Source organism: Tenrec ecaudatus, chromosome 5 (assembly GCF_050624435.1).
Source record: "Tenrec ecaudatus isolate mTenEca1 chromosome 5, mTenEca1.hap1, whole genome shotgun sequence".
Taxonomy (NCBI): Eukaryota; Metazoa; Chordata; class Mammalia; order Afrosoricida; family Tenrecidae; genus Tenrec; species Tenrec ecaudatus.
Window position 1 is genome coordinate 39,771,134 of NC_134534.1, and position 572,470 is coordinate 40,343,603.

Here is a 572,470-nt window from a genome sequence, read left to right on the forward strand (position 1 = left end):
TCAATTATGGACAGTCATGAAGGTAGGAAATCTGAACTAAAGTGCAATGATTTCCAAGACGAGGACATTGGGATAGCAGGCTTCTGCTTCTGCTTACCCTGGGCTGTTTACCCTCCCCAACCAAGCAGAATTGAAGTTTCTTGAATCTGCAATAGGTATGTGTTAGATAAAGCTGGTTTCCTTTCCAGGGGTGTCCAAGTCGGATCCTTCTGAAGTGGCCTATGCAGACTGCTGTACACCTCAAAGGGGCGAACTCTAAAGTCCAGGGGGCCCAAGCCCAAGGCTTGGGACAGCAAGGGCAGAAAGGAAATGCAGTTAAAAATGCATGGTTAGCAGCATTCGTGGGTGGATTCCCCCAGGGGATGTCTATACAAGGAAAGGTCTCTATTTTCCCCATGGGCAGGCTGCCCCTCCCTAGTTTACCCCCTAACTGAAATCAACTCATTGATGTGCATATCCCTTCTTCCTCTGCCCTAAACTTCCCACAAGCTTCACTGAGCACCCTTGTAGGAATTCTATAAAATTGGAATGACTACAGAACAGTGATATTCCACAGGCCCCTGTCCCCTCACCTCCACCCCATTGCCAGGGTGGGGAGACAACTGCCTAGGAGTCCATTGGACTGAAAGCCACCCTGCAGACAGGGTGTTTGGGGATTCCAAGGGTATGTGTGACCCTTCCCAGGTCTTTCTGACATGGATGGAGCCCGCTGGTAGTTTGGACCGTTGACCTTACAGTTAGCAGCGCAACGTGACGTCCACTACATTCCCAGGGCCCCCTCCCCGTCCCTGCTAAAGGATAAACGGACCTCAGCTAAGGTGGGGGACTCCTCTGCAGAAGCGGTTTTTGAGGTGTCCAAATGAGTCTCCTGCTGCACCCCTTTCCCCTTCTCCCCCTGCCGCCTTCCACTTCAGTGAGAGGCATTTGCAGACCATCCAAGTCCTCGCGGATGCATGCGGGCACCCGGGTGCAGGCTGTGCAGTCAGGTCCTCGAGTTGGTCTGTCGGGAGAGCGTGCTGGGCACCAAGGCCCGGAGGGCGGAGGATGCGCTGCGGATCCCGCGGCCCCGCAAGGCCGTAGATCTGCGGCTCCCCACTGCACCTGTCGCCGGTGGGGGCGGGAGCCAGGTGGCCTGGGCGCGCCCTCCCCGCGGGGACACGGAGCAGGAAGTGACTTAGGCGCGGGCCTGGGAGCGGCCTCGGCAGGACGCGTGTCCTCCCTCGGCGGAGCCTCGCGGTGCAGCAGGGTTGGGTGGCGGCCCCAGGCCCAGGGAGCGAGACCTAATGGCGGCGAGGGCGCCCCGGGCCTCCGGGGCCCCCGCCTGGGCCGCACTGGACGAGCTTTCCCGGAACTTCACCTACGGGGCGGCGGGCACCGGCAACGGCTCCCTGTCGGGCGACTGGTACCGCAGGAACCAGGTAAGGGCCGGCCGCCCCGCCAAGCCGGGCAGCAGGGCGGTGCCCGGGCGCGCTGGGCTCCGCGGCGGCCTGGCTGCCCACCGTCGGAACGGGTCGCCCAGTGCGAAGCTGATGTGGCTGTTTCTCACACCCCGGGTGCACTACCCGTGTGGCAGAGCGAGCGAGGGTACCCCAGACTGGCGTCGCCCTGACCCCGTGCCCTTCCTGGGACCCTGGCTGCCCGCGGTCCCGCCTCTCTCGGTCTGCGGCCGCCCTCTTCTCCGGGAAGGATTCTCGGGGGCGTGAGGGCGACATCTCCATCAGAGCCACCCCCAAGATCGTGCTGTCCGTTTCGTTTTAAGGGGACCCCTCGTTTTCCTAAGCACGGAAGTCACGCGGGGCACCCGGGGAGCGGCGCGGCGCGATGCTCTGCGCCGGTGCGTCCCTTCCCCGCGCCGCGCGAGCGCCGCCCTTCCCCTGCTCGGGTCGCCCCGCCTTTCTCACGGCCCTGGGGACGACGCTGTCCGCCTGAGCAAGGCCACCTCGCGCTGGAAGGAGACGCCTAACGGGATCGAAGGGGCTGGAGCGGCCGCCCTGGGTTTATGTGCGGCTTGGTTTCCTGATCGATCGACATCGGGGCCCTTCTTTCAGCCACACTGATATTCTTTCTCGTCGGGGGCGAGTGGGCGCAATGCGGTGACGCCCAGGCTTTCTCCTGTTTTCCTAACTGTGTTACAAGTGTGTTCTTGTTCCCTGAATCAATTCCTGGGGCTTTTTCTCCGCCCTCCCCCGCCCACCGCAATAGAATCCCAGAAGAATTGTTGCCATTGGTCGAGATCGGAATCTTTCAACCAATCCTCAAAACCCTGGGATCCTCCTGTGCTTGGGGAAGGTCTGGAGCGTTGGTTTAGAAAACGTGGGAAAGTTGTTTTGAAAACCGGAATGCCGAAGATGATTTACACCAAGGGGTTCCATGCTTAGCTTTCCACAGCGAGAGAAGTTAGCTTGCAGTCGGGTTTCTCTCCAAAGATAGGGGGATGGGGTGTAGGAACCGAGACCCTTAATCATGGGATGTAACCTCCTCCCCGCTTCCTTCCTCCACCCACAGGGAGCTGAAAGAAAGGATCACTTTTGGATTGGGGGCGGGGCTAGTGATTCATATTTGCTATTGCTGTTGAAGATGACACACACAGCCGAACATTCAACGTTAGAGAACCATTTCTGACGGGAAGTTCTTCCTGGCTGCGGGATCCCCGTAAACTCTGCTGATGGTAGGAAGCATTCCCAAGAAAAGCTAAAAAGTTCGTTTAGGGTTGGTCGTTGTGACCTGCTGGGGCATGTCAGAAGCAGGAGCGAGCATTGTGCTCCTGGGGAAATCTCTGTGGTCGCTCCTGTTGGTAAGCATTTCCTGGAATTCTTGGTTGTCTTAACTGACTAATCCCGGGATTGCAGATTGTCACGCGACAGAATGTGAGGCTAACAAACATTGTTGACAAGACTTAGCTTGCGCTGACAGCGTGGATTTGCACAGGTTGGCCAGGGTGTGACCTGCATATGCTAATTAGATGACTTGTCAGCCATCCAATTGACACTTTGAGGTACAAATGTATCAGCTTTCTCTAGAATGATCTTATACTATCTTTCTTTTTAAAAGAACAGTTTATTAGGAGCTCATACAACTCTTATCACAATCCATACATATCCATACATCAATTGTATAAAGCATATCCGTACATTCTTTGCCCTAATCATTTTCAAAGCATTTGCTCTCCACTTAAGCCCTTTGCATCAGGTCCTCTTTTTTCCCCCTCCCTCCCCACTTCTCCCTCCCTCATGAGCCCTTGATAATTTATAGATTATTATTTTGTCATATCTTGACCTTTCTGGCGTCTCCCTTTACCCCCTTCTCTGTTGTCCGTCCCCCAGGGAGGAGGTCACATGTAGATCCTTGTTATCAGAAGGGGATCTTATACTATCTTAAAGGATCATTGACCACGTTACAGGTTGATGGCATTGAACCTTTTCAGTCATTGTACTGTGTTTTAAGTAAAAGGAAATTAACATGTTCTGAGTGCCTCTGGGGTTGGCCAGGCCAGCAAACATAGAATGGAGTCCGGTTTTCCTTTCTACCACTTGTCTGTCAGTTTGTCCTGCTGTCTTTTTGTTGGCTACTGAATAAGGCAGACTGAAGAATCAGTGCGTTTGAATGATGCAGCTGGGGAAGGCTGCTGGAAGTCCCCTGAACTGCCACAGAGCAAACACCTCTGTGTTGAAAGGACCACCAGAACGCTCCTCAGAGGCAAGGATGGTGAGACTGCTTCTCAAGGACTTTGGATCTGCCTTCAGGAGAGACCGGGCCCTGGAGAAGGCTTGGTGAAGCAGAGAGGGAGTGAAAAAGAAAGCTGTCGAGGAGACGGCTCGACACCACAGCTGCACCAAAGGGCTCAAACAGGAGAACCGTTAAGGAGGACGGCACAGGACAGGGCCGTGTCTTGTTCTATTGTATGCCAGGATGCAATGACTCAGACACAACTGACAACAATGACAATATTTCTTTCCTCTTTTGACATGAACTGAAGATGGATGACGGGAAACGGTGAGGCTCCAGACAAAACACATTGTGAGGTATAAACTCACAACCCTGCCACTCAGAATCAGCCTGTGGCCTGGGACGTCAGGGTGTACTCGGGTGGGTGGCCTCATATTTGTCCATCTGTGTGATCACAGTTGAAATGTTTGCACCGTGTCTGTTTGCTGAAAACCCAGTTCGCTGTGGCTTCCAAAGGGATAACCATCAAATCTGATAAATTACCCTTCCTCGTAGGGAAACACAACTCTGCTAGACAGCCTCCGTGTAACTGATGAGTGTGCAGCAGGGCGTCCTTGAATCAACGCTGTCTTATTATTATTATTAAAAGATCATTTTATTGGGGGCTCTTACAACCCCTATTACAATCCACAAACCAATTGTATCAGACATATTTGTACATATATTTACTTTCTATTGAGCCCTTGGTATCAGCTCTTTTTTCCCTCCCTCCCCGTGACCCCTTGATAGATTCTAAATTATTATTATTTTCATAACTCACACCAACCACTGTCTGCCTTCCCCTATGGTTTCTGTTGTTCTTCCCCCAGGTGGGGGGTGTGTATGGTTGTGTCGATCATTGTGATCACTTTCCCCTTCCTTCGTTATCTCCCCTCCTTCCCCTACCCTCCTGGTATCGCTACTCCCATTCCTGTTGCTGGGTTCCTTGTGTCCTGACCTCTTATCTTACGCCTGGCTTCTGAAGGAGGAAAGCTCAGGGCGTGGAGGAAGTAGTCATTCAGCGGGGAGGCTCTAGGGGGAGCCAGTGAAGCAAGCTCCTTGACGCTTGCATATCATTCAGTGCTCTGAGGTACAGCCCTGTCTACGGGTTGGCCCAAACGGTTAAGCTTGATAGGCTGGCAGTTTGAACTGTTGTAGGGGAAACCAAACCAAACTCTGTGCCAGAGTCGATTCTGACTCAAAGCGACCCTATAGTCCAGGGTATAACTACCTGTGGATTTCCAAAACGCTCTCTGGGAGTAGAGAGCCTCCTCTCACTCCTGTGGGAGGGCTGGTGGTTTTGAACTAGTGGCCTTTCATTAGCAGCCCAACGTATAACCACGATGCCACCGGGGTGCCTAAAAATCCAGATATAGAGACTGCTTTCTTAAGTAGGACCAAAACAAACCCGAATCATCCGGATGAAGGAGGCAATCAGCCGCGGGCCGTAATGATATCCGGAAGGATTCTGAGCCAGGTGGCTACTTAAATAGGACACAGGATGCAAAGGACAGTATCACACAATCATGCCTGGTGGCAGATCAATCCATCAAAGTAACAGGTGAGACTACAGAAGCAGGTAAGGGACCACGAAGGTAGATTTGAAAGAATGTACACGATGGACGCAAGGCCCCCTGATGCCAAGTCTGGGTCTGACTCGCAGCCATGCAGTAGGGTCCCCATTTCCATCGAGAACTCACTCAGGCAAGTCCCTGAGAATGACACGGCCCCTCCAGGGCTGGCCAGGGGAGTCCGTGCAACATGGTGTGCACCTCACGGCTTGATGGTCAGAAAGAAGGCAATGGAGGCTGAATCCGCGTGGAGACTCAAAATGGATCGGGCTCCCACTGTCAACTGTAGCCTTCAGCAAACCCAGTGCTCAGAATTTAAGCCCAATACAGAACCTACCCAGAGGCCCCTGAGAAGACAGGCCTTGAGAGGTCAGCCTTTGAGAGGTCATAGTCTGGAAAACCCCGTCGCACGGTTTTACGCTTCACACACGGCAGCATCAGGAGTCAGAATTGACTTGACGGCAACTAACCGTTGTAGGATCCCTGGTGGTGTACCAGTGGTGTGTCGGGCTGCGATCCTCATGGTTGGCAGTTTGAAGCCACCAGCAGCTCCTCGGTAGAAAGACTGGGCTTTCTGCTCCCATGACAGTCACAGCCTCAGAAACCCCGACTCGATGGCAGTTAGTTGTTTGTTTGTTTGTTTGTTTGGGACAACGGCCACACAGATGTGCAGATACTACAGGTAGCATTCTGCAAGTGTCACTGGTGATCGGTCCCCACTTTTCAGTACAAATGGAAAATACTCTGAGGATGTCCATTGAGCCCCCTGGTACATAAAAAGCCCATGGAGATATTCAGTATAATCCACGATCTAAACCCTGCTTTCCAGGAATGGTATTAGGTGCTTGGGCAAAATGCACTGTGCAGGAAGTATGTGATGCGGTGTCATTTGCATGCTATAAAGTCCTGTGACAATCCAAAGCAAGGTTGAGTCTAGCCGCTGTACGGTGGGCCACCGGAAAGGTTGTGGGGAGGCAGTATTGGGGGTTCTTTAGGGATGGACACAATTTCATTGGTAGGTGTGCATAGGTGTAAGCATTAAAAAAAAAGTCGGAGAGGGGGAGAAAGTATTGAGACTAACGTGAATACAACATGTCTGGGCCCCAAAAGTTGTTCCCTTGGCCTGGGCAGGTGCTTTTCTGAACATTTTATTTTTAAATCATTTTATTGGGGTTCATACAGCTCTTATCTCCATCCATGTGTCAAGCTCATTTGTACATTTGTTGCCATCATCATTCTCAAAACATTTGCTTTCTACTTGAGCCCTTGGTATCAGCTCCTCATTTTCCCCCTCCCTCTCGCACCTTCCCTCCCTCACAAACCCTTGATAATTTACTTATTATTATTATTTCATGTCTTACACTGTCTGATGTCTCCCTTTACCCACTTTTCTGTTGTCCCTTCCCCAGAAAGGGGATTGTATGTAGGTCATTATTATTGGTTCCCCTTTCTCTCCCACCTTCCCCTTCCCCCTCTGGTATCGCTGCTCTCATTATTGACCCTGAGGGGTTTGTCTGTCCTGGATTCCCTGTGTTTCCAGCTCTGATCTGTATCATGATAGTGGAGGGGAGGAACATTAAAGAACTAGAGGAAAGTTGTATGTTTCATTGTTGTTATTCTGCACCCTGACTGGCTCGTCTCCTCCCTGAGACCCTTCTATAAGGGGATGTCCAGTTGCCTACAGATGGGCTTTGGGTCTCCACTCTACACTCCCCCTCATTCACAGTGATACGAGTTTTTGTTCTTTGATGCCTGCTACCTGATCCTCTGTGAACATTTTAGGACTGTGAACATTTAGTTCTGTTGTTTTTGTTAGGTGCCACTGAGCCATGCATAGCATGCCTCATAACCCTATGCCAAGAGATCAAACACTGCCCGCTTCGGCACCATCCCCACAATTGCTGCCAGGTTCAAGCCGATTGTTGTGCCGCTGTGTCGATCCACTTTGGCGAGGGCCTTCCTCTTTTCCACTGATGCTCTGCTTAGCCAAGCATGATGACCTTCTGCAGGGCCTGGGCCCTCCTGGTAACACTTCCATAGGACGGAGTCCATAAGACGGCGTCTTGCCCTCTTCATCTCTAGAGTGTAGTGAATCTCTTGGTTGCAATGGGGAAAGGAGAGTATAACGTTGAAGTGTAATTTGATGGTGTGGGGGGCAGGTTGCCTTGAAAGACTGATGAAGAGGTTTGGGCTACGCTTTGTAGACAGCAGGGAGCCACTGGAAGTATTTTGAGCAGGGAGTGAGAGAATCAATGCCAATGAAAGACATTCAAACTAGGATCAGCAGCATGCCTCAAACTGGCTGGTTGTAGACTAAATCCAACTCCTGGCTCCGTCTTGTTCGACCTGCAGAGAGGTTTCAAAATGTGCCGGCCTTTAAAAATCAGTAGACTCTGTTTTAAATGTCAAGTTTCCCTCTCCTCTCAGGAAATTAGCAGTTGTAGCAGCCGTGAGTCCTCACACTGAGTTGTAGCAACCCTGCCCACCTGGCTGGGTTAGACGGTTGGGAGCCGTCACTTAGCCTCTTCTCCATTTACTCTCAGCACTTAAATTTGCCAACACTGTTAGAAATGGTTTCCTTGTCTCTGCTGTTAGCTGCTTAGTGTGTGTAGCCAAATTCTTTAATTTCTCATGGCCTTGGTTTCTTTACTGGTAAAATTAGGGCTGAAATAGAGTAGTTTCCCAAAGTGGGCAATACCGCCCCCTGTTGGGGAGGTTGCTGGAATGATCCAGGGGACTGCAAAGACAGATACCTACACTTTATCCCAGGTTCTGGGATAGCGTATGAAAGCTTTTAATTGCCAGGGGGTCGTTAGATAATTTTTTTCCGTAAATGGAGCAGTAAGTTAAATAAACTAGGAACCTGCACCCTCGTGCAATCACTCATTGCCTGCATATCAGATTCATTCCAACCTGTGGGAATCCTATGTATCACGGAGCACAACTGCTGGTTAGGGCTTTCTTGGCTGTAAACGTGAATGGAAGCAGACTGCCAGATATTTCTGCCATAGAGCCCCTGGGTGGGTTTGAACCCCAACTTTTTCACCTCACAATAGATGGTGGAATGGACAAGGGACAGGCCAGGAAGAGAGTGGCCAGGAGAAGATGAACGTGAGGCCTATTGTGTCAGAGGTTTTCATTCATTGGTCCGTAACTTTATGCACATTGCTAAATATCTAGTCTCACAGAGACGTTGTCAAAAAGGCTTATTCTTCAGAGGGTGAAATGAGAATTCAGAGCTTTTGATGTCCCTGATTTGAACTTTGGATTTTCAATGGCTTGGATTTTTAAAGTCAACATATTTAAAGAGAAAGTGATCCAACTTGGCAGGGAAGAGGCGAAGTAACTGACATTTGTTATGCATTTACTATGTAACATGTAATAGCTATTATCTCATAGCTCTCTACACCATACCCCCACCCTACTCCCGTCCCCACCCCCACCCCACCCCACCCCTCACACGCCCCAACCATCTTGTAAGGTACATATTATCCTGACAAGGAAACGTGTGCTAAGTAACTTGTCCCAGGATTTTACAGCTAGTAGGTTTAACTGCAAAGCTACAGTGTTTTTATTCACTGCACCATAACTAAGGCTTGAAAAAGAGTGTGGGGTGAAGGCTGTGTGGAGGAAAGTGAACATGGCTTGCCTCCTGCACTGAAGAAAAATTGCATTCACCTTGATCTGCCCCTTTGTTGACTTGGCTTCGCTGCCATCCATCTTGCTCTGGCTGGGAGTCAAAGGAAGAAGCAGCCCAAAGCGAACCAAGAACCCCCAGAGGCATGGGCATGATGCTGAGGCCTTCCCATTGCCTACTTGAGGACTTAAAAAACCCAAAGCCTTGTTTCCTTCCATTCATTCTTACCGGTTGTTTTTTTCTGGCCTTTCTTACAGACACACCTTGCCATTTTCCCTTTATCAGATATTCCCAGAGATGGATGTACAGGAAAACCCACAAAAGCCAATGGGTAAGGCCTGTGTAAGGCCAGTCACAGAAGGAAAACACAAATGTTTTGTTGTTTGTTTGTTTTCCCACAAAAACAAGTGATGGAAAATCGGTGGGACTGCACCCTGTCAGCAGCAGAAAGCTTGTAAGACCCGGACAAACAAGACGGGCCCCTTCCATTCAGGCCCTCACAGGCCTCGCTGAGTAAGACGGCAAGAGGAAGAGGAGGGAGCAAGGGGGAGGGAGGAAACAAATAAGAGAAAGGTTTTTATTTGTCCTTCTTTCCAAACAACTGCAGCAGCGCTTTATTTAAACAAACAAACAAATGTCCCATGGTCCTATTGGAGCATAGGATCCCAAACTTATTTGACCGTTAAAAAAACAAAAACATAAAACTCAGAGCCCCCCTGGAAATGAAAAACCTTTGTGCTATATCCCATATCCAGGATAGGGGACAGGTATCTGCTTTTGCAATCTAGCCTGCCCCGCCCCACCCAGCGCTCCCCTCTCCACCCCACACACCAAGGGGATGGTATTGCTCCCTGAGGAAACCCCATAGAGGAACGGTTGTGATGCTCTTGTGAATGTGGCCGATTACAACCAGGTGTTCACATTTAAATCCACCTGAAACCCTCTGTGGGCTGGCTTCGTACTCAGTTATCATGACAGATGGCTCTGAAGCAGGCAGAGCAATCGAGGCTGCGGGAAGCCTTGAGGACATTCAGCTTTCCAGAGCCTGTTTCCGTCAACACCCACCTTTACAGCAAACACGTGGGGAAGAGGATGGCAGGGGAACGGAATTAAAAGGCAGATCAGGGTGAAAAAGACAACATTCAATTCAAGTGTTAACGAAGAAGACAACATTCAATTCTAGTGTTAACAGATACACCTCGGGAAGGAAGGAAGGAAGGAAGGAAGGAAGGAAGGAAGGAAGGAAGGAAGGAAGGAAGGAAGGAAAGAGTTTTAAGGTAAGCAAATGATTGCTACAACCACAAGCAGTGGCTGTGTGTGTGTGTGTGTGTGTGTGGTGGGGGGTGTGTGGAAGGGGAGCGGCTGTGCTTAGACAAGGCAAATGGAGGGCTTTGGGTCTGTGCTAAATTTCTGTTTCTGGATCCAGATGGTGGTTACAGGAGTGCTATCATTCATTCACTTAGACAGTTCTCTTGTGCCATTTTTTTCTATCTGTATTATATTCGACAAAGAACCGTGGTGACATAGTGGGGTTACCTGTTGGGCTGCTAATCGCCAGGTCAGCAGTTCGAAACCACCAACTACTCCAAGGGAGAAAAATGAGGCTTTCTACTTCTGTAAAGAGTTGATAGTCCTGTAAATCCACAGGGCAGTTCTACCCTGTCCTATAAAGTCGCTCTGAGTCCAGGTCAACTCAGTGCAGTGGGTCTTGGGCTTGGTTTCTGAGATGATGTGTTGCAATTTTAAGTAGTTTACAAAGGAACAAGTGCATTTGCTGTGGCCGCTCAAGCCACATGATTCACCCGAGAGTTCATTCTGTTTGCTTCTGTGCGTGATTTCCCAGGTTTCTTTAAAAATGTGTCAGTGGTTATGCAAGTGGGCATTTGAGAGCCTCTGATAGAAAGAATGTGTCTCCAAGACTGTCTTTTCATTTTAGAAAGGGAAGTCTTAAAAATGCATCCTCTTCACTAGCCGTGTAGGCAAGTTTCTTCATTTCTGGAAGACCTGGCTTCTATTGAAAGAAACTAATAATACCTTACAGGACTGTTATGTAAAGAAAATTAGAGAATGTGTGTCAAATGCTTAGCAACATGCCAGACACTAGAAAGTGCACAGTAAAAACTGATTATTACTGATGGTATGAGTTCTTGGGCTGTGCCAATCATTAAGAAGCTCAGCTGCTAACCAAAAGATTCATGGTTGAGTCTACCCAGAGTTCCTCAGAAACAAGGCCCGATGTTCTGCTTCTGGAAAAAAATCAGCCATTGAAAACCGTATGGAGCCCAGATCCACACCGACAAGCGGGTTTGGAATCAACTCCACGGAAACTTGGAGATTGTCAACAGTCTTACAATCAAGCTGTCTTCCTGGGGGAGAGTGTGGGGGGGAGAGAGAGAAGAAATACACAGACGAGGGGGCTGCAAAAAGTTTGTGGGGAAATGGAACCAAAGACGATGTAAATTTCCCACAAACTTTTTGAAGCCCCTTGTGTGTATACATCAATAAATAATTAGGGAATTAACTCACTAGAGCTGGGAATAAAAGAAACCATATCAGTGTAAGTAGTCTTCTTTCCTTTCATCTGTGACTACTGGCTTCGTTATCTCGGATGTCTGCCTCATTCCATCTGATGGCTTCCTCTCTTCACTCTCTGGGCTTTTACATCCCAGAATACTTCAGAATTAGAGTATTGCGTCATGGGAATAGTTGGCATTTTAGTGTGCTAAGGCAAAGATTCTTCCCACGTTCTCCCACCTATTTCCAGACCTCTGGTCACAGTGGACAGGGTATTTGTGATTTGGTGTCAGTGGTGGGATCGGATCTCTAGAACATCACCTTTGATTTGCCTAACCAGCAGGACCAGTATCTCAAGGCTAGGTGTGCTCATTCAATGTCAACATAAGACTGGTGCCATTGCTTGAACTTATTGTGCTTTCCTGAAGAACCAGTACTCTTCTGTTCAACTGGCACCGTTCATAACCTACCCTTAGACGTCTCATAAAGTCAAAGCTCACCACCCATCCTGTCATGGTCCACCAGGGCGTCCTAATTGTTGGGGGCTGGCAGATAACACACGATTTCACCCTTCATGGAGGAAGCCTTGGGCAGCACAAACAGTTGAATGACTAACTAAGAAGTTGGCGATTGAAATTTACCCAGAGATGCCTTAGAAGAAAAGCGTAGCACTCTACTTCCAAAGGTCGGCAGGCCTGCTCTGCACACCTGGGCCTTCAATCAGCTGAAACCTACTCTATAGCAATTGGTTTGGTTTTTGGTTTCCCCTTTTTGCTCTCAGCATGTCCTCAACCTGTTCATTTCTCTCACCATGCTACTTGCCCAGCCTTGGTCACTTTTTGAATGTCTCTTGCCACCTTTGTCCTAAGTTAGGAAATGCCAGATAAGCCCTCAAATAAATAAAAACTCCCAAACTTACTGCCATTGAGTCAATCTGACCCAGAGCAAGCCTACGGGATAGGTTAGAACTGCCCCTGTGCATTTTTGAGACTATAATTCTTCATAGGAGTAGAATGCTTCGTCATTCTCCCAAGGAGCTGTTGGCAGTTTTGAACTACTGACCTTGCAGTTAGCAGCCCCATGCATAACCACAGCTATGGTCTCCTCCAACAAACAAAGACTAACATAAATTTAGTCATGAGCTCCACACTTCACTGAATCTTGTTTATGCCCGTTTTTGACTTCTGCAAAGATCTACACAATATGACTTTACAAAGGCCTATGGAATATAGGAATGGCTTGCTTCCTGTCCACAGACTTCCGCATTCATTTCCTATGTCACCAGTTCTCACTTCCTGCTCCTCTCAAGATGTTTGATTGTCCCACCCTTGGTTCCCTGGCCTGATTTCTGTAACTTGGTCTAGGAGTCTGTCTCGGCCCTGGCTTTTAAGCGTGGTTTCCCTCCCAAGGATGCTTTGCTAGTTAAGGGACTTTAGATAGCAAGTTACAGAAAACCTCACTTCAAGCGGCTTCAACAATAAAATAAATGAATTCGGTTAGGTGACATAAGATTCCGAGGCAGTCTGGATTCAGGCAAGCCTTCATCCAGGAACGCTTAACTCTCGAGGGAGGACTCCGTTTCTCAGTCTCACTTTTACCTTTTGCTCCTCAGGGTTGCTGGCTGCACTCTTAAGCAGGTCATCGCAAACCACCAGCTGCTCTGCCAGAGAAAGATGAGACTTTCCACTCTCGTTAAAAAATGACAGTCTTGGAAAGCCATAGGGCCAGTTCTACCCTGACCTAAACATCACAATGAATCGGCTCAGTGGCAGTGAGTCCAAAGGGTCATAGATCGACTTTAGTTGGGCTGGACCACAAGTCCTGTAATAAAGACAAGAATGGACACTGGTGGCACAGTCGGAGAATGCTCATCTCCCATTGTTCTACCAGCTTCATTTTTTTATTCCAGGACAATGGACTTCCTACACAACCACCACCTCTCAGTCAGTGGCGGGATGCACGTGGCTGATGTACTCTGCTGTCCTCATGAGAGGGAGATTTGGGGAAAGAAAAAAGGAGAGAAGGGTTTAGAAATACTTGAAAAACAGCAGTGGAGGGAGTGTGTTGATGCCAATCTTTCTTGTATTATATGATGTTATGTGTTGGGTTACGAATCACAAGGTCAGCAGTTCAAAACTACCAGCTGCTCCTTGAGAAGCAGACGAGGCTTTCTACGCCCTTAAAGATTTGCAGTTTAGAAAACCAGAGGGGTCAGTTCTACTCTAGCCTATAGGGTCGTTAGGAGTCAGAATCGACTCCATGGCAGTGAGTTTGTTGTTTTGTTTCAGACATGTTAAGCTCATGGGATGAACATGGTAGTTATGTGATTCAAAGTCGGACAACAGAAGAGGGAATATGAGACTATGCCTTTGGATATGGCTGCCTGTGCCACACCAGATGGACAAGGTATATCCAGAGCAGCTGCCGTAGTCATAAAGTGAAGAAGAGTCATGAGTTACATGAGCAACTCCCGATAGTCTTTTCAGCCTCGCTTGCAGACTCAAATAACAAGCACCGCCAAAGAGTTCTCGCGGGTCCTTTGTGGGTTGACCGTGAGCTGTGTGGAAACCTGGCTACTAGACCAGTGGGCAGTGAGAATTTTGCCAGAAAAAGGAGACTTGGGATAAGGGGGATTAGCATGAGTGTGATGACTCACCCTTTAGAGGTTGTGAAGACTTCAAAGCACGTTGTCAAAGGAGCGTTGCAAGCTTGAACTTGATGCCTACCTGGATCTCAGAAAGGCCTGGTCAGGTGGGTGGCAAGTCAGTCGGTGACAATGCTGTGATCCCTTCCCCATGTGGAGGCAAAAACTCATCCAATGTCTGGGGCTTAGCAGAGACGATAGGGCTCATTCTCCAAGAGGAAGGAACTGGCAAGATAGGAGTAGGCCTTCTTCCTAACAGGGGCATGCACCCCAGAAACCAAAGCGGGTGTGGGGGAGAAGCTGTAGCTGTGTCAGTACCAGCCTACAGGGCTGCTGCTTTGGAAACAACAGATTACAGATTAGGAAAGATGATGATTCTAAATATGTTCTTGCAAACCAGGAAAGCTCTAGGCCCTCGATCGATGTAGATGCAAATGATACCACGCTCCCTCTGTCTGTCCTTGTTTCCTGTTCCCTTTTTTAATTCCTGTGCTATGGAGTTAACTTGTTTGCTAATAGAACCAAGTTGAAGAACTCCTGAGCTGGGGGACTTTGGGGGGACAATTGTTGCTCTCTTGTTAACCAAGTGTTTTAAAAAATAAACCTAAAGGAATGTGTTATCCGACATATTACTTTTCCCATAATTTTTTTCCTGCTGAAACTGAAATTTTTCAAGAGCCAAAAACATCTGAGGCTCTTAGTAAAACTAAGGCTTATCCTTCCTGGAGTTCAGGTTTTGTTTTTCTTAAAAAAATAATAATGAGTGTACAATTATGTAAGTAAATATGTTCCCAGTAAAAGACAAAAATGTAATAGTTCTTCGTAGTATGGGGAGGCAATAGGTTGTGCCTTTCTGCCTAGGTTTTAAGGTTGATTAAAAACTGGCAGGGAACAGTTTGTCAAATAGCAATGGCGTACTGTGTTATGTAACCTTGACCTTTTCTGTTGGCTTTTAAAGCACCAGATTTGGATACAATGTCATGAGGCTTTCTCGGGATAGGAAAGCAATAAATTTATCACATCTAGTAACCAAGATAGCCCACTTAAAAATCTGTCCCTGTCTAAAATGTTCTCTTTCTTCTTCCTCACATATAGGCGTATCATTTTAGCTTGAGTTGGTTAGTGTTCTAGACAACTCAGTTACCTGCAAGAAAGAGCGAAGGGAGATGGATACTAAGAATAGTCCAAATTACCCAGTAATGTGAAAAAGAAAACAACAAGCCAAACTCACTGCCATCGAGTCAATGCGACCCTATAGGACAGGGTAGAACTGCCCATGTGGGTTTCTGACCCTGTAACTGTTGACAGGAGTGGAAAGCCCAGTCTTTCTCAAGGAGCAGCTGGTGGTTTCAAACTACAGACCTGGCTGATTGCAGCCCCACGCATAGCCACTGTGTTCCCAGAGCTCCAGAGTCATCTCAAAGCATTGCTCTATTCCGTGCTGTCTCTAAGGTTTGCCGTCATAAATATCGGCTTCTCCATGTGCCAATGCCCCTTACTTCCTCTTTGAACTTCCAAAATCATTTCCTGATGGTTCTTCCTCCTCCCTGGTGTTCCTCTCTGCCAGTTCCCCCTCCACACTGCAGCCACGACGAGTCGTCTAACGCCGATTCTCATCACCAGGGGCACGGTGCTCAGAGTCCTGCCTCTCCAGCACAGCTGTACTCCACTTCTCTGCTTCGAGGTCCTTCGGGCACCCTGTCGGCTGCTCCTCTGTGCCGCTGCACTGAGAGCTCCTGCGCTGGATTTGTCAGGATGCACTGGTCCTGGTGACCTATCACCCTATAAAAGCTTCCTTAACTCTTTGCTCTAGACTGAATAACGGTCCCCTAAGAGATTGCCTCAGCGTAATCCCTGGGACCTGTAACTGTTATCTCAGATAGCAAAAGTGAATTTGTAGATGAGATTGCACAATTTGAGATTAGAAGATTATTCTGGAGTGGTTGCTGCTGCAGTTGTTGCTGTTAGATGCTCTAGAGCTGGCTTCGACTCACTGGCAATGTAGACTAGGGCACAGCAGTACCCAGTCCTCTGCCAGCCTCAGGATTATTGCTGGGCTTGAGTCCACTGTTGTGGCCACTGTGTCAGTCCATCTCATCCAGAGCCTTCCTCTTTTTTGCTGGTCCTCTACTTTCCCTAGAGGGACCCTAAATATGCATCCTGAGAAGAGGGAGCCAGAGGGAAATTTCATACAGAAGAGGAGGAGACAACGTGAATACGGAGATCGGAGGATGTAGCCACAAGTCAAGGCATGCCAGCAGCCACCCGAAATTGGAAAAGGCAAAGAATTCTCCCCTAGACTCTATGACCCTGTGACCTTGCCAACACCTTGATGCCAGTCAGTCCAGTGATAGTGACTTGGGACTTGGGAGCTCCAGAATAAATTCTCTTGTTTCAAATGGCCATGTGAGCATCCATAGGAAACTAACACCCTCCTGTGTCAGTCTGGGAAGACTACAGAAACAAATCCACAGAAACTCACATGTATCTAAGAGAGAGTAGTATATAAAGGGTAAGTGTACATTCAGAAAGTATCCCAACCCAATGCTGTCCAAGCCCATAAGTCCAACATTAGCCCATATATCTGACACCGATCTACAAAGTCCTCCTCAATCTCACAAAACACATGCAAGGATGCCAACTGCAGAAGGAAAGCAGAATCAGTGAGTGTGTAAGCATCTCAGCACTAGCAGGGGTCTCCACACGGCTGCCCCAGCATCCAGGGCTGCATCAGGGTAGGTCCGTGAGGTAGTTGGTTTATTGTGCCAACCTAGCCAATAAACACATATGGGGTTAATTGAAGGACGGAGGGATAAATGGCTCAGTGAGCCTCACCTTTCTAGATCTCGGGTCTCTTGCTTTGTGATGGTCGGACGAGGATGCAGCTGCCTTAGCCAAATCCCTGCTTCAGCTGGCAAGGCTCACTTTCTGCAAGACATCCCCGAGGAAGCCACATGTACCTACCCCGATGTAGCCCTGGGTGCTGGAGCAGCCGTATGGAGACCCCTACCAGTGCTGAGATGTTTACATGTTCACTGATTCGGCTTTCCTCCTGCAGTTGGCATCATTGCGTCTGTTTTGTGAGATGGAGGAGGACTTTGTAGATTGGTGTTGGACATATGGGTTAATGTTGGACCTGTGGGCTTGGGCAGCACTGGGTTGGGATGTTTTCTTGATGCGCACTTAACCTTTATATAAAACTCTCTCTCATACATGAGTTTCTGTGGATTTGTTTCTCTAAAGTACTCAGACTAAGACAGTCCATGTGACTTCTCCTCAGGGATGTCTCTCAGGAAGTGAGCCTTGACAGCTGAAGCAGGGAACTGACTAAGGCAGCTGCACTCTAGTCTGATCATCAGAGATCAAGAGACCTGAGAACCAGGAAGGCAAGGTTCACCGAGCCATATACCTCTCCAACTTTCAATTAATCCCACATGTGTTTATTGGCCCGGTTGGTAAATATACCTTCACTATCTGGACTCCCCTGTGCTGGTAAATGCTCACCCTTTCCTTCCTGGACTCGTCGATTCTGTAGCGCATGCCTCTGTTGCACTTTTCACAGGCTGTGCTCTGCTTATCATTGGTTGCTTTCTCGACTTCTTGAAGGCACTACACATCTCCCATGCCTGACTTGGCCATCAGTTTTGCATGATGCACGCCACCTAAATGAGTGCCATCTAAGCTGGGCTTCCTCATGCTGTCCAGCTCTCATGTGGCCTTCCTCTTCCATCCCATGGCTTTTTCCTGCATGGTGTGTGTCTTTATCAAGTTGTGCAATGGTTTTATTTCTCCCCTTATTATCTTTCCTTGGCTCAGCTAGCTTCCTTTTTATTTCTTGTTTCTAATTCCTTTCCCCCCCTTCTTTTATGTCATCTCCTCTTCTATCTCTATTTCCTAACGAATCCTGTTTGCTTTTATTCATTGGGCTGCAGAGTAGTAGTTTGTTTTTGGATCTCTTGATCTGAAAAGTCATAAGTCTATAAAAATAGAGGAGTGGTAAAATAAACATCCACATGTCCTTCACCCATAGATTCACCAGTGCAGAACATTTTGAAACATTCATTCTCTCTGTCTCTTGGTCACTCTCTCCGTCTCCATCCCTCTTCTTCCCTCTTGCTCTCTCCCCCCTCTCAACATATATTTTTTATTTTCACATTCCCCTGGCTCCTCCTGACTCTCCTGGATGCTGGCCATGTGCTCACCTATTTAGAATGAGCAAATCCGCAACCACCCCAGCACCTTTGCAAAGGTTTACTGAGAGATGGGGGTGAACTGAGCCTCATTGTTCAGGCCCTTGAGGTCATTATGAGTGGTTAGTTGCCCTAAATCACTCAACCCATCGTGTTACTGGTATAGAAGCTCGAGCCTTAGTTTCCAGATCAGGCAGGTCTTACTGCCTGGGACAGATGACAGCAGTCTTCTGCGTGCAAGCTCACCGTGACTGTTAACACCAACGCTGAGTCTGGGTTCTTGAGCCATGTACTAGCTCCAGTGGGGTTTGCCTCTGCATTTATGTTTGACTGCACAACCAGGACTCATGGTTGGGTTCAGAGTGAGGGCTAGGATAGGCTATTACCAGTTCTACATGCCCTCTATTATCACAGTGTCTTCAGCAAGTCACACTGCTTACCCCTGGGGGTCAGGTTAATAATTTCATGTGAAATATCTAAAGCACATCCTGGCTGAGGGGGTGGGTGTATGTCCAAAACTCTGGAGAGAAGATTATTCCAAATAAAACATCCATTAAGCTTATCAGTGCTGATATTTTGAAACTCGTTCTTGATCCATTGTGTGCTGTGGCCGCCACCACTTATTTGCCAAAACTGCCTGGGAAGCCAGAAATTAAGCTGCAGTGGGGACAATGGTGATTGTACAGAAAATTAAGGCATCGCTCTGTGTTTCCTGCCTAGATGATTAGCTATAATATTAGGATAGGGGGCAATCTTTTGCATAACCATTGTCTTTATTTGATTTGACATGGACTAGCCAGGAGATTACCCATTATGATCTGTAAACAAAGAGTGACTCAGGCAATGCCTTGGACCAAACCTCAGCCACTGTCTAGCTGCATGTCATTACACAAGGCATTTTCCTTCCTGGGCAGCTAGGAGGGGCCAGAGAAATAGACAAAAGGTGTGCTAAGCCGCCACTAATTCTACAATGCTAGGAAATAACTTGCTAAGCAAAATAATGATGTAAATTGACTCTCAAACTTTCATGGCCATCAAATTGATTCTGATTGGAGGCGCTCTGGTGGCATCTAAACTCAATGCCATTGAGTTGGTTTTGAATCACAGTAACTCTGTAGGACAGGATAGAACTTTCCCAGAATTTAACTCTTTCTTCAAAAGTAAGTATCTTTATGTTTGCCATTTGGTCCTTGTTTTTTTTTAATTGTTTTATTAGGGGCTCATACAACTCTAATCACAATCCATACACACATCAATTGTGTAAAGCACATCTGTACATTCCTTGCCCCAGACTTTAACTCTTTCCTGGAGAAGAAAGCCTCCTTTTTCTTCCTCAGAATGGTTGGTGGTTTCAAACGGCTAGCCTTGGAGTCAACAGCCCAATGTATAGCCAACTACCCCACCACACTCACTCTCTCATTGCCATTGAGTCGATGCTGACGCAGAGCGACCCTCTAGAACAGGGTAGAACTACCCCTGTGGGTTTCTGAGACTGTAACTCCTTCCAGGAGTAGAAAACTCTATCTTTATCCCTCAGAGTGGCTGGTGGTTTTGAACTGTTGACCTTGTGTTCATAGCCCAACTTGTAACCACTTGTGGGTTAATCATAAACCACCTCTCAAACAGCTCACTGCCATCAAGTCGATACCAACTCATAGTAATGCTATAGGAAAGGGTGGAACTGCCCTGTGAGTTTTCAAAACTGTAACTCTTTATGGGACAAGAAAGCCCCGTCTTTCTCCCTTGGAGTTGCTGATGGTCTCCAACTCTTGACCTTTCAGATCACAGCCCAATGCATAACCACTATGCCACCAGGGCACCTAGAAACCACCAGTGGGTTTCAAATTGGGCTGCTAATCACAAAGTTGGCCGTTCAAACCCACCAGTCACTTCTCAGGAGAAACACGAGGCTTTCTACTCCCATGAAGAGGGTTTCCAACTGGGAAGCCCACAGGGCAGTTCTACCCTGTCCTTCAGGGTGGCTACAATGATTGATGAAAATTAGCCACATGTATTACCCAAATGTGCTCACCCAATGACATGCTGGACTGACACACATGCCGACTCTATAGGGCAGAGCATAGCTGCCCCATGGGTCTCCAAGGGAGACACTTTACTGTATGCAAATGATGTTCCTGATTGCAGAGGAGGACCTTGTAATCATTAAAGCACATTTACCAGAGCTTCTAATTGGAAACGCTGTTTAGTAGTGATTACCTTGAGTTATTGCCTGTCCTTGAAGGTAATAAAGTTGTTTTCTTTTGAAAAACTGTAAAATAGAAGCCTCCTTCCCCAGCTATTTGGGTCATTAATTAAGAATGTACATTGTATTTAAATAGAAAAATGACTATTCGAGGATTATGTTAAATTAATTGGATGCTTTTGTAATCAACCTTGAATAATTAGACAAATTTTCAGAAACAATGGCGACTGCACCCATTTGTTCTGAGGATTATCAAGAAACGTTTTCTTTGAAAACCAGCACACAGCTTTCATTGCACATGAGTGACATGCTTAAGTGTCAAACACCAGATTCTGAATCAAGACTTTCTTCTTGCCGAGACTATGTGTTTGATGTATTCACCTCCAGTTGAATCTGAGATCTCGCTATAGCCAAAGGTCATGCCTTTCTATTTCTCACTCACTGCCATTCAGTCGACTCATGGCAACCCTACAGACCCTGTCACGGTAACTCTTGAAGGGAGTAGAAAGCCTCATCTTTCTCCCACAGAACAGCTGGCGGTTTTGAACTGCTGACCTTATGGAGAGCAGCCTGACACATAACCACAATGCCACCAGAGCTCCTGTTTCTAGATAGCCTTCACGAACAGCTTACCAGGCATTATACTAGTCATTCAGGTTACTAAGATGAACACATGAAAATTCAACTAGAAGATCAATCTGAGAGAATTGTCCACCATTCAGCACAGATAAAGAATTGAGAAACATGAGAGAAGTGGTGGGAAATGAGAAGATAGTGAAAAGGTTTAACATACTTCTAAAGGGAGCACCTACCACTTTCCTGACAGTGTGTCAAACTGTGGTGACTGGTGCCCCTGTGATGCTGGAAACTGAGTCACCAGTGTTTCAAATGCCAGCAGAGTCACCCAAAGAGAACAAGCTTCAGCAGAGCTTCCAGACTTAAGGACAGACTATGAAGAAGGAATAGCCCCCACTTCTGAGGAATTAGTCACGGAGAACCTTATAGGCAGAACAGAAATATTGTCAGATAGGGAAATCCTCATCTATGCCAGGAAATCGGAAAGAGAGCTACTTGGCCAACTGAAAAGAAGAGCTCTATATTTGCACTCATTCCAAAGAAAGGTGACCAACAGAAAGCTCAAGTTATAGAGCAATAGCAGTAAGATCACATGCAAGTAACATTTTTTTGCTAACGATCATCCAACAATGGTTGCAGCAGTACAGACAGAGAGAGAGAGAGACAGACAGACAGACAGAGACAGACAGACAGAGAGAGAGAGCTTCCAGAGGTTCAGACCAGATTCAGAAGAGGACATGGAACAAGGAAGCTCATTCTCAGGTCTGCCAAAAGCAGAGAACACCAGAAAGATGTTTGCTTGTGTTTCATTGACTGTGCTAAGGCATTTGACTGTGGACCATAATGAGTTATGGATAGCCTTGAGAAGAATGGTAATCTCAAAAGACTACATTGCGCTCATGTAGAATTTCTGCAGGGATCAAGAAGCAGTTCGTGTGCAAAGAGAACAAGGGCATATTACGGAAAGGTACATGGCAGGGTTTATTCCCTCACCACACTTATTCCATCTGATGCTGAACAACTAATCAGAGAATCTGGCTTATATGAAGGCAAAGTTGGCTTCAGGATTGGAGAAAAGCTTATTAACCTGCAATATGCAGATGATCCAACTTTGCTTGCTGGAAGTGAAGAGGGCTTGAGGCGCTTGCTGATGAAGATCAAGGATTTCAGCCATCAGTATGGATTAAAGCAAACCAAAATCCTCACAACTGCAGTGAGAGGCAACATCATGATTGATTGAGAAAAGACTGGAGTTGTCAAGGAATTCTTCTTACTTGGATCCATAATCAAGGCTCAGGAAGTAGCAGTCAAGAGACAAAATGACGCATTGCTTTGGGTAAATCTCTCTAATGTGCTGGAAAGCAAGGAGGTCACTTTGAAGACTATGGCGCACCTGATCCAAGCCACGGTGTTTTCAGTCACCTGACACACATTCGAAAGTTGAACATTGAATAAGGAAGACTGAAGATGAACAGATGCACTTAAGCTATGGTGTTGATGAAGAACATTGAAAGGACCCTGGGCTGCTAAAAGAAGCAATCGTATCTGTCTTGGGAGAAGTACAGCCAGACCACTCCTTAGAAGGAAGCAGGGTGAGACTTAGTTTCACCCACTTTGGACATGTTGTCAGAAGAGACCAGTCCCTTGAGGGCAGCTTGCTTAGTAAAGGAGCCAGGCAGCAAAAAAGAGGAAGACCTTAGGCATAATGGAGCAACACCATGGCTGCATCCGTGGGCGCAAACATCAGAACCGCCATGAACATGACACAGGACTGGGAAGAGTTTTGCTCTGTCGCACAGAGTTGCCATGAGTTGGAGCTGACTCAGCAGCACATAACAACAACAATAGGAGGTCCATGTGGTCAAAATACAGAGAACGGAAGAGAGATGAGATTCAGAGAGATAATGGTTGAAAACTTCACAAAATGGTGAAAGGCATTATCTTAGTTTTCTAGTACTTCTGTAGCAGAAATGCCTAAATGAGTGTCATTAACAAACAGACATTTATTCTCTCACAGTTTAGAAGTTCACATTCAGGGCGCCAACTCCAAGGAAGAGATTTCCTATCTCTCTCTCTCTTTCTGTTAACTCTGGGAAATGATCCTGTCTCCTTTCAAGATCTGTCGGCCCATGTTTCCTGAGATCTCCATGTGGCCCTCTTGGCATCAATCTTCTCCTGGCTCTGGGAAGATCTCAGGGCAGGAGTCCCAGGTCCATCGAGCATGCTCTGTTCCAGACTCTTCTTTCTTGGTGGTCCTATATATCGTTCCTCTATCTTGCTTCCTTGCTTTACCTAATGCTATAGATTGCATCCTGCCCCATTAATATAACAAGCTCCCATCTTGCCTCATCAATAGCGTAGAGGTTAGGACCCTCACATCAGATCACAGCATGAAGGTCCTTATCTAATACTGAAATTCAAGGCCTAGGAAAGTTGACACATATTTTTGGTGAACACAATTCAATCCATAAAAAGTATGAATCTTCACATTGAGAAAACATGAGTCCTGAGGAGAAAGTACTTCCAATAGACTAACAACACACGTCTCAACAACAAAAAGGTGAGAAGACAATGGAACCACTTTGTCGGTGAGATGAATGAAATAACCGCAGCCTACAGTTAGATGCTCAAGAGGAAAGTTGGCATTAAGATCTCTTTAGAATGACAGAGAACTTGAAACTCACAGTTTCACTGACATAGTTACTGAGAATTTTTCTTCATTTGAAGAGCACTGAACCCAGATCAATAATAAATTTATAAGATTCAATATGTTGATCAATCATAGTAGCCAAGAAGCAAAAACAACCCAAATGTCTATTGATTAATGGATTAACAAAATATGATATATTCATACAATAAAATATTTAGCAGTAAAACGGAATGCAGTATGTTGTTTTGTATCAGTAGAGAAAAAGCCAGGAAAAACACATCCTTTGATAGATGAGACTCTTGGAAAGACTTAACTAAGAAGGTGATACTTAGTCTTCATGTTCTGGATACAAAAGAATCATAGATACTCAATTATCTCTTTGCCCACTCACTTCTCTTTATTAATCTCAAAACATCTGATTCACTGAGGTAGAGCTTATGGTTGGTTGTTCCTGTCTCTGTTAATTGCTTCATAATGTTCAGAAACAGATTTAGGGATCGTCTTCCTTTTGTAGTCTTTAGGTTTTTTTAGGCTGTACAATTGCACTCCCACATGGTTTTGACAACTATTGTTTAATTTGGGGCCAGGTTTATATGGCTAATTTTAAATCTCTAAGCATAACAAATCTTTAACTCCAATTTTAAGGACAAAAAGTAAGTTTTAGGTTTGGACCATTTTGAAATGTAATTAACTTTTGTAATAAGCTATAAACATTATGGGGAAGTGGTAAAAAGTCAAATTATCGTGAACATTCTTTAGCCCTTAGTTGGAGAATAACTAATAATAGTCTTACTGATACTCTCCAAACTAAACCCAATGTCATCTGGTTGATTCTGACTCACAGAGACCCTCCCTATAGGACAGGGTAGAACTGCCCCTGTGAGTTTCCAAGACAGTTAACTCTTTACAAGAGGAGAAAGCTTCAGCTTTCTCCTGAAGAGCGGCTAGTGGTTTCACACCGCTGACCTTGCGAGTAGCAGCCCGATCTGTGACCACCACACCACCAGGTCTCCAGTTACTAACATTCCTGATTAGAAAATATAGAATATCAACATCTATAAGTCAAGCCATCTCATGAGAAAAATAAATAAAATGGTACAGATTTGTATCTGGTGGTAGATGTAAGGTTTATTTGTTTTTGCAAGGAGGCTAAGGATTCTGCGCAGATATCAAGTGTCGATTGGAAGCGTTCGGTTAACCGATCGGTTGTGGTGATGGAGTGTCCCAGGGCGCCACCACTCAGTTCCACCGCGACTGCTGACGAAGCTAGGGAAAGGCCTACAACAACCGGGAGAGAAACTGCTCTTTTACTGCGGTGACTATGTGTCTGAGTGTATTTGGTCTGGAATTCAGCTGGGGTGTAGACAGTGAGCTGCGGACCTAGAGTGACAGGTAGGCACAAGAGGGTAGACCTGCTACTGATGTTAAGATGTTTGGTGAGTGTATAATTGCACCAGAAGAAAAATCCTGCTGGTGCTGTTATTGGCTGGGAGGGTGGCATTGTGGTGTTGCACAGTTGAGTGGATGCATTGGAGTAGCAAAACGGCACCTGTGCGTACCCTGGTGTGAGGTACAGGGGGACATTGGGGATAATTATGGGTTTCATGGTGGAGACCTTAAGTGCGGATGACCAGCTGGGAACTGGGACTGCTGCTGGAGGAGAGCATTCCAGGGCTGCACACATGAGGCAGGTGGGAAGGTTGCCTAATCCAGCAAGGTTGGCAATGGCCAGTCCCTGTTGCAACAGGGTGAGCCAGGAGAAGGGAGAATCAGAAGGTTTAGAAATTTGGTTAATGAGTTGATGTTCCTGGATCTGAATATTAGAGTGAGTTACAGTTGCAATGCTAACCACAAAGTCACTCAGCGGTTCGAAACCACCAGCAGCTCCTTAAGGGAAAGGTGAGATTTTCTACTCCTGTGAAGACCGACAGTCTCGGAAACCCGCAGGGGGAAGTCGCACCTGCCCTATAGAGTCTCAATGATCAGAACTGATTGATTGACAGTGAATTTGGTTAGTTTGGGGACCATCTTTATAGTAAGTCATAAGATTATAAATATTTAAGAACATATAAGGACTTTATGTAAAATTAATTGTACTTGGAAGATATTATTAAAAACAGGATAAAGATTTCATTTACACGACTATAGTGTTATAACACATGGTTGGTGCACACTTGATTGCTAAGCTAAAGGTTGGAGGTTTGAGTCCACCCTGAGGTGCCTTAGAATAAAAGCCTAGAAATCCATTTCTGAAGAATCAACCATTGAAAACCTTATCTCAGTCACATGTGGCATCGCCATAGGCCACAATCAACTCAACTTTTAAAAAATCATTTTATTAGTGGCTCGTACAACTCTTATCACAATCCATGCATATATCCATTGTGTCAAGCACATTTGTACATTTGTTGCCATCATCATTCTCAAAACATTTTATTTCTACTTGAGCCCTTGGTATCAGCTCCTCATTTTTTCTCCCTCCATCCCCCTCCCTCTCTCCCTCACCCTTGATAATTTATCAGTTATTCGTTTTTCATGTTTTACACTGTCAAATGACTCCCTTTACCCACTTTTCTGTTGTCTGTTCCCCAGGGAGGGGGTTATATATAGACCATGTAACCAGTTCCCCCTTTCTCCCCCACCTTCCCCTTCCCCTCCAGGTATCACTACTCTCATTATTGGTCCTGAGTGGTTACCTTTCCTGGATTCCCTCTGTTTCCAGCTCTTATCTGTACCAGTTTACATCCTCTGGTAGATTTGGGATCATGATAGTGGTGGCGGGGAATTGGGCGGGGAGGAAACATTAAAGAACTAGAGGAAAGTTGTATGTTTCATCATTGCTACCCTGCACCCTGACTGGCTGGTGTCTTCCCTGCAACCCTCTGTAAGGAGATGTCCAGTTGCCTACAGATGGACTTTGAGTCTCCGATTCACACTCCCCCTCATTCAGTTATATGATTTTTTTGTTCTTTGATACCTGAATCCCATCAACACCTTATGATCACACAGGCTGGTGTGCTTCTTCCATGTGGGTTTTCTTGTTTCTGAACTAGATGGCCACTTTTTTACCTTCAAGCTGTAAGACCCCAGAGGCTATATCTTTTGATAGCCAGGCACCATCAGCTTTCTTCATCACATTTGCTTATGTGCCCGCTTTGTCTTCAGTGATCCCGTCGGGAAGGTGAGCATCATGGAATGCCAGTTTAATAGAACAAAGTGTTCTTGCATTGAGAGAGTACTTGAGTAGAGGCCCAATGTCTATTTGATACCTTAATACTAAACCTATAAATATATGCACATAGATCTATTTCCCCATCGTCATAAATATATTTACATATATACATGCCTGTATTTAGATCTCTATAAATGCCCTTTGCCTCCTAGTTCTTTTCTCAATTTCCTTTTACTTTCCTCTTGTCCCACTATCATGCTCAGCCTTCATATGGTTTCAGTAATTCCTCTCCTTTACATTGACCTTGATCAAGCCCTACAAGGCCTCCTATACCCTCTTTACCATCAATTTTGGATCACTTGTTGTTCTCTTGTCCCTGGGTTTGTTAACAACCACTTCCTTTTTCCACCACCTCCCCTTCTCCCATGTCCCTCCGGAACTGTCTGCCCATTGTTTTCTCCTCCAGATTGTTTATCCCCCCTGTTTTATCTAGATAGACCTGTAGAGATAATAATGTGTACAAAAACAAGACAAAGCAAAACAAAGCAACAAATGAAAACAAAACAATTAAAACAACAACAACAAAAAAGAAAAGCCTGTAAATAGTTCCAAGTCTGTTTGTTGGCCTTCAGGGGTGTTGTCCAGTCAAGTCTGATGGGGTGCCACACCCTGGCCTCAAAGTCTATTTTTGGCATTCCCGGGGACTTTGTTGCTCTGTTCCCCTTGCTGATCTGTTGCACACCCTTACTGTTTCACCCTGGTGTGGTGGGGTCAGTTTGGGCACAATTCCCACACTGTCTCCAGTGTTGTCCCCATCATGCTATGGGTCAATGAGGGATGTCATGTCTCCTGGTGTGGCCGGCCCTATGGTCCACTCTATGCATTGGCTGCTCTGAGCAGGAATATCATCCTCAGGGCTTGGTGGGCCAGGATGTGCTCCACTCTCTCTTCCTCTCCCTTCATGTGTTCCTGTGTGCTCTGATCAGACATGTCCCTCTTCCTGAACTGTAGCTTTAGTGCTGTCCACTGGAGTGAATTCTTCTGTGTGTGGGGTGTGTGTGTGGGGGCGGGGCGGTCCATGTAGTTGGGATTGGGGCCGGCCCCTCAGATCTCTCTACTGGTCCCTGCTTCATGCTGGTATGTTACATTCACGTCTTAGAGCACCAGATTGAAGTCTGGTCCCTCTTTCCCTGTGGAGATATAAGCAATAACCTCCCTTTGGGTGGATTAGTGCCTTGTTCCCCTGCTACCCATGTCTTGGGTTTTTTTCCCCCCTCCTTTTTAGTTGGCTACCATATATATGTCCCTGGATTTGGTCTGGCCCCTGTCATACTACCTGGACCTCATCTCAGGAATATTTGAATATAGTAGCTTCTTCCCTATGCTCCTTTTGCATTGTTTTTTTAAAGATACCTCAGCAGACTCTTGTTGTGCTTGTCTTTTTGTGCTTGGCTTACTTATCTCAGCATAATTTCCTCCGGTTCTTCCCATGCGGTGATGTGCTTCGTGCGATCACCACTGCTTTTTAGGAGTGCATAGTACTCCACTGTATGTGTGTACCACAGTTTGTTTATTTTTAGGGTGATGCCTACACCCTCTTATAAAAAACAAGCAGTTGGAGGAACAGTGAAGCAGTTCACTCACTATGAATGCCCAGAAACAAGTTGACAGTTTTGTTTTGTTTTTTAAGGGATGCATTTAGCTGACTGCTTGGTCATTTTAAATATAAAGCCCAAAGATAACTTTATTATTATTATTATTTCCAGACATTAATTGTTTTTATGTCATGTACAAATAGTTGGCATGGTCTCTTCTCTTGGGTAGCTGTCTGGATAACCCATTCAAAGAACCCATAGTCCCACTCGGTGACACCGATATCCTCCGCGTACCGCCGGCAGCACTGAAGGCAGGTACTGAGGCCATATTTCTGGATCGGACCCACGGGTGTGAGTCCGGGCAGGAGAGCGGGAGCCCTGACCGGATTTCGAGGTGGCCCCCGTAGAGCGGGGGGTGACCCATCTTGCATCCAGGCTCTCTCCAAGACAAAAGCAACTTGATTGTTTCTTTATGTCGCCTTTGCCCCTCCACTTACATCATTCGTGTGTTCATATGCATTATCTCGGTGTCGGATGCCTAACTCCGTAAGGTAGGGTCTCCGCTTTCCCACTGAGAATCCCGGGAGTCCGAGAGGAAAACGTCTTCCCAGGGTGACTTGAGATGTAAGTGCCGTCTTCCATCTTCCAGGTCTCCTGACTGCTGGGACAGTGCCTGTGGTCTGCTTCTTAACATACCGACTGTGTGACAAACAGAGAAAAGCCACCCCTGTCACTGAGTAGGTTGCAGTTCACTTTAGGCAGATGGGTCTCACCTTTTCTTCCTGCCAGCCATCCACCCTCGTTCACCCGTTTCCTTACTCAGACGTCACCTTTTATGTATTACCGCACAATAAGTCTCCCAAAGGTGCAGTGGCTTCGAACTTCACCCACTTACAGCGCTCACACATCCGTGGATCAGCTGGTGGCTGGTAGATTTGGGTCAAGCGTGGCTGATTTCAGCTAGACTTGCTGGTGCTGGCATGTCAGCCCGTGCTGGCTGGTCTCCTCCGGGCCACTGGTGGGTAGCCTGCTAGACCCTAACTACTGAGGCAGCTTGGTGGATTGTGTCACCTGTATGTCATCATTCAGCAGGCCAGCCTGGGCTTATTCTCAAGAGATGGCCAAGAAACGAAACAGAATACATACGCCATGTCTTTGAAGGACAAACCAGGCCTTGCATCTAGCAAATCTTCACTTCCTTTGTACCATATTCTATTGGCCAAACCCAAATTCTGGAAGTAAGGAAATGGTTTTACCTCTTTTTCTTACCATTATCTTTTTTCCTTCTTCTTTCTTCCTTAACCTTTTTAAAGTGGATTTTTATATTCCTTTATTGTATTTAAGAAGCCCTTGTGGCATAATGGTTACACACTGGGCTGCTAACTACAAGGTCAGCAGTTCAAAAGCACCAACCACTCTATAGGAGAAAGACGAGACTTTCTACTCCCATATCGAGTTATAGTTTTGGAAACTCCCAGGGACAGGTCCACCCTGTCCTACAGGGACACTATGGGGTGGCGTCCACTCCATGTCAGTGAGCTTGGTTGTAGGTACTTACATTAGAGTCTGCTCTTGCCATTTCCTTGACTGTGTTCTTTTAAATTGAAAGATGTACACATTCCATAAGCCTTTGACCAAACAAATCTAGGGTGAGTCCTGGAGCACATTCATGAAAGACCAATAGAAAGCAGATCAGAACAATAAAAAGATCAAGTCACTGGATCAAGCAGCAGCGTCCCCCAACTTGGGTGAAGGGAGAGGTGTCTGGGCAGAGCTAAGCGTTTGGTTCAGAAGGGACTAAGGCAAGAAGAGATGAAGGCAGACACACTCGTTGTCTGAGGCAGCAACCACGCTGGTGGGACTGGGGGTGGGGGGCTGGGCTGCTCAGGTGAGCACGTCCCAGAAAGAAGAGCAATTAAGAGCAGTCCCCCGGGTGTGAAGCAGGGGATGAGCCAGGCCATCCTTCTTTGGTCTGCCACCACATGCACCAGGACTTTGGGAGGCTCCTGAGGCCGTCCTGCCAACTGTACTGTGGGTATCTCGAGAAGCAGTACACGTAAGGAAATGGGTAGGCTTCTGTCCTTGGGCATGGAGGGTGCACCGCAGGCCCCGGTGGTTTTGTGACTGAGGTGGGCATGGAATCAACAGGGAGGCTTCTCATTGTTTATCCAAACTTCCAAACTACCCTTCCATTAATTCTTACTCAAAATGACCCTGAAGAACTGCTTCTGTGTGTTTCCAAGACAGTAACTCTACTTGAACCGAAAGCCTCACCTTTCTCCCTCAGAGCAACTGTTGGTTTCCAACTGCTGACCGTGCAGTTAGCCCCCAAGGTACAACCACTCCAGCAGCAGGAACCGCAATCTTTACCTCTGGACACTGGTTCTGTTGGGACTCCATGGTACCGGCCATATAGGACCTAGACCCTACCTCGTGATGGGTGTTACCTGGCAGAGTATAGATACGGGGTGGAGGGCTTGTGCTGATAGTTACAATCTGCTGTACCCAGCTTCCTTTGAACGGATTTCTATTCAGATATTATTGAGTCAATAGTTTAAACCTTTCCAGGAGTACCTGCTATCAGGAAAAATACACACAATCGGATAATATTCATTTAGCAGAACGACAGTGAAACACTATCAAACCCAAAGCCAGGGAGCTCCCAATCACTGCCATAGAATTGATTCTGACTCACACTGACCCTGCCAGACAAGTGGGAACCTCCTCTGTGCGTTTCCGAGACAGTGACTCTTTACAGGAGTAGAAAGCCTCCTCCTTTTCCTATAAAGCAGCTGCTGGTTTCCAGCTGCGGGCTTTGCAGTTAGCAGTTCAACTCACAACCTGAAGTGCCACCAGGGCTGCTGCGGCAGGGAGCTAGTCTAGTCAAGGAGCCATTGTCCTTCAAACCTGGTTACAGCCCATGACTCGCTCCACCACCCGTGTGTAAATGCCCAGCTTGGTGCCATTTAAATTGCAGAGTCAATGATCGAAGGAATTTTGAAGCAAGTTATTTCTGTCCAACCATTTTACTTAAATAATTAAGTAAGCTTTTTCATAATTATCCACTCCATGCCAAGCTTCTTGGGAATCTCGATTTTCCTTATTGCTGCCAAATGCATTCGGCTGCAGAGAGCAAGCATGGAAATAGCACATAGTATTGGGCTACATTCGTTCCCCAGGAGGAACAGTGATCAAATAGTTCCCCAGGATGGCCAAGTGCCTTCATGAGGGAAAGAAAATTCTTGACTGATTAAAGGACATGGATATTATATATCAGCTATAAAATGGGCTTTCCATTATTCTGCTTCATGTTTTGTGTTCTTGTTTTTATTTTAATGATACTGGATTTCATTTCAGCACATACAATGGAAACCCCCAAACTTCAAAGCCATTTTACATTCTGCAAAGGTTCCTTGTGGCTGCCATGCACATTTGAAATTCAAGTAGCCCCGTGGAATTGGAAGCTTGGGAGAAACGGAGTCTTGTCTCGAGGAAGGGGGAGATGATTCCATAGACCGTGGTGCATGTAGACTAATGGACCATATGACATCTTTGTGCCTGGACGGTTTAATCAGTCTTGGAAGAAGTAGAATCAGACTGCCCCTTGGGGTGTCCTTCTGTTGCACACAGGGTCGCTGTGAGTCAGGACGCCATGGCCCCTCCCAGCCACAGCCTCCCTAAGAGCAGCCACGGCAGCTCTGCAAGGCCTCCCCTAATGCACGTGCTGTGTGTGGCTAACATCTGGGGAGATGTGTGAGGACCGATTGCTCAATGTTGCTCTTGTTTCAAATTTAAGCCATTCTGTACTTTTTCAAGGAAGGTTTTAGGAAGCCCCTCGTGATGGAGAGCGCATGGGTAGGAGACCCACGATCAGTGTCAGATGCAGTTCTTCTCCCTCAGAGACTTCACCTTCTATTTGTAGACCCTGATGGCTTACGAAGAAATTCTAGTGGTGCCATGTTTAAGCGCTTGGCTGCCAACTGAAAGGCTGGCGGGGCCACTAGTGCCTGCACAGGAGAACGATGTGGCTGCCTGTCTGTGGGGATCATTTTTAAACAGCACTGGGCACGTTGCCACTGGGCTCGGCTCAGGGACCCTAGAGGACAGAGTAGAACAGCCCCATAGTGTTTTCAAGGCTGTCAATCTTTACAAAACTGACCTCCCCGCCGTCCTCCCTCGGAGCTCTGCCGGCTGGGGTCCTGTGGCCACCCTTTGGGTCAGCAACCCAGCACTTAACTGTGATGACCTTGGAACCCCGCGGAAGCAGTTCCATTCTGTCCTACGGACTCATCATGAGTCCGAATGGGCCCGGTGGCAGGCACTGAGCTTGGTTTTAGAATGACCCTACGGCAGTCTAAGAGAAGCGAGGGTCACTCTTTGGAGTATGAGAAAGTAAAGATGGGCCGAGGGAGTCTGAGAAGCTGTTACGGGGGTGACTCTCCAGAAAGAGACTCCAAGTCCGGAGGACGAGGGACGATTGGGCTGGGCTGGGGAGACGGGCCGCACGGTTCAGGTGAGTGGCGTGTGGGGAGAAAAGTATGCTCTCTGGCAGAGACTGGCGTGTGTCAGGTACTTTTGGTAAAGGCTGTACATTCTATGGGCCCTGCGTGATTGGGTGGCCAGAGTGAGGACAGATTCCGGGATGCTAGTGTAGACCCTAGGGAGACAGTGGAGGTTCATGACTAGGGGCCTGAGGGAAAATTATAGAACTTTACAGGTCAGAGGGATTTCTGGAAACTTCATATCCAACGTCTCCTTTGCACTGAGGCTCAGGGTGTCAAGGGTAGACAGTTAGAAACTAGCAGATCTGTTTCATAGATTCATCCTCAACTGCAAGTCTGATGTTCTTACCTTTGTATCAATCTTCCAGGATAGGGTAAGGGAAAAGAAACCAGATAGGAGAACATAAAAGATGTTATATATTCCTTAATCCATGATATATCACTTAATCCAATATATACATTTCCAAGCAAGTATTTCCAACCCAGAGCGGTTGCTGAGGAAAAGGGACAAACATACATAATCAGCACACTCCCCAAACCCAAACCCAGCGCCATCAAGTCCATTCTGCAACATAGAGACCCTGCATATGGTTTCCGAGGCCGGGATCTTTATGGGAACAGCCAACTTCAACTTTCTCCCTGAAGCAGCGGATAGGTTTGAACCACTGACCTTACAGTCAGCTTCCCAACGCCAAGCCCACAGCACCGTTACAGGCCCCCCAGAAGCACACTACTGCAGGGGCTGGGAGAAGGGGCCCGTGGGGTGCAGATCAATGCCTGGTGACTCTCCTGTATTCTAAGGAATGAGGCAGGTCGCTTGAGAATCCAGTTAAACACTAGAAGCTTTTTCTAAAAAGTCTTATTTGACTAAATATTCCTTTTGCAACCATATTCATTTTCCAGATCAACCTGGCAAATAGATGCCAGGTTGAGGATGTTTGTAAGTAAATGTTTGTTGCATGAATGTTGAGTAGATGAGTGAATGCATTAATTTAATTTGTCTTTTTGTCTCCCCAGGATATCTTATAAGAATTTTTTATCCTTTTTTTTCAGATTCACCTGTTTGGAGTTTTGTTGGCCATTTTAGGGAACTTGGTAATCAGCATTTCTTTAAATATTCAGGTAAGAAAAAGCCTTTTCCCCCAACTCTGTCATCTGATTCAGGGCTGCATTTTAACTTTCTAGGGTCCTGAGAACTTTTGTCTTTGTAGTCCCTTGCATGATGTGTATGTATATGCATATATGTATACACATATATCATACAGAAATAAACACATACATGATGGATTAAATTTATACTCAAATGATGGAATGTGTGTGTATCTATGTATGTGTGTCTCTTCAAAAAGTTATGGAAAACTTCTGTTGTCTTTTTTTTCCCTGAATTTTTGAAGCCCCTTGTATGTACTCATATGCTTATATGCATACATACATATGTACATACATACACATATATATATATGACTACATTGATATAAAGACAAATAAAGTCCAGTCTGGAACATTATTTAGTGGTCATTCTTTCAGGAATTATTTTTAACATAGAAAGAAATATTCAAATCAGATATAAGTAAGGGGCCTCTTTAGCGTTCCACAGCCAAAATATTCTGATCTTGCCATCTCAATTGCACTAGATTTTTTAAAATTTCAGTTATTTTTTATTTCTGCTATTGCCCAGTTTTTTCCCCCATTTTTAAAGAGCATTTTATTTGGAGCGTGTCTTACAACTCCTGTTTTAAAAATCATTTTATTGGGGGCTCTTACAGCTCTTATAACAATCCATACATCAATTGTATCAAGCATATTTGTCCATATGTTGCCATCGTTCTTTTCTGGACATTTACTTTCTATTGAGCCCTTGGTATCAGCGCCTCTTTTTTCCCTCCCTGCCCCCATGACCCCTTGATCAATTGTAAATTATTATTGTTTTCATATCTTACACCAACCACTGTCACCCTTTCCCCATGGTTTCTGTTAGTCGACCCCCTGGGGTGTGTGGTTATGTGTCAATCATTGAGATCAGTTCCACCTTCCTCTCCACCTCTCCCCACTTTTCTCCTACCCTTTTGGTATCACTGTTCCCATACCTGTTCCTGGATTCCATGTGTCATGAGCCCTTATCTCTTATCTGACCTATGCATGCTCCTGTCTAGTCTGAAGTGAAGGGCAGGACTGGGGCCATGATAGTGAGCGGTGAAGAAGCCTCAAGGAACCAGAGGAATATTGTGTATTTTATCTGTGCTTTACTATGCCCTGGTTGACTCATCCCTTCCGTGTGACCCCACTGTGTGTGTGTGTGTGTGTGGGGGGGGATGTTCCATTGTCTACAGATGTGCTTTGGGTCTCTGCTTTAACCCTCCTCATTCTCAACAAAATGGTGTTTGCTTGTTTGTTTGTTGTGGGTCTTTTGATGCCTGTTACCCAGTCCCAATGACACCTCGTGATCTCACAGGCGGGTGTGCTTCTTCCATGTGGGCTTTTGCTTCTCTGCTAGATGGCTGCTTGTTTACCTTCAAGTCTTTAAGACCCCTGATATTATACCTTTTAATAGCCTCATGTGTTAGATTTTTTGACCCATGGCCTTCGATTCCTTTTACAAACCATTTCTCTTTATAATTGTATTACCTCTGTTTCATTCATGTTAATTTTGTTATCTGAATTTTTTTACATTCTATAGGAAGTGTGTGGGTGGGGTGGCCTAAAAAGTCACTTATACCTCTAACATATACGTCATCTTTAAATAGTCCTTTTACTGATAGTTTAGAGGGAGTACTGAATTGGGTGGGGTGGGGAGGGTTTCAAAGCTATACATTTAATTTTCTTTTAACAAAACAACCGTATCACCTTGAAAGCACTCTCTTTTACACAGAATACATTTGTCAAATTTGTTATTTCATTCTTGGAAACATTTTTCAACTCTTCTGTTTAGACGGCTGACTGCACCTCCCTCATTTTTTTTCTTCACCTCTTCTATATCACCAAATCACTGTCCTTTCATGGCCTTCTTCATTCTTGGAAACAAAAAGAAGTCACACAGAGTGAGGTCAGGTGCATGTGGCAAGAGCGGCATGCTGTTTTTTGCCAAAAACTAGTGCACTGAGATGGCTGTGTGAGCAGATGCATTGTCGTGGTGGCAAAACCAGTCCCCTGTCTGACAAATCAGGTCTTTTTTATGACACACTGTTACACAAGCTTTTCAGAACCTCTAAATCTGAAGTTTGATTAGCAGTCTGACTTGATGGAATGAACTACAAATACACTATCCCCCAAATATAAAGAAAAAAAGATACAAGCATCGTCTTGAGCTTTGATTTCACTTCACAGGCTTTGGGGAGTGAGGTGATGATGGCATCTTCCGCTGGCTTGATTGAGGTTGGCTTCAGGGTCATCCGAATAGCACCACGTCTCATCACCAGTGATGAATGACCTTGGGGGGAAAGTCTGGGTCACTTTGGAGCTGTTCTTTTGAGGCACAGCATGTTCTTCTAGATTCTCTTTTCCTGGTCACGCAGAACCTGAGGCACAAACTTCTCAGCAGCCCTTCTCATTCCCAAATCTTGCGTTAAAATTCACTAAACCCAGCTCTAAGACAATCCAGATAACTTTGCCATCTCTTCAGTGGTCCATCGTCAGTCTTTAAGAACAACTTTGATTGACTTTTTTGTCTTTTGGGGAAGTTGACAGACATCCAGAATGAGGTTTGTCATCAATCACAGAACAAGGTTTGTCATCAATCAATATTTCACCTTTTTTGAAATAAGAGAACCACTCATACACTTGAGTTTTTCCCATAGTGCTGTCCTTGTAACCTGTGTTCAACATCGCAACAGTTTCTGCAGCATTTTTCCTGAACAGGAAACAAAATTTCACAGCCATGCTTTTCTCTGAAATCAGCCATCACAAAACACGAGGTTTGAGCTAAACTGCTTTTATGAAAAAATTCACTGTGACCAGAGAGAACCTTCGCAGGTGATGCCACTGGGTGCACTAACGCAGAGTGTTTGATGCTCGTCTAGCAGGGGAAATGTGTACTGTGAAACCTCTGCTCTTTTTTACGGACATTTTTGATTACCCCCTCCATTTTACTGTTGTGATGAGAACGAAGCAGCATGTAAATGTGAGCGGGCATTTTAAACTCTAAGACCTTAATGAGTTGTTCCTGCTGTTCTGACATTTGGAACAAACATGAAACCATAATCATTGCTCGTTATAATAATCTGCAAATAAATTTAAAAGACATAATGCAAATTTCCGAATAGCCATGATGAAGATTTCAAGACATGTTGTTACTGTGTTGAAATGTTGTCTTATTTGCATTCTGATCTACTTCCAGAAATATTCTCATCTTCAGTTGGCACACCAAGAGTCCCCGAGACCACTCTTGAAGAGCGTGTCATGGTGGGGTGGGGTCCTCCTAATGGCCGTGGGAGAGACCGGGAACTTTGCTGCCTATGGATTCGCCCCCATCACACTCATTGCTCCCTTAGGTTGTATGTCTGTTACAGGTGAGCCATTTGTCCTTGTTTTGATCTATAGAAATGTTAAGAGCACAGAATGATTCGCAAAGAAATGTACAACTGAAGTAGCATATGCACAAGCTTGCTCACCACTCTGCTCATCTGCGTCCTGATCCACACGCAGGCCGTCACGGTGTCCGTGGTGCAGCTCTACTGCTTACATTCAACAGCCTGATTCCCAGTCCCAATGTCATATTAAATCAACAGTGTTAGCAATGCTGAACTGCACTTTCAATCATTAACGGAAAATTACTTAAGTGAACTTAAATAATCAATCAGGTAATCAATGCAGCCGATCTGAAAACATGTGTAAAACAGTGCTTCATTTCCATCCTCTGTTAAGCTGGCATTGTGTGTAAAGTTGGGTCTTGTCTCTGTTGTTCAGCACATTTTTTAACATTAAAAATGAAAATGTTGGTGATTCTATATTACTATAAACTCACTGCCATCCAGTCAATCCTGACTCATAGTGACCCCATAGGAGAGAGTACAACTGTCCTGATTGGGGTTCTAAGGCTGAAAATCCCTAAAGGAACAGAGAGCCTCATCTTTGCCTCACAGAGCCACTTAGCAGCCCCATGGGTAACCCAGGACACCACCAGGGCTCCTGATGTTACTAGACGAATGTGTAATTAGACAGTAATGTTAAAATGATATAAATTCAAAATACATATGATTTGCTAACGGCATTTAGAAAAGAGAAAATGAAAATCTCACAAAGGCTAAAAAGGGAGCAAAAATCTTGTTGAAAAAACCACATTGTCTAAGTCCTGTGAAAGTCAATAAAACCTTCTGAGTTTTACTCACTATCTGCTGCTATGGAAACAGCATGTTTTTAAATTTCTGTGAATTCAGAACTTCCACTGAAATGGAAACCAGTTGATAGTTAATGTCTGTCAGCAACTAGCTCGAACATCATTGATGCTCCCACCTCCTGATGTTAACGTTTCTCCTAAAAACAAATAAACCATAACCAAAAAAAGGTATATTTGATATTCTTTAAAAAAAAACCATGTCTTAAAGGGAAGTAAAAAGGAAATGGAGGAAAGAACCAAGAGCCAAAAGACATTCATAGAGGCCTAAATACAGGCATGCACACATGTAAATATATATATATATATATATATATATATATATATATATATATATATATAAAATGAGAGGGGAATATAACTATGTACTCATATCTATATGCTAAGAATTAAGGTTGCAGATGGACATTGGGCCTTAACTCAGTATGCCCTTAACACAAGAACACTGTTTTCTAACAATCCACATTCTGTGATGAACACCTTCCTTACATGATCACTGAAGACAAAATAGGTGCATAAGCAAATGTGGTAAAGAAAGCTGATGGTGCCCGGCTGTCAAAAATATAATGTCTGAGGTCTTGAAGATAAACAAGTGGCCATCTAGCTAAGAAGCAACAAAGCCCACATGGAAGAAGCACACCAGCCTGTGTGATAATGTGGTGTCAATGGGATCAGGTATCAGGCATCTAAGACCCAGAATAAAACCATACCCAAGGTGAATGGGGTGGGGTTGGGGCATGCAGACCCAATGCCCATCTGTAGACAATTGGACATCCCTTCACAGACGGGTCACAGGGAAGAGATGAGTCAGTCTGGGTGCAGTATAGGACTGATAAAATACACAGCTTTCCTCTAGCTCTTTGGTGCTTCCTTCCCCCCACTATCATGACCTCAATTCTACCTTACAAATCAGATTAGACCAGAGCATGCACACTGCTACAGACAAGAGCCTGCAACACAGGGAATCTAGGATAGGTAAATTCCTCAGGGTCAACAAGTAGAGTAGAGACACCAGGAGGATTAGGGGAGGGTGGGGGGAGAAAGGGAGAAAAGATCAATGTAAAACCCCTCCCAGGGGGATGAATAATGGAAAAGTGGGTGAGGGGTGACAGAGGATGATGGAAGATATGGAAATAATAATCTATAACTTATCAAGGGTTTGTGAGGGAGGGTGGGCAGTGGGGAGCGGGAAGAAATAGGGAGCTGATATCAGGGGCTCAAGTGGGATGAGAATGCTTTGAAAATGATGATGGCGGTATATGTGCAAATGTGCTTGACACACTGGAGGAATGTATGGATTGTGATAAGAGATGTAAGAACCCCCAATAAAAGTATTTTTTAAAGGAAGAAAGCATGTCTTATGCTTTAAGCTGGAATAATGTCTCTTCAAAGAGAATTTCATTCCAATTTAAAAGTTGTTCCCTCTTCTTAATCCTTTCAAATGTCTTATCTAATAATAGTCACTGTGTTAGTCTGGGTAGACTAGAGAAACAAATTCATAGACTCTCATGTGTATATAAGAAAGAGGTATATATACAAGAGCTATTGAATATTGAGAAAAGTCCTATCCCAGTCTAGATCAAGACCATAAGTCCATTATTAGCCCATAAGTCCACTATCAATCTATAACATCTTCTTTGGACTCATGAAATACATACAATAACTCCAAATGCAGGACACTCACAGGCCAATGGATCTAAAGTCGTGGATCTAGTGGTGGTAGAAGCATCTCAGTGCAGTGCTGGCAGGGGTCTCCACATGGCTCCGCCAGGTCCCAGGACATGGGGTCTATCAGCATAGTGACATCTGTCTTGTCAGTAGAGTGTCTCTCAGGGAGTGAGCAGAGAGAGAGAAGTGTCTCCCGTCTCCAAGTAGGAAAATCCGAGTTCCTAGAATTCTCAGGAGGTCATGTCCACAGAGACGTCTCATTGGCTATGACCCGATTGACAGACTAGACTCCATCCCTTCACTCTTAATTCTCTCAAGTTCAAAATTGACACTAGATTATGTAACTACCACATTCATGTTACAGAATAATAGAATATATATCCAAGAGCACTTTCCTTTTTCCATTTTGAGCTTTTGAGACGTTGTTTACTTAGGATCGCCAGGTGCGCCAGGTACTACTATTCCCAAGAGACACACAATTTATGTAATCACTTACCCCTTTTAACATTCCAGTAAAATGGGAAAATTGGTTGTAGCTTCCTTACAGAAAATAGCATATATATGAACATTCTAGGTAGATTGTTTTTTTCCTGCTCCAAATCTAAGAAACCACAGAAGGAAGATTTAGTTCTATTGTCAGTGTGAGGTCTCTGGAGGTTCCAAACGTTCTGCCAATATGGCATTTTTTTTTCGTGATGTAGATATAGTGCTGGGTTTCCATTTCTTACTCTGCATTATGCTCAGTCTCCAGAGAGGAGCCCACAAAAAGGGGTGTGGGCATATGGGTGCCCGGGGGAAGCTTGCGTCTACCCTGCTGTAATGGAACGCTCCATTCTGCCTGAGGAAGGCCTTACACTGGTATTAATGGGGCTGGGTTTGCTTTGGGATCAGCAAGTTCACAACCAGGCTTCCTGGGACCTGGAGAACAGCCAGAGATTAGGTTTCACTTGCAAGGCCAACTCCCGGCCAGGGAGTCAGTTCAGATGCACAGCCACTGGCCCCTGTGGGTTTCCGAGACTGTACATATTTACGGGAGCAGATTGTCTCACCTTTCTCCTGGGGAACAGCTGGTAGGTGTGAACCATTGACCTTGGAGTTGGCAGCCTGACAAATAACCAACTATGCTACCAGGGCTAGGTGGCAAAAACAGCTTCCACTTGACTGCTAACCTAAAGGTCAGTGGTTTGAACCTACCCAGCAATATGAAAATAAACCAAAACAGGCCATGTAATCTGTTTCCAACCAGCCCAAACAACTCTATGCATCAGTTCTACACGGTAACACCGGGACCCCCATGAGCTGGAGTGACTTGGTGACCGCTAACAGCACGCGTGTGCAGCCATGACCGTGCGGGCTTCCTTGGACACTGTTACTATGCTCATCATGCTTTGCCTGTTCAGCTCTCTCGTCCTCTGCATCGGGTGTAATCATGAGAGGGGCAGTAATAAGCAGAAGCTTAAATTCAACTTAGAAGCCCTGGTGGCATCGTTGAATATACCGTGCGCTGCTAACTGCAAGGTCAGCAGTTCAAAACCACGAGTTACTACAAGGGAGAAAAACAGAGCTTTCTGATCTTGCAAAGAGTTAAAGTCTTGGAAACTCACAGGGGCAGTTCTACCCTGTCCTATAGAGTTGCCATGAGTTGTCATCGCCTCAATGGCAGTGAACTTGGTTTGGTTGAGTTCAACTTGCCTTCCCGAAATAGTGTGTCCTGTCCTGCCTCGACATGATGGCCTTTTGTTTTATAGTGCTATGCATATTTTCCTTTGTGCTCCTAGCCTCGGTTGATGTTGCAACTTTGGAACATTTTTAGCTCCCTTCCTTGGGCCCATTTCGAATGCCTGGAAGAGTAAATTTATAAATAACTTCCTAATTTCCAATTCCTGCCAACGGTACTATGTGTCTAAAAGTTCCCCCAGTACATCTGAACTGAACACAAGATATTACGTGTCACGGAAAGTAAGGGACTTCAGGTGACGAAGACTCCCTCCAGGACAGCCCCATCACCCTCAGGTTCTTTATCAGGATTCAAGAAACCCTAGGAAACTGTAAGGCAAGAGGAAAGTATTTTGAAACTGAAGTCTTTTGATGATGTCTGTGGATGGGGCAGAAGGATGCCTTCACCCTCCCACGCAAGAACTCTTCTGATGATTTTGGAGAACTTTAAGGAAAAAGCAAACCTCCTTTTGAATACAAAAAGAAAGGAAGCGTACCTGTGGCAGCGTTGCTATGAGATTCTGCATTGCGGGGGGTGGGCGTGGGGGGGGGGGGCTGCTGTTCTTCAGCTGCTTGTTGCTTTTCAAATCAAAAAGGAAATTAACATCCAGGACCCTAGTCTGAACCATTCACTCCAGGTGAAGGGGACTCTCTTCATTTCCCCCCTCTCAGTTGGGTCTAGTTCACCCCTGTGCGTTGTGCCGACTCCTTTTTCTTTCTAGAAGGAAGGAAAGTTGGGTGGACACGGGGACTAGTGGTACTTTGATTGACAAGAGCAGACTTACTCTCATGCACAGTGCGTTGGAAAGTGGGTTGTTGCAGATGCAGTCAGGTTAACGGCTAGCACGCTGTCACTTGATCTTCCTTGTGATCCATTTAAATTGCCCTGGTTTTTAATATCTTCTGCTTTCTTTTGGGGTTGAGGTTTTATCTGTTTCACTTTGTTGGTTTTGGTTGTTTTTTTTTAATGTTTTTTGTATGTGAAATCCAGGATAGGTAAATCTATGGAGACAGCCATTGGATTAGTGGCTCCTCCGGGGGTGTGGCAAGAGATATTGGGCGAAATGAGCTGATAATGATGAGTTTAGGAATGAAGAAAATGTTCTAAAATGAATAGTGGGGATGATTGTGCAATGCTGCTGGATGTGATTGAACTATTGTCTTGTATGCTATGTGAATTATATGTCAATAACGCCTGAGGGGGGGCAGTGCCAGGGATCAGCTGCACCTTAGCCCTCACAATGGCATCCTTGCTCTTCAGTACGTTAGGGTGTCTTGTGCAGCCTCTTTACGCAATCCAATGAGTCTTCTGATCTCTTGGCTGCTGCTTCCATGAGCATTGATTGTGGATCCAAGCAAGACAAAATCCTGGACAACTTCAATCTTTTCTCCATTTGTCATGTTCTTACCTGTTAGTGGTCCAGTTGTAAGGATTTGGGTTTTCTTTATATTGAATTGCAATCCATACTGAAGTCTGCAATCTTCTATCTTCATCAACAAGTGCATCAAATCTTCCTCATTTTCCGCAAACAAGGTTGTGTCATCTGTATATTGAATGTTGTTAATAAGCCTTCCTCCAATCCTGATGCCACATTCTTTTTCATAAAGTCCAGCTTCTCCGATCATTTGCTCAGCATACAGATTGAATAAATATGGTGAGAGGACACAACCCTGACACATACGTGACTTTAAGCCATGCATTCCGGTTCGAATGACTGCCTACTGGTCCGTGTATAGGTCCCTCTTGAGCACAGTCAAGTGTTACAGAATTCCCTTCCTGACCGTGTTCTGCTGCTCTCCACAATGGCCAGTAGCTAATACCTGGTATTATTAGGGGACACGCTATTCCTTCTTCATAGTTTTTGGTAGTTATGGTATTTTCAATCACCTCATAGGCATGAGAAAGCTGGTGAGTGGATAGGGAGAAGAATCGATGCATTCGGATTATAGTGTTGGCAAAGAATGTCGAAAGGACCATGAACTGCCAAAGTGACACACAGATTTGTCTTAGAAGTAGAGTCAACGTGCTCTTCAGAAGGGAGGATGGTGGGACTTCATCGCATGTGCTTTTGACTTGTTGTCGGGAGAGACCAGTCCCTGGAAAAGGAGCTCATTCTGCCTGTGCGAAGACGTCTTTCAACTGTTCCCTCCTCAAACCCTCACTCCATGGAAGAGGCTGTCATTGACATCCTTGTCCCCAAACGTCCTCTACATGAGACAGTTAAAGACAAGAAATGAGTATTGCATGAGTATCCACTAGTCACCGTGAAAAATAGGGAGACCCTTAACGAGACGGGTTGGCTGCCACAATGGACTCAAACATAACAGCAATCACGAGGGTGGAGCGTTGTTTTGTTCGGTTGTCCGTGTAGGGTTGCTCTGAGGCTGTGTGCGGTGCATGCCAGAGCTTGTTAACGAGCCCTCTCCTCATCTCAGTGCTGCATTCCTCCTCATATCGCCCAGCCTCGTGGACTATTTGCTCGGCGTGCAGATTGAATAAGTGTAGACAAAGAACGAGCATTGATGCGGATGCGCGCCTTTCCTGATTTTAAAACACATCGTATTAGCGTGCTCTGTTTGAACACTGTCTGTGCATCTCTATCTAAGTTCTGAGAGAGCACAGTAAGTGTCCTGGAATTCCCACTCTTCACAATGTTACACATAGATTTTTATGATCCTCGCAGCCCAGTGTCTTTGCAGAGTCCATAAAACCCAGGTGAACGTCTCTCTGGTATTCTCTGCTTCAGCCCAGATTCAGCTGACGTCAGTAGTGAAAACCCTTATTCCACATCCTCTTCTGAATCCAGCTTCAATGTCTGGCAGCTCTCGGTCAGTGGACCGCTGCAACTGGCTGCTTGTTAATCTTCAGCAAAGTTTTAGTTACAGATAATATGAATGATGTTATTCAATAATTTACTCATTGTCTTGAATTATTTTTATTTGAAATGGGTACAAATATGGCTCTCTTCGAGTAGCTTGGCCAGAAGGCTGGTCTTATACATTTCTCGACAGAGACGAGTGGGCACCATTGTTTGCATCTGTTGGTTGCCTCGCCGCCAGAGTTCAAATCTCAGTTCTACTCTTGATATGCTCTGTGACCATGGGCAAATTGTTGTAATGAATCTCTACCGCCAATTCCTAATCTGCAAAACGAGAGGAACATCGTTTCCACCTCAGAGGCTGTCATGGAATGAACTGGGTAAACAAAAGAACCTAAGAACAGTGCTGGACACACAGCACACTACCCTGTGTCCATACTGTGCCGGCCCTAGTGTTATCTTAGTATTACCATGTAGAAACAAGGGGAAAAAAAATCCAGTATAATGGAATTTATTTCTGTCCTCTAAAAAATGGCTGATAGTTGCATTCTCTACAATACATAAACAAACCCAAGAAAATGTCTATTTTTAATTTCATGCATTGTTCTTGTCTGTGCAGTGGTTAAGTTCTAGGAAATTACCTGTTTGGAGTTCAGAGACTAGAGATGTAGAATCCATGGAGCTCATTCATTGTTCCCCCTTTGGCCCCTCCACATAATCCCTACCAAAACATGGTGAGAAACACCAGAGTTTCCAAAGACCTTACCAAGTCCAAGCTCATTCCACAGAGATAGACAGACAGGTAGAAGTAGAAAAGCATCCATCTGCGTCATGTATGTGCAATGTTCTCTCCCCTTGGTCTGGGTTTATATAAGGTCTCGGAGCACTTAAGGAGCCCTGGTGGTATATCAGGTTACATGTTGGTCCCTTAACCCCAACATCAGCAGTACGAACCCACCAACTGCTCTGTGGGCGAAGGATGAGGCAACCTTCTTGATAAAAGGTTAAAACCTCAGAAACCCACAGGAGTACTTCTACTCTGCCCTAGGGTCACTGTGAGTCAGAATTGACAGTCAAAAGTAAGTGGACTCTGTCCCCTTGCTAATTCACTGCCAGTTCCAGTTGCTGTGGAATCCATTCTGATCCAGGTAGCCCCAGGTGTGGTAGAGGAGGCATTCAGTAGCTGGGTTCACAGAGTTGGTCACCTGACCTTTCTTATGAGGCATCTCGGAGTAGACTCAAACCTCTAACCTAACAGCCTAGTGCATTCATTGTACCACCCATGGACCAATTATTTTCAGGCCTAACTGTACTTTGTTTACAGTTAGCTGTTTGGGGAAATGATTTAGTATGCCAAAAGCCCATTTAAAAAACACTTTGGGTATTCTGTAGAGTTTGTCACAAGATCTTACACTACTCCTGATCTTTCATAAAGATCTGCGGGTGTAGTGGTTCTGCCTTCGACCGCAATCTGCAAGATCAGCAGTTTGATACTACCCGCCACTCAGATCCTTGGGAGGAAGATGGGCTTTCTATCCCCATAAAGAATTAGAGTCTCAGAAATCCACAGGGGGAAGTTACACCCCATGCTATCGGGCCACTATGAGTTGACTCAAAGGCAGTGAGTTTGATGGTGTGGGGTTTTGTTTTGAAGAATCTTTCAAGGTCTCAGCTAACCCCTCTTCTTCAGCAGGCCTTTCCTGGCCTCTGGACTAGGATAAAGGGGGTTATTCTCTGCTCCCATCACACCCCTCTTGCAAGCTTGCTAGGAGCTGTGGTGGTGTGGTGGGTTACACATTGTACTGCTAACCACGAGGTCAGCTGTTTGAAACCACCAGCTTCTCCTCAGGAGAAAGATGAGGCTTTGTACTCCCATAAAGAGTTACAGTCTCAGAAATCCACCAGGGCAGTTCTACCTTGTCCTGCAGGGTCACTCTAAGTTGGAATCGACTTGGTGACCTTGAGTTTTTGTGGATCAAGTTCCATCCACTCATTCCTGAGATGTTCATTTCTGTCTGTCTGTCTTCAAATTTCATGGGAATGAGACAGTCTGCTCTGGTAAAGACTTACCCTCTCCAAAAAGAATGTCGGGAAAATGATGATGGTAGCAAATGTACAATTTTACTGGAAGTGATTGAACTAGGGAATGATTTAATATATGTGTTAATCCCAATTAAAAAAAAAAAGAAGTCAACTCCTGCTAAAGAACGTATACAATAGTGACTTCATGAGTGAATGTCCCAGATCATAGGTTTCTCTTAAGGGCATGAATTGTCTTAACCCAAAAAAGAGAGAAACTATGAGAATACAAAGTCCAATAAAGAACAATCCCAAAACTGAAAAAAAAAAAAATCCTATGGAGCCATTGCCCGCTAGCCTCAAGGGCTTCTGTAAGTCAGAGCTGACTCGATAGCGGTTGGTTTGGGCTTTAATGGTCTGCAAATTATTGGAAAACACTGCTTGTATTAAAACCAAACACTCCGGTGCTAGCTGTCAGAAAATCGCCCTAAGAAAAACAAATCGTTAAGGCCTGGGCTGTGGGGATGCTTCCTCCAGTGTGGTGCCTTGTACAGTGCAAGGACCTGCCCACTGTCCGCAGAGGCCCTGGCCTCACCCTTCCCCTCTGGCATTCCCAATCTCACATATGGCGACTTGTTCAATGTTCGTTCTTGCCACTTGGTTGTGATCCAAAAGACTGACAACCATGACAACCGCTGCCAACCATTGATCCCCTCCAGGAGGCACGGCCCAGGGAAATCATCCACTATGACCTTGTAGAATTGATTTGACTTTGATAAAATGAGCATAGAATGTTCTAGGATGTCTTGTGATGACAAAAGAGAAAACTGTCTAAAAGATTTTAGTTTAAAAAGTGGGGGGTTGGGGGGCGGGAGTGTTTAGATCCCGAGGAAGCACTTGATGAAAAAGATTCTTGTGACTACTTCAAGTTTATAAGTTTACCCTTTGGGAGTTGAGTTGGATTGTGTGGAGAGGCACAAACAAGCTGATGTTTGCTTTTCTGTCCCTCTCATGAGTACGATGTGTGCTCTGCTGCCCTGGGGAGCACAGGAAAATTAATGCCGCTATCCAGATCCAAATGTTTGGAGCTCTGTGGACGTAAGAAAATTCACGATAGAGTAGACCTCACTCAATTGTTTTGAAAAGCACAAAGATTTTAGTAGCGAGGGCGAGGGGGTGGAGTCGAGAGGAGGGAAACTCTTGCCAGTGAAGAAAGGAAGCGAGACCTTGATGGAACGATGATATCACTTAGTCGCTGAGTATTTAAATTTAAGGCATTAGAAAAGCATTCAGAAAATATATCACCCTAGTGACATCGTGGGACCCCTGATGGTATAGTGGATACATGCCGGGCTGCTAACCAAATGGTCAGCAGTTAGAAGCCACCAGCCAGCTCCGAGGGAAAAAGAGAGGTTTTTTTAATTCTCATAAAGCATTACCATGTCAGAAACCCACAGGGGCAGTTGTATCTAACCTAAAGCATCGCTATGAGTCAGAATTGACTCGATGGCAGTGAGCTTGAGTGGCATAATGGTTTAAGTTTGGGACTTCTAACCACAAGGTCGGCAGTTTGAATTCACTAGTCACTCAGTGGGAGAAAGAGGAGGCTTTCTGCTCCCCTACAGATTTACATTCTGGAAAACCCATAGGGGCAGTTCTACCCTGTCCTAACTTGTTATGTGTTGGAATCGACTCCACAGCAATGAGGTTTTTAATTTTTTAATTTTTTAGGATTATGAGTTAAATTTAGGCAATGCTCTACATGAGATTGTTAAAGACAAGGAATTAGTGTTGAATGAGTACCCACTAGTCAGGTACTCTCAGAGACACATAAACTTGTTACCTTATGAACTTAATTGAATATATTTGTGGGTAATAAGTAGATTTAAATTAAGATGAATTCTATGATATTAAACCCTTGGAATTTCCTCTGGAAAGATATCCAGTAATTAATAGCAGCAGGGTCTTGTTGGCCCTCCAGTCATTTCCTGAGAGGAGTAGACACCCTGTAACCAGGCAGCTTGGATTAAGGTTGCAAAACAGAGGGCAGGGAGACCTAGAGCTGATAAGTCTCTGCCATCTCATTTCCCCTAATAGGCTGGTTTTTGATCAACTGGAAACTCCTGAGGTGGACTAGACGTTGGTGCGGGTCTTTCTGCTGTGCCGTTGCGAAGCTTACACTGAAATGTGTCTGCAATCCATTAGGCGATGACCATAGTGTAGCCAGAAAGCCCTGGTGAGGCCCGTTGGAATTCCAAAGAAGTCATTTCAAGCAGAAACGTTCGTCTCCAAGATTTTTATTAGAAACAAATGACAGGAGGCACACACAGACCAATGAGCAAGGCTCCCGCAGGGCCCCGCAAGCCCACAGGTCGCTGCTCTCTCCCTGGGTGCAGCTTGAAGCCAGGGTGGGTGCCGCCGCCCGGGTGACACCTTTGGCACTTTCTGGCCCGCTGGATCCTTGATGCTGGGACATGTCCCATGGACATTTATTTTAATGTTGGAAACACACAGAAAGCGAGCGCCCCTTCCCACAGCGGCTTGCTGAGTCGTTGGCACCTTTGTCCAAAAGCCGGCCCAAAGCAATCGTCCACAAAGAAACGCTGGTGTTTTCTGCCTCCTGCTTCTGCCCTCTAGACCCTCGATTCCAGAGCTCTTTTCCCGGCCCTCCTTACTGTCGGGGGAAGCCACAAAAGGTTTCTACAGAAATGGCCAATGTGCTATTGTAATGAGATTTATAATCGAGTTCATCTTGTCAGCGGTGGCAGTTTTACTTTCATTTTTTTGGAATCTTTTCATGGTTAATCACTAATGGGTACCAAAAAAAAGTGAAAGCACTGTTCTTCTTAATCTAGGTACATTTCCGTATTTGAAATGACTCTGATGACCAGCGACCCCTAGCATGTCTGCATTATCGATAGCAAATGGCAAGAGCATGTCACAGCTCTCTGACTCTCTTGGCACCGTCCTCCTAGCAGCTTCCTCCCTGTGCGAAGACTTCTTTCAAAGTGTCCCCTCCTCAGACCCGCACTCTTCGGAAGCTGCTGTCATGGACATCCTTGTCCCAAGACGCCTCCCAGGAACGGGGAAGGGTGATGATCAGCACCGTGGAGGTTGCTTGTGCCTGGAAGCACGTTCAGCGCATCCACGTGCTTCAGGTGGGATTGCCACTGACATGAAAGTGTTTCTCGTGGCTGGCTTTGAGCAAGTCGCCTCGCAGTGGTCAGAAACCACAAGCCACATCTTTGCATGTGACGATAGGCTCATGGCATCATTTGATAAATGTGTTCTTTTCCTGCCACGGGCGGCTTTTTTAAGTAAAAGAGAGTGTTCTTTATTACTTTGTCTCCTACTTTTTCTACATGATAAACATATACTCCGGTTTCTCTTCAGCTCAAGAGTGGGTAAGCTGGCATTGGAATGGCCAGGAAATTAACACTGATGAAATGTTCATTTACAGACAAGAGACAGAAGTTAACAAACTGGTAGCCTACAGACCTGGGTTGTGTTTGGCTCAGATAATACGTTACCAAAAATGCACGATGTCATTTCCCATGTTTAAAATCAGATGACATCACACCAAAAATCTGGATTTTTTTTTGGTCTTCTCTTAAAAGAATCAAAATTGGTAGTATTGGTCTTGTTAGGGCTGGCTATGGCTGTGTCTAACCAAACGGTTTGATGGCTTGAACCCACTGGTAGGTGTCTGGGAAGAAAGGACGGCCACCAGTATCAGAAAGGTCACACCGCTTGGAAACACTGGAAGGTGTAATTCCATTTTGCAAAATGTGGGGGCGCCAGGCGTCAACTCCACGCATTTGTTTTGCGTTGTTTGCTTAGGCTGCGCCCTCCACGGCTCCTCCAGTTCACCACAGCCCCACCGCCCCTCTTCAGCACAGCCTTAATGTCCCCTGTCACCCCGCCCACCACTCCACGTCCCGTGTTCTTAAAGGAAGGAGCCATGGGGGCATGGCAGTTTACGCATTGGGCTGCTAACCTCAAGGCAGCTGTTCAAATTCCCCAGCTGCTCTGCGGGAGAAAGATGAGGCTTTCTTCATAAGAAGTCTCTGAAATCTACAGAGTTCTACTCTGGCCCTTGTAGGGACTGTAAGGGTTGAAATAGACACCATGGCGGCGAGTTCAATCTGGTGGCTGGACAGAGGTTGGCGATACCATCAGTGAAGCATTGGATTACGGACAGCAAGGTCGGTGGTTCAAACCTGTTAGCCACTCTGCAGGAAAGCGCTGACACCGTCAGCGCTGTGAAGACCCAGAAACCTTGTGTAGGGTCACTCACGAGCAGAACCCACTCACTGGCAGGGGCTTAGTTACAGGATTACATAACTGATTACTGCAGCCGCTCCTGTTGTGCCCTACGGGACAGAGGGTGTTTTCCTGTCCAGCGGACTCCAATTAGGATGTAACATCCATTCGCACGTTTGAGTAAAGTGTAATTGTTTTCACTGTGGTTCAACCGGTCCTTTACTAATTGGTCATAAAGGGTTAAAAGAGAAGTAGGAATAAATGAGAACAAAAAAAATTTTTTTAAATACCCATACCATACACAGTTCAATGGTTATTGAATGCTTTCTTCTGCACTATTAAGTCTTACTTTAAATCCCTGGGTGTGGGGGTGGGAGTTGGGGAGAGAAAGCTGAAGTAAAAAGTACACATGTGTCTTAATGTTAGACTCGTTATCTCCAGAAGGAAATATCCAATTCTAAACTAATGTGTAAGAATATGTCCTTGGGGCTCAAGTAGAAAGAAAATGCTTTGAAAATGATGTCAGCATATGTACAAATGTGCTTGACAGAATGGATGCATGTATGGATTGTGATGGGAGATGTAAGAATCTCCAATGAAAGTATTTTATATATATATACACCCTCGAGTCAAATGGCTAACATTTAAAAATTTGATGCTTGACTTCTGGTTTCCAAATCCCCCATTAATTGCTTTTATAGAAGAAAATCCAATCAGATTGATCCAACCTTTCTGAACTCTCATGCACCAGATTAATTCAGAGTTGTATTTTTCTCATAATGTGTGGCCTACTGTGGATGGTGGTACACCAACCATTGACTGCAGTCAACGAAACAGCTCTTCCACAATGATGTCTAATGCTGTCCTGCAACTGCATTAGATAGCCCGAGTGATGCCAAAGGTAGGGGTGAATGAAGGACAACTGAGGGGGTTCTCCATAAGTAAATCAGGAAGCATTAGGAAGTTCAACACTAACCCCTTGTTTCCACAAGCCAAGGAAGCAATGGAAGCACTCATTCTTCTCTGCCTGAGAAGTTGGAAGACAGACACCTAGCCAACTGACTGGAGGAGGTCCATATTTGCACCCATTCCAAAGAAAGGTGACCCAACAGAATGCTCCAGTTATAGAACAATCTCATTGATATCACATGCAAGTAAAATTTTGCTAAAGATCATCCAAAAATGATTGCTGCAATACATTGACAGGGAGCAGTCAGAGCTTCAGGCCGGATTGGGAAGAGGATGTGGACCAGGGATATCGTTGCTGATGTCATATGGATCTTGGCTCAAAGCAGAGAATACCAGAAAGATGTTTACATTACAAGGACCATGGACTGCTAAAGTGACAGACTGGTCTGTTTGGAAGAAGTGAGGGGGTGTTCTTTAGAGGCAAGAATGGCAAGATGGAGACCCACATACTTTGGGCATATTGTCAGGAGCTACCATCCCTGGGGAAAGATGTCAAGTGTGTAGAGTAGAGCAGCATCGAAAAAGAAAGCCCTCGAGGAGAGGGGTTGACATCTCCTTGGCCGCAACAGTGGGCTTAGGCAGAGAAACAGTTGTGCAGGAGTGGGCAGCATTTGGTTCTGTTGTGCATGAAGTAGCTATGGATCGGGTCTGACTAGATGGAACTGACAACAACAACATACTAACCCGGATGGCCAGCATCATGTCGATGCAGCTCCTCAAAGGTCTTCCTCTTTCTCACGTACTTTCTAACTTTGCCAAGGACGATGTTCTTTTCCAAGGACCTGTCTCTCTTGACGTGTCCAAAGTCCGTGAGTTGAAGGCTTCACCATCCTGGCTTCTAAGGAGCATTCTGGCTTTATTCTTTCTAAGCCAGATGTGTGTGTTCTGGCAGTTCACAGTTGTGTTGTGATGGGTTCTCTAGAGATGCAAAACCAGTGACACTTATGTGTGTATCTACAGAGAGAAATTCATATCAAGGAAAAGGCCCTTCAAGTCTGTGGGTCAGATGTTAAGCTAGAGGTCTTTCCTGACTTGTGCAGCCACCAGGGCTTATGGACCAGGAAGATGAAGTCGGAAGCAGAAAGACCACAGACTGGTGGAGGCAGAGGTGAATGATGCCAGGATCAGCAGGTCAGGCCGGTGGCTTGCTGAGTCAAATGAATCCAAGGTCAGCAGGCAATATGGCAGGCGGCTGAGAGTGCCTAGGGCCTGCAGGCCATGTGGTGGGCATTGGCTCAAATCCAAAGAACCATAGTTCAACGAGTCAGAAACAGGATCCAGGCCAGTAAGAAAAGGTGAGCCTTCCCACAGAGGCTGCTTAAATAGAAGTAAGCCACACCTTGGACGAAATCTCCCTCCAGTTGCATTGGGGCTGGGACGTTCTTAAAGGGATAGCACTGCACCCTAACATCCCCAGGTGATTCCATCATTATGTTAATTACATTGTGTTATATCACATCAACTGCCAAATTACTGAGAATCCTGACCCAACCAAATTAACACAAAACCTAACTATCACAACAGTACCCTCAAGTCTCCTTACCAACCCCCTAATTCAGATGAATCAATTCCTCGGCAGCCTTCCTTAGTCCTTGTCCAAGTCTCCTGTGCATATAGGCCATTGAAAATATCATGACTCGAGTCAGGCACATCTTATTCATTAAAGTGAAAATGTTTCTCCTCCAGGCTTTCTCCCTAAAAGTTTGTTTCTCCTTAGGCAGACAGAAAGAATTGATTATTACACGTCAAACTCTTAGTATATAGCTACCATTATTTTATATGTATTTTATGTCATCATTATTGTATAAATACAGTTTTCAATCCTTACTTTACACCTTACAGTGTAAACATTTTAATATCACTACATCATTTTCCACATATTTTATTTATTGTATAATATTCTATTCATTTCATTTCTGACCATTGAGAATGTGCCAGTTTTACACCGGCCATGCTTAAACATTGGAAAATAACTTTACAACAAGCCCCTTTTTGCTTGGAATTCTTTCCGTAGTTGGGTTACTTGCTTAGGGCAAAGTCCCAGAGGCAGACTTCCCGAGGCCAAGGTTTTGAATTATTAGACGGCCTTTGACAGACACTGTGGCGTCACTCTTTAGGAGGGTTCCATCTATTTGCGGTGACACAAGGACTAAATGACTTCACCACTCTTTTGTCACCACAGAGCATGACGATTGTGTGTAGAAAACAGAACCTGGCTTTAAATGGCCTTATCTTTTGTTGCTGGTGGAGTCGGGCTTTTTCCGACGTGTTTGTTTCCTTCATTTGTGAATTGTGTGCGTACTTGACTGTTCAGTTAGCCACTGTGATGTTGGGTTTCCTTCAATACAAGTGGGAGAATCTGATTCAAAATATACCAGTAGGGAAAGATGATGGGTCAAACCGGATGTTTTCAGACTTGTCTGCAAACACAGATGATGGTAATTCTGGTGAACAGAGCACCTGTCTCCTCCTTTTACTTCAAAGTCTCCATGGGGAAAGTACAAACAGCTCAACTTAATCTGCGCTTTATAATAATGGACAGTCTGGAACATGTTAGAGCAAGCAGGATCATTTAAACACACATTGCTCATATGCTTCACGTCACCAGTGAGGAAAATGACACCCCCCGCCCCGAGGTGAAGGCATTGAGGTGTGCATGTCATATCCTCTTGCTGGTCATAGATGGAGGCAAAATTAGATCCCAGGTGCTCCCGCCCCCCACCCCCACCCCAGTCAGGCCTTCCTGCCCTGTGCCGCTTTGTGGCTACACGGCTTCTCAGTAGGACTTTGAGTCTTCACCTGGACTGACAGTTTGAATAATAAAGAGCAGGGAGGTCTTGGGGCGAAATCCTATCCACATTCCACTCATGGCATCCTCATTAATTAGCCCATTCCCTTCTGACTGAGCATTTCCTTAAGAATAAGGAAGTGGGATGAATTGAAGACAGCTCAGATTAGGATCCCTGATCACACATTTTGCAAACCAAACAGTTATAGGGCCGAAGATGAATTGGTTCTTTGGGCACATGCATCCACCATCAATTATTGACCAACGTGAATGGGGTAAGTTTCAACTTCTGTAAATATTTCATAGCTGCCAAGAATAACAATTCATTGACCACGCAGATGAGGTTCTGTTAGGAAAAGAGCAGAGCTCACTTCTTGGCGGAACAGAAGGATATGTTATTACCTTCTCACTTTTTATTGAGTGCCCAGAAGAGCAAGCTTCTTCCTCCTGTTTTCCCTTCTCACTGTTTTTGTTTTGTTTTGTTTTCCTTTCTGGAAAGGTACTTATTAATTAAGCCCCAAGATGAGCGGGCACTCTCTGTGTGGCCCAATGGCCATGAACTGTGTAGATCATGTACCATGAGTCCTTTCTGTGTAGACGAGTGTCTGAGTGCTCTGAATAGACAGGTGTCTGTGAGCACATTGTGTAGACCAGGGTCCACGAGTGCTCTCTATACAGACCAGTGCCTTCAGACACGCTGGGCTCTCTGTATAGAACAGGGCCCATGAATACCCTGGATAGACCTATCAGTGAGCACTCCGTATCGACCAGAGTTCGCGAGCACTTTCTGTGCTGAGCTGGGCCCAGGCGTACTCTCTGAGCAGACCAATGTCCGAAAGCACACCGTATAGACCAGGATCCATGAAGAAACTGCACATACCAGTGCCTTTGAATACTCTATGTAGACCCGCATCCATGAGCATTCTGTCAACCAGGATCCATGCGTACTCTCTGTATAGACCAGTATCCAAGAACATACTGTGTAGACCAATGTCAATGAACACTCTACGTAGACCACTGAGCACGCTGTTGTCCAGGCTCCGAGGTCTGTGTGTGGACCAGTTTCTAGAGCACTCTCTGGTAGAGGACAAAACGTAAAATCATTTCTGAGCCTCTGCCCAAACAAAATGCCTCAAGCCAAAAATTGCACACAAAATTTAATGCTTACATAAATACTCACTATTTACTATAGCTTAATCACACCCCGTACAAATCTAGTTCATTTATAGACATGTTCTTTTTTTTTAATGCTTCAAAACCCTTGCTCTTGGCATCCTCTTTCTAATTCTTAATATTAAATTCTGTCCTTGGAATACAGCGGCACTCCCCCCGCCCGCCCCCCCCCCCGCATGCTAGGTGCTCATTAGGACATGGTTGTTGTCATAGCAACTGCTCAGCGAGGACTGAATTTGACACATCTCAGTTCCAAAGATTTATGGGAGCACTTCACTTTGTGTCGTTTTTCTCATTTTTAAAAAATGTATTGCTCTACCTAGCAGCCATGTGATTAAACTGCCGCACACATGCTGACTTCTTGCTCAACACAGCTTTCCTTTTAGCCCTTGGCATTTTACAAAATAAATCCGTTAGAAGTAAAAGCATCTTTGAGAGTGTTCTTTTATTAATTTTTAAAAACTGGATGAGTAAAATTTTAAAATCTCCTCTTGCCATGTTCATGTTCTCTTAAAACATGAAAATATATACATATTATTCGATGAATGTAGGAGGACAGTAGGCTTCTCAATTCTTTCAGTAGAAAGTAAACCATCATATATTTCTTATAAACTATTTTGAAAATAATTTGATATTTTACAACAATCGATACAATTTGATACCTAGGACATATTTCAGCATATTATCAATGATGTCCTTTTTGCCAATAGCAATAAAGTTATCTTCCACAAAACATTTTCCCCTCTTCCTTCTGAAAGTAAATATAGTTATGAAACTGTGTCTTAGCAGCAAGCAAAGATTAAAAACTACATATTTCCTTACTCCTAGGGAGGGATGTAATATTGTATACTGGAAAGTGCCCTGAGCTGGGAATTATGAAATGAGTACTGGTTCAATTTATCTGTAATATAAATGCCTGTCAGAGAAACAGGTCAGTGAATAAATAAACACAGCGTATCTGGACCTCCGTTTCCCAATTACAAAGTTTAAGACTTGGAAGAAATTATCCTTATGGTTTCTTCTAGCTCTAAGCGATCCTTGTTTCAATATCTCCCTTCATGCTGGAACCCTCTGCTGAGGAGGGATCGTTCCAAGGATGGTTGTCATGGAATACATTCTGTATATATTAGTTTAACAATGTTTCTTCTATTTTTTATTGCCGATCCATCTCCCCACTGCTTGGGAATATTCCTTATCTAATTACAAAGGAAGTTGGTAACGGAAGGGGCTTGGTTTTCATCCTCTTTCTAGCGTTCTATTATGTGACGTTCCTGAAAAAACTCACTGCTGAGGAGTTGATTCCAACCACCGGGACCCTACGTAGGGTTTCCATGCTGTAAATCTTTATGGAAGTCGATAACCTCATCTTTCTCCCTTGAAGAAGTTGGTGGGTTTGAACTGAAGACACTAACCCTTAGCCATCAGTGCCCCCGGGGCACCTGGTGAAAGGAGTTTTCCTAAATGGTTCTGATTCGAATCTGAAATAGAAAACTGGAATGCACTTATTGTTGTTGTTGGCTGCCTTCGAGTCACCTGACTCCCTGCAATCCAATGTACAGACACACTGCCCAGGTCTGTGTCATCTTCACAACTGCTTGGATGCCCGGGTCAATTTATGCGGTCCTGGTTTGCTTGATCTGACTGTCCCAGCTCTAGTTCTTGCAATTCCTGTCAAACAGCTGGGTCAGACTGTGCAGATTGGGTATAGGATTCATTAGTGAGCTATCATTAGTAACCAGGTTAATTACAACATTAAAAATGTGAAATTCTAACCTGGAGAGTAGGCAAATTTGCCGTCTTGCTAGGTGTAAAATGAACTACCTCAGAAGCAGAAATGGAGACTCTCATGACCATCAGGAAAGAAGAATTTATCCTTGGGACCTTGCGATCCCTGCATGCCGACCCTGCTTGACCCGGGAGACACCAGAGGAGCAGTAGCAGCAGCACTAGGAACATCAGAACAAGGACAGTGGACTTCCCAGCCATGGAGCAAGTAAAGCTGAGGGCCTTTGGGCAGAAAGCGGGATTTCGTGACAGGAGCCTCCAGGCATTTAACTGAGCGAGCTAGGTTTGATGGTCCGCAGAGCTAGAGCTGAGCACCGTCAGGCTGAGGCTTATGGCAGAGTGATATGCCCTTTGAGTATTTATTGGCAGTGCTAGGGGAGTTTGTAACATTATCCTGAGCAGTACACAGGCTAAGGGGCCACAAAGCTGAGAGTCAAAGACCAGAGAGAGGCCTGCCTCTAGGCATGACCAGGAATAGGCTGTGCTGGCCTAAGAATTATGTCCTGAGAATTTCTGATCCTGAACTGTAACCTGTTAACTACTGTAATCAAGCTAATAGTTGTGTGCATTGTCTGAGTTCTGTATGGCCATTGTGATTAATGATCCAACCCAGCAGAGTAGACAGTGCCATGGAAGGGACAGTTGGTGTCAGAATTGGTAAGGAAGGTTGGAGGGCAGAGGCATGTCTAACCTCTACCTCCTAGGAATCAGCCTTGAGCTGATGATTCTGATTTTCATTCTCCTTTATAAAGTCAGAGGAGGTCAGATGTGACCCCCTACCCACCCCACCCCACCCACACACACACCATTTTTTGTACCAGTGTTTCAGCCTCTGTGTATTGTCCGCGTCTCAACCTAAGGAGCTCATCTTCTCGTGCTATATTGAACAAAGTTCTGTATGACCCACAGGGCTTGCTTTCATTGATTGATTTCTGGAAGTCTATTGTCAGGTCCTTTCTCCTAATCTCAGTCTGGAAGCTCCGTTGAAGCATGTCCACCACAGGTGACCCTGTTGGTATTTGAAGTACCTGTGACATCGTTCCCAGCATCACGGCAACACAAGCCACCACAACAAAACAAACTGACAGATGGGCGATGGGAAGGAATCTCAGGTGTCGCGATGTGTGGGCTCATTGCAGCCCAGCAGTGGAGTGATCAACCCATGGGGGTACTCTGGAGGGGATCCTCGGGTCTAGAGTTGGACAAGAGCGGAGGCCGGGGAGCAGAGGGAACAGCACATGCGAAGGCTGTTGAGCATAAAACTGAAGGTGGATTCTGGGCTTTTATGTATTTCACTAAAAGCAAAGGGTCTGGTACAAAAAGAGGTAATGACAAATGGCGAGAAAGAGGCCAGGCCCTTCACAGTGGTCTTCATTTGTCAGGTACACAAGTTTGATCTCTGTCCTGTAAGGGACAAAAGGACACACACACACACACACACACACACACACACACACACAATTCCTCACCTCCATCAAGTCAATTCTGACTCACAGGAAGCGATGAAAAGGTTTCAGACCTGGGGGTTGGCATTGTGTTGTTGTTGTTGCTGTTATTATGGTGGCGGTCTGGGGAGGGGTCCAAGTCAGAGATCAGTGACAGTGGCAGTGAAGACGAGCGGGATGGGCTTGAGGGACAGGCAGCACAGCGGTCACAGACCCAGCTGCTGTGGCCTGTGAAGAAGAGAGGGGTCTATGAAAAGGGTTCTCCTGGTAGTAGTATTGGGAGGTACCATTAACCTGATTAGGCATTATGAAAGGAGGTACTATTTGTTTAAATATATGCTGTTTGTTTTAAATATATCCAGTTTGGGAGATATTTGAAGGTAAGACTTCTTCCTGCTATGTGCTACCATGTGGCTGAACCTTGAAAACGTTATATCCCATGAAGTAAGTCAACCCCAGAAGGACAACTATAGCAGTGTGATATGTGTCATATGAAATAATTTAGAATATGCAAATATAGAGAGAGCAGAGTTTATTAGTGTTACCAGGAGCAGGAGAAATGGGGGAAAGGTGTGTGTGTGGTTGTTTTTTAGGACACATTCAGTTTCTGGTCATGAAAAAATTGTCAGTGGAGTTGGTTGCACAATATGATGAGTGTAATTGATGTCACAAAAACTGTACCTGTGAGAAACATTAAACTGGCAATGAGGTGCTCCCTATATTCTTCCGGTAATAAAAAAGTGAAGACCTGCATCCTGTTTCTGTCCCTTCCTCCACTTCTCCCGTCTTGTCTTTTCTCTGTCTCTTCGTGCCTTCCTACCCCTTCCAGATTTTTTCTGCCTGTCACCTTTCTTTCCAGTCATTTGTTTAGATTTTTTTTTTTAGTAAACTTTTATTAAGCTCTAAACCAGGAGCCCTGATAGTATATTGGGTTGGTAACCACAATGTTGTTGGTTCAAGCCTGCCAGCTGCTCTTTGGGAGAAAAATGAGACCGCTTGCTCCTATAAAGTTTTACAATGTCAAAAACTCCAAGGGCCAGTTTTACTCTGCCCTATGGGGTCAGAACTGGATTGATGGTGGAGGGTAATCATGTATCGGGCCCCATTTAAGCCTCTTTTGTGGGTCCAGTGGGAACAGGCTTATTTTCATGGCTCCTTAACTATGATAGGAAAGGAACGCTGTTTTCACAACTGTGACAATTGAGTGTCTTTGATTAGGACATAGCTGGTCGTGCATAGGACATAAAGTGATTGACTTCTCTCAGCTAGGACTGCATAATATGTGTTTTTCTGCTAGAAGCACAACGCATGTCCATTGTCTTTGTAGGTAGTGCCGTTATTTCTGTTATTTTCCTGAAAGAAAATTTGAGAGCTTCCGACTTATTGGGTAAGTAGTTCTTTCATATGCATTTATATATTTAATATTTTTAACATTGATATATTATGGTGTGTGGAATCACTTGGGACCAATATATGGAGTCAGTAATGACACTGGACATTATCTGAACTTAGTAGCTTGTGAGCAGCCATCTAAGGTGCAACTATTGATCGCTTCACATCCGGAGGAAAGAAGAGTGAGGAGAATTAAGTTAAAGGACTCACGGAAACCATTGGTTCGGAGGACTGATGGACCATACAAACATCACTCTCCACAACCCTGGACCAGAAGAGCTAGATGGTGCCTGGCTACCACTATCAACAGCTCTGAAAAGGATCTCATTAGAAGGCCCTGGGTAGACTAGAAGAAAAATATGGGACAGGATTCAAAATCATAAAATAAACCAGGCTTACTGGTTGTATAGAGACTGGTGGGACCCCTAAGTCTATGGCTCTTAGACACTCTTTACGTCTGGAACTGAGTTCACACGTACGTTAGAATGATCAATCATTTGCGATCACAAGGGCAGGGTTTACCCCAGGACAAAAAGGGTTAGGAGATAAGGAGGGATGGAAACAGAAAACGAGGGGAGGCAGTGGGATAAACTGGTGCACTGAGCGCACGGAACTGGAAGAACTGTAACAAATTGTGGATGCATTGTTGCATGTAAAAAAAAGAAGACTACATTATTTTTCTCACAAATCAAATATCTTAGTTTAAAAACATTTTCTTGTGTTCTGGGTAAACAATTGTGTAGCAAATTCATTCCCTTTCAACAATTTATACACAGATGGTGCTGTGGCCTTGGTTGTTCTCCCACAAGGTCTCAGCACTCTCCCCGTTTCCATCCCTCCATCCCCTGCCCTTCCTTGCCTGTTCCTGTGTGCTTTGGGGCAGCTGTTGCCCATTTGGTCTTGTAGAGGTCACTGTCCTGAGGCGGATATTCCTTATTTTATAAGCCTCTCTTATTCGTCTGAAAGGCAACTTCTGGGAGTTGCTTCAGTACCCGGTTAAAAGGTGACTTCCGGTGAGAATCTCAGGGAGTTTTCTTGTCTCTATTAGTCAGTGAATCTGGTCTTACTTATGAAGTTGAGTTTGTTCTACATTTTTCTCCTGTTCTCTCTACAAGACCTTTTGTTGTGTTCCTGGTCAGAGTAGGCGATGTTGGTAACCAGGCGCCGTCAGGATCTTCTGACGTTAGGCTATCGACCAGAGGCTGTGGTTTGTGTGGGTCCCTTGTCCTGTGAATGAATTGCTTCTTTTCTTTTGTCAGATATCTTAGAATTTCCTAAAAATCTACCAACCATTAAACCAATTCCGACTCATCGCAACCCTATAGGACAAAGTAGAACAGCGCCCTGGAGTTTGAGGCTGTCAATCTTCACGGGAGCAGACAGCCTCACCGTTGTGGCAGATTCGAACTGAAGACCTTGCCATTAGCAGCTGCTTGGGGGGGACCTACTACTCCACTAGTGCCCTTTCAAACACCTTCAGAGAACTTTAAATTAGCTTAAAGTTAACACCTTCACACATCTTCATTCATCTAAAGTGTTTATCGAGACAATATAGATTAAAAGAGAGATTTGCCAATTATCTTGTAGGCTAGTGATTTTTTACAAGATGATTATGGTTGAGTCCCTGTGCTTTAATAATTAAAGCATAGTTCGTGTGGAAAATAAACAATTCTCCTCATAAATTTTTTAAATGTGCTTTAAACACTGGGAACAAATTGCTAACATGGGTGTAATTTCATTTCGAGGTGATTGTTGTTCCATTTTAGAGCTTCCATCTGCTCTTTCACATAAAATATTTCCATGTTCATTTTGACCACGGCCCTGGATATTGGCCACAGTGAATTATTATTTTACAATATGATTTTTTATGATTGCTGTGAAATTTTTAAGGGCCTCATAAAATTCAGTGAAAACATCTGTGTCTGCTAATAGACATTTCACTTCAGAGCACTTAGTTGTCAGCTAGCTACACGAAAGTCCTGCATGCAAATGAAAACCACACACATACAAGTTCCATGTACCAGCTAGCTACCTGCTCTGTACTCTGCTCTTTCCAGAGGTAACAAAGAAAGTTGCTCTTCCGAATGTTACTTGGAATTGTAGTCATTCGTGGAAAGTAGCCGCAGCCTTCCGGTGTGGAAGAACGATTTCTGTTCTCCAGCAAAGACATCGGTGATTGCTGGTATCCTGTAGTTTGTGTTGCAAACACCCCTGGGGAGGGGACTTGTAGGGATTTGTGTTTTCTCCCTGGACACAGCAAACCGGAATGGCTACTGACACATCATAAGGAATGCAGATACTTCGTGCCCTTGAACTAAAACAATGCTTACTCTCCTCTGGGGGGATCAGGTTGTTGTGGGCTGGTTTTTCATGTGCGTTCTGAATGTGACACCCCTGTGGGTATGTTGAGCGTTTGTTTTCCCTAATCATGTTTCCCTTGAGCCCAGCGTCTTGAAAGTGTTTTCAGTTGTTCTTTTCCTCCTTGGTTTGATTCTGCTAGTCGAGTTTCCAGTTAACACAGTCAAATTCTTCATGGTTGAAATGTTTTCCCAAATACATTCATATGTGAATTGTATCTTTTCAAATATATTCTTTTTCTATATCCTCCCGCCCCCTGCCTTTTTTTAATAGACTATGGTTTATGGGATCCCTTGGGGCAAGTGTATAAGAATGGACAATGTCTGTTTTTTCTCATCCGATGTCTTAGGAAGCTTGAAAGCATGTTATCTACTATGTGTCATCTTTCATAGTTCATCTAAGGCGAGATGATGCAGATGACTTGAAGGGACGCACTTGCTAACTATTCTGAAGATTAGTGGCTTAAATGACTCTACCTCCAACCAGTTTATGTAGCTGTTGTTAGGTACTGCCAAGTCAGAGCGACTCAAGTGTGAACGCTGCCCTGCCCTACTGCATCCTCACATCTCAGGCTGTGTGTGTGTCCATTGTGGCAGACACTAGGCCGACCCAGCTTGTGGAAGGTCTTCCCGTTTCTATTGCTCCTCTACTCTAGCAAGCACGATGCCCTTCTCCGAGACCTGGTCTCCACTAGCAATGTGTCCAGAGCACATAAGGCAAAGCCAAGCCTGGCCATTCTGGCTCTATTTCCCCCAAGGCAGATTTGTTTGCTCCTCTGACTCTTCACGGTATAGTTAATGTGTAGTCTATGATAGATATAAACCTGTTCATCAATAAGTTGTTGGGGGTTTTCTTAGTAGAGAGATGCATCATGACTCCGTGGGCTTTCATTTACAGCAGGGCTTTCTCAGCGTTGGCCCTCTTGGCATTTGGGGCTGGCTCATTCTTGGGTAGTCTCTGTTTGGGTGGCATAAAGGATAAACTAACTTAAGGGGTGCTAGTCTGTACTCGCTGAGACGCACCCTGGGAGACACGCTTGGGAGCTGCTTTGGCAGTGTCGCCAAAGCCTTGAGAAACCTATGAAGCAGCCTATTCTGCACCCAGGGGTGACTGGGAGTTGGAATCCACCCAACAGTAATTAGCAACGACAGCTCTTTGACGTGGGGCCAGTGGATGTCCTGTGGTTTGTAAGGGATTTAGCAACATCCCTGGCCTCAACCCACAGTAACCTCCACCACGGTCAGGACAAACAAAAGTGTCTCCAGATATTGCCAAATGTCTGCTGGGCAGGGGAGTGGGGGCGGCAAAAATCACCCCCAGGTGAGAACCACTTATTAGGAGAAAGAAATTGCTGGGTATGAAAAAAAAATCAAACAATTTTTTAGAGCCTTTGAATTCGTTCTGAAGGCAGGGTATGATCTGAACATCCAAGGATGCGGAGAAAGGCTTACTACGGGACTAGCAGGAGGTGTTCCGTCTGTAGAAAATGCAAGTTTCTACTTAATCCCATGCATAACTGGTGCTCACGAGGATTAGGAGGGAAGAAAGAGAAGGTGCAACTATGAGAATGAAGTCGACCTATCCATATTTGCAGTTGACTTGCTTATATGCATGGAAGACCCAAGATCGCCTCAATATTATTAGAAGCAATCTTTTAGTTCAATCTTAAAGAATATCAGTTAAACTCAGTCTCCTGGGTTTAAATATGGGTTCAACTATTATCCTCTGTGTGGTCAAGTAAATACCACTCAACTTCTGAGCCACAGTTGTTGACAAATATATAAAAGTAGTCAGTTTGAGGACCGAATTGGGCAATCCCTGGAAACCCTCTTTGAGAGTGGGAAAGCCCGAACAGTGTGCTTGTTGGCACTGATCTGATCACCTTCGTTTCTGAGCAGTTGCAATGAGTTGGGCCAACGGCACCAACAGGGCACACGATCCTCCACAAACTGCTCTCACTCACTTCAAACACCACTCACAAGTTCAGATTTTTCCCAGCTGACTACAAAATTCAAGATTCCCATAACCACTCTCAGGTTCAAATTCTTTGCTAACGAGTCAAAGAATTCAGGAAAGTGCTAACCTTATGTGATGACATTTTTATGATAGCAAGCGGGTACGAGCCAGAGAGAGAGAAAAAGGCACATAGGGTGAGGTCTGGGAGACTCCTCCGAGCGAAGCCCCCATTGTCCTCAGGGACACGCTCCCTTCCCAGTCGGTACTGACAATGGAGAAACTTGGCCTTGCTTACACGGAATGTGCTTTTCAGGGGAGAGCAGTTCCTGGGAAAGGACACCGTGCTTGATAAAGTAGAAAGTCCGCAATGAGGAAATTCCTCAGGGAGACGATTGACATGGTGACTGCAATAATGGGCTCGTTCATAGCAATAATTTTGAGGACAGCCCCGGGACTGGACAGTGTTGGGTTGTACATATGGTCACTATGAGTCAGGAACTGACTCCACAGCACCTAACTGCAACAATACTCCAGAGCAGTACCGGCCAGAGAAGCTCCCCTGAGCTTCAGTGTCCAGGGTTTCTATTGGGGTTTCATGACATAGGCATGACCAATGGGGTCACTGCTCACACGTTTGAACCCGATTTCTAACCCTAACCCTCTCCTCTCTTACCTGTCCTGGAGAGCGAGCTACTGTCACCTGGCTCAAGATCCCAACCCTCGAATGACATCGTGGGTCTGTCTTGTGTAAGCTGTCTCTGTCCTGGGATGGTGGGCATTTGTCTCATTGGCATGAACTGTTGGGTGTATGGAGAGGGGTCCCTATGAATACCAAAGACACTTCCATCCCTCAATAAATTCCAAGAATTTAGAGGTTACCTCCCCGGAGCTTGGACAACTGCCAGACCTCTCTGAGTAAAGTTAGTTCTACATGACACAGAGGAATACAGATACAACACACATACTATTTATAGTAAAAAGCAGTGGTTTATAAAAGATTTGGTTTAAAAAAAAAAAGAATTCTCCATGTGTTATTGCCCTTTCTTCCCCTCTGGGAACCTAAGTGAGCGCTGAACTGAGATCAGAGGAATGGCTCCCTTACAGAAATAGATACCTGCCCCCAGGATGTTAGGATTCTCTTCGGACTTCTCACATGTTCATAAGAGCTAGCCTAAGAGAAATTCAGATGGACACAGCAGCTGCAACCGTGGGCTCAGGCATCAGAACAACAGTGAGGCGGGTGCAGGACCAGGCGGCATTTCTTTCTGTTGGGCAGGGGGTTAAGGGGTCGCTGAGAAGTGGGACCCACTCAATGACACCTCACAACAACAGCACGTATTAAACACTGACTCCTGCCAGGGGTCTAGTCAATGTTGTACTTGGAGAGTCTCCGTCCTAAGTAGGAACATCCCAGGCAAAGAGCAAACTCGGATGCTTAAGGAAGTTAAATACGTTGGAAACGACCATGTAACTAGGACATGGTAGACCAGTATGCTAAAAGCAACCTGCTAGAATGGCACGGTGTCATGGTTGAGGGCAAAGTCTCTGGTGTCGGTGAGCAGAGTGAGCTTAGCAACGTAACGATGTTTCAAGCAGGGATAGGGAATCTTTTGCCTGCCAAGGGCCGTTTAGATATTTATAACCTCATGCATGAGCCATACAAATTTATCAACTTTAAAATCGTCCTACTATCTTTGGCCAACCGTTCCATTAACTCTCCCTTAATGCGCTGGCTGGAATTGCTTCTCTTTAGTCAGGTGTGTGATGGTAGCTGGTCGTGAGGATTTTGCGGGCCTTGTAGGTTGCCAACCCTATTTCAAAGCCTCAATTTCCATATCTTTCAAAGGACGATACTGTGCCCTACTTCTCAGCAAGGTCAGCAGTTTGAAACCACCAGCTGCAACACAGGAGAAAGATGAGGCTCTCTACTCCCATAAAGAGTCACAGTCTCAGAAAGCCAGAGGAGCAGTTCGACTCTGTCCCTCAGGTTGCTGTGGGTAAAAATTGACTCGACAGCAGTGATTTTGTTATGTGTCCTCCCCTCAGGATTAAGTGAATTCACATATGTAAAGTTCTTTAAACATGGTCTATCACACAATACATGCTCAGTGGTTTTCGCTAGAATTGAATCCCCGACTCCATTCTCATGCTTCCACTGATCAAGAGCATAAAAAGCTATGCCCACTTGATGTGCAATGGCCCCCAACCTGCTTAGAGAAACAGGGGAAAGCTTTTGCCCAACCTCATGCAGTAATGTATTAAATCATATGTATTTTGGAGGGGCCTTGAGGCTGTTGAGAAAATTAGACTCTTTCTGTTAAAAGCTAAAAATGCGGTTTTTTTCCCTTACAAGGACTAAAATCAAACAGGGAAGAGTAGTCAGTGGTGTGTGTGTGTGTGTGTGTGTGTGTGTGTGTGTGTGTGTGTTAGCATAGGAGAATGCTAACAATTAAATTGTTGAAATGTGCAAAGGAAAATCATTTATTTTTCCCTGTTTCAAGCAAGTGAAAGTTTGTTTTTCGTGATGGAACCAGTGCAGATTTGGGGGCCATGTGGACACAAGCTGGCCTAATGGTTTGCCAACTGTTGTGTTGTGGCTGTGAAGCTTGTCACCACTAGCCTCAAAGGGGGAACAAGACTCCACAAAAGCTGGTTCTGCAAGGAATAGCCAGCTATTATTCTCTCCCTGACAAGCTCTGAACAGTGCTCTGAGTCTTAGCAAATTAATAATTTTATATTATTTGAATGGCTATTTGTTTCCCTTTTTTTAAAAGTACCAGATCAAAGAACAAAAAATCATATCATTGGGTGCTCACCTCCCTGATACAATTGCTGAAGACATATGGGTGCATAAGCAAATGTGGTAAAGAAAGCTGATGGTGCCTGGCTATCAAAAGATATAGCATCTGGGGTCTTAAAGGCTTGAAGGCAAACAAACGGCCATCTAGCTCAGAAGCAACAAAGCCCCATGGAAGAAACACACCAGCCTGTGCGATCACGAGGTGTCAAAGGGATCAGGTATCAGGCATCATCAGAACAAAAAACTATATCATTGTGAATAAGGGGGAGTGTGGAGTGGAGACCCAAAACCCATCTGTAGGCAACTGGACATCCCCTTACTGACAGGTCGTGGGGAGGAGACCAGCCAGTCAGGGTACAGGATATCAACCATGAAACATACAACTTTCCTCTAGTTCTTAAATGCTTCCTCCCCTCCCCCCACTATCATGATCCCAATTCTACCTTATAAATCTGGCAAGACCAGATAGGAGCTGGAAACAGGGAATCCAGGGTGGATGATCCCTTCAGGACCAGTGCTGAGAGTGGTGATACTGGGAGGGTGAAGAGAAGGTGGGGTGGAAAGGGGGAACCGGTTACAAGGATCTACATATAACCTCCTCCCTGGGGGACAGACATCAGAAAAGTGGGTGAAGGGAGACGTTGGACAGTGTAAGATATGACAAAACAATAATTTATCAATTATCAAGGGTTCATGAGGGAGGTGGGGAGGGGAGAGCGGGGAAGGAGGGGGAGAAATGAGGAGCTGATGCCAGGGGTTTAAGTGGAAAGCAAATGTTTTGAGAATGATGAGGGCAATGAATGTACAAATGTGCTTTACACAATTGATATATGTATGGATTGTGATAAGAGTTGTATGAGCCCCTAATAAAATGATTTTTTTAAGTGCCAGGTTTCTCTCCCCTTTGATTAGCTAACAGTATAGACGTTTCTGTACTCTCCTCTCTGTCATTGTTGAAAGTACTGGATCCAGTAGTCTGTGGAGTGACTTCAACCCAGATGGCACCTCTCGGGAGACCAGTCAACTGCTGGCTTCACGTCACCAGGACATGACTTCCCTGGAGAGAATCCTGAAGGCTTCAGCAGTCAGATGAAGACCGTCTTTTTGCTTTTCCTGCACCAGATGTCAGCTTGGGTGGGGCCAGTATCTAGGATACACATGTAGGCCAACCATCCATCACATCTGGTTGAGAGGACAGACTGGCTACTTTGGCTTCAGAGTTGCCTCAAGAATGAAACACTTTCTCTTTTTTCCCTCCAACAGTTTTGTTAGTATATAATTAATATATCATATGATTCAATAGTCCCATCATTAGAACATTTTCTTCATTTTTGTTTTCAATGGTATTCGCTCCTATTCTCCCCCAACCTCTCCTGCCATACCCCTAAAACCAAAAGCAAGCCAACAAACTCACTGCCATCAAGTCAATGCTGACTCACAGTGATCCCCTGTGGGTTTCTGAGACTGTAACTGTTTACAGGAGTAGAAAGCTCCATCTTTCTCCCAAGGAGCTGCTGGTGGTTTTGAACCGTTGACCAGGTAGCTCATAGTCCAATGCATAACCATGACACCAACAGAGCTCCTGACTGTGCCCTCCAGGAACCACTCATCAATTTACTGTCCCGGTAGATTTACCCATCCTGGATGTCATACACAGCAAAACATATTAAAAACTAACAAGAATACAGTAAAACAGATTTTTAAAAACCTCAATTGCAAAGAAAGCAGATCATATTAAAAACTAGAACACATTTAAATGGATTATACATAAAATCAAATGATAGGGTGCTAACTTTTTAACCTCGCTGCACATCTGCAACAATCCACTTTCCGATGCATTCTGCAAGAATGAAACACTTTCTTGGGGGCAGGGGCAGACTCTTCTGGTTGCATATGCTACTGAGGTGTCCCAGATCTCCGACAGCACCTCCGATGTTGAGCTAACTTCCGGTTGAAGATTCTGGAGAGATTGCACTGATTGGAGGGGGTCCCAAGTAGCTTTCTGTTAAGGAGTCCAGTTTATTTTATGAATAAACCACACTTGCTGCCGTCATGTCGGTGCCAACTCACGGTGACCTTGTAGGGCGAGGTAGAACTACCTCTGTGGCTGTAACTCTGCACTGGATCAGAAAGCCCCGTCTTTCTCCTGAGATGTGGCTGGTGAAGTTAGCAATCAGCCTGACATGTAACCACTGCACTGCCAGGGCTGACATTGTTCAGTGGCGGATCCCTCGTGAAATCAAGAGCTAGATCCTCTTGATCAAGAAAGCTATTGGAGGAACCAAGAGAGTCAAGTTGGAGTCCGGCAGGCTGAGGATCAAGAAACAAAAACAAACAGCAACAAAACCAACTCTTCAGGCTACCACACGTCAGGCCAAGCAAGGTTCTAAAGAGCAGAAAATAGGCACTGAACGCTGGTGGTAATCTAACCAGAGACGAAGAGGCAAAGCCAGGGATGGTCGCAGGTGTTAGCTAGTGAGGAAGGGTGGTTACAGGGGTGAGGGGGGAGAGTTGAGAAAGGGGTGAAGCTGAGGCTGGACGAGGGGAGGAACTCACACACACACACACACACACACGTGAAACTTCCGTGACAGGGCAAGCTCAGGATCTCGTGATGGTTAGGTCACTTTGTGGAGGGGAGCAAGCAGACGCTAAGGGGGTGATGGGGACTTAACTTTTTACCAAATACTGGAAATCTCCGAGACTGTAAAAATTGTACTCGGTCTGTTTATATTTCTTTTATTATGCCAAGTTGATGGCAGTTGTTGTTGTGAGGTGCCAGCGAGCCGGTTCCAACTCAGCGCGACCCCACATACAACAGAGCGAGCCCTGCCCGGTCCTGGCGTCCTCACCATTGTTCTCATGATTGGGCCCCTGTTGCAGCCACTTATCGATACATCTTGGTGAGGAGCTTCCTCTTTTCCCTGCCCCTCTTTTTAATCAAGCATGAAGTCCTTTTAAACTTTTGCCACTCTTAGGAAAGTGGTTTATTGTTGTTGTTGTTTTTAATCCCTTCCAAAGAACAAGCAATGATGCCGAATGCAGAAGAACACAGGCCAATGGGTGCAAAGTCTTGTGGATCCAATGGCAGTGGACACATTTCCAGGGCTCTGGCAAGTCTCCAAGTGACTCGATGGCAGAAGAGTGCAGCAGAGAGAGGTTTCCCAAGACCCTCCTTAAAGGACGTCACACCCACAAGGAGGCACCATCAGGCTGTGACCTGATTGACAAACTAGACTCCGCTCCTATGCTTCAAGTTGACACGAAATTATGTAACTACCACCAAGCTGTTGCTGATGTTGTTTTAGGTTCCACGGCGTCTGCTAAAGGTAGACTCCGGTACATAGCAGTGATTAGAGGCCTTGTTTACCAGACTTTCGAAAGGTGAGAAATCACCTCAATGTGTATAAACTTTCCCAGGATGAGAGAAAATGCAGAATGGATTATCTGGTGGGGGACCTGACTGTCCTCAGGCTCTGCAATAGAGATGACTCAGGCCACCATTGCCACCGTCCACTGAATGGCCCACAACCACTCAACGTGGACATACGCTCATGTCTCTGTATGCTCTGACATTGCTCATCTTCGGGAAAGCATCTCTGAAGGGTTAGGCTTCATCGGGAACAACAGAGTCCGGTCTTGCCTCGCCCGCTGCCTGGTCCTCATCACCCCTTAACGCCAATGCCTGCAGTGACTGCATCTGTAGGATGGTTTGCCTCTGTGGGAGTGTTGGCCAAGTAGCATTTCCATAGGGAAGGAATATCAATTTGGCCCCTTTACAAGTGATGCTCAGTCTGTAGAGAATGTTTGCATGAACAAAAGATGTAAGTCCCTCTATAATTTGGCTTGTCTTTTTCATTTTATTTTAAGGTATGACATTGGCATTTGCGGGAACGTACTTATTGGTGAATTTTGCTCCAAATATAACCCAGGCGAACTCAGCAAGAACAATACAGTATTTCTTTGTTGGCTGGCAGTTCATGATCTACGTGGTAAGACTTGCAAATGTTTTGCTCTTTCTGAAACTGCATTAACCTGGCCTCCAACGTATTCAGATGCTAGTGAGTTTTTATCATCTTTTCTGCTCAGCACTAATATCTCATTAGAATTTAAATCTGTTTTCTTTCCAACACTAAGTCAGCTGTAGAAATACCCCCTGTCGCTGGAACAATTTCTATAACCATTACTCAGGCAAACCCCAGAACAATGCTTTTAAAACCATTTGAAATGGGGTGGGGGGGGTGTGGAGAGAGGATAATTTTCCAAAATCAAGAAGCAGTGCTTCTCCTTGAGCCTCTTCTTGGTTTTTCAGCAACCCTCATGCTGTTCTAGTTTCTCTCTGACTAGTCTTACCCCAAGAAGCCCTAGGGGCGTACAGGTAAGTGTTATGCTGCGACACACAAGGTCAGCAGTTCGATACCACCAGCTGCTCCGAGGTAGAAAAATGGGGCTTTCTACTCCGTAAAGAGTTAAGTCTCAGGAACTGACAGAGGTCATTCTTCCCTGTGCTCGAGGGTCACTCTGAGTCGGCACTGACTCAATGGACGTGAGTTTTGCGTTTGAGCCCCCACCCCCACCCCCGGCTTGTGGTGGGCATATCCTCTTCCTATGCCAGTTCCTCTTCTCATGCTGTGTTCTGGCTGCGTACTCATCCAGGGTCTTCTAGGGCGAGCCCACTGCCCGCCCACCGTCATCCTTGCGGATAGCGTTCAACTCCAGGACTGTGTCTCCTTCTCAGGCCTCTCTTGAGCTCCAGACCTATGTTCCCATCTGCCTGTCTACTTACTCAGCTCTGCTTGGATGCCCCCGATTCCTCAGACGTATCATCAAACACCGAGGTCCCTCTAACTGCCCCTTTCTTACATTTCCTGTAAGCCTCCCAGACGGGCAACCTGACCTACACACGGCTACTCCCACACCATCACCCATCTCCCCAGTCCAGCTGGGCTTCTCTTGCCTGGACAATGCCAGCAGCCCCTTCATGAACCTCCTGCCCCCACCCCACCCCACCCCTGCAGCCCACCATCAACACCAAGGCTACAAGGCATCTCCTAAACTAGGCACAGATAGGACACAATTGGCCTAAAGCTCAGTGCCATTCTGTCACGTAGCCCTATAACTCAGTGCCATTGTGTCAGTCTGCTGTTTGCTGTACCAGGAAAACCCTCCCCCACAACTTCCTTACCCCATCCCTCAACCCTTTACCAGAGTGCCTGACTCTGAAGATATTGCTAAGCTTCTCAGCTTGGCCTGTTTTATTCCCAGAGACTGTGTGCTCCAACAAGGCAAGAACGATTGCTGGTCACGACGCTCTGCTAAGGAGTCCTGGTGGCACAGAGCACTGAGCTGCTAACCACGGTGGTTCAGAACCCACAGTCCCTCCACAGGAGAAAGATGAGACTGTCCATTCCCTTAAAGATTTGAAGTCTCAGAAACTCAGAGGCAGTTCTATTCTGTCCTACAAGGTCAGAGTTGACTCGGTGGCAGTGAGTTTGTTTGTTTGTTTGTTTTTAAATTATAGCCCTGACCTTGGTTCTCACGAACCTTATTTCCACCCAAGTTCTGCCACTTGCTCCCTCCTACTCTAACCCTCAGCCACGTTTATAACGGGGCTTCCCAACTCACTCTAGCCGTCCTGGGATTGCTCCTCCTTTGCACCCCCTGTTCCCCCATTCTGTCTTCCTACTCAACTGCTGTTCCCAGTCCCCTACCCACCCCTGCGTCCACCCTCACAGGGAACCACCAGCAGGAGCTCTGATCCCTGGGATTTACTCCTGTTCCTTGTACTTGGTGGAATCGCCTCCACTTGAAGTCCTACCAACACAGCATGACACTGAGCCTCCAGGCAAAACAAAATCTGCATGCACGAAGCAAAGGGTCACTGAGCCTGGGACCCGAAAAAGACTAGCTAAAGTTGAATCCTCCGGAGAGTAAAGACACATCGAGTCTTATTTCCCGGAATAAACTGCATTGTTGGGTGGTGAGGGGTCTTGTATTACTTGAGCACCAGAGGAAACGTTTTAAAAGAACATAACTATTTTTTAATTAAACCGCCGATTTCCATAAAGATGAATCCTAAAATTCATGCTATTTTCCCATTTTTTAGTCAGCTTTTGTAATAAAGTTAGTTATTTACTTACTCATTCATTTAACAGATTAGACACTTGGGTTATGAGACGGAGTTCCTGAAGCAGAAAAAGTTTCTAGAAATACAGAAAGCTATTTCTCCATTACAGTCCTAGAAGAGACACACATTCCCATAGCATTTTATTTTACATGTTGAGAATCAAAGTAGATTTGAAAGTTAATGCCCCAGAGGAAAATGTAAACAATTGCTGATATTTATAAGGCAGCATAAAGTCAACTTTTAAGGAAGTTGTGTTGAATTGACTCTGGCTGTGAGAGGGTCCCTGGCAGTGCAGTGGTTAAGCACTGCTTACAAACAAGAAGGTCAGCAGGTTGGTCCCAGCAGCAGCTCACAAAAGAAAGGCCTAGAGGTCCACTGACATAAAGATCACAGCCTTAGAAACCCTATGGTCTGTCCTATATGGTCTCTGTGAGTGAGAATTGGCTTGACAGGATTGGGCGTTGGCATTAGATGGCTGAATGATATTAGTCGGTGTAGAATACAATTTTACAATCCCATTTTTTAATTTGACAATTTGCATTTATTTCCCATCACAATCTCTACTGCTAGCCTAGTTATTATTGTTCTTTAAAATATCAGCTTTTATTTTTTAAATCATTTTATTGGGGGCTCATACAACTCGTATCACAATCCATGCATGCATCCATTGTGTCAAGCACATTTGTACATCTGTTGCCATCATCATTCTCAAAACATTTGCTTTCTGCTTGAGCCCTTGGTATCAGCTCCTCATTTTCCCCTTCCCTACTCCCCCCATGAATCCTTGACAATTTATAATGATTATTTTGTCATGTTTTACACTGTCCCACATCTCCCTTCACCCACTTTTCTGTTGTCCGTCCCCCAGGAAGGGGGTTATATGTAGATCCTTGTAATCAGTTCCTCCTTTCTACCCCACCTGGTATCGCCACTCTCCCCACTGGTCCTGAGGAATTCATCTGTCCTGGATTCCCTGTGTTTCCAGTTCCTATCTGTACCAGTGTACATCCTCTGGCCTAGCCGGATTTGTAAGGTAGAATCGTGATCATGATAGTGGGGGTGGGGGGGAAGAGGGGAATGGGTGAGGCAGCATTAAAGAATTAAAGGAAAGTTGTATGTTTCCTGAATTTCAAATATTTTTCATTTCCTTAATTATTTGAGCAGTTCTGAAAGGCAATACAGGTGTGCATTTTACGTGGTATCGTGCAACATCATTTAGGTGAATAAGACTGGCAAGAATAGTCTTAATTACTACCGTTATGATCTCTGCAGACATGATTTGCAGGAAGAGAAAAGCAGACTCGAGCGCACATTAATTACTGATGTCTAACAGCTTTAAACAAAACTTCAGCTCATGATGCTAATCTCCAATCGATCTCTTCTGGAGTCTTTCGAGATGTGGCAATAGAATGAATTTAATTCCACACGAAGATAATACAGAGCGGTTCCCTTGAGAGTCTGGTGCTAATCAAAGAACTAGCTGTCAAGTTAGTGCCAACTCATGGCACCCCCACGGAGATCAGAGTAAAACAGTGCTCTGTGGAGTTTTATGGCTCATTTTTTGGAAGCAAGTTTGCCAGGTCTTTCTTCCAAGAAACAACTTGATGGACTCAAATCTCCAACCCTTTAGCTCATGGTTGAGCACATTGATGTTTGCACCACCATGGGCCTCAGACATGCTCTTTACTGTCCCAGGGAATTTCCCTTTGTCCATCTGTACTCTACAAGGGATTCGTCCCTTCTAGTCCACTAATAACAAACAAAGAGAGTTGTTTTCAAGGTCAAACTAGAATAGTGTAGATTGTATGGGCGTGACCCCTCTGAAATGGTGGACAGTGTGTTAGTCTGGGTAGACTAGAGAAATAAATCCACAGAAACTCATATATGGATAAGCGAAAGTTTTATATAGAGGGTAAGTGTACATCCCAACCCAGTCCAGTCCAAGCCCTTAAGTCTGACTTAGCCCATATGTCTGACACCGATCTATAAAGTTCTCCTCAAATTCACAAAACACACACACAATGAGGCCAAATGCAGGAGGGTCACGGGCCAGTGGGTAGAAAATCTTTGAATCCGGTGGCAGTGTAAGCATCTCAGCGCTGACAGGGGTCTCCACACAGCTTCTCCAGCACCCAGGGCTACATCAAGGTAAGTGCATGTGGCTTCTCCTCAGGGATGTCTCACAGGAAGTGAGCCTTGTCAGCTAAGGCAGCCACGCCCTGGTCCAACCATCAGAGAACAAGACGAGAGAACCAGAAAGCCGAGGCTCACCGAGTCATTTATCTCTCCACCCTTCAACTAATCCCACATGTGTTTATCAGCCAGGCTGGCACAATAACCCTTCACTATCTCAGACGGGCCGGTTGCACAGCCCGGCAGGCAATTCGTTCCCACGTAAACACGGCTGAATCAGGGTATGCTTTGCTCTGTATGTTCTCACAGCAATAACCAAAAGTAGAGAAGGAAGTCCTTCGGGAGAGAGGCCGGTTTAATGCTGCTAATCCAGGCGTACGTGACCGGTTCCCTTTTCCAGAGGGAAGGACCTTGCCTTGAGAATGCCGCCCAGGGCCAGTGCTCTGCAGAGCCCACCTGGGGAAACACATCCCAGCCCTCCAGTCCTTCTCATAGTCTTCCTCGGAACCATCTTGCCCCCCCCCCCCGAGTCTCCAAAAGACTATTCAGACTAGGTCCGTTGTGAACAGAACGCCCTTCGCACAGGAAGCTGCGTGATACTCATTTTCTCACTGCTAGACACAAATAAGGAGGAGAAGAAATCGACAGAAGCAGGGCCCAAACCTGCTGTTTGGTGTACTGCTACACCCCACGGCTGATTAAGGCAGCCTCTCCCTGCCGGTGCTGCTGCCAAACCACCAGCAGGTGCTAAAAAACCTGAAGGGAGAAAGCTATTTGTGATCTGGAAGCAACAATCAAGCCCCCGCGGGGGATCACTACTAGTAACTTAACTGAATAGCGTGGGCCTCTTAAAGGTGACCGCAGAATCTTCCAGAACACCCTGCTTTCTGTCGCCTCTCGCCAAGGAGACGGTGGTCAGCGGCCCCACCTTGGATGATTTGGGTCCAGGTCCCCCCTCCCCTTAGACAGAAGGGGTAAGTGAACATCGGACAAAGAATTGAAAATAGAATGGCATATGGCTACACTTCAGATCGGAAATATGCACGTGACGTTTTTCAGTGCAAACTGCTGTATGGTTCTCATTTGACTGCTAACCGCAGGGTGGGGCTTTGCACCCACCCAGCGGTATTGCAAAAGGCCAGGAAACCTGTTCCCATGATTACAGCCATGAAAACCCGAGAGGCAGTTGCAGGCTGTAACAAGTGAGGTCGCCACCAGAAGGGATTTTCTCACTGGCAACTACCGTAGTTGAGCTTTTTAAAAATTTCAGACACTGAAGATGGTCCGAGAGGAAAGGCAAAGAGGCGACCAGGGAGCAAAGCAAAGACATAAAAGCTCCACTGTGTCTTCCTAAGACACCGCCCAGCCTCTGTGGCATGGCGTCCACGTACTTCTTTGCACGTCTGCACTAGGGGTCGTCTGCAGCCCCTCGCGGTCACCAACACTGTGCGGTTCAGCCTGGCCTTCGCTGCTCAGCCCCGGCAGTGTCCTGCCGTTGACCTGCACAGCCGCCGCCCTGCGGTGAACACGGCTAGGCGCTGCAGCTGGCAGATGGGGTACCTGAGGCCTGGGGAGGTTCAGAAATGGGTCCCAGAGTCACATCAATGCCAAGTGGCAGAGCTTCAGGTCCTCCCCATTTGGACCCAGCCAGGTTTGGGCATTGCATATCACAGGGTGTGGATGCCTGCCTCCCATCTGGATGCTATTCTTCTCCCCCCCGCCGGCCAAGCGCTTGGGTAATTTAACCTCTTTTTGCCTTTAGTTTCCTCATCAGTAAGTGGGGGTGATGGGGGACTCCGATGGTTCGGTGGTAGGATCCTCGCCTTCCACAGGGGAGACCCGAGTCCCGCTCCCAGACAACGGGTCTCACCGCGCGCACAGCCACCGTCTGTCTGTCAGGGAAGGCTGTGTGTTCCCGAGATGTGGAATGGGTCTCTGGAGAGCTTCTAGACTAGCATGAAGTAGGAAGAAAGGCCTGCCAATCTCCTTGTGATAATCACCCAACGAGTCACAGTGCTCCGATCCCTAGCGCATCAACACAGCAAGCAGCTAAAAACGGGATGACAGCGCTTTCTCCCTCCTAGGTGCTTGGGAGAAGCCGAGGGGCGCTCACAGTAAGTGTTGTGCTCGGTGAGAAGACCTGCAGAAATCACAGCTTCTTTAACGTGGAGATTTCCAGATTTGGGGGGGGGGAGGGCGGAAACGCTCGTGGAAGAAATGAACATGAATCCACGCAGCTTGAATATTTCATTCCCGAGAGCTGGGTGACCTCTCGGCATAAGGCAGAACTCCCATCCCTGGAGTAACAGGAACTCATGTTTTATTTATCGGAAGCCGCAGAGATGGAATTTGTGCACACACACAGAAAAAGAGGCCTTTGTGGTTTGGGGGAACTGATAACATCTCCTTTTCTCTATCCCAGAAAGCAATAATCCGGTACGGGAATAGATTTCTCTGGAGTGCTCTGTGCCTTAGCCCTGGGAAAGCTGTCCTCTCTCCACCCAGGAAGACAGCTCCCCCGGCGCACGCACACACACTGCCCAGAGGGACTTGTAATTGTCCCCCGCGAGCAATGGAAGCCTGGGGGGGCAGGGGCGGGAGGCGGCCGGGAGGGTTGTTTCTGTCCATGCTGGAGGAGCTGTGCAGCCGTGGGGACACGCACGTTTTCATGGCAAGTTAGGGAACCCACGGAGACAAAACTTCCATAGCCTTTGTGGCGCAGCACGATTGAGTTAAACACTTGGCCAGTCAGCCCTACCAGGGACAGTCAAATAATTGGCTTAATTTCCCCAGGAGGAGAAAAGGCTAAGAGATCACGTGATACCCCCTACAAGATGAAACGTTTCTTAAATGAGGCTGAGCCTCCTTCCTGCAGAGACTCACCGGGAAGACACACAAAAACCAGCAAACAGTTGAGATCTTCGTTGATTTTAAAAGGGTCCTCGGAGTAAAATTAAATTGTAGGAACAGGAAAAGCCCCACCCTTTGTAATGCTCCACAGTAAAAATAAGTGGGAGTCGTACTTTCACTGGCTCCAACACGTAGCAATTGTGAGGATGGCACGGGACCGGGCAGTGTTTTGTCCCACTGGACATGAGTCAGCACTCACGAGACAGCACCTGACAACAATACTCCCTGCCATCGAGTCGATTGCAGCTCATACTCACCCCGTAGGACACTGTCGACCTGCCCTTGTGGGTCTCCAAGACTGTAACTCTTCACAGGAGTAGAAAGCACTGTCTCTCTCCCAGAGAGGCTGGTGGCCTCAAACTGCTGACCCTGCAGTTAGCTGTCCAGCGTGTAACGACTCACCGTCAGGGCTCCCCTCCCCAAGGAAAGGGACCCAACCGAATGGCCCGATGATAGAACAGTATCACATGCAAGTAAAACTTTGCCGACTGTCCCGACACAACGGCTGGAGCCAAAGTGGGTGAACAAGTAAATGTGGTGAAGAAAGCTGATGGTGCCTGGCTATCAAAAGAGATAGTGACTGGGGTCTTAAAGGCTTGAAGATAAACAAGCGGCCATCTAGCTCAGAAGCAACTAAGTCCACATGGAAGAACACACCAGCCTGTGTGATCGAGAGGTCCCAAAGGGATCAGTTACCAGGCATCAAAGAACAAAAAATCATATCATTGACTGCACACCTCCATGATAGGATCGCTGAAGACAAATGGGTGCATAAGCAAATGTGGTGAAGAAAGCTGATGGTGCCCGGCTATCAAAAGAGATAGTGTCTGGGGTCTTAAAGGCTTGAAGGTAAACAAGCGGCCATCTAGCTCAGAAGCAAATAAGCCCACATGAAAGAAACACACCGGCCAGTGCGATCACGAGGTGCCCAAGGGACCAGGTATAAGGCATCATGCAAAAAAAAAAAAGAAAGATATAAGTGTGTGTATGTATGTGTATATGTATATATGTATGTGTATGTATGTATGTATGTATGTATATATATATATATCATATTAAATGAAGGGGGAAGTGCAGAGTGGTGACCCAAGGCCCAAGTGTCGACCAATGGAGATCCCCTCATAGAGGGGTTTAGGAGAGGAGATGGGTTAATTAGGGTGTGAGGTAGGATCGATGAAGAACACAGCTTTCCCCCAGATCCTGGATGCTTCCTCCCCCCAACTACCATGATCCGAATTCTACCTTGCAGGGCTGGATAGGACAGAGGCTGTACACTGGTGCATATGAGGGTTGGAGGTACAGGGAATCCAGGGTGGATGATACCTTCAGGACCAAGGGTGTGAGGGACGATGCTGGGAGAGTGGAGGGTGAGTGGGTTGGAAAGGGGGAACTGATTACAAGGATCCACATGTGACCTCTTCCCTGGGAGAGGGACAGCAGAGAAGGGGGGAAGGGAGACTCCGGATAGGGCAAGATATGACAAAATAACGATGTATAAATTACCAAGGGCATATGAGGGAGGGGGGAATGGGGAGGGAGGGGGGAAAAAAAAGAGGACCTGATGCAAGGGGCTTAAGTGGAGAGCAAATGCCTTGAGAATGATTGGGGCAGGGAATGTATGGATGTGCTTTATACAATTGATGTATGTATATGTATGGATTGTGGTAAGAGTTGTATGAGTCCCTAATAAAATGTAAAAGAAGAAAAAAAAAACTTTGCCGACTGTCATCCAACAATGGCTGCAGAGTACACTGACGGGGGTATTCTTGTCATAGAGGGAAATGAAATTCGAATCCAGGCTGCAACCTGGGTGTACCTTGAAATCATTCGGCTGAGTGGAAGAAGCCATACACAAAAGGACACCTATAATATGTCTTTTATAAACTATCTAAATTAGGCAAACACAGAGTTAAAAGCAGATTCGTAGTAACCAGGGTAGGGGTCATGGAGAGAGATGGGGACTTAGTGCTTAAGGTTTACTGAGTTTGGGGTCATAAAAACATTTTGAACATTGACAGTGGGGATGGTTGCTTAATGTAATTAATGTCACTGGTTGTGCACTTCAAAATGGTTAAAATGGCAATTAAAAACAAAACGAAGGACACTGTGATTGGCACAGCGTCAACCATGCAGGGGCAGATGGGCAAGACAAGTTCCCAGAAGTCGGCAGGGCCTTTAAAATTCAGGGAGGTGCCTTTAGGTTTGACTTTAAATGTGATGAGAAATCATAGATTTTAAGCAAAGACGAACCTGGGTCTAGCTCATCTTTTAAATACACATCTCACCAAGGATCCATCTCCTAAACCAAGGATGCAGGAAAGTAGAAGCCAGAACGAGTCTACTGGTATGAATGAAGTCCAAACAGATGCAGAAGTCAACAGAGTATTGTGTGGCGGGGAGGGGAAGCATGGACCTATAAATGTGATAAAGAGGATGAAGGATAAACGCAAAGCTCTGTGGAAGTGTGGAGGAAGGAGCTCCTTGGGGAAGGGAACTGGCAGGCTTTCATGGTCCTGGTAGGTTATTTCTTGATTGCGGTAGAAGGCGAGTCAGCTCTCGACATATTGCTATAAATACCTTTCATGTCTTCCGTACAAATGAGGGCTTCGAAAGCTCGTGGGGAAATGGTACTCAAAGACCATGGAAGGTTTCCCATTAACTTTTGAAGGTCCCCTCACGTATTCACTCCTATTACATGACAGACTTCATTGTCCAAAGAGTGTTTTTAAGCCAGTTCCTCTAACGGCTCCGTGGCTGGATTGTAGAGACGCAAGAATGAATCAGAAGTGATTCCATCATCCACAGAGATGATGGTCGAGGAGGAGAAGGGAGACATCTGCACCTCCCTTTACCAAGGAGCGCATGAAGACAGCGGGGAGGACAGGCTCGAAAGGGGGAAACCGAGAGGTGACTGGTACCCAGACAGTGTGCTCGGTCTATCAGACATGCATGTGAACTTATCCAGTAAACAGTTAAATAATGAGCGTGGATGGGCTAGGTAGTCTGCACGAGAGACTCAGACTTGGGCATCCCTGCTGTAGAGATGGTGTTGACTTCTGAGGCTGGGTGTCCGAGGCCCTATTTCTTGTGGTCAGACATTTCTCATCCTTCTTGTTGGTAGGCGTTGTTGAGTCAGTTCCTACTCATAGCACCGCTGCAAACAACACCGCCCAGACCTGTGTTATCCTCACAGTTGCTTGAACCTCGTCGTGGTGCAGCCGTTGTGTCAGCCCATCTCCTCGAGAGTCTCCTCTTTCTCACTGCCCTTCTGCTCTCCAAGCGGACTGGTCTCTCCTGAGGACGTGTCCGAGGATGTAGTCTCACCATGCTCCCTGCTAAGGAGCACGCTGGCTGTACTTCTTCCCAGACAGATTTGTTTGTTCTTTTGGCGGTCCCTGGCACTGTCCATATTCTTAGGCCAGCATCGCATCTCAGATGTATGGATTCTTCTTTGGTTTGCATTATTCACTGCCCAACTTTCATTTGCATAGGAGGTGATGGGAAAATACCATGGTGTGGGTCAGGTGCATCTTAGTCTTCAAAGCAGCATCCTTCTCATCGATCCTTCTTAGGAACCTCTGCACCAGCTATCCCCAGTCAATGCCGATTCTCAGTGACCCCACATGGATCAGTCGGACTGTCCTCCGCAGCATTGTCAGGGGGTTGTTCAGAAGAAGATCACCCAGCCCATTCTCTGCGGCACCTCTGGGTGGTCTCACCACTCCAAACGCTTGGTTAGCAGCTGAGCACGTTAATTATTTTCACTCATTGGATTCCATTGTTAGACTGCCAGGTTGGAGGATCTAATCCGCCCAGAGGTGCCTTGGTAGAAAGACCTGCCACTCTGCCCTGATGAATCACTCATGGAAAACCCTACACTGCACAGCTCTCAGGCACCGTGCAACAAAGCAGGGGACAGAACAGGAGACATAGGCAGTTCAGTGGCCACTGGCGGTCATTAATGTCTCTTCCCTCTCTTCTTGGCTGCCATACCAGTAAGCCACGTGGAAGCGTCTGTGCCTCGGCTAGCCTATGGAAACGGTTGCAGGCACAAAAAGAAACGTGTAGCACTTTAAAACTGCGTGTAAATTCATGTACGTGTACTTCTTTCTCGTGTCTAGATTTTAGAAATCTTGCTGTTCTGCGTGCTCCTGTATTTCCATAAAAGAAAGGGGATCGAGCACATTGCGATTCTTCTCTCCCTGGCGGCGCTTCTGGGTAAGAACAAGCTCCGTTTTCTCATTCTCGACTCAGGGTCTGCTGCCATGAAAGAGGCTCGAAGGAAAATGCTTGAGCCTCCTATTTCTTTCTTCAGTGCTTCCGGGTCTCAAGGCCGATCTGGAGCCCGGACCCTGGGCCGGAAACGCATGCAAATGGCACTGAGCGTGGCTGCGTCTGTCACTGGTGTACGTCTGACCATTTTGAAGTATATTGAACGATGTTTGCAGCTTCGTCATCTTTATTGGCATCCTGGCAGTTCAGAAGTTTTGGTTCTGTTTTCTTTTAGTCAATAATTGAAAAATATCAGAGGAGGAGCAGCCTAATGAGCCACACTGTAGCTTTTATAGCAGGAACTTGCAAGGCATAATCTCTTTACATTTTTAAAACCATTTAAACGATGGCTAATTGAAAGATCGATCTGCACAGCATGCTTTTCTGAAACACTCCATTCCTCTCACTCATTGATTACCCTTCCTTCACTTCCTCCACCACCACCACCTCCCAGGCGCCTTGTAAAATTTCAAATATTGATTCTCAGGTCTGACCACTCAATACAGATCTATCCGCTCCTCTCTGTTTCACTTCTCTCTCTCTCTTTTTCTCTCTCTCACACACACATGCACACACGCTCCTATATCCTAATACAAAGAAATCTCTCTAATCATTCAGGAAGTTCCCTTTTTAAAAGTTTAGCTCCCAGTCTTCCTTCTCTCCTTCCCTGGCAGTAGGGACCCACCCTCGGCACACGGCCCCTCGTCCTTTGCAGGCTGGACTTGCAGCGTGAGGGCAGGTTCGCAGCCCCCATGTGATTGCAGGACCGGGATTCTCATTTCTCCCTCTCATCAACTTAGTTCCCTCCTCAGAAGCAGCAGCTTTTTGCAGCAGACTCACTACTTAGACAGGCAAACGTTTGTTGTACTTGCTCGGGTACGCTGATGCTTCAAGAGAATAGAAAAGGGGCTTTTAATTTCTAAATAATCAGATGGAAAAAATCTAAACAGTAGAGAGAGAAACCCTACATCAAATAGAATGAATGAGCGAGGGAATGTTGGAAAGATGAATTAACATCATATGTATCAGTTATGATGATAAATGTAAATGAGGCAAGTGTGCTCAGGAAGTGAAGAAAGATTTTCACATTAGATTCAGCCATCTGCTAAAGTAAATAAATAATGAACTTAAAAATCTCGCTGCCGTCGCGTCTATTGCACTCATAGGTACCCCACAGGACAGGGTAGACCTGCTCCTGCTTCGAAGCCTATAACTTTTTACAGGAGTAGAGAGCCTCTTTTTTCTCCCGAGGAGCAACTACTGGTTTTGAACTGCTGGCCTTGCAGTTAGCACCCCGACGTGTAACCACTATGCTCCTTTTCATGCCCTCCCACCCCGAGTATATCTTTCCCCAGCGTCCGACTTCCTCTCCACTCTATCTGCCTGCATTAACCAAACCCAGGCCAATCCACTGCTGACTCGCAACTCGGTACCAGCCAGACGAGGTGCACTCAGAGGACCCTCTCAGGCACAGGGAAGCGGCCTCTGCAGATTCGGAGACAGTCAGTCTGTGTAAGCGTACAAAGCTTCCTCTCGCTCCTGTTCTTAGCAGCACTGCGTAGGGTTTCCCAGATCTTGCAAACCTTTAGGAAAGCATACAGCTTCGTCTTTCTCTCTCAGAGTGGTCGGTGGTTTTGAACCACCAACTTTGAGTTAAGCAACCCTGATAGCAAGTATTTGTGCGCACAAAGGGCTGTGAGCACAATGGGAGACACCCGACTCTTATCTAAAAGCTCTGTAGTTTGAACCTGTAAGCACTTCCTTGGGAGAGAGGTGCAGCATTCTGCTTCCGAAAGCCGAACCTGCTGCCATCCAATCAATTCTGACTCACAGTGACTCCACGCTGTAAATCGGTACCGGAACTCTCCACTACGATTACGGCCTTGGAAACCTCATGCGGACAGTTCTACTGTGTCCCGTAGCACCACTCTGAGTCAGAATGGACTCAGAGCATGGTTCTTATTAATACATAGGGCCCAGGGATGGAGAGAAAAGGAGAAACAGCGCCTCTCTGACTGGACAGTGTCCAGGCTGGTCATGAGGTATTTGGGCCACGAACTTAGCTTGACAGTGGAAAGAAGCAGAGGCCGTGATAAGACTATCGATGCCAGATTCAAGGCCCAAAAGGCTGTCATTCCAGCTCATGGCGACCCTCGAGAGCAGACAGCTTCAGCTGCACCGCCCCCCACCCCACCCTGCCCCGAGCAGCTTTGGGCCCTGGACCTTACAGTTAGAAACACTGCCCCCGCCCCCAGGGCTTCCTGAAAATATTAAGTGAGGCAAGAAGTGGCAATGTACACCAATGAAGGCTGTCACCCTCAAGGACTTCACATTCTGTTACATAGTGCATCACACCGCACATGGAACAGCAAATCTTCGGGAGATAGACAGCTACGTTAACAAAAATAAAGGGGGAAGGAGAGTCTTCGCTCAGCTCATGGAAGATAAATGACAGAAAAATGTGTATAAAGATAGGGGACCCGAATACTTCTTTCAGCCGGTGGCTTCAATAGTAAACTCCAAATAAGGAAAACAGCGCACAGGCCTTCTTTCGAGTGCTTAGGGAGCATGTATGAACTCTGACCAGAACATTGACCACAAAGATACATGCGACCTCCCCCCTGGGGGACGGACAACAGAAAAGGGGGTGAAGGGAGACGTCGGAAAGGGCAACATGTGACAAAATAACAATTTATAAATTATCAAGGGCTCATGAGGGAAGAGGGAGCGGGGAGGGAGGGGTAAAAATGAGGATCTGATGCCAGGGGCTTAGGCGGAGAGTAAATGTTTTGAGAATGATGAGAGCAATGAATATACAAATGTGCTCTACACAATGGATGGATGTATGGATTGTGATAAGAGTTGCATGAGCCCCCTAATAAAATGATTTAAAAAATAATAATTGGCCACAAATAAATCCTTGATAAGTATTAGAGGCCCCATTCTCCAATCCTAGTGAGATAAAGCCAGAAAAAAATAATGGGATAGCCACCAGTAAAACCCCACGACCTGTAAATCCTCATACTTTAAAGTACCCCGGAACCAAACAGCTACCAAGGTTTCATTGTCACCTATATTTTTTAATGATTAGGAAAACATTTACGATGAAAGCCTGTAGTTTGTGATGCACTGAGAAGAATGTGTGTTGCTTTTATAGAAATTAGGGGCAAGCAAAGCATTGAAACAAAGCACAGGGAGAGCGGGAAGACGGTGCTAATAGAGGGCAAGGCAAACCTTCATGAAGCAGGACAGCAATCCCGCTAAGAATCTGTTCTTACAAGAGAGCTAATAAAAGATGGTGAAAAAGAATACAAACAGGGTAACAAAGACATGAAATCAGAGATGAGACATAGATTACGCAAGTACATGTAAAACGGTGAATAAGTCACTGTGTTTTTTTTTTTCAAAAGGGAAATGACTGCAAAGAGAATAAAGGAAATTGTTAAAAGCTGCAGCCTAAAAACAAGCTAGGTCTAGACAGCTTCGAGGACAATGTCTTTAAATCCTAAGAAACTGATGATTCTGATACTGTTTAAACTACTTGAGGACAAAAGAGAGCAAGTCTGGCTGGAACATCCTCTTCAGATACTGAGACCGTCACTGAGAAGGCCAGCACAAACGGAGAACACTGTGCACAGATTGCTCCACTGAATTACAATCCTAACTAAACCATATCAAATAGGCTCCCGGGTGCAGAACAATACACCATAGCCTGGTAGTCTGAATGGCACCCATTCTTTTTCCTTCGCAGCATTGCGATCTTTGGCGATTGCCTACTGTATTCTTTTAATACATTCACATATTGCAGTACGTTTTGTTTGTTTCCCGGTGCCTGCTTCGTCCTGGGAGGGCACAGAGCAGGTCTGCTTCATTACCATAATAGAGTTTCCTGGAGCTAAGGCTAGTGAGCACACAATATACATTTGAATTAATTAACAAGTTTGCTACTTAATGATGAGAACAAACGCATGGCTCTTTAAGAAAGAATCCGTTCCTGCTGCCCATTAGCTTAATGACTCCAAGGAGGAAAGAGGAACCGTAACGATCTGCATAGATGCTGAAAACGCATTTTAAAATCTCCACCCCTGTTCGAAGACTGGAACCGAAATAGAGATACTGAGTCGGCTGTGGGTTCAAACAACCACCGCAGCATGCTTCTCTGAAACGGAGCTTGAAGGCCATCCGTCCCATGGTGAAAATCAGAAACATCCGTCAGAAGCGAGGGCAAGATGCCCTCTCCTCACTGTCTCCTCTTCTGGGTGGTTTGAGTCTCTCCAGTGCCGGTGGATGGTCTAACAAGAAACAAACTGACCCTGAAAGCTGTGCAGTAGCTTCGAAAGGGCTTTCTCGTGTTCTGATAGAGGGGAAAAAAGCCACACACAAAATCGAACTCACCTTCTCTGTGATGCAAAGCACTCACGAGGCAAAGCCGGAGATAGATGCGAGCAAGGTGTGCCGTTGTTGTTCTCTATGTACTCTATCGTTGCAGGACCTCATTGGTGGGATAAACTGGAAATTAAATGAAGAGAGAAAACAGAAGACTGGATTTCCACACGTAAAACAATACAGCTGAACTCATGCCTTACCTAATATTTGATCAAAATAGATCGGCAGCCTAAACGGAATAAGATCTAAACCCATAAAATTCAAGTGAGTGGAGACCGTTCATCAGAAGGCGCGCTTCCCGATGGGGCCACCTCCTTTCCGAAGGCACAAGGCGGGGGGGGGGGGGGTCTTTCCGTTGGTCGGGAAGATGGGAAGGCTCTGAAGTCCTGTCCGTCCTCAGTCCACTCCAATCGCCAAGGCAACATTACTCAACAAGATACTTATGTCTCTAATAAGGAGCTATCAAGGACCATCTAAGAAGAATCTTGGAAGGCACTATGGATGAAAACTTCAGGATAAACGGAGAAGGCTGCATTTCAACAATATGGGTTACAGGGTGTCAGGAATAGATGACAAGGAGAAAAGGACTCGATGTTTACTGTTGAGATTTAGAAAACAAAGAAAGATGCACAGTACTGTCAAGAACATGGCTGGTAGTTTTCTGGAAGGCAGCTTGCTGATTTATTTCAGAAGCTTAACGGTGGCCGCTGGCGCAGCCATTCCCCTGAAACTCAAACTCACTGCCATTGGGTTGATTCCAACTAGAGGAGCTCTGGTGGCATAGAGGGTTATGAGTTGGGCTGCTAACCACAAGGCCAGCAGTTCAAAACCACCAGTGGCTCCTAGGGAGAAAAAATGAAGCTTTCTTTGCCCATCAAGGGCTACAGTCTTGGAAACCCTCAGGGACGGTTCGACCTTGTCCTATAGGGTCACCTTGAGTTCTTTGGGTGATACTCCTAAGGAAATAGGCACCGTGATACGGGCGTAACCAAAGCTGTCCAACAAAGATCATCACAGCTTCCTCTTTACTAGTTTAAAAACAGCGTACAATCAAAGTAACCCAAAGCAGAGGCTTGTGAAAAAAACCATGAATTCATATAAATGCCAATAAAATCCATGCTTTAGAAGACTACTTAGTGGCACAGGAATCGGTAAAGGCAGTGGTAAGTAGTACATATACACCGCATGACTCATGTGTTGTGGTATATAATATTCTTAAGAGATAGAAAAGTAACTGGAAAATAAAGATAACCAAAATATTAAAAGAGGTTTAAAACTGTCCCCCAAGCTTTTCGGCATCTTCTAGCTTTTATGAAGCCACTTACCTTTTCAACTTTTAAAAAGTGATTTAAGAGATGATGCATAATCCAACTACTGACCCACTGACCACTGATAGCATCTCAATGTAGTTTCTCCTAGCCCATTTTTCTGGGTAGACCGATGTGCTTACTATTTTCAAATCCCCACCATTGGAAGGATAGCTACATAGGCAATTTCACATTTCCATTCATTTTCATTAATCCCCCTTAAAAAAGAGAAGTTTGTAATACTCTACATCAACTTAGAAATAATTCAAAACATCAGTAATAGTGCCTCATCAGCTGGCGACTGTATAGCCTGTAAAAAGCTAATGATTGGCTACAGCAAATGATAGCTTGTTTCACTGTCCAGTCATCCGTTTTTGTATCGTGGTTAAGTGTAACCTAACTGCAGATGGTGGTGGAACTGGATGGCCCTTACGGTCCTTTGTGAACCTGAGGTTCTGATTCCAGTGGAATAACGTGTCTGACTCCTGCTCCCTCCTCATTCTTTCTTTGGGAGAGCTGACTGTGCGGGCCACCAGGCCACCAGCACCGGGCTCCAATGTCAGGCAGTGTTTGGGAGGAGAGAAAGGGCCACAGCTGACCTGACCAAGGTGAACCATTCAGTGACACACGGATCTCTGGAGATATTTGAAAGTCCTATGTCAGCTAACACACAGTGATTGTCAGCAGGAAATGTGTGAACAGATCCAGTCGAAAGGCATTTTCAGGTGGAGAGGGTGCTGGCTCAGAAGGGGCTCTTCGTTCCTTTGAGAGCCGAGGATTTGTCATCTGAGCTCTGTTCACTATGACTTTGATTGTAAAGAAAATGCCCAGGTTGGAAGTTTGCCCCAGCCTCTTTTCCAAAGGGAGGAGGGCTACCGCCGAGATGTGTTACAATCAAGTCGGTCCACGGCAACAAAGGGAGGATGCCTGTTTCATATTTATTACTTTGGACTTAAGATTGGATTTCATATTATTTTTAACTTTCTGTGGGTTTCAGCTACATGTTGGAATGATATGTACCAGTAACTTCAAGGGCCCTGCTAGAGAGCAGGCAGCCCGGCTTCCTTCACCCAAACCCGAGTTGCTTGCTTTCGTACCGACAGACCCGTATCCAGCCGCATTTTCTGAAGTGTTGTTTGAATGTATGGGAAATATTTGCTCTTGGGGGAATAGGTTCCTCCTTCCTTCATATAGAAAACCCCCATCACTCATGTAAATTCTATGCTTCTGTGGTTGACTCTGAGAAATACATATTCAGCTCTGGCCCTGTTCCCCACCAGTATGTTTGTCCGAAAATATTTTAAATGAAACGTGTAGGCATCTCTCACAAAAATAGGGGGCTCAGACATAAACTTAGCACAACGCTTCATAAATGGGTGGGGGGCGAGGGGAAATGGATTTTCACTTTACACCCTTCTCATTTTTCCGTGGAGTTGAATAGCTACATTCCCATGAATGTCACTGGGACGATCCGGCTTTTCCTTTCTCCTCCCTTCATTGTGGTCACCTCTCGCATCTATTAGTAATTATAACCTCAGGCCGCATCTTCCCAGCAGCTAGCATCGGAAAATCAGCACCTGGCTGCCAAGCTCAAAGAGCAGGTCTCTAGAGAACTGCGGGCCCCGGCACAGCTTGGCCAAAGGGCTCTGCTGCTTGGTGAGTGCCGCGCTGCCCAGCACAGGGTCCACTCCTGAAGCTCAATGGGTGGATCGACTCGACCATGTTTCCTTAAGGTGCTGATTTGTAATTCCATCCCAAATACGTATTTTTATTTGAGGTTCTGTTGATCTCTGGTCTTTTTCAGCGTCGTTGACTGTGATTTCAGTAAAGGCGGTCTCCAGCATGATCACGTTCTCTGTGACGGATAACACGCAACTCACTTATCCCATCTTCTATATCATGTGCATCATCATGATAGCATCTTGTGTTTTCCAAGTCAAGTAAGTGAGCTTCGTCCACTCTCCCTCATCTTTCCATCTCCCGGCGCAGCTCCGAGCACTCATCTTAATTGGCTTCGGGTGATCATGGGAATGAGCTCCAACTGATTTCTTCAGGGTGAAGGGCCCGCCGCTTCCCCTGGGCCAACATGCCTGGCTTTGCCCTTCGCGTCCAATAATACGCTTTTACCGACCATTGCCTTCGTGTCTTGTGAGTTCTCGAGTGCCGTAATCCAGCTAAGTGCTCTTTGATATTTTCCTGATGCTCTTCTGCTTGTAATTAATATCCATCGTACACAGGTTGTCATTAGCAATAAATCAGAGGGCAGGTCTGCGTCCAGGGTTTCATTCTAAATATAGGCAGCGCATGAACCCGTCACCTTCATTGCTGAGCTCCAGCTCATTAACTGCCCAGAGATGGACAAAACCAGACGTTTGGCCGGGAGGGAAATCCTTTCTCCAGCGCTTTGCATCCCGGGCCAGAATTTTCTTTGAACCCCTGGGACTGCCGAGTGATTGCTTTATGTTTCTCTTGGGGCCTAATAGTTGGGACACGGTGCATTGTTGGCTTCTTGCGCTTCTCTCCCCGCCTACCCCCCTGCATCTGCCCTGCTTCCCCTCCATTTCTCGTTGTCACGATGCCTGCACCGGCTGGGCTCTCCAGAGTCGAACTGAAAGTTTCCTGTTCACCCCGAAATGCTGTGCCAAATGCATCACCCCAGTGCCAGCAGGGGCGGCAGAGAGCCATTTAAGTCTAACGATTATGGGATGGACATAGGTCCTAGTTCAAGGTCTGCGGCAAGTTCCTGGGAAAACCCACGATTGTTGTGCCGACCATCCGGGGTGTTTCTAATTCTTGAATCCTAGTGTGCTGCTCCGGTTTCCTCTGAATTCATCGCACTGCCGCGGGCTCTAGAGACGAGCATCGGTATCTTAATTCTACGCTCCAGAAGTTTACAAAGTGGGTCCGACGGCAGGGAGAGTCCACTTCCGTTACCCTGCATCCTTCATTCACACTGTAGTGCTGTGGTTCTCAACCCTGACCTAAGGAGGCAGATGTTTATACATGTGTGTACATGTATATGTACATTCATGAATATAAACATATATAGGTATGTACACTCATGTACAAGGGGCCTTCCAAAAGTTCTTGCGGGATGGAATTAAAAGGTGATGGAATTTTCCCATGAACTCTTTGAAGCCCCTTGTACATATGTATACATACACATGAGTACATGCGTGCACACGTGCGCACACGCACACACCTATACACGGCTGGGACCACAATATGTATTTTTTTCAATTGCCTACCCATTAGTGCTCTTAGAAAGCTCTCAGGTGGTCAGGGCAATTTACTGCTTTAGCAAAAGAAAGGGCTTGTCACCCCCAGGGACAGAGCAGCTGTGGGAACCCCGATTCAGGTTGGTGGTCGAAGTAAGTGAGAAGCGGCGCTGGCCGCATGTGCCGTGCAGCTGGAGCGCCGCCGAGCCTTGCTTCTGAAACGCCCCACATTCCTTTGCTTCTCCATCTTCCTTCTTGGCACGCGGCATGTCAGTGGCGAGCTGCGCTATTCCCCAGATGTGATGCTTAGCAGATCCTAGGGTCTATCCTAATGAATCGGCCTCGGTGCGATGCTGGTCCAGCAGCTTGAATCACTTCCAACTCAAACTTCTGTGGCCTCGGAAGATGATTAATTGCTTTTCATTGTTACTGTTGTTGCTTTAAACAGACCATAAAACCTGACATCTGATCTCATACATCAGATGCATATAAGCTATGACTGCTGATTGGAAATGCCCCCTCTTCCTGCACTTCCTGTTCCTTTGTAGTTCGAGCTAAGAACATGCATTTCTTGACATCTTTGTGAACTTCTTCCCGAGGGTTTCTTAAGCCTGAGAAATTCAGTAAGTGCCTTCTGCTTTAGGTTCCTGAATCAAGCCACGAAACTCTACGATACAGCCACGGTGGTGCCAGTTAACCACGTCTTCTTTACAACCAGTGCCGTTATCGCAGGTAAGGCGTGGCTTTCGTGATTCCAGCCCCTCACAGACGCAAGTCAAGAATGCCCCCAGGTTACAAGGAATGTCGCCCTATGTCACCATACCTCCATCCAGCGCCTCGGTTTCCTCCACAGCATCCCCTGGGAGAGGTTATTCTACTTGGATGATTACACCCTAGTGCTCACACACACACACACACACACACACACACACACACACACACACACCTTGCTCCCATTTTGGAGCACGCTAATTATTTGAAGAGTCCTAGTTATTAGAAAGTATTTTCATAAGAAAATATGAAATAGAAGCTGAAATTAGCTTCCCTGTAAACTCAAGACCCTCATCTTGGTCCTGGTGTTTGGAGTCTCCCCTCGCCAGCCCTTCTGACAATCACAACAGCTATAATGGGCCTCTTGAGTCTTGTCTCTGAACCAGACAGCCCGGGATCCATTATCTCTCGCTGCGTGTCCCTCAGCTGGAGTGGAGAGTGGGGCCCCAAAATAACTCAATGTTCCAATGAAGGCCACACAGAAGAGAGCAGAAACCATCACGTCCCTGCTCTGGCCTCTAGTTCCCCTATTCTACGAGGCACAGCTGTTCTAACCGAAAGAACACATTTGAAACCCGCTCAGAACTACATTTGCTGTGAATGGATCACTCCTCTACTTGGTGTGGGTATCTCCTAACTTGTTGGATTATTTGATGTGTTCACTGCCTTCTTCTCTTAGGAGTTCATTTCTCGATGCAAGATGTTCTTTGGGGGGGAGGGATGCAATTAGGGATGATCTGTTTCCTAATTGGCACATTTTTTTAAAATAGCATGGAAAGCGGTGTGACTGCCAGTGAGCAGGCTTTCAAAACCATTGGTACATTTTCAGTTTCCCACCCTTGAACTTGACGTTATAGTCTAAGACACCCAGTTTCTCCTTTAGCATTGTAGGCTTGTGGCTGAAAGAAGAGAGGAGAGAATGGAGAATGCATGTGCCCAGGAGTTACATGGAAAGGAAAGGAGCCGAACCACCAAGCGCCCGGATTACAGGTCAAGAACATTGTTCCTGCCAGGGACGCGTTTTCTCAGGGGACCTGCAGGCCTGAGCCCAGGACTCAGCACACCAAGGAAGAAAGGAGTCCAGGGGCTGAGGCATGCTGAGAGCTCACCGTTCACCTGACTCTCCTGGAGTAGGATGTAGGTGAAGCTCTTCTCTCTGCCTCCATCCCGAAGCACAGTCTAGATTAAAATGATAGGGCAGTGAAGCGATGCTATCCACTTATCAAAACCCGTAGGACTGTGTGGTATGCAGGTGGCACACCTTGGCTGGCTGACAGGGAAGAGGCCTTGCGGCACTCGCTGATAAAGACCCAAGACTGCAGCCTGCAGGGTGGACTACAGCCCACTGTAGAGAAGATCAAGTTCTTCATAACAGCATGATAATTGGAGAAAAGATTGAAGCTGTCAAGTTGAAGTTGTCTTGCTTGGATCCACAGTCAATGTTCCTGGAAGCAGCAGGCAAGAGATCACGCAACACACTGCACTGTGTAACTCTGCTGGACAAGACCTTCTTAGGGTATTGAAAATCAAGGTTGCTACTTTGAGGACGAAGGTGCCCATGACTCAAGTTGTGGTGCTTTCCATTGCCTCGTATGCAAATGGGAGTTGGGAATTGAATAAAGAAGACCAAAAAGAATCGATGCATTTGAGTGGTGGTGCTGGAGAAGAATACAGAAAGTACCATGGACTGCTAAAAGGACAAACCAAACTGCCTTGGAAGAAGGGCAGCCAGAGTGTGCCTTAGAGGAAGGCTAGCAAGGCTTCCTCTCACGTGCTTTAGACTCGGCCCCTAGAGCAGGATGCCATGCGTGGTGAAGTGGAGGGGCAGCAAAAACAAGACGAGGGTGGCCCTGAAGGAGATGCATGGACACTGTGGCTACAGCAAGGGTCACAAGTGCAGGCACGATGATGAGGATGGCGCAGGACCATGTAGTGTTTCCTTCTGTCACGATGGGTCAGAACTGACTCAGTGGCACCTAACGACAACAACATAGGACCATGTAAAGTCAAAAGTGAACGATGGACCTGTCCTTCACAGCGATGGGTTATATTGATCAATCAGTTAGAGCAAATATTCCCAAGGAAGTCAAGAGGCTACTACTAGGAGAAACAGCATGCAGGAAAGGGGCTGGGCAGGGGGGGGGGGTGAGCGCACTGGATTTCTTGCTTAATTGCTCTGGAGACCTACAACTGCTATGAAAAATGAAGGCAATTATTTCTTCAAATGAGATGCCAATATTTTTGCCATTCATTTACTAAAATTCTTTTGACTAGGCTGCCAGGGATAACAAGAGAGCTCTAGCACAGGCACTCCCGCGGGAAGCAGGGTACCACCCTCCTAAAACCCACTTGCCCAGTTTTGGCTACAGACCCTAAACGTATTTCTACTGTTCGCCAAGTCCGAGGGAGCAGGGCCATGGTCTGTTGGGACACCGAGGTCACTGAGCATAAGCTCGTTAACTCACAAAGACAAGGTTCTGTATCCTACTTTGGTGAGATAACAGTGAAAGTCTTAAAGGCTCCTGAGCAGACATCTGTGTAATTATTGGTCTCTCCTCATCCAGAGGGGGTAGAAAAATGATGAAAATCAAAAGACACATGGAAGCAATTAGCCCAATGCAGCAATGGAGCATGCAAACCTCAGTCTCCACAAATCTGAGACCAGAAGAACTAGATGGTGCCTGGCTACCTACCAACTGCCCTGAAAAGGATCACATTAGGAGTTCCTGGGTAGAGTGGGAAGAAACCTGTGGGACAGAATTGAACATCAGAAAAGAGACGAGGCTTGCAGGTCAGATGGAGACTTGTGGGACCCCTAAGGCTACCGCCCTTAGTCTCCCTCTGGGTCTAGAACAACTCACCCCTGTGCTGGAATCATCACCCATTTAAGACCAAAAGGGAAGCATTTCCCCAAGGACAAAGTTAAGAGGTTAAAAAGAAGGAGAGATGGAAACAGGGAACATAGGGAGGAAGTAGGATAAACAATGATACATTGAAGGGATTGAAATAGATGAATTGAAACAAAATGTGTCTGCATTGTTGAATGTAAAGCTAATGGTCTGCTCTGTATAACTTTGCCCAATTCACAAAGAAAAGGGTTTTTTTTTTTGCTTTTTTTAAGTTTCTCCTCTGAAACAAAAAGCCCACTTCTAGAAATCCCTCATAATAACAACAGCAACAACAACAAATCCTAAACTACCGTGTGTGTGTGTGTGTGTGTGTGTGTGTGTGTGTGTGTGTGTAGGAGGGGCGGGGGAATATGTCCAAAGAAGTTCAATGTCATCTTACTATAGCACAATATAGAGAGAAGTTCAATGTTTACTATAGCAAAAGATAAAGACATAAAAGCCATTAAAGTGCCCTTTAGAGAAATTAATATTGTGGTGCCTCAGCAAGTAGAATAACATGAAAACATTCAAATGATGATTGCAAGATGTGCATAATCACATGAAAAGATATTTCAGAAACATCGGATATGCCTTCTTGTAAGAACTTTACTCAGCAGCTAAGGAGCTCCTGGAAGGCAGGACTCTGCCCTGTCATCGGTGGCATCCCAGCACCTAGAACAGCGGCTGCCACATAGAAGATTGGCACTGAATATTTGGTGGCTGATTGGCAAAGTTAATACCACCCACACAAAGTTAACTCCAGGGAATATGTAAGTTATCGACACTCATGGAAGCAGCAGTCAAGAAATCCAACGACGTGTTGTATCTGCGGCACAAGACCTCGTCAACAAGTGTTGAAGAGCAAGGATGTCACTTTAGGACGAAGGACAATTTGACTCGAGGCGTGGAATTTTGAATCATCTCCCATGCCTGTGAAAGTCGGACGTTAAGCAAGGGAGAGCGTGGAAGAACTGATGCATTTGAATTCTGCTGCTGGCAAAGAATCTTGAAAGTATCGAGGCCTTCCAGAAGAACAAACAGAGCTTCTTGGAAGAAGTACAGTCAGCAGGCTCCTCAGGCTCAAGGATGCCAGGGTTGGACATGTTGGGAGAGACTGGTCTCTGGGAAAGGACACTGTTGGTAAATGAAAAGGTCCGCAAAGAAGAGGGAGACCCCAGGGAGCTGGATCGACCCAGTGGCTGCAACAATGGGCTCAAACAACAACGACGGTGAGGATGGCGAAGGACCAGTGCTCCCCTCTTCTGTCCACAGGGTGGCTGTGAGTCCGAATGCCTGCTGTGGATGGCACTTACCAACAACCATCGGAGCCCGCTGTGCGTTGGGCTGCACGTGGCAAGGTCAGCGCTCAAAACCACTAGCTGCTCCAATGGAGAAAGATGAGACTTTCTACTTCCGTAAAGAAGTACAGTCTCAGAAAAGGTCTCTATGAGTCGGAATCAACTCTCAATGGCAGTGAGCTTGTTGTTGGTGTTGTTGTTTAGCAACAATATGCAAAAGAAAATGATGTTTTTAAAGGAAATCTCTATGAAAGCGTTAGGCCTCGAGGAACCATTGAGACCAACGGAGAGAGGAGAAAATCCATCCTTTTTATCCTCAAAAAAGACAGGAAGGAGATGGGAGCTGGGGCCATTAGCCCTCGAGTTGGTTGAGTGAGCCCAGGGCTTTGCTGCATACATGGGCATGTGGCCAAACGAACAGCAGTGCCAAGTGTGGCAGAACAGGCAGACGCAGCCGAAGTCCCAGAGTCCACCCAAGCCCTCGGGTCAGACCTGCTGGCTCCTGGCCTCAAACCCTAAGTGGGAAATGGCTGTTGGAGCATGGTCTACTGACATGTCTCAGGGGGCAAATTCTGGGTCGCATAAGAAATTTCTGTTTGTAAAAGTTATGTCAATTATATTGGCCTACTAGTAATTATTCCTCAGACTTATTCCTAGACCGATAGACAATATCAGGTCGAATGGAGAAAAGATTGAGGTCGTCAAGGATTTCATTTGACTCAGATCCACAAATCATTGCTCAGAGAAGCAGCAGTCAAGAAATCAAATGGCATGTTGCACTGGGCAAATCTGCTGCACGAGCCCCTTGAAGTGTAAAGAGCTAGAACGGCCCCTTGCAGATGAAGGTGCTCCTGATCCAAGCTATGGTATTTTCAAGCGCCTCCTGTTCTCGGATATCTGAAAGCTGAACAATGAATGTACAAGACCAGCGAAGAGTAGGTTCATTTGAATGATGGTGTTGGGCAACGAACATGAAAAGTACCATGAGTTACCAGAACAAAGAAATCTGTTCTGGGGGAAGTTAAGCCAGAACGCTCCTCAGAAGCCACGACGGCGAGACTTGTTCTCACATCCTTCGGACCTGTTGTCAGGAGTGACCAGTCTTTAAGAAAGAACATCATGCTTGGTAAAGTGGGGGGTCAGCGAAGAAGAGGAAGACCCTCGGTGAGACCGATTGACGCTTGGCTGCACCAACGGGCTCCAGCACATCGGTCATGCTGAAGGCGTGCAGGACCAGAGCATCCTCTGAGACACAGGGCTGCTAGGAGCTTCAGCTAGCCCAACTGCACCGAGCGACAACACGGGTACTTGCGTGGGGTCCGTAAATCTACTCTCTTTTCAGAACAATTGAAAATGTAAGTATAGCATAGGAGAGGGCCTTCAAAAAGTGTGTGGGAAATTGAGTTTAAAAACAATCGAATTTTTCCACTACCTCTTTGAAGTTTTTAACGAAGCCACTGACTGTATTTTCATGGTAATTAAATTTAGACAATATATTAGCATAAAATTAAAAACATATATGTATTATTGTTATCCTTCCGTGAGAAGTAATTGCGCCTTCTCTTCCTATTCCAGGTATCATATTTTACCAGGAATTCCTGGGTGCAGCTTTTCTCACTATATTCATATATCTTTTCGGGTGAGTCAATGTCTCAGGGGTGAGATTGATGAAATTCTACTACTTTTATATAGGACTCTTGGCATTGTACCTGAAGTAGAGAAAATTGGGAAATTACATAAGAAACATCCGTTTCCTGAACTCAAAGAAACATATTTTTCAACTTAACACCCCACACCAGTGTAAGGGCTCAGCACCCTCAACGATGTCATTTGGGATCTCTTTGAGAGTTCTGAAATAGTGGGGATGATTGGTTCCAGCCAAAGTTAAGATAAATCGACTGACACTTGTAGTCATTCCATGGCCGGTTGATACTATTTCATGTCTGCTGTACTCTTGTAAGCATGCTGGATTAGATAGCAAGCCAATCAAAGGACTGTGAATGCCTCCAGGAACCCCAGAACAAAAAGCCAAGGCTGAGGTAGCTCCCATGCTTTGGATCTAATAACATCAAGTTGACCGCACCCCTTTCTTATGTCGGGGTGCCCAGCTAAAAGCCTCCCTGGGGATTTTGTGGGCATTTCTGCTGGTCTGACTTGCACACAGAGAGTAGAGCTTTGACCAAAGATCATCAGTGTCTAGACGCTTCCGTTGGGTCCAACAGGCACCCCATTAATCCTCAGCTCCTCTTGAGCTGCTATCCGGCATGGTCATTGTTATGAAAACTGGAGCCCAGACTATTTTCATTATAGGAAACCATCTATCTGAAAATTCAATTTCATAAAATATTTGGGTGAGGCCAAGCTTCTTGGGTCTGGAAACTATGACGACTCTTATGGCCAAGGACAACTAAATTTCTTAGAAAATTAAAGAATAAATTATTTTTTCACTTGTGTTGCATGCCAGTAATCCGTCTGGGCATGCATGGATAGAAAATGAGACCTTCGTGTCTGCCCAAAGGGCTTTGAGCCTGGAGAAGCCTCCAGATGGTAAAAACCTGGGGCAGAGATTTCTTGGAAGCTGCCCAAACCTTGGTTCTGGGTGCAAGTATGATTGGCTCTAGTAATTAAAACAAATTCTAGGCAGCTTACCATGAGAAACAGGAAGGACAAGACCAGTGGGATGCATGTCAGCATGTAGATTGTAGAGATCACTTGTTTCAGAACATGAGCCTTGTCAGTGTTCTCGCGCTCACTGTTCATTCTGTCCTCACAGGTGTTTTCTGTCGTTCCTCGGAGTGTGGTTGGTCACAAGGAATCGAGAAAAGGAACATCTGCAACAGTCTTACATTGACTTTGGAAATATTCCGGGTAAAATTGCACACCCTTTCATTTGTAATAGAAAATTTGAACCTTACAAATGAGTAACTGCTGGTGTGATTTGGGGGTACTAAATCAATAGACAGCATCCTTTCTAATCCTCAAAAAAAATTCATCTAAGGAAGAAACCACAGATGACATTGTAAGCACATGTGTTCGTAGTCGTTTATTGAATGTTGGCTTTGCACAGGTCACTGGGGACAGACGAGAACCGACGGCGTCTTGTTGATTCTGTTTACTTTGAGAGTTTTCTCTTGGGTTTCTCTAAATTGGAAAAGGTAGGAAGAGAGAGTAGGATGGCTCCCAGCAGCATCTCCCTACAGTCTCCAGGAAGGAGCGCCTTTGAAGGAGCAACTGGGGATAAAAGAATAGCATTCCTGGCAAGCCCGAGGTGGCTTGTGTACTGAGGTGCCAAGCATGATGGAAATGACTCACCTCCGCCATGAGACAAGTGGCAAAGTCAAAGACAGAGGAAACGCTCTGCTGTGCCCTCACCCCTTGCTCCTGTTCCTCCTCCAATGATCTCTAGCTTTGCTGGAGACTCAAACAGACCCGTGGGTGTCCAAATGGGAGTGGAGATCTTCTCTTCCACCCTTCTCTGCGGAGTGTGGCCTGGAAGCCAGAAACAGGAACCCCCTACTCCTACTGCTGAGAAAATAGTACCTCTTTGAAATGAGCTCTGTGTTCTCACTTGAGCCATCTGATCAATCGTGCAGTCGATGTGCAAACTGGCATTTCCACCAACGGTTTGCCTTGCTGAGGGCTTGTTCAAGATAGCTCAGAGTCTTTGTAGAAAAATAAAGTTTACTTAGTTTCTTTAGAAACTTTCGAAGCCCCCATCGAAGACTGTGTTTCTGTGTTGGGTAGATATGTTCAACTCAATGTCAAGAAGAAGAAAGAATGCCTGAGGAGCTTAGCCTGGAGAAGGATGGAGGTTTCTTGTCAGTCTCCTGACTGACTCAACAAGTGTTCTTGGCCCAACGGGGAACTATGGGGATAGAGAAAAATAATTTCTCACCTGGACAGCATATGAGTCCTTATCCAGGTACATCCTGTTCTGTGGACCTTTTCTTCTGTTGCATTTATCTCTTCGGTTTAAAGGATGACCACGTAGTATGAAACAGGGAGACACAAAATGTAGCCTAGATGGAAGGAGGAATGATTAGAATTTAATCTTCCATAAGAGCTCAAAAGATTTTTTTAACGATTATTTTTTCCATAGGGAAACAATCGTTGGACAAAGTACAACCCGATCCAAATGGCTTATCCTATGGGACTTTGCCTGATGGAAGCGACTCAGCACAGAGCCAAAGTGGAGAGAAGAAAGAGGTCTAAAATGCCGAGAGGGATGGCTGTTGGCTTGTTATTTGATACGACCTTTTTAAAAAATTGCACATGTTCAATTTGTGTCAGCAGCTATTTTATGCTGACATGTGCTAGCATGAGTCTCAGTCCTGTACCCCACCTCCATGTCTACAGACAATCAGGGCCTTCCCAAGCTCTGACAGCCTAATGTTTCCATGGAATGTAATTTGAAGTGGTCTCCACACCCTGGCCCTCTCCCTAGTGAGCATCCAACCGGTTAGATCTTAATTACAGCCTGGCTGCTGGGGCAGGAGTGTCACACAAGTATGTGCACTCGTGACTTGGCCATCGCATTTCTAGGTTGACTCTCCCGTGTGTCTCTTTTCTTGAGATAAACCCTGAGTCCTACCTCCTCGGTCCTGAAAGAAAGGTTCTAGGACACCTTGCATGAGGTTCCACGTGGACAGCGAGAGCTCACCTTTCTGTTCCTCACACAGAGAGTCATCTCCATCTTCTGACATCCAGCCCTCCTTTCATCTTCATCCTCCCTGGAAAACTAAGCGTTGCCTTAAAATGAGAATTTGTAAGTGAACATTCTGTGAAGTTGCAGACCACAACTGAAAGAAAGCCCTGGGCTGGGGAGCTTCTAAGCTGAAAAGAGGAACAGTTTCAAGATTTCGAACCTTTTTCCCCCTCCCAAAATAAAACTATGGAATGATAACATCTGCTTTCGCTGGATTGCAGGAAATTCTCCTATTTGACGCTTTTTCTAGATATCCCAAACAAACAAAAGTTAACAAAAAATCACTGCCATCACATCAATTCCAGCTCGTGTGATCCCAGGGGACAGCAGAGCTCTGCTCCTGGGGGTTTCTGACACGGTACCTCTGGATGGGAGCAGACCTCTGTCTCCTATTGGGGCAGCTGGTGGATTTGAACTGCCAACCTTTTGGTTAGCAACTTAGTGCTCTCATGATTTTACAGAATGGGCCTAGGGATTTTAACATAAGTCTCAAGTATAGCGATAGTCGGTCTGCATACCATTTTTCCTCCCAGTCATTTTCCAAGCTTTAGAAACTCTTCTACATGAAAAGACCGTTGTGATTAGAGAACTGAGTTTCAACATTTAAGTCTGTGCACACAGAACCCAGCCAGGGTGGCAAACCTGGGCCCAGAAAGGAAGCTCAAATACCACCATGTGTGAGTGGTGTGTCTGCTGCAGTTCGACCACGTGTCTGCTAAGATACATCAGCAGACAGAATCCATGACCAGATCGGTGATTTATCACCTCCCTAATATTTACATGCTGGTGGCACACACCGCTAAGGGCCTGACTACGTGCCAAAAGGTTGGCAGTTCGAACGCACCTGGAGGTGCCTCGGAAGAAAAGCCTGGCAATCTGCTCCCAAAAGATCAACACGACAACAACTCACAACAATATTTAAGTGAGTAGCACAGAGAGGTGCTCATCGTCAGATCCAACGGCGCAGAATGGACCCCATCCCTCATGATAGCTCAAAGCCTTCAGATCGCTCTGACATGCACGTCAATTATGATCGTTCCGACCAATTATCCTCCTGGCTGTGTGGGGGCTGTCGAGCTCAGAGATAGTGGGACTATAGTCAGAACTGCTCTGGATCTGGGGGCCCTGCTCTTGCCTGTGGGTGCACTCCTGATCAGACTGGTCAGCTCACAGAGTTTGCACCCTGGCCACAAAGGAGAGATTGAATCCATCACCCAGGTAAGAGTGATAACCCAGAGTACCACTTCTCATCTACCCTGGGGCCAGAAGAACTAGATTGTGCCCTGCTATCACGAGTGGACATTCTGATCAGGGCCACAGTAGACGGATCATAACAGACAGGGAGAGGCATGTGGAGCAGAATAGAAACTCTTTAAAAGTCTAGACTTAATGAGATTGGTTGAGACTAGAGACGCAGATCCTCCGTAAACTGGGAACGGAAACTACCCCCTGGGGTCTCCTTTCAGCTCAATAACAGATTGGTCCCTAAAATCAAGAATGTTGCCAGTGAGTACTGGGCACCTTTGAGGGGGGAAAAAAATCATCTATTTGAGACTAACTGGACAACAATTCCCCCTGGAGCAAAAATAAAATGGTGAGGGGTCAGGAAAAACATTCCCGAAAGAAGAAGAAAGCAGACGGGAATTAATGAGAATGTTAACACATCATGAAAAAATATGGAACCACAGCTTCCGCTGAACACACAGTACGATATGATTGAATAAAATCATCGCCAAGGCCCGGGCCTGGCTTCTGCCCTCCAAGTCACTATGCATCCCTGCCCCTGCTGCATGCCTCCCTAATCCAGAGACACGGTCACTTCCTCGATGGCAGGGGCACATTTCCTGGATTGGGACATCATGCTGGCATTTAGGAAGGTTCCAGTGAGAACGATGTCTGGTGCCTTAAACGACAGGTTTCTGGGGACTCTTTAAGCTGGTTTCAAATGTGAAAAGGACAGCGGAGTTTTGCATCTATTGCGACGGCGTGTGGCTTTGAGCGTGTGCGTTCTGCACAGACAGCCGCATAAGGCCAGCTCCTTGGCGGCTGGCAGCATTTAGGTCTATTAAGAATGTTGAGAAGTGGCATGGACTTATTGCAGCAACCCAGCAATGATTTAGACACCCAGACAACACATGTCGGAGCCCAACCGTGGATCGTTGGACCAAGTAAGGTGAGCGGGAATTTTAGTTGTCATGACTTGTAGCGTTTGGGTATTTTTGTTTTAATTGCACCGTGCGTGAAAACAAGCAAAGCCAAAGCAGGCTTCTTGGCACTGGGAGCTGGGGACCTTGAGCCAACACTTGGCTCATCAGATTCTTTGTCTAGACCAGGGGTCTGCAAGCTTGTTCTATCAAGACCCAGAGAAGAAACATGTTCAGATTTGCAGGCCATACAGCATCTGTCGTCATGACTCACCCCGCCTGCCATTGTGACCCTCAAGCAGCCGTGGACAATCGGTCACCGGATAAGCACTCTGTATTTACAAAAGCAAGTGGCCGACCATTGGCTGCAGTGTGCCAACCCCTGGTCTGGACTCTTCAGCCCCTTCCCGGCAGCCTCTCCTCTGTCGGTTGGCATTCCAGAGGGGCACATCTTGGTTCATGAACAAAATCAGATGCCCCAGGCGTGGGGAGCCATGGCTTGGGATTTCCATTTCGATCTTTATTGTTTAGACAGGATCAATGGAAGCAGCGAGTGTGCTGTTGGAACCCAGGCGACCCTCTTCGGAAGGCAGGGGTCCTTTCCATTAACGACAATGAGAGAGCCTCCTGGGCCCACCCTCCAAGTGGAGAAGAAATGTGCTGTTGTTACTCATTAACTCCCCGCTGATAAGGGGCTCTCCAACGGCGTCTCCTTCAACTCGCCTCCTCACCCCGACCCGCTGCAGACTTTGTGGCAGAGAAAGACGGAGAAGGGAGACTCCATAGACCAGTACCGTGCCCGTTCTATTTGAGAGGAATGGTGATTGTGTGGACGTTGGGCTTCAAAAATAACAGGTGCAGCGGTGGGCATGACACAAGGGCGAGGGAAGCCAAGAGCCCCGCCTCTTTGCCTTGTTTCTAAGCGCACAGCTCGTCCAGGGCCTGTGGCTGGACGCTACACTGAAGGCTTGCTACCCACCTGCCCAGTTCCTGGGGACACTGTGCACATATGCGTAACCGTTCTCTGGAGCCGGCCATCCCAGACCCCTCCGTAACGTCTGGGGCTGGACGTAGGGGCAGCCCTCCACCCAGGCAATTGCAGACCAGATGGGCGCGCCCGGCAGTGGCAAATGTGAGGGCGTTGATGAGGGTACTCGTTGGCCAGTTTGAACTTGCAGAACGATGGCTGGAGTAGAACCTCACATGGAGAGGAGCGGTAGGCCGGGGGGTGGTCCTAGAGGCTGCTTCTCAGCGTTAGACCCATCAGCAGCCCGGCTCTCCTTGGGGCCCTCTTCAAGTGAAAAGAAAAGAAAATTCCATGTGTCCACGGTTTCCGTGCGAATGTAGACCAGTCTGGGCTATTAGCTGCAGTGCTTTACCAATTGTGGTCACTGCAGGGAAGAGCCTTCCCACCCAGGAATGCTTGAGTCTGTCTTCTTTCTCACCAGCCTCAGGGTACCACACAGCATGCCGCCCCGTGCCAGGACTGCAAATCAATTCCAGGAGCTGTGGCCCATCCAAGGAAAGTGTGTGTGTGTGTGTGTGTGTGTGTGTGTGCGTGTGTGTGCGTGCGCGTGCGCGCTAGAGAGGGAAGAAACTTCTCCTCCAGTGCCGGTCCTTATTGAGAGTTAATGAGTCCCAACCACAATGTAAAAGAGGAATGTCCATCTCAATATCAAATAAATGTGGTGTTTCGGGGTGTGCCCAGATGGGTCAGGCACTGCCCAAAGTTTCACAGCATTCCAGGCAAGATGCAAGATGTTCTTCGTGTTCCAGGAAAGAATCTCCTGCCCAGGGAGCTGGCAAGTGCAGAACCAAAAAAAAAAAAAAAAATGAGCCCATGTGTTCCTGATGGGGCCAGCACCGATGGACCCAAAACCACTTTACACCGGGGCTTCAACCTGATTCTTCTGGGTTCCAGCAACACTGACGAAATGGGAATGGGCCTGAATGTGTACAATGTGGATGAACCCGCGTGATACCTGGAGTGAGGAAAAATGGGCAGGTCGACATCCTGCTAGAAACTTTAATCTCCTGTTTTAGAACATGTGTGTTGCATAGCAACCTGATCTCTTGATTAGCAGAGTGGGAAACAACAGTGTCCGGCTCAATGATAGCAGCTGACGGGGGGTGGGGGGGTGGGGGTGGGGGGGTTCTGCTTGGAAGGGGTGTCGCTCTCCACTCTTCTGGCAATAGCCCTATCTCTCATGTCAGGCTCCCTAAAGGGCTTCTGGCATCTCTCCCGTGTTTCCCCTTCTGGGACCTTGTCCCATAATTTCTCCCCTTCTCTCTATCCTCCACTTCACCTGATTTTTTTAAACACAGGTCTGTTCCAGTTTGGCTTCCCCGGCCATGACGGCACCCGCTGGAACTGGCTCCGGGCACTGCTTTACATGTTCGCGCTGCTGATGTCCAGACATGAGCTAATCCTATTTTGTATCCCACTTTCTGAACCTTTCCCTTCCTGGTTCTCATGTTCTCAGGCTTGGGCTCCACTCCCTCGGTCCAAAGCACCTCACCAAGACCTGCTAAGCTTGAGGCAGAGAGAAGAAGTTGGCTCAGGAATTCCTGATGCAAAGATCCCAAGTTTGAGCTGCCTGCCTGATTGTAGAAAAATCACCAATGACCACATGCCTGTTGGTAGGGGCCATCAAGTCGGTTCCAACCTGTCACGGCCGTCTGCACAGCAGAAAGCGCGCTGCCCGGTCCTGCGCCATCCTCACAATGGTCCTACGCTTGAGTCCATTGTTGAAGCCACTGTCACTCCATCTTTTCCGTTGCCCCTCTACTTCACCAAGCATGATGTCCTTCTGCAGGCTCCGGTCTCTCTTAACAACATGTCCAAAGTAGCTGAGGCGAAGTCTCGCCATCCTTGCCTCCAAGGAGCACTCTGGCCAGACTTCTTCCAAGACAAATGTGTTCGTTTTACTCTGGGCTTTTCGTACTCTCCACCAGCACCGTAATTCAAATGCACCCATCTTCTGACGTCCACGTGCACAGGAGGTGTTCGAAAATCCCCTGACTTGGTAAGAGTCCTGGTGTTTTCAGTTCAGCTAACCAAAAGGTGAGTGGTTCAAATCCACTAGCTGCTCTGCAGAAAACATTTCTGGGGAGACAACCACCCTGCAGGACAGATTCACCCTCTCCTATGGTATTGCTTTGAGTAGGAATCCACTCAACAGCAACAGGTATGTTGGTGTGTTTCTAATGGGTCCCTTAGAGAAGCCCAGGAGGTGTAGTGGTTGAGCGTCGGGCTGCTAACCGAAAGATCAGCAGTACAAAATCACCAGCTGCTCCATGGTAAAAAGACGAGGCTTCCTCCTCCCGAAAGTCACCCACTTGTAAGCCCACAGGGGCGGTTCTACCCGTCCTAGAGTGTCGCTCCTGAAGGCAGTGAGTTTGGAGCTGGTAGTAACAAAATGAATTCACTTAAACACAATGGACCACCTGCTCTTTTCTATGTGGTGTGTTTAAAGTTATTAGAAATATAAAATTGAATTAGACGTGCAGACCAGTGCCTGAGGAGTTGTCCGGTCAGATCGGGGTGTTGAGTGCTGAGCACGGGTCACTCGTGCATGGTCATCACACAGGAGTGCCAAGTTCAGTTCTCAGTTGAGGCCCCAACCAGACATGCACATTGAAATGGGCTGGGAAGAAAGACCTGGCCACGCACTTCCAAAGCTCGGCCAGATGAAACCCGATGGATCACCATGGTCTAAACCGCAATCATGCGGGTGACGCAGCACTGGGCAGCATGTTGTTCCAGTGCACGTGGAGTTGCTAGAAGTCAGTTAACAACAGCCATGTGCCAGGCATGTACTAAGTCTCACAACTTCCCAATCAGAGAGGTCATTAGCCAACCAGGACAAGAGGTAGGACTAGAGTAAGGCAAAAAAAACCAAAAACAACCAAACTCAATGCCATGGAGTCAATGCCAACTCAGAGCCACCCTAACGGGCAGCGTAGAACTGTCCCATGAGGTTCTAAGACTGTCACTCTTTACAGGGAGTAGAAAGCCAGTCTTTCCCCCACAGGGTGGCTGATGGTCTCAAACTTCTCACTTTGTGAATCACAGCCCAATGAGTAATCACCAAGCCACCAGGGATCCTGAAGGTAAGGCAAGGAAGGTGCTAAATATAAGGCAGCGCCACTCTCGGGGTGGTGGGAAGACCTAGAAGAGAGTACCTCTTTAAATGCTGTGTCCCAGGTGCCTCCCTGCAGCCCAGCCCTAACAAGAAGTAAGAGATCACCAGCATCACTTACCTGGTAAGTGGCCACTGTGGGGTCACTAGGAACCCACACTCTAACCGGGAGTTCAGATGCACTGAGACTGCACACCAGACTGTCAAAAGTGCCATTCAACTGCCATAGGACCCAGCAATTCTTCTAGATACATGCCAAGAGACTTGACATTCAGGATCCAGATGCCCGCACACCAATGTGCGCTGCAGCAGTATTCACAATCGCCCAAAGGTGGCAGCCAGCCAGGGCCCCATCAAGAGAGGGAGGGTTCGGTGTGGTTCCCAAGGGAGTACTATTCTGCCACAAGAGAAATGAAGTGCTGAAACGACGTGCGACGGGGTGGATGAAACCACGGTGCTGAGTGAAATGCACAAGACACACAAGGACCGGTGCTGCCCAACCGCACTTAACGTTCACCAGCAAATACACACAGAGAGACGAGAGGTTATGCGTGTCTTCCAGTGGCGGTGGGAGGAGGACATTGGAGTTCCAGTTAAAGAGATCATGAGTGTCCCTGTGGGGTGCTGTCAACTTTTGTGGACGTGGCTAGCGCGGTGGCAGCACAAGACAAAGAAAGTATCCACATCACGGAATTGTACTTTCAAACGTGGATCCATCTGCAGCCATGTCACCCTAACAAGTGCCACCTCATCCAAACATGTTTGTGATATATATCGTATATACTCGTGTATAAGCCAAGTTTTGTGGTTATTGTTGTTGGTTTAAATACTTTTACTAGGGGTTCTTATCACAATCCATATTCATCCAGTGTGTCAAGCACATTTGCACATATGCCGCCATCATTTTCAAAGCATTCTCTTCCCACTTGAGCCCCTGATATCAGCTCCCCATTTCTTCCCCCTCCGTCTTCTGCCAGCCCTCCCTCACGAACCCTTGATAAGTTATACATTGTTTTTTCCATATCTTACATCATCCTCCGTTGCCCCTCGCCCATTTTTCCATTATTCGTCCCCCTGGGAGGGGGTTCTAGATTGATCTGATCGATTCCCCCCTTCTTCCCCTCACCCTTCCCTAATCCTCCTGGTATCTACTCTCCTTGTTGGCCCTGAGGGGTTTATCTCTCCTGGATTCCCTGGGTTGTGGGCTCTTGTCTGTAGCAGTGTGCGTGTTCTGGCCTAATCCCATTTGTAAGGTAGAATCGAGGTCATGATAGTGGGGAAAGTTGTATGTTTCATCGGTTATAAGCCAAGTTTTTGAGCCCATTTTGAATGCAGTTTTTGTGGTAAAATTTGGTGCCTCGGCGGATATTCGGGTCAGCTTATACTCGAGTATATCTGGTATGGTGGGCACGATGCAACCCAGAACAATGGGCATATGAACTGCTGATCTTTCAGATCCATGTGTAACCGGCTCAGCCACCAGGGCTCCGTCAACATCAAGAGAGCCCTTAAAATACCTCCTTCCCACAGAATGCAAATCTGAGCAGGCAGGTCTTGTCACAGAAGAACCAGAAAACAGTGACAAAGCAGGCTGAAGTGGCAGGTTGAGTTGGGGGAAGCACCTTCAGGCGGTGCACAATACCCCCACCTCTGACCCTCACCACAGCCCCCGGCTAAGGCCAAAGTTGGGCGCCATGCTCGGCCTGCAGGTGGGGTCTGGGCTTCCTGACAGAGACTTGCAATCCCCTCTGGTGTCAGGCCAGGAGCCTGGTGTGAGCGAGGCTGCCCTCTCTCCCCATCACTGCCGGGAAAGCCGGCTTCTGGGGAGCCGGAGCCCGAGCCCGGGACAGCCGTTCCACTGCCTGTGCTAAAGCGAACCACCTGTTTCCTGCCCCGGCCCGGCCTCCAAGGCCTGAAGAAGCAGGCCAAACCGCGCTGAGGAATGACGGCCTTGGCTCTGGCCCCGCGTCTATTTGTTGTTCACTACGGAGCTTTGTGTCACACAGACTCGTTTTCCACGGAAACCGAGGAAAGTAAAGGCAGCACCGAAGGAAAATAGATGCCGCAGGGTTTCCTGTTTACTCAGCCCGCTGGCTCTGGGCTCGCCCGCGCTCCAGCGGACAACTGGACAGAAAGGGGGATGTGTTCCTCCTCCCGTTTGCAGTCCCCTGGTTTGTAGATTTGTCCCTGGGGGCAATGGGTTACCTCCGAGGGTTAAGCGCTCCATCGAGGGGGGTGGTCTGAGTCCACCCCGGCACCGGGGAAGAAAGGCCTGGAAAAAAGATCTCCATCCAAAAGATCACAGCCTCCGAAACCCACTCTGTCCACGTGGGTCACTGTGGTTGGGCTTTTGAGTTAATTCACAAATTAGCCTCTCTCTCTCTCTCTCTCTCCCCCCCCCCCCCCAATCTTAGTTGTTATCAGGAGAGGCCAGTCCCAGGGGAAGGCCACCCTGCTGGGTTCACTGAGCCAAGAAGAGGAAGGCCCTCAGTGAGGGAGCAATGGGCTCAAGCATTAGAACTGAGGTCCGGGCAGAACAGGGCGGGGTCCCTCCTGCAGAGCATGGGTCACCATGTGTGGAACCAACCCAACCGCACCTGGGAACAGCACACAGAAAGAAAAGAGCCCAGATGGCCCAATGGTGAAATGCCCCACACTCATCCAAAGGTTGGCAGGTCAAACCCAGATGGGAGATGAGACCTGGAGATTGCTGTTCCCCCATAAAGATTACGGCCCAAGAAACACTACGAGCAGCCTGACTCTCATGTGAACTTGACCATGTGGAGGGCAGGTAAGCCTTCTGGGTGCTTGTCTGCTCGGGTGACCCGGCGCTCCCATTGATACACGGCGTTGATGGCGTCTGGCCTGCCAGGGCTCGGAGGGAAGATGCGGGAAAAAGAGTGGGGGACACAACCTAGCAGGACTGAGGAAAGAGGGGGTGAGGCTACGGGCCGAGGACGCCGTGTTCTCTTTCAGAATAATGTGTTCAGGAGGACTCAAGGTGACAAGACAGAAAGAGCTTTTCCAAGCAGACGCCCCAGAGAGGGAAGAGGCAGACGCCAGACCTAATAACACTGGGCCCCTGAGCCCTTCCTTAGAGGCCACAGACACGTCCCATATGTTTGGTGGAAAGGCCTGGCGGATAAGCAAACCATCCCTGGGTGGGCTGTGTGTGGACGTGGCTAGAGATGGTGTGGGGGGTGGGGAGGGAGGAAAGGGGGGGCGCGGTGGAGAGATTTTTGCTATAAAATGGTCTTTGCCCCCTGCCCCTCCATCCCCGCCCCCAACACCACCCACGTGCAGAGTGTTTGAGCCCAAAAGGCATGAGCCCAGCCTCACTCTCCTGAATGCCTTCCACAGCTACAACCTTCAACTTGACCTCGGAGAGAGAGGAGAAATGAATCACAGCCAGCGACACTCGGTGCGCCTATCGGCAGAAATGGCTGAAACACAAACCAACGCTCGCTTACTGGTTTGTTTGTTTTTCTCATCCATTTTATTGGGGCTCATACAACTCTAATCACAATCCATGCATACATCAATTGTGTAAAGCGCATCTGTACATTCATTACCCTCATCATTCTCAAAACATTTAAACCACTTAAACCCCTGGCATCAGATCCTCATTTTCCCCCTCCCTCTTCACTCCTCCCTCCCACATCAACCCTTGATAATTTATAACTTATTATTTGTCATGTCTTACACTGTCCGACATCTTCCTTCACCCGCTTTTCTGTTGTCTATCCGCCAGGGAGGAGGTCATATGTAGATCCCTGTAATCGGTTCCTCCTTTCCACCCCACATTTCCTCCACCCTCCTGGTATCGCCATTCTCACCACTGGTCCTGAAGGGATCATCCGCCCTGGATTCCCTGTGTTTCCAGTTCCTATCTGTACCAGTGTATAAATCTGGTCTAGCCAGATTTGTAAGGTAGAATTGGGATCATGATAGTGGGGAGGAGAAAGCATTTAAGAACTAGAGGAAAGTTGTATGTTTCATCAGTGCTACGCTGTACCCTGACTGGATCGTGTCTTCCCCACGACCCTTCTGTAAGGGGGTGTCTAGTTGCCTACAGATGGGCGTTGGGTCTTCATTCCACACTTCCCCTTATTCACAATGATATGATTTTTTTGTTGTTGTTCTTTGATGCCTGATACCTGATCGCTTCGACACCTCATGATCACACAGGCTGGTGTGCTTCTTCCATGTGGGCTTTGTTGCTTCTGAGCTAGATGGCCGCTTGTTTCCCTTCAAGCCTTTAAGACTCCAATGCTATATTCGCTCACTGGTTTTTATGAGTGACTGAAACAGTAAGGCAGATTCCGTCGAAAACCGTCCTGTGCTTGAGCAGAAGGGGAGTGACACCCCCCCAATTTTTTTTTTCAATCAACACTGCAACCCCACTCAGGTCTTCTGTTCCCTTGGCTCCTGGCACCATCCCGCCTGCGCCTTCCTCTGCATATGTGCAAAGGCGGACTCCTTGCCTTTCTCCCCTGCTCTTCCTCTCCCACTGTCCGGTCGTTTCTTTCATGGCCCCAGCATCCTCTCTGCAGCTCACTGGGACCTCAGGGGACCACATAGAGCCCACCACCCCTGCATCTCACCCACACGTCCCTTTTTCCCAGGCACCCAGTTGCCACCCTTATTTCATTATTGTCATATTTGATTTGGGTTCTTTTGGGGGGGTTGAATAGTTTTATTGGCATATACTTCACATTACAATTTAACTAACCAACTAGATGGATTGCGTAATCATTACCACAATACATTCTTGAACCTTTTCTTCTTGTGCTCATTGTTGTTAGCTCCCCACTTACCCCCATCGTACCCTGCCATGTCTTTCTTTCTCAGATCATGTTATTGGGGGCTCTTACAGCTCTTATAACAACCCATACAGCAATTGTATCCATCACATTTGTACATAGGTTGCCATCATCATTTTCTAAACATTTACTTTCTGTTTAAGCTCTTGGTATCAGCTCCTCTTTTTCTCCCTCCCTCTCCCCACCCCTCCCACCTTCATGACCCCTTGATACATTGTAAATTATTGTTATTTTCATATCTTACACCAACCCCTGTCTCCCTTCACCCACATCTCTGTTGTTCATCCCCATGGAGGGGGATGGTTAATGCATCCATCGTTGTGACTGCTTCCCCCTTCCTCCCCTTTCACCCCCACTGTTTCCCTACCCTCCTGGTATCGCTACTCCCATTTCTGTTCCCAAGGGGGTTATCTGACATGAGTTCCGTGTGTCCTGATCTCTTATCTGTACCTGTGTACATGCTGCAGTCTAGCCAGAACTGAAAGGCAGGACTGAGATCATGATAGTGGGAGATGAGGAAGCCTCAAAGCAGAGGAATATTGTGTGTTTCATCGGTGCTATACTGCGCCCTGATTAACTCATCCCTTCCCTGTGACTCTTCTCTGAGGGGATGTCCCATGGTCTACAGATGGTTTGGGGTTCTCTGCTCTGACCCCCTCGTTCTCAACAATCTGTGATCCAGACAGGCTTGATCACTGCCTTTCCCACCACCTTACTTTGTTCGCGCTGTAACCTGCTGTCATCAAGTCGATTCCAGGTCCTGGCAATCCCACGCGGCAGAGTAACACGGTGCTGCCCAGTTACCAAAGCCGCGACCCTTCCTCCCTTTCAGATAACCAGACCTTGCTTTAAGACGCCTCTGCATGGGTCCAAACTTCCAACCTTTCCATGAGTAGTCATGGGCTCAGCCATTTGTGCCCCCACCCTCTCGGGGGCTCACCCTCCCTGCCTTGCCCTTGGTTGGAATCCATCCATCCTTCAAAGTCCAGCAGCAGAAGGGTTTCATGACTTGATCTGCCAGGTCTGTGTGTGTGTCCGTGTGTTTTTTCTCCTGTGAATAATCTCCACTACATTTGGGGTGGGGGGAGTGGGCACTGTTCTTAGGTGATTCCACCTTGGGTTACAGACACCCCATGCTCTCTGCTGTTGAGATGTAGCGCTCTGTGGTCGGCATTGACCTTGGACATGTTGCCACAGCCACTGCCACCACCACTTATCACTAGCTTATTGCTCTTGCACTTAATGCATCATCCACAGAGAAGCCCAGGTCAGAAGACTCAGCACAGCCCCCCTCCCACGAACTCTCTGCCTCCCAGGCCTCCTCCTCCCTCCCTCGCTCCCTCCCTCCACTGTAGCCTTGTGGTTTCTTTGTTCCTTGAGCACACCAGACACACTCCTGCCCCAGGGCCTTTGCATGGGCTGATCTCTCTGCCAGGTTAATCCTCTCATCTGCTTTCATAAGCCTTGGCTCAAAGGGCACCTTCTCAAGGAGGCCAACTCTGACCACCTTATTCAATACTGCCGCCCACCTCCAGCCCGGCACACACAATCCCCATTATCCTGCTCCTCACTCTTTCTCTCGATAGCATGGTGCCCCTTCTAGAAGTCTCTGTGCCTTACGTCTGTATTATGTGTCTTGTCCATTGCATGCCTCTCCACCCGACCCCACACAACCTCTTTTTCTAGTATGTTCCCCGGTGGAGCCCACGTGCCCATAACTACATCTGGTACGTGGCGATGCTCAGTAAACACTCGTTACATAAGCAGGTCTCTGCATTCTGTATATGCACCGCTAGGACAGTCACCAGGTTCCCACATCACGCTACTTCTCTATTCTTTCCTGTGGGGGCAGATCTGCCTGGTTGTGGCTGCTCGTTCTTGGGCTGCCATGGGAACCAGCAGGCCAGGGACAGGTTGCTTTTCCTCGAGGCATCGAGTGGCTCACCTCTCCCAACACACGGACCTGAGGGCAGATTATGCGGCCACGCAGCTGGAGGAATCCAGGAGGCAAGGGCCCAGGGGCCAGTACCCTTCCCCACGCTGGTAACCCAGGGCTTCCCCCTGGAGCCCCATGCAGTGAGCGGTGGAGGCCCCCTGCCAGTGCACCCCTGGCTGCATCATGCCCACCCAGACCACACATTCTGCTCTCTGGAGATTCTCGAGCCAAACTGCTCCACACCAAAAGGTCGGCGGTTCAAACTCACCCAGCGGCTCTGAGGGAGAAAGAGCCGGTGATCTGTTTCGACAAAGATTGTGGTGGGCATTGTTTGGTGCCATTGAGTTGGCTCCGATGCCTAGCAACCTTCCGGACCACAGAACCCCACACCACCTCGTCCTGCACCATCCCCACAGCTGTTCTTCTGGCTGAGCCCATGGCGGCCGCGGCGGGGCTGATCCATCTTTCCCAGAGCCCTCCTCTGGTTTGCTGCTCTCCCCTTTACCAAGCATGATGGCCTTCTCCAGGGCCAGGTCTCTATGGAGATGGTGCCCACAGCACATGAGGCCAAGTCTCCCTGGCCTTGCCTGTAAGGAGCATTCTGGCTGTCCTTCTTCCAAGACAGATTTCTCGATTCTCCGGGCAGCCCACGGTGCATTCGACGGTCAGCACCACCGTCCACCTGCCTTGATTCTTCTTCGGTCTTCCTTACTCGATGTCCAACTTCCACCTGCATCTGAAGCCACTGGAAATGCCATGCCTTTGTCAGGCACCTGAGGCCACTGGAAATGCCATGCCTTTGTCAGGCACTCCTCCGTGCTCGGAGGAAGGTCTTGGTTTTCCGTACTCTCCAGAGGTCTTGTGCAGCAGATGTACCCAAGACGACGTGCATTTTGATCGCTTGACTGCTGCTTCCATGAGCATTGACTGTGGATCCGAGCAAGGACAAGACCCTTGAAGATCTCAGCCTAGGAAACTCTATGGGGCAGTTCTACTGGGTCCTGTGGGGTTGCTGCGAGTCAGAACCAACTCCACGGCACCTAACAACACAGCGCGCCTTGCGGGATATAATGCAGGATGAGAGCTGGAGGCCCTCTCGCCTTTCTCGTGTAACAGCCGTTACCTTCAACCTCCCAGCACTACCAAGTACTGATTCTTAGCTCCCTTCCACGCTGGTCTTGGAGGAACCATAACCAGAGTGCTCCTTAGGCACAAAGAGACTTTGTCTCGTGTACTTTGGACGTGTCGTCAAGAACAACCAGGCCCTGGAGAAGGCCGCCGTGGTTGGGCCAGTAGAAGGGCAGTGAAAGAGAGGAAATCCCTCGACAAGACAGGCCAACACAGTAGCTGCAACAGTGGGCTCAAACAGAAGCACCGTGGTGAGGATGGCGCCGGACGGGGCAGGACTTCATTCCGTGACACAGACAGTCACGATGCATCGAACAGACTCGGCTGCAACTACAACAGCCCAGCAGTTGAGGAGAATCCTCGGCGGCATTGCATGTTAATGTGAGCTTCCAATCAAAGGTGGACGATTCAAACCCACCAACCACCCCGAGAAAGAAAGCGCCGGTTATCTGCTCCCATAAATATTTACAGTCCTGGGGACCCTAGCGGGTAGTTTTAGCTCTGTCAGGTAAACCTTGGACTGCTACCCACTAAATCAGTGGTTCAGAGCCACCCGCTGCCCCTCAGGAGGCAGATGAGGCTGTCTCTTAAAGGCTTACAGCCTAGACAATCTGAACCATAGGACAGCCGTGGGCTTGCTGTGGGGTTTTCACAGCTGACGGATTTAACAGCTCAGAGAGACTTATCCATCTTGGTTGCAGAGCGAGTCAGGGGTGGAGGGGGGGTTGAATGCAGACAGCTGCTCTCACATCACAGTGCTGCTGCACTCCCCACTCTCTGCTGTGCCTATCACAGCCCCTCAACCAGAGAAGGGGGTGCAGGGCCAGGGGTGGGGTCCTGAAACCCTGCAGTATGCACATCACACACACACACACACACACACACACACACACACACACATCTATGACCTGGCCTCAGGAAGGTGCTAATACTAGGGTCTATTTCTAAAAGACACTGTGTTAGTTCTCTCTTTCTCTCTCTCTCTCTCTCTCTCTCTCTCTCTCTCTCTCTCTCTCTCTCTCTCTCTCTCTCTCCCTCCCTCCCTCCCTCCCTCCCTCCCTCTCCCTCTGGAATAACGTAGGTGTGACCATGCCTGAAAGCAGAGATGAACTGACCCCTAATGGTCCCACTTCGCTTTATGGCTGAGATGAACCACACTGGACGGGTGCACAGACTGCTGGGAGCTTGACCCAATCGGTTTCTAATCACATCGCCATCCAAGGAGCAGACCAGCTGACCCATCGCTGCACTGAAGCCCATCCTCTGCAGAGCTGGGGAGACAGGGCTGGGGAGGTCACCGAGGGTGGGAGTGGCCAAGCGAGGCCAGCTTGTCTGTTCCCTCGGATGGGGCTTGGTGAGTCATGCTCAGCAAGGGGTGGACAGCTCAGAGATTCCTCTCAGATGAGGTCCAAAGGACAGAGAGGCCAGGAGACCCTGTCAAAGCAGTGAAAATCACAGCCCGGTTTGACAACTGTTTGGGAGAAAGATGAACTTTCTATACCCATAAAGAGTTACAGTCTGGGAACCCACAGGGGCGGTTCCAATCTGTCCTGTGGGGTTTCCATGAGTCGGCTTTGACTCGATGGCAGTGAGTTTGGACTTGTTGGTTGACCACTGTTCGGGACACAGAGTGGGCATCGAGAGTGTGGCCCCAAAACAGCCAGGCCAGGGCGTCCTCCCTCCGTACCCAGAGCTTACTCTCTCCTTTGCTCCCTCAGTCTTTGGCCCGCCCCCGGCCCCCGCCCCCACTGCCTGGCAGGGTTTTTGATCTCAGGGATTTAGGTGCAAGGCCTAGCAGGGGCACAGAGCTTGCCCTGCAGGAAGACTAGGAGGGCTTCCCAGAGGGGGTACTGGTACACAAACCCGGAAAGGGAGGCTCCCCAGGCCCTGGACAGGAAGAAGGACTGAAGAGGGCTTGGTGTCCTGCATGGACCCAGCATGGCTTCCAGCACCCATGCATTCCCTGTCACAGGCAGACAGAGGGGAGGCTTCGGGAGGCTGCTCTGGCTGAGCCACACACGGCTGGGAGGAAGCCCAGGCACCGCTGCCCTTTAGAACACAAAGCAGACCTGAATGCTTGCTCATCTGTCTCAGGTTAGCCAGGTGGGGAAACCCAGCCAGTGCCCTCACTCAGAGAAACCCCCCACCTCAAAACAAAAAAAGAGAGAGAGAGAGAGAGAGAGAGAGAGAGGGAAGAAAGGAAGGAAGGAAAAAAGAAAAAGACTCAGGCCCAGCATCTCTGGCTGCACGTGCAAACTACTTCCTCTCTCCTGCAGACTTGTCGCCAGGACGGTTGACTCCACAGCCATGGAGTTGGTTCTGACTCCTGGCAACCAACGAGAAGCCCTGGTCCGTAGTTGGAACCACCAGCTGCTCCTCAGGAGAAAGATGAGGCTGTCTACCGTAAAGGGTTACCATCTCGGGAGCCCTGGGCGCGTCTCTGCCCCGTCCTATAGGGTCACTATGCGTCAGCATCAACTTGAAGGCCATGTGCTTTGAGTGAGCAACCTCACGGCATTCTCCTCTGATCTCTGGACCCAGACCCAACCACGGAGCCTCTTCCTGTTTGTACATGGCGTTCCTGCCAGGCACCGTTGGGGCTGGTTGCCATCGGGTGATGCCGGCTCATGGGAACCTGGCTGTAATCTTTATGGAAGCAGATTGCCAGGAGTTTTCCCCACTGGGTGGGGGGTGGTGGAATGTATAAACTACCAATCCTTTGGTTAGCACTCTGGCGCTTAACCTTCGGGCCACCAGGGCTCCTAAGCAGATGGTCAGCTCCCTAAGGTCTGCCTACAAGCCACCAGCCGTCTGTCTATACCAGAGGCATGTGTGGTGCTGCTCCACAGGAACAGCTAGGCTACAGCCGACTAGGAAGAAAGGCCTGGCAATCCATTTCCAGAAATCCTAACTGTTCGATCCTCAATCTATGGTGGCAGTAGCTGGGAACCGGGCACATTGTGTGCATGGGGTCTCCTTGAGTGGGGAAGACTCCGCAGCAGCTAATGATGACAGCAAGCAATGGCAGACTCTCAGGTGAACAAGCTTTGTAACTGCCCCTGGGGGCTTAGTGACAGAGGGGCTTGGTTACAGAAGGGCTTGGTTACGGAGGCGTGGTTAAAAGCCTCTGTTAGAGCTAGAACTGCCATGGGAGAGTCCATCCACTTCATGTTGCTTCAACTTCCTTTGCCTCAGTTTCTCTTCTCAAAGTGGGTCTAATCCGGCTGACCTGTGGTATTACTGAAGGATTATGTTAGGGAGGTTATCTGATGGGAGATGAGACACCTGTGTGAAGATCTACACATTCGAGCCAATGATAGCAAGGGACTGATCTGAAAAGGAGAGGAAAGGCTGTGGCATGGGGACCACTCAATGACAGATGCTATGCTAATTACTACACACGTGACCAGATGTTACCTTGATCACACTCCAGCTGGCTTTTGGGCTAATGTTGTCGTTGTTAGGTGTCATTGAGTCAATTCCAAATCATAATGACCCCTTGTGGCCGAGTAGAAAACAACACACACACACACACACACACACACACACCCCACACACACACCCCAACTCACTCCCGTTGATTCTGACTCATAGTTACTCTACAGCACAGAGGGGAACTTCCCCAATGATAGTTCTTTATAGGAGCAGAAAGACTCATCTTTATCCACTGAGCGGCTGGTAGTTTCAAACTCTAACCTTGTGGGTAGCAGCCCAATGCCAACCTTTACGGGAGCAGATTGTGGGAGGTGGCCTGGGTGAGTTTGAACTGTCAGCCTTTCAGTAAGCAGCTGAGTGCTTAACCGCCGTGCCATCAGGGCTCCTGGGCATACAGTAAACCCAAAATATAAATGAAGGTGGCCTGATGGTGTGGTGCTGTGGGTATTGGGCTGCTAACCACAAGGTTAGTGGTTCAAACCCACCGGCCATGTCACGGGAGAAAGGTGAAGCTGTCAGCTCCCGTAAAGATTTACATTCTTGGAAATCCTCCCAGGGGTCTCTATGAGTTGTCATCCACTTGGTGTCAGTGGGCTTGGTTTGGAGTCTATTATATACATGCACCAAAGATGGTCTCTGTTGTTTACATCTTAATAGCCTGCTGAGGCCTGTTAGCCAGAAAAGCCCAATGGCACCAAACTCCAATTTGTACACATCCGATTGTTTTAGAAACAACATTAACAGATTTTTAGCTACTTACAGCCTGCCTGCAAAACAGCACCCAACATCCGCTAGCCCTGATCCAAGCCAGAATCCACAGCCAGGTCGTTAATTCCAATCGATAGCAAGCCTAATAATGGCTTCTGAGACTGTGAGTGTTGATAGCAGACAACCTCACCATTCTCCCCGGGAGTGGCTGGTGGGTTTGAACTGCTGACCTTGTGGTTAGCAGCCCAACCCTTCTAAGATCTTGTTATACCACCTTACTTAAAGGAAGAAAAAAAATTACATATATATACATACAATTCCAACCAAAATTAGGCACAAGACATGAATAGACAACTTCCTAACGATGACATCCAGGTGGCTGACAAATGAAGAAATGTTCCCATTCATTAACCATGCAACGTACAAATTAAAACAAGTCATATCACCTCAGACAGACCCTCTTAGCAAACTTCAAAAGAGGCTGCAGCGAGAGCTTAGCATGCACCTCCATTGCTGCAGGAACTGGAGAAATATACGACCGCAATGGAAATCAGCAAGGTGCCTCCTGAAACCAATGCAAATGCAGTGACCTTAGGATCCCGCACGCCCTCTAGTGGACATGGACCCTAAAGAAATAAAGAACAAAACAGACATGTGCACACCTATGTTTATTGCAGCAATGTCTACAACTGCAAAGGGATGGAAACAATGGGCAGAGAGAGAGAGAGTGAAGAGAAGAAATACCTGTTGTTGTAAGACCCTCAGGCTTCTTGCTTTGGGGAGCCTGGCCAATGCAGGTGGACACGACAGATCCCACGTGCTCCCTCCCCTTCCTGCTCCACTTCCGCAGGATCTCCTGCCTCTTTCCCTTCCGGTGGAGCCCTGGCGGTGTGGTGGCTTACTCATTGGGCTACTAACCACAGGTCAGTGGTTCAAACCTACCAGTTGCTTTGAGGGAGAAAGAAGAGGCTTTCTGCTCGTGTAAAGATGTACAGTCCTATAGGGTCTCTCTGAGTTGGCATGGACTCGATGGCAGTGAGATTGGTTTGGGTTTCCCGCTCCTGGTAACTCGGGGAAGCCTCCTGATTCGGAAAGCCAGGCCCTGCCTTCTGCTGCCAAGGCCTTGGCCTCCAGAAAACTTGTCACTTACATTGCAATCTCATGATTCTACCTTCTGTAACTTCAACTCCCAGCCAGCGAGTCCATCTCATAGTGACCCTATGAGTTTCTAAGCCCCTGTGGGTTTCTAAGACTGTCATTGTTTGTGGGTGTATCAAGTCTCATCTTTCTCCTGAGAAGCAGCTGATAGTTTCGAACTGCTGGCCTGTGGTAGCAGCCCAAGGCATACATAACCCATTACGCAGCTGTTGCTCCACAATACATATGGAAACTCCCCCACCCCCCACCCCGGGTTAGCCAGGCAGCAGATCCAACCTCCCTGCCTCCAGGGCTCTTGGCAAGAGCCTAGCACAGGGCAGACACTCATTGGATGGCCTGCTGGGGACACTTTAATGTCCCTTCAGGTTCTAGTAGCTGCCCTGCCCCCGCCTTAGACTGCTGTTACCTGCTTACTAAGGGCACAGCCAAGGATCTGCCCCATCCCCAGATTCCCCTTCCCAGCAGGATCTTCCCCATGCCCAGATTCGCCTCTCAGCAGGATCCGCCCCATCCCCAGATCTCCCTCTCAACAGCTGTGCCCACTTCACCTCTGCCCCAACTCTCATCTCACTCTCGAATCCTTCCCCACTCCATTCCCAACTGAAGATGCTGCTTCCTAAAGCCCTCTGGTCCTACACAGGGCTCATCCAGCTTCTGAGGTTCCCAAGGATGCCCACACACACCCTAGGCCAGGTTCCCTCCCCACCTTTCCCCTGACCTCTAAACTGCCCTCTAGGGCACTTCCAGAGCCAGCTCCTAGGCCCTAGTTTATTCTTCTTCCTCTGACCATAACCCAACCTCACCCCTCCCACTAAAGGTGTGCCTTCCCACTTTCCAAAGTGGGAAGACTTGGGAGACTTCTGGAATCACTCCTGGGAGCCTGCACCCATGCACCATCACACAGGTGCACACCGTCATACATACCTACGTGCATATGTGAGCACCCACATCCCTGTGTACAAACACACGTGCACATGCACACTTGTGCACACACAGGTCTCTGGCAGGATTTCCCACCTCCTCCCTGTCTGGCCAGACTGGAAGCTCCAGGAAATCAGGTGACTGTGGCAGTCTGTGTGTGCAGTGAGAGGTGGGAGGCCACCGCACTGGCTCCAGGAGTGCATGGCGGCAAACTAGACTGAAGGCTTGGTGTGCAAAGCAGAGCTCCCACGTGCAACACAGGCCTCCCCTTGGAGACAGAGGTCTACCTCAGCTGAGCACTGGAGACCTGGGGGCTTTGGGGGGTTGTTTTTCCTTTTAGGACGTGTTTATTGTTGAGGGCCTTTGGTGGTGCCGTGGTTGAATTGCTTGGCAGTTAACTGAAAGGTCTACTGGTTTGGATCCACCAGCCGCTCTTCAGGAGAGAGCTGAGCTGTCTGCTCCCGTCAAGGCGTACAGCCTCGGAGCCCCCTAAGGGCAGTTCTGCTCTGTCGTGCAGGGCTGCTCTGGGTTGGAATCCGCTTGGCAGCAGGGACTTTGGTTTGGGGGTTTGCTTTATCTTTATAATTGGCCCAGATATTTTCATTCCCACAAAGGCATGTCACCTCCAGCCCCCATAACATCAGACTGTCGTCAGGGCCCTCCCTGGCACCACTTTTATTTTCAGGGCCAGCCATCAACGCCCACGTGGTGGTGCCACTAAGCAGTGATGAGGCAGCAGGTATCCCAGCTCTCCTGACCCTGCCTCGCCTGCTTCTCGTCTCCGCTAACCCTTGCTGTCCCCATCCGCCACCCCAGAACTGCTTGTCTCCAGAACTCTGTTGGCCTCAAAAAACGGGCACATTTGCATGTCCCCATATGTCATCATTGCTTTGGGCTGCCTGCGCTTTAAAAGGTTTTCCCAAACACTGTTCCCACCATCATCGCCCCCATCCCCACCACTGTGCGGCGCTAACGATATTGGCCCCCCGGAAGACAAGGATCTTTCAGAAATGCAGCTGCTTGGTTTCTCCACGGGCAGAGACTTCCACACAAGTGCCTCCTTGTGGTTGGTTGGGGTTGGGGGCCTACAGTTGCCCACAGGTTCTGTGTGTCTGCCGGCCACTGACTACTTATGACTCGTGTTAGAATGGGGTACATAGGGGAGGACCCTCGGGGGCCGCTGTTGGGGCAAGGTGATTCTGATCGCATGGGACAGTTACCGCATGGGACAGAAGACAACTGTCTGGAGGGTCTTGAAGGCTGTAATCTTTAAGGGCACAGCTCTCCTTTTCTATCCTTAAGAAGCCAAGTGGGTTTGAACTGCCAACCTTCCAGCTATCAGCTGACCACCTACCCATTGCCCCACCAGTGTTCCTGGATTCATATCGAGCCAAAAATAGAAATAATGATGTAGATTCAGAGAACGCCATACTTGTCGACATGTAGGGATCCAATCAAGCTGCTACCACATTGAAGAAACCTTCATTGAGCAGCGAGAACAAGCTGCGAGGTTATTGCTTCTCAGCATGTCCTCCACTTAGATCCTCCCTTCCCAAACCTGCTGTGTCTCTCTGCCCTTTCTCCAAAGACTTCATCGCACGAATACGCCACTCCAGCACCCACGAGAACTTCTCTGTGTGGCGTGCAGGGTTCTCCGAGTTTGGGGGACACGGGCAGGGCTGTAGGGGCATGAGGTGACCTCAGTGAAATCCTTGGAGGGCTGCCCCGGCTACCCTGGGGGGAGGAGTGTGGGCGTGCTGTAAAGGAGAGCGTCTCCTGGGGACAATGTCCCTGGCCGTCTTCCCGCCAGGCAGCTTTCCATGTCCTCAGAAACAACTTCATCATCAGCCCCCAGGACTGTCCTCTGTCCTTTGGGACACCCCCCAAAAAGACGTCCCCGTAACTCTCCAAGCTGACCTCTCTGCCTTGGACTTCACTGGACCCGCAGAAGCCACTGTGTGGATCAGACCTTTTCCTGGAAGGCACCCGAAGCCAACAAAGGCAAGTGTCTCATGACACGAACTCAGCTGCAGCCATCGGCTGCTCACAGAGACGTGTTTAGACATGTGTGGCTTGGAAGAAACTGTGCGTGTATATAGGCATCGGAACCGGGTGGCAATACTTTCTGACTTATCTGTGTGTGCGCGCGCGCGAGCGAGAGAATGAATCAGGTTGTGTCCTTTCACCACACTTATTCACTCTGTATGCTGAACAAATCATCTGAGAAGCTGGACTGTATGGAGAAGAGTGTGGTATTACGATTGGAGAGAGGCTTATTGACAACATATTATGATTGAAGGAAGTCTATTAGCAACCTAGCAGATACAGATAACACAGTTTTGCTTGCCAGAAGCAAAGCATTTGAAGCACTTACTGATGAAAATCAAGGACGTTAGTCTTCAGTATGGGTTACATACACCTCGGCATAAACAAAACAACTGTGCGAGTCTGGGTGGACTAGATAAATAAATTCATAGACACTCATATGTGTATAGGAAAGAGCTTTATAGACAAGAGCAATTGAATATGGAGAAAATATCCCAGCCCAGTCCAGATCAAGTCCATAATTCCTATATTAGCCCATATGCCCAATATCCAATCTGTAAATTCCTCTTTAGACTCATGCAACACATGCAATGATGCTGAGTGCAGGAAGATCACAGGCAGTGAGTGGAAAGTGTTGTGGATCGAGTGGCAGTGTAAGCATCTCAGCGCTGGCATGGTTCTCCCCGTGGCTTCTCCAGCTGCAGGGCTCTGGTTCTATCAGGATAGCCCCATGTGTCATGTCAGCAGGAACATCTCAAAGGGAGAAAGTGTATCCCGCCTCCAGAGAGGAAGACAGGAGTTCCCAGAATCCTCAGGAGAAAGCTGTGCCCACACAGAGGCTTTATTGGCTATGACCTGATTGACAGGCTAGATTCTACCCCTTCGCAAGTTGACGGTAGATTATGTAACTGCCACAACATCTTCACAATGAGACCAATAAGCAACATCACGATGAATGGAGAAACATTGAAGCTGTCCAGGGTTTCACGTCACTTGTGTCCACATTCGATCCCCATGGGAATAGAAGCCAAGAAATCAAATGACCTGCTACACTGGGCAAATCTGCTGACGGAGTAGTGTGTGAGCAGAGTTTGACATTCTCTAACTTCCCAAGAGTGGAGAGGGATAGTTTCATCAACATCGGCTCAAGACTAATTCCTAGGAGGCCCGAGATTAGACATGCCTCTTCCCTCCAACCTTTTTACCGGTCTGACGCTAACCATCCCTCCCATGGGCACGCTCCGCCTCTCTCTGCGGTGTTTGATCATTCATGGCGATGGTTACTCACACAGAATGCAGACCGTACTCACAGTCATAGGAGTTATTAAGGAAGCAACAGGCCACAAGTCAGGCTCAGGAACACTCGGCATACAGTTCTTCAATCAGGACAGCCTCTTCCTGGAACGCCTGAAGACAATCTCTCTCTGACCTCTCAGCCATGCAGCCCCGTGGCCTCTGCCCTGCTCAGGCAAGAGTTTCCCTTTAAGTTCTGCCAATTATGTGCCCAGAGTCCCCTCCCTCGACATGCAGCCCCAGCTCTGGCCAGCACACCGAGCTCCCTAGAAAAATGCCTGAAGGCATGCCACCACGCAAGCAGGCTGCCTGCCTGAGAGTACCCACTCGGTCGCCAGTCACTCTCCTGGTTCTCCTGCCACCTCTGTGAGCCACTGCTCTCCCCACTGGGGGCGTCACAACTCCCCATTTCCTGGATTTAGGAAGCACAGCTCAGGAATCTCAGGTCTCAAGGAGGCTCTCTGCTGCTGCTTTCTTGGGGATCATGAGACTCCCCCTTTCCACCTAGCAGTGGAATTTTAAGCTTAATGGAAAGGCAACAGGGACCAATCTCCACATCAGGTTACCAACTATCCACTTGCTAGGCCACACGCACCTCATAGCCCCATGTCCCAGCCAGTCATCGGGCGGGGGTCTCAGAGTCCATAGCTAGAATGGCCATAGCAAGTAACCCACTGCAGGGCCCCCACAGAAGGCCTCCTTAGCGTGTTAGAAGGCCAAGATGTCACGCTGAGGGCTATCGAGGGCCTAACCCGAGCCGAGGCGTTTTCAATGGCCTTATATGCGTGTGGCAGCTGGACAGCGCATGAGAAAGGCCAAAGAAGAATGATGGTGCTGGCAATGAACACTGAATCTGCTAGGAGAACAAACAAGTCCGTCGTGAAAGAAGGACAGCCGGAACGCTCCCTAGGAGCCAGGCTGGCGGGCCCTCCCCTGACATACTTTGGCATGTCCTTAGGATCAGCCAGTGCCTGGAAAAGGACACGGTGTTGGCCGGTCAGCAAAAGAGAGGAAGGCCCTCAAGGAGCTGGACTGACACGGGGGCCGCCACGCTGGACTCAAGCGCAGGACCGGGCAGGGTTTCATTGTGTTGCACGCAGGACTCGCAGCGGCGAGTCAGACGGATTCATCCGCTCCTACCCACAGCCCCCACCTGACAGCAAGTTTGCCATTCCAGCTGGCTGCGTGGAGGCTGAAGCCACATCACTGGTATTTCACCTACCTGCCGGGGCCCCCTGCGTGGCTGTGTTTTGACCCAGCTTTAGCCTTGGAGTAGGAGGGCCTGGTCTATTGGGGGAAATGAGCCCACGGAAACCTTAGGGACCATGTAGGCCGCCCGTGCAGCTTGCTCGGCTGAGGCCTGTCACCAGCAGAGACCTCTCTGGAGGAGAGGACAGCATCCTGGGTGGAGTTGGGACGGGGCCGGGGGGCGAGTGAGGTGGAGAGAGACCCTCTGGGAGAAAGAAGCCAGAGGGTCCAACATGATGGAGACTGGGAGGCCAGCCCCGGCCAGGACAGTCCATCCTTCTCTCCCACAGAGCGCTGCCAGGAGTCCCCTTCCCAGCAGCCGTCAGGCTGTTGTGGTTGTGAGGTGCTGTCGTGGCTCACGACAAACACGCGAAACACTTCCCGGTCCTGCCAGCCTCCCCGCGGTGCCCATGCCTGAGCCCATGGAGGCAGCCACTGTGTCAAGCCAGCTCCTAGAGGGGACTTCCTCTTTTTCAATGGCCCTCCACTTGACCAAACGTGATGTTTTCCTCCAGGGACTGGTGTCTCCTGCGAACGTGTCCAAAGTACGGAAGACGAGAAGGTATCTGGGTCTAGCGACACAGAGACAGAGGAGGGAGAGGCTGATTCTGGAGGGTGCCGGAAACGCGCTGTCCAGAAAGTACAATTTAGAAATGTTTTGAAGATAACTCGGAAGGAAGGGGGAAAAAACCATAAAGAGAGAGATGAGGAAAGGGTGGGAAGAAGAGAATGGAGAGGGGTAGAGGAGAGAAGGTCAATCCAGGGGACTTAAACTTCCATCTAAGGCAGAGGAATCTGACTCGACTTTGTCTCAGGGACGCGTCCCTTGCAGTGAGCGAGAAGGGAGATGGTGAGTATTTTCGTTGAAGGCCGAGGCAAAAGGTCTTGCTCTATTTGTATCCGTTGGGAAGAAGGCCATTTGTGTAGCTGTTTGCATCAGCTGCCCGGGCTGGCCTGTGAGCCCCTGGAGGGCAGGGGCCGAACTGGACGTATATGTCCCAGGGGTTCCCCAATGTGGGGCCTGGTCCCCAAGGAGAGCTCAATAAACACTTATTGAATGCAAAGGAACATGAACCTCCTTCGGTTTCCTGGACTGCAAGTGAACAAACAAAGCTGAATGCTCCCCCAGGGCTCGCTCTCCTGAATCACCCGCAAGACAAATATCTCCATCGACAGAATCAGCCCCAGAAATAAACTGGCTTTTTTTTCCCTTGATACTTTAGGGAGCAACAGTGTTGGTCCACTTCGCCACCCGGTGTCAATTCCTGGGAATTGCACCTTTTCTGAGGAGAGGAGGAGGAGGGGGAGGAAGAGGATGGTAGGGGGCAAGGAGAAGAAGGAGCTCTTCCTATTCCTTAGGGTCCCCACAGTTTTGTGGGAAACAGCTTTCAGAAGGCGGTCACCCTCAGCCCTGACTCCTTCCCGGGCTAACATTGCTGAAAATGGGTTACGCGTAGGGTTGCTAACAGAAAGGTCAACAGTTCGAAACCCCAGCTGCTCCTTGGGAGAAAGCCGAGACTGTTTACTTCCGTAAAGAGTCACTGTATCCGAAACTCACAGGGGCAGTTCTTCCCTGACCCACTGGGCCGCCATGAGTCGGCATCACTGGAAGGCAGGGAGTGGAATAGCATCTGACGACATGAGGAGTCTCTGGCTGGCCCAAACGTTAAGCACTCACTACTACCTAAAGGCGCCTTGGAAGATAAGCGTGGCGATCTGCCTGCCAAGGTCACCCAGCTCGTCGGAATCAACGCCCCGGCACCCAATAGCCCCCCAATAGCCCTGTAAGGCCTTGTCCAGGGTCTGCTCACGGGAGCCCACGATGAGAACGCAGAAGGGGACAGAGCAGTTCACTCTCGCTACCACCCTGCTGGCGGAGTGGGTCCCCCACTGGGCTCTACGTCAAGGCCAGCTGTTCGAAACTGCCAGCTGCTCTGACCGAGAAAGATGATAGGGTTTCGATGACGCAGCCTGGTGAAGAACGCTGAGGAGCGGGCTTTGATCCCAATGCCCCCAGTTAGCTGTGTGGCCCCAGGTTGTTACCCGCCTCACTGCGCCTCAGTTTCCCTCTCTGTAAGATGGGGATGAGATAATAACCCTGATCTCATCGCGTTCCGTGAGGGTTAAAACAGAAAACAAAAACCACGGTCCATGTTAAATGAACCACGGCTCGGCGCTTGGTAGCCACGACGCACTCCCTATGCCGCGCCTGGTGCCTTCGAGATGAGCTTGCGGACAGTGAGGCCGAGGTTCGCCTAGCTCCCCACGGTGAGGATCAGCCAGAAAGGTCTTCGGGCCGCTCTCCGCAGGTCTTTCAGCCAGGGAGCAGCTGGACTGGAAACCAACTTCTCAGAGCAGGCACTTCTTGAAACACCAGAGAAACCAGGCCCACCGTGATTCTGACTTACAGAGCCCAGAAGACAGGGCAGCCCAGCGCCACCAGGGTTCCGAGCTGCTCCATCTTTACGAGAGCAGCTGCCGGGTTAGAACGACCGACCTGTGGGCTCACGGTGCCACGCTGAGGGCAGAGTTGCTACGCCAAGAGTGGGGAGACGCAAAGACAGGAGGGGAGAAGAGATAGCAGGCCCGGACCGGCACAGCGGCCTGCCCTCTTCCCTGGTGGATTTCAGACCCACGTTTTGGAACAGCTTTGGTTCATGAAAAGCTGGCCAGGAGGCCGCTCTGTCGTGGTGTGACCCGGTGCCTCTCAATGAGAGGCTCCCCCTCTCTGGGGATCAGTTTCCCCATCAGCAAAGTGAGGTGCTTGCATCAGCTGCCTGCCCAGAGGCCTGTCGGCCCGCATCACTGTCAAAGCCATGGCGCTCAGGTTCCCTGGGGAGCGGCTACCACCCAGGGATCTGCATGACCTTGGTGTGGCCCCTTGGCCCTCAGAGACCTCCAGCAGGAGAAAGAGAGGACACGACACGGAGCTCTGCCCTGAGGGGGTGACAGATGGAAAGAATCATTCTTTGATGGAATCACATGAACAGGATTAGCGCTAATCCCCAGTTGGGACTGAATAGCTGTGCCCAAAAAGCCCCGCCTGAGAAGCCAGGAGGGCGTCAGGCACCGAGCAATGCAGGCCGGGAAGCCAAGGCCAGTGATTTATGGACACGATTAAAAGGACGACATGAGCGGCGGGTCCGAGCCGGGCGCTGGGGGGAGCGAGCAGAGGTGGCTGCTTTCCGCCCGCCCCTCCGAGGCCAAAGGTGCCCGCTGCTTGCTGAGGAGAGGGAGGGTGGTTGGGGCATTTTTATTTATTCATTTGTTTTGTTTTGTTTTGCTTTTGGCTGACGCTTTGAATTGGAGCCGGCCAATTGGAAGATGTAATCATGGGGCCTTTCATATAGGCCTAAGATGGATGGCTTAGGGCGTGCTCGCTCGGGTCATAAATAACAGCGGAGTATCGGCACAAAAGTGAAAGATGGAGAGAAGCAGAGAAAATAAATCTACAGGGACTCCAGGGCCATCTTTCCTAGGAAAACACCAGGAGGGGGGAGATTCTATCTCCAGGCGAGGCCAGAGCCACAACCCTCAACGCGCCACGCATGATGTCGAAAGCAGCCAGTGCTTGTGGGCCTCGCGCTCCTTGGGGACAAGTCACCCGGCCTGATGTTTATCGTGGGTGGGAACCCACGGCGGCAGTTCTACCTGTCCTACGGGGTCGCACTTGACTCTGGGGCAGTGAAAGAAAGAGAGAAATCTCCCCTTGCTGAAAAGGATATGAACGTAAAATGGAGAATAAGCGGCGTGGGGAGGGACAGTAAGTGGGGTGTTCCAGAGCCTGGCTCAGTCAGGGTCATCTAGCTATCATTACTAATGCCTCAGTGAAGCCATTAGGATCTCAAGATCCAGTGTGCCGGCCCAGCTGGTAGACCTAATGTTCACACACACACACACACACACACACACACACACACCCCTCAGGAAGAAATAAGGCTGAGAAGTCACAGGTGACTACGATGAGAGGAATCTTCTTCTGGGGTTCCACACACTCTGGCTGTCCCCAGCTTCCAGCTTGACTTCATGGTCACCCACAATAAGCGGCAGGGGGCGGCTCTCCCCTTGCCCCACTACCTCTCAGACTTGGGGACTGTCCACAGTCAAGCTCATGAACTTGGCAACGGGCTAGCCCACACTCACCCTGGCCCCCAGCCTCAGGAAGATGTGGAGGGGCAGAGACAGGTGGTTCTGGTTTTGAGTGACTGCTGGCCCAAGAGAGAAAGCCCACCTCAAGACCACACCCATCATTATGCCATGCTGAAGACCGGCTTCCCCTAGGCTGCCACATCCTGCCCCGTGGCTGTACCTCCACAAGTGTGGATGCACCTGAATGAGTAATGACCTTTCCAAGGAGCCACGGTCTGGCCCAGGGAGTGGCAACGCCCCACCCTCCCTCACTTAGAGCGTTACAGCCACTAGCAAACAGAAAAACATGACAGATTGACAAGGGAATTCTATGGGCTATGAAGCTGCACTATAGGCAAAAGGCTGGGCTACATGAAGAAGAACACAGCATCAGGATCGGAGGAAGGCTCGCTCATAACCTGCTATACGCAGATGGCACGACCTTGCTGGCTGAAACCCAAGAAGACTTGAAACACTTTCTGCTCAAAGACGGCAGCCTTCAGTCTGGATGGCACTTCTGCAACATTAAAAACCACAACTCCCAGCTGGGCCAATAAACAGCATCATGATAAATGGAGACAGGATTGAGGGTGTCAAGTATTTCATTGTACTTGGTCGTCCGTCCATGTCCAGGGCAACAGCAATCACGAAACCAAGGGACAGCAAGTCCTGTGTTTCGCTGGACAAAGCAGCTGCGAACGACCTCTTTGGCATGTTAAAAGTTAAAGCATTAAGAATCAAAAATGTCATTTTGAGGACTATGGTATGATGGCCCAAGTCATTGTATTAACGGGGGAGGGGTGGAAGCTGCACTGGAAGGAGTACTCCTTAGACGTGAAGGCAACAAGACTACACCTCACTTCCTGCTCCGGAGCTGTGACTAGGAGAATGACCCTGGAGAAGGGCGTCACACTGGTAGAGGGTCAGTGGGAAAGACGGAGGCCCTCCAGGAGACGGATTGACACCGTAGCTCCAACATCACGTTTGTGAGGGTCGACGGGACCCGGCAGTGTTCCGTGCTCTGGCACACAGAGGGTCTGAGTTGGAACGGACTCCACAGCCCGACAAGGGTAGGCTGAGTCTCTACCGCTTTGTGTGAGAACCCAAGGCCCAGGGGCCCTTTCTAAAGGTAGCACGTCTTTTGGCCATGGGGCTTCCTCCACCCTGATCGTCCTCCAGGCCCGGCTGACTGGGGTGTCCTCCAGGTCCTCCGCCTCCCTCCCCACCTCTCACAGCAGACGACGCCTGGGCCCAGGTCCTGAAGGTGGCTGTCTCCGCAGACACTCCATCCAAGGCTCCCAGGAGAAAGAATTGAAATTCTACTCTCCAAGCCTACCTCCAAGGCCTTGTGTGATGTGTCATGGGTGGCCAGGAATGACTTGGGACCAACCAAATGCACACAGACACATTGGCTTCTCTCCGTGACCGCCCCAGGGCCCCTCTCACAACAGCAAGATGGGCTATGGCCTAAAAGCGGACTGGCTCAGATGTTAGCCCAACTCACGAAAGTGGGAGGCCATGGGAGCCACCTGGGGCCATCGTAAAGTACCTACCAGTTAGCCCAAAGGACACGCACTAGCTGCTGAACAAAAGACCAAGTCCTGAGACTTGAGTAAGAATCAGTAGGCCTGACTATTCAACAACCGCCACCAAACCAATCACATGGAGTCCAACTCCCAGGTCGATAGCAAGTCCAGGTGTGGCGTGTGCTCCGCGGCTCCCCGAGCTGTGACCTCCCAAAGACAGGTCAAGCCTTCCTGCCAGGACACCTGTGGGTGGGTTAGAAACCAGTCATCTCCTCAATAGTTGAGCACTTCACTGTGTGTGCCACCTCGGGATGCCCAGCTCCAATTCATAAGCACCCTTGAGGACAGGGCAGAGCATCGTTACCCGAGCAGGCTGTCACCGGTCTCAGCAGCTGAGTGCTTAATCACTGTGCCACCACTGTTCCTCACCGTGAAGCTATGGCTGTTAGGAGACAATGAATCGGTTCCAACACAAAGCGAGCCCAAGAAGAATAGAACAAAGCACTCACCAGGCCTGCACCAGCCTCAAATCTTTTTTTTAAAACTTTTTATAGTGAATTAGGTGGGTCAAAAGGTCAGCAGTTCAAAACCACCAGCTGCTCCTCCGGAGAAAGATGAGGTTTTCTTCTGTAAAGAGTTTCAGTTGCAGGAGCCCACAGGGGCAGTTCTACACTGTCTGTGGGGCCCTTGGAGTTGGAGTGGGCTTGGGGGCAGGGAGTCTGGTTGGAGAATTTAGGTTAGGGTTCACATAGCATAAGATCATGTTTGCATTCAACAACTTATACACCTGATCAAGTCTCCCAATGGCTTGTTCCATCCACTCCCCTCGCCCTTTTTGGGGGGTTGTGGGGGGGTCATCTCTCTTGTAGGATTCTCTCTCTCTCTCTGGACACTCTCTTCCCTTCACCTTGTCTAGCCTCTGGTCTCCTACTTCTCTTTGGCTGCCTGCCCCTCCCGCCTCTAGTAACCATCAAAGTCAGTTTCTTAGTGTATGGGACCCTGCTCTTGATTTCCTGTATAACCATGGTCTCCTACTATAGCGGTCCTTTTGTGATTGACTGACTTCAGCATCGTGTCCTCCAAACCCATCCGTGTCATGAGGGGTCACAGAGTTTCATTATCATGATTACTTTTTTAATTCAGGGAAGAGTGTGAATGCAGTCCCCCACTACCACAAATTCTGCAGGCGAGTTTCCCACATTTGGGGAAATCGCAGGGGTCAGCACATTCGGAGTGCAATGGGTGAGCCTTGTCCTGGGAAAACCAGCCTCATGATCCTGGTATCTCCCCTGCCAGGTAAGTAGTCATCCTTACTCTTTAGAGGCTGGTATTCCACTGTGTGTATGCACCGGAGTCCGTTTCTCCAATCATCCATCTATTACAGCGAATAGTGCTGCAGGGCGCATGAATCTGCCCGAGCTGCGTCCTTTACTTCTGGAGGGTGTGTAGCCAGTAGAGGGATTGCTGGGTCATAAGGTATTCGCTTCCCAATGGTTTGTGGACGTGCCATAGTGCTTCCCACAAGGGTTGTACTATGATTGTACTGTCCCCCAGCAGTGGATGGGGGCTCCAATCTCCCCGCATCTTCTTTGGTATGTGTTAGTTCCCGGTGTTGTTTTTGTACTTTGTTATCGATGCTGGGGTGAGGCAATACCTCATCATCGTGTAGATTTTCATTTCATGAATGGCTAGTGATTGTGATCGCGTCTTCCTGTTTGCCGGCCACCTGAATGTCTTCTTTGATGGACCAGCTGCTGGTGTCTTCTGCTTATTTTTATTTGGAGTATTCATCTTTCTCATGTTGCGGTGCTGAAGTTTTCCATAGATGGTAGGGATTCGTCTCTTGTCCACTATATTGCCCAAAAAAACAAAACAAAAATCCCCCCAGTCTACGGGTTTTTACTCTTTCGGTGGAGTCTTTTGACACAAAATAAGTGTCATATGTTTAGGAGCTGCTCGTCACCTATTTAGGAGCCCTGGTGGTATAGTGGTTGTGCATTGGGCTGCTAACCGCAAGGTCATCAGCTTGAAACTACCAGCCACTCCAAGTGAGAAAGATGAGGTTTTCTACTCCTGCAAAGAGTTGGCTTCTGAAATTCCCAGGGGCAGTTCTCTCCTGCCTATAGGATTTCTATGAGTTGGCATCAACTCAATGGCAGGGAGTCGCTTATTTTGTCTTCTACTGTGTTTTTCATGGTGTTGATAGTGTGTTTGTGCTTTCTATTAATTTGTTTCCATGTTTCCATTGTTTACCTTTATCATTCTCTAGTGCATCTTGATTGGTTTTTGGATACAGAGGGAGAAATGGGTCCAGTTTGTTTTATTCTCCTGCAATTTCTTCTGAAACCAGCTTTGCCGGCACCATTTGTTAAAGAGACGACCTCGTCCCCATTTAATACACTTGGGCCCTTTGTCAACTTGTTTGAACTCATTGTTGCAGCCACTGTGTCAACCCATCTCACTGGGGCCGTCCACTTCTTCACTGACCCTTTACTTGACGAAGCCTGGGGCCCTTCCCTAGACACTGGCAACTTCTGATAACACGTCTGACACCCAAGGTGTGCTGTCACACCTGCTGCCACCAAGTTCCACTCTGACTCAGAGCGACGCCATGGGGCAGACCGTAACTACCCCACGGCGTTTTCAAGGCTGTTAAATCTTAATCGCTGTCTCTTTCCCCCGTGAAGTGATGGCGGATTCAAACTACAAACCTCTTGGCTAGCAGTCAATCACTTAACCCCTCCACCACCAGGGCTCTTAACAAGCCCCCCCCCCCCAAAAAAAAAAAAACCCTCCGTGTCATCAAGTTGATTCCAACCCTGTTGGATAGAGTAGAACTGCCCCTGTGGGTTTCTGAGACTGTAACTCTTTACAGGAGTGGAAAGCCCCCAAAGACCCCCTCGAATTCATAAAACCCCAAAAGAGCGACATTCCAGTTTAAAGGGGAAAAAAAAAAACACAGGAAAGGGTCAGAATCTCTTCTGATGCATCTCAAACAGGATCCATGAACGGACTCTGTTGGTATCACCGAAGGAGCGTAATAAAAATGACCACGTCATACCACGTGACCAACCTGGTGGCGTTTGCAGTTAGCAAGCTGCAGTTGCCACTGGTGTGAGCCAGGTTTGTCATTGCTCCTCAGACCTGCCCCTCAGTCTGCAGCTCCCCTGTCAGTTGGTGCCAGGCTGGTTCTGTCAGCAGGTCTGGGATTGGCCCGAAGTCCTGCATTCCCAACAAGGCCCCTGGGGACACAACATCTCTGGTTCAAGGACCTCTCTTTAAATACCAAGAGCCTTCCCCAGTCTCTCCCATCTCACACATGAGGAAACCACATGGCCCTGAGCTGTGCGGCCCTGGGAGTGTTGGACAGAGAGAAAAAGTTGGTGGGTAAGAGGCGAGCAGCAGAGAATCTGCAAGCCATTGACCAAAGATTCGGGAACGCAACTGCTCTGGAAGGGATTACATGAGACGGTTTTCTCTGCTGTCCTGGGGGAGACCCTCTAGAGGAAAGTGCTGCCACCCCACCCCCCGCACAGGTACACACTTGGAGGTGCAAGCAGTTTGCGCTGCTCGGGCACCTCTGTGACCAGCGGGGTTGAGAGCTGGTTCACAGATGGCCGTCCTCTGCGACGCCCATGGACAATCGAGACGCGTGCTCAGAGGCGCTGAGCCCCAGCTGCCCTCGTTGGTAGCCTGCTCCTCAATGCCTGCGTGGCTCACTCTGTTCCTTTCCAGGGCTCTCTTCCAAGACACCCCACTCCTGTGCCCTTAGGCCACATCCCAAAATAAACAGCCCACGCTCTGCTTTGGTAAAAAAAACAAGCTAATTCCTGCTCCAAGTGGTGGCGGCTGAGACCTGCAGAGCAAAGGCAAGGGGCAGCTGAGGACAGTCGAGGCGATCCAGAAGGCACCCAGGAAAGCAGCCGTCCCTGCCCAGGGTCCCCGCAGCAGGGCAGGGGCTTCTGAGAACAAACTACATCTTGTCCAAGAACGCATGCAAGGTCCTCTGTGAGATGTTGGGAGCAAGAGAAAGTCAGAGATTTCTTGTTTTAATCATTTGATTAGGGGCTCATACAACTCTTCTCAAACTCCATACTTACATCAATTCTGTAAAGCACATTTGTACATGCATTGCCCTCATCCTTCTCAGAGAGTTCTTTAGCATGTGGAGAATGACACAAGATCATTGTAAGGGGTGCGTGGTACTCACGGAGGCAAGCATGTCGGAGAGAGGCTCCCATTGGAGCTGAGGGGCCAGTTCACAGAGCTGGTGAACGGCATCTCCTGGCGCAGTCATGAGCTCCCGGTCCTGCGGCCTTTTTGTTCACGGTGGGAAGAACATTTCCCCAAAAACCTCACGGCCGCCAAGTTCATTCCGACTCCTGGCACTCTACAGGACAGCCCAGAACTGCCCTCGGGGTTCGATGCCCACTGTTACCCAGCACCGGGGCTCCTGACCGGTATTCATTTTCAGATAAAAGCTTTGTTTTTTGTTTCACTTTGCTTTGTCTTCAGGGATCCCCTTTAAAAGTCACGTTTCGTACAAGACTGCTTGATGGGATTGAACGATGGCATAATGCGCTATCCGTAGCAGCTGCCAATAAAATGGTTTTGGGGGAAGAGACACTGCTTCTTCAAACTAGATTTCGTTAGTGTGGATCTGCCTCAAAACAGAGGATACCGGGTGATCTGTGACCATATGAACTCCCTCACTCCAAACTCCTATACAACTGGCTTGAATTTTGGGTCTCAAGCTCGCCAGACAGCTGATTTTTCATGAGGTCTTGGCACCACCTAGTGGCTCGCTCATCCGTTGCAAAACGGGCCTGGGCTGATGGTCCTGCTGTTTCCTGACTGGCGCTATGGTTTGCCTAGCGCGTTTATGGCGCTAACTGAAAGATCGGCAGTTCACAATTACCAGCTGCTCCGCGGGAGAAAGATGAGGCTCTCTACTCCCATAAAGATGCATCGCCTTGAAAACACACGGAAACACTTTCACTCCATGGCAGCAAGCTTGGTTTGCACCTGGGGCCTTGTGAATGACATGTTGGTCAGTGTTCCGAGGGCAAAGGTGAAGACTGAGCCTCCGCAACCCAACAGGGTAGTTCTACTGTCCTCTCAGGTCATCATGAGTCATCATGGACTAGATGGCAGTGAATTTGATTTGTTTCATTATCTTTGACAATGTCCTACATTCAGCGAGTTACATTTATCAAAACCTGGCAGACACAAAGTATGGGCTCATTTGTGCCAGAATGCGCACACTGTGACCCCGAGGATCTAGGGATAGTTGAGAAAGAACTGATCTTACCCTCAAGAGGCGGTTCAGAGTCTTAATGGAGCCGAGCATAGACAGACTGAATCTCTCTATATCGATGCCATTTGGAAAGGAACCCATTGTGCCAGAGGCTAATGTGGGCAGGAGGAGGGGAACTCAAGCGGGGCAGGAAGGGGGACCCTCCTCCAGAAGGTGGGGATGAAGGGGACTTCCGTGTAGAGGGCATACAGAGGGCCCAGAGCACTCACAGAAAACCTCACTGACATCGGCCAACTCTGACTCAGTGAGTTGATAGGGTCTCCTGCAAAGGCTGGTGGTTTTGAACTACTAAACTTGAGTTTAACAGTCCAATGCCTAACCACTATGCTATCGGGGTCCCCAAGACAACACAGCACATGCAAAGTTGCAGTAGCGTCAAGGAAGTGACCGTGCAAGGAACCGAAAGCCTGGTGTGTTCAGACATGGGGTCGGAGAGGCTGTGGACAGTGGAAACCATCTCTTTTAAGAGAAAGCCCATAGGGTATTGGGGTGGGTCCTTCCAGAATGGTACCAGGTCTCAAGGGAAATATCATTACATGAACTTGGTCATTTCCCCAGACCTAGCCAGACCTTAGCCAGGGTCCCCCGAGACGAGTAAGTTTCTGTATCCATGGCTGGTTGCCTTGGAACCTGAAAGTCTTTGAGAAGGGTTCTCAACCTTGACTGCAAGTCACCTGGGGAACACTTGCGAATCCTGAGCCCAAGCCACACACCTTGGATGACAGGTTCCCAAACAGATTTTGTCTATCACCTCCTTTGGGGGAAAAAAATTTTACTCAGTGTCCCGACCCCCACCCCATGGCAATTAAAAACATTTGCCCTATAACCCCTAAGCCAGGATAAAGTGTGGGCATCTGCTTTTGCAGTCCCCCACACGTCCTAACCATACCAGTAGCCCCATGTTGGGCAACACCGTGCTAATCACATGAAGTCAGCATCGGTGTGTGGCCACAGTTGTTGAGACTAGAACTGCTCACCAGGCGGTGAAAGGCTGGCTGACCTGCTCAGCTCAGGGTGGTGAAAGTTACCCTGACCAGGCCTGGTCCCCATGGGGACAGGCCATTGGGATGCTTTTACTGACTGCCTCCAGATGCCACCAGACAGCAGACCCCTGTGGACTGGCATCACAGATCATTTCAGGTTGGTGAGACCTGCTAAAGGCATTCATAGGAGGAAGTTCCCATTACCTCGCTGCCCTCACCCCCAGCCTGCAGAGCATGACCAACAGCGGCCCCTGGGGACCTCTGAGGAAGGACTGCTGCCTGGGCCCCTCCCCAGAGGTTGAACTGTACGTGAAGGCTGTTTATAAAGAACCCCTGGTGATTCCATTGTGCAGTCAGGATGACAGACCACCACGGTTGATAAGATGCCATCCCTGCAGCGGGTTTGTTCTGAGGCCTGGGGTGACTGAGATTTTTGGGTAACAGGTTGATCCTCCAAGTGACCTTTGAGCGCCACTGTCTAATATGATCTGCTAAGCAGCCCGGTGCTTGTGAGGACAGAGAGCTGGGCAGTGAGTGACCCGTCCTGAGAGGGAGCCGACCCAATGGCACCTGACAACCACTGCCTGGTCCTGGATCAGAGAAAATGTCATGACGGTGCCTACCTCACACAGGTGGGTTAGACCCCCTGGCTGGGGAGAAAGAATCTACTGGTGGCAGCCCGGACGGTGATGCTGGGCCAGTCCTTCCACCTTCCTGTGTCGTTTCCAAGGAAAGGATTCCACGTGGCTCACACCCGTGACACTGCTTAAGGAACTGCCGGCAGGGACCCTCGGTGACATGTGCATTGCCCAGGTTTTGCCAGCAACGGCCACTGGGGCTGTTTTTCTTCAAAGGAACCACACACACATCGTACAGCCTGGGACCTGTGCCGGCAAAGGGACAGTGGTTACATCTGGTGGTAGAACTCTTTCGGCGAGGGTCAAGTCAGCACGAGAGGCCCTGGGTGCGCCATCCTCGGGATGGTCTGAGTCAGGAGATCACTGGGCCTTTCTTCTTGGTCTGCTGTCGACTGGAAGCTCCACGGAGACCCGGTTACCATCCCAGCAGCATGGCCGCCTCCACTGACCCGGGTGTGGTGGATGCACATGAAGTACACTGGCCTGGAACCCAACTCGGGTCTCGTGCAAGGAAGGCGGCAAGAATTCTACAACCCCCCCCCCCAATCCGTGAGCAAGGTCGCCTGTTAAGTGGCCTATCCTGCCTGCAGATACTTGCGGAGCCTTTATTCCACCAACATCCTCTTTAAAAGATGCGGTGCCTGGACGCCTGCACACTGACTCGACCACAGAACAGTGGTCTCAAGAAACACCTCCAAGGGTCGGTCCTCTGAGGAACCTGTATGGGGGGGGAGGAGAATCACCCTTCTGTTTCTTGTTCTTAGACTCAGTACAGAGCCCAGTGTTTGGGGACAGGTCATGTCCCCAGTAAGGAGAGTCGGGTGCCACACAGTGAGGATGCTCTGATGCCTGCCGCGTGGCACACTGATGGAGTGAGTGACCTGGAGCCCGGACAACGGAGGGGCAGTCTGATACAGGATGACCCTCGGCTGCTTGGTGGCATCCGGATGCAGTTTGCCAAGACTGCGCAGACTGCTTGGCCTCACTTGCCATATTTTTTTTTGTGGGGGTGGGTGGGGAGAATTCAGAGGCACGGTGAGAGGATGCGACAGCAATCCCATTCATTTGAGGTTCTGGGCTGGTCTCACACCTGCTGTAGCTTCCCCCCAAAGACAGTGACTGCTGAAGGCGACTGCTACACCCCCCAGCGCCTCCACATGAAAGAACGCCATGCTGAACATTGACTCTGAGCCTCAGTCTATTCTTCACGTCCCTGCTAGCCCTGCCCGTCTATGACAGGACACAGGGGACCAAGGACGAGTGAGACATACCCGAGAGCAGCACGCTGGTGTCACCTAGACTCTGCACGTGGAAAAGGGCAATAGACAAACAGCAAGGATGGCCCTAGACTCTCGCAGGAAGCGGAGACTGGGCTTTTCTTTCACCAGCTCAGAATCTCGGGCGAGCTGCATGCCTGCACGCGCGTATCAAAATGCAGCTGTCCTCTTGGTCCCCCCGTGCAGAGGCAGGTGCTCCTCTGCCGGACACATTTCCCAGTGTGCTGCCAACGACCCTGGTCCTGAAAGGTGCGCCTCAAACAACCACACACACACAAATGTGCTGGAATTGAAAAGACTTTAGAAAACACTGCACACTGTTACCTGCCTACTGAGGAGTCACAGTTCACAGGAGCAGAAGGAAGGTTCTAGAAGCCTTTTCGTTAAACAAGCCAACAGTTAGCTTTGATTTTACACCAGTTTCCCAAATCAATCTGGCCTCGAGGTTCTGAGTCTTGTTTTTTCCCTTTCCGGTAACCCATTTCATAGACAATACTTTGGGAAAGCTCTTCTTTGGTTTGAGGAAACCCATTCCAGAAACACAACAGTCCCCAGAGACAATTAAGTACCTCTGAGAATTAGGACTAATGTGCGCCTGACCCAAGCCATGGTATTTTCAACATCTCATCTGCACGTGAAAGCTGGGCATTGAATAAAGAAGAGCGAGGAAAAATCGATGCATTTGAAGGAAGGTGCTGGAGAACATGGAACGTTCGAATATTGGATATTTCAGCAGGGACGGCTGACAGAACAGACAGACCTGTCTTTCTGAAGCACGGCCAGGGCGAGACAGCCTCACACACTTTGGATGCACGTCGTCAGGAGAAACCAGGCCTTGGAAAGGACATCACGCCTGGCCAAGCAGAGGGGCCGTGAAAGGAGGAAGACCCCCGACGAGATGGACTGACAGGGGCTGCAACAATGGGCTCAAACCTCAGACCAATGGTGAGGATGGCGGGGACTGGGGGTGTTTCCGCCTGTTGTAGGCCTGTTTCTGCGTCGTTCAGAGTCAGGACCGACATGACGGCACCTAGCAACAGCAGAATCATGGATTGGTCAACACCAAGAGGTCACCCAGGCCTGCGGCCCCCATTCTAATTCTAGACCACCACTTGGACCACAAGCCGAGCTTGCCTGAAAGGAGGCAGCGATACATTCCCCAGGCTTCCCTGCTTTAAGGGCTAACGTAGCTAACGTGCTGGTCACAGCTCAGAAGTGAACACAGCCCGTCGAGGGCCCGGGTTCCGTGCGGAGACCCTGTGCTTACGGTTTTATTGTTCTCTCCTGCAATGATTCGATAAACCACCGCTGCGTTCATCACACAGCTACCAGGCTTTCCAGACAGTCTCAACAGGGCTTTGATACTGGTTTTTAAACAGCTGGTGGCAGGAAGTCAATTCCGACCCATAGCGACCCCTCTGTGCACAACAGGACAAAGCACTGCCCGGTCCCGCACCATCCTCACGGTGGTCCCACTGCGGCCCAGCCGCGGATCAATCTGTCTCCTGGAGGGGCCTCCTCTTTCTCGCAGCCCTCTGTTCACCCATGACTGGTCTCTGGAGAATGGCACAGCCCCAAAGGGCAGGCATACAGGCTTTGCGCTCCAGGGGCCAGAGAATCCCGTTAAGTGCTGAAGCAAAGGCAAACAAAGATGGGCATCGACGATGAGATGCTCCGAGGGATGGAAGCACTCCATCCACGCGCATCACACCTCCGTTTTATTCTCACTTCCGCGGAGTTTCACGGGAGATTCTGCAACAGGAGAGGGTGAAGGCAAAGCTCGCCACCTGGGGGTCTGCCGAGGATCTCGGGCCAGTCACACCTCAATGGCAAGCCTTCCAAATCGGTACTGCAGGGAGGCTGGGGGCCGCAGGAGCACCAGGCCCCTCTCACCGGCCCCCTGCCGAGACAGCATATCCAGCAAGCCCGTCAAGCTCACGAAGCCCAGGGCTTCTCCGCAGCCCACCGCCATGGAGAAGTCCCCCTGCGTGACAAAGCCCAGGAGGGGCCTGGAGCAGTGGGAAGCCACGGGCGGGAGGGGGCCGGACCACAGACCCCGTGTTACCCCCTCGTGCGCGGGCGTGGGGCCCTCTCCTGCCGGGCCCTTGGGGACGGCGCTCCGGAGTCCCTGCCTCTTCGCCAGCTTCTCCCTCTGCTTCTGCTTCAGGAGCCTGCTCTTGAACGGGTCGCTGTGCTTGCGCTCCTGGGGCCCTTGGTAGCGCCCGTCCCGGCTGAGGCACAGGAGGTCCTCCTGGGCTGGGACGCAGATCATGGTGTGGGGCTCCGGGCTGCCTTTGTGGAGCAGGGCCAGGCTGACCCACACCAGGGCCCGGGGCAGGGGGCCCAGGATGGACAGACAGGCCTCTCGGGTCAGGTCCTGCTGGCCCCTGGCAGGAGCTCGCCGGGAAGTCCGGCTGCCCCCAGAACTGGGCCCGCACCAGGTGGACAGCTGCTTCAGTAATTTCCTCTCCCTAGGTAAGTGGAGGACAAATATTGGAGATTGGGCGCAGAGAGAGAAAGAAACAATTAGATTATGAGGCCTGGCTAGCGCTCATAAAAATATACCTATACACATGCACATGCACTGTGTGGGAACATATTCAAAGCTCTGCTTTTCTACAAATTAAACATGGCGCATGAATACATCACAGACATGAACCCTGGTGGCATGGAGGGTTACACGCTGGGCTGCTACTCTAAGGTCAACAGTTAGAAACCACCAGCCACTCTTAAGAGAAAAGATGAGGTCGCCTGCTCCCGTCAAGAATTCCGGCCTACGAACCCCACCAGGGCAGTTCTACCCTTCACCGCGGGGGTCACTGTGACTAAGGATCGCCGCCGTGCCAGGGGGCGCTATTCCGAAACCGAGCTACTAATGGCTTAAGACGGAAAATAAGAGGCTGGGCTTAGCACCCAGGCCTGAAGAGCCCTGCTGTTCCGAGGAGCGGAGACACTCCCCCAAGGGACAGTTCTAGGTCAAGTGCCGGGGAGAGTGAACATGAAACTATGAAGGTGCTCAAGAGAAGTAAGGATGAGGCAAGGGCGACCAGCACGTTATATTACAAAAAGACAGAGAAGAACGTAGCAGGTGCGTAGAATAACTTAGTAAGCCAAACAGCCTGCGGCGGTATTGAGAGTGGAGTCCGGCAGCTGGACTCCACGGTAGCTGGCTGACAGCCTTCAACCTCGGGGTGGACTGCTGATCTACCCCAAAGTCAGAGAGCTCACAAGGAGCCAGGAGAAACCTGCTCCGGGGCTTTAGAGGCCAGGGAGGCCAGCTCGCCGTCTGTGGAGGTGCTTCTGCACCTAAGACCACACCTCGGCTGTGCCCAAAGACCCAGCCAGATGGTCGCAGCCTGCCTGGGAGAACAAACAGGCTGGCGTGGCTCAGGTCTGTTGGTTACCAAGATTTATCATCATTTCACTAGGTCGTGTCCCGGCCCCAAACAAAGCTCCTTGTTCCGCTCCTTCCCGGGGCCCTCCAGGAAACACTGCACCGCTGGCTCTTTCCCCAGGAGTCCACGTGTTCCCTTGCGCTCGGCATACGGAACACCCTCTACCGTGTTACCAGAAACACCCCAACACATGCCGCTTACCTGACAACGCAGAGGCCGCCGCCCGCAGCAGCAGCAGCAGCCTGGGCCTGCACCGGCTCGCGGCCCGCCTGGCCCAGACACTCTACATCCATCGCGTCCCCTGGCTCCCCCAGCTCCCTTACAGAGAGTGGAAGGATGTCCTCCGGGGTAGCAGCCAAAGGCCTCTCACCGCCCCCGGTGGTGCGCTCCTCGCTGTCGGGAGATGGAGCTCCAGAAGATTCGTCTTGGGCCAAAACTCCGGATTCCCACTCCTGAGTCAGCTGCACCCAGGGGCAGTGGAAAGGGGACAGCGTGCCGAGCTTCACGTAGTTGGGTCGTTTTGCAGGAGGGCGTCTAATGCAAACACAAGGCGAGAACCACACTTGAAGCGTGAGGGCTAGACGATGAAAAGTGGTGCCATCGCCCGACTTCAGGGTCAACGCCTCGCGTCAGGCATGGGGCCTCCACACATTTACAAGGCGGAAAAGGCCCAGGGATGATCATTAACAACACCTTTTATGTCCTTCCTGGGAGGTACCCCCTGCCATTCAATCAAGCTGACACATCGCAGCCCTACAGCAGAGCAGAGGTGCCCCAGCGGGCTTATAAGATTAGAAAGCCTCAGCTTTCTCCCAAACAGCTGCTGGTGGGCTTGAACTACTGACCTTGTAGTTAGCAGCCCAATCCGTGCCCCACTATACCACCAGGTAAACCTCTATTTCCCCTTTTTATAACTATGTTAGCACACTGTATACGTGTTTCATTAACCTCACTTTTCTCAGCGAATACAATAGTTGAGCGATCATAGAGCACGTCAAGGGCATCTCTGTGCTCCTGTGTCTCTCATCCCACCAGGGTTCGGTGCGGATTTGTTCAGATGGCTCTCTGCGGAGGGCATCAGCAAGCTTCAAACATCTGCCCCCACAGACAACAAATGCTGCAACGGATACCCGTGACCTGCTCCCAGTGCGACCAGAGGGCCAAGGCTGGGGTTGGTTGGTCCCAGCAACGAGCCCTGGCCTCATTCGTATACTGGTCACACGCCCGCCCCCTGAAGCAGGGTCCTAAGCAGCGGAGGCCCCACAGGAGGATGACTGGCACAGCAAGGATAAGCAGTGCAGCCTCACTGACGGCTCCCTCCATACACAGAGCTCCTGAAAACCAGGGGGAGACGCCCATCATCTTGCAATCAGAAGAGACTGTCACAGCAGAAGCACAAAGGTAAAAAAGAAATGGTGGCAAAGTACACCCAGGGGGGCAAAGTTACAAAAAATTCTGAAGAACAATTTACAAAAAAAAGTTAACAAAAAAATTCTGACGAGCAATTCTGAAAATAGTCTACCAAGTGTTACGATGTTCCTCTTTTTGAGCCAGTCAGGGGGCAGTGTAGCAATGATGAAACATACAACTTTCCTCTAGTTCTTAAATGCTTCCTCCCCACCCCTACTATCATGATCCCAATTCTACCTTACAAATCTGGCTAGACCAGAGGATGTACACTGGTACAGATAAGAACTGGAAACACAGGGAATCAGGGCGAATGATCCCTTCAGGACCAGTAGTGAGAGTAGCGATACCAGAGGGAAGGTGGGGTAGAAAGGGGGAACCTATTATAAGGATCTACATATAACCTCCTCCCTGGGGGACAATGGAAAAATGGGTGAAGGGAGATGTCGGGCAGTGTAAGATATGACAAAATAATAATTTATAAATCATCAAGGGTTCATGAGGGAGGGGGAAGGGAGGGGAAAAATGAGGAGCTGATACTAAGGGCTCAAGTAGAAAACAAATGTTTTGAGCATGATGATGGCAACAAATGCACAAATGTGCTCGACATACAATGGATAGATGGATGGATTGTGATAAGAGTTGTACAATCCCCCAATAAAATGGCTTTTAAAATAAATAAATAAGTATTTTTAAGTGTTTCTCTTTTTTAAAAAATCATCAGAAAGTTCGCTTGTAGGGACGCAGCCTGAGAACGTCCTGAGCTCTGGTCCTTGCCCGGTGAGGGATGAGATAGCTCTTTCTTTTCCACGTCCATGGGCCTTGGGTGAGCAGACGTCCCTGTTCCTCCGAGACTCCCATCACCTCCACGGCCCCAGCTCCCTGAAGCGCACGGCCCCAGGTAGGCCACTGGCTCTGCCCTTCACGTCCTCCATCGGCTCCCAGGGCACTCCCCACTGTCCTGCACTCTGCAACCCCACCTCCCGCCATCCTCCTCAGTGGCTTCAGTACCTACCCAGATAATCCTTCTACTGCCCCGGCCCTTCTAGCCCTCCCCGACATCCTCGCTCCAAACCTGGTAATTCTCCAAGCCCGGCAGCCAAGGAAGTAGGGACTTCCTCTCTTCCCCCAAAGAAGCCCATCAATGTCCTCCTTACCTTTTGTACTTTTCCAGAAGATTCTTGGCTTGCTCTTCGGCAAAGAGAATCCCAGCGGGGCAGTCGGGGAAGTCACCCGGGATGCTGGGTGACCTTTTATACTGACAATGTACTAAGCCTTCTTTTAAGCCGCCCACTCTGGCCCCTCGGTAGATCTGAGAGAGAGAGAGCAAGAAGATACAATCATCCGCTCACCTCCTGAAAGGGCAGCTGCCTACATGGCTTTCAGGAAGAGACTGACTGCAAACCCTGGGAGGGATAAGCTACATGGGGTTCTCACAGCCAGGAAAAGCCAATGAATCGGACCCGGAGCCCGTGCGGGCTGAGCAAGCACCGTGAGCAGAGAAACCGCATCAGGTTTACAAATATGCCAACACTATTACTCTACGCCTGGATACAGGCCAACGAAATACAAGCTAGGGATGAAGGTGACAAACCAAAGGCAGGCTAGCGATGGTTTTAGAACGAGGGAGGGGAGGGCACCGGGTTGGAGGGGCTACCCAGAGTGCTTCAGGTGAGCCCCTAACAGTCCCGTTTTAAGGCTGCGAGAGTGTTCCTTTGGTTACTATCTGTGGCTCTCGGGTGTTTGGGAAGTATGTCAGAATTTTTTTTAATAACTGGATTTTTAAGTAGCTCTACTAAATAATGAAGTGAATTGTCTTGCATTTTCCATCACTTCTCAAGCTTACTTGAATCACACGTTTCTCACAGGCCTGTTGTCACCTAGAGCCATCAGAGTAACCATTTAAACGAACCAGGAAAGAAAGACCCCGTTTCATTTTCATAAAACATGTTGTTATAGCAGACAAATTAGGAGCAGAAGGCCAGAGGTATTTTGTCTTGTTTTGTTTTTAACAGAATGATAGTCTATACATCTCTACAAATCTTGTTTTTAAAACCCTAAGAGATTTCTTCAAGCAAAAAAAGTAGCCATGCCGTTGCCTCTTTCACTAGACTGTCAACGGCCACTTCAAAACCTCAGATGGTGGCACTGTGTCGGCGCATCTCTGACGAATGAGAAGCTGGTTCTGAGCAGCAGGCATACGAAGTACCTCATTCCCAGAGTTAGGCTCTTTGGGCAGGACAGCGCCTCACGATTTCTAAACTGGGCACGGGGCTGAGCATTTCGCAGCACTTAGGACTCATTAGGAATGAATTTTACATGTTGCAATGAGGAGTCAGAATTTTAAAAAAAACAAACAAAAAACAAACTTACAAAGGGAATCCAGAACGCCATGCCCCAGCCCTTGGGGAGCAGGACATCCCAGCCGCTGCCCCAGCCCCGGCGGTCTTCACCAGTCACTTTCCCTGGCTGCTGGATCAAGAGCACAGGGATCTTGGATTCCTGGGGGCCTAACACAAGCTGGGACCCAGGCACCAGCAATTCACTCCTCATCCGGTTTAAATCCTACAGTGGAAGAGAAGAATTCAAGACAAACCACCCAGCCTTCTGAGATGCCAGTGGGTCTCCCCACTAGCAGTTTTAAATACTGACTGCCCTTCTAAAGGCTGGGGCGGTGGGGGGGGGGGAGGGGTAGAGGGAGAAGCCTTCCCAGCACACCAGTGTCAAGTCACTTTAAGCACCAGGGACCCTCCTGGGATCTAGCGCTCCCTCTCTAAAAGTGCCATGCTTGTCTGTTAAAAAGCGGCTACATTTGGGCTGGATGATCCAAAGTTATAAAACAATATGCAGCGTCTACTACTGCAGCTGGTGTGCATTCCAGTGCCTTCCTACGCAGGGTCCTGCAAGCGGGACCCGGGAACAATGTGCTGGCGTGCTCTGCAGGGCTGATCCGTTTCTTCCTGTCCTTAGGCTGGAAACTGTTGTAACCTCTGCACCGTGGGGGCCTCCACTGGTACTGCAAACGCTGGTGGCCCATCTTCCAGCATCAGAGCACGGTGAGGACAAGTTGACGGGCAGGTGGAGGTCAAGTCCCTTCAGCCCCTCATATGTATCCCAGATTGAATTCACCATCTCCTCCAACATCCTCACTGGTTGAGCGATGGCCTGACCCACACGGTTCACCAGTTCACTCAGTTACTGAGACCACCCTCCAGTGCCAGGCACGTGGCTGGAATCTGAACATGTCGGATGGAGCCCTGGCTCTCTTTCTGCTGATCCTCTAAGTCCCTAGCTGGAATATTAGAACCCAGCCTACAGTTTTCCCCATTCTTCCCTCTCATCTTCAAACCAGGTACCAAGTTGGTCAACTGTGCCTTCCAGAAATGTCTATGACGCCTATTTCATCATCCTAGCCCCTTCCCCCGAGGCGCCACCCTTCCCGTCCCTGTCATGTCTGACCTGGGCTCTTGAGGCCACCCAACTACTGTCTTTGCTCCGGCTCCCACATTCCCATCTCATCCCCAGTGGACTGGACTCTCCGCACTCACCAATCCAAATCCTGGAAACGGCTCCAGGTGCTTTCTAATTGGCCCATTTGCCCCTCCAGTTTCACTTCCTGTCCCACCTGCAATTCCAAGCTGCAGAATGGCTTGGACGTTTGTGAGCACATCACCTTTTTCCAGCCTGGACACCTGGCATGCTGTCCCCACTCCTTGTGTTCCTTTCTCTACACAGCCTTGGCCCTGGCCCGGAGTGGCCTGGTTAATCCTGAGAGTCTGCCTCCACGCCAGCCCTTCCCCATAAAAGGCCTCCCCGTTTCCCTCGGCCGGGCTCAGCACCATTCTCAGCACGGACACCACTGACGACTTTCAATCCGTCGACCCCACCCCTGCTGCAAGGTCTGCTCCTTGGCAGGCGTTCAAAACCAGGAAACTAAAGAAGATAGGAGAGGAATTGGGGGGGAGGGGCGGGAACCAAGGAAAAACGTGTTCTAGAAATCGTCTACCCTAAAAGCAAGGGGTGGGGGGAGACTGGGGACATTGCCTGTGTCCTAAACAAAGGATCAGTACATTGGTTAAAAGGAAGCCCACTGGTAACAACGGATACCTCTTAAGAGTCTAGAATTCCAACCTGTCATTCACAACCTTACCAAAAACCCCTAACCATTAGTTACCTGATCCGAGATTTTAGTCTCTGTGACACTCTTACGGATAGCTTGGTCCCACACAAAGCTATGCGCACACTCCGCGGGCACACCCTCCAGCAGCAGCTGTCTAACGCCCTCCTTATCTAAGAGGGAAAAGAAACAGCCTTCAAACCACGTCCTTCACAGCAACGGCGTCAGCTCACGTGGCCGGTGGCCCTTTTAGGCCAGGACGTAGTCTGTAGGCGTGTGGTCGACTTCTCAGGTAAGAGACACCTGGTAAGAGAAGAAGGGATTCATAATTTGTGTCCTTGAACAAGACAGCCCCGGTGAGGCGTGGGTCTTTGGGATGCAGACTGCCTCGGCCTATCTGGGCTGCGGACCCTTCACCTCAACCAAGGGGGTGGAACGGGAATGGCTCGCCCCTTCGGAATGAGCCACGTTACCCCAGGAAGTACCCTGAGGAAGAAGGAAAAGATGCTTGCCCCCATCATAAGCATCTATGCGAACAGGAGAGACTTCCTCAATCCCAAATTGGATTGCCATGGTTATTTTAAATCTGTTTCTTGTGAACCGAGTAAAGGCTTAGAGAACTTCGTCCCCCATTCAACCGTCCGCGCACATGTCCTGGCGTCTCCTCCGGCCTGGTCCCTGTAACCTACCTCTGCCCTTCTTAACCCTGCAGGATGTTGTCCTTGACGCAGTGCGGCCCGGTGGCCTCAGGTGGCTGACTATGTGAATGCCGTGGCAGCTCTGCCCTGCGTCACTCTTCCGCTCAAGGACCCCGTCTGCTCTTGGGGTGAGTGCACTTGTAGAACTGAAGGGTGTCAAACCCTAGCGTGCCAGACTGCAGAATGAAACCACACACAAACACAACAGAGCCTCGCTGACTGGAGAGGCCGCCCAAGGCACACACCTGTGTGGAGCGGAGGGATGGCCTGGGGAGTTGGGGGGTGGAGAACGGGGCTAGACGTGACCAAGCACAGGCCAGACAGTGACAGAGTTCAAGGGGGAACAAAACTGGAGAAGGCCAAGCTGAACAGCTGAGCACCCAGTCCCCGGCTCTTCCGCGGGCAAACCACCGGCCTTTGAAAGGGCCTCCGTCCAGCCAGACCTCTGTCCCTGAGGAACAGAACTGGACTTCAGATCAAAGATATTGTTCATTCCCAGGGGGTAAACATACAGGAATTGCTAACTCATCTTCAAAGAGTTGGAGGGGGAGAGAAACATGAAAAAAATTTTAAAACAGAAAGCAAAACATATCTGAAGGCAAAGGAGAAGGGCCTTTTGGTCCATCAGACCCAGAGGTAAGAGGAGAGAGTATAACGAAGTAAAGCAACAAGTAGGGGGTGGGGTGGGGGTGCAGAAGTGTCCCTCAATCTGGAGGGCGGTGATAAGTCCTGCCCCCAACACTCATGTAAAGCATGGTCTTTCTGAAAGGTACGGGGGAAATCGCCAGATTTTAAACTCCAATGCTCTTTATTTTACTCCTCTCACCCCCCCTTCACCGAGTCGATGCCCACGCATCGTCACCCTGTACGACAGGGTAGAACTGCCCCCGGTGAGTTTCCAACACTGTATCTGTTTATGGGAATTTTAGAAAGCCTTTCTTCTCCCAAGGAGCGGCTGGTGGTTTCAAACTGAGGATCGCAGCCCAACTTGTAACCACTACGCAACCAGGGCTCCAAAGTTACTTTGAGAAGCAGAGACATGAATATTCTTTGGAAATCGACGTTATGGGTTTCCAAGTTCACTCGACTTTTCATTAAATGCGCAGCAGCAGCTAAAGAAGGCCTGTGTGATGCTGCTCAGTCTTTCTCTCCAAAGAGCAGAAACCAAGGCTAAGGGCAAAGATCACCCAGTGTTTAATTACCTAACGAGCAAAGTGGGCACAGGCTTATTTATGCTTCCTTGCTGTTAGTGAACAACTTCACATGTTCTCACTACATCGAAGATCCTGCTTCTAGGTCTGGTGAGGACCTGGCTCTCTCTCCCTTGCCACATAACTCTACAGACTCATCTGCCTTTTCAGGTTTCCCACGCCTACAGGGTGGAGTGAATACCCAGTCAGCAAGGTAAGCACGGGTCTGTCTACCGGAGGGAAGTTTCCCGGGTGGTCCACCAGCTCCAGCGCTAACTGGAATCTCCACAATACCGTGCCCTGGTCTCTCGGCCATCAATGCCCGGACTGTGCTTACTGGGCAATCTGCCTGAGATGGCCCAGAACTGGGCACTGGTGAGAAGTCGCCTGCAGACTGGCGCTCTAAGAGGGCTGGCAGAGCGCTATGCAACGTGAAAGGATGGCTGCTCTCTCACGGCCACCCTGAGTGGCTCGGGCCTCTCCCTGGGGATCTGATTGGATTGCATACCTCTTCTGAATATATTTAAACCGCTGAAGTATGTGGGCCGTGGAGGACAGGCCAATAAGACTGTTAAAGACAGAGGGACTAATTAAAAGAATCTATCAGAAGAAACCAGGAAATACTAAGTATAGCAAGTAACAAAAAAGCAGTTGCCAGAATCATAATAACTCTCGACTAGAAAGACCTGTGACTCGCATGGGGGGAAATGCTGTGTCCATGCCCAGACAAGTTATCTTTAAGACATGAGCCAGAGGATGGAGGAACATGTCCCAAGTCTGAGACATGACCGCCCAGGACACAGAGAAGGTAAGGAGCTGGCAGTCTAAATCAGACAAGCTCTTCCTGTTTTTACTTTTTATGAACCACCTTGTTCCTCAGTCTATGTCTAACCATACACGGGTCATTGTCCTGGAGAGGCTACGGTTGTTAATAATTAAAAAAACTCACTGCCATTGAGTTGATTCCGACTCAAGGCAACCCTACAGGATAGAGTAGAGCTGCCCCTTGGGTTTACGGGTCTGTAACCCTTTCTGGAAGTAGGCAGCCTCTACTTTCTCCCTCGGAGCAGCTAGTGAGTTTGAACTGCTGACCTTGCAGATAGCAGCCCAAAGCTAACCACCGGGCCACACGTACTGTTACCTAATACTAACTCTTTACAGTCAAGTGCTTTCTGTACATCGCAAGTCAACTATTTCTTCACAGAAAGTATTTAAACCAGGTGTAATGATATGCACTTTCATAGCAGACATTCAATCGTGCTTTTTGGGATAAACTTTAATTTTCTGGAAGTAATTCACATTAAGGTAAAAGCCTTAACAAGGATTTAATGCGCACTGTCCATTAAACACAACAACAACAACAAAGGGTCCGTGACAGCACGGGGAAGTCAGTAGTGCTTGTCGATTCTGATGCCACAGTAACAAACTCACTGGCATGCAGATGCTGCTGCTTCAGTGGCCCTACAGGACAGGGGAGCACTGCCCGTGGGCTTGCAAGGCTGTGACTTTGGGGAGTAGAAAGCCTCGTCTTTCCCTCTCAGCGCGGCAGGGGGGCTCCTGCAGATGAGGACAGTCAACTTTTATCTGCTAGACGGTGTTGCTGGTGCCAGCCACCCAGTTCTGGCTCAGAGCCTCCCTGTGTGCATCCAAATGAAGCACTGCCCAGTTGTGGGCCGCCCCCACGACCGCTGGGCCCGGCCGAAGAAAAGCAGACACCGGAACTTTGAGGACTGTGCCAAACAGAATGCCGTTAAAAATTCTAAAGAGAGGCTGCCACTCAGTGATTAACGTGAGGCCCCCTAATGAACTCACCCACCCAGGACCTTCTAACGCCTTCCTCAGCCAATCCACCGTTCATGTGAAGCTCCAAAATGGTTTTACTCACTAACCAGCTACCCAGCTGCATGCGGCGAGACTGGAAAAGAAATTCCCGAGCGGCTGCTACACGCATGTACCTACTTCTCCCTGCCCAGTCTGGGCAGGTCTAGTGTTAGTTAGCATCCCAATTAAGAGAGTGATTCAGGAGGGTGTAGGTACCGCAGCCCCTGCAAACCCCAGATCAAGCTCAAGGTTCAGCCACCTTAATGTGCCACCCCAACCCAACCTCAGCCTCTCAGCTCAGCCTCAACCAGGCTATCTCCGACCTCAGCACCTGGGATGGCCTTGCCAGGATTCGAACCTGGATCATCTGTATGGTCAAACAGAGGCTTCCATTGAGCACAAGACCAGCTGCGGGTGCAGGTCCCTTCCTCACCATTAAAACCGGACACGCCAGCCATTCTCTGAGAACGCGGCTTGCGGAGAGGCAGGTGTGACAAGGGGCTAAACAGAGCTCGGGGGCAGGAGGAGGTGAGAATCAGGCTCCGGGGCTCATGGCTGGACAGGCCGGCCTGGTTCCCACATGTGAAATGTAAGAGGCCTCGGGGGCAGCTCAGCAGAGTGAGGAACACCAGGGCTTCGTCTTACCTCGGCATGTTTCCGGGTTGGGCAGAGCTTTGGACCGCTTTTGAGGCAAATTTACTCGAGGATCACCAACTGTCAGTCCCAGAAGCGTGCCTGCTGGAAGCTCTGCCGGGGACGTCACCCCTGGAACGGCAGGCACACAGAGGGCTCTCAAGAAGTGACTCGCCTGGGATACACTCTAGCTGTATACTCCCAACTTCCTGCATTTGCTAGCGACACTTTCTTCTTCAATTCCCCTCGTTTCCCCTTGGGGCTTGGGTATGTGACAGAACCGTGTAGGAGCCTTCCACTGAGAACTACACCCACCACGCTTACTGACAGGGTCCTGATACAAATAGTAGTGTTGGACAAAGAGGACGCGTTTGGGGATGGGGGTGGGGTTTTGTTGTCGGTTTTCCAACATTGTTGGTTCTGACTACACAATTGTCGGAATTTTGGGGTTTATTTAGAAAACATGATCACAGGAATTATAGCGGCTTGGATTTACTGATGAGTCTGGTCACTGATGGTTCCTCCACGGGGCGGGAGGCTTGGAAAAGACAAACCAGGCTGAGCGACTGGAGGGGCCAGGACTTAGCCGATCCCCTCCTCTGGGCTGCGTCAGGGCCCCACTGCAAGTCAGCCTTGCAGCCTGATTAGGATCTGAGTCCACGCTCCCAGAGCCTGACCTGCCCTCCAGGCCTGAAGACTCACTGGTCTCCGAACTTCCTGAGGCACTGGGGGTGCGGCCACGTACACACCACTGTTTGGCTCACTTGGGGACGTCACTAAATCCATATGCATATTTTTCCCCAAACACCCACTCTGATGTCCTTGCCTTCCCTCCCTTCCTTCCCGCCGCACAGCAAATTGGAGCTGCAGGGCCTCAGGGCACAACTCAAGCTGGGACACCCTCCCCCCCTCCCAGGTGCCCACTGGCTCAGTGCCATGTGTCTAGTGGCCAAGATGGAAACCAGCGCCGCACAGCAGCTGGACACATGCTGACGGTCGAATTTAGTGGCGGGCACGGGGCAGAGCAGCCCAGCTTCCCAGAGGCCACAGGGCAAGGGTCGGGCAGACTTCCCCAGACTGTAACTGCATGCCAGTGGCAGTCTGTGAGTGAGGAGCGGCTGCACAGGAGCGACGAGCACGATGCAACGCTGGACAGGTCAGGGCGCAGTTTAGAGCAGGACTAGCACGTCCACACCAGTAGGTTCGTCTTGACGCAAAGTTGCCAGCTACTCCGAATCAGCTTCATTTGTCTCGTAAGCAAACACCAACAGGGCATTAGTTCTACTTAGTGAGTCTCCACACCTCTCTCTGACTTCTCTTGCTGTGTGGTAGCAATCAGCTGCAGGTTAGTGAGCAGCACTTCAGGTGTTTGCCTGCTATCCCAAAGGTGGGCGGTTTGAGTCTATCTAGGGGCATTGTGAAAGACAGGCCTGGCAATCTACTTCCAAAAAACCAGCCACTGGAAACCCTAAGATGCTCCGTCCAACCCTGACACACACACACACACACACACACACACACACACACACACACACTCACTCTCTCTCTCTCTCACACACACACCCTAAGATGCTCCGTCCAACACACACACACACACACACACACACACACACACACACACACACACACACACACAGAGGGCTTGTCAGGAGCAGGAAGTGACCCCATGACCAGGACCACTGGTGCTGGTATCCCGCGTGCCAACATCACACACGTGGGCGCCCCACTGTCAGTCGCTCTCCCTGCCCTCCTCCCCAGTCCCAGCCGGGCCTCCGTTTGTGTACCTCCCAGCAACTCAAAGAGGGATCCTTGTCTGTGATGAAGGGAAATGCTCTCAGAATTCCGACAGGCTTCAGTCCACCAATGGTGAGGCGATTTCTCTGTGTCCCCTCCCTCCTGGAAAGAAAACACAACAGCGCCTTTCTATCAGAAGAATCATGAATCAGATGTTTAGCCTGGTTTTAGAGTGTGTGTGTGTGTGTGTGTGTGAGAGAGAGAGAGATAGAGAGAGAGAGAGAGAGAGAGAGAGAGAGAGAATGAGAATGTGTTAGGGGTGACCCAGGGGAAGTGCCATTATATTAAATACAATAAGTAACACCAGATCAACTATTCTTCTAATTACATACACACACAAGTGCCTGGTGGCAGGGAGTCCATTCTGACTCTCAGCCATCCTATAGGCAAGCAGAGCGACCCCATAGTTTTCTCAAAGCTCCTTACGGGAGCAGACCGCCTCATCTTTCTCCCTCAGAGTAGCTGGTGGATTTAAACCTCTGATCTCATGGCTAACAGCCCCAGCGCCAAACCCACACTTCCCCCGGAACGCCTTCATGATGAACCAGGCTCCGCTGACTGGACTGGCCAGTGCGGAGACGAGAAGGAAACACGGGCGGCCGCGCTGCCTCTTACGTACGGTGTGGACAGCCGCAGCTCGGAGGGCCTCGGTCAGGACGGAGTGGGAGAGCGGGCCAATCAGCCGGAATCGGTTCATCTCCATCGTCAAATCGCTACGAGAGAGAAGAGCTCTTAAAGAGGGGACTCCCGCCTCGTGCCAGGTCTGTGCCACTGGTACAAACGGAACTGAACAGGTGCGGTGGGTGCTGAGCAAGCCCCACCCTCACCTGACGACGAGGCCGGTGCTCGGTGACGCCCAAGAGCGTGGCTCCTGGGGCGCTCTGGTTCTGTCCCCAAAAACCATTTTAAACGGCTTGGCTTGGTCTCCATCGTCCGCCCGTTTCCTTTTCTTGCCGGGCGCTTCGGTCTGGCTTGCTTCTTGGGGGGGCACCAGGAGGGGGTCGGGGCAGCAGGCAGCTGCCGGGCACCGGCACACCGCTTTGATTTCCTCCAAGACCTCCTGCGGAGACAGTTCAGCGCCGGCTTTTAAACTGTGACTTCGAAACACACGCGAGGTTTCGCCTCACTCCGGGTTACTTTCCCCCCTTTTGAAAAAAAATCACGTTTCCGTCTCTCTGCAGATTATGGATGGAAATCCCCCAGGGATTCAACATGGGGGGCGGGGGCCAGTTTGAGAAGCTCTTGGTAATAGAGGCGCACGGTTCTGCTAAATGTCGAAGATTACGGAGTGATCTACAAGGCCACGCAGACCAAAGAAAAAGAGAAACATCGGTAAAGCGTGAAGATGCTGAGGAAGGGAAGCTAACGGAGACATGGCACTAAAACAGACAATCATCACAATGACTCCAGGCGAGGCTCCCGTAACGACACCTGCCGCCCGTGGACCAACTCAGGCCAGGGGAGGCGGCATTGTTTGTTGTGGTTTTCACATAAAAGGTGAGAGGTCAAGCTTTGCTTCATTTAATATCACTCAATCCCCCCCCCCCACCCTGCCCCAGTGAAATGACAAGTTAATTGGTCGAAGGTTGGCACGCTTTAAACTTCCAGAGGACTGATGCCCGCCGTCCATCAGGGTGCAGGCCCGGCGGCGGGAGCATTAATAGGAAGGATGGTACCTGCTTAAGTGTCGGGTGGAGCCAGATCCACAGCTGCCTGCTCTCGGCGAGGTCCCCGGGGCTCCTCCTGGCCTTCCACAGGAACGTGACGGGCCCAAGCGTTTCTCGCGGGCACTTGTTCGCCCGGCAAAGCACCAAACTACCCTGGCGCTTTCCAGACAGACAGTGAGCCGCAGCAAAAGTCAATCCTGACAGGGACAAAAGCACAGTTCCGTGACCGCAAGGGGTGAGACGCGGGATCCCTGGTCGTCAAGCAGGGTCACGTGACAGCCACACGCTGTCACTCACTGTGAACTTCCAACGGGATGAAGTTCTGGTTTTGATCGCTGCCTACATCAAAGCCAGATGCACAGTAAGCGCATCAGTGGTATTTGCTGATATGATCATTATTGGGAGTCCGGTTTCTTCCTGTCTTAAGTGCAATGGCGGGCCCCTCACTTTATTCACACTGGACAATGTCAAAGATGACTTAGAAGCCACCCGCCTTTCCTGACGTTAACTGGGGACAAGAACTAGCTCACGTGTTTTTATGTACATGTAAAGGGCCAAGATGCTTACAGCAGACACCGGCAGCGTGAAACGGAATAAACCCACCAGGACTACAACGGGACCCAGCGTTGACTCGCGTTTACCTGTTTCTGTGCTACACATCTGAGAAAGTGCCTTGAGTATCTCGTCCTCCTGGCCCTTCACCTCCAGACAACAGTAGTAGGATAAATCCTGAGGGGGGAGACAAAAATTAAAACAGGAATTCGTATCAACTGCTAAGAAGCCAGAAGCCTCTAGAGAACCAAGACCCAGAAAAATATGGCAAAAGCCACCTGAAACCTGCCAAGTCCTTATTACGTGGACCTAGAGGCGGAGTCTGAAACCAGTGTGACTCAGAAGGAAATGGCGTGTGTCAGTCATTGTTCCCATTTAAATCAGACGTGACCATGTCACCTTCTTTGTGCTTTTCCCCGCGTTCTCAGACAAGTGCTGAGTCGGGTGTACATGCTGCTGAGTAAAAAACTATTCCTCCCCAGAATCTAACACAAAGAAGCCAAAGCAGAATCACAAGAAATCCTGCAAAACGCTGCTAACCGTTGGATAAGCTAGCTTGGGACTTGAGCACAATACTAATATGAAACCAACATGTCCCGCACCCCTCCCACCCGCAGCTGGACTGTGGAATCGACACCCCTCCAGGAGTGACGACCTACCAGGGAAGATGGGAGATCAGAGCAAGACCACACTGCTTTAAACAGGGAAACGGGTGGGATTGGGTTAGTGAAAGCCGCTTTGTGAAAGAACGGCAGTAACGGGTGACAGTCAGGAGGCCAGGCCCTGGGTGAAGCTCCTTTTGTGGGCGGTCGTGAAGCCTATGAGCAGGGCACGCTGTCGGCTCATCTGAGGGACGCTGCTCCCGGAACGAAGTCTCACGGTGCGTAAACGGAGGGGCCAAGACCAAGAGTGTGACAGGCAGGCCCTGCTGCCAAGAGCAACTGTCCCAGTGAGCTATTTGGAGGGCCGTGGGTGTCAAATAAATATCACAAAACTCAAAAACCAAACTCACTGCCATGGAGTCGCGACCGTGTGCCCAGAACGAACCGCCACCCGTCCCGCACCATCCTCACAACCGTGCTGATGTCGGAGCCTGTGCGGCAGCCACTGTGCCAGGGCGGGCCTCTCTGCTGTGCCTCCACTTTACCCACGAGGATGTCCTTTTCTGGGAACTGGTCTCTCCCCACTCCAGAGGTTCTAGAGGTTCACTGTGGTGCAGTGCGAAGTGCAGTGCGCCGGCAGTTCAAACCCGCCTGGCACTGATTCCAGCCAAGAAACTCTATAGGGCAGTTCAACTTTGTCACAGGGCCTCGCTGAGTGAGCATCGACCCACAGCACCCAGCGGGCGGTGCCAACCACACCGCTGCCTTCCCGAAGGGCTTTAAACACCCTCCCAAACTCCATCGCACGGAGGGTGGTATTCCGCACACAGCTCGGGGCTGCTGGCGAATAACTAGCAAATGAAGCCCTTTTGGGTCACCTGACACATGCCGGAAAGGGCCTGGCATGACCCGCGTTATTTCTCCAGTTCAGACTGAGGCTCGCTCGTCCTTGCTCGCTGTTGTGGGAAACTTAACACTGAGGGCAACAGGACAAGGACTGTATTCCCTAACTGATAACAGAGGGAATCTGGAAAACGACGATCCCATGGGAGGCAAGCCTCCGCTTTGGTAAGAGGTAAAGTCCAAGTGCAATTTCCTGCTTTAAATATCGTTCCCACAGATTCTCTCCCAACAGCTCTGCTGCCTTAAGGTGAGCACCTGGTGGATTGCATCTCCCTGTAGAAAGACATCCTGTTGCTATCTCTTCCCACCGAGCCACCCAACCCACCTCATTCCACCCACCAGGTGAAGCACACACGACTGAATATGCAAGTCTTACGGCTCCCTACAAAGGTCCCAAGAGAGTAAAGGCGCTCTCTTTTCTCCCAGTCCCACGTGCACCATCAAGAGGGCTGAGCGGTGAGCGTGTTACCGTGAAATGTGTCTGACTCCGCTACTTACTCTCTCCTATCTTTCTTACTTACCCTTGATGGCCTCCCGGTAATCTTTGTCTATTATCACCGTACAACTGTGCCTGCGGGCCCTTGGGTGGTGGGCGGCTGGTGTCCCGACACTCCATCTCGCCACCCTCGCCCCACGGAGCTCCGTGCAGGTCTTCGCTCACCGAGCGTCCTTCACTCCCCTCCACACACCCCCCCTTCCTTACTCTGTCAATTTGAGCGCGAACAGCGCTCCGAGGGGCACGGGGCGTCACCTTGGTTCCAGTTCTAAACCTCCCCTTGCATGCTCCTCCTTTATCAGCCCAGAACCTGGCTCAGGATTAGACCGGTGGCCGCCTGCCCGGTGCTCAACCACCTTTTCTGAAACCAGGAACCCCCTCGGGCAGGGGTGTGGGCACACGGAGACCTGTTCCGGAAGCTCACTTAGGGCCGGGAGGGGCTGAGCCAAAAGACTGCAAGTGAGCGCTCTGGAAACACCCACCTGAAGGAGGCAGTGGTTGGTCATGGCTCGGTAGCAGGCCCGGTGGCTCTTGAGGGTGGGCCTCTCGCCGAGGCAGTAGCCCCACTTCTTGACCATGTGAAAGCGCTTGGCGTGCCAGAGGTGCGTTTCCAGCCACAGGTTCTTCTGCTGGCGGCGGCTGAACTCCAGCGCCCGGTTCCGGTGGCACCTTCGAGCCTTGTGGCACTTCCTCCGCGAGGGCTCTTTCTTCTGATGCGCTGCTTTCTCGGCCTGTGTTTGCAAGAGAAGGCAGAGGTGAGTTTGAGAGCACCTTCCTTTTAGGTAGGCAGCGCCAAGGGAAAGAGACAAAGACATTCATAGGAAGCGTGAGGGTCTGCAGAGCAGCACAGACCTGGGAAGGAGTCTTGGCCCTAACACTCACTAACTGGGCAAGCTTCCCAAGTTAGAAAGACTAGACACTTCTAAAATGCCCAAGCACAAGAACACGGGCTTCATAAACAGGAAGAGCTCTGGTGGTGTAGCAGTTATGCCTTGGCCTGTGATCTGCAAGGTCAGTGGTTCAAAACCACCAGCCGCGCCAAGGCAGGCATTCCCAAAGAGTTACTGTCACCGACTTTCTCGGCCTCTGGCTCTTGCCCTTGCCGCGTGCTGGTGTTTGAGGACCCTCGCTGCTGCAGATGTACTGTCAGCCTGAATCAAGAAGAGTGAGTCCGACTTGAGGTTCAGGTCCTGGCAGGGGGGCAAGGGAAAGCTCGCAGAACAAAGGTGGTACACAGAACAGCTACAGCTGATGACGAAACGCTTCAGCGTCCTCTAAAGATTGGCTGTGAGAAATCTAGCTGGTATCGGAGAGGCAGACATGGTTAAAGACGGGACAGGTATGCATGTCAACAAGCCCATGGTTCGAGTGTCCCTCCCTGCTAACACATTTGCTGTCAGTGGCCAAGCAGCAGCCACACCAATCACAGCAATGCTTGCTGGGAGATGAAGTCAGCTTGGTGCTGGCAGCGTAACCAGTCGTAGGAAATGAGCTGAGCAGCTCCCGAGGCAAAGGCTGCATAGCAGACACGGACGAGGAGTCACGTAGAGAACCTTGAGGAGGTTTCAAGGATGCAGCTAACTAATACTGTGAATATTATATGTATTAAGAACACTGTTTGTTCAGCAGGTTTTGGGGTTTTTTTGGGGGGGGTTGTCATTTGATGTGCACATTACTCTTCCTCCCAGGATATACTATCTTGGTCAAAATGCAAAGTCTTGCTTGGTGCAGTTTGAGGGTGTTTCGGGTGTTAAGGTTCTGAATTTTTTCTGTTTGCTGGGGAGTTTGGGGTGTATGTATGCATGTGGGGTGGGGGTGTACAGTGGAGGGCAAGTTGGAAACAGTTCTATGTACCTTCCCCTTTTCCCAGTGGAAATAAAACAAATTTTTACATTTAAAAAGAAGGAGTTACTGTCTTGGAAACTCACAGGGGTGGTTCTACCCAGTCCTCATCAGCTCGCTGAGTCAGCATTGACTGGATGCAGGTGAGTGGCTTCTGATTAGTAACCTACCCAGCAGCACCCAGCAGAAAGGCCTGGCAATCTGTTTCCATGGAGACTGCAGCTCTACTCTCTCCCTGTGGGGTCGCTATGACTCAGAAGCATCCAACGATGGCCAGGAGCAAGCCAGAAGCAAGCAAATGCTCATTTTTCGGTCTAATCGTTTTTAACCTCTAAGACTGTAACTGAAACCAAAACTAAGGGCCGAAGTTCTTAAAAAGTCTTCAAGAACATGCCCACATGTCATGTCAGTCAGGCTACTGGCACACAAGTGCGAATGTAAGGAGATGCATCTTATATTAATTAAATCTAGGATTTAAAATTCCAGGTTAGCTTTTGTTCTCTGTCTCCCATACCCAGGCTAAACTATGGGAGGGAAAAAACAAACCTTTTCTACTAGTTTGTGAGCCTTCACGGCAAGGACTTAACCCTCTTCCAGCCTCTCCACGCCTCGCTGAGGCCTGGTGCACAGAGGGCCTCAGTAACCATACTGTGACTCGATTAATATCGACACTGGTTGACTCAGACACCTCAGAATGGCCGAGAGTTCTGGCGAAGAAGAAAACAATGGAGACTTGTACCAAATCCGAAACCACAAGTTGTAGCTTTCAACCTTAGACGGAGCTGCTCATTTTTACCTTCCAACACCAAGCTGGCCACAGCCCTAAGACAGCTTGACTGGTAAGAGATAAAGTCAGTTTTACCCTCAATCTGGCAGGGACATCGACTACAACACTACGTGAAAAAGAGCAATTCACCTTTTGACCAAAGCTTCTATAGAAGAACTTTGACCCAAAGGGGGGAAATGTAGAACAGAATTTCAAATCCTACTGGGACCCATGCCTTCCAGAACCGTGGTAGTGGATGAACTGTCCTGGAAAGCACTGCCCTGGCATCTCCTTTAAAAAACACCCCGAAAATCTTACAACCAAATAATAGTCAATTGATGGGGTACATCTGCCTGGAGCATTCTGCACTTTCAAGATCGATCTCAAACTCTATCACCAAGTGCATTCTGACCCACAGGCCCTATAGGCAGGGTAGACCTGGCCCTGTACCTCTGTACAGCAGAGTCTTTCTCCCAAGGGCTATCTCTAGAGGACAAAGTTGATGGTAAACAAACAACGAGAATAAAATTTACTGCCAACGAGTCCACGCCAACTCATGATAGCGCTACAAGACGAGGTAGAACCTGCCCTAGTGGCTTTCCAAGACTATAACTCTTTGTGGGAGTAGAAAACCTCATGTTGCGTCCCAGGAGCTGACTGGTCCTTGTGGTTAGCAGCCCCATACAGAACCACCATGCCATCAGGGCTGTCGGGAAATTGTGGGGAACAGCACAAAACTCCGGCCAGGATTTGGTCACATGGGGGCGGCAGCGGGTCTATGTTGCTGGGGTAGGAGCAGCTTAAAGAAGGTGAGGCTGGTTTCTGAACGCAGGGAGTGGGAGCCACGTCAGAGTTGTATACCTGGAAACTGTTGAACAGACTCTGTGTCTGTCTATGTTCTGCTGTGGATATTCCAGTGAATACTCTCCACAGCAGTTACAGAAATATCAATGAGAAAAATAAGAGGGAGAAGGCGTTTCCAAATGTACTATGTAAATGCAGATGTAATATCTACTGGCTTTAATTTCAGGAAAAAAAAATTTTTTTTGTTATTCTTTACTTTCATAGTTATCTATATCTATATGAATATATACATTTAATTAAATGTTATGAAAACATCGCGCCCGGTGTTATAGGCTTAAGAAAGTCTGCCCAGGAAACCCGTACCTCCTTCTGGGCCATCTCCCGCAGGCGTCTGGGGAGGCGTCTGACGTTGTGGCTCATGGCTCTGCGTCGCATGTGCCGCGGCAGAGTCTGGAACACCATGGAGTTGGAAGACTTCTGGGTCACCGCTCTCAGCATGGCACTGATCTCCGCGGCCCGGGCCTGAGCGAAAGTCGACGCTGCCCAAGGAAGCAACACTGTCAATAACCACGCAGGTCTCAGGGCAACACTTTGCTGGCTAGACTGCACTCAGGTGGGCTGCAGGCAAATGCAGTTTACCCAGCGCCCCTGCGAACCTGCTGGTAGCTGTCGAGCGGCAGGGGGTTAGCTTGGTTTATGGCTCGTGTACAAGACTTTTTCACCCTCAATGTTCCCCCAGCTTTCTACAGAAACTTTCTGATTAGAAAATTAAGTTGACGACTAAGCTCACAAAGTGATTTAAGCTGGAAAGGTGGGGGGTCCTCTGCTCTGTATACTGTGCAGCACATACAAAACGTGCCCATGCAATTGAGCCAGTGCGATGCTCACACAGAGAAACCTGGAAAAGTCAAATTTTTAGCTATGGTTTTGATTCTAAGTGATTCTTTTGTAAATTAATTTTGGCTTTTTCTGAGTATGTAGTATTTCTAATGATTGAAAAATAAACCTTTCAAAATAACAATCATGTATCATTTATCAAGGGTTCCTGAGGGTGGGAGGGTGCAGGAAAGAGGGAGAGGAGCTGATGCCAAGGGCTCAAATAGAAAGTGAATGTTTAGAAAATGATGATAGCAACATATGTATAAATAAGCTTGATACAATTGATATATGGATTGTTATAAGAGCTGTAAGAGTCCCGAAAAAAGTGATCTTCAAAAAAAAAAAAAAAAGGTAAACCTTTTCTTCTTTGAAGAGTAGACAAGGCGCTAAAGTTACTTAAGCGCAGCCCTCCAACAAGGGCATCGAGGAGAGACATAGCTGAGGTGCGGCATGATGCAGGGATCACATGATGGGGAGGAGGAGGAGGGAAATGGGGCAGGGGCAGTGAGGCCAGACAGAATCTGGAGGCTGGTAATTAAAGGCTGTTAGGAACCCTGGAGGCGTAGTTGAGTTTTGGTTAGTGTGTTAACTGAAAGGTCGGCAGTTCAAAGCCACCATCTGCTCCTGGGGAGAAATTGAGGCTTTCTGTTCTTCTAAGATTTAAAGCCTCCGAACAAGGGCTTAAGGAGAAAGAAAATGTTTTGAGAATGATGATGGTAACATAAGTACAAATGTGCTTGACACAATGGATGGATGTATGGATTGTGTTTAGTGCTGTAAGAGCTCCCAATAAAATTATTTTTTTTAAAAAGGAAGGACACCTAAGATTTTAACAAATGGGAAAAAAACCCTTTTGTTAAGTATTAAAATAAAATCTTCTTCTTAAAAAAACAAGCAAACAACTCTTCGTATGAAACCATACTGACAACAGCAATTGCAATGATTCGATGGGAAACTTAGAGGGCAGTGAGGGAGGAAGATGATTAGGATTGTATAACTCAAAAACACAATCAGCGTTACTAAACTTCACAGGTAGACATTGCTGAATTGGTGTATATTCTGCTGTGTACAGTCCAACAACGATCAAAACACATTAAAAAAAATAAGATTTAAAACCTTAGAAACTTAGCGGGGCAGTTCTCTGCCCTAACGAAGGGTGGACTCAAAGGCAGTGAGCGGGGAGAGAGCTACGTCCAGCTTCATCTTCGCAGAATGCGCGCTGGTTGTGAGAGGGGAACGTAAAAATAGGCCAACCTCAGGGAGAGCAGTCCAGCAAGGAGGAGAGCGCGACACTGCAGGAGGAGCACTCGGGCCCGAAGGCACCATGGCCACCCACAGATGAAGAGGAGCGGGGGGGGGGGGTGGGGGGGCGGCAATCTGTTGGCCTGTTTGCTTCACAAGGAACTCCTGGCGGGAATCTGTTTACAAAATAAACACCTACCAGTGATATACTTGGGAATCTCCTGAGAAGTGCTCTCCGGGCCGGCTTTCCACCCTCCCTTTTTCCTAAACGTTACTTTGGAGGACGACTGTCCGCTGGCATGAGGGTCAGGCAGCGCATGGTGAGTCCCTTTGGTTTCTTGCTGCTGGAAACTTCCAGAACGAGAGTCTAGTATGTTTTCAAACAGAAAGCAAAGAGAGGTGGCAGTGAGCTTCAGTGGTATGGTCACATCACCAATAGGTGGCACACAGATCACCACATCAGTGCGACGCGTGAAGAAAGTTCTGTTACAACAAAAATGAGAGGAGATTTCTCCAGACAGCACACATTTATTTTAGATTCCCGTGTCCTGTAAGTACGACGATCAGCATGATTTTGCATATTCAAGCTTGTCTCATAATTCTCGTGGGCACAAAAGGTGAGAACGACCAAGCTTCGTTCAAGAAAAGCAGCCTTTCTGTACCAATGCCTCGCCGCTCAAAGCATTCTGGCCTTAAAACACCGACTCTCTCAAGTGGAGAGGAGAGAACCTCTCTTGAAACACACAGGGCTGTAGTTTAATAATCAGTAAATAACCGATATTAACATAGAGATAAAAGATGCAATATGCATCTGTTTTTAATTCAGCCCATTTATTCTTTGGATAAGTAGTCCTAGTGGCACAGTGGTTAAAATGCTCACTTGCCGGCCCAAAGGTCAGTGACTCAAACCCACTTCCTGATCCGCTACAGAAAGACTCGGCCTTGGAGAACCAAGGTCAATCACAGTGTTCAACTAAGAAAGACCCTACTGGACGGAATAGAATTGCCCCATGGGGTTTGCAAGACTACAAATCTTTCCAGAAGCAGACCGCCCCGTCGTCCTCCCAAGGAATTGTTGGTGGGTTGGAACTGCGTGCCTTTGGCTTGGCAGCTAGGAGCTTAACCAGCGCAACACTAGTGTTCTACGGGCCAATCCTACTCTTGAGCTGCTGAGTCAGAATTGACCCGAAAGCAACGAGGGTTTTTTGTGGAAGAAAAATAAAACAACCTTCTTTAGATCTTGATCATCAAAAGAAGTTATCTAAAGCAATCTGATCAACCTGGACCAGAGAAAGAGTGTCACGCAGCCTGTGGGCCTTACCTTGCTTCTGAGTGGGGGCAGGTTTTCCACCTCCACTGTGGTGCTTGACACCTCGGTTAGCGGCGAAGCCAGAGAACAAAGTCACGTTGGTGGGTTGGTTTCTCATTTTCTTAGCATGTTTTCTCTCTTTGGCGTTAGACATATCTGAAGAGGAAGGGATACATCTAATGCGGGAGAAGCTTGCGTTCAAAATTCAAATGATTACAGGTGAACGGATGACAAAGCTGGGGTGGTTTTGATCTGCAACGGGGATTTATAACCAGGGAGTTACCTAGGGAAGGCCCTGAAAGAATAAAACCTCCAGACGCCAAGCTCACGGCCCTCGTGCCAATCCCGACTCATAGCAACCCCCCACGGCGGAGCAGAACTGGGTTTCTGAGGCTGTCACTCTTTGCGGGAGTGGGAAGCTTGTTCTTCTTCCTGCAGGAAGCCTGCTGGTTTCAAACAGCTGACCTTGCGGCTGGCAGCCCAACAGGTAATCACTAAACTACCAGGCTCCATCCATGAGTGATACTTACACCAAAAGCTGATTCTGACGGGAAAAAAAACAATTCTATAGAATGGAAGAGACCTTATGAGGATCCTCTAGTCAGCACGGCCAGAGCATTCAGCTATATGGGGCCCAGTAACACTACCTATTTACAAGAGCGGAAAATGAGGTGGGAGATGCAATCACCATGCTGGCAACGAAGAAAGTAAACTGGTCAAAACATTTTAACTTCATTCTGAGGTAAAATGAGAGCGAGCAGAATCAATGACACACAGAACATGCCATTCCAAATTGACTTTAAATCACGGAGGTTTTCATTTCTATCTCGGACCCGAAGCCAGAAGCATCTTCCATTTTTAACAGCAAGCGATGGTGGTTTCCAGGCACCGGAAGAAAACCCAAATGCCTGCCATCGAGTCCACTCGGACTCAGGGGGCCCTAGAGGGCAGGGCAGAACTACCCAAAAGGGCTTCCCAGGCTGTCAAGCTTTACGGAAGCAGACAGCCTCGTCTTTCTCCCAAGGAACAGCTGGCGGGTTCAAGTTGCTGACCTTCTAGTTAGTAGCGCAGTGTTTTAACCACTGCGCCACCAGGCTCCTGTGATTTAAGGCAAGCACTAACCGAGCCCAACTGATTAACTCAAGAGTTCTCCACTCTATCAACCTGACCCCATGTCTGCGGAATAATCTATAATCTCTTATCACCTGCTTTCTATTTCGAACTGAAGATCATGAAGAACTCCTGGTGTGCACAAACGGAGCCTGGTGGGGCACTGTTGGGTAGACAATAGGCTGCTGAGAGCAAGGTCAGCAGTTCAAAACCACTAGCCACCTGAAAGTTGAGGCTGTCTGCTCCTGTAAAGACTTCCCAGTCTCAGAAGCCCACAGAGTCGATGTACTGTGACCTCTAAGGCTGTCAAGAGTCGGAATCGATTTGATGGCAGGCAGCGGGATACCAGATGACAGGGGAGAGATTGTGAATCCAGGAGGTATCCAAATAACACCAGCACCCGCACCTGCACCATACTTGTCCCTAAAGCAGCTGACGGATCCTGGAAGTGTGGACGCCACTGACAGTCATTAACTCTTTCTTTGCTGACTATCAGGAAGGCTGCAGGGTCTTGTCAGGAGGGGACACCTGGGAGAGGATGGGGAGACTTGGGGGGGAGGGGATGTAACAGCTATTTCAATATTTAAATACTAGTCGTCCTTGAATTCATGAATAGAAGTACCATGAACGCCGCAGCTAGAGGGGAATAAGTGTATGAGAAGCGTAAGTTGGCAATGGCAACGTAATTTTCCGAACTGCTGTGCAATTCCTGGTAATGCACGAGATTTTAAAAGTTCGGCGGGCCCCTGGATTTAATTGGAGAGGGTGTATATTAAAACAGCGTAACTAATACTTTTATGTCACACAGAATTAAGTGGTGAGTTGCTGTGGGAGGGCCCTGCACACTGCGGCTGGTTGTCTAACGTCACTGGCCCTGTCCACTAACTGCCTGCAGAGTTCCCTAAATAGCACCCAAACTAAGCGCCGGGTGGCATGCGGTTGCGCATTGGGCTGCAATCCGCAAGATCAGCAGTTCGAAGCCACCAGTCCAGTCCGCTCTGCAGAGGTGACTGTGAGTTGCCATCGACTGGATGGCATTGAACTTGAGAGGTTACTGAGTGGCCATGCAGTTGACCCCATGAGTGCCAGGCTCAAACTGTGCTCCGTCGGGAACATCAATGACCGAATGATGTTCATCTGTACATTCTAAGCTTTTTTTGACAAGGTAAGAACTGTACCTTTGCCCAGTCACGAGCTCTGGGGCTCTCAGTAGGCCCAGGGTCCGTATCTTCCATTTAGGAATCGCAGCCCAGTCATTCGAGGGGGGGGGGGGGGGGCGGGGCGGACACGCGAAGGGCAGAAAGGCGGTCAAGGCCCAGATCGTAGCGTGTGCCCGGGAAGGCCCACTTCACTCCTGTAGGTAGGGCAGCCGGAGGCTGGTGTCAGGCCATTCCCAGTGTGGGGAAAGGTCCTGCGCTGGGGGTCCCTTGCACATGGCCGAAGAAGGGCGGGGACCGGGGGGGGGGGGAGGCCCCAGGGTGACGAACAAGGAGAGAAGAGAGGGTTAGGGGGAGAAAGGATGATGACGTAGACTAGTCGGCGGCGTATGGTCTCCCCAATCCCGCAGACCCCGGCAGCCATGAAGTCCTTCACGACCTACCTGCCAGACGCTCTGCAGCAAGACCCGAATGACAAACCTCAACGCCGAGAACCCGCTCCAGCGCCGGCCGGGCGGGCGTGTCCGCGCATGCGCCCGCCCGGCTTCTTCCTCCACGTGGTCTGGAGTCGCGCCGGGACTACAACTCCCACAATGCTCGGCGCCGCCGCCCTGCGCCGCGCCTTCGGGCAGAGGGTGCCCGGGATTAGTTAGTTCCGAGAGAAGGACGGAGGTTGCCGTAGGTGCTCGCTCTTTCCAGGCTCCGCTGGGCAGAAAGCGTTTGCCATGTCGTCCTTGATCAGAAAGGTGATCAGCACCACCAAGGCCCCAGGGGCCATTGGTCCCTACAGGTAACGTTGCAGGTGGGGAGCGAGGGCTGGCCCGGGGTGCGCGGGGCTCCGGGCTCTGGGCTGCGACCACTCGGAGACAATCCGAGGGACCTTGGGGTTCGTCCGGGCCGACCCCATCGAACAGGTGAGGAAACTGAGCGCGCGAAGGAGGCACAGCCAGGTTGGGAGCCCCACAGCCCCGGAGACCCCGCCAGTTAGACGCGAGCCCCGGGGGACCTGGCTGCGGTCCGCGCCTCCGCGGACTTTGCGCCACCCGTGGACCGCCTGCCGCTGGAGCCCAGCCGGCTTCAGCCAGAACTCTCTGGAGGCGGCCCAGCCCTGGTTTCTTCTTTTTCCTTTTTGGAACAGTTTTATTGACATAATTTACACACCAGAAGGTTCGCCTGTTGCCCGCGTACAAGCCATTGATTTTCACTGTACCCACAAAGCTGTGCAGCCTTCACAACCGTCTAATTCCTGAGCATTTTCGTTGCCCCCAAAAGGAGCCCCGCACTCATTGGCAGTCACCCCTCACTCCCTCCTTCCCCGGCTTCTGGCCATCCTGTCTCTGCTTTCTTCTGTCTCTGGATTTGCCTGCGCTGACTGCCTCATACATGGAATCTTGCAATCTGCGGTATTTTTAAGAATGGATTCTTTCAGATACCGTACCCTAACCCTCTTTTCATTTTAAGGAGTGAATCCTACAAATGACAAATGTCTTCTCTAGAGAAAGCTGTTATTTTTTATAAAGCTCAAAACCAAAATGACAACAACAAACCCTCTCTGCCATTGAGTTGCTTCCTACTAGTAGTTAGTGAATGGGTTACACATCAGGCTGCTGGCCCACAGGGTCAGAGGTTTGAAACCACCAGCCACTCTGCTGGAGAAAGATGAGACTTTCTACTCCAGTAAAGATTTAGTGTCAGAACCCACAGGGGCAGTTCTACTCTGTCCTATAGGGTCTCTGTCACTTACAATGCTTGGCAAGTCAAAACCTCTGCACATCCACCTAAGCCTTACTGCGTGCCCCTGAGTCAGTTCCAACCCCCAACAGCCCTATAGGATGGGGTAGAACTGCCTCAAAGGGCTTTCTAGACTGCAACCATGGCGTGATGGTTATGTGTTGGGCTGCTAACCACAAGGTCTGAAGTTTGAAACTACCAGTCAGTCTGCAGGAGAAAGGTGAGGCTTTCTACTCCTGTAAAGAGTTATAGTCTCAGAAACCCACAGGGGCAGTTCTGCCCTATCCTATAAGGTCACTATAAGTCAGAATTGATTCAATGGCAGTGAGGGCTTTATAAAATTTAATCTATGGGGCATAAACCCCAAGTCTTTCCCCAGCCCCACTGAGTGGGTTCAGCAGCCCCCTGCTTTACCATGGCATTGCCTGTGTTCTTCATGTATGGCTTAGGACTCACTTTTTATAGTGTGTCTGGTGATGCTTGTGAATTTATAGCCCGTGCTCATTTCCCATCAACAAAATCAACTGCAAACCACAAGGAAGATAGATTTCTAAAGCTGCCTGGTAGGCTCTAGTTAAATATATGAAAGGTCACCAAGTATCACTATAAAAACCATAGAATTCTTTATTAAATAAAGATATCCCAATATGAAGCTATTGTTGCCAACATAGCCTCCATCGAGGTCTAAAGGCTCTGGCAGTGTAGTTTCCATCTGTCTGAGCGTCCTCCAAGACTTCAGTGCTCTTCCATGTATGCCACGTCAGAAGAGGCCGGTGTGGCATCCCTGGGGGACTCGGAGACCTTTGAGTTTGAGGAACAAAGCACAAAGTCAGAAGACGTAACGTCTGGACTGTAGGACAGATGGGGAAAAGCTTCCCAGTGAGATTCTCATAGGGCAGCCCCTGGGACCCTCAGCGAATGAGTGGGTGCTTTGTTGTGAACGAAAAAAAAAAAATCCTCAGTGCCCTTTTCCTGGCTAATTTCTCCCCAGTGCAGTTTTCCGTTTTCTTCCTTATAACTCCTATGCGGCTCCATGTCCTTGGAGAAAATCCATCAAGTTCATCCCTTTGGGGTGCCAAGGAAGAATCTCCACAACCTTCAGAGCTGGCCTCTCTGCCCTTGAATGTCGTGGCCCCGCAGATCCCCTTGGAAGCCACTGCTTTGACCGGACCTTCTTTTGAAGGCACCTTAACGAGATTAAGACAGGTGTATTCCTGCGGTAATTTGTATGCAGCCACCCAGTGATTGCAGAGACATGTTTAGACACGTGTGTAGAATAAGCCCATGCATGTATGAGATAGAACTTGATAGCAGTATTTTTTGACGTGGTCTTATAGGTCTACTGGCCTGAAAAATCTTGTTAGGTGTTGTTCTTGGGGCCAGCTAGTCAGTTCTGACCCATAGCAACCCTATGCATAGCAGAAGCTGCCACGGTCCTGCCCATCCTCACAATTGTTTCTGTGACGGAACCCATGTTGCAGCCGCCGTGTCCATCGTCTCCTTGACATCCTTCCTCTTTTGGGCCCACTCCTGTGCTTTACCAAGCACAATGTCCTCCAGGGACTGGTCTCTCCTGACAACCTGTCCAAAGTACGTAAGACAAAAAAGTCTCAACCTCCGTGCCTCTAACGAGCACTCGGAGCCCACCCTCCAAGACAGGCTGGAGTGTCATTTTAGCAGCCCCTACTCTCAGTATTCTTCAGCGCCACATATCTAGCCTGTCGATTGATCTCCACTATCAACACCATCCGAAGTGGTATTAAATAAAGACTTTCCTTAGACTGTGTTTGGAAGCCACAGACAGCTATCTTATCTGACTTTTCTTTGTGGTATGCCCAGCACCTAACAGTACCTTACACAAAGTTTCTCAATATGTATTGCTGAATGCGTGCATCTGTGATTGGCTGTAGCGTACCTAAACACACAGGCCAACAAGAAGTACTTATGAACCTTACCTATCTCCGTAGCCCTCTTTTCAACCAGCTGCCTGACACATAGTAAGTGTGCAGTAAAACTATTCAATGACTGGTCTGGTTGAAACGCTGCTCCTTTTCAGTCTTTTGTGTTGAAGAATAAAACCCTTTCCCACTAATTAATTACATCCCAGTGAAGTTGATTGGGCACAGTAAAGCACTTTTTGGAAACAGGAAACTGGCTTAGTTGCTATGTGGATGGAGTTTGTAGTGAGTGCCTTGTTTGTTTGTTTGAATTCTGAATCCTGTCCAAAAGAATACAACTGTGTTGGACTTTCGGACCCTGGCCTGGGGGTGCAGGACTTTCTGTCCCTGGCCTGGGGGTACAGGAGGTGGTGGTGGTGTCACAGATTAACTGATGAGCTCGGCACATTTCAGCAGTGCCGCAGAGCAGAACCTTGAGAGGGTTCTACACCAGTCCACCATTGCCTGGCCAGCCCCGCATCTAATCACAAACGTGATTAGTGATGGACCGTGGGACATAGAGGATGGCGTGTAAAGAATGACGAGGGTGCTCTGAAGGCAGTGTTACTTATTACCCCTTGTGTCAGGTAGAACCATGTGCTTGTCAATTCTCTGAAGCCCAGCAACTTGGATGGTAGTGTTCTTATGCTCGGGAAGTGCCGTTTGCCCCTCTCCAACGACAGGTTGTGTTGTATTCATTTTACTGTTGGTAAAATCTATAGAACACACAGTCACAGAATGGCCATCTACTCAGTGGCAGCTAGTGAACGAGAAGCATTTTTACGCAGATTAATGTGTTTCCCACCACTGGATATTTCTGAAAGCTCTCATCACCCCCAACAGACTCAGAGCGAACTATCAAATGTAGCGCTCCATGCATTTTAGTAAATGCCTACAGGCATGGACCCACTAAATACCACAGTAAAGTTTTTTTGAATACTTCTGTCACCCCAAAAATTCCTTTACCCCCTTTTGAGGTCAGTATGCCACCCTATTGCTAGTCTCAGGCAACCACTAATCTGTCATTCCATGCTAAAATGTCATCCAAGTGGAATCGAACGGAATATGCAGTAGTTCAGTCCATTTTAGCTGAATAGAATTCTGTTTTGTGGATACACCACTTTTTTAAAAACCCCATTTAACAGTCAGTGAGATTTTGGGGTTTCCCTTCTCTCTCTTTTTTTTATCATGAATAATGCAGTTCTGAGCACTTCATGTAAAGTACTGTTTCCCAAGATGGGCAATAGCGCCCCTTGGAAATTCTGGGACAATCCAGGGGTGCTGCAGAGACCCTGGTTTATGGGCTACAATACGAAGTTTGAATTGCCAGGGGGAAGGCTGTGTAAATGTTTTTCAGAAAAGAGGCCATAGGCCAAAGAAGTTAAAGAACTTACTGTAAAGCCTTTGCGTGAACACGTGTTTTTATTTCTCTTGGGTAGAAACATAGGAAAGAAAGTACTTGGTCGTAAATTATATTTATGTTTCAACTTTTTTTAAATTGCCAAATACTTTTCCAAAGTGACTGTCCCATTTTGAATTCGCACAGACAGTGTGGGATGGTTCCCATTGCTGTGCGTCCTTGTTGGGGATTATCAGTGCTCCTGTGATGTGGAATGGTATTTTATTACGGCTTTGATTTGTAACCTCCTGATGACTACAGAGATCACACATCGCTGTCAGGCGGCTGAGCACCAGGAGAAAGATGGGGCCTTCAGAAACTCACGGGGCAGCCCGTCCTGTCCGACAGGGTCGCTCTGAGTTAGCTGGTGGCAGCGAGCTGAAGGACTGAGCATGTCGAACATCCTGTGTGTGTTCCTGGGCTCTGCCCAGAACGTCCTCGCGTGTAGCCGCTGTCCACACAACCGCCCTTTCTTAGTTACATTTTCTTGCAAGCACTTTCTCCCAATCTCTGACTTGCTTTTTTATCTTTTGCAAGATGTCTTTTGGCAAAAGTTTTTTATTTTAATGAAGTCCAGTTGACGAACTTTTTCTTTTGTCGTTTGTATTTTTCAAGCTCGAAGCAATCTTTTGGCGTTCCAGTTAATGTTTTCCATTTGACGCTAGATTTCTGTCATTGCAGTCAAGCCGTGATGGTCGACAGGACCATGTACATTTCGGGACAGGTGGGTCTGAACCCGTCAAACGGACAGCTTGTGCCAGGAGGAGTGGTAGAAGAAACCAAGCAGGTAAGTCCTTCCCACCTCTGCGTTTCTCTGTCCTGGGATATTGTCAGTTGGAATGCTGACTGATTCATAGAGATTGGAGATGAAGTGATTTTGTCAGTGCCTCCCTATTTGGTTCAAGACAGTTTTCTGAGTCAAGAGTTGAAATATTGATTTATGGTTGAACAACCAAAAGGCGATCCCTCCTCTTTATGACTAAGGTTTATGACCTTTAGCCTGAGTTGTCAAAATCAGATAACATCTTGTCAGTTCACCCAGGTTGGGAAATTTGCTTCACAGGGCCACTGACCTGCCGTTAGCAAAGCAAAAGATAGCACCTTAGGAACAAAAGTCAGCATTTGTTACTAAGAGAAAAGTGGTAAAGATTACACACAGCATGTTTTAAGCTCTGAAGGGGGAACTCAGCTCTATCCACTAAATAACCAAATCTACAAAGGGGCTGGTTGATTCAATCAGACGAGACCTATGTGACAGAATTGATATTGAAAAATCTCTAAGGTAAATTGTCACCTGGAAAAACCAAGATCCAGAGCAGCTTGCATAGTATGCTAGCATGCGTGCATGCATGTGTGTATGCGTGTGTCTCTCTAAGAGTCTGTGTACACTGATGTGGATCTAAGCATTAACTGTGTCTGGAAACATGAAGGGACTTCAAACTGTTCCACGAATTGTTTGAAGCCCCCTCAGAAGCACGACAGTGGTTGCCTCTGAGGAGAACTGGAAAGGGATGCAGGTGGGGAGGTATCTTTTCATTGCATCTGCTTTGGTAGCTTTTTGACGGTGTTACCATCTAAGTTAAGGAGACAGCTAAATGACAACAAATACATATTTCACACACACACACACAGGCTGTAGTGTCAAGTATACGGTGTACACAATTTTAGAAAAATATTTTTTAAAAACAAAACACTGCACTGAGTCCATTCCAACTCTTTGGAACCCTGTGGGACAGAGTGAAGCCACCTCGTTGAGGGTCAGAAACTACGTCTCTCACAGGAGCAGACAGCCTCATCTCTCACCCTCGGAGCCCTGGTGGACTGGCCCGGGATTAGCAGCACAGTGGGAAATCCACATGCCACCAGGGCTCCTGTCAGAGAAAAGGGACCTCATAAGTATTCTGTAAAAGAAAAACATTCATTTTAAATGCCTACCGACTCGTGCTTGTCCTTGAATGAATAGAGTGAGGTGTCCCAGATATGAGGTCGCCTTCCGCTTAGTGGGTACTAGTTGAAAACACCCCTGAGGAAAGAGCTTGTACTCCCAAAAGGGGACAAGGCGTCCCACTGCACCTCAGAAAGATCCATTACATTCCAAGGAAACCGGAGAGCATCTCTGCCTGGAAAGGGTAGGCAGAGTTTTCCTGCCACGCAAGCAAAGATGATCCACTGAAGTTCTGGGAACCGTCCTGTCACGTCAGAGCCTTAGACTGTTCTTGTATTGGTTCGCAGGCTCTTACCAACATGGGTGAAATCCTGAAAGCTGCCGGATGTGACTTCACCAATGGTGAGCTCCTTGATGTCACTGCACATTTCTGATTGCTGTTTCTTAGGGTTTCTGTTTTTCTTAGTGTTTGTAAGTATTCCAAGAGTTGTCAAATATTTTAAGTGGAACTTGGATAAAACTACATCTCTGGATGATCAAACTCACATTGCGTTTTTAAATGTTGTAGAAGCAAACCTAGCCCACATTCTCTATGATCTTTAAAAAGAGCCGTTGTGTCAGACAGTGTAAGACACGACAAAATAATAATAATTTGTAAATTATGAAGGGTTCATGGGGGAGGGGGAAGGGAGTCAGAAAAATGAGCTGATACCAAGGGCTCAAATAGAAAAAATGTTTTGAGAATAATGATGACAACAAATGTACAAATGTGCTTGACACGGAAGATGGATGGATGGATGGATGGATGGATGGATGGATGGATGGATGGATGGATGGATGGATGGATAATGAGAGTGGATGAGCCCCCAGTAAATGATTAAAAAAAAGATTGACAACCTGGGAAACCCTCTGTATAAGGGTCACTGCGGTGGGCGTCGACTCGATGGCAGTGGGTTTGGGGTTTGGGTTCGGGATCAGACCGCTAGCTAACCATCATGATGCTTTATCTGTCCTCCAGTGGTCAAGACGACTGTGCTGCTGGCTGACATAAATGACTTCGCCACCGTCAATGACATCTATAAGCAGTGTACGTGATTTGGCTTTCTTCCTGTTTTCCACTTGAAAAAGAAATGAATTCACCGAGGGCCTGTTATGATGGAGGAGGGATAACCAATAGGAAAGAAGAGATTGTCTGGGGGAGCACGCAGTCTGGCGACGTGAAAAAGACACTGTTTTTGGGGTCCCTGGATGAATCTGCTGCAACCCATTTTAATCAATCCATTTCCCCGAAACCATTCTGTCACCCTGTTCTCAGGCTCTGTACACCCTGAGAGCACCTTGTTCTCACGCCGAACAAGGTCGGAGTGACAGTGAGTGAGGACGCGTCCATCGGTCCTCCCGGCAGTGAGTCACTCAGAAAAGATTAGGCACCATTGACTCACAGGACAAGACGTCTTAGCGAGCACATCTGAAATAGGAGCTACTTCTCTAGGCTGCACGGAGTAGTCAGTGAAGTGCTTACCACGTGTTGATGATGCAGTGTTGACTGACAATGCCAATATTTCCGAGGGCTAAAATGAAATTTTTGTTGTTGATTCAGATTTCAAGAGTAGTTTTCCCGCTCGAGCTGCTTACCAAGTTGCTGCTTTGCCCAAAGTAAGTACCCTTGAGAAACACGAACGGAAGTGGTTTTGAATTTCACTTTCAGCTTTCATGAGCATTGTGGCAATTTGCACCGTACATCCATTTTCTAGCCAGCAACCCATATGAGGTGTACCCAACAAAACAGATTTTTTTTCCCCCAAAGCTATGCATTTAATTTTTTTACAAAGCAACCTTGTTGCCTCCAGAGTACTCTCCATTACACCGAATACATTTGTCAATTCTGAAATTCCATTCTTGGAAACATTTTTTAAACTCATCTGTTTGAATGGCTGACAGCACCTCCCTCATTTTTTTCTTCACCTCTTCTATGTCATCAAATCGCTGGCCTTTTTAATTCCCTCTTCATTCGCAGAAACAAAAAGAAGTCGCATGGAGCAAGGTCAAGTGAGTAAGGCGCATGGGGCAAGAGAGGCATGCTGTTTTTAAAAAAAATCATTTTATTAGGGGCACGTGCAACTCTTAACACAATCTATACAAACATCAATTGTATAAAGCACATTTGTACACTCCTTGTCCTCATTCTCAAAACATTTGCTCTCCACTTAGCCCCTGGCATCAGCTCCTCATTTTCCCCTCCCTCCCCGCTCCCCACAGGCATGCTGTTTTTGCCCAAAACTGGCGCACTGAGATGGCTGTGTGAGCAGGGACATTGTCATGGTGGCAAAACCAGTCCCCCGTCTGCCACAAATCAGGCCATTTTTATCTCACACTGTTAAGCAATCTTTTCAGAACCTCTAAATAGAAAGCTTGATTAGCAGTCGGACCTGGTGGAATAAACTCCAAATGCGATACAGGTTGACATTTCTGTCCATTTGAGAAGCTGACGGGCGTCCAGAACCAGGTTTGTCATTGACATTCACCTTTTGTGAAATGAGAAAGCCACTCGTACACTCGAGTTTTTCCCGTAGCGCTGTCCTTGTCAGCTCTGTTCAACATCGCAATAGTTTCAGCAGCATTTCCTCAAGCAAGAAACCTAATTTCACAGCCACACACTAGTGTCTTAAATCAGTCGTCACAAAAAACAAGGCTCAAGCGAAACTGCTTTAATGAAAAAATTCACTCTGACCAAAAAGAACCTTCCCAAGCAACGCCACTGGGTGAACTAACTCAGAGCGGGTGCTTCTGTGCTTGCCTAGCAAGGAAAATGCATAATCTGAAGGCTCCACCCAGCTCAATTTGGGGTTTTGGGGGTACCCCTCATATATATGTTGTTTCATTTCACTGACTGCAATTCCCACGATGAAACGCATCTTGTCCCACATCTTCTCTCTGCTGCCTGTTTCTACACCTTCTTTCCTAGCCTTTCTGAACTCTGTCTTTGGGTAAATACTGCTCTTTGGATCTCACATGTTGCCTTTCCTAAGACGTGCCTACCTCCCCAGTATTATTATCTGTTATTTGGCTGAAAATTGAGCCTCAGAAGCAAGTTCATTTTCAGACCCGAAAGGGCCATATCTCAGGAGTTCTGCCTGTCTCTGAAGCCAGTAAGCCCAAACTATTTTATGATTTTGAGTTTGTCCCACGCCATCCAAGACCTAACGATCTCTTTGTCAGAGCAGGTGGTGGTAGTAGCGGGCACCACCTAGCTCTTCTGGTTTCAGTTGTGGAGACTGAGGTTTGTGTGGCCCATCAGTGCATTGACTGTTTCCATGCATCTTTCCAGACTGGAAATGAGACACGTATGATAAATTAGGATACTCTAGGGTAACACTTAGATATAACAGAATCAGAATAATTAAATTGGGAGAAAATGTGAAAAATAAAATTTATATAACCCCGCTCTGTGCAGTGGCAATATCGTAGCCAGTGAGGTTGATCCGAGGTGCGATTATTGCTAATTGAAAAGAAAATTTACAAAACCCAGCTGGATTGTAGTGGTCTTATTTAGGGACTATAAATTTGAGCCAGATTTATGAAATTTGTAGGACTTAATATACCTAGCTATTTGTTATGAGAAATCTAAACCTTCCATTAGAAAATATTCTCTCTAAATTGGTGGCATACTGAGTACCATTCTCTCGATATTCTCCCTGGATGCTCTTTTCCTGTAACTCTGAGGTTCACAATAGTCCCTCCTACAAAAAAGCAGCGCCGGCTGACTACTTCCATGTGCAGTTCCCACTGAAGGAAATTTATCTTCTACGAATGGCATTTCCATTACGTTAATTGACTGGTACTTGGAATGGCCCTGTCATCAAACGTCAGGGGGTGTGGGGATGTGGGGTGTCATAGAAACTGTCCTGGGCTTGGATTCACGTGAGAATCCGTCATCTGGTTTTGTGGCCTGACAAGTTAATGAACCTCTCTAAGCGTCGGTGATTAGACGTCCTGGAGGCGCCGTGGTTCAGTGCTCGTCTGCTGACTAAAGGTCAGTGGTTCAAACCCGCCAGCTGCTCTGAGGGAGAGAGATGGGATAGTCTGCTTCGTTCACGATTTATAGCCTTGAAAGCTACATAGGGCAGTGCTACTCTGTCTATAGAGTGGTCTTGAGTTGAAATCGTCTCAAGAGCTATGGGTTCTGTTCTTTGGCTTTTAAGCTTCAGTGTATCATTCTGTGGGTCGGAGGCGGGGCAGGGAGCCCTGCCTCAGAGAACTGTTTGGAGCGTTCTCTGTGCTAATATAGGTGAGCATGTCTAGCATAGTGCCTGGCCCATCATCTGTGCTTATGGGCATCCCCCACCCCTTTCCTTCTGCGAATAGTTTAATCATTATAGTACTGTTTTGCTGATAGTTGCATATTCTTAGTAGGCGCTATCCAAAAAGCAAACAAACTCACTGCTCTTGAGTGGATGCCAATTCATAGCAGCCCTAGAGGACGGGGTAGGACTGCCCCTGCGCATTTCTGAGACTGGGACTCCGTACAGGAGTAGAAAGCCCACCTCTCTCCCACAGCGCAGCTGGTGCCTTTGAACTGCTGAATTTGTTGCGGTCAGCAGGCCAGCATGTAACCACCGTGCCACCAGCGCTCATTAGTAGGTGGTGTCAAGCTCCCTTAGTCACTGAAAAATGACCTAACCATTGTCCTTGTACTTTCCTTAAAGGGAGCCCGGGTTGAAATTGAAGCCATAGCGATCCAAGGACCAATCTCATCAGCATGACTATAAATGGGACCGGTGTTGTGGAGCGCCTGGGATTTTCAAACTATCTTAAAATTAACACTTAGGTTTTGTAATCAATGCTTGAAGTGGAAGCTTGACCAAAATAATCTGATGATTTTGTGTATGTGGAAATTCCCCTGTAAGGGGTGAGTTGAACATGTGTTGAAGATCAGAAGAATTTAATTGTTGGTGTTATAACTCACATTTATTTGTAATCATTGATTGTGGACGAAGGTTCACTATTACATAGTTACTCAGATGAATCAAAGTGACAGGAAACAATATGTAGGAAAGATGTTACCCTAGCGGATAAATCAGAGTACACCAAATCCAATTAAGTCTTACTAATATAGTGAGGTATCACCCTCGTGTCAGATCCATGATTCTGCTTTTACTTGAATAAAATTAAAAGTGTCCAAGTTGAATGGCAGAAGCAAAGAAGAACGTGGACCAAATTTTTAGAGAGCTGTTTCTCTAATGGAAATAAAACAGATGTGCAAGTTTTTCCTGGTGTCATTTATTTCCTCTAGCAGCAGCTAGTGGGGCATTTCCATCTCACGAGTAATGTGAATGGAGCTGTTTAATGATCAGAACAGGATTTACCGCATCAGAGCTCGCTCTCAGTGTCAAAAAGCAAAGATGTCACCTTGAGGACTAAGGTGTGCCTGATCCACCCCACGGTACTCCCATCGCTCCATACACATGCAGAAACGGCCACGAGTAAGGAAGTCCAAGGAACAGGCGCATCGAAATGGGGGTGCTGACAGGAAATAATTCACTATCCCAAGGACCTCTGTGAGAAATAGGCCCGGGAAGAGGGAGATGGTGGACGACAAATTCTTTATTCTCCGATTGAAGAAGCCTGGGAGCCCAGGACTCCAGGTGGAGGGAGGCCTTCACAAGTGCGCGTTAGAGCTGCATCCCAGTCACATCCCCTAATTAAAAATGTCCCCACAGTATCCCCCATACAGTGCTACCTTAAAGTGAACGCTCGTGGAAGCACATGGCCTATTGCTACCTGACCCAGCAGCTTTTCCTATAGAAGCAGAAATGTTGCTATTCTCCCTGCCCAGGGGACAGCCACCCCCTTAATGCCCCCAACACTGGTGTTAGGTTACTCCCCCACTTCTTTACATATGTGTTACCTGTAATTAGGGGAGAACACTTTGTTCTCCCACTCGGGCCTGGTTCCTGATGTCATGAAGAAGGCGAACATCCCAAAACTTTAGTCCATCTCTTAATTTCTTTCCTTCAACTACACAACCGTACGTAGGACCCAACCAGATGTGAGCTAGATCCCACAGACTACCAGAAGAATAAACCAACCTTTCTTGGAAGGAGTGCGGCCAGAATGGGGACATCATCTCGTGTATACTGGGCTTGCCTTTTGAGTCAGTACATCACGCCTGGTAAAGTTGAGGGTCTGTGAAAGAAGACCCACAATGAGGTGCATTAATCACCCAGGAGCGGTGAGTGTGCTGTAAGATAGGAATAACGCTAAGGAAGGTACAGCACCAGTTTGGTGCAGTTGGTCTGTTGTACGTGAGGTTGCTGTGGGTTGGAACCGACTCGGCAGCTAACAAGAACAAGGGAAGGAGCAGCCCTCAAAGTCACGTCCACCACGGATCTCAGCACATTCTTTCCGACAGACTTCGGATAAGTTTGAGTACAATGTGTGATGGGAATTTTTAAGGGATCTATAATTTGGGAAGTATTGACTAGCAGACTCACCACCCCATCCCCCATACATACACACACACCTGGCCTTATTTTTCTCCACTTTTTAAAAGCACAAAATAGTCTTTTAATCCCGTTACCCTCTACCCCACCCCCAATTACCTGTTTTCTGAACTAAATTTCTACCCTCTGCAAAATCATAAGCCAATGCCTTCCTCCTCTGGTCAGAGAAGTATTTGAGGTGCTATTTAAGTGAAATTGGCTCATTAAGATGTCTTTGGACTTTTAATCATGAGATTGAGTTGCAAATGACAGCATGCCAACTCAAAGTAGTATAAAAAACAAAAATGGATATTAATGGTTTGATAACACAGGCAGATCAGAGTACTTTAGGCATACTGAATCCAGATATGTAGTGACTTCATCTGTCTCTTGCGGGGAGATAGGTGTAGGCCCTGACATGAGCTACCAGTGTACTAAACTCAATAGCAATACAGCTTCCTGGCAGCTGTAGCAAAAGTCTCAGGGAAGCCTCTGATTGGTCCAGCCCAAGCCAGCAGCTCATACTTAAACTACTTACAGTAACTAAGAATTCTGATAGAGTCTAAGAGGCATAACTATAGAGATAGGTTCCCAAACTTACTGGGCTTAAACTTACTCAGTGCTCGTTGGCAATGAAAGACTTTTATACTTTAACTCATAATTCAGGATAAAATAGAGATATCTGGTTTTTCAGACAACCCTGTAAGATGGTGTATTATTCTGGGTTGACTAGAAAGAGTTTGTCTCCCGCCTCCAAGGAGGAAGACAGGAGTTCCCAGAATTCTCAGGAGAAGCCCATGCCCACATAGAGGCCTCATTGGCAATACAATGATTGACAGGCTAGACTCCACCTCTTCACTCATAATCCTCTCAAATTGACACAGGTGGTATTAGCCACTTTGGGAAACACTACTGTAGATAAACCATGACTTCAAACCCTACAATGGCTGAGCAGGAAACAAGCTATTGGCACCTAACTTAGCAACAGGGCCCGCATTAGGATTTTGAATAAATCACTAGAGGTTGTTAAATGCAAAAGGAGCACTTATTACATGTTGACCTTTCAAACAGTAATAGAAATAGTCTCTTTGAAGTGTCTTATTAAATACGTGATTAAAGAGTTCCCCATCCTTACCTTTGACAGCGTATATAATTTAAAGTCTACCCCCACCCCCCACCCCAGAGGGCAAATGCATCCAGAGTGACTTTACACATTTCTGGAATAACAATTCAGCATAAGACATGAACACAAAGAATGGCTTCTAAACACTTTATTCTGACAGTATACTCAGTCCATCAAAATTACACCTATTAAGCCCTTGTACAAAAACAATTTTTAAAGTTTTGACCATGTTTTCCCTTACAGCCAACTAATGAGGTAATCACCATAATATAAGAAAAAGGTGCATTCATCATCAACAAGTATTTACAGAATTTCAAATATGTGCTATGTACTGTAGGTAGAAATGGTGCTATTTTAACCATACACAAAAATAATAATAATAATTAAAAAGAACTTTACTACCCAGATAATATGAAGCTAATCTGTAGAGCTTCCCCTCAGTAACTAATTGAAATCAACTGACCTGCGTGTGTGTGGTGAAGGTTAGCAATGGCCTTGTGACTTCCGAGGTCAGTGGTGGGGCTCCCTCCCCTACCTCACCCACCTGACAAGAATAAAGCTGCTACTGAAAGCCTCTTCTGTCTTAACTTTGTGTGTGTGTGTGTGTGTGTGTGTGTGTGTGTGTGTGTGTTGGGAGCCACAGGGCCACATAAATAAATTCAATCAACTAGACATTATTTCTCATAAATGTACATGATAGCATGAATGAGGTTTTGCTTAAAAAAAAGTTTAAAAGCCCCCACTTTCATTGAGTCAATGTGGACTCTTGGTGAACCTATAGGTCAGGGTAGAACTGCCCTGTGGATTTCCAAGACTGGACCTCTTTACTGGAGTGGAAAACCTCATCTTTCTCCCACAGAGTGGCCAGTGGTTTCAAACTGTTGACCTTACGGTTGGCAGCCTAACGTGTAACCACTACACCACCGTAGGTTTGACTACAGTGATTTTTATTAAGAATATATTTCATAGCTATCTATTCTCCAAGGATAAGACAAAGAAACACGTTTCAAAATAAAGTTAGTATTTAACTATTTTCCCATGAACTGGGGAGGCTGAAGATCTTATCCGCCCTTGTGAATGGAAGTGGCAAGTTTGCTGATGTCAGTAGCACATTAGTTCATGGAAAGGATAAGTTAGATGAACATCACCTAAATCGGTTCTCTACCACCTCCCCAAATGACCACAGCTTGGCTTTGATGTCTGGAGACCCCTCATTTCATCGGGCACAGCAACCTTGACCTGGCTGTTAGCGCTCAGCATTTACTTAAACATGTCCAGTCAATTTGCTGAGTGGTATTAAAGTAAAGCTGAAAGTCTCCAATTTGACTTCATATGAGTTCGCAATGCCAGGGAGTTCCCTAACTTGTGTTGATCAGAACAAGAGCTAAAAAGAGAATCATCACACCTGTCAGCTGCTCTGTAGGATTCACTGGTTGATACTGCAACCTGACCCTCAGGATTATATCCAAACACTCATTAACTTCATAAACCGAGAAGGCAGACGCTGCCGGTCTTAGAGCACGTGACACTGTCAGTAAATGCTTCCCGCTTTGAAGACGCGGCTGTGCCTTGCTATTTGGTGAGTCCTGAGGAGACAGCAGGCAGGCTGCTTCCCTTTTCTTTAGAAATGGGGGTCGGGGGCACGGGGGGACTACAGGAATGGCTCGCTGATGTCCACATTGCTGATCTTTGTGAAAAAGAATGCAGAATCCAATTCTCCAGCTATCCTCATTTTAAAACATGGGATGATTGCAATCTCTTAACAAGCAATTGTGTTTTTAAAAATTAAAATAAACCCCAAACAACCACACCAAAAACACATGCGTGTAAACCCTGCTAGAGTTATCTGAGCATGGGGATACAGGAATAGCCAACATAGGAAAGACATTTTCCTCTAAAAGCACTCTGGGTCCAGGGCCAGATTTGCAATCCGGGAGAGAGCTTCTGTTGAAAGGTGTGGTGTTTTGACTGCTCAACGGTTATTGGCAACGCCCTGGGCTCCAAGGCCAGAGTCTAAATGGAAAAGCCACTGGGGCAGTTTGACCACACCATCCTGCAAGCCCCAGAGGTGGATTTGGGAATCGGCTGGAGCATCTCCTAACTGTGCAACTTGCCCCCTCTGCTGGCACATGGATGCGCTCACTCTCTGCTGGAGCTCCCAAGTGAAGAAGCACTTGGTTGTCGTTTCCCTCCCAGTTGTTGCTGTTCTCGGTGCTGGTGCTGTAAGCTGTCATCGAGGTGCTGCGGGCCCACAGTGACCCTGTGATAACAGAGCAAGCACTGCCCGGCCCTGCGCCATCCTCACAATTGCCCCTGTGCCTGAGCCCACTGTTGCAGCCACGCGTCGATCCACCGCATAAGGGCCTTCCTCTCTCCAGCTGCCCCTCTGCTTCAGCAAGCATGACGTCCTTCCCCAGGGACTGGCCTCTCCTGACAACACCTCCGAAGTACCTGAGGAAAGGCTCCCCATCCTTCCTCAAAGGAGCACTCCCAGTTAGGTATAAAAAAGAGTGGAATTGTCTCAATTAATTAAAAGAACACAAACGAAGCTATAACCATTGAACTCCAGGGAGAGAAAATCCAGCCCTGTGGAAAGTTTTTCTTTAAGTTCATCATGGGAAGTCCATGCTTTTCAGGGCCTGGGGACCTAAAATTAGAAGGCATGTAGCAATATTAAGTTTCTCAGCCTTAGGCAAGATAAAAAAAATCTAATGTAGGAATGGGTAGATTAAAGGGTTTTCATTGCACTGTCCAGGAACTCTTTTGTCATGTGTGTTTTAAAATGTAGGGGTGTAAATACACACGTAACATATATTATGGGGCTTCAAAAAGTTCATAGAAAAAACCCATTGTCCTTCAATTCCATTTTTCCACGAACTTTTAAAAGCCCCCTTGTACATGTAGCCTGGGATAAACATGGGCTTTTTTCTTTGGAAATATGCCCCCAGAACTTTATAACCTAGTGTTAGAAAGACCAAAGGCACTGGAGGAAGAACTTCACAGAACATCTTATAACTTTTTATATCTTTTGAGTTTTACTACAGGTATTCATTATATCCATTTTGTTTTTAAAGATTAATGAGCAGATTAGTTAGTTAGAGTAACAAAGGATATTTAAATATCCTTTATCAGTTATTTATCCAAAGGTAAAACAAACCACTGTCTTCAAAATGGATTCAGACACATAGTGACCCTAATAGGGTTTGGGAGGCTGAAAGCCTCATCTTTCTCCCTTGGAGTGACTGGTGGGTTTGAACTGCTGACTTTGTGGTTAGCTGACCGTGCCACCAGAGCTCTCCAAAGACATTAATCTCTAGAAGAAAAAAAAGCAGTGTCTACAATGTCCACATTAGAGATGAAACATAAAAATAAGATAAAGAAACCCAGTGTCTCCAGAATATTCTATCCTGATCTGTACAACACAAGGCGAGACATGGTGAGCCAGTTAGGTATGATTGTTATTTGTAATGATTTACCAAAATCCTTTGGTAACTTTGGAATTATTCATGAAGAGTGGTGCTCTACTGGGGCTTTGCTTGAACATTGATAAAATATTGCAAATGCGTTTCACAATCGTGATTCCTTAGCTCCCTTCCATCTCTCACTCACTCCCTGCCAGGGAGTCCACAGGAGCTCATAGCGACTGGGGAGCTCCCAGACTGGAACTGTCTACAGCAGTTCCGGTAACACTGTCCATCTCCGAAGCCTGACAAATGGCAGTCCTCAGAAACAAGGACGGCCCAAGAAGTAGATCCCACACAGGCAGCAACCTTGGTTTCAATCACCACCGTCTGTCGTGTCTGGAAACATTTAAACGTCAATGGACTTAGAACACTTTGAATATTGGTCAGAAGTATAACACCATTGGAAATACCCCACAAAATCTACAATCAACAGATGATTCAAAGAGGCACGTGGAAAACACCGCTTTTAATTGTGAAAGACACCTCATCTATGACAGCACCAGTATTGGCGATCCCTGAGAAAGGACTGTGCTAACCAATGGACCCTAGCCTTGCTAGGAAGACTAAATCAGGATCTAGGATAGCAGATCGACTTACCAGACTTCAAGTAGGGAAGCAATTACATGACATACTCCCGAAGGTCTCCTCTAGCTCACATTCTGTGACAGACAGAACATACATACTAGATGCACGTGGTTCTGTCGGAGGCGGTGGTGCTTCTCTGGTATTCCGTGGGATTCTTACTGTATGAGTACTGTTGTGCACTGCCTAAAGTTTACCAACCCGTCTCTCCAGCCACACGCACCTCGAGATGCATACTTCGAGAGAATCCCTCACACTCCAGAGTGATCATCTTAATTTTCCTTGGCGCTGGGTCATGTAAGGTTACATGGATGGCTATTCTACGCACTTCAGAGGACAGCCCTGGGGCTGCAGCTTGGGGAGAGGGGCGCATCGCATTAGAGCACCCGGGAGAAATGAAAAGGGATGGAGAGGGAGGAGAGGACATCCTGGCCCACTGAGCCCTGAGGACGATGTTCCTGCTTAGAGCAGACAATGTACAGGGAGGACCATAGGGCCGGCCCCACCATGGGACACGGGGTCCCTCACTGAACCATGGCGCTGCAGGGGACAGCACTGGAGACAGTGCAGGAATAGTGCTCGGTCTGTCCCCATCACACTGGGGCGAGGCACTGGGGACATGCAGCAGAGCAGCGGGGGGAGCAGAGTGATGAAACCCCCAGGGAATACCAAAAATAAACTCTGGAGACAGAGTGTGGCACCCCATCAGACTCAACTGGAAAACACTCATAAAGGCCCACAAACAGACCTTGAATTATTTATAGGCTTTCTTTTTGTTATTGTTATTTTCTTTTTATTTGTTGGTGTTGTTATTGTTTTGCTGGTTTTGACTTCCTTTGTTGTTTTATTTGGCTTTGCCTGTTTTTTTGCACTTATTAATGTATCTGCATGCCTCTAGGCAGGATAAATAATTCAGAGATTAAACGAACGGGACCAAAGGTTCCGGGGACTATGGGGAGAAGAGGAGGTGGGGGAAAGGAAGGGGTGGGGAGGAACCAACCCAGGGACAAGGGAACTGAAAATCAATATAAGGAAGGTCGTAGGATGCAATATTTCAGCGAGGAATTACTAAACCCGAATTAAGGCCGAACATGATGGTGGGACAAGAAGAAAGTAAAAGGAAATAGAGGCAAGCACCAGGAGGCAAAGGAAATTTATAGAGACTTGGAATACAGGCATGTATGTATGTATGTGTATGTATATATATGTGTATATATATATATATATATATATATATATATATATATATATATATATATATATATATATATAAATGAGAGGGGACTAGAACTATGTACTCATATCTATATGTTAAAATTTAAGGTTGCAGATGGACACTGGGCCTCGACTCAAGTACTCCCTTAATACAAGAACACTTTGTTCTAACAATCTGGCATTCTGTGATGCTCACCTTCCCAACATGATCACTGAAGACAAAATAGGTGCATAAGCATATGTGGTGAAGAAAGCTGAAGATGGTGCCCGGCTATCTAAAGATATAGCATTTGGGGTTTTAAAGGCTTAAAGATAAATAAGCGGCCCTCTAGCTCAGAAGCAACAAAGCCCACATAGAAGAAGCTCACCAGCCTGTGTGGTCATGAGGTGTTAATGGGATCAGGTATCATGCATCTAAGACCCAGAACAAAATCATAGCCAAGGTGAATAGGGAGGTTGGGGGTAGGGAGAGTGGAGACCCAATGCCCATCTGTAGACAATTGGACATCCCCTCACAGAGGGCTCACAGGGAAGAGATGAACTAGTCAGGGTGCAGTATAGCACTGATTAAACACACAACTTTCCTCTAGTTCTTTGGTGCTTTCTTGCCCCCACTATCATGACCTCAATTCTACCTTACATATAGGACCAGACCAGAGCATGCACACTACTACAGATAAGAGCCTGCAACACAGGGAATCCAAGATGGATAAACCCCTCAGGGCCAACAATGGGAGTAGAGACACCAGGAGGATTAGGGGAGGGTAGTAGGGGGAAAGGGAGAATCAATCACAAGGATCAACTTAGAACCCCCTCCCAGGAGGAGAAAAGTGGGTGATGGGTGACAGAGGACGATGTAAGATATGGAAATAATAATCTTTAACACTTATGAAGAGTTCATGAGGGAGGGTGGGCAGGGGAGGGAGGGGGAAGAAATGGGGAGCTGATATCAGGGGCTCAAGTGGGAAGAGAATGCTTTGAAAATGTTGACGCCGGCATATGTGCAAATGTGCTTGACACATTGGAGGAATGTATGGATTGTGATAAGAGATGTAAAAGCCCCCAGTAAAAGTATTTTTTTAAACAGTATGGCTATTCTAAAGAGCCAACAACATGATCCATGGCTTAGCAGTCTGAGGGAAGGCATAAACAAGAGCATACTGACATCATGTCCAGAGACCCAACAACTTCTCTATAATCACACTCCTTGCACAAAACATGTAGATGTTGAGAGCTAACATCGATGACCACAAGCTTCGCTGCCATTTTTATGTCTTCTCGGTTATCAAAGGCCACGGCCGCACATCATTCAACCACGATACCAGCTATCCCTGTGGCTGCTGGAGGGTCCACAGCTTCTCCCGTTTCCTCTTCTTTTGTTTCAACCCCTTCATGTACATCCTCGTCCTCCTTCTCCATTCCGATCATTTCTCCAGTCTCTCCTGGAAAAGTCACCAAAGGAGATTATCAAGAGACCCTCATTCAACATTAGCGATAAAGAACCCGCGATTTGTTTCCCATGGGAGACGTTCTTGCTCTAAACTTACTGTTTAGACCTGGTTCTCTCAGCGCCTCTGGACGGCCACTGTCAAGTACTTCACCTCTCTGGGTCGTGACCCCAGAAATGACAGCAGAGCACACCACAAATCAAAAACGCCATTGATCTCCTAAGCAAACAAAAGGTGGTCCATGGAGTGCCTAAGGACCTGTCTCATTTAGCCTTGACAGTGCTTAAAGAAAACACGAGTTAAACATTTAAAAAGGGGGTTCTCAACCTTCCTCATGCCAGGACCCTTTCATATAGTTCCTCATGTTGTGGTGACCCCCCAACCATAAATTTATTTTCGTTGCTACTTCATCACTGTCATTTTCTACTGCTATGAATTGGGTTACCCCTGTGAAAGGGTTGTTGGACCCCCAAAGGGGTCATGACCCACAGGTTGAGAACTGCTGATTTAATGATTGCCAGCAATTGCAAAGTCTGGACATCGCATGCATAGATCTGCTTTCTCGAGAAGCTGGGTTTGGCAACACTGAGCAATCATCTGGCAGCAAGCAACAGCTGCCTCTACTCCCCAGACTGTGCTCTTCTGTCCCCATGGCCGCCAGGGTCCTCTGAGGCGCTACGTGTACCCCTCACTCCACTCCCTACAGAATGCCCTTGGGTTGAAACGTGACACACCCAGCTTCTAGCCCAAGAATGGTTGGTCAGGTCCACTCAGAGGCACCTACCAGGACATCCTTGGACCACAAGGCCACAGCCTGGAACATCCCATGAGCAGTTCTGCTCTGTACCCATGGAGTTGCCATGATTTGGAAGCAGGCTGGACAGCAGCCTGTGAGGCCCTAAAGACTTGAGTTTGCCACGCTTGGTCTAAACTACATACACTTTTAGTTGCTTCCCACTTGTTCCCAAAGCACTTTTTACACACCTTTATTTAATAAACTATTTCAATTGACTGATGTAATTTTACATCAGTCCGCCTTCACTTGCTAGCCCACAAGCCCCTTGGGGGCAGAAGTTATCGCTTATTTATTTTGTATCCTCAGCACCTAGCACTTCAAAGACGCTGAGCTGGTGAATCCAAGTATTGGAAAACAGATGAGAACCTTAATCATATTGTGCTAGGAGCTAAAGTTTACCAGAATGCAAATCATACCCCAAGAGAAAATATTCTTTTCTTCATCATAACTCAAAGAAAGCAGTTATCAATTCTATTTGATTGATACCACGAGAATGCATTTAAATATTATAAGTACCACATGCCAAGACACCATATGTATTTTCTTCTACTCTCATAAAGATAAAAAGACAAGAAGGGAGTGGGAAGCCTGTTGAATGCCATTAAGACTCAGGCTGAGAAGTTTCATGACCTATGTGTCAGTGTTTGCTGATTTCTTCTGCGGCTTAATGTTTTGAACAGATTGTTAAGAATAACAAGGAAGTGTGCAAGGTCTGGGAAAATAGGTTGTTTAATTTTCTCAAGGATGTCTGGCTTGGCAGAAGATAGAGTTGCTAATGTGTATCAAATGTGCTTGCTTAACAATGAGGTAATCATAATCCCGGGTTGTTTCTGCATGGATAAAAGGAGAATGTGGAATAAACTCGGGGCTTCAGTATTCACCATTGCCCTCCCAATACTTTCTGTCTCTCTTTTTTCCTTAATCCTCACTCCCCTATTCAGGACTGTTCGACTCGCCGGCAGGCTCCTACAGAAGCCGACTAGTAGCCCTTCACTCGGGATAAAATGAGCACAGATGGAAATGAAACCCTACGATCCATTATGTGGTGTATTCTTTTATTGAAGTCAACTCCTCTGCTAACAACCATCTCTAAGCCTTGACCTTGGTGTGCTCATGGCACACAGGTGGCCTCGTGAAGAAGGACATGGGGAAGTTTCAGAGGTCCTGACAGGCAACCTGCAGCATCTGGCTCCATGTCAGCCCTGCTGACGGAGGACACTGCAGGACGGGCCACTGCAATTGTTGTGCAGTCGGCATGCTACACCTTTTCCTTGACCACCCTCCTGACCCAATGTATAATTGCTCCCGTTTTAAGATTCCTCTGCTTTCTTAACAATTGAGATGTGTCTGCTATGTCTGTGAAGCTGTTAAAAAAATAAACAAATGAATTGACAGTCCATTTGATTGCATTTCACAGACAAGCTCTAGGTTCAAATTCTGGATACACTCTATGCTTTAGAAAAGTATTGCTGGAAAGCTGAACTGAGCGTTCACAGAATTCCTGTCTCCCAGCAAGGGAAGTCTTCCTGGCTTGGGTTAGATGGACTTCAACCACTTGGCCTCCAGTCAGTTAATTCCCGCACCCTCCATCCCACCCTCCAGAGTCCATCAAACACCCTGAACCTTTAAAAATGTTTGTTTACCTTCAGTGTGCCGTGAACGGTTGGTGTGAATTTCCCGGGCCAGTTCCACACTTGCCGCAGCCTCTACCATCCCCGCTGGATGCTCCAAGCTTCCAACTGTCCCTGCTATCTGGATGGGTCCCATGCTTGCAGGAACTCCCAGAGCTTTGTGCAGAGAATCGGTGTCTACAGCTGCTTCCACAATCTGACTTCTGTCCGACAGTTCTGATGTTCCAGTCTCTCTGGGAACTGTGTCTAGAAGTGGGAGCTTCCCCTCTTTTCCCTCTGTGGCTTGAAGCTGCTGCTCTTCAGCTGTTTCCCCAGGTTGACTGCCCTCCAGTATGTCTGGAGAGTCATTCTCTTTGGGAACGATTTCTGGAATCTGGAGCTGGTCATCCTTCTCCACTGTTTCTGGAGCTTGTAGCTCTCCTGCTGTTTCCCGAGGCTCCATGGCCGTGGCTAGTCCTAGCGGTTCCGTCTCTCCTGCAGTGTGTGGGCTCTCAGTGCCGTCGACTGTTCCAAGCGAGGTCTGATTTCCAGCCATCCTCACACACGGATGCTCAGCTACTGTTCCTAATTGCTCGGTCTCAGCATTTCCTTCCAAAGGCTGCGTTGTCGCTGTTTCCCTATCTTTCTTCGTTTCTTCGGCTCCTGCTGTTTCATTTTTGCCAGCTGGCTGAGGTGGCCCAGATTCCTGGGCTCCCTCTAGAAGCTGAGTCTTCTCAGTGGATCCCAGTTGATGAGCTAACCCCGTGGCTGTGGATCTTGGTTGATCAGTTACATCCTCTCTTGTGGAGACCAGGGGCTGTTCATGGAGGGATTTAACACCATTAGCTGTAGACACCGTCGAGATCTTGGGTTTTTCCGATGGAGAAAGGTTTTCTCTTGGAACGCTGCCATCAACAGTGGGCTCTTTCCCTGTTTTACATGACTGAGGTTGGGCGAAGCAGGACTCACTCTGCGCTCTCCTTGGCAAACACTTATTTGAAGCGACTTTTGATCATTCATTTAAAAATAGGAAGCAAAGAGAAAACATTCATTAGTACTTAGGTTCCAACTTGAGAAAGTAAATTGAAATTTAAAAAAGTAGATTCAACAGTTCAAGACAGTCCCCAGTACAATGTGTACAGACAGGTCAGACCAGGGCCCCAAAGCTCTCCAAGTCAAAGAGTTTCACTGTCTGCGCCTCTAGCACGTTCTCTTCAACCCTGAGGCCCTCCAACACCAGTGTTTTCTGGTTGGCGCTTTGGGTACTGCCTCATGGGCCTCGCCTCTATTCTAATTGCGCACGTTCCACTTTGGGTCCTCACCGTCTCCTGTCTGTCTCACGCTCCCTCCTCTTTGGACTGAACAGCAGGTGGCATGGTGTTTGTTCCTTGGGCGGTGAGAGGGCTGCTTTTCCTTCGGAGGCTGAATGATAACGAGCGGAAGGGAAACACCTGCGATGGCAGCGAGGCCCTGGCAGGTGAAGGCTAAGAGTTCTGGAGAGGAGAGTGTGAAGGACGCTCAGTCCGAGTTCCACAGCCAACTCAAGGGCGCGTTGGGAAGCATGTGCTTTCACTTAGGCAAGTCCTCGACCTGAGGGACCTTCAGGACTTGACTTACCTCCAAATCATCTCACCTGTGAGACGTACGTGAGGCTCTCCTTCCCACCTGGCTCAGAGGCTCTCCTTCCCACCTGGCTCAGAGGAGCACGAAGCCTCATCTCAACCTTAAACAGTGGGTGGCAAGGTGTTTGGGACGGTTTAAGAAAAGCAGTGTGGAAGACAGCAACACATCACCACCACCATCGCCACCCCAGGGCGAGGAACAAAGGAAACCGTGGAGGAAGGGAGACAGCGGTCGGTGTAAGACATGAAAAGAATAATAATTTATAATTTATCAGGGGTCACGAAGTGGGGGAGGAAGGAGGGAGGAAAAAAGAGGAGCTGAGATACCAAGGGCTCAAGTAGAAAGAAAATGGTTAGAAAATGATGATGGCAACATATGTACAAGTGTGCTTGATATAATGGGTGGATGGACTGTTCTAACTGTTGTGAGAGCCCCCAATAAAATGATCTTTAAAACAAAGAAATTTGGTAATAATAAGCTAACATTCTTGGACCCAGTGATGTTCCGCCTGGAAATTTATCCCGAAACCATAATCCTTGGGGAAATGTTCAAACGTAAATGACTGCATGGCACTGCTTTGTTAGCAGGAAAACTGGCAAACAACTAAAACAGCTAAGTGGCTTAGGAAGGAGGTCAATGTTCCACGAGCGGGGCTAGCATCATGCCGTAAAAAGATGATGCGGAGACCATCTGCTGTCTAATGGGGAAATAATTATGCTCTGGCCCGCTTTCCAAATCAGCACTCACATCTGGGTCCATCAGATGAAATAAAGCACACAAAGTCTTTATTTGCCCAAGATCTCCTGGGCAATTAGGTGCTCAGTAAATTAGCTATCGATTTATTAAATGTTGATTTGTGTTGTATTGACTATCCAGAGTCATTTGACCCTGTGCTTCCTAACAAACCACAAGTAACATTTATTTATTTATTTATTTACATTTTATTAGGGGCTCATACAACTCTTATCACAATCCATACATATACATATACATACATCAATTGTATAAAGCACATCCGTACATTCTTTGCCCTAATCATTTTCTTTCTTTTTTTTTTAAATCTTTTTATTGGGGCTCATAAGGCTCTTATCACAATCTGTGCATACATCAAATGAGCAAAGCACCCTTATACATTCGTTGCACTCGTCACTCTCATAATTCACCTTCCACTTGGGTTCCTGGAATCAGCTCGGTTTCCCTTTTTTTTTCCCCCATCCCCCTCCCTCCCCGATCCCACCCCTGGTCCCTTGATAGTTTATAAATAATTATTATATCTTATCTTACACTCCCCGGCGTCTCCCCTCACCCGCCTCCCCCTTGACAATCTCCCAGAGAGGAAGTTACACATAGATCTCCGAGATCGGTTCTCCCTTTCTACATGCCCTTCCCTCCTGGTGTCGCCTCTCCCACCGCTGGTGTTGAAGGGTTCGTCTGTCCTAGATTCCCTGTGCCTCCAGATCCCCACTGCACCACTGTACATCCTCTGGTACAACCAGGTCCGCAAGGCAAGGTAGGATTGGGGTCATGATGATTGGGAGGGGAGGAAGCGTTCAGGAACTAGAGGAAGGTTTTGAGTTTCATTGTTGTTACACTGAACCCTGTGTGGCCAATCTCCTCCTCACTACCCCTCTGGAAGGGGTGTTCAGCTCTCTACAGGTGGGCATTGGGTCCCCATCATGCACTCCCCCTCTTTCACGGTGATGTGATTCTCACCACCACCCCACCTTTGATGTTGGAGACCTGGTCTCCTCTGTCCTTCATGGTCACCTATGTTGATGTGCTGCTTCCGTGTGGGCTCGGTTGCTTCTGGGCTAGATGGCCGCTTGTTTGCTTTCCACAAGTAACATTTTAAAGAGTGGGAATTCCAGGAACCGAACTATGCTCTTGCAGAACGGGTACATAGACCAAGAAGCAATCATTGAACAGAACACAGGAACGTTGCACGGTTTAAAATCAGGAAAGGTGTGTCTCAGGGTTGTAGTCATTCACCATTGTTCATACAACCTGTGTACTGAGCAAATCATCAGAGGAGCCGAACTACACGAAGAAAAATGTGGCATCAGGACTGGAGGAAGACTTTGTAACAACCTGCGAAATGCAGATAACACAAGCTTGCTTGCTGACAGTCAAGAGGGCTTGAAGCACCTGCTGATGAGAGTACCAGACTGTGCCCTTCAGTACAGACTGCAACTCGTTAGTAGCGAGTGGCTTTGCATACAGTTCCCAGTGGTGATGTGGAAAGGGAGGGAGAAAAGGGGAGCAAGAGAGAAAAAGAATAAATCACAAACAAAGGCAGGAAAGACTGAACGAAAATAAACCAAGCATGGAAGAGGGGCTCCGGTGATCTTTCCCCTCTATTCCTCCCTCTCCCCACAGCCCGACCCCTTTTTCTTGCCACCCTTTATGGCTATTTAGGCCTTATAGTTTAAAGACTTACCTGCTGACCTAATGTAAGTCAAGACACGTGGGCCAGGTCTCCTCCCCACTTAATGCTTTTAGCTGTTTGGGGGAGTATGTTTATCTGTCTCTTTAAATGAATAGCTACTTCATGATTTTCCACTAAAAGGACAAACCAATCTGTCTTGGAAGGAGCACAGCCAGAGGGCTCCTTAAAGGCAAGGATGGCAAGACTTTATCGTACATACTTGGGACATATCGTGAGGCGAGACCACTCCCTGGTCAAGGACATTGTTTGGTGAAGTGGAGGGGTGGTGTCAAAGCGGACCCTCAACGAGATGGATTGACACAGTGGCTGCATCAATGCGCTCAGCCATGGGAGCAATTGAGAGGATGGCGTAGGGTCACTATGGGTCAGAGCCAACTCAATGGCACTAACAACAACCACACATGGAAGATAAGGAGCCTGATGGCATAGTAGTTGCTAACCTCAAGGTCCGCAGTTCAAAACCACCAGCTCCAGTATTGGGGAAAGGCTTTCTACTCTGGTAAACGGTTACAATCTCAGAAACCCACAGGGCAGTTCTACTCTGTCCTGTAGCGCCACTGTGAGTCAGCATCGAGTCTAAGGCAGGGCGTTTGGTTGTGAGCAGAGAGCGCGGAGGGAAGGACAGATCATGAAGGGCCTTTGGGTGGCGCTAACGAGCTCAGATTTTACCCAGAAAGTACGAAGAATGGCTAAGAACTGGCTGCAGCGGAGGGAGAACAGATTTAGATTTTTAAAACCTCCCGCTAAAGAAGTCAATCTTAAAAGGCTACATACTGTACGATTCTACCTATAAAACAATCTAAAAAGGGCAAGACTTTGGTGACAAAGATCAGGGGTGGCCAGGGGCTGAGAGGAAGAAGAAATGGATAATCTGCGAAACACGGGACATTTCAGGGACGTGGGACCATGCACTCCGCGGGACACTGTAGTGGGCAGTACACGGCAGGTCTGAGGGGGCCTCCAAAGGCTCACAGGCTAGCGGAACGAAAAGATAATGCGATTTCCCCACCCACTTTCTGCAGTCTCCTGTATTTGTCCGAAGCCACCCAAGTCCATGGTGCCTCCACATATGACAGAGGACTGCTCCCTATGGTGTTCTTGGCGGAAATCTTTGTGGAAGCAAATCACCAGGCCTTTCTTCCGCAGTGGTTTCAAACTGCCAACCTTTACGTTCACAGTCAAGTACACACTGCTAGTCACCAGGTCCTTCCTTCCTTCCTTCCTACCTTCCTTCCTTCCTTCCTTCCTTTCTTAATAAATCATTTTATTGGGGATTCTTATAACAAACCATACATCCACAGTATCAATCACATTTGTACATATGTTGCCATCATCCTTTTCAAAACATTTTTTCTACTTGAGCCCTTGGTATCAGACTCCTCTTCCCACCACCCCTCTCTCCCCCACCCTCGTGAACCCTTGATAAATTATAAATTATTGTTATTTTCAAATCTTCCACTGTCTGCTATCTCCCTTCACCCATGGTTTCCATTGTTTGTCCCCCTGGTGGGGAGGGGAGGATTATACATCGATCATTGCAATCGGTTCACCCTTTCTCCCACTTCCCTACTCCTTCCCCCTACCCTCGTGGTATCGCTACTCCCATTACTGTTCCTGCGAGGTTTTTCTGCCCTGAATTCCATGTGTCGAGAGCTCTTATCTGTACCGGTGTACAGGTAGAACTGGGGTCATGGTAGTGGGGAGGGGACATTAAAGAACTAGAGGAACGTGCCACCGCGTCCTTTCAAAGCCCACAGAACAGTCCCGTACAAAGACTGCATTTACTAGAAACTGTGTGCGGAGGGGCGAGGGGAAGTGGCTCTCACATTTTCTATGTAATTTTTCTGTAAAGCAAACACTGCTTTAAAAATTAAAATATTCAAGGCAACAAAAAATTAAAATACTATATTAAATTTTTTTAAATGTTTAAGACTTTTGAAGAATAAGTTAGGGGCTGGCAGCACGAATTAGTTATTCCACAGGAAAAAGCTGAGGCTGCCTGTCCTTAATAGATTTATCCTATGAAGTTGCTTCACCCAATGCTGTAGACTTGCTGTAAGACGCTCTGACGGCATAGTGGGTCCTGCTTTGGTTACAGTGTGGGCTGTTAATGGCAAGGCCAGTATTGGGGAACCCCCCTCCCCAGCTACTTCATTGGGGAAAGATAAGGCTGTCTGCTCTTGGAAAGGTTTACCGTCTCAGAAGCCCAAGGGGCAGTTTTACTCTGTCCTATAAGGTCGCTGTGCCTCAGAATCGATGTGGTGGCAGTGTGTGTGTGTGTGTGTGTGTGTGTGTGTGTGTGATGCTGTCACAGGGCCATTATGAGTTGGAATCAACTCGACGACAATGCAGTTTGGGATGTTGTTCTTACAGGCTCATTAAGATTTGGAGCCGGCTCAATGGCCAATGTCATCGTGTTTAGTACTGATTAGAGAGGACCCAGAGATAAGAGGCATGCATGGATGGACAGAATGCTTGATTCAGGGGTGGGGTACAGAAGAGGGAAGGGTCTATGGATTCTGGATTGGATGAACCAAACTGAGGCGGAATGTGACACTAAGAGTTTGGTCTATGGTTCAATACATGCTGAAGATGTGTGCAGACAGTGCGACCAAGTGGTAGAGTCTGGACATGCTCAATCTTGGCCGGAAATACCAGTCACGGGCCAGTGCGGCGCTGTCTGTCATATTAGCACCTTTGTTCCGTGACCTGAGGAGGGAGCAGCCATGGCAAAGCCTCAGTTGGGAGGGGTGAGGAAGAGGGTGCTGTGGGGACTCTGCCTCAGAGACTGAGTGGAACTACATCCTGCATGAAGGAGACTCGTGCCAGAGGCTACCGCAAGAGTTCAGGAGCAAGTTGTGGGCATTAATTCTGCGTATGTGTTGGTGGGGGGGGGGCTATGGGACAGAATTGGGAAGAGGGCTATCCTCCTCCCTCCCCTCCTACTTCATCCGCAATTGAAACTTTCAAATTAGCTGCCAGTCACACAATCTAAGAAGGGCAACTAATCAAGTTGATGAGGAAATTCACGATGACAAGACGATTCACTGAGCGAGATCGCCAAGGTTACGCTGGAGACCACTGGGATAGGGAGTGAACTTGGAAACGTGTTCATAGACTCATCACAAAGGTCGGCCAAAAAACACGTACTATAGCGAGTAGGACGGCCAGTGAAGTGAGCTGAGCAATGTCATGCAGCCGTGCCAGATGTGGGTGCATCGCATCCGAAGGGCAAGATTCTTCACGCACAAAAAGGAGCAAGGGGGAAATGCGATGACACGTCCAGAAGCTGGCCCTGCGATGTGTATTTTGAAACATATTTCATACTTTCAACCTAAGGAGCCGTGGTGGCATAGTGGGTTAGGCACTGGGCTGAAAACTGGAAGGTCAGCAGCTCAAACCCACCGGGCACTCCATGGGAGAAAGAAGAGGCTTCTGCTCCCACAAAGATTTACAGCCTCAGAAACCCACAGGGGCGGTTCAGTCGTGTCCTGTAAGGTCACTATGAGTCGGAATTGAATCGATGGTCATGAGTAAGTGGGTGATGCCTTAAAACAGACTCAACACCTTGATCCCCTATGTCAAGGGCTGAGCACCCGTCCCCACGAAACAAAAGGCTCTGGGGACATTTCTTTGTCCACACAATGGTGTCGCAAACGAGCAAGTGGTCTATTAGGCATTGTCATAGCTAGAGCATTTATGTCCACAATTTTGGTGTTAATTTTCCTTCTCATGTGATCTGCTGAATCTTAGGGGTACACCTGAGGTTCACAAATGTCCTCAACATAATCATCTTTTTAAAAATGCAACCTGCAAACAGTCACTCAAACTAGGGAAAGGATCCCCAAGAAATAGCACTGCCTCTCATCTTAATCTTTCTGGAGTGGTTCAAACGAGATAAAGCATCTTTATCATGATTATCTGCACCCCCCTCCCACCAAACACATATACTCAACATTGAGAAGATCCTATTGATTAACCGCATGCCCTGTCATTGTATTTTGAAAACAACATATTTTTGTATTTTTGCAGGTTCTTTTCTGTAGGTGGAGGCAGAGGGCATTCTGCACAACTGGAAGGCCAGAGATCAATGACCTTGGGAGTGAGTTTGACTCCTGGCTAACCTTATTAAGTCTCTCTATGAAAGTACATTGGACTGCCAGAAGGACAAACATGTATCTTGGAAGAAGCACGGCCAGAGTGTTCCTTACAGGCAGCGATGGCAAGACTTGACTTACACACATTGGACAGGTTGTCAGGAGAGACCAGTCCCTGAAGAAGGACACCATGCTTGGTAACGTAGCGGGACAGCAGAAAAGAGGAAGGCTTTCGATGAGATGGATCGACACCATGGCTGCCGCCATTTTGCTCAAGCATAGGAGCAGTTGTGAGCATGGGTTGTGCTGTGGGGCACAGGGTCACTGTGCGTTGGAACTGACTTGGACCTGACAACAACAACAACATGCCTCCATCCCATGTACATTGGGAGGACAAGCAGCACTTAGCAAGGAGCAATAACCATAACTATGGAATAATACCTAGGAAGCACTACCATAGCAACTGGCTCCCACTCAAAATAGACAAAACCAAACCCCGTCCACCAAGCAGATTTCCCTCAGTCACACTACAGGACGAGGTGAACTGCCCTGTGGTTTTCTGAGGCCCGAAACCTTTACTGAAGCAGAAAGCTTAATCTTTCCATGGAGAAGTGGCTGATGGGTTTGAACTGATGACCTTGGGGTTAGCAGTCCAACAAATAACCTTCCACTAGTGCCAATGAAGCGATCTTAGCTGACCCTACTATTCCACTTCACTTAGGGACTTTAGCAAGAACAGACTGTGACAGACAAACAGAAAAGTAAGGTGATCTCATTCTTTCTTTGACAACAGAAACAAAGATCAGAGGAGATCAATTAAAAGGTTGGAGAAGAAGATGGTTGTGTCCTTCCATCTCTTAGAGAACACAACAATCGAATCTAGGATCAACATTACAACATCCAGAATTTCTACTCCCATAAAAAGTTACAGTCTCAGAAACCCATAAGGGCAGGTCTATCGTGTCTTATCGGGTTACTATGAGTCATCATCGACTCAATGGCAGTGAGTTTGGGTTGGTTTGGGTTTGAATGTATTTACTTCAGAGCTGTTCAAGGCAGAAGTCTGAAATTGTTTTACTTCTCCCTTTCCTTCAGCCTGAGCAGGGCACTCCAGTCTCTTCTGATGCCACAGGGAAGTCTGATTTCACCATCCAACTACCTGTGCAGTCCAGACAGGTTCCTAATATCTCCGAACTGCAATCTCCTTATCTGTAAACTGGGGGCAATATGTCGGCCTTGCAGAATTGATGGCAGAGGTGACAGAATGTGTGAGTCGCCTGGTCTGGTTTCTGCCATGAGAAGCTACTCAGCCAGCCAGTGGGGACTGTAGGGGGATGCTCAGCTGAAGGGGCCACTGGGAGCTGAACTCCAGCCTGGGCTCACCTGCAACATGGTGTTGCCCCAGTGAGAGAGAACATCCTCCTCTGATTTCACAAAGGCCTCTGTGGGCTAGCAGTGGCGTGGCCCTGTCCACAAATTAGAGCTACCTTGGCAACACAAGGGGAGCCCTGGTGGCGTAGTGGTTATGCACTGGGCTGAGATCTTCAAGGTCTGCAGTTTGAAACCACCACCTGCTCCTGGAGGGGGGGGGGGAGAGAAAGACAGAACTTTCTACTCCCATAAAGAGTTACAGTCTCAGAAACTCACAAGGACAGTTCTACCTTGTCCTACAGGATCGCAGTGAGTTGGCTAGCATCAACATGATGGCAATGAGTTTTCTTTTAGTACTGGGCAACACAACGAATGAACTGTGATATTAAAGGGCCTGAAAAGCAGTTCCCTGAGCACTTTAAATCGCCAATGTTGGCCTGCACTGTTAGGTTGCTGCCATGATCTTTACCGAACTCTGGACCAATCTCGGATTCATCGGCTCAGCTTCTGCTGACCTGTGGTCTTCCTGCTTCATGTTCCTGCTTCCTGTTTGCCAGCTCCTGTAAGTCAGGAGAAGCTGCCAGGCTACATCTGACCCACTGCCTTAACCGGCTGGACTTACCCACTTCTACAGCTATGCGAGTCATTTCTTGATATAAATCTATGTCTGTCTACATCCACATCCAAGAGTCACTAGTATTGCTTCTCTAGAGAATTCAGGCCGACACAGGGATCTACTAACCCAAACTCTGGCATCAAAAACCTTACAGAGCACCACTGTACTATCACCCCCATGTACTCTCACACATATGGGGCACCACCAGTCAGAATTGACTTGGTAGCAACTGGTATCTGATTAAACATATCTTGGTATTTCTGTGCTTCCTCGTCCCCAAGGACCTTCACATATTCTGTCCCCAGGGTTTTGTGACTCCCCAACATACACCTCCTGGAGGTCGAGGCTGGTACTCCACACTCTGTCCTAGAACTCAGCTTGGAACAGCAGCGAGAGCTTTTGTCTTTGGGAAGCATGCTGTGCCTCCTCTGTCCTATTGCATAAAAAACACTGCGGGCAAATGAATGATGCCCACGTGCGAGGTTGTTTAGGGATGTGTCTGCTTTCTGAATTCTTTATTTTCTCAATCACACGCAGCTCCAGGCCTAATCCCTGGGAGCTCATTCTCTCTCCGGGCCTCGGCTCTACATTGAAAGCTGAGCTAACAGAACCCGTGTGGAAAGTGCCATTGTGATAGACACATACAGAAACAGAACACCTGGCAACATCCGAGAGAGGATTAGAACTAAAGCTAACATACCTGAAATTCACATTAGGGGAGAAGCTTTTCAAACAGGCTCATTACCCTGATCAGAAATGAAAAGTTTCTACCCAGCAAGCAAGATTGCAAACAAACAAACTTGAGGTCAGTATTTCCTATCCTATGAGAATGTCACGTCACCCATCCCGAAGACCTCTCTGGGGTTTCTATAGAATCAATGAGGAAGGGGGGGTCCTGGTCTTTTTCTCTTGAGGCCGCCGTTGCTAGGCTTTTGGAGCTTTTGAGAAAGGAGCCCTTGTGGGCAGTGGGTACGGCCTTGAGCTACTCTCTGCAAGGTGGTGGTTCAAACCCACCCGTCAGCTGCTCCGTGGAAGCACGAGGTGGCTGTCTGCTCCTGTAAAGGTTTACAGTTTTGGAAACCCACAGGGGGCAGTTCTACACTGTCCTCTAGGGTCTCTGTGAGTCAGAATAGACTCCAGGGCATGGGTGGAGGCGGTCATTTTTGAGTTTGAGGAGCAGGGTGGCAGCACCAACCAGCTCGCCTTCCTTCTCGTTGTCTTACTTGGCTTTTGCCTCGGTTTCATCCTGTGATTCACAGAGGTGCGGCGAGTACACAGATGTAGCGGTAAATCAAGAGCCTGAGCTGGTCTCAATGAGTTCAACATGAGAGAGGATGACTTCTCTCAAGTTTCCTCCATGGACAATGGGCTGTTTGCTAAGCCTCCACCTTGCCAAGGTCAGGAAACTGCTGTATTCTGGTTTCCCGTTCGAAATCCAAGAGAAATCTGGCTTCTGCTTTGCATGGTGAGGGCATAGAGATCACCAAGAAGAACTGTGAGCAGGTGTCAACACCGGCGTAGGTGGCTGTCCTCCCAGTCTGGCCACGGTACCTGTGCTTGACTTGGTCAGGGTGCCGAGTGTAAAGACCTGTGCCAAGAACAGGTGTCTGCTTGTAAAGGGTGCATCAATAGTAGAAGTCTCACCTTCTCCGAGAAAGATCTGGGTTCAATTCTAGCCAATGCGTCTCATAAGCAGCCACCACAGCTTCTACTCAATGCTGCCCTGGTTACAGGGGAGATTCCAGACTAAGACATGGATATGAAGAAAAGCCTGGTGGTCTACTTCTGAAAATCAGCCTAGGAGAATGCTACGGACCACTGGATTAGGCCGGCTTTTTTGGAGAAGCCAATGAGTGACTTATATGTGGGTGTACACAGAAAGAGTTAAGTCAAGAATGGCTCTCATAGATGTAAAAGTGGGTAAGTCCAATCCGGTTAGGTCAGTAGGTCAGATGTAAGCCAGAGGCTTCTCCTGACTTACAGGAGCTGGCCAACAGGAAGAGGAAGACTACAGGCTGGTGGACGCCGAAGCAAATGAATTCCAAGATTGGTCCGCAGTACAGTAATGGCTCCTGGGATGGATCAGCAGGTGATGTGACAGGGGGTTGACGAACCAGGATCCAGGTCCAACAGCAGAAGTCAGCTAGCTTCTGCACGGTGTCAATCACGGGGAGAGTAGATCACACCCCAATGAAACCTCCCTCAATTGCATTAAGACGGTGGCCAGATGAAGTAGGCGTTGTTGTCCAGTGCCATCCAGTTGGTGAGACCCATAGGGACCTCCGTACAGCAAAACGAAACACTTCCTCTCCTGCACCATCCTCACAAGCGCTCCTGTGCCTGAGCCCACTGTTGCAGCCACCATGCCAATTCATCTCCTTGAGGGTCTCGGTGGTACACCACCCTATTCCTACAACTGCTTGGCTGCTTCCCAGAAGATCCCATCATGGAGCTGACCACACTATGCGAAGTCACATCATCGGAAAATCCTGGCCCAGCCAAGTTGACATAAAACCTAACTGTGAGACACAACATCCCTGGAAACACAGTGCGGGAATTGCCCCCGATCTGATCCCACCACACCAAGGCAAAACACTAAGGGCTTGCAACAGAACAGCAAGGGGAGCAGAGCAAGGAATTCCCCAGGAAATAACAAAAATAGACTTTGGGGCCAGGGTGAGGCACCCCATCAGACTCAACCGGCAAACACTCCTAAAGGTCAAAAAACAGACCTTGAACTATTTACAGGCTTTTCTCCTTTTTGTCATTGTTTTTTTGTTATTGTTTTGCTTTCTTTTGTTGCTTTGTTTTTCTCTGTCTTGGTTTTTATACATATTATTATCTCTGCAGGTCTATCTAGATAAGATAGGCAGGATACACAACCTGGAGGAGAAAACAATGGGACTAACGGTTCTGGAGGAGACATGGAAGAGGAGGAGGTGGGGGAAAGGAAGTGGGTGTTAACAAACCCAGGGACAAGGGAACAACAAGTGATCCAAAATCAATGGCTAGGAGGGTTTAGAAAGCCTGGTAGGACTTGACTAAGGGCAATGTAACCCAGAGGAATTACTGAAACCCAAATGAAGGCTGAGCATGATAGTGGGATAAGAAGAAAGTATGACAACGGTAAAAGATTTGGCAACGGTAAAAGATTTCTGAACGCACAACAATCCCCAATGCATTCAATATCAAAGGCCTCTGAAGTGCTGCGAAAGGGGTCTCAAGCAGGGAGAATGTTAAAAGTGCTGTGAGCGGCCGGAAGAGACAGTGGAACATTAGAGTGAGAAGGGAAGTCACCCAGTCACCAGCTGTCCAGACTAGTCATTGTGGAGCCCCTGCATGACCCGAGCTCCAGCCCCTCTGAACATGCCCCTGGGTGACAGACTGCCCTTCCTTTCCTCTGCCCTTCTCCAATGGTCCCTCCTTGTTTCTCAGCCTGGCTCGGCCAGCCACGCTCTTCATCAAGCATACACCCCATCATGTCCACTGTTCCAGCTGTCTGGGTCTCTGTGTGTTTCCATCTCTGTCCTGAGGGGCAGAGCTCCGAGACCCTGGAATACATAACCATGGATGGACTTCAAAGGCTGAAGGAGCAACAGGGAACAGACCCGGGATGGGTCAACACACTGCAGAGGTGACAACGGTCCCTTCAAGACACGGGCATCCCCTCACAGCGCCAGGGCCCAGTATTTCACTTGCCTATACACCAAGACTCAAAGCCTGGCCAAGCTTGACGCTGCCTTTCTTTCTCTTATTTTTCCTGGATCAATTTTGGAGAAACATTTAGTTGTTAAAAACTGTTTGTGTGTGTGTGTGCATTTCAATCTCTGTCCCTAAGAGCAAAACTCTGGCATCCTTGACTATATGCAAACCAAACCAAACTCACTGCCATTGAGTTGTTGCGGACTCACAGTGACCCCCTGGGGCCGGGTTTCTAAGGCTGTCATTGTTTACAGAAGCAGAAAGCCTGTGTCTTTCTCTCCAGAAGCAGCTGCTGGCTTCAAATGGCTGACCTTGCAGATGGCAGCCCAATGAGTAACCACTATGGCGCGGGGTGAGGGGGGGGGCGGGGCGTGGGGGGGCTTCTCTTCAATAGATATGCAGTGCTATTTTTGGTAGCCAGCCCCATCACACTACCACCACCAAAGTATTAGGCTTTTAAAAATCTCGCTGCTGTAAAACATTAACACATAAGTAAACCAGACACAGGAGCAGGGGTGTGTGGGGGGTAGCCTTCCACAATCCTGACCTCACAGTTCACAAGGACGCTTTGTTGGACTGTTTACCTTGGCCTTGGTGAAGAGGAGACCCCCCTTCGCCACTGAACATTCTCTCCCAGCCTTGTCAAGGCCATCGTTCTCTTCCCTTTGCTGTTGATGGTTAGGCTTAGATCCTCAATCCATCTGGCTCCCCATATAACCGAGTCCCCAACTCTGTCATTCTAACCACTCAAACCCCCCCCTCCCCAACAAGTATTTGTCACATTTTCCCTCCTACAACCCTGAGGGAATCAGAGGTTGGACAAAGAACTTGGGCTCTGGAGACAGACCTGGCCTGTGCTTCGGTTTACTCATTCTGAGACTTTGGGAAAATTATTAACCTCACTACGATGAGTCCCGGTGCTGTAGTGGGTTATGGGTTGGGCTGCTAACCAATTGCAAGATCAGCAGTTCAAAACCACCACCGGGTCCATGGGAGAAAAGTGAGGCTTTCTACTCCCAGAGTCTCAATAACCCACAGGGGACAATTCTACCGCCACCTATAGGGTCACTACGAGTTGAAATTGGCTTGATAACAGTGAGCGTGGTTTGGGTACATTCTCTCTTTTTTGGTGTTGGTGGGGAGGGTGTTGGAGTCCCCTTTAATTCGCTGGGTAATCACTACCAGATCCTTCTGCAAAGACTTACTGAGCGATCTGAGTGCCGGTCTCCAGAGGGTATACAAAGACATGCCAAGTTCAGTCCAGAGACGGCTAACATTCCACAAAATGGGATGTCTGTGTACAGACAAAACCAATTCAAAACATTAACTAACGTTAATGACAGTTTATTTTTAAATTACAAGAGAAAAACATGTTTTGGCTTTTTGTTTTGTTTTGCTTTCTGCTACAGCTGAAATGCCACCGTGTGAAAATAGGATGAGAAGACTGGAGGGACCACCCAGCACAAAGGACAGCTGACAACTGCGTGACACCCAAGCCTCATCCTATTGCCTCGGGAGCTAGGAAGAATTCAGGCAAGAGCAAACAAGCGGTTACAGCTGTCAGTGGAAATGTACACATTAACCTAGCAATGGCTTTGTCAATAATTACCCTCGAGTTACTTTGTCCACACTGCTGCGGCAACCGAGAAACCCCAGAAAGAAGTTGGCCAGCAACAGCCGGGAAGCAGTAATCACTCATGCCAACAAAGGGCTGGCAGCACCCGGCTGAGGCCTTGGGCGTCAAGGTCGAGAGGCCTTCGGGACCCACAAGCCTGTGAAGCCATCTGAACTTCGGGTTCAGATTCCATCATCTCCTGAGAAGCTTAGAAATTACCCTATTGTTTACAGCTTATTTCCACAAACACAGAAATCCCAAACTCAAGTCCATCAAACATCCCAGAGCATTTAGTGAAGATCTGTGTGCAGCCGGAACGAGGCACAGGTTTAAACGTGGACTCCCTCCTACTCCTGGTTTCTCCCTCTGCCTCCTCCCTCCTCCTCTGCCCTCTGCCCCCTAGTCTTCTTTAGAGGGGATGGGCCAGAACTGATGTATCCACGTGCTCAATGACATAGATCATTTCTCTTCAACCTATTGGTTACTCAACAAGAGACTGCTGTCTGAGTCACCTCTTCGCTCCCTCCCTGCCAGCAATGTGATTCCGACAAGATGGCGAATCTTCACTCGAGTAGAAAGCCTTGTCTTTCTCCAGAGGAGCCAGCCCTGGTGACGTCAAAGCAGCCTGATTCATCACCACCATGTCACCAAGCTTCCTTGACTGAAATCTTAGTCGAGGGAGGAAAACACGTCCCTTCATGAAAACATGGAACCTGGAAAACATGGTGCTGAGTGAACTCAGTCAGGGACAAACACTGTACGATCCCACTTACATGGGCTATCGAGAACAGGCGATTGCTGCCAGGGGTAAGTGGGGGGTGGGGCGCCACTGCTGTTAAGGATGATGGGGAATGGATTGGAAATGGGTAGCGGTGACGGTTGCCCAGTGTGGTGAATGCACTGGACTATACACTTAAAAATGAGTGTAAAGGCAAATGTTTTGCCAGATATACTAAAACCCGCTGCCACGGAGTTGATTCAGGATCCCAGTGACACTGTATAGGGCTTCTGAGGCTGTGAATCTTTACAGGAGCAGGCAGCCTCGGTTTTCTTCCATGGAGCCACAGGTGGGTTTGAAATGCTGACCTTACGGTTTGCGGTCCTTACCTGATGTGAGCACCACCAAGCTATCTAGAACGTGTGTGTATGTGTATATAAAATCTACATGTGGTTAGCACCACAACGAATTTTTTTAGAGTACCATTATATTATAGTACTACAAGATTTCAGAGCTCAAAGAGATTTGAGAGGCGATCTTGAATAAGAGTTTACAACAGAGCAAAAGAAGTTCTGTAAGGCAGACTGCTGAGACAAATCCTGTCCACAGGCTAGGTCAGATATGTTTGCATTGAGCTCATAGGCTTCCAGGGTCTGTGCTGCCCATTTGAAAGAATCCGTTATGATACAGGGCACCCTGATGGCATAGTGGATTACAAACTGGGCTGCTAACCATAAAGTGGGCAGTTTAAACCCACCAGTTTCCCTGAGAGAGAAAGATGAGGTTTTCTGCGATTGTAAAGATTTATAGGGGAGACCGATCACAATGATCTACCTATACCCCCTCCCAGGGAGATGAACAACAGAAAAGTGGGTAAAAGGAGACATTGGTCAATGTTAAGACATGAAAAAAAATTATAAATTATCAAGTGTTCATGAGGGAGGAGGGAGGGGGGAGGGAGGGGGGAAATGAGGAGCTGATACCAAGGGCTCGAGGAGAAAGCAAATGTTTTGAGAATGATGAGGGCAACAAATGTACAAATGTGCTTGGCACAATGGATGGATGTATGGATTGTGATAAGAGTTGTACGAACCCCCAATAAAATGATGAAAAAAATATTTACAGCCTCAGAGACCCCAAGGGGCAGCTCTTCTCTGTCCTGTAGAGTTGCTATGAGTGGGAACCAACTCAGTGACAGTGAGTATGGCTTTTGGTTGTGGCCAACAAGTTAAATTTTGGGTGAAGAGTCATCGGAGAGCCTAATTATATCTGTATTATATGGTGGAATACTGAACGTTTCTCTACAGCTCTCTGCATCCTACTTAAACTATCCTCTGGGTTAAACATCCACTAAACATTTCTAGGTAAAATTTAAAGACAAACACAAATTTCACATTTTACAGACTTTTCACTAGATTGAAATTATATTCACAGGGGGTAGTCATACCGGGTAAAAATGGAGAGTGAAGTTAAATCTAGTCACCAGCAACTGGAGTACTCAGTGGTGCAGTGGTTATGAGTTGGGCTGCTAACTGCAAGATGAGCAGTTGGAATCTACCAACGGCTTTGCCCGGGAGAGAGAAGGGGCTTTCTACTCCCATCAACAGCAACAGACTTGGAAACTCACAGGAAACTGTCCCAGAGGGTGGCTGTGAGTGGGCATCTCCTCGGTGGCAGTGAATTTGGGCGTTTGGGGTTACTGTGACTCTAAAGAGCCCTGGTGGTGCAGTGAGTGACAAGGTGGGTTGCAGGTAAGGCCGCTAACCACAAAGGTGCCTTTGGACTCCATCAACCGCACGGCGGGAGAAAAACAAGGATGTATGGACGGTGATCAGAGTTGTACGAGCCCCAATAAAATGATTTTAAAAATTATACACTGAACAAACAAAAACAAAAAACGAGACCTTCTGACCCTGTAAAGAGTACCCTCCCTCTAGGGTCACAATGAGTTGGCATCGACTGGATGTCAGTGAGTGACTATGTGTCCGAATGACACACTAGCAGTGAGTTTGATTATGTGTCCAGCATTGTTAGGCAAATGCACGTAAAAGGCACTTCCCAAACCTAGGCAGGTTTTTAACCTGAAAGCACATAGACACCAGCTTGAGGTCCCATACGGGATGTAAAGAAGTTTGAAGCTGCAGAAGCAGGAATGAATTCTTTATCACGGAGTTGAAATGCTGATGGACATACAAGAGTCTCCGATGCCAAGAGAGCATTGTGTGAACAAGGCTCACAGGCAAAGCGCACCTGTTGATGGAGTCGGTATGTGCACGGAGCAAGTGATGTAGCATATTGATGAATTCTTTACAAACTAAGACTAGGGGTCAAGAATTTTAACGCTTCCCCCACCCCAACACCCCTAAGAACTTGGGACATCATGAAGACATAACAGGGACAGATGATCTACTCTGTAAACCTTCACCGCGTTTGCAAAGGAAAGTTTCTAAAAATCAAAAGCAAAGAGTGTAAATCCTATGGATAGGCATTAAGATGGATAACAAAATATTTTTAAAGGTTGTTCATGATGATTTTTGAGGGGATTAACCATCCTCTTCCACCTATTCGATGCTTTGGCTCACCCCAAGAGTCTCATTCCTGGAAATGGATGCATTGATCCGCTCTAATTCTCTAAGGATGGTTGATGGCATTCTCTTTAAAACCGATGCTATTCCTAGGACATATCCCACCACATATCAGGCAGGGCCTGAGAGGAACCAGGATTAAGCGGCGTATCACCCTGCAGCACCAGTTTTTCCTCAGAAATTTCACACTGAAACCAACAAGGGTACATTATGGACTGGGATCAAATTCTACCTGATTTTATAAAGGAAAGCATGAGGCAGCAAGGAGAAAGCTCTCTGCCCTGGCTTTATGGGCGCACCCTGGAGTGTACAGAGGTCTGCCCCTGCAGGAAAACGCGGGAAAACACTACCTGAGGAGTACTGAGTGTCCACCTTCCTTTACATCATTGCCAGTGAAGATGGTGGTGGTGTGCATACGCCATTTTTATTTTTTGCCTATTTTCAAACTTTGTGTTGCTCTCTGTTGTCCATTCAAGTGGGAAACAAGTGACTGCACACCATGAACACAATGGCAAGGCAACGTTGCTGACTAGAACCCAGTGGCTGGGCTTTGAAACCGCATTTCTCCTCCACCTTAAGGGAGAAGCGACATTTCTGGGATTGAATAACTGCCAGTACACTAACAGAGACCTGGGGAAAGTAATGAACCTGAGTGTATGATTCTCCCAAAATTTAGCCTTGGAGAAGATTGTAAGCTAGCTCGAAGGAATTTGCTTAGGCTTCAGAGGTTTGTCCCAAATATCAACTATTCAAAATGCAAGAAATCCGCTGTAAAGGCCAGCCATTCACTCGTCTGTTAACCTGCTTTTAATCTTCGAAGTATTTATCACTGTGAGAAGTCATACTAATCATTTGGGTGGTGGTGGTGGTTGCTTGATCCTGCACCCCCATTGGAGTCCTGTTGCCATAGTGGGTTACTGTTGATCTACTGACCACAAGGCCAGCAGTTCCAAACCACCAGCCATTCCCAGGGAGCAGGATGAGACTTTCTACCCTGGTCAGGAGATACAGTCTGGGGATCCCACAAGGGCAGTTCTACTCTGTCCTACATACAGGGTCACTATGAGTCAGGACCACCTCGAGGGCAGTGAGTTTGGTTTCTTCCTTCCCCAGGATCCCTGGTGGCACAGTAGTTAAGCACCAGGCAGCTAATTACAGGCTCAGTGCTTCCAACCCATCAGGCTGGAAGGAGGGGGGTGGCAGTCTGTTCCCATAGGAAAGACAGCCTTGGAGTTGGTCGACGCTGTCCTACAGGATCACTAGAAGTCTGAACCAACTCACCGCAATAGGTTTTTTTGGATTGGATTTTCTTCCAGCCCTCCCCCAAAGCTTAGTTAACATTCCAAATGTATTTGTTGAATTTCTTTATAAGATTTAGTGAGAACATTTTTCACACACTTAGTTGTCGAGAAGTATTCACGGGGGAACCTTATCTAGGGTCTCCAAAAGTGCCGGACGGTTCCGAGGTGAATGCCCTGCAGGCTTCACAGCGCTGCCATTCCCAAAGGCAGATGGGAGGGAGCGGGGAAGGTCTCATAGGAAAGAGGAGTATCGAGCCTCGACTGAAGACCAGGAGGAATGATTTTCGGTGAATTTGCACTTTTATGAGCTGAATTTTGTATTTTAAGAACCCAAGGGGGCCTGGTGGAATAGAGGGGTTACGTGTTGGGCTGCTCCGCGAGTGACAGGTGAGGCTTTCTACTTCCGTAAAGAGTTCTGCTCTCGGAAACATTGGGGCAGACGCACGGGGCCGGTTCTACCCTATTCTAGGGGGTCGCTCTGAGTCGGACAGGGAGCTTTGTTTCGTTTTTTAGTTCTAAACACCCTCTGCCATCCGTCTTTTGCTGCTCATAGCGACTCTACATGGGGTTTCGAGACCGTAGACAGTTCCTTCTTGCTTCCGCAGACCAGGTGAGTGGGTTCGGACCGCCCACCTTGCCTCTGGCAACCCAACGCCTAACCCACAGCGCCACCAGGACTCCTTAGACCGTACTTGAACGACAGGAAGTTACCCGCCTGCTTAGGAGCAGAATGCAGCTAACTGTAGGATTCAATGCCAATTCCCAGCCACCAGGCCAGCGTGCCCAGAAGCCCTGCCGGGTCGCGACCTCGCCCTAGGACAGCGTGGTCCCCGGAGCGGCCGTGCGCGCCCTCGGGTGCAGCGGCGGCGGCACCGGTTTAGGAAGAGTCGCCGGTTGCTGCGTTGGTTCGACTCCCCATGTAGGAGGGAGGACTCTGCCCCCGCCCGGCGGGACTCGCGCACTCGGCTCCCTTAGGATCCGGGGGGCTGGGGTGGGGCGGGGACCTGCTCACCGGAGCGGCTCCGGCTGCTGCTGCCGCGGGTCTTGGCCAAGGCGCTGCTGGAACAGCCCATCGCGGCGGCGCGGGCGCGGGCAGGAGGGCCGCGGGGCGGGAGGGCGCAGCCACCTGACCCAGCCTGGAGCGTGGTGCCTGCGAGGGCGCGCCGGCCGCGCGGCGAGTCCCGGAGTTCCTCCGGCTCTCCCAGTCCGGCTCCTGCGGGCGCTGGCGCTGGCGCTCCGCGGGGCGCAGGAGCGCGGGGTTCGCACCCGGAGAGCTCTCGGGGCTGCAAAGGACCCGGGAGCCTGGAGGAGAGCGAGGGAGAGCGAGGAAGAGCGCTGCAGGGCAGGGAGGCGGGGAGGACCGGGGCGCGTAGAACGGAGGGGCCAAGTGGGAAGGTGGAGGGTGTGGGAAGGGCACCTGAAGCCGAAGCAGGGGTGGCAGGGGCTAGAGCTGGGCGGGACCATCTGAGCATCACTAAATAGCTGGGCCCAGGGAGGAGGCGTTTGTGGCCAATGGCTATTGATTGGTGCCTGAATTTACAACGACAGTTTAATTCTCTTATGTAATTGTAGAACGGTTGTCACAAGGAAGTTTAACATGGATACTATGCTATTACCTAATGCACGATCCACATTAAGCTTTTATCAGTTGTCTCATTAATTAGTGTGGACATATACAGGCATATGATAGGACTTGTGGATGCGTGGAAATACACACACGAGGGGTGAAGTTAAGGTCCCTGTGTGGAGCAGGTGGATTGTGCTCTTTCCGCTTAACCTCCAGGTTGGATGTTGGGACCCCCACTCTCCCCCAGTGGTGCTGCAGAAGAGGCCTGACAATTAGCTCCCATTGCCAACGAAGGGACTTCTAGCAACCTGGAGCACAAGGTAGAACGGTAATTCCTATGGGAGTAAAAAGCCTCCCCTTTCTCCCTCCGATTAACTGATTGATTCAAACTGCTAACCTTGTGGTAAGCAGCCCAACCCATAACCCACTAGAACATCAAACCAAAAAATTAAAAAAGTCAAACTCACTGCTATCAAGAGATGCCTACTCACAACAACCCTATAGGACAAGGTAGAACTGCGCCCGCCCCGCCCCCTTTGAGTTTCCAAGACTTAGTGTTGACTGGAATACAAAGCCCCATCTTTCTCCCACAGGGTGGCTGGTGGTTTCGAACTACTGACCTTCTGGTTCATGCAGCCCAACTTAAAACTACGACATCATGAGGGCTCCTTTAAATGATAGCCCAGATAAATCTATGGAGCAGGTCTACTCTGTAACACTTGGGGTCACCAAAGTTGAAACTGGTTCCACGGCCATGGATTCGGTGGCTTGTTTTTGTTTGTTTGTTTTGTCTACATATATGATCCAGTCCTATTGCTGTGGAATCCAGGATCACACCGTATATTCAGTTGTCGTGTTTTAATTTCCCTTAGGTCTGATCAGTTCCTCAGTCTACCTGGCATCATTGAAAGAACAGGCCTGTTGTAGGGAACTAACAACAAGACCCCAACTCACTGCCATGGATTTGAGGAGTCGATTCAGACAGACTCGTGGGGACCCTATAGCACAAGGTAGAGCTGCCCCTATGGGTTCCGGAGACTAACTTTATGGGAGTAGAAAGCCTCAGATTAGGAGGACCATCCACATGAGGCTATGGTGAGGTTCAAAGATTCACAGAAAGCCACTGCTTAAATAGATGATCTCTTACTCCTGTAAAGAGTTCGAGTCTTAGAAACTCTTAGGAACTCACAGGGGCAATTCTACCCTGCCCTCTGGGGTCACTTTGAGTTGGCATTGACTAATGAGCAGCGAGATTTTTTACAAGGGAAACTCACAAAAGCACAACTGGTGACAGATCGATACTTTACAGTTACCGGCAGGGGCTACAGAAGCGGGAATGGGACCATGACTGGGACATGTACTACAGTTTGCTAGACAGAATAGCTTACAGAATTGGCTCAGGGCCTTCTGACCATGGGGGTAAGGGTATGACTCCTGGCCATGGGACCCTAGGACCCCAACTTCTATCAGTAATACACCCAAGCAAGTCCCCAGGGAAGAGACTTCCATTACCTGGGAAGTGGTAGTAATACACTTTTAAATATCCTCTGCATGGAGGCAAAGGTATTCACATTGTTGGTTCATACTCATACTCAGAAAGAATTCAGTGACGGCAGAGCCTACGGGTAGACTTAAAAATGGATCTAAGGCTTCCGCTGTATGTTGTAGCATTCTGCAAATGTAGTGCTCAGAACTTAAGCTCTCATGCGGGTCATTTCTTTTGCATTAAACATTCCTCAGTTAGGGCCCGTCTGATGTTTCCTCATGAGCGTATTCAGATCATGCCGTTTTGGCAGGAAAACGCATGCCTGATGTTGTATGCATCTCAGCACTTTCTTTCAAGGGGTACAGAGTGTCCTTTGGCCCGTTGTTATGGTGCTAACTTTGATCATTTCATGAAGGCACTGTTGCCAATTTTCATCTCCACAGTGACTATTTCACTCCCTGCAATGAGCAAGTAAATTTGCGGGTGCATATGTGTGCATGTGCATGCGTGTGTGTGTGTAGGGGCGTATGGATAAAACGTTAAGCTAGTTTCTCACCAAACTTTGATGTGCTAATTTTAGCATACATTGATATTCTTGTCAGACCCACTATTACTGTGATGGTTATCAAATAGTGATTTTCCAATTCCCTTACTTATTGGAGGAATATTAGCATTCTTCCTGAAGGTAGAGCTTGCACTTTTCCTTCACTTGTTCATTTCTTTTGATGTTCCAATTGCCTAAAATGTTACTTGGAGGGGGTGTCTCTTCGAGTTCAGCCTTGTGCCTTCTGACATTTTCTTCATTGTTAATCTTTCACATTGATTTTCTCACTTTCTGGCATATCTTATACCAGTGGTTTCATACTCTTGCTTCTAGTCCAATCGAACATCAAACACCACAAGGTACATTGTAGTCGGGCCCCTTTCCGTAGTTCTAACTCTTATCCATCTGTCTTGGCTCTCAATACCCTTAGTATTTACTCAGCCCTAGGATAGACAGGGGAGTCCAGGTGGCATAGTGATTACACGCTGGCCTGTTAACGGCAAGGTCAGCAGCTTGAAACCACCAGCTGCTACTCAGGAGAAAGATGAGGGGTTTCTATTCCTGTACAGCATGACAGTCTTGGAAACCCACAGGAGCGGTTCTATCCTGTCCTATGGGGTCACTGTGGGTCGGGATTGACTCAATGGCAAGATCGTTGTATTTCTTTTGAGAATATACAGGAGGAGTCCTGGTGGGGTAGGGGGTTATGTGTTTAGCCACTAATTACAAGGTCAGCAGTTCAAAGCTATCAGCTTCTCCAAGGTAGAGAGATGAGACTTTCTACTCCTGTAAGGATGTACAGTCTTGGAAACTCACAGGGGCAGTTCGACCCTGTCCTACAGTGTCGGTGTGAATAGGAGTCTCCTCAGGGAAGGTGAGTTTGAGAATATATGAGAAGTCAGTTCAGACTTACTCATCTATATTATTGCAAAGGAAAAAAGCAGAAGAAAAGCCTACTAGTTACATGTCCGTATTGGTTCACAGGCCTGGCTTTAGACTAAAAGTATTGTCAAAATAACATTCCACAGTTTCTTGCACTGGTAATATTCCCTCCCACCCTCGTCAGTATGGATATGCCTACAAGTGATGGTTAACATTTGGTTAGGTTCATTTTCTTGTTTAGATTCTAAGACTTTTCCCTCATATTTGTGTTGATTGTGGTATAATATATAGGACCAAATGTTTTCCCTTTTTAAAATGTTTTCCACTTTAAGCACTTTTTCAGTGAAAATTTCCATGACACGAATTACAGTAACCATGTTGTGTTGACATCAATCAAGTTGCAGGTTTGTCGTCACCCAAAACAAGAACTAAGTACTCGATTAGCAGTATCTCCCATTCCCTCCTCCCTGTCCAGTATCTTATGTAGTGTTTTCTGTACTGTCTCAGGCTTAAAGATAATGAGAATAAACAAAAACATTCAAACTCACTGCCACTGAGTCAATATTCACTCAGTGACCCTGTAGGACAGGGTAAAACTTCCCTGTGATTTCTGAGATCGCAATTTTTTACCAGAGTAGAAAGCCTCATCTCTTCCATGAAAAGGCTGGTGGTTTCGAAATGCTGGCTTTTTGGATCAAAGCCCAACACATAATCATTACACCATCAGGGTCCCTTATATATCAATAATCCAAAATCAGACTCACTGCCATCGAGTCTATGCTGACTGATAGGCTAGCACTGCCCCTTTGAGTTTCCGAGAATGTAACTCTTTACAGGAGTAGAAAGCCCCATCTTTCTCCCAAGGAGCAGCTGGTGAGTTCCAACTGCTGACCTTGCAGTTATCAGCCCAACTCATAACCACTATGCCACCAAAACTCCATTAGATATCACTACTCATAAAAATAACTTGTAGTCCAACTGTGTGGACAGCCCCCTCTCTCCATAGAAGAATTCACTTCAGAGGACAGCACTGAAGCTACAGCTCTGGGAGAGGGACATGTCTGATCAGAGCACACAGGAGCAAATGAAGGGGGAGGAAGAGAGAATGGAACACATCCTGGCCCACTAAACCCTGAGTACGATATTCCCGCTGAGAGTGGCCAAAGCACAGAGAGGACCGTAGGGCTGCCCCCACTACAAGACTAGACATCCCTCACTGACCCATAGCCCTACAGGGGACAACACTGGAAACAGTGCAGCCATTGCTCCTGATCTGACCCCACCACACTGAGGTGAAATACTAAGGGCGTGCACAGAACAGCAAGGGGAACAGAGCAACGAAGTCCCCAGGGCATGGCATCCCATCAGACTCAGACCAGAAAACACTCCTAAAGGTCAACAAATAGACTTTGAACTATTTACAGGCTTTTTTTTTCCATTGGTCTTTTGTTGTTGTTTTCTTTTGTTGCTTTGCTCTGTCTTGTTTTGATGCATACTATTATCTCTGCAGGTCTATCTAGATAAGATAGGCGGGGTAAATAGGCTGGAGGAGAAAACAACAGGACTGACAGTTGGGGGGGGGACATGGGAGTGAGGGATGTGGGGGAAAGGAAGTGGGTATTAACAAACTCAGGGACAAGGGAACAAGTGATCCAAAAATCAATGGCGAGGAGGGTGTAGGAGGCCTGGTAGAACTTGATCAAGGGTAATGTAACCGAGAGGAATTACTGAAATCCAAATGAAGGCTGAACATGATAGTGAGACAGGAGGAAAGTAAAAGGAAATAGAGGAAGGAACTAGGAGGCAAAGGGCATTTATAGAGGTCTAAATACAGGCATGTACATATGTAAATATATTTATATATGACAATGGGGAAATAGATCTATGTGCCTATATTCATAAGTTTAGTCTTAAGGTAGCAGATGGACATTGAGCCTCTACTCGAATACTCCCTCAATGCAAGAACACTTTGTTCTAATAACCTGGCATTCCATGAGGCTTACCTTCCCAACACGATCACCAAAGACAAATGTGGTGAAGAAAGCTGATGGTGCCAGGCTATCAAAAGATACAGCATTAAAGGCTTGAAGATAAATAAGCGACCATCTAGCTGAGAAGCAACAAAGCTCATATGGGAAAAACACACCAGCCTGTGCGCTCACGAGGTGTCGATGGGATCAGGTATCAGGCATCAAAGAACAAAAAATCATATCAAGGTCTGTTTGTTGAGGGGACATGTGGAGTGGAGACCCAAAGCCCATCTGTAGGCAACTGGACATCCCCCTACAGAAGAGTCTTGGGGAGGAGATGAGCCAGTAAGGGTGTCGTATAGCAATGATGAAACATATAACTTTCCTCTAGTTCTTTAATGCTTCCTTCCCCCAACTATCATGATCCTAATTCTACCTTATAAATCTGGCTAGACCAGAGGATGTGCACTGGTACAGATAAGAGCTGGAAACAGAGGGAATCCAGGACAGATAACCCCTCAGGACCAATCATGAGAGTAACGATACCAGGAGGGGAAGAGGAAGGTGGAACCAATCACAAGCCTCTCTCTAGAGGACAGACAACATAAAAGTGGGTGAAGAGAGACATCCGACAGTGTAAGACATGGAAAAACATTATAAATTATCAAGGGTTCATGAGGGAGAGTGGGTAGGGGAGGGAGGGGAAAAATGAGGAGCTGATACCAAGGGCTCAAGTAGAAACAAAATGTTTTGAAAATGATGATGGCAACAAATGTACAAATGTGCTTGACACAATGGATAAATGGATGGGATTGTGATAAGAGTTGTGCGAGTCCCCAATAAAGTTATTTTAAAAAATAACGTGTAAGCTTTCCTTTATTTCCTACACTTTGCACCAATGACGGAGCATTGGAGTCCATGAATTTGGAAAGTCTGGTAGAATTCCTCCCAGGAAAATATCAGAGCCTGGTGCATTCAGTACAACTGCTTTGTCACCATTTTCTTTTTCCGAGGAGATTGTATTGTTTTGTTTTTTTCTTTCTCTTTAAGGGGGGCAGTGTCAATATTTATAAACTATATTTCCTAGGAAATCATCCAAGTGAGCAATCCCCATATACTTCTACCACTTTTCAGTCATGACCATCACTCACTCAACTCACTGCCACTGAGTCCGTTTCAACCATAGGTAGCCCCAAGCACAGTGCAGGGTTTCCAAGGTTGCAAGTCTTTATGGGAACAGAAAGCTTTGTCTTTCTCCTCTGGAATAGCTGGTGGGTTTGAACCACTGATTTTGCAGTTAGCTGCTCAACACGTAACTCACTATTCCATCAGGGTTCCCATCATTTTCATAGATTCTGATAATATAAGTTGCTGATGTCTGTTGGCCATTAACTCTGTGCTAGACACTGGACTAAGCCCTTACAGTTAGTCCTCATCACAACCCTACGGGGAGGTGGTATTTTATCACCTTTCATTATAGATAACAAAACTGTAATAATAATGCCTGAATAACTTCGTCTAACCATCTTATTTAACAAGTGTATGGATTTTTCTAGGTTATGTGGCTGGTTCCTAATACCACTGACTGGGAGGTGGGTCTTCTGACTCCAGCCAAGATACTTGACACCCATCGGTTTCCCTGTACAGCATGGGATGCACCAATATGGCCTTTACCATGTATCTGGTTAGAGCCCCTTCCTTCCTTCTTTTCTTCCTTTTTTTCCATCCTTCCCTCCCTTCTTCCATTCTTCCCTCTTCCTTTTCCTCCTTTAATCCCATGCACCAGTTTGTAGCCTAGGGGGGCCCGGGCATGAAAATGCCAGTCTATCCCACTCAAGGGGAGCGAATAACAGAATTGTAAGTGAATGGATAAATTGGATGGAGTAAGATACAGCCCCCCCAAAACCAAACAATAATATATAATAACAAGGGTTCCTGGGGGGTAGAGCACGAGAGGGAGGGTATCAAGGGGAGCTGACAACAAAGAATTCAAGAAGAAAGAAAATGTTTTGAAGCTGATTATGGTAGCAGTTGTCCAATTATGCTTGATCTAACTGAATTATGGAATGTTACAATATCTGTAAGAGCTCCCAATTAATTTTTAAAAAAGAAAGAAAGAAAATGCCAGTCCAGAAGACTTTCTGGCCTAAAGCACAAAGTTGTGTAGGGGACATATTTTAATTACAATTGTGGAAGCAGATGAGAATAAGATGAAATACCTAAACTTTATTCCCTATTCCCCTCTTAAAAGGTGAGAGTTTTTATATACCAATGTACAAGTGTTTAAATGAAAGGTCACTAATATCCAGAGTTTACAGTTACGAGAGCAATTACTTGAATTCACCATTCTCCTCTCTCCCCACCTACTTGCAAGCATGTGTAGTAACACGGGTGACTTATATGAATGTAGATTGAGTTAGACAAGTGGAAACTCGAATTCCTCTCAGTTGTTTGCTCATCTGGACACGGACTTGGCGCTGATGACAATGAATATGATCAGTTTAACCGTCTGGCAAGGGGCAGGGCTGGTGCCTGAACCACTGAATGAAAGATGACTTTGTACTTGCTCCAACAGGCAATGCAGCTCAGTCTCATATCAAGTAAAACCCAGAACAATAAATTTGGTGCCTACAATGAATGGGTTAGTTGCTGGGCTGTCTGCTCCTATAAAGGTTTAGACTTGAGCGCTCCAGGGAGTAGTTCTAGTCTGTCCTCTAGGGTCACTGTCGGCTGGAACTGACATGCTGAGTCTTCTTGTTTTGTTTGGAGAGTTCTCAGAAACCTGGAGTGGTGATTTGGGGTGAGGAAATACAAACGATAGACTTGTGTTGATTCTGTCCTGTTACATTTACCTGCTGGTATTCTTTCTTTCGAAATCATTTTGAAATGTTATGCTAGCGCCCTCCAGGGACCAGGAACAGTAGGGTGAACATAATGGCTGGATGGCAGAGTAATTTCTCCAAGGAGAGCCATTTCCTGGCTCGTTATTAGGATTTTCAAATTTATAAAAAGCTGAAAAACTAGGACAGCAGACAATCACTTTGCTGCTCCAACAGCAAGGCAGAGTAGTTGTGACAGGAACTTTCTAGCTGGAAATAAAGTCCTCACTAGTTGACCCCGTACAGAACAAGTTTACCAGCCTCTCCACTAATAAACTCACTCGTCTATGCAAAGAAATGTGGAAGACAGCCACTTGGCCAACTGGCTGGAAGGGATCCATATTTGTGCCCAGTCCAAAGAAAGGTGACCCAACAGAACCCACAAGTTATAGAACAATATCATTCCTATCACATTGTGGTGGAGTAACATTTCCAAGTATTGTATGTCTCTTCTACTGAAGTCTCTGTAACTCTTACCAAGTAATCGGTGGGTGGGGGTGCAAATAGGGTAATGCTAACAGAGGGGATTTGAGCAGTTTTTGTAACCACCCCCCTTGGCTACAGGATGAGTCATCTTTGAAGAAGAAGGGGAGAGAGAGACTCTGCAGATCTTGGAAGAATATGCACACAATCTCTCTCTGAAGTGGTGGACGCTGCCCAAACTGATGCATCACAGACTCACGCTGACTCAGAGGAGCAGTACTGAGGCACTTGGGTACCTTCTCCTCATCTGGCCCAAGATCATGGAACTGTGGGACAGAGTGACTGGCTGGCTGGCTTCCTAGCCTATGGAAGCAAAGGTGAAAGGAGCACGTGGCCAAGAGACTGAGAGCCAGAGTCTTGACCACCATGTGGAGGAGAGACAGAACTTGAGACGTGATTGCTGGTTCAGGAGACCAATGACTGTCTTCTTACAGTGTGCTGCTCCTGTCTTGTGGTAACCTACTGACTTCCCTAATTACAGCCCCCCCCTACACTGTGAGGATTGTCTGGGAGTTCTGTGTGACCATTGCAATGAATTATCAAACCCAGCATAGAAAGAGAGAAGGATGGAGCGTGGAGGCATGTCTGAACACTGCCTTGTTGCAATGGGGAAGCCAGAGGAGGTCAGATGTGGCCCTCCATTGTTCATTGCAACATGCAGGTCAAATTTTGCTGAAGACTAACAACGGTGGCAGCAGTACACAGACAAGGAGCTGCCAGAAATTCAGGCCAAATTCAGAAGAGGAAATAGAACAGGGATTCCACTGTAGATGTTGGATGATCTTGTCTGAAAGCAGAGAATACCAGAAAGCTGGTGACCTGTCAAAGGCAGTTGACTGTGTCGATCATGAAAAACAAAACAAACTATGGATAGCGTGAGAAGAATGAGAATTCTAGAACACTTCATTGTGCTCATTTGGAAACTACATGGATCAAGAGGTAGTTTTGTGAATAGAACAAAGAAATACTGCATGGTTTAAAATCAAGGAAGGTGTGCTTGTTCACCATACTTATTCAAGCTGTATGCTGAGAAAACAATCAGGGAATCTGGATTATAGGAAAAGAATGGCGTACTGGGATTAGAGGACAGTTTATAAACTTGTGATATGGAGATGACACAATTTTGCTTGCTGAAAATGAGAAATGCCTAGCGGCCTAGGGGTTAAATGTTGGCCGGTAACAGCAAGGTCAGCAGTTCAGAAACACCAGACGCTCTGCAGGAGAAAGACAGGGCTTTCTACTCTCATTAAAAGGCACAGTCTTGCAAATTCACAGGGAGTACTTCTAACCTGTCCTACAGGGTCACTGAGGCAGCATCAATTTGGTGACAGTGAATTGAAGTACGTGCTAATGAAGATCAAGGTTTGCAGCCTTCAGTATAAACTACAACTCAACACAAAGAAAACCCAAATCCTCACAAGTGAACCAAAAGGTAGCATCATGATAAGTGGAAAAAAGATTGAAGTTGTCAAGGACTTTGCCTTACTTGGATCCACAATCAATGCTCATGGAAGCAGCAGCCAAAAGATCAAATGACACATTTGGGTAAATGTGTTGCACAAGATCTCTTGTGTTGACAAGCAAGGATGTTAATACTTTGAGGACTAAGATGTGCCTGACTCAAGCCATGGTATTTTCAATCACCTAATATGCATATGAAAATTGGACATTGTCAATTAATTGTTAAGACCGAGGAAGAATGGATGCATTTGAATTATGGTACTGATAAAGACTACTGAAAGTGTCATGGACTTCCAAAAGAACAAACAAACCTGTCTTGGAAGAAGAACGGACAGAATATTCCTTAGGCGCAAGGATGGAGAGACTTCTCACACACTGTAGACAAGTTGTCAGGAGAAACCTGTCCCTGGAAAAGGACATCATGCTTGGTAAAGTAGAGGGACGGCAAAAAAAGAAGGCCCTCAACATGATGGACAGTGGCTGCAAACAACACAGGAGCTCAAACTTAAGAACAATTGTGAGGATGACACAGGATGGGTGGTGTGTATACCCAGGGTCCCTGAGTCAGAACAGACTTGATGGCACCTACAACTCTAAGAACCTGTCAATTTTATATGACAATGGCTCTTCTTTTTAGAGAAGCTTTTTGATGTTGTGAATGTTTTGAGAAAGGTGGGTGGGCAGCTGCATGCAGTGGGGGAGGGTAGGAATGAACGAAGAACATGCACTGCAGGCTCTGTGAGCGCACTGTGCTCAGTGTTCACATAACAGAGCTTCGAAGAGCTCTTGGAAGTGTGGACTTGGGACAATAGGATTTGCCCACGACGATTGAAGCCCCCCCACCACCACCTGTGGCCCTTACGCTATGATCCTCACAACACGACGGCACAAAATTCAAGATGTGAGTCCACGCCTGTCTGCATAGAGATGGGTGGGATGAAGGGAGGAGATCCCCTAGCAAGAATTCCCAAATGTTCTATGGTCAGAATTCATATGCAGAACCGGCACTTTGAGCTTCTCTTGCTCCCAGTACACAGTCACATGCCTTAGAGAAAACAACTAGCTCTCCTCTTGGGAGATGTAAATAATGTTGGGGGTGGGGGGCTCATTCACAAAACTTGGAGCAACTGTCTCTAGGGAACAAGAGATTCAAAAAAGGGCAACTTTTGTTACAAGAGCCAACTAGCCCAGAAGGAAGTACAAGGAACAGTGTTTTCACAACACCCTCAGGTCTCCTGAGGAAGCCTGGTGGCATTGGGGTTCCATGGGCTGCGATCCCCAAGCATGAGGTCAGCAGTAAGAAACACGAGGCTTTCTATTCCCACCAAGAGTTCTAGTCTGGGAAACCCAAAGGGCAGTCTTACTCTGTCTTAAGGGGTCACTGTGAGTTGGCATCAACGTGATGGCAGGGAGTTTAGGTTTTGTTTTTTGAAAATCATTTTATTGGGGACTCATACAAACTCTCATCAAAATCCATACATACATCCATGTGGCAAGCATATTTGTTCATTCATTGCCTTCATCATTCTCAAAATGTTTGCTCTCCATTTAAGCCCTTGGTATCAGCTACTCATTTCGCCCCCTCCATCCCCATATCCCCCTCCCTCATGAGCCCTTGATAATTTATAAATTGTCATGTCTTACACTGTCTGACATCTCCCCTCACCCATTTTTCTGTTGTCCGTCCTCCAGGGAGGGGGTTATATGTAGAATCCCCCTTTCTACCCCACCTTCCCTCCACCCTCCTGGTATAGCCACTCTCCCCACTGGTCCTAAAGGGATCATCTGTCCTGGATTCCATGTTTCCGGTTCCTATCTGTACCAGTGTACATCCTCTGGTCTAGCTGGATTTGTAAGGTAGAATTGGAATCATGATGGTGGTGGGGCGGAAGCATTGAAGAATTAGAGGAAAGTTGTGTTTCATTGTTGCTACACTACACACTGACTGGCTCATCTCCTCCCTGAGACCCTTCTGTAAGGGGGTGTCCTGTTACCTATAGATGGGCTTTAGGTCTCCACTCTGCACTCCCCCTCATTCACAATGATGATTTTTTGTTCTTTGATGCCTGATACCTGATCCCTTCGACACCTCGTGGTCACACAAGCTGGTGTGCTTCTTCTGTAGCCCCACCCGCAGGAGCCACCATTCTTTCTTTTGGATTAATATATCTCAAAGGCTCAGGTGGGTATGTTCACAATATGTTTTGATAGGCATTGATAGTCTATGCTTCCCAAATTCCTATTTCACCATGGCTAACTTTAATCTCTCCAGAGGCAATTTCATTTCAGGGCCTTTATTTTTTTTAAAGTTTCATTGGTAATAGAATCATTGATCAGCATGCTTCTTCCAGTGATGACATTGAGGGAGCTTCTTCTGTAATTTAAATTCTGGTGGGGAGAAGTCTCAAAGGGGAACTGAAATCTGTAGTATAATTATTTAAAATCCTATTCTAAAGCAAATTTTCCAAAAACACTCAAATCCTCATTGTTCCCTTAAAAAAAAATTTCCTGTCATGACTCCCCTCCAGTGTCCTAGTATTTCGGCAAACTGTCCTTGGCACTCTGAAAATGCTCTCGAAGGCCTGGGTCCGCCCCTCAGAGTGGAAAGCATCCCCTTGACTTCAGTTAATCCTGAGGTCAAGAGGCCTGAACTTCAAATCTTAGCCCTCTAGACTGTATATGCACCTGTGAAGGGCATCCTACCCCATTTTCTTTCTAGTTCTATTCCTGTGAAATGAGGAACGTAATCACTGTGAGATTATTATTTCCATGAATTAAGATTTGTGAAAAGTACTAATGTCTACTACAAAGTTCATTACTCATGTGATTCTCCTTAAAAGGCTCAGATAGATAATAGGCTCACCAAGAACAGGGACCATGGCTTGAGTCTCTCTGTATGGATTAGTGTCTATTGGGTTTTGGAGGTCCTTGGTGATGCTTGGCTGATAAGCTTGACTGCTAGGCAACCAAAAGGTTGGGAGTTTGAGTCCCCCCCAGCCCTGGTAGCACAGCAGTTATGCATTGGGCTACTATGCGAAAGGTCAACAGTTCAAAACCATCAGGTGTTCAACAGGAGAAAGAAAAGGCTTTCTATAAAGTTACAATTTTGGGAATGCACAGGGTAATTCTACCCTGTCCTATAGGGTCACTATGTGTTGGAATCGCCTCCATGGCAGTGAGTGACCCTATAAAGTCACTATGAGTCTGAGTTGATTCAATGGCAGTGACCTTTTTGTATTAGAGATGCCTAAGAAGAAATGCCTGGTGATCAGTTTTTTAAAAAAATCAGACACTGAAAGCCTATGGAACACAGTTCTGTCACACACATAGAACAGCCTTGACAGCTACCGTTTGTCGTTGTTGTTTGAGGGGTATAGTGATATTCTGCATACCACAAACCCCACTGCTGTGGAGTCCAGCTCACAGGAAGGACCCTGGTAGACAGAGTGGAACACTCCCATCTTTAGGTAAGGCTGTAATCCTTATGGAAGCTGACTGCCACATCTTTTTCCTCAGGAGTGCCTGGTAGACTGGAGCCTTCTGGTTAATGATGGAGTGTTTTACCCACTGGACTCCTTATAAAACAGGAATATATTATATTTGTTAGAATTTGTAAAAAAAACAAACAAACAAACATTATGCCATTTGTTGATATCTGCCTCCAAACATTAAACTGCAAGGTCTCTGAGAATATCTTATGGAATTAGGGTCTAGCACAGGACCTAGAACTAGGTATCATTTGTAAACTAAACATGTCACCACAATTTCATAGTTGCCCATAATAGTTAAATTTATACTAAGATGTTTTATATAGGTCGTTTTGACAAAACCTTAAGCCCTTTGAAAGGAACCCTGGTGGGTAGTGGTTACGCTTTGGGCTGTGATCCTTAAAGTCAGCAGTTTGAAACCACTATCTGCACTGGAGAGAAAGACCTGGCTTTTTAATCCTGTTGAAAGTCTCAGAAATTCACAGGGTTTACCTATACTATAGGGGCTCTATGAATCAGCATCAACTCAATGGCTGTTGAGTTTGGTTTGGTTTAAGCACTTTGAGTGTGAGATGTATCAGAATTCTTTGTTGTCAAGTGTTTCACAAGTGTTTGATTTTAAAAAAAGCATGGAAATGGTAACTTTCCAATTGTAGCTATAATGAATTGTAAAGGAAAGCACTCTTAAGTAGATGATTCATTTTTTAAACTAATCAGATAACTACAAATGAAATGTTAACAGGAGATCAAAACAAAAACAAAGAGCACTTAAAAAGCAAGGGTGGGGATGATGATTTAACCTTTATCAAGTAACAACATGACAACATCTATAGATTGGTTCCTTCAACTTTAAATCAGATGAGTTATTAAAAAAATTGGTAAAAATAAAAAAATGCAAAAAAATGCTTAATGTTTATAAATGAACCAGACCACCAGATGAGGGCAAATATTTGGATTTGCACAATGCTCAGTAATTTACACCTAAACGTTAAAGCATAGATTATGATCACTGAACTCTACTTATTGGGCTAATTTCTTTATACATCACCGTTCTGCACGTTTTGAAGAGGGCACCTGACCCAACTCCAACAATTCACCAGTATAAACGAGAATAAAAACACCCACCTCATAGGTTTGTTGTGATCATTAGTTCCTGGCCCACTACAGCAATTCTGACTCCTAGTGACTTAGGGGCGGAACGGAAGCTTTCAGCCAGCCTCGTCCTCCTTGTAGGGAGTAACTGGTGGGTTTGAACGGCTCACTTGGCGGTAGCAGGTCAATGCATGGGCCACTACCTCACCAGGGCTCCTTCTCAGAGCGACCCTTCAAGGCTGCCAATCTTTACGGGAGCAGAGAGCCTGCGGGAAATGGTTATGTGGGTTCGAACTGCTGACACGCAAGGTTAACAGTCCAACGCGTCTCCGACAGCGCCACCAGGGCTCCGTCAATTCCAGGTACCTGATACTTACTAATTTGCATATTTATTTTGGTTCCTCATCTCTCCCATGGCAAAATGTCAACGCAAAGTTGCTTACCTACGGATCTGGTGACATTGTCGAGGCAAAGGGTGTGCTTTCAGAGCCTACGATTTTGCCTTAAATCTTACTGTATACGTCCCCAAAGGCCCAACATTCTCAGGGGGGAAACCCGAAACCAAACCTAGTAACGTTTTAGAGGTTGACGAGGTTTACCACTGCTGCAAACAGTGCACGCTGACACAGCCGCACGAGGCGGGCTGAGGAGGCCCCGAGAACCGCGCGAGCGCCCGCTGACGGCGCGCGGGAGAGCCCGACTTCCGGCGCTCTGCTCCCCAAAGCGGCGGGCTCCAGGCAGGGCGAGCCGAGCCGCATCACGGGGCCGAGCTGGCAGGCGCCGCCGCCTCGTCCCCGCTGCTCCCGCGGCAGCACGCCCGCTTTCTCCGCTCCCGGCCCGGCACTGTGTTCTTCGCTTCCCACGCCGCCACCTCAGAGCAAAACCCGGACTGGAGCGGCGTCCCGCCACAAGCCGCGGGCCCCGCCCCTCTGGCCCCGCCTCTTCCGCGTGAGACCCACTTCCGCTTCCGGTCCCGGCCCCGCTGTGAAGAGCTTTGCATTGTGGGTCTTCCTTCCTTTCTCCCTTCCCGGCCATCTTGGCGGCTGCTCTTGGTGAGCGGGGACCGCCAAGGCCTGGCTTCGGCGGGGTGGGGAGCGTTGCCGGCTGCCGTTTGGGCGCCCGGGTCCTCAGCTTCTGACCTTGTCCTTGTGTGTTCTAGGTTGGGGGCCGACCCGCACCTAAGACAGGAAGATGGTGGCCGCAAAGAAGACGGTGAGTGAGGCGGCCCGGCCGGAGGCGGGTTCACGTGGAGCGCTGTAGCCCGGCGGGGGCGGGCAGGCGCGGGCACACCGCGGCGACGGCGTGTCACCCTGGCATTTGGAGGGCCCCGAGGAGGCCCGACCGGCGTTCTCCGAGATTTGGGGACCCCTGACCCGGGCGGCTTCATTAGTAAGGGGCCCAGGCCTCCGGAAAGCTGGGTTGCAGACGAGCTCATGGGCTCGTGTGAAATGTTTGCTTTGTAGAAAAAGTCGCTGGAGTCCATCAACTCGAGGCTCCAACTCGTTATGAAAAGTGGGAAGTACGTGCTGGGCTACAAACAGACGCTGAAGATGATCAGGCAAGGCAAAGCCAAACTGGTCATCCTGGCCAACAACTGCCCGGCCTTGAGGTAAACCGAGACATTGGCGGCGTGCGGGCGTCCCTGCCCGTGGCTTTCTCGGGAGCGGTTGCCCGAGCGGGTCTGCTTGGTTTTAATGTAAAACTTGTTTCCTACGCCAGTAACTGTGAAATGATTATTACACTTGCTGTTAGCGGCTTGGGGTCTCGTTCTACAAATCCCGCCCCCGCCCCCATTCATTTGCTTTCGTTGTCCGAGCTTATTTTGGTGGGAAATGTGACCGACAGGTAAAACCGCAGAATGTCAATGCTTGAAGAAAGCCCAGAACATGGATGCGATCCCTCATTTGTTGGGGGTTCGATTTTTCCTTTTTACCTTCTCAGTGCATTACAGGGGGCGTCATTGCGTGCACTGATTAGAATCTGCGTGGTTCAGCCCAGTGTTAATGAATCTAGGCGTTTGCTAGGCTAGAGCTGTTGTGAAATTTAAGTTGGTTGGTTGGTATTACAACTACACTAAAGAAACATCTTGAAAGATGTAAGCCTTGTAAATTGATCCCTCACATCACCATTGATCATTCTCGCAGAGGTTTCACCTGCTTACAGCATTTTCCATCGGGTGTCTGCTTAAAGCGTCAAGTGCCCCTTTATAGCAGGGCTTTTCAAACACATGTGCATGTGACTCACTGGTCTTGTTAAAGTGCAGGTTCTGGTTCTTTGGGTCCGGGAAGGGCCCCTGAATTGTGCATTTCTTAACACTGGTCTTGTTAAAGTGCAGGTTCTGGTTCTTTGGGTCCGGGAAGGGCCCCTGAATTGTGCATTTCTTAACACCCCGTATCACACTGGTCTGTGGGTTCATAATACTTAGGGGCAAGGCTTTCTTAAAGTCCATTAAAATTCTTAAAGCCATGAGTATACATACATCTGTCCACTCGATCGACACAAATTCCATCTTTTGCCCCTTTGTATACTAACACTCCCCATCTAGAATTCAAGGCAGCAAAATGATAGAAATTGCTTATGTTTTAAAGTTTGGGGTGTGATTCTAGACCATTTAGAATTCTGATCCTACATTTTCTTTTTTGGCTTCAGAATGGGGCAGTGTGTGATACCACTTTAGAAGTTGCCAAGGAACCCCATCATGTGCCCCTCAGGCCACACCAACATGGAGACTAAAATGAAAAACAACCTGTTAGGCACTTGGGATAGCCTCTTAATTTTCTGCCCTTTGTCCATTCCTGAAGGAAATCAGAAATCGAGTACTACGCCATGTTGGCCAAAACCGGTGTCCATCACTACAGTGGCCACAACATCGAGTTGGGCACGGCGTGCGGCAAGTACTACAGGGTGTGCACGCTGGCCATCATCGACCCTGGTACGCTTTTCAAATGGGTCATTTTTTGTCATAATGGAAATGTTTGCTCTATGAATCTCTTCCCTGGCCTGTAAGGGGGTGTGTGTGGTGGTGGTGGTGGTGGTGGTGAGGTAACCTGTAGTTTATTGCAGAGGGTTAGTGAATGTGTCAGAACACTATAATGAACTTTTGATTGTTATTACACGTTACGTTTTAAAATTTTACTTTAAGATCATGCATTTCATTTGATAAACCTAGGAAATAGTGACCAGAATTCGCATCAAGTTTTGTCTTAGATGGGAGGAAGTTATATTTCGGATTTGGGGGTTTTATTTTGTTTATGGTTTACTTCTAACCTTTTACCAGAAGAATAGGATATCGAAATTGTGGGTTGTCAAGATTTTTTTTTAATGGACCTGTAATAGAAAGTTGTTTGAAGACTATGAACTTAGTAAAAGGGAATAAATATAATATGAAATAAAAGGAAAATAATCGCTTGCTGTCTGAAAATAGGTAAAACTGAGTGAGAGGAGAAAGTCACTGCAACTTTCATGTGTGTTTTGAATTGATTAATTACATACACTGCGAATATTCTCGCTGTCCTGGTTTTGTGGTAGCCAGGGCAGGCTAAACATTCGCTATATTAAGACCATGCATGTGTCCCCAGGCTGAGTTCTTTCCCTGAGCCTGGTTTTTTAAATGCTGGTGATAAGTCTGAATTTCTGTATGTGGCTGGTACTCTAGAGTTCTTTGTTCAAGTTCAAGATGACTGTCGTGAAATAATTAGGGAATAACAAATGCTGATTTGCAGAATTATGTCTAAAGTAGGGATTCTGCAGCAATTTGTTGCCATTCATTAATGTAAAATTATTTTATCTTCTAGGTGATTCTGATATCATTAGAAGCATGCCAGAACAGACTGGTGAAAAATAAATCCTGCAATATTTTTCTTTAATAAAACTGGCGAGCGCTTGTTTTAAAACCCTGTGTTCATTTCAGTTGTTTTTCTTTGTCTGGGTCAGTGCTCCTTCCCGAAGGTGGGATGAGAAAGAATGATGGAGCTATTTCTTGCATGTGTTTCATAGAAATTTAGTCATAGTCTATTTGTCATACTTAGGCAGTGTGGTGTTTAGACTCGGGAAATGAGTATTCACAGAAAATAATTTCTGATTGAAGTACATTTAAAAGTGGTTCGTGTTCTCGATTGAGAATTGAGTTGGTGTGTACATTTTAATTGGGTATGCTTTACTCAGTTTGCTATGCTCGGCTTCCAAGAGACTGCAGCCATGGTAGGATCTTAAACCGCCTTTTCAGTTAGAGTCGGTCCGTCTCGGAAGTTTCTGATGGTCGTTGTGGGTGCCTTCTGTATAGTGTATACTGTTTACCTGGAAAGTCCAGCAATTCTGTATAGCACGCCCACCCAGAGGCCTTAGATTTGGATCGCCCATGTTAAAAGTTTTTTTAAATTCATGGGGAAGATGCTTAATTCCATTTTCTATGACTTTTTGAAGGCCTTTTATGTTGCGGGAGAACAGTTACAAGTTGATGTTGCCCTTTGGCAGCTCCCAGTAGGTCCGAGGCGGAGTTAATACTTTATTGTGCCCCCATTTCTCAGGGCATCGTGGTCAATTTCTAGTACTCAGGTGCCCCTGCCACTCATCTTTGGAATTCTGTTTTTTTCCCTTAGAGCACTGATCTAACAGGCAGAAGCTGCCCTTTATTTGTGTGTGTCCCTGCTTTGCTATTAAAGGGATAGTTTTGAAGTTTAAAGGACATTCCAGGGCTGTTGTCCCAGGGAGTCTTGCTGACAGGTGGAGTTTGGCCCCTGCCTGTGGTCAGCTCCGACATTGGAGGGAGTGGTAGTGGGCACCATCCAGTTTGGGCTCAGGTAGGTAGCTGAGGCTACCTCAGCCTTGTAGGTGGGTTTGTGTTTCCCGTTACCTTCTGACTGACCCTAATGAGTAGAGACAACAGGTTGGTTCTCAACCTTCCTAATGCCATGACCCTTTTAATACAGCTCTTCATGTTGTGATGAACCCCCACCATAAAATTATTTTTGTTGCTACTTCATAACTTATGAATTGGGCAACTCCTGTGAAAGGGTCATTCGACCCCCAAAGGGGTCACAACCTACAGCTTGAGAACCAGACCCCAGCTGCTGCTCACTGCCATGCGGAACACAAACCACTATTAGACCACTTGATTGAGTTGTCTCAGACTTTGATCTTAAAACTCAAAAAACAATCGCAGGACATGCTTGATAACATTGTCTGCCCATGCCTGTATTTACCATGTACTGGGTTGCCACACTTTTTCAGGGGATCAATCCCATTGGTCTCACTAAAGTTCTAGGGGTGAAGGTTCCTATTAAGTTGAACAACCAGAGTGAGCAATAATTTTAGGGCTTAAATACTTACTGATAATGTTTTTTCCATTATTCAATGTTTCCAATGTCCAATGTTTTTTCTTCATCTTGTTAAAGGTAAGTCTTGAGCATCTTAGACATTTCTCCCACCTGCTGCTTCAACTGAGGGACGAGCATCGATCGCCTTTGGGGTTTGTTCCACCAGGTCACACTCAAGCTTCCTATTTAGAACTGAAAAGATTCCCTGACTTGGCGGGGGGTGGGGGGGCAAAAAAGGCCTGGTTTGTGGCAGACGGACTGGCTTTGCCACCACAACAATGTACCCGCTCACAGCCATCTCTGCCAATTTTTGGCAAAGAACAGCCTCTCTGGCCCCATGCACCTTACCTGACCTCGCACCATGTGACTTCTTTTTTTTTCTGCAAATGAAGAGGGACATGAAAGGACAATGATTTGATGACGAAGAGCTGAAGAGAAAACAGGGAGGTGCTATCAGGCATCCAAACATGAGTTTGCAAAATGTTTTCCAAGAATGAAATTGCAGGTTTGACAAATGTATTAAGTGTAAAGGGAGAGTACTTTGAAGGTGATAAGGTGGTTTTGTAAAAATATATAGCTGTGGGGGTGGAGTTCCGGGGTTTGGGTAGCCCCTTGTATTAAATGCTGGTGTCCGACCTACAGGTGCCAAAACAGTGACGCATTTCAAGTTTTAAGGTAATCTTCCAATGAAATCTTGGATTAAGTTAAGCATTTGATATGTAGGTTGGAGACCTGGTTTTCCTGAAGAGAGGAGTTCCCCGCAGAATGGAGAATGAAAAGTTAAAATGAATGCACCACTGCTATGTAGTCAGTTCCGATTGATAGCCATCTTACAGGAAGGACAGATTGCAACTGTCCCATCGGGCTTCTGGAGCTGTCAATCTTAATGGAGGTCGATTGCCTTGTTTTTCACCTGTGGAGCAGCTGGTAGGTTTGAACAGTCAGCCTGGAAGAGCTCAGTCCAATGCTTACCCCACTGTGCCACCAGTGGGCCTTTTTACATATTTGACAGTAGCAGAGGAAGTTGAGCAGGATCATACAGCCATTTATAGGTAGCTGTAATAGACTGGGAAGACATTGGTTTATGACTTTGTTTTTTTACTTGATAATATACACAAAACATTACATTGAGGTAGGACTTTTAATGGTATAGTAATTTCTACAAATTTGTTCATGAGCTTTTTCTTCTACTTTTAAAAAATTAATTGACTCATTCTCCTCTGGCTATGCATCCATCCAGAAGTCACTTTACTGCACCATAGGCCTGAGAGGAGACCCTTCAAGACCTGGTACCACCTCGGTAGTACAGTTGGATTAGGGTTGATAATATTCCCAGGCTCTATATGGCCACTAGAGGGCGCCTGGGCACAACAGAACCTCAAGTATTTGCTCACTGGAAGGACACGTGCCTAACTGTACTAGGATGAAATCTCAAGCAAAAGCAATGCCAACTCAAATCAATGTTTCAAACACTTCCTAATGAAAGCATGCTGAGAAGTGTATGTTTCCAAAACAGAACTGCAAACTTCAATTTTCTACTTTTATACCTGAACAAAGGATTAACAACTGGTTTTAGACATTCACAGATGGAAACACCAGCCTTGAAACATGTAACTACTGCCAGGAATGAAGCTTGTTCAACAGCATCATGAGGCCCCCAAACACAGCTTCCTGGGAGAATGGCATTGCTAGTGTCTTCGCGTTCTGTTGAAGCTACGGGCCTTAGTGTGCCTCGCTGCTTCAAGTGCTTCCCTGAGCTCGTGCGAGTCACTCACGTCTTCATCTGTTTTACAGATGTGCTTGTTTTAAGGAAACCCCTTTAAGGCCATGGTTGAAATCCCCACTGAGCCTGTATTCCCATTTCCTTTTCCAGGGACAAACTCTACACTGATGTTGACCCTTAGGGAGTTTCAACACTATTGAAATATCTGCATTTCTGAAACAATTTCGCTTTTAAAATTTATCTTTGCTCACAAGTTCTAACAACACTGAAACTCAATGCATTCTGTGAACTGCAGTGTGCTGGTGATCGATTCTGATTTGTTGCTTTTGTGCACGCTGCACCATTCTTACACAGGTGCCCCATGCGTGTGCTTAAGTCTCCTGTAGATACACCAAGTCACGGCTGTGGACGTTTGCAGTTTAATAGCAGCAGCAGAATGTTCTCCACAGAGACTACCGGTGTCCACATTCACTAATCAAGCACTAAACTGACAGGTGATAGACAGATGGTCCAGTGCGCACTGTCTTTTCCTGCATACCAGAAGATTCCACCTCTTCAGCCTTGTATAAGCCACTTCTCATGGGGCCATACCTTGCTGTGAACGTGAAGAATTGTACGCAGCCGATCATTCTCTCAGGTGGACTTTAATATACTGTATTAAAAAAAATCCAACTTGTTATACAAGTACACGTGCCTTACAATTTGACGCATACATCCATATACATGTATCATGGTAAAGCTCGTTAAAAAAAAGATTTTCCTATAGCCAGTGTTCTACAGAAGTAAGACTACAAACGTTTATTTTGTGCCCAATGAGATTGCAGGCTGTAAGGCAGGCAGGGCAGAAGCAGCCTTGTCCATCACAGTGTCAATTACACAGTACCTTGAACCGCTTACTCATCCCCACTGGGTGAACGCATCATAGGAATCTGACAGGATCTGGTGGTCTCTTTTTGCCCACAGCAATGTGGACACACTGTTGTCTGCGGCCTCGGTTTGCCATGCCAAACCAGCAGTTTTTCGCACTAGCCATGCTTTGTCACAGGTGTAATGGCCGCCTGAGCTGCGGACCTCAGCAGCCTGCCACCCACGCACTCCTGGGAACGATGACGTGTACAAACAAGTGGAGCCTTCGGATCTTCATCTGGACCTCAGGCGGTTCTCCAGGGCTTCCATTCTCTGTGTCATTTCTTCCAGTACAGCCTCAAGTTAAGGAAGGCGCAATGGCAGGTCGATTGAGCTGCCTAAGAACCTAACCATCTGGAGAAAGGAGAGGCTCGGCCTCCCACCCCGCCCCCGCCCCGTTTTACTGGAGCATTTAAAAACCCCCGCTGGACAGAGCAAAGCACGAACTGATAGACACACACCCCTGTTTATCGCGGCGATTCTTATCCTGGGAAAGGATGGGACCAATCAGAACCCCCATCTGTGGAGCAGCGGGTCAACTCTGGACCATGCACACAGTGGCATAGTGTGCATCCTTGAAAACCGCTAGCCTGTCACACACCATGACTCACAGAACTGGAGGACATTGGCAGACTATGACCAAGGGGGGAGGAGGGGAGACTGGGGGCTCGGGTTCCTGATGTGATGTGAGGGCTGGGCCACTACGCACAGTGTTCCCTTTGGATGTGTCAGTAAACGAAGGAAGGGGGAAACAGGAATGGAACGAACGGAGCGCCAAAGAGGCGTCACAGTCTTCAGACCGCTCGGGATTCCTGGCCCTCACACCTAACACTTGGCCGAGTGGTTAGAGAAGGAGGAAGCGAACAATGGAAACAAATTATTGTCTGACACACAAACTAGTTTAAGACAAAACCCCTGACTCGGAAGTGTAAATTCATTTATCATCTGTGAATAATCCCTAAGATAGGAGCCCAGGGAGCATCATGAGCTACGTACGCACTGAACTGCTACCCACCAGGTTAGCAGTTCGAACCCACCAGCTGCTCCACGGGAGAAAGAGTGACCATGTCAGAAACCCAAAGGGGGCAGAGCTACCCTGTCCCATAGGGCCACTGTGAGTGGGAACCACTGGCGGCAATGAGAAGCAATCCTAGTTCAGGTTAAGTGCTTAAACAACCACAAACAAGATCAAAATTCAAATAGCTCAGAACTTTGCCCCCCGCCACTCCCCTTCATTTTTGAATTCCACTGCACATCCATCCCCGTGGCTTGGCCACTCGCTTGTCCTGGCACAGGATAAGGTTGGGAACGTGGTGAGAATGGAAGGGCTAGACCAGGAGCCGTGAGATGCAGTAAGAAACAGGAGAAGTGACAAGGGGTAGCTAACTCCCTGCCATCGATGGAGTCAGTACTGATTCATAGGGAGCCTATCGGAAAGATATATAGTTTCCAAAATGACAACTCCTTGTGAGAGTAGAAAGTCCCATTTTCCCCTGCAGAGTGGCTGGTGGTTTCAAACCTTGGACCTTATAGATCACAGCCCAACATGTAACCACTATGCCACCAGGGCTCCTCAGGGAGCTGAGATGTTCTGCCAGGTGCTCTCATACCCTCACTTGTTATTCCTTGTCTCCACGGCACGGCCTTCAGGGGTTGCAGGGGTGCACTGGGGAAAGGAAGACAAAGGGGCCCCGGAGTTGGCATTTGCCTTCCTCTCTGCAAACGAATACCATGCCCCTGCCCACCTGGCAGGAGAAGGGAAACCCAGATTCTTCACCTGTGTTAACAATGAGGGAAATGAGACCTGCCGAGGCGACTCTAATGGTCAGTGCCACTACACGAAAGCGCAGGGCTGCCCCGTGGTGTTTCCAAGGCCACGCATCTTCAAGGAAGCAGACTGCTGCCTTTCTCCCGCCTAGCAGCAGCCAGTGGTACCCGCTGCGGACCTTTCACTTGAACGCATTGCTTACGCACCGCGCCACCTCAACAAACAACATACCACCCCAAAACTCCCTGCCAGCAAGCGGATGCTGACTCATAGTGACCCTAAAGGGCAGGATGGAACTGGCCCTGTGGATTTACGAGACTCTAACAGTTTCCTAGAGTCGAACACTCTGTCTTGGTGGATTTGAAATGCTGACCTTTAGATTCGCAGCCCAGTGAGTAACCCCCATGTGACCTTTATTTCACTTAAACAACCCACTGCCGTTGACTGGAGCCTAACTCAGCAGCCCTATAGAGGAAAGGGAAGAGCAGCTCCCCAGGGTTTCCAAGACTCCCTTTTCAGAAGAGCAGACAGCCCTCACGGCACAGCTGGTGTATTCGAACTGCTGGGCTTGTGATTTGCAGGCCAATGCCTAGGGCACAGTGCTCAGTGCCTCCACACCTGCAGCTTTCTGAAGGGAATTGATAGATGCTGTTATCCTCACAGTGTAAACTCATCAGCCCCGAGGCAGCTCCAGTTGAAACAACGTCCCTAGAGCTGAGTTCAATGCACATTGAGATCACTGTTAGGCAGCTTTTTTGGTAAGCTTACTATCATTTTAAATTCAGAGCAATTGGCAGGATGTCCAATGTGTAAAAGCATTGACTCCTTATTTCTCCATTATCCCAGAGCACGCCTTTTCTTTGTAATATTGTTTTAATGAATCATTGGCCCCTGCTGTTCCCTTGGTGGAATGTTTCATCCTTTAGAGTGCTGATATAAAAGCTTTATGCTGCCAAAAATGACAGAGAGAGCCCTCCAGAAACTACACATGAAACCCACATGTGCCTGCGGCGTTGCTTGGTGCTTGGACTGCGTCGGAAACCTCTCGCTCCCCCAACATTTTTTGCCAGTAGGAGGGTAAGTCAAAAACGGACTGCTACCCAACCATGGAAATCTTTATTACAACAACAGCAACAAAACAAGACATGAAACTATTGTTTTCTCAACATAGCCTCCAACCTAGGTGTTTCCACGTCAGAAGGCAGTGTTCGCCATCGCGCAAACCCTCCCCTCAAGAGGCCTGCTAGTTCACTGACCCCAAGGCTAACTGCTGCTGGGGCACCTCCAGGGACTCACATCAGGTTCTCGGACACGTTCTTTGAGTTTGGGGAGCAACAACAAGAAGTCTGCAGAACCAAGCTCAGGGCCGTGTGTGGATGGGGGTACAGTCTCTCACCAAGCTCCTCCCTGAAGAATGAGCACGTGTGACGTCCTGATAAAGGAAAAAAAAACCCTCAGGGCAACTTTGCTGGCCTTTTCACCCACAGAGTTTCCAATGATCTGAACACGTCTTGATGTGCCTATATTTATAGGTTTTGTATTAAGGTGGCGGAAGGACCTTGGGCCTCTACTCAAGCACTCCCTCAATGCATGAATACTTTCGTCTGTTACATTGGCATTCTATGATGCTCACCCTCCTGACACAACCGCTGAAGCCAAAGCGGGTGAACAAGCAAATGTGGCGAAGAAAGCTGATGGTGCCCGGCTATCAAAAGAGATAGCGTCTGGGGTCTTAAAGGCTTGAAGATAAATAAGCGGCCATCGAGCTCAGAAGCAGCAAAACCCACATGGAAGAACACACCAGCCTGCGTGATTACGTGGTTCCAAAGGGATCAGTTATCAGGCATCAAAGAACAAAAAATCATATTATTGGGTCCACACCTCCATGATACGATCGCTGAGGACAGACGGGTGCAAAAGTAAATGTGGTGAAGAAAGCTGATGGTGCCTGGCTATCAAAAGAGATAGTGTGTGGGGTCTTAAAGGTTTGAAGGTAAACAAGCGGCCATCTAGCTCAGAAGAAACAAAGCCCACATGGAAGAAGCACACCAGTCTATGCGATCACAAGGTGTCGAAGGGATCAGGTATAAGGCATCATCAGAAAAAAAAATCTTACCATAGTGAATGAAGGGGTAAGTGCAGAGTGGAGACCCCAAGCCCATTTGTCGACCACTGGAGATCCCCTTGCAGAAGGGTCTTGGGGAGGAGATGAGTCAGTCAGGGTGCGATGTAGCACCAATGAAGAATACAGCTTTCCTCCAGTTCTGAAATGCTTCCCCCACCCCCAACTACCAAGATTTGAATTCTACCTTACAAGTCTAGATAGAGCAGAGGAGGTACACTGGTGTAGATAGGAGCTGGAGGCACAGGGAATCCAGGGCAGATGATACCTTCAGGACCAGGGGTGTGAGGGGCGATACTGGGAGGGTAGAGGGAGAGTGGGTTGGAAAGAGGGAACCAATTACAAGGATCTACATGTGACCTCTTCCCTGGGGGACGGACAACAGAAAAGGGGGTGAAGGGAAATGCTGGACAGGGGAAGATATGACAAAATAATAATTTATAAATTATCAAGGGCTCATGAGGGAGGGGGGAGTGGGGAGGAAGGGGAAAAAAGAGGACTTGATGCCAAGGGCTTAAGTGGAGAGCAAATGCTTTGAAACTGATGAGGGCAAAGATTGTACAGATGTGTTTTACACAATTGATGCATGTATGGATTGTGATAAGAGTTGTATGAGTCCCTAATAAAATGTTTAAAAACAACAACACCCCCCCCCAAAAAAAAAACCAAAAAAAAAACGTCTTGATAAACCTCTGTGAGCATCCGATGTCCTGGGAGAAAATCTATCTGCATGACCCCCTGAGATCCCTAAGAGCATTCTCCATACCTCTCTGGGCTGATCTCTCTGCCTTGAATGGGACTGGCTTAGCAGCTCCCCCTTAGAAGTCATTTTTTGAAGACACCCCAAAGAGGCTAAGACACGTGTATTACCAAGAGAACTCTTCATGCTTTGTTTGGAATAAGCCTGTTCAGGGAGGAACTAGAACCCCAGTAGCTATATCTATATAATGTTGTGGTGTGTGTGTATTTTTTAAACTTACCCTCATGTATATCCTCGATGGACTTCTGATGTGGTTCATATCCTCCCAGCAGGCAAAGGGCTAATTGGACCTGGGCTTCTCACTAAACTCCCCTACAACCAAACCCAAACCTAACTCACTGCCATGGAGTTGATTCCGACTCAGCGACTGTATAGGTCAGGGTAGCCCCATCCCTGTGGACTTCTGAGGCTGTACATCTTTATGGGAGCAGAAAGCCTCACCTTTCTCTCACAGAGCAACCAGAGGGTTCAAACTCCTGACCTTTCTGTTACCAGCCCAACTCCTAACCCACTACACCACAAGGGCTCTGCAGGCAACAACAAAGTGCAGGACTAAGCTGCGCTCTTAGCTTTCAAACGCTTCTCAGGCTGCTTTTAAGACAGAATTCGTTCCTGGCGTCCCCTCTCCGTGGCTTTATGGAAGTGACTCCCTGTTTTTACAGCCCGCACTACCTAGTACCCGGGAAGTTTGGATAATATCCTCTGTGCCCCACGCCGAAGCAGAACCTCTGAAAAGGATATAGCGCCGTGTCAGTTTCCTGACTTCTTCGTTCGCCAGGTTCTGGAACATGATAAGGTTTTCACATTTGCACCGATCGTGTTTTTCTTCCCAAGGGCTTCCTGAGAGAGCAGATGCAAAGTGTTCGCCTCTACAAGCCACCCGCCTTCCCAGACACATAATCGTCGGACTGACTCAGCCTATAGAGGAAGCCATCATGAAAGAAGTGTCTAACTTTTTCCACGCAGGCAGACCCAGGGAGACAAACACCAGGAAAGGCCATGTGCGTGTCCAAGGCTGGAAGGGAAGGGGCCGTGCTTGTAGGACAGGAGGGAAGACTGCTCGGTTTTCTGCATCCATTATGGTTATTTTTCAGTTTCTTATTTTAGACGCCGGATGGATGGACGTGTGTCAGGAGGGGCCAATCTTTAGGAAAGTGGAGGGTCAGTGGACACGCGGAAAACCCTGCACAAAATGGACTGACACGGTGGCTGCAAAATGGCCCTGAACAAAGCACTGGCTGAAGAGGGCTCAGGACTGGGCTGTGTCTTGTTTTACTGTCCCCACGGCACGGCACAGCAACCCCTTACTGGCTTTCTTTTCTTTTCCTGAATCCTATTTCCTATCCCCCCTCCTGCCCTCCGGGAAGCCAAAGGGCTGACAGAAGCCAAAAGGTTGGTATCGAGTTCCCGTGTTCTTCATCGGGATATTTTTCTCGGCATTACCTGCAGCTTTTGCCGACTGGGAGGGTTTTTGTGCCGAGCGGGAGCGATGGTCCTCCTCGGACAGGTGGCTGTGCTGCACTGCAAAGTTAGAGCAGGAAAGGAGGTCTCGGATGGTTATGGTGACAGGCTCAGACTCTGTGAAGAGAAGGAGCATTGAGTCAAACCCGCCTCACACCGCCTGGGAAGGTAACAGCCCTGCTATTTCTGACAAAGTACGTCAGTGTCAAAGGCCGTCAGCAGAGACCCAAACTCGCTGCCATCGGGTCACTGCTGACTCCTGGCACCCCCTGTGGGTTTCTGAGACTGTACCTAGTTAAGGAGTAGAAAGTCCAGTCTTTCTCCCTTGGACCTGCTGGTGGTTTTGAACTGCCTACCCTGAAGATCATAGCCCAACACATAACCCCTATACCTGGCTACCAAAGATGGCTTCTAGCAGAAGAGTGACTATGTGCTATCCGACCGACCGAGAGGGGGGAATAGCCACCATGAACACACATCTTATCCTTCCACTTTGTGACAACTTTTGCCCAGAGGGAGGCCATGGCGGAAGCAGCCGCTGATGGCTCTGAAAGCTCAAAAGACCAAACTCATGGCATCAAGTCGATGCCGACTGATAGCGACCCTGCAGGGCAGGGCCGAACGGCCCCCGGGAGTTTCGGAGACTGCAGCTGTTTACAGGAGTGGAAAGCCCTGTTTCTCTCCGGAGGAGCAGGTTGGTGTTTTGATCTGCTGACCTTGTGGATGGCAGTCCAACTCATAACCAGGGTCTGAAAGGACAGCTCTTCAAATCAATGTACCTGAAGGCTGGTGGGACTTCCGTGGCATCTCCTGGGCCGGGGAGTCCTGACTTCCATCAGAGTCTTCCAGCGCTGAGAGGAAAAAGGACGACAAGGGGCGACAATGGTCCACAAATACATGTCCTTTAGTTAGTTATTATGATTTCTCAGAGATCCTCTGGGCCTCCCTGCCACAACCCACGGTGGTTCGATCTTGTTGGGGTCACTGAAGATTCAGAAGAGCCATGGGTGATGGAGTGATCTGAGAGCACCCTAGGGCAGGTCTTGCTAGTGAGAGAAACCTGTCAGCACTCCTTCCGTGAGGCCAATATTTGGTCTCTATTCGTTTCTACTGCTCCAAGGCGTAGGAGAGGAACCTCAGGTGGCCTGGGGCCAGGTGAAGCTGCATTTTGCCTACACGTTATTTCAGAATGGCCCCTAGAAATGTTATATCTACGAGGGAGGACAGGGGAAAACACGGTGTCCTGGCCGCATGTCAACTTGAAGACAAGACATGTTCCCCTCCCATTAGGAAGCTGCAGGGCTTCCCCATCCAGCTCCTTTGACGGCACCCAGGACACGAGTCCAAGGACCAAGTGGGGCTGACGGCGGAACTGCTGGGTGCAACCAAGTCTGGCACAAGCAGTGGACGGGAGGAAAGAGGAGCTGGGGCCGTGGTAAGCCCGGCGGAATCATCCGTGCAGGGCTGCATGAGGTCGCCAGCACAATCGGGGCCAGGCACACACAGCTTCACCCTGTGCTTCAGCTCTGTTTATGATGGTGGGGTTTTGGGGGAGGTGGGGTGGGGGAGTTAGGTTCTGTCTGAGGATTAAGTATGACTTGCTTGGTGGGAATTCCTTGAGCTGTATGATCACAGGAAAGGTACACTTATTATAAACATGTATATAGAGTCTCATTCATAAGTTCCCAAACTTATTTGGCCCACCGTCCTCTTTTTCAGAACAAAAAGAAGAAAAAAAAGAGATTAGTCAATGCCGCCCGCCCCTAGTAATTAAAAACGTGTACTGCAGCCCATCATCCAGGATAGAGTGTGGTATTGCTCTTGCAGGAGCCCAAGATCCTTCTTGAGCTCCCTAGGGGGCAGTATTGCCCACTTTGGGAAACACTGGTCTATTTGGATAAAACATAAAATTAAAAATGGAACAAAATAAACGGGATGATGGGGGGTGAGGAATAAGGAGCGAATGGCCATGACTACAAGAAAGGAGGCAAGGTTCTGAAATTGCTCGTGGTGACGGTTTCCCAGCTCTGCTTAACATGACGGAGCTATTGAAGTGTATGACCGGTGAATGACCGTGCCGATGAAACCGTGAAACAAACGCACTAGCAGACCACACTGCGTGGTACAGCCAGGCCCTGTTAGTCATTCTTTGGGGGCTTCCATCCTCTCTCCTCTGATCCTCTGCCTGCGCTTACTGCCTCCGCAGCTCACGGCCCTCGCCCACAAGGGGCACCGCTTGGGGGGCTTTGCAGGAAGCTCGGCTGCCTGTTTTGCTCCTGGGTCGCCTAACATGAGCCCTGGTACCTTCACATATGCCTTGCTTTAGCTTCTCGCTGATCTCGCCCATGGTGCTGAAGTCTTCGGCGTAGAAGAGGTACTTGTCGGCGGGTTCAGAAGCAATCTCCTGCAGCTCTTCCTCGATGGCTTTCCCCACTCCAACAGCATACACAGTGATACCTAGAAGGCAGGGCAAAATCAGAGCAAGGCGTTCGCGCTGGGGACCCAGGGCCCAAAGCCACATGGAGATGATGAGCGATGCGATTTGAGGAGTCCACGCCAACACCCCTCTTTTTCTGTCAATTTTATTTTGGTTCTTTGTGCCAAAGGGGAAGGATTGGAGGGAGGGGAAGGCAAGGCTGCAGGAGAGCTGGGCGCTAAACCTCCCACCTGTTGCTCTGTTCCGGACAGGCTCCTGGAATTGGAAAAGAGCACACCACCTTGATGGATTATGATCTCTCCCATGAGCTCCACCGACCATCCCAGCTTTTTGGTTTCCTTATGTCAAGGGCCTGCCCCTCCGTCACACTTCACGGCTGTACACACGCCACATGGGGACGCGCCTCTTCAGGAAGAGTTCTAAGAAGCAGGTCAACTTGTGGTCTGGTAGTGCCCACCGCTCAAAGGTATAAGATAGGAATCTCAGATTGGGCCGGTGCCAAGTGGGGCTGCATTTTGCCCACACCTCTGGAAAAGACAGTCGGGCCAGAAGGTACTGGGCTGAAGAGGAGAATCTGTATGACAGAGTCAGGAAAAAGCAGCAGCCCAAGAAACAACTGGAGATTTCAAAAGGGATATGCGGTGGCCCCAAAGGCTTTTTCTCAAAGTGAATCTTCGACTCCCCTCGCCTCATACACTACCCATTTGAAAGGAAGACATCCCAAAGGTTTAGGTTCTGCTTGATGGCAAGCATTTGCCACCATGGCTATCTGCTTCTGGTTAATACGTCAGATGAGACTGTAAACGTAACATACATCAAAACGTGCCTTGAAGCCAACAGGCCAGAGTGGACGCCTCACTCCAAGTCTGTGAAAGGCCACTAGATGGTTGGAGCCTATTTGTCTAGCAGCCCTGTGACTTTACACAGGACGTCCTGCTTTAGGGCTGTGTCAGTCACACGTGGGGTCATGGAATTGACAGAGGACCTCATTTCAGATATAACTCCGGGTGACTCAAGAACCAAACACCCACCTATTTCTCCCACCACCTGCGTTTGGGTCACCTCTGGACATCTGAATGGAGGAAGGGGTAAGGTGGATTGGTCTTCACGAAACAAATGAAAGCAGTCACCATGGTCCTAACTCTAGCAAGCTGTGCAGGCTAGAGAGAAAACGAGGAAGTACATGCCAGTCTTACAGCCAGGTTTGGAGCAGGGCACTTTTTGTGAGCGCCACTCCCTGGACCAGGATGAAAGAGTGAGGAGTGAGGCAAGAAATAACAGTGAAGGGACCTCCTTCATGAACAGCTACTGAACACTAGCAGGAACCGGTCTTCCTGGGACACAGCACGGGCTTGCTGGCACCTCCATCCCTTTGCTCAGTCACTCAGCACGTCTTTCAGGTCAGGCACTTGCTACATGCCAGGCCTGAGTAAGCCAGGCGCTTACAAAGGCATGGCGAGGTCTGGTCTGTGCATAGCTTTGCTCCCTGGTTCTGTCTGTCACAGGAAAACCTTGGAACATTGGGTTTTAAAGGAAAACCTTGGAAACATTGGGTTTTCAAGGCCTGCTTCATCCAGAAGTTGATTTCCAAGCCTTTCTTTCAAGGCAGCTCTGGGTGGGCCCAGTCTGCCAACCTTCCAGCCAGCTGCCCTAACACATGAGCTGTTGGTACTTCTGGGGGGCTCCTGTCTTCTTACAGGACCCAGAAATTCTATTGCCCTAACCAAGCACACAGAAAACCTCAAGCTTCCTTGTGGAAAACTAACACCGAGGGACATATGACTAGAACTATTCCCTAACTTGTAATTAAGGGAATCTGGAAAGCTAGTATTCCATAGTAGGAAAAGCCACCACTTTGGTAAGTTAGAGATAAAGTCCATTATCTAAGTGCAATGTCATTCCCACAGATTTCCCCTAACAGCCATGCTGCCTTAAAGTGAGCACATGGTTGATTCTGTCTCCCTATAGAGGCAGACATTCCATTGTGATCTCCTCCCACAGCAGCAGCCATCCCCCTCGCACCTTCCCCCAATGCAGGTATTAGGTTTCCTCAACTGTGAGCTCAGGGACCTTGCTGTAGTTACCACCCACCTTGTGATGGATGTAACGAATGAATATGCATTTCTTATGGCTACCTATAAATATCCCAAGATAGTAAAGATGCCCTCCCTCCTCTCTCGTCTCCCACCTCCACGTGGACCACTAAGAGGGTCTGAGGTGAACAGCTACCATGAAATGTGTCCAACTCCTTTATTTTAGTCTCTCTACCTCTCCTATCTTCTATGACTGGACTATCACCTTTATATATTATTTCTGTGCAATGGTGCCTATGGACCCTTCGGTTGTTAGAGGCTGGTTTCCTCTGAGACTTCCTCCTCTCTGCAAGGAGCACAGAGGGCTCACCAGAGGCTGTGTCTACCAACCATGCTAGCTTTAGGGCTTCCCCTCACCAAGCGTCTAGTCCTCTGTACACCTAAAGTCACCCTCAAACTCGCCCTTGTTACCCACACAGGCAGGAACACCTCAGCAGAGAAGCTGAGCTCGCCTGAGCCGCAAGAACGGTGCCCCATTCTCTCTTCTGATACATTGGTTTTTCTCGAAAGCTGTAATTTCGTCTTGCAGACACAGGAGCATTGTCTGTCCTAAGCTTACTGTGCTGAGTGCTCACCCGATTTCTGGTTGTAAAAAAGAAAAGTAGACCTTCTCACCAGGCAGGATTCTAAATGGTGGTCACCCATTGGCTAGCAAATCACTAGTCTGTGTGCAGACTAACGTACTCATTCAGCGAGACTCCCTCACCCTGTCCTGCAAGTGCTTTGTAAGGAGCCCTGGTGGAGTAGTGGGTTAGGCATTGAGCTGCTAACCACAAGGTCTGCAGTTTGAATCTGCAAGCTGCTCCATGGGAGAAAGAAGAGGCTGCTCCTCCTGTAAAGACTCTAAAAGTCTCAGGAACCCAAAGGGGTGGTTCTGCCCTGCCCTGTGGGGGTCATTAGGAGTCGGAATTGACTCAAATTCTGCAGGGATTTTTGTTTTATTTTGTGGGCCTTCAGGAGGCAATTGAGTCAAGGTGTGTAATGGCGGTGGACAGAAAGCTCTCCTCACTAGCCAGAGAGGCTCTCACCCTGGGCCCTGGAACCTTGAGTGACATACACCACACTCCCACTCCATATTACCATTGGCCTTGGCTTTACTGGCCCACTCGGAGACGTCGTCCTGAGCCCGTCCATCCGTGAACACAATGGCCACCCTGGGCACATGTGTGGAGGGAGGCCTGGCACCTTCTCCTTGGGAGAAACTTCTCTCAAACATGTGTTTCAGGGCCAGCCCCGTCATAGAGCCCCTGCCCATGTACTTCATGTGGGCCACGGCTTTCTTCATGTCCCGGGCCGAGCTGAAGTTCTTCAGGGTGAACTCCGTGCGGACCTGCGTGGAATACTGCAGCAGCCCCACGCGAGTGGCCTTGGGGGAAATGGCTAAGGAATCTATGATGCCGATGACGAACTGCTTCACTGTCTCAAAGTTGTCTTCTCCGAGGCTCTTGGATCCATCGATTACGAAGACCAGGTCAATCGGGCCTTCAGTACATCCTACAGGAAGCAGATGCAAGTTGAGATACTAGAAAAGAAGTTACATATATATATATTTTACTTATGCACAAGAGTAGAAAGAAATCACACCTCAGTGGGAGGTGCAGCCCCTTTGTACCACTGCCATGGTTCTCCAGCTAATGACAGAGACAGATGAAGAGAAAGAGGTGGGGGAGTGGGTCACGAGCAACGGCAACGTGTATTTACCCTTAGACACTGGGCTTATCAGACTGCTGGTTTCAAAGCTGTGTGTTTCACAAGCACACCCACATAGCCCATGTATACGTTGTCTAGGAAACCAGGTGCACACTGTACCTGGGTCACTGGCAGCCAGGTCTCACAGGGAGCTGAGACAGAGGACAACACCCAAAAGATTCTTCTGACTTGACTCCAGGAGGACCCCATGGCCCTGCGCTGGCATCTGACCGAGGGCGGAGGCAGCTGCTTAACATTCAGCTCAGCCGTCTTATCTGCCAAGGAGCTTCCCTGGCAGCCACCCGTGTGTCAGGGCTCCTCTCCCTGCCCCAAGCAGGTGTCATGGATTTCTTCAACACACGCGTACTTACCGAGCACTGCCTTCGTGCACAGCAGGGCTGCAACCGTGACCCGGACAAAATTCCTGTTGCCAAATTATTCAAGACCTTGGGCCTCAAACCTCTAGGTGAGCAGTTGAAAGCCACCAGCCAGCTCCGAGGGAGCAAGATGAGGCTTTCTACTCCCTTAGAGAGTCACAGTCTTGGAAATGCACTGGGCAGTTCTATTCTGTTCTGTAGGGTCGCTGTGAGTCAGAATCAACTCGATGGCAGTGAGTTGAGTGACACCCCCCCCCCCACTGTACCAAACCAACAGACGAAAAAACTCAGATTTTGAACAGAGTCCTTTGCGGATTGCAGCTACACCTATAACCGCTCCACCATCGGGGCTCCTCCCACACTGCACAGGTGTGGCGTCATCACGGGGCTCTGATCTGCTGCCCTGGAAAGCCTTCGGGAACGGCTCCCCTCTGCTCACAGGCGGTTGTCACGAGCTGGAGCCGACTCAAGAGTAATGACCCACAGAGCGCACCACCTTGCAGGGACCTTGTCCGACTCGTCGCTGACCTCCCAACCTCTGGCCCACAGTAGGCGTTCAGTGAACGAACACTGAGAGGATACATGAACAAGATGTCCATTAATTAGCACACCTGCAAGAACCCCCCTGCTCTATTGAAACTCCCCCCCCCCCCGCAAAGTGTTTGGTTCTAGTAAGATCTTTTCATAACTTTGCTCCCATAGGCTCTACTATGTCCATTTGTAACAGCTATTGGGATAGTTTACAAATATCCTCTGTCAAACTGATATACGTACTTACGGGTACGATTCTACTCACCTTCCCACATCTGGTCAGCTTGCATGACTACATTATCCACGTGCAGATGATTGCCATTATTGTTATTGAAGGATTGTGCACGTGGTATTTACCTTCAGTGCCTGTGTGGACCTCTTAAAACTCAATACGAAACTATCACGTGAAATCTTCGTCTAGCCTGAAGCTTTTCAGGGAACTCGGACGGTTGTTGGTCAAAGAGAGACAGTTCACGTAACCGCCTAGGCGATCCGGGTGTGAAGGGACTGCTTGTGATCTAGGGCCACGCTGGGGAGGCCTGGGGGCACAGTGGTTGCCCCTGGGCTGAGATCCGAAAGGTCAGTGGTTTGCAACCCCCAGCCACTCCGAGGGAGCAGGACGGCCTTCTTCATTCCATAAATAGTTACAGTCTCAGAAACTCACCGGGCAGTTCTATCTTGTCTTTTAAGGTCGCTGTGAGCCCGCATCTTGTCCTGTAGGGTCGCTGTGAGTTTGGCTTTTGAGCTTTGGAGGGTCTTATTTTAAAAGTTACAGATCTCAAATTGATGATCTCATTCTAAACACAGTCTAGAGCAAGGGATATAACATTTTTCTTTTAAGCAGCTACGTGACCTTTAAAAATGAGCAGTGGTAAACAAGCGGCCATCTAGCTGAGAAGCAACCAAGCCCACATGGAAGAAACACACCAGCCTGTGTGATTATGAGCTGTCGAAGGGACCAGGTATCACGCATCAAAGAACAAAAAATCATGTCATTGTGAATGAGGGTGAGTGCAGGGTGGAGACCCAAAGCCCATCTGTAGGCAACTGGACACCCCCTTACTGAAGGGTTGCAGGGAGGAGATGAACCAGTTAGGGTGCAGGGTAGCAACGATGAAACATACAACTTTCCTCTAGTTCTTAAATGCTTCCTCCCCCCACTGTCATGATCCCAATTCTACCTTACAAATCTGGCTAGACCAGAGGATGTACACTGGTACAGATAGCAACTGGAAACACAGCGAATGTGTTGATCCAGGGTGGATGATCCCTTCAAGACCAGTGGTGAGGGTGGCGATATCTGGAGGGTAGAAGGAAGGTAGGGTAGGAAGGGGGAACTGATTACAAGGATCTACATATAACCTCCTCCCTGGGGGACAGACAACAGAGAAGTGGGTGAAGGGAGACGTCGGACAGTGTAAGATATGACAAAATAATAATTTATGAATTATGAAGGGTTCATGAGGGAGGGGAGTGAGGAGAGAGGGGTGGGGAAATGAGGAGCTAATATTAAGGGCTCAAGTAGAAAGCAAATGTTTTGAGAATGATGAGGGCAACAAATGTACAAATGTGCTCGACACAACGGATGTATGTATGGATTGTGATAAGAATTGTATGAACCCTCAATAAAATGATTTTTAAAAATGACGAGCAGCAATAACACACACACAGATTCACAAATATTTCCAGGCTTGGGCAGTATACCATGTCAACATAATTGTGTGTGCGGAATGGAGGAGGGGGGCAGTTACATAATCTGTCAACTTGAGTGAAGGGGTGGAGTCTAGCCTGTCAATCAGGTCCTAGCCAATGAGGCCTCTGTGTGGGCATGGCTTTCTCTTGAGGATTCTGGGAACTCCTGTCTTCCTTCTAGGCGGCAGGATACACACCCTCCCTGGGAGACATTCCTGTTGACAAGCCACATGGAGCTATACTGATGGAGCCAAAGCCTTGGAGCTGGAGGAGCCACATGGAGACCCCTGCCAGCGCTGAGATACTTCCACCGCCACTGGATCCACAAGACTTTCCTCCCACAGGCCTGTGATCTTCCAGCACTTGGTGTCATTGTATGTGTTGCGTGAGTCTGAAGAGGAATTTTTAGACTGGTATTGGACATATGGGCTAATATCAGATGTATGGACTTGGTATGGACTGGGCTGGGATGTTTTCTCAATATACAATTGTTCTTTATATAAGATTCTTTCTTATACACATATGAGTCTCTCTGGATTTGTTTCTGTAGTCAACCCAGCCTAACATAGTCTGTGTGATGGGGTGGGGGATGTTTCTTTTCTCCATTTAGTATTTAGTGCACATCCTCACTACCAAACCCACAGATGACCGTATGTTTGTGAGGAAGAACAAGGCCGATTCTGGATTTCACTTACATCATAACCTGTCCTTATATCGACCAGAAAAGGGCCCTCACATTGTATGTGCGTGGCTCTCCCGCAGATTTCAGGAATACTGGAAGAATTTTCCAGTGGGTTTACTTTCTCCTCTTTCCCTTGTTTCTTTCCTTTCACAATAAAACCAGCACTTGCAGCCTCCACACTCACAGGAGCCCAGAAAGTTTCTCCAGAAAGAAGAAAGCCAGGAGACGCGGGAGAGTGTGGGCCGAGACGTGGCCTGGCACATTCTTTCAGAACCAGGGAGACAGTAGCTAACTACCGAAGTTGTTCGCATGACGTGCCCTCTAACTGACCTTGGGCATTTTCTTTTTGGTGCAGAAGTCTAACAGAATCGCCCAGTGATTTGCTCTTAAAACTTAATTTTCACAGAGTCTAGAACTTCAAGGATGCACAAGCCCTTTGAAAGTGACCTTGTTCAACTTTGGTGATCTCATGTACCCTCTCTAAACATCCAGTGGCCTTCAGTCTGGATCTGAACATCTACTGAGGGGGAACTCATTACCTGACCCCATTGTGGAAGAGCTCTGCTGGTGGTGATTACATACCCCCCTCCCCCCGCTCACCAACATTGGGTTCCAAAGATGGTCATCCTGTGAAAATCAGTATTATTTGGAGATGGCCACATTACTACATAATCATTACATCACATGCCTCCCCCCTCCTCTACCCCCCTTTATGGCTTCTATGTCTCGTATCAAATTTAGAAATGTTTTCTCTGAGTTGATAAAATAATTCTCTTAGGATTCCTCCTGCTACTTTTTGTGGTTTTGCATTTTTGTAGGGAGACCTTTGATCCCTGCTCTCTCTTCTTAAAGCACATGGTTCCAAATGGAATGTCATTCTCCAGCATGGAGAAGAGAGCACGCTTCTCTCGGTCCCAGTACGCTTATTCAGCCCAAGGTCACTCTAGACATTGGGCTGATCATGAACTTTACTCATACTCACTCACTCACTCACTCACTCACTCACTCACTGCCATCGAGTCAAGGCTGACTCATAGCAACCTTATAGGACAGGGTAGAACTGCCTCTGTGAGTTTCCCAAAACTATAACTCTTCAGGAGAGTAGAAAACCCCATCTTTTTCCAGAGGAGTGGCTGGAGGTTTCAAACCACTGACCTTGCAGTTAGCAGCCGAATGCACAACCTCTATGTCACCAGGGCTCTCAGCATGAACTTACTGCTAACTAAAACCAATACGTTTTTCCCACAGGTGATGCGGTGAAGCTCTCTGGTCCCTGTTCTATACTGATGCAGCCCTTTTATATTTATAGGGAAACAGAGGGAAGGGATTTGTTTTTCCAAAAACACTTCCAAAAACAGCTGCTATGAAATGAAATCAAACAGTAGAGAGAGCCTGTTCAGATCACTTACTCTTGCACCGTCTCCCGTCCTCAGCCAGAATAAATCCCTGTGAGCATTTACAGATGTACGAGTTCCCGCTATTAAGACAAGCATGCTCGCAGCCATGACGGGTCGATTCGCAGGCGTCCTTCCCTGGGGAAAACACAGGGGAGTGAACAATACCAGCAGTGTGGAAATGAGGGGGACCGAAGAGTCACGCCAGGAGAGACTACAGAAGCAATTCACGTTTTAAAAATATAAGCCAACTCTATTCAAACTTCCTTTATAACATTTCCTTTTATGGCCTAACACGCAGGACAGGCCGTGATAAGGGGAACCCCCTCCCAGACAGTGTCAAGCTCCCACAGCCTGAATGGCAGGCTGGTGATAGGGTGTCCTGGATCTATTATTGTTATTTTAGGACGGTCAGATGTGCTTGCGGTTTTGATTCTCCTACGTTGCTGGTCTTTTTTCCACGGCCATTCCCATGCTCCAGTTTATGGTCTGCTGAATTTTTTTTTCATGGAGGAGGAACTTAAAACTCTTCAAAATCACTACGGCCCCTTAGTGCTCACAACATCCTGTGGGGGGGGAGGGGCAGAGGCAGGGGTAATTCATCTCGATTTCTAAATGAAGAAACAGACCCTCAAGAACTCTCTCGCAAAAGGCCCAAATCAAAAAACCATATCAGTGTGAATGAGGGGGAGTGCAGAGTGGAGACCCAAAGCCCATCTGTAGACAATTGGACAGCCCATTACAGAAGGGTCACAAAGAAGAGACCAGCCAGTCGGGGTGCAGTATAGCACCGATGAAACACACAGCTTTCCTCTAGTTCTTTAATGCTTCTCCCCCCCCCCCACCCCAAAGAATCATGACCCGGCTAGACCAGAGCATGTGCACGGGTACAGATAAGCGTTCACAACTCAGGGAATCGAGGACAGATAAACCCCTCAGGTCCAATAACGAGAGTAGCGATACCAAGAGGGGAAGGGGAAGGTGGGGGGAGAAAGGGAGAACCGATCACACGGGTCTACATACAACCCCCTCCCAGGGGAGCAAACAACAGAACCGTGGGTGAAGGGAGACATCAGTCAGTGTAAGACATGGGAAAAAAGAGAAGGAACTGACCCTCAAGAACTCTGAGTTGGCCAAGGTCAACTAGAGATGACACCACTGAGGCACAATGTCCCCAGAGAATCAGCTCTGTGTTCTCCCGGCCGCCACGCTGTGCAAGACCCAGGTTCTTTCTGGCCATTTGCTCTCTAAAGGGAGACACCCAACACCCCGACACCCAACAAGCCTGCTACCGGTTCGTGACGACTCAAAACGACCCTACGGAGCTCAGAGTTGAACGGCTCCGCAGGGTTTCTGAGACTGAATCTTTCTGGGGAGCAGACAGCTTCTCCTTCTAAAGCAGCGCTTCTCTACTTGTGGGTCATGACCCCTTTGGGGGTCAAACAACTCTTTCACAGGAGTTGCCTAAGACCATGGGAAAAACACATTTATCTCTCACAACATATTGTTTTGTGATTAATCACTATGCTTTAATTATGTTTAATTACGTTCAATTTGTAACAATGAAAATACATCCTGCGCTTACGAGGTGGGTGCTGGCTTCCTTCATCCTGCATATCTGATATTTACATGACAATTCATAACAGTAGCAAAATGACAGTTATGAAGTAGCAACGAAAACAATTTTGTGGTTGGAGAACCACTGCTCTATAGGGAGAAGCTTCCTACGATGCTGGAGCAGTGACGATAGATTCTTCTAGAAAGTGAGCATGCTGCAGTCTGAGTGAGTGATCAACTCCAGAGACTGAAGTTGTGTCTCATGTACAAGGGCTCAACTGACAGCAATAAACGGTGGGTGTATACAGCAATCAAAGCACACAGCAATTGCTCAGCTGGATAGAAATGGGCCGAATGGCAGACATGGTCTCCACGGAAGGGAACCTTGGGGTGATGTAAAAACTGTGTGTTTTGTTCTAATAATATTCTATTGTGTGTTCAGTGAAAGTTCACTCAGCAAAGTAGGTTCTCATCTGACAAACTGCCCGTTGAAAAGGGAGAGCTCGGCAGGGAGTGTGGCAGTGTCAGACCAGGGTGCCGTGCCAACCCACGTGTCAGCTATCCAAACCGAATTCCTTATCTTAACAGAGGAATAAGGACCATGAGCATCGTCCAGGACAGTTTTGTTGACCAGCAGAGTGCCCTGTTCTCTCTTAAAGGAGTCTGTGAGGAAATACCGCAAAGCCAATCTCAAAGGCAAAGATTCACTTTGCCTTAATTAAAAAAATGGCCACTTTTCCATGATGGGCAGTGTGGTGGTTACACAACTGCATGACCACTTGATGAAGAATGAAGGGGTGGAGGCTAGCCTGTCATTCAGGTCACAGGCTAAAGATGTCTCTGTGGGAGTGGCCTTATCATGAGGATTCTGGGAACTCTCTCTTTCCCACTAGAAGAGGCAGGCCACACTCTCTCTTTCCTGTGGACAAGCCACATGGAGCCACGCTGTTGGCAGCCAGAGCCCTGGAGATGCTTCTACTGCCACTGGATCCACAAGATGTCCCACCCACTGGCCTGTGATCCTCCTGCATTCAGTGTCATTGTGATTGGCAATGTGAGTCTGAAGAAGAAAGTATGGACTAGTATCAGACCTATGGGCTAATATAGGACTTATGGACTTGATCTGGATTGGGCTGGGATTTTTTTTAAGATAAAATTACTCTTTGATATAAAGCTCTCTCTTATGCACAGATTTGCTTCTCTAGTCAACCCCAGACTAACACAGGCAGCATGTCCCAAAGGTGAGAAGATGTCCCACAAGGTGGGGATGAATTGCTCAGAAACTTATGAAGGAATTTTCTGCCCAACACTGCGTTCCAGTCTCCACCTCACTGAACATGTGTGTCCACACTGGTCCCTTTCTCTGAGTACCACACCGCTATTATAAAGAAAGAAATGTCTTTCCTGAGCTGACCTCCAACTAAATTCTCAGAGTCTATTCTGAGTAAGCTACAGAAGCAAAGGATGGGTGGATCAATTAAACCCTACAGAGAAGTCACCATAACCCTTCTCCCCCCCCTCTCCCCTTATTAGTCAGGACGGTTTGCCAAAAAAGAAAGAAAGAAAAGGCATTGGCATTGTCTTCCTACAGACCTTACAGGGGCCGGCAGAGTTTCTAACTGGACCCAGGGACAAGTCAGACACTGTGCAACGCACGTCTAGCGGGAAAGGACCCACCTTACCCCTAACCCTTGTTGTCCAGTTGATCCGACGCTCCACAGGGCTTTCAAAGGCTGTGACCTTCCGCATGCAGCCCTGAGACACCACTGTCCTGCGGCTTCTTTTTCCTGAAATGGCTACTGGGCGGCCTCGAACCATTGACCCTATGATTAGTAGCATGTGGCCATTCCTGCCACTCCTCCACTGAGAGAAAAAGAAAAGAAGCAACACTCCTGACACCCCCAAGACCTCAACCGAGAAATCCCTGCAGAACCAGGAGCTGGCTGTTTGCATCCCTTGCAAAATAGTTTCAGAACACGGAGGTCAGCCCTTCTCTGCGTAAGATTTTCAAGATTAAAACAGGTTTCTGTAACCACGGGGGGCCCCACACATGGGAAGTGCTTCTCTACCCCGAGGTGACTCACGTCGGCAGCGTTTGCCGTCTTCGCGGAGCCGGAATCCCTCGAAGCACTTGCAGACGTAGGAGTCACCGCTGTTCACGCAAGTGTGCTCGCAGCCGTGGTCGACCGCCTGGCAGGCGTCTTTCCCTGGGGAGGGCAGGGCCAGTGAAAACCGTTTACCAGCTTACCCTTTACATGGGCTTCGATTGGGAGGGTCCAGCCATCTCGGTCACTGGACGCTGTGCCCCGGGGGTAGTGACTGATGGGGAAAGTTAGATGGAGGCTGAGGCGGCTCTCATTTGCGCCCTCTCTTCAAAGCCTCCTCCCTCTCAGGACCATCATTGACCACCCCCTGCTTCAGGGCCTTAGGGAAACGCCATCCATCAACAGCCTTCTGCACGCGAGGCCTCCAATTTCGAAGCAGAAAGACCGTTGGGAGGATAGTTTAGGAAATCAAACATCAATTTAGATGAGCGGAACTGAAACCTAATTTTGGCTTTGTCTCGAACATAATAGATGATTTAGGAGACCCGCTTAATCTCTTGGATTCTTAGCCTTCCTGTTTGCAAAATGAGAGTAGCACTTCCAGTCACCCCTCTTCTCTTCCACTGTGTCAACACGAGCCGCTCTTGACGAAGACCTCTGAGTCACGTGAGGAAGGGGTGCCCATGGGGGTGGAACTCACTTGCTGGGGCGGGGGAGGGGCCACTCCCCTTTGGTTCTACTGAGATGTGATCGGAGTTTTGCACCAGCTTTGTACTCAAAGGCTGCTTATGGAAGGCAGGCTGGTCTTGGTCCCATCTAAGAGGCTTGTTTTATGCAAAACAGGCTTTCTGTAAAGATAGCCTCAGGGCCAGGTGATCTCCCTGAGGGAGCTGTGCCTCTGGAAGTACCACTGCCCCCACGGGCTCTTCAAGAGTAACAGAGGCTCAGGGAAGGGAAGGCGCTCTCCCAGCAAGGAGATGGCACAGGCGGGGCTTGACATCTTGGACGGCTGATGGTACATCTCTCTGCCGGAGCAGACTACTAACCCTCCATTTCTTGCTAGAGAGCGCGGATCATACACTTTAGTTGTGCCTCTAGTATTCACTTTTTGTTTTTGTTTAAAAAAGATTTTATTTACTCTAACAGTTTTAGGTTTATAGAAAAATTAGGAAAATAGTAGAGTTTCCATATCCCACAATTTCTACTATTATTAATAGTTTCATACACATGAAACATTTGTTATCATTAAGGAACAGGTACTGATGCATGATCAATAGCTAAACAAACAAAAACCCACAGCCACGGTCCTGGAGTGCATCTGGACTCGGGTTTCTGAGGCGGCAACTCTTTAGGGGAGCAGACAGCAGTGTCATCTTACTCCTGGGGGTCGGAGATCCCCCTGGCAGTCAGCAATCCAACGCTGACCAGGCTGCACCAGCCGGCCTCGCTGGACCAGCAGTTAAGGCCACAGCCTTTGAGCTGATTCTCACTTGGAGCAATGCTAGCAATACAGGCTTTCCAAAGCTGTGCATCTTTATAGGGGTGGACAGCCGGCTAGTGAAATTAAGAGTTTCAAGAACCCTCTGTTGAGTCACTATGAATCAATTAACTTGTTAGGTGTGGTGTTGTTTTTCTATGAAAGGAGGCCTGGTGGCACAGTGGTTAAGCACTCAGTTGCTAACAAGGGGGTGCTTTGAAACCGCCAGCCTTCCTATGGGAGAGGAATGTGGAAACCCGCTCCAGTCAATATTACAGCCTCTCCACTGCCTGCGCGATGCTTCCCCAACAGAGCCACCGCGGCTCCTACTTAATAACGAACTCATCGATTATTTAGGTTTCCTTTGGTTTTAACCTCAGGTGCATTTTAGTTAGTTTGTTTCAAGAATCCACTCAGGATCACAAAGAGCATGTTGGCATTGGGAGTTGGGGGTTAGCCACTAGGTCAATTGTTCAAACTCACTAGTTGCTTCTCAAGAGAAAGATGAAGCTGTCTATTCCTATACACATCTACAGTCTCAGAAACCCTGTAGGGAAGGGGTGGGCCAAACTCACTGCCACGGAACCGATTCTGACCTGTGGCAATGCTGCAGGGCAGGGAAGACCTGCCCCTGTGGGTTTCCGAGACCGTGACTCTTTCTGGGAGTAGAAAGCCTCTCCCTTCTCTTGAGGAGCTGCTGGTGGTTCCCAATGGCAGATCTTGAGGGCAGCAGTCCAACATGTAACCACTATGCTCCCAGGCTCCTGCCGTCACAGTAAGGACGGGTTACACACTGGGTTGTGATCCAAATGGTCAGCAGTTCAAAACCACCAGCAGTTCTGTAGGGAAAAGGCTGTGCTTTCTACTCCTGTAAACAGCTACAGTTTCGGAAACCCACAGGGAGGTATGATGAGTCGGCACAGACTCGATGGCACTCAGTTTTTTGGTTAATTAAATGTTTGACCAAATGTAGCAGGCTACGATTGAAGTCGGCCATTTTGCATGGTCCACGAATGATGTTGTAAATATCCGAATGGCTCTTGGCAGGAAAACGGTCCCCACCCTGCTAGGGCGCGTCACCATGAGTCAGAATCGACCTGATAGAGTTTGCTTGTTGGTGTTTCTTTGAAAGGAGCGCTGGTGGCAGTGGGTAAGCTCCACTAGTACTGCAGCCTTGGACTCCCCCCCCCCCCCCAGGGGGTGGGCAATTCTGCAAGTCTCAATTGGCCGCTGACCATGTGCTGGCAGCAGTCAATACCTGCCTTGGGAGGTTGTTACAGATGCAGTTAAAATCGAGCAGCCTATGATTTGATCTTCCTTGTGATCCACTTAAATTTGTTCTACTTTTTAATATCTCCTGCTTTCTTCTCTATTGAGGTTGTTATCTGTTTTACTTCTACTTTGCTGTTCTGGTTAGTTTTGTTGTTGTTGCTTGTTTGTTTTTTTAAATGTTTTTCGGCACATGACATCCAGGCTGGATGCTGTGTAGAGACGGTAACGGCCTGAGTGGTTCCTAGCGAGCAGGGCAGGGGAGGTTGGGGGGAGCAGGGAGCTGATAACAATGAGCACGAGAATGAAGAAAATGCGCTAAAACAGACTACTGTGGTGGTGACGACTTGATGTGATGAACTATTGACCTTTGATGTGATGAACTATTGACCTTGATGTGATGAACTATTGACTTGATGTGATGATGTGATGAACTATTGACCCTTGATGTGATGAACTATTGACCGTTTGCTACGTGAATCACATGCCACTCAATCGCTGGGATTGGGGGGGGCACTCACTTCTGCAGGTTTTCCTGTCGTCGCGCAGGACGTAGTCTTCAAAGCACTGGCACGTGAAAGAGTTCCCACTGCTTACGCAGGACTGCTCACAGCCATGGGCCCCCGAAGCGCACGCGTCTAATTCTGAGAAGCAAACCGGCAGCGGAGAAAGGAAAAGATGCAGATGTCAGTGATTAGCAACAATCTTCCACAAAAATGCAGACACCTCAAGCTAAAACAGGACCTTGTTCCATAATGCACCTTTCAGAATAGAAAGCAAGTCTATGAGAAAGATTAGACAGGTACAAATTGAAACAATATAGCCAGCCCCCAGGGGAAAAGTTTACAAAAGACATACATAGCCTATTTTTAAAAAACCTTCAACGTCACCGATTTCCAGTTAACTAGAATATCAACTGATCTGCTCATCATTTTTGTCTCTGTGTGTGTGTGTGCGCGCACGTGTGTTTATACCTAGGTAATCCATTCATTCATTCTCACTTCTGAAGGCAACAACTATTTACTGAGTCCCTAACTAGGGCTCTAGCGAGTTCTAGTGGCATCGTGGTTACCCTTTGGGTTGCTCACCTCAAGGTCAGCGGTTCAAAGCCATCAGCCACTCCTGCTGAGGAAAGACAGGGTTTTCTACTCCAGTAAAGAGTTACAGTTTCGGAAATTCACAAGGAGAGTTCTACCTTGTCCTGTAGGGTCCCTATGAACCGAAAGAATCTGCATCCATCCACTCGGTGGTGAGTTTGGTGTTTTAACTAGAGGGCTGGGGACACAAGTTTTGCTTTTGTGACGCTCACATCTCTGGGAGGGGGTTGAGTGAGGGGAAGACAACCCACAGACAAAGCAGCGTGCAATGTCAGGTGGGGAAACAAAGGCCCATAAAGAGGTACAGAGGTCTGGGAGGGAGGGCTTATTATTCCCTGTCCAGCCAGATACATCGACGGCGGAAGACACTGAGGGAGTGTGTGTGTGTGTGTGTGTGTGTGTGTGTGTATGTGTGTGTGTGTGTCTGGGAGGCGCACATTACCAGCAGGAAAGAGCCAAAGAGCCGAAAGCAAATCCGTTGCCCAGAAAACAAATCCGACTCATGGCCACCCAATGTGAGACCGAGGAGAACTGAGTTCCATAGGGTTTTCTTGGCTTTAGTCTTAATGGAAGCAGATGGCCAGCCCTTTCTTCCACGGCTCCTCTGGGCAGGTTATAACCACCAACCTTTCAGTTTAGTAGGAGAGTGTGAACAATTTGTGTCACTCTAGGCACCTCAAGGAAGAGTGGCGTTTGCTAACTTCAGAAGTAGGAGTCCACTTAGCACGTGTCAGGAAAAGCAAGGAGACAGTCTAGTTCAGCGGTTCTCAACCTGTGGGTTGTGACCCCTTTGGGGGTGTCGAAAGACCCTTTCACAGGGGTCGCCTGATTCATAACAGTAGCAAAATGACAGTGATGTAGCAACAATGAAGATAATTTGATGGTTGGGGAAGTCACCACGACATGAGCAGCTGTATGGAAGGGTGGCGGCGCTAGGAAGGTTGGGAACTGCTGGTATTACTGGAGCAGCTAGGAGAAGAGGGCAGGGAGGTCAGCAGGGCCAGATGATACAGACATCTCAGGCAGGGGCCACTCTGCATGGGAAGGGACACCACCAGAGGGTCCTGAGCAGTGGAATGATTGGATCAGAATTAGTTGAAAAGATTGGCCCTGTACTGACTGACAGTGCAGAGTTGTCGGAAGCCTACTGCAGTAACTCTGCAGGCTCAGACCAGGGTGGTGGGAAGGGGTCGGACTATGGCCGTGCTTTGAAGGTTGCTGCTTGCTAGGCCCCGGACTCATGGAACCCCAGTGGATGGAGCAGAACTGCCCTGTAGGGCTCCTAGGTGATCCTCCTCCTTACCAGCTCTGTCTCCCCAGAAGCTGCTGGTTAACTCACTGTTAGGCCAACCCAGGCCTCCCGGGTTATGATTCCACTTTGAAGTGAGAGCCTATAAATAAGATCTGCGAACAGACTAACACTTGGTGAAGCAGAGGGGCAGAGAAAAAGAGGAAGCCCCTCCACAAGATGGATTGTCACGGGGGCTGCCACCACGGGCTCAGACACAAAGACACACAGCACGCGACCAGGCGGTGCTCCATTCTGTGGCAGGGGTTGAGATGCGTTGGCATGGACTCGGGGGCACCTAACGACAAACAAGGGTACATTGGATTTAGGATGGCAGAAGGGTCGAGGGTGGCTCAGAGGCTGTTGGGCTGAGCAGCTAGAATAGCACCGTCTTTGACAGCGTTGCCATGGCTTCTGTGGGCACAGATGGTTCACAGATCTGCAAAAGCCACGCGGAGAGCGTAAAAGCTCAGTCCTGAGGACAACTAGGCAGTGAACTTTTCCAAGAACCCTACACAAAGAATCTGAGAAGGTGCCTTATATGAAGAAGAATTTAGCATGCCGATGGGAGGAAGACTTGTTAACAACCTTGCTTGCTGAAAGCCAGGAGGACTTGAAGCACGTGCTGATGCAGATTAAGGATTCCAACTCAACGTACAGAAGACCCAGACCCCCACAACTGGACCAATTGGTGATATAATAAATGGGGGACATTTTTTGAAGTTGTCAAGGAGTCAAGAGATCATACAACACATTTTACTGGGTAAATCTAATGCATCAGACCTCTTTAGAGTGTTGAAAAGCAAGGATGTTACTTTGAGGACTGAGGTGTACCTGGCCCAAGTAAAAATATTTTCAAGTGCCTCCTATTGGTGTGCAAGTCAGCCATTGAAGAAGGAAGACCAAAGAAGAATGGACGCATTTGAATTGGGATGCTAGGGAAGAAGAACATTGAGCGTGCCATGGACTGCTAAAAAGGAACAAACCAATCCTGCCTTGGGAGACGTACAGTCAGAGCGCTCCTGGGAGGCAAAGATGCTGAGACTTTGTCTTACGTTCTTTGGACATGTTGTCAGGAGAACCAGTCCCTGTGGAAGGGCATCATGCTTGGTAAGGTAGAGGGGCAGTGACATAGAGGAAGGTCCTCATGAGGTGGACTGGCACAGAGGCTGCAACAATGGTGTGTTAGTCTGGGTGAACTAGGGAAACAAACCCACAGAAACTCATATGCACATAAGAGAGTTTTAGATAAAGAGTAAGTGTACATTCAGAAAGCATCCCCAACCCAGTGCTGCTGTCCAAGCCCATAAGTCTAACATTAGCCTATATGTCCAACACTGATCTACAAAGTCCTCCTCAATCTGCAGGAGGAAGGCCAAATTGGTGAGCATGTAAGCATCTCAGCACTGGCAGGGATCTCCACACAGCTGCTCCAGCACCCAGGGCTGCATTGGGGTAGGTCCATCTGGCTTCTCCTTGGGGATGTCTCTCAGGAAGTGAGCTTTGCCAGCTGAAGCAGGGAACTGGCTAAGGCAGCTGCACCCTGGTCCGACCATCAGAGAGCAAGAGACCCGAGAACCAGAAAGGTGAGGCTCACTGAGCCATTTATCCCTCTGCCCTTCAGTTAACCCCACATGTGTTTATCGTCCAGGTTGGCACAGTAAACCTTCACTTTCTCAGACGGGCTGAGGTCCAGGAACAACTGTCAGGACGGCACAGGACCAGGCAGTGTCTCCTTCTCTTGTGCACGGGGGTGCTGTGGGCAGAACTGACTCAGTGGTATCCAGCAACACACAGCAACAACACATTTTGGAGAGATGACACCATCAATTGAGACTGAGTAGAATTCCTACCATGATGTTCATGCACTGAGGTTACTAGAAAAACAACCGCTTTTCTTGAGGCTCGCAGCTCAACACGTCACCATTTAACACAATTATTGTTATCATCAGGCACAAATCTGTTTCCAGTTTGCTGAGTTTTTTCCCCCTAAAACTATCTGTGCATCATCATCATCATTTTTAAATTTTTAATTTTTTTCAGGAGCGTCTTCAGAACCACTTGGGGGCGAGTTAAGACAGTGCTGGTTGGAGCCTGTCATGTAAGAGCTAGGGAAGGGAAGCTTTGGGAAAGATGACTACTTGCCCAGACCAACTGCTAATAAGGGAGGAACCAAACTGGCAATGCTACGATTCAACAATGCATTCCAAGTTAAATTTTTTTTCAATTATGCTGCATTGCTATAATATTCTTAAGTACACTTTCAAACAAAAAGGACATTTTGCCTCTCAGCCTTTGGGCTGAAACACTGCCCAAACCTTTGAAAAACAGGAAAGTGCTATGCTCACTGAAATTAGAACTGCATCCAGGAAAGCATCTGAGCCGTCTGAGCCTCCAGCCTGCTCCAGCAGTGCTTACTTCTCCGGACACACCCCAGACGCGTTAATGCAGACCGGGTCCTCACGGCTTCAGGTAGCCCTCCAGGAAGTGTGAGAGTGGAGAGGACAACAGAATGATTCTTGATACCGATGGCTGGCTGGCTGAGGAGGTGGGTGGTTCCCCTCAACGTGAATTTGCAATAAGAATACCCCACTCTCCAAGACAATTCAATAGCTAGAACTCTTTCAGGCTGGCCTCCTCAACCCAGGATCCTGATCGGCCTCTCAGAGCACACCACCTCCCTGCCCGGAGTCTCCACAGGCTCTGTCCTCAGGCATCACCTCTGAAGAGTGATTGAGTCTCCTTGACACAGACTCTACTGGGCCCCTGCCACCCTGGCATCCGAGCCATTGAGGGCTGAGCCTGCATCTGGCTGATGGCTACTGTTTTCCTTCAGCTCAAGCCACGCCTCCACAGGGCCACGTCTCCAGCCTTCCCTGTAGCCATCCTGGGAGCGACCAACCCAGGTTCTGACTTCTCATAAGCTGGCAAAGGAGTAGCACTTGGGAATTTGTATTATGTGGATGTTTTAAAAGCAAATGGAGAGTTTTGACTTTTAACCTTTACCCTCAGGATCTGGTCAGATATCTGATTCAGAGAGACGAGGCACCCTGGTGACACTGTTGGGCAAGCGTTGACTGCTCACCACGGAGCTGGCGGTCAGCCCACCAGCCCTGCCAAGAGGAACGATGAGGCCGTCCTGTTCCCACAAAGATTTACAAGCTCAGAAACAGTCCACTCGCGACGTCACTGGATAGGAGAGTGCTGGGCTCCTGACCTCAGAAAAGCATTAGAACTGCCAGCAGAGTTTGTTTATTTAAGGCAAAGCGAGCACATGATCCACATTCAAACAAACTGAAGCAGCGTACTCTCCTCGAGGAGGAGAATCTGGCTGCATTAGCAAAAGTTACGAAATGTACCTGTGACCCAGCTCCCCTCCCCCACCTAGTGCAGTACAGTATGAAGGGGTACTCTCCCAAGTGGTTCACTGTTGTCTTATGTGAGATAACAAACAGTCATCAAACACCCAAGGGTCCTGCAAGAGCCTGGGTGAGTGAATATTCCGCCCCATAAAACATGACACATGAAACAAATGAAGACATATTCTATGTAATGATATGAAGCAATCTCTAGGAAATGTTGGGAAAATAGTGTTGAGAAAAAGAGGGGTACATAGAACAGGATACATATATGTGTATGTGTGTATGTATGTATGTGAATGCATATATATAATGTGTGTAGAAGACTGGGAAGAAAATAAGAAACATTTGTGTTTGCTTTTATTCACTCAGAGAAGCACTGGAAAGAAAAGAAACTACTAAAAATGGCTATCTCAGCAGATGGATATTGGGCCTCTACGCAAGTACTCCCTCAATGCACGAACACTTTGTTCTATCAAACTGTTATTCCATGATGCTCACCTTCCTGACATGATTGCTGAAGACAAAGTGAGTGCATAAGCAAATGTGGTGAAGAAAGCTGATGGTGCCCGGCTATCAAAAGATATCATGTCTGGGGTCTTAAAGGCTTGAAGGTAAACAAGAGGCCAACTAGCTGAGATGGAGGAAGCACACCAGCCTGTGAGACCACAAGGTGTCAAAGGGATCAGGTATCAGGCATCAAAGAACAAAAAAATAATATCATTGTGAATGAGGTGGAGTGTAGAGTGGGGACCCAAAGGCCATCTGTAGACAACTGGAAATCCCCTTACAGAAGGGAGGAGACGAACCAGTCAGGGTGCAGTGTAGCAATGATGAAGCATACAACTTTCCTCTAGTTCTTAAATGCTTCCTCCCCCCACTATCATGATCCCAATTCTACCTTAAAAATCTGGCTAGACCAAAGGATACATACTGGTACAGCTATGAGCTGGAAACACAGGGAATCCAGGACAGATAACCCCTTAGGACCAATAATGAGAGTAGCAATACCAGGAGGGAAGAGGAAGGTGGGGGTAGAAAGAGGGAACCGATCACAATGATCTACATATAAGCCCCTCCCTGGGGGATGGACAACAGAAAAGCGGATGAAAGGAGACTTCAGATAGTGTAAGATATAACAAAATAATAATAATTTATAAATTATCAAGGGTTCTTGAGGAAGGGAGGGCGGGGAGGGAAGGGAAAAAATGAGGAGCTGATACCAAGTGCTCAAGTAGAAAGCAAATGTTTTGAGAATGATAAGGGCAACAAATGTACTAATGTGCTTGACACAATGAATGGATGGATGGATGGATGGATGGATGAATGGATGGATGGATGGATGGATGGATTGTGATAAGAGTTGGACAAGCACCCAATAAAATTTAAAAAAATTTTTTAAATGGCTATCTCCTGCTGTGTAACAAACTATCCTCCAAATCAGCAGCCTAAAACAAATATTCAAGATCCCACACAGTGTCTGAAGGTATGGAGTTGAGGAGTGGCTGAGGTGTGTGGTTGTGGCTCCAGGTCTCTCATGAGGCCGCAGTTAGCTGTGAGCTGGGGCTGCAGTCATTTCACGGCTCAAATGGAGCTGAAGAATCTGCTTCCAAGGTCACACCTGTATTTATCGGTGATAGGTTAGAAGCTTCAGTTCCTTATTACAAGAGCCTCTCCAGAGGATTGCTCAGAGTCTGGCATCTTATTGCCCCAGTGGCAGAGACCCAAGAAAGACATGAGGGGATGTCCAATTGTCTACAGATGGGCTTTGGGTCTCTACTCCACCGAAGGGTTACAAGGAAGGGACGATTCAACCAGGGTGCAGTATGGCACCGACGAAACACACATCATTACCCTAGTTCCTGAATGCTTCCCCTTCACACACACATTACCATGACCCAGTTCTACCTTACAAATCTGGCTGGACCGAAGAACACACACTGGTACAGATAAGAACTCTTGACATGCGGAATTCAGGACAGATAAACCCCTTAGGAAAAGTAGTGGGAGTAGCGATATCATGAGGGTAGAGGGATGGTTGGGACAGGAGGGGGACGGTGGAAAGGGAAACCCATCACAAGGTTGGATATCTAGCCCACACCCCCTAAGTGGACAAATAACAGAAATGTGGATGAAGGAAGACAACGGATTGTGTAAGACACAAAATAACAATAATAATATATAATTGATCAAGGATTCACGAGGGTGTGAGGGTGGGGGAGGGAGGAGGAAAAGGAGGTCCTGAAACCAAGGGCTCAAGTAGAAAGACGTTTTGGAAATGTTGATGGCAACGTATGTACACGTGTGCTTAATATCATTGCATGATGGATGGTTATAAGATTTGTAAGAGCCCCCCCAATGAAATGATTCATAAAAAATTTTAAAAAGAATGAAATGAGGGAGAAAGTACAGCAAGCAAAGAGAGCCTTGCCATCATGCAAAAAAAAAAGATATAAGTGTGTGTATGTATGTGTATATGTATATATATCATATTAAATGAAGGGGGAAGTGCAGAGTGGAGACCCAAGGCCCAAGTGTCGGCCAATGGAGATCCGCTCATAGAGGGGTTTAGGAGAGGAGATGGGTTAATTAGGGTGCAAGGTAGTATCGATGAAGAACACAGCTTTCCCCCAGATCCTGGATGCTTCCTCCCCCCAACTACCATGATCCGAATTCTACCTTGCAGGGCTGGATAGGACAGAGGCTGTACACTGGTACATATGAGGGCTGGAGGTACAGGGAATCCAGGGTGGATGATACCTTCAAGACCAAGGGTGTGAGGGACGATGCTGGGAGAGTGGAGGGTGAGTGGGTTGGAAAGGGGGAACTGATTACAAGGATCCACATGTGACCTCTTCCCTGGGAGAGGGACAGCAGAGAAGGGGGGAAGGGAGACTCCGGATAGGGCAAGATACAAGATATGACAAAATAACGATGTATAAATTACCAAGGGCATATGAGGGAGGGGGGAATGGGAAGGGAGGGGAAAAAAAAAGAGGACCTGATGCAAGGGGCTTAAGTGGAGAGCAAATGCCTTGAGAATGTTTGGGGCAGGGAATATATGGATGTGCTTTATACAATTGATGTATGTATATGTATGGATTGTGGTAAGAGTTGTATGAGTCCCTAATAAAGTGTAAAAAAAGAAAAGAGAAAAAAATGATTAGGGCAAAGACTGTACAGATGTGCTTTATACAATTGATGTATGTATATGTATGAACTGTGATAAGAATTGTATGAGCCCCAATAAATTGTTAAAAAATAAATAAATAAATAAATAAAAGAAAATATAAAAAAAATTAAAATAAAAAAATTTTTACCAGTTAAAAAACAAAGAGAGAGAGCCTTGCAGACAGATACTGCAGTTGTCCTTTGTCACTGAATCTGTGAAGGATGCTTCGTCGTGTGCGATTGGTCATACGGACCGACCGTGTAGGAGGGGACTGTCACAGACATGATAATCCCAGGAGACGGGGTCCCTGGACGCCACCTTGGAAGCCGGCTTCCACAAGCGGTCCCTATAGGACCAGGTGGAGTTGGGAAGTGGGATGGAAAGCAAGACTTCTGATTTTGACTTGGAGCATTAGACCTTTGACCTATTCTAAAAGGAGAACAAAACTTAAAGACGAATTCTTATGGGAGCAAAAGGGTTTCTCGCTGAAACTCACCTCTGACACCATACGTCATTGTTTTTGAAGGCTGTATCATAATTCATTCACGGCTGTCTTATTTCATGGCCCTGCAGACATTTTATTGTAACCAATCGTCTATGCATGTACTGGTTTTGTAGACAGTATGAAAGCGAACCTAAAGGACAAACTTCTAGAAGTGGAATTGCCTAAATGTTTAAAAGCTGACAGAGATCGGAAAGGAACCTTGTGGTGTAGTGGTTACCAGTTAGGCTGCTAACCACAAGGTCAGCAGTTCGAAACCACCAGCTTCCCTGAGGGAGGGAGAAAAACCCGTGGAATCACAATCTCAGAAACCCACTGGGGGAGTTCTACCCTGTCCTATTGGGTTGCTATGGATCTGCATCAACTCGACGGCAGGGAGGTTAGAGTTTTGAAAGATTTCAAAATTGTCTTTTAAAGGGATATACCCATCTATGTTTTCACCAACAAAGGATAGTCGCCCATTTCTTTCTAATTAGGGCCCTTGGGGTGCTGCGGGGCATTTGGATTAAAAAAAAAAATCCCACAGATGGTTTTGATGAACCACCAGCGGAGGCACTGGCAGTAGACACAGACCTTATGCTATGAGGCTTCTCAAACACCCCATGAGTCTGTGCCTCCACCACCCTGCACCAAAGGCCGCCATCTCTGTCTGCGGCATCAGCTACTGACTGGTCTCCACACAGCCGCTTTGACCTTCTCCCATCTGTCCTCCCTGCTGTGGCCTGAATCCTCCTCCCCAAAGCACATCTGTTCACATCCCTCCCTTCCTCCCTCCCGCTGCCTGAAATCCTCTCTGGGTTCCCGAGGCTCTCCATTAAGAAACACAATCCTTGGCAAGGCTCCCAAGCCAGGCCTTCGAGCCTCATCAGCCTCGCCTGACTCTCTCCGGTACCTTCTCTCCTCCGAGTACCTTCTGTCAGGAGCCAGGAGGCCCCCACCAGAGTATGGTACAGCTGTTTCCTCTCCCTGGAAGGCTCCTTCCCCTAGTTAACCCTTACTCTTCCCACAGCTTTCCCTCCATACACAACACACTCCTTGAATCTCCCTCCAGAAGTCTTCCTGACCTCCCCACCACGGGCCTCAGAGCGCTCCAAAGCTCTCGGCACATGGCATGGTTGTTTTCACGTGTGATGGCTTGCCTTTTGGTCTGGGGCTGACCCTCTGCCCTGTATCTTCCCCCCACCCCACCCCTGAACGTCACCACCTCCCCATGAAGGACCTAGTGAGTACACCCCCAAGCGCTTCCTGCTCCAAACCGTGAGGGTACTTAGATCCACCTCGCAGGGTGTTAGGGTGTTTTCAGTGAGAAGTCTCGGAGGATGGCGGCAGCTGGGCTCCCTTGCACATCGGTTCAACCGAACAGTCAAGTTTCTGCATGTTCTGGACCTTGTGGGCCACGCATCAACCAAAGCAGCACAGGCAGTCCCTCAGAGGATGGCAGGAGCATGCCACAGTGAGACTCTGGACCACGGGTCTGCCGGCTTTCTCTCTAACCCCGCCTGGCCCCCAGCCTGGCGCCAGTTTTTCCTGAGAGCCAAGGTTAGGTGCCCACGGGACAGAGCCCCATGCTCCCTAGCAGGCAAAGAGAGCCTCCAGCCTTGGTTTGCTCCTTTGGGGTGCCTTTGGCCTGGGGGAAGAGCGGTGGTCACCCCAGTGAGTTCATTTACTCAGCAAGTGTTCACTGAGCTTCTACACTGTACCAGGAGTTATGCTTATTTGGGGGCAATCCACTGGGCCAGCCTCCTTCATTTTAGAATGAAGGGCACAGATGGTGAGAAAGCAGAAGTGGCTTTTTCAAGGTCCCCTTAGCCTGCCGAGATTAATTAGCTCAAGTGTCCTGGGGCGGATCTGTCACCTCCGCAGGCTCTGCTCTGTGACACATCCACTGTTCACCGCAGCTCAGCAGTCTGCTCAGACAACCTGCTAGCATCTCAGAAGGCCACCTGAAACTCCTCAGGTGAGGCTGGGCCCCACAAAGTCTAGTGTGACCTGTCTGCAGGTGACCTGTCCTGTCTGCTTCTCCAGGCCCCTCCTGTTTCCCTGCCAAACGTCACACTCAATGGAGGAGGCTTCCTGCCGCCAGCTCTGGCCCTGGGCTTGTCCCAGCAGTTCAGCTGCCTGGGGAGCACTTCCTCCTCGCCCCCATCTCTGTCTCTGGCTAGGAGCAGCTGGTGAGCTCACCGGCTGGCCTCATAGTTATTGGCGGACCGCTAATCCTGCAGTGCCCCAGGGCTCCATTCCGGAAGGTGCATCTGGGATCAGATCTGGAGGCAAGAGGAAATAGATGGGGCCAAGGAGAGACCATGCTGACATGACTTGGGTGGAAGGGGTGGTGAGGAATTTCGAGGCATGAAGAAAACATTGGCCCCCTTCAAGTAGCAGGGTGGTCCTCTCACCGAAGGAGGCACATGCCAGGGGCTTTCAAAAAGCGCGTGGAAAAGTGGGATTGGGAGAGAGTGGAATTTTCCCACACACTCTCTGCAACACCCCCTCACACGTTATTAACCCCTGAAGTGAACTGGGTGTGTGTCTGTAATATGTCATCAGGACGTATAGGCATGAACTGCTCATCACACCCGTACCTTGGACCTGGGAGGTTTTGCCCATCTGTGTTGAATTGGATCCTGGAGTGGCAAGTTCTGGAGACCCCTGCCCTGGCCCTGATGGCACCCAGCACTCCTGTGTCTGAGGCTCTGAAGGGGAGGTATGGCTTCAGAGGGGGAAAGCCACCGAGGTCGCCTGCCAAGAGGGTAAACAAAGGCTGCGTAAGAAAGTTGACACCATTCCCTGACTAGCCTAGTTGGCAGCACAATGGCGATCAGCCAGTCATTGGTTTGTCTCCATGTAAGGCTTCTCAGATCGGTCAAGCCGCAGCTGGACTGTGCTGCAGACCCTTTGGGGGCAGCCCAAGCTGGAGAAGAGACCCTGGACTCAGTCGGCCCTGGCTCTGGCCCTTGCTCGGCCCCTGCTTCCCAGGGACACTTGGGACAGTCACTTCCTCCCTGAGCGTGTCTCTCACAAAAGGAAGCCTGGAAGCTTCCTTGTGCTCCGCCGAGTCTATAGTGTGAACGCCAAGGGGGAGGCTCGATCAGCCCCATCAGGCCTTCACCGAGGCCTGGGGGGTAGTCCCCAAGGAGTGTCCCCAGCTGGAATCCTCCAACTTGGACAGCCCCTTGTCAGGGCTCTTGGGGTCCCTCACCTGTCCTGAGGGCCTCCTGTCTCTAGCCCCTCTCAGGGAAACAGGCCCCAAGAGAGCGTGTCTCCACACAGAAGGGCAGGGTGTGGTGCCTGTCTTCTCTTCAGACTAAGGGTGGCAAGGGAAGGCTGCAAGGGGATCGGTCCTACGGCCTCCCTGTGATCAGCAGACCATGTAGGCCACAGGGTTTCCGTGGATTGGTATCTGGAAGTCGATCACCAGGCCTTTCTTCCTAGTCTGCTCAAGTCTGGAAGCTCCACTGGAATCCAGCAAGGGAGGGGTAGTGGGTGCTAATGGGTCTCCCGGGGTCTCATGCGTGGAAGGGGAGGACCCGGTGCTGAACCTCTGCTGCCTCACTTTTGGTCCAAGTTCACAATGAAGCACCATGGCGACGTCTCTCCTAGTGTCACACAGTGCTCCTGAGAGGGAGTCAGTTGCCTTGCCTGGGTAGGAGGGGCGGGGTCGGGGGTGGGAGGGGAGAGAAGCGTCCAGACTTCAACTCAGTCTCCAGGCTGTCAACTCAGCTCTCTCTCTCTGCTCAGCCACGCTGATACTTGGAGCCTGACACAGGGGCAGGGCCAAGGGAGTGCTGTGGGGACACCCCTTGGGGGCTGAGGAGAGGAGTCACATCAGGAGGTGTGACCGGCTGGCAGATCCAGGCCTTTCAGAGAGTGGTATGGACTAAACTGTGTCCCCCGCCGGCCCTGCCTCACGTGTATTCTCAGACCCACTGCCATTGAGTCTATTCTGACTCATGGAGACCTTACAGGACAGGGCAGAGCAGAGCTGCCCTGGTGGGTTTCTGAGATTGGCACTCTTTATGGGAACAGAGAGCCTCGCCTTCCTTCTGAGGAGTGGCTGGTAGTTTCGAACTGCAGCCCAGCCCATAACCACGACAACACGAGGGCTCCCGTGTCCACATTTATATTGAAGCCCACACCCCTGGTATTGTGGATGTGAGGACTAACTGGAATGGGGGAGTCCTAATCCAATCCAATCTTGTCTTCTTATAAAAGAGGATCACACACACACACACACACACAGAGAGAGAGAGAGAGAGAGAGAGAGAGAGAGAGAGAGAGAGAGAGAGAGAGAGAGAGAGAAGAAATGAGGGCCACATGGAAATGCTCCTACCAGCCCAGGAATGTCTGTGGGTACCTGGAGCTGGGACAAAAGCAAGGCCGTCTTCTAGAACATTTGGAGGGAACATGGCCCTGCTGACACCCTGGATGCAGACTTGTAGCCGCCAGAACTTCGAGGCCACACATTTCTGTTGTGACCAGCCCCCAGTTTGTGGTATTTGGCTTCGGTAGCCCTGGGAAACGGGGAACAGCCACTTTGGCTGAAGGGCAGGAACAGGTCTGGGGTGAAGCTAAAGAGGTGTCGGAGGGTTTCTACACTGTCACACCCAGAACCCAGGACTGAGCTCGGGAAACTGACCTGGGCAGGCAGTGGGAGCCACGGAAGGTGTTGGAGGCAGGGAGGGGCCCCTGTGCTAGGTGCCACGGGTTGAAAGCAATGGCCTCTACCATTCACCATTGTTGTCAGCTTCCCGTGGGCCATGCCAGGCAACTGAGACTCAGATGAAACCCCATCTCTGACCATCAGGAACTCCAGGGTCAGTGGGCTATGTCCCACATGGGCCACCTATGGGCTCATTCTTGGTGCTGGGCTGCACTTGCCCCAGGTCTTTGCGGGGGAATTTCCAGGAGTATGAGCCGGGGAGGCTGATGGTAGTCTATTCTGTCCCCATCCACCGCCCCGGTGTGTGCATCTACCTGCCTGAGGTGAGGAAGGCCCCCCCAGAGCAGGTCTGGCCAATCCCAGCCACAGGTGGGGCCACCTGTAGGGGGCTGAGGATCCCATCAGGAGGGGAGGCCTGGGGTTCCACAGCAGGCTTAAAGGAAGAAAGAACATCTTCACTCCAGAGCCCAAGGGGAGCATGGTGTCTGCAGATCCCTGGGGGGTTCAAGGGCCTGGGAATCAGGCCCTGGCTCCATGCTTCAGGGTCCCCCGCTGCCAGCTGCCTTGGTGGAGGGCCAAGGAATCCCTATTTGCTAAGCCAGCCCTGGCTGTTGCCGCAGGCTTCCCCCTCCATGTGGCCAGCAGGCCTCACAAAGAAGGTGAAGTCATGTCAGCTGGTTCTGTCAGCGGGCCTGGAGTAGGGGAGGATACGCCACAACCCTGCGGCTGGACCAGAAACCTAGCTTCTTATTACAGGACCGGCAGCCACACCGAGGCCCTCGGGGCAGACAGAATGCCCTTTGTTTGTGGGAGAACTCAGAGCCTATGAGGTGAGGAAAAGGGGTCTCTACAAAGTCCTTCCCCAGGATAAGCGAACCCATCTGACCAGCTCGCAAACGCTCACAGCAACACCACCGTCCAGAAATACGGGCGTGTTATCACCGCACTGCTGGGGGTTTACGCAGACGGCTGACCTCACTGCACCATTAGTTCCAAACACACTGCACCCGAGAAACTCGGGGCCCCTAGGCACCGGCTGCGGCACAGCACAGATGTAGAGCTGCTTAGCAGGCCACGAGCGTGCAGGGAGGCCAGTGGAACAAAAGCACACCAAGTCCACGGCCACTGGGTCCAAGCCGACTGATGGAGACTCGGCGTGACGCACCAGGGCAGAACTCCCCGTCGGGTTTCAGGGCTGTCGTCTTCCCAGAGCACGTGGCCACATGTGCCTCCCGCAGCCCAGCTGCTGGGTTCCAGCTCGAGAGATTCCGGGTAGCGGCTTCATCACTGTGCCCCAGGACTCTTTCCAGACTGGACTCGGTGTCATCAAACTGCGTCTGACGCACGGGGACCCCAGAGGACAGTGCTCCCCAGGGTCCTCAAAGGCTGAGCTTTTAGAATCAGACTGCCACGCCTTTCTCCCAAGGCTCCTCCTCTGCGTGGACTTGAACCCCCCACCTTTCAGTGAGCACGTGCACCACACAGGGGCTCTGTACAAGGAGAGGGAGCTGTCATTTGTTTGGAAGGGCCCCTGAGAGAGTCTCAGGAGTCAAGCTGCCATCTCAGGAGGTCAGTTCTTGATGGGCCGCAGCAGTACAGCCGGGCAGGAGGGTGGGAGAGCACGCATGACCTAAGAGCACAAACAAGCCCACCACCATCGGAATAACGCTCACACCTGACTGGGGCCTTCAGTCAAACAAAGAAGCGATTCGACACCCCCACGCTCTCTGCTGGACCTGGTGCCCAGACTTGCCCCCTGTGCCGGTCTCCACAGAGTTCTGCAGGCGGCTGGCAGGACCACACGCAAGCCAGAAAGTGGACAACCCATTGGCTGTGACTCAAGGCTCTCATCTCAAATTGGGGAGGCATTTCCTCGCAGGCTCCTAGTTAGGGAGGCACACACCCAGCAAGCTATTTGGTCAGTTCACCTGTCACATAACTGGACAGCATGCAATGGTGGCTAGTTCGCTTGTGGCCACAGTGGTACATTAGAACCAGAAGGACCAGTAGGATGGGGAAGGTCAATGAGAGCCCTTTTCTTTTGTCTATGAACTTATCTTTCAGAATGACTGTTTTGGGTGGGTTTATTTTTGGTGACTCTTTATCTTATTGGAAACAAGAGTGTGGGGCAGCACACACAGTGTTCTCAAGAACAGGAGAGAGGCAGGGCTGGGAGCAGTTTCCTTGGTGGATTCAGGAGCTGGGGCAGCTGCAGGAAACACAGACCCCGAAAACACCACGGCCTGCCTTCTCATCTGCCACCAGAGGGTCAGGGCCAGAAGGAAGGGCAAAGGAGTTCTCTGGGGCCCTGCCTCCCTCCAGCCTCAGTCTGAGCCCACCTCTTCTAAACTGGTAGGCGCTTTACATGACCAGGGCTGCAGCTTCTTCAGCTGTCGGATGGGGATCCCACTGATGGGACCAGGCATGGGGCGCGCTTAGCACAGTGTGCAGTGGGCAGGAGATGCGGTTGACAGGTGCCCCCCAGTGGTTTTCGCTCACAGGGCCTGTGTCAGGCAGCCGAGGTGCTGTCCCCCTGGGAACTGCTGGGTGAGTGGGAACGACTATCTGCATGGTTATCAACCAAGTGTTTAACTGCTTGTGCTGCCAGGGCTCCTGGGTCAGTAACCAGACCACACTATCACTGTTGTTCCCCAAAAAACATACTCAGTGCTACTGAGTGGATTCTGGCTCATCGCGACCCTATCGGACAGCACAGCACTGCCTCTGTGGGTTTCCGAGACTGTAACTCTTTACGGGAGCAGAAAGGCCGTCTTTCTCCCTCCATGCTGTTACTTGTCCTTGCACGGACTCTGACCCATGGTACCCTCACGCGTCGAGAGGAGACCTGCTGCTTTATCGGGTTTTCTGGGCACCTCTCAAAACCAAAACCAAACCCTCTGACCGAGTCCATGCCAACCCATAGCGACCCTGTAGGACAGGGCAGGGCTGTCCCTGTGGGTTTCTGAGCCAGTCACTCTTTATGGGAGTAGAAAGCCTACACTACTCCCTCAGAGAAGCAGCTGGCTGGTGATTTCGAACTTCTGACCTTGTGGCTAGCAGCCCAATGTGTAACCACTTCGTCACCAGGGCTCCTCCTAAAGCACCCCTGGGTGAGTTCAAACGATCGGCCTTCTTGCTCATAGTCTTGACAGCCATGTGCCAAGTTGGCTGACTGCCATGTAAGTCAGGTTGGAGGCACCTGGTAGACAGTGGTGAAGCACTTGGCCATGAATGGAAAGGCCAGCTATCCACACTCACCAGCTGCTTTGCAGGAGAACGATGTGACAGTCTGCTCCACTGAAGATCGAAAGCACACCCCCAAATCTCACTGCCATCGAGTTGACTCCGAGTCACTGGGACCCTACAGGACAGGGTAGCACTGCTCTCGTGGGCTCTGGAGGCTGTACAAAGCCTTGTCTTTCTCCCAAGGCTGGTGGTTTTACTGACTCTGCAGTTAGTGGCCCAACTCATAACCAGGACGCCCCCAGGGCCCCTCCCAGTAAAGCTGACAGCGTCGGAGACCTTGCGCACAGTTTTACTCTGCCCTGTAGCGTGGGCATCGATTCGATGGCAGTGGCTGGGTGGAGTGTGCATTGGTTTGAGCTAAGAAGGCATCATGGCTCTGTCGGGGGGCGGAATGGCAGCCTGAGAAATGGGGGGAATGGAGTAAAGGGTTCAGGGGGGTGGTTTTGGGGGGCAGGAAAGAAGGATGAGAGAGCAGCCATCAGGACCCAAGTCCCGGGACTCCCACCCCCCACAGCACTCCACGTGCACGACACTCACTCTCACAGGTTTTCCTGTCGCTTCGGAGCACATGCCCCTCAGGACACTGGCAGGCAAAGGACGTGTCCATGCTGACGCAGGAATATTCACAGCCATGGTCGCTCAGCAAGCAGTAATCCACCTCTGCAAAACCACACAGTGAGTTAGGGCCCCGCCCACAGGGCAGCCTTCGCGGGCGAGGCACGGGACTCCTGGTGATGGGGTGACATGGCTGCCATGCTGGCCCCCAGCCCCACGAGCACCCCCACCGCCGTCCCAAGGACAATGGTTTGTTTGCAGAGAGGCGGGCGACGGGACTCACTGGTGCAGGTCTTGAGGTCCTCGTTGATGAGGAAGCCCTCGGAGCACTGGCAGACAAAGGACTCATCCGTGTTGAGACACAGCTGCTCACAGCCGTGGTCGTTCTGTGCGCAGTGATCCACCCCTGTCCAGTCAGACAAGAAAGCGAAAAGGACCTGAGGCCCACCTGATACACAGACAGACAGACTCACCAACAAAACAAACCCCATGGCCCTGAAGTCCACTCTGACTCCTAGGGTGTCCAAGGCTGCCTCATCTTCCCCCCTGGGGGCAGCTGCTGGGCTTGAACCCACGGAACTGTCATTTTGCAGCCCCACACACCACCTAACTTCCAACACCAGCACACAAAGCACTCAGCCCCGTGGCCGCTCTGCCTCACAGCCGTGCCCAACAATCCTCCCTAGGAGTCTCATCAAGAAGCAAAGTAAGCACGTGTTGACCTGTGCTTCCTAAGCAATGTGTGGTGAGCAAGTTCACAGGTCTTCACCACCGTGAGGGTGAAGTCTGGCTGACCGCCTCCGTCTTCCTCCCACCCCCTTGGCACCTCCCTACACAATCACAGCCTCTTTTCAGATCTCCGGTCCCTGCCGGGGAGGGAGTACCCCAGCAAGCCAGGTAAGCACAGGCCGGCGTGTGCTTATCTACTAATCTACTGGGAACAATTTCACATGACCCGGTGAAACCCAGTTGGAACTGCTCAATACATCATGTGAGACCCATGTGGAACCGTTCCCAGCCGATTAGTAAGCAAGCACGTGCTGGCCTGTGCTTACCCTGGTTTTCTTACAGCCGCCTGTGGCCGAGTAGCGGAGAGCCTCAGCATCAACAAAGCAAACCGGGCGGAGGCCCCTCACGGACTACTTACCCCGCTGGCATCCAAACAGGAGCTCTGCAGGCCCGGTGGTTAAGCACTCAGCTGCCAACTGTCCCCCAGGCTGCTCCACGGGAGAGAGGGGGACGGCAGCCTGCTTCCCTATAAGGATCCCCAGGCTTGGAAACCTCAACCGGCAATTCTCTTCTCTGTCCTTCAGGGTCACTGAGTTGGAATTGACTCAATGGCAGGGGGGTTGGTTTGGCCTCCAAAGGAGTCCCGGGAAAGGCTGCCTTCCCTCCAGCACTGCTGGGATCTCTGGAAAATTGAGCTTGTTTGTTTTTGTTCCCGATTCTTTTCTGCTTGCCGAGTAGAGTATATACAACCTCAAAGCACTGGGGGCTGAGCCTGTAGCACTGACGGCCAGAGTGCCCCTCGTTGCGCGTGGGCTTGGCAGCCCCGCTCTGTGGTCCCATCTGCACCCCACATAGGTGTCATTTCCAGGGAAACGGGCTCAGGAGGGTCACCCTGCTTGCCCAGCACCACACAGCCAGTAAGAGTAGCCCTTAGCTTAGCACATTAGCAAAGGAGGTTCTGCACCAAACGAACAAACGAAACAACTGCTGTTGAGTCAACGCTGACTCGTGACGAACCCCGTTTGTCAGAGTGGGACTTAGGCTGGTTTCTGTGAAGTAGAACACCAGGCCTTTCTTCCCAGGGCCTCTGGGTCTCCCCTCAAGTTAGAGCATCAGAGGGCTTGGGCACAGATCCCATCTCCCCCATTTCCTAGGAGAGTGGAGGGCCAGTCATTTCTGGACTGGAGCACGGGGAATGGTGAGGGCTGTGTTCTTACAGGAATGTGAAGAGGATTCCATGAGTGGACACAGGGGAAGCCCTCAACACAGTCCTGGGCCCCTAGTAACCACTTAATCAGTAACACTTAATTGTTAGTGTTACTGAATGCAACACAGCTGAATAAGAAGTACTCTTTTCTATTTGAAAATGAAAGAAACTCCCCCCCCCCACTTTCTTTCTTCCTTTTCCCAAAACCAGAACCCCTAATTTCTGAGCTCTAGGCTGCATGTGTGGCCAAACCTGGCACCAGAAGGCCACCCAGCAGTGGTGAGCAATGCCCAGGTAGTCCAGTAGGCAGCTGCCCAGCTATCCTGGGTGGAGAAAATGTGCCCACAGGGACTGAAGGGACACGGAAGGCCTTGTGCAGAGCCACTGAGTGGGTCTCTTTACTCCCTCAGGGCTTGGCATCGCTGACTTCTGGAACTTTCCACTGCATGCACTTGCAAGAAATCCCTTCAGGAGCTAAACACTGATGTCCTGGCCCACCATAGCCTCGCCACGCTGGGGAAAGTCACTTAATCTCTCTGTGCCTCCACACCCATCTTTTCCCAGGGGTTAGAATGCAGCTGCCCTGGAGGATGGAGAACAACTGAGGACTAAAGGAGTTAGCATGTAGAAAGGCCTCACAGACCTGGTCAGAACTTGCTTTGATTATAGCCCCGGGCTTCCTGAGCCCCTGAGAGGAGCAGAGAATCCTGACTTTCTCTGGGGACATTTCACAGAAATGGCTTAGTGTAGATGAGGTCGTTTCAATAAGTTCATGGGAAAATAGAATTCAGAAATAATAAATCTTTCTCCATCCCGATGTTTCAGAATCCCCTCGTACTTTCTTAGCTGACTAGTTAGCATCCCTGGGTGGTTAAAGGCTGATGTGCTTGGCTCTCATCGAGAGGTTGGAGGTCTGAGTCCCCACAGAGGTGCCTTCAAAGTGCCTGCAGATCTACTTCCAAAAAACCCAACTCTGGGAGACCCTGTGCAGCCCAGTTCTACTCTGACACACACGGGGTCGCCAGGAGTCATCATCAACCAGAGACTCTTTCCTATGTGAGTGTCCCACAGAGACAGGACACCCTGATATCCTCTGGCCCTGGCTCTGAGCATGCCTATGCTCCCTCAAGGAGAGAGGGGCAGGCCATGCACCCCTCCCCCTGCCCCCTCCATGGTCTCAGGCCACGCCCAGTCTGCCCCAGCTCCTGCAGGAAGGTCCCATAATCTGGAAAGAAGCTAGGATCTTCACAGGTCCATCTTCAGCAGGGTGTGTCCTCGCTGAACACAAGACCCTCTGTTCTCACCAGCTTTGCACAGGCCTCAGCAGGGTACTGACTTTTGCACCCACCTTCTGGTTCAGAAGCCCTTGGCCTTCAAGACCAGCCCCCTAGGAAGCCTGGCCGAGGCACTTGAAGGCAGAAGGGAAACAGGCCTTCCTGATATCCCCTCTGCCCCTCACACTTCATCAAGCGGGAAGTGTCCCCTCCTGGAGGGTTTGGGCCCAAATGCTCAACAGCTGCACTGTTCTCGCTCACAATCTCTCTCTGTCTCCAAAGCTGGAACAGATGTGCGTGCGGCTTGCTGGGCGCATGCCACAGAGAGGGCCCTTCCTACGTCCTTCTATCACCAAGGCCGCAGGGAGCCGCCGCAGTGTTGGTGGGCTCCCAGCCCGCTGCCTGGCAAGAGGGGCCTGTGCCTCATCTGCAGGACAGAGCCGTCCAGCTGGGCAAGCCTGCCAGCTTCCAGGCGCTGACCACGAAGTAGGGCTTCGTTGTGGCTCTTACACAAGGAAATGAAGAAAAGTCTTCGCCAAAGCGCCCGAGTTTCTCCGCTCTGCCCTCCGCCGACCAGCTCTGTCCTTTCTGCTCTTGTGCCAACTCAGGGTGACACACGGCCGGGCACTGGTCACTCTCAGGGCGCCGTGCTAATTGTGAATGATTGCCATTGACTGTGCGTACCTTGTGCTAGGCCCAGAGAGGCAAATGGCCCCATGATTTTCTTTAACCCTTCAGGATCACCAGTGTTATTCACTTTATTTATCGTTGAAGAGAGGAAATCAGGGCTGGGAGAAATTAAAGTAACTTGCCCAGGAAATGTGGTAGAGCTTGGCTTCGAATCCAGCTCTGGTTCCCAGCCAATGCTCTTAATGGCAACTAAGAATACAATAATAGTAAGAATAAAACTCACTGCCGTGGGATTAATTCCATCTCAGAGCGACCCTACAGGACAGCGCAGAACTGCCCCTGTGGGTTTCCGAGACTGTAATTCTTTTTTTGCTTTGTTTTAAACAGTTTTCTTAACACTTCATCTCCATGAATTCAGTTCAATAATTCGATCACATCAAGAGGTATACAATGCCCACCACATTCAATACTAGACTATCTTCTTTATCCTTGTACTCCTTGTTATTCATGTCATTTTCTTTTCTAATTATGGTTATTACATAATCTGTGGTCAATTTGAGACTATTATGAGTGAAGGGGTGGAGTTTAGCCTGTCAGTCAGGGCACAGCTTGATGGCTTCACTTGGAGGCACTAAGGAGATAAAGAGCTCACTGGAGGCGGGACACACACTCACTCCCTGCAAGATATTCCTGCTGACCAAACACATGGAGCTAGGCTAGAGCCTTGGAGCTGGAGGAGCCACATGGAGATCCCTGCCAGCGCTGAGCTGCTCACACCATCCCTGGATCCACAAGACTTCCCGTCCACTGGCCTATGATTTTCCTGCAGTCGGCATCATTGCATGTGTTTCATGAGCTTGAAGAGGACTTTATAGATTGGTCTCGAACCTATGGGCTAATATAAGGCTTATGGACTTAATCTGGACTGGGGTGGGATGTTGTCTCAGTATACAATTGCTCTTGTATATGAAGCTCTTTCTTAGACACAGATGAGTGTCTGTGAACTTGTTTCCCTAGTCTACCCAGACTAACACATTAATTGCGGCAAACATATACACGACAAAACGTTCTCCAATTCCACAACTTCTACATGTATAATGCGGTGGAGACTGTGAAACTCTGTAGGGGAGGAGAAAGCCGTGGCTTTCTGGTGGTAGTTAATATTTACTGAGTGTTCCAAGTGTCTCATAAGCGTGGATACTTTCCGTCTTCACAACTCAACTTAGGAGGTGGTAATGTTGTTGGTTGGCACCTGACCTGTGGCACCCCTTGGGCACAGACTAGAGCAGTGCCAGCGGGACTTCACGGCTGTGACTGATGAGCAGCGGCTCACCAGGTCTGTTTTCCAAGGCGCCTCTGGCTGGACTTCAACGGCCATCCTTTTTGTCCAGTGGGTAACTGTTTACACCTCACTAGGAGGCCCATAGTGCTTAGAACCCGCTTTATGGGCCATGAAACAGGGGGCAGGAGAAGTTAACTCTATGGGACCATGGGCCCCCCATGAAACACAGGAGTCTCTGAAGCCCTGCGAGCCTGCCTCCCAGGAGACACTCACGGCTGCAGGTCCTGCCGTTGGGGTCCAGGCTGAAGCCCCGGCGGCACCGGCAGTAGTAGCTCTCCTCCGTGTTGACGCACTCATGCTCACAATTGGGCTTGTTCAGCGCGCAGTAGTTGATCCCTGTTGAGAGAACAGGAGACCCTCCTGTGATCTAGTAGCTTCTCCAGGGGCAGTAAGGTCAGGTCCTGGGTCTCTCCTAGCACCCCTTGGAGGCACCCCAGGGAGACAGCACCCCACGGGAGCTCTGAAGGGGTCATCCCTTCATTCATTAACCAGCCAGTTGCCAGGCTGAGATCACTGTGCATGCCAGTTGGGTGGGAGGGTGAAGTCAGCCAAGTCTCCTGCCCTTCTGGGGGTTCCTGCTCCCGTGGGGAGACAGTCAAGGGAACAGACAGTCATAAGACACAGAGATGGTCCAACAAGGAGCTGAGAGAGGGTCTTCCGGGAGGAGGTGATGGCAAGCTGGAGGCTTTGGAGAGGAGGAGTCAGGCAGGGACCCCGGACACATCCTTCAAAGTGTGACTACGTGCCTCTCCCCTGTGGCTGGAAGACAGAACTTCCTGCATGCCCCGAGTAGGCGCCTAGTGCCACAGCAGAGACGTGTCCACGGCCCTGCACAGCGGAGACCTCACCATGCTGTTATTGACCTTGGCCGCTCGGGCTGTAGTTCACCCTTTCCTCTTGAGGAGAGAACGAATCATGTTAGCCGTGCACAGTTTCACTCTAACTTCCTGAAGGCGCTCATCAAGAACCTATCCTGGGGCCGAGCACACGGCGTGCCTGGGCACAAGCGAAGGAGATCTTTGATAACGAGAAACAGACCACATACAAACACACAAGCCAGCGGACACGGAACACAAAGGACCCAACTGTCTGGGACCTCTTGGTGTCGGGCCTGCAGAAGTCACTCCATCACTCATTGGTAACGGAGGCTCACAGGGGCGATCCTGGACCAGGAGGAAAAAGTACAATTGTCTTCAGCACACACTGTAAGAAAGACTTTTACACCCATCTGGGAGTTGGGCTGCTAACCACAAGGTCAGCAGTACAAAACCACCAGCCAACTCCTCAGGAGAAAGACGAGGCTTGGTACCCCTGTAAAAAGAGTGACCAGCTCGGAAACTCACCAGGGCAATTCCACCCTGGCCTGCAGGGTTGCAACGAGTCAGAGTTGACTCGATGGCAGTGAGTTTGGAGACTTGGGGACACAGAGAGAAATCCCATTGGGAGAGCACTTTGAAGATGTCTATGTGAAGTGGCAGAGGACGCCGAGACCAGAGGCCCCAGAGATGTGGCACGGAGACTCAGAGGAGCAGGGCTGAGACCCCGGGGCCCCTTCTCCTCATCTGGTCTGACACGATGGGACGGTGAGACAGAGGGGCAGGTGGGCTGGCTTCTGGGCTCACAGAGGCAGAAGTTAAGGGACCACGTAGCGGAAAGGCTGAGGACCAGAGAGAGACTTGGCTGCTGGCTCAGGACCAAGGTTGGTGTGGAGCAATGACTGTCTTCTTGCTGTTTACCGATCCTGGCTGGCGGTACCTTACTAACTGCCCTAATCAACCCTCTTAATCAGAGAGAGAGAGAGAGAGAGAGAGAGAGAGAGAGAGAGAGAGAGAGAGAGAGAGAGAGAGAAGGAAAGAAGAGAGAAAGAAAACTTGACACCCCAAATAATTCAAAGGAAAAGCTTTTAGATTCTTAATGAGATTATTATCCCCGCTATCCAGCGAGAAGCTACTGAAATGATGCTTTTCTGGAGAGTTTCCTATAGCAGAAGCTTCGGCGTAGCCCTTGGCTTTCTTCACCTAATTGAGTCATACTTGCCCATGTGTCCAAGTACGTGTGTGTCACCTAGCTCTTCGGTGAGGATCTACGAGGCACCCCAGATCTGGCTAGGCTCCTCACAAACTGCCAAGGAGTGGACATGGGCCAGGCTTGGGTGCAGTTCTATCTGGCAAATCCCAGCGTGCCCCATCAAGCCTCCCAGGACAGACAGTGGAACGATCAAGCAGTAAATTAAATAGGCTTTCCGAGCGCCAGCTCCATGTAGCACTCTCTGTGAAGAACCCCCCTCCCACCCCCCGAAAAGAGACCCAACTGAGAAGCCTCTTGTTGTTGCGACAGACCCTACAGGGTCAAGCAGAATGGCCCCTAAGATTCCTAGGCTGTTCTTTTCCCAGGGCTCACGGCCTGGTCTTTTCTCACAGGGAAGGCCCCAGTGGGGTCAACCCACTGGCTTTCGCTTTGCAGCTGAGCACTTTACTACTATGTCTCCAGGCTTCCTTACTGGGAAGGCAAGACATTAAACAAATGAAAGATCCATGGCTCCAGGTACAGATGGGGAGATTCAGAACACCTGGGCAGGCACATGGAATGTCCCTACAGGACGTCCTAGTCTTGCCATTTAGGATATCCAGGTACGGAGGAGTAGAGTGGCCGGTCCAAAGTCACATGGCTGAGCAAGGTGGCACTACCAAGACAGGACCTGAGATCTCTCAGCGCAGTCCAGCTCGGGTCTACCCCTGCTACACCGACACATGCCTCTACTCGTGTCCACACCTCCAAAGAGCGCTCACCAGCCCGGAGTACCGGAGTGAGCACCCCGGAGCCCAGCACATGGAGTCACACCATAGCAGACTCAGCCCTGGAGCTCCACTGAGGCAGCTGGGCCAGACCCAGTGTCTGGGCGTGGACACCTTCGTAATTTATACTTTAGGTCGATGACAGAACCCCTGACTAGCAGGAAAAGTGCCTGGAGGAGGAGGAGGAGGAGGAAGACAAACCCCAGCCAAGAGTTTGTTCTTCCAGAAGAGTCTGCCTTGAACTTTTCTCTTCCCCTCAGCTTAATTGAATAACATTGCGCTCCTTTGAAAAAAATTAGATTTCTTATTACCCTTGAAAATTGCCCTCATCCATCAACCTCCCATTAACTGGACATGGCCGTGGCCTGAGCTCCGGGTTTACAATGCTTGGATCTCTGTGTGACAGATGGGAGCCCCCACGCCATCCACAGCTGGCTGCCTCCCTCCACCCAGCCCAGAAAGCAGCCTGACCTCAGGAGCCGAGAGGGCTGGGCTTGCAGCAAAGACAATGGAAAAAGTCACGAAGAAGCAGGCGATGGGAGAAGGGCTGCTAAGGACACCGTGCTGTGGGGAGGGTGGGTGCGGGGGGGATGCTATATTTCTGGGCTGGAAAATCAGGGCACCTGGCTGAAGAGGAAACGAAGCTAAGCGCATTGAATCAGTGTGACCCAGTGTGATGGACTCTGGGCTGTGCCACAGTCTTCAGAGAAGCCCATCTGCTGGCCTGTGATGGACAGCCATCCTGCTCCCAGATGGTCACACCCTCACCACTCTGCCTTCTGTCCTCAGTCTCCCTCCTCCCAGGACAATGGCGAGTTGGCTGCCTTGCATCGGTCTCTTACTCCAAGTGCCTCTCCAGGCAGGGTGTGGAGAGAGGTCTCCGTGAGGGCACAGGTTGGCGAGAGGCGCAGGGCTCAGTGCCGCCAGGGTCTCCTCCCTGCTGCTGGCCACCTGCCTAACGGGGTTCCTTCTCTATCTCCCTGCTAGTAACGCAACAGGAAGCATGCACCCACAGGGCGCATCTGCTTGGAACCAGAGTGAATGATCGCTCGCGGGAGAGGTTTCGGTCCACCAATGATTTGCCCCAGGAGATGCCTCCCCTGGGTGCCATCAGCAGCCGACCCGCTCACCCCCAGCAAAAGGTGTGGCAGCATAGACTGGACAGGCCAGACTGGGTTCACCCCCGCCCTCTGAACCCTGTACAGTACACCTGTGTGGTCGAATGGAATAAACATTCCATCTATAATCATTGTGTTCCCTTCTGAAAGCTCTCCATTCAAATTCCCATTGAATGCTGGGTTGTTTCCAGGTTTGTATCTGGGCTAAGCAGTGAGATTAAAAAATATAGAGAGATCAGCATGGCTATTTCCACCACCAGAAAGCTTTGCCATGGATTAGAACGAGCTCAGGTATTATCCGGTGTCACTGTAGGCCCTGACTTGTCCGGATTAGGTCCTACAGCCCACAAGGTCATCCCAAAGAGAGATCCCCTTCAACCAGGGAAGACTCAGTTTGGCGATACATGTTGTCAGGGAGCAGTCAGTGAAGCAGCCTAGAAGAAAATACATGTCTATACAGAAACTCCCGAAAATAACCAGAGCCACTGGGGCAGAGGGATTTCGACTCACAGTGGCCCCAGAAGGCAGGTGAGAACTGGATTATCTCTATGGGGGCAGATCGCCTCCTCTCTCGCCCCCAGAGTGGCTGGTGGGCAGGAGCAGCCCAAACATCGGACACACTTTGCATCATCCCCAGGCGCCAGAACATTCGGTGTATGGCATCGCCAGAACGCAAACCATTGACTGGGAGGTGTCGATTCTGGGAATCATTTTGGAAAAGTTCATAACTTGCAGGTTCTAAAAAGGCCATCTTTCCAACAAAATCGAGTCGTTCAAAGAAAAGTTATCATTTCTCCAGGATGATAAATCTCAGAGAGACTCATTCATTCATCCAGCAAACATAGGGTGGCAATCCCTCTGAGATGACCGGGCAGGTGTTGAGGGCGTCATGGTGAGGAAGACACAACTCTCCGTTTGGACAAAGTTTGTGTCCCAGTGGCCTCTCAGGAACAGGCGGGTCTGAAGTCCATGCTCTGGAGCCCTGCCCAGGGCCCCGATAGGCCCGTGATAAGCACACAGTGACAGTACCAGCCTGTGTCCTGCTCCTGTCCGTCCAGTGCTGCCGGGGAGCCTCAGGGGCTAAATGTCTTTGCCTTGTTCATCTTTTGCCCTCTTGGTGGCCATCAAGTGTCTTGCTTTCAAGGACTAGAAGAGTCCAGCGTCTTTTCCTAACCATCTCTGGGCCCCACCTCTTCCCCGATACACAGTGTGAGGAGAGGAGGAGAGGGGGCGTCCTCATTTCTGATAGCCGGGGTTGGGGGGTTGGGGGGGCTTCCCTTTGAGTCTGGACTTGGCGTCTTTCTCCTGAGAAGCAGCTGGTGATTTCAAACTGCGGACCTTGCGGTCAGTAGCCCAATACATAGTAACCACTGTGCCACCAAAGCGGGAGATTTGCAAGGAAAGGAAAATGACTCTGTGGGGGTATTTAGAAGGACAAGTCTGTCTCCAACACCCCGGGACTTACTTCTGCAGGTTTTCTTATCTGGATTCAGGGTGAACCCTTTCAGGCAGTGGCAGGTGTAGGAATCACCTGTGTTGACACATTCGTGCTGGCATCCGTGATTCGGCGAGGCACAGTAGTCTATCTCTGTGAGAGAGAAAGAAAACCATAACCAGGCGGAAAAGACCAAGACATCAGACACATTAAAAACCAAGGGATTTGCAGTCCTAACTTTCCCCACACAGGTAAACATCTCACCACCTTGGAAACTGACGCCCTGACAAAAACCTCTCAATGAAGCTATTTCCATGTTTAGGGCGACATCCTTTGCCACCTTCCCACCCCATTAAGAAAATCTTCTTGACACATTGCAAAATGTATGAACCACGCGTCGCATGGATGCTCCTCGGAAGCCTTATACACCATGAAATAAAACAGAAAAGCACAAGTAGTAAATGATAGTACTGATATGAAATTAAATATATATATAAATATATATATGGCTTATTCTAAATATGTCATTCATAATACTAGCAACCAGGCTGCTTACTGTCAGCCTCTCCTCAGGAGAAAGAGGAGGCTTTCTACTTCCGTAAAGACTTACAGTCTCAGAAACCCCCAGGACCAGGTCTAGCCTGTGACTTGGAATCAACTGGATGGCAGTGAGTTCTTTTAGAGGAGCAGGCTGTTGAGAGGTTAATTATTAAAAAGAGGATACACTTTAAAATAAGGCTATTCATTACTGTCCAGATTATTTTACTCTCTTTTTAAAAACGTTTTATTAGGGGCTCATACAACTCTTATTACAATCCATACATACATCAATTGTGTAAAGCACATCTGTACATTCATTGCCTTCATCATTTTCAAAGCATTTGTTCTCCACTTAAGCTCTTGGCATCAGGTTCTCTTTTTTTCCCCCTCCCGCCCACTCTCCCTCCCTCATGAGCCCTTGATAATTTATAAATTATTATTTTGCCATATCTTGCCCTGTCCAGCGTCTCCCTTCAACCCCTTTTCTGTTGTCCGTCCCCCAGGGAGGAGGTCACATGTAGATCCTTGTAATCAGCTCCCTCTTTCCAACCCACTCACCCTCTACCCTCCCAGTATCACCCCTCACACCCCTGGTCCTGAAGGCATCATCGACCCTGGGTTCCCTGTGCCTCCAGCTCCTTTCTGCACCAGTGTACAACCTCTGCTCTATCCAGACTTTCAAGGTAGAATTTGGATCATGATAGTGGGGGAGGGGGGGAAGAAGAAGTATTTAGGAACTAGAAGAAAGCTGTATTCTTCATTGGTGCTACATCGTACCCTGACTCTTCTCCTCCCCAAGACCTCTCTGCAAGGGGATCTCCAGTGGCCAACAAATGGGCTTTGGGTCTCCACTCTGCACTTCCCCCCTCCATTCACTATGGTAAGATTTTTTTTGTTCTGATGATGCCTTATACCTGATCCCTTCGATACCTTGTGATTGCACAGGCTGGTGTGCTTCTTCCATTTGGGGATTTGTTGCTTCTAAGCTAGATGGCCACTTCTTTACTTTCAAACCTTTAAGAACCCAGATGCTATACCTTTTGATAGCCAGGCACCATCAGTTTCCTTCGCCACATTTGCTTATGCACCCCGTTTGTCCTGTGATTATATTATGGAGGTGTGCACCCAATGATATGATTTTTGTTCTTTGATCCCTGATAACTGATCCCTTCGGAACCTCGTGATCACACAGGCTGGTGTGTTCTTCCATGTGGGCTTTGTTGCTTCTGAGATAGATGGCTGCTGGTTTACTTTCAAGCCTTTAAGACCCCAGATGCTACATCTTTTGATAGCCGGGTACCTTCAGCTTTTATTTTACTCTCTGAACGGCAACCAGCAATTGCCTTCTTTGACGGTGACACTTGAAATGAAGGAGCCTATTCATTTCATATCCACGAGAATTTCCTACCGACTACTTACTGGTGACTGGGAGGAGGAGTGCTCACAGTGACGCTCCCACGAGGAGCCCAGGGGTGGTGCAGGACAGTGGGTCCCGGCTGCCGGCAGTCATCTTACCCATCCATATTGTTGTTGTTGTTGTTAGGTGCCATAGAGTCAGTCTGATTCACAACGACCCCATGTACAGCCCAATGCAGCACTGCTGGGTCCTACGCCATCCTCACCATTGTTCTTAGGTTTGAACCCATGGTTGCAGCAACGGTGTCCATCCAGCTTGTAGATGGCCTTGCTCTCTGTTGCTGCCCTGCTCCTTGACCAAGCACGATGTCCTTCTCCAGGAACTGGTCTCTCCTGACACCATGTCCAAAGTACATGAGATGAAGTCTCACCGTCTTTCCTCTAAGGAGCATGCTGGCTGTGCCCATCCATGCCTTACCCACTGCCATCGTGTCGATTCTGACTCATAGTGACCCTCAAGGACAGGATACAACTGCCTCCATGAGCGTAGGGAGCACATTCCCTTGGACTTCCAGAAGCTGGAGTGAGCCATGGAACCCGAGTGACAGACTCACTAAGCACTTGGTTGCTAACTGCGGGCTTCTGGTTCAGTCTCCCTGACTTTTCTGCGGAAGAAAGATGTGGTAGTCTGCTTCCATAAAGTCAGCAGACTTGGAAATGCTAAGGGGGTAGTTTTGCTCAGTCCTATAGGGTCATTTTTTGCCATTGCATATTTTATTTCCCCCCCTCATGTTTCCCCCTCACTCCCCACTCCCCCTCCCTCATGAACCCTTGATAATTTATAAATTATTATTTTGTCATATCTTGCCCTGTCCGACATCTCCCGTCACCCACTTTTCTGTTGTCCATCTCTCAAGGAGGAGGTCACATGTAGATCCTTGTAATCAGTTCCCCCTTTCTACCCCACCTCCCTCCACCCTCCAAGTATCACCACTCTCACTACTAGTCCTGAAGGGGTCACCTGCCCTGGATTCCCTGTGTTTCCAGTTCCTATCTGTACAAGTGTACATCCGCTGGTCTAGCCAGATTTTTAAGGTAGAATTGGGATCATAATAGTGGGGGGTGGGGGGTGGGAAGTATTTAGGAACTAGAGGAATGTTGTATGTTTCATCATTGCTACACTGCACCCAGACTGGCTCATCTCCTCCCTGCAACCCTTCCGTAAGGGGGTGTCTAGTTGCCTACAGATGGACTTTGGGTCTCCATTCTGCACTCCCCCTCATTCACAATGATATGATTTTCTGTTCTTTGATGCCTGATGCCTGGTCCCTTCGACGCCTCGTGGTCACACAGGCCGGTGTGCTTCCTCCATGCGGGAGCCCACTTTTTTGCAGTCACTGTGTTAATTCAACTCCCTGAGGGTTTTCCTCTTCTTCTTTGACTTTCCGCTTACAAATATGAGGTCCTTCTCCAGGAACTGGTCTCTCCTGATAAGGTGTGAGGTACCAAAATACGGGAGGTGCCCCCTCACTTCTAGGAAGCATTCTCTCTGCCTTTCTTCCGAGACAGATTTAGTCTGTTTTCTGGCAGCCCCCGGGGTACTCCCCATTCTTCACCACCACCATGATTCAAAGTCTTCATTATTCATTGACCAGCTTCTGCATGCAGGAGAGGTGACTGAAAGACCACTTGAGACTTAGTCCCCAAAGTCATATGTTTAACACTTCAAAGAGGTCTTGTGTAGAGAGATTTAACCTTTTAAAGAGGTCTTGTGTAGAAGATTTAACCCTTTAAAGAGGTCTTGTGTAGACGATTTAACCCTTTAAAGAGGTCTGTGCACCTTCCCACTATGATCACTGAAGACAAATGTGTGCATAAGTTAAATGTGGAAAAGAAAGCTGATGGTGCATGCTATCAAAAGATATATCATCTGGGGTCTTAATGGCTTGAAGATAAACAAACAGCCATCTAGCTCAGAAGCAACAGAGCCCACACAGGAGAAGCACAACAGCCTGTGTAACCATGAGGCGTCGAAGGGGCAAGGCATCAGGCATCAAAGAACAAAAAAATCATATCATTGTAAATGAGGGTGAGTGAGGAGTGGAGACCCAAAGCTCATCTGTAGGCAACTGGACACCCCCTTACAGAAGGGTCATGGGGAGGAGATGAGCCAGTCAGGATGCTGGGTAGCAACGATGAAACATACAACTTTTCTCTAGTTCTTAAATGCTTCTTCCCCCCACGATTATGATCCCAATTCTACCTTACACATCTGGCTAGACCAGAGCATATACATTGGTACAGATGGAAACTGGAATCACAGGGAATCCAGGACAGGTGACCCCTTCAGGACCAGTGGTAAGAGTGGCAATACCTGGAAGGTGGAGGGAAGGTTGGGTAGAAAGGGGGAACCAGTTACAAGGATCTACATATAATCTCCTCCCTGGGAGAAGAACAACAGAAAAGTGGGTGATGGGATTTTGTTCATGAGGGAGAAAGAAGTAGGGAGGGAGGGGGAAAATGAGGAGCTGATATTAAGGGTCAAGTAGAAAGCAAATGTTTTGAGAATGATGATAGCAATAAATGTACAAAACTAGAAAATCCAAGCAGTAGAACAAGATAGATACTCCTAGTACATATAAGTGCTTCTCTTGTAATACAGTTGGAAGCATCATCATCCAACAAGGAGAAAGAAGATAAATTATCCAATATGTTGCTTAGTGGAAACTGCGTAGTTGAAAAAAAGCAGTAGTCTCATTTCCTGCCTTAAAGTGATTGATTATAAAGTTAAATTAATAACCATAACACTATAAGAAATGGACTGGAGATAGGAAAAACTTTTTTATGCATAGGAACATTGGAACAGATACCAAAGTCTAGGATATATATTCTTTTTAAAATAGAATTTATTTTAAAAATATTTTAAAAATCTTATGTAAAGAACTTTTTTACTGTTTTTAAAATTCATTAAATTTTTAAGTAATTATTTTTAATGTTTTTAAATGTACAAATTTAAAGAGATGGTAACTTTTTACTGCCTGAAAGTTAAAGACTTCAGATACATTTTAAAAATTTGAATTTGATGAATACATGATAAATAATGAAAAATTTTAGCTATAAATAATGATGAGATTAATATACTTTATTGTATTAAGAACTTCAGAAATGTATAGGGGATCATAACACTAAGCATTTATTTACTAAGTACCTTATGGGCCATATACTAAACATGTATTACCTCATTTAATACTCAAGACAAGTTGATGAAATATGGATTAACATTATCTCTATTTTGCAGGAAAGAAATGTGAAGCTTGAGGGGCCAGTCCCAATCCCAATTACTAGGTGGGCACCTGCTCCTCTCCCCAGAAGAATTTATTTCAAAGGATGGCATTGAATCTGCAGCTCCAGGAGAGGGACAGATCTGATTGGAGCACACGGGAGCAAATGAACAGGGAGGAGGAGAGAGTGGAGCACATCCTGGCCCACCAGGTCGTGAGGATGATGTTCCTGATTAGAGCAGCCAGTTCACAGAGAGGACCACATGGCCAGCCCCACTATGAGACATGATGCCCCTCACTGACCCATAGCCCTACAGGGGACAATACTGGAGACACAGTGTGAGAATTGCACCCAATCTGATCCCACCACCCCGAGGCAAAACACTAAGGGGTGCAACAGAACAGCAAAGGAACGGAGCAGTGAGGTCCCCAGGGAATGCTGAAGGTAGGACTTTGGGGCCAGGGCGTGGTGCCCCAACAGACTGGACTGGAAAACACTCCCAAAGGCCAACAAAGAGTCCTTGAACTAACTACAAGCTTTTCTTTCGTGTTGTGTTTTGTTCTTTGTCAGTGGTTTGTTGTTGTTTTCTTTTGTTGCTTGGTTTTGCTCTGTCTTGTTTTTGTGCATGTTATTATTTCCACAGGTCTGTTTAAATAAGATAGGCTGGACGAACAATATGGAGGAGAAAACAACGGGACCGACAGTTCCAGGGGGACATGGGAGAGGGGGAGGTGGGAGAAAAGGCAGTGTGTTAATAAACCCAGGGACAAGGGAACAACAAGTGATCCAAATTGGTGGTGAGGAGGGTGTAGGAGGCCTGGTAGGGCATGATCAAGGGTAATGTAACCAAGAGGAATTACTGAAACTTAAATGAAGACTGAGCATGATAGTGGGACAAGAGGAAAGTCAAAGGAAATAGAGGAAAGAGCTAGGAGGCAAAGGGCATTTATAGAGATTGAAATAAAGGCATGTACATATGCAAATATACTTATATATGAAAATGGGGAAATAGATCTATGTGCATATATTTATAGGCTTAGTATTAAGGTAGCAGAAAGCCATTGGGCCTCCACTCAAGTACTCCCTCAATGCAAGAATACTTTCTTCTATTAAATTGACATTCTATGATATTCACCTTCCCGACACAACCACTGAAGACAAAGTGGGCGAATAAGCAAATGTGGTGAAGAAAGCTGATGGTGCCTGGCTATCAAAAGCTATAGCGTCTGGGATCTTAAAGGCTTGATGGTAAACAAGCAGTCATCTATCTCAGAAGCAACAAAGCCCACATGGAAGAAGCACACTAGCCTGTGTGATCACGAGGTGCCAAAGGGATCAGTTATCAGGCATCATTAGAACAAAAAATCATATCATTGTGTGCTCACCTCCATGATACGATTGCTGAAGACAAATGGATAATACATTAGCAAATGTGGTGAAGAAGACTGATGGTGCCCAGCTATCTAAAGATATAGTGTCTAGGGTCTTAAAGGCTTGAAGGTAAACAGCAGTCATTTAGCTCAGAAGCAACAAAACCCACAAGGAAAAAGCGCACTAGCATGTGTGATCATGAGCTGTCAAAGGGATCAGTTATCAGGCATCATCAGAAAAAAAATCATATCACAGTGAATAAGGGGGGAGTGCAGAGTGTAGTCCCAAAGCCCATCTGTAGGCCACTGGACATCCTCTTACAGAAGGGTCTTGGGAGGAGACGAGCCAGTCAGGGTGCTTCCTCCTCCTCAACTAGGATGATCTCAGTTCTAACTTATAAATCTGGCTAGACCAGAGAATGTACACTGGTATAGATAGGAACCGGAAAAAAAAGGGGCTCCAGGGCAGATGATCCCTTCAGGACCAGTGGTGTGAATGGTGATACTGAGAGGGTGGCGGGAGGGTGGGTTGGAAAGGGGGAACCGATTACAAGGATCTGCATGTGACCTCCTCCCTGGGGGACGGACAATAGAAAAGTGGGTGAAGGGAGACGTCAGACAGGGCAAGATATGACAAAATAATAATTTATAAATTATCAAGGGTTCATGAGGGAAGGAGGAGTGGGGAGCAAGGGGGAAACATGACGGGGGGAAAGAAAATATGCAATGGCAAAAAGAGCCCCCAATAAAATGATTTATAAATAAAAATAAAGAAATATGAAGCTTATAAAGATGAAGAGATTTGCTTAAGTCATACCATTAGTAAGCATGGCAATAAAACTTGGGCCCCAAGTCTGTCTGATCTTGGAGCCCATAGTAACTGTAGGTAGTCTTCAAAATATGATAAATTTCTGTTTCAACAACTCCTTTGTAAACCAGTTTTGACATTAGCAGAATAGCTTACTTACAAATAGCTTTTTTAATTCTTATTGCCCTTTGTTTTTTGTATCTTTGTAAATCCGACCTTTATTTGTCTCTGAGGCTGGAAAATATGATACATAAACTTATCGACAATGATAGCATCTGCATATTACATCCCGTATCGTCATATGTAATACATGCTAACGAACATGGTTTAGTGTAACTCGAATGCACTGTATGTGGGAGACTACCTGAATTATTTCACACAGTTAAGATTCCAACAGAAAAGAAATCAAGGATATGAACAAGGAGACACAAGTCACAGGAGAAGAAACAGAAAGGTCTAAGAATTACAGAAACATTGTTAATCCCCAAATCACAAAAGAATGGGGGGGGGCGGGGAATTAAAACAAGAAAAAAATGGAAAAGAAACTAGTGTTAATCTTATTATTCATTTGTTCATTTGAGAAATATTTTCTGAACATCTTCCAAACACCTGGCACGGGGGAACAGCAGTGAGCAAATGGGGGTTTGACTTTTGTGGATATTAGGTTGTCGGTTAACTTCTCTTCCTTGATGCTGTTGGGTAGGTTTGAACTCCAAAGCTTTCAGTTACCGGGTGAACACCCAGTGACACTTAGGGATAGCCTCGGGGTGCCTTAGAATCTCCTCAATGAGTGGAGATTACTTACTCATCAAATAATCATGTCAATAAAAAATAATTACACTCCAGGCTGCAATAAGTTCATGGAAAAATGGAAGTAAAAAGTAATGGAATTTTCCTACAGATTTTTTGAAGCCCCCTCAGACACTTATTAACTGTACTAATGTTTTGAAGAAAAGATCAACAAAGGCATGAATTTTAAAATCACTGGAAATTTTTTTTCTCATCAAAGTTAAGCAAGAAATCGCAATGGCCTCCTTGAAAACACCGCTGGTGCAGAGAAGCGGTGCAGGGCTGGGAAAGTAATTGTGGACTAGGCCTTAAATGTGTCCTTAGCCTGTGTCTCGCCAGTTCTCCTTTTAATGCTTTGTTCCTAAGCAATCAGAAATGCAGACGAAGATTTATACACAAGGAGGTTTATTGCAACATGATCTAGGATGGCCCCAAACACCTGTTGAATAAAGTCACTATACACATATGATAAAGTAGTATGCAGGTAGTAAATGCCTGGGTAAAGCGTAAATGGCATGAGAGAATTTTTACATCTGATGGTACACAGTATGGTATACCATGTCAATTCTATACAAATATACCCACGTGCTTAAAAAGAGAGAACGGAACTAACAGAACACCTAGTTGTGCTTAAGTAGAACTCATATATGGGCCAAGAGGCAGTTGTGCAAATAGAATGAAGGAATGGCTTAAAATCAGGAAAGGTATGAGGCAGAGTTGCATCCTCTCCCCATACCGATTCAACCTGGATGCTGAGCAAGTCATCAGAGAAGCTGGATATTGTGAAGATGAATGCGGCATCAGGATGGAGGAAAGCTTATTAACACCTGTGTGCGATATGCAGGTGACAAAATCTTGCTTGCTCAAAGTAAGGACTTGAAGCACTTGCTGATGAAGATCAAGGACTGCAGTCTTCAGTGTGGATCACAGCTCAATGTAAAGAAGACCCAAATCGTCGCAACTGAACCAGTATGATAAATAACAGGGCCATCTGGGAAATGGAGCAAAGATCAACGTTGTCAAGGATTCAGTCTTGTTTGGATCCACAATAAATGCTCCTGGAAGCAGCAGCCAAGAGATCAAAAGATGCGCTGTGTTAGGTAATTCTGCTGCACAAGACATTTTTAGAGTCCTGAGAACAAGGATGTTATTTTGAGGACTAGGGTGCGCCTGACTCACGCCATAGCATTCTCCGGATGTATGTGAAAGTTGGACATTGAATAAGGAGGATTGAAAAAGAATCACTGCATTTGAATTACAGTTCTAGTTAAGAATACTGCAAGTACCATGGACTGCCAAAAAGAACGGGCATCTCTCTTGAAAGAAGTACGGACAGAATGCTCCTGAGAAGCAAGGATGCTGAGACTCTGTGTTCCATACTTTGGACACGCTGTCAGGAGAGACCAGTCCCTGGAGAAGGACATCACGCTTGGTCAAGTGGAGGCCAGTGAAAAAGAGGACGGCCCTCAACAAGCTGGATGGACACAGTGACTGCAAAGGTCAGCTCAAACAGGGAGAACGGAGAAACAATGGTGAGGACGGTGCAGGGTGGGTGGTGTTAAGTGCTGGGGGCCATAGGGCTGCTGTGAGTTGCAACCAACTGCATGGCACGTAAGACAACAACAATAAAAATAAAAACAAATATTGAGCAAAACAAATCAACAACAGAAAATAAAACAATAGCTCCAACAACAAAAGCCAATGACCAAAAATATATATATAAAGAAAGCAAGCCAATAAATAGTTCAAGGCCTATTTGTTGTCCTTTACGAGTGTTTTCCAATCAAGTCTCATGTGTCGCCACGCCCTGGCCCCACAGTCTATTTTTTTGGTGTTCCCTGGGGACTTCCTGGCTCTGCTCCCCTTGCTGTTCTGTTGCACGCCCTTAGTGTCCTGCCTCGGTGTGGTGGGGTCCGAGCGGGCACAATTCCTGCAGTGTGTCTCCAGTGTTGTCCCCTGTAGTGCTATGGGTCAGTGAGGGATGTCGTGGCACGTGGTGGGGCCGGTCCTATTGTCCTCTCTGTGCATTGGCTGATACCAAGGGCCCCAGTAGAAAGAAAATGCTTTGAAAATGATGATGGCAACATATGTACAAATGTGCTTGACACAATGGATGGATGTACGCATTGTGATAAGAGTTGTACTAGCCCCCAATAAAATGATTTATAATTACAAATACGTAAATTAATTTAAAAAGGTGAAAACAAAGGCTGGAGAGATGTGTGCCAAATGGGTCATTTCCGGACGAGGGGAGGACTGATCGGTGTCACTTTATTCTTTAGAGTGGTCTGTACAATCCAGTTTTCTACAAGGAGCACCTTACGGTTGCAAGCAGAAAGTGCACTGGAAATCAATATACACATTCCTTAATTGTGAAATTAGTTGCCATGGAAAACAGCAGGCATGAAATAGAAAAAAGAACAGTGTGGGAGGTGCCCAGTGGCTCCAAGAAGTAAATAATCAGGGAACATTTCTGGCAACAATATGTGTAGCTTCAGATGTCTGTATCAGTAAATCGAGAGTGCGGGCATACCCAGACAGGGCAATAGCTCTGTGTGCAGCAAGCTTTGGGGATCTAGGAACTGAATGTACAACTGTGGTAAGGGCAGGCGATAAGGCCATCATTTTCAAACTTTTCAGCCTCGAAATATTTTGTCCAAATGAAATATAACCTAGCAGGGCAAATGTTCAAAAGACTTGAAAGCAGACTTACTTCCATTGATGTGAGGCAGTGAACTTGATTTAATATGGCCCTTTAAGCTATGCACAGTCTTGTGACTCCCATAAATGATTGGGTAGGACGAATGTAAATAAGGTGTTTGTGGCCCAGCAAAGTGATTGGACAGCCTGCCAATGATGTGAATAAGTTACCTGGAACCACTGGATAGGGCAGAGGTTGTACACTGGCGCATATGGGAGCTGGAGGCACAGGGAATCCAGGGTGGATGATACCTTCAGGACCAGGGATGTGAGGGGCGATGCTGGGAGAGTGGGTTGGAAAGGGGGAACTGATTATAAGGATCCACATGTGACCTCCTCCCTGGGAGATGGACGGCAGAGAAGGGGGGGAAGGGAGACTCTGGATAGGGCAAGATATGACAAAATAACAATCTATAAAATATCAAGGGCTCGTGAGGGAGGGGGGAGCAGGGAGGGAGGGGGAAGAAAGAAAAAAAAAAGAGGACCTGATGCAAAGGGCTTAAGTGGAGAGCAAATGATTTGAAAATGATTAGGGCAAAGAATGCACGGATGTGCTTTATACAATTGATGTATATATATGTATGGATTGTGATAAGAGTTGTATGAACCCCTAGTAAAATGTAAGTAAGTAAGTAAATAAATAAATAAAAGTTACCTGGAACCTTTGTGGGGCTGAGACCAATCAAATACGGTGTATGGAATCCTAAAGAGGAGATTGTTCGGTTTTGTTACCCCAGAAGGGGAGAGGGGGGACCTTAATACCACCAAGAAGAGTGAGGAGTGGATCCTGTCATTGAAACCAGGGCCCCTGTGCTGAGAACCTCCTGGATCCCAGAGACAGAGAGAGCTGGAGCATTGGAGAAAGCATGAGACAACAAGAAGCAGTGGCAAGTGTGGCAGCCAAGGGACAGTAGCCGAACCAGGACTGGCATGGTCTGTGTAGCGAGATCGTGAAGCAGCCTAGGGCAGGAGGCTAACTGACTGAGAAGGTGCCTCTGGGCACTTGGTGGAGCCCCCTGAGTGAGAGAGAGCTGAGCATCTTCGGGCCAAGGCCAAGCGGTGGAGTGAAGTGCCCCTGGACGAGCTAAACAGTCTTGCCACACTTATCCAAGCAGGACAGCAGCCAAGGGACCAAGGGGCTGAAGAAGCCTGGTTGTGGGCACAACTGAGAAGTTATCCTGACCACAGAACTACCCCAAGTTGTTTCTTTCTTTTTTAAAAATCATTTTACTGGGGGCTCAGACAGCTCTTATCACAATCCATCCATCCATCCATCCATCCATCCATCCATCCATCCATCCATCCATCCATCCATCCATCCATGTGTCAAGCACACTTGTACATTTGTTGCCATCCTCGTTCTCAAAACATTCGCTTTCTACTTGAGCCCTCGGTATCGGCACCCCCAAGTTGTGTCTGATCCTGTTACTTCCACAGACTAAAGCATTCACCCTAAGCGTGGGCTGTGAGGTCACGGTGGCCAGTGCAATCAATGACCCAGCCCAGCAGCGAAGTAGGGAGAGCAGCGGAGGGGGCGGCGGGTGTCGGAAGTGGTGACACGTTTGGAGAGAGGGGGTGCGTCTCACGTGCACCTCACAGGAATCAGCCTTTGGGTCGATGCTGATCTTGAGTCTTTCTTCCTCTCACTTGTGAAGTTCAACGAGGAATCTGACACCACACCACCATTGACAGTTGAACTTGGAGTGGAAACACCTGAAACCTGGTCTCAGCGCCTCTTCTCCCCTTCCCACGTGGTTTCTCTAGAACCCAGCTTGAAGAGCACGCCTCGGGATTGGCAAAAGGGCCTGCTGCGGGCTAAGAACGGGGAAGCTGTGCGGCCTGTGGATGGCAGCCTCCGACTGCCCACACGTGCTTAGTAAGACTGGGACGATTAGAAATGAAATGTCAACTGTAGCGCTCTGCATAGGCCACCTGGCCCGATGGGGAAAATGGCTGATGCCGGTGTGATTTAATACCAAACTGGCCAATCATGGAAAAATCAGGGAATAGATAAGGGTGGGGCTACACACTATAATGGCCGTAAGTCAGTGCCACTGACCTCTACACGGGGATAATATTGAAGTGGGAAATGCTTTGTTACATATGTCGCTCCCACAGTAAACAAAGAAAAGAAGCAAAATGGCCGAGGGTAGTGGTCCTCAGACTTGGCTGCCATTGGAATCATTGGGCATTTAGGGATCTTTAAACAATTCCGAGGGTGAGGTGACCTCCCAGACCAATTAACGACAGTCTCTGGGAGGGCAGATCTAGGAGCCAGTGTTTTCTTGGAGCTCCCCTGGAGAGTCCAGAGGGCAGATGTGCTTGGGCACCACAGGTACAAAGGTCAGAGAGATTGGAAGTAATGGGTGACATGAACTCTGTTAGGATACACATTTACCTGGAAAACAGAACATTTCCCCATTTTTCCTCTCTCCTGGAAGGAAGGAAAGTCATGGGTTGAATTGTTCGTCCAAACTGTGTGTTGAAATCTCACTAAGCCTTCTGTGGATCTAATCTGTGGATCTTCCATTGGGAGCAGGGCTTCTGTTATGCTAAGAGGATCGTCCATACAAGTGTAGAGTCTGCCCTGAACCTACTCATTTCTTTTTTTTCATTAAAAGTTGGGTTGTTGTTTTTTTAACCTACTCATTTCCGAGTTGCAAAAGGAGCAGCTGAGACATGGAAGCAAACACAAATGGGGGTAAAAGATGTCATGTGAAGACGACCAAGTACCTAAGGACCACTGGGCTACAGGGGCTGGTCTTGGCTCAAAGCCTGGCCGAGAGCCTTCCCCAAGATTCAGGACACTGGATGCGGATGTCTGGCCTTCCAGACTCGGAGAAAATAAGGTTCCGTTCCTTACAGATCCCCTCTGTGGTGTTTAAAGCAGGAAACAAAGCCAGGACAACTCAACTGCTCGCTCAGTCCGTCCCCCCCCACCCCGCCCCCCTGCTTTTTATTAAGCAAGGAGGAATGTGGGTTGGGCAAATAAAAATGGAAACAGCACTGGGAGCAAGTTTCTTGGCCCAAGAAAGTTTTTAAAAAAATTAAGTTAGGAAGAAAAAGAGAGATGAGGAAAGGGGAAAAAATGAAAATACAACAGGGCCTTGTTCCATGGCCAAGCAAGGAAGTCGACTTCAAAAGACCGAGAAGCAATCGAAAGTCACATTTTATTATCTGATTACAAATCATTCCAGCAAGGGAGAAAATAGGCCAAATGAGCCACGCTGGCTACACAGAAAGCTCGCTGGTCAACCAGACTTTGCTGGAGCACCTGTCAAATACGGACACGGACAGATGACCAGAGTCAACAGCAGAGAGTAGCACAGCCTGGAAAAATGACGTCCACGCAGCTGATACCAAGACAGCCACAGAGACTGCTCCCTCTTCTGTGTTTCCTATGAGATGCTGATGGAAAGGACATAAAACCCTTCAAATGACTCTTCAAGGAGAGCACGTTTTCAGGTCGAAAGGTTAGCAGAAAGAAGACGGGGATCTAAAAGCCAGAATGGGCAACGGGTCTATGTAAGAGAATTGTCAAGGGATTGCAAATGCAGCATGTATCCCATGAGAACCCACCCCGTCGGGGCCTGACCAGCCCGGGTTTTCATTTTCACTGAGTTCAGATGTCTACAAAGGTAGAAGAGCCAAGAGACGAGCTGCCCTGTCTGCCTGGGACTGAGGGAGATCCCAGGGCACTGGGCGCACACTGCCTCAACCAGGCAAGTCCTAGGCTGACAGGAAAGCCTTGGCTACCTCAGACACACAGGAGAGCAGAAGAGAACCGTGAGCTCTCCATTTCCAAGGGAAGAAGATGACTTCTGAAACCTCTCGAGGAGTGAGCTGCACCCCAATCCATCGAGCGTGTTCGAAAAAAATTACAAGTGAGATCGTGTGAAAGAGTCCTAAGTGGAAACCCATTTTTTTAATGTAAACATATATTTTTTTAAATATGAGTTCATCTCAACACAGTAGCCAGAGAAAGCCCATTAAAAATTTGAAATGGAATTGTAACGCGGTGCTCTAAACTTTGCCCCGGTTCCCTATGGCATGGAGGAGAAACGCCAAAGCTCTTACACTGATCTGCAGAGACTGAATCAGGACCTCGCTTGAGTGTTACCTGTCTGGGCCTCAGTGTCTACCATGGTCACCCTCGGTGCTGCCTCAGGGCCTTGCCTTGGCGCTGTGGAGAGAGATTCTGCCTTGACTATCCTTTCCCTCCCACCTCCTTCAAGTCTGATCCAAGGACTGTTGAGAAATATTGCACTTACACTGGAGAACTTACTGACTGACGTGCATCGAAGACTGCATCTTTCAGTCTGGATTACACACAACAGGGAGAACACAGACGTCTCACAGCTGGTCCACTAAGCAACCTCGTGATAAAAGAAACTAGACGTTGTCATTCATTTTCCTTGGTTCCACAACCAAGGCCGGCCCCTAGAACCAACCACCAAGGAGTCAAATGATATAGTTCAGTGGGGACATCTGTAGCAAAAGACCTCGTCAGAGTGCTGAAAAGCCAGGCGTCACCTTAAGGAGCCAGGCATGCCTGACCCAAGCTTTTTCAATCGCCTAGTCGGCACTTGCAAGCTACACAATGGATAAGAAAGACGGAAGACTAGAGGCCTTTGAATGATAACACTGGCAAAGAGTATTAAATAAATCCTTGACGGCCAAAAGAATGAACAGCCCTACATTGGAAGATGTGTAACCAGAATACTCCTTAGAAGGGAGGATGCAGGACTCCACCTCACTTACTGTGCACATATTATCAGGAGGGACCGGTCCCTGGAGACGGACAGGCTGTTTGGTCAAGGAGAGGGCCAGTGACAGAGAGGGTGACCGGTGGTGGTGGTTCGACTTCCTGTCGACTTGCGTTTGTGTAGGGGTGGAGTCCTATTGGGTTGAAGCCTGATGATGCTCCTGGAGGTGGGGCCATTTTATGAGACACTCTGTGGACCCCTCCTCTCTCTCTCTCTCTCTCTCTCTCTCTCTCTCTCTCTCTCTCTCTCTCTCTCTCTCTCTCTCTCTCCCTTCCTGCTTGCTGGAACTCTGTACCTGCCTCCAGGGGCAGTCCCATGTGGGCTGCCCAACCCTGGGAGCTGTCAGTGCCCTGCCATGTTGCCACTCACCCGGGGTCCACACCACTCTGGCCTGTGATCTTCCTGCATCCCGTATCACCTGTCTGCATCACCAGCCTGCAGCTAGGAGATCTGAAGAGGGCCCTGGCTAGCATCGGACTGGGCTGGGAGGCCTTCTTGATAGAAGATTACTTCCTGCTAGATAGCTCTTTCTTATACATACCTGAATGTCACTGGTTTTGCCTCTCAAGACAATCCAACCTAACCGAACCCTTCATGAGATGGATAGTCACAACAGGGGCTGCAGCAAGGGGCTCACACATAAAGTCGTGAGAGTGGAGCAGGACCAGGCAACAGCTCATTTTGTTGGACATGGGATCTCCCTGTGTTGGAGCCAACTCAATGACTGCTAACAAGAAAAGAGGCACAGTGCTCCACTAGAACCGAAGCTCCATGAGGGCAGTGCTTGCTTGTGTCCACTGTTCTTTTTCCAGAGTAGGCCCAGTGTCTGGCAGCTTGGAGGTGCTCAATAACTACATTTTGAATGAAGACATGGTTATTGGTATTGTTCTGAATGGAGTGTTTCGTCAGCACTTAGATGAGAAAACAGTGCCCGTCACTAACCAATAAGAGGTTTTTTAAACTGGAAAAGAGTTCTCATTCCCGCCCTGAGGTTCCCCCAACCAGGCTGCCTACGAACCTCCTTCCAGGGAACTTCAGTTCAATAACCAGCATTCTCTGCGCACCTCCATTCTGCCAGTGACAAACCCAACCCGCCATACCTTCATGCAGCACACACCCCTCCCTCTGGCCCAGGGGGCCCTCTTCAGCAAATGGGTCCAAGATCTCCTGGAGTCTAGATACAGCTGTGAACCATATTTTCCATGCCGGACTAGTCTCCTAAGTGAGATTCAGTTACTCTGATGTGACTCATTCTTGGCGGTCAAGAAGTATGAGGGAAGGTCAGTTTGCACTGTTGGCCTCTTTGCACTAGGAAGTAGTAAGTGTCCGTTCAGCTAAGGTAGCGCATCCTAAGAGTCAGGGCCGCCTAAAGCAGAACGGACTGTTACGGGGTTTAGTGAATTCCCTGCCAGTGAGGGTGTCCAAACAGAGGCTGCATTGTGGTAGGGTGGGAATGCTGTGGATGGGTGGATGAGCCAGATTAGGTTGAATTTTAAGTCTTTTTCCAATGTGGAAAATCTTTAATCCATGCAGACCGGGCTACGTGCTTATCAATGGTATATTACAGGCTGTGGGAAGAAAGTGGGCTCAGCAGGTTAGCCACAGCTTAACCATGAAGCCTGTGACCAACAGTTTGTAGCTCCTCTCCTGCTAATTCAGCATAAAATGATTTCCTTGTTCCACTTTACTCTTAATGCAAGCACCAACATCCGCGCAGCATCTTGCTTTTGTGGTTGTGTGCCGTTGAGTTGTTTCCGACTCTTAGTAACCCCATAGGCTTGACTAGAACCGCCCCCATGGGGTGCCCTGGGCTGTAAGCTCTACAGGAGAAGCCCCCGAGGTCTTTCCGCCCATGGAGAGGCTGGTGGATTCAAACTGGTGACCTTTCAGTTAGCAACCAAGCACTAACGGAAAGATCTGTCCCTCCCGACTCCCAGAACCCCCAGAGAGTTCTTTTCAGTGCCTGTTATGTGTTGAAGCATCCTATTTGGAAAATAGAGATAAGAATATCAACCAAGCTATCAGGGGAGTCTGAAAAACAGTGAGCATTATGATCTCAAAGACAGTAAATGATAAATAGTCCGCAACGGGTGATTCTCACCATTAAGCACATTAGAGAGATCCGTCTCCTTGACACCAAAGACAGGAATCTCTCCCTGTGGAGTGGACTGAAGTCCTTCATCCACCATCCTAGTGAGAAGCCACTGAACCGCCGGGAGCGTCTTTTGGCCGGGTTCAGCAGGAAGGGCTACACTTTAGATCGCAACGTGTCTGGGCACGTTATGGAAATTGATGGTGCCTATGAGCTGCCATGGACTCAATGGTGGTGAGATTGGTTTTTGGTTTTATGGTGCTTCCAACCAAGGAGTCCTGGTAGCATAGTGGATTATGTGTTGGCCTGCTAACCCCAAGGTCAGCAGTTTGAACTTGCCAGCTGCTCCAAAGGAGAAAGATGGAGGTTTATGCTCCTGTAAAGATTTAATAAAGCCTCCAAAACCCACAGGGGCGGTGCTACCCTGTCCATAGGGTTGCTACGAGACAGAAGTGACCTGATGGCCATGAGTTTGGTCTGTTACTTTGCTGTTTCCCAGCTTCTCCCTCTAAAGACTATTCATAAACTTGAGGGTGGTTGCTTATGGTAAAGGACTGACATAAAAGGTGCCGCTTTTGTGACTCCTCCTTCCATCTTTTCATTTTTATTATTTGTTTAGGAACATAAAGCTCAGTTATCTATACTCTGGTTTAATCATAAATTAATGATGCTTGGAGAACCCACCAGCCACACTGCAGAAGGATGTAGCAGTCTGCTGCCATAAAGGTTTACAGCCTTTGGGCAGATCCCCTCGAGCCATAGTCCAGGGGCTCAAATGGCTTCGCTACTTGACAGAGGTTAGTGTAAACTTGGTTGTGGTGGATGGAGTTACTGTATAACATGATACCTGGTCAGATGACCTCTTCTTGACCCAACTTAAATTTGCTGTAGGTTCAAATATTTCTTGCTTGTTCCACAACAGAAATTTCCTCTCTGGCTTTTTTTTTTTTTTAATATTGCTGGTGGTCTTTTCTTTCTTGCTCTTTATTTTTATTTTTTATCTTTATATTAGTACTTTATTTTTTTTAGTACTTTATTCTTTCTGATTCATTTTGGTTTGTTTTTTATTGATTCTGTTAGGTTTCCCAGTTCATGAAGCACAGAAGGAGTGGATGCACAGAGACAGTAACTGATGCAGCGCTTTAAAGGGGGCATGAGTGGGTAGAGGGCAGTGAGGGGAGTTGGGGAGCAAATAATGAATGTGGGAGGGGGGTAGGAGCACTAGAATGGATTGTGATGATGTATCTACAACTCTTTAAAAGTGGCTTAACTATGGAATTGTATATGTGAATATTATATCAATAAAACTATTAAAATATTTTAATGTTTAAAAAAAGATTTACAGCCTGGAAACACTCAGAGCCAGTTCTACTCTGTCCTGTCAGGTTGAGATTCAAAAGAGTCACCTTAATGCATCGCGTTTGGTTTGGTTTCTGGTGTGTGCAGTGACTAGCCTACCACTGTAATATAATAAGGGGACACTAATTGGATTAGCTTTCATGTAGAATTTGGCTAAAATCCCATGAAGGTGAACCAAAATTGAAGCCACTGGCCGTTGTTTATTTTCATTTTTGGAAGTTTATGAGAAGCCCAGAGACTTGATGGGAAGCAGAAAGTCGTTCTCGAAGTTTGTGAACACTGTGGTGAGACCTCGCTAACGACTAACAGGCCGCCTGCCTGGATTCTGAATGTCTACCTCCATCCCAGGCTTCTGCCCTTACAACCGGTCCCTGCTTCCCAGCTGTTGTTCTTACCCCGTCGCAAACCCGGAGCATTCCATGGTATCCTGGGTCTTTGACCTGGGCTCTCAGCTGATTGCTCACTCTTGCGACTTCCCAAGTACTCTGGGCATCTCCTTTCTCCGGCCAGCCCCCTCCCAAGTCTGGCTCGGTGCTCCGTCTCCAAGCACGATGGAGAGGGGTCCCTTTTCAAGGGGACACACGTACCTGATGACGACTGTGCAGGCCCCTCAGCTTTCTCACAACTCTCCCCCCCTCCCCTCCAATCCGGCAGTAAGACAGCCCACTTCTTAGTCTTGTGAGTTTGATGGGGCCTAGAGACAGCTGGACGCCCGGGCTCTACGCCTAGATGGTGAGACCTCCCAGCTGGATCCCTCTCCTCCCGTGAATCCCAGCCAAACCTCCTCTCTCAGCCCCCTACACTGCACCTCTCCTTCCAGAGCCTGAGCCCAGGGCGCAGACCTCGTTGCCTACACCAACCTGGGCCTCGTCACTCTCTACACACATGGAATTCTGGAATAGGAGACAGGCTATGGGGTGATGGTATCGCTCTGGGAACGGCAGGGGTGGTGGTGACAAACAATTGACCCCAAACAGGGAAGGAGTTCTTTAGAGGCAGGAAAGAACCTGGTCCTGGTCTGTGTTGACTGTCGGCTCCATCCTGGTGATAAGCAACCCCAACTCTTTTCGCCCAGTGGTCTCCTACTTCCTGTAATTCCTGCCATGATCTGCTGGTGCTGTGCTCTGGGTACTACATGTCTTCACCTGTCCACCATGACTCAGAGGCATCTGTTCTTTGGCCCTTCTTATTAGTTAGTTTTTGAATGCATATTAGGCAATTGAGAAAATCCATGCCTTGGGTCAGGCACACCCAAGTTCTCAAAGTGACATCCTTGCTTTTGAACACTTTAAAACCAAAACAAACTCACTGCCATCCCGTGGATGCCAACTTAGAGTGATTCTATAGGACAGGACAGAACTGACCCTGTAGATTTTTTGAGACAGCAGCTCTTCAGAGGAGTAGAAGGCCTTATCTTCCTCTGGCAGAACCACTGGTGGTTTGGAACTGCTGACTTTGAGGAGAGAAGCCCAAAGCATAATCATAAAGAGCCCACCATCAGGGCTCCTTATAAGAGGCCTTTTAATACTTTATTCTGTGACCAAGCTGATGGATCTGGCTTAATATGTCACCTACCAGCTTCCAGCACAAACTTTCAGGAGGCAGGAGCCAGGTCCGGAATGTTTTGTGGTTGTTAGATGCCATCGGGTCAGACCCAGCTCCCAGGGGCCCACAGACAACAGAATGAAACACTGCCCGGTGCCCCCCTCACCATGGCTGTTGTGGTTTAGCCCATTGGTGCAACCCCTGGGTCAAGCCATCATCATGAGGGTCTTCCCTGAATTTTTTTATGCACCTTTAAACTGAGCCCAGGAATGCATTAAGGGAGTCCCTGGGCAGTACAAGATGAACACACTCAGTGGAAAGGTTGGAGGTTCAAGTCCATGCAGAGGCACTTTGGAAAGCAAACCTGGTTATCTACTTCTGAAAATCAGCCACAGAAAACCCTCTGGCATGCAGCCCTCCACTGGCACGTACGGGCTGCCGTGAATAGGAATCTACTTGCTAGCATTCGGTCTATGATTAATCAATTCTTCCCTAATTTCAAGCCTTTGAAAGAACTCACTCAGCATCTGGCAGTTTGCGAGGTGGTGCATGTGAATGACCTCCTCTAGTGGCTGAGTGAACGCTGCAAAGTAGGCAGGATCATCAACTATTCGTACAGGGAGGGAAACTGAGGTTTGCATCGCTGCCCAAGATCATTCAGCTCATGTACGAAAGCTGGGATTTGAAGTGATGTAGCTCTCGGGCAGCCCGAAGTCTGTGGCTTTGATAAACCAAAACCCAAATTAAACTTACTGCCCCTACGTGTTTCTGAGACTAAAACTGTTTATGGGGGAGGGGTAGAAACCCCCCTCTTTCTCACTCAAAGTTGCTGGTAGCTTCAAACTGCTGACCTTGGGGATCACAGGCCAATGAGTAACCACGATACCACAAAGGCTCCCTTGTGGCTTTGATGGGAAATACTTACACATCAGCTCGGCAACTATACCTCCCCAGCCCTACTACACCGCAGGCTGCTCTTTCATAGACAAGGGGGGTGAGTAAAGAGCAGTTCATTCACCCATTCACTCACTCACTTGTTGGCGCAATAATCAAACAGTGAGCATCAACTGCACGCCAGGTATGTGCCAGGCCTGGAGATCTCAACTACCCTGGCCTGGCTCCTGTCTCTGCTTGTATTTCTTCTTCCTCCAGGAGGGGGAAGCTCCTTCTTTGTCTGGAAGATGATGGGTAGCTTCTCCTTTGCGAAGGGTATGGTCTTACTCATTTCCACAGGCCATGAAAGGGGCCCCCAAAGGCTCCTGTGTGCTCAAAGTGCCCCCTTTTTGGTGAATTGAAGCTCTATTTTCTCAGGGATGTATGTTTCAGAGATGTCTCACTTATTCTAAATTCATATGAAACTTTACTCTTTAACAAAGCTGGGGGAACATATTGGGCCTTAGAACTAGTACTTTGGAAACTAACTTCTTTCAAGGAACTTCAATCAGTAATTCACAGTCCCTTAGGTGCGCTGTCTTTATACAGTATATATTTTAATTGTTTTGGAATCCTTTAGCAAGACTACTGATCCTCTTTACTTTATATACTTTTTTGGGTACCCATATACATTTTTATTTTTCCTTCTTATAATATGTTGTGATTAATTCTTTTTTTAATCATTTTATTGTGGGCTCGTACAATTCTTACCACAGTCCATTCATCCATCCATCCATTGTGTCAATGTGCTTAATTCTTGATGACATTTTAAAACCTTTTTTAATTATAAATTTCATCTGCTGCCATCAAGTCGATTCAGCTCATAGCAACCCGAGAGGACAGGGCAGAACTGCTTCTGCGGGTTTCTGAGACTGTAAGCATTGATGAGGGTAGAAATCCTGATACTTTCTCCATGGAGCCACCGGTGGTTTCAAACTGCTGACCTTTTGGTTAGCAGTCCAGCACCTCATCACTGTGCCACCAGGGCTCCTTATCAATCATGCTGGGGCTTTATACTGAGGAGCATCAACTTTGTATTCAACATTTTAAACTAATCGTCAGCCCCCTCAGGAATTTCACCCTCACCCTACTCATTGATTTCTCCTCTCCCTCTCCCGGACTTCGCTGTTCTGTGTCACCGAGTGAGCACCCCCCACAGTCTAGTCCACAGCTTTATCCTCCCTCCCGAGCCCTCCCGCCCCCTGGAACTCTCCAGTCTGCTCCCTTTAGTCGAAAGCCTTTATCTTGCTTTTTTTTTTTTTTTTTAACTTTAAAGACTTTCCGATATTGGGAGCTCCAATTGACTTTGGCATTGACACATGCAGTAGAAATAAAATATAACTAAATAGTGTAATAATACTTTAAGTTTCCAAAGGAGCAGTTCTCTGGAAACCTCCCTCCACCTCCTTCTCCCTCCCCAGAAGCCACCACATGCAACCCAGCTCAGCAATTTTCCTGCTCCTGTGGGAAGCTGGAGCTAAGTCCACAAGCCACAAAGCTTCCATGAAGTTATTTCTTAAACCCTATTAAGGTTGATCGGCACAGCCGGCTGAGTCACCAGGAAGTCAGGTGGTCTGGTTGCCAGCACACTCGTTCAGCAGATGCCGAAAAATCACCCAGCTACAGATACAACACACCTTCATCCACTCCCTGGGAGGGGGACTTTGAGACACAGTGGGCCGGAGCCCATGCCCTCCAGTTTAAGACAGGTTCAGAAAGGCCTGTGCAAGGAGGAACAGGAGCAGAAGGTATTAGACCCCCTACCACCTAATCATAGCAGGAGCCCTGGTGGCACGGTTGGTTATGTGTTGAGCTGCTCACTGCAAGGTCAGCAGTTCGGAAACACCAGCCTCTCTGGTGGGGGGGACGAAGTCTCTCTACGCCCAGAAGGAGTTTCAGTCTCAGAAACCCCACAGGTGTAGTTCCTCCTTGTCCTCTAAGGTCCCTACGAGTCAGAATTGAGTTGAGGGCAGTGAATCTGAATGGATGTAATCAAACATTTATCTCTGTGTAATCCCTGGGTGGTGTGAACAATTGACTGCTAACTGAAAGGTTGGAGGTTCTAACCCACCTACAGGCATCTTGAAAGAAGATCCTGAGGATTGGCTTCCAGAAGGCCGCGGTCGCAGAAAACCCTAAGGAAAGTGGTTGGCCTCCGAGGCACACGGACTGTCGTGAGGCGCTGGGACTTGATGGCAGCAAGGTTGAGTCCAAGCTCGCGTGATGTCCAAAGTCACAGCCCCCGTATGAACAGCATCCCTTTTTTTCTTTTCGGTTTTATATCACTTACTTGTGCATGTTTTTCCATCCGGGTTAAGGGCAAATCCCTCATGGCACCGGCAAACGTAGGAGTCATCAGCATTCACACACTCGTGTTCACATCCACGGTTTTCCGAGGCGCAGTAGTCCACAGCTGTGGGGAGTAACACGCATTCCGGGCTGAATCATACATGTAAATAAGATATAGCCAGTTACTATGACCTTTCCAGCCCCAATTCCTTCGTGGTGGTTTTTAACTCGGGGTTCTCTGTCTGTGTCTAGGGTCCCAATGTCTTTAACAGTTTTACTGACTCTTCAGCCCACAAGCCACAAAACTGTCACTCAATTCAGTAAGTCGACCGTATTTAGAAAAATTGCACAATCATTACCACGGTCAAGTCTAGAACACTTTCTTCTTCCTTGTGTTCACTGTTCATCGTGTGATGATTATGTTTTAATTGTGGCAAACATATTCTCCAATCAACAATTCCTATATATATAATTGTATAATTCTTTGTCATTGATTATACTCTTTATGTTGTACAACTGTTTTTGACAGTCTTTTCTAAATTATTTCGCCACCATTAACATAAACTCCATGTCCCCTAAGCAAAAACTCTTCCTTCTGTACCTATGGTAACCACCGGTCAGTTTGGTTTCTTTTTTCTTTTTTTCCTTTTTAAAGTGGTTTTCCTGCTATAGTATTCGCACATCACACACTTGCATGGTTAAATCGCTTTTTAAAAGGGTTGCATATACATGATCACATCAGTTCTAGTGCTCCCTCCCCGCTATGATTCCACTTTGGATGGAGTTCTCAGGATTAAGGGAAGGTTAAATTCTGACCTTAGCAGAGGGTGTGAACAAGTCACATCTTTTGTTCCATTGGGGCCATGGTTAAGACTACTTTAGTGGAGTGTGAGACTTCAGGCATCATCTTTCATTTTCCTAGGGGGCATGGTCGACTAAAAGACAGACCACACTGCCTTCAAAGCCATTCCTCAGTATATAAGAGCCACCAGAGACACGGAAGAATGGCAGGACTGTTTGGGGTGCATTTCCAAGGTCCCCGTCTGAAGTGGTGGAAGATGCCCCCATTAGATGCACCAGACTGTGGCACGGAGACCCAGACAGAGGAGCAGCACTGAGATGATGGGGTACCTTCTTCTCATCTGGACCAAGACTCTGGAAATGTGGGACAGAGTGACAAGAGGGCCAATGTCCTGGCTCATGGAGGCAAAGGCCAATAGACCATGTGACTAGAGACTTTGACCTGACAGACTTAGCTGCTGGCTGAGGAGAGGTGTGGCTGTGGACCAGGGATTGTATCTTTATGGTTACTACTCCTGACTGTGGTAACCTATTAATTTCCCTAATAAACTCCCTTACTCTTGAATATTATCTGTAAATCTGGTGTGGTCCTTCCAATGAATTATCAAATCCAGCACAGAAATAGAGTGCTGTGGGAGGAATGGTTGGTGTCAGACTAGGTAAAGAAGGCTGGAACATGCAGGCGTGTCTGATCCCTGCCTTGTGGTGACAGAGGGGGTCAGACACGGCCACCTCTCCAGCCATTCACCACAGTAAACAGATGGCAAGGGAACGGCAGGGTGGGAGCATGCTTACATCAAAGGTAAATGTGGGGTGATATTCTTGCCCAATGACAGGTGTGGGGAAATAACTAGAACACAAAGCCTCTTCTCTTAAAGGAGAAAAAAAATCAGGAGTCTAGATCAGGTCATTTGCATCAAAAGATAAGCTGAAAAGCATCCGAACAATTAAATGTAAATCAAAACCACCACAGGGCACATTTCACGTATCACATTGGCAAGAATAACCAAAAAATCCGAACTCACTGCTCGATTCCAACTCCTAATCGACATTATAGTGCAAGGTAAAACTGCCCCTGTGGGTTTCAGAGACTCTTTTATGGGAGTAGAAAGTCTCATCTTTCTCCCTCAGAGAGGCTGGTGGTTTTGAACTGCTGACCTTGCAGTTAGCAGACTGGTAGTTAGGGATTATGTCAATTAGACCCTCCTGGCTAGGGGTGGAGTTAAACCTGCCCATAAAGTCACAGTCTAATGACACCTCTTGATGTCATAGGCCTTTTGTGTGGAAGTGAAGGGCGCTGGGGACCGTCTCTCTGTGTTAACTTTGCCTTCCTACCTGCTGGCACTCTCTGGCCTCGAGGGTTGGTCCCATGGGATTGTGTGAGTCTGAAGAGGGATTTACCGGCTAGCAGCAGACTTAAGGACTTGAGTTGGACTGGGCTGGGATGCCTTCTTGGTATAAAATTACTTCTTGATATAAAGCTCGATGCTATACATAGATGAGTGTCAGTGGATTTGTTTCCCTGGACACCTAGACAGCCTGGCCTGACACACTGCCCAGTGCATAACCCACTGCAGGGCTCGGAGAGGAGGGCACGCAAGGCTGGCAGGACAGCGTGGAGACAGAGAATGACCTCTGGGAGGGCACTTTTTGGACAACTTTCTTCCTGGAAAGATGACCCAAAGAAATAATTTTTTAAAGGAGAAAAAACGTGTGCATAATAAGCTATTTATCGAACATTAATTGAAGTGGCAAAAACAATTTGGAAAATAAATGAAGTTAGTCATAGAGTCTTTCAGAGTGGCTGGAGCAGAGAGAGAGATGGGTTCCAAGAACGGGTCCAGAGAAAGCGGGTTATGATGGGTCACCGCAAGGAGCCCGGTGGCAGAGCGGTGATGTGTTGGGCTGCCATCCACAAGGGCAACAGTTTGAAACCCACCAGTCTCTCTGAGGGAGGAAGATGAGGCTTTCTACTCCCATAATGATGTAACAGTTTGGAAACCCCCAGGCGCAGTTCTCCTTTGTCCAGAGGGTCACGATGAATCAGTGAGTTTGGTTTTGAGAGAGAGTCCATTGGAGTGCCTGATGACATCATTATGTTCAGTTTCCAAGTGGAAGGATGGCGGTTCAAGTCCACCTAGAGGTGCCTCATTAGAGAGGCCTGAGATGAAATGCTTCTGAAAGAGTAGCCACTGACAACCCCATAGAGTTCTGATCAGACTCGCGTGGGGTCACCAGGAGGCAGAGCGAACTCCCTGGCAACTGGCAAGCCAGGACATTCTACTCTGACATTCTTGGCTGCGTGTGCTGAGTTCTCAGCATAATTCCCTGAGTTGCAAAATTGTAGGCGTAAAAAGGGAGCCCAAGGTGAGGAGACTGATGCCATCTGTGACTGTAACCTAGCAATGCCTCTACCGCTTTGAGGTCTCTCTACTTCAATGAAACCTTGGTGGTCTGCGCCTGCAATGGCCACGCTCTGCTTCACACATGGAAAGAGTCAGCTCCTAGACTTCGTTCTTCACCACCTCCCGCCCCTGATCACAGAGGCTAAGATCTCAGGGTTGAAAGTCAACCTTGTCACACTTGGTCATTGCCCAGCTGGTGAGAAATCCTGTGAGCTGTCTCACAGGATAAATGATACCCTTTGGTGCAAGATAGTACAACTGAGGCTGCCCCATTTTAGAATCCAAGGTTTCCTGAACAGGGGCCAGGTTGCAAGGAATATTAAGCAGAAATAGGGCGCTCTCAAAACATTTGGATGTTAATGTTTTTTATAATGGTAATGTAATAAAAATCAAATTTGTTCAGAGAAATGAGAGGATCAATTTACTTTCTGAGCTCAAAGTCCCTTATGACCCATTGCCATCGAGCCAGTTTGATTCAAAGCGGCCCCATAAGACAGAGCAGAACTGCCCCATCGGGCTTCCAAGGCTGTCCTCTTTACAGCAGCACACTGCCACATCTCCCCACCCCCCGCAGAGCGGCTGGTGGGTTTGAACCTCTGACCTTCCACTTAGCAGCTGGGTATGTGAGCACTGCTCTGCCAGGGCTCCTTGAGCACGTATGAGACACATGAATAAAGCCAGACTCACAGAGCTCCTCCTCCTGAAGCAGGGTTGGATTTCTTGCATCAAAACTAATAGGAAAATGTAAAGATATATAAATAAATAAAAACAAGAACCCCAAGCTAAAAATCAAGACAGTTGAAGTAAAAATTAAGATGAAAGAGAAGGTCACAGCTCTTAAAACCCTCCAGAATCCTTACCCATCAGCCCTCAACCCTGGGCAGAGTGGCTGGAAGAACAGAGAAAGTAAAAGTGAAGCTGTCTGGGGTTCTTTTTTTGTAACATACAAGCTAGATTTTTTTTTAAAGCATGCATTGGAAAGATCACTGATCTTGGTAACCTTAAGGAAAAAATCCAATGCTCAACATCTGGGGTCGGGTGGGGAGATGCTGCTGCCAATCTGAGGAGTTGGCTGGTGAATTGACAAATCTGACTTCTCTGTACAACAGTGGATCCCCTCATCCCTTGTCCCCACCTTCAAGGTCAACCATCCTGTCCCACTCAGGGCAACTGATCAAGGGGCCGATGGGAGGGTGGTTGAAGACGGCAGCGATGCCAGGCTAAGTCTTCATGCTATGAGTCATTCAGGATACATACCAGAATCAGGGTTTAAAAGTATACCATAACTTGAAATATTAATAAATGTAAAGGTTCATAAATCAAAAACCAAATTCACTGCTAGGAGTAGAAAACCCTCTCTTTTCCCCGTGGAGTTGCTGGTGGTTTCGAACTGCTGCCCTTGAAGTTAGCTGCCCAATGCAAAACCACTATGCCACCACGGCTCCTGCAAGGGTTCATAAAATGACACCCCTCCCCGAAATCATAAGGGATTTAGAAATGCTATTTAATTAATGCTTATTAGTTTCCGAATGGGTATCAGAAGGAGCCCTGGCTTTGTGTTGGGCTGCTAATCACAAGTCTGAAGTTTGAAGCCAGTAGATGTCTGTGGAAGAAAGAGGAGGCTTTCTGCTCCTGTAGAGAGTCAGTCTCAGAACCCCACAGGGGCAGCTCTGCCCATCCCATAGGGCTGCTATGAATATAACTGACCAATGGCAGGGAGTTTGTTTGGAGCTAGTATGTATCAGACGGCAATGACAGTAATTATATGAACAAACAGGGACCAGCACTGTTCGATACATTTGGCCGAGGTCTTGGGTGGTGTAAATGGTCAATATGCTCAGCTTCTAAATGAAAGGTAGCAGGTTTATGTCCACCAATGCACCTCAGAAGAAAGGCCTGGCAATCTACTTCTGACAAATCAGCCATTGAGAACCCTCAGAGGGTCCGGTGCTACTCTACCACCCATGGGGTTTACTATAGGAGTTGAAGCCATAGCAACTGCTTCGTCTTTGCATTTAAAGCATTTTACACATTTTAATCCATTTACTCCTCATAAACCCCTTTAGTAGTTATGGATTGAAGTACAGCCACTCCCTCCCTAAAATATGTGCTGTAAATCCTAACCCTAATCCTCTGCCTGTGGCTATACTCCTATTTGGCACTGGGCTGTGTTTGTTAGGTTAGTGAGGCAGAGCTAGCATAGGGTGTATCTAGCGTTAATCTCTTTTAAGATACCAAAGTGATTAAACAAGCAAGGAAAGCAGAGGAGAGAAGAGAAATGCCAAGTTCCACCCCCATCACCCAGGACCAGAAGCTTGAGAGAGACAAAGATCTTCCTCCGGAGCAGATGGAGAAGAAATGCCTTCCCCTAGAACGGGCAGCCCGAACTCGCCCTTCTACCCTGCTAAGCCATGAGAAAATCCACCTGTTTGTTACAGACCCCACTTCTGGTATGTCTGCTACAGTAGCAGGAGACAACCCCGACAAACACACACCCACTACCAGCAGCTCCACATGGCATTGCTTGTGAGGGTCTCTCAGACTGTAAAGCTTTAGGGGAGCAAAGATCTCATCTTTCTTCCATGAAGTGGCTGGTGGGTTTGAACTGCCAACCTTGGGTGAGCAGCCCACACCTCGCCCATAACACCACCAGAACTCCTTGGATAACCCAAGGCAATTCAAACCAAACTCATTGCCGTCAAGTTGATGCTGACTCAGAGCAAGCCTATAGGACAGGGTAGAACGGCCTCTGAGTTTCCAAGACGGTAACTCTTTACAGGAGAAGAAAGCCCCACCTTTCACCAGCAGAGCGGCTGGTGGCTTAGAACCCTTGACCTTGTGGATCACAGTCAAACTTGACTTTGTACTTGAAAAACTATAATCAAGGGGAAATCACTAACATAGCAGGAAAGTTTGAGGTTGTCATCAGTCACTCAACCTCAATGACTTTGGGGAAACATATCTCACACCCAGCGTCTATGATCTGACTGGGCAGAGAAGATGCCAACAGGCCCAAATGACCCAGATATGCAAGGCAGTCCTTAAACAGCAGTTGAGAAAGGAAGCAGCAAATTCAGCCTCAAGCACATAGATAAGTGATCCTTGAAGACAGCACAGCTTGGGATGAAAAATTAACGTAGCGTTACGGGCAATTGCTGGATTACAGAGACTGGGACTGAATTAAAGTGAAAGGAAGACAGTTAGTAGGTGGCCTGCTCTTGATCACCTGACGTGGGGAGGAAGGTACTACAAAGTGTGAAATGAACAGTTAGGGACATAGGACCCTGGCATTTGAATTTAAGGCTCCGAGAACTCAAAAGGGTGCGAAGTCTCAAGTCAAGGGCTAAGAATGGAATGCAGGCCACAGCCCTCGTCCTGGGATGAGCGGTGAAAGGGAACCGGGCGGGGGCAGTGTTGAGGCTGCAGTCTCCCTGCCTCACATCCCCGGTAGCCAGACAGGGTCCATGTCTGCCAAACGCCTTTCAAGCAATGTTTCAATGTGCTGACCTTGTTTCTCGCCACTCACTCCACCCCCGGAAATCTTCCCTTTACCCCACTGCTTCGGAGCATTATCTGTGGCCTCCTGGCCAGCTCTGTGCCCCTAAAGCCTAGCTGAGGGACAGGCAGAGAGGACTGAAATGTTTGCGGAGGTGAATCGACCTAGTTTGATGATGAGAACGATGCAATGATGAGAATGACAATAAGGATGCTTAGTACCTAGACTGTCTTATGTAACCCCTCAAGCAACGCGCTGAGAGACATCGTGTCACCACACAGCACAGATGAGACAACCGAAGCTACTCATCGGCGAGAGCATCAATGAGACGATGCAAGTTTCCGGGTGGGCTTGACAAAGTAGGGGGTGCCACCCACGCCTTAGGAACTTGCTGTTGGAGGATCGCCATGATCTGTCACCGAAGAAAGTAAAGCAAGGCCCACCCCCACTCTCGGACTTCTGGCTCCCGTCATGCAGTGTAAAGTCCCCCACGTGGTTTGCACTCGGCTGATTGCCAGTTGGTGACTGACGTGCCAAACAGAGACACTTGCACTTGAAGCCATTGTTGCTTTTCTCGGGCCACGGTGTCTCCGGACTGCAGGCTGGGCTCTTACCCCTGGGGTCCCTGGACTCTCTCCCGGGCTTGCAGACGCAGTTCCCAGGAGGAAGGCGCCCCGCGTCTCTGAGGGACCTCAGTAACCTGTCCACCACCAGGGGAAGTTCAGGTAGACCCCATGGGCTGTACGGAAGCCAGGCCATCTGAAACCTACCCTCCATAGCAGACGGAAATCTACCCAGTCCTTTGCAAGCTATGGTATTCATGCTGATGACCATAAATCGGCTTTCTGCTGACCATGCAGGTTGACAAGAGGCTGACCCTAGCCATAAATGACATCTTGAAAGGTTGAAATTGGGCTACGAGGCCAACGAGCTGAGCACTTGCTGAAACCTAGAGGGAATGAATGCTATGCCAGGGAGGCCTACTGCCCCTCCCCACCCTCCCTCTTCCTCCGTCCTCCAGGCGGGAGGGAATACTCACCCGCACACCTCTTCCCGTCCTCAGCCAGGGTGTAGCCACTGTAGCACTGGCAGACGAAGGAGCCGGGCACATTGACGCAGAGCTGCTCACAGGCGTGGTCCTCCACCGCGCACAGATCCTGGACTGAGACAAGGGTGGCCCGTCAGCACACAGCCCAGAAGAAGATGGAGCCCAGAACCACGCCCACTGCCACCACGGGGCGACATCAACTCATGGTGACGCTGCAGGGCTGCCCCTGAAGGGTTTCTGAAACCGTGACTTTTTACCGGAGTAGAAAGCCTCATCGTGCTCCCTCAGGGCAGCTGGTGAGTTTGAACCGCTGACTGCTCAGTGGGCAGCCATGGTGCTTTCAAGCGACTCTCCCCCAAAGCTCACCAAACGCACCAGCACTGGCTCAGTTCCGACGCACAGCGACCGTGTGGGACAGAGGAGAGCTGCCTCTGTGCATCTGCAGGAGTACATCCTTGTGGGAGGAGAAAGCTTCAACCTCTCGGAGTCAAAGCATAATCCCCGATGCCTCCATGGCTCCCGATGCGCCTCTATAGTATTTACTGAAATGATGCTGACATGCATAATTGCCAAAAGGTGGGTGGGAACAAACCAAATGCCCATCAACAGATGGACAGATAAGCAAAAACGGTCCCTCCATAAACGAGGTGCTGTAGCGTCGGCTTGGACTCATGGAAACCTTATGTGCACCATGGGGCTTTCAGTGGCTGGTTTTTCGCAAGTAGATCAATGGGACTTTCTTGCAAGGTGCCTCCGGGGGGCCTCAAACCAGCAACCTCTGATTAGCAGCCAAGTGTGTTAACTGATGGCACCGCCCAGCGTTCATACAATTATTGAATTATAGAGGGAAATAGAGTTCTGATACATGCTAGAGAGGGGGATGAACCTGGAAAACATCACATGAAGTGCAATCATCCAGACATAGAAGGAGAAATATCGTCTTATTCCACTCATGGGAGATTTCTAGAGTAGGCTAGTGCATAGTCAGAAAGTGGGTCCCAGGAGCTGGGGAAGAGTGGACAGGAGAATTATCGATTAAGGAGTCCTGCTTGGGGTGATAAAAACTTTTGGAAGTAGAAGTGGTGATGACATAATGGTGACACGTTGGGCTGCTAACCACAAGGTCAGCAGTTTGAAACCACCAGCCACTCCTCAGGAGAAAGACTGGGTTTCTACTCCCATAAAGACTGTCAGTCTTGGAAACTCACCGAGACAGTTCTACCCTGGTCTATAGGATCATTATGAGTCAGTATTGAGTTGTCAGTGAGAGTTAATATAATCAATGTCACTTAATTGTACACTTAAAGATGGTTTCAATGGCAAATTGTATGTTATACATATATTTGTCACCATTTAAAAAATCACTCTTGGAAAACATTGCAAGTATCAGTATATGACCATAGTAGAAACGTAGGAAGCAGAGAAACACAGGAAAACAACAATAACAAAATCCACTACACATCAGTAAGCCCCACCCCACCCAGAGGTCAGCACTGCTCTCATCTGGGCGAGGCGTCCTTCTAGATGAGCATCTATGTAGACACAAAAACCATATTTTCCAAATTTAGAACTATTCACATCTAGTAAATAAATTCAATACTTGTCCGTCAACATTCGTTTGCATTTTCTTGTGTCCAAGAAAGTCCACTGGCATTCTTAGGCTGGCTGCTGAGAACGGTAAATGATCCTGAACAGGCAGTGGGACCTGTCTGCATGAGGACTATGCCTGCCCTTGGGGAACACCGAGAGCCCCGCGATGGCACTCTCGCTGATGTACATGGAGACAATCTGGACTGGCTTTGACGGGTTTCAGATGAAGAAGCTGAAGGAGGACGCAGGTAAAAGACCCCAAGCTCCACCAGAGTCACGGCAGGTCAACGGCGAGCTCCTAATTCTACTGCCTGCATCACTCCCTTCAGTCATCCACCTACGAGAGGGTCTTTGAAAATCCTCCTTGCTCTCTGGCCTTTCCTCTCAATAATAAATGGGGAAACAGAGGAGCCCATGGGGGCTCAGTGATGAGGATTACTGCCCACCCACAGAGGGCTGAGCCTGGTCATTTGCTCCAGGGAAGCACAGGAATGCACCCCCTCCCATGCAGAGGATGGAAAAAATCTATTTCAATCGATTACTGAGCTGGTCCTTGCATAAGGATGTGGTGATGCTGTTTATCACCCAGGAGAATTGCCGGACTGGATCCTGTGGACCAGCACTGGTCCTCCATGAACTGTTACCTGTTACATGGCAGAACATCAGCCAGCATTCAAGTGGTCAACTATATTCAACCCGAACTCACTGCCATCAAGTCCATGCCAACTCACAGTGACCTTATAGGACAGAGTAGAACTGCCCAGAGAATTTCTGAGACTGACACTCTTTATGGGAGTAGAAAACCCTATTGTGCTCCTGTGTTGGGGCTAGTGGTTTTGAACTATGAACCTTATGGTTGGTTAGCAGGCCAATGCGTAACCACTACACCAAATGAGCTCCTTCAGAGAATTTTCTGAGATGAAAAGCATTCACTATGACAGTTGTGCTAAATACATAATTAACAGAGTGCTGGCTGAAGGCTGAATCCCTGGAGACAATGACTAAATTGAATCACATTGATCTTTGGGTGTCACAGTTCGTTGTGTTCTTTAAAAAATATAAATAAAATATAGCATTATAAGAAGTTATATAAATATAGCATTATATAAATAGCATCTTATAGAGCTATATAAATATAGCATTCGAAGAAGGTAAAAGTTAATTTTACTCAGTACTTCCTTAATGAGTATTAAACTATTTTAAAATAGTATCAAACAATTATTAATAGTATTAAATGCATATTTAACTATTATTTTTAAATGGTTAAAATATTTTTCTAATATAAATCTTTATACTATACTATTTTTTTAATTGTTTAGGTCAAAGATTCAACAAATAAGGATTCTGGTTTTAAAATGCTCACAGAAGGAGTTTTGTACTCAAATGAGTAAAGTGGATTTAAAAATCAGAGATGCAAATTCCTTTCCCTCTTATCGTATACATATAGCTTAGATTTTCAACTGATGTTCCCAGTGGATTGAGGAGAAAGAAACATGCCAATAAGTGGAACAACTTTTTTTTTTAAAAAACCTACCACTGTCTGACTCAGCGCAACTTTGTCGGGCCCAGTAGAGCGGCCTGATAGTTCCCTGAGTTATAATCTTTCTATAAGCACAGCGCCACATCTGTGTCCAGCAGAACAGCCGGTGGCTTTGGATCAACATGACCTTGTGGTTAGCAGGGGAGTGCTTTAACCCCTGCACCACCAGCGGGTTCATGGAACTTTAGCTGACGCCCCAAACCTTTGTAGACGATTAGAGAACGACGAAGCCTACCGTTAGTTACAAATCCAAGCAGCGATCTAAGAAACAGCGGATGTCTCCTGTAGGACAGGGTAGAACTTTCCCTGTGGGTTTCCGAGACTGTCACTCTTTACCGAAGCCGAAAGCCTCATCTTTCTCGCAGATTTATAGGACATTCATTCCATTACTCAATAAACTGATATGGAGTGCCTGTTATGCCCTAGGTACAGCTAGGCCCTGGGGGTATGGCCACGCGGAAGCCAAAGGGGTTGCCGCTGTTCCAGCGCGTGTATCCTACGCGGAGTTAGTAATGTGAGGCTCCAGGAAGAGAACTGGTGGCTGAAAGACTGGAACAAAGGCCCGAGGAATGGCAGACCAAGTCAGAGGCAACTTAAACCATCAAAATTGCTCTTTAGATGAGTTGACTCTGACTCCTGGCAACAGCACGAAGCATTGCCTGGTCCTGTGACATCTCCAGGGTCATTGGTGGATTTGAGTGCACTATTGGGGTCCCCTGGTCATCTGAGAGGCTTCCGGCACTATCTGAGATACTGTTCTGTGTGACCCATAAGGTGTTCACGCCCTCCAGCCTCACGGCCACAGGCACGCCCTCCACCTCAACATGACAAACTCGCAATCCGGTGGTAGAAACCACTAAAGCAAGGTCGGACATGATGACCCCAGAGAGGGATGCTGGTAATAATGGGGGAAGTTCAGCATGGGACCCAGCGACTGCCAGGCAAGAGTGGCTGGGGCCAGGTCACAGACAAGACACATCTGCAGAGAAGGGAAGGGCCTTCCGACTGAGGACGCAGGGAGTGGCTGCAGGTGCAGAGGGCACAGAAGCCCTCTCTCCGGGATTGCTGAGGGAAGGAGCGGGGCAAATGTCCACAGACCCTTAGATGCCATTATACCCTCACGATAATGTCCTCCCTCATCCGGATGATGGGTCTCTTTGTCTCACCTTTTCCAGTATAAGACATAATAAATGTTCTCCTTAGATGACATTTGAGAGGCGGGGGTCTCCTCTGTACCTTGAAGCGCTTGATGGCAGTGTCTGCTCTGTGTGTGTCCACTTCATGATGGTTGCCACGCGTGACTCCATTCTCGAAGCTACAATGTCGATCCATCTCACTGGTGGTTCCCCTCCTGTTGTAGGGCCCTCTGCTTTACCCAACATGCTGTCTTCCTCCAGTCCTGTCTTTCTCCAAACGAAGCAAGATGAAGCCTCCCTGCCTTCACTTCTAAGGAGCCTTCCGGTTGTGTTTCTTCTAAGATGGATTCATTTGTTCTCCTGGAAATCCATGGCATATGCAACATTCTTCACCAGTGCCACAATACAAGCACAGGGTGTGTAGAGGGAGGCAGGAAACAGAATGGTTCTTCTGCACAGCCCTGGGCTGGGACACCAGCAGCCCCATCAAAAGAACCTGAGATCCAGGTTCTGCCCCTCCTACTGCTGCACCCCAAGTGCCATCATATCAGCCTGTTGGCTCCATCTCTCTGGATTACTCCAGCAGGCAGCCAGGCTCCACAATCACAGAACTTAATGTCCTCCCAATGCCCCAGAGGCAAGATACCCAGTCCCAGCGGTCAAGCTCCCCCTACATAACTGATCAGTTCCCACAGAGCTCTGAGCGAATGCTGCCCCGACAGTACAGGCGGGTACAGAGCACGGTGGGAACAAGAGGGACCGTTACTCCCACTGCAGACAACTGTCCCACAAACAGCAAGCTTGCCAGCTGGCCCAGTGTGCTCTGTCCTTCCATATTGCTTTCAGAATGTTGGAGATTTATGGCCACCAGTGATTGGCACTGCGCCAAGGGAAACCACTGAAGAATTAACATAATTAAAAAAAAGACAAAGGAATACACATAAACTAGGTTCTGACAAAGCAACTCCATTGTTTGTCTGGCCGCCCGTCACTTCCATTTGAAATAACTGCAGATGTTTTTAGATGATTCCTCATGCTTTTGAAAAACAGCCTTTCTTTCTCTCACAGCCTAGGAGAATTTTGCTGAAGGGCAATAAATGCCTGAGGTGGTGGTGGAGGAAATTTAATTCTCGGTTCCTGTCTCCCCTGGGACAACCTGCTGCCTTCTCTACCTGGGGAATTCCCACACTGTGTTCAAGACTTCAGTCAAATGTCGCTTCCTCCAGGAATTGGGCTGGGCTTGGAGGCTCCAGTAACACATGCCCCATGGCATTGGAAAGGCCCCGTCCCAGGTCTGCCTGCCCCGCTAGAACATGTGCTGACCTGGCTCAGCTCTGATTCCCAGTGTCCCAGCGCATGTGCTTGGTAGTCCATTACCATTCTTTTGTTGAACAAATAAATACCAAATGCCCATACACCCTGCAGCCTCCCAGAAGGGCTGTTCCGAGAGTCCTAAAAATGTCCCCTTCCATCAGAAATGAGACCTTTGGACTCTGGAGCAGTCTGGCCCCAGCTGGGGATGACGTCATTTCAGTGACCCCTCTGAGATTCAGTCTCAAGTCATGGCCCTCTCCTTCGCTCGCCCCGTTGCTTTTCCTGTGTCCATCCTCATTCTTTCCTACCCTCTGACCTTTTTCCGTGGGTCAAGGCTGCCCTTTGGCTCTCAATTGGTCGATTCTTCTAAGACAGGAGTGAGTCCAGTACCAGATCTGAAGGGTGGCTGTCACAGATTCCTATCAACTTGAACCTGCGTGAACGTCTAGGGGTGAAGTCCAACTTGTCCATCAAGCCACAGGCTGATGAGGCCTCCCTGGGGGTGTAGCCTTTGAAGAAGAGAGACACTGGGAGCCTCTCCTTCCTCTTGCCCTTCACCTTCCTCTTTGCGGGGATGCCGTGCCTGCCTTCTGTGGACCCGTGTGGGCCACCAACCTGGAGAGCTGTCAGTGCCCTGCCAGGTTTCCACTGACCGTGGATTCATGAGACTCTGCACCCACCAGCCTGGGATCTCCCTGCTTCCCACTTCACCTCCTGCGTCATAAGCCTGCAGCTAGGTGCTTCTGAAGAGGGCTCTGGCTAGCATCAGACCCAAGGACTGGCCCAGGATGCTTTCTTGATCTAAAGCTCTTTCTTATACATATAGGAGTGTCACTGGTTTTGTTTCTCTGGACAACCCATCCTAAACACAGTGACTAAAGGCCACAGGCATGAGGTCCCACTAGTCTCTAGCTGACCATTAAGCCTAGTCTTTTAAAAAAATGATTTTTAGTTTTGTTCCACATTTTTCCTCCCACTCTATCTAGGATCTTCTAATATGATCCTTTTCAGCGCACTTCCAGGGTCCTGGAAGTGGTAGCGGGCACCATTTAGTTCTTCTGGTCTCCAGGTTGAGGAGACTGATGTTCATGTGGTCTATCCATCCCGTGGATTCATGCTTCCATATATCTTTGGGAAGGATGGTCTGAGTGGTCTCTGGGGGAACCCCGACACAAATTTGCCTATTATCTCAATTCTAAGAAATATTATTTTGCTTTACTAAATACTTATAAAACCAGAAAAGTTATTACATTCAGATTAAAACAACAACATATCTTGGGCTAAGTTTCATCTCACAAGTCCTCTGCTATTGATCTAACAAAGTAGACAATTTCCAGTTTTATATCAAAAGATCTCACTACACTGAGGCAATACCTTGCCAGTGGACAACCTTTAGCACTTAGCTGGCAAGCTGAAGAATTCAGCGATGCTGTGTCAGGAAGCCTGGTGATATCCTGAGCTACACATTTGGCTGCTAATCACGAAGCCAGCAGTTCAAAAGCACCAGCTACTTGAAGAGAGAAAAATGAGGCATGCCGCTCCCATAAAGATGCACAGCCTCCAGCCCCCCACAGGGACGGTTCTCCCCTGTCCTAGAGGGGTCGCTGTGAGTCAGAATCCATTCGAGGGCAGTGCGCTTGCTTTTCTTGTTTGGTCTCTGGGTCTGCTCAGTCTTCCCGGTGCAACAATAAATTCATGAGGATTTGCTAACCAATAGCTCCAATGTGGCACCAAATGCATTCATAACGTTTCTCCAGAAGCTCGCTGTCACCCTAAGTTCAACTGCTGACCTTCCTCTGTGAAGAAGCCCCGGTGATGCAGTGGGTTAAGCATGCAGCTGTGAACCAAAGGGTCTGTGGTTTGAGCCCACCAGCCGAAGGAGAAAGATGAGGCAACCTGCTTGCACAGACTGGCAGTCTTGGAAACCTGACGGGGGCCGCTGTATGGTGTCCCATAGGGTCACTCTGAGTCAGACATGGCCCTGGTGTGGTGGGTGCCTTCATCTGTGACCTCGAAACCCCAGAGAACTGGGCAAATGTCCCTCGGGGAACATTGGATGGGTGGGTAGGGGGAGGGTGGGGAACAAGAGACAAAGACTGAGGCTGTGGAGGCTGACATCACCCTGGGCTAACTCAAAAGGGTTTTATCCTGATGTTTCAGAATTTTAGACAAGCCACATTGTGTGTCATGGACACTCCATGACAGTTTAATCCTGCCTTTCTTGTGAAAGACAGACCCCACATCTCACAACTCCGGCTGGTACTTAACCCAAACTGGAGGAACCAGAAATGATGTATCCCCCGACACGGGGGAAGCAGATGTTTTGGGGGCTGCTCTTTCAGTAGACTGGGAACACCTCGAGATGGTCCTGCAGCTCCCAGAGAAGGCTCCCTCCAGTGCGGGCTCCACCAAGCCAGCAGAGCCCAGCTCTGCCTTCGGGGGACCCTCTCCCTTCCTTAGAGCACTGGTCTTATTTTGACAGCTGCAGCTTGGAATTAAAAGGCTTTCTACCGTAACTGTAACCGTGAGTCACCCGCCTAGGAGCCTCCCTGGGAAGAAACAAAGAAACCCCAGAGTCACTGAGGAAAACCAAACCTGTCCTTTGGAGGCCTCAGCCCCTCCTCACCCCACCCGTCAGTTCAGCTTTTTCCATCAAGTCTCCTAGTCACTAACAGGATGTGGGCTTTCTTTTGAGAAGGGAAGAGGGAGACCGTGGGGCTCTCTAACTCACAAGTTAGACAAGTTCTGCCATGTCTGATGGCCACTGTGAGTCGGCATCAACTGGATGGCATGAGTTTATTGGTTGTTTTTTGTTTCTGTTTTGTTTGGGGGACAAGGGTAAAGGGGGTGGGATGAAGACTCTCCCAAACAAAGCCTTAAGACCTAAGTAAGTCTTACCAAATGAAGTTAATCAAAGGAAGAAACACCTATGAACTCATAACTGAATGCTCTACTTGGACAGATTCAAACTCACTGCCTGCTAGTCTCTTCTGACCCATAGCAACTCTAGAGTGGGGGAAAATGGCCCTGTGGCCTGCCAAGACTACAACTCTTCAGGAATAGAAAGTCTCACTTCTCTCCTGCAGAGCGGCTGGTGGCTTTGCAGTTAGCAGCCCAACGCATAACCACCCTGCCACCGGGGCTCCTGACTTCAGCAGAGTGCTTTTCAATTTCTGGTCGTCACATCACTATGCTCTTACTAGGGACCCCCGCCTACCTGGACTCTCCCGGGAGGGAGCTGGTTTGGAATACCTGAACACACGTACTTTGGCCCCACGCCCAGAACTTCTCATTTAATGGGTCTGGGACAGGGCCTGGGGTGCACATTTCTACCAAGACCAGAGCCTGAATTCCGTTTTCCTCCAAGGCAGTGGGCCATTGCCACTAGGAAGTGGAGACTGTCGGCTGGGGACCCCAGCCTGAGAACCCCATGCCTGGGTGTTAGAGAACACTGGAGAGCAGAGGTGAGGCGGGACAAGGTTCAAGACCGTTTCCCCGGATATGTCATCACCCTTTCACAACGGCATTTCTCCACTCGCATTTGGTCAGCTCAGTCTCCCCTGGGCCCCATTCACCCATACTCTGTTACAAAATGGTGTGGTTGCTGTTTTATCCTATGACCCGGCAGAGATGAAGGTGGTGGCCAGTCTGCCCATCATGGTGCCACAGCTTCAGGCCCAGCAGCGGGCTTGAAAGGAAGCTGTCCCTGCCCTGCAGGCCCTGACTTCTGCTCATGACCATCTTAGCCGCACCTTGGGCCGTGTTCTCGCCTACAGCTGCAGGGAGCTGTTTGCCGGTCTGCATGGTCTGCCCACCATGTCACTCCCCCTCCATGCTCTGATTGTGGGCTGCCCTTCCAAAGCAAAAACCAGACCAAACTCACTGCCAACCACAAGGTCAGCAGTTTGAAACCATCAGCCTCTCTGAGGGAGAAGGAGGGGGCTTTCTACTCCCGTCAGCTGTTCCACAGGGGCAGCTCCACCCTGTCCTAGCCGGTCATTTTGAGTCAGAATCGACTAGAGGGCAGTGAGTTTGGGTTTCTGAAGACGGCACATGGGGCTTTCTACTCCCATAGAGAAGTTCAGTCTCAGAAACCCACAGGGGCAGTTCTACCATGTCCCATAGGGTCACTGTGAGTCCCCAGCGTAGCACTGTCAGAGCTGTTATGTGCTTCATTTGTTTCAGAATCAACAGGATGGCAGGGAGTTTGTTTTTGAAGGCTGTACATCTTTACGGGAGCAGAAAAGGCTCCTCTGCCCCTCGAAGTGGGAAGGCTGGTGGGTTCAAACCGCCGACCTTGTGGTTAGCAACACAATGGATAGCCCACTACAGCAGCAGGGCTTCTGCAACCAAAACTCCAAACTCACGGCCGTCGAGTTGATTCTGACCCATCATGACCCTACTGAACTGAGCAGAACTGACCCCGTGGATGTCCAAGACTGTCCATCTTCACAGCAGTAGAAAGCCTCATTTTTCTCCAACCAGCAGCTGGGGGTTCAAATTGCTGAACTTGCAGTTAGCAGCCTCACACATAATCCACCGTGCCTTCGTGGTTCCTGGGCAGCCTACAAGGGGGTGGTCAACCACCACTGCCAAGTTTGTCCAGCCCAAACATCTGCCTTGAACTCTAAGCTTCTAACTACACCCAGCCACTGTGCAGACACCCTTCCAAACTCAACCAGTTTTTACCAACTCCAAACCCAGTTTCCCTATGAAGAAATCTATTTTGCATCCCTCCCTAGTCCCAGCTTCATCCAGCCAGACCAGAAACTCCTCCCGTTGGGCTAGGGTTATTGCTAATTGATTCCAGGACATGAGAAGTGACTGAGCTGATTAGAATTCTAGATCAATTGCATCCTTCCATCTCCTGCTCTGTATTTGGGGCATCTGGGTCATAAGAGAAACACTCATTTTCTCCCACGACCTGGAAGAGTGCATGGCTCATTAAGGGAATCAATAAACCCTGAATGAATCAGTGAATGAATGGTAACTCTGCCCTGACTCTCCACTTATTTTTAATCTAGCACATACAATATTTCCTGGCCCGATTTACTGAAGACGGGTTTGTGCTTGACATGCTCTGCTTGGCTGTTCCCACTCACCAAAGGATACACTGAAAATTCATCTTGAGAATCACATTGCTCCATAATTCCTCCCAGTGACATGCCTGCCCTTATTTCTCACCAATGCTGCCACCCCAACCCACCCCACTCCTTGTGAGACACACACACACACACACACACACACACACACACAATTCCAGACAGGCAGGCTAGTCTCACCAGTATTCCTAGAGACAGTAGGCTCTTATGTTTGTCCTTCTAGAAAATATCACCTCCTCCACCAAATCTTCCTTGGTTATTTGCAGGAGTCCTGGTAGGCTGTGTTAGTCTGGCTACTTTAGAGAAACAGATCAACAGAAACTCATGCATAAGAGAGAGTTTTATATAAAAGGCCCCAAGTCCAACATTAACCCATATGTCCAACACCAATCTACAAAATCCTCCTCAGTCTCACAATGACACCAACTGCAAGAGGAACGCCGAGTCAGTGACCATGTAAGCATCTCAGCGCTGGCAGGGGTCTCCACACGGCTGTTCCAGCACCCAGGGCTGCATCGGGGTAAGTCCATGTGGCTTCTCCTTGGGGATGTCTTGCAGGAAGTCAGCCTTGTAAGCTGAAGCGAAGCAAGGAACTGCTAAGGCAGCTGAACCCTGGTCCAACCATCACAAATCAAGAGATCCGAGAACTCGAAAGGCGAGGTTCACCAAGCCATTTATCTCTCTTCAATTTATTTATCTTCAATTAACCTCACATGTGTTTATCGGCCAGGTTGGCACAATAAACGAACTACCTCACAGGGCAATGGTGATACGCTGAACTTCAAACTCACCAGCAAAGCTCTCTAGACATTAGCGCCCAGGAAACCCTATGGGGCAGGTTTACTCTGTCACAGGTGGTGGTTGTTAGGTGACATCGAATCAGTTCCGGGCAGGGCAATCCATCCTATGTAGGACAGAACCAAACACCATCCGGTCCTGCACCGACCTCACCGCTGTTCTTATGTCTGAGTCCGTTGTTTCAGACACCGTGTCCGTCCATCTCACGGAGGGCCTTCCTCTTTTCCGCTGCCCCTGCACTTGACCGAGCTTGACGCCCTTCTCCAGGGGTCACGACGAGTTGGGATCAATTTAATGTCACACAACAACAACCTTGTTCTGATGTGGGTCTCTGTGCTCTATTGAGTTAAGGACCTCTGGTGGTGTAATAATAAGGTCAGTAGTTTGACACCACCAGCTGTTCCAAAGGAGAAAGATGAGGCTTTCTGCCCTGGGAAAGCATTCCAGTTTCAAAAAGCCACAGGGACCGGGCTACACTATCCTAAAGGGTTGCTATGAGTCATATTGACTTGATGGCAGTGAGTTTGGGTTTTTTTCAGTTAGTGAGTTATAATGGACATACATTATAAAGTTTGCAATGCAAGTTTGATATATCAGCATATCATCGTCACAATCAAGATAACAAACATGTCCATCCACCCCGCCCAAATACCCACATGCTATAGTCCCTCCTTTGCTTCTCCCACCCTTTGGATTCAGGCAAGCACTAATCTGCTTCCTGCCAATAGGGTAATTGCTACTGTCTAAAATTGTCTAGGAATGGGATCATACACTATGTACTCTGTTGTCTAGTGCCTTCATTCAGCAGAGTTATTTCAGATTCATCCAGGTGTCAATCACCTGTGTCAATAGCTCATTCTTTTTTGTCGCTGAACAGTCTTCTAGTACAAGGATATTTCACAAACAAGTCCCTAAGTCACTGCCATCGAGTTGATGCCAACTCATAGCCACCCTCTAAGTCAGGGTACCCTGTGAATTTCCTAGACTGTAACTCTTTACAGGAGTAGAAGCCTCATCTTTCTCCCAAGGAACTGCTGATGGTTTTGAACTGACAACCTTTTGAATCACAAGGAACTTGTAACCACTACACCACCAGGGTTCCTGGATACATCACAGTCTCTATTCAGCTGTTGGTGGACATTTGCGTTGTTCTAGTTTGGAGCTATGTATAGATACATACTTTCAGTTGTATTAACTAAGCTTCTAGTCTGGATCAGAGTTAGTATACATATTTAACTATATGAAACCACAAAGCTGTTTTCTAAAGCAGTTGTACAATTTTACAGTCCCACCAACAGTGGAAAAGAGTACCTGTTTCTAACCTAGACCATATTTCCTTTGGGTCGGTTCTTTGCCAGGTTAGCCATTCCAGTGGGTGTAAGGGACGCTGGTGTGGCGAGTTACACATTCGGCTGCTAGCCACAAGGATAGCAGTTCTTCACCAGCAGCTCCACTGGAGAAAGATGAGTCTATCTCCTCTCATAAACAATTATAGCCCTAACAATCTGGCATTCTGTGATGCTCACCTTCCCAACATGATCGCTGAAGACAAAATGGGTGCATAACCAAATGTGGTGAAGAAAGCTGATGGTACGAGGCTATCAAAAGATATAGCGTCTGTGGTCTTAAAGGCTTGAAGATAAACAAACAGCCATCTAGCTGAGAAGCACAATGTGCACATGGGAGAAGCACACCAGCCTGTGTGATCATGAGGTATCAGGCTTCAAAACCCAGAACAAAAAATCATAGCAATGTGAATGAGGGGGATCATGGAGTGGAGACCCAAAGCCCATCTGTAGACAATTGGACATCCCCTTACAGAAGGGTCACAAGGAAGAGAGGAGCCCATTAGGCTGCAGTATAGCACTGATGAAACATACAACTTTCCACTAATTCTTTAATGCTTCCTGCCCTCCACGATCATGACCCCAATTCTACCTTACAAATCTGGATAGACCAGAGCATGTACACAAGTACAGATAAGAACTGGAAACACAGGGAATCCAGGATAGATAAACCTCTCAAGACCAATAATGAGAGTAGCGATACTAGGAGGAGAAGGGGAAGGTGGGAATAGAAAGGGGGAACCAATCACAATGATCTACCTATAACCCCCTCCCAGGGGTGATGGACAACAGAAAAGTGGGTGAAGGAAGACAGTGGTTGGTGTAAGACATGAAAGAAAAAATTATAAATTATCAAGGGTTCATGAGGGAGGGAGGGGGGAAAATGAGAAGCTGATACCAAGAGCTCAAGTAGAAAGAAAATGTTTTGAAAATGATGATGGCAACAAATGTACAAATGTTAACACAATGGATATATGTATGGATTGTGATAAGAGCTGTATGTGCCTCCAATAAAAATTTTTTTAATGAAAATAAACAAATAATTTTGAGCATCTTTTCAGGCACTTCTTTGTTAACCACCGACTGTCTGTGGTTCCAGCCACTGATAAACCTATGGCTGCAGTTCTAGTCGATGTTGCCATGGGTGTTCTAACTGACAAGCTCAAGGCCACTACAATGTTCTCTTCAAGAAAGCATTCAAGAAAGAAAGCATTCAGTCTTCCAGCCCTGAGTTTCGTGCAAGCCCCATTGTGCTTTGGTTTGGTCTAACTAGCTAACCCTTACCAGTTGGAGACAGGTCTCTTTTATGCTGAGTTTTCTGGGAGTTTTAATCACAGATGAATGTGGAGTATGATCCAATACTCTCTCTGCATCCATCAGGATGATCATTTGCTTTTTCTCTTTTTAGTCTATTAATATGGTGAATTACATTCACTTCTTTTTAGTATTAAATAAACTGTTTTCTTGGGAAAAGGCTCACTTGGTATTCATATATATTATCCTTTTTATATATCATTGGGAGTGATTCACTAAAATTTTGTTAAGAATTCTTCTATCTGAATACAAGGAAGAAAAGGGTAGTGGGGTTATGGGGCATTAATCCACCCAAGGGGAGGGGATTGTTTATATCTCCACAGGGAAAGTGGGACCAGACTTCAACCCAGTGTCGCAAGGTGTGAATGCAATATCCCGGCGTGGAGGAGGGAACCGGTGGAGAGGTCTGGGAGGCTGGCCCCAGCACCATAAATTAAGTGGATTCCTGCCCCTCCCCCAAAAAGAATTTGTTCCAAAGGACGACATTGACTCTGCAGCTATGGGAGATGGACATATTTGATCAGAGCACACGGGAGCAGATGAAGGAGCAGGAGGAGAGAGTGGAGCACAGCCTGGCCCACCAGGCCATGATGATGATGTTCCTGAGTAGAGCAGCCAGGCCACAGAGAGAACAACATGGCTAGCCCTACTATGAGACATGATGCCCCTCAGTGACTAAGGGCGATACAGGGGACAACACCGGAGACACAGTGTGGGAATTGCACCTGACCTGATCCCACCACACCGAGGCAAATCACTGGGGGAGTGCAGCGGAACAGCAAGGGAATGGAGTGGCAAGGTCCCCAGGGAATGCTGAAAGTGGGCTTTGGGGCCAGGGCGTGGTGCCCCAACAGACTGGACTGGAAAACGCTCCTAAGGGCCAGCAAACGATCCCTGAACTAACTACAAGCTTTTCTCTTGTGAACTGTTTTGTTCTGTTCTTTGTCAGTGGTTTGACTTTGTTGTTTTGTTGTCTGGTTGTATACTGTTGCTTTGTTTTCCTCTGTCTAGTTTTCGTGCATGTTAGTGACTCCACAGGTCTGTCTGAATACGACAGGCTGGATGAACTATCTGGAGGAAAAACAACGGGACCGACAGTTCCGGGGGGACTTGGGGTTGGGGGGTAGGGGGGGTAAGGAAGTGGTGTTAACAAACCCAGGGACAAGAGAAAAACATGGGACCCCAAATGGTAGAGAAGGGGGAGTGGCAGGCCTGGTGGGAAATGATCAAGGGTAAGGTTGCTTAGAGAAGAGGTATACTCTAGCCCAGGTGGCGATGAAGCATGGTAGTAGGGCAGGAGGAAGGTCAAGGGAGATGGAGGAAAGAGCTAGGAGTCAAAGGGCATTCATGGAGGTCTAGACAAAGACATGTACATGCAAATATATATAGGAGGATGGGGAAATAGATCTATGGGTCTATATTTATAGGTCAAGTATTAAGGTGGCGGAAGGACCTTGGGCCTCTACTCAAACACTCCCTCAATGCATGAATACCTTCTTTTATTAAATTGGAACTCTATGATGCTGACTGTCCCGACACAACGGCTGGAGCCAAAGTGGGTGAACAAGTAAATGTGGTGAAGAAAGCTGATGGTGCCCGGCTATCAAAAGAGATAGTGACTGGGGTCTTAAAGGCTTGAAGATAAACAAGCGGCCATCTAGCTCAGAAGCAACAAAGTCCACATGGAAGAACACACCAGCCTGTGTGATCGAGTGGTCCCAAAGGGATCAGTTACCAGGCATCAAAGAACAAAAAATCATATCATTGACTGCACACCTCCATGATAGGATCGCTGAAGACAAATGGGTGCATAAGCAAATGTGGTGAAGAAAGCTGATGGTGCCTGGCTATCAAAAGAGATAGTGTCTGGGGTCTTAAAGGCTTGAAGGTGAACAAGCGGCCATCTAGCTCAGAAGCAAACAAGCCCACATGGAAGAAGCACACCGGCCAGTGCGATCACAAGGTGCCCAAGGGACCAGGTATAAGGCATCATGCAAAAAAAAAAAAAGAGATAAGTGTGTGTTTATGTATGTGTATATGTATATATGTATGTGTACATATGTATATATATATATCATATTAAATGAAGGGGGAAGTGCAGAGTGGAGACCCAAGGCCCAAGTGTCGGCCAATGGAGATCCCCTCATAGAGGGGTTTAGGAGAGGAGATGGGTTAATTAGGGTGTGAGGTAGTATCGATGAAGAACACAGCTTTCCCCCAGATCCTGGATGCTTCCTCCCCCCCAACTACCATGATCCGAATTCTACCTTGCAGGGCTGGATAGGACAGAGGCTGTACACTGGTACATATGAGGGTTGGAGGTACAGGGAATCCAGGGTGGATGATACCTTCAGGACCAAGGGTGTGAGGGACGATGCTGGGAGAGTGGTGGGTGAGTGGGTTGGAAAGGGGGAACTGATTACAAGGATCCACATGTGACCTCTTCCCTGGGAGAGGGACAGCAGAGAAGCGGGGAAGGGAGACTCCGGATAGGGCAAGATATGACAAAATAATGATGTATAAATTACCAAGGGCATATGAGGGAGGGGGGAATGGGGAGGGAGGGGGGAAAAAAAAGAGGACCTGATTCAAGGGGCTTAAGTGGAGAGCAAATGCCTTGAGAATGATTGGGGCAGGGAATGTATGGATGTGCTTTATACAATTGATGTATGTATATGTATGGATTGTGGTAAGAGTTGTTTGAGTCCCTAATTAAATGTAAAAGAAGAAAAGAGAAAAAAATGATTAGGGCAAAGACTGTACAGATGTGCTTTATACAATTGATGTATGTATATGTATGAACTGTGAAAAGAATTGTATCAGCCCCAATAAATTGTTAAAATAAAATAAAATTTAAATTTAAAAAAAGAATTCTTCTATCTAAATTCGTGAGGAATCTTGATTTGGGGTGTCTTTTTCTCCCAAACAAGTGATTGTTTTTCTAGAACATGACCCCTTTGTGAAACTCTACTAGAAAGGCTCTTAAATCACTTCTGCTGCTTGGGAAAAAAGAGTGTCAGAACGGTGTCCAAAGAGTGAAGTATCCAAATGTGTTTAGTGTGGTTCTTGAGAGAGAGAGAGAGAGTGAGAAATGAGAAAGTTGGACAAGAAAGTTCGTATTTTCTGCCAAACAGAGTGTGTGTGTGTGTGTGTTAATGTTGCATTTTTATGAGCTTCCAGATAGATTAAATGTTCCAGAAGGGTAAAATGTGTGGGAAAAAATCCTTAGTTAAAAGGGGGGAAAAAAAGAATAAAGTTCTTCCTGTTTAGGGAGAATGGAATTTAGGGAAACAGACCCAAGAGAAGGGCACATGTCACCAGGATTTCCCACCATTTTTCTTGAATGGAAAAAGGGAAGGGCATAAGCATCATTGAGCTCTTTGGGGCAGGCGCGTGGCAACCGTGTCACAGGTACTTCATAGCGGTGTGGGCTGGGAAGGGCTTTGGGAAGGCCAAGGGAATCGACGCGCTTGATTCCCCGTGCCTTCCAAGTTACCAGCCTAATAATGTAAGGTTTCTGTGTCCTTGATCTTGAGTGGACACACACATTTTGAGACACTGACCAGCTAGTGTCCACTTAGAAGAGGATTATCAGGACATTGAAAAATCCAAAACTAGGTCACCAAAAAGATGTATTTTATGCTTCCCTGAAAAGATGAGAACTAGCCAAGGCGGGGATAGGGGAGAAATGGCACCCTTCAATCAGTAAAGGACTCTCTTCTATGCGTCGAAAGAACATTTCTGGACATAGCTTCAGATGGCAGAACTAGGACCAAACATGAGAATTATAGAGGGGATCGTTGTAGCTCAACCACTGAGCTTGGCCATCTGGAGGAGGGAACCAGGTGCTTTGCAATGACCTGGTTTCCAAACACCCATCTGGGCCGCCAGGAGGAAACAGGATTCCTTGGGTTGGGTGGGAGAAGAAGCTAGAAATTGGATAGCTAAAGTCCATTTCCATGAGAAGAGTCTAAAAATCAGTTGTATCTGCCTCCTCTTCCCGCACAAGCAAGACACACAGACAAAGCGGTAGGGCTGGAGCCTGGAGGGACCCTGGTTGTGCACTGGTTAAAGCTCGGCTGCCAGCTAAGAGGGGGGGCATTTGGAAACCACAAGCTGCTCTGTGGGCGAGAGATGTAGCAATATGCTTCCATAGCATGACAGCTTTGGGTACCATTTGGGGCAGTTCTACTCTGTCCTATAGAGTCCATATAAAATGACTCAATAGCCACAGGTTTGGGATTTTGGTGTGTGTGTGTGTGTGTGTGTGTGTGTGTGTGTGTGTGTGTGTAAAAGGGACTTGCTGAAAGGTCCTCCCAGAATAATTTTTATGCAGTGACGGCATCCTCACAGTCAGTAGACTCGTGGGAATGGCAGTCATTTGGATTATCTGCTGTTGTTGTCAACTGCTGTTGAGTCAGTTACAATTCCCGGCAGCCTTTTGTATAGTAGAACCAAATGTTGCCCAGTGCGACGCCATCCCCACTCACAGTTGGTGAGTTCAAGCCCAGTGTTGCACCGATTGCGTTGATCCAAACAAGAGTTCCCTTTGTTCCCGCTGACCCGCTATTTCATCAAGCATGGTGTCCTTTACTAGCAGTTGGTCTTGCCTCTCGATGGGTCCAAAGTAAGCAAGAGGAAATCTTGCCACCCTCCTTTCTAAGATGTGTTCTGGTCGGGCTCCCTCCAGAACGGATTGGTTTTTTCTCCCGGTGAATTAATTCAGAGAGACTCCCCTGGGATCACAGACCGGTGGAACCATCTGTCTTCCTGGGCTCCCAGGAGAAGATTCCCTGTTTGCAAGTTTGCCTGTCAGCATGTGGGGGTCCTCGAGGATCATGGGAGTATGTCAAATGGTGCGGTGGTCACGAGTTAGGAAGATGGAGTCACATAATAGGATATGGATTCTGGGTTGGTTGCACGACTAGCCGTGCAAATGACCTAACTTTCTTGTATTTTATTTTGCTTAGTGGAGGAGCAGTGAAAGAGAGGAGGGCGCTCGGTGAGGTGGATGGACCCAGTGGGTGCAACAGTGGGCTTGGGCCTGGGAACAATGGGGAGGATGGCGCAGGACCGGGCAGTGTTCGGGTCTGCTGTGCACAGCGTCACTATGGGTCGGAACCCACTCGATGGCACCTGACAACAACACAAACCTTTCGCTTAGCTATAAAACGAGAATGCTAAAACCTACCATCGGGTCTCCATGGCAGGATGAAAGGAGCTAACAAGGGCCCCGCACCTGGGCGATGGTCTGGCACATGGTTCGTACTGAATAAATGCCCACAGTTAGGCCTGATGGCGGAGCTGGTCAAGAGCTGCAGGGGCATTTGCATGCAATTAGCTTGGCTGGGTGTTTCCTTTCCTCCCGCAGCAGCCTGAGAGCTCAGGGAGGGCAGGGGTACTGTTGTTTGGTTCACTGTTTCCTTTCCATGCTTTGCATACAGCCTGGGACACCTTATAAGCTCAAAAAACCCAAGTGGGAGTAAGATATGCTTCAGGAGAAGGTGGGATTCACATTCTTTTTGGCTCTCCTCCCACCTGGGCCATTTGTCCTCCACCTGAGAGCCGTCCAAGGCCCACGCAGCTCCTGCTCCAGGCTCTCCTGCACCCACAGCCCAGGCAGGACATGGCTGAGAGCAAAGCAGCACTAGAGAGAGTCCAGGGACTTCGGAGGTTATGCGTGGGCCCAGATGAGGGTGGGCAAACCCTGGAGGCCTGGTTCATGAAATCAGAGGAGAACTTATTGTTTCTGTGTTGGTCCCATAAGTCCTCTAATTAGGAGTGGTTCTCATCAGAGCCCACAGAAAAAACATCGACACATAACCCAGATATGAAGGCAGAGAGGAATTCAGGGATGAGACCAGGAGAAATTGATTTTCTGCAGAGAAGGGGCACGGGAAGAGAGTTAGCAAGGTCAGAGAAGCCCTTTGGGGACAGGCCCTAGAGAGGGCAAGGATGAGGGGAAGGATACGAACCTGAAGAGAAAGCAGGTGGAGACGGGGCAGGGCCTGAGGGAGATGAGGTGGGGCGGGGGTGGACTTAGACATGCAGGCGGGAGGGAAGTTCCCTTGAGACGACGTGGGAGGTCCACAAGATGCTGACGTTGTTTGCTGACCAGTGTGTGCGATGACCTTTCCCAGCATCTCCAGCTGCTTCATCTCGTCTTTGAACCCCGCGAGGATTTGGTGCGAGTTTTGTTTCCGAAGCTGAAGGATCAGAGCTTCCGGAGGAAGCTCAGGATGGTCCCGGCCCAAAGCTATGTTCAGCACCCAGCTGCCTGGACGTCGGGGTCGGCAGACACAGCTTAGGGCTTCGACAAGCCACAGGACGGGAAGGGGCCAAGCCGATGCTCCCTAGTCTTGCGGGGCAGGGAGGGCTCCCTGCCAACTACCAACCCTGGAACTAAAAAGCGAGAAGGAGAAGGAGACATGCAATTTGGCTCCAGAAATGTGATGCGAATTGCAGCCATTTGTGAGAACTGCTTTCCATTATTGCTGAGTCGCTCACCACGCGGCGCTAGCAATGACGCGGCGCATCAACCACGCATCAGATGAGCTGAGTCTCATTTGCCTCACGTGGGCCAGTCTTCCTCAGGCCTTGCGCTGCCGTGGCTGTGGGCTAATGCGGTGACTTTAAAGCTCAACCCAAACTCATTCTAAGGAAGAGATTCGGACTCACAGTAGCCCAATAGGACCGGGGTGAACTGCCCCTGAGGGGTTTCAAGACTGTCAGTCTTTACGGAAGTAGAAAGCCCAGACTTTCTCCCAATGAGCTGCCGGTGGCTTCAAACTGCCGACCATGTGAGTCAGAGGCCAAAGCGGAACCACTACACCACCAGGACTCAAAGGGTGCAGTACTCCTCACAGAGGTAACTCAGTCTTCCAAGAGGCAGATTTCCAACGCTGGCTGAAATATCAATATACTGTCTAGTCTTTGAGATTTAGCTAAAAAGAGAGAGAAATAATATGGGTGCTATTAACACTTAATATCTATTGACCTAGTTGTGTCTAAGAACTCTATAAATGTCCCTCATCAAAGCAACTAAATCCCTGCACACCTCTAAAACAGACTTGGCTTCTCATTCCAAGCCAACGTTCAGAGCTCATCCTAAATCCACGCAGCAGGAAAAACACTAAGAGACGCAAACAATGCCCCAGGATACAATTATTAAAAGGATCCCTGGAGAGAGGCAAATGCTTGGCTGCTAACCCAAAGGTCCCTGGTTCAAATCCACCCAAGGGCTCTGGGGGAGGAAAATGTAGCTATCTGTTCCTGAAACAGTTACAGCCAAGAAAACCTATGGGCCATCCTACCTGTCACTTATTGTCACTCTGAATAAAAAACGACTCGAAGGCACACAATAATGAGTTAGTAAGGGGGGGACCTGTAAAATGCCAAGCCTCTACGGCAGTTCTTCCAGCCCCCGCCCCCAGTGTTGGAAATCAACTTGTATGTCATTAAAAACCCTAAGTCCACTCCAGTGTTACTTTTCCTCCTTTTTTCGCCACTCCGACCAATATTTAGATCTGAGGGGTAAGGAATGGGGAGGGTTTTTCCCCTCCCCATGAAGCATTCATTCATTGTTTTCATGATAAGCCTCCACCCCAGGTCTCCCTTCTCTCTGTTCTCAGCTCTTCTTCAGGAACAAGCTTGCACACGAAGGCAGGCACGCATGATTTCATGCAAGCTCTCTCTGGGAAGCGGGGGTCCTGGAGGTGTCGTGGTGTTGCAAGACCCCCACCGCTCCGCAGGAGAAAGACACAGTGGTCTCAGAAACTCACCGGGGCAGTTCCATTCTGCCTCTAGGGTTGCTAAGAGCCAGAACCCACTCGACGGCAGTGAGTCTGGCCTGGGGTTTTGCTCTCTGAGAAGGTGCCTCTGGTAACCTTTACAACTCTTCCTGATGGCCTGTTACGTGCGCACTCCGCGCCTAGGATGTCTAAGATCACAGTGGGGGGTAAATGCAAACTTCACAAGTCACAAACCGTCTTCTCGGTCATCAGGGAGAGGGCAAGGGGGTTTCCTGAGGGAGCGGAGACAAAGAACGTGGGCCTAGGTCAAAGGAGGGGCCAGCCCCGGGAGAAGAACATCGTGTGTGTTCAAGCAGAGGTGCCGTGACAGAGGAAGCCTGTCCGTGAGATGGACTGGCACAGCAGCTGCGACAACAAGCTGGGCCATGGCAGCGACTGGGAGGATGGCACAGCACTGGGCCACCTTTCATTCTGTGTTACACGGTTCACGCTGAGTGGGAACTGACTCAACAGGCACCAAACAAGAGCAACAGGAGAGGAGAGGGGAGGGGAGGGGAGGGGAAGGGAGGGGAGGGGAGGGGAGGGGAGGAGAGGAGAGGGGAGGGGAGAAGAGAGGAGAGGGGAGGGGAGGGGAGGGGAGGGGAGGAGAGGGGAGGGGAGAGGAGAGGAGAGGAGAGGAGAGGGGAGGGGAGGGGAGGGGAGAAGAACGGAAACCTCAGCAACCTTACTTCTGCAAGTCATCTGGTCCGAGTTAAGGATGTATCCTTGTTTACATCTGCAGATGTAGGAGCCGGGGGTGTTGATGCAGAAGTGCGCGCAGTTGTGCTGCAGGACGCTGCATGCGTGGACCGCTGAAAGGCAAGACACGGGAGGTTAGTACAGCGGTGAGCCTCGCTCTAAGTTCGTTCCACCAGCAGACACTGAGTCAGAGCCTGCCCCATGGAGGAAGGTCCCTAGCGGGCACAAACAATTTGAACTCAGCTCATTACTTAGAATGAAGCCCTGGTGGCACAGTGGGTTAAGCACTATGCTGTCAACTGCAAGGTTGGTGGTTCAAAACCACCAGTTTCCCTGAGGGAGAAGGAGAAGGCTGTCTGTTTCCATAGAGACTTACAGCCCCCGGAACCCGATGGGACAGTTCTACCCTGTCCTATAGGGTCTCTATGAGTCAGAATCTGGTCAGTGGCAGAGGGTGGACCTGTTTCTTGTGCTGTTCTGGGCAGAGTTATTCTCAGAAATCCTAAGAGGCGATTCTGATCTGTTCTACACGGTCACTAGAGCCATCGACTGGACAGCAGTGGGATTCATTTGGGGTTTAGTCACTTAAAGATTGGTGGCTCTCACCCATCCAGTGGGGCCACAGGAGAAAGTCTAAGATCTACATCTGGTGCAATCCCAGCCAAGACAATCCTATGCAGCCTGGTTCCCTTCTGTAACACGTGGATCACCAAGAGTCAGCATCAACTCAATGGCAACTAACAATCATGACTCTGTGGAAGAGAGGGAGGGCCCAGAGAAGCAAGTCCCAGCCCATGAGGGCCTACCCGTCTATGGAGGGCCACGCCTGGTCCATATGTGTTTAAAGGGAAATGGTGTTAGGCTTGCATGAGAGCTGAAATGCTGAGCACTGGGCTTGTGGCAGAGCATGTGGAACAAAGGATATCACTACTGATGCCAGACGGATCTTGGCTGAAAGCAGAGAAAGCCAGAAAGATGATTACTGGTGTTTTATTGACTCTGGCATTTGACTGGGTGGATCATAATAAAGTATGATGACCTATGGGAAGCGAGATGACATTTAGGGATTCCAGAACACTTCCTTGTGCTCACAGACCAAGAGACTATTTTTAGAGCAAGGGGATACTGTGCCTTTTAAAATCAGAAAAAATGTGCATCAAGGTTGTATTTTTCACCATACTTGCTTCATCTGTACACTGAGCAAATAATCCAAGAGGCTGGACTATATAAGGAAGAATGTGGAATCAGAATTAGAAGGCTTATTAACAACCTGAAATACACAGCTGACATGATTTTGCTTGCCGAAATTGAGGATGTCTCAAAGGATTTGCTGATGCAAATCAAGGACTGCAGTATTCAGCACAGATTGCAACTCAATGCAAAGGAAGCCCAGACCCTCCCAGCCGGACCAGTGGGTGGCATTGCGACAGGGAGAAAACTGAAGCTGCCAGGGATTTCATTCTGCTCGGGTCCACGTGGCTGCTCAGAGAGGCAGCGGTCAGAGCTCAAGCAACACCTCGCCTTGGGCAGATGTACGGCACCTGAGCCAAGCCAGGACATTTTCCATCCTTCCATATGCGCTCACAAGGAGGACCGTGAACACGGAAGGCTGAAGATGCATCGATGCACGTGCCTTGCGGTGCTGGTGGAGAGTAAGGAAAGGGCTGCGGACTTCCAGAAGAGCAAACAAAGCTTTTGGAAGAAGTCCATCCAGACTTCTCCTTGGAATGGAGCATGGCGGGACTGTGTGTCAGCTACTTGGAGCGCCGTCCCGGGAAAGGGACATCGTGCATGGTGAGGTAGAAGAGTAGCTAAAAAACAAGAAGACCCCCACCCCCCTCAATGAGATGGATTGGCACAGTGGTCGCAATAGGCTCAAAACTAACGATAGTGAGAATGGTCTAGGGCCGGGCGGTGTTCCGTTCTGCACAGGGTCACTCTGAGTCAGAACAGCTTCCTGGTGCCTAACGACGACAACCTCGTCATGGCTTCCCGTTGCTGTGCTTAGGCTCCGTGCAGTCGGTTCTGACTCGTAGCGACCCTGTGTATAACAGAACAAAACACTGCCCGGTCCCCTGCCACCCTCACAGTTGTCCTTATGTCAGAGCCCAGCAATGCAGCTCCTGGGTCAATCCGTCGTGTCAAACATCTTCCTCTTTCGCTGCCGCCCTTCTACTTTACTCAAAGCATGGTGTCCTTTTCCAGGGACCGGTCTCTCTGAACATGTCCAAAGTACGTGAAACAAAGTCTCGTCATCGCTGCCTCTAAGGAGAGCTCTTGTTCACGGTGGGTGCCCCAAATAAGGAGCACTCTCGTGGGCGCCCCAAATCCACTTCGAGTCTCCGCAGAGATTCAGCCTCCACTGTATTTTTCCTGGCCATTGACCAGCAAAGTCAGAACTCTGTCTTCAGGCCCATTGCAGCCAGTGCAGAGAGGGGAACGCTGACCTTCACGAACTTGCCTGGGCTCGCTCTGGATGGAAATTGGGGTGCTAGGGTCACGTGTTTACGAGTCATGCCTCAACCAATGTGATTGATGGGCCTCAGAACTAACCCTGTAAGCTTTTCAAATCGACAGTGAGATACATACAATAAGTATGTTTTCAATCACGGTCCCTCTCCCACATCCGTAGTCCAGTCTGCAAACTGTGATGAATCAATCTGCTGCCAATCATGATTGTGTGACAATGGCCTCTGATTATCACGTGGCTGTGACACCTCTGGGCACCGTTAGGGCCCCACGTTGATGGTATCCCTCATCTGGATGACGTCTTTGTCTTTGTCCTGCTTAAAACTTTATGAAGGGGTCTCTATATAATGTATTTTAATTTGGGGTCTTTTTTCCTTTATAACTGGCTTAACTATATGGCCCACACTCAATTATTTTTGGTTTGCATGACAGAACTTTCCCATGGTTCAACCTCATAATAACCACTTGGTGGGCAAGGCGGTGAGAAAGTCAGCTGACCTCAGAGGGGTATTTTGGCTAATGTGTGGCTCTTCAATAACAGGAACGGGATTGAGGCAAAAGCTACTAAAAAAGGATGTTCATTAAGCAGTTTCTCGGGAACATAAATCCTAAGAAGAATAGAATTCTTAATATGCAAAAGTACACAACAATTTTGGAAGAAAGGAATACATTCGTATAGTTCATGTTTCCATGACCTTTCTCTCTCCATTTAAAATATTCTTGCATTTATTTTTCTGAAATATGCCTGTCCCACTTTCATACACTTCCATTCTTGCATAAGTCTGCCCGAAGCTCATAAAAATTCTCATTATTTTTATTTTTTTAACACACCAATTTATGACTTTACTTGACATAATGCAGCTTGAACATATTTAGAATTAAGAACATCAGTATAAACAAAGTACAAGTTATGCAAGTGTTCTCATAAACATATTTTTATGAAGTTAAGATAAAAGGGGTTTTCACAGACTGAGAGCAATCCCATTAATCCAGTGTTTAGGAAAGCTTGGTTTCTGGGGAGATGGATGGTATGTCTTAAAGATATGTCTCTTTGCTTCTAAGTAAGAAATATGGAGAGCAATAAATGAACACTTCCTAGCAATATAATTTAGAAGGTATTGTTCGGAGTTTATAATAGTGTTTTAACTCCTGTAATGATAACAAATAATATTAAAGGACTATATTTATATAATCCAATCAGATATTTTATATGAAATAAAATCTTTGGGTAGCCTTGAACACTTTTCTTAATTTTTTTTGCATAAAATGAGGGTAAAAATAGCACCTACCTCACAAAGGCCTTCTCTTAAATTAAGAGTTAAAGATCATGATATTTTTTTAAAAAGAGGTACTTAAGAGCCTCAGTGGACCCATTAAGATGGGAGGAATCTGCACTCCTTGAGGCTATGCCGTTGTTGTTGTTGTTGTTGTTGTTAGATGCCACTGAGTCAGCCCCCACTCACAGTGACACCACGTACAATAGAACCTCACACTACCCGGTCCCAAGCTATCCCCCCAATTGTTCCATGTTTGAGCCCATTGTTGCAGCCACTGTGTCAATTCATCTTGTTGAGGCTTTGCTCTTTCTCGCTGCCTCTCTACCAAGCATGATGTCCTTCTCCAGGAACTGGTCTCTTCTAACGACATGTCTGAAGTTCACTACACAAAGTCTCGCCATCCTTGCCTCTAGGGAACGTTCTGGCTGTACTTGTTCCGAGACAGATCGGAAGACATTTAGCAGATGACTGAGAAAGAGCTTCCTTCTCAATGTAGAGTCAACCATGATGATATGGCAAAGCCTGGGAGAGTAAGCCTTTGGGACCTTTATCTGCGGATGGGCCACGCAAGACACTCAAAATGAGAAGAAACAGCGGTAAACATCAATTAATAATTGGAACTTGAATCTAGGAAAACTGGAAGTCAATAAAAATGAAGTAGCATTCATAAAGATCAATATTCGAGGCTTTAGTGAACTGAAATGAACTGCTATGGCCATTCCGAATCAGAAAAACACATTTTTCACTAGGCTGGGAAAGACAATTGAAGTTGAGCAGTGTCACAAAAAGGATATTTCAAGACCTCTCAAAGTACAATGCTGTCTGTGACAGGGGAGCGACTCTGCCTTCAAGCAACGCCAATCAATACAAACATCACACATTTATGCACCAACCACGAGAGCTAGTGATGCAGAGGTTTCAGCATTCTACCAACATCTTCAGTCTGAAATTAATCAAGCATGCAATCAAGACGCATGGATAATTACTGGCGATTGAAAGGCAAAAGTTGGAAACAAGAGGAAGGAACAAGTAGTTGGAAAACACGGTCTTGGTGACTGGAACAAAGGTTGAGATCGCATGACAGAATTTTGAAAGACCAACAATTTCCTCATCGAAAATTTATTTTTCCAACAGCATAAACATGGATTCTCTAGATGGCACACACAGAGATCAAATAGACTACATCTTTAGGAAGAGACAATGGAGAAGCTCAATATCAGCAGATAAAACTAAGCCAAGGACTGACTGCAGAAGAGACCATCAATTGTTCATATGTAAATTCAGGTCAGGTTGAAGAAAAGTAAAACAAGTCCATGAGAGCCAAAATGGGATGTTGAGTACATACTATTTGAATTTTCAGGACATGTTAAGGACAAAATTGATTCTTTGAACACTAATTACGGGAAACCCGATGAGCTGTGGGATAACATCAAGAATATCATTCATGAAGAAAGCAAAAGGTCGTTAAAAAGAAAGAAAAGATCAAAGTGATGTCAGAAGAGACTCTGAAACTGCTCTTCATGGTCGAGTAGCTAAGGCAAATGGAAGAAACGACGAAGTCAAAGAGCTGAACAGAAATTTTCAAAAGGCAGCTCTAAAAGACCAAGCAAACTATCATAATATTATAATGAAATGTGCAAAGAACTAAAGTTAGAAAACAAAAAAGAGAGAACATGCCCAACATACCTTAGACTGAAAAAACTCAGGAAAAAATTCAAGCCTCCAGGGGCAATAATGAAAGATTCTATGGGCAAAATATTGAATGATGCAGAAAGCGTCAGAAGATGATGGGAAGAATGCAGAGTCATCGCAGTAGCAAAAAGTTGACATTCAGTCATTTCAAGAGGTAGCTTGTGAGCAAGAAACAATAGCACTGAAGGAAAAGTCCAAGCTGCACTGAAAGCAGTAGCCAAAAACAAGGCTCCAGGAATTGATGAGACGCCATTTGAAATCTTTCAACAAACTGATGGCGCACTGGAAGCACTCATTTGTCTATGCCAAGAAATTTGGATGACAGCTACTTGGCCAACTGACTGGAAGAGACCCATATTTGTGCCCATTCCAAAGAAAGGTGACCTAACAGAATGGGCAAATTATAGAACAATATCATTGATATCACATGCAAGTAAAATTTTGCTGAAGATCATCCAACAAAGGTTGCAGGGAACTGCCAGAGGTTCAGGTTGGATTCAGAAGAGGATATGGAACAAGGGATATCATTGCTCATGTCAAATGGATCTTGGTTGCAAGCAGAGAATATAAGAAAGGTATTTACTTGTGTTTCATGGACTATGCAAGGGAATTTGACTGTGTGGACCATGGTAAACTATAGACAGCTTTGAGGATAATGGGGACTCCAGAGCACTTAGTTACGCTCATACAGAACCTGCTCATGGATCAAGAGGCAGTTGTGTGAACAGAACAAGGGGAAACTGCATGGCTTAGCATCAGGGACCACGTGTGTCCAGGTTGTACCCTCTCACCCTACTTACTCAATCTGTGTGTTGATCAAAGAGAACCTGAGTTATATGAAGAAGACCAAGGGATCGGGATAAGATACAGATGACACAACCTTGCTTGCTGAAAGTGAGGAGGGCTTGAAGCACTTGCTGATAAAGATCAGGATCTCAGCCTTCACTATGGGTTACAAGTCAATGTAAAGAATACGTAAGTCCTCGCAACGGGACCAATAGAGAATATGATAAACAGAGAAAAGCTTGAAGTTGTCAAAGTAGAAGGGCAACAACAATGAGGATGACCCTCGACAGGAAGAAGAGCTACCGGCAGAGCATGTTGGGAATCCCTGCCTGATGTGGCGGAGGCAGCAGGCCCTGTGCCAGGCCAAGACCAGAGGCTGAGTTCAGGAGACAGGCGGAGCGGAGCAGCAGCACAGGGACTATGAGACTGTGAAGCAGAGGTGCAGGTAAGCCTCCTGGCGCAGACAGGGGAAAGGCTACGGGACCACGTGCTGAGAGGCCGTGGACTAGAGAGAGACTTGGCTACTGACCGAAGAGAGGTACTGCTGTGGAGCCAGGAGTGGTTTTCCACTCCTGCCTTGCAGTAACTAGTCAACTAGCATCCTAACCCCTGAATCATAGGTATTATCTGTAAGTTCTGTGTGAGCGTAGCAGTGGATTATGGAGCCCAGCAGAGAAGTAGAGTGCTGCGGGAGGAATGGCTGGTGTCAGAAGAGGGTGAAAGAAGGACGGAGGATAGAGGCATGTCTGACCTCTGCCATGTGACGGTTGGCCTTGGGTTGGTGTGGAGCTAGATTCTCCTCCCGTGTGTAGAAGGAGGCATTTCTTCTCTACCTAAATGCAATGTTCTTTCTCACTGGGAGGCACAAATGGCAAAGGACTGGCTGGGTGGGTTTAGGTCATCTTATAGAAAAGACCTTGATTCAGATGTGTTTTTTCCAAGTTCCCCAGGGTGGCCCAAAGATGTGACCTCTGCACGTTCTCTGTGCTATGCCTGCCAGAGCACCAGCCCAGGGTGGGAAATCTTTGCCCGAAGCTCTAAAGCCACCAATGGGCTAGGGTCACAGCCCCCAGCCAGGGAAAGCCAAGCCAGGACTCCCCCAGAGTGGTCTGGCTGCAGTACTGAATATCATCCTGAGATACAGTCAAGCCTCTTGCCCATCTGCAATCCCGGGTCCAGCAGCACTTTCCAGTTCTGTTCCTAGTATAGGCACCAACATCAGCCCTTCTACCACAAGGTAGGTGGTTCAAGCCTAGCAACTGCTCTAAGGAAGAAAGGTGAGGCTACCAACTCCCATAATGGGTAGAGTCCTAGAAACTCTGAATAGGGTCACTGTTGGTTAGAATCAGCTTAATGGTAGTGGTGGGGGGGGGTAATATAATTAGTTATATAGATGTGAATCCTTCGGGCACCATTCTGGCTTCATGCTGATGGTCCCCGTCTTCCCAATCATTTGTCTGTGTCCTGTTTAAGGTTTAATTAAGGGATCTCTATAGAATACCTTTGAATTTAGTCTTTTATCCTCCAGAACACTGTGCACATACCTCCTCCATGCCTGCAGGCTGAGGGAGCTCAGGATTTGTTCCCGTCAGTGTTTGCAGAGGAAGGGGATATAGCGCTGAGTCTGCTTCACCTCACGCTACAAACGCTTCCTTGAAAGCTCTTCCTGTTTCTGACCAATGCCAGACCTCTGCAGATCTACCTAAGAGATGCTCACTGGAAATCAGTTTGCCTGAAAGGAGACATAGATCATTCTCAGCTTGAGGAGAGATGCCACGCGTGAGATTTGGAATCAGAACTCTGTCATCTCCTGGCTGTGTCCTCGGGAGGTGTACCTAAAGCGTTTACTAATCTGTGAAGGGGAGTGATGGAACTTGCCGCCTGCCTCTACGGGTGTCCGTGGGGACCAGGTGACAGCATAAGAGAAAATGCTTTACAAATGCTTGTCACTGCGGTCTTTGCCATGCAGTTGGCGTTGGGGCCCTGGGGTGTCAAACTTTTCTTCGTTTTTTTAAAATCGTTTTATTAGGGGCTCATACACATCTTTCAACAATCCATACATACATTAATTGTGTAAAGCACATTTGTACATTCATTGCCTTCATCATTCTCAAAACATTTGCTCTCCACCTAAGCCCCTGACATCAGCTCCTTATTTTCCCCCTCCCTCCCTGCTCCCCCCTCCCTCATGAACCCTTGATAATTTATAAATTATTATGTTGTCATATCTTGCCCTGTCTGACGTCTCCCTTCCCCCCCTTTTCTGTTGTCCATCCCCCAAGGAGGAGATCACATGTCGATCCTTGTAATTAGCTCCCCTTTCCAACCACCCTCCCTCCACCCTCCCAGTATCACCACTCACACCACTGGTCCTGAAGGGATCATCCACCCTGGATTCCCCGTGTTTCTAGTTCCTATCTGTACCAGTGCGCATCCTCTGGTCTAGCCAGACTTGCGAGGTAGAATTGGGATCATGATAGTGGGGGAGGAGGAAGCATTTAGGAACTAGAGGAAAGTTGTATGTTTCATCATTGCTACATTGCACCGTGACTGGCTCATCTCCTCCCCGAGGCCCTTCTGTAAGGGGATGTCTAGTGGCCTACAAATGGGCTTTGAGTGCCCACTCCGCACTCCCCCCATTCACTATGATGTGATTTTTTGTTCTGATGCACGATCCCTTCGGGGGTGTCGAGCTTTTCAAAACAGTATGAAGCTACTCAGCAGAGCTTGGTCAGACAGGGAGAAATGAGCCAGAGAGCTTCCCTTCTCAGGCGACATGGACGCATGAGGTTTCTTATTGCGGTGGTGGCTGTTCCGTGCCAATGAGTTGGTTCTGACTCCTCTGCGCTCGATGCACAACAGAACAAAACCCCACCCAGTCTGGCGCCATCCTCACAGATGTGCTCAAGTTTGGGCCCATTGGTGCAGCCACTGCGTCAATCCTTCTTGTTGAGGGCCTGCCTCTTTTTCGAGGACCCTCCACTTTACCAAGCATGAGGTCCTTATCCAGGGACTGGTCTCTCCTGACAACCTGTCCAAAGTCCATGAGATAAAGTCTTGCGGCCCTTGCCTCTGAGGATCACTCTGGCCATACGTCTTCCTGTTATCAGTCCGTGGCACCTTAAACATTCTCCTTCAGCATCATCAGCCAAACGCACCGATCCATCCTCAGTCTTCTCTATTCACTGTCCAACTTTCACATGCCTGTGAGGCGATGGAGAATCCCATGGCGGGGTCAGGTGCACTGTAGTCCTCAAAGGAACATCCTTGCTCTTCAACGCTGTATGAAAACATTCTTAAATCCTTTTCATCATGCTGCTGGGACATAAAGCACACTGAGCAGCTCTTTCCCAGCACGTCCACCTTTCTCAACCGGCCAGGCCAGGGCTGTCCTACCACCACCAGCAGCAGCTGCCGCCCGGTCCAATCCAAATCATGCAGTCCCCAGGGATGTCCCAGTAGAATGACGCTGCACAGGGTCCTCAAAGGCTGGTTTTTCAGAAGTAGCGAGGTAGGAACTTGAACTGCCATGCTTTCAGCTAGCAGCCATCCGGATAAACGGTCTGACCATCCAGGGTCTCTGTCGCCGTATCATACTATTTCCACTCGCCGATCACTCCTAAGTGCTAATAAAACACCTCTTCTATCAATACTTTCCGCTTAGTGAACCGATCTTTTTTTTAAAAAGTTCCCAGAAAGAAGGGATCATAAATTCTGCAGAAGTCATTTGAAGTCGTAAACCTTAAAAATGCTTTCTACGTGTCCCACTGATTGAAGTTTTCCAGTGGACTTGGCCACATCGGGCCACGGTAACAGCACCGCTGCAGCGCCAGGGGAAATGGCATTTCGGGACAGTTCCCAAGTGACACTGCCAAGGAGAGGTTATTTTTTCCCTGGATGGCATTGTTGTTTGTTTTTAGTTTTTTTTCAAGTAGATCTTTTTCTTTTGGATTCAAGATAAAATGAGCTCTCTGCTTTTTGAGGTCGCCCTCTGTCCTCAGAAGGGGAGTTTTCTAAGACCAGCTGTTCTCCTTCCTCCCGGGACTTCTGTCTGGGGGCCCGGAGGGGGTGCTTTCTGAGAACGGGTGCTCGGCGTCCCCAGAGGGAGGGGTTCCTCTTCCTGGGGAATTGGTGAGAAGTTGTGCTCATAGACGCTTTCTCTACTGCTGGAAATTTAGAGTCACGTAAAAAGAGTTCTTTCCTATGGTTTCTACCCATCAAAGCATGGCAGCCGAAGAGGACGGGGCCTCTGGGCGGTGGGTTAGGCAAGATTGGACACAGCTTACAAGGTCTGGATGCATGTTTCCAGGTTTCAGAGAAGAGGGTGGAACCAGAGCCGTGGATGTGGTTCCAGAGTAGGATTCCTGTCTTCAATGCGAGAGACCAGGGTTCGATTCCCAGTCAGTGTACCTGCAGGGCAGCCACCAACCGTTGTCAGTGGAAGCCTGAGTGGCGCTATGCTACCGGACAGTTTCAGCAAAGCTTCCAGTCTAAGGCGGACTAGGGAGAAAGATCTGGGGGTCTACTTCTGAAAACCCTATGGATGAAAATGTTCTGATCCCCAACAGACCCCGAGGATAGCACAGGACCGGGCAGTGTGGGGTGGGGTTCACAATGCGTTGGGGGTTGACAACAACAGAGTGGAGCCTGCGTTGGGACCCAAGGCTCCCGCGAGGATTCTTAGACCCACAGGAGAGGTGGGGAAATGGAGGCACTGAGAATTTGAAAGACTCTCCTGCAGTCGAAGAGGGGACAAGACAGCCGCTGTGGAGGTGGGGATGGATAGAAAGCCAAGTTGGCTTGGAAATGGAGGCACTGAGAATTTGAAAGACTCTCCTGCAGTCGAAGAGGGGACAAGACAGCCGCTGTGGAGGTGGGGATGGATAGAAAGCCAAGTTGGCCTCCTGAGAAAAGCTGAAGCAGGCCCTGGGGTTGGAAAGAACACAGGGAGGATGGGAAGGAAGGGAGAGAGAGCTTGTGGAGAGGGAGTGAAAGTCAGGGGAGGGAAGGAACTCCTTAAGAGAGAAGAATCCAGCTCCGGGATTTGGGGACATACCGTCTTGCAGAAGGGCTGGCAGCTACTACTGAACACATTAGCAGGTGAAAAGACAGGTCCACATGTTGGTCTTTCCCCATCACTGGGCCTCTTGGCCAGTTAGTCAGCTATCTACTTCTAGCACCCCCATGGAGCAAAAATGCCTCTGCTTCTTGGCATTCCACACCATCCAAGGAGAAACTGTATGTTTGCCCTCTCCTGGGTACCCCTGACAGACTATCCAGGCAGCCTAATACGCTGGAATGAAGCATTCTCTCGACTCTGACTCATCCCACCACTTAAAGCAGGGGTCTTCAAACTACGGCCCACAGGCACATGTGGCCCACCGAGGACATTTATCCAGCCCACTGGGTGTTTTTGCCCAGTTTGTTTTTTTACTTCAAAATAAGCTATGTGCAGTATACATAGGAATTTGTTCATAGTTTGTTTGTTTTTACTATAGTCCGGCCCTCCAACGGTCTGAGGGACAGTGAACTGATCCCTGTTTAAAAAGTTTGAGGACCCCTGACTTAAGTGTCCCTTCCCCAGGGAAACCTCTCTGAGCTCCTTGCCTAGGTTAGGTCCTTGGGTCACAGGCCCCACCGTGCCCTGCATGCTGATTCCATGATTCTGATCCCAGCAGCAGCCAATTGCTTGTTGACACAATTATACATGTGATTTCTGTCTTGCCCCACCGTGCCCTGCAGGCTGATTCCATGATTCTAATCCCAGCAGCAATCAGTTACTTATTTATTCAATTATCTGTGTAATATATGACTTGGGGACCACAAAGAGTACGCCCCAAGGAAACTCTGCATCTATCTTGGTCTTTGCCACCCATTCCTGGGACATGGTAGCGTCGAACAGATACTTCAAAGTGAAGAATGATTCCTAAAGATTCCCCAGGAAAGCACCACGGACAAGCAACACTTACTGCACAACTTGTTCTGGAATACCGAGGTCAGCGGCTCAATCTGGCTGAAGTTGGCCACCAGGAAGACGTGGTCTTTGTGGGGCTCGCTTCCGATGGCCTTCAGCGTGTTGAGGTCCACCTGACCCACGCCAATGGCAAAGATCAGGATGCCTGTGTCCCGTGCCTTTGCAGCCACCTCAGCCACGGAGTCCTGCGGCCTCCCATCTGTCACGATCATGATGACCCGTGGCACGTTCTCCCGCAGGGGACGGGCCCCCTCTGCTTCTGAGAAGGCGATGTTCAGGGCATACTGGATGGCCAGCCCGGTCATGGTGCCCGTAGACAGATGCCGCATCCTCTTGACGGCACGCTCCACCTCAGACTTCCTCTTGAAGGTCTTGAGGGAGAACTCGTTCTTGACAGTGCTGCCGTACTGGAGCAGACCCACGCGGGTGACATCAGGCCCAATGTCCAAGAACTGCAAGATGTCCACAATGAACTCCTTGACCTTCGCATAGTCGAAGGCGCTGACACTGCGTGAGCTGTCAATGATGAAGACTAGGTCCGCCCGCTTGTTCTCACAGGAGCTCCCTGGGGAAAGAGGAGAGTCAAAGGCATGAGAAGACATCAAGGACAATTTTCACCTCGCATGGGGGAGAAATGGTTCAATCCCCAGCCAAGTACCTCAGGCCTAGCCAGTCTTCTCTGCTGGTGAGGATGCTACGGTGGTGTATGTGGTGCAGGGACGCTGACGTGGTTTCAGGGCACTTCCCAGGCTAAGAGGGACTGCTGGCGACTCCTGAAGATGCACCAGGAAAAACCCTTACACCACCTGCTAGGCACATGCCCGTGGGGAAGGCCCAGGAGCCGGCATCCTTGCGCTCCATGTTGCACGAGGTTGCCGTGAGTTGGGGGCGAGCACGGCAGCTAACAAGGACGAACGGGCGAAGGGCACTGGAAAGAGTGCCTGTTCTCACGGCTGATCTTCACTGGGTTTTCTTTCCTGCTCTGTGAGTGTGTGACAGGTGACTGAGCACTGGGTACCAACCGGCAGTATTTCTTATGGAAAGATAAGTGAACACTTTAGCGTCTTGAAAGTTGTCAAAGAGCAAAACCCCAAATCATAAAAGACACCGGGCTTAGTGGTCAGCAGGAGCTTGACGGAAGCCCCAAGACTACAGCCCTTAGTCGACCTTCACGTCTGAGCTCACTCCCGTGTTAGAATCATCAACCATTTAAGATGAAAAATGGCAGCATTTACCCAAGGCCCAAGTTCAGAGGGTTAGAAGAGGCGGAGGGATGGAAGCAGGAAACCCGGGGCAGAGGGGGGTCCAGATGGTACATGGGGTACTACCAAGGATGAGTTGGAACAAAAGGTGTATGAACTACTGAACGTGAACCTGATGATCTGCTCTGTAAGCCATCACTAATTCACAATAAAACGTTTTTAAAAAGGAGTTGTCAGTGAAGGTTTTAGAGGAACAAATATCTGGTTGGAGTAAAGTTATTATTTATGGCTTGGCACATTATTATGGCTTGGCTTGAATACGATAGAGAACCTAAAAGAAGCTTAGGACAAGACCCAGGTTCCAGGGCCTGATAACCTACCTGGGCAGGCTTAACTAACGAGCAATGAAAGAATACAAGTTATTCAGGGGTGGGGGGGTGGGGGGGAAGGAGCACCTCTGGCAAAAAATGTGTAGCGTGTACGTCATTTGCTATGTAATCCCGGCAATAGCTATCCAGAGAAAAGGGTTATTAATGGGCTGGAGCCAAGGAAATGGGACAAGAAGGCACTAGCCTCCCTGGGTGGGCGGGGTTTGGATCGGAGAAAAGGAACAGAAAGGGGGAGTGAACTGGTGGATCGCAGGTTAGACGCGGCCTGGCTCACACCACCGAGCTGAACGCTAATGCACAGCAATGCTACAGGACAGAAGAGAACCGCCCACAGGGTTTCCAAACCTGCAAACCTTCACAGACCCAGGCTGCCTCCTCTCTCTCCATCGGCACAGCCAGTGGATTCAGCCTTCCAGTGAGCAGCTGAGCACTATAGACTGCACCACTGAGGCACCTCTGATGAGGCTTAAGGTGGCGAGAATTGGTGAAAAAAAATGCAAGTAGACTTCAGTTTGGAGGGAGAGCCAGAAGCCAGTGATAAGAGGTCTTTAAATTCAGCATGGATGGCATAGTGTTTCGTGCTGGGCTGCCAACTGCCAGGTCACTGGTTTGAAGTCACCAGCTGCTCCGCAGAAGAAAGATGAGGCTTTCAACCTCTGTCCAGAGTTATGGACACCCTCAGGGGCAGTTCTAACCTGTCCTCCAGGGTCGCTTTGAATTGGCATCGACCCCATAGCAGTGAGTTTGGCTTGGATTTGGTTTTCCCAAAACACAGGCCCCCACAACCTGCCTTTGAGGATGCAGCGATGAGATCCATATAAAAGCGACCTTTGCAGGATCTCTCCCAGCACCCTGAGCATCACGGCCTCACTGGGTTTTCAGAACAAGTGCTTGGGAATAGATGAGCACTCCCATTAGATAGATGGGGGATGGAAGTACCGATGGAGGGCTTAAAACATTTCCTGATCTATTAATTTATTTTTAGTAATAATGTCATTGGCATATCTTACAGAGTCCAATATATCCATTCCCATACAATTCTGTTGTTCAGTCCCATCAGGTGGGGTTATTCAATCATCGATGTTATCAGCTCCCCTTTCTCCCTCTTAGCCCCCCTCCTCCCGTTTCCTCAGAAAACCACTGTCTCTGAGGGTCATCCCTCTTGACCTTCATGTGTGGAGCGATCCTAAATATACAAATGAACACATGCAAATCTAGCGTGATCGATGAGGTTATACACATAACAACCTCACTAGAAATGTTAAAGAACTGGAGGATAGTTATGTGGCTCATTAGTGCCAAACTGCACCCTGGCTCTATCACCCGATCAGTGTGGCCTTTCTGAGAGGGACTGACCAATCAACTTGCAGGTGGATTTGGGTTCTCCATGTATCCACACCCCTTCACTTCAATTTGGTTGCATATTTTTGAACTTTTGATACCTCTTCCTGTCGACACCTCATGATCACACAGGCTGGTGTGCTTATTCCATGTGGGCTTTGTTGCTTCCCTGCTATATGACCACTTGTCTAATTATAAGCCTTTAAAACCCCAGATACTATATCTTTTGATGCCCAGGCACCATCAGCTTTCTTCACCATATTTGCTTATGCACTCACTTTGTCTTCAAGAAGGTATCATACAAGGCCGCATTATTAGAACAAACCATTCTTGTACTGAGGCAAGATATAAGTAGAGGCAATCTACTTCCGAAAAATCTTGGAGCACCATTCGACGCGGACACACAGAGTGGCCGTGAGTCAGCACTGACTCGATGGCACCTGGTTTGTTCTGCGTTTTCCCTTAGAAAGGCAGATGGGGACGGGTTGGCAGGGAGCACATCGGCCTCTGCAGGACTCCCGTCCTCCAGGAATCTTTGGGGGCAGATATCCTGGGGCTGTAAACTTGTTCTTGGTGGACACCCCATGGGACCAGGCTACCCTACCCGCCTGTAGTCATGAGGCAATGTAAGGAAAGCATGGACATTTCTCTCCGCACACAGCAAGTAGAAGTCCACAGAAACGCCACAAAGGTCAGAAATGCCACCGGGAATTCCAAGGGAGTTGCGATGGTGAGTTCAAAGCACCAGTCCCGGGGAAGCTACACAGCCTAGGAGTTTTCTCCAAGATGTCTCCACGGGTCTCTTGCGGATGCTGAACTTCCCAGTTTAACCTGGAAGGGTTAGGTCAGTGGTCTCCACATTAGGGCACACACCCCAATTCCCTGGAGGACTTGTGGAAACAAATATCAGTAAGCTGCAGCCCTGGGACCCAGTCGCTCTGGGGTGCAAACCTGAACATCTGCTTTCTTTTTTTCTTTAATAAATCATTTATTGGGGCTCATATCCATTGTGTCAAGCACATTTGTACATTTGTTGCCATCATCATTTTCAAAACATTTTCTTTCTACTTGAGCCCTTGGTATCAGCTCATCATTTTGCCCCTCCTTCCCTCATGAACCCTTGCTGATTTAAAATTATTATTATTTGTTCATATCTTACACTGACCGGTGGCTCCCTTCACCCATTTTTCTATTGTCCATCCCCCTAGGAGACGGTTAGGGGGTAGATCATTGCGATCGTTGCCCACTTTCTCTCCCCACCTTCCCCTCCTGGTATGGCAACTCTCAATATTGGTTCCCAAGGGATCTGTCTGTCCTGGATTCCCTGTGTTTCTATCTCTTATCTGAACCTGTGTACATGTCTGGTCTAGCCAGATTTGTCTATTAAGTTTCTCGGAGAGCAGGCACTGCTAGTTCAGGGACCACGCTCTGAGAACCAGCTGGCCCAGAAATAAGTGATCGCTTGGAGAAAGCAGTGCCTGGGTAAGGGCATCTTCTCTGGAAAAGCAGAGGGTCGGAGGACCAGAGGGAGACCCTCAACGCGATAGACCCAGTGGCTGCAACAGGGGGTTCGAGCCGGCGATGACTGTGGGGGCGACAGGGGACCGGGCCGTGTGTCCCGCCCTTGTACAAAGGGGCTGAGAGGGAGTGGAACACGGCATGGCACCCAATAACCAAGATCTGACGGGCTGCAGTGATAGCCATGCCCTCACACGGTGAAGATGGAGTGCCCGCTGCCTGGGCGAGTCCAAGTCAGCTGAGAGAAGTGGGGGATGTGAATTTCCACAACGAGGTCAACATAATCTCATCTGAGAGCCTCAGCCAAAGAAGAGAGGGGGCCCCCGGGCCAGCACGGCCTCTGCCCCTTTCTGCCATGCGGGTTTGTGCTGCTCTCTGACCCTTGACCTCTTCTTTGGCAAATGGGAGAAATAACCCTAGCAGGCTGTTGTGAGACTCAAAAAAGAATGGACTGGTGATTTCTAGCTAGTATTGATTGAGCACTTACTAGCAGGGGTTTAGCACTTGTTAGCTCAGTTCTTTGTGCACATCAACCTGAGGAAATAGGAACAGGTACTTTCTCCGTCTAACAGATGAGAACACGGAGTGGCGGAGCTGGGATTTGAACCCATCTGTCTGAGTGCCCACGTTCGTCTGGAGCCTGCATTCTTCACCACCAAGCTCTGCGCATCACGGGGGCAAGAGGATTTGTGCTTTAAACCTGCCATTGAGTTTCCCATGATGCACCAGGACTACGCTGAATCTCGAGGGTCAGTTCTTTCCGTGTCTGGAATCAGGGCTTCAGAGAGCAATGGGCCACACTTGCCTGCCGGCCGCCAAGTGCTCTCCCTGACACAAGGCCCGTTTGAAGGTTTGTCCCTTTTTCTTAATCCGATGCAACGATGAAAATAGATGCCCACCGCCCTGAGTGGCAGCAGTCCAGGAACCCGGGCTGCTCCTTGTTCACATTCTCATTCACTGGACACGTGCTGACTGCGGGCTCAGGAGGACAGCAGGGATGGGGCAGGCGTGAGCGGGAGGAGGAGAAACACAGTCCTAACAGTAGGTGAGCGCCCGGGATGGGATGAGGGAGGACATCCCTCAGGACACAGAGCTGAGCCAAACTGCCAGGGGTCGGAGCAGCTGATTAAGAAGCTGATAAACAAGCTAAAAGGAACGTTTCCATCAAGCCCTCACTAGTTTACTGCAATCGTACAAGCAAGCGAAACGCAGCGAAGGTGACAGCTCACCCCTGGTCCATATTTCTCCGGGAACAGTACTGGGATGAGGGCCTGGGGCATCATAGATGTGGGACTTACTGCTGAGCGAACCCCAAACAAAAGGCTCCTCCAATCTGACGGACCAGGGCTGAGTTGAGAAGGCGAGCAGACAGATGACTGCCTCTGCCTACCGACCAGAGGTGAGAACGTCCAGAGACGATGGCTGCAACTGTCGTGAGGTCCAAAGGGGATACTTTGTGACTGATCTCCTGCTTGACCCAGTGGATAAAATGGCTCCAGGTTTTAATATATTCCGCTTGGCTATCCATGGAGGTTTTCCTTGGTGGCATGGTGGCGTCGTTGTTGGTCCGTTTGCTTGCTTTCTGCCTTGTTTTTCTAGGATTCTCTGTGTAGGAAACCCAGACTAGGTAGACCTATCAGGAGCATCAGATTGCACAGGCTGGCGGGAAATGGGGAGCGAACAGCAAAGGTACACAGAAGAAGACAGGTCCTGAATGGATTATGGCGAAGGCTGCACAGCTCTTAGGAAGGGAAATGAACTACTGAAAGGGATGAGGTGGAAGTTGTTTGTCTGTGAAGTTGTTTTAAAATAAACAAATCAATTAAAGGGGGTGGAGGGGGGCAAGGTGGAAGGGCTAGCTGTGGAAAAGAAAGTTCAGGGCATAAATCAGGATGTCTCCCCAAATTGGAGACCTCAGCAGGCCTCTGCCCAAGTCCCCGAGAAAGAGGCTCCACGTGGAGGCGGCTGGGTCAGGAAGGCAGGGAGGCAAAGGTGGGCTGAGACCTGGACAGCAGCTCCCATCTGAGAGGGCAACGCATGTAGTCAGAGTACAGAGGGCTCAAAGCCCTCCCTGCCAGGGGCTCCATCCCCGGTCACAGCCACCCTAAAGGACAGGGTAGAACTGTGCATTCTGACTGTCACTCTTTAGGGGAGCTGGTGGTTTCAAACTGCTGACCTTGAGGTCAGCAGCCCAACTCATGACCCTGATGCCACTAGGGCTCCTGATAATTGCCCGTGATCCAACGTGAAAATTCACACCTGGCTTTCAAGCCCAGAGCTGTGCTCCTCAAAATGGATCTCAGAAAATGTGATGATGCTTCGTAGCAAACGTTCCACAGACAGATGGTTTGTGGGCACTTAAAATGAGAACGGGGGTGGGGTGGGGGGATCTAATGATGGAAGCGAAAGAATGTGACAGATTCTAGCACAGCAGAAGAGGGAATGGATGCGGAGAACAAGCTCTCCAGGCAGCGTTAAAGCCCTTCTTGTTGCTGGTGAAGCTAACATTGAAGAGAAACCAATCAGCATGACATTGGGCTTGGTTCCCATTAAGTTCAGATATAGAAGAAAGCATGCAGGGATGTGGTTACACTATCTCTAAGGTCCACAGTTCAAAACCACCAGGTGCTCCTCTGGAGAAGGAAGGGGCTTACTATTCCCATAAAAAGTTACAGTCTTGGAAACATGCAAGGGCAGTTCTACCCTGTCCTGAAGGGTTGTTATGAGTTGGCATACACTCATGGCAGTGAACTTGGTTTGGGGTTACACGTTGGGATCCGTGGTTCAAAACCACCAGCTGCCCCACAGGATGGAAATGAGGCTTCCTATAGGGTCACTCTGCGCAAACAATTGTGAGCACTGAAATGGTCGAAGGAAACACTTGGCTGTGTGGTCAGGGTGTCTGAAGTCATCGTCCATTTTGATTGCTGGGGCAATCACAGGGGCTTAATTTGAGGAAGTTTGAAGAAAACTCTTTTGGTGAGAAAAAGTCAGGAAAATTGTATCGAGGAATGCTTGTTTGTTGTTCATCTTGACAATGCACCTGCTCGTGCTTCAAGGAGAGCAAGGAAACCATCTCTAAGGCAGCCTTCCCCCAACTACCCTGTAAGCCGATCTTGTCCCTTTCAGGCTGTGTTTCGTTCCCCCAGTCTCAAAGGACATTAAGCACGATTTGAGTCCCCAGAGGATGCCCAAACTGTCGTCTTGACGTGGTGTAAGGTGAAGAGGGCAGCATCCTTTGGGGCCGGGCCAGAGAGATGGAAATGTCGCCTTCAGAAGCGTGTTTGTTTCTCGACACATCCTAGATGGAGCTTCACATTTCCACATGTCTGTTTATGATTTCCTACCAACACTTTTGACTTATCCTCAGACGACCAAGGACAAGAACACTGGAGACAAGGAAGTCAAAGCTATCACGGCTTCCTTGGAGCAGAACGTTGAGTGCTACCAGGTGTCAACAGTGAGGGAACACTTGGCCGTGCACAGGTGGATAGAAATTGGACAACCCAGAAACTAGAGTGTATCATCGATGCCTAGTATTTCATAAGGTGATGACAAGTGGGGATTTTGATGTTAAAGATAAAATATGTAAAGATAACTAGTGCTGTATTTTTACATTTTACTGGGGAGGGGATAGTTATTACAAAGGGTGGGGCCTCTTAAAATAACCAACAAATGATGACAAGAGGAATGGGAAATGTGGCCATGAACCAAGAGGTAAAGGTGTCCTTGTGGCAAGAAACAACCAGAGGACATGCTTAATTACCTCCGAGGGGCCAGAGAGACTGGGAGATTTTATTAACATTTCACAAAATGGAAGGGAGGAAATCTAGTTCCCCCAGAATTTCAAAGAGACACTGGGGAGGGAAATTGAAGTGGATTTACACACACAGAGAGAGGAGCAGGGGGGGGGGGAGAATGAATAATAGAGGAGTGGGGGGGGGGAAGAACCAGGATCATTTTAAGGCAGCAGAAGTTTAGGGAGAAAAAAACATCACATCCAATTTCAGTTTTCTATTTCTAGATGCAACAGGCCAGGAGGATCAAGGGAAATCCACAGTTAGGGCTTGTCTGGATAATTCACATCATGTGGGACAGTTTGGTAGAGCCAGCGAATATTTAGTGAGGACCTACTGTGTGTCCGACACACATTCGGGAACACAGTGAAGGAAAAGGCACCCAACTGTGCACAGCGGCATGCAGACAAATCGCAGGATACAGGGACGCAGGGAATCTAGGAAGATGGGGGATGAAAGACGTCTTGGTGGTGCCATGGTCAGTGGTCGGCGGCTCACTCAAGCTCAGTGGCTCCACAGGACCACGGGCACTCCGACAGGAAGATGGGGCGGTCTGCCTCTGTAAGGACTTCCAGCCCAGGAACCCCAAGTCCAAGTCGACTTGATGGCAGTGGTTTCTGGGTTGTTGATAAAGATAATAAGCCAGTCTGGAAGGAGGTCTCTATGAGATGCCACAGGGCTCTATCCGGACATTCTTATCAACGATTTCCTCGAGAAAAGCGTGGAAGGAGCCTTTGTGAATGAGACACTCTATCATGTCACCATCGCTCTCCCTTTGCCTGCGTTCTTGCTGTCATTTTTGGAGAGAGGGATGGGGAGAGAGAGAATGATGGAGAGATTTGAGGGAACAAAGCTTCCTGGTGCAGGTACCCTGGTTCAAGCTCGGGCTCAGCAGTGCCCTCTTTTGCCCCTGGCAGACACTGCTAATCAGCCCTGGCCCCCCACCACTCAGCTTGGACTTGGCTTTAGACTCCCTGCCACAGTGTGCTCCAGACACAGATTGACAGTCTACCAGAGCTGTCACGGGAAACGGTATCATGTTGCAGGCCTGGTTTGGGACTCTGATGCTCTGCAGTGAAGTTGGAAGCGTTTGAATTTTTCTTCTTAGAAAGTGAGCCGGGGCAATTCACTCCACCTCCTGATGGCTCATTGCCTGACTTTCCGTCTCATTTACTATTTTTCAGTGAGAAATAAGGACAGAGATGACTGGTCATATCAACAGCTTGGTCTTCTGGATAAAACCTCATTTAGGACGGAGGGCTGGTAGGTGGGTCTAGGCTCAAAGCAGAAGAAATCAGAAGTCGTAGTCTCCTTCAACAGTAAACATTTTCAGTGTCATCATTGTTGGAATATAGAACTGGCTATCCAGGGTGACCCCTGGTGGTATAGAGGTTTACACTCTGGGCTGGTAATCACAAGGTCAGCAGTTTGAAACCACCAGTGGCTCCTCCAGATTAAAAAAAAAACACAAGGCTTTCTTCTCCCATAAACAGTTACTATATGAGAAGGACACAGACGCAGCTCAACCCTGTCTTAGAGGGTCAGTATGAGTTGGCATCGTCTGTATGGCAGTGAGTATCAGATGTGAGGGAAGTTGAATCCTAGAAGTTGGTTGATGTGAATTGAACTTCGTGGTCTTGCCAGAAACAGACTGGGAGAGAAGAGTCACGTGTAAACCAGCCTAGTGGTCCCTTCCAAGCCTGGGCTCAGAGAGATGTGGCCCCTGCTGTCCCCTCCTGTGGTCTCGATCTCCTTCCCCTTGGTTGGCACAAATGGTTTACACTCAACTACTAATTGAAAGATTGCTGATTTGCTCTCCCACCCCCACCCCACCCTGTAGGTGCTGCAGAAGAAATGTCAGTTGGAGGGCAGAATGGAGACCCAAAGACCATCTGTAGACAATTGGACATCCCCTTACAGAAGGGTCACAAGGAAGGGACGAGCCAGTCAGGGTGCAGTATGGCACTGACAAAACACACAACTATCCTCTAGTTCGTTAATGCTTCCTCTCCTCCATCCTACTATCATGACCCCAATTCTACCTTACAAATCTGGCTAGACCAGGTACCAATAAGAGCTGGAAGCACAGGGAATCCAGGACCAATAAACCCCTCAGGACCAATAATGAGAGTAGGGATACCAGGAGGGGAAGGGGAAGGTGGGGGAGACAGGGAGAACTGATCACAATGATCTACCAAAACCCCCTTCCAAGAGGATGGACAGAAAAGTGAGTAAAGGGAGACATCAGTCAGTGTAAGCATGAAATAATAATAATAATTTATAAATCATCAAGGGCTCATGAGGAAGGGAAGGGAAAAAAATGAGGAGCTGATACCAAGGGCTCAAGTAGAAAGAATGTTTTGAGAATGCTGATGGCAACAAATGTACTTGACACATGGATGGCTGTAGGGTTGTGATAGAGTTGTAGGAGCCCCAATCAAATGAAGAAATAGAAGAATATCAAAAGGGTAAATCTGACTTGAATGGTGAAACCCTGTCAGGTGATCCTCCCTCTGTCCCACGCTGGCTGGACCTGCTCTCAGCACTTTCTGTGTTGTTGTTGTTGTTAGGGTGTATCTCAGATGTGCTATGCCACTGGAGGTCACTATATTGAATTTGTGTTATATGTTTTGCTATTTTTTGGTGTATGAAATCCAAGATTGATTAACCTATAGGGACTGCAGGTAGAATAAGGGTCTCTGGATGGGTGGATAAAAGGGAGACGATGTCGAGGAGCCCCAGAAGGAAAAGGATATTTGGAAACTGATTGTGGTAGCAATTGTACAATACTGCCTAATGTGATTGAACTATGGAATGAGATGGTATGTGTATTAACCCCCAATAAAAACAGAAAGGTAGATTGAGCTGCTTCCCTAACGATTACAGCCAAGAAACCCCTACAGAGCTCCATTTACTCTAAGACACAGCAGTCACCATGAATCAACATCAAGTCTACAGAAATGGGGTTTTCATTGTTGCTGTTGGTTTTGGATACCGCTAGCCTGTGACTGGCTCTCAAGGCTTCCAGGTGATCTGAGGGCTGTTTCAGATGGATCTCTGACTAGCTTTGATAGTGGATTCCAGGGCCACTTTAGAACCAAAGCCCCACTTAACCCATGGCCTCTTCTGAACCCATCACTTGATTAGGTGAAATGCTGGAAAGATAATCAATCCTCCCCATGCCTCCCCCTCCCATTTCCTTCTCGGTCAGAGGTCAGCTGATGCACAAAAGACCATTTACCATACATTGCTGGGCTATGATTTTTTTTAATCAGTCACAGTCAGCTCAGATCTTCCTAAAGGAGCACTGAGGGAACATCCTGAAAACTTGATTACATTCCATTAGAGAGACATCCAGGGCTTAACGGAATCTGAGACATACTTGGGCTCCTTCGCAAGCCATTTGTACTTGGTAGCATGTTCCAAACATTTCTTTCCCCAAATTCTGGGAAGCGCATATGATTCTCTGACCCCACTCCATACACAGCCGGAATGGCTAATAAACTGAATAATAAGCTCAGACCCAGTGAGGATTTTGAAAAGCTGGACTAAGAAGTTGAAACTGACAAGATGAAATTCGATTGGTACGGATGCCAAGCTCTGCCCGTAGGGTTCAGAAATCAACCTCAGGAAAGGAGACATCTGGTCACATGATAAAACCAGGGCCCGGATGGCAATCAAAGACCTGCACATTGTTACCCACACCTGCACCTGACACCCGAGGCCAATGCCACAGTCACTCTGGCTTCAGAATCAAATCTCAGCCGCAGGATGCCTCTTGGCACAGCACCCTTCCACCTACTAGGATGCTAAGCAGGTTTCAGCAGAGCTTGAAGACTAAGAGAGACTAGGAAGAAAAGTCTGGCAGTCTACTTCCAAAAGTCAGCTACCAAAACCTGGAAGAATCACAGCGATCATGAATGAGCTCAATGATCATGAAGAGGGCCAAGGGCCAGGAAGCCTTTGAGTCCAGTCACTATGAGTCGGGTTGACTCGATGGCAGCTCACAACGACAAGTTCCCAGCATCAGCGAGACTCCATGACCCCTCCGTCAGGGCCACTGCCATCAAAACCGCCATCCTCAGGCTCATGGGCAGCAAGGTCACTGACGTTCTTGGGAGAATGATCTAGTGAATGCCTTACCCTCCTCAACCTGCCAACCACGTCCAAGACGTCAGTAATAACACACTGCCTGTAGTTCCCTAGGGAGACCCAGAGGGGCTTGGTGGTTCCCACCAATGCATTCGGTGACTCACAGAAGACAGGCTGGATGGGCCACCTCAGTAAAGCACGCAGCCTGGGAGACCCCATGGGACAGCTATTCTCTGTCGAAGAGAGTCACAATGAGTCCACTCCATGACAGTGGTGTGTGTGTGGGGGGGGGGGGGAGGGAGAGGATATTCCCTACATTCTTCTAGAAATGCCCTTTGCCCCTCATCCTCTTGAGACTCATTCAACCCTAAGACTCGTGGTCACCTATGTTATTTTCTTGACAAACTTTTAATTTGTTTCATTTACTTTTTTTCCTTAGCACACACCTGCCCCCACATGGTCTCCCCCAGTTAGTCAGCTGAGCAATCATAGAGCTCTTTTGCACAGGGCTACAAATTGCTCCTGAGCCGTGCTTGTCCGACGACAGCCTACATGTGCGATGGCAGGGAGCAAGTTAAGTCGCCATGATCATGCATGACAAAACGCTACACAGCCCAGAAATAAACCGTGTTTTCCACGAATGTGTCATTACTGTGCATTTTTTTAATTTCCACTTACGGTTGCTAATGTAGTAGGTGGCTGATGATTTATTGATGCCATTTAAACTGTTTTGATGTGGTAAAATACGAAGTCAAAAAGTACTGATTGAGATGAAAAGGTGGAAAAAAAAAGTACTGATTGCCACAGAGTTATAGACTATCCTATGAAACGAAAGTATCAAAATGGGAAGCTATTGTTTCTGGATAGAGATTCTGCCTAGATCTATCTTCACTTCTGAAGGCAGTCCTGCCACCTCTTGAACTCTTCCCCCCAAGACGTCTGTGCTCTGATGTGACGCCACATCGCAGTGGCTCTCTGGCATTCTCCAGGGACTCGACTCCTGCTCCTTCACGATGTTCCATGAGTCGAGGTGGGGCGGGGGGTTGCTAAAACAAGGAGCATGACCAGGGCTGCAGCGTGGGTGAGGTTTCCCCATGAAATCCTCACAGGACTGCCCCTGCTGCCTTCGAAGAAGGAGAGGCTGCTTGCCCTGATGGAAAACCTTTTCTCGGTGCGGACTCCCTGGGCTTTTCCTCATCAAGGCAATCCTCAATTTTCTTAAAATTTCCTCCTCATAAGCCCCCATGAATGTCCTGTGCCCTTCAATAAAATCTGTGAAGATGATCTTTGGGGATCTGAAGAGGCAGGTGCCATAGCCTTTGAGCTGACCGTGCTTGGAGTTTCACTGTCCCAGCAGATCCCCCTCAAAGCCACTGTTTGCGTTGAGGTTTGGGGTCAGACACTCTCACAAGAGCAAGACCAGTGCACTGTAGAGAGGCCCTGTCTGCAGGCATCCCCTGATCATACAGACATGTTTAAACATACTTTGTTTGGAACAAACTCGCGTGCGTGTGAACTGCAATCCCGGAAGCAGCATGTTTCAATTACCCTGCGTCTGTAACATGAAACGCTCCCTTCTCGCCCTCGTTGCACATGAAATTAGTGACATCCATTCCATCCACCGCGGGGCATCACCGTCCCCACTACCTGCTTCCAGGGCTTCTTTATCACCCCCAACAGAAACGAAGCACACACGAAGCAATAACCCCCAGCCCTGCTAACCCACCCGTCCCAATGCAGTTGCCTGCTCCCGATATTTCCCATGCATCAAGGGTGCTTGTTCAACCGTATCCTTGGGGCTGGCTTGCATTCCTCAGCAGACTGTTTCCGAGGCGCGTGCATTCCGTGGCATGTATCAGTCATGAGTTTGAAAGCCTCTCCCGGATAGCCTTCCTCTGCTGAGCTAAGTAACTTTGCTCTGAGCCCTCCCATTGCCTCTCATGTCCCACCACATCTCACGTACGAGGCTGCCCTGTCCACATGAATAGTCCTCTATGACTCCCTCGTGCCCAGCACAGCGCCAGCTCACACGCCTCCTCTCTGGCCCAGTCTATGGTTATGCCCGGCGGGCTGTGTGTGTGTGTGTGTGTGTGTGTGTGTGTGTGTGTGTAGAATGGAAGGACAGAGACGTACTGAGACCCTGCATGAACTGCATGAACTAGAGTGGGCTGGGGGGACTGGGCAGGGGGGGTTGTCCCCAGAAGTACAATGAAGAATATGGCGCACAGCTGAGTCAGCATTGACTCCATGGCAGTGAGCTGAATGAGTGATCCCCAAAGCAGCCACACGGGGATCCTGAGGGATCCCGGAGTGATGCTAGCTCACACTGCCCAGTCTCCACAGCCTGCTGGAAATTCCTCTGGGAACACAGCTCTCCAGGGCCCTCAGGGCATGTGCACTAAGGAGCCAGCAAACTAGGAAGGGGAAAAAGAGCCAGCCGCCACTTCCACCAGGCCCCTGCAGTAACTGTTACATGAGCTCAGAGAAAAAGAGAAACGGTTCCCAGAACCCTGCGTGATTTCCTTTGTTGTCCCCGTCTAGCCCCGGGGAAGATGGTTTCCACTGCTGAATGTCCCTGCAGGACGGCTTCCACTGCTGAATGTCCCTGCAGGACGGCTTCCACTGCTGAATGTCCCTGCAGGACGGTTTCCACTGCTGAATGTCCCTGCAGGACGGTTTCCACTGCTGAATGTCCCTGCAGGGTAAAACAGTGTGCTGATACCACTCTTTCAAAAACGCCCCTCGCGACTCTTCCCTGAGTTTGCCCCACAAACCAGCGCCAGGACTCCATAGTCCAGGTACACACACACCCAGAAAGAGCCAACGGTTGCCAACCCTGCCCCACTTCTTTGTAAAAAAGATGAGCTGATCATACATACGGAATACATCTGGTAATTTGCTGTCAAGCCCCCACCCACGCACCATTATGCTTCCTTCCTTCCTTCCGTAAATTGGAAAATAACTTCTATTTTGCCATTGTGATCTCCACCAGAGCTCCCAGCCAGCGCCCCCCCGCCAAGAGGGAATACAGAGAGTACTGGGGAACAGTGTGGCGACTGCTTTGCTCCGCAGAATGAAAACACGTAGGCAGGTTTCCCCAAATCCAACTGGCACTTGACCGGCCCTGCTGTTTTAACAGTAGTTGAACAATTGGCTCGTCTGCTTTCTGAGGTTTGGCCTGGGGAAGTGAGGGGAGGAGGGAGGGAGCGCACCATAAGATTGGGTTGAGAAGCTGGGAAACGCCACAGGGCTGGGATACAAAGAATCAAACCCTCCACCCCCCTTACCTCCCACCCCCCCTACCCCCCTTACCTCCCACCCCACCCCCGACACCCCCAGGGCAGGCAGCAGAGGCCAAGGGCTTCCCACTCTGAACTGGGATGGTGAGCTCTGCTGGAGAGTGCTTTCCTTCCATGAGTTGTACACCCATTGTTGCTGTTGGGTGCCATCGCTGTCTATTCCGACATGGAGTGACATCACGTGAGAGGAGCACTTTCCCGTAGAGTTCTTGGCTATCGTCGGTACAGGAGCAGATCTGCAAGGCCCATGGAGGTTCTGGGTAGGTTCACCTTTGGGTTAGCAGCCAAGTGGCTCCTGACAAACATTCTACCCACTGCCATCGAATCATTTCTGACTCAGAGAGAGAACTGCCCCTTTGGGGTTTCTACGAGTCTAAATCAGTGGTTCTCAACCTTCCTCAGGCCGCAACCCTTTCATACAGTTCCTCATGTGGTGGTGACCCCCCAGCCATAAAACTACTTTTATTGCTACTTCATAACTGTCATTTTGCTTCTGTTAGGAGTCAGGCGACCCCTGTGAAAGGGTCGTTCCGCTCCCCAAAGGGTCGTGACCCACAGGTTGAGAATGGCTGGTCTAAATCTTTGGGGGACCAGACAACCTGGTCTTTCTCCTGTGCATCAGCAGGGGGTTGGAACGGGCTACCTTGCGGTTAGCAGAGCAACGATGTCGTCACGGGTCCTGACACACATTACAGGACCCCTTGCTTGTTTGGGTTGATGTCTACTGCTCATGTAGTTTGGGTGAAAATGGGCCAAGCCAATTCGTTTTCCATCGAACCATTTCCACACGTGTTCCTTCGCGGCACTGGCTGCAGTGCTGTCGACCTAACAGCACTCTTCCCGCTCCATCCCTGGCTTCCTGCCCCGCCTGCCTTCTCAGCTTTGTGTCCTGGCAAATGCTACCTCCCTGGTCTCCTATGATTGATTGCCCGGGTGAGCGCATTCCTCCCTGGGGTGATTATTCACTTGGTAGGCCTTGCTAGTGTTTGGTTGAAAGTTGACACACAGCCCCACCCTGGGATAGGTTCAGTGCCAGGCTTACAGGGAGTCTAAGTTCACAGTCTCAGGAGCTCCATGAGTCTCTTTTAGGCCAATAGGTTGGGTGTTTATTATATGATTTTGAATTGTGTTTGGCATTCTTTGCCCCATTCCATCTAGAACCTTCTAGTGTGATCCTGATCATTGTAGGTAGTAGTGGCAGACAGGAACCACCCGTTTTTCAGTTCTGGGTTATGTCAGGCAGAAGCGAGAGTCAGCAGGGCAGGCGAGTGAAGACATCCCCGGAGCTGGTGAAAACACTTCAAAGACGCTTGGAGAGGCCAGGCCTCCCTCTCCCCTTCGGTGGCCTTCCAGCCCAGGTGCAGAAGACTGACCATTACAGATAACTGTGAACATGGCTGCTTAGCCCCAGATCTGCAGACAACAAAGTTGCAGTGGAAATTTCCCCCCAGCTACTCCCTCCCCCCAGATCCGGGCTATAAAACTCTACACCTCTGGCCTGGAACTGCAAGACTTCTTTGGCCCCAATTTAGGGACCCACGAGCCTCACCCGGGAGCTCTGAAATAAACCTTTGAAACTGGTTTCTACCTTTGCCTTCTTTACCAAATCTGCCTTACAGGTTAGAGGACACTGTGGCTCAGATGGTCCGTTACATACTTTGAATTCATTGTTTCCTTGAGTCTGATTTTCTTCATTCTTCTTGGCTCTGGATGAGGAAAGACCTTTATCTTAGGAGGCCACTCACAGGTGATACAAAGTTGGATGTGGATCTACTTTTTAGAACGGGGACCCCTATCGCTACTCAAGAATGTAGGAAAGAGAAGTGTCTTTGTGGACTATGTTATGCCAATTGACCTAGCTGTCCTCTGTGACTGTGGAACACCCCCCCCCCCTATTTGTACTAGGTGCTGGGGACACAGTATAAGAACCAGTCTCAACCTGAGAGGAGCTTACAGCCTAGTAACTAAAAATCAAAACCAAACACCGTTCATGGCTAGCGAGTTGAAGCCATCTCATAGTGACCACATAAGACAGTGTAGAATTTCCCTGTGAGTTTCTGAGACTGGTACTCTTCAGTAGAGACCTCTGTTTCTCCTTCAGAGAGGCTGGTGGATTTGAACTGCTGATCTTGTGGATCACAGCCCAATAGTAACCACTATGCCACCAGAGCGCCTCATACCACCAGGCTAGTAGACAAGGTATATTCATAAGGGATGTGAAAACTGAGTGTGCCAACCCCAGCATGATGGCAGTGACAGATGTGAGCGGGACGGCAGTGTGGGGCAAGGATGATGCCTGCATAGGAGTGAGGGTGGGCATGGTAGGCACAGACATGGCATGGACAAACCCTCGGCGGTCAGAGCAAAGGGGGCCACACATGGGTAGCTGCAGGCGTTGTGCTGGGGCTGAATCTTAAAGGACAAGATGGAGCTAGGCCAAGCCAGGTGGGGAGGCCTGCACATGCCTTGTACATAAGAAATCTGGACTTTACAGAGGAGCCGGTGAAAAGCCGTGGGAAAGCTTCGATTGTGCCCATTCTCCTTCAGGCTTGGGAACTCCTGACTCAGCCCAAACTTCTTCTCCATCTTTGGGCCAACCCAAAGCTGGTCTCTCCAAGGCCTGCTCCTCCTTGCTTTACCTGCCAGTGAAGTTCTCTTGAAGGGTAATTTGTGAAATAGACAAGCCCAGGTCACCACAATGAAGCAGAATTGTCACAAGAACACTTTTCCAAAAGGGCATGCTCCCCCCCCCCCTGACCAGCCTCAGCTTGACCTGGGGTTATCTGTTTTAACACCACAGTGGAATGCAGGTCTGTAAGTGCCCTTAGGGCAGTTCTTGTTTAAACTGCCCCTCTCTCCTTATCAAGAGAAGCCAGAAGTCCTTCTTCCTCTGAGAACAGGCATGTTCAATTCCCCTCCCCTGGGGGACAAGCCCGAGGGCGGGGGGTGGGGTGGGGGTGGGGGGTGGGTGGGTGGGGTGTGTGTCAAAATCCAGGAATAGATAATAAAACAAGGTGCCTGAAACTTTACCTAAATATACTTTTGTTTTATTTTTGTCAATACCGCTTATTAAGTGACATATGAATTTGAACTTGCTTTTTCTTCTTCTTTCGGTATTCGCCCCTCCCCCCAATAATATAAAAAAGACACTGCAGTATGGTGGATAGATCCTTTGAACATCCCGCTGCAGCCCGGGGCTAACCTGATAAAAAATAAAGACTTCACATAATTCAAATTGGACATTCTAGTGGTCTTCTTTTATTTGAACCCACAACATTTGGTCTCATTTTCTCAGCATCAAACCCAAATCCCACTGACAGAGTTCATTTCAACTCATAAAACTGTCAATCTTTATGGGAGCAGACAAGCTCATCGTTCTCCTCTCACATGACCAGTGGGTTTTAACTGTCAACCTGGAGCTTGAACGTGCAATGCCTAACCAACAGTACCATCAAGGCTCCTTAATTAATGTCTATTTAGGTGTTAATAGAGGATATGCAAATTACTATCTGTTATTATACTAATGGAGAAAGACTCGGAGAAAAATTTAACCTTTGTCTTAAGGAGCTGTAATCCTTTCAGGGAGTCTGGGGGGCACAGTGGTTACAAATTGGGCTGCTAACCACAGGGCCAGCAGTTCAAAACTAGCAGCCACTCCTTGTGAGAAAGACAAGACTTTCTACTCCCATCAAGAAGCACAGTCTTGGGAACTCGTGGGCAGTTCTACTCTGCCGTATTGGTTCCCTAGGAGACAGGATGAATTTGATGACAGTGGGTTTGGTTCAGTTGAGTTGCTACTCCTGGAGCGAGTCTTCCTGCGTCACTCTTAAGGGATTGAAGAGAGAGTTTAGCTCAGTAGTTGTGCCCTTTCAAATTATTCCTCTTAGGTGCCCCGTGTTTCTGCCTCCATTGTTTTGCCAATTTAAATGAAATAAGTATCCAGTGAATGCTAATGGGCCATCAGCTTCCATTCTCACCTCCCTGAGTCTTCCAGCGCTGTTGAACCCAAACAACCAAAAACCACATTTCTCAGACTCTCTTGCAGCTAGAGTCCTGGGCAAGAATTGGGTAATAGCCCTTAGCTACATGCATCAAGGATGCAGTGAAGTGGAGACTGGTCCTGGTAGTGAGACCCAGTGTTCTTGTGTCTGGCACCAGCCTCCTCGATGCCAGTCATGGTAGCAGCAGCATCTTGATCCCAGCAATGTGTCATTGTTTTGACCAGTTTATTGTGTTTTAAGGTGAAAACTCCTACAGATAACTGGGCACACATTCAACCATTGCTGCACAATGTATTAAATGACACTGCTTGCATTTCACAGAACGTCATCATTCTCATCCATCTGTAGTTCTCTAGTTGCCCTCCCTGTCCCCTGTTTTCTCAATTGTGCTTTAAGTTTGGGCCATTTGGTCTCATGTGGATGATTCTTTAAAGGACCTCATTACTGCAGGTGGTATTCTTTCTTTTAATAGTCAGTCTGTTGTTTAGCCAAAAGATGACCTAATGGGTAATTTCAGTTTAAGCCTTTCAGAAAGAAGATCTCAGGACCACAGTCTCAGGGAGTCTTCTAGCCCCATCAGTACAGTAAGTCTGCACATTTTAAGAATTTGAATTCTGTTCCCCCACTACCATCACCACCATTCCACTGGGACCCAACTATGTGGCCCTGATCAGAACAGTTGGTAGTGGCAGCCAGGCACCATCTAGGTCCTCTGGTTTCAAGATCGATGGCACTGTGGTTTCTGTAGATTTGGGTTTTTCTCTGAGACTTTTCCTTATTTCACTTCCGTGCTGAAGAAGTAGAAACCAATAGCTGAATCTTAGATGGCTACTCACATGCTTCAAAGATCCCAGGCCCTACTCACCATATTGGGATGTGGAATCTATGCTTTATGAGCTAAATTACACCAATTAACTGAGCTGTCTGTCCCACAAGACTGTGGCCCTGTGTCTTCAAAATCAGAAAACCTATCTTGAGGATGTTTGGCTATATCTAAGAAATATCTGTAACTTTGTCATTATGTGGTTTAGTATGGGTATATAAATACATGCAGGCACATCTGTACGATATGTCTAACTCTGCATACATTTGTGCACACATATATCTAAATACATATCTGTCTAACTACACACATATAAGTATCATTCCGGATGTTGTTGGTGCTATTGCAAAATTGTATTTTTATGTCCTTTACCAAAAACATCCTTTTCTCTTGTATACTTTTTAGTGGCACAATGGTGTCCACTCTCTCAAGAGTGCTTCCCCGCCCTATGCCTGGTAGCCACCAATGAGCAGTGGTCTCGTGTGTGTTTATGCTAATCTTCCTAGAGGAGTGCGCTTATACAATATGTGTACTTCTGTGATGGACTAATCTCACTCTGCATCATGTCCTCTAAATGTATTCAAACAATACGAAGTTCCAAGGACTCACTTTGAGGCTGTGCTGGAATTATTCTGTCATAGGGATGGACCACACTCTGTTTATCCAGGAGTGTGCTGCCAGGCAACCCGGTTGCTTTCATCTTTTTGCGGCTGTGAGTAAGACTGCAATGAATGTAGGTGTGTATATGTCTGTCCACGTCTCTTTCCTGAGATCTCTGGGGTAAATGATGTAGGCTTGTGCGATGACTCAAAGCCATCCACTCCTCCAGCATTTCCAAAGATTCTGTAAGCATCTAATTCTCTGTATTCAACCCCTTCTGGTTCAAAATATCAAATGGTTGCACTGTCCCCAATGCCTCCCTCTGGATGCTTCTCCTACTCCCCACGCTGGCTCTTCCCAAGGACTCCAAATGTGTTGGAACAGAAAGATGCAATTAAACATGCTCAGTCCTCCTCCCAAAGCTCTCAGAATGCAAGGCACACTCCATCCACTTTCTATTTAAACAAACAAACAAAAACGGGGTCATTAGGATGATGCAGGAAAACCTTGACCGCTTAGTGATGCGTATTAAACCACAGGAACATTTTTAATGTCAATGAACAGCACAGGTGGAGAGGGTTTAAGTGGTCAATGTTCAGTTACTTAAATGCTTACCACACTGATAGAAAAAACGAGGCCATCTCTGCTCCCCTTCCCTGAGAGTGCTGTACACTCAGTCCTTCCACCCTTCCGCTCTATAGTGACGCCTTTAGGGGGCTGGCTTTTACTCATCCTGTGGGTCTTTTGGAACTATCTCCTGTGGTCATTGGATGAGCTTATGTCAACTGGACACTCCTGGAGAGTGGTGTAGTCACCAAGTGGTACCTTGATGACACCTCCTTGGGGGTTGGGCTTTTTGTCGACAAGTGAGGGACTCTGGGAACTGCCCCTCTCTCTCTCTCTCTCTCTCTCTCTCTCTCTCTCTCTCTCTCTCTCTCTCTCTCTCTCTCTCTCTCTCTCCCACTTGCCCTTCTTCCTCCATGGGACTTCATGGGGACTCTGTGTCTGTCTCCTAGGATGGGCCTGAGAGCTGTTGGCACCCTGCCTTGTGTCCACCGACCTTGAATCCCTGCAACTCTGCACCCACCAGCTGTGATTTGCCCTGATTCCGTAGCCCCTGTCCACATCCCCTGCCCTGGCTTGCATCGAACTTGTGGACTTGAGTTGGACAGGGTTAGGATGCTTTCTTTTGATATAAGCTTACCTGTTGATACAAAGCCCTTTCTTATACATGTGGGTGTCACTGGATTTATTTCTCCGGACAAGCTGGCCTAACACGCCTTCCCCTTCTCCTTGGATACAATGCTCATTTTCTCCATTCGTACTTAGCTTGGCTTGGCTTTCAGCATCCTCAAACGCACTGGGACCGTTTATCACACAGAAGGAAATCTCTTGCGCCAGCCCTGTGCTCATTCCTCCCTCACAGCAAACGGGGGCTCCAGCTGCTGCAGTTGACTCCCGGATGCTTACTGCCCAGTGCAAGGGTTGCTATGGAAACCACAAATAACATTTCGGGAATCCTTCACAGCCCTGGCTCTACAAATAGGGTCTCCTGCTGCCGATCATTGAGATGAAGCTACGTTAAGAAACCAGGGAGTTTAACGAGCTGACATGCTATTTCTTACAGACACAGGCATCACGCAGCACTGGGGGGCCGCAACCATTAAAGAGGGAGCGCAGAGACTGGAAGCCACGTCCGTCCGTGTCCTACAATGGGGGGTAGAGGGGTGCGGCTCTCCGAGGGGCACACAGCCTCTTGGTGGTGGGGCCCCTGGCTCCCGGGGCCTGCGCATGTCACCACCCCCATCACATGCAGTCTCCAGCGACCTCTCTGTACCCTTTCCTCTTCTGCAAGCCGGACTCCTGCGGCTGTGGTGAGGACGAAAGGGGGGATACATGCAGCCCACCTGGCAGAGCCCCTGGCTCAGAGTCAGCGTTCAAGAGCCAGTTGTGGAGGTGGTCACTCCGGTCTGGCGTGGCGTTTAGGGTTATTGGAAAGGAACACGGCATCTCCGAAACTGGACGGGGAGTTGAGAGACCCATCTTCCAGTGCCCATGCTGCCACCAGCAATTGGGTGGCACTGACCACCCTCCTATTTCCCCGCTGTGGTCACATCACTTCCCCCACTCCACCAAATTGTATTTATTCTGATGTCCTTAAGACTCTACCCAGCAAATTGGGCCCCAGTTCAACAGCCCCCACTTGTATAACTGAGTGACCCTGGGCACGTTCTTTGAGTTACGCACCTTCTCACACTCCTTGGCTATGTGATTTAAGGCAGACTCACTGTGCGCTAGTTTCCATCTGACCTCTTGGGTAACTATTGTTTGACGCCATATGGATAGTTCTTAAAAGAGATAGTGCTCCTGACAGACTTGTTTTACTGGTTAAGCTAAACTATTGTTTGCTTTTAAAGAGACTTCCAGGAATATTTTTTTAGTTTAAGTGTCAGGGGTTCATGTCTCCTCCCTGGAAGCAGCAAGTCTAAAGTACATGAGAATTTGAAGTTCTGCATTTCTCCGCTTTGGGTCAGGATCTTTTCTGACGACACTTTCACTGGCACCGAGCTGATGCAGACGCACAGAGACATGACAGGAACTGCCCCTGCGGGTTTCTGAGACTCTCTCTCTTTGTGGAGTGGAAAGCCTCCTCTTTCTCCTGCAGAGTGGCTGGTGGTTTTGAACTGCTGACCTTGCAGTTAACAGGCCAGTGCAGAACCCACAATGGGTACAATTCAGTCCTGGTCTCAGGACAGAAGAGGCAGTTAGTTGTTCATGGAGGCGACTGGCTTTCTTTCTGTGTGGGTCTGTGCCTGGATGGTAGCTTGTACACTTTTAAATTGTGCCTTGGATGGTAGCTTGTATGCTTTTAAAACCCCAGGCATTATGCAATGAACTAGGAAGCAGAACAAAAACACTGAATACATTAATTAGCCAATTAACTGGGGTGTGCCTTGAAGCCATGACCCTAACCTTCCAACCCAGGAATCAAATCCAATGAGCTGGATTTGGTTCTACATAAGCAGCCTCAGCAGCTACTCTTGTTACAAATGTATCTATCCTACAGCTTCTGCAAATCCAGCTTTTTCAGGTGTACAGATTGCTGGAGATTACAATAACAGGTTGTGCACCCAACCTTTCCTCAATGAGATTTTTGTAACTACCTTTAATTCACCCGTTGCCTTCCCTCCCAGGCCTGGTAATCACTACCAAACGTTAGTGTCTACACATTTGCCTTTTCTTGTTTTGTTTTAAGTCAAAGTTCTCACCAACCAACCTCCAAAGATCTCCTGTTGGGTCTCTAATCACATCTCATACCATGGTCCCCTCAGTCATTCACCAGAGCCCACCAGCCTCCTTGCTGCTCCCCCAGCAATTCAGGAGGGTGCCTATCAACCCCTTCGCCCTGCTGTTGGCTGTGTCTGTTCATCCCCCGATATCCACAACTGAGCCCTCACACCTTTCAGGTGTAGCTAGAATGGCCACTTCCTCAGACAAGTCCACACTCTCAACTCTCTCTAAATTCCCAACCCTACCCCCACATACACATCTAGATGGCATCTGTCAGCTTCTCTTACTGCTGATTTCTGTCTATTGCTCCTATTGAATGCAAACTCCATGACATCAGGGATTCCTGTCTGTTTCTGTACACTGATGTATTCCCAAACCTCAACTAGCATGTGCTCAATAAATATTTGTTCTACGGACGACTGAAAGAAGGAATGAGTAGGCACACATCTGGGCTCCTGGGACACAAGAGGGCAGTGCCAAGGCGCGGCGTTAAAATGGCCCGTAGCCCTCCTTTCACCTCCCAAATGGCAGCCCTGGACAAAGAACTTGTAGACATGGGCCAGCTCGCGAAGGTTTGAAACTCACTCAGAGACAGGATTATAGCTACTTTTGCATGAGCAGATGTTTTAGACTCCAAGAGATAAAAAGGAGCAAAGACTAAGGAAAACAATTGGTGTCGTGGTTACAGGTTGAACTGCTAACCTCAATGTCAGCAGTTCAAATCCACCACGAGACTATGGGAGAACGATGAGGCTTTCTACTCCTGTAAAGAGGCACAGTGTTGGAAACCCACAGGGGCGGTTGGTTGTATCCATCTTATGGGGTCGATATGGGTGCAAATCATCAGGGTGGCAGTGAGAAGGAAGAAATTCAAATGAGCATATAAGATTAAAAGAGGGAAAAATTAAGTAGATGCTTACTCTATATGGCTCTTGAGACAAGACTGAAACCAAGCGGTGCATTTTGATCTGTTTTAAATGGCTGTTCTAGTTTTTAATGTTTCCTGCCTTCTTTCTGATGGAAGTTTTCTATATTTTATTTTGTTATCATTGTTAGCTTTTGGGGGCTGGGTATATCAACTCCAAGATGGGTGAATCTACAACGACAGTGGATAACTGGATTCACGGTTTCTTGGGGGGTGCAGCAGGGGAGGTGGTGGCAGGTAGGGGGGGGAGGAACTAATAATGACGATGAATACAAAAAGAAGAAAGTGTTCTAAAATTGATTGTGATCATGACTGTACAGCTCTTCTTGACATGATTGAACTGCTGAATTGTGTGATATGTGGATGATGTCCCAACAAAAATGTTTTACAAACAAAACAACGGCCAAAGCCCTAGATCAGTTGCAGAAGGTTAGTGAGTAAGGATGGTGTGGGCGGGTTTGAACCAGGTGTCGTCCATCTCTCACGACTAATGCAGTGCATTCGCCAGACAGATGTAAAATTTCATTTAATATACCTCCATGCACTATACAGTCTCAAGTGGCTACAAAAAATTAATAAAATTTAAGCCCTTGAGTAGTGGGGAGGAGATGAGTCACTCAGGGTTCAGTGTAGCAACAATTAAACTCAAAACCTTCCTCTACTTCCTGAACACTTCCTCCCCCCCCCAATTATCATGACCCCAATTCTACCTTGCAAACCTGGTTAGACCAGAGGATGCACAGCGGTGCAGTAGGGATCTGGAAACACAGGGAATCTAGGACAATGAACCCCTCAGGACCAGCAGTGAGAGTGGCAACACTGGGAAGGAGAGGGGTGTAGAAAGGGGGAACCGATCTTGGGGATCTACATGTAACCTCCTCTCTGGGGCATGGGCAACAGGAAAGTGGGTGAGGGGAGACACCAGGCAGTGTAAGATAGGATAGAGTAATAATTTATAAATTATTAAGGGTTCGTGAGGGAGGGGGGAGCAGGGAGGGAAGGGGAGGGAAAAAAGGAAAATGAGCTGATTCCAGGAACCCAAGTGGAAGGCGAATTTTGAGAATGATGAGGGTAACGAATGTATAAGGGTGCTTTACTCATGGATTGTGATAGAGTTGTAAGAGCCCCCAAAAAATTATTTATTAAAAAAAATTTAAGCCCTTGAAATGCTTTCACTATATAGGTTTTTCCCTTATGGGCATCAGTGATTTGCATAACTCTTTTCTTTTCTTTTTTTTAGAGAAATTTATTTAAAATTTGTTAAAGAAAAAATGGATAACATTTACAATATTTAATATGTAGATATATACTTTCTTTTTTTAACATTTTATTAGGGGCTCATACAACTCTTATCACAATCCATACATATACATACATCAATTGTATAAAGCACATCCATACATTCTTTGCCCTAATCATTTTCAAAGCATTTGCTCTCCACTTAAGCCCTTTGCATCAGGTCCTCTTTTTTTTTGTCCCCTCCCTCCCCACTCCCCCCTCCCTCATGTGCCCTTGATAATTTATACATCGTTATTTTGTCATATCTTGTCCTATCCGGAGTCTCCCTTCCCCCCCTTCTCTGCTGTCCATCTCCCAGGGAGGAGGTCACATGTGGATCCTTGTAATCAGTTCCCCCTTTCAACCCACTCACCCTCCACTCTCACAGCATCGCCCCTCACACCCCTGGTCCTGAAGGTATCGTCCACCCTGGATTCCCTGTGCCTCCAGCTCCCATATGCACCAGTGTACAACCTCTGCTCTATCCAGTCCTGCAAGGTAGAATTCGGATCATGGTAGTTGGCGGGAGGAAGCATCCAGGATCTGGGGGAAAGCTGTGTTCTTCATCGGTACTACCTCACACCCTGACTGACCCATCTCCTCTCCTAAACCCCTCTATGAGGGGATCTCCAGTGGCCGACAAGTGGGCCTTGGGTCTCCACTCAGCACATCCCCCTTCATTCACTATGGTATATATATAGTTTGCATGATGCCTTATACCTGGTCTCTTTGGCACCTCGTGATCGCACAGGCTGGTGTGCTTCTTCCACGTGGGCTTTATTGCTTCTGAGCTAGATGGCCGCTTGTTCACCTTCAAGCCTTTAAGACCCCAGACACTATCTCTTTTGATAGCCAGGCACCATCAGCTTTCTTCGCCACATTTACTTATGCACCCGCATAACTCTTTTCTTATTCTCTGATCTCACACTTTAATTATTACATCTTCCTTAACTTTTGTGTCATTAAAAAAAAAGGCTTAGCACAGTGGATTGGTCAATAAACCCACTGTCATAGGTGGATCTCAGTGACGCTATAGGACAGAGTAGAAGAGGCTCAAAGGGTTTTAAGGGTGTAAGCTTTAAGGGGCAGGCTGCCACATCTTTCTCCCACCCGGCAGCTGGTGGATTCGAACCATCAACATTTTGGTTAGCAACTGAGCGGCTTAACCGCCGCCCCACCAAGGCTCCTGGATGGAACAATAATGGCTGCCTATTTCAAATCTATTTCTCTCCCCACCCCTTTCTTGCTCTCTTGCTGATTATAAGTGATGTTTGTTATTCCGGCACTAAGGGGGCAGCCATGGAGTCAATCATGATTAGGCCACTTTCCAATTGCAATGCAATAGGCATGCGATCCAGTTTGGGCCAATGGAGTGTAAGGATGACACTGCTACGAGAGATTTGGTCTCCAATAAAAATGTGAAACAAAGGGATGAAAAAGAAAAGCTCTTTACCTCCCACCCCCTACTCACTTCCTGCTTGACCATGGCCATCGAAAATGCTGACGTTTGGAGTTGAGGCAGCCTTCTTGTAACTGAAAGGCAGACGCCCAAGGAAGGAAAACCATTCTCTGAAAATGACATAGCAGACAACTGGGAAAAGCCCCAGTCTCAATGGTGAAGCTGAACTCCTGCTCAAGGCCCCCAGACTTGTTAAATAACTTAAAGATCTTTTAATAAGACCACTATTCGCATGAACACCAGCGGCTACTCAAGAGTCCACGCCTGGTACTAAGCCTGCTACAGAATGGACACTCACCCAAAATGCCTTGTGTGAATGATTTAATCTGGTGGTACAAATGTTGACATTTAACAAATAAAACTGTAATTAATTACTTGGCTCGATATGCCTATTTTCCCAAACACTCAGGCATTTCATTAAATGATTCTACACAAGTTCCTCTCTGACTCCTACATCTGATTTAAGGTTCAAAGGGGGAGGGGGGGGCCCAGAATCGCTGTACTGGACTTAAATCAGTAGACACCTGAGTCTGTAAATAAGGACTGACAATATCAATCTTACAAGTAAATGCCATCTCTTATTCGTTTGTTCATTCATTTCAAGATAGATTTCTTGAGAAACTGTGGTTTGGACACAGCAATGGAAAGACCGAATTCTTACTCTTCGTGGTTTTCTAGTGACATCACTTTGTAATTGTCAAAATGCTTTTAAATATGAAACTTTTGAGTGAACAGCTACCCTACTCTGTGGCAGGCTCGGTGCCAAGCTCCCGCATGGGATCTCGTTCTGTCCTCATCACGGCCGGCACCGTGAGGGAGGTATCATTGTTGCCACCGGTTTACAAATGAGACACTTGGGACTCCAAGTCATTAAGGTCATGACAGTACTTATCTGTGGTCACACAGTGGAGAGTCGGACTCCAAACGTGTCGAGTGCTAGCTGTTGGGCGGTTGCTCTTGTGAAAACCACACTGAGACAGATGCTGGCAGGGGTGCAGAGGCTTGGGAGTCAAGGTTGATTGGAAGCTCAGCAGGAAAACAGGAGTAGGGTGATGAGACTGTGAGGGAAAAGAAAGCCCCCTGCGGAGCGAGAGCCAGGAAAGGCAGGGACCTCTTCACTGGGGAGTAACCAGAGGATTGCACGTAGTTTGGGGAATGATTCCGGGTTAATTCTCCCTCAACTTTAAGCCAGCTGAACATCTCCATGTGGATGCCCCCCATCTCTCCAACGGTTTGACTGGCACACAGGCACTGGGTGAACAATTGCTGAAGGCATGAAACTTTCACCACTGCCGGTGCCGGTGGTAGTCTTATGTGGCATCGGCTGCAAACGGGGATTATGTCTGTCTCATTTGTGTCTGGCTCTGACCTCCGCTTCTCTGGTTGCTGGCTGGCTGATGGCCTTGTTCCAGCCCTGACTCAGATCTGACCACAGTCTGACCACGACAGAGTGTCTACATGAGAGCAGACCTCATGGCCAGGGTGAGAGGGACTGGTCCCCAGGGCTGCTGCTGGTTCTGGACAAGTAGCCGGATAGCTCTGATCCCTGCCTTCATTCCCTAGAGCTTCCATATCGACAACTATCACAAGCTGGTGTCTTTCAAGAACAGAAACTCATCTTCTAAAGGGTCAACGTCTACAGGCAGCGGGCAGTGGGGCTGTGCTCTCCCTCTCTCGTCGCTAGAGGAAGATCCCCCCTTGTTCCTGAGCATTTCTTGGCATTCCTCGGCTTGTAGAAGGTCCCGCATGTGGTCTCCCCTCCGTGTGTGTGTTCATGTCTGTCCTCCTTTATAAGGTGTCCCTCAGAAGGGACAAGGATTAGGACCCACCCTGGTCTGGATGACTCGGTTAATTTAACTAATACATCGGAGAACAAACAAACAAATACGTATTTCCCCAAACAAGATCAAAATCAACCTCCTATGCACAAGCACTTCCACATATCTTTGGGGACAAAGGGGCACAATCCAATCCATAACACTCCTGAGGTTCCCGCCACTTAGCTTCTCACTCATGATGTGTGCCAGGAGCCTCTTTGACAAGCTAGGCAATCAATGGCCCATTCGCAGAATAAAGCTTTTAAATGCTTATAATAAAATGCAAGGGATTAACAATAGGCCCGCTGTCTTGAACTATAGCTATCAAGATTCAGGGTTTTAAATTGACACATGGTGAAATATGTGTAAAGAGCCTTGGTGGTGTCCTGGTGACACCCAGGGTTCAGCAGTTCGAGGCTGCCACCTGATCTGCTGGAGAAAGATGAGGTTTTCTGCTCCCCATAAAGATTTACAACCTCAGAAACCCACAGGGGCCAGTCTACTCTTCTGATAGGGTCACTATGAGTTGGAATTGACAAGATGGAAGTTTGTCTTTGGCTATATGTGCTTTTTGGATAATATTAAATAACAAGATCTAGAGTGGGGTCTTCTAATTAGTGGAGTGTTGAAGTCATAATGAGTGTAAACAGTATTTTGAGTTCCCTCAGACAACTGTAACTTGCTGTGAAAATATCTGTGTTTTCTACTGGTGGCCAAGTACTGCTAATATGGTTTCTTGCTCATAATCAAATTCAGAAGAAATGTGAAATGGAAGTTAGAAGTTAGTTTAAAAATTAAAATTACTTCTTTTTACGCCCATGAGCCTGAGAAAGTCTGTCCAAAAACCCTGCTTAGCGATTCTACTCCGTCTTGCAGGAGGAATTGGAACTGAGCAATGAATCGGAGAAGCTGGATGACGTGAAGATGAGTACAGCATCGGCACTGAAGGAAGGTTTATTAACAACCTGCATGCGGTCTGCAGGTGATACAGTCCTGCTTGCTGGAAGTAGGGAGGAAGTGAAGCGCTTTTGATGAAACTCAGAGATTGTAGCCTTCAGTGAGGGTGACAACTCAACATAAGGAAGACCAAAGTCCTCACAACCGGACCAGTAGGTTGAAGCTATCAAAGATGTTGTCTTACTTGGATCCACAACCAATACTCACAGAAGCAGCAGTCAAGAGATCACAAGACATGCTGCCTTAGGTCAATCTGCTGCACAAGACCTCTCTAAAGTTGTGAAGAGCAGGGACGTTACTTTGAGAACTAAGGTGCGCCTGACCCAAGCCCTGGTATCCTCCGTTTCATCACATGCATGTGACAGGTGGACACTGAATCAGGCAGACCCGAGAAGACTAGATGCATTTGATGGTGGCGCTGGGAAGAATACTGTGAAAGTACCCCGGCTGCTCAAAGGCCACAGTGCTCCATAGAGGCAAGAATGGACATGTCAGGAGAGAGCAGTCCTTGAAGAAAGACATTGTGTTCGGTCAAGTGGAGGGGAGACGACAGAAAGGAAGGCCCTTGATGGTTTGACACTGTTGCTGCACTGATGGGCTCACGTCCAGCGACCACGGTGAGGATGGCGTGGGGCCGAGCAGTGTTTCATTCGGTTGTGCACCAGGTCACTATGGAGAGGAGCCAACTCGATGGCACCTAAGAATAACAACAGCAAGCCAAAGCTAAACACCAGCCCAAGTGCCATCAATTCTCTTCCGATTGAGAGCGACCCCAGAGGCAGAGTAGGACTGCCTCACGGACTGTCTGAGGTCTTCGCCGTCACAGAAACAGAGAGCCATGTCCTTCTGCAGCAGAGCCGCCGGTGGGTTAGAACTGCCAACCTTTCCCTGACCAGCCCAGCTCTTAACCACTGTGCCACCAGGACTCCCGGACCCCCAGGGAAGAACTCCTCCATGAAAGGATCTCTAAACGCTCTTCAAGTGGGATGTGGTGAGTCAGATGTGACCCTGGCATCACCTGGCAACACTGATTCCCCAAACGAAGTCGCGCACACTAGGTACTCATTAGGTGTTTGGGTTTTTTTAATCGTTTTATTGGGGGCTCGTACAACTCTTATCACAATCCATACATCCATCCATTGTGTCAAGCATGTTTGTACATTTGTTGCCATCATCATTCTCAAAGCATTTCTTTCTACTTGAGCCCTTGGTATCAGCTCCTCATTTTCCCCCTTCTTCCCTTCACCCCCTCCCTCATGAACCCTTAATAATTTATCAATTATTATTTTGTCATATCTTACACTTTCCAATGTCTCCTTTCACCTACTTTTCTGTTGTCCATCCCCCAGGGAGGAGGTTATATGTAGATCCTTGTTATCGGTTCTCCCTTTCTACTCCACCCGCCCCGTATCACCACTCTCACCATTGGTCCTGAAGGGATCATTCGCCCTGATTCCCTGTGTTTCCAGTTCCTATCTGTACCAGTGTCCATCCTCTGGTCTAGCACGACTTGCAAGGTAGAATTGGGATCTTGATAGTGGGAGGGGGGAGAGGAGGAAGCACTTAGAAACTAGAGGAAAGTTGTATTTTTCACCGTTGCTACACTGCCCCCTGACTGGCTCATCTCCTCCCCGAGACCCTTTGTAAGGGGATGTCATTAGGTGTTTTGAAACGAACAGCTGGTAACACTCAGGCAAGTCGCAAACAAAAATGAGGGCATTCGAACGAAGCCAATGAGGCCTGGTGCTTAAGGGCTGGAAGCCACCTACCGGCTCAGGGAGTCCAAGACCTGGTGATCTGCCCCCAGAAAGATCACACCAAAATTCCACTGCCATCCAGTCCATGCTGACTCACGGTGAAGCTAGGAAACACACTGGGGCGGTTCTCCTCCGTCCAAAGGAGTTGCTAGGTCTGACAATCAACTCTGTGACACCCAGCCACAGGGACTGCAGAACTAACTCGTTTGGGCAGAGAAGAAAAGTGAGCGAATCTCGATGGCTTCCCTCTTTTTCATTTGGGAGACAAATTCAAGTTTGATTGGAAGAAGAGAGTGGATACGCTAGTCCAGGGAATGGCATCCGGGGAATGGCACCTTCAGGAGGAAAGCACGCCTCCCTGTCCCCCTCCCCCCCCACACACACACAAATGAATAAAGGATGCTTCCTCTTTCCCTGGGCCTCGGACAGCACTGACAACAGGGGACTTAGGCAATAAATGGAAAGGGCCTGCAGAAACGTACCCAGGTCTAGATAACCAAGAGCTGGAGATGAAGGTAGCCGCATGAAGCCTTGGCCAGGTGTGGTAGTCACATAATCTGTTAGAGAGACATTTCTAATAGGCACATGAAGCTACCTTGATGCAGCCAGAGCCCTGGGAACTGGAGGAACCACATGGAGCCTCCTGCCAGCACTGAGAGGCTTACAACGCCACTGGATCCACAAGACTTCCCACCCACTGGTCTGTGATTTTCCTGCATTCGGCGTCATTGCATGTGTTTTGTGAGTCTGAAGAAGATTTTATAGATTGGGATTGGACATATGGGCTAATATCAGACTTATGGCCTTGATCTGGACTGGGCTGGGCTGGTTTCTCAATATTTAATTGCTCTTGTATATGAGCTCTTTCCTATACACATGAGTGTCCATGAATTTGTTTCCCTAGTCTACCCAGACTAACACAGCAGGCCTCAGCACTTTAGCCACTCTGTGGCTCACTACATGGCCCAGCCTGACTCTGAGAGCCTCTGGGCCTCGCCCACCCCAGACTGCTCATGGGTGAAGGCCTTGCACTATCTGCAAGCCACTTGGCTTTCCCAAGGACCCCCACTGGGTCTGTGCTCACAGTGACTGGTGCTTATCATCCCCAGGCTTCTCCTCCAGTCCCTCCCTATGCACCAGCCCTTTGGCATCTGGTCACTCAGCTTCCTCTTTGATGTCCTCACTCATTGGCTGGCTGTGGCGTTATGCTCACATCTGCTGGCTCCTCTCTTCCAGGCTGCATCACCCTGTGAGCAGCCAAAACATACATACTGCTTACCTTTCGTCTTTCCCTATAAGACAGCCTCCCCCAGGTCTAGTTAAAGAAGGCTTTTCTGAACTAGTGGTTCCAATTCTTGGCTCCAGAGAAGCCTGACTGGGCCATGCTTTCACACCCTGGCCACACTACCCCACTAGTGTCCCATCCACAGGAAGCAGGGCGGGCCAGGCATGCAGGATTCAGTTTCAACCATCACTTTGATCTCTAACCTAAATGATCATAAGCGGTCCAACCCGTTGTGTTTGTCAGACCCATTTTAAGGGCTCAGACATGTGTGATGGCAAATTAATAAGTAGCACATGGCTGGCGTCTTTGAATGTGCTTCCCCAGTGCTGGAAGTAACAGTTATCTCACCCTGAGATGGAAATACAGAGTGAATCATACAGGGGAAAGAGGCTACTTACGAGCCAGTTAGAAGATGACATCTTGGGAACAGAAAACTGGGCGATGACTATTGGTGATGGAGGCCGAGCATGAATGATGCAGCTGAAGTCACTAAATTGCACACGTGAGAAATATTGGCCTGTCTAATGTCAGGATGGAAGGCGCCCTGGTGGTGCAGTGGTTACTCGTTCCTGCGATCCATATAACAGTAGGCAAGTCGAAACCACAAGACGGGCTTTCTACTCCCTACAAAGTCACAGTCTCAGAAACCTACAAGTGGTTGCCATGAGTTATCATTGACTTGATGGAAGTGAGAATGAGTTTAATGTTAGGAGATATAAATGATAAAGACAGAGATAGATATATAGATATATAAAATTACATGCAACAATGAAAAGAGCAAACACTTTATATTTACTAGGAACATGAAAAGCAAAGTGACTCAAATTCTGTGATTTGATATATGTATTAATCCCAATTAATAATTATAATAAAAGAATATACAGATAAGAGCTGACAACACAGGGAATCCAGGACAGATAAACCCCTCAGGATCAATAATGAGAGTAGCAATACCAGGAGGGTAAAGGAAAGGTGGGGGGGGGAGGAAGGGGGAAACGGATCACAATGATCTACATATAACCCCCTCCCAGGGGGATGGACAACAGAAAAGTGGGTGAAGGGAGACATCGGTCAGTGTAAGATATGACAAAATAATAATAATTGATAAATTATCAAGGGTTCATGAGGGAGGGAGGGTGGGGGGGGAAATGAGGAGCTGATTCCAAGGGCTCAAGTAGAAAGAAAATATTTTGAAAATGTACATATGTACAAATGTGCTTGACACAATGGATGTATATATGGATTGTGATAAGAGCTATAAGAGCCCCCAATAAAATATTTTTAAAAGAACAATAGAGGGATCTATAAATGCTAGAGATATTAAAGTTATAAAATCTTATGTGCGCTAAAGTAAAAAATTTACATTTTATAAAAATTCTTGAATTGTATATATTACTAAAAGTGCTATGTGAATAAATCGAAAGTCTGAATACATTGATCTCGATTAAAGATTGTATGTATAATTAAAGCAAAGAAAATCAAAAGCCAAGATTTAAAAAGAGATTGCATTAAATGTTAATAGACGGTGTAGGCAACTCTTTGAACTGGTCCTCCTTATATTTTTGGATAACAATCATGAAATATTTAGACAGAATTTTTTTAAAATAAAGATGATTAGCCTTTTAATCATTATCAAAGGATATACAATATTCTTTTAACATTCTCCATGGGGATTTGGGGGGGAAGCGTTTTATCCGATTTGCAAGCAATCCTAACAACTTGCTAGGCTAGGACGGGATCGGACTACCTTTAGCTAACCAGCATGAAGAAGAGAGCGTTGAATAAGGCTTCCCACTTCAGTGTCAAAACCCACCACGCGAACTGTTGAGCCACACACAAGGAAAGCTTGGGGGGTTCGTGGAGTACAAGCTCGACATGAGTCAACCGAAAAAGCCAATGCAATTTACTCTCAATAATTCATTCCTTCCTTCAACTAACACGGCCAGAAGTGTGCTCCAGGGACTTAACCAATTACATATGCTGCCAACCACTAATAATTTCTCAACGCCTCCCTGGACTTTTCATTGCTTCATTAGATTTGGTTGAGTGCTTTTGTATTTCCACAGCAGAACCTCATGTTTAAGTAAGAAGTGATCTCCGAGACTCCTAGGGCACATTTTGTCTTGGAAAGAACACATTTCATCCTGCCCTTCCTGCTCTTTCCCTCCCTCCGGCTCTCCCTCCCTTCCTGCCTCCCTTCCTCAATCTGTCTCTCCCTTCCTCCCCCCTCCTTCCTCCTTCCTCTCCCCTCCTTCCTCCTTCCTCCCCCCTCCATCCTTTCCTTCCTTCCTTCTTCAAAGGAAAAAGTCCTTATAGTCCTCTTAATTTCCTAATTCTGCAGGTACCACTAGGGAATCCCCCAGCGTGAGGTTTGCAGTTTAGACTTTATGTAATCCCCGATGCACAGTGCCCTCTTAATCCTGTTGATCTCTGTACCGCCTGAGAATGCACCGCCTCCCCTGTTGAGGCTGCTCTCCTGCCTTGAAAGTCCCAGGCTCTGCATCTTCTTCAAGGTCTGGATCACAGCACACCTGGGCCCTTCCACAACAGTCGGCACAGAGCCCCTCTCCCTTCTGTTTTTCACACCAGCCATCCCCGGCTCTTTCAACCATGATCCCTGGACCCTGGCTCTGGAAATCTTGGCCAGATGGTGGCTCTTCTTTGGGTACTTTCTGCTCTGCCTGTCTGTTAGCTCATTTACTTCTACAGCTAATTACTGGTGCTTGCTGGGTGTCAGGCCCGTCGTTAAGCACTGCAGATACAATGAATCACACAAACAATTAAGCAGGAATCACTGTGCAGAATGACTGAGTGTTGTGATGGGTGGATACAGGGAGCTGGACTTGGAAAAGGGCATCACATTTAGTAAAAGAGAGGTGGGGGTGGGTAAGGGGGAATGGACAATCTTCAACAAGAGGAACTGACATAGTGGCTGCAACAATGGGCTCGAACAAAACTACTGTGAGCTGGCACAGGACAGGGGGATGTTCATGCTGTTGTACAAAGGGTGGCTATGAGTTGCAGCCCACTGGATGGCAACCACCACCACCAGAGGGGATGCGTAAGGAGCCCTGCGGTGAAATAATTAAACTCTCAGCTGCTAGTAAAAAGATCAGCAGTTCGGATCCACTAGCTACTTGTAGAAGAAAAAGCCTGAATGATCTGTATCCACAAAGATTACAGTCTAGGCTTCTCAGAAACATGTTGTTGATTCCATTCCAACTCACAGAGACCCTATGGACAACAGACCAAAACCCGGCGCAGTCCTGCGCCATCCTCTCTCCTATGCTTTTGTGTGAGCCCATCGAAAGCAGCCACGGAGCCAAGTCCATCTTGCCGAGGGTCTTTCTCTTTGTCACAGAAACATAGGCCCCAAACAGTTGAAATGACAAAAGGGAAAAACAAGCAAAATAAACTCTCAGCCAAGAATACCATACCCAGAGAAACTATCCTTCAAGAAGGAGGGTTAAGGAGGGTGAAATTACTGCACTCGCCAACAAAAGCCGAGAGTCCGCATCCCCCAGAATGGCCTGAGGGGAAAACGACTGGGAGTCTGTAGCCAGAAGGGAAAGGGCACTCGAAGAAAATTCAAGGCTATCCAATTAAAAGAGAGACACCTCCAGTTCTCTCAGCAGGACCAGGGCTGAGCCGCCTCTTCCCTGTTGGTTTTCTAGCTCCAGCTCTATGCACATTTCATCCTAATACTTGTTTTCTCAAGCCCCTTCTTGGAATAGTTTGTTCACCTTTTTAGTTCATCAGTTCTTCCATTTGCTTTAAGGACTCTGTGTTCAAGTATAAATTTTAGACTCTCCTCCAGCCACTCATTTTGGTCTCCCTACCACCCTGCACCCACTTTGTCTTTTTTAATGACCTTTTGCTTTCTTCATCTTCATGTCTGATGTCCTTGCTGTCATTCCATAATATATCTGGTGTTCAGTAATGAGTGGTCGATGGATCCAATCTATTCTGAGATGGTTTTTACATTCAGATATACTCAAGATTGTATATTGACTTTCATGGGAGTTGCTTTCATTTGCTTCCTTTACAACTTGAACTTGTATGTGAACAATTAATGATCTACTCTGGTTTCATCCTGACTGACATCATCTTTTCCCACAGAGGTAGTTTATTAAATCCCTGTGTGTGCCACCCATGTACAGCCATTATTGATGTTGTTGAAAATCAAGTATTTGCAATGAATAAGCCACCGATCTTGCAAATTTCTATCATGCGGTCTCCAGCATCATGCCTATCACCAAGCCCCTATATCCCTTCCTTTTTCTTGATTTCTAATTGCTGCATATCAAACCACAGTAATTATTAATGCATCTTGGTTAGATGTATGATCAATTTCAGACTTCACAAGTTGGAGAAATGCTTCAATTTCTTTATCATTAGTGTCTGGTGCATATATTTGAATAATAGTAAATTAACTAATGTTTTTTGTAGGCATATCGATATTATCCTATCACTGACAGTATTCGTTGGCAGAATAGATCTTGAAATGTTCTTTTTGACAACAAATGTGATGCCGTTCCAGTTCGATTTGTCATTCCAGGCAGAGGAAAACATTTAAGAGGCCACTTACGGAGCCAGGAACAGCCTATTTCAGCTCACTAAGGCCTTGGATGTCGGTCTAGAAGCATTCCAAGGACACTTTTGGTGGCATCCAATTTTTCTAGGTTCATTCTTCATATATTTCACATTCTGATATTAATAGCTGTTTTTGTTCTCATCATGAGTTGTGCCAAATCCGCAAATGAAAATGCGGAAAGCTGTTAGTCCCTCCAGGTCATTAAGGTCAGTTCCACTGGAAAACCTCCAAGCGGAGCAGCTCAGCTTCCAGCACCGTGAAGGACAGTGTTCCACTGCTACCCAGACGGTTACCACCAGCCCATGTTTTCCAGAAGTAGACAGCTAGGTTCGTCTCCCAGTCTATCTTAGCTGGAAGTTCTGCTGGAACCTGGAACCCTGCTGGGATTGAAATGCCAGAGGCATCAATTGGAGCAACACAAGGCACTACAGTAGGACAAAACTGGAAGACAAGGAGTGGAAATTAAAGCTAAAACATTCTGAGCAGAATAAGCAGGGTCTAGCTTTTAACAATGGATCATCTAATGTAGTAATGAAACCACAAACACTAAAAGCTATATTGCCTGCAGATCTCAGGAACCATCAGCGGACGCCCTTCATTTGACTGATCTCAAATTCACTCTGCCCCCGGACTCTGGTCTTTCAGCTTCATATTCCTGCTTTCTGTTCATCAGTCCCTGCAGCTTCAGGAGTCAGGAGAAGCCTGCAGTTTACATCCGACCCATGGACTTGAACCAGACTGGACTTAGCACATTTACAACTGTGTGAGCCATTTCTTGATATAATTCTCGTTCTATATACATACATACATACATACATACACATGCACAAGTATGCATACAGAGAACACGACTTCTCTAGAGAACCCAGCCGAAGACAATATCTCATAAAAATTAAACACATTTCACCAAACACACGAAAAGATATTCACAACATCATTAGCCATCAGCAACATGCAAATCCAAAGCATCACAGATACCATTTTACTCCCATGAAGATGGCTAAGATAAAAGAGAAAATAATAGGGGGACTTCCGGGAAGATGGCGACGGAGTGACACACACCAGAGGGACTCCACAGAATCCAGCCCAGGAGAGTTGCTCAGAGTGAAATTCAACGCCACTGGATCGCAGGAGGTGCATCATAAAGATAAGTAGGCACAGATCCACGGGGTTTTGAGGGGCTGGGGGCTTTTGGCTTACCTCAGTGGAAGCCGGCTGGGGCTCGACCCTAGTCCAGTTGCCGGATCTGTCCAAGCCGGGACCATTTGGAGCCTGTAGCAGGGCTTGGTCTCAGCACAGCCACAGTTTTTCCCTATCTGCCTCAGGGCAGGAACAGGACGCTTGCGACTCCACTGGCAGGGATGGGGTTCATCTACATTGTTGCTTCTGTTTGCGTCTCTGCTTTATATTCCCACACAGCCTTGGAGGGCTGCGCAGGGGCTTTTTCAAGGCACAGCCGCAGCCGCAGCCGCGCCGCATGGTCTGAGCAGGGAATAAACCCAAACCCCCACAGCTCCATAGGCAGGGATCAAGCTTCAGCTACACGGCCCCCCATTTCTCTGGGGGCGGCTCAGCAGTTTTCTTGCGACCCTTCTTGGGGCTCAGCTGCGGACTACCACTGGGGCTTGGGGCAGGGAGTAAGCCCTTGTAGATCCACAGGCAGGGAGTGGGACTCAGCTACATAGTTTCTTTTGCTTCCCTCGCTTCCCTGTACCCCTGCACAGTCTAGTCTCACTTTTTTATTTTTCTCACCCCCCTTGTTCCTGCCCTGCTCTCTCACACTCCATTGCGGACTTACGGGGCACTCCCATTGCCCTAGGGCATTTGCGCCTGGGTCACACCCAGCTAGGTGAGCTCCACCCTACATAGATAGCCCAAGGCTAGGGTAAGGCCTGCTTGCTCTCCAGGGGATACTCCTCAGACTTCTCACCAGGGAGTTCCTGCCTGTGTACCTGGGAACATAAGGCAGCTCAGCCAACACTTATCAATATTCAAACCAATAGCGGGAACTTCAGCCCAGCCTCTGCAACACTGGTGCAGGCAGTCGATCTGCCATCTGGGGCACTCCCCTGATAGGGAAGCCACAGGAAGATAAAGTGGTAGGTTAATCCCATAGCAAAATCAGCTGTAGGCAGATCAAAGAAGAATGCCTATAAGTCTTCCAGAGAGAGACTAGAAAATGGCACCTGGTCCCTCAAAAAGAACTCAACGCAAACAGCCATCACCCTCAACGACCTCAACGAAAAAACAGGAGAAACAAAAGGCAAAGGAAGAAGATGTCCTGAACATAACAACATACATAGAAGAAGCAGACATTGAGATGCCATACAAAGAAGCTCTCAGAATGGTGCTTGGAGCGATGCAGGATATGAGGGAAACAGTACAGAAAAAGGATGAAATGATAGAGGAGATAAAAGACATATACCAAAAGAAAATACAGGAGCTTGAGGAGCAGATAACGAAAAACAATAGCAGAATCATGTTCCTTGAGAATCGATTGGAGGAATCAGAGAACCGCATTAGTGTCGTGGAGGACAGCCAAGCAGACTTTAATAAACGTGAACAAAAATCTAATAAGAGCATCAGAGAAGCCAAAGAAAACCTAAGAGCTATGTCTGATGCTATGAAGCGGAACAACATTAGAATTATTGGCCTACCGGAGGAAGACACAACAAAGAAGTCATCTGCAACAATAGCGAGAGAATTCTTGGAGGAAAACTTCCCCAGCTTAATGAATGAAAACCAAGCAACCATCCAGGAGGCTGAAAGAACACCAGCACGATGGGACCCCAAGAAGAAATCACCAAGGCACATAATAGTTAAACTTTCAAACTTTGAGGAAAAGGAGAAAATCATGAGAGCAGCTAGGGAAAAGCAAGCAATCACATATAAAGGTTCCCACATAAGGATATGCTCAGACCTATCAGCAGAAACTATGAAAAAAAGGAGAGAGTGGAGTAACATATTCCAAAAATTGAAAGAAAACAACGCAAATCCAAGAATACTCTACCCAGCCAAATTATCGATCAAGATCGATGGAGAAGTAAAAGTCTTCCCAGACAAGGAAAAACTCAAAAAATACGTTACAACAAACCCAGCCTTACAAAAGATCCTCGCCGACTCAGTATGGGCAGAAGAACAACACTCACCAAGCACAAATAAGAGACCAACACACAGAACAACCTCACCCAGAGCACAACAAAGAGAAAACAGACCCCAAGATAGCAATGGCTTAAGGATGGAAAGAAGTCAAGAATGATACACACACAAAACACACACTAATGAGAAAGGAAAGTAGGAAAACTCCCAACACAAAAAGTATAAAATGGCATCACAGAGTCCGCACATGGAGATAATAACCCTGAATATCAATGGCCTGAACTCAGGCATTAAAAGACTGACACTAGCAGAATGGCTTAGAAAACACAATCCATCAATTTGCTGCCTACAGGAGACACACCTCAAGGCTACAGACAAAAATAGGCTGAGAATCAAAGGCTGGAGAAGGACCTACCAAGCAAACAGCAACACAAAAAAAGCAGGGGTTGCAACCCTTACCTCGTATAAAATTGACCTCAAAGTGCAAACCATAAAAAGAGATAAGGAGGGACACTATATAATGCTCAAGGGAATCATAGACAATGAACCACTAAGCATTGTAAACATATATTCCCCGAATGAGAGACCAGCTCAATACGTGAACCAAACACTCCAAAAGATTAAGAAAGAAATCACAGACTCGACAATTATAGTAGGCGACTTCAACACACCACTCACTGAGAAAGATAGATCACAGGGAAAGAAACTCAACAAGGAGACTAGAGAGCTAAACTCCACAATTAGACAATTTGACCTAATAGATATTTACAGAGCTTTTCATCCAAATACAAAAAATTTCACATTCTTTTCAAGTCCCCATGGCACATATTCGAAGATAGACCACATGCTGGGGCATAAGGCAAATCTACATAAATTTAAGCACATTGAAATAATACAGACCTCTCTCTCTGACCACTGTGCCATAAGACTGGAAATCAACAAAAGGAAGACAAAGAAAATAAGAGCAAATAATTGGAGGATAAATAACTCTCTACTGCAAAAGGAGTGCATACTGGTGCAGATCCGAGACGAAATCAGGAAATTTCTCGAAACCAACGAAAATGAGCACACGACGTACCAAAACTTAGGGGACACAGCAAAGGCAGTCATCAGAGGAAGGTTCATAGCAATACAAGCACACCTGAGAAAGGAAGAGAGACTCATGATGGATACGCTGACACAAAATTTACAAAAACTAGAGCTGAGTCAGCAGGACAACCCTACTAATAGCAAAAGAAAAGAAATTATAAAAGTCAGGGCTGAGATTCAGGAGAGGGAAAATAAAAAAACTATGGAAAAAATTAATATCGCTAAAAGTTGGTTCTTTGAAAAGATAAACAGGATCGATAGACCATTGGCAAACCTAACCAAAGAAAGGAGGGAACAAATCTCAATAGCAAGAATAAGGGATGAAAGAGGGGTCATTACAACAGACCCTAATGAAATCAAAAGGATAGTTACACAATACTATGAAGGATTGTACTCCAATGAATTCAACAATTTGGAAGACATGGACAAATTCCTGGAAAAACAATCCCTCCCTAGACTATCCTCGGTAGACATCAAGAATCTCAACAGACCCATCACAATAGAAGAAATAGAAAAGGTTATCAAGGGATTACCAACAAAAAAATCCCCTGGACCATATGGATACACTGGAGAATTCTATCAAGCATTCAGGGAAGAACTAATACCAATCCTACACAAACTTTTCCAGAACATAGAAAAAGATGGCAAACTCCCAAACTCCTTCTATGAAGCTAGTATAACTCTGATACCCAAACCGGGCAAGGATCCCACAAGAATCGAGAACTACAGACCGATATCCCTAATGAACATTGATGCAAAAATCCTTAACTAAATACTAGCCAACAGAATACAAAAGTATATAAAACAAATAATTCACCATGACCAAGTGGGATTCATACCAGGGATGCAGGGATGGTTCAACATACGAAAGACCATTAGTATTATTCGTCACATTGACATGAAAAAGTATAAGAATCACATGATAATATCAATAGACGCAGAAAAAGCATTCGACAACATCCAACACCAATTCCTGTTTAAGACACTAGCGAAGATAGGAATGGAAGGAAAGTTCCTCAAGACAATACAAGCTATATATGAAAAACCAACAGCCAAAGTCATAGTCAATGGAGAAAAGACTAACACAATCCCACTGAAAAAGGGAACCAGACAAGGATGCCCCTTGTCTCCACTCCTATTTAATATCGTGCTGGAGGTTTTAGCTAACAGCATAAGGCAAAGAAGTGACATCAAAGGTATTCGTCTGGGGAAGGAAGAGGTGAAACTGTCGTTATTTGCAGATGATATGATTTTATATATGGAAAATCCCAAAAGTTCCACACGGGGAGTACTGGAAGCAATAGAGGAGTTTGGCAGAGTGGCAGGATACAAGATCAACAAACAGAAGTCCATCGGACTGTTATACACATCAGATAAGACCACAGAAGAAGAGATCAAAAAGGTGGTACCCTTCACAATAGCTAAACACAAACTGAAATATCTAGGGATACACTTGACTGAAAAAACAAAAGATCTATATAGGGAAAACTATAGAACACTATTACAAGAAACCAAGAGCGACCTCAACAAATGGAAGAATATTCCATGCTCTTGGATTGGGAGACTTAATATAGTTAAGATGTCAGTTCTGCCAAAGGCACTATATAAGTTTAATGCTATCCCGATACAATTACCATCATCTTTCTTCAAAGAAATGGAAAAACTTATTACCAACTTCATATGGAGAGGGAAGAAGCCCAGAATCAGCAGAGAACTCCTCAAGAAGAAGGACACCGTGGGAGGGCTTGCTTTACCTGACTTTGGCACATACTATGCAGCCACAGTTCTCAAACTGCATGGTATTGGTACAATGACAGATACTCAGACCAATGGAAAAGAACTGAAAACCCAGAAATAAAAGCATCAGCATACACACAGCTGATCTTTGACAAGGGCCCCAAAAAGATCAAATGGGAAGCAGATGCCCTCTTTAACAAGTGGTGCTGGAAAAAATGGATATCAACATGCAGAAAAATGAAGCAAGACCCTTATCTCACTCCATGCACAAGAATAAACTCAAGGTGGATCACAGACCTTGAAGTTAAACCCCAAACTATTAGGGCCATCAATGAGGGAATTGGGACCAACTTGAGAACTTTGGCGCAGGGAATACACAGGCTATCAGAAATAGGGAAGGACACAAACACAGAGGAGGCACAAATCGACAAATGGGATATACTGAAGATAAAACACTTGTGTACATCTAAAGAATTCACCAAGAGAGTAATAAGAGAGTCCACAGACTGGGAAAACATCTTTAGCAATGACACATCAGACAAAGGCCTTATTACTAAAATCTACAGTACTCTGCTAGCTTCCAAAAAGAAAAAAACCAATAGCCCACTTGAAAGGTGGGCAAAGGACTTGAACAGAAGTTTCACGGGGGCAGAAATCCGAATGGCCAACAAACATATGAAAAAATGTTCCCGATCTTTAGCCATAAGAGAAATGCAAATTAAAACAACAATGAGGTACCACCTGACACCCTCAAAGGTAGCCCAATTCAAAAAATCAGAAAGCAACAAGTGTTGGAGGGGCTGTGGGGAGACAGGAAATCTCATCCACTGCTGGTGGGACTGTAAGTACGTACAGCCACTATGGAAATCAATCTGGCGATACCTAAAACAGATGGAAATAGAGTTACCATATGACCCAGCAATCCCCCTACTGGGCATATACCCAGAAGAGGCAAGAAACAAACCAAGACCAGACATCTGTGCTCCAATGTTCATTGCGGCACAGTTCACAATTGCAAGGAGTTGGAAGCAACCCAAATTTCCATCAACTGACGATTGGATTAAAAAACTGTGGTATATACATACAATGGAGTACTACGCATCACTAAAAAGTAGTGATGAACGTATGAGGCACATAGCGGCATGGGAAGAACTGGAGGAAATCATGCTAAGCGAAGTAAGTCAGGCACAAAAGGACAAGTACAACATGAGCCCGCTGAGGTAAGAATTTAAAAATTTTTTTTAAAAAGCAAAAGTGGCATAGGGAAAAAAGCTACTGTATACAAACATTTTAGGGGTGAAGACGGTGTAGTATGGAAGAGACCAGACCAAAACCAGGGATGTACATGGTAGACAATGGTGGAGGAGGTGGGGAAAGGAAAACAAAAGGATGAATACAAGGAAGAAAAGGGTAGTGGGGTCATGGGGCATTAATCCACCCAAGGGGAGGGTATTGTTTATATCTCCACAGGGAAAGTGGGACCAGACTTCAACCCAGTGTCGCAAGGTGTGAATACAATATCCCGGCGTGGAGGAGGGAACCAGTGGAGAGGTCTGGGAGGCTAGCCCCAGCACCATAAATTAAGTGGATTCCTACCCCTCCCCAAAAAGAATTTGTTCCAAAGGACGACATTGACTCTGCAGCTCCGGGAGATGAACATATCTGATCAGAGCACACGGGAGAAGATGAAGGGGCAGGAGGAGAGAGTGGAGCACAGCCTGGCCCACCAGGCCGTGAGGATGATGTTCCTGAGTAGAGCAGCCAGTCCACAGAGAGAACAACATGGCTGGCCCTACTATGAGAAATGATGCCCCTCAGTGACTAAGGGCGATACAGGGGACAGCATCGGAGACACAGTATGGGAATTGCACCTGACCTGATCCCACCACACCGAGGCAAATCACTGGGGGGGTGCAGTGGAACAGCAAGGGAATGGAGTGGCAAGGTCCCCAGGGAATGCTGAAAGTGGACTTTGGGGCCAGGGCGTGGTGCCCCAACAGACTGGACTGGAAAACGCTCCTAAGGGCCAGCAAACGATCCCTGAACTAACTACAAGCTTTTCTCTTGTGAACTGTTTTGTTCTGTTCTTTGTCAGTGGTTTGTTTTTGTTGTTTTGTTGTCTGGTTGTATACTGTTGCTTTGTTTTCCTCTGTCTTGTTTTCGTGCATGTTAGTGTCTCCACAGGTCTGTCTGAATAGGGCAGGCTGGACGAACTATCTGTAGGAAAATCAATGGGACCGACAGTTCCGGGGGGACTTGGGGTGGGGGGGTGGGGGGGGGGTAAAGAAGTGGTGTTAACAAACCCAGGGACAAGGGAAAAACATGGGGCCCCAAATGGTAGAGAAGGGGGAGTGGCAGGCCTGGTGGGAAATGATCAAGGGTAAGGTTGCTTAGAGAAGAGGTATACTCTAGCCCAGGTGGCGACGAAGCATGGTAGTAGGGCAGGAGGAAAGTCAAGGGAGATGGAGGAAAGAGCTAGGAGTCAAAGGGCATTCATGGAGGTCTAGACAAAGACATGTACATGCAAATATATATAGGAGGATGGGGAAATAGATCTATGTGTCTATATTTATAGGTCAAGTATTAAGGTGGCGGAAGGACCTTGGGCCTCTACTCAAACACTCCCTCAATGCATGAATACCTTCTTTTATTAAATTGGAACTCTATGATGCTCACTCTCCCGACACAACGGCTGGAGCCAAAGTGGGTGAACAAGTAAATGTGGTGAAGAAAGCTGATGGTGCCCGGCTATCAAAAGAGATAGTGACTGGGGTCTTAAAGGCTTGAAGATAAACAAGCGGCCATCTAGCTCAGAAGCAACAAAGTCCACATGGAAGAACACACCAGCCTGTGTGATCGAGTGGTCCCAAAGGGATCAGTTACCAGGCATCAAAGAACAAAAAATCATATCATTGACTGCACACCTCCATGATAGGATCGCTGAAGACAAATGGGTGCATAAGCAAATGTGGTGAAGAAAGCTGATGGTGCCCGGCTATCAAAAGAGATAGTGTCTGGGGTCTTAAAGGCTTGAAGGTGAACAAGCGGCCATCTAGCTCAGAAGTAAAAAAGCCCACATGGAAGAAGCACACCGGCCAGTGCGATCTCGAGGTGCCAAGGGACCAAGTATAAGGCATCATGCAAAAAAAAACACGATATAAGTGTGTGTATGTATGTGTATATGTATATATATACCATATTAAATGAAGGGGGAAGTGCAGAGTGGAGACCCAAGGCCCAAGTGTCAGCCAATGGAGATCCCCTCATAGAGGGGTTTAGGAGAGGAGATGGGTTAATTAGGGTGCGAGGTAGTACCGATGAAGAACACAGCTTTCCCCCAGATCCTGGATGCTTCCTCCCCCCAACTACCATGATCCGAATTCTACCTTGCAGGCCTGGATAGGACAGAGGCTGTACACTGGTACATATGAGGGCTGGAGGTACAGGGACTCCAGGGTGGATGATACTTCCAGGACCAAGGGTGTGAGGGACGATGCTGGGAGAGTGGAAGGTGAGTGGGTTGGAAAGGGGGAACTGATTACAAGGATCCACATGTGACCTCTTCCCTGGGAGAGGGACAGCAGAGAAGCGGGGAAGGGAGACTCCGGATAGGGCAAGATATGACAAAATAACGATGTATAAATTACCAAGGGCACATGAGGGAGGGGGGAAAGGGGAGGGAGGGGAAAAAAAAAAGAGGACCTGATGCAAGGGGCTTAAGTGGAGAGCAAATGCCTTGAGAATGATTGGGGCAGGGAATGTATGGATGTGCTTTATACAATTGATGTATGTATATGTATGAACTGTGATAAGAATTGTATGAGTCCCTAATAAATTGTTAAAAAAAAGAGAGAGAAAATAATAAAAGTTGTCGAGGATGTGAAAAAATTGGAGCTCTTATTCATTATTTCTGGGGATGCAAAATGGATGAGACATTGTGGAAAAGTGTAGCAGTCCCCCTCCCCAACACACACACACACACACACACACACACACACACATAACCTCAAAAATGGAAGTACCATAATTCCTAGCAACTTCACTCCTGGGTATGTGCTCCCCAGAACTTAAAAGCAGAGACTCAAACATAGACTTACAGCCTTTGGACACACTTTGGGAGAGACTAGTCCCTGGGGAGTGACATTACACTTGGAAGTAGGTCAATGATAAATAGGAAGGCCTTCCGTGAGCTGGATTGAGTGGTTGCAACAATAGGCTCAAACATCATAACAATTTTGAAGATGGCGCAGGACTGGGCAATGTTTTGTTCTGTTTGTTGTACATACTCGATGTGAGTCGTAACCAGCTGGACAGCACTTAACAAGCAAAACATGGAATGTGTGGCTAATTGCCTTCATGAACTACTGCCTCCTTCACCAGGAACCAAGAAGAATTAGATCAGCGGTTCTCAACTTGTGGGTTGAGAAAGAAAAAAGTTCAACTTGAGCATCATGCTCTTTTAAGAACTGCAGACAACAACAACTCCAAAGTCAGAGAGGACCCTTAGGGGGCAGTGAAAGGAGAGGGAGAATAGTGCACCCTTGAAGAATAGAATCACTGTCACTAAGTTGCATGTGCAGAAACTCTGGAATGGGTGTATGTTTTGCTGCGCATCTTCTCAGCGACAACACAATTCTTAAAGGAGACAGGGAGCGCACACACTCACACTCGTCACGTCGATTCCACCTCACAGCAGCCCGGTAAGGACAGAGCAGAACTGCCCCATGTGAGTTTCCAAGGCTGTGAATCTGTACAGGTACCAAAGGCCTCGTCTTTTTCAGTCGGAGCAGCTGGTGGATTCAAACTGGTAACTTTGTGGTTAGCAGCCTAACACATAACCAGTCCACAGTCCAAGAAACCCTAAGAGGCAATCACATGGGGTCACTAAGTGTCACAACCGACTAGCTTCCTTGGAGACCCGAAAGATGAGTCCAATTTGGATGGATGAACAGAGAAGGTGGAATTGTTGAAAGGAGCTTCACTGCCATCGAGTCGATGTCAACTCATAGCATTCCTATAGGACAGCATAGAACTGCCCCTATGGATTTCCAAGACTGTAACTGTTTAAGGGAGTAGAAAGCTCTGTCTTTGTCTCGAACAGCAACTGGTGGTTTGGAACCATTGACCTTGAGGTGAGCAGCCCAACACGTAACTACACCACCAGAGCTCCTTAGACAGGTGCTTAGGCCAAGGAAATGGAAAAACCTATCTTCTGCTCAACCTTGAGCAAGACATTCAACTTCTATAAAATGGGAATGATAATGCCTTGCAGCATAATGTATGAACTACTTCCCACAATGGCTGTACAGATACATGCTCAACATCACATCAGCTGCCCCTGCCGCTGTCCTCCTTGTGACCATCAGTCACAAAGCCCCCAGGCACCATTGACTCCAGAGGTGCCAGGCTGTACACTCCACTCGGCAGGAGCAGCGGTCAACAAAAAGCAACACAGATGGTTTTGCAGATGCAAAGCACAAGGGTCTCTTGGGACTGAAGAAGATGGTGGAGACAAGAAGACGGGGGGGTGGGGGGTGGGGGGGGGATTTAAGAAGAGATAAAGGACAGTCACAGAAAAGGAACTGTGTTTGAGAGAACAGGAGAAAGGGAGGGAGAAGGAATTAGTAGGAGGAAGAAAAAAAATCTAGGTATTTATTGATTGGCTGGAAAAGCTTTTATCTCTATGGCTTATTAGAAGTCAGATACTGTGGTTTTTTTTCCCCCCTTCTTTTCCTCCCAGCATTAATCACAAGACAAGAATGAGGACTTCCGCTTCATGGAGTTTATAAAAAATGAATGATAACAGAGGGGTTGGATTATTCACAAAACAGTGCATAAGGCCGAAGAGATGCATTCCATGGGCAATGGCTGGGCTGAGCAGCAGCCAAAAGAGCCTGTCCATTGGGCCCACGTTTCCCATCATTCTGGGGAGGATGCACAGAAGGGAACAAATACAGGCAAGGGCTAAAGAGGGAGTGGTCCATGGGGGGAGGCGACTTCAAGGGGTTTCATCTGTTTGCATTCATTCCATAAGCTCTACACACCAGCACTCGTTTTTTGTCACCAAGCTTCATGGCAAAGACAAACACCAGCCACTGGCTTTCTGTAGATGGGCTGGGTGACCGCTGTGCAGGGGAGCCGGCCCCTTACTGCACAGGCTCCACCTCCACCTCCACCTTTGACCAACCTCTTCCACCACCACCACCACCACCCCACCGGCCCACCCTCTGCCAGGAAGGAAAATTCTATCAGCTTAGTCACAAGCCTCAAAAGGAGGAGCCCTGCTGCCATCTCCTTGCTGATGCCCCTCAGCCTGAGCTGTCTTTCTGGATCAAAGCCCACAGCAGCTCTTTCTGCAAACATTTCTGCCTGCCTCTACACACACACACACACACACACACACACACACACGTGCACCTTCTAGATGTCTCTTCTAAATGTTTCTCAAAGGGAGGTCCCCAAAAATGGTGATAGAGGGGGAAAAGAGTTAGGGAAATGGATTTGGTCTGTCAAGATGTGGTATTGTCTCTATATAGCCATATGAAACAGCCCCTTCCCTTGAAGTAACATTTCCCTTTCAACTTAATCAGTAAGGATGTTTGAAGCAGGTCTTGCTTGTCTCAAGCAAGGCCATTTAGATAAGCCAAGGAGGGAGGGCTAACGTCCCTGGAGAGATGTAGGTTTCAATTGATAGTCTGATAACCCCCTGGAGAAATGTAGACTCTTGTCCTGTCCCTGCTTCCTTGGAGGTTCCTTGGTCATTGCAAACCTGTTCATTATCCCTCCACCAACCTGCCACACAGCTTAAGGTAGATAACTTGTCTGATTTTCACTGGATCTTTGAAGCAGCTTGGAGGTAGCAAGCCCTACTGTTTCCTTTTCTCTAGCACTTAAAGAAATAAACTTAGAGTTTCTCGAATCAACCTAAGCTCTGTCTTTCACGGGAAAAGCGACAGGCATTCCTGACCCTTGTTTTCCAGCAGTGGAACTTTGGGGTTCGGACACGTGGGGTGTGGGGGCCAGCCATCTCTCTGGTTTTCTAACATGTCTTCTAGAAGCTTCTGAAGATGGGATGTGAAGCTTTAGAAGTACTGTTTCACTGCCTCTTCCTCCAAACCTGGCTCCCTCCTCCTGAACCCTGGTTCCATCTCAAAATGTTCTCCTCCCTTGGTTTCCCGAATATGATGCCACCGTGGTCCTCTTCCCCTGGGGAGAGTGAGAGGTAGCACCGGGTTCCATCACAGGAGCCAGAGCAGGGGCATCAGGGAGACGAGAGAATCGGAGGGATTGCCGCACTCCGGAGAAGACCTCAGAGATCACCGACTTCAAGCCCCTGTGTTTCTGATGGGAAGGAGGCCTGCAGAAGGAAAGTGGCGTGCCCAGGGTCACGTGCTAGGTAGAAGACAAACCCAGACTGCAGCTACACTCTCATTAGCTGTCATCAAGTCAGCCTCAGACTCCTGGTGACCCGGTCCGTGGTCCTGCGCCAACCTCATGATCAGTGGTGGACCAGACTACTGTGATTCGTAGGGTTCTCCTCGGCTGACTTTCAGAGGTAGCTCACCAGGCCTTTCCTCCTAATCCAGCCGTCCTCAAACTGCGGCCCGCTGAAGACATTTATCTGGCCCGCCGGGTGTTTTTGCCCCATTTGTTTTTTTACTTCAAAATAAGATATGTGCAGTATGCATAGGAATTTGTTCATAGTTTTTTTTTTTTAACTATAGGCTGGCCCTCCAATAGGTCTGAGGGACAGTGAACTGGCCCCCTGTTTAAAAAGTTTGAGGACCCCCTGTAAAGTCTGTCTTAGCCTGTAAGCTCTGGGGAAACCTGTTCAGCATCCTCACATCAATCAAGCCTCCACTGACAAAGAGCTAGTGCACTGGTCAGAAATTGAACCTGGCTCTCCAACTTGCAAGACAAAATTACTACCCCTGAACCATCCATGTTGTAGGAATTAGCCTCCCCAAACACTCATGCCATCAAGTCGATTCCAGCTCACAGTGGCCCTAGAGGATAAAGCAGAACTGCCTCCTTGGGTTTCCCAGGCTGTAAATATTTATGAGAGCAGAAAACTTCCTCTTTCTCCCAAGGAGCAGCTAGTGCATTAGAACTACCGTCCTTCTGGTTCGCAGCCCCACCATAACCCACTTCACCATCAGGACTCCTTAGGAACTAGTCTATAGTGACCCTACAGAACAGGGGGGTAGAAAGTCTCACCTTTCTTCCCTGGAGTGGCTGGTGGTTTCAAACTGCTGACCATGTGGTTAGCAGCCCAATACGTAGCCATGACACCACCTGGGCCCCTTACTAAGATGGTTAGACACCATTCATTACCTCTCAGAATATAAGGCAGAGAAATTCACAGTGTGCTTTGCCTGCTGGGTTAGAGAGGAAGCCTTTCAGCTGGGTCCTGGCTGATCACAGGTCTGGCCAAGTCTTGGCTCTTGGGAATGTAACCCAAACTTCTTCCCCCCCCCACCCCACCCCCCCTGAGAAATCTCAAGGAAGAAGACAGAAATTCTAACCACAACAGAGTGGCTTCAGGCAGTTTTCACAGATCAATCTCTTCAGGAGCTAAGGGCTCTGGTGGCTTCTAGCATCTGCTTTTCTTCTCTCATCAATAGAGTGCCAATAAACATCAGATAGGGTTATTGTTTTAGGATGTGGAAATTCATTACTGGAAGCTGCACTTGAAAATGTTGATAATTGCCAACCTAGGCTAGAGCCGCTGCAGGCAGCACAGAGCAGGACATCCTTACCCCTAAGCCTCTAGGGCAGCCAACTCTTGTAGTCCACACTGAGACTGGAGGTTTCAACTCCTCCAAGAAGCACCAGAAATGTTCTGTACTCACAAATGGCATATCATATACTTTATCATAGGCTTTACCACAGACTGTGATTTCCAAAGAGCAGAATCAGGGGCTTTTAGTAGTAAGTGTGGGGGGAAGCTCCTGGTGCCATGGGTTATATGTTGGGCTATGAACCAGATGGACGACAGTTCAAACCCCCCAGCCACTACTTGGAACAAAGATGAGGTTCTTGGCTCCCATAAAGACTTATAACCTCAGAAACCCATAAGGGCAGTTCTTCTCTGTCCTGTACGCTCCCTACAAGTTGGAATGGACTCATAATAATGAGGTTTATGTTTTTGTTAAAGTGAGGCTTTTAGATTTTTCTCCCTTTTGCTTTATTTCTAAGCAAAATTCTAAGTAAATTAACTGCCAAGAAGTTTCACAAACTCTGTGGCCTCTCCCCTTCAACACATGAGAGATTCTACCCAGCAGAAAGTGGGGTGAGGTTCCCGTCTCTCTTTTCCTGGACTACAGTGCAAGGATGGTCTCCTTTTAAGAACCTACTTCCATTTCTCAAGTCTACTTTCATCGTGTGATAGTGAAGGGTTATCATGCCAGCCTGGCCGATCGATACACACATGTGGGATGAAGTGAGGACAGAGAGATAAATGGATCAGTGAGCCTCGCCTTTCTAGTTCTCTTGCTCTCTGATGGTCGGACCATGGTGCGGCTGCCTTAGCTAGTTCCCTGTCTCAGCTCACTTCCTGCAAGACATCCCCGAGGAGAAGCCACATGGACTTTACCCTGATGCAGCCCTGGGTGCTGGAGAAGCTGCGTGGAGACCCCTGCCAGCGCTGAGATGCTTACACCGCCACTGGATCCAAAGACTTTCTATGCACTGGCCTGTGATCCTCCTGCATTCAAAGTCATTGAGTGTGTTTTATGAGTTTGAGGGGGACTTTGTAGAACGGTGTCGGACATATGGGCTAAGTCAGAACTTAGGGGCTTGGACAGGGGTTGGAATGCTTTCTGAATGTACACTTGCCCTTTCTATAAAACTCTAATACATATGAGTTTCTGTGGATTTGTTTCCCTAGTCTACCCCGACTCACACAGAGTGTCTTTGAAAACAGCACAAATTCTGAGCGGGTGGGGCTGCTCCACAGTGAGTCTGTCTCAGGGAAGGAACGTGTTTCCAAGGTTGCCGATGTGGTTAGGTGCTGTCTGCCGGTTCCAACTCATTGGAACTCCGTGGACAGCAGAATGAAATACCCCTAGTTCTGTGCCACCCTCACAAGGGTGAGGGGTTCAACTCCCTGCTGCAGCCAATCGATCTGGTCGAGGGCCTCCCTCTTTTCCGCTGCCCCGAAACTTGATGAAGCACGATGCCCTTCTGTAGGACTGGTCTCTCCTGACAACCTGTCCAAAGCACAGGAGACAAAGTCGCCCCATCCGTGCTTCTAAGGAGCATTCTGGCCGTACTTCTTCCGGGACAGGCTTGTTTATTCTTTTAGCAGTCCATGGTCCTGGCAAGATTCTTCGCCCGCACCGCAATTCAAATGGATTGGTTCTTCTTCGATCCTCCTTATCCCATGCCCCACTTTCACAAACCCATGAGGCGGGTGAACCACCGCGGTGGCACCGTGGACTACTGCCCACTGGGTCTGTTGTTTGAACCCACCAGACGCTCCGCGGGGCAGATGAGGCTGCCCACTCTTCTGAAAACGGACAGTCTCAGAAACCCAAAGGATGGTTCTGCTTGTCCCACGGGATCGCTATGAGTCGGAATGGACTCAATGGCAGTGAATTCCAAGGGCAGTGAGTAGAAAGAGACCCAGGGAGGCTGGCAAGTTGAGAGAGGAACACACATGTGCACATGACCTTGTAGAGAGAGAAACCAAGCCGAGAGAGACAACCGGAGTTCAGGTTTCTGCCAAGGCTAATGTGGCCACTGGTTGCCCTGGCAACAGGTCTTCCCCATCTCTATGACAGCGAGAAAACAAAAGTGTGCACGAATCCAGCAAGCAGGGGACGGGGGATGGGGAGCCCCTGATTGTACCAATGGTTAACGTGCACAGGTGCTAAGGGAAAAGAGGATGGCTGAGTCTACGCCCAGGTGCTTCAAATGAAAGGTGCGGCAATCAACCTCAGAAAACTCAGCCATTCAGCACCTCATCCAAGTGGACCGGCTGGCGTCGTGGTGAGGCATTGATCCACTAGGTCAGCAGTTCAAAGACCACCAGCCGCTCTGTGGCAGAAAGACAGATCCCTCTACTCCCCTGAAGAGTTATAGTCTTGAAATCACACAGGGGTCATTCTACCCTGTCCTGTGGGTCAGCATTAGCTGACTCAATGGCAGTGAGTTTGGTTTAAAAACAAAAAGAGCCTCATGTGGAGCTCAGCTACCATGACTGGACAGTTTGACAATGGATTCTGTAAAAGAATTCTGATCTCAGTAGGGGAGGGAGATGTAAAACAGACTTTCAAATTCTTGTGGACCCCAGAGTTTCTGGAGTCATGGAGTATGGAAGAGCTCCTGAAAACACTGCCCGTAGATAATCTTTTAACCTGAAACCAAAAATATTCCCTAAAGTCTTCTTCAAACCGAGCAGTCACTTAACTTGATTGGTAGGGTGTCTGCCTGGAGCCATCTGCTTTTTGCAGAGCTACATGAGATCAAATTTACATCAGCGACTCAAAAGACAAGTGAGAAGCCTTGGAGCGCAGGGAGTGTACGTTCTCGGGAGTGGAACAGGTCAGACAAGGAGGGCAAGGATGCTGGTACCACGTGGAGCATATTATCCACGTCACTGAACTGCACATGGGGAAATGGTTGCATTGGGGCATGCTCTGCTACGCATATTTTCAACAACAACGAGGATGAAAATAAAATAAAATATACTTTTAAAAAATCCTACAAAAGGAAAGAAAAAGAAAACTCTATGGAGCGCCGTTCTAGGTTGGCATGCAGGGGCTCACCATACGTTAGAATCGACCCCAGGGCATCATTAGGAGGAGGGCAATCAGAAAAGGATTGGGGCCACTGATAAAGGACCGTGGAGAAGGAAGGGGAAGGGGTTCCATTGAGCTCATGCTTCTGGGCACATCACCCCATGCTTCTCTGACTCTATTTGTTGGCATCGTTGCCTGGAAGGCCTTTGGCTAGTGAATATTCTTATTTGTTCTCCTGGTGATCTGAAAGTCTTGGCTCAGTATGGTTCTGTTAGGTGCCAGCTAGTGGGTTCTGATTCGCAGTTACCCTATGTACCACAGAATGAAACACTGGCCAGTCCTGCGCCATCTTTACATGATTGTTAGGGTTGGACCCATTGTTGTAGCCACTGTGTCAGTCCATCTCCCCGAGGATCTTCTTCTTCTTTGCTGCTAACCCCACTGTCCCACGAGGTCCTTCTCCAGGGGCCGGTCTTCCTGATAACATGTCTAAAGCACACGAGATAAAGTCTCACCATTTTTGCTTCTGAGGAGCATCCTGGCTATACTTCTTTCAAGACAGATTATTGGTTCTTTTGGTGGTCCATGGTACCCCAGTATTCTTCTCCAGGACCATAATTCAAAATGATTGATTCTACTTCTTCTGTCTTCCTCCTTCAACCTCCAATTTTCACGGCCATATGAGGCAACTGAAAATAGCTCCAGACTGCATCCTGTTCATTATTTGCCCTCCCTACCCTTTATCATAGCCCGGAAAGCTCAACCTGTGGGTCGCGACCCCTTTGGGGGTCAAATGACCCTTTCATAGGGGTCGCCCAATTCATAACAGTAGCAACCTGACAGTGATGAAGTAGCAACGAAAGTAATTTTATGGCTGGGGGTTCACCACCATATGAGGAACTGTATGAAAGGGTTGCGGCATCAGGAAGGCCGAGAACCACTGCGTTAGACCATCAGGAGGGAAGATAGTAGAGTCAACAGGGATCATTACTGTTGCCTGCTTACACTCTTCTGAAGACACCCATCCTTAATAAAAGAAAAAGCCTAACCTCTTTGTCAATGCCCCTAAGCTTCTGCACGATCTCCTTGTCACCTTCTCCAGGCTGGCTTCCGTACAGCCCACCTTACAACTGCTAATGTCTTCACCTCTGCGCTTTCTCCTCTACAGCCGGTCCATCCCTCTAGACCTGCACAGGGTCGACCTTCCCTAAACACTTCTCTTCGACCAGCAGCACCCCTAGGGGTCCCTTGATGGAGTCCTTGGATGGAGCAAAGGGTATGCACTTTTGGTTGAGCACTCAACTCCTAGCCAAAAGGTTGGCAGTTCGAACCTACTCAGAGCCACCTGGGGAGACCATTCTGGAAATCTGCTTCCAAAAGATTACAGCCTTGAAAACTGTCTGAAGCCACAGTTCGACTCTAACACGTGGGGGCGATGAGCGGGAATGGCTCTCTGACAACTGGATTGGTTTGGGGAATCGTTGGGGGCCCTTGAGACTCTGAAGGAGGCCTGGTGGTGCACTGGGCTGCCAGTTAAACGGTGTGCAGTTCAAACCTATCAGGCTCCCACAGGAGAGAGCGCCAGCAGTCTGCTTCCATGAAGATTACAGTCTTGGGTCCCTCCGTGGCAGCTCCAGGCTGTTCTGCTGCATCGCGAGGAGTCGGAGTAAACGCAACAGCAACAGGTTTGCTTTGGGTTTTGGAGGCTCCTTGAGAGAATCCAAACGTTCACACTAAGACTAACATTCACCTTTTTGTTGTGCCCATTCAATCGCGGGATGGGAAGTTTGCTGATATGGTTCTAAATCATGCATAGGATGAAAAGTTGAGTGCTTGGTTTTAGACTACACAATGCAACTAACTCCCAAGGACTATCATTTGTCAATTTTTGGTGCAGTATCAAAGGAGAATCCTCACAGTCATCTGAAAGGACTATTCACAGACTCCTCCTTTTTCTAACGACATTTTTTTTCAACAAAGTAGAGGCCAAATTTTCTTCAAATGGACCAACCAAATAACATTTCCCAGCAAATTGAATGGAGGTGATAAGCGAATCCAGCTGTCATCTATTAAACCAGACATTAAAGAAATTCTTCCAGCTGTAACACAATACCATACTCATGATTTTAATTTCCTAAATCTGGAGAATACAGTTTCTAATACCAATGTTTTCTTTAAGGTAACATGTTACAGGGTTAGATAACAAATTTTCACAACTGGACCAATGGGTAACATCCTGATAAACAGAGACAAGACGTTGAAGTTCTCCAGGATTTCATCTTGCTTGGACCCACACTCAGTGCTCATGGAAGCAGCAGGCAAGAGCTCAAACAAAGCCTTACATTCGGTCAATCTGCTGCACAAGGTCTCCTTAAAGTGTTTGAGAACCTTATACCAAGCCCATAAGCAGAGAGTCAAGCCGTAACATTGAAAGAACCTCATGGTTGAGCACTGATCACACCAAAGTCATGATCTTGTCACGTGTCTGCAGCCCTGCCCCCCTCTATTCAGGGCTTCCTGGTGGTCGTTATCCATCTTAAATCCCCCATGCCTGGCACAGAGTAGAAGTTCCAGATGAACACAGGAGGGAAGAGGTAAACCCCCTTGGCCAGGCCTCAGAAACAGCTGCATTCTGCAAACACATCACAGATGGCCTGCAGGCCTTCCCAGGATGGACAGATACACACACACACACATTTTCTTCAAAACCAGTCCAAGTCGTCACATGGACTCTGCTCTGAATTTAGACATAAAGGGATAAACATGAAAAGGAAGACACAAAAATCCAAACAAAAAGTGAACCTCAGAACTGGCTCTGCTGTCCTTCTCTCTCAGAGCTCCATCAGGCAGAAGTTCAGAGACAACCGGGTAAAGAAGCTCCTAACGAAAGCCATTGTGCTGGTGGACACCATCAGTACAGCCACAGCGATTCCTCATAAACCACGGGAACTGTGGCCCGGACAATGCTTTGAACGCAGAAAACAAAAAGCCAAGAAAAGTCCAACACCCATAAAACACGAGGCAACAGACCGTGATAACGAAGCGGAGTTCAGAGCATCAGTGTGCAAAGAGGACCGACAACCCGTGACTTCTCTGTCCATGTCCCCTGTCAAAGCAAGACCGAGCACAGATTTCATTTCAGAATCAGGGCTAAAGTAGCCGTGTTCGTCTTCGGAGTTCAGGATTTTCAGCCATGGTCCTAGGCCTGCCGGTGCATCTACGAGCAGCCACTGGCAGGGCTTATGGAGTAAAAAGGTGTCTGCATGCGGTGCCCCACTTCCAATCCTTGGGGTGAGGGCTATGTGCCCATGTCCCATCCCTCTTCTTCACACATTACTTGTGAGTTAGAGATAAGTCCCAATCACATTCTCATAATTTAAATTATTCCCTACAGCATCCTCCCATAATAGTGCTACCTTAAAGTTACCTCTTACAAGTACATAGCTGATTGCTACCTGACCTGGCAGCTTTATCTATAAGAGCAGACAGGCTACAATTGCTCTCCCTGCTCAGGGGACAGCCACACCCCCTTACCTGTCCCCAGCACTGGTGTTAGGTTACTCCTCCAATGAGCTCTGGGACCTTAGGGTTAAGGTACAGTCCACATTCTTATGTAGGTGTTTGGTTACCTGTACTTAAGGGAGCTTACATTCCCCAAGATTACATAAGTTGATGCAAGAATACATTTTCTCTTGATCAAAGGCAATGTAACCGAGAGGAATTACTGAAACCTAAATGAAGGCTGAACATAGTAGTGAGAGAAGAGGAAAGTAAAAGGAAATAGAGGAAAGAAGTAGGAGGTAACGGGCATTTATAGAGATCTAAATACAGACATGTACATATGTAAATATATTTTATATGACAATGGGGAAATAGATCTATGTACATATATTTATATGTTTAGTATTAAGGAAGCAGATGGACATCAAGTATCCCCTCAACACAAGAACACTTTGTTCTAATAATCCAGCATTCTGAGATGCTCACCTTCTTGACATGATCGCTGAAGACAAATGGGTGCATAAGCAAATATGGCGAAGAAAGCTGATGGTGCCCTGCTATCAAAAGATACAGCTTCTGGGGTCTTAAAGGCTTAAAGATAAACAAGTGGCCAATTACCTGAAAATCAACAAAGCCCACATCAAAGAAGCACACCAGTCTGTGTGATCATGAGGTGTCGACAGAATTAGGTATCAGGCATCAAAGACCCAGAACGAAAAATCATGTCAATGTGAATGGGGGTGGGGGGTAGTGGTGTGGTCCCAAAGCCATTCTGTAGGCAATTGTACATCCCCTCACAGAAGGGTTTTGGGAGAAGATGGGCCAGTCAGGGTGCAGTATAGCACCAATGGAACACACACCTTTACTCTGGGTCTTTAATGCTTCCTCCCCCCCACTATCATGACCCTAATTCTACCTTACAAATCCGGCTAGACCAGAGCATGTACATGGGTACAGATAAGAGCTGGAAACACAGGGAATCCAGGACAGATAAATTCCTCGAGGCTAATATTGAGAGTAGCCATACCAGGAGGGAAAGGGAAAGTTGGGGGGAGAAAGGGAAAACTGACCACAATGACCTATCTATAACTCCCTCCCAGGGGGATGGACAACAGATAAGGAGTTAAGGGAAAACATCGGACAGTACAAGACATGGAAAAATAATAATTTATAAATTATCAAGGGTTCATGAGGGAGGGAAGGAGAGGAGGGAGGAGGAAAAATGAGGAGCTGATACCAAGGGCTCAAGTAGTAAAAGAATGTTTTGAGAATGATGATGGCAACAAATGTACAAATGTGCTTGACACAATGGATGGATGTATGGATTGGGATAAGAGTTGTACGAGCCCCCAATAAAATGATTTATAAAACAAAATATATTTTCTCTTTTCTCTAGACCTGGTTCCAGATACTATGGAAGTGAGCACCCCCAAATTTTTGTCTGCCTCTTAATTTCTCTCCTTCAATTACACAGCTGACCCTTAGAACCCATCCGGATGTGGGCCGGATCCCACAGGGATGACGCCCTCCTGAAGAAGTGGCAAGGGGTTTCCACTTCAAAAGCTCTTTCTTCTACGTAGATGCACGTCACTGGAATTGTATCTCTAGACAACCCGGCCTAACACAACGACCCACACGATGTAAGTGGAAAACACCATTTGAAAGAAGCAACTTTGTGGATGGGACGTTGTGGCTAGTGTGTGTTGCATCTCTACTATTTACATTCATCCTCCCATTTGCTCCTCCAAAAAATGTCCCAAGGTGGGTATGAACATTCCCGTTTAACAGATGAGGAAACGGAACCTCAGAGAGGCCATCCACACCCAAGCCCACTGCCATCAAGTGGAGGTGGGCTGACGACAACCCTGCAGCAGCACGGGGCTGCTGCACGGGGCTTCTTTACGGAAGCAGAGCGTCCCGTTTTCCTCCTGTGAAAAGGCTGGTCGGTGCGTTCAAACCACCAGCTCTTCTTTCAAAGAGGGTAACCAGACTGGAGCTCTCCGCTAAGTCTTAGACCGCTAACTGCAAGGTGGATGGTTCTAACCCACCAGCTACTCTTCAGGAGTCAAATGAGGGTACGAGCTTGGGAAACCCTGTAGAGGATTGCCCTGGGTCAGAACTGGCTCCATGGCAATGGGCTTCAGCTGCCTAAACACACACACCTGGTAAGGAACTCCATTCTCTTCCCACTGATCGGCCTGCTCTCCATTCCCAGAGCCCACATTTAGAACCGAACCAATTGATCTATATTCTGTGTGTTTTCATGACATTTCCTCTCCCTCACAGAAGACGAGAGGAAGGAGAAAAACAAATTCACTTGAAGGAAGCCTGTGTACGGGGTCAGAATAAAAGACCCCTGACATTTTCTATCCGTTCCTCATGTCTGGATTCTGCTCACAGTGTCCTCCCCTCTCCTACGTGGCTGCCCCCCACCCCACCCCTACCCAGCCTGCTTGCTCTTTTTCTCAGGCAGCCAGGTGGGGAAGCATGATTATCACAGATTTTGCTGAACAAACCCAATAAAAACATTCTCATAACACCCTTGCCCAGATACACCCAGATGAAAATTCTTGCCCTGAATATTGAAGAAAAGGCACGAGCTTTAGATCCAACTTCACAAAGGCAAAAGGTTGAACTGTGATTTGAAAGCCTGCTTGAAGCGACTGAGGATGCCCTGGTTACCCACGAGATGCCCCCTCCCACTGCACCCATGTTCAACATACCGGGACCCTCCTAGGTCCTGTGCACACAAACAACAGCCTCGCTGCCATCAAGTCAGACTCAATGTGACTTGAAGGAGCAGTAGAACTGCCCCGTGGGGTCCCAGGACTGTAACTCTTTACTGGAGTAGAAAGCCTCCTCTCCTGGAGAGCAGTCAGTGGTTTCAAACTGCTGACCTCAAAATTAGCATCCCAACGTAGAGCCCGCTAGGTTACCAGGGCTCCTGTGGGCACCTGGGCCTCCTTAACCACCCCTCCTGCAGGAGAACTACTCACCCAGGAGGGCAGTCTGGGGGTGTGTCCGGGCGAGTCTCCCTCTAGAGGCGGCCCTGGAGTGTGGCCGCAGCCTGGCCTCCACGGCGGGGAGGAGGACTTGTCCGAGGATCAGCAGGAAGCAGCCGCATAGCATCTTCGCCATCTTCCAGGAGAGGCTGAGGAGCAAGGCTGTGAAAACACAAGACGAGAGGGGGCCAGCGTGAGAAATTGGTGCTGCCCATCTGCTACCTGCCAGGTCACCTCTCAAAACCGCCACGCGTACCTGCAGTGCCGTTTGTGGGTTTGACCCGTAAGAACTTGTCACCCCCATTGGTCGGTTCTTCCAGGACCTCGAGTCAGGCATGCCCAGTTGGAACCCTTCGTTGCTTTAGCTATTAACTCGAAACACACTCACTGCTATGGAGTCCATTCTGACTCACAGAGACCCTGTAGGGCAGAGCAGCACTGGCCCCGGTGAGTTCCCATGGCGACACCTCTTCAGGGGAGTAGAAAGCCCCGCCTTTCTCCCCGAGGAGTGGCTGGTGGTTGCAAACTGCTGACCTTGAAGTTAGCAGCCCGACCGAAGTCAATAGCATCGCTGCTGCACCACCTGGGTTCCCTCTGCTGAATGGGAGAAGGGGGAGAACAATCCCACCCGGAAGTGTCCTCTCAATTAGCTCCCAAGTCGGACTCAACCCCAGGAGTGGCAGCGTGGATCTGAAATGGAAAAACCTGAGGGGCCAAGTTCCACGATTCCTTATGTTACCACAATGGATGGCACGAAAGAAGAGCGCACCTAAGTTCCGTAGAGAATTCATGAGCAGCTTCACGCAGCCCGCCTGACGTCCCTCACGTGAGCTGGATCCTGGGTCTGACACCCGCCTGCCCTTTGGGACTCTGGGCAAGCTGTTCAACGTCCCTGACCATCACGCTATGAGAATAATGTTAGCACGTACGTGGCTAACACTGGCAAACGGGGACATGGTTTAGAATTGTGCTGGGCACGTAAGAAAGGAGCAATGTGTCGGGCTGCTAGCCACAAAACCAGCAGTTCAAAACCACCAGCTACTCCAGCGGAGAAAGATGGGGCTTTCTACTCCCATAAGGAGTTACAGTCTTGGAAATCCAGAGGGGACGGTTTACCTTGTCCTGTGGGATCGCTGGGCATTGGAATTGACTCAAAGGCATGAGCTGGATTTAGGGGGTTATTTTTGCTCCCTATGCTAGAGGGCTACAGAGGAACGAGATCTGACTCCTGGGGGGGAGGGCAAAAGGCTCTCAGAAGCACAGATAATTCCCCACTCTGGGTAGTGCCCCAGGGTGCCCACAGGACGTTCAAATGAAGTGGCACTGCCTTGATTTATTTTCTGTATTTTAAGTCTTCCCAGCAGCTGGCGTGGAGGCACGGGACATTCTAAGCCCAGGGAATATGGTCAGACCCAGTTTTTCCAAGATGGCAGATGCTATGAGATCTCAGATCCCCTTGGAATGGAAGCCTTCACCGGGCAAGACTCTGGCAACACAGTGGATGATGTCATGACTATTATGTCACAGGCTTTACATCTGGCTGCTCATGGCCAAGGCAATGCCCCTGGAGCGTGGTTTACGTTTATTCTTCCACTATCCATGAGGCGGATGGTGTCATAGCAATTTATCGACTTGTACCAACTGAGAGGAGAGTGCTTCAGGAGGAACGACATTTAATGGGCATCATTTGCATTTAAAATCCTGAAGCTCTTGTCTTGTGTCAAGGAGCCCTGGTGGCTTGCTGGTTATGCGCAAAGCTGCTGGTACCTTGTGTGGTGTTCATCTCATTGACACCTCCCTCTCTCATCAAACCCAAAACTGAACTCACTGCTGCTGAGTCAATTCTGACTCGTGGCAACCCCATTAGGCAGTGATTCTCCACCTTCCCGATGTCACGACCCTTTAATACAGCTCCTCCTGTTGTGGTGACCCCCCACCATACAATTATTTTCATTGCTACTTCATAAATGTAATTTTGCTACTCTTATAAATTGTAGTGTAAATACCTGATATGCAGGATTTATTTTCATTGTTACAAATTACCATAATTAAAGCATAGTGATTAATCACAAATCAATATGTAATTATATATTGTGAAATATTTAAGTTTTTCAATGGTCTTAGACGACCCTGTGAAAGGATCCTTTGAACCCCCAAAGGGAACGCGACCCACAGGTTGAGAACCACTGCCACGGGCAAGAGTTCAATGCCCCGTGGGTTTCTGAAGCCGTAATTCTTTATGGGAGTGGAAAGCCTCGTGTTTTTCCCTCGGACAGGCTGGTGGTTTCAAACTGCTGACCTCTCCATTAGCAGCTCAACAGGTGACTCGCTATGCCCCCTGGGCTCCTAACACTCCCACAGAAATCAGAATTTTTATTTCCACTTTTTAGCGATGAAAATACTGAGGATCAGAAAAGTCTAATAACCTAGCCAAGAGCACACAGCTAAAGTGGCAAAGTAGAGATTCACACCCGGGACTAGCAGGTCTGTTAGCCAATTCATGGACTAGCTGGAGGACCAATTCACCCAAAGTTAAACCCCCAGAAGTTAATTCATGAAAGTGGTGGCTGTTTCGTATTGGAGGCAGACAGACAGGACAGGGCTGGAATTGGAACCATTTCCTGAAACCTACGAGACAGAGACCATAATTCCGTGAACTGTTTGTTAAGCACATCGCTTTCAGGAATTGACTCAGAGATGAACCTAGCCTTGTTGCCTTTGCAAATCCATGATCTTTCACTCGGCTGTATTGAGCCAGCTCACTTTTCACCGTGCATAGGAAGGATTCAATAAGAACGATGTGACTTTAAATGGAGTAAGGCATGTCGCAGTTCGCAGGGGTGAGCTCCAGGACACAGGTACCCCTGAAGGATCACTTTGGAGCACTCCTTTGTAAAACAACGTACACTCCTCCTTCCCAAGTGGGTGGCCCCTATTCAGGGCTGTAACTGAGCGTCCTTCTGTCCTTCGGAGGAAAGCAAAAACCCAGACAAGTGTCTGTCCTTCCTCTTCTCTTTCCCTTCCACTCAGGGCCCCGCGGTATCCACTGCCTTGTTTGATCGGCCTTTGCAAGTGTGCCTCATCATTCACCTGTGTTTGTTGCGCTTCAGGCGAGCCTCCTGTCGCCAAAGCAAACCAAGACAACGTCCACGTTTATTTATTTCAAAATGTAAACCATACACTATCCATCCTGACACATAAAAACTTAAATCTAAATATTACCATCGAGTATAGGGAATACTCCAGGATTTCCATAAACATATACGCCATTGTGTGTGGTTTGGGTTTACCGCAGGTCTCACGGAGTCTTAGTGATTGCTAGTGGCCATGTCAAACAAAAGGTACCGAGGAGACGGGCAGGGAAACAACAAATGTCAAACTCACTGCGACGGAGTCAGTCCCCTCCAACCCACAGCGACCCTACAGGGCAGTCCCTGCGGGTCCCCAGACAGTTAAAAAACAACCAACCAAATGTGCACACCTGTAAACTCTGGGCAGGTTACTCACCCGCTCGGCCTCTGTTTTCTCATCTGCAAAATGGGGATAATAATGGACCCAATTATTACCTGGGTTGAATCAGTTCAAATACATAAAGTTCTCAGAAGAATACTTGGTACCTTGTAGGTACTCAGTGAATCACATGGGTGTATTTCCTTGATGATTGTTGTTGTTGTTGTTGTTGTTGTGTTGTTGTTATTGGAGAGCCTTGGTGGTGTAGTGCTTCCACTTTGGGCTGCGATTCGAAAGATCAGCAGCTCAAAGATTCACATCAGCAGATCACCAAGCCCTCTTCGGGAGAAAGACAGGGCTTTCTACTCCCGTAAACATGACAGTCTGAGAAACTCACGGGGCAGTTCTACCCTGTCCTGAAGGGTCGCTATGAATCAGCATCAACTCTGTGACAGTGAGTTTGGTTTCTGGTTTGTTATTATTATTTATGATCATTTTTAATTGATCTAACCCATAAAGTATATGGGTAAAAGGAAACTTACTGCCATTAGATTCCGACTCATAGCAACCCTCTAGGACAGGGCAGAACTGCACCTGTGGGTTTCTGAGATGGTCACACTCACCGGACTGGGTCTTGTCTTTCTCCCCCGGAGCAGCTGGTGATCTCCAACTGCTGACCCTGCCCTGAGCAGCCCAATGCGTAAGCACTACCCCACCGGGGCAGATGCCCAGGTAACTTGACAGTCTACACCTTGTAAGGCACCCAGCTTTTGCTTTTAGGTATGTTGTTACAGTAAATTAAAGAACAACATTAAAAATTGCCATTTCTATATACATTAGCGTATGAAATTAATTTACACTTTCCTTGTTTTTGGAAAGGTAGGACAAGTCACAAGCTGGTAGAAAATATATTTGCAAAACCTATCTGATAAAAGATTTAGATCTAGAAGATATGAACAACTTCCACAACTTGATAATAAGCAAGCAACCCACGTTTTAAATGTGTGCAAGATTTGAAGAGATACTTCACCAAAGAAGAGATTAGGATGACAGGCAAGTACAGGAAAGATGCTCAACATCGTAAGTCACAAGAACAATGCAAATTAAAACGGTGGTACCCTATGACAAACCCACTGAACAAGCTAACATGAAAAAGAAGGACATTACCAACTGTTGGTGAGGCTATGGAGAAACTAGGAGCCTCACATACGTACTTAAGGAATGAAACGGTGGCCACCTTGGAAAACCGTTTGGCAGTTCCTCATGGCATTAAGTCTACATGTACTTGCCAAATGACGCAGGGCAGGGTGACCCACTGTTCTGGTTTGCCTGACTACCCGAGTCTTAACAGGGAAAGTCCCACATCCTGGGAAACCCCTCCATCCCAGACAAACGGTGATGGTTCACCTCCCCCCTACCAGCAGCCCCACTCCGAGATGTTCACCCCAAAGAAGCACAGCTGTGCAAAGACTTACACCTGTATGTGCCCAGAAACTTTAGTCATAAAAACCAAAAGCTGGAAACAGCCCAGGTGTTTATCCACCGGGGAATGGATAGACAAATTATGGTACATCCATACAAGGGAATCCACCTCGACAATTAAAGGAAGGGTCTATGGAATGAATCCGAAAACAATTCACTAAGTGAAAGAAAGCACACACACAAACCCGATCTGCTGAATAATTTTGTTGATCAGATGTTTGATAAGGAGCATCCCACAAAGAAAGCTATCCAGTGCAAAGATTAGTGGTTCCACGGGCAGGGGTGGAGGACAGAAAGTAAACTGAGAGAAATCTGCAATGATTTGGGGCTGATGGAAATGTTTTCCATAGAACTATGGTGGGAGTCGCATGACTTTCTATTTGTCAGGATCCATCAAGTCACACGTTTAAAATAGGTGATTATACGCAAAGCATCTTTTCAAAAAGCCGCTTAAAAATAAAAATCAAAGAAACGGAAGGAAAAGAAACCATAGCATCATCACTAAAACGAAGCCAGCAGATCAGATGAGTGTGTTGGTTTATCTGGTTGGCTGGTTGGTTTGTGCAATGACAGTGAAACAAGAAAGCCATCAAAGCAGGACATGTGGGCCTTCTCCATGGCTGCCTCTCACTTCGGCATCTGGAGCTGCTGGCATTGGAAGGAGTGGAGCCACTTCTAATTGGAAAATGGGATGACATTTGAGAACAGTCTTTTCATCTCTGGACATATGAGAAGAATTGCTATGCTGGGGAAAGAGGTTAATTCAATCGGGAGGAATTCCGAGAAGCACTTGGGAGCACAGAAAGGGCATTTGTTTTAAATACAACAGTTCTGACTTGTGTCTTAGCAGTTTCTCCCCTCTCCAGAGGACAATGAGTCCTTTCATTGAGTTTTCGCAGGAAGGCCGAGAAAGAGGGGGAGGAGACTGACCCTCTGCATTCTGGTTCTTCTGTAAACCACTGTGGTAAGTTGACGGGCGAGTCGAACCCCACCAGAGCCAGACCTCAGGCTGCAGGCCGTGTGAGCCCAATCCTACTACCCACAGACTGTGTGTGACCTCCCGGAGCGAACGGCTCTGGGTGATAATCCGTCAGCCAACCTAGAAGCAGTGTTAAGCCCGTGACCTAGTAGCAGTGGTTCCCAACCTCAACTAGACCACAAGTCAGGTAAATCCTGCCCAAAGAGGAAGGTGGGCAAAACAGGCCTCCAAAGTGGGGAAACCCACCTCCAATCAAGAAGAAAGAGAGTAGGGAACTGATATTCATTAAATGCTAGGTATTGTCAGTCGCCTCATATGCAAGTGAAAGGTGGACATGGACTAAGGAAGACCGGAGGAAAATCAATGTGTCTGATTGCGGGGCTCGTGAGGAATATTCAAAAGGCCACGGACTGCCAAAAGCAACCAGATCTGTCTAGGAAGAAACCCAGCCCGAATGCTCCTTCAAGCCAAGGTTGGAAAGACTTTGTCTTACATACTTGGAGCATGTTGCCCAGAGTGACCAGTCCCCGTAGAGAGGGACATCATGCTTGGTTAAATACAGGGACACTGAAAAAGAGGACGCCCCGGGCAAGATGAATGGACCCAGTGGCTGCAACCATTGGCTCACACACAAGAACTACGTGAGGATGGCACAGGATGGGGCAGTGTGTCATTATGTGGTGCATAGGATCACCAGGGGTTGAAACAGACTTTTTTTAAATAAATCATTTTATTGGGGGCCCTTACAGCTCTTATAACAATCCATACATCAATTGTATCAAGCACATCTGTACATATGTTGCTATCATTGGAAACAGACTTGATGGCACCTAAGAGCAACAACATGTATGAGCCAAGGAGCCCTGGTAGCACTATGGGTTAAGCATCTGAGCTGCTCATTACAAGGCTGGTGATTCAAACCCACAAGCTGCTTCCCAGGAAAAGATGAGATTATCTGCTCCAGTAAAGACTTACAGTTTCAGAAACACTGTCTACATAAAATAAGTAGGAACTGATTTAATGGTAATGGGTTTGGACTTTGATTATCTTGATTTTTTTTTTTTTGCTTTGTTTTGGTATGGGTAGGCTCTCAGCTTTCTTTTTTTTTTCTTTTCTTTTAAAAATCATTTTATTGGAGGTTCGTACAACTCTTATCACGATCTATACATATGTCTATTGTGTCAAGCACGTTTGTATATTTGTTGCTAACATCATTCCTAAAACATTTTCTTTCTACTTGAGTACTTGGTATCAGCTCATTTCCCCTCCTTCCCTAAACCCCTCCCTAACCCTTGGTAATTTATAAATTATTATTATTTTATGTCTTACACTATCCAACATCTCCCTTGACCCACTTTTCTGTTGTCCATTCCCCAGGAAGGGGGTTATATGTAGATCCTTGTGATCAGTTCCCCCTTTCTATCCCACCTTACCTTTACCCTCCTGGTATTGCTACTCTCATTATTGGTCCTGAGGGGTTTACCTGTCCTGGATCCCCTGTGTTTCCACCTCTTATCTGTACCAGTGTACATCCTCTGGTCTAGCCAGATTTGTAAGGTATAATTGGGATCATGATAGTGGAGGAGGAGGAAGCATTTAAGAACTAGAGAAAAGTTGTATGTTTAATCATTGTTATATGTACCCTGACTGGCTCGTCTCCTCCCTGTGACCCTTCTGTAAGGGGATGTCCAGTTGCCTACAGATGGGCTTTGGGTCTCCACTCTGCACTCCCCCTTATTCACAATGATATGATTTTTTGTTCTGATGATGCCCGATACCTTATCCCAAGAACACCTTGTGATCATACAGGCTGGTGTGCTTCTTCCATGTGGGCTTTGTTGCTTCTTAGATGACTGCTTGTTTATCTTCAAGCCTTTAAGACCCCAGATGCTATATCTTTTGATAGCCAAGCACCATCAGCTTTCTTCACCACATTTGCTTATGCACCCATTTTGTCTTCAGCGATCTTGTCGGGAAGGTGAACATCACAGAATGCTGGGTTATTAGAACAAAGTGTTGTTGTGTTGAGGGAGTACTTGAGTAGAGAGAGGCCCAATGTCCATCTGGTACCTTAATACTAAACCTATAAATAGATGCACATAAATCTATTTCCCCATCATATATAAATATATTTGCATATGTGCATGCCTGTATTTAGACCTCTATAAATGCCCTTTGCCTCGTAGTTCTTTCCTCCATTTACTTTTACTTTCCTCTTATCCCACTATCATGCTTGAAGCTGCCAACTTTCATAAAGATTTATAGCCTCAGAAACCCTAGGGAACCATTCTTTTCTGTCTTATAGGATCACTATGAGTCAGAATCAGCCGGACAGCAATGGCCTGTGGGCCAGGTAATGCTCCTGAGTGGTGCAAGTAGTTAAGAGCTAGGCTGTTCCCTGGAAGGCTAGAGGTTCAGGTCCACCTGCAGGTGTCTCTAAAGACAGAACTGTAGATACACACTTGAAAAATAAGTCACTAAAGACCCTAAGGAAACACACATGCCAATTTCAATGAAGATGGCCCGCCTAGAGATTGAGCAGTTGTGCGGGGCACAAGGAATGTGGTCCCTGACACCACACTACTCTGGATTGTCTTCGGGCTTTTTGCTTTAGTGTCATAAATTAGACATAACATAACATTTTACAATGAAAGTGTATAATTCAGTGGCACTGAGTGTGTTCATGCTGTTGGACAACCATCGCCCACAGTGAACAGCTTTCAGCAGAGCTTGTAGCCTAAGAATAGATTAGGAAGTAGGAGTCAGCTGTCCACTTTGAGTGATCAGCCACCAAAAACCTTGTGAATAGCAGCGGGACATTGTCTGACATTGTACCTGAAGATGAGCCCTTTGGCATGGAGGGCACTCAAAATATGACTGGGAAAGAGCTAACCCCTTACAGTAGAATTGACCTTAGTAGTATGGATGGATGAAAGCTTTCGGGACCTTGACCGGCTGATGACGCACAACTCAGAATGAGAAGCAGCAGTTGCAAACATGCATTAACAATCAGAATTTAGAATACACAAAGTACGAATCTAGGAAAATTGGAAGTCATTGAAAATAAAATGGAACGCATAAAGATCAATATCCTAGGCTGAAATGGATGGATATTGGTCACTATGAATCAGACAAGCATATGGCTTACTCTACCTGGATGTCAAATTCAAAAGTCATGGTGTGGCATCCATTGTCCAAAAGAACATGTCAAGATCCATTGTGAAGAACAATGATGTCTACAATAGGATAATATCTGTATGCCTACAAGGAAGACCATTTACCCATGGATATAGCTATCATCCAAAGTTAGGCATTAAGTGTTTTCACTAAAGGCAGGGATGAAGAAATTGAAAAATTCTACCAACTTATACAGACAGAAATCACTCAAATATGCAATCAAGGTGCAGTGATAATGACTGGTGATTGGTATCTGAAAGTTGGGGCGGGGGAGTCAGTTGTTGGAAAATATCCTCTTGGCAATAGGAACAAAGCTAGAGGTTGTATGATAGAATTTTGGAAGACCAATGACTTCATTGTAAATACCATTTTTCAACAGCACAACCACATAAGCAGCGACTGTACACGTGGACCTCACCAAATGGAATACACAGGAATCAAATTGACTACAGGTGTGGAAAAAGACAAGAGAGAAGCTCAATATCATGAGCAGGCCAGGAGCCAACTGTGAGATCAGGCTGAAGCTAAAACAACTAAAACAAGTCCCTGAGAACCAAAATACAACTTGACTATATCCCACTTGAATTTAGGGGCTCATCCCAAGAACAGATTCAATGCATTGGACACTAAGGACTGAAGACCAGATGGGTTGTAAAGACCATAACATCAAGAACATCATATAAGAAGAAAGTAAAGAGTCATTAAAAAAGACAGGAAAGAAAGAAAAGACCAAAGTGGATATTAGAAGAGAGTCTAAAACTTGCTCTTGGATGTAGAGTACTTAAAGCAAATAGAAGAAATGATCAAGTAACAGCACTGAATACAAAATTTCAAAGGGCAGTTGTGTTGGAGAACTAAACCAGAGAAGCAAAACCATATGTATATATATGGAGGGGTTTAGATAGCAAGAAGGTATATAATAGCTAAGTAGTCCACACAGCAGTACAGAGGGTTCAGTTCAACTCACTTCCATGGAACAGTTAATCTACTGGAAGTCCTTCAACTCACAAGGGCTACTGGGTCCAAGGTCAAGGAAACAGACAGCTGAATCTTCTCTAGGGCAATGAATGCAGTCCAGTCATAGGCAGCAAACAGCAGGGTGGGTCACCAACAGTCAGCAGCTCGGGAGTTTAGCGAAGCCGGCCCAGTTGAGATATCGAACTCAAGCAATGCAAAACGACAGGTTCAGACAGCCTCACACTCCAACAAGGTACACATCAGCAGCGTGGCGAAGCAGGTCTCAGAGGGACCTCAAGCTCGAGCAACATGATCCACGGGTTGGCTGTCCCACAGGTAGTGTAGCGCACAAGCTGAGGCAGAAATTTAGCTAAAGCAGCCACAGGCTAGTCTGATCACCATAGAGCAAAAGAGAGAAGGATGGGGTTTGCCAAGCCATTTATTTCCTTGTCCTCCAATCAAACTATGACCTTACTAATCCCACATGTTCCTAATGGCCAGGTTGGCACAATAAACCTACCTATCACAGGCAGCTTAAGAAAACAAATACAAGTATTATGATGAAATTTGTAAAGACCTTAGAAAGAAAAAAGGGAAGAATATGCTCAGCATATCTCAAACTGAAAGAACTGAAGAAAAAAAATTCAAGCCTCAAGTTGCCATACTGAAGGATTCTATGGGCAAAATGATGAATGATGCAGGATGAAGATAGAAAGAATAGAGCCACTATACCAAAAAAATAAATAAATAAAGGTCAACATTCAACCATTTCAAGAGGTAACAGACAATCACAATCAACAGTAGTGAAAGAAGTCCAAGTTGCATTGAAAGGATTGCCGAAAAACAAGACTCCAAGAATTGACAGAATGTCAATTGAAGTGTTTCAAAGAGTGGATTCAACATTCTACGACCAGAAGAACTAGATGGTGCCTGCCTATAACTACCACCCACTCTGACAAGGGTCACACCAGCTACTGAATAGAGTGGGAGAAAAATGTGGAACAAAATTCAAAAGCCTAAAAAATACCAGGCTTAAAAACAAACTTAAGATGACCAAAGATCTAACTATAAATCACACAAATTATTAAGACCATCAATGAAAAAATAGGGACAAACTTAAGGACCCTAATATAAGGCATAAACACACTACCAAACACAAAGAAAAATATCCACACTATAGGAGACAAAATAAAGAACTGCAATCTACTACAAATATTGCATTTAGGCACAAAAAAAGACATTCAAAAAAGTCAACAGAAAATCAACAGACTGGGGAAAAAATTTTCAGTAATAATACATCAAATAAAGGGCTAATCTCCAAAATCTGTAGGAAAACTATCGGCCACTGGAGATCCCTTCATGGAGGGGTTTAGGAGAGGAGATGGGTCAGTCAGGGTGCGAGGTAGTACTGATGAAGAACACAGCTTTCCCCCAGATCCTGGATGCTTCCTCCCGCCAACTACCATGATCTGAATTCTACCTTGCAGGACTGGATGGGGTAGAGGTTGTACACTGGTGCATATGGGAGCTGGAGGCACAGGGAATCCAGGGTGAATGATACCTTCAGGACCAAGGGTTTGAGGGGCGATGCTGGGAGGGTGGAGGGTGATTGGGTTGGAAAGGGGGAACTGATTACAAGGATCCACATGTGACCTCCTCCCTGGGAGATGGACGGCAGAGAAGGGGGGAAGGGAGACTCCGGATAGGGCAAGATATGACAAAATAACAATGTATAAATTACCAAGGGCACATGAGGGAGGCGGGAGCGGAGAGGGAGGAGAAAAAAAAAAGAGGACCTGATGCAGGGGGCTTAGGTGGAGAGCAAATGCTTTGAGAATGATTGAGGCAGGGAATGTGCAGATGTGCTTTGTACAATAGATGTATGTATATGTATGGATTGTGATAAGAGTTGTATGAGCCCCTAATAAAATGTTTTTTTTTAAAAAAAGAAAAATGCAAACAATCCAATCAAAAAGTGGCACAAGACATGAATAGACAATTTATTAAAGATGACATACAGGTGGCCAAAATGAAAAAATGTTCACAATCATAAACAATTCGAGAAATACAAATTAAAGCAACAAGGAGATTTCACCCCAGAAAGTAACATGTGCTGGAGAGGATGTGGAGAGTAAGGACACTTTTACATTGTGGTGAGACTGAGGAATTCAGTATGGCACTTTGTGAAACAAATGCAAACACAAGTCCACATGACCCAATAATCACCATGCTGGGTACACCCGAAAGGAGTTAAGAATATAACATGAGCAGACATATGCACACCTGTGATTACTGCAGCAATTTCCACAATAGCAAAAACATGGAAACCACCAAAACCCAACTCTAGAGAAATGTCTAAACAAGCTCTGATACATCCATCCTAGGGAATTTATGCATCAATGAAAACTGTAATTCTCTTAAACACTGAAAGACCTGGCCCAAACTAGAGAACATTATTCTTAACCAACTCTGCCAGTCTCACAAAAGTAAATATTTAATATCACCATTGTTAGAGGAAAAAACAAAGAACAAGGAATGTGATTTACATACCAAGGAAGACTTTGATGACGACAGGTAGGCCAGGGACAGGAGAGGACATGGGGGAAATGGAGAGAGAGCAGGGGCAGTGGTGGGGAGACCAAGGGAAGGGTGGTACAGGATGCTGTGGCTGATTTCATTTCTTGGGCTGTGAAGTACATATATGTCTTTCTTTTTTTTTTAATCCCTCCAGATTCTTTATCCCTCAAACCTAAACAGTGGTTTGAGTGGCTTTAAAAAAAAAAAAAAAAGGAGGAACGGCATGAACTTGAATGGACTTAAAGCTTTAGTGACAAACAAGTTCATCTCAAAGAAAGGAAAAATAACAGGCTTACTGGTCAGAGAGTGACAAGCGGGACTCCCTTAGTTGCCCTCAGGTGACTGAACTGAACTTCAGAAGCTGAACTGACCTTTGTGGTGGAATAGTCAACCATTTCTGATTGAAAGGGCAACCATTGCCCAGTGACAAAGGTCAGTGTATTGGGACCACTAGACCGCATGGCAGACAAAGAAAATATCGGGATTGTCAGTGATTTCACTGCAGTTTGATCAATAAGCAATGCCCATGGAAGCAACAGTCAAGAGCTCAAACATGAAAAACTAACAATCATCAACTTTAAATGGAAAGGAAGAAAACCTAGGATAAAGAAAACACTATTAAAATAACTAAACAAAGTAGGAGGCCTTTCACGCCTGGATTTAAAAACCTACTATAAAGCCACGGTAATCAAAGCAGCCTGGTATTGATACAACAGACACGAAGACCCATGGATTAGACTTGAGAACCCAGAAATACAACCAGTACCTGCACACATTTGATCTTTGATAAGGGACTAAAGCGCATTAAGTGCAGAAGCGAAAGCCTGTTCAATAGATAGTGCTGAAAAAAATTATATCTCCTTTACATAGTGGATGGATGTATGGATTGTGATAAGAGTTGTATGAGCCCCAATAAAATGATAAAAAAATTAGATCTCTGCTGCAAAAGCATGAAGCAGGACCAGTACTTCATACCATGGACAAAAACGAACTCAAGATGGATTAAAGGCCTAAATATAAAACAAGAGAGATCGATGTGTGTGTTGGGGGGGGGGGGTGATGGTCGCACCTTTAAAATCCTCCAGGCTCCTTACCCATGGGATCTAAACATTGGTCTGGGTGGCTACAGAAGGAGGGGAAGTACCACTAAAACTCTTTCGTGCCTACAAGTTGCGTTCAAACAAAAAGGACAATCAAACGATGCATCCTACCGGGTAAATCTGATGCACAAAACCCATTGGAGAGCGTGAGAGAGCACAGATGTCACCTGGAAGTCTGACTGCAGCCGTGCTGTTTTCAATCTCTTTATATGCATCTCAAAACGGCACCACAATTAACGCGGACACGCTCGACACACTGAATGATGGTGTCGGCTGAGAATACTGAAAGCACCACGGACGGCCAGAAGAACAGACAACTCTGTCGTGGAACAAGTCCACCCGGAGAGCTGCTTAGAAGCGACGTGGTCCGGACGGCATCGCACATCCCTTGGGCGAGTCATCAGGAGAGGCCAGTCCGTGGAGCAGGACATCATCCTTGGGAAAGTAGGTCAGGGAAGAAGCGGAAGAGCCTCAACAAGACGGGCTGACGCTGCGGTTGCAACACAACATAACAAAACTGTCAGGACAGCGCTCCACTCTGATGCGCACAAGGCGGGTATGGGTAGGCGCCAATTCAATGAGACCTAGCAGCCGAAACACACTTCCTGACTAACGATTTTCAGAACTGCTTTTCCGCCTCCAAAGGAAACCTCGGATCCAGTACGCAGTCACTCCCCAGAACCTTGGCAACCACTAACGTTCTCTCTCTCTCTCTCTCTCTCTCTCTCTCTCTCTCTCTCTCTCTCTCTCTCTCTCTCTCTCTCTCTCGCTCGCTCGCTCGCTCGCTCTCTCTCTCTCTCTCTCTCTCTCTCTCTCTCTCTCTCTCTCGCTCTCTCTCTCTCTCTCGCTCTCTCTCTCTCTCTCTCGCTCTCTCTCTCTCTCTCGCTCGCTCTCTCTCTCTCTCTCTCTCTCTCTCTCTCTCTCTCTCTCTGCACTGATCTCTCCTAGATGATTCCTACACACAGAATTGTGTCATGTGTGGTCTTTGTGTTTGGATTCGTTCACTTAGCATGTTCTCTTTTTTTAAAAATCATTTTATCAGGGGCTCATACAACTCTTATCACAATCCATACATACATCAATTGTGTAAAGCACATTTGTGCATTCATTGCCTTCATCATTCTCAAAACATTTGCTCTCCACTCAAGCCCCTGGCAGCAGCTCCTCCACTGAGCGTGTTCTCAAGGATCATCAGGTTGTAGCGTGTACCAGAGCTTCTTTAAAGAGCTCACGTTCCACTGGGTGTACATATACTGCAGTCTGTCGGTTGATAGACACCTGGGTTGATTCTATAGGTGTGCTATGGTGAGCAATGTTGTTAGGAAAATCTGTGCACAGCTTTTGTTTAAACACCAATTTTCACTTATGTGTAAGGAGGCTTCAAAAGTTTTGTGGGGCAATCCCATTAGCTTTTAATTCTGCCTTTCCACGAATTTCCTGAAGCCCCGAACACCATCTGGGAGTAGAACTGCTGGGTCACATGGTAATTCCACATTTAACTTAAGGAACCGCCAACCTGGCTTCACTATCTTACATTCCCAGCAGTAGTGTCTGGGGCTTTCAGCTTCTCGGGTCTCCTGACTTTTGATCGTAAACCTAAACTAAACCTCCATCTTTAAGGCACATTGCGATAGTTTATTGTGCCAGCCTGGCCGATAAACACAAGTAGGATTAACTGAAGGGCAGAGAGATAAATGGCTCAGTGAGCCTCGCCTTTCTTGTTCTGTGCCTCAATTTAAAGGGGTACACTACCTGTGGGATGCCTAGCCTGTGGACTGTGTCGCTGTAAGTTAAGGTCCCTTTAAGCCCACACGATTGGAATGTTCGTCTCTGGAGCTGGGGACCGACAGTTGATGACAGTTGGTGACTTGCCTTGCTGTTTGCTGCCTGGGTATATATAGCCCAGCTCTCTCTACAGAAAGGGACTGGCAACTGGCGGCTCGTAAGCCTTAAAGGATTGCTAGTGTCTCACTGCTTTATAATTTAACTGTTAATTTCTTGTATTATCTATCTGTATATAATTCAACGGTTCATTTCTTGTGTTATATATCTATCTTTAATGATATATTTATATATAATTACTAGCAATCTGGTTTGTCTCTCTAGAGAACCCTGTCCAACACATTTTGGTACCAGGAGCGGGGTGTTGAAGTAGCAGATATCCACGTTTGGGGGTGGTGAAGTGCTGTTAAGACTTATCAGGTTGGAAAGCCAATTTAAGAAACCCATATTTATGGTTTATTTCTCTAGAAGCACTCCTGGGAGGTTTCCCTTTTTCTTCCCTGTAACTTGCGGCTGAACCTAATCCTATAATAGATCCGTTAGACTTGGCGCAGGCGCACACAGTGTTTCATCCTGTTGGACATACGGGGCTGCTATGAGCTGGAACCAACCTGATGCCACCTAACAAGCCTCTGCTCTTGAGTCTATCTGGCACCAGCATTGATTTCAACCTTCTCCACATCGTCGCATGACTGTCGTGTTCCTGCCCAAACACTGTCAGCAACTTCTATGTATCAGTAGGATAAAACCTAGACTTCTTAGTTTGCCGTTTAAAACCCCATCACAGAGCCCTATGTTACCCTGCTGGCAAAGTAGTTTGGCATTGGGCTGCGAACTGGAAGGTCAGTTGTTCAAAACTACCAGCCACTCCTCAGGAGACAGACGGGGCTTTCTACTCCCATAAACAATCACCGTCTCAGAAACACACAGGAGCAGTTCTTCCCTGTCCTACAGGGTTGCTATGAGTCAATATTGACCCATGGCAGTGGTTTGGTTTGGCTTGGTTTGGTTATCCAGCTAACCTCATCAATTGCCCCTCCCCATAAACGTATCCATCTCCTAATCTCTGGGGGCTGTGAATATGTTGTGATCTATAGCAAGGGAGAATTAAGGATTCTAATAAATTGATCTTAAAATAGGAGCTGATCCTGGATTACCCAGGTTAGGCCCCGCATAGGCACACAGTCCTTCAAAGGAGAAGCAGCAACCCAAACCAGAGAGGTGGCAGCCTGAGGAAGAAACAGCCTGACGCTGCTGACTTTGAAAATGGAAGCGGGCAGCAAGCCAAGGAATGTGGGCAGACTCCAGAAACTAGGAAAAGAAATGGAAAGACTCTCTCTTAGAGTCTCTGAGAGAACTACGACCTTACCAACATCTTGATATTAACCCCAAAGCAACAACAACAACAAAGAAGTCCAGGGTCATCGAGTCAGTGCTGACTCATGGTGACCCCAGAGGACAGAATAGAACTGCTCCTAAGGGTTTCTGAGACCCTCTTTATGAGAACAGACAAGCTCATCATCTCGAAAAGAGTGGCTGGTGAGTTTGACCCACTGACCTTGGGGGTAGCAGCCCCATGCTTAACCATGGCACCACCAAGGCTCCATGATGCCAGCCCAGTGAGCCCCATGTTGGACTTTGGATCTATAGATCCATAAGATACAGAATCTGTGTCATTTCAGGCCACTACGTTTGTGGTAATTTGTGACAGCAGTCTTAGGAAACTAATACCTACAATCACCTAAAATAGCAACTGGATAATCCAGTAAGCAGGAGTCATGCTCCCCACAGGTAGATAAAGTTCCTCTGACGATCTCTTAGAAGAACTTTCCAGTCATGGTAGCTGGCCACATGCTCAGCCATGGATATATATATATATATTTTTAATGCTGATATTTTGGAGAAAATTCCCTTTGGTACAACCAACTAAACCCTACGCATTGTGCTAAATCACAATCATATTCTCATTTAAGCTTCCCAACCCTGGAGTATGGGGAAATATCATAACCATTTGGCAGATAAAGTAACCCAGGCTCAGATAACAACGATGATAGAAAGCATAGTTAATAAATATTTTTTTAAAAACTCACTTCCATCGAGTTGATGCTGACTCACAGGGACCCTATAGGACAGGTTACACTTGTCCCTGTGAGTTTCCAAGACTATAGCTCTTTACAGAAAGTCTCATCTGTTTCCAGAGGAGCAGTTAGTGGTTTTGAACAGCTGACCTTTTGGTGGATCCCTGCTGGAATAGGGGATTATGTACTGGGCTGGTAGCCACAAGGTAAGCAATTCAAAACCACCAGCCATTCCAAAGGAGAAAGATGAGGCTTTCTACTTTCATAAAGAATTACAGTCTCAGAAACCCACAGGAGCAAGTCTACTCTGTCCTACAGGGCCACTAAACGTCCACATCAACTGGTGGCAGGGAGTTTGAGTGAGTCAATAAATACTGAACACTTACTCAGAGACACCCACTGTCCTACACACGCCGTGTGTGTTAGCTAATCAATTCTCCCAACAGTCCTAAGCTCTGATTTTCAGATGAAGAAACTGAGGCACAAGGAGCCTGAATAACTTTTCCTAGACCTTCTAGGTGACATGTGACAGGCCTGGGACCACAGGCCAGGTCCTCTGAGTAGCGCTAGCAGTGCACTTGGGAAGAATCCCCGCACCATGCCTCATCACTGCGGTCAGCAGCAGCATCAGTGCCAATACTGACAGCCAGCCCTGCTAGCCCCCCTGAGCCCCTGCAGTGTCTTGCTGGGGGCAGCCCTGGCAGCTCTCTGCGAGCCCCGAGCCCTGTGGCAGGGTTCAGCCATGACCTCACCGGCAAGAGGGTGTCCAAGTGGCAACTTGTCCCTTGGAAGGTCTCCCTGGGTACTGTTTACTAGCAACGGTGACGTGGCGACGTGCTGCCCTCGTACCCAGGCGCTCCAGCCACGGCTTTCTCTGAGCCTCCGGAGTACTTCTCACAAGCACCTGAAATAGGGGTATGCTCCTTAGCCTCCTTAGGAAGATTCTCTCATGTCCGTACTACTAGGGATTCTCACGCCAACCTGAGTGGCCTTAAACCTGGACTGCTTATTCCTAGGAAGACTTGGTGGTGACGTGGTTATGTGCTAGACTACTGCAAGGTCCGAAGTTCGGGAACACCAGCTACCCCTTAGGAGACCACTGGACTTTCTGGTCCCATTCACAGTTAGTCTCGGAAACTTCCCGGGCAGCTCTCCTCTGTGTCCCGCAGGGTCACTGTGAGTCGGCATCAACCCTCTGGCAGGGGGTTTGGGTTGGTTTCTGTTTTGCCTGCGGCTCCTTGCTTAATCAGTCTCACCACCACACCATGCCCAGCCAGCACATACACTGTCCCCCTCTCTGCAGCCGGCTTGTCCTGAGTCCTGGCCCTGCATCTCCCCGTTTCGGCGCCCCCACCCCCTCAACTCACCATTTGGTTTTTCTTAAGCCAGGCCTGCTTTCAGGTAAATGATGGCGCTTCTTTCCAGAACCTGCCATGGTTTCTCTTACTCTGCTTAACCTTGCAGGTCAAAAGACCCAGAACGAGAGGAAGGCACCCCCCCCCCACCCAGCCCCCAAGGAAGTGGACTGACACTGTGGCTGCAACAGTGGGCTCAAGCTTCACAATGATGAGGAGGGCCCAGGACGGGGCAGTGTCTCCTTCTGTTGTGCACGAGGCCGCTGTGAGTCAGACCAAACTGCTGCCACTGAGCGAGAACCATCCTCTTCCTCCCCTCCGCTTCAGTCTGGAGTCCCGTCTCCACCACCTCTGGCTAACACTAGTGTTACCTGCAGAGCGTACTCCAAAGCCCACTGCTGTCAGGTCACTTTTGACTCAGAGAGACCCTCAGGGACCAAGAACAGCTCATGAGGACTGCCGAGCTTTCCCCCAAGAGCGGTTAGTGGGTTCAAACTGCTTTCCCCCATGGAGCAGTTAGGGGGTTCACAGTGCTCGTCTTTCTTTGAGCAGTTCAGTGCTTAAGGTACTGCCCCACCAAGGCTCTGAGAAGAGTTTAGGGCCTGATGATGGTGCCTGGCTATTTCAGATTTGACCTCTGCTAAGATGCCGCCAGTGAATGAGAAGAGTTATAGTCTGGGGAACTCCCAGGGGCAGTTCTGCCCTGACCCTGCATCAGCAATTACTCCAGAACTGCCCCCGTAAGGTCCCCAGACTATAACTCTTTATGGGAGTAGAAAGCCCTGTCTTCCTCCCGAAAATTGGCTAGTGGTGTTTGAACTGCAGACCTTGTGTTTCACAGCCTGAGTAATAACTAGGCCACCAGGGCTCCTAAAGCCCCGAGGTGTAGAGAAGGGGGGCTGGCTGATAGTGCTGAGACTCCGTTCAGTTGGTGAGAATAAAACCGCCTGGGTGGAGAAATGGGGGGTGGGGGTTACAGGAATCGGCATTCTCAGTAAGGATTCTACAAGAAACAGCTTTAGGGATGAGGCCAGCTGGTGTAATGTCAGGGCTTTATCATTCTGTCCTGGGGCATGCCAGAGTCCCTGCAGAAGGGAGCTCCTGCCAGAAAGCTGATGGATTACCTGCCGCCCCCACACCTCCAGGAAGAGCGTCTCTTCCTCAAATGGGGAGAAAGTGAATTCCTCCCTTCTTCTGGAAAGACAGTTGACTTCAGGAGCTGATCATCTCACTTTAAGATGCTCCTGGAACTGCCTTGCAGACTGCGAGTGTCTCACAGAATCCTCTCAGCAACCCTGTAGGCGATATCAGCATGGTTGGACAGCTGGGGAACCGAGACTCTGAAAAGCTGGGGTTCAAGTCTCCAACTCTGCGGCTTCACAACCAGGACTGGAAACCCAGGAGGCTGACCTCTGAGAACAGCCACCCTCAACAACGGATCCGGAGTTGGGTCTGTCGGTCGGGAGTGTTCCAGGTGTGTGTGTGTGTTCCGGGAAGTGCTTCCCCCCCCCCCCTTCCGCGCGCCCTGGTCCCAGAGATGGGTCTCCCTTTTCTGTTCTCTCTCTCAATGTCCCTCCGGCAGCTTCCACAGCATGCCCCCATCCTCACCCCCTTCTCCCTTCCCCCACAGTAAGGAGACTCCGAAGCTTTAGCTGTAGGCTGAAATCCGGGTGGGGCAGATAGAACCTCCAGAGGTTGTAAAATGCGAATTCTGTGGCTCCCCAGGAAAAATGGGTCATCCTGGATCCTGGCTCAACAAGTCTCCCGCTCCCCAGGTCGGTGCCATAGGGCATGGGGCCCCCCCGCTGCGGGACACAGCGCCCCCACCGGGCACTCCGGGGCGCCGCCACGCTGTGCGCCCTGCCCGGGGAGCGCGCACTGCTCTCCCGCCGGGGGCGGTCGACCTCTCCCCGCCGCGGGCGGGCGCAGCGGGTCTCCCCGCTCTTCTCCGAGAGGTCGGGGAAATCTCGGGCGGAAGGGAGCCCCGGCGCTGGGGGCTGCGCGGGGCCGCGGGGTCCCGGACGCGGGCCGGGGCGCAGGCCTGGAGAGACCGCGCCGCGTGCGTCCTTCTGCCCCAGTTCCGTGGGTTTGCGGGTCTGCGCCCCGGGCGCCCAGCTTTGCAGAGCCCCGGGGAAAGCGCGCCGCGCTCACCTGCCACCGCCGCCGCCCCGCACCGGGGATCCGCGAGACAGGGGGGCAACCACCCCGGGCTTCCCCGCTGGCCTCCTCGCTTCTGCGAGAGCCGTGGGAGCCGACGGAGAAACCAGAGCCGCTGCCGCTGCCGCTGCCTCCTCCTTCGCCGCCGCCTCCAAGTCCCATCCCAGAGCGCTCCCCTCGCTCGCTGGCTGCCTGGGAGGCGCTGGGCGCGGGAGGCGGCGCCGCGGCGAGGGTGGGGAGCTGGCCAGGCGGAAGGAGGGGTGTCCTCTTTGGGGATGGGGCAGGCGCCCAGAAGCAGCGAGGGCGCTGCAGCCCCACCCTGCGGGGCATCCCCTAGAGCTAGGCACCCTGACTGTATGCGTCTTGCCTGCTGCCACCTTGCTCGTCCCAGGCTGGCATCAGACCCCCAAGAGTCTCGAGCCGCAGGCTCTATGGGGACTTGGCTGATGAGCCTCTCCTAGGTTACGGGAGGCATGGCCGGGGTGGGGGCAAGTCGGGGTGGGGACCCCGATCCTGAACCTGAGCTTATGATCTGTGGACGGCATCCATCAATGACAATGGTTAAGGAAAAAAAGTGGCGATGAGAATTGAGATCATTGGTGGCAGTGCCAGGAGCTGTCTTGGCAATGCCCAGCACACCCTGCCAGTGCCAATTAATACAGCGAGCCCACTGGCTAGGGACCAGGCTCCAGAGTGGGGGAAGGGGGAAATGCCAGACAGCGAGGAGGCGAGGTACTTACCCTGCAGTGAAAGTCTAGTTCAGACAAGACTTTTGAAATTATGGACAAAGACATTTGCAACTTTAAAATGTTGCCCCCCTGGCCGTGGAGGGATGCGGAAGACAGAAGGAGGGCCCAGAGCCGGCTGACATTCCCAATCTGCAAGTGCCCAAGACCAGCTCCTAAAAAGGGCTCCGCAAACCCCATCCCCAAACCACTAGCCCAAGGCACCCAGTTCAGGTCTTGACAGGCTGCGAGGAGAGGCAGCAGGATTTATGGGTTTCCTAATCTCCCAGAGTGCCTGAAGTGCGCCTGGCAGCCTTGGTCTTGCGACTGTCTCTATTGTTTGATGATAGAGTTGGAATTCTGAACGATACATTAAAAGCGTATACAAAATCAGTTCTTCAGAAAGTTGAAAACAATACACCCACATCCCGTGCCAGCAAGTCTAACTCACAAAGACCGTACACCCAAACTCCAAACAAACTCAACTGTCCTCCTGTTAGTTGGACCTGACTCATAGTGACCTGTTTCTTTCTTTCTTTCATTTTATTTTATTGGGAGCTCGTAAAACTCTTTTTTATTTAAATCCTACACCAGCTCGTAAAACTCTTATCACAATCCATACATACATCTATTGTGTCAAGCCCATTTGTACATTTGTTGCCCTCATCATTCTCAAAACATTTGCTTTCTGCTTGAACCCTTGGTATCAGCTCCTCATTTCCCCCCTCCCTCCCCGCGCCCCCTTCCTTCATGAACCCATGATAATTTATAAATTATTATTACTTTGTCATATTTACCCACTTCCTTCACCCACTTTTCTGTTGTCCATCCCCCAGGGAGGACGTTATATGTAGATCCCTGTAATCAGTTCCCCCTTTGTACCCCACCCTCCCTCTACCCTCCCAGCATCGCCACTGATACCACTGGTCCTGAAAGGATCATCCGCCCTGGATTCCCTGTGTTTCCAGTTCCCATCTGTACCAGCGTACATCCTCTGGTCTAGCTGGATGTGTAAGGTAGAATTGGTATCATGATGGAGGGGAGGGGCGGGAAGCAGAGGAACGTTGCATGTTTCAGTGAACTAAGGTTTCTGATGCTGTAAATCTTTTGGGAGCAGACGGTCTCTTCTTTCTCCTGCCACCTAGTGGGTGACCAGCTGGACTGCCACAGCAAGATCGGCCGGTCAAACCCACCAGTCACTCATATTCATTACAACAAAACTTCCTTTTTAGATTTTTTAATTTGCTTTGATATCACTTATGCAAAGTCATTTAGCTTCAGTATCTTTTTTACCAGAAAAAATTAAAGAAACCAAACTCATTGCCATTGAGTCAATGTCCACTCATATCAACCCTGAAGGACAGGGCAGAATGGCCCCTGTGAGTTTCTGAGACTGGAACTGTTTACAGGAGCGAAAGCCTCTCTCTCTCTCTCTCTCTCTCTCTCTCTCTCTGAGCAACTGATGGTTTCGAATTGCTCAGCTTGCAGAACACAGCCTAACATGTAACCAATATACCACTATGCCACCGGGGCTCCTATGGGACAGAGTAAAACTGCCCGCAGGCCTGTAAATCTTTATGGAAGCAGACACGTCTTTGTCCCGGGCCCTTCCAGTTAGCAGTCAGAAGTTAACCATTACGCCATCATGGCTTCTTGCGGAAAGCCCCAGGAGCAGGTAATGACAATTCCAGTCATAAAGCAGACGGTTAACACGTTCAATCCATCCGTATGGAAGAATCTTGGCTAAGAATGCCTTTCCTGCACCTTAGGCCCACATGTGCTCCTGGGCCCTACGCTGATCAGAAAGTCTACGTCTCTGTAGTCTTTGGGGGGAAGTGGGCGGAGGTCGGACAGTAGGGGCAGGTCTTCAGGAGATGCCTGGTCTCTGAAGTCTTGGATTCCACAGAACATCATTCTTCCAGAGGCCCGGCCAGTGAAAATCCCTGAGGAGCTGCGAAGCTGAGTTGCAGTTTATGGAAACTAAAGATTTAAAATGCATTGCCTTATTCCAACACACCAGTAGGATCCAGTAATTTATTAGGAGAACAATAGCAATCCTGAAATCCTTGTAGATTTTTAGGAAATTGTAATTGAGTAGCTAATTTGAGCAGCTTTGGTGTATGCCAAGTAAAATGGGTGTTTCCCTCCCTGGGGTATTCCATGAGAATTCTTTCAGAGCAGAAATGGATGTAGGAAGTGTGGTGTGGGCCAACTCAAATAGGCCAAGTGAGTTGCTCTTTCTACCTTGTGGGATGGTCTTCAGGTCTGGCCGGAAGATGGATAAAGAAAACTAGAGTGAGCTCAGTGCCCTGCACTATTGAGTCAGAGGACAAACGCCCTTGGCTGCCCGCTTGCCTTCAGGGTGGGTATTTGTTGGTAATAATAAAAGCTGGGGGGGGGAGCCTGGATTTGAGGGGTTTTTAATGGAAACTCCACCACACACTGGTTTACAGAGAGTCTTTCTTACTCAGAAGGGTGAAGGGAATTTTTCCTGCATACTTGTAAGCAAACTGGAATGAGGGTGTGTAGTGCCCAGGAATTCACTCACTACTTGAAATAGATTTCTGTTCAGACTGGTGACACCTTGCCTGCTGAGGGTCGCCATCAACTCAATGCAGCAGTAGTTTGGGGTTTCTTGGAGACAGTGGGAGACTAGTTGTGTGTTGGATTGGTCACATGTAGGTCAGCAGTTTGAAATCACTGGCCACCCTGAGGGAGAAAGACGAGGCTTTCTGCTCCCGTATAGAGTTTCAGAATTGGAAACCCACAGGGGCAGGCCAGTTCTACCCTTCCTAGAATCGACTCCCCAGCAGTGAGGGAGAGCTCTCCTGTGGCTGGGGCAGCTTTGAGAAAGGTTAGAGGTTATCAGTCCCCCTAAAAGCACCAGGGAAGGAAGGCCTGGGGCCCTACTTCTGAAAGGCAGCCATGGGAAACCTAAGGAGCATAGCCCTCTCTGACGTGCTGGGACTGCCACGAGCGGGAATGGCCTCAATGACAGCGGACATCATTGGTTATCCTTTGTAGTAAGTTTCTTTTTCCGGTTGCCACATAAGGAGTGCTGGGGCCTCCGTGTGTTAAGTGATGGTCTGCTAACCCCAAGTTCAGCAGTTTGACTGCACCAGCTGCTACATGGGAGAAAAATGAGGCTTTATTCTCCCCTAAAGAGTTACAGCCTCAGAAACTCACACTGGAGTAAGTCTTCTCTGCCCTATCGGATTGCTGAGTCTAACTAAACTCAATGCAAGGGAGCTTGTTTTTAACTTCCACATGGGATCTATTATGGAATAAGGGTGATGGGGGTGGTGGTTTGATGCAGACATCATGTACAGACACCCCCTCCCCATGAGAGTAGTTTTAAGACACCAAAAAAATGATATGAATAAAGATATCCACAGGATAAGGTCTAAGAGGTCTCCCAGTGAGGAGTTGCTAGATCCCAAGGAGACTTGCTGCCCTCTTCCCAATCAGGAAGCTCCTGCGGAGCCTTTTATTGGGCCCACCATAAGGCCAGGAGACATGCTGCTGACAAGGCTGTGTTAGCATTGGATCCTCAGGTGAGCCCCTGTCCTGGGGATTATCAGCCTCATCACAGGCCATGATAGATTGCATTGTGCCTGTAATCAGCCAGCTGGTCCCTCTTGGTCCGGTCAGCCCTTATTCATTAGCCATAGGTGTAGACCAGCTCCCAGGAACCCAGAAGAAAAGACCAACGTGCTTTCTGAACCTCATACTTTCATGTGTAACATGGTTACAAAGTGATGGGGACCAATCATTGAGACCATATTCCCATGGGGCATTTAAAGATGCTGTGGGATGCAGGAAAATTCACTGTGCAGAAGTGACCTGCCATGATTGGATTTCTAGTAACCCTGGTGTGGTAGTTACATAATCTTGTGTCAACTGGAGGATATTAAGAGTGAAGGGGTGGAGTCTAGCCTGTCAACCAGGTCACAGCCTGATGATGCTTCCTTGTGGGTGTAGCCTTCTCATGAGGATTCTGGGAACTTCCTCCTTTTCTCCTGGGAGATGGACCACACTCTCTTTGCTACACATTCCTGTTGACAAGCCATATGGAGCCACGCTGATGGCAGCCAGAGCCCTAGAGATGCTTCCACCGCCACTGGACCCACAGGACTTTCCACCCACCAGCCTGTGATTTTCCTGCATTAGTCCTCATTGCATGAGTCTAAAGTGGAATTGATGGACAAGCATCGGACTACGGGCTAATATTGAACTTATGGACTTGATCTGGACTTGGCTGGAATGTTTTATTGATGCATAATTACTTCTTGATATAAAGTTTTGCTTTTACAAATGAATGTCCCTGGATTTGTTTCTCTGGTCGACCTGGTCTGCACCTACTAAATGCCAAGGTTATTGTTATGGATTGAAATCTGTGACATAGACACGCGCGCGCACACACACACACACAATATGTGGCACATTGACTGAGCCATGATTCTTAGGAGTTTGGCAGTTATGTAATAATATAACCGCCACCCCACCCTCCCCAGTGGTATGATCAACCAATCGTTCACCAGGGGTGGAGGGCTGGGATGTGACCCTCTACACTAGGTCATTGGTTTCCTGGGGAATGGGTGAGTCATCTTTCTTTTTTGTAAGTACATATAAAGAATTTTATGAAGGGCAAAGGGAGTGTTGTCAGCAGTCAGGAAACTGCTGACAAAGCACACCACGATGGAGTCTAGAATTACGAGAGTGATCAGGAGTTCGTGGGCAGGTTCCTGAGTGGACACTGCCACTGGCCGGATTTGGACCCACCTTTGTAAGGATGTGGCTAGCTGGCAAGATATGGCTTGCTCGACCTCTCCTGAAATGATTTTATTTATTATTATTTTGTACAGCCTAACTCATCAGAACCGTGACAGTGTCCCAGTAGCCACCCCAGGGATGTAGCTTTGTCTCCGTCTGGCCTCACCGCAGCTTCAAAGTCTGCTTCTTATCCTGTGAAAACCAGTTTTCTTACATTTTTTCTTGTATAGTAGGGGGCCTTGCAGAATTTGACTTTATGAGATTGATTTTGTTGAGCATAAAGCCTTTCAAATCCATCCATGTTAGGAGCTTTTTGAGAGTCTCGTTCTTGTTTTTTAGAAATGCATCAAATTCCGTTGTATGAATGTACCAACGTTTGTTTATCCATTCATCCTGATTGTTTCCATCTTCTTGCTATTGCGGATCGGGCTGGGGTAACCGCGGTGTGCATGTATCTACGTTTCTTTGTTCTTTCTCCGGGGTGTATCTTGGGTAGAGAGAGTGCAGTGTCATATGGTATTTCTAGTTCCCGTTATGTAAGTAAGCACCATGCTGCGTTCCAGAGGGACCGTGCAATTCTCCGATCCCACCAGCAGTGTATGAGCGGTCCAATCTCGCCACATCCTCTTCAGCATTTGTTATTTTCTGTCTCAGGCTTTGTTTTGTTTTGGTGAATTTTGCTATCAGTGCTGGTGTGAGGTGATAGCGCATCATGGTTAGAATTTGCATTTCTCTTATAGCTAATGATAGTGACCATTTCTTCATATGATTATTGGCCACCCACATGGCACTTTCAGTGAATTGCCTATTCATATCTCCTGCCCATTTTCGATTGGATTGTTTGTGTTTTTTCTATGGAGGTGTTGCAGTTTTCGTTTCTTTTCTTGAACAAAAAAGATTTATTGAAAGATCAGTGACAATTAAATAGTTGTCTATAGATTTTGAAATTAGCCTTTTATTCAACATATCCTTCCCAAATATTTTTCCCCAACCTGTGGGTTCTCTTCTTGCACTCTGATGAAGTCTGTTGATGTGCACACTTGTCATATTTTCAGGCGGTCTCGGTCATCCACTTTGTCTTCTATGGTGCGGGGGTTTTCATTAGGCTTGGTAGTATGTGCATGCTTTATATCAGAGCCCTGAAGCTTGTTCTTATTTTTTTTGGTTGAGGTTACTTTTAGTCCTCGGGTTTATTTAATCCAGCTTGAGTTCATTTTTGTATACGGTATGAGATATGAGTCTTGCTTCATTCTTTTGCAGGCAGAGATCCAATTTTTCCAACAACATTTGTAGAAAAGATTATCTCTTCCCCATTGAATATGTTTAGTCCTTTATTAAAAAATCAGCTATCTATAAGGGCTTGGTTTTATTTGGGGTTTCTCTGTTCTACACATTTATTGTTGTACCAATACTAAGCTGTTTTGATCAACGTGGCTGTACAATAGGTTTGAAATTGGAGAGTGAGAGGCCTCCTACTTTGTTTTTGAGTAGTTCTGTTTATCCTGGGTTTCTTTCCACATGAAGCTGGTGATTAGCCTTTCCATTGTGCTGGGATTTGGATGAGAACCGCAGGATTGAAGCATCTTTTATCTTACTAGAGATAAAAGGAGAGAGAAGTTAGCAGAGAGAGCGAGAATCATCTACTACCAGGAAAGAAGAGCTGGGAGAGGAATACATCCTCTGGGCCCCAGTTCCCTGCGCTGAGAACCTCCTAGACTCATGAATATTGATAGCAAGGACCTTCCCCCAGGACAGACACAGCTCCCCTGGGTCTGGCACCCTGAATTCAGACTTCCAGCCTCCTAAACTGTGAGACAATAGATTCCTGACTGTTAAAGCTATCTACTTGAAGAATTGCAGCTTAAGAAGCTCTGAATAACTAAAACTGTTTCCTTTAATTTTTTTGTATTGTTAAAAAGTATATATAGCAAAGCACACACCAATTCAACAATTCCTGCACTCACCATTAAATGACTCTGGTGACATTCTTAGAGTTCTGCAAGCCTTCTCACCTCTCTTTCCTGAGTGGTTCCTCCATCGTTAGCATAAACGTATTGTCCCTAAGGTTCCTGTCTAACCTTTTGAGTTGCTGTTGTCAAGTTGATCCCATATACTGCATTTGTGCAGATAATTCACCCAGGCATACAATGTGCCTGCATACAATGCCCATACTTGTGTAGAAAATGAACAAGTGAGTGTGTTGTGTGGTGTGCAAAAACATAATGCACACATCATTTTTGCATAAAAGGTACAGGAGAGCATGCTTAGAAGAACATAATGCTCGAGGCAGACATTTTCACTAATTAAGCTAAACTATTATTTGGTCTTAAAAGACTTCAAAGGATATTTTGAGTTTAAAGTTTGAAAATTATCTCAGGGCAATAGTTTTCAGGAGCACCCATCCTCCACAGATTTAAAAAGTCTAACATTGTGGGAGGATCCGAAATTCTGGTCTGAATTTTCTCCCTCTTGGTAAGGATTCTTCTATGAAGTCTTTGATCAGTGGTTACAGGAATTAGGAAGGCAGTTCTGGGAATGAGCAAAGGATAAGGCTTCTAAATGCTGACCTGGTGGTTAGTATCCCATCCAATGAGCAGCCCACGATGTCACCAGGGCTCCTGTTTTATCGACCAAAACCACTCACTGCCACCGAGTCGATGCTGACTCCTGGCGATCCTACAGGACGCCATAGAACTGCCTCTGGGAGCTTCCAAGACTCTGACTCTTTATGGGAGTTTTTTTAAAAAGCCCCCCTTTTCTCCCAAGGAGCTGGCTGGTGGTTTCTAACAGCTGACCTTATGGTTGGTTAAAAGTCCAATGTGTAACCCCTATCTATCACACACTTTTTTGCCAATTCAGGTTTTTACAGGTATACAACTCACTGATGCCAGGGGCAGTCCTGCTCTGCTCCACAGGGTCGCTATGAGTCAGGGCCATGAGTTGAGTTGAGTTGAGTTAACCATTTTAAACCTAAAAGTCTGAGTCGTTCTATGTTGTGCTTCTCTTTCAGCATTAGGATTTCTTGCTTCTCTAGATAAAGTTGAGTATTAGTTTTTCTATTTCTGTAAAAAAGGCTATTGGAATCCTGAGTGGGGTTGCACTGAATCTATAGATTGTTAGGGAGAGCACTGCCATCTTAACGATATTGAATCTAATAATCCATAAACATGGACCAGCCTCCCATTTATTTAAGTCATTTTTTAATTTCTTTCAGCAGTTTTATAATATTCATTTGTAGCCCTTCACATCCATGGTTATATTTATTTCTAGATGTTTTATTATCTTAAGGTTATTATACATGAAATTATTTCCATAATTTCTCTTTCAAATTTTCATTGTTGGTGTACAGAAACCCAGTGATTTTTGTTTGCCGACCTTTAACTGTGCAGCTATATGATATTCCTCTATTAACTCTGGAAAATTTCTTGCAGCTCATTGAGATTTTCAATATATAGGATCCTGTCCTCTGTGGATATAACTCTGCTTTTTTTTTTTTTTTTACATTTTTTTTATTTTAACAATTTATTGGGGCTCATACAATTCTTTTCACAGTTCATACATATACATACATCAATTGTATAAAGCACATCCGCACAGTCCTTGCCCTAATCATTTTTTTCTCTTTTCTTCTTTTACATTTTATTAGGGACTCATACAACTCTTACCACCATCCATACATATACATACATCAATTGTATAAAGCACATCCATACATTCCCTGCCCCAATCATTCTCAAGGCATTTGCTCTCCACTCAAGCCCCTTGCATCAGGTCCTCTTTTTTCCCCCCTCCCTCCCCATTCCCCCCTCCCCCATATGCCCTTGGTAATTTATACATCGTTATTTTGTCATATCTTGCCCTATCCGGAGTCTCCCTTCCCCCCTTCTCTGCTGTCCCTCTCCCAGGGAAGAGGTCACATGTGGATCCTTGTAATCAGTTCCCCCTTTCCAACCCACTCACCCTCCACTCTCCCAGCATCGTCCAACTCTGCTTTTTCTTTTCCAATCTGGCTACCTTTGATTTCTTTTTCTTGTCTTGTTCTGACTAGGACTTCTAATACAATATGATTCAGTAGTGAGCCCAGGCACGTTTGTCTTGTTCCTGATTTCAAGGGGAACACAGTCAGTGTTTCTCCATTAAGTATAATACTGGCCACTGGCTTTTCATATATGCTCTGAAGCTCTGACTCATATTGAGGAATTTCCCTTCTAATTCAGCTTCTTGAGGGGTTTCATCAAGAAAGGGTGTTGGATTTTATTCAATACCTTTTCTGCATCCATAGAGATTATTATGTTCAAGTATAAGCTTTAACTCGGCTCATTGCCAACAAGTCATTTCTGACTCACAGCGATCCCATAGGACAGGACAGAATTGCCCTTGTGGGTTTCCGAGACCGCAACTTTTCACAAGGATCCGTCGTGGTCTAGTAGTTGCACACTGAGGCTGCGATCACAAGGTTCACAGTGCAAAGCCACCAGCCACCCCCCCCAGGAGAAAGACGGGGCTTTCTAATGTGAACAGTGGCAGTCTCAGAAGCTGCCGGGGCAGTTGTACCCATGTCCTACAGTTGTACCCATGTCCTACAGTTGTACCCATGTCCTACAGTTGTACCCATGTCCTACAGTTGTACCCATGTCCTACAGTTGTACCCATGTCCTACAGTTGTACCCATGTCCCATGAGTCGGCATCAACTCGACGGTAGTGAGTTGGGTTTTTGTTTCTTTGTTTGTTGAGCTCTGGGTGGGAGTAGAATCACTCATCTTTCTCCCTTGGAGAAGCTGTTGGTTTCGAACTGCTCACCTTACTGGTGCAGCCCAAAGCATAACCCACTACCCCACCAGGGCTCCAACAGACACGGGAAACCTTCTTGTGGTTTTTGAAACTATTCTAATCCTCCTTCTTGACCTACAGGGCAGATTGAAATGACACCATCAGACACAAAGGGGGGGGGGGCGAGAACAAGAGGAAACCAAGGAGCAGGCAGGTTGGTTCACAGATCCATCCGTGGCTGAAAAGAAGCCTTCTACTGAATGCGGGAGGAAGAATATAAAATAGCAATGCCACCTCCCGTGCCCAGTATTTCTCTAAGCAATCGATGATGCTCTCCGTAAAGTGCTGGCGCTCCTCTCCGTCACTCAAGTAGAGGGCAAGTTGTCTCACCTGGGAGAGGAGACACCCCGACCAGCCCATTTGTTGGAGCAGGAGATGTGGAGTGGACAGAGAGCTCCAGGAGGCAGCGCTGGTCTCCCACTCCAGCCCAGGGTGGGGCAGCGCCGCCCTCGGAATACCTTCTCCGTGGACAGCTAGTTCCATGTCGGGAGGAGTCCCTGGAGGGTAGTGCCTGTTGCCACCAGTGTCTCAGGTGAAGTTGATCCGAAATAAACATATTGTCCCACCATGAACAGGTACAGTGAAGGTGATCAGGGAAAAATATTTGTAGCAAATCCAAAATTAGTTCAGGAAAACAGTATTCAGTTAAAAGAGAATTCAAATGTTTTTTATGTAATCGTGAACTTGGACCCTGAGCTCCTCGACGATGGCAGGGACCAGGCCTGTTGCTTATTTACAGCCTCTTGTTGATCTGAGTCAGCATTGAGTCGATGGCCGTGAGTTTGGTTTTGGGGTTTGATCCTAAGTCAGTGCTTCTCGACCTTCCTAATGCCGCGACTCTTTAATATAGTTCCTCATGTTGTGGTGACTCCACGTCTTAAAATTATTTTCGTTGCTACTTTAGAACTGTAATTTTGCTACTGTTATGAATCATAATGTAAATATCTGATATGCAGGATGTATTGTCATTGTTACAAATTGAACATAATTAAAGCATAGTGATTAATCACAAAACAATATGTAATTACATATTGTGAAATATTTATGTGTTTTCTGATGGTCTTAGATGACCCCTGTGAAAGGGTCATTCGATCCCCAAAGGGGTCACGACCCTAATTGGACCACCCTACACAGGGAGCCAGGGTGTTATAGGACATTAACCTCCTGGGGCAGGTGCCCTGAGCTTTGTGAAATCAGGCTGATGAGGGTCCTTATCCAGATTGAGAATGAGCTCTCCCCCGTGTCAGAAAGCAGTGTGTCCCCACGAATCCTTTTGTACATAGAGATGATGTAAAGCAGAGAAGCAGTGACCATTCATTTAGATGAAAAACAAAAAAAAACCCTCTTAGCCCAGAACAAACAGCACAGAAACCCCACGGGCACTAACAGCCGGCACTCACGGACACAGTTCAAAGGGATGGTGCGGCTTGAGGCTGAGATGCTGAGTTTGGTTCCCAGGGAAGGAGCTTGGCGAGGCCACTCTCTGGGTGAGGACTGCCTGGTTCTCGGCTCCCTGCCAAACAAATGCTGAAGGCTACTTTTGCTTTTTGCCATTTTTTTTCTATAGAAGTGTGTGTTAGGCTGGGTTGACTAGATAAAAAAATTCATAGACATTCATATGTGTATAAAAAAGAGCTTTATATATAAGAGCAGTTGAATATCGAGAAAATATCCTAGTCCAGTCCAGATCAAATCCATAAGTCCAATATTAGCCCACATGTCTGACACCAATCTATAAATTCCTCTTCAGCCTCACAAAACGCGTGCAATGACACCGAAAGCAGGAAAATCACAGGCCAGTAGGGTGGAAAGTCTTGTGGATTCAGTGACAGTGGAAGCATCTCAACACTGGCAGGGGTCTCCACATGGCTCCTCCAGCTCCAGGGTCTCTAACATAGCTCCATGTGTCTTGTCAACAGAGATGTCCATGTGTCTTGTCAACAGAGATGTCTCACAGGGAGTGAGTGTGCCCTGCCTCCAGCGAGCTATTTATCTCCTTAGCACCTCCAAATGAGGCCATCAAGGTGCGATCTGATTGACAGGCTAACCTCCACCCCTGCGCTCTTAATCCTCTCACACTGACAACAGATTACATAACTACCACAAGGTGGAAATCCTCTTTGACTCCTTTAACTTATCAAAGGTCTTTCCGAAAAGCAAAGTGGAGTAAAGCAAACCTGCAGAAAGCGGAGGATGCACATCCCCGGGTGCCACGGGAGACCTTCCACACAGGGAAAGAGTGAGTGGAAATCTGCCCGCCTTTCCTGGCGATTGACGAGGCGGAGGCACTGCAGCGGTTCTGCTGTGAAGTGGAGGGTGGGCCGGCCCGCGCATGTGCGAGCATCATGCAGCAGTGCGCAGGTGGCTGCTTTCCTCCCACACCTGGGAGTTGCCACTAAGTGGTTTGCTGTTCACAGGTGTCATTCATTCCAGGGAGACTCAACCATGTGTGGCAGTGCCCTTAATGAGTCGGCTTCGGCCCCGGCTGCCTGGTGTTCAATCATTGTGAGCCACTGGGGCAACGACTGGTCTCAGCTGTCCCCTCAACGCCCCGGCACCGTGGCAGAACCCAGTTATGGCAATAAAAGAGCGGAAGTCGGGACTCTTCCACAGTCTCACCTGCCCGAGAAAGTAAGTGGGGCGCGGTCACTAGCAGATTCGACAGAAGGAGAACCACTACAGATGGCCCGATGGAAAGTATAAAGCAACGCGCTTCTGAGAGTCACAAATAAACCATCGGCCGGAGAAGAGTAAGATGTCACGCAACAAAGCCAGTGATTTTGATGGCTGCATAATCTCCGACAAGAAGCAATGAAAATGTCGTGGCTCATTGACCACAGAACTCAACAAAGTAATTCCCAACTATGGAAAGAGCCAGAAAAGCCCCGAGTACATGTGCCCTCTCTGGTATGATGGGCAGCAGTTTAGCAGAGTCTCCAAAACTGAAAGGTAGAAATCCACACCGATGTAATGTATGCTCAGGAGACATGAAGACACATGTCCTCCTAAGAAATGTAGACTCCAGCTTCACCGGAGCTGTATCCATCATAGTCAGTGCCGCACGTGGAAACATCCCAAGGGATCAGCAGCTAATAAATGGGTATGTAAAATATAGGTCCCTATAATGGGATACTACTCGGCCTTAAAAGTACTAGTTTATGCTGCAGCAGAGATGAACATTCTGCTAAATGAAAGTCAGTCACAAAAGCCCTCATGTTGTTTGATTCCATTTATACACACTCCTCCCTTAACTACCCCACTCCCCAACATTTCACATTCACCACAAGAGTAAAATAAAAATATTATCTATTTTGCACATTAATGATGTGCGCCTGGCACCAAGGAATACCACATTTCGAGCCGAAAGGAGTAACGCTGGCTGTGAAGGCTAAGGCCATGTGTCAACTTGGCTAGTTCATGATTCTCAGGAGGTTGGCAGGTACATAAGGCTGCAGGCATCCTCCACTGTCAGGTAATGCAAGTTTTGCACAACGGTCTGGTCTTTGGAATTTAACTGTATTGGTAAGTGAGGAGTAGGGCGTAAATGAAAGATCTAGGCTCGGCAAAGCCAAAGACAGAAAGTTAGGTAGTGGGTACCGAGAGCCGGCAAGGCTGGGGGAAAGACTGCTTGGGGGTACAATTTCTTTTGAGTGTTACCCTGGTCTCTAATTGAGTATGGTGATGGGTTCACAGCAGGGAAGGTACCAAAATCCATTGGGTTGTATTGCTTAAATGTGGTGAATTGCACAGTACATGAATTGTATCTCAACAAAAGTTTTAATTGAGCCCTCTGCAAATATTTTAGCCTTTATGAATCAGGTCTCATTTTTTCCTCCTCGGCTCACCCTCTCGTCAACAAATTCCTTCCTGGTACTTGGTCTCTCACTGAGCTAGGCAAGAACTTTCGGAAACCAGCAAGGACTTCCTGTTCCTCTCCTACATCTCTGTTCTTGGGCATCTGCATGGTTTTTCCGGAGTTTGCACGCCCTCCACCTGAGTTCTTCTGTGCTGTAGGAATTGCCTATTAGTGGACAATTTTTGTGCTGGTATCTGAATTACCCGCCACAGAGGATTCCATGTTACTTCCCTGTTGGAATCTTCTCATATCTTTATAAAGGCTGAAAGAAGCAGCATGCTCTGCCATAGATAGGCCTGGAGAGGTTTTATTTAATCTGAAGTTCCCTGGCGCTGCATCTATGATTTCAATCACGTGTCAGTTGTTCATAGCTTCCATAAACCAATTCAGAGGTAAGACTTCAGAATTCCAGAGGGTCTTGTTAGCGCCTCTCAAGTTGGCCCTCAACTATGGCAGCCTCTTTTACAACAGGACGGAACTCTCCTTGGCACTGTGCAGTTCCCGCATGGGACCACTGTGATCCACGGGCGTTCATGGGTTGATTTTCTGAAGCCGATCACCAGGCCGTTCTTGTTTGTCTTAGTTGGAGGCTGGAAGCTCTGCTAAATCCTGCCCAGCATCATAGCAACACTCCAGCCTCTCCTAATGAGGGTTGCGTGGTCCCCGAGTGTGAGGTACATTGACCAGAAATGAAGCGCAGGTCTTCAAAATGGAAGACAAGAATCCAGCCGAGACCCCAATATAGCAAGGTATAGGAAAGCCATCGGAGAAAGAGGCGGCTTTCTGCTTCCCTTAAAGATGTGCAGTCTCAGACCCTCTCAGGGGCAGCTCTGCTCCGTATGTCGCAATCAAGTCAAGGGCTGTGAGTTTGAAGAAGGCCATTTCCTTTGGTTTCCAATTTAAGCAGAACATTGGTTATCCTCTCAGCTTGTTGATGCCATTCGGTGCTGTTGGATTGGTTCTGACTCAGCGTGACCTGGGTACCACAGTGAAACACTGCCCAGTTCTACACCATCCCCACCGTTATGATGTTGTAGCCCTTTGTTGCGACCACTGTGCCAATCCATCTCTTCAAAGGACTTTCTCTGTGTCACAGGGTGTCCCCTAGCATGATCTCCTTCTGTAAGGTTTGGTCCCTCCGGACAACGTGTCCAAAGCACACGAGACAAAGTCTTGCTTTCTTTGCTTCACCCAGCATTCATGCTTTGCCAACACGATCGTTCAATTCTTCTGGAGGCTTCCTTCTGTTTTCACATGCATAGGAGGGGACCGAGACTGCCGTGGCTGGGACCAGGCGCACCTGAGTCCGCAAGATGACACTTTTGCTTTTTAGCACTTTAAAGTGGTCTTTTGCAGTAGATGTGCCCAGTGGTCTATGTGGTTTAACTTCTGGCCTCCTGCTTCCACAGGCGTTCATTGTAGATCCAAGAAAAAGGAAATCCTGACAACTTGCATCTTTTCTCCCGTGATCGTTACTGGTCCAAGTGTGAGGATTTGGTTTTCTTGATATTGAGGTATATAATCCATGGGAAAGCCGGGGTCTTTGATCTTCATCAGTGAGCACCCCAAGTCCTCTTTGCCTTCAGCAAGGCAGGTTGCATCACCTGCCCATCAGAGGTAAATGAGCCTTCCTCCCATCTGGATACTGGCCATGTCCTTATGTAGGCCAGTCTCTTGCATTATTTGCTCAGCATACAGATGAAACTAGTAAAAGGATCCCACCCCGAAGCACACCTTTCCTGATTCGAAACCTCTCAGCTTCCCCTGGTTCTACTGAATGACTGACTCTTGATCTCGATACAGGAGCCCTGGTGGCACAGTGGGTACGTGTTGGGCTGCTAACTGCAAGGTCAGCAGTTGGAAACCATCAGCTGTTCTGCAGAAAATAAAATGAGGCTTTCTTCTCCCATTAAGAGTTCCAGTCTCGGAAGCCCACAGGGGCAGCTCTGCCTGTCCTGCAGGGTCGCTCTAAGTGGGAACAGACTCGATGTCAGTGAGTCAGGTTTAGGGGTCGGGTCTCTATATTCTGCACCAGCGTAATTAAGTGTGCTAACATACCCTGACACCGAATCCTCTCCTTTCAGGGACCCCTCAATCTTTCTTTAGAGATCCGTGCTCTCACGGCTGGGTGCTTTCTTCACTTCCTTGGCCAATTTCTTCCGGAAGTCAGACTGCCCTGCAGCAAACAGTTGGTCCAGCGTGGCCTCCATGAGGTTTGCTGGAGGAAGTGATGACTTGTTCGCTTCCATGGGCTAGAGCAGTGGCGAGGAACCTTTTCTCTGCCAAGGTGTCATTTCCATACTTAAAACATCCTTCATGGGCCATCCGGAAAAGTTCGACTTAAAATTAGCCCCCTATCTGTGGTCAGACACTGAATCAGTCCACCCTACTGTGATGCTTCTCTATGGTGACGTGGGTGATGATGCTCACTGGTGCTGATTTCTCAGGACTATGCAGCCCTCGGGCTGGGCCTTCCCCATCCCTGGGTTGCTCTGAAGAACTCTTCAGTCTGTAAGGGTGGATTTAAAGGTGACTTTAATTTTGCTGAGGTGCCTACTTTATTCTGGTCAGTATTTTCTGAGTTGCTTCTATTTGGCAGACCTAAGCCAGGCACCCAGAACAGTAAGTACCACACACGTAGATTCGTTGTCTTCTCACGGAATCTTAAATCTACCGGACATTACAGGCAAGAAAGACAGTCACGGGGGGTGAGATGTGCCGTGACTGGGAACACTGGCGATGCTGTGGGAGAACATCAAAGGAAATCCCCCAGAACAGCATTGAAGGCTTCTGGAAGAAGCGGCTTCCAGTCAAGTCCACAAAGGGCTCCAAAAATGAATTATCGACTCTGCTTCAGCCGATCCTTCGGGTTTCCAACGTTTACATTCCAATCCCCAGTATTCATCAATGCATCTTGGTAGGCTGTTTGATCCATTTCAGACTGCAGAAGTTGGTAAAAGTCCCCCATTTTGTTTTCAGCTTGTCATTAGTTGTTGGCTGATAAACTTGAATAATCGTACTGTTAACTCGTCTAGTCTCCTTCTAGGCAAAGGGATAATATTCCATCACTGCCGGGGTTGTATTTCAAGCTAGATCTTGAAATGTTTTTTGGGACAATATAGGTGGTACCATTCCTCTTCAATTTGTCATTTTCTGTGACAGCATGGGACTGACTGCCCACTTCATGTCAGCTCCCCAATGCCGAGGATGCTGACCTGGATGTGTTCACTTTGGTTTGTGATGACGCACAGGTCCTTGATTCCGACTTCGTACGTTCCACCTGAGGATGGTGAATGGATGCCTGCAGCTGGTTCTTCTCATTTGGAAGAAAGGAAAGACCCCAACAGATGTCACCAGCCTCTGAAGCTTTCTCTCCAACGCAGAGGAACTGCCATGAAGGGAAGGCGTGAAGTCACCAGCTGAGCGGAGTTGGTCACCGGGTGGCTTGAGAAGGCAGAGTAACGCACGACGAGAAACATGAGCAGATCTGCATGCAGACAGGAGACCAAAAGCGAAGGCCGAGTTCGAGGGACAGACCCGGGACAAACCCTCCATGCAAAACTGGGGTCTCGTTGCTGTTGCTGGCGGCACGCAGATCAAATCCACGTTGTTTTCCAAGAGTAGAGAGACACAGACAGCCTCCTGTGTTCTTTACAAGGACTGTACTGGGGGCCCTGAACCTAGGATCCCCGGAATCCGGAGCAAGCCATTGCATACAGGTTTTCAAGCCATGAATTGGCTTGGGAGGTGCACAGGCAATGCAGCATCGGACCAGGGAGTGGGGCAGAGTGCACAAGAAGACGACACATTCAGCGTTCGCCATTCCTAAGAGAAAGTCCGGTCAAAACCTCTAAAGTTGGTCAACGACACCTAATCTGCCCCAGGGGACACACAGCCCTTTTGTCTTTGTGCTAACATCAAAGCACACGCAAGCTGTCTTGAAGTACGCTGTGGCGGGGGATGCTGTGAACGCCGTACTGTCCACAGGCGTCAGATGGCATAAAGCACACAAAACTGCAGCCCAGCACACCGGCTTGGGCTTAGTCTTCATCGGAAGCAGCAGCTGGACTCGCTCATTAGGTGGAGGTCTCGTGCCAAGACTTTGGCTTTGATGGAAGTTCTTCTGGATTGGTGGAATGACAGCACCTCTCCCCGTCGTCCGGGTACCCCAGGCAGCAGAAGGCACGCGTGGGCTTCTGGGCAGGTCACAAGATCTGGCTGGCTTCCAGACGCCGTGAGCCACTTAGCAGACAACTTGGGCCGTTGGCAGGAACATGAAGTGAGTTTTGTGGGCATGCCGATGTCCCTTCTATGCCTCCTTTTGCCTTCCCTTTTAAAATACATCTCGGAACTGCCAAGAGGGCGGGGGGACAACAAAACCCCCCATCTTTTTTACACAGCCCCAGGCACTCACTTTTTGGTGCTTGTTAGGCCAGAAGGTGGGGAGCCCCAAGATGGCTCAGCCTGCACTTTCCGTATCTTGGCAGACAACTAAGCTCTCACGAGTGACTGCCTACATGATTTAGTGACATTGAAGTCTGCTTCCCGGCTGGCTGCAAAATGAATGCGTCTTTTTTGTTTTGAACAAAATGAAAGTAAACGTTCTGTAGTCCCATTCCGTTTCCTCTCTCAGAAATGCTCAAGTTTTCACAGCAGGGCCTTTTCATCAGATGATGACTATTTCATGCAGAATAAGTCCTCTACGGGCAAAACAACTTTACTGGGTGCATGCTCCTTTAGCTTTTTATAGTGGCGGGGTGGGGGTGGGTAGGGTGGGAGTGTTTGCGGAGCAGACCTATTTCCTATTCAACAATTCATACATTTTTGTTTGGAGCCCTTGATTGCCATCCCTATAATGTCACATCACTTATCCTACTTCCTGTTTCCATTCCCCCCTTCTGAACTCTGTTTTTGGGTCAGTGCTGCCCCTTTGATCTCAAATGGTTGCTTCGTCTACAGAATGCACCACCCAAGTGTTGTTTCACGGAGAAGCCTGGTCTTTTTCCAGAAGTTGCCCCACCCTGTTCTCCCACTCTCCCCTTCTAATGTGATCCCTTTCAAAGCAGTTGGAAGTAGAGCCAGGCACCTCTTGTCCCAGGAATGTAGACACTGATTTTCCCGTAATCCACTCTAGTCCTTTGGACTGTGTGTTTCTTCTCTTTTTTCCGCCAGACACGAAGACAAGTAGTTTCACTTTAGACAATTGCTCACAAGCTTTTAAGACCGGTCTTTTGCTGCTCACCCAAGAAAATTGAAAGTATCATGGGCTGTCGGAAGAACAAACACATCTGTCTCGGAGGAAATACAGCCAGAATGCCCCTTGGAGACAACGATGGCGAGACTTCGGCTCCATGTACTTTGGACAGGTTGTCAGGAGAGGACAGTCCCTGGAGAAGGACATCATGTTTGGCAGAGGGGCAGTTAGAAGAGGGGGGCTCTCAACATGGAATGACACAGTGGCTGCAACAACGGTTTCAGACATTAACAATTGTGAGGGTGGTGCAGGCCAGGGGGTGTTTTGTTCTGTCATGCACGGGGTCGCTGAGTCAGAACCTGGCTCGACAGCACCAAACAGGAGAGTAGAATATAGAATGTCGTCTCGTGGCGCTGACACAGTACTGACCTGGTGGCAGAATTTCTTGGTTTATATCAAAATACGGTCTTGTCTCACAAAACCATGATACTAGGCCCTCAGGCCCAACAAGCAGTTTCCAAGATAGTCTTTATAAATTATTTTGATTAAGAAACTGGAGGTGGAGGACAAAGAAAATGAAACACGGTGCTTTGGTTTGGTCAAACAGTGAACTAAGTTGATCAGAACGGGAAGTATGAAATGGAGCCAGATGGGCCATGCAGGCAGCCAGTCTGCTTGCCTGCAGCCAGGGGAAAGTTAGGAACAAGAGGCTACGGAAGGCAGATCTAACGGCCTCCCTGAACGATGACCTCGTCCGCATTGAGCCCACGACTGGATGGGTCCCAGCTACCATTACTGAACATTTGGATCAGAAATCCTATAGAAGCACCTTGAACCGTGATGGGGTGGGCTCAGGGTAGGGGAGTATATGGAATAGATGTCCAATTCTCAAGGGCGCTTGATTTCCTGGAGCCAGGAAGGTTGGAGGACCTCCTGAATTGATGCCCGGAGAAAATCTTCTTTAAATAAAAAAAGTTTCGCTTAATTAGTGGGGGGGGGGCCTTCTTTTAAAAATGTTTAGCTAAAAAAAAAATGTTTAGCTTAACGAGTGCTTTGAGCCTTACGCTGCCAATCACGTTCCATATAGAATGAAATTGGTAACGCAAAAGATAGGAACTTAAAAACAACAAAGCCAACCACTGTCATTGAGTCAACTGGGACTCAGCATCTCTATAGGGCAGAGTGGAACTGTTCGGTTTCTCAGGTTGTAAATCAGTTTCCCAAGTGTTTTTGGCCTCCTGCCTCCTGTTTAGGAATAAAAACCTCAGCGTACCCCTGGCAATGAAACCTTGCACTACTGACCATCCTCTAGGACAGATACCTGCTTTTGCAGTCCCCTGATCGTTCCATCCAGCACCCACTGCTGACTCTGGTGATCCCGCCTACTTTGGGAAACACTGCTGTAAATATTCCAGAAGCAGACTGCTTGTCTCCCTAGGAGCAGCGGGTTAGGCTTGAACTGTTGACCTTTGGGTTAGCAGACCAAGATGCTTTACAGCCTGAAACACAGAACAATCCTACTCTGTCCTTCTGCATCACGGAGTCTGAATGGACTCACTGACGGGGTTGGGTGGTGTAGTGGTTACTTACTGGGCTGCTAACTACAAGATCAAGTTTGAAATCATCAGGTACTACCTGGGACAAAGATGGGGCTTTCTACTGTGCTGAGTCAAGTCTTGGAAACTCGCAGGGGCAGTTCTGCCCTGTCCTATAGGGTCATGGTGCATTTGGAATTTGGTTTATTTCATCTTTTGAGCTATCAATTTCATCCGATACGTATAATTGTTAAAAGCTTAATACGCAAAGCGGCCTTTTTTCTTCACTTAGTTAAGCTCCACTTTTTGAGCCAATCTTTGGAGTAGGTTTATGTCAATCACTCAGAAAAGGAGAGAATGGGACAGTCAGTGCCACTGGATGGTGCAGGTTGAGGCTGTTGGTGTACGTCTTGTAGGTTATATTCTCTACAAAATCAAAAATGATAAAATGATAAAAGGTGGGAGTAGGAAAGTTGTGGCATTTGGGGGGATAACAGGCTTGGGGGAGAAGCATGGACATGGGGGCCAATGAAGATGTTGTCAATAATGCTCATGCACAAAGCAGCAGGGAGAGGGGGACGAGACTGCAGTCTTCAAATTCTGCTGTAAGACTGGGTGCTCAGATCAGATCAGTCCGTTCTAAAGCAGCCATTGCTAGTGGGCAGACCAGGCTGGAAGTCAACAGGCAGGAACATTCTCCGTTCCCACCCAGCAACCCTAATTCCCCTGCCTGGGTTGTTTAGACTATTCTCACGCCTTGTGGTGCGGTGCTGATCGCAAAACAGCAGTTTGGGGGTCAAAGCAAAAACCAGCAGAGCGCTCATCAGGGAAGTGTCCAATACACAGGCGTGAGAAAAACTGAGCTCATGGCTGCTATTCTCTGGGGCAACCAAACAGGACTCGGTATTAAAAGGATATTTCAAATGCGTCTGAGAACAGCAGATCTGGATGAAGGCAGCAATGAGACAGACTCAGCGAGTTGCTGTGGGCTGATAGGCTTGGCTGGTTCATTTTAATCCCCCTCCCCCCATGGTGGAGTCCAGAAGAGGCTCATCCCTTACTTTGGACAGCTCTGGGGCAGCTCTACAGCCTAGCCTGGGTTATGCTACAAGTTCACAGGCTTCACCTGCTATCTCTGGGGACTAAACGGGATCTCCTGCAATTTATGGTGTTGTATGAAAATTGTTTGAAGATCGGCCATCTTGGTTCCTCATGAAACGTACTCCGCTGACCATGCAGCATTTTCTGAGCTGAAACAAAGTCGCAGAAAGAGGGAGCCATAGCAAAGAACTGCTCCTGTTAAAGGGACTGGCCAACGGCCCTTCCTGTTGCTGCTGGTTGTCATCTAGCTGGGCGGCGCCTCATAAGGGCCTCCAGGTGTGCAGTGTAAAACTGAGCTCCCGAGGGCCTTCAAGGTGTCGTGGTGATTTCCTAATCTGGCTCTTCTACCCATGCCTCTAACTCCCACCAAAGGACTGGGTGGTAACATGCACACATTAATATGGGGGACTGGTCGGTTTTCACCACGCCCCCCCTACCCGCCCAGCTCTAAGGACTAACCATCTTGGAAGGGAGAAAACCCTGAGGACCTTGGAAACGCACATTTAAGGATTTTGTCTCAAGTGGAAGAGGCCACAAGAGCGCATGCAGACTGTGGGATATGTTCTCCTCATCTGGCCCGAGATCATGGAACTGTGGGGCAGAGCAACAGGCAGGCTGGCTTCCTGGCCCTTGGAGGCAAAGGCCAAGGGACCAAGTGGCTGAGAGACATAAGACTAGAAAGTGACTTGGCTCCTGGCTGAGACAACCAATTGACCGTATTACTGCTTGCTGATCCTGACTTATGGAAACCTACTAACTTTCCCAATAGCCCCCTTAATTGTATCACCTGAGTCCTATGTGGCCACTGCAAGGAATTCTTGAACCCAGCATAGTGATGTGGCAAGGCAGTAAAATGGTCACTCCTTCAAAGCACACGGTGGACAAGGCAGTTAACATAGAGCAGCAGGTACATGGAACATCACTGAGGAAGGGCTTAGGTGGGCCCCCGCTTTGGTTTCCTGTTCCCCTCGGCCTACAATGCTCTCGCGTTTGGCCGACACTGAACTATGAAAGAGCGCATGTGTGCCTCCAGGCACAATGCCACAAGCCAAAGGGTTATTCTCCAGGATGTGGGCAAATCTCCTTTCATCAAAAGGTTCTTACAGCACACTCAATAAAGAAAGAAAGCACACACACACACACACACACACACACACACACACAGAGAATTGCTGTTCTTGAGCATTTGATGCAGGAGAAAGAGGTGAAGGGTTGCTGTCTTGGAAACCCACAGGGGCGGTTCTACCCTGCCCTATAGGTTGATTAGGAGCCAGCATTGACTCAATGGCAGTGAATTAGTCTGTGAGGTTCTAGTATACGGAGTCCCTTGCAGTTCCAGTATTCAAGATATAAACATTCTGAAGGCTGTTCTTTGTTGTAAGACAGTTGGGCTAACTCAAAAATTTATGGTAGCGGGAGGCGCCTTGGAGGAAAGCAGACCAGCAGTTTCACGTGATAAAGTGAGGCAGACGCTGGATGTGCTCCATGCAACAGGTTGGGGCAGGGTGGACCAAGAAAGGAGTGGCAGAGACCAAGCCATGGCCCGCCAATGCCCTCACTCCCCCAGGCTTGGCTGGACACCATCAGCCTGTCATTCCAGTGCTCTTGATTTATTAGCCCACCAAGAGAAGCTCTGACCAGCAAACCCAGGCCATCGATAAATTTACCTGATAAGGAAATTCTTACAACAGTTTGCCTATTTGCCTAAGTGGTTCAGTAATTTGACAATGAACATGCCTTAAGAGTCCCAGTAAGAGTGTGGTCTCTACGATGGAATGGTTTAGAAAGACACTGCCAAATTAAGACTTTATTTGAACACTTCTGAAGGGAACAGAGAGAAAAGGGGTGACCGACTCCCCAACTTCAGGGTCTAGCAGGTGCCAAACCAGACTTCTCCAACTCCCAGGTCACCCACCGTTTCAGGAAGTTTCCGTGCCTAGGGAAGGCCAGTGATGCGCACCACCAGCCCCTAAGGAACAGAATGCTGCTGTGAGTCGACTGCAGTGCCCTAGCGTGTTTGCGTCAACATCTACACTGGAAAGTTACTAAGCTTTTAAGCAACAAATACCCCCCGCAAGAGCGCATCTCAGGGGTGAAAGAACTATTGCTGGGCCGTGTGCAGCCAGGTGTTCCACACTCTCTGCCCCCTTCAGGCAGATACGTATGGCGGCGGCGGCTCCTTGGTAGTGCCATTCACAGTGGCATCATCGTATGGGGGTAACAGCACCTGGGGAGAAAGAAGGCGGGATTAGTGGTTAACAAGTGTAATTTCCTCAAGGTCCAGCCTTCATAGACAACTAAGCTTTGGCTATAACCTGTAATAAGTTCGATTTCCCAGCAAGTGGATAGACAATGATGACAAATGACTTGAACCCATTCTGAGTTGTGCTAACCTTGTTCCCACATTCAACCCACGGCACCTTGACAGCCAGATGACGAGGTGGCAGGCCATCAGGCAAGTAAGAGTGTGTGCCCACCACAGTCAAGGACTGAAGGCAGGCAGGCACTTGGCTGACTCCTGGAGCTACAGAGCAGCAAGGGCTCTGGGATCAAGCTGGACTCAAAGTCGAGCTGGACCCTTGGGTAAGCCATTTACCTCTTTCTCCATGCCTGTAACTTTGGTGGTGCGGTCACCTAAGCGTGGGGCTAGCTGTTAACAGCAAAGTCAGTGGTTAAAGACCACCAGCTGCTCCAAGGGAGAAAGATAAGGTTGCCGGCCACAGTAAAGATTTACAAAGCCTCAGAAACCCTTGATCAGTGGCTCTCAACCTTCCTAACGCTACAACACTTTAATACAGTTCATGTGGTGGTGACCCTCAACCATAACATTATTTTCGTTGCTACTTCATAATTGTAATTTTGCTACTGTTATGAAGTGGCAACGCCTGTGAAAGGGTCATTCGTCCCCCAAAGGGGTCGCGATCCACAGGATGAGAACCGCTGCTCTAGATGGGAGTCACTGAATGTCAAAATCAACTGGATGGCAACGAATTTGGCTTTGGGTTTCATATCTGGAACTCAGACATCTAAGTAGCAGCCGTTGAAGCCACTGCCGTACAGGTAAAGTCTGTCTCCTGGAGACCATGCTGGGTGTGTCAGCACAGAAATGAGTGATTTTCTAAAGGCCGTGGGCTGAGTATTTAGTATAAAGCATTATTAGTGGGATTCTACGAGGGGAGGAAGAAAAGAGAACTCTCGGGGACACTAGTGCTGATGGCGGTGCTCCAGGAAGGAGCAGCCAGAGAGGGCTCTTCCTCAGGCTGGGACTCAGACATGGTTGGGAAGGGTGTGGCTGGCGCCCGCTGAAACACATCCAGCAAGCCGAGGCTGCTGGGCAAATCACCACTTGTTGGGAGGCTGCTCACGATGTTCACGGGGAGCTGCCTCCCCCTGGAAACTGCCCGAGAAGAACTTGGGTGTTGGATTGAGCTTCTTGCCCCACCCTTTCCAGGGCACTGTCAGAGAGATTCAAGCACTCCGTAGGAGCACACAGGAACCATAAAAAGGAAACCCTGTCTCCCTCCAGTGCCCTCTACCGACAGCGCCGGGAAAAGAGAAATGTTAGCCCTGTCTGGCTAAAAGGGAGAAGTCCGGACTCAGCAGGGAACTGGCAAGGCCACACACAGGCAGTGGCCATCATTGTTGGCTCTGTAGTCTTCGCGCCTGAAAGTGACAGTGTAAACGAGCCTAAGTCCTAAACGCTTGGTGCCTCAGAAATTAGCTGAAGTTCAGAGTCTGGGGCAAATGTTCTCTGTTGCCCACGCTGGAAGGGGAAGGAGCAGCCAAGCAACAGGATTGGATGGTCAGACAGCGTAACCCGTACCCAGTGGAAACAATGGCCATTAGCACTGTGACTGCCAGGTGCTGCCCAGTCACCTCTCCCCAGAAAGACCCCGTGTACAATGGGCAGAACGAAACACTGCCCAGCCCTGCACCATCCCCACCGTCGCCTTCCTTATGTTTGAACCCCTTGTGAACCACTGTGCCCCAGGAATATTATTTAGCATGACTCAGCATTATGCAGTGCACGCCCCCCCAAAATAGCATACTGACCTATCATTATCCTTTGATAATTATCCTAAAACCCAGCATGACAGCCATTGTCCTTACTGTCTTTTTTTTTTCCGATTTAGTTATTTATTATTGTCGCTTGGGTAAAAGTTTACAGACCATATTAGTTTTCCTATAATAGAGTTCTGAATATTTACGTTCTACCTCCCAGAATGGTGGATACGAGTCAGCTTCATTCCGGTGGCAGTGCATTTGAGGTAGGTTTATTTACAGTAAGGAGCGGAACAACCAAATTCCCAGTACAAGTTTCCAAGACCTGAATTGTAAAACTGATGACAGCAGGTAAAGGGAGGCTACAATGTAACACCCTATCACTTGGTCTCCCTTTTGACCCATTTTAATGTTGTTTCCGTTTTTTAACATTTTCTGCTTTCTCTTTTCTTCTGTTTTGTCGAGTCATTGTTGTTGGGTTTTATTTGCTTTGTATAACTGCTTTTGCTTTATATGGTTTTCCATTTATGAAATCCAGGATAGATCTAAAGAGGCAGGAACTGGCGAATGGCATGGGCAGCGGAGGATGAGTAGCTAACAACAGAGTACTGGAAGAAAATATCCTGAAATTGATTGTGGTGATGATCGCAAAATCTTCTTGATGGAACTATTAAATTGTATGACATGTGACATCTATGCCAATAGGACTCCGCGTCGCCGCGTTGCCCTCCCAGAAGTCTGTCCTTACTGTCTTTTAAGGAACAAAATGCCACACCTAAACTCTCCAGAGCTTAAACACAAGATTGAACGTTCAGTTTTCTTAGAAGACGGAAAGGACTGGCAGTGTAGCAGTACTTCTCGCCTTTTTTAACCTCCTCTTTAACACTTAACATTTATTTTAGCATTTCATCGTACATTGGTATTTTAACATCTTGATGGCCTTCATTCTATTGCTGTTGACCCTTGAGCCCAAGGACAAGATGCCCAGTGAAAACTTTTTCCTGCCAGGGAAGTTTCTGAGACCCTCAGGGCCTTCCTCCCCACTGCTGCCTACAAAGGGCTGGCTGTATACACTCTTCACACAGCACCTCAAAGTTCCCACTGGGAACTGGCCGTCAATGCTTATGGAAAGAGCCACGGACATCACTGATGAAATAAGGGTGGCCATACTGTTTCTATAAGCTGTCTGTTCATACTACAAAATAAGGCTACTTTCTTCTGCTGCTTCTATTGTTTTTACCAATATTGATGAAGTACTGGATGAATGCTGGTGAAGAACTCTCTGCTCTTTACACACAAATAAAATAAATTTCACATATTCTGAAATCTATTAGTCAATTAAGATGCCACGCACCCAAATCTATGAAAACACTATTTTGATATTTTGGGAAGTTGGCATTTTGTTACAAGCCCAGTCTTTCATTTCAACCTTTAAGTTTCATTATTCATAGTGAACAAACAAATCTAAAACACCTGAGGACTAAAAATAGAGGTCAGGTCCTACTTCACTCTAAAGTCACTGCCTAGCAAACAGCAGGTCCAAAACCAACCAAACCCACTGCTGCTGAATCGGTTCCAGCTCACTGTGACCAATTATTGGACAAGGTTTCTAAGACTGTACATTTTTACAGGAGCAGAGAGCCTCATCTTTCTCTCCTGAAGTGGTTGGTGGGTTTTAACCTCGGGCCTTGCAGTTAGCTGTCCAACGCTTCCCTGATTGTGGCACCAAGGTACCTTTAACACTAGGTATACCACACACATGTACACTTTACACACATGTACACTTTACAACTCTAAGCCATAGCCCATTTCACTTCGAGCAATACTTTAACACTTACCCTGTGCTTCAACACCACATTCTCATCTAGGCACACTGGAGATTAACCGAATCTTAATTATATGCTAAGTGGGTAACCACGTGACTGTCTCCCACACAGATGACCCAAGGAACATCTGCTCACGAAGAAGGATGGTATTTATCTATACCTAATGCCTTGACGGTTGGAGTCATTATGTCGGGTGGCAAAGAAGCTCATCCTTCATTTCCATTCAACTCAACCAATACTCAGCATTACCAAGAAAGCACCATTCATCTTAACAACTTTACCATATGGAACAGCTGGAGGGGAACGTAAATAAACAGCAAAGGCTGCAGGATCTAACATTCTGAAAGAATGGCTTCCAACTAGGCATTAACCCACAAGTCATTAAAACTTGAAAAGAATAATTCACTTTAGTAGTAATAAACGATAAAATGCTTTAAGAAAACATTATTATTTTTCCTTAAGTCTGAGTACTATAGCTAGAAATGAACCAGGTTACCAAGGGCAGATTTACATACAAATCTAGAGGTGAGAACCAGTGCACAGAGTACAGTCCATTGAGTATCTGAGTTACACACAATTGTCTGGTGTACGTAAATGCTACACCAAAACATGCTGGCATTCTCATTTTCCCCACTGTATTTCTATGCGAAAGATGGGTCAGTGTACCTGAGAGTGTTTAATGCTGAGATAGCCCAACCTGACTGGCCGATGTTAGGTAAATGCTGTACCTGACTGAGCTGAGTAGGTGTAAATGCCACTTAAACGCGGAGTTAGGGAGGAAGCTCACTCGTACTCTGGGAAGTGCCTGTAGAGGCTTATTGGGAATTCTGTAGTTTGTTAGGGTTATGCTCCCTCCAGTATTATACATAACTTATACCAGTATCTCCAAGCAGTCCTAAAAATATATCACAGACTGTTAAGAAACACACCAGTTATACTTATGGATGCCTGCGGATCTACAAGACAACTGCACGCAATCAACACGTCCCCTACAATGACTTGCACAAGGTTGTGTCTGTGCATTTACTTTCCTGGGACCAGGACTGTAAGCAGACATCCCTACTTCTCCCTGGATTGTGGGCCATCACAAAGGTTTTCATTGCTAGAGGGGCACTGAGTGGTATTTTTTTCCTAAAAAGGGTGGTAGGACAAATATGGTTGGGAACTTCGATCTAAAACTTTCATCAGATTCTCAAATAGCCAACAATGCTGGAGATTTGGGGACCTGGGATACTGTGGAGAGTGCAAGGCAGGGAAACTGTACCGAGAAGTCTGTCTGCTCTCCCCCAGGAGGTGCAGGAGTGGCACAACCAAGTCATGGTCCAGGGTGAAAGGTGTGTGGTGCCTTTCCCACAATGGAGTGGGATGGACAAAACCCCAGGGAAAAGACAGAACTGAGAATTTTGTAGAATTGGGTATTTGGGATGTATCTTAATAGGTAACTGACAGATCGTGAAAGCCATTTAAAAAGTACTGAGTCAAGGTAAAAAGCTTGGCAGCTGAGAGAAAGCAACACAAATGTTAACTTGGGGAAGGGATGGGGAGAGAGAGAGAGAGAGAGAGAGAGAGAGAGAGAGAGAGAGAGAGAGAGAGAGAGAGAGAGAGAGAGAGAGAGAGAGAGAAATGTAGAACTCTCAAAATCAAAACTCCAAAGACGGCCAAGCTTATTAATTAATCTGAGAGAGACTGGTGGACCTCCAACACAAGAGCCCTTGGATGTCCTCCAGGCCTGGAACCCACTCATCTCCGTGGCTCTACTTTGAGCCAAACTGACACAGGGCTGTACGACCCAAACTGACACACGGGGCTGTACCACACAAGCTGACCACAGGGCTGTAACGCCCAAACTGACCCACAGGGCTGTACCACACAAGCTGACCACAGGGCTGTACCACCAGACAAGGAACACCAAGCACCATCACTAGGATGAAAAGGGATCAAACTCAGATGGGAGGGGAAGAAGGGTGGAAACCACAGCACAGGGAGGAACGGGCAACGTGGTGTTATACTGTGGGGCTCAGCCATGTTGGGTATGGCTGGGGAGAGACGAGGGATGTACACTCCAGACTTCTGCACCCAGCAAACAACACTCACACGTCCTCAAAATCAAAGCAAACATAGATGCTCTCACCAAAATGCTGGTATGGAGGGAACAGAGACTACAAGGAAGAGAATAAAAGTTAAAATCCTATTCAACGAGACGCCACAGGGATCAGAAGACGATCATCAGTCAGCCGTGTGCACACACTATTTTGAACAGGGGAGTAAATACGAGAAAGGAGTATTTCGGGAACTGCGGGGCATGTGCTGTTGGAAGGGAAAGGATGGGAGACGGGGCGGGGAACACGGCATTTTCCCAGTGCTATCCCCCTTTTCTTAAAGCTACACACGTTAGAAGTAAAGATAATCTTTAAAAAATAAAAGCACCATCATGGCAGACTGAAGGACAATTTTTACCCAACAGTGGGGAGGCAGGGTGTGGTGGGTGTACCCATGAGCCTCTGCAAACAACAACTCACTGTCCTGAGTCAATGCCAACTCATATCCACCCTGAGTGATAGGGCAGAATTGCCCATGTGGGTTTCTGAGACTGACTTTATGGGAGTAGAGCCCAGTCTTTCTGCTTTGGAGTGGCCGGGTGGCTTTGAACTGCTGATTTTGAGGTTTGCAGCCTGCACCACCAGGGCTCTGGAGCCTCTGCAGGGGTGTGTACAGTAGAGAGGTGTTGGTCAGGACTGGCTGCTAGCTTGAGACTGCCATTCCTGTGATCCTCAACCTCCAGTCACTGTCTTCGAGTTGATTCTGACTAGTATTGATCCTGCAAGACAGAGCAGAGCTGCCTTATAACATTTTTGAGGCTGTAAATTTTTTAAAATAATTTTATTTGGAGCCCTTACAGCTCTTATCACAATCCATACATCCATTGTGTCAAGCACATTTGTGCATATGTTGCCACCAGGCTGTAAAACTTTATGGAAGCCAGATTGCCTCATCTTTCTCTCGTGAAGAGTTCGATGAACAGTTGGGCGCTGCTAACCAGTGTGGCACCAGGACTCCTTTCTGCCTCCACATCAACACATCATCGAGGATGGTCCAAACGCCAGCAGAATCTAGGGGCCTGAGATGCTACAAGTTGCAGCCACAGAAACAAGTGAGGCGTCCAACAGGCGCACCAACAATTCCCGTATGGACCACCACACTTCCTTCTACTCACCTACAGGGCAAGAGCAGCCTGTGTGGGGCAGCCTGGGTGTTCAGTATGTGGTCCCGTGACCCCTAGCACAGCAAGCACGCGCCCAGTCAACGCCTTTGCTTGCTGTACTGCTCTCCTGGAGCGCTTCTCTTTCTGCTGTCAGTCCTTTTCAAGTCCACACAACCCAAGGCTCCGGAAATCTTACTTTATGTAATAGTCCAAGAAATACATTCTAGAAATTATACACACACACACGATTATAGATTTCTATGGTCCTTATAAAAACCCCACTCCCATCAAGTTGATCCTGACTAAAGTCAGTCTACATAGGGTTTCTGAGGCTTTGTAAATCTTAATGGGAGCAGAGACTCATTTTTTAGGAGCAGCTGGTGGGTTTGAACTGTCAGACTTTGAGGCTAGCAATCTAATGCTTACCTGACAATGTCACCAGGCTCCTTCCTTATATTCCTTAATATTAAAAAAAAATTCTATAACTGGAAAAGGCCGTGACAACAAGACAGCTCTCTGAACTCTGACACTAACTTGCAGGCTAGCAGCTCAAAACCACCAGGCACCCAGGGAGAAAGACAAGGCGTGCTGCTCCTGTAGGAGTTAGTCTTGGAGACGAACAGAGGCAGTTCTACCTTGTCCTATGGGGTTGCTATGAGCAGGCACTGACTCGACTGCTGCCTAAGTTTGTATTTCGTAAGAGTCATGGCAGTTAGTGTTTGCTACTAAGCAAACGATCAGTGGCTGGAACGCACTGTAGGAGAAAGAATGCAGGCTTGAGAAGCCTATGGGGGCAGTTCTAATCAGTTCTACAGGGTCACCAAAAGTTGTAATTGACTTGATACAGCAGCAACATATTTGGTTTGGGTTTTGGCGCAGGTATAAACCATTCAAATCTACCTAAACTGCAGCTTCCATGCCCGCGAGTGGTGCTGCTCCCTCTCTAGGCCACGGAAGGACTTCGTGAGAGTAACACTGCACACCAAGCGCAGGCTCAGCATTTGGGTGCTAGGTCAATACCAGCAATTCTCCAAATGTGGCAGGATCGTTCCCATGGCACTGTTCTGTCTACATCAGGTCAACCACACATCTTCCCGAAGGAGCACACAGTCCACAAAACCCACTCACTTAGTTTAGCAAAGGTGTTTCTTTTCCTTCCCCGGTTCTGGTGACTGCAATGAGTCCTAGAGGCGGAACTGTAAGCTGCCCTTAAGGCACACACGCCAAAGTAAGCTAGCAGGTGGCTGGATAAAGCCTACAAGGACAGTGAACTAACAACTACTCACTTGGATCCTACTCGCTCAAAAACCCTGACAATATTCCTATTCTTGACTATGGAAGAATTTGCCAGAAGGTTCGACCTAAACCTTGAGCAACTCTTTTGGAAATAGCCAACCAACCGATGATTCCTTTTTCCTCCAACTGAGAAAGGAGCACACACTTCATTCATCTTTATCCCTCCTGTCCCAAATCTCTTAGCTAGAAGAGGCAAGGTAGTGACAGCAGGAATCAGAACTCAAGGAGAAGTAGAGTGTCCCCCACATCCCTCTTCAACACAAAGGAATGTGAAAGGCAGATAAGATACCACTCTTCATCCTCTGGAGATAGACATAGTGAAAAGGCTGATGGAGAAAGAGGGGATGCTCACATTCCCACATAATGACGAAAAACTCTCTTGTTTGGGGCCTGGAGACAAGGGCACAGCATAAAGTCGGGGGTGCCCGTTGGAGGCACACACCTGGAAAGGAAAAGGTACATACACTATAGAGAACCAGTCAGGAGCAGAAGACTCGCTAGGAAGGCAATGGAGGGAGGCCAGCATCAGCTGAATAAAACGCCCGGTTCTACATTTTAGCAGGCGCCTCTGTAAGCCCACTGTGCTTCTGCATTGGGCTGCTGAAGGGAGGGCAGCAATCCTGACTCCACTGTTCCTGGACCCACAGGCGGCTTTCTCCTCTCACAGTAAAGAGTCGCGCTCCTGGAATCCCACAGGGGCGGTCTACCCTCCCTATAGGCTCACCAGGAGTCAGAATCGATCCAATGGCAACTGAGTTTTGGTTTTTTGACTAGCCAAAGTTCCAGTTTGTTTTAAAGGCCCCTTGGAGTTCTCTTCCAAAGTATCCCTCCTTTAAGAAACTCGCTCTTTCTATTTAACTATTTTCTGACTCTGTTCTGAATTTCATCATTCGCCTGAACTCTTTCTTGCCATCCGAACAAGAACCAAGGAGTAGAGGCTAGAAACCTTGAGTGCCTCCCAGTAATAAAATCTAAACCAAAGCAATCGAATGATGACAAAAATCAAACCATGCTTGCTGCTGGAGAATCATCTCCTCCTCCAAGCAAGCCCCATGGGACAGCACAGAGCAGCCCCCGGGGCTTCCCAGGCTGTAAGCCTGTACAGAAGCACTGCCAGCTCCCTTCTCACGAAGTGGTTGGCGGTTTCCACCTGCTGTCCCTTTAGTCAGCAGTCTGGCACTTACCCAGTATATTCAATGCAGGCTGCATGTCTGCAGGGAACATGGGCATAGAGTAACAATCCCGAAGTCTAAAGTAAGGCTTGGCGGAAAATCCCTTCTCCATTCACTCATTCCTTACTACCTGGAGCACCAACATAGGCCTGAGGAGGTTCTAGGTATGAGTACACAGTTTATTTCACCAAGGGACTTAAATCTGGAGAGCTAGCACCTATGTGCGCCTAGCAAGTGCTCATCCCAGGAGGGAAATCCAGACCCAAACCCAAACTCACTGCCACTGAGTCCATTTCGACTCCTCATGGCCCGACGGGACAGGGTAGAACTGCCCCTGGGGGTTTCTGAGACGGTAGCCTTTGCAAGCGTAGAAAGACTTGTCTTCTCCAAAGGAAGAGCTAGCTGCTGGTTTTGAATCGCTGACCTTGCTATAGCAACCCAACACATACCCACTACGGCACCGGGACTCCTTAGATCGGGAAAACACATATAAATCCTTGTCATGAAGACCAAGCATCCCTGTACAACTATAAGCCTTTTGATAGCAAATGCACCTGCGACAACAGGCAAGGGGCCGATGGCGACGCTCCTTGAACTCTAAAGTAGGGGGACCAGACCCAAAACAAAACAAACAAAAGCATATCAATGGGAATGGGGGAGGGGGTGCAGAGTGGAGACTCAAAGCCCATCAGTAGTCAATTGGACACCCCCTGTAAGAAGGGCCACAAAGAAGAGAAGAGCCAATCAGGGTGCAGTATAATATCAATAAAACATACAACCGTCCTCTAGTTCTTGAATGATTCCCCCTCCCCCACCCATCCTACCATTACCCCAATTCTATCTTACAAATCTGGCTAGACCAGAACATGTATACTGGTACAGATAAGAGCTAGAAACACAGGGAATCCAGAGCAGATAAATCCCACAAGACCAATAAGGGGAGTAGCGATACTACTAGAGTAAGGGGGAACAGATCACAAGGATCGACGTATGGCACCCCCTCCCAGGGGGATGGACAGCAGAAAAATGGGTGAAACGAGACAGTGGTGGGTGTAAGACATGGGGGGAAAAAAAGAATTTATAAATTATCAAGGGGGCGTAGGGAGAGGGAGGGAGGCAAATGAGGAGCTGATGCCAGAGGCTCAAGTAGAAAGAAACTGTTTTGAAAAAGATAATGACAACATATGTACAGATGTGTTTGACACAATGGATCTATGTACAGATTGTGGTAAGAGCTGTGCTTTTCAGAAACCTTTCTCGGAAGGGGGGAGCTTAAGTTTGGTCACACGTAAGAGACTCCCAGGGGATGCACAGATTTTCTGGGTTTTATTTTTATAAAATTAACAATTACCTCTCCCCTCAAAACATAGGCTCCTGAGAGCACCAACCTGGATTGCAAAGCAGGAACCCCCTCAGGACAGCTTCACAAGTGACGTGAACTTGGTGGGAGAAAGTTCCAACTTGGCTCCCTTCTCTCTCTAAGAAAATTCTAGAAGGCAAGCAGCTGAGACTGATATCATTAGGAGTAACCTTCAATCTTCTCTCCTTTAAAACACTCCAAACCACGGACAAACTCCGATTTTAGCTATGACCCTCACACTCCAAACTTAGAAAAAAAAACCAATCTGCCAACAAAACAGGCTTTTAAAAATAAAATGGAAGAGAAGGTAGGGCTCACGAGAACAAGCCAGACAAGCTGACAGATGAGGATTACTGGGTTAGGAGCCTGAGCGGCCTTTCCTGCCACGCACCAAAACTGGAAAAACAGGTGGGGAAGAAATGGAGCTCTGGGGAGCTGGCCACTGGGCACACAACTCAGGTGGGGCCTGGCCTGGTTCCCACAATTAAGCCATTCCCTTCAGCCTGGATACATGCAGAGCAAGACAAAGAATTAATTAAACACCACTCCTGCCTTGGTGGCCATAGTGAATGACACTGCCTCTTCACTGACACCAGCACCCTCTCACTCTAACGAGATGCCCCCAATAGTGGTGGAATTGACAAGTGGTGGGGCGTATAAACCTAGAGAGGTTCTAATGAGAAACTTGCCTTCCATCTACAGTAAACAATGTTTCCAAACGCAAATAAGGGAGAAGACTTTGTCCTCACTTAATGGCAGAGGGGATGACGCTGCTTTCCCTCAGCTGTCAACACAGAAGCTGCTTAAGTTTCACAGATGGTTTCTAACAGAAAACGCGTACTTCAGATCTTTTAAAATCGGGTCAAGAAAAGTGCCACTGGTGGGCTATTCAGGCAGGAAAACAAAACAGCAGCCTCGGTGGAAAGGTCAAATGGTTCTGAGCTTTGAAGTGCCTCACTCCTCAGTAAGCAGTAAAGATTTAAATGCTGCTGCTGTGCCTGGTGAGATTCACTACATCGCTTTATTAATCATTGGAGCCTTCACTAAACAGCTGGATCGAGGGGGGCTATTCCCCTGAAAACCTTCTCAACTCAGGACACAGAAAATACAGGATTTTTCTATTTCCAGGTAATGGGCTGGCTTAAGGGGAGGGATACTCAAGCAGTTAAGATTCTTATCAAACTGGCAAGGTGGAAGGGGGCTGAGATGGGAAGGAAACAGCACAGCTGCAGGTACTCATTCAAGGTCTAAGAGAATACTTTAGACCGTGCTAATTGGGCAAGAAGAGTTCAGAGCCATCTCGGAGCGTCAAGGTCTGTCAGTGGAGTAGGGAGGGGGAGAAGGCAGTTTAAAACAAAATGGAGTTCGTCATTCTAACCTAGGATACTACACTCAGGGGGGAGAGAAAAAAATGAAGGAAGCACTACCCTACCAGCTGCTTGCTCTGTCTCTCCCAAGCCTTACTGTGCTGTGCCACCTACTGTACATCTCTCCTTCCAGACACCACACACCATTTCAAGAGCTGCCAGCACCTGCTGTGCTCAGAATGTCAACTGGAAATGGGGGAGGGGCCGGTAGGACAGCTCAGAACCTCACAGGCTCCCTCATTCTCATACAACACCCCAACTCCCATTCAGCCGCCTTATGAATGCAAAGGGGGAACTACCTCCAACAAATCAGTTGCTTTATTCCATTGCTATCTAACCTGTGTCTATACCCCACTGCCGACTCATAGTGACCCTGCACGGGGCTTCCAAGGCTGTACAATGTTAGAGTGGACACTACAGAGCGGTTCACAGAGCTGTGCAGACAGACACTCAGATCAAGTGTCTATGTGTTAATTACTGTCCTCGGGGAGCCCCCTCGAGCAAGCCATAAGGAAACCTCCCACTCCCTCGCTCCACGGTCTCCAAGTGCACATCTAGGCTTCTAAACTCTGCTCAGTGGTGACGTAACTGGGAGGTTATGAGTGTCAGAGACAATTTCCAGCAGGCCAGGGCACATTTTAAGGCCAATATATGGCTGCTATTGCTGTAAGAATCCCACACAGCAGGAAAGAAATGCATGGGGAGACAATGCCACACGGTGTCAGTCGAGTGGTGTGACCTGTATCAGCAGAGGAAGTCTCAGGGAGGAGCCAGTCCAATTTCACGCTTGATGCTTTTCTGTTAGGGACAACAGGTGGGTATGTGTGAGGCCATGGGCACCTCTAAAAATGGTTCTGGGAACACACATGCACTTGGATTACAGGAGGCAGGATCTAGCACTGCTTTAAATCAAGCAATTGCCTTTTCTCTTATCTCTTTCTTCTAAACCACTGCTCCCACCCCCTAGCCCAGCCTTTCCACTGGGTTCCAGAGGCAAAGAAACTCTCACCACCACCAAGTCACTGCTGGCTCATAAGGACAGGTGGGGTAGAAGTGTCCCTGGTATGAGAGTAGAGTATTTCTCCCTCGGCTTGGCTGGTGGTTTTGAACTGCTGACCTTGCCACATCAAAGGCCAATGTGTAAGGAGCCACCAAGGCTCCTTTGAGGCAAGACAAGCACGTGAGGCAACAAAACAGAAAGTCCCACTATTTGGTGCCTCGATTTCAGAATTTAGAACCCAGGGACCGTCAAGGGTATCTTCTCAAGACTGACAAAGACTTTTAAGAGTCAGCCCCTCAGTGCCATCGAGTCTAGTCCAACTCTGATCTGCCCTTCTGACCACCTACAAGGCAAAATCGTCCTGAAAACCATCACGTAGAGTTAGTGATGACTGGGCAACATTCTGGATCTTAAAAGGGACTGTGATCCATTGGTCTCGGGATTGCTTCCCCAGGAAGTAGGAATTTCTGAAATGTAACAAAACTTCTCTCCTGCTATCAGTTTAATCCCTCCTCTCCCCCACCAGCAATGGGTGGTGAACACAACTCCTGTTCTCCAGTCAAGATCTTATTTCAAACAATATGCAATCTATACCTCAGGAGCCGTGCAAAGTTGTTGAATTTTTATGCCTTACTTACAAGACTCTGGTAAAACACCGGCTGCTCACCAGGAGGTTGGCAGTTCAGAGCCACCAGCAGCTGCCTGAGAGAAAAGTGAGGCAGTCTGATTTCACATTAACTTACAGCTTTGGCGACCCTACACGGTAGTTCCAGGCTGTCCTATTGGGTTGATCTGAGTCACTATGGTGCTGGTAAATTTGGGCTTTTTGACCACACACAACCTAATCCCACCTCACTCGGCCCCACCCCAGCAGCTGAGTTCTGTGGCTCTCAGACTGCCCAAGGCCAGCCTTAATGCAGCTCACAGAGAACCTACCTGGGAAACAGCTGCCAGGGATAAGCTGGCCTATGCTTTTCAAGCAGCCAGACTTAAATAAAGTGAGACCCCACACAGAAAAATACCCTGTGAAGTCAAACCAAGGAAACCTGTATGCTAAGTAAGACTAGCACTCACAGTATGAGAGGGCATAATGTTCCATGAAGCTAAAACCACCCACTGTCACTGAGTCAATGAGGACTCACAATGACCCTACAGGACTAAGACTAACTCTTTACAGGAAGTCTCCTGCAGAGTGGCTGGGGGTTTTAAATTGCTGACCTTGAAGTTCCCAGCCCAATGTGTAGCCACTGCACCGTTAGGGCTCTTCATTTATCCTTAGAGAGGTAAGAAAGTGCCCTCCAATACCCCAAACCTAAAGCATTTTATCTGGAGCCAGCATTTCAGACACTACTTTGGCTAAGTATGAATCTGCTGCCTTTACAATGTTCTGATTCCAAACAGGTCATGTTCTCTACTCGCAGATGTAGCTGAACACTGGACAGCACCAACATCTAAGTCTTTAATATTAGTAATAGCAAAGGGAGGTCACACAGGTGAAAAATGTTTTTAATATATCCCTTCATATATTCAAATGTGGCAAAAACCTGATGCTGTAATCTACATGGTTTAGTGTTTTCATGTTGCTCCGCTGCCCTCTTTTAAGCCAAACTGATGGGGAGGCAGTGGTTCCATGGGATATGCAGCCCCAAGCACTGGTCTGGATGTGAATCCCACTACATGGTTCACTAGACACAGCACCACATGTCACTCCTAGGGCACCCAGGTTGTACTCAGGCCTCAGGTGTTGCCGGGAACTAACTTGGAGAAGGCATCATGAGACCTCTTAAATTCCCAAGGAAAACACAACGCCTGTCAGGTACCACACTTCCTGAATCTATGGAGCTGTAGGGAGCTAACTGCTTAAGGAACTAAACAGGTCAGCATTTCTTCTGAAATACTGTGCTGGGAAAGAGAACCCACTAAGACCTAAGGCTTTCTGAGTGAAGAGCATCAGGGCAGCCCCTTCCTTTCACAGGTTCTTGGTTTGGTGAGTGCAACAGTTACTGTGCCACACAATCCTAAGTGTCCTGGCTCTGTTTCTCTAGAGAACCCTGACTAACACAGTGGGTAGCCAGAAAGAGAGGATGATCTCCAATACGAAACACTCCTCCTGTTCTTCATCAGCAGAACCCAGGGAAGTATGTATCTGGTTAATAACATAGGGACAAACAAGAGCCGAAAAATCTTTCCACAGAGGTGAATTTGATACTATTCATTCACGAGAAAAGCAATCTGGTCTAATTTTTGACAAGAAAGGAGAGGTATAGCCTGTTATTACGTCAATGTGGAAGCCAGACAAAGACCTGGACAAAAGAGAAGGCTTCAATATTCCATGCTAGGAAGTTCATACAGTTTGGGGGGCAAAGGAGGAAAGGAGACCTTCCCAACCCTTACTACAGGGCTGCAGGGGTGAGGCTAAGGGACATTTGGCTTTCTTAAAGGAGAATGCAAACATTATAATAGCAATTATTATTAGACCCATTTGGTACCCATTAAAAACAATCATCTTTAAATATCCAGATCCTTGCTCAAAAGAAACTTGTTCTGCAGCCTATAAACTTAGACGGTGGCCCTCTATCATTCCCTAAAGTGGCTGCTTCCAGGTGTGGGACAGGACATGTACAGTGTGCCCTAGAGCAACATGTTAATAACGAATGACCAGAACAAGTCTCACTACCATCGAGGCAACTCTGATGCAGTGATCCTACAGGGCTGAATAAAACTGCTCCTATGGGTTCCAAGACTGTTAAATCTTCATCGTGTTAGAAAGCCCTATCTTGCTCCCATAGACAGCTGGCAGTTTCAAACTGCTGGCCTTTTGGTTAGCAGTTCAATTTGTAGCCAACCGTGCCAGGAGCTCAATAGCAGTTCAAAAACTACCTGCTGCTCCTCAGGAGAAGAACCTCGAGGCTTTCTACTCCCATAAAGTTTTCCCCAAAAAAGGTTATTTAGGCAACCCGCAGGGGCAGTTCTGCTCAGTCCTCCTACAGGGTCGCTGTGAATTAGAATTGGCTCAATGGTAGTGAATTTTGAGTCTGAAGAGGTTTAAAAAGACAACTACCTTTTTTTTTTAAAAAGAACAACTACGTTTGATGATTTTTGTAGGACTGTCTCAATACAACTTGTCTTGTATTCCAGACCTTACTTGAACACTTCCAAGGAGAAAAATGAAACCAATCTCTAAAAAAAGCTAGTAGGACACATTTTAGGGACTAACTCGTGGCTTTTAAATCCTCTACAAATTTCAGAGTACCCTTTGATTGGCAGGATATCTGTATCACATGTACCGCTCTAACCCTTTCATCTTGCCTTTATTTTTAAAATGCCCACAACACTTTAGAAAGCACAGAAAACAGGATGGCAAGTGGCATTTCCTTTCTCTAAAAGTTTATCAAATCAAGCGGATATGAGGGAAGCTGGTGTTTATCACATCAGCTTGATAGGACACACTTAGAGAAAGGAAGGATCATATGCCATTGTATTTTCAGTAATTTCCAAGGGGGTGTGCAAAGTTAAAGCTTTACAAGCAAAACCCCCAATCACTGAGTATTACTTAGGATGAGGTGATGCTGTGTCTTATTTTATCATTCACCAACTGCTCAGAGCACTTTTTTCTTCTTTTTAAAATCATTTTATTGGGGTCTCATACAACTCTTATCATAATCCATACATCCATCCATTGTATCAAGCACATTTGTATGTTTGTTGCCAGCATAATTCTCAAAACATTTTCTTTCTACTTGAGCCCCTGTTATCAGCTCATTTTTCCCCTCCCTCATGAACCCGATAATTTATAAATTATTCTTATTTTGTCATGTCTTACAGAGTCCAATGTCTCTCTTCACCGATATGTAGATCATTGTGATTGATTCCTCCTTTACACCCCATCTGCCCCTTACCCTCCTGATATGGCTACTCTCATTATTGGTCCTGAGGGGTTTATCTGCCCTGGATTCCCTGGGTTTCCAATTCTTACCTGTACCAGTGTACATCCTCTGGTCTAGCCGGATTTATAAGATAGAATTGGGACCTTGATGGTGGAGAGGAAGCATTAAAGAACTAGAGGAAAGTTGTGTTTCATCAGTGCAAAGCTGCACCCTGACTGGCTCGTCTCCTCCCCGTGACCCTTCTGTAAGGGGATGTCCAGTTGCCTACAGATGGGTTTTGGGTCTCCACTCTATACTCCCACTCATTCACAATATGATTTTTTTGTTTTTTGATGCCTGATCCTATCGACAACTGTGATCACACAGGCTGGTGTGCTTCTTCTATGTGGGCTTTGTTGTTTCTCAGCTAGATGTACACTTATTTATCTTCAAGCTTTTAAGACCCCAGATGTTTTATCTTTTGATAGCCAGGCACCATCAGCTTCACCACATTTGCTTATGCACCCATTTGTCTTCAGAGATCGTATCAGGGAGGTGAGCACACAATGATAAGAGTTGTTGTTTGATGCCTGAAAACTGATTCCTTCAGCATCTCGTGAACACGCAGGCTGGTGCGCTTCTTCCATGTGGACTTTGTTGCTTCTGAGCTACACGGCCGCTTGTTTACCTTCAAGTCTTTAAGACCCCAGACGCTATATCTTTTGATAGCCAGGCTCCATCAGCTTTCTTCACCACATTTACTTATGCACACACTTTGTCTTTGGCAATCATGTCTGGAAAGTGAGCATCATGGAATGCCAGCTTAATAGAACAAAGTGTTATTGCCTTGAGGGAGAACTTGAGTAGAGGCCCAATGTCCATCTGCTACCTTAATACTAATCCTGTAAATATATGCACATAGATCTATTTCCTTGTCATATGAAAATATTTTTACATATGTATATGCCTGTATTTGGACCTTTATAAATGCCCTTTGCCTATTTCCTTTTACTTTCCTCTTGTCTCACTGTCATGCTCATCCTTCATTTGGGCTTCAGTAATTCCTCTGGGGTACATCAGAGCACTGATTTCTAATGAGCCCTGCCCTCCAGGTACTGTGCTGAATACGAAGATGGTGAAGACACCAGATGCTTAATGCCAAGAACACTTGTGTTTTTAATCTTTACATTGCAGGCTGCTTCAAAGTCATTTACATCAGGTATAGCAAGGATGCATTTTCCAAAATCTTATTTGGTAACTTAAATGTTTGCATTTATAGGGACAATGTGTAGCTGACTGGAGCTTGCCACCATCATCTTAAGAGGGTTTTCACAAGCAGGGCAGTTTAGAAATAGATCAACATGTGCCACTCTTCTCCTTATGGGGACAGACAGCCTCATCTTTCTCCATGCAGTGGCTGGAGGGTATAAACAGCTGACCTTGTGGTTTGCGGCTCAATGCATCGCCCACTACACCATTAGGGCTACCATGGTTTAAAAACTAAGGTTGAAAATACCTAAAATGAATAGGATGTACATATTACCTTCTAAAAATATATATTTTTAAATCAACAAGATGATTATCTAGATGCTAATACCCTGTAAGGAAAATGAAAAACACTTTCATTCAACTCTGAGTCCTTCGAGCACTCATTTTCAACAGTACAGCAAACACCAGAAACCTTCAGAGGCCACTAGGTGGGGGGGGAGGGGGAGAGACACATGGTAAGAGGGTTTGCACCTACTGTAGTGTCGTTGCTGGTGACATAAACCAGGACATCGGAGGAGTTTCTTCCATTGATATATCGGTAGCAGTTCCAAACGCAGCTGATCAAGTAACCCTGAAAGTTGAGGAGTGATGATTAGATTTCCAGTCTTCAAATGATTTAAAATATCATCATAGGTAGGGCCATATTAGAAAACTTTTATGTACATCAACTGTGAATGTACTAGCTAATACCACTAAACCAAAAGCTTTTAAATGAGGACTGCTGGTGTAGGGAATTCCAGGCAGTGTGCTGCTGTTACCTTGTTCTGTTGTTTAAAAACATGCCAATAGTGGTAGTGGATTGGGAAGATGGGAGGGACTGATGAGAGAATGATAAATTCCAAGAAAAGGGAGCTGCCACAAATACTAATTGTACTCTCTTCATAATTATCTAACGGAAGCCTATTTAAATCAACTTCTCGTAGTATGCTTAACTGCTCCTTTGGGAGTTTTACCGTAATTCCACATGATTATGACTTTATTAGACAATTCCATCCCTCCCCTGCCCTCGAAGGTTCTCAAATTATAAGCTTGCTTCACAGTCAACAAAATTCATCAAAACATTTCTATCTTCACAATGAAATGAAAATAGTTATCTCTGAAGAAGACAATGAAAATGAATGCCCCACATAACATGCCAGAAATACAAATTCACAGGCGATGCATATGCTGTGAGCTCCTTACGCTGACATGCCAGTCATTTGTAACCAGGTTAGAATGAAACGATTTCAGAATCTCTTTCCTGCTTTAAAATTCTCTGGTTAAAAGTTTAAGGGTGTGTAAAAACCAGAGCCCTCACACACTGCTGATAGTATTATTAAATAGCACAAACACTTATGAAAATAACCCATCAGTACCTCAAAAGGTTAAATACAGAGCTATCAGATGATCCAACAATCCCATTCCCAGATGTGTAAATTAAACACATCTGAAAACACCTAGAATCCTATACACAAATCCTAGCAGCCTAACATTGTGCTGAATGAAATAAAGCAGACAAGCGAGCACGTGTGCATATTGCACGAACCCTTTTATAGGAAAGGCCCAGAACAGACAAATCCATATCAGCAGAGTGGATTAGTGGTTTCCTTGGGCTGACGGGGGGTGGGGCGAGATTCTTGTTGGCGTGATCAAAGTTCTAAAATTAGACTGTGCAACCACAGAGCTGGGGCTGCACAACTCCATGAACATAGGAAAAACTACTGAAGCCTACACAGCAATGGGTGACTGTAGGACATGTGCAGCATATCTCAACAAAGCCATTTTTTAAAAAGCTGTCTAAAAACAAGAGGTAGGACAGGGGTACATGTCAACACTCAAACTTTCAGCTACTTTAAGGATTTGGCTGAATCTTTCTTTTAAAAGTCCTAGAGTTGCGGTGGTGGGGTGGGGTTGGAGGCTGATAAGGCACAGTGGGTTCAGAGCTGGCCTGCCAAGCGAAAGGTCACCAGCTGGTTCACAGCAGGAAGATGCGGCAGAATGCCTCCCCTAAAGATCTATAGCCTGGGAAATTCTATGGGGCAGCTCTACTTACAGGTTTGAATTTTTGTGAATTGTGATACAAATGGAAAGGGATGCCGAAGCGTATTAGCTGTGTGCGACATAAGAGGATCTTATCCATTGTCTCAGCATGGGCAGTGCATGCTTTAAGGAAAGAACTCTTCTTGACATGCGACCTCAGGAAGAAAAACAAATCTAGACTGAAAGCAAACAAAGGACAAGACCTGGTAGCTGGGACTCAGCAGACCCCAAGGCCAAGGCACCTGCCACACCACGTACACTCACAGACCAAACACCCAGCCCGAGAGGAGGAACACCCACCTGCGTCTCTTAAACCCAATTGCTCAGCCACCAACAGTCCTGTAGTCTTGACAACAGACATTAAAAAAAAAAAAAAAAGGTGCAAGTGCTTACACTTGTACAAGTGTACTTGGTGAAACAGGAGCACACGAAACAGCAGAAATTGTCTCAGTGTACAACATGAAGTAAAATTTACTAAACATGGTAATTCCACAATGGACTATTAACCATATAAACAATGGACATAGAATGATACTCAGAACAGAATAAGATATTCAGACAGCAGATGACGTTACATTTTAAAAACACATTAGAAGACTTTTATTCAGCCCTAAAGAGAAATGAGGTTTAGACATACACTAGGTGAAATAGACCAGATACAAGAGGACAATTATTGTAGGATTCTGCAAGATGAAATACCCAGAAGAGGTCAATAAATGCAGACAGAAAGGCAGATGAGAGATTACCAGGGCCTGGGAGAGATAAGGGAGTGAGGAAATTACTGCTGAAGGGGGCTGAGTTTGCACTGACAAAGGATTCTTAAAATAGACAGTGGTGATAATTCCCTGACAATGTGAATGTTAACTAACGACCTGGAACTGTACACATACAAGGAGGTTACACATTACACACTGCATTTTGTGTAACATAGATCTTCCTAAAATGAAAAAATTGGGGGAGTGATTACAAACAGAACACTTACAGATACATTCTGATAGATGCCACATCATGACACACACTATACTATGTATCTAAGATGAGAGAATGCAGCATGAACAATTCACTAGTTCCCATCCTGTCAATTGTGGAAGGATCCTTGACTGGTCTGTGGAATTGTTAGTATTCACAGAAGGAACTAGAATATTAAGAAATCAAAAGCCAGTTTAGGTACCTAAAGCAAGGCAGTGAACGGACTGCAGTGTTTACTTCTCTGGCATTCAGGAGCACATTGAACAACACTGAAACCCAGGTAGAACCTTCATGCTTACCTTGAAAGTTAAGATGATGCTGATAAACAGAAGAATAATAAGAACCAAACAGGTAGGATTCACTGACATGAGATCATCTTTGTACAGAAAATCAGAAGGCTGAAAAAGAAGAGTACCTTTATTAGCAAATCTCATTAATCATTCAAGGCCATGTTCCCCAGGAAGAATGTAGACGGCTAATCAGAAAGCAATTAGCTAAAGGCAGGCAGGTATTATTTAGAAGCAACACAAGATTCCTAGCTGCAAAGGGGCAGCTAGAGGGGAGGGAGTCTGTTTATCAGTCAGGCAATAGCTCCCCCCAAGCAAAACAAAAGGTGTCTGGAGTATAGCGTGGCCCTCCAGAGATACAGAAAGAAGCAGTGCTCTTTACCTGCAGGTGTTTTATGAACCCCTGGTATTGAGATTCCCTACAAGCTATGGACCCAGAACAGAATCTCTCAGAGTAGTAGGCATTTACATTAAATAAGCATATATATATTTATATTAAATATATATATAAATTCCCAATCTCCCCTCTTCCCTCTCAGAAGCCTTGCTCCTTTCCCTAAACTCATAAACTACTACTCAAGCCAGTCAATAACCTCACCATTAAGAACATTTTTAGGTTCTATAGCGAATTTACATTTTAAGGTACAGCCACAATAGAAAACATAAAATAAAACAAAACAAAAAAAAACAAAGGCATGAAATTATTCTCAGCTCTAAATCACAAGGTTATTGGTACCCATCTCTGCTCAGCTGGTCAAGTCCATCTAATAGGATATTCCATCCCTGGGCCCTCATGGACTTTATGGGATCAATTACGTTTGGGAACCAGTGTGTGACAGAGATCCAGTTCTGTTTCTTCCTTATTGAACTGGGAGGGGCTAAAACTATACACTGCTGACATCTAAACAAATTTCATTTTATAAAATAAGAGGAAATGACTCATTATTTAGGTAGCCAACATTGCCATTTACTTATGTCAAGTTCAATGACTAATGTTTTCCTAAAAAAATGTAACCTTTTTTTAAACTATCGTATATATTCGTGTATAAGTTGAGTTTTTCAGCACAAAAAATGTGCTGAAAAAGTGGGGTTTGACTTATACACGGGTCAGTGGTACCCTAGTGAGGTGTAACATCTCATGGAGTGACTGCCATTCCTCCGCTGTTCATTCAAAACCCAGCTGACACTGCAGGGCTTTGCATGCTTGTTTACTCACATCTAACCACATGTTTATTCACTCACATCTAACTATGACATGGACGGCTCCAATTCGCCGAAGCACCCATAGTGATTCACTTACGCTGGCAGCTGAACGGATAAGGATGTATCTGTGGCTGCACTCCATCTCTCCCCTCTGGTCTCTGTGTTAATTCACATCCTGCATTTCCCACCCTAGGCTTATACTCACGTCAACCAGTTTGTCTGGTTTCCCAGGTAATAATTAGGTACCTTGACTTATACTCAGGTCGGCTTATATTCACGTATATGCGGTAATTTAAAAAATCTCTTCATCAGTAACTCAGAAGCCAATACCACTGCACAGGATATTGGTGGGTCACGTGCAAAATCCTCACTTTTGGGCCAGGGTTCTATTCCAGGCCAGACCACCTCATGCCCTGCCACCAGCTGTGTGCCAGTGGAGGCTTAGGCTGGGATGTTGAACAAGCTGCAGACAGACCAGGGAGGAAAGCCTGGCAATCTATTTCTGAACATCAGCCAATGAAAAAGCCCAAAGGCTCAGTGGTCTAATTCATAGGCAACTGGGGGTGGGGGTGGGGGTGGGGGCCGCAGATCCAGGCATTGCTTCATTCTACTGAGCACAGCAGCTAACAACAGCACGATGTTAAAACCCCGCAGGCTACCGTGGCATGGGTACATCATGCATAGCTATCTCTAGATCCCAAACAGAACCACGGTTCCCTCGAGAAGAGAAGTGAGCACATACCAGCTGTCGGATGTATTCCTGGATGGAGTTTGGATACACAAGCACAGTGACAGCAACCAGGGTGCTCAGAGCAAAATCAAAGATCTGGTAACAGAAGAACGGGATGATCCAGGCAGCGTGTTGCTAAAAAAAAACAAAAACGAGAAAACAGAACACTGATGGGTCCAGTATTGCAGAACTTAGTTTTCATTGAGCCTTAAAGAAATCTGTGTTGGGGGGAGTGGGGAGTAAGGGGGGAAATGAGGAGCTGATGCCAAGGGTTTATGTGGAGAGCAAATGTTTTGAGAATGACGAGGGCAATAAATGTACAAATGTGCTTGACACAATTGATGTATGTATGGGTTGTGATAAGAGTTGTATGTGGCCCTAATAAAATGATTTAAAAAATAAATAAACTGTGTTTGCCTCCGGGGGAGGGGGGTGTCTTGTGTTAACTGACAGAAAATTGAATGATAGAAATTAAGTAGTGATTACTCTTAACTGGCATGCCAAATAGAACCAACACAATGAATACCCCAGAGACTATACCAATGGTTCCCCTAGTCCCATATCCTATCAGGGACCGTAAACTTCAAAAAATGGTTTCAGAAAACGGAGATCTACCATTTCTTACGTCTCCAAATGGTTGTATGGATGCTGAGCGTGGAGGCTCAAGAAGGCTGCTTACTTACCTTGTATGCGCCGTAAGTAGCCATGGCGCAAATCAGGATCATAAGGAGAGAAATCGCAATAGCAATGCACATGTCTGCCAAAGGGTTAAAAATAAGAAAAAAAGCCATTAGAAGTGCATCCACCACTAAAACATGTGAGTCACCCTTAAAGGCTTTTTTTAAATTTAAATAAACCAAGCATAGATGTGAGAACAGTAGACGAAGTATGCCTCCAGAAAGTCTTTTAAAAAACAACATCTTATTGGAGACTCTTACAGCTCTTATCACAATCCATACATACATCCACTGTGTCAGGCACATTTGTACATGTTGCCATCATGATTTTCAAAACATTTGCTTTCTACTTGAGCACTTGGTATCAGCTCATCTTTTCCCACCCCCACCCCCTACCTTCAAAGTCTTTTTGGAATTTGAGAAGATGACAGTTAATGAGAATAAAGTGTCTAAAACCCACCGCCATCTAATTGATTCATGAGGTCCATATCGGGTTTCCAAGGTTATAAATCTTTATACAAGCAGGCAGCCTCATCTTTCTCCCAGGGAGCAGCTGGTGAGTTAGAACCACTGACCTCATGGTTAGCAATTCAATGCGGCACCAGTAGGCTCCAAATGCCCAAAGATCCACTAGAATACCTACTGCCAGAGTCCATTCTGGCTCAGTGGCCCTTCATAAGGTTTCCAAGACTATAAACTTTATAGGATCAAACTGCCTTTCTCCTGCAGAGCGGCCTAGAGAAAGTTCTCCCTGTATCATACACATATCTACAGAGAAGAGATTGATACTGCATACACTTCCTTCGAAACTGGGAAAGAATACTAGATAGTTTAGTCTTCTGATCTGCCAAGAGTTTTATCAATAATTATTCTATCAAAATGCAGGCATTTTGTAACTCATGTATGCCTTGTGCCCTTTTAAAGTTATCAGGTGGTTCCGCACCCACCTCATTAAAATCTCAACCATTCCGGGTGCCTTGTTGTACAGCGTCCCTCACCTCTCTAATCGCACTGCATCGTGTCTGTGCTCTCTTGCCCTCTAGAATCTGAACACAGCAAAGCCATCCTATCTTAGCATTTGGGTTTTCAGTTCCCACTGACGAGATTCACCTTTTTAAAAATGCAGGTCTGGGCTCAAATGTCAACACTTTCCAGAGCTCTTCCCTATGGATTCTGGCTAATGCGGGCCTCCCAGTCACTGCTGGTTTATTGCTGGGTCTTCTTGAGGGCATCTATCACCGCTGCAACTTTTCCGCCCACTGCCTCTTGGCTGAGATCACTTTCTTGGGGAAACAAGTCAGTTCCCATCAGTTGATCCAGACCGTTTGTTTCTGAGCCAGGGCTGCACTCCACAGAGCTCTGCTTTTTCACCAGCCCATCCTTCTGGGGTGCTTCTGGTGGGCTCACACCACCAGCCTTTCAGTTAGCAGCCATGCCCGTAGCCATGTGTACCATACCAAAGGCAGAACTTTCTAGATCTTGTTCACCACTACGCAGCCAAGACACAGAAAGGGATAGGTGTCCGATGTGGTGGCCACCTGCCACGTGTGGTTATCAACATCACAACAAAACCCACTGGGGTCAAGTCAGTTCAGACTCACAGCAACCCTAAAGTACAGGGCAGGACAGAACTGCTCCTGGGGGTTGCAAGCCAGGGAACCGCTCCAGAAGCCAACAGCTTCATCATTTTCCCATGGAGTGGTTGGTGGATTTGAACCAGAGACCTGGCAGCTAGTACCCCAACACTTGAACCACTATGCCACCAGGGCTCCCCTCATGTGGCTATTGAGCACTTATTCCTTTTGGTTTTTAATGCCATCTCACTGCCAGGTCCAGCCTGCTTCGCAGCACGCTACAGGATAGAGACTGTAACTCTCTACAGGAGTTGAAAGCCCAGTCTTTCTCCCAAGCAGCAGCTGGAGGTTAGCAGCCCAAGGTCTAACGATGCCACCAGGACTCCTAAAGGAGGAATGAACAGTATTCTATAATTTTAGAATCATCGTCTCTGTACCCGCAGCTTCAGGGATGAGGCAGGGGGAGGACTCTTTTGAAGCAAGAAGTTTATATGCTGAGACAGAGAGTAAAAGTACATCCTGGGCAGAAATTCAGACAGATCAATGACGACCATGTCATCTTACAAAATGAAGGTTCTTCAAATTGGTCTGCAGACGGACATAGTTCCTATCAGGGTCCCAGTTGGTGAGCGACAAAACTCGTATTGATGCTGATGTTGCTTTAATAAAGGCGTGAAAGGGGGATTTTCAAAACCAAGGAAAGAAAGGTTATTCGAGCATCAGCTGATTAGTACGAACCATTTAAAAACCATGGCTTCTTTGGGGACATAAACATGTTCTAGAGTTTAAGTTTCATGTTATATTAGCTGAGGGGGCCATATGGGGAGCAAGCAAACGCTCCGGCCGACTGTTTGCACACGTACAAATACACTGTGCACAGGAGCTGGCCCCTGACATGTGAAGCGAGCACTGAGGGTGCTGGCCATTAGGCTTGATGAAGCCATGCTGCAATGGAGCCTACTGTCCGCTTCCTCCCCCTGTCGTGAGTGTGTGTGTGTGTGTGTGTGTGTGTGTCTGCCATTTCCTTCAGCCTTTACAAATGGGGGGCTCTGATTAACCCCAGCTCAGACAAGAGAGGAACAGGAATGACTAGAGGAGTTACAGTCACGGGTGGTGGCAAGTGTTAAGTGCTCGACTATGAGCTAAAATGTTGGGGGTTCAAACCCACTCAGGGGTACCTCATAAACTTGGCCTGGAGATGGGCTCTGAAATGTCACACTTGGAAACCCTTGTGGAGCAGTTCCACTCTGCAGCTGTGGGCTCCCCAGGACCTGGAATCAATTTGATGGCAACCAACCGCCACCGCAAAAGAAGCCAGGTGCCCCTGGCTGCAGGCGTGGCAGGTGCGACTGTCTCCACAGGCGGGCTAACACCAGAATCAACGACAGCCACTCACAAAGGAGGTGCTTCAACCCAAGGAACAGTGGATCTCAAAGTGAGGGAAGCCAACAGGCCTCCAGAAAAGTCGTTAAACAGTTAAAAAACACTACAATCTACTAAGCCTGTTAAGAGTTTGCAGCATCTCTGAAACTTAGACAGACGTTTATTATTTTCTCCTGCATCTTTGTCTCCAAATTCCCTCCAAGTATGCTTTCAAATGAGAATAATTTTGTAGAAGCCAGAACATGACAGGATAACCTAAGTAATTCATAGGTCTTTAAAGACTAACTCAGGCTTCACGGAAAAAATAAACATGAATGTATAACCTGCATAAAAAATCAGTTTAATGAGAACTGCAGCCCTATTTAAAACCTCCAGGACAGAATCGCATACAATCATTAAAAAAAAAATTACATCTCTCCCCTTCTCCCCAGAATATAAAATTCAGAAGAACACCAAAGGAAACACCATAAAGTATCCTATCACCACTCATGGTGAAATATTATCCTGTCATAAAAATGTCAACTTGAGTAAATGAGATTTTTAAAATTCTATCTCTATAAATGCTATGGCAAGCTTGTAATATACTTAGGAAGCACTGACAGATAAATTACATGCATGGAAAACACTTTAAATAAAACCAAAGTATAGGTCAATAAAACAATAAGCACAACCAGCACACATTTCATTTCCTAAGTAAGTTAGAGCAGATGTCAAAGTCCTTTGGAATAACAAGTAGTATGTAGCTTCTTGAGGACTTACGTACTCTTCATTTTAACGATGAAAAAAGGCAAACCAATCGTTTTAATAGAGGGATTTGGGGCCACTAGGAACAGTACTGGTCTGTGACAGGAACATCGGTATTTGGTCCACACAGAGTAGCTTATCCAATTCCATGTCAGGCCACACTACCGCCATACAGTTTCCTACGTTAAATCCCAGCCTTAAAGGTGCAGTTCTAATTTAGAAAGAAGAGCCTTGGTGTAGTAGGTTACACATCGGGCTGTTAGGCATGGGGTGGGCTGTTCGAAACCACTAGTCTGCGCAAGAAAGATGAGATCTTCTGCTTCTTTAAAGAGTGACAGTCTTGGAATCCATGGGGGCAGTTCTACCGTCTTAAAAAATTGCTATGAGTCTGAGTTTGAATCGACTTAGTGGCACTGGGTTAAGAGGTTTTACTGTCTGCTTGTTTTTTAACTTACAAAGGATCCCAAGAAAACTGTTACCACAGACCACAAAAGGAAACAATTAGCACATCTTCCCTGATATTTAGTTACTCGTCGAAATAAAGCAGGAATATAAAGGAGGGACCTGGAATGCCTTTCCTTTAAATAATTTATTTATAATTCCATTTTCTCTTTATAGATTTGTTTCTTTCCCTCGAAAGCTAAAAAACTAGCTCACTTTCATTGCTACACCGTACTTACTTGTTTGTAAGTCATTCTGAGGTCTTGATGTATGGCTTGACTCTGTTTCCAGCCCTGCAGTCCAGAGAGCACTGCAGTCTACAGGGCAAACCTCCCCAGCCAAATTCACAACAGAGCGAATTGCAGTCCTTAAACCTGCAAACCCCTCATGCTGACTGGCCCTGTGGGGATTGTCACTTCTTAGGGATTTGACCCAAGAGTTAATTGTGGAAAAGACCATCCTTTTCCCACAAATATAATGGTGTCTCTATCCTGAAGACAGTGATCATGCAGGGGAACTGCAAAACAGTTTGTGGAGAAGTGGAACTGACAGGTAATGGAACTTGTTGAAGTGCCCTGGCCTGACCTGTGAATCACCAACAATTGTTGATGACTTTTCTGCCATCTTCAGGTGTCTCTGCCTTAGGGAGTGAGATCACAAGAAGCTTGAGTAGAAAAATGGTTATGTTGATTAATCTGAGTCATTAATTATGATGCCCTGTGATCTGGCACTGTGCACGGCACTGGCCCTTCCTGGTACCATTCTTTGCCAATTCACTAAACTATTAAAACTCCACAAATACAATTCATTGTGATCTTCACCACTTCATCCCAAAGCTGCACCTCTGACACAGCTTAACTAAGCGTAGCCTGTCATACAGTCATTACCCAGTGTAATCTCCAGCAAGTAAGGCAGGCAGTGTTACTATTCCACTATGAGGGATCCAGGCCTGCATCATCTAAGCCCTCTTTTTTCCTAAACTCAGTTACCTCAGAAAAGGAATTCTACAACTGGAAACAAATGAAGAAAGGTTTGTTTTTAAGTATCAATCAAACATTTTGTTTGTAATGTATATAGTCTTGCAACTCAGGCAAGATATTGATGTATTAATGGAACTCATTATCCTTTCTGGAAGAATTCATAAGGGTTATTCTGACTGGAGCGAATGTTACAGCAGAGGTCTTCTCTGTCTGGCAGGGTCCCAAAGCCGAGGACAGTAGAATGCCCCAACTTAGTACAATCAAACAGCAGAGGAAGATGATGGCCACAAAGTGTCTCCTGGCATCTGGTCCTCCTGAGGGCTCAGTGCTGGAGCCCCTTAGGGACTCAGTCCTGGGCCCCCTTACTTTTTCCTCTTTACGATCTCCCCAGTAGGAATGTTAGTTTTAAGGTGATGTCCTCAAATTTCTCTCAGTCCAGACCGCTCCTCTAGTCCACAGACTCTACGACCTGACCACCTCTGTAACCTCTCCACATAGACAGGCCCCACTTCCCACCTCCCCTGGAGAGGGGCCAAAAACCTAGGGTACAAAAGTCTATGACAGGCAGTCATTTCAAAGGTAGGTAGGTTACTGCAGATGAAAGAATGCAGCAGCCATCCTGTTCAGCCTCTTTCCCTTAGCAGACACAGAACATAGAGGCGGGCACATAAATGTTTGATTTAATGTGTAACAATTAAAAAGTATCAGCTAAGCCCAGAAATCAATATTTATAGCTTAATAGAGCAGCTTGATTTCCAGCCTCTTGAAATACCCCAGTTTTCAGCTGTGATCTGATGTACTTACTGGCATCGTCCATGAACTCAAAGTCACCCCCGAGCTCAGAGGTGGAAAAGTGATACTGGTCCGGGTCCGCCAGGGCGCTCAGGAGGATGAGCAGCACCACGGCATTGATGATCTGGAAGGAAGGAAAACACCATTAACCCCCGGCTATCACCCTCACATTGACCACATGGAGCTAACTTCAACAGAGCTCACTTTACAGCACCAAGCCTCGTCCCTTAGGGGGACCAGGAAAGCAGGACTCCCCAATGTGGAAAAGCTGCCAGCTGTCCACACTGACCTAGGGGCACAGGCAGCGGGGCATAGTCAACAGTCGGCTGTCACCTCCCTTCCCCCTTAGCCAGGGATCCTAGAAGAAAAAAATGGCAGAGGCAGACAGCCGCCTTGGCTCTGCTGGTTGGCAATAGACAAGTTTCCAGTTAGCCAAACACACTAACAACCAAAGCCCAGCAGCTGAAGCTTCTTCAGATCATCATACATTTTCAGATCAGCAAGAGACCTGAGACTGCCAACAAAATGGTTCCTTGGACAGGGGCCCGGTCAGGCCACTGTGGTAGCAGGTGAGTGAGCCCCTTCAGACCCCAGGCCCACATTCCTGCCTTCAGGTTCATAGATTTCCTTTGGATTCTTCAAACTCAGACCCCACCCCCCCTTTCTCCTCCTCCTTGTACTTTATAAGGGAGCAAGTGCTAGCTGCTAAGCGCAAGGCTGTCTGTTTGAACCCACCAGCTGCTCGCTGGCTATCTGTTAAGGATTAACATCCTGGGAAACCCCATAGTGCAGTTTTCTCTGCCCATGGGGTCACTACGAGTGCGAATCAACTTGACAGCAGTGGGTGTGGGTTTGTAGTCTACAGCAAAAAAAAATCATGTTTTAAAAAGTCCAATTTACACAAGCGGTTCAAATGGAGAGTCCGGTTATTTTGGACATCCACTCCAGAACTGATTCTGAAATGGCATTCTCCAGAGCCTGCTTCTAAGATTGTGGGATTAGAATTGTTTGGTTTTTTTCTGTATTTCCCAAATGGCCTAATGATTTGGATCACTTGGGGGGTGGGGGGGAAGGGAGATATTTTAACAAGAATAGCAATTTCCCAGACTACACATTATCTATTACTGATGTACAGACCTACTTGAAGCACGTGGTTAAAATCTTCAAAAACGCACAAAAGAATTTTTTTAAAGTCTCCTATTCCTGACCAGGAGCCACCGTCCCTCCCTCCCTTCAGGTCATAGGAGCTTTTTGCTTCTCCTCAAAGGATCAGCAAACCTCCTAGCACGTCTGTTTATCACCTATAAAGCATTCTATTTGTAGAAAACTTTTCAGAGCACATTTAAGGTTTACCAGAAAGTACAAGTTAGCCCACAACTGGTACCATGGTGTCTGGAAAAAGCCATTGTGATGAAACCGTTTTCCTGACATTTACCCCATTCAGAACATAGGTTTCCAAACATTCGCCCTAACACTCCTTTTCCAGGGAAAAAAGAAAATGGCTCAGCATTCTCCCCTCAACTGGCAATGAACGACGTGTACTACAAGCCCATTGTCCAGGATAAAACCTAGGTATCTGCTTTGACAAGCACCGATCTTTGACAAAAATGTATTTTTGACAAAAGCACATCAAATTATGGAGTATGTAGGTCAGATGAAAAATAGTGTTGTGCTTTGACAAAACAAGCAGACAACGGCATCCTTGTTTTTAGGCTTTTAGCAAAAGCCTATTTAAAGCTGAAAGAAAAAACTTACACATTTCAGATTCATTAGATGCAAACTGTTAACAAGCTAGCTGGAACGGAAAAGTTGGTGGTTTGCACCTACCTAGAGGCACACTGAGAAAAGGCCTGGAGATGTAATTCCAAAAAAGAACCAGCCACTGAAAACCAGGAGCCAGCCTAGTGGTACCTCGGACAGCGAAGGTGGGCAGGGCTTTAGTGGTACAGGTAAGGTGAAAAGGTGAGAAGGTGGCACAGTGTGAGAGTCTGGTGAAGAAAACAGGCCAGATTTAGGGATCTGGTTGGGCTGGTGAAGGCTTGGGGATGTTAATGGGAAGCACAGAAGCAGGTAGAAAATATTTAGGAGAAAATTGTGAGAGATGTAAATGAGGTTCAAATGGGGTAGATATATGTCAAACACATTGACAGTAACTGGCACAGAATGGCCCATTCAAGAATTTTCATTCCCTTCCCTGCATGATGAGAGCCACTTTTAAGAGCACTCAACTTGTGTTATAAAGGTACCTGCAGTTTCCATCATCTGTGCATGGCTTTGGGCTGCAGTGACAAGGCTGTATTCTTGCCCTTTCCATTTCAATGGGTTTATCGGTTCTTAATCAGCTTGTTATTACCCCTTGCCTGGTTCACTCATCACAATACATTCATTAATTGCCTATAACGTATCAGGTCCTTTGTTAAGTGCTCAGAATTCAAAGTAAATAAATCACACAGCGTAGCATAAAGCAGTACAGCATGACGAGAGTTCAGAAGGAAAACGGTAATCCCCAAAATTATTAGTGGGGACTCTGGGAGAGGAGTCCTGTTAGTCCAGTGCATTATTAGTTACACTGTTAACCCTAAGGCCAGCAGTTCAAAACCATTAGCTTCTCCACGGGAGAAAGATGAGGCTGTCTACCCTGGCAAAGAGTTAGTATGGGAAACCCACAGAAGCAGTACTATTCTGTTTTATCGGGTCACTGTGAGTCAGACTTGAGTCCCTAGCAATGAATTTGATTTTGTTTGGTGCTCATGAGCCGTGAACGACAGTCCTGATGCCAAGTCCCCTTCCAGGTGCCCTTGTTCTCAGTCAGTCAGTCCAGGCAGGGAAGAGAAGAGACTGTACTACAAAGATGTGTGGCAAGATCACAAAGCAGAGCGGGACGTGTGCCTAAAGGAAAGCCTGTGTGCACACATTGGCCACATTACACTGCAAAGCCTCACCTGTTGGAGTGGGCCCTGAGCACCCTGTGGATGAGAACTGAGGGCCCTCCAGGAGGACCGAGGCTGGACTACCGATAAGACTGGGACAGTCGCCACAGTTGGCTACTACATATGGTCAGAGGGAAATGGTCAAACAGATCAAAGTCCCAAGAACTCTGACTAAGAACTTCCCGAAAGAGGCCACGGAAAGCCCCCGAGTCATCAGTTCTGACCAAGAATGCAATGCTAGCACAGATGGGAACCAATCCGATGGGGAAGACTTGCCAGGAGCGGATTATCTGTTGACCTCAGCTAATCTAAATGTGAGGGAGAGAGCAAGCGAGGGAGGGCACGCTCATGTTCTCCTTCCGCTAATGCTCACTTACATTGGGGTTTTCTTTGCAGCCCTGGCCTGTTCGTACAAACCGTTCTGTTCCATTTACAAAGTATTCCTGGGGTGGCGCATCTTCCCCCCCTTTCTGTTCCTGACAATGATTACTTCCCCATGTAAATAAATTCAACTTCTATCCAATTACTGAAAGTGGTGTTAGGCCCTTGGACGTTCTCCAGAGAACGGAAGGGCTCTTTACCCTTAAATCATGCGTCAGGTCCCAAACCACAGCGGGGTCATGCTGCCTGAATCCAAACGACCAAAAGTACAGCGTCAGCTCTTCATTTTGAAACTCGCCATAAAAGAACCTTAGGAACATGCAGACCCATCTAAGACACTCAATTAAGAAATAACAGAAATCCGCACAGAAAAGTTGTACACAGCTTAACACAGACGGCAATTTGAAACGTAAGGAGAACGGCTAAGTTATGCTAGAACCAAAGAACTGGACCCTCGGGGAAGAAGGGAACAATCCCACCAAGTGGGATTTAGGACAAGTGCACACAAAAATTCTCCCAAGCTCAAGTATGTGCCAGACAATGACCCCTCCAGGGCAGCAAAATGAAATCAATGTGCCACCCCAGCCGAGAGCAACCTTCCCAGTTTCTATTAATAGACTTGGTTGTGCTTCAATTCTCCTCCTCCTCAGTACCACAGTGGAGAATACAAGCCCACAAGACCACAGAAGACAGAGATCTGGAAGGCAGGATGCAAAAACTATGGTTGCCAAGTGGAAGCCAGAAAACAGAAGGTGCCCAGCGAGCCCCGAGAGCTGAGGGAACAGGTCCCACTTCATGTAGGGAACCTTTTCCAATCTCCATAAGCCAACTGCCCTAGCTCAAGGACTACTTTAGACAGGGCAAAAACAAGAACAAGCAGTGGTGAGTTGGAAGGTTGGCATTTGCCAAACAGAAGAGAAAATTAAAAAGTGCAAATGGCTCTATTAAATATAGTTTCTACTCGCCGCCATTTTCCTTCAACAACTTGTGGGTTATAATAAGCACTTTGGAAAGGCAGTGGAAAGAAAAAAAGAATGACAGTTGGAACTGATTATATTACTTACTCTCTTGTTTATCTAACATATAAAAGTATACTTTCTTACCATGGCTGTGTGTCAAAGACAGGGTTGAAACTCATAAAGCTGAAACTCTATACTGATGTAAATGGCTGCAGACTTTAACAGAGATTCTTGATTTTTTTTTAATTAAAGGACCAAACACAAGACAAAACGAAATTAAGATGTAAAACCATAAACTACCCCCATTTCTAGAATTAAAAGCAGTGTGCAATTCTGGAGCAAAATGTTGCTGAAGCTTACCTGACTGGTGTCGTTTACTCTGACCTATAGCGACCCTTAAAGGACAGAGCAGAACATCACCAGGTCTTTGCACCCTCAGAGCTCCAGCTGTTGGATTTAAACCAGCGCATTTTTGGTGAGTGGCGGTATGGTAAACCACCGGACCACCAAGCTCCTCACCGGATACCTACCTGCCTTCCCAAAAAACCCAGTACTGTCAAATCAACACCAAATGCAATATGGATCAGACTCTAATCGCCTCAGAAAAAGATATGTTCTGTAATCATGATGCAGGATTGTTGAATAACACTTTCTCCTTTCCAAAGGCCGTGGTTTACTGTAGCCATGAATATTCATCACTAACAATCTAAGTAATGGAACATCCTTCAAGAAGTCAATATCTGACACTGTACCTTTCACTTAAAGGAAAACAAAGGGTCAGATTACTGCAAAGGAGATGGCTTCTTGGCTATTCTCAAAATAAACTAATGAAAAGATGATCTGACAAATTATTAATCATCTATGTAATCATAATTTATGCAAATGTCATTAAGATGCTACTCATGTGTACATAACTTGTATTAGAATAAACACTAAGAAGACATTCTTTTAAAAAAGGAGACATTCTGAGAAACTCCCACTTCACTTCTAAACTACTGGTATAATAAATATTTTCAAATAAAAAAACCGACTCAACAACTAGTGGTTCTCTGTTATTAAAGCTTATTCCTTATAACTTCACTGTGACTCTTCTCACCAACTTACTCCAGTGGTTTGTTCTGTTCAATCAACTTTCGGAAGCAAACCAGTCAAAAGGCAGATGCTGTCAAGACTGGTGATGGATGAGCCCATGGGTCAGAGCAGAAATATGCTCTGGTTTGCAGGGACTGATTTTTCAGAAGTAAATCACCAGGCCTTTCTTCTGAGGCACCTCTAGTGGACTAACCTTCAACCGTAGAGAGTTGGTTAGCATTTTGCACTACAGAGCTTCCATTAGAAATAAGAACTAATCATCGAAATTCTAGCTACAAAGGCAAGATTTCCAGGCATCCACTAACCCTGCCTAACACCAGCAGCTTCAGTATCATCGGGGGATCGTTACCAACAATACAGAACCTCACAACCCACCCAGACCAAAAGGGTCAGAAATGCTTGCTAACGAGACTGCCATCTCAGCAGCAAAACAGAAGTCAGAAAGACAAGGACAGCACCCTGTGCCAGCAGAGTAATGGCCCCATAGAATTAAATATCCAGCTAAAGTATTTTAAACGGGAGGCCAAAAAACAGGTCAAAATGGAGTATCTTTTCATTTGATCTCCCTTTAGATCCACTTTAAAGCTGTTTCAGTAAACGAATGAATGAATGGAAAAGATAAGTGGATTAAACCCTGGGGGAATCCCCTCTGACCATAGCCTTGCCTAATATATAGAATGCACTGGAAAGTGGATTGTTGCCAGTAGTTGGGTTAAAAATTAGCACCCTGATGGAGGAAAGGTATAGGTGGGGCAGAAAGGGGGAACCGTTTACAAAGATCTACATATAACCCCCTCCCTGGGAGATGAACTACAGAAAACTGGGTGAAGGGAGACATCGGACAGTGTAAGACATGACAAAATAATAATTTATACATTATCAAGGGTTCATGAGGAAGAGGAGCAAGGAAGGAGGGGGGAACTGAGGAGCTGATTGATACCAAGGGCTCAACTAGAAAGCAAAAGTTTTGAGAATGAGGACGCAACAAATGTACAAATGTGCTTGACACAATGGATGGATGGATGGATGTAGTAAGAGTTGTATGAGCCCCCAATAAAATGATTTTTTTAAAAACTAGCACCCTATCACTTGTTCTTCCTATGATCCATTTAAATTTGTTTTAGTTCTTAATTTTCTGGTTTCTTTTCCATGGAGGTTTTTATCTGTTTTGTTTTTGTAAGTATCTCTGTGTATGAAATCCAAGACAGGTAAATCTATAGAGGCAGTGAGTAACTGGATTCATGGATCCTTGGGGGCATGGCAGGAGAGGCTGGGGGGAATGGAGAGGTAATAACAATGAGTACAAGAATGAAGAAAATGTTCTAAAATTGATTGTGGTGGTAATGATTGTACAAGTCTTCTTGATGAGACAGAACTATTGAACTGTGTGATATGTGAATTATATGCCAATTAAACTGTTGGGAGAAAAAAAATGAGGGCCAAATAAAGTGATTTTCAAAAAACAGTTGGTGCCAACAGAAAGGTTGACACCAATAGGTCCTCACAAAATGAGTTTTGTGACAAAGATGATTGTGTTCCTGAATGGCAGGACTGGGATGGAAGAAATGACACATCAAGTACTTCCTACATTTTGGGTGCTAGAATAGCTTTTAAAATAAAAGGTCCCGTGATTGTAAAAAGGGGGAGAATGATGGACAGAGCAATATAAAAGTGTAGTTGAGTGCACAGACAACATATGGATCAATGTCTTGTGGGCTTAAAAAAACCCCTAAAATATAAAATACTAAATATTAACTCTAGACTTTGATAGGAATACACGTTAAAAATCCTTATGTTAACAATAGAAATACAGTAAATCTTCCAAACAACCTGCTAGAAAAAAAGAAGAAAACCTCAATCTGAAAGCAACAAAAATGAGGAAACCAGGAGCCACGATTAAACTATATCCAGGTATTAGTAACCACTGCTAATGTGCATGGGCCAATTGCTTGGGGTAATGCTGTCAAGCTGTCTAAGCCCAACCACTTCTATTATTCAACCTGCTCAAAACCAAAAACCAAACTCACAATCATCAAGGCAATGCCAACTCATCGCAACCCTCCAGGGCAGAGTAGAACTGGCCCTGTGGACTCAGGAGGCTGTAACTCTTTCTGGAAGCCTACAACCTGGTCTTTCTCCTCTGATAGGACCGTGGCTGTGAACTGCGGGCCCAACACATAATCCATTTGCCACCACCTCCTGTGAGGGAAGAACTATTGCCACCAGTGTTCCAATTCAGGCATGCACAGACTTACGCCAAACAAAATGTGTTTGATCATGTCATATACCTGTCTGAATTTTCTCAGGGAGAACCTTCTAAACAAACACCCAGTAGGGGATGTTTGCTAGGGATCTGCTGGGACAGAAGTCAGCTCAGAAGGTTAACTGGTTTTATGGAATCCCACAAGAGGTGAACTTGATAGATTTTTCTTGAAGGACACGGGCGATCACATAGGCTTATTAGGAAGACGTTTTAAGTGAAGACTGTACTGGTGAAAACGACCAGGAATGTTGCACCAGGGAATTTTTCCCCATCATGACATTTCACCTGTTCATATTTCAGGGATAGCAAGGACAATCCTACGAGAATTTCAGTGGAAAACCTTACACCCTATCTGCCCTACAGCCTTGATCTTGCCCCTTCAGGCTTCTCTGTTTCCAAAACTCAGAGAACATTTTAAAGGAACATCGCTGGAGTGCCCCTCAAGGAGGCCCAAGCTTCTACTTTAGCGTTGTATAAATTGAGAGAATACTTAATAGTTAAAAAATAAATAACTCCCCTGCTAGACCATAAAGGAGCCCTGATGGCATAGTAAGTTACATGTTGGATTGCTAACCACAAAGCCAGTAGTTTGAATCCACCAGTCACTCCATGGGAGAAAGATGAGGCTTCTAGTCTGTTGAAAAGAATAATTGACAAATTATCAAGGGATCAGGAGGGAAGGAAGGTGGGAGAGGGGGGAAATGAGCTCATAAGAAGTGCTCAAGTAGAAAGAAAACGTTTTGAGAATGATGATGACAACAAATGTACAAATGTGCTGGACACAATGGAAGGATGAATGGATTGTGATGAGTATAAGAGCCGCCAATCAAATGATTTTTTAAAAAGATGTCCATCCCGGTACAGAAGGGTTGAGGGAAGAGATGAACCAGTCAGGGTGCAGTGTAGCAACAATTAAACATACAACTTTCCTCTAGTTCCTAAATGCTTCCTCCCTCACCCCACCCCCATTACCATGATCCCAATTCTATCTTACAAATCTGGCTAGACCAGAGGAAGTACACTGGTACAGATAGGAACTGGGCAGATTATCCCTTCAGGACCAGTGGTGAGAGTGGCGATACTGGGAGGGGAGGTTGGAAAGGGGGAACCGATTATAAGAATCTACATATAACCTCCTCCCTGGGGTATGGACAACAGAAAAGTGGGTGAAGGGAGACGTCGGACAGTGTAAGATATGACCAAATAATAATTTATAAATTATGAAGAGTTCATGAGGGAGGGGGAGGGGAGAAATGAGGAGCAGATGCCAAGGACTTAAGTGGAGAGCAAATATTTTGAGAATGATGAGGGCAATGAATGTGCAAATGTGCTTTACACATCTGATGTATGTGTGGATTTTGATAAGAGTTGTTAGGAACCCCCAATAAAATGATAAAAAAAAGTCCCGCCTCAGAAACTCCAGGGAGCAGTATTAGTCTGCCCTACAGGGCCACTATGAGTCAGAATCATCTAGATGGCAACAGGAAGAGGTTACGAGACCCTAATGAGCCCTGGTAGCACAATGATCAAAGCACTTGGCTGCCTATCAAAAAAAAAGGTCAGTGGTTCGAACCCACCAGGTGCTCCAGAGTTGAGAGATTTGAGTCTCTTTCTAAAGATGCATAGACTTAATAAAAAACAAAAGATGAAAAAGACAAGTGGAGAGACACATAATTTTTAAAAATACATTATTTATAGCTTTGGAAACCCTATGGGTTAGTTCTAGTTTGCCTGTAAGACCACTAAGTGTCAGAATCTGTCAACAGTAATGGCAAAGTTGCTACGATGCCAATGACCGAGCCTGTTCGGACAGGTGTCACTAGCACCCAGCACAATCTTGAACTCCCAAAAAGTGCTCGACAAATATTCTGTCAGGGAAAAAGTGGAAGCAGGAGAAAGGGGGTTGGGAAGAGAAAAGAAACTGGACAGGCAGCTCAGCACTCTGTCTACACTGAACCTTTCTGTGACCTGTTTTTTTCCTCAGACAGAAAGTCCTTATCCTCGGGCACAGAGATCATTTGCAGAGCCACCGTTTCATATTCTGGCTTGAACAGATAACTAGCTTGATGGGTTTTTATAGTGAAATTGCTATTCACATTACCTTTTTAGGGTGTGTGTGTATATCTTAACAGTCACTTAAAACTCCATTACATAATCACACTGTGGGGAAAAGTCATTAGCATTTTTGCACATTTATCAGTCTTACCAAAACGCTTAACTATTTTTACGACTTGTTGAAACTGCTTTCAGTGTATATTAGAATTATTATTGCCAATTTAGAGAGGAAAGCAGGAGTCCTGTTGGCACAGTGGGTTGTGTCAGGTTGCTAGCCTCAAGGTTCAAATCCACCAGAAACAAGCAGGAGAAAGATGAGACTGTCTGCTCCCATACACTTGCACGCCCCCAGCATCCCTAAGGAGCAATTCCACTGCATCCTATCAGGTCGCTGGGTCAGAATCAACTTGATGACTGGGTGCGGCACCTCTCAAATTCAGTCTATCAAGCAAGCTCTTTGGCTTCTGTTTTGTCATTTTAACTTGGGAGTTTGATGGAGGTTTACATGGAATAAATCATAGTTTTACATTAAACAATTCATACACATTCATTCTGATTCAACTTATCACTGAATCATTAAAATTTTATTTCTTCAAGCATATTTTCCCTGAGAAATACAACCTGTTTTTAAAATTTTCTGTTTAAGTGGGTGAAGCTCTAGAGAATGAATCAGCCTTCCATTCTACAATGCATACACAGTTTCATACCACAGATTGCAGTCCCCGCGGTGTAATAACATCATTCACCCCAGCTCCTGTTTCCGGTTTCCAGTCCTTTTTCTGAACCCTGTCCTTGGTCAAACTTGATCTAGAGTAGTTGATAGTTCTAAGGAGTGGGCTCCTCCCTGTGACTGCTCAACTCAGAGGCTTCCTATGATCTGGCTGAAAAGTGAACAGACACGGGTTTGTCCCGGACCTGAAGGGTGACTAAGGGCCACAGTCTCAGGGTTCCACCATCCTCTATTTGACCAATAATTCTGGCCCTTTTTGATGATGTGTTTTTAATATGACCTAATTTTGTCCAGATGATTCCTTTTTTGAAAGTTGTGATTGCAGAACTAAGCCCTAAGAATTTCTGTAGGAGCAGTTGAAGGTGTGGCATGCTTTCATATTTTTTTATTTTGCCTAAAAACAGGTGGGCCCTCCAGTTTTCAGCTTAAACAGTGCTCATCGGGGTTCCAGAAACTCCACTACCAGCCAAGGGAGCTGGGAAGAAAGACAAAACAACGACTGTGCTGCTAGGACTCCATCCTATTTCCACCAGCACCCTTTTATCTGCCCCCCAAGACAGGTGGGAGGAGAAGGAAAACTGCAGTCTCTTCCTTCAAAGGGGCAGGATTCAAAGTAAGCAGCTATCTTCCTTGAAATCTAGGAGGCTGTGGTTCCATCCTTGGAAACCCAGGTCAGAGCCCCGCCCTTGGAGACATAGGCAGGTTCCCTCCCAAGCTCTTTCCAAAAGCTCAGCTGATCTCTGACCTGTTCCAAGATTGGTTGCTTTTTTTCCCCTTCTTTTTTGGAGGGGAAAAGGTTCAAAGTAAGTTGATGCTTCCCGTGACCTCTAGGAGGCTGTGGCCCAGAGACCCCACATTCGCGGTACAAGCTAAGTTCCCAGTTCTTTCTTGGTGGGGTGGTAGTCAGATCCCTTTGTTCTGCTGGGTTTCTCCTCCTTCTATCATTGGCAAGATAAAAGGTATGATTCAAACAAGGTGTGGCTTGCATAAGGTTGTTGACTTGCTGACTTGAGCAGTTAAGGGTCAAAGTGACTTGAGCACTTAAGGATCAAAGTGACTGGAGTAAAGGTAGGATTTGAGCAGCAGGGAATCAAGATACTCTTACCTCATTAGTGTGGTGGACAACTGCTAGAGATTACACAACAGTGCAGCCACAGTCCTAGCAGCACAGCCTGCCCAAGCTGATATACATTTCAGGGTACATCATTCAATCTATGACACTCAATCCCTTGACTCCCAAAAGTTCATTCCCTCGTCACATGTAGAATATATCCACCCTTATTATCACTGAAACCTTACAAGTTCAAGTCCAAATTCTTACCTTTTGATTATCTAAATCAAATATGGATACTCCACATCTGGAGACCATAAGAGTGAAGAAAAGCAAAGACTCGGGAAACAATTAGTCCACAGGACTAACAGAGCACATGAACATCAACTTTTCACAACAATGGGACCATATGAGCTAGATGGTGCCCAGCTACTGCTGCTGACCATTTTGAAAGGATCACAGAAAGTCTTAAATAGAGTATGAGAAAAACGTGGAACAAAACTCAAAATTAAAAAGAGAAAAAAGATCAAGCTTATAGATCAGACAAAATGTGATGGAACCTGAGACTTTGGTATTTTGTTATCCTTGTAACTCACCCCACACTGCTCAACTTTCAGCCAAGCCACCCCACTGTCATCAAGTAAATTCTGATTCATGATGACCCTATATAGTGCTTGCAATGCTTGCAAATCTTTGAGACTAGACTGTCTATTGGGCTTTAACCTTCTCCCTAGTGGTTACTCGACACCCCACAGTGCCACCAGGCTCCTTTGGCCAAACTGACAGGTTTAAAAAGTGAACAATAGCACTAGTCAAGTACATACTCCTTCGAACGCTCAACATACAAGAACAAAAGGGTGTGTGTGCCCAAGGATAGAGCTCCGAGAGCAAGAATGAATGGAACAGTATACATAGGAAAGCTATGGGACGAGTGCTGTTACACTGAGGGAATGATAACAGCACAAACACAATGGGTATGAATGTTTTCATGGAAATCCTAGTTGCTCTATAAATGCTCACCTAAGTACAGTAAAACATTAAAAATAAAAACAAAAATGGGTGAGACTTTAAACATTTTCCATCCCAAAGCAAAATTCCCATAGACCTGTGAAATCTAGATTACAAATCATCTGTTTCCACACTGGCAGAGGGTGGACATTTCCACAACAAATGGGAGAAATTACAGGGAAGAAAGGCTGGGTCACTGGGAGGAGGGGAAGACCATGTAAGTGCCTGTGGCATTTCTTCCCATGTAGGCTGTGCCACGTCCTCAGGATTGCAACCCTGCAAACACAGGCCACTTTCCCATGGTTAATTCCTATTTTAAAAAATCATTTTATTATGGGCTCATACAACTCTTATCACAATCCATCCATCTATCCATTGTGTCAAGCACATTTGTACATTCAATGCCCTCATCATTCTCAAAACATTTGCTCTCCACTTAAGCCCCTGGCATCAGCTCCTCATTATTCCCCTCCCTCCCACACCTCCCTCTCTCACGAACTCTTGATCATTTATAATTATTTTGTCATGTCTGACACGGTCCGACGTCTCCTTTCACCCACTTTTCTGTTGTCTGTCCTCCAGGGAGAGAGTGATATGTAGATCCTTGTGATCGGTTCCCACTATCTCCCCCACCTTCCCTCCACCCTCCTGGTATAGCCACTCTCACCACTGGTCCTGAGGGGATCATCTGTCCTGTATTCCCTGTGTTTCCAGTTCTGATCTGTACCAGTGGTACATCCTCTGGTCTAGCCAGATTTGTAAGGCAGAATTGGGATCATGATAGTGGGAGGGAGGAAGCATTTAAGAACTAAAGGAAGGATGTATGTTTCTTCATTGCTTCCCTGCACCCTGACTGGCTGTCTCCTCCCTGCGGCCCTTCTGTAAGGGGTTGTCAAGTTGCCTACAGATGGACTTTGAGTCCCTACTCCACACTCCCCCTCATTCACAATGACATGATTTTTTTGTTCTTTGATGCCTGAAACCTGATCCCATCGACACCTCGTGAGTGCACAGGCTGGTGTGTTTTTTCCATGTGGGCTTTGTTGCTTCTCAGCTAGATGGCCGCTTATTTATCTTCAAGCCTTTAAGACCCCAGATGCTATATCTTTTGATAGCCTGGCACCATCAGCTTTCTTTACCACATTTGTCTTTGGTGATCGTGTTGGGAAGGTGAGCCTCATGGAATGCCAGGTTATTAGAACAAAGTGTTCTTGCATTGAGGGAGTACTCGAGTAGAGGCCCAATGTCCATCTTAAGACTAAACTTATGAATATAGGCACATAGCTCTATTTCCCCATTGTCATAAATATATTTACATATGCACATGCCTGTATTTAGACCTCTATAAATGCCCTTTGCCTCCTAGTTCTTTCCTTAATTTCTTTTTACTTTCTTCTTGTCCCACTATCATGCTGAGCCTTCATTTGGGTTTCAGTAATTCCTCTGCTACATTGCCCTTGATCAAGCCCTACCAGACCTTACACCGATTTTGGATCACTTGCCACCGATTTTGGATCACTTTATTCCCTTGTCCCTGGGCTTAACACCCCTTCCTTTCACTCACCTCTCCCTTCCCCATGTCCCCCCAGAACCCTTGGTCCCATTGTATTCTCCTCCAGCTTGTTTATCCCACCTATCTTCTCTAGATAGACCTGTAGAGATAATAACATGCACAAAAACAAGACAGAGCAAAAGAAAGTAAAACAGCAAAGAACCAATGACCAAAAAAAAAGAAAAGCCTGTAAATAGTTCAAGGTCTGTTTGTTGACATTTAGGAGTGTTTTCCAGTCTGATGGGGGGCTACACCCTGATCCCAAAATCTATTTTTGGTATTCCCCCAGGACTTCCTTGCTCTGTTCCCCTTGCTGCTCTGTTGCATGCCCTTAGTGTTTTGCCTCAGTGTGGTAGGGTCAGATAGGGCGCAATTCCCACATTGTGTCTCCAGTGTTGGCCCCTGTAAGGCTATAGGTCCATATGGTCCTCAGTGTGCATTGGCTGCTGTGACTTTCATCATTGTGCCACAAGGTCTTCTCACTGTGCTTTACAAAGTGGCACTGTAGTTGGAAGAATCTGACACTGGGTGGGATCCCCGTTATCATCTTTTTCTCCATGGATGTTCCCATGGATTGAGGGCTTCTGTGCCTCCTGGCAGGGAAGCGGGTCACATATCAGATTACATGGAGGAAGATGTGAGAGGACAAAGTGCCCTCACTGGCTTTAGGACAGGCAAGGCTTGCTTTGTGCGCATACCTGACGGGCTCTCTTCGAGGTGTAGGAAGTTCCGGTGTGGTAAGCATTGATTTTTGTCTGGGTAGTTTTATAGGAGAGTCCAACTGACATCCTGTATTTGTAGTGATTGATCATTTTCAGTGGGCTTCCACAGCCATTTTCTCTTCAACCTCAAAGCCACTCTAGGATCAAACACGCTTGGTGGTGGTGTGCTCATTTAGATTAATCGTCTCCTCACAGCTGTCAGATTCTAGGATGCGGCCAATCATTCCCGGGTGAAATATGGACTGCTTGGTGGTACTTACTTAATCCTTATCGCCTAGTGATTTTCCTTACTAAATTGAAGAAGACTGAATGAAATGCTAGGTTAGAGTTTTACTCCATAAGCAGCTTTTAAAGGACAAAGAAGGCTGAAAAATCAGATGGGGTGTAGCAGCACTCCAGGTACCAGGTAAACTGCTGTCTCCCAGCACCAGCCTCTCACTGCCAACAAGGTGGGCTTTTATCAGTCAGAGGGTGGCACAAGGCTCTTCTGCCTTCTGAGTTGTCTTAGTCAATGTTCTCTATTTTACTTTTTTGTTTGATCTCTCCAGGTTCTCATACCCATTGTAGTGGCTACAGTCTCACATACAAAAGTTATAATAAAAGTGTTAATTAAGGAAGTGGTAAAGCCAGTGAGGAATGCTGTTTACCAGGACATGTTACAAAGTTCCAGGTCTGCTAATACATGCCCAAAGGGGCACACCACTCTGCTGTAAACCTCAACCTGAAGGCATGCAGTTCAAGTTCTGTGGGTCAGCAAACCCAGCTCCCTGAATTAAGTGCCCAGACTTCCCTACTCCAATAAGTGGATCACATGGTAAGATATCTGCTGCCGACTTGGTTCTGGTGGGGCTGTCACTGGTGTACTACGGGGTGAGGTCACCACTTAAAGCTGCGGGGACAGTCCTGCCATGCCTAAGGGGCAGCAGGGCTGGGCTAAAGAGGTAGCATCACCTTACACAACTAGGAGAAAGTGAGGCCAACCAAAGGCAAGGGAACTGCATTGTCTTCCCAGTGGGCTAAGGCAAAGCTGAAGCCCAGGGCTGAGGGTCCTTCACCCTGAATCAAGGGGGTATAGCCAACAGCTACTGAGGCCATGTCCATCAAAAGAACCCCCTTCCAAGACTGACCATTAAAGGGAGCTGGGTAAACAGCCTCATCTTTCTCCCAAAGAGCAGCTCTCACTGCCACTGAGTCAATGCTGACTCCTGCTGGTGGTTTCGAACTGCCAACCATGTAGATAGACCCCAATGCATAGCTGCTACACCACAGGGCTGCTAATGTAATAGAGGAGCCCCAGGAATGGGAATAGAGATACCAAAGGGTAGGGGGAAGTAGGGAGAGTTGGGGATGGTGGGGGGCACCAATCACAATGAATGGCACATAAGCACACACCCCTGGCCAGGGGAAAGAACAGAAACCAGAGGGGGAAGGGAGACAGTAGTCGGAGTGAGATTTGAAAATACTTAGCAATCTACATCTATCAGGGGGCCATGAGGGTTGGGTGGGGGGAGCTGATCCTATTGTCAGATACAATGGAAAGTAAATGTCTAGAAAAGGACACTGGAGTATATATACCAATGTGTGGGATACAATTGCTGTATGGATATGTGGTTTGTTACAAGAGGTTTAAGAGCCACCAATTAAAAAACAAAAACAGGAGAGTAAAACAAACAAAAAAATAAAGTAGAGGGGCAATGAAATAGAGGAAGACCCTCAAGGAGCTGGATGGACAGCAGCCACAACCATGGGCTCAGGCCTAACAGTTGGGAGGACGGCTCAGGACTAGGTGGTGGTGTTTCATTCTGGTGTGTGTAGGGCTGCTACCCACAGGCACCTGACAACAAATAACATAATTATTCATCTTTGCCAAGAGTAAAAACTGATCGGTCCTGGTTTCTTTCAGAGGGAATGAAATACTTGAAACACACTATGATTGCTATGCAATTTTTCCAACTAAACTTATTATTCTAAACCTGAACCCATTAACTTCTTCCTCAAATTTACCCATTCTGTAACCTCTTTGATTGTTGAGCCAGACTCCCAGCTAGAAGTCTCTGCTCCTCTGACACCATAATCTTGTCCTTCATTCCTTCCTCGCGCCCTATTGATTTTTGGTCTACCTCTGACCATTTGCTACCCCTGGGGTTTCCAAGACTAACTATGGTGGCAGAAATCTCCATCTTTCTCCTGAGGAGTGACTGATGGTTTTGAATTGCTGACCTGTGGTAAGCAATCCAACAATGTAACCACTTTACCACCATTGCTGGTAGGAGAGCAAATAATAGACTAGCATTGGAAAACTGGTTGGAACCCATCCTAAATACCTATCCAAAAGAAAAACTCTTGTCCACAAAGTCTTATATAAGAATGTTCGGAGCAACTGTACCAGAATAGCCCCAAAGTGGCATGTTCCAAATGGCCATCACTCAGCAGATGGATAAATGACAGTATATTTATCTACTGAAATAAAAACTGAGCAATAAGCAGAAATGAGCCACTGAGCCGCTCGGCCATCTACCTAGATGAGTCTGAAAGACATTATGCTAACTGAGTGAAAGAAGCCAGGCACAGAACTATATACAGGATGCTTCCATTTATACAAATAAGCAAGACTCAGCTCTGCTGAGTGATCAATGGGTGTGTGTGTCTGAATGCAGGGAGAGGGAGAGGGAGAGGGAGAGAGAGAGAATGAATGCACAGAGAGAGAGAGAGAGAGAGAGAGACAGAGAGAGAGAGAGAGTGAGAATGCACCAGCAGATGCTCACTGGGGCTTGATGGGAAAGAGGTGAGAGGGCACTTTCTGGGGTTCTGGAAATGTTCTGTCCAGTTATTGGTTACACAGGCTTATCCAACTGTCAACTCAATGAGGTATATACTTAAACTCAAGATCTTATTTCACCCTATGTAAATCATAACTCCATAAAAGAGAAATGAAGCAACCATAAATGATGTCTAATACAAAAACCTAAAGTCAATATTCTTTGTTATTAGACTAAGTCTTTTTAATCCATTGCAAAAACACAAACACACATACAACTTTTCATGGGACAGCATAGTAGGAACACCATTCAGACCTCAAATAAATAAATAGGACCTCAAGTAAATAAATGGCCTGTGTTCTCTGAGTCTTGGTTTTATCTGTACAAACCTGGGAAGTTTATGTAAATGGGAAGCATCTTGTGCAGTACCTGGTACAAGGAGTTTACTAACGGTTAGCAATTTAGGAAAGTGCTGTTACAAACCCAAACCAAGCTCAATGTTGTTAAGTGGATTCTGATTCTTGCCGACACTGCAGGAAAGAGTTACAATTAATTGCTTAAAGGGTCCCCAAGGAGGGAGCACTGGTGGCGCCTAGTAGGTTACAGGTTGCGCTGCTAACCGCAAGGTCAGTTTGAAACCACTAGTCACTCCATTGGGGAAAGATGAGGCTTTCTATTTCCATAGATTCATAGCCTCGGTAGATCCATAGCCACAGAACTCTTTGTTGGATCTGTGAGCAGGAACTACAAGGGAAAAAAATGTTTACAGTCTTAGAAACTCTCAGGGGCAGTTCTATCCTTTCCTATAGGGGCACTATAATTAAGAACTAAATCTAGGTGGAGAGCAAATGCCTTGAGAATGATTGGGGCAGGGAATGTATGGATGTGCTTTATACAATTGATGTATGTATATGTATGTATTGTGATAAGAGTTGTATGAGTCCCTAATAAAATGTAAAAAAAGAAAAGGAAAAAAAAAAAACTAAATCTAGAGCAGCAAATACGCTTTTGTTGGGGATTTGGGGGACTGGTTCCTGAGTCAGAACCAGGCGGTGTTTCATTCTGTTGTCCGTTGGGTCGCCATGGGTTGGGACAGACTCAAGTACCTAACAGCAGCAGTCAGAAGGACTCAGAGGCAGTGGTCACAGGGCCCCCGAGGCTGGAAGTCTTTCCAGCAGACTGCCACATCTTTCTCCCACTGAGCAGCTGGCCGCTAGTTGGTTAGTAGGCAAGCGCTTTACGCACTGCACCATCAGGGTTCCTACACTGTTCTTACATTGTTAGGTGCCATCAAGTCTGCTCCAACTGAAATCAACCATGTACAACTGAAGAAAAACACCACCTGGTCCCATGCCATCCCCCTAATTGTTTTGTTTGAACCCATTCTTGCAGCTACTGTGTCAGTTCATCTCCTCTTTTTCACTGCTCCTCTCTACCAAGCCTGAGGTCCTTCTCCAGTGACTGCTGTCACATTCCAAAGTATGTGAGACCTATCTTACCTTCTAAGGAGCATTCTGGCTGTACTCCTTGAACTCTTCCCTTATGGAAGACTCTTACTTGAAATAGTTGCCCCTAACCTTACCCTTTTTGTCAGAAAACTGACCCACTCCTTATAGATAATTAGGGATTGGGAAACAGGAGGCAGGGAAGTGTCTTGTACTTCAGACTGGGTTCCTTTTGTCACTTAATATTGTCATTATAATGTGTATGTAAATGAAATCTTTGGATAACCAAATTATATTTAAAGGTCTAAAGGAAACTTTTTTAAAGCCTATACTGTTTTTCTCAAATGCAAGACTTTTTATCAAGATTATCCACACTTAATACAAGCATTCTTATTCAGGACTACTAGAAAGTGGTCTAATTATCTTCCAAATAGAAGATGAGCAGACCAAAATCTGCTCTCTATAAAGAGCAAGGGCCCTGCAGAAGTGTCCCCACCCCCACCCCTTCTTCCCACTAATGGAGGGGGAGGGAATTACAGCAAATCTCGGCTCCTAGAGATCTATCTTGACTGTAGATCACACAGTGCAGTTGCCTAATGCAGTGTCCTAGGTTTCCCCAATTACATTCACGGAGGTCCCTGCCAGTCTGCAGCATTGAGCATTTTCAAGGACACGAGTCGTTTGTAAAAAACAGTCTTGAGCAAAAATAAAAGCACTAACTGCATTTAAGGGCATCTATCCTTTTGCTACAATGTTTAATTAATTACAACTTTATCGAAAGATTCCTTCAATTTTAGCAGTTTGGGCTGAACCAATACGCTGCTGTTTTATCTGCACTCAGGCTGCCACAGTAAGAACCCACCACAAACCTAAGCACAGTCTGAAAGCTTTTAGGACCAAAGATTCTATTGTGTGCCCCTGACTGAATGAAACCTTGAAACTATAAATAGCAGAGAACACCATATTGGGGGGAGGGGGGCAGGAGAGATTACAATTAGACAACGAATGAGTTCACAACTGGGCCTGTTGTCTATATTGTCAGAAAAATCCCACGCTATTAAACAGGAACCAACGCAAAAAAAAAAAAACCTCTCTAAAGATTAAAGAGCCAAAATGTTTTTTCTCACTGGAAAATGCTATGCGCCATTTTAATACCATTTTTTTAAAGGTAGTGCTTCCCAATGCGGTGGTGTTTGTTGGCAAGTGGCTCTAGTCGAAGTCCCAATCCTGATGTCACAAAACAAAAAATGAACTGGGAATGGGCAGTGCTGGTACAGTCTAGGTGCGTCAAAGTGAGCCGGCACAGGGCTCCCACTGCACCTGGTAAGCACTCCCCAAACTCAATGTAACGGAGTCCATTCTGACTCACTGCGACCCGACAGGCCAGGGGAGAGCTACCCCTGTGTGTTTCCGCGGCTGTAAATCTTAATAGGAGTTGTAAGCCTCGGAGCAGCCGGGGGAGTTCGAACTGCTGGTGTTGACGTTGCATAGTCCAACGCATGCCACCAGGGCTGGAAATAATCACTGGTGCCCCAAAGTAGGTTCTTAAACGCTCCAATAAAAAGATAAATAAAAAAAAACCAGATCTGCCTTCGGCTGTCCGTGACGGAACAGAGACCACCAGCAGCAGAAGGGCAGGCAAGAGAGGAGGGTAAGTGGGTGGAAAATGGCTTCCCCAGCAACTCACAAGCAAATCGCTTGGAGTGAATGAAAGCCGTTCAAACAGGTGTGGCGGAACCATTCTCAAGTGGTAGCAGCAACTTGCAGCCGCTTCAAGTCGGCATCCGAAGTTGCAAACCAGGGCAAGCAAAGCAAGTAAGAAGATGCTGGCAGTAAGCCTGGGCATTCCGCACCTTCAAACGCACCAAGACAACAAACTCCCTGCCTCCAGTCCGTGCCGACTCACAGCGACCGTGTAGGGCAGGGTGGGCCTGCCCACCGTGGGCTGCGAGCATCCTCTCTCCCTGCAACCACGCAAACGACAAAGCCGCAGCCGTTCGATCCCGACTCATCACAGCGGCCCTGTGGCAGCAGAACCGCCCCCATCGGGTTTCCCAGGACAGTCATCTTTGGGGAAGCGGCCGGTCACCTTTCTCGCCAGGAGCGGCAGGGGGACGGGGGGGGGGGGGGGTGGGGACAGGGGGGGGCCTGAAACCGACCTTTGACTTACCACCCGGGCGCTTTAACCACTGCGCCACTCCGGGCCCCAGAAAATATGGCCAGGCACCTAAAAGACGCTGTCCAAGCACAACGTCGGGGTTTTTCATGGCTGGTATTATTATAATTCGGATAAAGGACGGGCAGGAAAAACACGTGCTTCGCAGACCGGATCCCAGGTCCCGGGCCCCCCGCTGCGCGTCCCCAGGAACCCGGGACCCAGCCCCGCGCTGCGCCCCGCCGCCCCCCCCCCCCCGGCAGACCCAGCCCCCGCCCTGCTCGGCCGCGGCCCGCGGGGATTGCGCTGCCCCCCGCCGCCCGCGGGCTCTGCGGCCAGGTGTCCCGGAGAATTAAGTTTCTCAGAATACAACTTTAGGCGGATTAGCGGCCGCGTCACCCAGCGCCGAGGCCGACCAGGCCACCAACTCGGGGAGCCGGGCGATGGGGGTGGGGCGCGGTGGGGGCTGGGGAGCCGAGCGGGCGCGGGGTGCGGGGCCTCGGGCCCTGCCGCCTCCCCCCCCCCGCCGCGGGCGTCCCGGCCCGGGCAGGTGTGCCTCCGGGCCCCGGCGCTCACCAGGTACCAGACGCCGAGCAGGATGGTGCCAGTGCGGACATGGCAGCACAGGCAGCAGCTGTTGGAGTAGAACCGCGTCCAGGGCGCGACCATCTTCATCGCGGAGGCGGCGGGCGCACTTGCCCGAGTGCGCGCCCAAGTTTGTGCGAACGTCGGTGGCGCCGCGGCTGAGGCCTCCCCCGGCTCCGCGCCCCGGCGGCGGTCGGCTCCTCAGTCGCCCGGACTCCGGCTGCCTCGCTCGGCCGCCCTCAGGCCCGGCTCCGCGCGTCTCCCGAGAGCTCCGGCAGAACGGCGGGCGCGACGGGACGCTGCGCGGAGCAGGCGGCGAGTGGGCGGGCGGGCGGGCGGGCGGGGGCGGGGCGGCGGCGCGCCACGTGACCTCGCCAGGCCAGTGACGTCACCGCGGGCCGGAGCCGGCGGCGGGCGCTGCGCGCCGGGTGGGGGCAGATGGCGGGGCGTCGCCGCGCGCTCCGCACTTCCCGGGCCCGGCCCGCGGGCCGGTGTCCCTCTGCGGTCCGCTGGTTTGCGCCGCGCCGTGGCGCGTCTGCGGCCCCTCACTGTCTCCTTCGTCGGGGTTTCAGTTCCCTTTCGGCCTCGCCGATTGCCCGTCGGTGCAACGCTCTTCCCTGCGGTTCTTCTGCAATCTGCGGTGGGGGCAGAAGGGAGCGGGGCCGGAATGCCCGGCGTCATTCCGCTCAGCTGCGGTATTTTGAACCTCTGCTCAAGCCTCTAAAAGCTATTTGTCTCGGCTTTCCAGTTCAATTAGTGTGGCAGTAATCCCTTCCCAGAAAATAGCATATATATGCTATATATATAACATCTGCATATCCTCGCTGTGATCCACGGGTAGCATCTTAAATCACGATTGCAGTCCTAAAGAAAGGGTCATCACGCTGAGAACTGCCACTAGGTCTCTGGCAAGACCCAACCCATTGCGTTAAGCGAAACGGGAAGAGAAGTCACCAGCTCGGCTTCTGTTCTCATGAGATGTTTTTATCTTTAAGCTCCGGTTTTCTAAGTCAGCCTCTGACCGCAGTTAAGTCAAGCACCCCCCAAACTGGTTAGGTTATCATCATGTGCGTTTTATTTGGGGCTCAAGGAAAAAAACTGGTTCATTTAAATGTTAAGGAGACGTTAACTTTCAAAGAAAGAAAGATTTTAGACAGGGCTGTGTAATGCAAAATTAGTTCGTTTTACAAGACCCTAAGGCTGCCACGTTTTTAGTGTGCCACTTGCATTTGGATCCTAAGGGACCCCAGAGCCATCCGCAGGATGCCAGGGTGGGCCCTTAATCAGAAATGATAGGTGTGTATGAAACAGTGCAGCCGCTGGGGAAAGCAGAAGGGCGCTTCCTGAAACAACTGGCAGTAGAAATGCCATCTGACCCAGTAGTCTCCCCAACACTCAAAATCAAACTCACTGCCCTGGAGTCCATGCAGACCCTTGGCGACCCCATAGGACAAAGTAGAAGTGCCCCCTGTGGTTTTCCAAAGACAATCACTGCTTACTGGAGTAGAAAGCTTTGTCTTTCGCCAGGGGGGAAGCTGGTAGTTTCAAATTGCTGACTGCAGCCCAACCGGTTATCTACGATGCCACCAGCAGTCCTTGTACTTGGTGCCTATTCTAGAGAAGAGACATAAGAGTCACAACTTAAATAGCTCTGTGCACACCCATGTTCACCACAGCACAATTCACAACAGTGAAAACATGGAGACCACCTAAATGTTCAGTAGTGGAAGAATGGATAAGTAAACTTTGGTGCCTAACACACAATGGAATATACTACACATTGCGATCAGTTCCCCCTTCTTCCCTTACCACCCCCCCATCTTCCCCCTATCCTTGTATCGCTACTCCTATTTCTGTTCCTGTGGGGTATATCTGCCCTGGATTCTGTGTATTGTGAGCTCTTATCTGAACCTATGTACATGCTCCAGTCTAGCCAGAACTGAAAGGCAGGACTGGGGTCATGAGAGTGGGGGGTGAGGAAGCCTCAAAAAAACAGAGGAATATTGTGTTTCATTGATGCTTTACTGCGCCCTGGTTGAATCATCCCTTCCTTGTGACCCTTCTGTAAGGGGATGTCTTATTGTCTACAGATGGGTTTTGGGTCTGGCCCCTCATTCTCAACAATATGTTTTTTGTTGTTGTTTTGGATCTCCTGGTGCCTGTTACCTGATGCCGTCGACACCTCATGATCACACAGGCTGGTGTGCTTCCTCTATGTGGGCTTGTTGCTTCTCTGTGATTATTTAACTTCAAGCCTTTAAGACCACAGATTCTTGGAAACACAGGGGATCCAGGATAGATAAACCCCTCATAATGAGGGGTTTATATAATGAGAGTATTGATACCAGGACTCTAAGGGGAAGGTGGGGAGAGAAAAGGGGAACCAATCACAATGATAACCCCCTCCCAAGGGGATGGACAGCGTAAAAGTGGGTGAAGGGAGACATCGGTCAGTGTAAGACATGAAAAAATAATAATAATTTAGAAATTATCAAGGGTTCATGGGGGACGGGGGGAGGGGGAGGTGAGGAACTGATACCAAGGGCTCAAGTAGAAAGAATGTTTTAAAAATGATGATGGCAACACATGTGCAGATGTACTTGACACAATGGATGGATTGTGATAAGAGCTGTACAAGCCCCCAATAAAATTATTTTTTTTAAAGACCCCAGATGTCCAGTGATGTGGAGCTACCTGAGGGCACGGTGCATTCTGGGAGGTGGGTCCCGGGTAGGGTGGATGGCGCCGAGCTCTCAGACCAATCATGAAGGGTGGCCCCTCCCTGTCTTGTTTACATTTTAAAGTCAAGTCCCCTGCCCCCTCTCTGCGGGGGTGGGGGGCATTAGGGCTGCTTCCCCCTAAGAGGACATGTCACCCCATGACTGCTGTTGGTTCCTGGGAGCACCCACATCCCCACCCTGGCCAGCCTCCCAGGGCCACCCCACTTCCTCAGATAAGTGTGCAATGAATGTCCAATAAAAGGCACGCCTGCGTGCGAAACCACAAAAAAAAAAAAAAAAGACCCCAGATGCTATATCTTTTGATAGCCAGGCACCATCTGCTTTATTCACCACATTTGCTTATGCACCCACTTTGTCTTCTGCGATCATGCCAGGAGCAAGGGCATCACACAATGCCAGGTTGTGAGAACAAAATATTCTTGTGTGGAGGGAGGGATTGCACAGAGGCCCAAAGTCTGTCCCCTTCTTCAATGCATTGGCATATAAATATATGTGCATAGGTCAATATCTCTATTTTTATGAATTAATATATTTACATGAGTGCACATCTATGTTTATACCTCTATCCATAGCTTTGCTTCCTAGATCTTACTTCTGTTTCCTTTTGCCTTCCTCCTGTCCCACCATCATGCTTGCCCTTCTTCTGCCTCTTAGTAATTCCTCCCAGCTAGATTGCTGTTGCTCCAACTCCAACGGAATCTCTACGTCCTCCTCCTCATTGTTGATTTTATTTCCCTAGTTGTTCCCCTGTCTATGGCATTATTAGCTCACTGCTCTTTCTCCCCAAAACCCCCAACCCTTCCTCCTCCTGCCCCAGGTCCTTCCAGAACCATCTGTCCCATTGTTTTCTCCTCTGGCTTGCTTCCCATGCCTATCTTATATTGGTAGGTATAACAACAATAACAAAGACAAAACAAAAGATTAAATAATAAAAAGAAAAAAATAGAAAAAAGAAACTGAAAAAGCAGACATAATTTCAAGTCTGTTTGCTGACCTTTATGACTATCTCCCCACTGGTCCTGGGGGTGGGGGTCCAAGAACTGCCCCTCCTAGCCTGCAGTCTATTTAGGGGCGCTCCTCAGGGCTTTGCTCCCATTGTCGATCCGTTATGTTCCCTTCTTGGTTTGCCCCATGGTGGGGGTAGTCAGACTGGACTCAGTCCCTGCTGTGTGTCCCCAGTATCGCTTCTATCACCCCGGTATGCTCCAGCGAGCGAGGGGGCATCATGTCTCGAGCTGCTGTCAGCCCTACAGTCCTCTCTGTGCCCACACAGAAGGAAACCAAGAAGGAAAGAGAGAGAGCGAGGGACTAGACCCCATACTGGCACACCAAGCCCAGAGAAAACTGGCTGTGTATGGAGCTGCTAGGGAGTTCTTTTCGAGGGAACAATAGGAAGAGAGGGAGGGAAAGTCTTTGGGTAGAGGGTAGACAAGTGTTCACTGCCGTGAAGGGAAAATCAAACCAAGTCAAAACCAATCAGATCTCGTCAATTCTGACTGATAGCGACTTATAGAGAACAGGATAGACCTGCCCCCTGTGAATCTGGAAATTAATTTTTTATGGAAGTAGAAAGCCCTGTCTTTCTCCCAAGGAGAGGCTGGTGGTTTCAAACTGCTGACCTTGCCAGGCACAGCCCACTGTGTAACCACAATGGCAGGGCTCCTGGGGTGAAAAGAGGTTGGCACAAAATTATGGCAGCAGGAAAAGCCACTGGGAGGTTTGCAAGGTAACAGAGGTGAACACTGTCACATACACAATCCTGCAAGAGTGAGGCTCTAGGAATAGATGTTTGAATAAAAAGCACACTGGAGAAGTGGAGAGAAAGAGTGTGAGTATGCCCATGAATAAATATACATGTTTGATGGAGGGTATTTTACTTCTGCTGCCAATATATCCATGAACGTGCTGGAACATACAGGGGAAAAAGTTATGGAAAATCTTAGACATAACCAAACACCTTGTGGGAACTGCTCATTGGTCAAGGTCTCTGGAGATCAGGATCGTGGGGTTCAGAAACACTAAGGTCATTTGGCATAGCATAGTTCACAAAGATAATGTTATACTGCCTGATCTGGTCAGTAGGAACTGGGGTCTTAAAAGCTTGTGAACAGCCATTGGGTGCAAATATTGGTCTCTCCCTCCTCAGAGGAAAGAGAAATGCCAAACATCGAAAGATGCCTGGAAACCATTAGTTCAATGGACTTAGGAGCCACAAAATTTCTGCCTCCACAACCCTGAGACCAGAAGAACTACGGTAGACGCTATCTGGCTACCACTATCAATTGCTCCTAAAAGGATATTAAAAGGTCCTGAATAAGATTTTTAAAAGCCAAGCTCACTGCCACGACAGGACTGGGTAGAACTGCCCCTGGGGGTTCTGAGATGAAATCCTTAGGGGAGGAAGAGGCCTCATCTTTCTCCTAAGGAACTGCTGATGGGTACAAACTCCTGACCTTGCAGTGAGGTAATAGCCTACCACCTAATCCACTACACTTCCAGGACTCCTAATATTCTGAATTAAGTGGGTGAAAAATGTGACACAGAACTCCAAATCATAAAAGCGACCAGGTTTATTGGTCAGACAGGGACTGGTAGGACAGCCAAGACTATCAAACCCACCTCCGACTCACAATAATCAATGCTGATCAAAAGGGCAGTGCTTACCCAAGGACAAAGTTCTGAGACTTAGGAGTGGAGGAGTGGGAACAGGACAGGAAGGGGGACAAGCAATGGTACAGTGATTGCAATGGAAGAGTTGAATCAGAAGCTGATAAATTGTTGAATGTAAAACTGTGGTGCTTTCTCTAAACCTTCTCCTAATTCACAATAACAAGATTTTAGTTTAAAAAGGGGGCTGGGGATAATACATCGTTGTGGACATTAGTCAGAAACGCTGAACACGCCATTGCCTACATAGTGCCAGGGCCTTAAGAATAGCCAACAGCCATTCAAGGTCAAACAATTGGTTTCTACTCACCCGGAACAACAGGGAATTCTGAATGGGAGGAGAAAATGACATGTGTGGCTAATTGCCTCACATAAATAACTGCCTCCTTTGCCGTGAGATCAGAACTGGATGCTGTCTGACTACTTTACTGACTGTTTTGATCAAAGATTCTAGAGAAGAATACTGATCAAAAGGGGGGGGAATGTGGAAGAGAATTTCAAATTTTCAGGGAACCCACACTTCTGGAGTCATTGAAGCTGGATAAACCCCTAAAACTATTGCCCTGAGATAATCTTGAAACCTTAAACCAAAAGCATCCTTTGGAGTCTCCAGGTCTTTCTCCCACAGAGCAGCTGAGGGTTTCGAACTCCTGATTTCACAGGTCAAAGCCCAGTTCATAACCACTGTGCCAGCAAGCCTTCTAAACCTAGCACGAGTTTAGGATAACACATAAGAATATCTAGCTTTGAGGATTGTGCTCTTTTTAAAAATGACCTATATGGGATCAAAGGAGCCCAGGTAGCATAGTGGGTTATGCATGAGCTACAAACTGAAAGGTCAGTGGTTCGAACCCACCAGTAACTCTGCAGTTGAAAGATGAAGCTCTCTGTGCCCATAAACATTTACAGTCTTTGAAACCCAGAGGGGCAGTTTCACCCTATTCCTATAGGATCCCTATAGGATCCCTAGATGTCAGAGTGGACTCGATGGCTGTGGGTTTTATATGGGACCAAATTAACAATAGCAACTGGAAAAGGTTAGATACCCTTAGAGGGCAGTGGGTCTATGTTTGTGGAGGAGGAACAAGTTGGCAAAGTTAGAATATATGAAATGCCACTGAGGTGTACATGCAGAAATGGTTGCATGAGTGAGGTCTTGTGTGTATGTTTTCAACAATAATAAAAAATATTTAAAATACCACTGCATAAGAAAGCTCAGTTTGTTTGGGTCTTGTTTTCTTTCGAACTTAGGAGTTATACTCCTCTCCCTCACTCCCCAACCATCTCCAGCTTTTCCATTTAATATTTAATTATGCCAGCCACTGCCTTTGACCGAATATAGAACTGCCATTAGTGTCCTGAGAAGAAATGGACACCATCATTCCCCTCTTTGCTTTCCCGCTAGAATGCTACATTATTGGGCAAAGGCCACATTGATTTGGGGAGTTCTATATTTCAGAACGATTCTTATTCAAGCCAAAGGTACAGACTATTGCCAAATTGTTGCAGATAAGAGACAGAGCGTGAGAGAGAGATGGCCAGGGGAGAGGGATTTTAGGAAAGAGGAACCTGGCGGGAGAGAAAACTAGAAAGAGGAAACCACTTCATCGGTTGCAGAAGTGTGATGTGACCAACTGGACACTGCATGTCGGTGCTTTGGGAGCCGAGTTTATTTGAAGGCGAGAGGGCTTGGCCTCAAGATGAAAGCACATGCTCCCTGGGGATCTGTTACAGCTGGGTTCCTTGTCGGTAAACACTGGGTGTTAACTGCAGTGCTGTTCACCCATGTAACCTCACCTCTGTTCCCATGAGAGTGGCTTCAGGGGCCACTCACTGCCATCAAGCCAATTCTGACTCATTTCCACCCTGCAGGACAGGGTAGTGTCCTGCGGGTGTCCAAGACAGTCACTTGTTACAGAAAGAGACAGCCCCATCTTTCTGCTGAAGAGCGCCCAGGGCTGACCTTGCGGTTTGCAGCCCAACAAGTAACCACTGCGTCACCCGAGCTCCTCTTCAGGGGCCACACAGGCTCCTTTTCTGTTAGAGCGAAAACTCCAACTGCCCACTAGTTGCCATCGGGCCACCCCAACTCATGGGGACGCCATAGGTGTCCGAGTGGAACTGTGCTCCATAGCGTTTTCAGTGGCTGATTTTTCAGTCGGTCGCCAGCCAGGCCTTTCTTTCAAGGCACCTCTGGGTGGGCTTGACCCTCCAAACTTTTGGTTAGGGGCCAAGCCCAATAACAGTTTATACCCACCCAAAGACTAGAGATTAGGATAACAGCCTCCAGGATTTTGATCAGGTTATTCTGCAAATTCTCTCTTACTTCTCTCCCATCTTCCCCTGCCTTCAGGGGCTTCTGTGAGAACTGAAGTTTACATTCTCCTCACCATTAGGACTTTACAATTTTCAACCTCCTTGTTACCCAAGTCTTTTCTCATGTATTCATATATGAGGGGGTACCCCCCCAAAAAAGGGAAAAACTTCGCTGGGCAGGGCTTTCATAGTACACATTTTTCCCCACAAGGTCTGAGTTAGTGCACCCAGTGGCATCAACTGGGAAGGTACTATCTGGTCATGGTGAATTTTTTTCAGTTTCCCTCAAGCCTCCTTTTGGGGGGCTGGCTGATTTAAAAGAACAGCATGCAGCTGTGAAATTTTGTTTCCTGCTTGGAAAAAATGCCACACAAACAGGTATGATGTTGAACACAGTAACAAGGACAGTGCTGTGGGAAAAACTCAATTTATGAGAGTGATTTTTCTCGTTTCAAAACAAAGGTGACATACCGATTGATGACAAACTTCATTCTGGATGTCCATCAGCCTCCCGAACGGATGGAAATGTCGATAAAATTCACGCGCTTGTGCTCGAAGACTGACGACAGACCACTGGATAGATGAGAAGTTATCTGGACTATTTCGGAGCTCCGTTCAGCAAATTTTAATGGAAGATTTGGGAATGAGAAGGGTCACTGCAAATTTGTGCCTCAGGTTCTGGCTGAACTGCAAAAAGAGCATTGAGTGGAAACATGTCATGCTTTGAAAGAACAGCTCCAAAGAGACCCAGACTTCTTTTTCTCCAAGGTCATTACTGGTGATGAGACATAATGGTATTCTTAGGATTCCGAAAGCAAACATCAATCAAGCCAATGGAAGATGCCATTATCACTTCACCCCAAAAAAACCTCATCAAGTGAAATCAAAGATCAAGATGATGCTCATTTGTGTTTTAATGTGAGGGGGATAGTGCATTTGGAGTTCATTCCACCAGGTGAGACTCTTCATCAAGCTTTCTGTTTAGAGGTTCTGCAAAGATTGTGTAACAGTATGTGACACAAAAGGCCTGATTTACGGAAGATGGGAGACCGGTTTTGCCACCGTGGCAATGCACCTGCTCATGCAGCCATCTCAGTGCACTCATTTTTGGCAAAAAGCAGTATGCCTCTCTTGCTTCATGCACCTTACTCACCTGACCTCGCTCTGCGAAACTTCTTTTTTGTTTCGATTAATGAGGAAGGACATGAAAAGACAGCGATTTGAAGATATAGAAGAGGTGAAGAAAAGAACGAGGGAGGTGCTGTCAGCCATCCTAATAGATGAGTTTGAAAAATGTTTCCAAGAATGGAATTTCAGATTTGACAAATGTGTTAAGTGTAATGGAGAGTACTCAGAAGGCGATAGGGTTGTTTTGTGGGGGGGGGGGGGGGATACTTAAACACATACCTACCCTCTGGTACTTCCATTTTTCTCTTCAAAAACTAAATTATGAATTTCAAGATGGTGACGGAAGATTAAGCTTGAGGCCCAGCTCAGAACTTTGGGCAACGCCCCAAGCTCATCCACCCACGAAGCGGACTCCAGAGATAGGCTCTGCATCTCTCTGAGAAATGAAAGCAAACCCAGCAAAGCAAAAAACCATTGGAGAACGGTCTCTTCTTTCTGTCAGATAACAAGAAGCTGCTCGGGGAGGCTGTGATGAATGCCAGTTTTACAGGAAGGTGTGGAAGAAAGTAAGTCCTGTGCCAGATGATTCATTAACGTGTCTGGAACTTCTCCCAGTTGTGGGTCAGCCCTGTGGAGGTCGGGATGTGGAGGCCGTTCCAGCCTAGAACGGCAGCCAAGATGGAACTCAAACTCATGATTGATGAGCTCCTGTAATTACACCTGAACCCATCAAAGTACATCTTGTGGTTTGGTGTTTCTGGGCTGGCATCTGGGAGAGAGGACAGATGGCGATACTCTGATACCTGCAAGAAAGGTATCAAATAATGAGCCACACAAAGATGTTCAAATGGAGTCATTGGTGGTAGGTAGTACAGCTAACAATAAAACAATGTCATTCATTCTGATGGACAGTGGTTTTACTATGACACTCAACCCAGTTTATTAATGGTGAAAAACTTGGAACGCAAACAAATACAAGGGAGCACCTTAAAAAAAACTAGAATTTTTCCCCCAAAGCTATGTATTTAATTTATTTACAAAACACTCTTTTTGAGCACTCCCTCCTATATCTGTATCAGGCAGGATCCAGTCAGGAAAAGAGACACTGTTCAAGATCTTTCAGAGGGATCTTCAAACAAGGAATTCCCCAATCATGGATAAGAAGACAGACAGGGCCAGGGAGGCAGTCAGAGAAGTAGGAAGGACGCTGCCACCTTGGCCTGACTGGAGCAGAGACCACGGAGGGTCCCAGGCAGTAGTGGGACATGACTGGCAGACACATTGCTGCGGCTGGAATTGCCTCCAGCAATTGAGAGACTAGGAGAAATTATCTGGCTTCTTTCCCTCTTCCCACCTCCAGCCTCTAGTCAGCGCTTCCCATTGGCTTAATTCCCAGAAAGCGAGGAAGGGACTCTGGGAGACATAACTTTCCTATCATCTAAAAAGGGGGGTGTGGAGGAACTTGAGAGCTAATGGGCATGTGCTCCAGGCAACATTTATCCCTACAATGGTATCAAACATAATCTTCTTTGACGATCTAGAAAGACCCAATCCTGTTGTGCCTTAGGCCTGGAAGTGGGAAAACCAGCTAATCTTTCCTTTCTCCCCTTATAGAATTTTGTACCCGAAAACCATTAGTTTGAGCCTGAATTTGCCCATGATTGAGTCTTTGAGAGAATTACATAATCTCTCTGAATTAAAAAGAAAATGTAAAGGTTAATCGTACTTGTATGGTTGTTGAGAGAATTAGAAAGTTAAGCATTCTGAGTTCCCGGCATATAATGAGAGTAGTAGGAACTGATACTTTTAGAGAAAATCGACCTTATGAATCACCTGGTGGTCTTTCACATGAAGAAGTCCCGGTGGTGTAGTAGGTTAAGCATGGGCGGCTAACCACAAAGTGAACTGTTTGAAACCAGCAACCTTTCCCGGAGAGAACGATGCGGCTTTCTACTCCAGTAAAGGTCCACGAGGTTCGATTCTGTCCTACAGGGTGGCTGTAGAGATGGGGTCGACTAGATGGAAGTGAGTTTGGAGTTGGAGTCTTTTCCATTCGGTGAAGCAAACCACCAAGTAACTATGAAAAGAAAGTGGTTCGCAATGCGAATGCATCTAGAAGTCCCTAAGAAGAAAGGCCTGGCAGTGTGCTTCCCAAAGGGCCACAGCCTTGACAGCTCTATGGAGCACAGGGTTTTCTCAGCACACACGGGGTCACCATGAGTTGGAATCAACTCAACAGCCAGACATTTGCATGCCCGGGTTTTTGTTTTGTTCTGTTTTGAATGGTCCTTTGCATTAGGAAGAAAGGCCTGCCAATGTACTTCCAAACTCAACCAAAGAAAACTCTATGGATCACAACGTTAGGATTCTATTGTGATTGAAGGTAGCTCACAAAAACAGTTGTTTGCATATATCGCGTGATGCTCACAACACACCTGTAAGCTAGGCCTTACAGTGTCCATTTTTCAGAAGAGAAAACCAAGGTGCAGAGACTTTCAGTAACTTGGCCAGGGTTCCACTAGGCAGTATCGGAAATGGGATTTGCCCGCAGGACTGCAGAGCCAAGAGTGCCGGTTCTCCCTTCATTCCACCCTCAGGGATCCCCGAGCCAGGAGGAACGGCATCTGGGCAAACGTCATCCGTTCGGCCACCCATACATGACTTGCTCCTGAAAATCGCTGTGAAACCAGACTGTACCCAAGCTGGTACCGTGCGATTTCTATCCCCAAGTACTTAAGTCTATCTTTCTAATTACACCGCAGCTTTTAAATACAAGCGCTGATGATATTGCTCCGGCTTGATGTACATTTCTTAATTTGCTTCCTTCACAACTGAGCAGAGTCAATTAACTTAATCCATTCAGAGCGCCTTTGGTTGAGATAGTCCCAGCTTCTAGTATCATCAAGAATTTGTCTCAAGTGTTTTAAATTTATGAGACCTGTGCTTCTTAGGGCTCGTATCAGCATTTTAATGTTCCATTTTCCATCTATACTTATAAATTATAGGGAGAAGATGCAATGAAATATTTAAATGCTTGCACACGTATTTCCCTAAGAGGGCATTCTAGCCCAAATTGGCAGCATCGACAGGTGCCATCTTGGAATTATCACCTCCTGAGAGGTGGAAGTTCAAATTCAGCCAAGAAATGTTTTCTAAGAGTGCGTGGTAGATGGTATTTCTGGCCCATTCAGTCAAAATCTGGTTCTTTCTCCATGGTGCCTCTCCCAGCAGGGAGATTAAATATGCCTAGGGTCATAGTGGGTTGTTCATCGGGCTGCTAATTGCAAGGTCAGTGGTTCAAACCCACCATCTTTCACATGGGTGAAAGATGAGGTTTTCTGCACCCACGGGGGCAGTTCTACTCTGTCCTGTCAGGTCGCTATGTGTCAGAAGAGACTGAATGACAGTGAGGGCTTTGGTTTGGCCATCTTGATCTCAGGAATGCCCATCTGACTTGCTTTGACCATTAAGATATGGGAAGGGACAATAGGGGGAGAAGTTCTAGGAGTCAGTCCATGGCTCAGCAATGGTTCTGAGGCTCTGTGGACTGGGCTGGCTTTGGTGGTGGTTGGGTGTTGTCAGGTTGGCTCTGATTCATAGCAACCTTGTGTCCAAAAGAGCGAAACACTGGTCTTTGCCATCCTCACAATCGTTGCTGTGCTTGAAGCTGTTGCGCCATTGTGTCAACCCCCCTCCTGTAGGACCTTCCTCTTTTCACTGGCCCTCTCCTGATAACATGTCAGCATCCTCGCTTCTAAGGAGCGTTCTGGCTGTAGAGGGTCGTTTGTGCTTCTGGCAGTCCACAGTACATTCAATCCCCTTCCCCAGAGAACTAGTTAAGGCGAGCCACTTAGCTCTCTGCCCTTCAATTAATCCCACTTGTGTTTATCAAACGGGGTGGCATAATAAACCTTAACTATCTCACATGGAGACCCTATAGGGCAGGGCAGAATAGAACTTCCCTGTGGGTTTCTGAGAATGTAACTCCTCACAGGAACAGCTGGTGGTTTCAAACTGCTGACCTTATAGTTAGCAGCTCACTACCTAACCCACTACACCACCAGGTTTCCTACTGAAGGCTGCGGTCTGGATGAATCCTGCAGCTAGGCTGAGTTCTCCGGGAAGAGATTTTGGATTTTCCTTTCTTCCTCTCTGACCAAAGTCTCAAAGGCTCTGTTGTTTGAATGTTTTGTTTTTGTCTTCAGAGGGAAGTGTTCTGTCTTCCTTTTGCATTGATGTGTTTGTAAACAGAAACAAAGGATGCATTACATCTTTGTTTCCTTTTTGAAAAGGAGAGTTTGGGATTAAGCAAATACTGGTTTTCACAAGAGAAGTTCCATTTTGTTAATCAGTCACTTTGGATTGCCCAAAGTAATCTCTATTGTCTGATACCAAGTCCCGTGCTATACAGAGGAGGTAAAACATTTCAGATACATGCTTTAAAAAAAAAAAAAAAAAAAACCTAGGGAGCTTTACCTATGGAAATGTTTGGGAAATGTAAAAAAAAAAAAGAAAACATTTGGTGCTGTGGATCAGAACTTCCTTGACAGTACCTAACAACAAGGATAATTAAGCATTAATGATAGAGTAAACTAATGATGGATATAAGGAGCACTGTGAATAAGGCATTGGGCTCCTAATGATAAGGTCGATGGTTCAAATCCACCAGCTGCTCTGTGAGAGAAAGATGAGGCTTCATGCTCCTGTACAGATTTAGAGTCTGGGAAACCCTCCAAGGGCCTCTCCCAGTGGGAATCAGCTCAATGGCAGTGGGCTTTTGAGATTTGGTGGTGGGCATGTGGGCATTTTGTGCTATCTTCACAGTGTTTCTGAAAATTAGAAAAATAAAGTTTGTTTTAAAAATAAGGAGCCGTGCTATATAACAAGAAAAGGAGAAAATGCTTCGAAAGCAATCTGATAAGAAATTTTTAAAGTGCTCCCACTTCCCCCTGCCATCGAGTCAAATCAGACTCTAAGTCACCCTGTAGGACAGAGTAGAACTGCCCCCTTCGGGTTCTGAGACTGTCAGTCTTTCATCCCGTCAGTCAGTCTGCAAATGACTCATCCACCTACCCACCCACCCACCCACCCACTCACTGCCCTGGATTCAATTCTGACTCATAAGGACCCTGTACAGCAGGGTAGAGCTGCCACCATGTGTTTCCGAGGCTACAAATCTTCCCAGGACCAGAAAATCTCATCCTGCCAAGTGGGCTACACATGGGATTGTTCACCCCTTTGATACCACTTATGCCAAGTCATTTGGGCTCATCACCCTACCCTTCTTGGCTACCACTCATCTGTCGGGTTGCTGTCCTGTGGTGGCTTATGTGTTGCCATGATACTGGAGGCTATGTCAGTGGTATTTCATGTCTGACAGGATCACCCAAAATGAACAGGTTTCGTCTGGAACAGCTTCCAGACTAAGAACAGATGGCGGAGAAGGAACGGGCAGCTGTTTGCTTGTGAGGAACTGGCCACAGAAATCCTTATGGGTTTCATCGAAACATTGTCGGATCCTGAAAGTCTAGTGGAAAGGAGAAGCCAAACACTGTCAGAGATAGTGCCAGAAGATGAGCCCCGCAGGCGGGAGGCATTCCAAATAGGGCTGAAGAAGAGGTGCCCTCGGCAAGTCCAGTCGATGATCATCACGTGGGTAGAGGAACGCCGGTGGAGGAAAGCTTTCAGGACCTTCACTCGCTGATGGGGCAGGACCCACAACGAGAAGAAGCACCCTACTGCAACTACCTATGGATAACTGGAACTTGGAATGTACAGAACACGAATCTAGGAAAATTGGAGGTTATGAAAAATGAAATGGAGTACACAAAGATCGATAGTCTAGGCATACATGAGCTGAAATAGACTGGTATTTGCCACTTTGAATCAGAAAATCTTACGACTTACTATGCTGGTAATGACAGGTCTAAGAAGAAGGATATTGTATTCATTATCAAAGAGGACACTTGGTGAAGAGTTTGAAGTTGTCAAGGATTTTGTGTTGCTTGGACCCAAAATCGATGCTTATGTAAGCAACAGTCAAGAGATCAAAGACATGTTGCCTTAGGTAAATCTGCTGCCCCAAACTTCTTTAGACTCTTGAAAAGCAAGGATGTTACTTTTAGGACTCAGGTGTGCCTGACCTGAGTCCTGGCATTTTCCATTGCCTCATTTACATGTGAGACTTGGACACTGAATAAGGAAGACTGAACAAGAATCAATGCATTTGAATTGCGGTGCTGGAGGAGGATCTTGGAAGTATCATGGCCTGCTAAAAGGGCAAACCAATCTGTTTTGGAAGAAGTAAGGCCACAGTGCTCCTTAGAGGCAAGGGTGGCAAGATTTTCACTTACATACTTTCAACATGTTGTCAGGAGCCAGTCCCCAGAGAAGGACATCATGCTTGGTAAAGTAGAGGAGCAGTGACAAAGAGGAAGGTCTTCAGCAAGATGATCGACACAGTAGCTGCAACAAGGGGTGTAAGCATAGGGACAACTGTGAGGCTGGCGCAGGGCTGGCAGCGTTCCTTGTACTGTGCATTCGGTTTTCAGCAGCTACTTCCTCCGAGTGGGCAACCGATTCTCTCTGCATTGTCTGTTCTGAGACGCTGTGGGTCGGAGCTAACTCCATGCCACCTAACAACAACAACAACAGCAACAACAACAGCGCAATCCTCTGACAACCAATCAGCTTATCCTCTCAGATTACATCCCAACTGCCACCTGACATGATTTCATAACTGTCAGTCCACTGAGAATCCGGGCTGGGACAAGCCAACACGTATTTGTGTGTGCAGAGACACGCTTCAGTCCTTGACAGTCCTTAAATCACCTGTAGCTTATTGCTCTGCACATACCTTCTTAGAGTCCCTGGTAAAATTTTAAGTCGGGGAGAAAGGTCAACTACAACGTTAAAAGTGCCAAGTCTGCTTCAGGTGTAAAGACGTGGGATGTGGCTGTACAGGAGAACCTCCTCTTGCAGACCTCACCGGAAGCCACCCGCAGTCCCTCTTGGGAAATTTCCCATTTCACTCCCACAGATAGTGTAAGTAAGCCCTCTGGCCAGCCACCTGGAACAACGAGTCTGATGAAGACCCATCACTGTCCTTGAGTGTACAGCCGAGCTAGAGATAGTCACACCATCGGTTGTTTTGAATGCAGGATCCAAAAGGGGCTGGCCGTGAAATCACGTCAGTACAGTAAGAGCCCAAACACTCCCACACAGACTTTGGGTGAGGAGGAAGACCGTTTACTTGGCGATCAATAACATGAGGGACTGCTTCCTGGAGTGGCCTGCTGACATGGAGGGGAGTGAGATGGATTTTGTATGTTTGGAAAAGGGGGAGGTTTGTTACCCCCAATTTTGGGCCCATGCCCTAGAGCAATCACACCTAATGGATAACCACTCCAAGCAGAGCAGAAGGAGGTAATAAACTAGTTAATGGACCATCCTGGAGCAACAAAGGCTGCGTGGTGAGTGCCTAACTTATTTTAATTCCCAAGCAACATTAGATTAATTTCTCCCACAATATGAACCACACATGACATGCAAGTGGGCCCTGATTCTTCAAACACTGGGCGGGTCACATAAAGCCATAAAATACAGCGAGTACATAAAAATAGTGTGACCACTCTTATCTATTTTTGTTTCGTTTTATTTTGACCACTCTTATCTTGACTCTTACTTTCCAGAGGGCCGCTCTTCACCAGTCTTGCATCATGACCAAGATACCTGCAGGGGCCAATTCAACTCCTAGAAGAATTCTAATGGCAGTTAACATTCCAAATGCTTGTGTGAACCCCTGGGAGCCAGTGAAAGCACACAGTGATAACGACATGGCCTGCTTCAACAGAGTTGATTACCCTGAAACAGGTTGGACCCGATTCAACATGGCTGCAGCCTTGCTCACAGCTCGCAGTCTGAGAAAGGAGCATTGAAGCTATTCCAACTGCGTCGGGGCCGGGTCGGCCCGTAGACACCATGCCTTCTTCTGGTACAGTTTTCCACTCTGATGGTTGGTGGCCACAAAGTCTTTGGCAGGGAGACCCCCAATGCCGGCACAATGGAGCCATTTGTCTTCCTTCTTCCTAGGGACTCGGAAGAACAAGTTCCAGTCTAGTTACTTTTTAACAAGTGTTCCTATTCTCCGGCCTAAAACCACAAGCGAATCATTTGTATTGCTAAGGGAACTAAAGCAAAGCATGCCAGAATCAGAAACTGAAAATCCATTTACATGTATAAAGCCTCCTAATGATCCCCAACCCACTCTTCACCTGCTTCCACAGCAGCAATAAGTTCCAAGCTCCTGTTTCTGCCGCTGCTGAGCCTGTGGAATCTCACTTCCTCTTCACACCCTCGTGCTCAGACGTGGGACCCCAAAGAGGAGCCTCTCCTTGCTAACAACTAGCCTGGCAGCCCCAGGCTGCTATCCTTGCATTTCCTACATTCTTCCCCTTCCTCTTTTTTCTTGGAAGGCCTCTTGTTACCAAGGGCTCTGAAGAACCCTCTCCCTGCACCCCCCGGCCCCCACCCCCATCCCAGGAGCTTTCTCCTGCTTCCTCCAAAGCCTACACCTCTAGAAGAAACAGACAGGGTTGGCCTCAGTTAGGAGACTGAGACTATTTCCTCTCCCCTTCACCACCTCCAGGTTGCCATGTGTCCCTGTGTCCTAGCAGGGGGGCGGGGAGCAGGGGGTGGGGCGCAGCACCACTTGTTAGGTAGCTTAGCCTAGGGATTGGGAAGTCCATTGACGCATGCCCAGGAGAGTCAGCATTGGACAAAGCTGGATTTTCCCGCCGGTGGGCACGGATGGACGTTAGGCCTGGAGCAGCCCACCTGGGCCAGGTGATTGCAATTCAGCCAATGGGATCGACCTGGGGTCGTTCACCACGCCTCCCCCGGGAATCCTTGAAAAGGCAGGAACCGAGAGGGAGAGGGTTTGTCTTGGCTTGTCTGGTCTTTTTCGGAGGAAAACTTGGGAAAGAGATCTCTGCCAGGCCGCATGGTCAAAAGGAATCCTGTGGGTGCCATGTAAAACCTGAAGCTTCTTTTAACTCTCATTAAATTCACTTGGATCATGAGCCCGGCTTCGGCGTGAATTCTTTCTCGTGTGGAGCCAAGGACCGAGGCTGAAATTTAGCCCAGAGAGAGAGACCTAACACACTGACTAAATTAAATAAATAACGCCAACCCGCTGCCTGCTATCAAGTTGCTTCTGCCTCACGGGGGTCCGGGTCAAACTGTGAAGCCAGGATGTTCAGAGGATGATTTTCTTCCATCATCTCCAGGGCTTTCTTCCGCGGTGCCTCTGGCTGGCTTGGCCCTCCAACCTTTCAGAGACTGTTAATGGGTGAGCGCATTCACTGTTCTCTGTCCAGGGGCTCCTTCCTTCCCATCTCTGACTAGCACAGTGGTTCTCCACCTTCCTCAGGCCGCGACCCTTTCACACCATTCCTCTTGGAGTGGTGACCCCAACCCTAAAATGACTGTTGCCCTAATAACTGTGACTTCATCACTGTCATGTTGCTGCTGTTGTGAATCAGGCGACCCCTGTGAAAGGGTCATTCCACCCCCCAGAGAGGCCGCGCCGCCCAGGTTGAGAACTGCTGGAGTAGAAGGTCACAAATATCTCAAGGGGGGGGATAGCCCCTTTGTCTTCTGTAGATGTGATTGTCGTCCTGGGGTGTCCTCCAGTTGGTCCTGCTTCATAGCAACCCCATGTGCAATACAGGGAAGAAAAACAAATTCAGAGACACTCATGCGCATAAGAAAGCTGTATATCGAAGAACAATTGTACAGTGGGAAACATCCGGCCCAGTCCAGATCAAGACCGTCAGTCCAATATTAGCCACATGTCCAATGTCACTCTAAGAATTTCTTTTTATACTCACACAGCCATGCAATGATGCCAAATTCAAGAAGATCACAGACCAGTGGAAAGTCTTGTGGATCCAGTGGCATCTCAACACTGGCGTGCATCTCCACGTGGCTCCTCCAGATCCAAGTCTCTGGCTGCCATCAGCAAAGGGCCATGTGGCTTGTCAACAGGAATGTCTCACAGGGAGTTGAAGCAAAGAGAGTGTATCTGATTTGTAGTGAGCTATTGATTTCCTTTTTGCCTCCAAATGAGCTCATCAAGCTGCTACCTGATTGACAGGCTAGACTCCAGCAGACAGGAGATTTCGTAGCTGCCACACCCTGCCTGGTCCTGAAGCATCTCACAGCTGTTCCATCTGCGCCCCTTGTTGCAGCCCTGTGTCAAAGGATCTCTTCGATGACCTTAAGATTTTTCGCTACCCTTCTTTACCAATCATGATGTCCTTGCCCTTTTCCAGAGATGGGTCACCCTTGAGAGCCCTGGTGGCTTAGTGGTTACACACTGAGCTATTAACCTCAAGGCCAGAAGTTCAAGACCACTAGCTGCTCCACAGGGGGAAAGACAAGGCTTTCTAGTCCTGTTGATTTACTGTCTCACAAACCCACAGGGGCAGTTCTCCTCTGACCTCTAGGGTAGCTATGAGTCAGAACTGACTCAATGGCAGTGACTTTGGTTTGCTTTTTGAGTCTTTCTTGGTGTTATGTCCAAAGACCATGAAACCAAGTGTCCCTGTACTTGTTTCAAAGGAGCATTCTGGTTGTACTTCTTCCAAGACATACGTTTGTTCCTCTGGCTGTCTGTGTGGCACTTTCAATATTCTTTGGCAGCACCGTACTTCAAATGCATCAGACCTTCTCTGTTCTTCCGTAGTCAGTGTCCAACTTTCACGTGCATTCAGGGCCATTGAAAATACCCTGGCGGACATAGGTCGATTAAGTGACATCTGTAGATACTGTGCCAGTGTTAATGCAGGAACCTCCAGAGGAGCACACGAAGATTGTAGGCAATCAGCTTTTTTCAAATGGGACTGAGGGGTTCCCTGAGATTTTAGGAGGTACCCTCTGTTCGGCCGCCTGGGTGGATGCTGGCACTGGTAGTGAAGGGCAGTTTGGCAGGGCGGCTGGACGGCAGTGGAGGCCCAGGGGAGGGTTGAGCCCTGCAGCCCAGTAAGAGACTGCTGCTTTCAGCAGGCCCCAGGAAGGACCCAGCAGCGGTTGAGAAAAAATACAATCAAAATACAGCAAACTGTCCAGAATGCGAGGGCAGGGGTTCCCAGATTACAGAGAATCAACAGAAGGAGGATGAGAGAATTGGGGAGAGAATAAGGGGCGTGAGGTAGACAGAGGTGCAGTGAACTGAGCTTAACATCCTGAAGGAGGTCAAAGCACTGAGTTGTAGGGTCTTGGGGGAGTAGTCCACCTGGATGCGGAAGAACACACAGGGAGATGGTCAGCTGGCCTGGAGGGGCACTTGTGAGCCAGGAGACCAAGTCTTCGATGTTGGCGAGGGAGAGGGAGCTCTGGGCCTGTGGGAGCAGCCACAGGTCACTGGGGGGATGCGCATCATCCTGTCCAGAACCCAGAATGGCTAGCCACTAGTACAGACTGAGAACAGCTGAGGGTGAAAGTTTAGTAGGCAGTCCACGCGGATGAGGAACACACAGGGAAAGGGCATGTGGGCAGTCCCTGTGAGCCAAGTGCCAAAGCCTTCCAGGTTGTGAGAGCACTCTGGGCCAGTGGAAGCACCCAGCCAGGGCCCAACAGTTAAGCAAGAGCTTGGCGGTTTGAGCCCGTCTGGTAGCTCTCCGGAAGCAAGACTCCAGTTCCGCTTCCATCAAGGTGACAGGCTAGACAGCCCCAGGGGCCTTGCACTCTGTCCCCAGGAGGTGGGTAGGAGCCGAAGATGGCACAATACCATTTGAGTTTGGGGGACCTAACCAACACAGAGGTCACTCAATGCCAGACCTCCACTAACCACTTTGCATTTACAAACTTATTGCCTGCTCACAGCAACCTTTTGAGGGAGGGTCAGTGACTTTCCCAAATCGCACAGCAGCGGAAGCGGAGGCACGTGAGGCTGTTACTTGCTGAAACTCATGTAGATAGTGGCGCCGGGGACTGGCCCCCAGCCTCCAGCTCCTTGGTGTATACTGAAAACTATGACGCTCAACATGAGACCTGCTTCCCCTCAAACACAGGACACCGTGACTAGTTGCTAACCCACCCCCTCCCAGAAGGACCATGTTGGCCCCAAGGAGACCTGGCAGTGTAGTGGTTATGCCTCGAGTTTTAGCTGCACGGTCAGCAGTTCGAACCCATCAGCCGCTCTGTGGGAGAACGAGGAGGTTTTCTACTCCTGTGAAGAGTTCCAGTCTCAGAAAGCCGTGGGGGCAGTTCTGCCCTGTCCTACAGGGTCGGAGTTTGTTTTTTGAGAGTTGGAGAATGCGGATGAGAATTAAGCGCTCCATATTATTTATTTCAAAACCAAGGCCCACCTCCCTTGATTGTGTTCCTCCCCCTTCCCCCCCCCTGCCCCCCAGCTGTGTTCTGCTCGCCCTGGGCCTCCTCCACCTCCTTCTCCATTCACTCCAGCCCTTAGTGGGCACCAGGCCTGGCCCTACTCTCCCTCCCACACTTTGCCTTCATTATGGCTGGCACCCAGGCATGGACGGCTGTGCTCCCTAATTGGTTTTGTCTCTAATTGATTTAGCAGTTCATTCTCAGAGTTTAAACACGGGAATGTTGTATGTACAGATTGTGGGACAGCATGGTGTCCATAAGTAGAAGTCATTCTAATCACATGGCAGGAAAAGGGACCCAGATCTCCTTGAGCAGCCTACACCCTCCCATACCGCACCCCCCCCACACACATACACACAGCCCTGCCAAGGACCACAATGTCGTCCCCATAATCGGCTCCGACAGGGGCATAGGACAGTGGGTCACAAAGAAGTCGAGGTTCTTTGAGGGGGACTCTGTTCGTGCCCCTGGGCTGCAGAAACAAAGGACCACCACCAACACTACGGCTCACAGCCGCAGACAGGTCCCCTCGCACAGTTCAGCAGGCCGGAAGTCCAGCCATGGGGTGTCCGCAGGCTGGCTCCTGGTGGAGGAGCTGTTTCTTGCCCTCTCTCGGGGCTTCTCGGGTTTTGACATCCTTGACTTGTCGTGACATCGCCCATCCTCTACCTCCATATTCCCAGGCCCTTCCCTGTGACCCTCAATCCTCTTTCTCCTTTCTCTCGTGAGGACACCAGTCTTAGATTTAGGAAACACCCCAAACCAGTGGTTCGCAACCTTCCTCAGGCCACGACCCTTTAATACAGTTCCTCACATTGTGGCGACCCCCCCAACCATAAACTTATTTTTGTTGCTGCTTCATAACTATAATTTTGCTACTCTTGTGAATCGGGTGACTCCTGTGAAAAGGGTCGTTCGACCCCAAAGGGGTCGCGACCCACAGGTTGAGAACCGCTGCTTAAACTCAATGTGGTGTCTTCATAAGATCCTTCTAACTCAGTTACATCCGCAAAGACCTTATTGTCAAACAAAGTCACATTCTAAGATACCCGGGGGTTAGGACTGGGATGTATCTTTTGGGGGAACACAATCCAACTTAGTGCAGTGACCCTACTGGATATTGTGCTGACACTCTGCATCCCGCCCCACCCCTTCACCCCCCTGTTGCCTTGTCACAGTCTTGTGTGTCCCTCCTGGAAGGACAAATCAGTAAGATCACTGTGCTGACCTGTCCATCATTGCATCCCTACCCCTAGCCCAGGGCCCTGAGTGTTGTAAGGACTCAATGGATCCTTGAGCTAAGAAGAGAGGGTGGACACATCTCTGCCTTGCAAGGTTTAGACCACTCTCTTCACAGAAGAGCCAATCCACCCGACCCGGATCCAGTCACATATTGATGTAGGCCTGCAACATACCCTTCCTGAGGGTAGCACTGCTAGCTCTGGGGAGCTGCCCAGATCCGGCCTCTGAGTCAGGGCTATGTTTAGCATGAATTCCTGGCAGCAGATCTAAGCCTGGTTGGGCTCACCTTCCTTTTTCCTTCAGAGGGGTTTACTTCTGAGCTTTTTACTGTAAGCATTCAATAAATCTCAATGGAACCGCTCCTGGAAACAAGGACAGAACAGTAGATTTTAAATGTCCTCATTATGATCCCAATTTCCTCTTTAAAAATGCTCCTTGGTCAGTCTTCCTATTGAAATTTTATAGTCCCAAAGAAATGAGCACTTGGGTGATAAGGACTGGATATAAATTCTACATTCCTTTCCTGGAACGTGTCCCTGTGGCGTTGAGTGTGATTCTCCTCTGAACCTTGGGTACTGGAGACACGGATGCAGTTTCTGGAAGCAGCCACACGGCACTGCTGAGCGCTACATTTCCTGGTTCCAGGGTCTTAGCAGAACAGAAAACCTCATCATAGCCTCTGTACAGATTCGAAAGACATTTTCCCCAAGCTTGGTTCTGAGAAGACAATTTCATAGCTGATCGATAAATGATAGATTTCTTAAGATCATGTGGTTAGAGGTCCTTTAAAGCAGCAAGTCCTAAACCACCAACCATTCCTTGGGAAAAGATAGGGCTTTCTACTCCCATAAAGAGTAAAAAGAGTCTTGGCAACCCACAAGGGCAGTTCTACCCTGTCCTATGGGGTCGCTTTGAGTCAGCATCAACTTGATGGTACTGGGAGTTTTTTGAGAGGAGACAAGCAGTTTATTAGTAGGTCATGCAACACGTACCATATCCTGTCTGCTAAGCAATACATAGGTGCCCTGATATAGTGGTTGTGTGTTGGGCTACTAACCTCCATGTCAGCAGTTTGAACCTATCAGCCAATCTGAGGGAGAATGAGGAGGCTTTCTATTCCCATGAAGATTTTTTTTAAAAACATTTATTAGGGACTCATACAACTCTGATCACAATCCATACATACATCAATTGTGCAAAACACATCTGTAAATTCCTTGCCCTCATCCCCATGAAGATGTATAGTCTCGGAAGCCCTTGAGCAAGCATAGCGAGAATGCTCCCTTAGAAGCAGCATGGTAAGTCTTCCTCTCGGGTCCTAGAGACATGTGAGCAGGAGAGAGCAGTACCTGGAAAAGAGCGTTATGCTTCGTAAAGTAGAAGGGCAGCGAAAAAGAAGAGGACCCTGGACAAGGTGGATTGTCACAGTGGTGCCACGAGGAGCGCAAGGATGGTGAGGATGTCGCAGGAGCTGGCAGTGTTCCGTCCAGTTATGCTCAAGGTCACGAGTGAGAATGAACTCACAGGCATCTAACAGCGGCAAGGCAACACATCACACCTTTATTTGTTGATGTCCCTGTAGTCAGGTGTAAACACAAACGGGGTATTGTCCTCTCATCAGTGCCTCCATCTGTTTTTTGTTTGGGTACTCCCCTCCCATCCCTTAGAGATGTCTCCAGGAGGTTCCATTATTTGCCTGTCATTTTGGGGAATTAGAAGTTCAGTCCCATCCACAACTCCTGTTGAAATATCATTCCCTGTCCTGCCAGCACTAGCCAGGTCAGTTGCTTAAGGCTTTGGAAGTAGGATGCGCGGCGTTGTGCCTGTGTTGCTCTTCTCTCACTTTGGAGTGGAGTGAAAGGCGGTCCCTTCTCTCTGAGACACCACCTCTCCCCTGTGTTCTGGCCTCTCTGATATGTTAGGGTAGAGGGGTGAGATGAAATCGAGTTAAACACTTTTCTTGAATGCAGGCAACATGGTGATGTGCACATAAGCTTTGTGAGAGGAAATGATATGTTGGAATTCCCAAATGCCCATTCTGGAAGATGATTTTGAGACTCACCTACTAAGAACTCCCCCCAAGTGTTTCACAGAACACTGGACTGGGAAACAGTGAGTTAGCAAGATGGCTGGGACCCAAGATGTGAAATGCCTCGATCTTTGGCCAGCGTCTCTCATGGTCCTCTCCCTAATGCCAGTTTTCACTGAAAAAATGAGTGAACAGGCACAATCCTGGATTGTAAGAGACAAAGGTGGGAGAAAATATTATTTTTGCCCCACTGATGTGTCCCTAAATACCTTTTGAATTCTAAACCATGTACCTGTATTGACTACTTTTTAAAACTAAAAAGAAATTTATTTTTTGTTGGTGTTGAGAATATACACAGCAAAAACTACACCAAAACAGCCTTCTCTTAAAAAAATTTTTCTTTACAGTTTTAATGGCACATGTGTTAGTCTGGGTAGACTAGAGAAACAAATTCCTAGACACTCATATGTAAATAAGAAAGAGGTTTATATACAAGAGCAATTGAATATTGAGAAAACAACCCAGTCCAGTCCAGATCAAGTCCATAAGTCCAATATTAGCCCATATGTCCGATATCAATCTATAAAGTCCTTTTCAGACTCACGAAACACATGTAATGATGCCGAATTCAGGAGGATCACAGGTCAGTGTGTTGGAAGTCTTGGGGATCCAATGGCCGTTGTAAGTATCTCAGTGCTGGCAAGTCTATACAAGGCTTCTCCGGCTTCAGAGGTCTGGTTGCATCAGGGTAGGTCCATGTGGCTTCTCCAGCTCCCAGGGCATAGTATGTGTCGTGTCAGTAGAACGTCTCCAAGGGAGTGAGCAGAGAGAGAGAAGTGTCTCCCACCTCCAAGCAGGAAATACAGGAGTTCCCAGAATTCTCAGGAGAAGACTATGCCCACACAGAGGCCTCATTGGTTATATCTTGATAGCCAGCTCAGACTCCACCCCTTCATTCATAATCCTCTCAAATGGACACCAGATTATGTAACTACAACAGCAGACACTCTACCTATCCTACAATTCAACACTCTACCTATCATACAATTCAACAGTTCAATCATATTAAGAACTACACAATCCTTACCCCAGTCAATTTTAGGAAATTTTCATGGTTAAATCACTTTTAAAATAAGTTGTGTAATCAAAATGCTCTCTCCCCACTCCCACATACACTCCCCCATACACTGTTTGCTGCCCCAAACCCATCACCCTCTCTATCTCCCACCCCCCATCCTTGCCTCCCCTATAAGCCCCTGCCTCAGTTATTATCTCTGTTCATCTACTCCTTCTGTGTTTTACAAACTGGAAAACCCCAATGGAAATGATAAAAAAACAGAAGCAAAGTAAAGTGGTAAAGGTAAAACAATAATACAAAGATAAAAATACAAATAATGAGTAAGAAAGAAAAGGCCACCATCAGTATTTAAAAGGCCAGGGAAGAAAATGTTGTCATGGAGCAAGCAAGAATAATTTCAAGTTGGGTCAAATTCTCCATGAACAGTGTCGCTCCAGAAAGTTGATAGTTTTGTACTAGTTAAGCTGAGCACGTTTTAAGAAGACTTCGGAGAATGGGTTTCCTCTAGTCTTTGGAGATGATCTCAGGGGAATAGTTTCAGGAGTTCATCCAGCCTCCCTAATTCCCGAAAGTCTGAAGTCATCAAGATTCTGGAATTCTGCTCTGCGATCTTCCCATTTACATCAGGATCCTTCAATAGAACCATTGACTCAAATGTTTGGTAATAGTGGGTGGGTGTCATTCAGTTCTAGACTCATGGAGGCAATGAGCTGGATGTATGCCCTCCTGTTCCTCAGTCCCCTTCCTCCGCTGCTCCAGGCAAATAGAGACCAATGGCTGTGCCTTGGACAGTCCTTCGCAAGCTCTTAAGATCCTAGACACCATATACTGAACCAGAAGGCAGGACGGAAGCCCTAAAGACTGGGTGTCCCGTGCAACCAGGACCCTAAACCTCAGACTAGGGAACCAAATCCCATGAACTATTTGGTTGTACATAAGTAACCTCAGCAGATACTTTTAAATCTTTTTTTATCATTGTTATAAATATGCCTATCAAACAACTTTTGCCAGTTCAACTTTTACAGGTGTCCCACCTTCTTGGCAGCATCCACGATAATCAGCTATGTGACTATATGCTTAATCACGGTGATATTTCCATCAGCACACACACGAACCCAATACTGCATAGCAACAACCCCGCTCCTGTCCCTGATCACCACTAATGCTTTCTCTTCTCAAAACGTTTGCCTTTTCTTCTTCGTTTTTATATATGCGAGATCACATTCGACCTCTCCTAATTGGCTTATCTCACTCAGCATCAAGTCTTCAAGCTGCAGCCACAGCGGAGCCTGTGTGCAGACTCCATCTCTCCTCCTGGCTGAGTAGCATCGCATTGTACGTGTGCACCGCATTCTGTTGCTGCATCCATCCGTGGATGAGCTCGCAGGTTATTTCCACGTTTGGCTGTTGGGAATCGTGCTGCGATGAGCTTTAGTGCACTGCTCTCCCTTCCCTCTCTGCTTTCCATTTTTGCGGAGGTGCGTACCGACCGAGGAGTGGCCTATGGGGTCGCAGAGCAGGCCTTTGCCAGGGTCTTCAGGCACTATCCCAGCCTTTTCCAGAATACCTGTGCTGCCTTGCACTCCACCAGCAATAGAGAAGGATGCCAGTTTCCCCACATCCGCACCAATAGTTGCTACTATCTCGTTTGGGTTTTAGCTTAGCTTTCTAAGTGAGAGTGAAATGGTGACCCAGTGGGATTTTCATTCGAATTTCTCTGATGGTTAATAACACTGAGCCTGTTTTCAAGTGTTTGGTGGCTATGTGAACGTCTTCTCTAGGGAGATGTCCATTTGAGTTATTTGCCTGTATTAGGGTGGGCTAATTATCTTTTTGTTGTTAAATTGTTTGTCGGAACCAGACTTGCCACCTCCCAGATATGCAGCAACATGCTGAAGCCTCCCTTGTCTATGACAGGGGACTGAGGTCTTGTGAACCATTGAGATGATCTATGTAAAGCATCTAATATTGAATAGATGGTCCATAAACAAGAGCTATTGCTACTAACAGTGGGAAGATGACGAAGCTCTCTCCCCTTGTAAAGAGTTACTGTCTTGGAAACCCACAGGAGGCAGTTCTACCCAGGACTACAGCGGTTGCTATTAGTTGCATTGACCAGATGGCAGTGAGTTGTTGACTGCTGCTCATCAGATCTGAGGTTCATGTGTGTAGAATCAACCCCTAACCCATCCCCCTATCTTTATTACTATTGTAAAAATATAAATAACACATAATACAAGCAAGCGTCAAAGAATTCCTGGAAAAAAATCCATTATCTTTGAATTCCATTTCCCACAAACTTTCCCTACGCCTGAATTTGCCAGTGCAGCAGTTTTCCCAGGTGCAATTCAGTGAGAGTAAGTCCACATCTTTTGATGAGAGAACCATCCCTTATGTGTGACAGGCTGCTGAGGAACACGGTTAGGTTCCGAGTTGCGTTCCCAGGAGCTTCTCTGCTATAATCCCCCCCTTCGTTTCTCATGCTTTGAAACCAATACATGGAGGAAAATGGGCAGCCATTTGTTTGGGGTTTTTTTCCCCCCAGTGCCCAAAAGATCCAAAATGTTTTTATATTGATCAAGCTCAGTCCAGTATCTGTGAACCACAGGGGGTTAAAAATGAGAAAACTCAGATTTCCTGTTACAAGCATGTAATGAAGATGCCTGGCTTCCTACACCACACCAACAGGTAAAACCCTCATGTCATGGGCTGAGATAACAGGGGCTGGGTTGTCATGAGACTGTTTTCTATCTTGCACGTGAAAGTGGCGAGAGGGGACAGGGTGGAGGGAAGGTCTTCCTTTCTTCTAGGGAAGATGACTAAGTAGCTGACCATCATGTGAAGGTCTCAGGACCTTCTCAGATCAGGGTTTGGGCTGACCTCACGTCTCCTGACCTCTGCCTTCCTGGGAGGAAAACGGTACTTGGACTCGTGTGACAAGATGCCTCTTCCTTTCTCATGACAGAATGTTTCAGAGTCAGCATGCACATAGGCCCCCATTCCAAGGGGTCTGACATGTAACCAGGAAGAGTTCAAGTCATGCCCAGCCACAGAGCGAATTCTTTCAGAATGTGTACATATTTTCTAAGAAAAAATTGACCCCAACGGGCTAATGTGTCTATTGTTAATAGCTTCAAGGTATCTGCTTGCAATGTTCTCCATGGATTTACTGTATCTGGTGGCATAGTGCTTATGTACTGAACTGCAATGCGCAAGGTCAGCAGTTCAAAACCACCAGCCATTCGCAGGGAGAAAGACGGGACTTCCTATTTCAGTAAACAGTTGCTATCTTGGAGACTCACAGAGGCAGTCCTATCTTGACCTATAAATTCACTATGAGTTGGCATTGACTCGATGGCAGTGGGGGACGGGGTGGGATGACAAGCGCAGTGACTGGGTTGGTGGGCTCAGTCCACTCTCTTCTCCAAGTCTAATGGCACAGCTCCAAGGTTTTCCATCATTCAAGGGCCCAGTTGCTGGAAACTGGTGTCTGCTGGTGTAAATTTTCATTTTAATCAAGGTTGTCTTCACCAGTCTCTCTCTCTCTCTCTCTCTCTCTCTCTCTCTCTCTCTCTCTCTCTCTCTCTCTCTCTCTCTCTCTCTCTCTCTCTCTCATCTATCTATCTACCTATATTCCATGATTCATCTTTTTTTGAAAAATCCTTTTATTGGGGGGTCTTACATCTCTTATCACAATCCATACATTCATCCAGTGTGTCAAGCACATTTGCACATATGCCGCCATCATCATTTTCAAAGCATTCTTTTCCCACTTGAGCCCCTGATATCAGCTCCCCATTTCTTCCCCCTCCTCCCCCACCCACCCTCCTTCATGGACTATTGATAAGTTATAGATTATTATTTTCATATCTTATATCGTCCTCCTTTGCCCTCACTTTTCTGTTGTCCGTCCCCCTGAGAGGAGGTTATAGACTGATCCTTGTGATAGATTGCCCCCTTTCTCCCCCACCCTCCCCTAATCCTCCTGACATCTCTACTCTCATTGTTGGCCTTGAGGGGTTTATCTATCCTGGATTCCCTGTGTTGCAGGCTCTTGTCTGTAGCAGTGTGTGTGACACTGTGCCCTGTAACAGTAACAGGCAGGCTACCGCCTGGTCAGAAATAGAAACATTTTTAAATTGCAGCCTGGGACAAGTGTAGCCCAACCCAGGATGTTTACACTCCAAGAAGCAGCCTAGCTTAACTACAGTATTGGTTGGCAGACCCTTGGGGACAAACTGACCTTAAATGTAGAACTTGCTTTGTTAGACTTAAAAACTGTTTTATTTCACTTTCCTGAGAATGCTTTACCAGTTTCACACAAGAACTTGCCTTCCCCCTCCCCTTGCTTGGCAAGTCGCTCACGAGGAAGTATAAAACCTTCTGCTTTGATGCTGTTCAGGGCTCTCGCCTTACAGACTGAGCCTGCCTCAGTTGCGAGTGTGAGCCCAGATTTGAATCTGTTTGAATAAAGCTTTACTGTTTCCATCTCTATTTCAGTGAGTGGTCTGGGTGAGGGTCTTGCTCGCTAACAGTGTGCATGTTCTGGTCTAATCTGATTTGTAATGTAGAATTGAGGTCAGGATAGTGGGGTGAAGGAAGTACCAAAGTACTAGAGCAAAGTTCTGTGTTTCACCGGTGCTACCCTGCACCCTGACTGGTTCATCTCTTCCCTGTGACCCCTCTGTAGGAGCATGTCCAATTGTCTACAGATGGGCATTGGGTCTCCACTCCATGCCCCCACCCCCATTAGATGCCTGATACCTGATCCCATTGACATCTCATGGTCACACAGGCTGGTGTGCTTCTTCCATGTGGGCTTTGATGCTTCTCAGCTAGATGGCCACTTGTTTACCTTCAAGCCTTTAAGACCCCAGACGCTGTATCTTTCGATAGTTGGGCAACATCTATATTTTAATACTAACAGGCTTACAATTTAACCGTGGAAATGATCTTGGTTGTTTGTTTGTTTTTTTTTGGTCCCTCATGATTATGATCAGCTAGGAACTCACTGCTTCTACTGCGTTTTTATCAGCTGCCCACAGGGTACATGAGGAAATGACTATTATTGACTTGACATTCACTTGGGTTATTGCAGACGGACCAAGCTTTAGGAGATAAACCAAGTCAATTGTCCCTGGGTGGGGAATGTCTTTTCCACAGCAGCAGTAGGTTCAGAATTGGGGGCTGGAGTTGAACTGGGGTTTAGAGCAAATTTATTTTAACAGGATCCTGGATTTGCTATGGAGGAATGTCAAATGGCCCCTCTGGATAAAGTTTGTCAGTTTCTTACAACGCTAATAAATCAATGACCATAATGACCCAGAAATCGAGTTGGTGGCCAGGTCGACTCTTCTCCCTCAGGTCCCCTTTGCATAGGCATTGGCATGAATTTCTTGTACATTCTTTCATATATTTTATTCTAGTTTTTTGTATGTGTGTATAAGGAAGAGGTTTATACACAAGAGCAATTAAACATTAAGAAAACATCCCAAATTTAAAAAAATAAATAAAACATCCCAACCAGGTCCAGTCTAGTGTTTTTTTTTTCCAGACTTGAAGTGTCAGTTTATTATTTCCACATGAATAGAATTTTGTTTTTCACATAGAAATGATCTACTAAACTAATGGTCTGGTGTGGGAAACAGAAGGATTTCTCCCAAGCTGTCTCCCCCAAATAGATGCCAAACTTAGCTGCTTGCAAATGACTGTATACTTGGAGGTCATCTGGAGTGGATCAGGGGTCATTCTCCCTAAGAGCTATCAGCCATCTAGACCAAACAGTCACCACTGTTTATCCCACAAGTAGGGCCCACTCCCTCTGATAAGGATAGTAATTGTCTGTTTCCTTGTAGGAGGCAAAAGAGAGCTCAAACCCGCCCAAGGATGACTAAGGCTAGGCTGCCATCCTGACTCTAGAATCCGCCCATCTTGTCACATGTATACCCCCAATCCCTCCTCTTCCTATTGTGTGTATTTCCCTAGACCACCCCCTCTCATTGCTCTATAACCTATAGCACAGCCCCTTCCTGTGACGTATGTCCTCACCTGTAATTAGGGGGCTTGCATGTCCCCAGAGAAGATGAAAGCCTGGGCTAGCATTAAATATCTCTCTCTCCCTCCACGTGGACCACCAAGCGGGGCTGAGGTGAGCATGCTACCATGAATGGTGTCTGACTCCATTTATTTCAATACTTCTCTTCTATCTCTCATGCTCTCTGTAACTTTACTATGATCTTTATTAATCGCCGTAAAATTGCGCCTACTGGACCTGTAATGATGTGTTAGGGACTGGCTTCCCCTGACAGTCAGGCATAGCATATTTTACATACTGTAACTTAAAATCAAGCGTTTCAATAAACTTTGAGAATGATGAGGGCAATGAATTGTACAGATGTGCTTTGCACAAAGTATAGATGTATGGATTGTGATAGGAGTTGTATGAGCCCCTAATAAAACGATTAACAAAAAGAGAAACATTTTGAGCCCTTAAAGAACTGACGTGGGGCTTTTGACTTTTTCCCTACCGTGGGAATTATCTGTGACACTGTGCGGTGTGAGTTCACCAGCCAACGTATGACTTCATGTGTTTGTGGGCTTAAAAAAATTATTTCTTTCCAGAATAAATATGTGTCTACACGATGAAATAAGAAAATCCAGAAATTTAAAACTAGATTATCTTGGTGATTACTGACATTTTTCTTTTTTGTGTAAGGTTACACTGCCCTTGCTGGTCAGTTCTGGGGAAGTGACACACTTTTTTTCTCTTAATCTTATTGGGCCGGGTGGCACACCATCGCCAGGAGCACCATGAGCTTCTCATGGTTTCAAAATCCTGCCATCCAGTGGGCTATGCCCCTCATTGGGTTTCAATTATAATCTGTGTACTTTTGCTTTTAGCTCTTTGTGTGTTTAGATTCTTGTAGGAAGGGATGAAAGATATCTCCAACCTGACCTTCAATCAGCTTCTTCACCATTACAGTCTGCTGCTGACCAGCCCAGCCTCCGAACCTTTCAACTCCTAATCACCCCGTTCTTTGCCCTATCTCTGCAGGAAGTAGTTAAGACAGAAAACGTCACCCCATTCCCAATATTCATTAGTTTGGATTGTTTGGGCCTGGTCTGAACTAGGCAGCTCATTTGCACTAAGCTGAAGCAGTCCCGGCCCTGCACGTGCTTCCCTGCACATCCCAAAGGTCAGCAGCAGACACCAGATAAGATAACCAGTGAAAGCAGATGTTACTGGTTCAAAGAAAGCCACAAGGAGTGGACAAGCAATTCTCAAGTTTCCAGACCCCATATACTAATTGCCCTACATTCCTCACCACCCCTTTAAAAATCCTCGGCCCAGCTGCTGAGCACGACTTCTCTGACTTGTTGGCCTGAACCTCATCCAAGAGCTCCCCCCCAATAAAACTATTTCTGTTTCTGCTCTCTCTTGCCCTGTCAGTTATGCCTGTCCTCCTCCCTGTACCTGTTTCACCTTTACAAGTCCCACATTGCTTTTATTCCCATATGATGAAAACAAATCTTCGGCATTCCAGTGCTTAGCACATGTGGCGAATATCCTTATCTTATTGAAAACTTTGATTTTCAGTCTAGTTTTTTTTTGTAAAGGGGATTTGCATCTATATATTTATTTCTCTTCTAAACCAGCAGTAGCACATGCATTTTTAATGTGTTATTGTGAATTGGGGGCGGTTTATGGAGCATAACAGCTATTCAACGATTCATGCACATTTTGTTACATGTCTTTGATTGCTGTGCGCCCAAAGTAACATCACTTATCCCACTTCCTCCCCGTGTTTTGTTTCCAGTTTTTCCTGCTTTCTTAACCCTGCTGAACTTTATCCTTGGGTAAATGTTGCCGTTTTGATCTCCAATGTGTGAGTATTCGCTAAGGCCTGCACACCTGGTGTGATGGTTGCCTTTAGAGAGCTGGCTATGGTTTGTCTGAGATTTTAGGGTATTCGTCCATCTCCAGACCTAAAGGGTGACTAAGGGTCATAGCCTGGGGCTTCCGCCAGTCTCTCTTAGTCTGGTCTCTTGATGCTTTTGAAATTTGTTTGTTTTTCTTCCTCTCTATGAAGGACTTTCTAATGCGATCCTTTTCAGAGAGGTTCCTGGTTGTAGCGGACCTCATCTAGCTCTTTTGGAGGGGAGCCCTGGTGGCAGGGAGGCTGGGCTAGGTGGTGCAGTGCCGACCACCAGCTGCTCCGTGGGAGAAAGGTGTGGTTTTCTATTCCCATAAAGAGTTATAGTCATCCTCTGATTTCTTTTCAGATCGGGTAAAGATTTCCGTGCAGAGGTACAGTTATGAGTTCTTAACCAATTTTTTGATGCCTCAGCTTTCTGGGGCAAAAAAAAAAAAGAATTATAGTCAAGGATCTACATATAACCTCCTCCTTGGGGGATGGACAACAGAAAAGTGGGTGAAAGTAAATGATGGACAGTATAAGATATGATAAAATAATAATAATTTATAAATCAAGGATTCATGAAGGAAGGGAGAGCGGGGAGGGAGGGGAAAATGAGGAGCTGATACCAAGGGCTCAAGTAGAAATCAAATGTTTTGACAATGATGATGGCAACAAATGTACAAATGTGATTGGCACAATGGATGGATGGATGGGTTGTGATAAGAGTTGTACAAGCCCCCAATAAAATGATTTGGGGAAAAAAAGAGTTAATATTCTCAGAAACTCACAAGGGCAGTTGTAGCCTGCCTTACAAGGTCGCTTAATTTACAATCAACGAGATGCCAGTGAGGACTTTTTAAAATTTTTGTTTTTAATTCCTTTGGTTTCAGGGTTGTGAAGCCTGATGTTCATGTGGTCTTAGTCCACTGGACTAGTCATTTCTACTTGTCCTCAATGTTCCTTACTCTTCTGTCTTCCAGACAGGAAGCGGCTAATGGTTGCACCTTAAAGGGATGTTCACAGGTTTTTAGGACCCCGGTCATTGTCCACCAAAGTAGGATAGAGACCATTGCCTTTGAGGTCCAAGTTTTGCCAACTGACATTGGTGTCCCCCAAGACCATGGTCTAGAGATCTTAGGCATCAATTCTTCTTCAGTTTTCCTTATTCAATGCACAACTTTCTCAAGCCCATGAGCTGATTGAAAGTACCATAGCTTGGGTAAGATGCACCTTAATCCTTAAAGTAACATCCTTGCCTTTCAACACTTTAGAGAGATCCTGAGCAGCAGATTTACCCAGTGCAATGCTTCATTTGGTCTTTTGTTGCTGTGATGCTAGAAGCGATGTCACTGGTATTTCAAATACCAGCAGGGTCACCCAAAGGGAACAGGTTTCAACAGAGCTTCCAGACTAAGAACAGGTTATGAAGAAGGACTAGACTATGCACTTCAGAAGAATTAGCTTCTGAAAATGTTACAGATAAAAATGAAACATTGGGTTCAGTCGGGTCCCGGCAGCAGCTGCAGCGGCTCCCATCTTCTCTTCCTCTCTCTGCCATACTCTTCTCGCTTCCGGAAACATGGCCTCTGGTGTGGCTGTCTCCGACGGAGTTATCAAGGTGTTCAATGACATGAAGGTGCGCAAGTCCTCGACACCGGAGGAGGTCAAGAAGCGCAAGAAGGCCGTGCTCTTCTGCCTGAGCGAGGACAAGAAGAACATCATCCTGGAGGAGGGCAAGGAGATCCTGGTTGGGGATGTGGGCCAGACGGTGGATGACCCCTACGCCACCTTTGTCAAGATGCTGCCTGACAAGGACTGCCGCTACGCTCTGTACGACGCCACCTACGAGACCAAGGAGAGCAAGAAGGAGGACGTGGTGTTCATCTTCTGGGCCCCCGAGTGTGCACACCTTAAGAGCAAAATGATCTACGCCAGCTCCAAGGATGCCATCAAGAAGAAGCTGACGGGAATCAAACACGAATTACAAGCAAACTGCTACGAGGAGGTTAAGGACCGCTGCACCCTGGCCGAGAAGCTGGGGGGCAGCGCCGTCATCTCCCTGGAGGGCAAGCCCTTGTGAGCCCCCTCCATCCCTGCCAGGAGCACCCGGCAGCCCCAGACCTGCCTGCGGGGGCTGCAGGCTGCCCCCTTCCTGCCAGACCGGAGAGGCTGGGGGGACCCCAGCAGGGGGAGGGCAATCCCTTCGCCCCAGTTGCCAAACAGCCCCCCCAACCCCTGGACCAGCCCACCTCCCTCCGCCCCGACGGCTCTGGCCTTCCCAAATGGCTTCTGATCTTTGATTCCTTTGTTGAAACAGACCAAGTTCCCTCCCCGTCCCCCCAGTTGGGGAAGGGGGTTGTATTTTTTTTTATTAACGTCCACTCCCCATCCCCCCTTTTCCAGGCTGCCAACTTCTAACTGCAGTAGTGAGTCCGTGCTTGTTCCTTTAGTACTGTGTGTGAGTGGAAAATTAAGATGACCCGCCCTGCTCCGGCTGCTCTCCCCACTCCCCTCCCCTCCAGTCACTGACAGCCACTTGTTTGGGCCTACAAGAAACCTTCAATTAAAAAAAGAGAGAAGACAAAAAAAAAATGAAACATTGTCAGATACTGAAAATCTCAATAGAAGCGAAAAATGCATAAATATAGTAGCTATTTATGTTGTTAAAAAGGTTATTTGCAATAATAAGTTACTCAAACTCACCCACTGCCACTGAGCTGACCTAGACTCATAGCAACCCTATAGGACAGATCAGATAGTGAAGGTTTATTGTGCCAACCTGGCCCATAAACACATGTGGGATTAATTGAAGGGATGAGAGATACATGGCTCAGTCAGCCTCGCCTTTCTTGTTCTCTGATGGTCAGACCAGTGTGCAGCTGCCTAGTAGGTAAGGCTCACTTCCTGCGAGACATCCCTGAGGAGAAGCCACATGGACCTATCCTGATGCAGCCCTGCGTGCTGGAGCAGCCGTGTGGAGACCCCTGCCAGCGCAGAGATGACTACACATTCAATTATTTGGCTTTCCTCCTGCAGTCGGCATCATTCCGAAATTGTGAGATTGTTTTGTGAGATTGAGGAAGACTTTGTAAATTGGTGTCGGACATAGGGGCTAATGTCCGGCTTATGGGCTTGGGCAGCACTGGTTTGGGATGCTTTCTTAATGTACACTTACTTTTTATAGAAAATTCTCTCTTAGATACATATGAGTTTCTGTGGATTTGTTTCTCTGGTCTACGCAGAGGAACTCAACAGAGAACTGCATTTGTGTATTTCCAAGACGGCAAATCTTTCCGGGAGTAACAACGTGTTATCTTTCGCCAGAGAATTGGCTGATGGGTTTGAACTGCTGAGCGTGCACTCAGCAGCAGCGTATTTAACCCACTTAGGCAACCAGGGCTCCTAAAAAGGCGCTAGTCTTGCAAATATCTATTGTGTTACCTCCAGTGCTGTTCCTATCACCAAGGACTACTGGTCCTTCTTTCTTTCCAACAAGTGCATTCCAATCACCAGTAATTACCCCTGTATCTTGAGTGCAAGTGATCTGTTTTGGACTGTGGAAGTTGATAGCAATGCTCACTGTCTTCATCTTCGGCGTTAGTGGTTGGCGTGTAAATTTGAATAACAGTCTTATTAAAGGGTCTTCCTGGTTTGTGCATGAATATTCTCACTGACAGATATGTTCTGCACTTCAGTACAGATTCTGAAATGTCCCTTCTCACAATGAAGGTGATGGCATTGCTCTTCAACTTGTCACTCGTGGCATAGTGGACCATAGCATGCACGTCTTTTTGGTACAACACCTACCGGGTATGAGAATCCCTCATTTCTCACACTTAGCCAATAGAGTTCATTATCAAACTTCCTCTCCTTTGCCCACTGTATTGGACAGGGTTCTCTAGAGAGACAAACCAGATTGCTAGTAATTATATATAAATATATAATTAAAGATAGATATATAAGAAATGAACCATTAAATTATATACAGATAGATAATACAAGAAATTAACAGTTAAATTATAAAGCAGTGAGACACTAGCAATCCTTACTGGCTCACCTCAGTGGAGGCCGACTGGGGCTTAACCTTGACCCCACCACTGTCTCTGCCAGAGCCAGGACAATTTGGAGCCTGTAGGGCAGCTTGATCTCAACACAGCCACAGTTTGCACCACCTGCCTTGTGGACTAGACCTTTGTATCTCCTCTCTGTTCCCCCTCGGTCTTGGAGGGCTTCCCAGGGACCTTTTCTCAACTAAGCCATAGCTTGCAGCTGCAGCCTCAGAGCAGGGACTAAACCCTTGCAGCTCCACCGGCGGAAATCGGGACTCAGCTACATTGATGCTTTGTTTCCATCTCTTCACTATATGTCCCCCTCCCCGCCCCGCACAGGCTCATCTGGCTTGCTTTTTAATTTTTTTTTCTCCTCTTTGCCTCTTCCTTGGTGTCTCACACTCTACTGCTAACCTCCAGACCACTCCCCTTAGCCTAGGACATTTACGCCTGTACCACACCAGCTAGGTGAGCTCCACCCTGGGTAGCTAGCAAGGCTGGGAAAAGCCCTGCTGACTCCCACCAGGGGATACTCTGTTCAACATCTTACTGGGGAATTCCTGCCTGTGTGCCTGGGGGCATAAGGCAGCTCAGCCAACATTCCTCAACACTCTAAGTTGCTGCAGGAACCTCTGCCCAACCTCTGTAACACCAAAGCAGGCAACCCTTCTGGGTCATTCCCTGAGAGGGAAGCCACAGGAGGATAAAGTGGTAGGTTAATTCCATAGTGAAATAAGCTATAGGCAGCTTGAAGAAACACTCCTACAAGTCTCCCAGAGAAAGCCAGTGCTCTTCGACTCCCAGGAAAATGGCACCTGGCTCATCTAAAACAAAGCAACACAAACAGCCATAAGCCCCAATGACCTCAATGAGAAAACGGGAGAAACAAAAGGCAATGCCAGAAGATGTCCTGAACATAATGACCTGCAAAGAGGAAGCAGACATTGAGCTGCCACAGAAAGAAATTTTCAGAATGTTACTGAGAGTCATAGAGGATATGAGGGAAACAATACAGAAAAAGGATGAAACGAAAAAGACATAAATCAAAGAGAAATACAGGAGCTTAGGGAGAAGATAACAAAAACCAGTAGCAGACTCACAGACCTCGAGAAGCGACTGGAGGAATCAGAGTACCGCATCAGTGACGTGGAGGACAGCCAAGCAGACTTTAACAAACGTGAACAAAAATTTAATAAGATCATCACAGAAGCTGATGAAAACTTAAGAGCTATGTTTGATGCTATGAAGTGGAACAACATTAGAATTATTAGCTTAACGGAGGAAGACACAACAAATAAGCCATCTGCAACAATAGTGAGAGAATTCTTGGAGGAAAGCTTCCCCAGCTTAGTGAATGAAAACCAGGCAACCATTCAGGAAGCTGAAAAAACACCAGCTGGACTGTATCCCAATAAGATGTCACCAAGGCACATGATAGTTAAATTATCCAACGTTGAGGAAAAGGAGAAAATCATGAGAGAAGCTAGGGAAAATCAAGCAATCATATATAAAGGTTCCCAAATAAGAATATGCTCAGACCTATCAGCAGAAACTATGAAGAAGAGGAGAAAATGGAGTAACATATTCCAAAAAATTGAAGGAAAACAATGCAAACCCAAGAATACTATACCAAGCCAAATTATCGATCAAGATAGATGGAGAAGTAAGAGTCTTCCCAGACAAGGAAAACCTCAAAGAACATGTTAGAAGAAACCCAGCCCTAAAAAAGATCCTTGCTGACCCAGTGTGGGCAGAAGACCAACACTCACCAAGCATAAATAAGAGACCACCACATAGAACAACCTCACCCAGAGGGCAAAAAAGAGAAAACAGACCACAAGATAGCATTGACTTAAATATAGAAAGACTTGAAAGGCTGCTGAAGGAAGCTTTAAAAAAAAAAAAAGGCAAATGGGGCATAGATAAAAAAACTACAGTATATAAATATTCCTGGGGTGAGGACCAGGTAATATGGCAGGGACCAGACCAAATACAGGGATACACATGGTAGACAACTAAAAAGGAGGTGGGGAAAGGAAAATAGTAATAATAATAATTTTTAAAAAAGAAAAGGGTAGTGGGGACACAGAGTACTAAACCACCCTAGGGGGTTGGGGATTGTTTGTGTCTCCACAGGGAAAGAGGGACCAGACTTCAACCCGATGCTGGAAGAAGTGAATGCAACATGCCGGCATGGAGAAGAGAACCAGTGGAGAGGTCTGGGGGGCCGGCCCCAATCCCAACTACTAAGGGGACATCTGCCCCTCCCTGCAGAAGAATTTATTTCAAAGGACGGCACTGAATCTACAGCTCCAGAAGAGGGACAGATCTGATCAGAGCACACGGGAACAGATGAAGGGGGAGGAGGAGAGAGTGGAGCACATCCTGGCTCAACAGGCCAGGAGGTCAATGTTCTCAATTAGAACAGCCAGTATACAGAGAGGACCACATTGCCGGCCCCACTATGAGACATGACGTCCCTCACTGACCCATAGCCCTACAGGCGACAACACCGGAGACACAGTAAGGGAATTGCACCTGATCGGATCCCGCCACACGGAGGCAAAACATTAAGGGGGTGCAACAGAATAGCAAGGGAATGGAGCGGTGAGGTGCTCAGGGAATGCTGAAGGTGGACTTTGGGGCCAGAGCGTGGTGCTCCAACAGACTGGACTGGAAAACACTCCTAAAGGCCAACAAACAATCCTCAAACTAACTACAAGCTTTTCTTTCTTGTTTTGTTTTTGTCATTGGTCTGTTGTTGTTTCGTTGTATATTTTTGCTTGGTTTTGCTCTGTCTTGTTTTTGTGCATGTTATTATCTCTGCAGGTCTGTCTAAATAAGATAGGCTGGATGAACAATTGGAGGAGAAAACAAAGGGACTGATAGTTCCATGGGGACATGGGAGAAGGGGAGGTGTGGGGAAAGGGAGTGGTGTTAATAAACCCAAGGACAAGGGAACAACAAGCGTTCCAAATCAGTGGTGAGGAGGGTGTGGGAGGCCTGGTTGAGCATTATCAAGGGTAATGTAACTAAGAGGAATTGCTGAAACCCTGGTGGGGACTGAGCATGATAGTGGGACAGGAAGGAAGTTAAAGGAAATAGAGGAAAGAGCTGGGAGGCAGAGGGCATTTATAGAGGTCTAGATAAAGACATGTACATATGCAAATATATTTATACATTGAGGATGGGGAAATAGATCTATGTGCATATATTTATAAGGTTAGCATTAAGGTAGGAGAGAGACATTGGACCTCCACTCAAGTACTCTCTCAATGCAAGAATACTTTGTTCTATTAAATTGGCATTCTATGATGCTCACCTTCCTGACACAACCGCTAAAGACAAAGTGGGTGAACAACTAAATGTGGTGAAGAAAGCTGATGGTGCCTGGCTATCAAAAGCTATAGCGTATGGGGTCTTACAGGCTTGAAGGTAAACAAGCAGCCATATGGAAGAAGCACACCAGCCTGTGTGACCACGAGGTGTTGAAGGGATCAGTTATCAGGTATCAAAGAACAAAAAAATCATATAATTTTGTTCTTACCTCCCTGATATGACCACTGAAGACAAATGGGTGCATAAGCAAATGTGGTGAAGAAAGCTGATGGTCCCTGGCTATCAAAAGATATAGCGTCTGGGGTCTTAAAGGCTTGAAGGTAAACAAGCGGCCATCTAGCTCAGAAACAACAAAACCCACATGGAGGAAGCACACCAGCCTGTGCGATCACAAGGTGTCAAGGGATCAGGTATCAGGCATCATCAGAACAAAAAAATCTTACCATAGTGAATGAGCAGGGGAGTGCAGAGTGGAGATCCAAAGCCCATTTGTAGGCCACTGGACATCCCCTTACAGAAGGGTCTTGGGGAGGAGACGAAACAGTCAGGGTGCAATGTAGCAATGATGAAAAATACAACTCTTTCCTCTAGTTCCTAAATGCTTCTTCCCCTCGCCCCCCACTGTCATGATCCAAATCCTACCTTGCAAGTCTGACTAGACCAGAGGATGTACACTGGTACAGATGGGAACTGGAAACACTGGGCAGTCAGGGCAGATGACTAGTGGTGTGAGTGGCAATACTGGGAGGGCTTAGGGAGGGTGGATTGGAAAGGGGGAACCTATTTCAAGGATCTCCATGTAACCTCCTCCCGGGGGGACATACAACAGAAAAGTGGGGAAGGAAGATGTGGGACAGCGCAAGATATGACAAAATAATAATTTATAAATTGTCAGGGTTCATGAGGGAGGGGAGAGCAGGGAGGGAGAGGTAAAAATGAGGAACTGATGCCACGGGCTTGGGTGGAGAGCAAATGTTTTGAGAATGATGAGGGCAAGGATGTACAAATGTGCTTTACACAATTGATGTACATATGGATTGTGATAGGAGTTGTATGAGCCCCTAATAAAATGATTTTAAAAAAATGAGGGGATGATACCAAGGGCTCAAGTAGAAAGCAAGTGTTTTGAGAATGATGATGACAACAAATGTACAAATGTGCTTGATACATGGATGTATATATAGATTGTGATAAGAGTTGTACAAACCCCCAATAAAATGATTGAAAAAAAAAAAAAAGAATCCCAGGCCTAAAAAACCCTGTGGGACAGCTATATTCTATCCCACAGGATGCCTCTGAGTTGGAATTTTCTTAACTTCACACAACAATAATAATAACAGGGTTTTTTTAAACAACAGGTTTTATGTAAAGTTAAAAAGGTTTCTTCACTCAGATTATTGCATAATTTCTCTGTATTTTCTTTCAGCCTTTTCTGGTTTCAATTTCCTATATTTAAATTGTGGGATGTCTGAAATTTATCCTGGTAGGACGTCTAAAGCCAAGGAGAGATATTTTGATGGTATTCGCTCTGCTTGCTCTTTGAAGTTCAAAGCACACGGAGGCTTCCCCTGAAATGAGCATATATAGTCATCAGAAGGAGAAGATATCTTTGATGTATTTTACCACTGCAATGTCCTGCAGTGTGCACTTCAGTCAGTCCTTTGTTTTATGTCTTAGTCCACCTCTCTCCCATTTTCGCACTGAGAGGAAAAGCAAGAGAAGACTTCTCCTACAAGGATGATTTCTGGGCCAACCTGGTTACTTGTCTGTTTTTAAATGGAGACATTTCTGATCTATGGGCAAGCGGAGAATCTACTCGGATAAAATAAGCAAAAATCAGCTTAATTTCTTTCAGCTATAAAATGCTAGTCAATTAGTGATTGAAGGAACCCTGGTGGCAAAGTGGGTTACTCATTGGGCTACTAACCTCAGAGTCAGCAGTTTGAAACCACCAGCTGCTCCGTGGGAGAAAGATGAAGCTTTCTGCTGCCACAGGGGCAAGTCCACTTCATCCTATGAGGTCGCTATGAGTCAGAATTGCCTCAGCGGCAGTGGGTCTGGCTTTTTGGTTTGCGGCTTTGCAAAGGAGCTCTAGTGATGGGCTGTTCCCCTGAAAGGTCAGCAGTTGAGACCCACCAACCACTCTGTGGGAGAGGCACGAGGCAGCCTGCTCTCGTAAAGATTAACAGCCTTGGAAATTACAGAATGTTCTACCCTGTCACTAGCAACTGAAAATTGTTTGTTTGTGATGACTTACAGCGATAACCCAGAGGGTTTCCTTAAAGTTAAAGATTTGCTGGTACCTCTTCAACACTGCTGCCTTCTCTAGCTGTCACTTACACTGTAATGTCCCAACAGCCATGTGAGATAGCAAAAAGGCTTCCCAAATTGAAAAAGAAACTCAGGTACAGACACACAGTGGGATACTGTGTATCCCTAATAAGGAGCAATGAAACTGTGAAACACCTGTGACATGGATGGACCTGGAGACCATTATGCTGAGTGAAGTCGGTCAAAATGCCTTGAGAATGATTGGGGCAGGGAATGTATGGATGTGCTTTATACAATTGATGTATGTATATGTATGGATTGTGGTATGAGTTGTATGAGTCCCTAATAAAATGTAAAAGAAGAAAAGAGAAAAAATGATTAGGGCAAAGACTGTACAGATGTGCTTTATACAATTGATGTATGTATATATATGAACTGTGAAAAGAATTGTATGAGCCCCAATAAATTGTTAAAATTAAAAAAAAAAAAAAAAGAAAAACACCAAAAAAAAAATGTCAAATATTGAACCCACCACTATACGGACAAACACCAAGAAAAGGGCAGGTGGCAGCTCTCAGGCCATGTAATCTAATCCAGTCTTCCAAGCACCGAGGTAGGGAGCCTACCTACCTGGCACCCATGAACCATAAATCACCCCTTGATATGTACATTTGACAAAGGGGAGCTTACCTCAGCTGGGGTCAATTTTTCAAATTGGGAGGAGAGGGGGAAGACCATTCAGCTGTTGCTGTCCAACATCGTGCAAAGGGGACCCCATCAACAGGCATTCCTGTAAGAGTGATAATCAAAACCTACTGGATATTCAAGTCAACATGGACGAGGGGAGCATGTATGTCTCGGACTTGATTCTATTTTTGTTGGTGGGTAAAGCAACTTCCTACCAGGAAAAAACTGCTTAACACGACAAAATAATAATAATTTATACATTATCAAGGGTCATGAGGGAGAGGGGAGCGGGGAGGGAGGGGAAAAATGAGGAGCTGATGCCAAGGGCTTAAATGGGGAGCAAATATTTTGAGAATGATGAGGGCAACAAATGTACAAATGTGCTTGACACAATTGATGTATGTATGGATTATAATAAGAATTGTATGAGCAGGACCTGATGCAGAGGGCTTAAGTGGAGAACAAATGCTTTGAGAGTGATTAGGGCAAAGAATGTATGGATGTACTTTATACAATTGATGTATGTATATGTGTGGATTGTGACAAGAGTTGTATGAGCCCCTAATAAAAAGTTTAAAAAAAAAGAATTGTATGAGTCCCCAATAAAATGATTAAAAAAACAAAAACTGCTTAACAATACTTATAGAGAGCCCAAGGGGGCAGATGCCCCATACTATGTTCCTAATTGGACACTTTTGACCTAGTTTTTATTCAGCCCTTGCTGCCTCAGGTCGTTTGTTATAGATTACTGAAACTCTATAGACTCTATACTTTGAAAGCACATAATATCCTTCATAGCCCACACCAACCGGAAGGATTCGATGTGGAAACCCCCCCACTAAGCAAACTGGGCTGTACCTCCAACTCACCTTTAGCAGATGTAAGGAACTGACAGATGCCCTTGGATGGAAGGCTGAAATGCCCTGGTGTGAGAAAAAGCAGGTAACTGCTTTCCCAAAGTTACGGGATTGGCAGTCATTGGACTTTGGTTTGGATCTCTTGTTTTGAGGGTACCCATATAGTTAGCATGTTAATACCCTTCTTGCTATGTTATGGGATGTATTATAGTCCGGTGTTGCCATGGTTCTGCCTTTGTGAATCAGAACTACTGAAAGGTCGGGCCTATCACCACCTCACCATTGTTTGTGTAAATGGTGTCCAGTCACTCAAGAGTTTAATCTGTACACCTCAATACTTCATGTATTTCTGTCTGGACTAGCCTATACTTGTCTCCACACCTTTCTTTCTTTTTTTAATTAATCATTTCATTGGGGGGCTCTTACAAATCTTATAACAATCCATCATTCAATTGTATTAGGCACACTTGTACATATGTTGCCATCAACATTTCCAAAGCATTTTCTTTCTACTAGAGCTCCTCTTTTTACCACGACCTCCCCCGACGCTCCCCTGCCTCACGAATCCTTGATCAACGATATACTATTGTTGTTATTTCATGTCTTACAGGGTCCATTGTCTCCCTTCACCTACATTTCTGTTACTTGTTCCCTTGGGGGGTAGGCTGTATATCCAACCTTGTGATGGGTTCCTTCTTTCTCCCCTTTCCCCCCTCCCAGTCCCACCCTCCCCCTAGCTTCCTGACATCATGACATTGTTACTCAACACTTTTCCTAACAGTGTTGTTTTGGTTTTTTTGCATAGAATGGTTTTTCATTTTCCACCAAATCTTGTGCAAAAATCAGAGCGAAGAATAGCAATATTTACTTCCTATATATACTTTCTTTGCCCAAATAGCAAACACCCCAAAGGGCAACTACATCATCCAGATTAAGTGTTTTTTTTAAAAGACAATCTAATTACATTCTCCCCACCCCCAGTAACTAACCCAGCTTCAAAGTATCCCTTATTTGAGTTCAAAGCAAATAAAACACGCATCGACTTTACCATCTCTGACTCCTACACATTTTGCTCTTGTTGCTTCTCAGCCTCTGTCACTGGTCCGCAGGCTGGGCTCCCGCGGTGGGATCACAGGGTATTGTGAGGTCTTCTACCACGTCCACCATTCCTAGGATGGCCCAGCAGATAACATGCCCTGTCTGTTCTTCCCTCCCCCGGGCAATTAAGGAAGTGTTTCCGCTTCCTGAGGGGGGCAAGGGCTTCAGGAAGCGTAGTTCCGCAGGGTTCGTGGAAGTGAACCTGGCTGGGGTGATTCCCATGTTAAATTCGGCCACAGGCACTCCCCTGGCAGACACTTGAGGGGCAAATAAACCAGGAGACTTAAGTCACAGTGGGCGAGAGCTCTTCCCACCTGATGCAGGTTTTCTCTAAACCACATCACGGGGGCGGGACCGGGACCAGGACCGGACCGGACCGCAGCTGGCCCCTGCCTCTTCACAGGGGAAGTTCTTCAACTGGCATCCTGGCACCATCAGTTCCAGGTTCTGCTGCAGCCTTTCCTGATAAAGCTGGACAAACTGGACTCTTGCAATTCCCGGCCACGTTTCCACAGGTTTGAAATAAACTACCGTGGATTTCCAGAAGGTTCTTGGTGTCGGCCTTGCAGGGCAGCTCGAGGATGTTCTGGGTGAAGACCAGCCCCCTCCGGCCCTGCCCGTGCAGCCGGGCCTCCCACGGGGCTATGGCCAGGGCCCAGGGTTCGGGTCCTGGTGTGGCGGTGGTAGAACTTCCCAACCCGGGATGGGTTTCGGGCAGAGGCCTGCGGAGTAGCCAGGTCCTGAGCTTCCCATTTTCGCCAGTCGCCTCAGCTCCGACCGGACTCCGCTCTCCACGCGGACACCAGCCCGTCAGGATGACCATTTGCTTTGCTTTTGCAAAATATGCAAACCCTGCCATATTTGAACTTGGAAGAGCCATAGTTGGGCAGATTTGGCTTGTGCAGAGGCTGGTGACTGCAGTCGGCAATGCAGCTGAGAAATCAGTCTTCCGGGAATAATCTGAAGAGGGCGCTTCAGATCTCTTGGGGTACAGAGTATTGAAAGGGACTGCACACCGGAGGCGGAATGGCGGCAGCCCGTAGCAGTGTTTTGAATTATATACCACTGGCCAAATTAAAGACACTATCAACAGAACTATGACTTATAACGTTCTCTAAAAAAAAAATAAATCTCGTGAACCAGAGGCACATATAAACTATAGATAAATTAATGGATTTTGGACTTACACTTAATTCAAGCCCCAGACTAAGAACAATTAGTTTTCATGACTTGGTCCTGTTTGATGCTTGCCTTCACGAAGAGATCAAGACGATATGGTGCCGTAGCAAAGTGTGGTGAAGAAACCAGATGGTCCCTGGCTATCAGAAAGACTAGCACCAGGGGTCTTACACGCGTGTCTTCCATCAGTCATTTAAGTGAGGTATCAAATAAGTCCACATGGAAGAAGCATGCCTGCTAGTGTGATCCAAGGATTGTAAATAATAAAATCCAGATCCAAAAAAAGGGAATAGTACCAGAGCTTAACTTGTGAACACCTGGTTTGCAGAAGGCTGTGGATGACACTGGAAGCCCCCAATCCATTTGCAGTGTCCCCACCCCACTCGGATTAGGCCTCAGGTGAATCCCCGCTGACTCTAGTCCAGGGATGTGGACAGCCTTCCTAGCAGCCAGAGAGTGTGGCAAACTCAATGATGGCAGATGTAGTTTGGTTAAAATGTAATATTTATCATTTGATCACCCTTTTGACTCATTCTAATGTTTTCCACTTTTTAATTTTTTCTGCTTTCCTTTTGATTGAGGTTTTTCTATGTTTTTTTCTAGTCATTACTGATGGTGCTTGTTTGCTTCCTGACTGTGTTTTGTGTGATTTTCTATATATGAAACCCAGGGTAGGTAAATTTAGAGAGTCCTGGATTAATAATTACCTAGTGTCATGGTAGGGGAGATGAGTAGGAATTGTTCTGAAATTGATTGTGGTGATGATTGTACATCTTTTCTTAATATGATTGAATGATTAAATTGTATGTCATTTGAAGTATATGCTATTAAATGGGCTTTTGGGAGAAAAACACACAAAAGAATACAATGCTTAACATAAATTTTGAAGGTTTCCTTTTGTCCGGGGTTGGTGTCCAACCCAGTGAGGGGCGCTGGGAAGGGGCCATAGTTCAGCCAGTTGTCTCTGCCAAGGGTGTCTTTGGGCTTTCTCTCTGTTTATTTCTCCTTAGTTTATGTTCCTTGGACTCCTGTCTCAAAGGACACACAAAAAAATGCCCCTCAGTCTCATTCTGATATTCTCAGCACATTTAAAAAACAAAAGTTGTATTTTCATTGTGGAATATAACACACATAAGGGTAGAATCATGTGAAACGCACAGTTGTATAGATAGCTCAAGCACTTTTAAGAAAATAAATATGCAGCTCAGCAAACTTTTTTATTGGGGGCTCTTACCGCTCTTATAACAACCCATATATCCAAAAGAGAAAGAAAAAAATAGACACAGGTAGCTGGGGAACAGGGTACTAACCCAGCCAAGGGGAGGGTGTTGTTTATATCTCCTTAGGGAAAGAGGGACCAGACTTCAACCCAGTGCTCTAAGACAAGAACACAACACACTGGCATGAAGCAGGAAACCAATAGAGAGGTCTGAGGGAGCGCCCCATTACCAACTACGTGGACAGCCACCCCTCCCCCAGAAGAATTTACTTCAGAGGACAGCACTGAAGCTACAGCTCAGGGAGAAGGACAGGTCTGATCAGAGCACATGGGAGTAAATGAAGGGGGAGAAAGAGAGAGTGGAGCACATCCTGGCCCTCCAAGCCTTGAGGACAATATCCCCGCTCAGAGCAGTCAATGCACAGAGAGGACCATAGGGCCAGTCCCACTAAGAGACATAACATTCCTCACTGACCCATAGCACTTCAAGGGACAACACTGGAGGCACAGTGCGGTACTTGTGCCTGATCTGACGCCACCACATTGGGGCAAAATGCTAAGGGCGTGCAACAGAGCAGCAAGGGGAGCAAAGCAATGAAGTCCCCGGGGAATACTAAAAATAGACTGTGGGCCCAGGGCATGTCACCCCATTAGACTCTTAGGAAAACATTCCTAAAGGTCAACCAACAGACCTTAAACTATTTCTAGGCTTTTCTTTGTCATTGGTGTTTGGTTATTGTTGTTTGTTTTGCTGTCTTGTTTTTGTGCTTATTTTTGCCTCTGCATGTCTATCTAGATAAGTTACGTGGGATAAACAATCCAGGGGAGAAAACAAATGTCCTTGACAGAATGGATGGATAGATGGATTGTGATAAGAGCTGTAAGAGCCCCAATAAAATGATTAAAAAAAACCCCCAATCGATACATTCATTGGATCAGGTACATCTGTTGCCATCATCATTCTCAAAATATTTTCTACTTGAGCCCTTGGTACCAGCTACTCTTTTTCCCCTTCCCTCCTCTACCCTCCCACCCTCAGGAACCCTTGATAAATTATTATTATTTTCATCAGCATACTTTTTATATTTTTTACCCAAAAACCACACACACACACACACACACACACACACACACACACACGAGCTAATGGATTTGCTCATGTGATGTAATTTAAACTATTCCAGTATGGAGAATGTGATATAAAGATATCTGTCGGACCTGATGCAAGGGGCTTAAGTGGAGAGCAAATGCCTTGAGAATGATTGGGGCAGGGAATGTATGGATGTGCTTTATACAATTGATGTATGTATATGTATGGATGGTGATAAGAGTTGTATGGGTCCCTAATAAAATGTAAAAAAAGAAAAGAGGAGAAAAAAATGATTAGGGCAAAGACTGTACAGATGTGCTTTAAACAATTGATGTATGTATATGTATGAACTATGATAAGAATTGTATGAGCCCCTAATAAATTGTTAAAAAAAAGAAAGAAGTGAAAACCAGAAAAAGAAAATGGAACTAGCATTTCTCATCAGAAAAGAAATAAAAGATATCTGTCAGTTTTAGCCAAAATGGGGAAGTTGGTTATTCTAATTCCACTAGCAACCACGTGCTTTGGATCAGAAAAGCTCCAGGCCAGAAGTTAACACACATTCTTTTTTTCCCTGTATCTCTGATCTGCACCAGATTTGTCATTTGATGTTGCTCATGTTGCCTCCCCAGCACCGCCATCCCAGCACCCTCTCAGACATTAAACCACTGGTTTGAGATTAATCGTTTTTTAATGCATCTGGGTTTTGAATCATAGTTACAAAACCTTTATGTCCACATTATACAGAAATTTATATATGTGCTTTTAAAAAGCACTTGAGTAATGTGATATTTGACACCTAGGTCTCCATGCTGTTGGAATTTCGGCTCATGTATGGTGTGAGCGATGGTGTGTTACGTGGTGGGCTGCTAATCAGGGGTCAGAGTGTGAACCCACCAGGGGCTCCCTGTGAGAGAAGCGCCTGCTCTCATAAAGAAGGTCCCCTCAGGACCAGGGCTGTGAGGGGCGATACTGGGAGGGCAAAGAAAGGGTGGGTTTGAAAGGGGGAGCCGATTTCAGGGGTCTACATGTGACCTCCTCCCTGGGGGACAGACAACAGAAAAGTGGGTGAAGGGAGATGTGGGACAGAGCAAGATATGACAAAATAATGATTTATAAATTATCAAGGGTTCATGAGGGAGGGGAAAAAGTGAAGACCTGATGTCAGGGGCTTGGGTGGAGAGCAAATGTTTTGAGAATGATGAGGGCAGCGAATGTACAAATGTGCTTTACACAATTGGTGTATGTATGGATTGTGATAGTTGTATGAGCCCCTAATAAAATGATTTAAAATTAAAAAATTTTTTTACAACCTTAGAAGCCCAAAGGGGCAGTTCTCCTGTGTCCCAGAGGGTTGCGATGGGTTGGAATGGACTTGATGGCAGTAATATGTTTATTAGATGATGTGAGCAACAGTTTGGTTTATTTTTTCATGTGTCAATTGACGATGGAGGTTCTGTAGTCTGGAACTAACCCAGCATTTGGTAGAGTGAATTCTGCTTCGCCGCTTTTCCTTCTCCGTGTGGTCTTTACTATCCTTCCACATTTATTTCATGAGCTTTAGGTTCAGTGTGTCTAGTTTTTTTTTTTAAACGTTTTATTAGGGGCTCATACAACTATTATCACAATCCATACATACATCGTGTCTAGCTTTTTGTGTTTACCCTAAGTTTTCAAAATGGTGTCCAATTGCTCTTCCAAAGGGCTCTAATCATTTGTGTTAGTCCAGGCTGACTACACTTTATATCAAGAAGTAACTATGCATCAATAAAGCATCCCAGCCAAGTCCCTAAGTTCAATATTCCCCCATAAGTCTGATATTAGCCTATGAATTTCTCTTTAGATTCATGCAGCATATGCAATGATGCCAAAAGCAGGAATATCACAGGCGGCTGTGTGTAAAGTCTTGTGGATTCAATGTCATAATATTGGATCATCTCCAGCGCTCTGCCTGCCATCAGCATGGCTCCATGTGACTTGTCAACAGGAATGTATAGCAGAGAGTGTGTCCCCCCTCCAGGGAGGAAGACAGTAGTTCCCAGAAACCTCAGAAGGCCATGCCCACCCAGAGACATCATTAGCTATGACTTGATTGGCAGGCTAGACTCCACCCCTTCACTCACGTTGACAGATTATGTAACTGCCACATGATTTATATTTGTGGTGAGTGAGAATCTCATTTTCTTGGTCTGCTCATTACCAATTGGAGATCTTTCCAGGTGGTAATACAAGGGTAAGTCCAAAAGTATCACTACTAGGGCCCCAGTTCATATACGTGTGGGTTTATTCCAAACAAAAGATGCATAAACATGTCTTTGTGATCAGCAAATGGTGGCAGACAAGTTCTCTACTAAAACACTTGTCTTAGTCTCATTAGGGTTACAATTCCTGCCTCAAAAAATTTTTTTGTGTGTGCCATGGAAAATGGAGTTTGAAGTAAGGAGTGATATCAAAATTTTTAACAAAACTTAAGTGGACATCTTCCCAAATTGTCGAAGCTTTGTACAATTTGCGAGCATGCTGCCCCACATAAAACAAGGTTTCATACAGCTCAATTTTAAGGACGGTTAGAAAGACCAAAAAGATGAGCCCAGAGAAGTGTGTGATGTTCACTTTCCTGACACAATCACTGAAGACAAAATGGGCCCATAGGCAAACGTGGTGAAGAAAGCTGATGGTTCCTGCTATTACTAGATGTAGCGTCTGGGGTCTTAAAGGCTTGAAGTTAAAAAAGTGGCCATCTAGCAAGGAAGCAACAAGGCCCACATGGAGGAAGCACACCAACCTGTGTGATCACGAGGTATTGACAGAATAAGGTATCAGGAAGACCCCATCTTTGTGAAGGAGAGGGGTCAGAGTGCAGACCCATAGCCCATCTATGGACAACTGGACATCCCCTCACAAAAGGGTCACAAGGAAGGGTGCAGCATAGCACCGACAGAACACACAACATTCCTCTTTAATGCTTCCTCCCCCCACTATCATGACCCCAGTTCTACCTTACAAATCCAGCTAGATCAGAGTATGTACATTGGTACAGAGAAAAGCTCTCAATACACAGAATCCAGAAACAGTAACTCTCAGACACAGTAACAGGAGTAACAATTCTATTAGGGTATGGAAAGTGGGGGAAGGGAAGGAGGGAGAACTGATAGCAATGACATTAGTACAACCCCCCTCTAGGGGGACAAATAACAGAACTGTGGGTAAAGGGATACATCAGATGGTGTGAGATATGAATATATATACACACACACACACACATATATAATTGATTATGGGTTCAGGAGGGTGGTAAGGTGGGGGTGGGAGGGGATAAAGAGGAGCTAATATCAAGGGGCTCAAGTAGAAAGTAAATGTATTGAAAATGACGGTGCCAGCGTCTGTACAAGTTCCCTTGATTTAATTGACTTATAGATTGTTTTATCTGTAAGAGCTCCCAGTAAAATGATCCAATTAAAAAAAAAAGATCAGGCACGTGAGAGAAGGTGCCGAGCCGTGGTGAAGGAAGGAAGCAGCAGTGGCAAACTGCAGACTTGCCATCGATAGATACTACAGCTATTGCAGTGGAGATTCCACAAGTCTGGGCATTTTCAATGTTAAGCAAACATCTTGGCCTCAGCAAGTTTTGGTTGACCTTTCCACCAGTCTTTTAAGTAAGATCATGCTAATGAAGATGAGCTTAGAGGTAAATTGCAAAGGGGGCAAATTTTTGGATTCACTATGACCTAAAGGAGTCCTGGTGTGATGTTCCGAGTTGGATGAGTGACTGCAAATTCCAGTTTCAAACCACCAGCCCAGGTGTGGGAGGGAGATGAGGCTTTCTCCTCCATAACGAGTTCGTCTTCAAAACACTCAAGGGCAGTTCTTTGTACCCTGTCCTATAGGCTTATGAGCCAGAATCGAGTGGACGGCAGTGAGATTGAGCTTGGCTATGGCCAGAGAACCAAGTTTAATCACAACAGTGGCTTCCAAAGGGCCTTTCTGGGCCAGTTAAACTCAAGGCAGAGAGGTCAGCTCAGAAGGTTAAAGGGGCCGTTTTGTGGGATTCCTAAGATTTTCTTGAAGGGAACAGGATGATCATAGGAATAGATCAAGAACTTCTAAGAAATCTGAAGACTACGCCAGTGAGGAAACAGGAAGTTTGCCTGCATTTTCTTTCCCATGACAATGTTCCCGCTCATTCTGCAGGGGGAGCTTTTGACATCCACCCTCCATACCCAATGCTGCCTCCTCAGACCTCTGTTTGCTCCCCAAACTCAAGTTACATGGAAAGGGAGCATGACCCGGGCTCCTTGAGGACGCCCGGCTGCTCCTTTGACACGGTCCAAATTGCAGTGAAGAGTGCTTTGGGGACGGGAGAGAAGACCACCTTCGACAGTGCATAGGCCCAGAGAGGATGTGTTGAGAAACTATAGCTTCACATTTTGATATTTTTACTTAATAAAGTTTTCTATGAGTTTGTAACAATACTATGTGATAGTAGGTTCTTTTCGTTTACTCTTACTTTAACTTGTATTTCCTTGATGCTAATAAGTTGAAGTACCTAAAACATTGTGATGACCATTTGTGTTTGCTTACTCACCATTCATCCCAATACTTATCTCATTTCTCTCTCCATTGCTAATGATGTCTGTGTAGAACATGTGTAACTCTCCTTCTGTCGAAGTATTAGCTCTGAATCTTTCAACTGGTCTGCGCCCTTGAAAACAATTCCATCTGGCTATTCACCTTGCATATGTGGTATTTTACCAGGCCAAACTTTTATTAATTTGTACACGGTCAGCCACATAATTATGGTCAACTGATTTTTGACCACAGGAAAAAATGTCCAATTAAAAAAAAAGTCATTTCTACTACAAATGGTGCTGAAGCAATGAAACATCCACAGGAAAAAGATACTGCACCCACACCTCACACATTACGTACACATCATACAAAATGGATCACAGGCATAAATGCAGAACGAAAAACTATGAAACTTTTAAGACTTTCTTTGGGACCTAGGGTTGAAGAGTTCTTACACATAACACCAAAGGCACTAAAAAATAGGATTTCATCAAATGTTCAAACTTTTGCTCTGCAAAAGATTTAAGGCCACAGAAAGAATGGCCAGCAAACACATGACAAGATGCTCAACATCATTATTCATCACTGAGATCAAAGGACAACCACAACGAGGTACCATTTCACTCCCCTAGGATGGCCCAGACAAACATACACCAAAAAGCCTCCCAGAAAATAACAAATGTTGATGACGATGTGGGGACATTGGAACCCTTATCCCTCTTGGTGGGAATGCAAAAGGATACACCTACTTAACAAAACCGTGTGGTGTTGCCTAAACAAACAAACAAACCCTGAAAATAGAACTACCCATGTTGGTAGTTGTTAGGTTCTAATGAGTCATGTCTGACTCATAGTAACTTCATACACAACAGAACGAAACATGACCCGGACCTGGGCTTTCAGGCCATTGTTGTGGTCACTGTACCAATCTATCTGCTCAAGGATCTTCCTTTTTTTTTTTATTGATTCCACTCTGCTTTTCCATGGAGCCCTGGTGGAGGAGTGGTTAGGTGTTGGGTTGCGATCTATACACTCAACAGTTCAAAACCACCAGAAGCTCTGTGGGAAGACTGGACTTTCTACTCCCTTAACACAGTCGCATTCTCTGAAACCCCTAAGGGGGTGGCTATGAGTCAGCATTGATTCCCTGGCAGCAAGTTGAGTCTACTTGCCCAAGCATGATGTCCTTTTCTAGCATGTCCAAAGTACCTGAGATGAAATCTCACCATTCTTGCCTCCAACGAATATTCTGCTGGACATCTTCCAAGACGGATGTTTGTTCTTTTCAATCTTCTTTTCCAGCACCATGATTCAAATGCATCGATTCTTCTTTATGCAGTGTTCAACTTTCACATGAATATGAAGTCACTGAAAGTACCATGGCTAGAGTCAGGTGCACCTTAATCAATGCCATGCTTGCTTTTCAATACTTTAAATCGGTCTTGGGCAGATCTACCCAGTGCTAGGCCTTAACTGATCTCGTGACTGCTGCTTCCATGAGCACTCCTGGTAGATCGGTGAACATGGTGCTCAATTTCTCTTAAATATGCTTTATATTCAAATCATCTCAAATAGAAACCAAAATTCATTCCAAACTTTTTAAAAAGCGAAGTCTAATTTATTAAGTGGGAAAATGTGAGCAAACAGGTCTCACAAACCAGGGCCAAGAGGGACAGTCTCAGTTGAGTAAGACAGTTCTTGCAGCACCCTGCACTCCGTGACCAATTCTCACCCAAAGGGTCTGCTGACAATTCTTTGAAGGCCAACAAAGGAGCCAGAATATTTCCACCCATTTGCCTAGCTTGGAGGGGAAGGTAAAGCCCGAGCGAGGTGTAACTGAGCACCTGCAGAATGCTGTTTCAGTCGTTTCCGAGGGAACAAGAGAGATAGTGTCTATCTTAGTTGAAGGCCACACCACCTAGTGTCTCAGCTCCCTGGCTGGAGCCGTCAGCACCTTCCCACGGGTCCTGTGTACTAGAAGGAAGGCAGGAAGTGCAGACTGCCCCATCAATGCACTGTTATTCAGAAGCCAGGGGATTCCTTTCCCAGAGTTCAGGCAATCTGCTTCCACAGAAAAATGCCATATAATCACACGTACTTCTCTTGCACACGAGAGACCTTAGTCCTCTGCCAGGGGACATTTGGCAACTAGACAGAAGGACACTGGGGCTGAGTCCACTGGAGAGGTGTTTTACAGCGGTTTCATCCAAGGCTGCAAAAAGAAAAAACATTCTGGCAGAAACATCATATTTAAAAAGTAACTTCCCATACCAACCAACCACTCAGCTCATTGAGATGACAGCCATGGTGAGAGGCAGACACACAGTTTGAAGCCCTTACCAAGCAAGGGGCTGTCCAAAGATGTCAGGTGGGCAGGGAGCCAGCTCTGTCCGGCGCCTTCTGTCGGCCTGTCCCCCAGCACCTGTGCCCACCTCCCACAAACGTGGCCTGCTGTCCTGTGCGAACAGATGCCCCCTGAAGGACAAGGCAGGACTTGGGCTCTCACACACGCCCAGCATTACTGAAGGCACCAGGTCAGCTCCTCACGGGCACCCACATGAACCTTAAAGAGATGGTGGTATAAGCTCCATCTCCCCACCCATGATCACCAGCTGGATGAGGATCCCCCCATGATCCAGCCCGGAAGGTCCCCACCAGGAAGTCTCACCTCACCCTAGAAGTGCTTGGTGTCCAGGTGGCTGGAGATGGTCACTGTTTTTAAAGAGAGACTTGGGCATGGCACTGCCCCAGGCCCATCCCTCAGCCTGCCTCAGTCTGTCCTGTCATGATGCTGGCGCTGTCCATTTCATTTTCCACCACGTCCATGCTGGCGGCCCACCGTGGCTAGCTCTCACGTGCCTTTGTGCCTGCAGTACTTTTTGAAATGTGGATATGCCCATGCTCTCCGAAGATTGATACACAGCTTTTCATTTGCCTTGCTTTCTGTGCTTCAGTATGATTTACTTCATATGGTCTTGTGACTTTCTTGGCAGAAACATCTTTCTAGCTAGTTTTAGTGATGATGGAACTAGAATGTTTCCCCCTCTCCTCCTTAGTGACTGATCTCTATCTTGCACAGGGGGATTTTACTGACCTACATAGAGTCACCAGTCTAGCACTGTCTGAACATGGGCCAAGAATTAAAGAGTTTGTCTATGGTGTCCTGAGAGAGAGAGAGAGAGAGAGAGAGAGAGAGAGAGAGAGAGAGAGAGAGAGAGAGAGAGAGAGAGAGAGAGAGAGAGAGAGAGAGAGAGAGAGAGAGACACTCATAAAGATGGCGATACAGAGTTTATCACTGAGGTGCTGCCCTGGGTGCCCTCAAGGTCAACTTGCACCAAGCTCCCAGTCAGGGGCTTTTCCATGTCTGATAAAGGTTAATGCCAGCCCTCCGGAGGTCTAAAGCCACCTTATCAAATGTTACCTAAGACTGACTTGGCTAGCAGAAGTGAGCTAGTGAGGGGTGGGGGTAAGAGACCATGTCAAGGAGCCCAGGAAGGAAAAGGTTTAGAAACTGATCGTGGAAGCAATTGTGCAGTACTGCTTGACGTGATTGAACTCAGCAATGAGACAGGCATCAACTCCCACGTTTAAAAACACTGAGCTAGTGGCCTAAGAGCTTTGTCAGATTCAGCTTCACAAAAGCATTCTCTTCTTCATGTTAGTAGCTTTTATTAGACCCTCGTGTTCTAGATCGACAATCAGTATAAAAGATGTCTTTCCCAGTGCCATATACCATAAAAAAACTACATACATAAGACCTGTAAATGGCAATTCCTCCAGAACACGGACTGCCGGATTTCATTTGAAATGACGCATTCCACTCATTAAAAAAAAAAAATCCAGATTAGCATTGTTATGGACTTGTTCACGAGAATCACACATTTTCTGCTTTAATTTCGTGGTGATGTGGTGCATCTTGCAAGTTTTATTTGATCCATTGCCGGGCCATCTGCCGACAGCAGCGATGCCCCGCCTTCTGGATTTGGATGAGGTAGTTCTCTCATTTTGCGCAGATATGGGAATAGCTCTTTCCCAGGTAACTTCCTATTAAAGTCTAAAGGCAGTTTAGAAGAGCATTCCACTTCACCACCGTGAATTCCTCACAGCTCCTGCTAGTGTACAGCTACCACAATGATTTTCCCAACAGATGGTACGAGAGTATCTTGAGGAAGATGTGACAAGAACAAGGCTGCCTTAACACCTGAGACCCAAATCTTGTGTTTTACCTGTCACTTTGGCAACAAAAAGGGCTTGTGCCAAGTTACGGTGTTTGAGGCCAGTCATTTTCATTCACGGCATTTTTCTGGCATCAACCACCGTCCTCACCTAACGGCCGCTGGTCCCTAGCACCCAGCTGTACGTTCACGTTCTATCTGAAGCACAACGTGTATCAGAGGGGTTCATTTGATCATGGTGTGTAATCAATTATATGATACATATATTTAAATGCCGTTGATAATCTTTTTAAAAAGTGCATTATATTACCAAGTGACAGACTGCTGCTAGGACCCAGTATTTTCTCCAATAATAGAACTCCCAGAATTTAACTCATTCCATGTCGCTTTCATTCTTAGGAATCACTAGACTATTTGAAGGTTTAATATATATTATATATTAATTCTGAGACTACTATGCACTAATAAT

The 572,470-nt window shown here is 47.5% G+C and overlaps 7 protein-coding genes, 3 non-coding genes and 2 pseudogenes across 10 annotated transcripts; 6 read left to right on the forward strand and 6 right to left on the reverse strand.

Moving 5' to 3' along the window:
* Window positions 1-1,155: 1,155 nt before the first annotated feature.
* Window positions 1,156-105,699, forward strand: NIPAL2 (NIPA like domain containing 2). Its single transcript, XM_075549448.1, has 11 exons — window positions 1,156-1,418; window positions 34,013-34,081; window positions 37,293-37,464; window positions 60,261-60,320; window positions 71,310-71,431; window positions 82,731-82,827; window positions 90,379-90,514; window positions 92,436-92,524; window positions 98,325-98,388; window positions 99,523-99,617; window positions 100,849-105,699. The coding sequence occupies exons 1-11, from the start codon at window positions 1,284-1,286 to the stop codon at window positions 100,959-100,961; spliced, it is 1,152 nt and encodes a 383-aa protein (XP_075405563.1). The 5' UTR covers window positions 1,156-1,283; the 3' UTR covers window positions 100,962-105,699.
* A 27,531-nt stretch (window positions 105,700-133,230) lies between these two features.
* LOC142449358 (U1 spliceosomal RNA) lies at window positions 133,231-133,394 on the reverse strand. Its single transcript, XR_012784555.1, has one exon. It is a non-coding gene; the product is annotated as a U1 spliceosomal RNA (small nuclear RNA).
* An 8,561-nt stretch (window positions 133,395-141,955) lies between these two features.
* On the reverse strand, window positions 141,956-169,215 carry POP1 (POP1 ribonuclease P/MRP subunit). Its single transcript, XM_075549449.1, has 16 exons — window positions 169,133-169,215; window positions 166,435-166,578; window positions 165,313-165,480; window positions 163,356-163,531; window positions 160,063-160,311; window positions 157,669-157,756; window positions 157,037-157,224; window positions 156,188-156,420; window positions 155,980-156,073; window positions 155,351-155,462; window positions 153,579-153,698; window positions 149,282-149,397; window positions 147,481-147,672; window positions 146,265-146,419; window positions 143,902-144,234; window positions 141,956-142,776 (listed from the first exon to the last, which is right to left on the reverse strand). The coding sequence occupies exons 2-16, from the start codon at window positions 166,574-166,576 to the stop codon at window positions 142,122-142,124; spliced, it is 3,021 nt and encodes a 1,006-aa protein (XP_075405564.1). The 5' UTR covers window positions 166,577-166,578; window positions 169,133-169,215; the 3' UTR covers window positions 141,956-142,121.
* Window positions 169,216-169,298: 83 nt separating this feature from the next.
* RIDA (reactive intermediate imine deaminase A) lies at window positions 169,299-180,908 on the forward strand. The gene is made up of 6 exons (XM_075549450.1): window positions 169,299-169,479; window positions 174,438-174,543; window positions 175,989-176,043; window positions 176,660-176,728; window positions 177,242-177,297; window positions 180,348-180,908. The coding sequence occupies exons 1-6, from the start codon at window positions 169,415-169,417 to the stop codon at window positions 180,402-180,404; spliced, it is 408 nt and encodes a 135-aa protein (XP_075405565.1). The 5' UTR covers window positions 169,299-169,414; the 3' UTR covers window positions 180,405-180,908.
* Window positions 179,084-179,225, forward strand: LOC142449442 (U4 spliceosomal RNA). The gene has a single exon (XR_012784612.1). It is a non-coding gene; the product is annotated as a U4 spliceosomal RNA (small nuclear RNA).
* Window positions 180,909-189,616: 8,708 nt separating the features above from the next.
* Window positions 189,617-229,322, reverse strand: ERICH5 (glutamate rich 5). The gene is made up of 6 exons (XM_075550823.1): window positions 229,247-229,322; window positions 228,913-229,158; window positions 213,567-213,737; window positions 192,704-193,366; window positions 192,395-192,598; window positions 189,617-189,949 (listed from the first exon to the last, which is right to left on the reverse strand). The coding sequence occupies exons 1-6, from the start codon at window positions 229,320-229,322 to the stop codon at window positions 189,813-189,815; spliced, it is 1,497 nt and encodes a 498-aa protein (XP_075406938.1). The 3' UTR covers window positions 189,617-189,812.
* Window positions 229,323-229,349: 27 nt separating this feature from the next.
* RPL30 (ribosomal protein L30) lies at window positions 229,350-232,180 on the forward strand. Its single transcript, XM_075549451.1, has 4 exons — window positions 229,350-229,499; window positions 229,751-229,896; window positions 231,089-231,219; window positions 232,082-232,180. The coding sequence occupies exons 1-4, from the start codon at window positions 229,479-229,481 to the stop codon at window positions 232,129-232,131; spliced, it is 348 nt and encodes a 115-aa protein (XP_075405566.1). The 5' UTR covers window positions 229,350-229,478; the 3' UTR covers window positions 232,132-232,180.
* Window positions 231,781-231,912, forward strand: LOC142449585 (small nucleolar RNA SNORA72). Its single transcript, XR_012784723.1, has one exon. It is a non-coding gene; the product is annotated as a small nucleolar RNA SNORA72 (small nucleolar RNA).
* Window positions 232,181-235,939: 3,759 nt separating the features above from the next.
* MATN2 (matrilin 2) lies at window positions 235,940-438,269 on the reverse strand. Its single transcript, XM_075549452.1, has 19 exons — window positions 438,086-438,269; window positions 416,992-417,159; window positions 354,396-354,965; window positions 342,193-342,315; window positions 319,565-319,687; window positions 311,825-311,947; window positions 288,025-288,147; window positions 282,860-282,982; window positions 277,748-277,870; window positions 277,447-277,569; window positions 260,107-260,229; window positions 256,879-257,001; window positions 253,253-253,375; window positions 247,953-248,366; window positions 244,647-244,799; window positions 243,122-243,193; window positions 242,325-242,459; window positions 241,623-241,721; window positions 235,940-236,521 (listed from the first exon to the last, which is right to left on the reverse strand). Exons 2-19 carry the CDS (start codon window positions 417,131-417,133, stop codon window positions 236,466-236,468), a joined length of 2,871 nt encoding a protein of 956 aa, XP_075405567.1. The 5' UTR covers window positions 417,134-417,159; window positions 438,086-438,269; the 3' UTR covers window positions 235,940-236,465.
* Window positions 438,270-461,882: 23,613 nt separating this feature from the next.
* On the reverse strand, window positions 461,883-514,266 carry LAPTM4B (lysosomal protein transmembrane 4 beta). The gene is made up of 7 exons (XM_075549453.1): window positions 513,944-514,266; window positions 492,278-492,389; window positions 486,358-486,431; window positions 485,687-485,809; window positions 483,754-483,852; window positions 480,942-481,037; window positions 461,883-462,333 (listed from the first exon to the last, which is right to left on the reverse strand). Exons 1-7 carry the CDS (start codon window positions 514,040-514,042, stop codon window positions 462,256-462,258), a joined length of 681 nt encoding a protein of 226 aa, XP_075405568.1. The 5' UTR covers window positions 514,043-514,266; the 3' UTR covers window positions 461,883-462,255.
* Window positions 514,267-548,970: 34,704 nt separating this feature from the next.
* LOC142448003 (cofilin-1 pseudogene) lies at window positions 548,971-550,044 on the forward strand (annotated as a pseudogene).
* A 9,756-nt stretch (window positions 550,045-559,800) lies between these two features.
* On the reverse strand, window positions 559,801-560,735 carry LOC142449071 (NAD-dependent protein deacylase sirtuin-5, mitochondrial-like; annotated as a pseudogene).
* Between the last annotated feature and the right edge of the window lie 11,735 nt (window positions 560,736-572,470).

What these genes read in the sequence shown, in the direction of transcription:
- POP1 (XM_075549449.1), bottom strand. Translation starts at nt 166,576, where the DNA reads ATGTCTAACGCCAAAGAGAGAAAACATGCTAAGAAAATGAGAAACCAA. An exon ending in TCCACCCGACACTTAAGCAG is followed by an intron (nt 156,421 to 157,036) that starts GTACCATCCTTC and finishes CTGTCTCCGCAG; the next exon opens with GAGGTCTTGGAGGAAATCAA. An exon ending in CAACCCGGAAACATGCCGAG is followed by an intron (nt 149,398 to 153,578) that starts GTAAGACGAAGC and finishes TTTCCCTCTTAG; the next exon opens with ATAAGGAGGGCGTTAGACAG.
- ERICH5 (XM_075550823.1), bottom strand. Translation starts at nt 229,322, where the DNA reads ATGGCCGGGAAGGGAGAAAGGAAGGAAGACCCACAATGCAAAGCTCTT. An exon ending in AGCCCGCCTCGTGCGGCTGT is followed by an intron (nt 213,738 to 228,912) that starts GTCAGCGTGCAC and finishes GCTCTCCTCCAG; the next exon opens with GCTCCCGGGTCCTTTGCAGC. An exon ending in GGCACCACGCTCCAGGCTGG is followed by an intron (nt 193,367 to 213,566) that starts GTCAGGTGGCTG and finishes AATGATCAAAAG; the next exon opens with TCGCTTCAAATAAGTGTTTG.
- RPL30 (XM_075549451.1), top strand. Translation starts at nt 229,479, where the DNA reads ATGGTGGCCGCAAAGAAGACG. An exon ending in TGGTGGCCGCAAAGAAGACG is followed by an intron (nt 229,500 to 229,750) that starts GTGAGTGAGGCG and finishes TTTGCTTTGTAG; the next exon opens with AAAAAGTCGCTGGAGTCCAT. An exon ending in GCTGGCCATCATCGACCCTG is followed by an intron (nt 231,220 to 232,081) that starts GTACGCTTTTCA and finishes TTTATCTTCTAG; the next exon opens with GTGATTCTGATATCATTAGA.
- MATN2 (XM_075549452.1), bottom strand. Translation starts at nt 417,133, where the DNA reads ATGGCGAAGATGCTATGCGGCTGCTTCCTGCTGATCCTCGGACAAGTC. An exon ending in AGATAAGAAAACCTGCAGAA is followed by an intron (nt 282,983 to 288,024) that starts GTAAGTCCCGGG and finishes TTCTCTCAACAG; the next exon opens with GGATCAACTACTGCGCGCTG. An exon ending in CAACGGCAGGACCTGCAGCC is followed by an intron (nt 277,871 to 282,859) that starts GTGAGTGTCTCC and finishes CTGACTGGACAG; the next exon opens with GGGTGGATCACTGCGCACAG.
- LAPTM4B (XM_075549453.1), bottom strand. Translation starts at nt 514,042, where the DNA reads ATGAAGATGGTCGCGCCCTGGACGCGGTTCTACTCCAACAGCTGCTGC. An exon ending in AGGAATACATCCGACAGCTG is followed by an intron (nt 483,853 to 485,686) that starts GTATGTGCTCAC and finishes CTTCTTTTTCAG; the next exon opens with CCTTCTGATTTTCTGTACAA. An exon ending in TCACCAGCAACGACACTACA is followed by an intron (nt 462,334 to 480,941) that starts GTAGGTGCAAAC and finishes CTTTCTCCCCAG; the next exon opens with GTGCTGTTACCCCCATACGA.
- RIDA (XM_075549450.1), top strand. Translation starts at nt 169,415, where the DNA reads ATGTCGTCCTTGATCAGAAAGGTGATCAGCACCACCAAGGCCCCAGGG. An exon ending in CAATGACATCTATAAGCAGT is followed by an intron (nt 176,729 to 177,241) that starts GTACGTGATTTG and finishes TTGTTGATTCAG; the next exon opens with ATTTCAAGAGTAGTTTTCCC. An exon ending in AAGTTGCTGCTTTGCCCAAA is followed by an intron (nt 177,298 to 180,347) that starts GTAAGTACCCTT and finishes CTTTCCTTAAAG; the next exon opens with GGAGCCCGGGTTGAAATTGA.
- NIPAL2 (XM_075549448.1), top strand. Translation starts at nt 1,284, where the DNA reads ATGGCGGCGAGGGCGCCCCGGGCCTCCGGGGCCCCCGCCTGGGCCGCA. An exon ending in AGGTTGTATGTCTGTTACAG is followed by an intron (nt 37,465 to 60,260) that starts GTGAGCCATTTG and finishes TTGTCTTTGTAG; the next exon opens with GTAGTGCCGTTATTTCTGTT. An exon ending in ATATTCATATATCTTTTCGG is followed by an intron (nt 98,389 to 99,522) that starts GTGAGTCAATGT and finishes CTGTCCTCACAG; the next exon opens with GTGTTTTCTGTCGTTCCTCG.